The 576,716-nt window shown below is 40.1% G+C and overlaps 1 long non-coding RNA gene and 2 pseudogenes across 2 annotated transcripts; all 3 read right to left on the bottom strand.

Annotated features, from left to right (window-relative positions):
- Nucleotides 164,569-496,091, bottom strand: LOC110257461. 2 transcript variants are annotated; one of them, XR_002340074.1, is made up of 5 exons: nt 496,040-496,091; nt 478,135-478,416; nt 381,811-381,901; nt 314,361-314,477; nt 164,569-167,841 (listed from the first exon to the last, which is right to left on the bottom strand). It is a non-coding gene; the product is annotated as an uncharacterized LOC110257461 (long non-coding RNA). The 2 variants fall into 2 exon arrangements; XR_002340075.1 differs by lacking the exons at nt 381,811-381,901; nt 478,135-478,416; nt 496,040-496,091 and adding an exon at nt 314,648-314,756.
- Nucleotides 383,588-386,437, bottom strand: LOC100156992 (annotated as a pseudogene).
- On the bottom strand, nt 502,638-549,958 carry LOC110257460 (annotated as a pseudogene).

Raw genomic sequence — 576,716 nt, 5'->3', positions numbered from 1 at the left:
GAAAGCACCTGGCACTCCTGCAGAGAGGATTGGGAAATGGAGAAGGAATCTCAGCAGTAAGGTTCCAGGCTTTCTCTTCCCAGTTTAACCAGACCATTCTGCTTTTTATCTGCTTTGCCTATCAGGGCTCCAGGTAAATTTCATTTCATTAAAACGTGCTTTAAATCAAAGCCAGAACACTAAAAGTTAGTAGTACATTGAGCATGGATTTTAGAACCAATAAGACTTGGTTTCATATATAGACGCCAGTATTTATCAGCTATGAGATGTGGAGCCTGTAACCTCTTGGAACTTTGATTTCTCTCTAAGACAAAGTGATAATAATACCCACTTGATTGGTTGCCATAAGGATAAGAGATAGTGAATTCAAATGCCTTGCATTTACTTGATTTTTACAAAAGATTGTGATGATTATAACAGATTCTAGCTGGTAACTAAGTGGTTTGTTTTATTCCTCTGACAATTGCGAAACACGAAGCCTCCTTTCGCCCAAATGCTCAAATGTCAAGGCTAACAAGATAATTTCCCCTTGAGTCGGAGACTATTTAGCTAATCACAATCTCAAAAGTCAGATAGATTTTTATAAAAGAGAACAAAACTGGTTCAAAAGTATTGCTCATCTGTCATAAGTGATCAATTTGAATTTAGAACAATTGTGGGAAGTAATTTGCTAAGGCTTGAAGCGGTCATATTACAGTTCTTTGACCACCTCATTTTCAGTTACATAGTCTTAGAATTCTCTTTAGTTGCTTCTTAATATAAGCTTGACTTTTCACCTAAACACCATGCCAAAGAGAAAGTACAATGACTAAATCAGGATTAGGTGTCAAGCCAACTTTTCAGAAAATTTGGTTTAGTCCTTTTTGTCTCTAACTTCAGAAGTGGGGATTTTTAGTAGGAACCAGGTTAGTGCCATCTTCCTTTTTCTTTCCTCTTCTTTTTCTTTTTTTTTCTTTTTTTGCTTTTTAGGGCCACACCCGTGGCATATGGAGATTCCCAGGGCTAGGGGTCCAATCAGAGTTGTAGCTGTCAGCCTAGGCCATAGACGTGGCAATTCCACATCTGAGCCACATCTGCAATCTACACCACAGCTCACAGCAACGCTGGATCCTTAACCCACTGAGTGAGGCCAGGGATCAAACCCACAACCTCATTGTTCCTAGTCAGATTAGTTTCCACTGTGCATGAAGCGAACTTCAGTGCCTTCTTCCTTTGTCTGCATCCTTCCAGCCTTATTACAGATTTGGCAATTTATCTTTTTTTTTTTTTTTTCTGCTTTTTTAGAGCCACACCCACAGCATAGGGAAGTACCCAGGCTGGGGTCATCGGAGCTATGACTTCCAGCCACAGCCACAGCCACAGCCACTTGGGATCTGAGCCACATCTGCAACCTACACCACAGCTCATGGCAACCCTTAACCACTGAGTGAGGAAAGGGATAAAATCAGCATCCTCAAGGATCTTTTGGGTTCCTTAAATGCTGAGCTCTGATGTGAACTCCCAGGTTTGGCATGTCTTATCACTTGTTTTACTCTATTCTTTATCAACAGAGTGACTTCTTATTGATAGGGAAATTTTTCATTTGAATGGAGATTCAGGTCAGTAGTTAAGTCCATTAGTGGCCAAAAAGTGGTAAAAAAAATGACAAGACAGGCATTTGTTTTGAATGAGATGTTATGTATTGGAAATTATAGGAGAAAATCCAAACTGAATGATAACTGGTCAAGAGAAAAGGGAAGATTTGCTCTTTCCGCCAACACTTTAGGGATTCTCTTACTCTTATTGAACAATCTCACTCTTAGTTTATCTAGTTCAAAACCAAAGAAGATGAGGTATTATATGACCTTTTCCAACTTAGCAACCCCAGGTGAAATTTGGATGGATGGATCCCATTTCACATAGACAAAATGTACCATTCACAACACAACAGTGAATTTCAACAGGCGTATCACAATTTATGTTCTTACATAACCAAGTATTTCCAGAGATGGGAAACCCATTGAGCTCATTTAGAGCAGAAAAATCAGTGTTTTAGACCAAAATGACTTCTATCTATCATGAAAATTCATCCTTGAAGGAAAATGAATCAAGGCTTATGTAAGGTCTTTTATGAATCACTCTGGACAAAAATATTAGAAAAGTTTTAAGGACACATTCATATTCATAGCCACCAGACTTTCTGAAGTGCTTATAGACTATATGGGACCATCTTAACACAGCTGGAGCATTTTACATCCGCCAACATATGGTCTAAACTCAATATTCACAAACTGGTTCTTTATGTAATGCCTAAAATGAAATAACAATAAGAGGCAAGGGTAAGTTACTCAGCAAAGAGCAGTGATTTGTAGGTAGCTGCCAAAAGACCAGGTTGGGTCCCAGCCTGCTCTGTAGATTTCTGTTCAGCTTCCCTAGGAAGGCTGTTTCTTTTTCTTTCTTTCTTTTCTTTTTTTTTTTTTTTTTTGTTACAGAGTTGTTTTAGTATGGCACTCGTTTCCTCCAGATGTGATTTTAGCAATGACCAAAATCACTCTGAAATAAATTAAGATAGTCTTTTAAGTTTGGCTTCCTCCAGAAGCACATTCTGAGATAAGGATTCAAGAGCAAGAGGTTTTATTGGGAAAGTAATTCCAGGAAAAACTGAAGCATGGGGGTAGGGAAACTGCTAAAACATGGATTGTAAAATAAATTACCCCTGAAGGCACGCACTCACTGGAAAGCTTGTGAAAATGGCATGGACTATGCCTCATTGATACCCCACATGAGGGGCAAGGAGGGTCAGAGAAGAAGGCCAATAGGAGGCAGGGACAGGGTCCATGACAGATGATGACATTGGGATGAATGCACTGATTTTAGGAAAATACTCCTGAGATTAGAATTTGGGAAGGGCAAGAGGAAATCCTATGTATAGGAAGATAAAGCAGAGGGAGCCAAAAAGATATCCCAGGGATGGGAAAACTTTTGATACATTAATTCTCAAGTGAAGCAGGGTACTTGGGTTAATAATGACCTTCCATCATTATTAATTGTTACGTATCCTCAGAATGATCACTCTCCATGTGGGTTTTCCAGGCATTGGTCTTTGTTTCTTCCTGTTGGCTGGCTTCTATTTGACTATGTCCCTGATGACTCTCAGGGGTAGAAAAGCACAGAAGGGGGGGGGGGGGAGAAAGAAGAGGAAGAAAATTGGAGTTCCTATTGTGGCGCAGTGGAAACGAATCTGACTAGCTAGTATCCGTGAGGATTTGTGTTCAATCCCTGGCCTCTCTCAGTGGGTTAAGGAGCCAGCATTTCCATGAACTGTGGTGTAGGTCACAGATGTGGCTTGAATCCCATGTTGCTGTGGCTGTGGTGTAGGCCAGCAGCCAAGCTCAGATTCTACCATCCCTAGCCTGGGAACTTCTATATGCCATGGGTGCGGCCCCTTAAAAAAAAAAAAAAAAAAAAAAAAAAAAAAAAAAAAAAAAAGAATATTAAAAGGGAAGAGGGGAGCAAAACACAATGTAAATTATGTAACCTAGATCAGAAGTTTTGGAAAGTGAATCTATGGATCACTGCTAAACTGTGATAACTTTTTCTCCTCCTAGTCCACAAAGGAAAGAGAAATTAAATAGCAGTGATGTCAAGTGTTGATAAAGCTTAATCTATGACTTAATCTACTTAAAGAGTACATCTTTCAAAAATTTTGATCTTAAAATTTTCTTTTATGCAACAATAGTGGTAATAGATGAATATTTAAAAAAATACTCTTTCAAAGCAAAATGAAGAATTAGAACCCTCATGCTCTCAACTTTAAAAAGGTGAACATATTTTGCCAGCATGAGAAACCCAGGGTCCTGGAACCATTAGCCTCACCCACTGAGGTATTCCTTACACCATTCAAGGTGCAGCAAACCAATGATAATGACTAGAGGTCACTCCTTAGCAAGGTTGCATTTGAAAGATGGATGGGATATTCACGTGGATTAGAACACAGGCTGGGACTAGAGATTGGGTCTATCAGCATGGTCACTTGCTGAGCATTAGAAATTTTATGGGTTACTCAAACCTATGGGTCTCAATATACTCATCTATAGAATGGGCAATGTAGTGTTAGCACCTACCTCAACAGGTTGATGCAAAAAGACACATAGTAATAGGACAAGGTCTGCCATTACTAAGGAAACAATAAATGCTACTAGTTACGGTGAAATATAGGTTCTATCGTGAATTAGATGAAACACACTTTAATATAGCTGGAAATTTCCCAAATTGAGTTTCTAAAACAATGCTTTCTAATTAAATTACTTGGTCTGTATGTATTACAACAGGTGAAGAAGTATTTTCTAAATAAATAAAGTAGTCAGGAGTTCCCGTCATGGCTCAGTGGTTAACAAACCCGCCTAGGAACCATGAGGTTTCGGGTTCAATCCCTGGCCTTGCTCAGTGGGTTAAGGATCCGGCGTTGCCGTGACCTGTGGTATGGGTCACAGAGGCAGCTCAGGTTCCGATCCCTCGTTGCCGTGTCTGTGGCATAGGCCATTAGCTATAGCTCAGATTAGACCCCTAGCCTGGGAACCGCCATATGCCTCGGGAGCGGCCCTAGAAAAGGCAAAAAGACAAATAAACAAATAAATAAAGTAGTCAAAGAACTTAACATAATTTTAGGCACAAATGACAGATATACTACTCACGGTAGGTAATAACTTTTCACATTCTCACATTATTTTAATGAATATTCAGATGGACTCTACCACAAAGAATTTATATTTGTATGAAAGCGTTTGTAAAGTTTTTAAGCTTTAGCACTAGTTCTTGACAACTTTTTGTTCACATTCTTATCAAACATTTCTTATTATAATTGTATAATTGGTATGGAAAACAACGACATTTTCTTTTTAATTAAGACACCCTTTGGAACTGTGTAATTGGCTACAGGAGTAACTATATCATAAATATTCTAATATATCACAGCAACTGCATTATAAAATAATAAAGCAAAGGAACTCATTTTCTGCTTTTTAAGTTTTTTCCTAAAGTTTTAATATCATTTTAAGAGACAAAGAAGTGCATGAGGAAAGACTTAGGAGATGACATGGGTTCTATTATGCCATGGGCATAAATGTGGATGAGTGTCTATAAGAGACATAGAGTAAGAAGACAGCATCTTCATGGAGAGAAAAATGAGAGTTGGACAGATGGGCAAACTGCCTTTTGGGGGCAGAGTTCTTTCCAAATATGAAAGCAGCCTGGTGAACAAAGGAAAAGAACTTTTGTCTGAACTCAGCACCTGATATAATAAATGCTGACTCTTGCCCTGTTACCATAGAGGAATCTTGGCTAAGACAGCAGTGAGAGTGATGGGAGGAGGAAGGCAAGCCGGATTTAAGATACATGAGCTTCTTATCTCCTAATGGACAGACTAAAATTTGATTTTAAATCCAAGCAAAATCTCATTAGCTGAGCTCAGCAGAACTACTGAGAGACAGTTATCATCCATCCCTAATCGCTTCTCAAGTGGTCACTTGGCTGGACTTTTACAAGTCAGCTGCTTTCCAGACTCCTTGGAGGAGGTGGCTGGAATAACTGGAGACAGCTTTGCTGCAGTTAGCTTCTCTTTCTCCTGCGAGAAAACAAAGCCACCCACAGATGCTTGTAATGTCTGCATAATATATTGGGAAATGCAGCTCATAAGTATAGTTTTCAAAGTTTCATCCACTCACTGCATATGGAAGTTCCCAGTCTGACAAAACACACTTCCGTCTTTATGTCACCAGATTGGTCAACCAGACCTACACCGGTGTTCTAGCCAAGGCCAAGACCCCCTGTATCAGCCAGGGAGGTTATTTTTCCAAAAGGATTTGAGAGCCAGTAACAAATTGGATGCTGAGACACACAAGGTTTATTTGATGGTCAAAGAATGGAGAAGCAAAGAATGGAGAAGCAGGAACCTAGTTAGCAAACAAACTGCTAAACCCAATTTGGGCAGAGACAGCAAATACATAGAAGGTTCGAGGTAAAAAGGAGGGAATTGGAAAGAAGGGGGGAGTATTCTTAAATTATCTAAGAACAGATGTGTGATTAGAGCCCAGAACTGATGCAACTCTCTTTTTAAGTCCTTGTATGGGCTTTTCTGGTTGTTGTCGTGGCAACTACCTACTGTCCTGTTGCCCAAGGGCATGTCATTTAGATGCTAATGTATTACTATGAGCATATAATGAGGCTCAAGGTCTAATGGAAGTCAAATTCTCTGTCTTCTTGGGCCTATTTAGTTCTAACTGGTTCTTATTTTTTTCTCTTTGCAGTTTCTTCCTGAAACAGATAAGAGTAATTCATTTGTTTGAGAAAGGGGCAGGGGTAGGATTCTGGGGCAACAGCTTTGGTAACATTTATTCCTGTTAAGGAATTTAGAAACTGATTTGACAAGTCCCCAAATGAGCCCTCTCCTCATTACAGGAGTTATCTATCTATCTATCTATCTATCTATCTATCTATCTATCTATCTATCTATCTATTTAGGGCCACACTCACTGCATATGGAAGTTCCCAGTCTAGGGTTTGAATGGGAGCTGAGCTGCAGATGTCGGCCTACCCCACAGCCACAGCAACACCAGATCTAAGCTGGATCCTTAACCCACCCAGCAGGGCCAGGGATTGAATCCACATCCTCATGGATACTAGTCGGTTTTGTTACCAGTGAACCACAACAGGAACTCCTACAGGGGTTAAACTGATAGCTTCTAAGTGTCTACACTGGATGGTTAATTCTGGATCCAGATGGTTTTATATATTTAACTCAACATGACTAACTTATTTCACTAGGAACACCATTTGCATCATTTTTTCCAACTTGCTAAATCCCTGCTATGTGCAAAAGATCTCTTTTATGGGCTCTGAGAAGAATGCCAATGAAGTACAATGCACAGTCCACACACATATGAAAATATGCTGATGGAACAGGGATATTTGATTTGGTAAATCCACCCTGAGAGGTACATTTACAGATCTCGAAAAATGGTGATTAAAATTGGGGCTTGCAAAAACAACTGAACTTAATATTGGGTGGATCCTAAGATGAAAGCACTGAATGTGCATTCTAAAAAGATGATCTGCAAAAATATAATTTGCAGAACTCAGCAGTTTCAACCAAAGAGTGAATATTACGATATGGACTGAAAATTAGAAAATTGGAGGTAAATAAAATTTTCTTTTACATGTTTTTCAGTCATTGCTTTATGGCCACCAAATATGTGTGAAGCTGAGTCACAAAGCTGAGTGCAAGACTGGGTCTGCAGGCAGTGTTTCTAGGTCTGCAGATTCCATCAAATAAATCAAATCTAAAATTCCCAGGTTGGTATTGCCATGATGATTAATAAAGGTCATATAAGATAACATCTCACTTTCTCGATCTCTCTCGCTCTCTTTTCTATATCATGCTGATACTAGTTCCAGAATTTAAAACGTTAGGCTCTTGGGTATACACATGCCAGAGAGTTTCAGAAGTGCAATAACACCTGAGCATAGGCTAATTGGGGAAGTGAAAACCCCTACCATTTTTTCTCACTGCCTTGTAGTAAGAGAGGAACTAAAGCAGATCCTACAACTTCCCTGTTATAGGTGGTGTAGACCTGACCAGATTTCAGTCTGGCCCTGCCCTCCCTCTGACCTCACTTCCTCCTGCTTCTGTGCAAACTCCCTATGCCTCTGCCCAAATAAAAAATCAAAAAGTTCTCTCTGAGGTCATTTAGTGGTGGCCCTAGATACTTCTCTATATCATATGTCTACTCTTCTAAGTCCAGCTTATCTATTTTACCTTTTGGCAAGATTTCCCTCTCTGTTCCCAGGCAGTAGACTCCCAGATACTCCCCTTTGTGCCGTCACCATACTCAGGTAGACTCTAGTAGGTACAATTCCACATGGTCCGTGGGTGCTCAAAGGATGTTTATTGTTGGAATAAGTGGGATAAAAGAAGACAGTTATTTGAAACCAAGGATCTTCAAGTCCATCCCAGATTTCTCACTCCACTGGTCTTTTGGATTTCTGTTTTTTCAGTGGAGAGTGTAGCCACTTCTGGCATGCTTTCCATCCACAGTGCATAAGTTATGAACACTGGAACTAATAGCAGCATAGAATGGAAAGAAGAGATGCCACATCTGCCTGTTTGTTGGTCCTCACCTGCAACACCAAACCTGAAGCAATTAGCATGTCATGAGGAATCAAAGGAGCTGTATATGCAAACCCCATTTTGCTCTCGGCTTCCTTGGTCGACTCCAGACTTCATGCCTGTTGGAGGATTTTAGGGAGTAGCAAGTGGAAAACCTTTTAATTCAGAGTGAATTTTGTCCCCTCTAATTTTCTGATTGGCAATTGACATCATAATATTTACTCTTTGGTTGAAACTGCTGAGTTCTACAAATTTTCACATTGACTTAAGAAGTCTGCTTGGCGTGTTTCCCCAGAACATAGCGATCCATAAAATGCTGGCTGTCTTGTATAACTATAAAGTAAATGTATAATTATTTGCTGAGGCAACTAAGCCAAATACCAAGAAAAGTACAGAGCCAGAAAACTGCGATTTACGGCTATATTGGATATCTCTGTGAACCATGGATTTTCTTCCAAAATTTAGGTGCTATGAAAGCAATTTACCAATTTTACCACCAGGTATTCAAGGAAGCCTCAGTAGTAAATGAAATGAAAGCAAGCAGAATAAAGTTTCAAAAGTAATAGCAAAACTGGAGTTGCATTTCCCATCAAAGGCTCAGCATTGAGTAACTCTAAAGACCATCAAAATTAGTGGTAACAGAAAACACATAACAACAAATAATTTAAAATAGTGAAATTATATTTTAGGCTCAGTTGCCGTAAATGTCAGATAACCAGTTATCTACAAGTGCCTCCATGGGGCTAGTAACTGCAGGGAAAATATTTCAATGGGTCTTCAACAGTGTGAAGCAGCAGAAGTTATGCTTATTGAAATCTTCCCCTCAGAACACCCATAGGCAAACCTGAACAAAACACTCTTATTTAACTGAAAATATGAATGGATTTAAAGACCATCTCCTCTTTCCTCTTCTCTGTCTTACATGGTGGGTACCATTTAAGGACTTTGCTAGAACATAATTGTGACCAAGCTTAGGCAGGCTCATTAACCTAAATTAAACATGTGACTTTTGCTAATTTTGGTTTTGTTAAAATTTTTTTTGGCTAAGTTTTTCATAGGTGATGTTAGATGCATATGGTTACAAATTCAAAAGGCACAAAAGGGAATAGAAATTTCTGGCTTGAAGATGATAGAATAAAGGTACCATGTACCCTCCCCTCCTTTTGTAAATCACCCCCAAATAAGAAGAAAAAACAAGAGGGAAGAACAGAAAAACAAAGTCCACATTAAACACACTTTGGGGTAATTAAGGTGTTGAATCAGGGAGTTCCCATTTTGGTGCAGCAGAAACAAATCCAACTGGTATCCATGCGGATGAGGGTTTGACCCCTGACCTCGCTCAGTGGGTTGGGGATCCGGCATTGCAGTGGCTGTGGCGTCGGCCAGCAGCTGTAGTTCCGATTCAACCCCTAGCCTGGGAAATTCCATTTGCCTTGGATGTGGCCTTAAAAAGCACACACACAAAAAAGATGTTGAATTAGAGTGGATGGAGAGGGCATCAAAAGCAGTGGAGAGAACCTGATGTAAGTCACCTTCCTTCTTTTTCTGAAGCTGCAGCTCACCCTCCCTGGAGGCAATAACAAATACCAGTCAATTGCATATCCTTCTGGAGATCATCTCTATTATTTTTCTGTAATCACACAAACAGTACATATTTTACATGCAGTTCTGCACTTTGATTCTTTTAAAGGTTATCTTTTCAAATCAGTTCAAATAGATCTGCTATTTTTTAATGACCAGGTTGCATTTTATTTTAATGAATTTCTTGAAATTTTAATTTGTCCTTGCTAAGAGACAAGTAGGTTTTTATAATATTTTGCAGCTATAAACAATGTTCCAAGGAATGAAGCTGCATATCTGTCATTTGACAACTGCATATCTATAGAATAAATGCCTAGAAGGTGAATTGTTATTTCAAAGGGCATATGCATTTTTGATTTTGATACATCTTTTTAAGTAGCTCTGCATAGATGTTGTTGCAATTTACACTTTCACTGGTAATGAAAAATATTGACTTTCTTCACAATGATCCTAATAAAATGTTTTCAAACTTTACGATTTTTCCTAATCTGCTAATGTTAATGTCAAAGTTTAATATGCAAAGTTAAATGTCAAAGTTTAACGACATTCTACTGTTAATGAAGCTAAAATTTTTACTATATTTGACACTTTTTAATGAACCCTATGTTTACTTTTTCTGTTATATTTGTTTATTTATTTATTTATGACATATGGAAGTTCCCAGGCCAGGGGTGAAATCTGAGCTGCAGCTGCCAGCCTATACCACAGTCACTGCCACTGCAGATCCAAACTACATCTGCGAACTACACTGCAGCTTATGATCTACACCTGATCCTTAAGCCACTGAGCTATGCCGTGGATCAAACCCACATCCTCATGGATCCTAGTCATGTTCTTAACCCGCTGAGCCACAATAAGAACTCCTCTATTGGAGTTTTTAAAAGTTGATTTGTAGTAACTCTTTGCATGTAAGGGAATTCTTTTCTGTGATATGAGTCACAGATTTTTTTTTTTTTAATTTATTGTTCGACTTTAGACTTTGTATATAGTGCTTTGGAACACAATTTTTTTTTGGGGGGGGTGCTGCACCTGTGGCATATGGAGGTTCCCAGGTTAGGGGTTGAATTGGAGCCACTGGCCTACACCACAGCCATAGCAATGCCATATCTGAGCCACATCTGTGACCTACACCAGAGCTCACGCCAATGCTGGATCCTTAACCCACTGAGTGAGGCCAGGGATAGAACTACATCGAATGGATAATAGTCAGATTCGTTTCTGCTGAGCCACTATGGGAACTCATTGAAAGGAAAAATATAATATAGTTATATTAAATATAATTATTTTAATAAATAATAATTTTAATAATATAGTTATTTTTCATTTAAAGGAAAAATATAATATAGTTTAACTTACCAATCTTTCTTTGTATGCTCTCTCTCTATTTTCTCACACTGAAAGAGTCTTGTCTACCTCAAAATTATATGAATTTTTTCATGCACTTTCTTTTGGCAGTTTTCTGTTTTATTTGCTATAAAATTTTAAAAAAAACAATCTGAAATGTGTTTCATTTTAAAGTTAAATTATGGAGTTTAGGGTATATATGTGTATATATATATTTTTTTTTTTTCCAGAAGGCTATTAAGCTATTCCAAGGTGTTTGTTGAATAAGCCTTCTTTTCTCCACTCCTGGAATTGAAATGTTATCTTATTTTGCCATGTGTATATAGATATTTCTGGACTTCTGCTATTCATCTCTTATTCATGTGTCAGTACCACACTATTTAAATTACTGGCCATAAAATATGCTTCAGTATTTATAGCTCTAGTCCTCTCTACTTATTGCTCCCCAGGATAGCCAGTTATTTTTGCCTGCTTATTTTTCATATGAAATTTAGAGTGACTTTATCTAGTTTCAAATAAATACTATTCAGTTTTTTATATGGATCACCAACTTCAATTTAGAGCCAACCCAAGAGAGCTTAATAGTATAAAAATGCTAAGAACACAGGATTTATTTTTCATTTTTCTCCTTTCTTTGTATCTCACTAGTGTTGCATTTTTTTTTTTTATGGTTGTGCATATTTTTGTTAAACTCATGTATGTATCTTTTTTTTTTCTTTTTGGTTGATAACCTACCCTTTTTGGTTGTTGTCTCTAATTCCATTATATCTTATGATTATTTGAAAGCATGAAAACTACTGATTTCTGTGTATTACTTTTGTGCCCAGATACTTTGTGAATTCTTGTATTGTTTCTGGTAGCTTTTAATTAGATTCTCTCTCTCTTTTTTTTTTTTTTTTTTTTTTTTTTTTTTTTTGCCCCCTCCAAGTTATGCAGAAGTTTTCGGGCCAGGGACTGAACCCACACCACAGCAATGATAACACTGGATCCTTTACTGCTAGGCCATCAGGGAGCTCCTCAATCAGATTCTTTATAATTTTCCATAGTAATATCTGCAGGTGATCATTTCATTTCTTGGTTTCTCACTATAAACTTTTTCTTTATTTTGTTTAGTTGTATTTTTGGTAGTTCTAGAGCACCATTAAGTGATAATGGTGATAATGGCACCTTTCTAACATTAATGAAAATGCTTGTTAGTGTTTCCCTAATAGACCTGGTGCTGACTTTGGGTTGTGATCATTTATATTTCAGAACATTATTTTATTCCTACTTTGCAATTTTTTATTTTGAGACCATGACTGGATTTTGATTTTTATTAAAGAAATTTATAGCACATATGATGATGACTGTTCATTTCTGGTCTGTTTATATGGTGAGTTATATTAATATTATATTAGTAAAATTCCTATGTCAATACTTTCTTTCATTTTTGTATTAAATCTCTTCTTCTTCTTCTTCTTCTTCGTCTTCTTCCTTTTCTTCTTCTTCCTCTCCTTCTTCTCCTTCCCCTCCTCCTCCTTCTTTTTTTACCATAGTGCTCTATTAACCCTTATACTATTTTTGTGGGCTTTTTGTATTATAACAGAGCTAATGCCCTGTGTGGCTCCTAGGCACACAAGCCTTTCTGTGTCCTCCATTTCTTGTTTTTAGGGAATAAGTCTGAACCTCCATGACTTTCCCTGAGTTCCAAAGGGCAATTGCTAATCAGTAAAGGGAGAGGATGCAGAGACCAGGGAGGAGTAGTCAAGAGACAATAATGCAGTCTTGGGACAGGGTCTTGGTTCCTCCTTAAGGAATATACATTAACAATATCTTTGAGCCTTTCTGCAAAACTAAAACCCCCAACAAATGATAGAATTACTTGATGAAGCATTCTTCACCCCAGGAAGAAGGAGGACCACTAGAACCAGTCCTGGGGGCCACTAAACACCAGTTTTAAAAAGACAATAAAAGCTTGCCTCTACCCTGATCCTTATCTTTGGCCCTATTTTTCCACTCCCCAAACTATAAAACCACCTCCTAATCCCTTTCAAAGTGGGATACATCATTATGGCATTAGCCTACTGTGGCCCCCTTTGCCTTGCAAAGCAATAAAGCTATCTTTTTCTCCTTCACCCAAAACTCTCTCTCCTCATTTCTATTTGGCAATGGTGGACAGAGGCTGAGTTTCAGCAACAGTATCATTTCTCGTTATGCAATTAATTTGGAAGATCATTTTTTTTTTTCTCAAGGCCACACCCATAGCATATAGAAGTTCCCAGACTACGGGTCTAATCATAGCTACAGCTGCCAGCCTACTCCACAGCCACAACAATGCCATATCTGAGCTGCATCTTTGACATACACCACAGCTCATGGCAATGCCAGATTCTTAACCCACTGAGCAAGGCCAGGAATTGAACCTGTATCCTCATGGTCACTGTGTCGGGTTCTTAACCTGCTGAGCCACAATGGGGACTCCCTTGTTTTGTTTTTTAATTGTACTAACTTTGTCAGATTTTGATAGCAATGTTATTGTATTTTCCAAGAAAAAGTAGTCTGAAGTTTTTTGTTTCTTTCTGTACTTTAGACAAACCCAAAACAATGAACATTAGAATGATCTGATCTTTAAAGATTTAGCTTAAATTCCCTGGGAAACCAATTCTGTGCTTGATGCTTTTGCAGGGAGGTGGTTTTTTTGAAGTGTTTCCCCCCACAGCAGCTGGATTTCTTGGATTCTCTATCTCTTCTAGAATTGATTCTGGTCAAATTTTGCTCATCAATGGGCCCTGAGAATATGCTAACTATAGAGAAATCCTATTTATAGCATGTGGGGAACTATTTAGGCACTTTCCTTTTTTTGGGGGGTGAGATTTTATAGCAGTAGTGATATAAAAATTTAAATTCGAAACATGCACAATGTTTTCACACACGCACACAAACGGTTAAAACAAGTAGAGGAGAGTGTCTTGACTATGTATGTTCTACAGACTTCCAGTCGCCGAAACTGGCAGGAATACTCGAGTGACCAGAAAAGGCAGGGAAGGTTTTCAGGGGTTGTTGGAAGATTTTCAGATGCTTCAGAGCTCACAAAAATAAGAGTCTCAGCTCTGAGAAAGTTGTTTGGAGAAAACCAATCTCCCCACTACTTATGGTTCTGCAACACAGCTTCTCACCCTTGGGGATCACTAGGTTCTGAATCTCCTTCACAAGCTTTGGTATATCCTTGATAATGTAGAAAAATGACCCTCCCCAGCCACAGCTTCCTCTGCTTATTATCGCAGATCTTGGGCTTACTCCCGTGTGTGTGTGTCTGTGTGTGTTATTCAAAGTGCATCCTGGTAGTTCCTGTGGTGGCTGAGTGATTAACAAACCTGACTAGTATCCATGAGGATACGGGTTCAATCCCTGCCCTTGCTTGGTGGGTTAAGGATCTGGCATTGCCATGAGCTGTGGTGTAGGTTGCAGATGCAGCTCAGATCCTGAGTTGCTGTGATGTAGGCTGGCAGCTATAACTATGATTCAACCCCTAGCATGGGAACCTCCATATGCCTCAAGTGCAGCCCTAAAAAAAAGACAACGTGCATTCTGCTGCACAGTCTTAGAATTGAGAGTTAATTAGGCAATGGGGAAGGAAAGGAAAAAAGTTAAAAACAATAATTTTTAATCACCTGCTATGACATGGCCTAATAGCAACTCTACCTATGCTGTGTTATTTAATTTTTGTGTGTCATTTTAATTTTTTTTTCTTTTTTAGGTTCGCTGACAAACTAACAGATTCAGGGAAGTTAAGTAACTTTCCTAAAGTCATATAATGAATGCATAACTGAGTTGCAATATGAACCAATGTTCTTTCCATTATACTATCCTGAAACTCAAATGACAAAATGAAAAGCTGGAAAGAAATAGAAGCATTTGTTGGTAGAGTGAAATAGGAGTGATCCCAACAAGTTAAGGGGTTAAGAAACTCCATGGGCAACAAAAGCTGAGGTCACCAAAATTTCACATCTTTGTTAATCATTTTAATTCCTCTTTTAGCAAGACTTTTATCACATCAGGGGGGAAATAACATTCTTAGTAGTTTCTATTTTGAAGCTGTCAAACACATTTAACAAAAAGGAAGGAAGGAAAATTATGACTTTGTTCTTAGCAACTTCCTGGTCAGAGAGGTAATTTTCTTAGTAGGCAGTTATGTGCCTGAGTGTGGATGCTGCTATTTCGGTCTGACCTAAATATCCACACACCATCCATAAGAAATTGGCAGGCACCTTTCAGAAGACTTTCCTGTAAAAAAGTGGGCTTTACTGTGATGCCCAACAGGCACTTAATCCAGGATGGTGTCAGGAACTATATTTCAACATGGAAACAACTCCCCCTTGAACCACATTAACCAGAACCTACTGCTTGCTAGACTAAAAGAAAGTTGGTGTTTCAGCTCATTAGTTCACGTACACCTCTCAGAAATTTTCTCAGAATTCAGATTTTATTCCATAACCTAAATGTGTGTTTCCAAGAGAGGTGTATGGAAAACATTAGTTGCTTAAGATAAACTTTGCAAATGCTATTTCCAGGTTAAGAATGTGCTGGAAATGTAGGACAGTACATCTAGCCTTTGTTGACGTTCAATACACATTCACATAGTAAAGGATCTGAGAAGTTCTGCAACAAAAAAACTTGCTTAACTTTGTTTAATCCAGCATTTAAAAAATATTTTTTATATATTAGATATATATTTTTTAAATTCATGTCGCATTCTGCATATAAACTTTTTTCTAAATCAGTGGTTGGCAAACTGGAGCACAAGAACCAAGTACATCCACAAGCCTCTTTTTTACACCCCAGAGCTAAGTTTGTTTAAAAGAAAAAAAAAGTTGTATAACAAGAGCCTTACATGACCCTCAAACTCTAAAAATATTTATTCCCTTGCCCTTTCCAGATAAAGTTTTTCTACCCCTGTCATTCTAAACCAAAAATATTAAGACACTGCAAGTAAATAAAGATATACCACTTATTACAAATTACATAAAGAAATGAGGTAATAAGTTTTCATTTTAAACACTCCTCTAAATAATTCAAAGTTGAATTATTCAAATGAAAAGCATGGCAATGAAAAGATTAGAAGGTTCAGACAGCTCCTACAGATTTAAACCCTCAAATTTAGAGTCCACATCAAGAAGCAACATTTTATGGGATAAAATAAAGATGAGTTTTAATTAAGTGAAATAACTCAAAAATAACTTTGATGCTACACTGAATGAATATTTCTATCCTCATAGAATCACTTACCAGCACTTATAGTCATATATATATACACACAGATTGAGATTGCTCTTTCTTTGCTAAAGGAGAGAGTTTCAGAATTATTTGGTAATTTAAATACTTGAGGTTTGCAAGCTACAACACTGCCCCGTATTAACTGGGTCATGTCAAAACTCACTGAATCTGAGAAAGTTTTTCAAAACACACACTCCTCCATTAGAGCCTTCCTCTTGAGATGCAAATTTTGTAGGTGTGGCTTAGGCCCTCTTTATGTAATCTGATAGATCTTCTAGAAATTTCTTTTTTGATTTCTTCCCTCCTCTTCCCCTCTAACTTGTGTGTAACAAACTGCCCTGAAAGTTAATGGCCTGAAACAACAATGTAAGATGACCCCACATTAGTATGTCATGTGGTTATACCGATGGACTGGGCTCAGTTGTGCGGTTCTCACTCCAACTCTTTCATCCAGCCGTGGTCAGATGGCTCATTAGGATATGACCACCTAAAGACTTGGTTGGGCTGGACATCCAAGATACTTGCTCACATGGCTGGTCACCAGGAGCTCACCTGAGACCATCAGCTAAAACACCTATAGATGGTCTCTCCGTGAAGTTTGGGTTTCTCACAGCATGAAGGTTGGGTTCAGAGAGTGAGCATCCAAGAGATCCGGGGGAAATCTTTGAGAGACCTATCCTTGGAAGCTTGGAGCCTCACTTCTAAAGCATTCTGTTTATTGGTCAAGCACGTCACTAGGGCCAACTCACTTTCAAGGGGAGGGTGATTAGGTCTTCTTATTTATTTTTTCCTTTTTTGTCTTTTCTAGGGCTGCACTCATGTCATATGGAGGTTCCCAGGCTAGGGGTCTAATTGGAGCTGTTGCCACTGACCTATGCCAGAGCCACAGCAATGCAGGATCCAAGCCACATCTTCCACCTACACCACAGCTCATGGCAATGCCAGATCCTCAACCCACTGAGTGAGGCCAGGGATTGAACTTGCAATCTCATGGCTCCTAACTGGATTCATTAATCACTGAGCCAGGACAAGAACTCCAGGTCTTATTTCTTTTTTTTTTTTTTTTGTCTTTTGCCATTTGTTGGGCCGCTCCTGCGGCATATGGAGGTTCCCAGGCTAGGGGTCTAATCGGAGCTGTGACACCAGCCTATGCCAGAGCCACAGCAACGCGGGATCCGAGCCGCATCTGCGACCTACACCACAGCTCACGGCAACGCCAGATCGTTAACCCACTGAGCAAGGGCAGGGATCGAACCCGCAACCTCATGGTTCCTAGTCGGATTCGTTAACCACTGCACCACGACGGGAACTCCCCAGGTCTTATTTCTTGATGTGAGGTGCAGCATGAGCAAGAAGGAATTGATTCCCATTGTTTTTGGAGTCTACCTGCCATACTTTGTGGCTATAAATACCTAGTCATCTAAGAAGCTCTTTTTTTCCAAACCTATGATTAATAAAAGGATGGTACTTTCTCTTTTAATATCTCATCAACAAAGCATTGATGCTCCTCAGTTTCTAGAGGAAAAGTGAAAACTGCCAACTTGGACATACTCTGATAGCCTTTTAAGAGGAGCTACATTTAGGGTGGCTTGAGGTTGTAATTGTTTTATTTTTCTGTGGCACTTTCTTGTCAAGTAATTCAATGTCTTATATAACCCACCAACTGTGAGATATTATACAGTCTAGACGATATGGTTTAGAGTGTTTCCTTAATTCGAAATTTATGTGATTCTGCAAATGCATGCATGCAGTACACACAGCAAGACAGTGTACTTACTGGGGGAGGTTATTCAGGGGTTATTTGTTTACACAATTGAATAAAAGTAATAATTGGAGGAGTTCCCGTCGTGGTGCAGTGGTTAATGAATCCAACTAGGAACCATGAGGTTGCAGGTCTGATCCCTGGCCTTGCTTAGTGGGTTAAGGATCTGGTGTTGCTGTGAGCTGTGGTGTAGGTTGCCAGCGCGGCTCGGATCCCGCGTTGCTGTGGCTCTGGCATAGGCCAGTGGCTACAGCTCTGATTCTACCCCTAGCCTGGGAACCTCCATATGCCGTAGGAGTGGCCCAAGAAATGGCAAAAAGACAAAAAAAAAAAAAAAAAGTAATAATTGGATAAAGAGATTCATTGCTTAGGGGCAGTTCTGAAAGCAATTGATCTATTTAATCTGCCTTTCCATCTATTTAGCCAGGTTGTATATTTTCACCTTAATGCTCTGCATTTTATGCATGTCTTCTCATATACTAATTGATATATATGTGCGAGAGATGTTTTACTCAAATAGGGGTTTTGCTGTGTTGACTTAAAAAACTATGCACAGCCTGGAATTTAAGAGTTATGTTTTATTTGGTGGACAAAACTAGGGACTTAAATCCGGGAGGCAGCCTTTCAAGTAACCCCCAGAGACTTGTTCCAAGGAGGTAAAGGGATAGCTAGGATATAATAGGAATTTTGCAACAAAGGGCAGGTAATATGGATAAAAAATTACCATTAATAAAAGAAAACCAGATATCTCAAGGAAATTAACACTTTTCTATCTATGGGAAGAGACAAGGGTCTTGGCTCACTGAAATCATTCCTTTGATATGCATCTCAGCTCTCTGGGGCCAGTATCCTCTGTTTTCACATCCCGAGTTCACAGGATGCACAGTCTGATGGCCACAGTCAGATGGCTGCTCGATGGCAGGTATTCTTTGTTTCCTTCCTGAGTTCCCTTAGGGAATATCTCACCCTCAGAGGTAGCCTCAATCATTGATGACTGGACATCATTTTCTTTTTAATTTTTATGGCCAAATCTGTAGTGTATGGAAGTTCTCAGGCCAGGGGTTGAATGCAGCTGCCCACCTACACCACCGCCGTGACAACATAGGGTCTGAGCCAAATCTGTGACCTATGCCGCAGCTTGAGGCAGTGTCAGATCCTCAACCCACTGATCAAGAATCTGTATCATCACAGAGAAAACACTGGATCCTTAACCTGCTAAGCTACAACAGACACTCTTCATTTGTTTACTGCTATGGAAGGTGATATTTTATTTCACACCTGCTTGGGCTGGTACTTACCCAAGACATATTATAGTGAGTTAGGTAGTGGGATGAGGGGGGTGGGGCAGAGGAAGGTTCACTGAGCACTTCACATTCATGGAAAGTCTTAAATTTAGAGCTGATATCTTCCCAAATGAGGTCATACTTATACTCAGAAAGATGCTCTAGCACCAATGAAAAAAATAATCATCATACATCTTTAAACCTGCATTCACAATCTGACCACTACACAAATTTGTAGTATGTGACAATTTTTTTTTTTTAACTAAAACTAAATTGTGTGACTGTGATTATATTGTGATGCATTTGTGTGCATATGTGTGTATATTTAAAGCTGGGAGTTTTTTCTTTTTTTCTTTTTTAGGGTCACTCCCTCAGCATATGGAAGTTCCCTGGCTAGGGGTCAAATAGGAGGTATAGCTGCCAGCCTACACAGCCTCAGCAATTCAGGATTTGAGCCACATCTGCGACCTACACCACAGCTCACAGCAATGCCAGATACCTGACCCACTGGGCAAGGCCAGGGTTCGAATCCGCACATTCATGGACACCAGTCAGATTAGTTTCTGCTGTGCCACAATGGGAACTCCTTGGGTGTTTTTTTCAATACAATAATATCCTACTTGTGGTAAGGGCCCTCCCAGAACAAAGGGAAATCAATGTGGCATAACCAGCATCTGTATGCGCATGCATAACTCTGCTGCAGCAAGACAAAACCAGTATCCATGTGCAATGCTGTAACATAGGCCATCCAACCAGTATTTACAGAATGTATGTTATCTTATAAGGGGTACAAAAAGGGACCAAAATGTAAAAGGGAAAATAATGGAGAATATATAAGGCAGCATGTCCCTACATTCGGGGCTCAGCCTTTGGATGTGAATCTGCTGAGCCAGTGCTGGCGTGAATAAATGCTGCTTCCTGGCAAAAAGCCTTGGTGTCCCGTCTCTCTGTACAAGAATCCTGCAACATACTGACCACTATTTTTGAACCCTAAGTTGATCTTTATTTTGTTTCATATGTAGGGCATCTCAAGAGGTAGCAGGGTCTTCTGTTGGCTTCAAGCAGCCATGCATCTCCCTCATCTGCATTTTCTGGGGGTCAGAAATCAATGGAGCTCTGTTTACCCAATAAAGATATCCCTCCTTAACTTCACATGAGTAACAGGAAAAAATATTTATCTTCTTAGCAACAGATGCAAGAAATTCCTTTGTGGCAAAGGGCTAGCTCTTCTGGAAAAAGCCTTTGATGTGTGGCTATAGTATGGAAATCAGGCTCAGACCAGCCTCCGCATTTACATAACAGAGGAGGTCTTGAATAATTTTGTGGGAAGAGGAGGGAACAGCCAGTTGAGCAGTGAGTGTGGGGGAGGTCAAGGACAAAGAAGACCCCCACATCTATTACATTATTTCCTATATAGTTGCTGTTAAGACACTTGCTTCAGTAAATTCTATTGCCCAGAAATGTTTTTACTCAAGTGTTCTTTTTGAGAATCTCAGAAAAAAAGAATAACAAAATGGTTGGCTGTTTGGAGTACATGCAAGAATAATGTTATTGGGTGAAAGTGGGTTACTGGCAGGGTCCTGACAGGACATAAAATGGACAGCCTGAGTTCCAAGATGTTCCAGTGAGGTCAGGGAGCTTGATAACAGGAGGCAAGAGGCAGTACTCAATTGAGTCTCAGGGGCTTTCAACTAATTGGGAAAGATACCTGGGCCTTATTTTTGTCCCATTGAGGCAGGAGACAGATGGGCTCCAGGTTAGATATTTACAGCTAGCCTCTTGTTTACACCTTCTGAAGCAAGAGATAGGTGGGATTCAGAATAAATATTTATAACCAGCCACCTATCTATACTTCAAGATAGAAATAACAACAGGCACAAGGGTTATCTAATAAGTCTAGATAACCTTACCACAATGCTTTGCTTTGACAGTCATCTTGGCCAAAGATGCACACGCAGATTGGCAAGGGCCCTGGGTCTGGTCAGGCGTGAAAGATAAAAAAAGATAACTGGCTAAAGGGAAACAAAGACCTGGAAGAACTGTCATATATAAGTGATCTAAATCACATCTCTGATGTTCTCCTCATTCAGGGGGTTGCCCAACACCCTCGTTACTTTGGGTGTGGGTTACGGATTTGCTTCTGGCAAGTGGGTTCACTTCTCTTCTAAACCCAGGATTTTATCGGGAAACTCTGGAGAAGTAGTGTACGAATCATTCATTATAAAGTCACACACCCTGACAAAGGAAAGATAGTGTGTCACTATTTAGTACAAGGTTTGTTGCTACATAAGTAACATACTCCTGTGAGTTCCACTGAGGCTCCTATAATGACAGTTTTGACAAGCTAAATCTGTCTTCCACACAAGTTAGTAAATAGAGCTGTTTCATGGTACCTACGGAAGAGGATAAACCTGTAAGGGATGACAGAATTACCAAAGATGTAATTTTGGATCGGCTTAACTCACAGGAGACATTTGTTTCCCAGTCAAATTCCAGTGGAACTTGACTCAAGAGAGGGTCCTATTCAGTCGTGTTCAGGAATAGATGAGACATTTATTCCCCTGTTGCCTTCTGGATTACATCTAACTGATGTACTCAATAACATACCTTCAGGTCCCAGGTGTGGGTTTGTTACCAAAAGTGGTGTCCGGCTGTTTGCGGCTAGAAAGCCAGTACTGGAGAGGCAAAGCTGGTGGAAAGAAAAGTTGGCTTTGTTTCTGAGGCCAGCAACTTGGGGAGAGGGTGGACTCATGTCAAAAGGCCAATTCCCTTGCTGACATTCAGGGGACAAGAGCTTTTAAAGGGAGTTTAGGGGTATATAAGTGGAAAGCGGGGGCCACATGTAAAAGCAACACAGCTCTGACATTTTGAAATTGGTTGTGTAATGGTCTGACCAGCATTATTTTGATTTTTTTTAAGTATGGTTAATCTTCAGTTCCAGAGTCAGTTTGTTCCCATTTCTTTGAGGTCAGTTCTTAGAATTGTGACAACTGATGTCATGGCTATAGTCATGCAACTTCTTCCACATGGTGGGGGTTTCAGTGTCCACAAGACAGCTCAAAGGATGTGACTCAAAATATAATCTATAGCCCTAGAGGGGGAACTAAATGTCCTTGATTTTGCTTAATGACTAAACTATTATTTTGTCCTGTTTGACTCATTTTCCTTTGTCTCTGCACTTTCTCATTTCTCTGATTAAATTTGTTCCTTGTATATAAGTTTTTCTGCAGACCAAAGGCAGGTAGAGGACATGGGGGAAGAACCATAGGGTCCTACTTTGTTTCATTTTTAGGTGTGTGTGTATTATGGGGTTGTCATAGATTTGGTTTCCCCAGAAGCAGACCCAAAAACAAAGTCATGTGTGCCATCAGCTTATTTGGGATGTGATCCCAGGAAGTCTTGAAGGGAAGTAAGGAAGTGAGTAAGGGAAGGAAAAGGGTTCATTGAGCAGATTATCACTGTGGACCACTGGAGCTCAATGCTGCTGGGAAAGTTAGGTAGTGTAGAGCCAGTGTAGAGCATGTGGCTCAGGGTAATCCTCACCAAAGCACCTTAACATCACTCTATATCCAGGCCATTTCATGCCTGCATTGACCTGTCTTCTCAGGGGACATGAGAGTTTGAAAACCTGTGGTTAGTGGATGAGTCAGAACTAAATGGAGGGTGAGTGTAATGACTGGGTTATTCCTTGACTTTCTTGACACTGGGTGTTAAGAGGGATATCTCTATAACTCAAACCATAGAAACATGAGCAGTTTTAACTAACTCCCATCTCCATCTTTACAAAGGCTTCAATGTTATCTTTTTGTTAAACTCAAGGCATTTTGACTTTTCTGGGTTGATACACTTACTAATGACTCTTGAAGAGAGAGAGAGGACTCAACTTTGAAAAGCTTTAGACCTCTTCACAGCTGTATCCAAAGCAAAGGAGAGATATGGGGAAACAAAACCTTTTTGTGATCCCTCCAAATTCCTTTTACTTAACTTTGACCATCAAAGAATGAATCTAGGAAGGCAATCTAAGGAACACCAGCCAGTGGGAGTAAGGAAATTGAATCAACTGCTATACTATTACTTTAAGGCAATCTTGGGGATTTAGAGTGATAAAATGAGCCTTAGATTGGGGCTTAGAAAACATTTTTAAGCCCGTGACTGGCTTTTCATCAAGAGAAATAACCGTGGTTTACTCCTCACCTAGTCAGTCTGGCCTCAGATTTACCACATAAATGAGTAGATGTCTGAATTATATGATCTCTTCTTTGGCCAAATTTAGCAAATTTATTCATTTCTCTTTATTTTATTTATTTTTTATTTTTTACTTTTTAGGTCCAAACCCATGGCATATGGAAGTTCCCAGGCTAGGGGTCGAATCAGAGCTGTAGCTGCCAGCCTACACCACAGCCACGGCAATGCAGGATCTGAGCTGCCTCTGCAACCTACACCACAGCTCATGACAGCTCATGGAAATGCCAGATCACTGACCCACTGAGCAAGGCCAGGGATCAATCCCACATCATCATGGATAGTAATCGGATTTGTTTCTTCTGAACCACAATGGGAACTCCTTATTTCTCTTTCTGCTGACATTTTTTTTTTTCCCCAGGAGGAAAGATCATAATTTCTTTTTCATTTTTATACTTTTTTTCCCCTCTATTACCTAAACAATTTCACACACTTAGAAAACGATTGGAAAATATAGAAGAGGAAAAAGATCATCTTTATCTTCTCCATTATATTTTAGTGTCTCTTTTATTCTTATGAAAATTATGTTATGTAGTTGAAATTATAACATTTATACCTTTTTGTTTTTTCATATAGCTGTGAGGAAATTAAAACATCAGAAAGGAAGGTGACAGCTCTTCTCAAATACTTAAAACATTACCATGCAGAGGAGATGGTAGACTTACTCTGTGCACAAATTCAAAGCGTCAGTGAGAGGAAGGAACGACATCCATTTTGGCCCATTTGGGGAAAAACTTCCTTTTCTCTATCTCTGGAGGAGTAGTGGTACTACTGAATGGGCATTCAGCAGCGAAGAACCAGAAAGGAACTAGCACAAGGTGACGTCACTCCATTTTGGGGAACATCCAGTTCTTGGGTTTTACTCAGTAAGGTCGTTTTCTGATAGTCTACTTGGCACCGTCCATCTTTGTAAAGTCTTCATCGTAATCATTCCATTAGCAAATGCACAGCAGCATTTACCATTTTCACATTTCTGGGTTGATGCTTTTACTCAGGACTCTTCCAAAGAGAATAAAGACTGTATAAAACCTTTAGACATCTCTACATCTTTGCCCAAGGCAAAGGAGAGGTGCAGGAAAATAGAACTTTTTGATTATCTCTCCAAACTCTGTTTCTTTCATTTCTATCCCCAGCAACCTTGAAATGCACTAACTTTGCCTTCTGTATTTTTCCTAATTGGTTTATTCCACCCCCTTTTCGTAGTCTGTGTTTGGAGAATTATATTTCAGACTCCTAGGGTTCTATTGAATTAAGCATTGATGATTTGGCTCATTTTAGCTCTGAGTAACATGGGTGGCAAAACTAGCAAGGCATACAATGTCACTTCCATTAAACACTGCTCATGAAAACAAATTTGGATTCTTGAGAAATGAGTGAAAACAAGAACTCTAATTCTTACAAGGTTTCCTCTATCTATCCTTTTTTCTTCTACCTTTTTTTTTTTTTTTCACTTTAGTGCAGTTCTTAAAAATACATTTTAGTGTGCATGGGAGTTAAATTGATCATCAACTGGAAGTTAACACTGTTCTGCTTGAGGAACCATCCAGAAGGGGACATTTGGGTATTCAACATTCTTGTAAGATGAGAGAAGTATAAGCAGGAGGAATTAAATCCTCTAGACATATCATTACAGAAAGCATTTAGCTAAAACATTTTTCTACCAAATTGCCTTCTGAAGGTTTTATTGAGATTTACAACTGAGAGATTTTAGAAGGCAGGTAGAGAAAGAGGGAAATTCAGGCATGATCTGGAATTGGTGTGTTTAGGCAGGAGACCCATTTTTTATTGATGTCTGGTGTGTTAAGTTCCCTCTATTGCAATGACTATTACTTAAGATAGATGTATCTCACTTCTGGTGCTTTTAACTCTTCAAATTGCATCTCTATTTTGTTTCATATGATAAAATAAGAACTCTTAACAATAGGAAATGAAAACAAGAATCCCACTCAAAGAGTCAAGGTTTCTGAATGATAGTGGACTTTAAAGTAGTCATACAAATATTACTAATATTAATGAAACTTCATTCCAGATCTCCTGTTACTCATTTCTTTTGTTTGTTTCCTGTATGTCAGGGTATGGGATACATATCTTTCATCTGTTTATTTTTAAATAAATTATTCTCAAATATGAGGCAGTATAAACTGAAATAAGGTTAACACAGCCATGGTATATGACCTTCTATTGGCTCTGGAAAGAAAGTGTGTGGTACTGTGAAAAGAGCATGGGACTAAAAAAAGAAACTGGACTCAGATCTTAGCTCTCTGCCACACTGATTGAGGTAGGTAAGCTGACTATTTCCACATTTCTTCTGAAACATGTTACCTTAAATCCTATTTTGAAATATACATGCTTAATAAAAACCATTCTCTTTTAAGTCTTCCCTTCGATGTCAAAAACTGAGTCACGTTGTCCATCTGAGTCTCAATCTCAACATATTTCTAAATTCTTTTCAAGGTGATCCTTAGATGGTACCAGCTAGCAGGTCCCAATAGCCTGGAGTGACTAATAGTTGTCCTGTAGCCGCCAAGCATAGTGGTTACTTCTCTGTAAACTGGGGTTTGCTGATGTCCCATAAAAGAAGGGAACATGGAAGATAGCAATAATGCGTAGTTACTGAATCTCTGTAAGTACCGAATTTTAGTTACAATCCCTGTTAAGGTATCTCTAGGTTGGCAATTATATCGACATTATCATTTTGTGAGGTTCTAGTTTCAGTGATGTCTAAATTCCTCAAGTTCATTACTTCTAAAGAGAAGGTGTGTTGTTTAGTCCAAGTTTGGGAGATTTTCCTGTTATCCTGTTATCTGTCATCTTTCCTGTTATTGATTTCTAGTGTGATTCCATTTGGGTCACCGCATCTTTTGAATTATTTTAAACTCGTTGATGTTTATTTATATGGAACAAGATATGGTCTGTATTAGTATACATTCTGTAAATGTCTGAGAAGAATGTGTATTCTGCTGTTGTTGGGTGGTGTGTTCTATAAATGTCAATTAGGTCCTGTTATTTGATGGAGAAGGAAAGTCAACGATACTTGCCCACATTTATGCTTACTGTGTTGCTTCTTCCTTCCTGATTTCCCAAGATTTCTTTTTTATTATTTCCCTTCTGTCTATAGAATTTTATTTACTGTTATTTTAGGGTGTGTTTCGGCAACAAATCTCTTACTTTTCCTTCATCTGAGACAGTCCTTAAGTTCCCTTCATTCCTGAAGGATATTTTCTTTTCTTTCTTTCTTGCTTTTTTTTTTTTTTTTTTTTGTCTTTCTAGGGCTGCACCTGGAGCTTATGGAGGTTCCCAGGTTAAGGATTGAATCAGAGCTACAGCTGCTGACCTATGCCACAGCCACAGCAACTTGGGATCTGAGCCCACATCTGCAACCTCCCACAGCTCACAGCAGTGCTAGATCCTTAAACCCCTGAGCAAGGCCAGGGATCAAAACTGCATCCTCATGGATGCTAGCCAGATTCGTTTCTGCTGAGCCATGATGGGAACTCCCTGAAGGATATTTGATATGGAATTCCTTGACATGGAATTGTGACTTATCAATTCTTTACTTTCAACATTTGAAAATTGTAATTCTTCCATATGGCCTCCATGGTTTCTGAAGAGAAGTCCACTGTCATTCAAGTTTTTTTTCCCCCCATAGGTAAGGTATGCCACTTCTTTTGCTTTTTTTGATTTTTTTTTTTTCTTTTTGTCTTCAGTTTCAGACATTTAATTGTGATGTACCTTGGTGTGGATTTACTTGAATTTATCCTGTTTAAAATTCACTCTGCTTCTTGAGTCTGCAGGCTCATGTCCTTGTCAAATTTGGGAAGTTTTAGCCATTATTTCTTTGAATATTTTTTGAATTTTGCTCTTTCTTTTATCTTTCCAGGATTCTAATGACATAAATATTAGATTTTTTTTTTTCGTTTAGTGTCACAGGTCCCAGAGGGTTTGTTCATTTTTATTTTTATTCTATCTTATCTCTGTTGTTTACATGGGTGGTTTCTATTGTTTTATAGTCTGGTTCACTAATTCTTTCCTCTCTGACCTCTATTCTGCTGTTCACTGGACCATATTTTGTTTATTTTTCAGTTCTGAAATTTCTACTTGATCCTTCATTATATTTCTCTTCTAAAATTTCCTGTTTAGTGAGTGTTTCTATGTATTTGTTTGTTTCAGTCATATTTATCATTGCTTGTTAAATGATTTTGATATAGAACTTTCAAATTTTTAAATATTTAAAAATTTTAAAAATATCTTAAAAATTTTTAAATATTTTAAAATATCTTTTAAAAGATAATTCTGACATCTCTGCATTCTTGGTGGTAGCATTTATTCATTGTCTTTCTTAGTTCAGCTTTAGATTTTCCTGGTTGTAGGTATGACAAATGATTTTTTGATTGAATGCTGCATACCTTTGCATTATGTCATGAGACTCTGGATCTCATTTGAACCTCCTGTTTCAGCTGGCTTTCTCTTACACAGCTCCAGCAGTGCAAGGTGTTAGGAGGACCACCTCATTACTGTCAGATGGAGATAGAATTCCCAGTTCTCCATTTGACCTCTGTACTAGTGAGGTGGGAGGTATTCTTTGTTATTACTGGATCGGCTCCCCTCAAGGACTCCACTGATACTGCAGTGGGGGTGACACTCTCATTTGAATGTACTAAAGACAGAAAAGCCAGTGGCTTCCATCTTGCCTGCCTTCTCTTGCCCTCTCATAGGCTTGTTCAGAGGGAGGCCAGCTGCTGTATGGTAAACTACTCTATGGAGATGTCCATGGGGAAAGCTGCTGCCCAAAATCTAATCTGAAGACAAATCACCTGTGAGAAACTGAATTCCACCAACAGCCACGTGGGTGAGCTTGGAAGTAGCTTTTCCTGCAGTTAAGTCTTGAGATGACTGTGACCTAGCCAACGTCTTGACTGAAACTTTTGAGAGACCCAAAGCCTGAAGACCCACTAAGCCACGCTCACATTTCTGACTCACAAAATAACTGTTTCTGTTTGAAAACACTACATTTGGGGGTAGTCTGTTACATGGTAATAGGTAACTAATACAGTATTGGAAAAAGGACTAAGATTATAAGACCTATTGGTGATGGCTCATTAGAATCTTTATATTCAGAGAGCTGTACATTTAGCTGTGAGAGAAATATGGGTGGTAAACACATGTGCCTCCCATGCTGTGCCCTTTACCTGGTACCCTACCTGGTGTTTTCCTGGTTGAACACAATTTATAATAAGCACAATATCTGAGGCTGCAGAGTAAAGTGATAGTGATGCGGGGCAGAGAAAAGGAGGGGAAAGAATTTGGACTGACATTTTGTGTCTCTTAAAAAAAATCTGACCTTTTGGAAATATCACTGTGTACATTTAAAATATTAATAAAGGCTCTCGCTGTTAGTAGGCAAAGGGGGTTGTTGTCATGTGTGACCTTTTATTGAAGTAAAAGAAAATTGACAGTTTTATTAGCAGTAGAATATCACAGAAGAAAATGCAAAGGAGGAAGAAAAGCTGCCATGGAAGTAATTAGTTACACAAGCTGAATATCATTAGGCAGCTGTGATTTTATACAAGGGAAGACGACATGTGACTTTTGAGCCCCCTCCATTGGAGCCAGTGTAAATTACGGCTAGACTGGAAAGGGACTGTTCCCATTCTATCTAAGGATAGATAAGGGTTTTTATATTTACTTTAAAAGTAATGCAGCCAAGTCATTCTCCTCAAGGAAAAAAAAAAAAATCATGTAGAAATGTTTCCAATCCTTTATGCATGGTTACCCACTTATGCCCTCACTCAGTAAATATTTATTAAGTCTTCACAACATGCTTGGCATTTTTCTAGGTTCAGCAGAATCAATGACAAATAAGAGAGATAAAGTCCTTGCCCTTGGGGAGCTTATGTTCCAATGGAGAAGACAGAAAATAAACAAGCACATAAATGTACATAACTGGTGTGGTGAAAGAGAAAGATCTAGAAGGAACAATCATAAAAGAACACTTTTTTTTTTTTCTCTCCTCAACTTTTATCAACTCTTGGTGAAATTGGTTATTACTTTCACTTGGATGAAATGTTGGCCCTTCTTTAGCTCATGTCATGATTCCAACAATAAAAAAATTGCCCTAATCACTTTTAGGCACAAAATAGTTTCATTCAAGTAATAAAAGCTTCCAGTCCTAGGGACTCTCAAAACTCTTATTTTCATTTAGAGCCAAAGCTTCTCCCTTTAGCAGCTAATGGAGCGGCCACAATCAATTTCTCACCATGAGACTTTCCCACTAAGTGTTTTGCACCACATATGGTTCAGTCTCCGAAAGATTCCCTGAAGTCTCCATCAGATTGGAAACAAAAACTGGTGATGGAGGGAAAATTCACAGCAAACCAACAACTCTCCCCACATTCTCGTTCTCTGAGTTGTCCTAACATTTTCACATACTTGAGGTGAGTACTGGGCTCAAGCCACAAAACTTCTTATTTTCGATGTCTTCTGCATGTTGTAATCTAACATCTCACTTTGGAAAGTGCAAATACTGGCTACTTATTATTTTCTTCCCAGCTTTTTTGGGTCCTGGCCAAATTAAAGACAGAAAGTGCCCTAGCTAAATCTCTTTCTCTATATATAATTTAATTTTTTTAGGTCATAACATAGTAATACAATAATTAAACATAATAAAACAAAGTATCACATAGTATACTATTGGTGTGATAGGAAAGTCTTATAAGGAGGCAATCCCACTCCACTGAAGGGATTTTTACTAAAAGGAAATGAGAAATAGTGGCTCAAGGTGACCTTGGGCTTATTTAGCAGATAAAATTTAAGCATTGTGTTGGAAGAAATCATGACTTCTTTTCCTACAGCACTACTGCCCCTCACCTAGCTCTGCTCAGTAGTAAATGTTCAATAGTTTTTGGTTTATTGACTAAATGGGGACACAAAAAGCTGAAGTGTCTCTTGGTGATAGTCTCAGTTCATGTGGATTCATGCCCATTAAATATAACATTAGCGTTGATCAGGTTAGTGGGTCCAGTTTTAGAGCCTACCAGCCACAGAGAATTCTTTCTTTGGCTCACACTTCCTCTCCTTTCAGACCCCATCTCCCCTTACCTAGGAAAAAGAAAAATCTTTTTAAAAAACCCCCTGCAACTCATACTGTAGAGATTGTTAACTTCAGAGAGAACCTCAGACTAAAGTTTGAACCTGTCTCGGCTTGATTTGTGATTCTTCTTTTACTGATGTATTTATGGATGCAGAAAAGAAACTTGGACATTTACAGAAAACTTTATGAATATTTGAAGAAATGCCCATCAAACGGAGTTCAGAGACTAAGAGCTTTGATAGCAGGGAAAAAAAAAAAAAAAAAAAAAAGGCTGTCATAGAACTGAGTCAAATGGGAGTTATAAGTATAAACTACATGAAATTCATTTGCTGGAAAATACATATCTGTCCTTATGAAGGCCCCTGAAGCAGCCAAGGACTGTTCTGACGATGCTCTCTAGGTTGTCTCTCCAACACTAGTCTAAACATGGAAATTATTCTGCGTCTAAGGAATTTCTGGCCTCAAATAAGCTGCCTAGTGATATTTAGAGGTGATGTAAGCTGTTTATATAATTGAAGGATTAAGAGGATATGATTAAACTACTTGGGATAGAAGTTCCCATTGTGGCTCAGTGGGTTAAGAGCGCAATGTAGTTTCTGTGAGGATGTGGGTTCGATCCTCGGCACAGTGGGTTGAGGATCCCTTGTTGCCACAAGCTGTGGCATAGGTTGCAGATGTGGCTCAGATCCAGTGTTGCTGTGCCCTTGGCATAGGCCCCAGCTACAGCTTTGATTTGACCCCTGGCCCAGGAACTTCCATGTGCTGCAGGTGTGGCTGTAAAAAATAATAAACAAACAAACAAACAAAGAAACAAACTAGTTGGATGTCCTTTACTTTCAAGAATTTCAGACCCAAACTTCATGGAATCACCTCATACCATACAACAGTTACTCAATGATTATTGTTGGTTTGTGCTGTGAACTGAAGTTTGGCACTTGCCATCAGCCTCTACATGGAGTAAAACATGAGCAACTGCAGCTCCCAACCCACAGCACCAGGAGACCAGGAGTGAGGCACTCTGTGCTCTGGGAAAACTGGAAGAGCAGGTCTTCAGAGAGTTAAATATTTTTAGGCGGTCTTTATGAGCCCAATTCTTGCATCTCCTCATATCTAGAAAAACACTAAAATCCTTCAGTGATGACTGATGTCTATGACTAGTAGCACCCTTCACAAGACCAGCAGCAAAGTTCTGGAAAAATGGTGCATGGCTGCATGCACCTCCCCCTTCACTTTTATGCCTTGTATCTTGACATTTCCCCTTTCCTCTTTGGAGCTATCTGAAATACTGAACTGCACTTAGTGGACAAAACAAAAGATGTCATCCAAGAGAATGGCCACTTCCAAGGGTGGCCAGTGAGCCCTGAGGGAACTCAGGAAAGAAACAAAGACTGGCTCCCTGCTGAGGTGAATATCAAAGGAGTGATTCCAGTAAGCCCAGACCCTTACATCTTCCCATAGAATCCTTCTCTGGGAGTTCCCATCCTGGCTCAGTGGTTAATGAATCCGACTAGAACCATGAGGTTGCGGGTTCGATCCCTGGCTTTGCTCAGTAGGTTAAGGATCTGGCGTTCCAGAGACCTGTGGTATAGGTTGCAGACACAGCTTGGATCATGTTGCTGCAGCTCTGGTGTAGGCCGGCAGCTACAGCTCCGATTTGACCCCTAGCCTGGGAACCTCCATATGCAATGGGAGCAGCCCAAGAAATGGCAAAAAAACAAAAGGGAAAGAAAAAAAAAAAAAGAAAGAAACTTTTTCTGTAAATCTGCTTATCTGTAAAACTTTTGTCCCTACTACCTTCCCTTTGTTGCAAAAACTCCTAGCTTCCCCGCTCCCCTCCTCTGAGCAGTTTCTCTGGGCTACCTGAGATGCTATCTCCTGGGCTTAAGCCAAAAGCCTCAAAATAAAACTTAACCCTCAACTTGCAGGTTGTATTTTTTTTAGTTGACAGTGCATTACTTTTTCACGCAGCCTACAGATAATTGTGCCAAGCATGTGCTAGACACAGACCACAGAGATGACCCTGGCATGCTTTTTGCCTTCAAAGGCCAAATGAGTGTCACACTTTATTGGTGAGCTACATAGATACATAGCACTAAAGTATATTCTTAAAGTTAAGCCCATCGATTTCTTTTCACTTTTAAACTATAACTAACTACAGGCAGATCTTGACAATATTGCAAGTTCAGTTTCAAGCCACCTCAATGAAGCTAATATCAGAATAAAGGGAGTCATATGAATTTTTTTGTTTCTCAGTCCATATAAAATTTACATTCACACTGTTCTGTAGTCTATTAAGTGCACAAAAGCATTATGCCTAAAAATCAATGTGTATATCTTAATAAAAAAAATACTTTATTGCTGAAAAATGCTAACCATCATCTAAGCCTTCAGTGAGTTGTGGTAGTAACATCAAAGATTGGGAGTTTCCATCATGGCTCAGTGGTAACAAACCCGACTAGTAACCATGAGGATTGAGGTGGCATTGCTGTGAACTGTAGTATAGGTCGCAGACATAGTTTGGATCCTGTGTTGTTTTGGCTGTGGTGTAGGCTGGCAGCTATAGCTCTGATTCGACCCCTACCCTGGGAATTTCCATATGCCTCAGGTATGGCACTAAAAAAAGACTCCTCCCTCCCCAAAAAACCAAAGATCACCAATCACAGCTCTCCACAACAAAAAGATTTAAAATATTGCAAGAACTATTAAACTGTGACACAGACTGGGAGTGAGCAAATGCTGCTGGAAAAGAAATGGCACCAATAGACTATTGCTGAGACTCTGTCCACTGATGCTGAATAGAATCCTGGTGATAAAGTTTTGGGAGAAGAAGTGAGTAGCTTTTATTGCTTTACTGGGCAAAGAAGGCCACAGCAGGCTAATTTATACCCTAAAGACTGTGCCCTCCTTTGGGAGAGAATAGGAGGTGGACTTATTTGGGGCATGGAAAAGAGGGCCACAGATAGGGATCAGGGTAGATGCAAGCTTTCATTCTTCTTCAAAGCTGGCATCAGGTGGTCCTGGGACAGTACTGGTGGTCCTTGAGGTTATCCCATCTCAACCTTCTTCCTGGAATGAAGAAGGCCTCATCAAGCAGTTACCATCTTTCATTCGTTGGGGCTTTCAGTTCTGCCGGAGAGCTCAAAGATATTGTTATGCGCATCCTTTGAGGGGGAACCAGGATCCTGCCCCAAGGCTGCCCAATTGTTTCTCTACTGCTCCTCCCCATCTCTGCATCCCCTCCCTTCCCTGATTAGCAAATGATTGAACCTTCCCTTTGGAACTCAGGGAAGGTTAAGGAGGCTGAATGAAGTCTCTTACAGACAAGAAATGGGGGACAGAGAAAAGCGTTTGTGCACAGGAGCCCCACAGGGCCCTGCTCAGTTTCCAGACTTACTTGACCTAGGGTTGCCACAACCTTTCTTTTTTCTTTTTTTGCTTTTTTTAGGGCCACACTGGTGGCATATAGAGGTTCCAAGGCTAGGGGTGGAATCAGAGCTGTAGCCACCAGCCTACGCTACAGCCACAGCAATACCAGATCCAAGCCACGTTTGCAACCTACACCATAGCTCACCACAACACCGGATCCTTAACCCACTGAATGAGGCCAGGGATCAAACCTACAACCTCATAGTTACTTGTCGGTTTCGTTTCCCCTGAGCCACAATGGGAACTCCCACCACACACTTTTGATTTGTAAAAAATGTATTATCTGTGAAATGCAACAAAGCAAACACAAAATGAGTTTTGCACATATAAGAAAACTAAAAGTTATGCAGGAGGCTGGCATTATACTGCTACTGGGCAACAATGGTCTAGTAGGATTTCCCCACCTATGCCCACAGGCCTTCATTTTAGTCCCACACTTATAAAGTCCTGAAGGGGGTTTCACTACCCATGCTATTTACTGGCAGCCCAAGTTCATTTACAGGGTCTCTGATGAGTAGCATTTATTCTTCCTGTCTAAACATCTAAGACTCTCAAGTCCTTATTGAAGCTTGCATCACAAGGGCAGTACTGTTTATAAAAACATTTTGTAAGTTTTCTTTTCTTTCTTAAACAAGTGGGTGCCAAATCTTAGGGATGGCATCCCGCAGGGGAGAATTTAGGTCTTTTACTAAAACCCTTAGGGCTGTAAAACTTCCCCATCCAGGTCAAACATTACAAACATTTGCCACATACACCAACACTCAACTCTCAAAGTAACAGTGATTACTAGCAATTGACCATTAACCATTTTTGGTTTTGTTTTTTAGAAAACTGAGGAAAACTAAGGTGATAGGGATGGAGTAGGATAGTTACGCAGATAGTTGTAGAAGTCCCAGTAGGGGACCGTAGATGGAGAGGGAAACCTAGGGAACTTTGGGAGACCACTGGAAGTTAATGATTGCTCAAGAGGGAGTTCCTATCATGGCTCTGCAGTAATGAAACTGACTAGTATCCATGAGGATGTGGGTTTGATCCCTAGCCTTGCTCAGTGTGTTAAGGATCCAGCATTGCCATGAGCTGTGGTGTAGGGTGCAGACATGGCTCAGACCTGGTATTGCTGTGGCTGTGGCGTAGGCCAGCAGCTATAGCTCTGATTCAACCCCTAGCCTTGGAATGTCCATATGCCTTGGGTAAGGCCCTAAAAAGACCAAAAAAAACAAAACAAAACAAAAAAAATTGCTCAAGAGGGCCATCAGAATGAAGCAGACTTGCTTGACTAGTGGAAGCACAGGATCTGCCTCAGGTTATTGGGTGGGGGATGGGGTGAGTTCTGCATTCAGGTTCAGGTCTGGGTCTTCAGGACAGGAGCTTAAGGACCACCCTTCTGCTGATTTCAATAAGCACCGTTACAGTTCTAGTTTGGCCTTAAAGGGTCAAATACTCTTCACTGGATACCAAGAAGGAAGCACTACTCAAAGAAAGAGGAGGAGGCAGTCTTTTCCCACCCCCACTCCCATTGGATTATTAAACTGTAGCCCACCTGATCCTCAGGGCAGAGACTCCTTGCCTGCCCGCTTACATCTCCCACAAGCATCCTATCTTAAATCTATTTCTTGCCTATCACTTTGCTTCTCGCTGAATCCCTTCTGTGCTAAGGCACAAAGAACCTGAACCTCAGTAAGTCCAGACACTGGGTGAGTGATCTTAATTTAAAAACCTTGAGTTCCAGTCCCAATCTGGGTTTAGGCTGGGTTCAAGTCATAAATGCTGTCAGGTGTGATTGGAGTAGAAATGGGACTGAGTAAGTGGAAAATCTCTTCAAAGAGAAACAAGGACAAGTAACTTGTTATTAATCAATAGCAATTATGGACAATGATCCTGTTGTTTTTCTACAGGAATTTCCTAGGTGACTTTTTTTTTTTAACTCACTCTTTTAAATAATTTGAAACTGGTGAATGTCTTTGAGATGGATTGCTTGCAAAAATGGCCACAATTGTTCCCATCCCTGGGTCCTTCCCCTTTACCATGTGGCTTTGAAGTTTTTCCCAGGGGAGGTGATGTCCTATTTCTCCATCCTTTGAATTTGGGCTGAAGACCCTGTGACTTTCTTGGGCAAAGGCAAAAATTACTAACTTACAGAATCATGGGATAAATTTTTAAAAAATTATTTATTATATTTGATTTAAAATGTTTTGTCCGCTTTTTTTTTTTTTTTTTTTTTTGTCTTTTCAGGGTTGCCTGTGTGGCATGTAGAAATTCCCAGGCTAGGGGTCTAATTAGAGTTGTAGCTGTCAGCCTGCACCACAGCCAGAGCAAGTTGGGATCCAAGCCATGTCTGTGACCTACGCCACAGCTCATGGCAACTTCAGATCCTTAACCCTCATGGATACTAGTCAGGTTTATTACTGCAGAGTCACAGTGGGAACTCCAATGTTTTGTCAATTTCTGCTGTATGGCAAAGTGATCTTTTTCTCATATTAAGTCAGTAAGGTTTTTTGTTGTTGTTTTTGGCCACAGCCATGACATAGGAACTTGCTGGGGCCAGGGTTAGAACCCGCACCACAGCAGTAACCAGAGCCACACCAATGACAACACGGGATCCTTAGCCTGCTGAGCCACCAGGGAACTCCTTAAGCCAGTAAGTTTCACAATGGTTTGTTATACAGTAAAAGCTAACTAATGAGTCTCCTTTTTTTTTTGCTTTTTAGGGCTGTACCCACAACATGCGGAAGTTCCCAGGCTAGGGGTCCAATCGGAGCTACAGCTGCCAGCCTACACCACAGCCACAGCAAAATCAGATCCGAGCCTCATCTGTGACCTACACCACAGCATGGCAACGTCAGATTCTCAATCCACCAAGAGAGGCCAGGGATCTTACCCACAACCTCATGGTTCCTAGTTGGATTGTTTCTGCTGCACTGTGACAGGAACTCCATAACCGATGTGACTCCTAATTCTTTTATTTCCTTCCCACATAATGGAACATGAGTTTCTAAGGTTGGGTGGCTACTGATTAGCTCCTCTGTAACACTTAAGTGACAAGCCTATTGAAATCATACCTCTTATTCAGAAAATGTCTTAATTTTAGATGATACTGCACATTTAGAAGACAGGTAAGGTGGGACGCTGTACGTACTCTGGCTCTACATGTTTTCAATAATGTCAGGTGATTTTCAAGGTTTTTAAAAGAATTGTGATCACCAGACACGTTCTCACTGAAAAGGCCTGTTATATTTTTAAAAATCACATCTTCAGTAATTCTGATCATTTCAGAATGTTTTCCACTGTTCTATTATGCCCTTCAAAGATTGAAGTTCAGTCATTAAACTTCATCCCCTAGCAAACAAATTGCCGATATTATTTCCGTTTGACTGGGATAATACCATAATCAGGGTGTTCTCTGGAGTCATATTTCTCTGCCAGCTTTAATGTAGCTAGGCTTACATGTGAAGGTGACATGCCATGTGACACTTGCCTATGCCAGCGACTGGAAGAAATAAGCATCTTACTTCAAATTTGCACAGACGAAACGAAGTTCTTACAGAAACATTTCCTTTTAAAAACAATCTGATTCAATGAATGGAGCTACTCGTCATGTAAACTGGCTCTTGGCTGGACTATTTTTTTTCTCCTAAAACAAAAACAACTGTGGAGTAGGAGTTTGGGACAAGGGTCTCCATGGGGGAGTTCCTGCTGTGGCACAGTGGGTTAAGAATCTGACTAGCATCCATGAGGATGCAGGTTCAATCCCTGGCCCTGCTCAATGGGTTAAGTATCTTGCATGGCCATGAGCTATGGTGCAGGTTGAAGACGTGGCTCAGATCCCAAGTTGCTGTGGCTGTGGTGTAGGCTGGCAGTTGCAGCTCCAATTTGACTCCTAGCCTGGAAACTTCCATATACTGCACATGTGCCCCCCCCCCCCAAAAAAAAAAAGCAAAAGAAGAATATCTGAATTTCAGATAAGCAGGAGGGCATCAAGTTATTTACAAGGCATCACATTACGTTGTAAAGGGTTTCCCAGCATATGAGTGATAAGGAGCAATGTACAACCACATTGCTAAATCACTCTTCTGATACTGAATAATATGCACCCGATCTTAACCACAAAAGTTCAGCTCATTTTGCAGGGAGTGAACAGTGAACACTGATCACCAAGGTCAGGGAGGTCCGTTAGGGGAGAGATGTGGAAATGACTCTGAGATTGACACCAGAAATTCTGGGGAAGCCCTTTCCAAACTGAATGTTTCAGAGAGATCCAGGCTCATAAGATAGCCAAGAGAATGATATGGAATGACCAAAGTGACTTTCTTGTGAAATTTCACACTGCATGTTGCTGACAATGATGGTTAAGGTTTTTTTGTTTGTTTGTTTTTTAAAGAAAGTCCCTGCAGACCATTCCAGAAGGGAAAGAGCTCCAGCTCCACAGTGGACTCTAATTTGTTGAGAGAACATTCCATACACTGGACACTAGACCGTGCTGACCCCAAGGCTGGCTGTCAGCACTGTTGGAACGCTGGTCAGGGTGACTCATTTTCTGAAATTAGAGACTTGTGTCAGATGTGTAATGCCAGGAAGTGGAACAGTTGAAATGTGATATTAGAACAGTATCTATCAAACTGGGGTTTATGAATTCTTTAGGGGAGATTTTGGTATTAGGATTTTCACTGGACAAATGAATAAAAGAGTAATATATTAAGGCTTATTTCGGGTCCTCCAGATGATCCCTTATTAGCCCTGTCCTGCAACTTCAAGACCTGAGTTTTTGTTCAGGGAGCCACGCGAAGGCTCCACAATGTCATTACCTGAGACGAATAAGGCTTTATGGCTGCTTAATAATGGAAAAGTGGTGGGAAAATTGAGCCATCGTGGATCATATAATCCCAAAGGCATATCAAATTCAGAGGCAACACTAGGGTCCAGGAATTTTAATTTTCTTTTAAAAGATATCTATGCATTACTCCTATGTGAAAAGACTGAGTTGGAATATGCCACTGAGGAGTTCCCTTTGGTGCATTGGGTTAAGGATCTGGCATTGTTACTGCAGCAGCTTGGGTCACTGCTGTGGCAAGGGTCCAATCCCTGGTCTGGGAATTCCCACATGCCGTGGCCACAGACATGGCAGGAAAAAAAAAAAAAAAGAACATGCCACTGAAATGCTGCAAGCATGGCCAGTTTCTGGGGAGAAGGGGCCAGGAAAGCCATGTGGGCTCATTTGTAAATGCTTTGTGCTGGCTGCACTATCCAGCACAGCAGCCCCTAGCCATGTGGGCTATTTAAATACACATGTATATGGATTAAACTTTTTTAAGATAAAAATTCAGCTTCTCAGTCCCACATTTCAATTGCCACATTTCACTAGCTATGTTTCCAGGGTTCAGTGTCTACAATGGTTAGAGATTACAGTCCCCGACAGTACAAAACACAGAAAGTGCCCACCATCAGAAAATCTATTGAACACCTCTGCTCTGCATCTGCTAACTTTTTTTTTTTTTTTTTTTGCCATTTCTTGGGCCACTCCCGCGGCATATGGAGGTTTCCGGGCTGGGGGTCCAATCGGAGCTGTAGCCAACAGACTACGCCAGAGCCACAGCAACGCGGGATCCGAGCGCATCTGCAACCTACACCACAACTCAGGGCAACGCTGGATCCTTAACCCACTGAGCAAGGCCAGGGATTGAACCCATAACCTCATGGTTCCTAGTCAGACTCGTTCATCACTGAGCCAGGACGGGAACTCCCGCATCTGCTAACTTTTAAGCGCATCTGTTTCCTTGCAGAAGTGCCTAACAACACTTGCCCAAGTTGGCTGGATCCATTATCTATTTGGATATGTGTTGAGATGCAAAACTTATGTACCAAGCATGACACCTGCTACAGTGTCTACTTTGGAACATTAGGCTTGACTGGTGTTCCTCACAGAGGAATGCGGGATAATTTTGGATATCATCTGACAGGGTCCTGGAGTGCTCATTCATCATGAAGCAAGTTTGAGAGAAATAATAATAATAGTAACAACAATAATAATAATAAAAACACTGCGGCACTGGCTGCAAGATTTCAACAGGCATCCCTGGTCTGAGTGTGGATGACTAGCACAGTGCTGATGTGATTCAGTCTTCTCTGGTTATCTACCCAGTGTGAAGGGCATCCAGGATTTGAATTTGGGCCCTATGTCCTGGGAAACTCTAAAACCATGACTGGCATTCCTGAGGAGACTCCAGTACTTTGGGTTTCTACCAGTATTCTCAGGCCTGAGCCTGGCATCAAAGTAGAAATAATATTAGATTTTGAGGTCATAAAGCATGGTGCAGACACCATTAGAGGGTTGGGTCCTGTGTCAAAAACCATGTGTGTACCAGTTTGCGTGTGTATGTATGCCTGTGTGTGTGCCCAGTAATGACTGTGAGTTTTAGCGAGACTTCCAGGTGATTCTAGTGTGCACTAAAATTTGAAAGTCACTGTGTGTGTGTGTGTGTGTGTGTGTGTGTGTGTGTGCACATGAGTGAGAGAAAGAGAGAGACTGAGCAAGAGAGAGAGGAGAAAAGAGAGACAGAAGAGAGATTCAGGTGAGATGTGAAAAGAAAAGGGCAAACCCAAGCATTACATATTAATTCATTCAATTCATGTTTATCGAATGCTTATTTTGCAAGTTACTCCCTGACAATTATGTTAAGAATCAGCAAAGACAGAAAGAGAACACAGACCCAAAAAGAAACATTCCTGAGTCTCTAATTTTTGTCAGTAACTTAAAATCTATTCCTATCTAGCCTTATAACTAGATGTATCCAAAAGTGACCAAACTGGTGACTCTGAATTTTATTTTCTCTTTGTATCTCTCTTTTGACATGATAAAAAATGAAATGTTCAAACTGTGGATAAGTGAAATGCTGGTTAGTTAATTGATACTTGAAAAAATGTGAGCTGAAGATATGCCGCTTATCCTGCTGTCTGCCTCACACTCTGGTGGTCACTAAAAAAGTAGAAAATTATCAGTGCTTCAAGTTGGGGATGGATACCTTTAGAATGTCTGCTGACACCAAGCAGTTATGGACAAACATAATGCAAACCCTCCATGGCTATTTTTCTAAGAAAAAAATAAGCATGAGAAAGTTTCTATTCATTGTGATGACAAAAGAGAAAATGTTTCTTTACTGATAGCATGTAATTTAGGTTTAGGAAGTGGAATACTTATCTGAAAACCATGCCCATCTTCTTTTGCAGGAAGTATTTCCTTGTGCTGTAAAGCTTGACTTTAGGGAGAACATGGATTTCTATAGTATTTAATTATCATGGAAAAGAATCACTCTGATTTTCTGTCCAATTCTGCTTAAGACTGAATATGTTGACTCTATTGAATCTTACATAGAGCATTTCACCCAGAATGACATTGGAATTGGGAGTGTTATCCTGGTCGAGGGACAGAACTACTGACTATTGTTCTTTCCTTCAAGAAGCACAGAATACCCCTTCTTTCTTGGATGTAATTGCCTAATGGGGCAAAATTCTTGAGTTTCTTGCCTGGATGGATTATATCATCAGACTGTGTTGCTTTGAGGAGGGGCCACCTTAGCTAGAGGCATAATTCACGTGTACATATTTCACCATCCAGCTATTCCTTTTGTGTGAGTTTTGATGGGGAGGGATTTGATTGAAAAAGCCAATATAAGACCAGCGCTGCAGACAGCCAGCAGTGTATGCTCAAGAGACAGAGAAAATGAAAGAGACGAGTCCTTCAATATGTAGTATGGATTATATTTGGATTACTAGCAAATAAAAATGTGTACAGCAGGGACCACACTCTATCAGAGATTAAATTTCTCTTTTTATTGGCCATGTTCTAGACAGAGATGATGGCTCACTTTGGGACACGAAATCTATTTATTTTTTTTTTTTATAAAACACGTGGCAGGAGGGGAAAATGTGTGTGTGTGTGTGTGTGTGTGTGTGTGTGTGTGTGTGTGTGTGTGTGTGCGTGTGTAATGTTGGTGGGTCAAAGGAGGAATGTTTTCAGGGATGTAACTTTAAGATCTAAAAGGAGGAGTTGCCATCATGGCTCGGCGGAAACAAATCTGACTAGTATCCTTGAGGTTGCAGGTTTGAGCCCTGCCCTCACTCAGTGGGTTAAGGATCCAGCGTTGCTGTGAGCTGTGGTGTAAATCAAAGACGTGACTTGGAACTGGTGTTGCTGTGGCTGTGGTGTAGGCCAGCGGCTGCAGCTCTGATTCGACCCCTAGCCTGGGAACCTCCATATGCTGTGGATGCAGCCCTGAAAAAGACAGGAAAAAAAAAAAAAGACCTAAAAGGAGGATGGTGGCATCCTAAGACGGGAAGAAATGAAGTTAAGTACTGAGGAGGCTGGGGTCACTGAGTATAGTGAAGGAACTTGGATGATGGGTAACCAGTTAAAGCCTGAGGGCAGCCCCTAGCTGAGAGGTCCCACCCCAGAACTCAGCACTGAACATGGCTCAAGAGTCAGTAAGACAGGTTGTCATCCTGTTACCTCCTCCAATCTACCTCTACTCTGGCCATGTCATTCCAGTGTCTGCCGGGTACCACACTCTAGGCCTTAGAAGATGTCTTAAGGCTGTGGAAAATACTATAGGATTTGTTCACATTTCGTTAGGTGAAAATGCTTGGTCCACTGATGTTGATGTCAACAGCTAGCTTGTGGTTGGAGATCCCAAGTCCCTACACTCTGGTGATAGACTGAGGTTTATGGACAGACAGGGGGAGAGGTAATCTCAGTTTCCTACGTAGACACTGAAAGCAATAATGTGCATTTGTAACGATTCAGAGACGTATGTTTTTGAAAATGCAAAATTTAGAGTTTACAAAATAAATAGATGACTGATATTCTTCCACTTTAAGACTTACTATAAAGTTATAATAAAGAAACAGGTGGGCTATTGGTGAAAAATAGACAAAGATATCAATGAGACAGAATAGCAAGCCTATAAATAGACAGACCCATGTAAATATGGGGAACTGATCTTTGAAAAAGAAGCAAGGGCAATTCAAAGGAGCAAGGCTTTTCAACAAATGGTGCTGGAAAAACTGAACATTCACGAACCAAAAAAAAAAAAAAAAAAAAAAAAAAAGAAAGAAAGAAAAGAATAAGAATCTGGACGCAGACCTTGCACTTTACACAAAATTTAACTCCAAATGTATCACAGGCCTAAATATAAAATAAAAAACTATAAAAGTTTTAGAAACTCTCCTAGGAGAAAATCTAGGTGACCTTAGGTGTGGTTGTGCCTTTTTAGACACAATAACAAAAGCACAATCTATTAAGGAAAAAAATGATAATTTGGACTTCATTAAAATTAAAGGCTTTTGCTCTATGAAAGACACTATTCAGAGAATGAAATGGCAAGTCATGGACTGAGAGAAAATATTTTCATAATATATAACTGATAATGGACTTCTATCTAAAATAAAAAAGGAACTCTTAAAAATCAACAATAAGAAAGCAAGCAAAGAGCTTCATTCAAAAGCAGCAAAAGATCCGAATAGACACCTCATCAAAGATACGCTGATGGAAAATAAATATATAAAGAGATGTTCAATAGCATAAGTCATTTAAAAATTGTAAATTATCACTTATAACTGGAATCTAATATCCAGCACAAATGAATATCTCCTCAGAAAAGAAAATCATGGACTTGGAGAAAAGACTTGTGGCTGCCTGATGGGAGGGGGAGGGAGTGGGAGGGATCGGGAGCTTGGGCTTATCAGACACAACTTAGAATAGATTTACAAGGAGATCCTGCTGAGTAGCATTGAGAACTTTGTCTAGATACTCATGTTGCAACAGAACAAAGGGTGGGGAAAAAATGTAATTGTAATGTATACATGTAAGGATAACTTGATCCCCTTGCTGTACAGTGGGAAAATTAAAAAAAAAATTAAATTAAAAAAAAATTATAAATTATGGAGTTCTCCTTGTGGCTCAGTGGTAACAAAACTGATACTAATTCACGAGGATGCAGGTTCAATCCCTGGCCTCACTCAGTGGGTTAAGGATCCAGCGTTGCCACAAGCTAAGACATGGGTCACAGATGTGGCTTGGATCTGGTGTTGCTGTGGCTGTGGCTCCAACTAGACCTCTAGCCTGAGAACTTCCATATGTTACAGGCGAAGCCAGAAAAAGAGGGGGAAAAAAAAGAATGCACAACACAAAAAATGAAGCCTAATGTAAACAAGCTTGGTGGAATCTAGTTAATAATATATTAACGATGGCTGATCAATTGTGACAAATATACCACAATAATGCATGATTTTTATTAACAGGTGAAATTAGGTGGGGGGAGGTGAGATTATGTGGGAATTCACTGTACTTTCCATTCATGCTTATTTTTTCTGGAAAGTTTTAACTTTTCTTAAAAAAAAAAAAAAACAACAAAGTTTATTTACCACAACAGCAACAAAACAAATCTGATTTTTTTTTAAAGGCAAGGTACTTGAATAGACATTTCTCCAAAGAAGATACACAACTAGCTAATAATAACATGAAAAAATGTTTGATATCACTAGTCTTCTGGGAAATACAAATCAGAACCAACTCACATCCATTAGGATGGCTATTATTAATAAAATAAAATAAAATAACAAGTGTTGGTAAGGATATGGACACATTTGAGTCCCTGATGGTGAAAGTATAAAATTGTGTAGCTGCTATGCACAACAGTATGACAGTTCTTCAAAAAAAAAATTAGGAGAATTACCAGCAATCACACATGTCTGGCTCCCATCACCTGCTACTACAATTCACAATGAGAAATCTAGAAAACATTGTTTGTCTACAGACTACCAGACTTCCAAGTGGTTACAGAGACCTCCAACTTCAGCCCCTAGTCTTTTGTTTAACAGATCAGGAAGATAACACCGGTGATTTCAGAGCAATGGTCCTTGGTTCATGTTCAGGAGCCTTTGCTTAATCTTAGGGTAGCCATGGACCGCAGTGGTTTCCAGTTCAGACTTCAAGTACAGATCACTGCAGTCCAAATCTAGCCCTATTAGAGCAGTGAATGATGTAGAACAGATGCCTTATTTTCTCAGCCTTTGTTTTCTCATGTATAAAACAGAGCCAGTAATTGTAACTAACTCATGGGATTGTTTTAGAGCCCAGTGGATTAATCCACATAAATAACTTGGAGTGACTTTTATCATCATCTTGCCTTACTTCTCTAAGATGAAGTCACCATGGCAGGTGAGCAGTTTTCTGAATCCCAGACCTCTGGGCATATCTTCCTGCCTCCATATATTTGTTAATGCTGTACCCTCCATGAAGAACATCTTTTCTTAAGTAAAACAGAGGTAATGTTTAGCAAAACTTTGCTTGAGCACTCTTTCTGAATTGCCCTATGTACTGATGAGAGGATTATATGCTGCCTTGCATTTTTTTTTCTTTTTTTCTTTTTTTTTTTTTTTTTGCTTTTTAGGGCTGAATTTGTAGCATATGGAAGTTCCCAGGCTAGGGGTTGAATTGGAACTGTAGCCACTGGCCTGCACCACAGCTAGAGCAACACAAGATCCACGCTGTATCTGTGACCTACACAACAGCTCATGGCAAACCAGATGCTTAACACGCTGAGTGAGGCCAGGGATTGAACCTGCATCCTCATGGATCTTAGTGGGGTTCGTTACCACTGAGCCATGACAAGGACTCCTGCCTTGCATTTTTAATGCATTCTCATTCCATTATTAGACATCAATGTCTACCATGTGTCAGGCACTGTTACAGTTACTGAGCATCCAAACAACACTTTATGCTTTTCTTAGAATCTTCTGGTCTTGTGAGTTACAGTCAGATGAGGAGATGATTTCCATGCATGGGAGCCTCTGGATGGAGGACATTTAATTTTAGCTGGGCTGAGGCTGGAAGCTTTGTGAAGATGATTTCCTCTGTATGTCTTTTCATCCCAGTCATCCTCCCACAAGTTCCTTAAGTCAGGGTTATCGCAGGTCATTCGTTATCATGTGTAAGGTATATTACAAACATATAGGGATCTAGTATATGTATAAGGCCAGATGACTAAAATAAATACTACTGGCCAAAAAAACCACACTCTTAATAATTAAAAAAAATAAAAATTTTAATAATCAAATTCAACTAAAAATGTTGCTGACACAACAGAAGATTCTAAGATGAATAGGTCAAGGCTATATCAGATGCAAACAGGCTGATGGCCTGTGGGTATGCAGCTGTTGCCCAGGGATCCCCACAGAGAGAGCTGGGGCTCCTGACAGCCTTCAGGCAGGAAAGGCAACAGGTGAAAGACTTGCTCCTTCAGGTTTCTTTATGCCCACAGGTTCCCATCACCATCCCATCTCCTCCTAGCCTCCAATAGTGGGCACTGACTCCTGTTCACTTTTCTTAGACAGATGGTCCAGTCAATTGATTAGTCAGAAGCCCAGATGTGGATGTTATGGTGTTTGCTAAAGAGTATTGGTTTTTCTTGACTAATTATCCAGTTTGGAGATTTCCTAATCTGTGCTGTCTGGTCTAGTGTTTACAAAAGCTCTTGTCCATAACTGATGACTTTTTTGGCCTTTGCAAACTCTGCTTAAGCCATGGGACGTCACAAAGGCAATGGGACAATTTTATTTATTTTATTTTATTTTTTTGCTTTTTACATCCCCATTTGCAGCATATGAAAGTTCCCAGGCTAGAGGTTGAATCAGAGCTGCAGTTGCTGGCCTATATCACAGCCACAGCAATGTGGGATATGAGCTGCATCTGTGACCTACACCATAGCCCCCAGCAATGCCAGATCCTTAATCCACTGATCGAGGCCAGGGATCAAACCCATGTCCTCAAAAATACTGGTTGGGTTCATTACCACTGAGCCATGATGGGAACTTTTTTTTTTTTTCTTTTTTTTGCAAGGATGACTTTAAATCATAGGTATATGCTACTTAGGGGAATTTGACCCAGCTAGGAAGGAAAGCTGCTCCATTCAGGATACCTAAATGCATCTTTGTACACCAAAAAGGGAAAATAATCAAATCAGATCAAATCAGCACATCTGGGGAAATGGATTTTACCTTCTTAGCAGTGAATTCTACTGGTGAATCTTGTCAAATAAAAACCTTTCTCCATCAGTGTTAGTTGTCCACCTCACATTGTCACTTGTGCCATGAATGGTATTGTTGACAGCAGTGGTTCTCAAATTGCGGTCCCTAAGCAGAGTCAGCATCTCCTGAAACTTGTTAGTATGCAAATTCTTAGACTCCACTTCAGCGCTAGGGAATCAGTCTCTGTGTTTTAATACACCCTCCAGGTTATTCAGAGGCAGAGTAAAATTTGAGAACTAATGGAATAGATTAATGCCTTATAAGGGATCAGACTTCTGCTTTTTTATTTACCTGTAGAGGCACAAAAAGATTCCTGTGATCTAAAAAAGTGACTTCTATTATAGGCTCCAAGAAGATGTATAAAGCCTGGGGGTTCAGGATAATGCTAATTTTATTTATTTATTTATTTATTTATTTGTTTGTTTTTATTTTGTCTTTATTTTGGGCCGAACCTGCGGCATATGAAGGTTCCCAGGCTAGGAGTCCAATTGGAGCTGTGGCTGCCGGCCTATGCCACAGCCACAGCAACTCCAGATCTGAGTCTCATCTGCAACCTACAACACAGCTCATGGCAACACCAGATCCTTAACCCACCGAGCAAGGCCAGGGATCGCACCCACAACCTCGTGGCTCCTACTTGGATTCGTTTCCACTGTGCCACGATGGGAATGCCCTGTTTTTTTATTTTTAAAATTTTTTCGGCCACAGCCATGGCATGCATATGTTCCCGGGGTCAGGGATCAAACCCAAGCCACAGCTGAATCCTTAACCACTAAGCCACCAGGGAACTCCATGATAATGCTGCTTTAGGACCATATCCTCCATCTGCACAGTAGGGGCCTTTATTCTATTGTCGAGTACACATTCAGGGACAAATCAAGACCACTGGATCCGGTATCTGGCCGATAACCTCAAATGTCCTTTTGCTCTTCCTCTTTATGAATAATGTATATTCCTGTGGTAGTGAGACTGAGGGTAAGCATAAATTAGATCCACTGCACCTGTCACCTGACTTCACTGATCCAGCTCACTTCAATCATTGCTGCAAAAACTTGCATGTCCTCCAAGCAGCATGAAGCTGAACAATATATGTTAGCTTGAGCTGTTTTTCAGGATTCAGTGCACAGCCTGCTGGGGGCCTGAAGGCGGAAGAAGAGCATCTGACTGCCTTTCCTTGTCAGTGCTAATATCCTGGCTCCGCCCACCACCCACTCCAATGGAAAGGTCTCTGTGGGTAAATGTGAACACTGTCACCCCCACCCCAATCTCAAAGCTATTGCAGAGGATGAGGCTTATGTCAAGAGGGAGGGAGGAAAATCAGATCTGAAGTGGCTGCTCTAAGGTGTAGGGTGGTTCTCAGCTCAGGCTCTGGACATGGAGAGACTCTGGAGCTCAGCTCTACTATGGCTGTCTTTTAAATCATTCATTCATTCATTTTGTCTTTTTAGGGCCATACCTGTGGCATATGGAAGTTTCCAGACTAGGGGTTGAATCCGAGCTATAGCTGCCTGCCTACACCACAGCCACAGCAAAGTGGGATCTGAGCCAGGTCCTTGACCTGCACCACAGCTCACCGTAAGGCCAGATCCTTAACCCACTGAGCGTTCTCATGGATACTAGTTGGGTTCGTTACCACTTCGCCACCACAGGAACTCTCTCGTTTAATTTATTTTTTATTTTATTTTTTTAATCTTTTTGGCCACCCCAAGCATATGGCATATGGAGTTCCCAGCCCAGAGGTCAGATCCAAGCTGCAGTTGCAACCCACACCACAGCCGTGGCAATACCGGATCCTTTAGCCCACTGTGCCAGGCAGGGGATCAAACCTGCATTCTGGCGTTGCAGAGATGCCACACATTCCATTGAACCACATTGTTAACTCCTATAGTTGTCTTTTTAAAGCTAACGTATTATTCATCTCGGGTTCTTGGGAAAGTTAAAAACAAACAAACAAACAAAAAAATGCATCTCATCTTCTCAATGAAAGCTTGGATATGGTCATAAGGTTAAGAAAGACATGACATGTCAAGTGTGTATTTGGTGAGCACTCAGTTGATGTTAGTTATTGTGAGTGCTATAATTTGAAATAAAGTAAAAAAAAAAAAAGTAACGCTAAGTAAATTCACTGGAACAATCCCATCGCTTTTTCGCTAGTTCTTGAACTTTGCCATAAGTAATATCAGAGATCTATACAAGCTTTAAAAATATGTACCCTAAGTTATTTCTTAGGAATTCATTGAAAATTCAGATTGCTTTATTTTCAGTGGGTATTTTATCGTTATTTCCCAACACAATTTTTTTTCTACTGTACAGCATGGTGACCCAGTTACACATACATGTATACATTCTTTTTTCTCCCATTTTCAGTGGGTTTTTTTCCCTAAGGTATTTATGATTGCTTCATGTTTTTTGACTCTGGCAATAAATTGTCTCGTTGTTATGCTGTCTTAAAATACTTACTAAACTGCTTTGTTCAGTAGTTGTCTTTTTAAAGTTAATGTATTTTCAGTTTGTGAGAATACTTCTATCAATATTTGAAAATAGAGCTTGAGAAAGGTTACAAGTAAAAATATTTTCTGTTAAATCTTTTAATTTGCAGAGTCAAGAAATAAAGTGAGACATTTTTCTCAAGATTCTATTAAGAAATAAAGCCTTTCCCTAAATATGTATTAGCTTTCACCTTATTTTAATCTATTATAAAGTTTGTGGGTTCAAAAAGAGCACACAATTTTGAATTAACTGGTAAGAAACTTTCTTAACTCAGTTTTAGGAATGATCTGAACATAGAACATAATTACAACAAAAAAAAATTTAGTGTTTCTGCAGTGGTTATAAATAAAAGTGAAAGGTTTGTAAGGAAAAGAAAGAGAACTGGAAAATTTATCTTGTTAAGACTACGAGAAATATTAAAAGCAAGAGAAATTGAATTCATATCTAAATCCTAAAATAATTTTAACTGCAATAGATAGAAAACTGGCTTAAGCAAAAAAAAAAAAAAATATATATATATATATATATATATAAATTTATTAGCTCATATATCCAGAGAATTCTCAGCAGTGAGTCAGGCTTCATGCTTCATTTAATTAAATCTCATTTTCTCTCTTTCAGTCTTGCTATCTTCTTGGTTGACTTTTTCTTGGGCTCTACAGCCCAGAAGAAAGAGAACTCTCCCTTCCTACCAGCTGGATATTGGGCCTCTCATATGTGTGATTTTGGCCAAGTCCACTGCTGGAATCAGTCCCTGTGGCCAGGAGGCTTTGGGTAGCCATAAGTCTTATGGCCACTTCTGAAGTCCACGGTATAGTCATCATAAATCATGCATGGTGATGAAGGAGAAGGTGAGAGCGCCTCAGGGAACATAAATGCAGGGGGATTTTTTTTTTTTTTTTTTTTTTTGGCTGCACCTAGGGCATGTGGAAGTTCCCAGCAAGGGATGGAACCTGCACCACAGCAGCCACTCAAGCCCCTGCAGTAACAAGCCAGGCACCCAAAGCACCGTGTCACAGGAGAACTAAACACCAAATGCAGGTATTGGAAAGAAAAGGATAACTAGGTTCTCCAATATTAAGTTAATATTACTTTTTCTGTGGTATCTTTCTAGATCACTGATTACACACTGGCTATTTCTTCCTCTCGATACATAAAAGATACTGGAAGTGATATACTTTGCCAAGGCACCATTCCTTGTATTGTTTCTGTTTGTCTGGTTTCTGCTTCTTTGTTTTTAACAGCCATACAGGTGGCATGTGGAAGTTCCTGGACCAGAGACTGAATCCGAGCTACAGCTGCAATCCAACCTACACTGCCGCTGTGGCAATGCTGGATTCTTTGACCCAATGCTCCAGGCAGAGGATCAAATCCATGCCTCCTCTGCAGAGACCCAAGCTGCTGCAGTCATATTCTTAGCCCACTGCACCACAGCAGGAACTCCTGAAGTATTTAAAAAACTCCTTTTTTTTTTTTTTAATCTTATATTCCAGTGGATACCCTTGGTGCCCTGTCCAGAATCCCATTAATGGCCAGTGCATCTGTTGCCCCAGATGCTGTGTGTCTCGGCTGCTAACATCTCACAGTTACTGTCCTTCCTCAGAGAGTTGCTCTCATTTAATACAAGCTACTTTGGCCAAGAGTTTATGTCCTCCACTCCCAACTGAGGGTCAGCCCGCAGCCAGATGTTCTCTTCACGGAGACTCTAGCTGGGACCTCATCCTTACTTAGCCCCTTCCCCAGCCCATCCTGCTTCTCTCACTCTCCTTCTCCGGAGAACCCTCTCACAATAAGTCATGTATCCCACTTTCTTTCTTGAACTCTACTTTTATGGAACTTGGCCTGAGATAATTATTCAACTTATCACATTAATTTATCTCTAAGCTTTAAGATCCTTAAGGGCAGGGACCATATTTTGGTCCATTCCTAATCTTTCATATGCTTTTAACTTTTCATCTACATGTGTAGTGCTTTTCCTTGAGAAGGTAGGATGGCATCTTCTAGTTGCAGTGTTTCTCAAACATCAATTTTTTTTTTTTTTGTCTTTTTGCTATTTCTTGGGCTGCTCCCGCGGCATATGGAGGTTCCCAGGCTAGGGGTCTAATCGGAGCTGTAGCCACCAGCCTATGCCAGAGCCACAGCAATGCAGGATCCGAGCCAAGTCTGCAACCTACACCAGAGCTCACGGCAACACCGGATCATTAACCCACTGAGCAAGGGCAGGGATCGAACCCGCAACCTCATGGTTCCTAGTCGGATTCGTTAACCACTGTGCCACGACGGGAACTCCCTCAAACATCAATCTTAATACAGGTTCCTTGGAGATCTTATCAAGAGGACTCAGTAGGCCTGGGTTGGGATCTAAGATTTGCATTTCTTCTCTTCTTTTTTGTCTTTTGTCTTTTTAGGGCTGCACTCGAGGCAGCATATGGAGGTTCCCAGGCTAGGGGTTGAATCAGAGCTGTAGCTGCTGCCACAGCCACAGCCACAGCAACACCAGATTCTTAACCCACTGAGCAAGGCCAGGGATCGAACCTGCAACCTCATGGTTCCTAGTCAGATTCGTTAACCACTGTGCCATGACAGGAACTCCGAGATCTGCATTTCTAATAAGTTCCCAGAAGATGCTGATATTGCTGGTCTGGAATCATGCTTTGAGTAGCAAGCTCAACTGTGTTCAAGTTATTTTAAATCACTGATAGTATGCAGTATATTTTCTGGCCAGTAAGCCCTCAGTAAATGTTTATTATTGCACTATAAGCCAATCAAAGACCATAAGAACTGAAGACATTTTAACTGAACAGAAAGCTTATTTAAAAAGTATGATTGCGGAGTTCCCGCTGTGGTGCAGTGGAAACGAATCTGACTAGGAACCGTGAGGCGTAGGTTCGATCCCTGGCCTTGCTCAGTGGGTTAAGGATCCTGCATTGCTGTGAGCTATGGGGTAGGTCGAAGATGCAGCTTGGATCCTACATTGCTGTGGCCGTGGCGCAGGCTGGTAGCTGTAGCTCTGATTCTACCCTAGCCTGGGAATCTCTATGTGCTGCAGGTGCAGCCCTAAAAAGACAAAAAAATAAAATAAAATAAAAAGTATGATCAGGAGTTCCCATCATAGCACAGGGGAAACGAAGTATGGACTTTCTTCAGAAAACTAAAAATAGAATTACCATTCCAGCAATCTCACTCCTGGGCATCTATCCAGAGAAAACCATGACTCGAAAAGATACATGTACTCCAACGTTCATTACAGCCCTATATACAATAGCCAAGGCATGGAAACAACCTAAATGTCCATCAACAGAGGAGTGAATAAAGAAGATGTGGTACATATACACCCTGGAATATTACTCAGCCATAACAAGGAAAGAAATAATGGCATTGGAGTTCCCGTCATGGCACAGTGGTTAACAAATCTGACTAGGAACCATGAGATGCGGGTTTGATCCCTGGTCTTGCTCAGTGGGTTAAGGATCAAGCGTTGCCATGAGCTGTTAGTATAGGCTGCAGATGCAGCTCGGATCGTGCATTGCTATGGCTGTGGTGTAGGCTGGCAGCTACAGCTCTGATTAGACCCTTAGCCTGGGAACCTCCATATGCCATGGGAGCGGCCCTAGAAAAAGGCAGAAAGACAAAAAAAATAAAGAAAGAAATAATGGCATTTGCAGCAACATGGATGGACCTAGAAATAATCATGCTAAGTGTGGTGAGTCAGACAGTGAGACACCAACATCACATGCTTCATTCGCATGTGGAATCTAAGAAAAGGACACAATGAACTTCTTTGCAGAACAAATACTGACTCACAGACTTTGAAAAACTTATGGTGTTTCCAAGGGAGACAGGTTGGGGAGTGAGGGGATGGGATGGGGGTTTGGGATGGAAATGCTATAAAATTGGGTTGTGATGATTGTTGTACAACTATAAATGTAATAAAATTCATCGAGTAATTTAAAAAAATAAAAAGCGGAGTTCCCGTCGTGGTGCAGTGGTTAACGAATCCGACTAGGAACCATGAGGTTGCGGGTTCGGTCCCTGCCCTTGCTCAGTGGGTTAACGATCCGGCGTTGCCGTGAGCTGTGGTGTAGGTTGCAGACGCGGCTCGGATCCTGCGTTGCTGAGGCTCTGGCGTGGGCCGGAGGCTACAGCTCCGATTCGACCCCTAGCCTGGGAACCTCCATATGCCGCAGGAGCGGCCCAAGAAATAGCAAAAAAGACCAAAAAAAAAAAAAAAAAAAAAAAAAAAAAAAAAAAAAAAAAATAAAAAGCATGATCTCTAAAATTATACAGATTCTCTTAGTTGGAAGACTCTCAGTAAAAGTTACTAAAGGAGGCATTTTTAAAGTTTCCAGATAAGCAGTAATAGAAGTATTTCCTGAATCTAACTTCTGTTGGAAGACACAGAGCTAAGGGGCCAATTAGTAATGGGCCAGTATTTCTCAGATATGCCAACGGAGGACAAAAATGGCAATTTGGGGAAGAAGTAGAATGTGATTTCTTATTTGCCGTGGGAAATCCAAAGTCTATGCAGGGCATCAGCTTCTGAGTTTAATCTTGAATTCAGTTACGCTTGGACATTTGATTTATTTCTAGAAAGGATAATGGCTGCAGTCAGGCTTCTTCTGGGATGCACATTATGGGTCCTGGGGCCTTGGGTGGCTTCATAGCAGCTCTCATAGCTCAACCGTCCCTCTGACATTATATCCTACTAATTATAGCTGAGATACCAATCAATCTGTCATTTCTAGAATTCTTGCCATATCAAGCTGTGCTCTTATTAGTGAAGGCAGTTTTTTAGTTTTAGCACCAGACTTTTCTTTTATAACAAAGATTTGTGTTCATTATGTTTATGTCTCTCATGAGAGGGAGAAAACTCTCCAAGTTTAATAGATCCTGATGTTCATACACTGGAAATACATAAAGTAGGACAGTCTATATAGAATAAAGTTACAGTTTTCAATCCTGGGTACATTAGAACTGCCTGGAGACATCTGTGAAAGTACAGTTTCATTAGTTCTGGGGCAAGATCCAGACATCTCCTGGTTCAAGCTCTCCAGGAGATTCTGATGCCCAAAGTTGAATCACGGTTGTAAAATAGTACTTAACACACATTCACATGCATCAGAATCACCTGGAGGATTTTCCAAACAAGATGCCTAAGCCTCACCCCAGATATCCTGAATCAGCAGATCTGGGGAGAGGCTGAGAATGTGCATTCTAATAAGCTCAGGTGATGCTGAAACTGCTGGTCCGTGGACCACATTTAGCACTGGTATAGATGCATATTAGAATCACCTGGGGAAGATTTTAAGATCCTCGTGTTTAGCACAATTACCAGCATTCCTGGACGTAGGACCAAATTGTCAGTATTTTTAAAAGCCAGGTGATTTCAGTTTGTGACTAAGGTTGGGGACCACTGGTGGAGGATAATGGTGCATCAATCTTACCCTTAATTTGTAGAGAAGGCCATATGTGGGTGCATGCAATGGTGAAGAGCATCCACTTTGTGATAGGCAAGTGCAGGTGCAAATCCCAGCACAGCCATCAAATAACTGGGGTACACAATTCACCTTACTTAAATCCATCTAAGCCTCAATATCCTCACCTATGAAATGGATATAATACCAGTAGTAATTTCCTCAAAGCAATGAGATCAGGAGTTAAAGCTTTTGGCTCAAAGCCTGACACATAGGAAGTGCTCAGTAAATGCACAAGGATATTATTATTGTATAATTTGTTATTAGTACTATGATATAAATAATTTTTTAAAAAATTTTTACAGCTGTACTCATGGCATATGGAAATTTCTGGGCTAGGGGTCGAATCAGAGCTGCAGCTGCAGGCCTATACCACAGCCACAGCAACAACAATTCTGAGCTGCTGCATCTGTGACCCACACCACAGCTTGCAGCAATGCCAATTCTCAACCCACTGAGTAAGGCCAGGGATTGAACCCACATCCTCAGTGAGACAGTGTGGGGTCTTTAACTGACTGAACTTATATGGGAACTTCTCATATAAAGAATTTTACTGAGAATTTCCACTTGCCACATAGAATGCTTCTTGGAATTACTTGTTTGCATATGGTTCTCTTTAATTTAGAGAGTCTATGTTGTATGTGTGTGTTGGGGCTGAGGTAGTTCTTAGCATTATTTCCATAAGGACAGAGAGCTCATTTAGCTTCAAGAGACCTTCATATCTCTGTGAATATGTTTCTCACATGATTTTCCAAGCACATGTTTTGTTATGTTTTGGTTTTTTGTCTTTTATTCTTTTTTTTAGGGCCACACCAGCAGCATATGTAGGTTCCCAGGCTAGGGGTCGAATCGGAGCTGTAGCCACCGGCCTACGCCAGAGCCACAGCAACGAGGGATCCGAACCACGTCTGCAACCTACACCACAGCTCACGGCAACACCGGATCGTTAACCCACTGAGCAAGGCCAGGGATTGAACCCGCAACCTCATGGTTCCTAGCTGGATTTGTTAACCACTGAGCCACTACGGGAGCTCTTCCAAGCACAAGTTTTAAGGACGAGAAGGTATGTTGGAGAGGGTGGAGAATGAAAACCTTGAAGTTATAGCACACCCAAAATGCTAAAAGAGAGAGAATGCCTTTAAAAATGGCTCCAACCCTGTGTCTTTTCCTAGGTCCACACTTTTTGCAATGTGACTTCACAGTTCTTTTCATTAGGAGAAGGAGTCTCTTGAGTATCTCTGGACTCCGGCTGCCTTGTGGCTTACTTTAGCCAATAGAATGGAGTGGAAATGATTAGGAAAAAGTTCTGAGCCTGGACCTCAAAAATTTTTGCACACTTCTTTTCTCTTTGTCACCCTTCTCTCTTCATCATGAAAACATGCCAGGCTGGCCTGAAAGAATATGAATCAGAGAGAGCAAGGTCACGTCTGCCCAAATGCCTCAACTGAGGCTACAGACACATAAAAGAAGCCAGCCAAGATCAACAAAATCTCCTTGACAACCCACACCACACAACAGACACATGACAAGTCAGTTTGGGTCAGCAGAACTATCCAATTCAATTCCTAGAATTATGAGAAATAATCCTTTATGCCACTAAATGTTGGGGCAGTTTGTTTCATCGTTAAGAAGATTGAATAAAAAGAAGAAAGAGAAAACAGTGACATGATGTTCCCTTCATGGCTCAGTGGTAATGAACCTGACCAGTGTCTATGAGGACACGGGTTCAAATCCTGACCTTGTTCAGTGGGTTAAGGATCTGGCATTGCTGAGAGCTGTGGTATAGGTTGCAGACCCAGCTCAGATCCCACATGGCTGTGGCTGTGGCATAGGCCAGCAGCTGTAGCTTGGATTCAACCCTCACCTGGGAACTTCTATATGCTGTGGGTGGGGCCCTAAAAAGAAAAAAAAAAGAAAGAGTGATGATAAGGGGGATGGAAAGTAATGAAAGTCACATTTCACTACTTCCAAAAAAAGCATTCAGTGTTGGTCTTTTGGACACATGACATATAACATAAATGAACATTTACTTACTTCCCCCCAAATAAATTATATCTTATGGAAGTGTTGGAATTAGAACATCCTAGTCATTTATCTGAAGCACGGTGCTTATTTCATTTGTTTGTGATCAGCAGTCTGTGGACAGACTCAGGAAGCCTCCAGGAAGGGAGACCTTTTGACAGATTCTGTTCCCAACAAAAGGCAGATGCCATCTAGTGTTTAGGTCATAGACAAGGCTAAAGCAATAATAGATGGTGCCAGTTTCCTCTCTGAGCCTAAGAAGACTTAGCAGATGGTACAAGTTACATATCTATCTACAAAGTCAACCCAAGTACTGGAATTGAGAACAGAGGGTCCATGGGGAAACTATGAATTTTGCTTTTTAAGGAAACAGCCACCAAAAACACAGACACAATGTTTATCTTCCTAGAGCCCCTGACAAGCCCACAAAGACAGGTACTTGGAGATCATAGGTGGGCATCCTATGCTGAAATCCTGGACCCACTCCTCCATCAGGAAAAGAAGAACCGCCAACATCCTCCTGAAACACAGCTGTTCTTTGGTAAATACGCTTGAACAGTAAAGACTTCAGTGTGCAAGAATGCAGACTCTAATTATTTCACACAGAATTAAGTTATGTTTAATTTCCATAAAGTGCCCAAATAAATTTGGTGAGCAAGCTTCTGGATGGCAATTTGAGACATCGAGCGTTCCATTTCGGAAAGTTGTCTCTGTGTATGATTTGACTTAGGTAATTCGTGTACAGCAAAATGGAAGGCAGGGACCACTAAGAACTCACATTTCTCTCTTAGATGAGTTAGGTCACAAGGGCTATGACAAAGACACCTCAGTCTGAGGAGTCACTGATTCCTGGAAAGGTGATTTCCACGTGGTAGTGGATATTTACAAGCATCTGCTATACGTAACGGGATTCTCTGGTGGTCAAAGCAACCAAGAAACATTCCTTCAGAATAATTGACCTTCAGGAAGGTCAACATTAGAAAGGAAGCCAGACAACACTGAAACAGTTCAACTATAATATATAAACATGATAGAGGTGAAGGGCGGAGGGCTTGACTAAAAAAGGACAGTGTTAAGAAAATTGTCACTGGGAAGCTGGAAATACTTTTGAAGGAAGAGCAAGAGTTTGCTGACTAGAAAAGTTGGGAAAGGGAGTTCCCATCGTGGCTCAGTGGTTAATGAACTTGACTAGTATCCATGAGAACTCGGGTTCGACCCTGGCCTTACTCAGTGGGTTAAGGATCTGGCGTGGCCGTGAGCCGTGGTGTAGGTCACAGACGCAGCTCGGATCCCCATGTTGCTGTGGCTATGGTGTAAGCCGGCAGCTCCAACTCTGATTTGACCCATAGCCTGGGAAACTCCATATGCTGCCTCGGGTGCAGCCCTAAAAAGACAAAAGACAAAAAAAAAAAAAAAAAAAAAAAAAAAAAAAAAAAAAAAAGGAAAAAAAAAGTTAGGAAGGGCCACTTGTGACAAGAGATATAGCTTGTGCAATGTGATAATGCCACAACGGACCCTTGTATGTTTGGGAAACAGCAGTTGCTTGGTGCAGTGAGAGTTAGGCTTGTTGGAGAGGGTAGGAGGAGCTGAAGATGGAATATCAGGTCTGGGTCAGGTGGCAGAGGCCCTAGGTGCCAGGATAAGGATTTCATCCTGGAGGAAATGGAGAGGGTAAGGCTGAACGCAGAGATGCGTGGATCATAGAAGGGGAGAGCCTGCAGTAAGCTGGTGGCTCCTGGTCAGAAGGAAACAGATCGGGATTTGTATGCAAGTGATTTACACAGACATTGCTTACAAAAGAATGCAGGAGGGAATATGAGAAGCAGAAATGGAGAAGGTACAAAAGCCAAACAGGGGTGTGTATTCAGGAAGGGGCTTCATCTCAGCTTAATCCTCAAATGAGGTCTGCAGCATCAATTCTACCTCCCTCTGTATCACATACTCGTTTGCCATTGGCTAGAAGCTTTAACGAAGGAGATGTGGACTCTGACACACCTCTGGCTCTCACTACAGGGGAAGCACCCAACCCCTTGCTTAGGGTCTGCTTAACCAGGAGCATAATAATGGTCCACGCCCAAGGACAATCCTTGGAAGGTCAAAGTGTGAGCTTTTAGTGGCAAAAGCACAAAAGCTAGGCAATGGTGGCACAGTGTTGGCACAAAGATGGTAGGAGATCTGGGCAGAGTACCAGCATTATCTATTACACAGTGACAGTGGAGAAAGGCAGACAAAGAACAATCCTCCTCAAATTGTGCTTCCAGGAGCATTTAATTCTGTCAAATTTCTACAGTGTTAGCAATGGGAGTGGTGATTGTCAATTTGAAAGTGCTGTATTAAACAAAATTAAAGAACTCGTTGGCGTTCCCATTGTGGCTCAGGGGGTTAAGAACCTGATATAGTGTCTATGAGGATGCAGGTTGGATCCCTGGCCTCGATAAGCAGGTTAAGGATCCAGCGTTGCTGCAAGCTGCGGTATAGGTGACAGATGAGAGTAGGATCCAGTGTTGCTGTGGCTGTGGTATAAGCCAGCAGGGGCAGCTCCAGTTCAACCCCTAGCCTAGGAACTTCCATGTGCTACAGGTGCAGCTGTTAAAAGAAAAAAAAAAAAGCCTTCTTTGCTGCAGGAATTCCCAGATTCTTTGATGTCCCAAAAGAAAAATGAAATATGAGGCATTTTTGAGCTTATTTATGCAGAGCACCCTTTGGGAAAGGCTTGATTGAGAAGGCATTAGGAGTTTGCACTGATGGAATTAAGGGGATGGTTACAAGTGTAAGGGTGGAGAAAGTGTTTAGGGTGATTGGGCAGTGGTATGATAGGTCAGGTTGGGGTATAGGGGATAATTTGATGGGTTCTTTTTTTTTGTCTTTTTGCCTTTTCTTGAGACACTCCCACGGCATATGGAGGTTCTCAGGCTAGGGGTCTAATCAGAGCTGTAGCCACCGGCCTACGCCAGAGCCACAGCAACGTGGGATCTGAGCCATGTCTGTGACCCACATCACAGCTCACGGCAACGCCAGATCCTTAACCCACTGAGCAAGGCCAGGGATTGAACCCGAAACCTCATGGTTCCTAGTCGGATTCGTTAACCACAGGGCCACAACGGGAACTCTGATGGGTTCAATTTCTGATTTTTTTTGAGCTTTACATCTTTATAGCAAGAATAGAAATCTGTGTGGAGACTTAGCTTTAGGGGCTATAAATTCAGTCAAATTTGGAGAGGGGATATCCAGGATGAGGGTGTAGAATCTAGGAGGAGAAAAGAGCTGAGAATAGACATATGGAAAACACTAGCATTTCATTCGAGGACATAAAAGCAATCCACACAGTAAATGGATAATGAAGAATTAGAAATAGTAGAGATCCAAGGAAGAAGAGTACAACTTGTGAGGTAATCAATGTCTTTGTGGTTTGGAAACTAGGAAACTGGTCTCTTAGTGAGAGCATAATTGGGATATTGAGTATGTTTGGCACATCACAGAGGTAGAAAATCTAAGTGGAGGTGAGAAAAGGAAGCACCTGCTCTGCAAAGAAACGACTGAATGAAAAAGCAGAATAAAGGAATAAATGAGGGTTTCTTTAACATGGAGAAAGCTGAGTGTGTGCATATATACTGAGAGGAAGGAGATTTTGTGGAATAAATATTTGAAAATTTAAAGAGAAAATGAGTAATTAATAAGAGTGATTAAGGCCTTCGAAATGGGCAAATTAAAGAATTGACTTTGGAGTTCTTTGGTGGCCTAGCAGGATAAGTATCCGGCATTGTCACTGCTGTTCAGGTTGCTATTGTAGCGTGGGTGCGATCCCTGGCCTGGGAACTTCCACCTACTGTAGATGCAGCCAAGAAAAATCATTAACTTTGGGAAGGGGGATAGACATATGCTAATGATGGATCATGGGATGGGAGCAGCTGAGACAGTTGTAATGAACCTCTTGGTTTTATTTTATAACAGGGAATTATCCTCTGAGAGGTTTAGAAGTATAGGTGGGTCTTTATTCATTCATCAAATGTTAATTGATTTTTGAAAATGTGCCAAGGCCTGTGGTAGGGGCTGGGGCTGGGAGCATGGCACATTATCTTGTACAGATAATATATTTCTTGCTCTGGAGGAGCAGTTCTTTTAGAAGGAGAGGGAGACTTTACTGAAGAACTTGTGTGAGTTCGGAGTAGATGAAGGTCGTGTAGTAGGATCATTGACTATCAAGGAGCTGAGTGGCATGAAGGAGAACTAGGAGACTTTCTCCAGTGGTGTGTGTTCTGTAGCAAGTTGCCAGAAGGAAGAGGAGGTTGGAGGGATATAGCTTTGTAATTTTATAAGGCAGGATGGGATGATGGAATTAAAGTTAAGATGAAGGGGAGTTCCCATTGTGACTCAGCAGTAACGAAACAGACTAGTATCCATGAGGATGTGGGTTCAATCCCTGGCCTTGATTAGTGGGTTAAGGACCCTGCTTTGCAGTGAGCTGTGGTATAGTTCTCAGATATGGCTTGGATCCGGCCTTGCTGTGACTATGGCTTAGACTGGCAGCTGCAACTCCAATTTAACTTCTACCCTGGGAACTTCCATACACCAAGGGTGTGGCCCTAAAAAGATAAGGAAAAAAAAGATAAGATAAGGAACAAGAAAGGTAGCTGAAGTAATAGATCATGGAGTCATAGGAGGACAGGCAGAAATCAGGGAAGTGCATAGGACTAGCAGAATAATGAGGTCAAAAGACTGATAAAAAGAAGTTCAGGGATATTAAGCTTTAATACAGTGGTTAAGGAATAGGGTTTTAGAGGTGGCTTAGCTTCAGGTTTTCACGGGGGTGTGATGATCACTGGAGTTAAGGAGGCAACAGAAATGAAAAGTTCCTTCATCAGTGTCACCTGTGATGCTAAGAAGAAATGGAGCAGAGGAAAAAGTCACTGATCAGGTGACAAGGTCTTTAAGAATGAATGAATGGTTCAGTTAATAAACCGGTCAAATCTGTCCCATTGGGCTCAAAGAATACTAATTTTAAAGCTATACCAGACAGATATATACAGGACCCAATAGTCAGTATGAATTTATTTATTTATTTATTTATTTTTGTCTTTTTAGGGCCACACCTGCACCATATGGAAGTTCCTGGGCTAGGAATTGAATTGGAGCCACAACTGCCGACCTATACCACAGTCACAGCAACATGGGATCTGAGTCACATCTGCGACCTACACCTGAGCTCATGGCAACGCCAGATCCTTAACCCAGTCAGTGAGGCCAGGGATTGAAGCCTCATCCTCACAAACACTTAACCCACTGAGCCACAATGGGAATGCCCGAAATGCTTTTCTGATTTACCAAACATTAGGCAAGAAATAAGCAGAGATTTTCCACAAAGCAAAACCAGTTTATGGGTATTCAAAGACATACTTTCTTTCTTCCTTATTGTCTGAGTTTATGAACAATGTCAAAAGGTTTGAATTCCTTCCTCTATTGCCCAAAAGTGATGGACCTGGGTTTGCTGAGAGGCAGGAGAAAATCACCTCAGGCCCTAGGGATTGGATAGCATCCATGTTCCATTGGAGTCACTGATAGATGACCAGTACTTTTCCATGCAAAAGGGAGGCTCACCAAATGCTTGCTGAAAAATAAATGACTCGAGCCATGTGCTCAAATAAGACAAGAATATATCTCCCAAGTGAGAATGATGTCTGATTTACTCACCACTGTAATCCTAGGGAAGTCATTGGACTACAGCTGACCCTTGAACAACACAGGTTTTAATTGCATAGGTCCATTTCCACATAGATATTTTTCAATAGTAAATACTGTGGTACTGCAACAGCCCATGGTTGGCTGAATCGGGAGTTGAAGAGAAACAGTGGAGACCAATGGCCAATTATAAAGTATACGTGGATTAACCTCCATAATTGTTCAAGGGTCAACAGTATTTGACTATTTCCAACAGCTGAGAGAGGCAGATGAACATGATGAGGGGCAGGAAACACCAAATACACACTCTACGAAACGAGATGAATACTGATGGATCTACTGTCATTTCATGGCATTGATTCTTGCTTATGATTCTCAGAAATTTCTTCCAGGTTCTCCTTCTCATCCTTTCCCATTCAGTCTCAAGGGCCTTCACCACATGACAACCACAGCAAACAAATTTTTTGATAAGTTCACCCAAATTCGACAACCCAACCTAGGAGGTGTGGACCTTAAGCCAGATGACTCTGTCACCATGATTCTGATCATTCCAACAGCCCTAAACATGGTTATTACTATCTCAGTTTTATAAATTAATAAATTCAGGCAAAACCAATGTGCAAATTAGCAAAAAACAAACAACAGACCACAATTCCATCCACTGTTTCATCTCATATAAAAGTTGTCTCCAAAAGACAAATTTAAGGGAGGTATGATGGACCATGTCATTCCAACCATGACATGGGCTGGAAACAGCTAATGCTTGTCAAAATGATAAGAGGAAAAAGACAGCTTGGAATCTGTGGGCATTAACGACTATAAGAATTTAACATGTGCAGGGAGTTCTCATTGTGGCTCAGTGGGTTAAGAACCTGACTACTATCCATGAGGATGCGGGTTGGATCCCTGGCTCAGTGGGTTAAGGATCCAGTGTTGCCACAAGCTTCAGGGTAGGTCACAGATGCAGCTCGGATCTGGCATTGCTGTGTCTGTGGCTGGCAGTTACAGCTCCAATTCAACCCCTAGCCCAGAACTTCCATATACCACAGGTGTGATCCTAGAAAGAAAAAAGAAAAAAAAGAATTTGACACATGTAAGGAGAGTCCAGCAAGAGGCTGCCATGCATGCCTCCGTAGCCACCAGTCATGGAATGTGAAGAGGGCAAGGAAAATTTGCCTTTTCACGACTGTCTTCAATGTTACAGAAAATTGTAATAGATTTGGAAAGCTAGTGGGCATATTATTTTTGTTTCTGCAATAGTCTTTCATGAGGGGAGAAACAGAGAATCCCCCCCTCAACAAACACCAGCTTAGCAAAAACTTCCCTGCTTCTCTCAGAAGCTGAGATTGAGTTCTCTCCTCAGGGTGCAGGGCAGAAATAATATTTCTAAACTGAACAGTTCTTTCAATTCAAAAGCCAAGGCCTGGATAAATAAATGTATAGATGGGACCTCTCTAATATGCAGTTTGATATGAGAAGGAATAAGACAGAGTTTGGGAAGATATCTCTCTGAGTTTCCTCAGGGAGAATAAAAAAATTCCAGTGAAAAAGAGTTCCATCTCTTGAGGATCAAATCTAAAGAGAATCACCAAAATTTAGTAAACTTCTTGGTTTACCTAGAACTTTTGTTGTTTTTGTTCTTGCCACATATGGATTAAAAAAAAAATGGGATATTTTGAAAGGCCGGCCTATGATCTGAAGGCTTCGAGCCCTCCACATTTGGCCCAATTCCCAAACTCTACATTCTCTTTTCTTCACCCAGAAAGAGCATATTTTTCTTGAAACCTGACATGTTTTCTATTCTATGAAAAAGAATACTTAAAACCCACTGTATCCATTGGGGTTTAATCAGGGAAGCAGAGCCACTAGGATTATATGTATCCATATATATATATATGTGGATTTGTGACAGGGATGTGACCTGGAACAACTCATGTGGAAGCTCATTAAACAGTCTCTGTAAAGACCTGTTTTTACATCTGATTTTAAACAAGTTTGAAGTTCATAGGGAGGCAGTTGGGAAAGGAAGAGGAAGGCAAAGTGGGGAAGATCAAGGTCAAGCAGAGCCCACAAGGAAGGGCTGGGACCATGGCCGTCTTACTGCCTCTCATCTTGGTGGTGCGGGTGTCCTGCAGAAGCTGGAGCTTTGTCATGAGCTGAACACACATTTGGCCAGAGAGTTGGAGAAGTTGAAGGAATATATTCAGAGGAGGGTGGAGAAGTTGTAAGCCTAGCCACTGCCCCCCAGAAACAAGGTGAACCAGTAGATTAATGGCAGGTGTGAGCAACAAAAGCATCTTCTCTTATCTTCCAAATATAGAAGCCTATTGCTGGTGAATCATCTCCAACCTCCAAATCGTTCATGAAATTATCTCTGATGGCCAATTCTAACCAGGACAATCGAGGAAGAGCATTCTAGGTGGTGTAGTTCAGCCTAGCCAAGTTGTTACATGACAAAGCCATCACACCCACCTTCATGAAAGCACACTGTCTCTTACTACAATGTATACTCTAAAGCCAGGGGCTGAGCTGCAGAATGATGAAAGGGAGTGATTCTAGCAACCTAAGGCAAGTGGCATGGCCAAATCCAAGAAGATACCCATGGTTGGTTCATCTGGGTATCTATACAACAGTTCTCAAGATGCATCATGCACTTGGAGTGGATAAGCAATGAGATCATGCTGTATAGCACCGGGAACCATATCTAATCACTTGTGAAGGAACATGGTGGAGGATAATGTGAAGGAAAGAATATATATATATTTCTTCTGTATAGCTGAAATTGACAGAACATTATAAATTAACTATAATCAAAAATTAAAAAGAAAAATCCATCATGCCTCCTCTTCCCAAAAATGCTTCCTTGATTTTCTCTCTAAAACCAGGGCATAAAATACACATCTTAAGCCATTGTCAGACACTCATAGAATAGGCCGATATTAAGAATGGGAAGGGAGATAAAACATATCCAAGTTCTCTGAGACATGTCGGCAGTTCACTTTTTTTTAGTGACATTTGCAGACATTATGCATTTTTCTTCTAGAGGTTTATAATTAGGCCAAGTTCTGGTCTCAACTTCTGGCAAAATATTTATATCAGCTGATTTGGAGGCTTTTATAACACTGGCCATTTATAACCCAAACTGTCCAGCAGTGTAATCCCTTGGGCAGTAAATACACATTTGATAGTGTACAATATATGAACCAATCTGAGGTGTTTGCGTCATGAAAAATACCAAAGACACATTGGAAAGCAATAATCCTATGGTCAGGTTGACCAGGATGAGTGTATGCAGGCAGAAGAACTCCAGTTTTGTTGCAGCATTTTAGGCATTTAAAAATATCTCCTGGAGTTCTCATCGTGGCTCAGTGGTTAACAAACCCGACTAGTGTCCATGAGGATGTGGGTTCGGTCCCTGGCCTTGCTCAGTAGATTAAGGATCTGGCGTTGCTCTGAGCTGTGGTGTAGGTCACAGACATGGCTGGGATCCCACATTGCTATGGTTGCAGTATAGGCCAGCAGCTGCAGCTCCTATTTGACCCCTATCCTGGGAACCTCTGTATGCTGCAGATGTGGCTCTGAAAAAAAAAAAAAGACAAAATAATTATATATATCTTCTGGATTTCCTTGGTGGCCTAGCTAGTTAAGGATCCAGCATTGTCCTTGCTGGTTTGCTGCTACAGTGAGGGTTTGATTCCTAACCTGGGAACTATTGCATGCCATGGTTGCAGCCCCCCCAGAATAAAAATAAAACAATAAAAATATCTCCTAAAATGACTCTGTAAGTAGCGTGTGTGTGTGTGTGTGTGTGTGTGTGTGTGTGTGTGTGTGTGTTAGTGCCAATGAGTGCGCCAATTGAATGATAGGATTTCCTTGGGCAGAGGCGGGTAATAGTCTTGAACCTGGTTTGAAAGTGACAAAGAACTAGAAGTTGTAAAAAGGAGGAAACAGGGGGGTCATTGCAGTGGAAGTAAAGGCTGGAGAAGTGATTCTGGAGAATCTTATTGGGGAAGGAACAAGACTCTAGACCAAAGAGAAAGACTAAAAAAGGAGTAAGTGGCTCTTCTTACAAGGAGGCTAAGACATCTGGATTATATACACTAGATAATAAGGAGACATTTGTGGGGTTAGGGCTGATTTGATTAAAAATGTCAGATGAACACAGCAGCCAATGATAGAAAGGAAGTTCCAGAAGACTAGAAGCCTAGGAACTAGTGCTATAAAATCCAGTTAATGAGGAAAATAAGGACTCTATTCACGGATATGACTGTGAAACAGAAAAGTAAGCATCCTAGTCATTAAGCAGGAAAAACAAAAACCTGCCTTCAAATAATCAGCAAGAAACACTGATCTCCTCCAGGACTCTCACCTCTGCGCCAGGCCTTGGGGGATCCACTCTAGAAAACATAGCCCGTCCTCCCTTTGAAGGACACCTGGACTAAGAGGCCACTGATTAAGGGAAAAACCCTCCTTTCCCTAAGGTAATGGACTAGGTGAGAGAAACAAGGAGATTTTCCAAGGAAAAGAACAGTTGTTCGCCATATTAAAGACTGAATTTGATTGGGGCACAACAGATTTTTAGTTCCCAAGGATGCCCACACCTATGACTCCCATGTCACAAGCTCTCCCATGTCTATTACAATGAGACAACTGACGCTCTTCCATGGCGAGATGGGACCCGTGCTTCCTCTCCTAAAAATATGTGGGCCTGCAGTTCCTGTTGTTGCGGTAATGAACCCAACTAATATCCAAGAGGATGTGGGTTCAATCTCTGGCCTCGCTCAGTGGGTTAAGGATCTGGCATTGCTGTGAGCTGTGGTGTAGGCCACAGATGTGGCTCGGATCCCACATTGCTGTGGCTGTGGTGAAGGTCAGCAGCTGCGGCTCTGATTCAACCTCTAGCCTATGAATCTCCATATGCTGCTGGGGTGGCCCTAAAAAACAAACAAAACAAAATAAAACAAAAACTGGCAGCCTGAATTGCTGCTGTATGACTTCAGAAGCAAGATCACAAAGAGCAATTGAGTTTCCCCCTTCTTCTTTATCTCTGGACACACGCCTTGGAAATCTCCAAGCTGTTATATATAATATCCACCTGCCTGAAGCTACCACACAGCAGGGACCATATGAGGAGATCACACATTTGCCAAGAGATGCCCAAAGAGTTCCAGCTGTTCCAGCCAATCGTTTGAGTCCTTGCAGTCCAAGTGCCAGGTGTGTAAGTGAATGAGCCTGGGTGAGTCCATCCCCAGCCTTGGGCTGCTCTAGCTAATGTCCCATGGAGACAGCCTTCAAGTCTTCCAGCTCAGGACCTACGCTTTATTGAGCAGAGGTGAGCTGTCCTCACAGTGCTCTCTGCCCAAATTCCCGACCCAGAGAATCTAAGAAAATGTTAAAACCAAGAGTTCCTATTGTGGCTCAGTGGGTTAAGATCTGACATAGTGTCCGTGAGGATGCAGGTTCTATCCCTGGCTTCACTCAGTGGGTTAGGCATCCGGCATTGCCACAAGCTGTGGTATAGGTCACAGATGCAGTTTGGATCTGTTGCTGCTGCAGGTGTGGTGTAGGCATGCAGCTGCAGCTCTGATTCAACCCTGTGCCTGGGAACTTCCATATGCTACAGATGTGACCATAAAAAGAAAAAAAAAAAAAAAAAAAAGGAAAAGAAAATGGTAAAACCTTGTTTAACACCCCTAAGGGTTTGGGATAATTTGTTACACAACCTTTAAGGACTTTGGGACTATAGGAAGAATATAGGTTGATAGGATGAAATAAATGTCCAACAAAAATTGTAGTAACTGGAATTCCTATAGTGGCTCAGTGGTAACAAACCCTACTAGTATCCATGAGGATGCAGGTTCAATCCCCGGCCCCGCCCAGTGGGTTAAGGATCTGGAGTTGCCATGAGCTGTGGTGTAAGTCATAGATGTGGCTTGGATCTAGCACTGCTGTAGCTGTGGCATAGGCTGGCGGCCGTAGCTCCAATTCGACCCCTAGCCTAGGAACTTCCATATGCCACAGGTGCAGCCCTAAAAAGACCAAAAAAAAAGGAGTACTACAGAATAGTTTTAGTACAAGTGGTAGTAGCTTTTGTAGTAGCAGCAGCATTCATAGTGATGGTAGAAAGTCATAGAATTAGTAAGTAGCTAACACAGCTAATCTAAGAGTCACAGAATGTTCTCTCTCTTAACCCTTAAAAAATGAAACTGAGGATAGTACTTTTGTTATCTTCATTTTACAGGGGGAAAAACTAAAGTGCAAAGAGATGAAAGAACTTGTCCAAAGTACCTGTAAGTGGTAGATACCTGGTCCAGGTAATCTAGCTTCAGAGTGTGCACACTTACCACTTGAGTACCTGGGTAAAGCTTTGGAGGTAATAGGAATCTTAACCTAAAATAAAGTTATTATTTTATTATAAATATAAATAAAATAATAACTTTAAAACTAATAATAACCAGCATTTATTTAGCACTTCTTCAGGCTCTCTGCCAGGTGTCCTACTAAGACATCTAAATAAATTGTCTGGACAGGTGATGCAGGTTGGGCAGCTGCCTAGGAGCAGAAATGAGCCTGATGGCCTGAAATGGACTCTTTACTGGGGACAAAAGAGACAGGTTAGAAAAATGACTTTTCCTTAGTCATGAACTTGGGTATTTACTTAAAATGATACAGAAAAGAAGTGCCTGAGCGAAAGTCATCAAAAGTCCCATAATCAGAGATGCAGTTGGGAATATAACAGGATTAGCAGCATAAACTATGGATTAAATCCAAGTACTCAAAAACACAGAGAATCCGTGTTGTGGCCCATGACTCTTCCCCACTCATGAACATTCTTTTAAGCCAGCATTCTCAATAACTTTGAATCACCCTGGAAGAGAATCCAATAAAGATCCAGCCTTCAGGCTTACTTTAAAAAAGTATTCTTAATATTTAGTGATGCAACATTCATTGTGAGCCATACATAATAATTTTCAGGGCTAGAATGAAATTAAATTCTTTCTATCGTTTAGTAGAACAACTCTCAAAAATGAAAACAAATGCAAATGTATAGTTTGCCTATATTCTGATTCTGCAATCAGATATTCATTGGACAAATCAAAGCCTTCTCACGAATACGCACTTCACACAAGATGAAATCTGGGAAGATGGAATAAGGGATGTTCTCTTTCCCATATATGTAGTTTTTCATAAAACTTTGCCATTAACTGTGATTTCTGGTCATCTTCATCATCATCATCTATTTCATCTATGTAGTACCATTTAAATTTGGATTAAATTGTGATCTTCTAGAAGGCAAGTGCTATCCCACTGAATATATTCTCTTTAGCCCTCAACCGAGGACTTTATATGGGAAAAGGCTTGATATTGGGAGGAAATAGCCATGGTGGTGGACACAGTGGCATTTTTATCCACAGCCATGCCCTCCTTCAACCCTGTAACATAATTCAGATTCTTTCCAAATTAACTATGTGCCCAGCATAGTTGGGTCCTGATTACCTTCTACCTCTTTGCTCTTTTCCACTCTAACTACCAATATAAAAGAGCATCCTGGAAAGATTCTACTCCCAGAAAAAAAGACAACCCATTTTTCCCAACATAGCTCTTCCTTTCTTTCCTTTTTGGCATGCCGAAGCAGAGTTGCTTTGCAGCCTTTGAGGCCACCTCACAACCATCTGAAAAGAGGATAAGAAGTGATGGCGATGGGCTGGAGGATCATTGTAAGTTAGAAAGAACCTGGGTCCTGGATGGCATCACTGAGCCATTAACTCTGTCCTGGACCACACCTCTGGACATCGTGTTTTCCACTTGCTAATTTTTTTTTTTTTTTCTTTTTAGGGCCGCACCTGTGGAATATGGAGGTTCTCAGGCTAGGGGTCCAATTGGAGCTACAGCTGTGGGCCTACACCACAGCCACAGCTACAACAACATCAGATCCAAGCCATGTCTGCGACCTACACCACAGCCCACAGCAAAGCCAGATCCTTAACCCACTGAGCGAGGCCAGGAATCGAACCTGCAACTTCATGGTTCCTAGTTGGATTTATTTCCACTGCACCACAGTGGGAACTCTGCTAACTTTTTATTTTAAGACACTCTTGGCCAAGTTTAACATTACTTGTGATTGACCACATCCTAAAGGACACAATGCTACCCTAAGTATACAAATAAAGATGTTCAGTGAAACTAATATTCATGAGACATGAATAAGAATTGCGTCTCAAAGCTGTACAGTCCCTATAAGTTTTCCTGAATTATCAGGAACTCAAAAACAGACACTAGATTTTTTTATAGCTTCATCTTCACTCCTGGGGCAATTTCCTCATAGTGGGAAACTTTAGCTAGAGTGTAGATTTCCCCCAGGATACAGTTAATAGAGTGCATCCCTCCTAGCCTGTTTTGTGGGGGGCAGTTATGTTGCTTGAAGATAGAAAATGAATCAGGAGGAAGAGATGCTAGCAATGAATCTCAAAATTGTCATGAACACATGAGGGGAGGGAGGATATACCACAGGAGTTAAATCATTGAGATGGTAGGAAAGAGGACGAGATTTTTTTTTTTTTCTTTTTAGGGCTGCACCCATGGCATATGGAAGTTCCCAGGCTAGGGATAGTATCGGAACAGTAGCTGCCAGTCTACACCACAGCCACAGCAACACCGGATCTGAGCCATATCTTCAAACTCATGACAATGCCAGATGTTTAAGCTACTGAGCGGGGCAAGGGATTGAACAGGTGTCCTCGTGGATACTAGTCAGGTTCATTACCACTGAGTCACACAGGAACTCCCAAGAGAACAAGATTTTAATTCCACATACTGTCCTTTTATATGCAAATTTCATTACCTCCTTAAGCCTTAATTTTCTACTCTGTAGAGTGAAATAATAGTTATGCTTACATTATTTGGTTATTATTAGGATTAAATAAAGTGATGTTCTTAATACAATATCTGGTCTATAACACACATTCATTATGGCAACACTGACTTTACAAAATCAAAATGTGTTCCCTCAATAAAAAACGGAAATAGTGTCATTTGCAGCTACATGGATGGTCCTATAGATTATCATACTCAGTGAAGTAAGTCAGGCAGAGAAAGATAATTATCATATATACTAATAAAAATGATACAAAATAACTTATTTATAAAACAAAAACAAACGCACAGATTTCAAAACCAGTCTTACGGTTACCACAGGTGAGAAACTGTTGATGGGAGAGAAGAATTAGGAGGGTGGGAATAACATATACACACCACTGTATAAAATAGATGATTAATGAGAACCTAGAGTATAACACAATAAAATTGACTCAATAGTTTGTAATAACCTATATGGGAAAAAAAGAATGGAGATATTTATACGTATGACTGATTCACTGTGCTGTACACTTGAAACTAATACAACATTGTAAGTCAATAAAATTAAACTAATACAACATTGTAAGTCAATAAAATTAAACTAATACAACATTGTAAGTCAATAAAATTAAATAAAAAATAGATAAATTTTAAAAATGGGAGTTCCCATTGTGGCTCAGTGGTTTAAGAATCCCACATAGTGTCCATGAGGAAATGGGCTTGATCCCCGGCCTTGCTCAGTGGGTTAAGGATCCTGTGTTGCAGCAAACTGTGGCATATGCTGCATATGTGGCTCAGATCCAGCATTGCTATGGCTGTGGTGTAGGTCTGCAGCTGCAGCTCCGATTTGACCCCTAGCCCAGGAACTTTCATATGCTACAGGTGCAGCCGTAAAAAAACAAACAAAAAAATATGTTTCCCAACAAAGAAGGCCCTCTGCTAGATTTAGTCTTTTATCTTCTCATTTTCAGGCAAAGATGGACTCTGCATATTCTCTTTTTTTAAACCCCTGAGATTTGGCTTTGGCAACTTCTCACCGTGCCCTTGCTGTTTATGATGAATAGTTGATCTGACTCGATGTCACCTTTGAAAAAATAGGGGGTGTAGAGAGTTTCATAATATTTTCTTACTGTAGTCCTTGCCTCCTTTGTGATACAGACATGATATCCAGCACCGATTCTTAAATCTCTCCTTGGGGCTTCCCTGGGGACAAGGAAATGATAAAAGAAGGCAGTTCCAGAATAACAAAATTTGTTTTAGGCTTGCTGCCTGGTTGTTCATAACTCCCCTGCCTAATTTTGTTTACATCAGTATTCATAAACAGGAAGCGGATGAATCTAATCTTCCCCTGCACATCTTGTGTGTGTGTTACAGAACTGTGTTTTGGTTAAAACTTTTGACTTGTATACACTAAACGCTTTTGTGAAGCATGGGCTCTCTAATTTTTTTCTACTCAAAGGGTGGTCTAAGGACCAGTAGCATCGGAATCTCCTGAAACCAGTATGAAGGCAAGTTCCTGGCCTGCCCCTGACCTACTGAAGCAGAGTCTCTAAGGGCCCAGTACCTGGGCTTTATTGGGGAGCCAGGTGATTCTGATTCAGACTTAAATCTGAAACCCCCTGCACTCTTTCACTCCATTATTTCATTTTCTGCTCTTCTTACTGCATTTATTTCTCTCCTTCACATCACCTAAAGGCTGTTGACGGGGCAGATCCCTGGTTTATTATTCTTATTAATGATGTCTATTCCCACCTTTTTCTGTACCATTCACAAACCTGCCATGTACCTACAGTATATGAATAATTCCTGAGCACAAAATGAGGCACAAAAATAGACCCCGATCCAGCTAGGAGTCATAGCCAAGTAATAATTCCAGGCAAGAGAAAAAAGCTTTTTAATTCTCTTGGGAAGAGAAAGGGCCAGAAAGTTAGAAGAGAAAACCTATTGTGTTAAATTCATCAGAAAGACAAATATGGAAAGAAGAGAGGTGTATGGGATTTGAGGGTGGATAGAATTTTCTGTAACTTGACTAGGCAGATAATTTTTATCACAAAGTGGGTAAATTGTAGGGTACATTATGGTCCAAACCTTTAACACATATTTATTTCAAGAATTTGAGTCTTGCCTCTCCTACCCCCTCACACAGATGGAGGACACACTATTCTCCCCTCTGTCACACTGTGAAAACACTGTGTCACTGTTAGAAGCTCCCAATTTTCAAAATAATCTTTCATAGGCCATAAGGAGTTACCATTGTGCTTTAAAGACACCTCTAATTAATAAATGGCTGGGTTTTTTTGTTTTTTGTTTTTTTTTTTAAGTCTCAAATAGCTAAACACATACAGGGAAGATTCAGTGTTTGCCACACAAGCAATCAAACAAATTGATGAACAGGAAGAAAATGACTATGAAATGAAAAATGTTCTATTATTAACCAGCAATCTGCATATTTCCCCCCAATTAATGTTTAGAAAGGGATGTGAGTCAGTTGAAACCTAATTACTGGCATATCACTTTGTTGATTAGCCCTGCAACAGTCCCTCTTTCTGCATTTGCATGAACGCCCCCTGCAAAAAACCACTCAGTAGGATGTCAGTCACTGTGCCGTAGCTGGAACTTTCTGGGGATATTATATTCACCACTTCCCTGTCATTCTGCCAAGTAAATATTCTGTCACTTGGACACTTGGAGCCCTTCCTCACTCAAGAGGAAGATGTGCGTCTCTCTCTCTGTCTTTTTTTTTTTTTTTTTTTGCTTTTTAGGGACCCACTCCCAGCATATGTAGGTTCCCAGGCTAGGGGTCAAATCGGAGCTACCACTACTGGCCTATGCCACAACCACAGCAACACAGGATCTAAGCCACATCTGCAACCTATACTACAGTTCACGGCAATGCTGGATCCTTAATCCACTGAGTAAGGCCGGGGATAGAACCTGAAACCTCATGGTTGCTATACTAGTTGGATTCCTTTCTGCTGTGCCTCAATGGGAACACCAAAGACATGTCTCTTGTAAAGATTTTTCCAGGAATTATTCTTAAGCCTGGTGCCTTGGGGGAATTTATAGAATGTAATTAAGAGTAAGTGTGGGGGACCTGACTCCTGTAGCTGGTGACTATCATCTTATTGAACAAATGAATATATAAATAAGCGAACAAAAACATGTCCTACTGAGCAATAGCTCTCCTCATGTCTTACCACCTTGGAAGTAGCTAGTAGACCTTCATGGTCTAGGATGAGTTTGGCCAGTCCATGGTGCAGGGGCGGGAAACTGGCCTTCCCTGCTTTGTTTTCCATTGCACTTAACGTGAATATATCCCAGTGGCTTCCCATGAAATACTGCTCCAGGAATTACTTTCCTAGTTCCCATATTGATCAAGCTGTTCAATGTTTTTATTTCTTTTCTTTTCTTTTTTTTTTTTTTTTTTTTTTTGCTTTTTAGGGCCACACCCACAGCATATGGAGGTTCCCAGGCTAAGGGTCGAATCAGAACTGTAGTTGCCAGCCTACGCCACAGCCATAGCAATGCCAGATCAGAGTCATGTCTGCAACCTACACCTCAGCTCATGGCAACACCGGATCCTTAATCCACTGAGCAAGGCCAGGGATCAAACCTGCGTCCTCATGGATGCTATTCAGATTCATTTTCTGCTGAGCCACAACGGGAACTCCCTGTTTTTGTTTCTCCACTCAGCTCGCTCTAGCCATGCCCAAATTAGCTCCTTTAGGCTCTGCATTCCCCTTCCCACCCAAGCTAACCCACAGGGAAGTTCATTACTCACTTCAGTGAAAAAATGAAAATTGGTAGGGACAGCAAAGACATTTTACCTTCCTGTACCTACTCTGAGGATTTCCTCAATTACACTCTTCTGTTCCCCATTTCTTCCATGTAATTGTTCACCTACACCTGGAAAATCTGTCCTTAGCATCTTTGGAATTTACCCACTGCTGCCAACCCCCTGGGTGGAGCCATAAATATAAACAGCGAGGTAGCAGATATGATCGCTGTGGGCAGAGTTGGGTTGTCCAGGGGATGAGAAGCTTTTCAGTGCAGCTGATAAGCAAGGATGCCCACAGTCTACACTGCCCGGTCTATCTCCAGGGCTATGTGGCACTTGCCGGCCCCCTCATCCTGTGCACAGGGTGGCCCCCTTATGGCCACTGGCTGGCATTGCTTTTTTTGATTAAATTAATACTTCACTGCTAAAAATGTTGAATCATAGTATTAACACCAAAGATCACTGAACACAGATCACCATAACACATATAGCAATAGTGAAAAAGTTTGAAATGTTGGAAGAATTACCAAAATGTGACAGACACACAAAGTGAGTAAATGCTGTTGGAAAAATGGCAGTGGCAGACTTGCTCGACTCAGGGTTGCCACAAATCTTTGATTGGTAAAAAGTACAATACCCAAGAAGTGCAATAATAATGCAAAGCAAATAAAAGATCTGCCTGTATGTCACTTTTTCCAGTGGTTGTCCTAAGCATATATGTTATGTTACTATTTCTACATTAAAGTCTAAAATTTCTTTCTTTCTTTTTCTTTTTCTTTCTTTTTTTTTTCTTATCTTTTTGCCATTTCTTGGGCCACTCCAACGGCATATGGAGGTGTCCAGGCTAGGGGTCGTATCGGAGCTGTAGCCTTCGGCCTACGCCAGAGCCACAGCAAAGAAGGATCCAAGCGGAGTCTGCAACCCACACCACAGCTCACAGCAACGCCGGATCGTTAACCCACTGAGAAAGGGCAGGGATCGAACCCGCAACCTCATGGTTCCTAGTCGGATTCGTTAACCACTGAGCCACGATGGGAACTCCAAAGTCTAAAATTTCTTAATATGCTTACCCTCCTCCTGAATTACAGAGACCTCAAGATACTTAACTCCAATCATCTCTCCCAACAGTTATTCCTAGTACTGGCATTGCTTTTCTCTGTTGGGCTTGTGGCTTCTCTACCATGGTGCCCTTGTCTTCTGCTGCTTCAATCCTGTTCTTCCTTCAGGACTCACTCAGATGTGACCCTTCAGAGAGGTCTTCCTTGACCCTATAGGCCATCTTTGGTGCCCCACTGATAGGCAATTTTGAACCCTGGGCTCACCTTATTAAGACACTTACGCTCCAATGACAACTGCCCATCATTTTGTTGTTGTGAAGTCTCTTCTCCTAAACCCTGATTCAGAGCAAGATCTTTTCTTCTAAATCCCTAGGATTCCTATCAGTAGGCACAGCACCTAGTGCAAAACAGGGATTCACTAGATAATTCATTAGGAGGCGAGTAGGTGTAGGGTCACAAGTCCCAAATCTGCTGTCCCCTCACTGTGTGAACTTGAGAAATGCACTCTCTGTTTCTGAATTCTACTGTTTCCATTTCCAGGAGAAATTTCTAAACTGTGTCTGTCATTGGTTTTCTTTCTCCCTCTTGAGTGACCTAACAAAAAGACTTTAGCCTGAAACTATGCATAAACTTCAGTTCAAAACTAGGACAGTCTCTTTGACAAGAGAATTGGTGAGATCTTCTCATTTAGCCTTTTTTTTTTTTTTTTGCTTTTTAGGGCTGCACCTGCAGCATATGGATGTATAGAAGTTCCCAGGGTAAGGGTTGAATAGGAGCTGCAGCAGCTGGTCTACACCACAGCCACAGCAACTACCAGAGGATCCAGGTGCATCTGTCACCTACACCACAGCTTGTGGCAATGCCGGATCCTTAGCCCACTGAGTAAGGCTGGGGATTGAACCCCCATCCTCATGGATACAAGTTGGGTTCTTAAACTGCTGAGCAACAGAGGGAACTCTGAAAAAGCTCTGAAGTTGTCTCATCAAGGTCATGGAATCAAATTTTTTTGAAGAATTCTTTATCCATCTTGGGTTCATTTCATGAGAAAATGCATATTGATGTGAGGACAGAACACCTTTTTTTTTTTTTAAATGAGAGTTGCAACGTTTATTTCAGTTTCTTCTTCTACTTTTTTTTTTTTTTTTTTTTTTTTTTTGTATTTTTCCTTTTTTGCCACATAGTCAGTATGCGGAAGAACCTATGCCACACAGCAGCAACCAGAGCTAGAGTGGTGAGAACGCAGGAGCCTCAACCCGCTAGGCCATCAGAAAACTCAGAATAACTTCGTATCTTCCCAAAGACCATTTTTTTTTAACTCCAAGATTTGAAAAGGATCTCTAAGTATATTCTAAGTTAGCCCATTTCATTTTACAGGTGGAGAAATAAAAGTCTCAGGATCTGGAATTTCTGTGAATGTTTTGCAGAATCTTATATAAAATGTAGCATGGCCAGCTTCAGAGGAAAAAGTCATATTCCTTGGTGTAGAAGAAAATATTGCCTCTGGGGTTTGCAACTTTTGACATTTGCTTTGAAGGGATGACTAGAATAAAAGAATAGGACCACAAGAAAGCTTGTAGAATGTTTACTCAGTTAAAAAAATTACAGTGTCTATCTGGAAGAGAACATATGTGTGTTCTCAAAGAAAGTCTATTCATTTAGTAAAATGTGAGCGTCTGTAAATAAGTATAGATTTTCTTACCAACAGACCTTGAAAAAGAAGCAGAGCTGGATGCAGAAGGTAATCATGTCAAGTTGTGGGGGGCATGGGGTCCTGTCATTTTCTGACAAGGGATTTTTGAATATAATCATCGTGATGCTTGCAATCCTGCCCAGGCAAACAAAGCAATAACCCCAGCTCAGCTCGGGCCCCTTCAGACCCGTGTGTGTGGTGAGGCTGGTTGTTCTGCACGGCTCTTAGTATTTACATTCCATATAACTTCAAATATTGCTTCTTTGCTTCGGGACGGATTGATAGTAGACCTTATACACTGGAGGAAATGTTTAATGAACTTGATTCTTATTTTCTATAACTCTAATCCTGAAACGCTGGGGCATCTCACCCTGAGATGTTTGCAGGTAATTTTTTTTTTTTTTTCCTGTTGAGACAGAAAAGAGTGGGGAGTGGGACTCATCTTAAATGGCTGATAAGGAAGGGAGGCGATGGCCCACTTTGGGAAATTTTATACTTGTCAATCCAGGAATATTCTGGATAGGGTGCTAGGAGGTAACCTTCCTAAAATAGCTCGTGCCCCTCTGAGCTGTTAAGTCCTTACAATAAAATCCTGTTACACTGTGACAGGGTAACATCTGACTTATGGACAAGTTGCTCTAGAAAGACAGTTTAATGTCGTTTCAAGTACATAAGATAAACTTAGGGCACTGAAGTATTGATTTAGAGGTAACTCTCTGTGAAAAATATACAAGGATAAATAAAAATTAACATGTCACAATACTTGAACATAATTTATTCCTTTAACTTAGATGAATGTCAGCTCTCTGCTTTTCATTAATTTATTTGGCAAAGAGAAAGAATGATCTACGGAAGGAAGAGCTTTAGTTCTTTTCTTCCCCCCCCCGAACTATTCCTAAACCCCAATAAGGAGCTGTCACTGAGATGAAGATCTGGGGTACTGTCGTGAGACATGTTTCTACAATATTTTCTTGGCCTCTTTGCTGAAAACTCCATCTTGTCCTGCTTTACTTTATCCCATTTTCCTCCTTTACTTTATCCCACCTTCCAGCTTGAAAAACAGTCTCAGTGCTGGTAAATGACTTAAGCTTAAGAACAAAGACCTAAAGGCATAAGTTATTCATAGGGTCAGCTGAATGAGGACATAATGCATTGGTCTAGGCATGCCAGACCTGTGCAGACTGGCATGTCGTTTACACAAGCATGATATGTCCTCTAAGGAATAAGAGAAAGAGGAACCTCATGGCCAAGTGGTTTCTGAGCGGTTATTAGCAGAATATGCATTAGCAAAGAGAACCAAGGTGCAAACCTAGGCACCAGGTTGCCACAAATAGGCTTACCATTTTGCGGAAGTACAGTGAGGATTCTCTGGAATGCTATGCATAGATAGCTAACTCAAATGCTAATTATTATGTGCCTAAAGGTCAGAGTAAAAGCTTAACCTTCTACCAGCTAAGTGACTTTTAAAATAATAAAAGAACTTATAAAATAATAAACAAACCCTATATCCTCCACCCATAGCCCCCTCCTAAAGAGCGTAATAAAAGCAGTGTGGTTTCTTGAGGCGGTGCTCTTGGTCCCTGAGACCTTGAGTCCCCCGGTTCCCACCTTTACTTAAGATAAATGTTTCTGTGTCTTGTTTTATGTTAACTTTTTTCCGTGAGTTTCCAGCACCCGTTCTTTAGCCCCATCCTGCTGAGCTGGTCGCAGCAGGGTACCTGTGAGCATTGTCCTCTAATCCAATCTTTTAGCCAAAGGCACTTTCAGTGAGTTTCCCCTGTGGCTCCTTCTCACTGGAAGAACCAGTTTACAGAGGAGTTTAGGCAGGTCGTTTGCACCCTGATCTGTTTTGGAATTTCCAACTGCCATGGGTTACCATCTGGACAGACAGCATTCCTTGTTTTTTGTTTGTTTGTTTGTTTTGCCCTCCACATATGGAGGTTCCCAGGCTAGGGGTCCAATTGGAGCTACAACTGCTGGCCTACACCACAGCCACAGCAATGCCAGATCCAAGCCACCTTTGCCACCTACACCAGCGCTCATGGCAATGCCGGATCCTTAACCCACTGTGTGAGGCCAGAGATTGAACCTGCAACCTCATGGTTCCTAATCAGATTTGTTTCTGCTGCACCACTATGGGAACTCCAGCATTACTTCTTTGACCAAGCAGACAGAGGTAACTGGTATACCACTCAGGGCAATGTTCACTCAAATGCTGACGTGCTGGCCTACCAGCTGCCTTCTCTGTTGGGTGTCAACAGAGAAGGACCAACTCTGTTGGGTCCTTTCCCTGGGCCTTTTGGCTCTTTTCACTCTCTTGATGGATCTTGCATTGCTCTCTACTCAGCTCTATTTTTTTCTTTGAGATCTGAGGTTATTTACCTTATGCGACACATCCTTGGTAATTAGCCCACTATTGCTCCTAAACAGCCCTACTGGGGTGTGGGTATCCTCTGTTTCTCTCTGCAAAAGCACTTTCAGAGCGACTGCCAGTTCCCAAGGGCCTCCCCTTGCCTTTAGGTGTCTTAGTTCTGTCTCTAGGTGGCTGCCTCCAAGCTGAGAGTGCTACCATTCATGGTTCCAGGTGGGGCATCCAGGCACAAGCCAAAGCAACCCAGTGCTTGCCAAAACTCACAGGAAGGATTCCTCTGTAATTGCTACATTGTATAATTGTATCTTTCCCCATGCATTTTAAACCTAGTTCACGTAAAATAGAAATACTTTACACTCAAAAAAAAAAAGAAAAAAATCATGTCCTGTTTGATATGCTCCTAAATGGGTTAATTTCAGGTTGGGCTGCTCAGAATAGGGAAAGATATTTTCCCCTGGGGGAAGAGCAATATCAAATTTAGAAAAAAAATAACAGTGTTCCACTTCCACATCCTGGTATTTCCAGTCTGATGCCACTTCTGGGTTCGAGGATTCTGTTGCCTTCGTTGTGTCTTAAGAACGACACAGCTGGGGTGGCAACATCAGCAATAGGGCTTTGCCGCTTGTTTTCTGGACCTTATTCTTTCCTTCTTTGGTTGTTGCTGCCAGGACGAAACAGGTGTTGTTGACTGAGAACGGGAATACTGGGCTTTGGTGTTGATAGATTTGATGCTACATGAACGATGTGAAGTTCTGTACAAAACCTCTAGTACCTCTTATCCTTCAATCCGGAACCTGAATACTTTGGTAGTAGGGTCAGGGCACTGACACCCAAAACAGAGGAAACTGTAATCCTGGAAGGTGTCATCTGGGGAGACCTTGAATGAGGGACTTAAGTTCAGTGTCACAAGTTGGCTGTAGGTTGTAGGTCACAGCCATCAGGAGAATTTTCATATCGGGGCCTCAGGAAGAAGGATTGAGAAAGGGAACAAAAATTCCCTTTCTTTTGCTTCCTCCGTAAATAGGTTTCCATGGGATTGAGAACCAAGTCTGGTGTTTCAGGTGACTATTTACTTCCTCATCAAAAGCTTCAAGCTTCACTAGTTCTGGAATCTGTACTTGTGAAACCCTTGGGGTAGAAGATCTACAAGATAGTTTTGTTTATTTAAAAAAAAATTTTTTTAAGGCCCACCTATGGCATATGGAAGTTCCTAGGCTAGGGGTCTAATCAGAGCTGCAGCTATTGGCCTATGCCACTGCCAAAGAAATGTAGGATCTGAGCTGTGTCTGAGACCTCCACTACAGCTTACAGCAATGCTGGATCCTTAACCCACTGAGTGGGGCCAGGGATGGAACCCACGTCCTTATGGATACTAATTGGGTTCATTACCACTAAGCCACGATGAGAACTTCTACAAGATATTTTGCTACGACTTCAGACTTTGAGGACAGGTGAGATATTTTGATCTCAGCTTGCCTCTACCTGGGTCATAAGAAATAAACTGCTCAAAAACCAGAGCAGGAGTTCCCATCGTGGCTCAGTGGTTAACAAATCTGACTAGGAATCATGAGGTTGCAGGTTCAATCCCTGGCCTTGCTCAGTGGGTTAAGGATCCGGCGTTGCCGTAAGCTGTGGAGTAGGTTGCAGACAAGGCTTGGATCTCGAGTTGCTGTGGCTGTGATGTAGGCCGATGGCTACAGCTCTGATTAGACCCCTAGCCTGAGAATCTCCATATACTGCAGGAGCAGCCCCAGAAAAGGCAAAAAGACAATAAATAAATAAATACATAAATAAATATTAAAAAAATAAAATAAAAACCAAAGCATGTTATCCGCTTGAAACAGTTGCCCTCACCTCTAATTTTTCCATTTCCTTGGCAGTGCTGGGGCCAAAGGGAGGTTGCCCCAAATGTGCCTTGATGGCATATTGATTATTTTGAACTAAAGTTACTTAAGAAATGGCCAACATGATAGGGACACTCTGGCCCTCCTCTCTGTCTCCCAGAAAGCAGGAAATAAATCTCCCTTTTGAAAAGTACACTCCCTGCATCTGAAGATAGAAGGACACCCTTATCCCCAAAGATATAGAATATAGGACGAAGAAGCCTGTATAAACTTTGTTATTTCTTTCTTTTTCCTTTCTTTTTAATTGTTTTTTTTTTTTTTTTTTTTTTGTCTTTTTAGGGCCACACCTGTGGCATATCCCAGGCTAGGGGTTGAATCAGAGCTGTAGCCGCCAGCCTATGCCACAGCAATATGGAATCTGAGCTATGTCTGTAACCTACACCATAGCTCATAGCAATGCGGGATCTTTAACCCACTGAGTGGGTCCCAGGGTGGATCCCATGTCCTCACGGATGCCAGTCAGGTTTGCTACCACTGAGCCACAATAGGAACTGCTTATTACTTCTTTAATTTGCTACCTCAAGCCCAAACTTCGTTCAAGTTCTTCACTAATTAAGCACCCAAAACCTAAGCTTTTTGTCCAATCAATTCCTCACAAATTCGTTGTTCTTTGTCTAAAAAACATCAAACCTGCCTGCTTTGGCCACTTCTTAGGTCCCATTTCTATAAGACCTCCATTTGTTTCTTTTTCTCTGTTAATCCATCTTGTGTCAGTTTTGTTACAAGCTCAGCCACAAGAAGTCGAGGGGGGCAATTCCCTCCTCCCCCAACAGTGGAATCATGGTTGCTGGGTTGTTTTGGTTAACTATAGTCTTAAATGAAAGTCATTTGCTATGAAACAGATCAATATTGGAAATTTCCATTAGAAAAAGTATTAAATATGAAATCACGTCAGTACACAGTGGGAAGACTGTGGGCTTTGATTCTAAAAATAAGGAAGGACGTTTGACTCACGGAGCACTACTCAAATGCTCCACATTGTTCCGGGGCAGATGAGATGCTTGTGGATAATTCCCAGTGTCTGCAAGATGGGCTGTAAAAATCATCATGAATATGAACAGCTTTGAGAGTCAAAAACTCTGATCATGTGCCAAGGCTCTCGATGGGCAGGAAAAAGTAATCACTTTGTGAGAATGAAGCTGAAGATGCAGAATAAAGCAAGAATGCTTGATCTTGGGATGAACAGCTGCCCTTCATCCTGGGGCTTTTCCAATTAAATCAAGAGTGTTTTTGGCTTTGTCTTCTTAGGTAAAGGCAAAATTGGCACTAATACCCTTCTGAATTTCCTTTCAAGGTTGAGAATACATGCAGCATAGCCCAGTCATTGTGATTGGTGTCCTGATAGGCCAAAAGGATGCTGCAAAATAAGGATTTTAGGGTATGTCTTTTTGCTTACTGTTATAAGTCCTTAAAAATTTATAATTCTTGTCATATCTCACACTGATACAGTATGAAGTCATTGAATCAGACTGTGTACTAAAGGAAAATCAAGGCACAGAAACCATTTGCCTAGTCATTCCTAACATCAGAAATATTACAAAGACTATCTGTCCACTGATCCATAGGGCTGGTTTTGCTAAGTCACTAAAGCTGGAGGGAAGACCTCTACCTCTCTTCCTTCCTCCAATTCTTCATCTCATTGAATCTTGGAGGAATGTTACAGCAAAGGGATACTTTAATTTTCTGCCCCTTGTGATGCTAGTTCCAGAGCTTTCATTGAGTTGAATAAACTGTTGGAAGACGCATGGAACATGACAAAGTCCAAAGGCCCTATTACAGATGAGGACAATACGATGCAAACACAAAACAAAAACAAACAAATAAACTACTGGAAAATATGTGTAAGGGAGTTCCTGCTATGGCTCAATGGTAATGAGTAATGATCAAATCCACGAGGACGTGGGTTTGATCCCCTGTTCCACTCAGCTTGTTAAGGATCTGGCATTGCCGTGGCCTGTAGCGTAGGTCGCAGATGTGGCTCAGATCTGGTGTTGCTGTGGCTGTAGTGTAGGCCAGCAGCTGTAGCTCCAATTCTACCCCTAGCCTAGGAACCTCCATATGCTACAGGTGCGGCCCTAAAAAAAAAAAAAAAAAAAAAAAAAGTCAGAAAAAGAAAAAAGAAAATATTTGTGAAGCCCTGAGATTGAAGTGCTACATGATATTTTATTTTGGTCCACATGTCCAGATATATGAGACATATTTATGTATCTACATGAGTAGAGAAATACAAATGCAACTGTGAACATAAATAAATATATTAATATTGAGGGGAACTTTTCCTGATGAGCCAAAATTATAAATCATTCCCAAAGTTGAGAAGGACAAATAAAATACTATACTCCCAGCTTTAGATAAGTTATGCATTGAAGTATTATATAGGATTGTAGTAAGTTCTAATAATTGAAACTTGATAGAAAAGTTATAAAATTGAGTCAAAATTTCACTGGTATAGTAAAAGATGATTTTAAAAATCATGGTTAATAGTAGTCATTTAAAAGAAAAGAAAAGAAAGGTTTCCATGGTTCCCCGCCCCCCCCAGAAAATCTGGTCCATAAGAACAATGATTCTAGTTTTCTTAGTTCCATATCCTATACTTCTAACACAGAAGTTATGCCTGCTAAACGTTGAGTAAACATTTGTTGAATGAATACATATTTCCCAGTGAGTTAATATTGTACTTGTTGTACATAGAAACATACAAGTCAACCAAAATATAAATATATAATATTAAAAAGTTTTGCCATGTTATCTTTGCTTCTAGTGTTTCTGTCTTTAAGGTCATAGAGTTTTCTTGTTTTCTACTATCATGTCAAACTGATTTTCCTTCTGTTTCATGGATTGCCTTGCCTCCTCGCTGCCTCAGGACTATTCTCTTTCTAGATTTTCTGCCTGGTCTGCTTTCCCAAAGATATTGGCAAACCCCACCCTTTCTCTATTTTCTAGTTCTGCTCAATTATGCCTTTCTTTTTTTTTTTAATTAATTAATTTATTAAAAAAATTTTTTTAATTGTTAGTTCCCCAATACAAATTTTTTTCTACTGTACAGCATGGTGACCCAGTTACATATACATGTACACATTCTATTTTCACACATTATCATGCTCCATCATAAGTGACTAGACACAGTTCCCAGTGCTGCACAGCAGGATCTCATTGCTAATCCATTCCAAAGGCAACAGTTCGCATCTATTAACTCCAAGCTCCCCAACCACCCCACTCCCTCCCCCTCCCCCTTGGCAACCACAAGTATATTCTCCAAGTCCATGATTTTCTTTTCTGTGGAAAAGTTCATCAAATATTCCTTTCAAGTAGACTCTCCATACCCATGTTCTATTCCACTATCCTATTTTACGTATTTACTCTACAGTCCCCCTGATGTAGCCCATGTCTGAATTTTACTTGCTTCATCTCTTCTGCTTCCACAAGAAGGTAAGTTCCATGAGAGAATGAGCTTTTTCTGCCTTGTTACACTATCTCCCCCCTTGTCTAGACCAGTCTCTCAGGCAAAGAAGTTATCTTGATGTGAACACACAGAGACAAAAACTTCAGCTCCAGTAATTTCTTTGGCTGTATCATAGGAAATACAGGGGAGAGTTAGGGAAATATGGAAAGCAAAGTGGAATTCTGGTTGCGGCTCGGTGGTAATGAACCCAACTATTATCCATGAGGATGTGGGTTAAATTCCTGGCCCCAATCACTGGTGTTGCCGTGAGCTGTAGTGTAGGTCACAGACACAACAAGGATCCCACATTACTATGACTGTGGCGTAGGCCTGCAGCTGCTCCAATTCAACCTCTAGCCTGGGAACTTCCATATGCCACATGTGCAGCCCTAAAAAAAAAAAAAAAATTCAGAAAGCAAAGAGAAAGTGGCCAATAAAGGTTGTCATTGAGGAGGTTATTGCAGGGTACAACTGGGACTTAAAACCACTGGGAATCTTTTGAGAGACTGTGTAGCTCTCACCTCAGAATTATTCTACCGAGGGCGTAGAGAAGCTGGGCTATTTATCTGCAAGTTCTCACTTCTCATTGGTTGATACTCTTATTGGGAACATTAACTCCTCAGCACTTCTGGTCTGTCCCTCACTCTGTGCCAGCTGCAGGAAAAAGCCTTTAGGCAGAGGGTCCCAGATGTTCAAGTGGGAAATGTTTAATGAATCTACAGATATCCTCCTGGAAGGCTAAAGGGATATGGCACTAATATATCTGCTAGAGTAGGTTTTGAATAAATAAATCATCCCATCTGAAAGAAAAGTAAAACGGATGCTCTATAAGGACAATGTAGAACTTTTTATGTTAATACATAATGCATCCTGAAAATTGCAGGCCAAGTACTACAAAAGAAAAATGTTTATTTGCAGAAAAGCCCTAGAGAAAGTAAACAGTTAAGGTTGAGAGCTAAATAATTTTTCAGATCCGTTTCACAAAAAAGTAAATTACTCATGAACAGATTTGCACGTAGCTTTTAGAGTCCTCTTTGGCAGGGATATTTGCATATATAAAAAATGAGAGCTAAGCTTATTTGATATTTTATTGCTCATTTTGGAGGAATGTTTTGTTCTGTGGTTTTGTTTTATGAAATTACTTCTGAGGGAACTCTATGTCAGACAGTCTCAGCTTGTTTCTTACTCCGAACACCATGTAGCACTTGCTCTTTGTTCTGGACCTTGCAGTAATATCTGAGCAAAGGAAATGACATCCAATCTGACGTATGAAGTGGCAGCACTAAGTGGTCTGCGAGGACTTTCTCCTCTTTATTATTTACTATTATTCATTATTTACTATTACTTCCAAATGTATATCCAAAGAACTGCCCACTATAAATAAAAATAACACATGTGTCTACAGTTTAACACTAGCCCACTGCTGTCTCCCCAGGCAGAAAGTGGTTCCCGAACTTTCATCAGACAGAAACTCTAGAACCACTGTTTTCTGGATCTATTCTCTGTTGTCCCAAGATAAACTCCGGATTATAGCAACCGTCCTGCAATGCCCCCTCTAGGTGAAAATAACCGAACTATCCCAGTAATAGAGGACAGGAAATTATTGAAATTGTCCACGAAAGATCTCCATATGGGTGTCCCAAATTTTGGAGTTGCGTTTGAACATAGGTTTTAGTGCCTGCTTGTGTTCCCAAGATTTCTAAATGCTGAAAGCCCATCAGAATGGGTAGGACCTGGTAATAAATCCTACCATTTGATTTTTTAAATTGTTAAAATTTGTGTAATTTTTTTCTTTCTTTTTATGACCATACCTATGGCATATAAAAGTTCCCAGGTTAGGGGTCTAATTGGAGCTGCAGCTGCTGGCCTACACCACAGCCACAGCAACATGGGATTCAAGCTGCATCTACGACCTATGCTGCAGCTTACAACAATACGAGATCTCTAACCCCTGAGCAAGGCCAGGGATCAAAACTGCATCCTTGTGGAGACTGCACTGGGTTCTTAACTCACTGAGCCACAATGAAAACTCATAAAATTTTTGTGATGATTTTAAGTTTAAAGACAATTTACAAGAATAGTACAAAGATATGTCATGCACTCTTCACCTAAATTTATCAATGTTTGATGTTTTGCTACATTTATTTTATCATCCTCTCTTTTTCTCTGAACTATTACACAGTATGTTGGATATAACATGCTCCTTTATTCCCTAACACTTGATCCTAAAATCAAGGATAGCTTCTAATATAGCTATGGAACAGTTATCAAAATCAGGATGTTTAACATTATAGATATAATATCTCCATATGATCTACAGTCCACATGCAATTTCAATAATTCTCCTACTAATATCATTTGTGAAACATTTAACTCTTGTATAGGATCTAGTTATACATCATGTACAGTTTTCAGTTTTATTTCTCTTTAGATCTTAATCTGGAACAGCTGCACAGTCTTTCTTGTAACATTTCCTTTTTTTTTCTTTTAACTGGCAACTTGGAGTTCCCTGGTGGCCTAGTAGTTAAGGACTTGGCATTGTCATTGCTGTGGCTCAGTTTCAATCCCTGGCCTGGGAACGTCCACACCAAAAAATAAATAAATAAATAAATAAATAAATAAATATTTTAATAAATAAATAGAAAACTTATGGTTTTTGTGGTTATTATTGGTTATACAGCATGTTTCATGGGTATAATAACAGCTCCAAAGGGACTTAAAGAGATAGAAATTCAATACAAAGAGCAGGACTAAAAATTAGAACGGAGAAAATGTCCAAGATACTTGACATATCACGTAATCACATAACAATGAAAATTCCTGTAAAAAGTTAATATCCAGCTAAAGGGAAGATTCTCTCAACCAAATGTGGGATGTTTCAGTCCATTGCTGTCTCCTCCAAAGGTGTCACCATCTCTTTTTCTAGACGTGCTTACATTCTCATCTTACCATCTTTTGACAGAAATTAAATTAACTCTTGTCTCCATGAACCTCATTGCTCAAAATGTCCCTTTCAGCCATCATGAAATACAAGCATCTCCGGGGCATCAAGCATATTTTTTCAAAAAAATCAATGCTGATAGTTCTCCTCCTTCCCAGCTTATATGAAAGTATAAAGCACACAGTATAGAATTATTCAAATCCATTACTTATTTTTTGTTGTTTTTCTTGTGTGTGTGTTGGAGCTCAAACAACTCTGCTCTCTATGAGCAGTTATTAACCTGGCCTTAATCTCAGGTAAGAGCAAAACATCATGGAACACAAAAAGCTCACATAATGAAATGTTGATACCCTAAACTGAGTTGTTTCAACATCATTTCTATTTTTTTCTTTTTACGGCTGCATCTGTGGCATACGGAAGTTACAGGACTATGGGTTGAATTGGAGTTGCAGCAGCAGGCCAACACCACGGCCACAGCAACACTAGATCTGAGCTGCATCTGTGACCTATGTTGTAGCTTGCAGGAACACCAGATCCCCAACCTACTGAGTGAGGCCAGGGATCGAACCCGCATCCTCATGGACACTATGTCTGGTTCTTAACCAGCTGAGCCGCAACGGCAACTCCTTAACAAAATTTCATCGAGGGTTCTAAAATGTTCCCGCACAGTGCTAGGTACTGGGGTTTCAAAATTAACAAGTAGATATTCTTCCTGAATTCTGATAGTTTAAAATTAAGTGGAAAAGAAAGATAAAGGGAGTTCCTGTCGAGGCGCAATGGTTAACGAATCCGACTAGGAACCATGAGGTTGCGGGTTCGATCCCTGGCCTTGCTCAGTGGGTTAAGGATCCGGCATTGCCATGAGCTGTGGTGTAGGTCACAGACGCGGCTCGGATCCCGCATTGCTGTGGCTATGGCGTAGGCTGGCAGCTACAGCTCCGATTAGACCCCTAGCCTGGGAACCTCCATATACCACAGGAGCGGCCCAAGAAATGGCAAAAAGACAAAAAAAAAAAAAAAAAAAAAAAAAAAAAGAAAGATAAATACTTATGCAGTTATAGATGCTAAGAAATATTATTTTATTTATTTATTTATGTACTTATGTATTTATTTATTTATTTATTTTTCGTCTTTTTGTCTTTTTAGGGCTACACCCTCAGCATATGGAAGTTCCCAGGCTAGAGGTCTAATCGCAGTTGTTGCTACCGACCTAAGCCAAAGCCCCCGCAACGCCAGATCTGAGCCTCACCTGCTATCTACGCCACAGCTCATGGCAACGCTGGATCCCCAACCCACTGAGCAAGGCCAGGGATCGAATCCATGGCCTCATGGGTCCTAGTTGGATTCGCCTCCACTGAACCACGACAGGAACGCCTTATTATTTATTTATCTATTTGGTCTAGGAACTATTATTAGGCAAATGAACCATGATGCTGAAGAACATAGGGGGGTATGCTAGCCAAATCTGGGAGCAAGGAAGTCTTTTCATGGAAGGAAGTTTCTTCTGCACTGAGACCATGAAAACATGTAGTGGACAGCCAAACCAGGAGTGATGAGAAAGAGAGTGAATCACACCAAAGGTACATTTTGGAAGTCCTGAGGAAAAAAGAAGATTGGAAAACCAGAGGAACTTAAAGATTTGTGATCCATCAGCCAGCTATTTCTATAAAAAAGTGCTGTGTCACAGAGAAAAGCCAGATCATTAACCCACCACACCACAGCAGGAACTCTTACACAGCGCAAGGAACTCTACCCAACATTCTGTGATCAGCTATGAGGGAAAAGAATCTGAAAGAGAATGGATATGTGTATACGTACAACTGAGTAGAAATTATCACCATATTATAAATCAACTATACTTTAAATACAACTTTAAAAAATGAAAAAAAAAAAAAAAAAAGCTGTGCAACAAGCCACCTCAGAATTTTATGACTTTCTACTGTAAGTTTGATTCTCATACTTAAGAATCTAGAGACTGACTATAGTTTGGCTGATTTACAGTGAGCTCAGAAGAATAGTTCAGGTTCAAGTCGTGGCGAAACTGGGCATAGATACAAAATGTGGATTAGTTTCATGTATTCTTTTATGTGTTTATTCTGAGGACCTTGTGGATGGGGAAGCAGCTACCCAGGCTTGTTCTTCTCAGGGCAGGCCACCTGAGTCAAAAATCGAGTCAAACTACCCAAGCATATTTAAAGTCCCTGCTCATGTTATGAGTACTAACACCCCATTGGCCAAAGCAAATTACATGGAAAAGCCCAAAGAATGGATTGGAGAATATACCCTGTCCTCACTGGATGGATATTTATTGAATACAAATCTAAATGATCATATATGGTATAACAGGATTCTATAGACTATAAAGCCCTGGAGAGGTAGGCAGGAGCCATAGGAACCATTTACAAAGTTCAGATGTTACTCATGTATGAGGTTCAACTGAAAGAGCCAATCACATTTGTATTTTAATGTGATCCATTGGTTGCAGTCAGGATAAGAGACAAGAACAGAACCAAGACTGATGTTGAGGTGAATGTAACGAAGATATTGGAGGAACAGAATCATCTCTGAAGTCTTCTTCGATAAATTAAGAGGATATTTAAGCTGCAGAGACACTCCAACTTATATGATTAATTTGTACTTCTTCGGTTTAACATATTAAAACAGAAACCAGGATTGGTGGAGGGTTCCATGGCCAAATACATAGATTTGAAATTGGTGATAGGAAATGCATCAGGATACTCTGACTTTAATTGTTTTGCTGTTGTTTTATAAGTATTTGTTTGCTTAACAAAACCCTTGCGATTATTTTATTTTGTATTATTTTTTCTTTTTATGGCTGCGCCTGCAGCACATGGAAGTTCCCAGGCTAGGGGTTGAATCAGAGCTGCAGCTGAGGCCTGTACCATAACCATAGCAACATTGGAGCTGAGCCACATCTGCCACCGATGCCACAAACTGCAGCAACACCAGATGATTAACCCATTGAGCAAGGCCAGGGAATGAATCCACATCCTCATGGACACTATGTCAGATTAATTCACTGAGCCACAACAGGAACTCCTGCTCTGTTACTTTAAATGTGGCACCCTCAGAATTGTGTTTATAGGATATTACTACTCAATGTAAATTCCCCAGAGGAAACGCATCAGTATCACGTGGAATCTTTTCAAATGTGCCGAATCTCAGACCCAAAGGTAGATCTAAGGAATTAGAAACTACAGGCATTTGAATGAGATCCCTGGGTGATTCCTATGCTCACTGAAGTCTGAGAAGCACTAGTATAAGATATTTAAAGGCTTTGAAAGACTTATGGTTACCAAAGGAGACGTATTATGGGGGGACGGATGGGTTGGGGGTTGGGATGGAAATGCTGCAAAATTGGGTTGTGATGATGGTTGCACAACTATAAATAAAATAAAATTGAGTTTTTTAAAAAAGACATTTAAAGAAGAAATACTAATGAGAAGAAAACGAAGCTTTACTATTCAATAATGCCTCACACATGCTATGGTCTACTGAGTGGTGCCTACAGAGCTATTATTCAAGCCTCCTACTCTCAGGCCACTGCAAACTTACAGTCTGAAAGTCACATAGAAACTGCATACCTAAATACTGCGGTGTGTGCTAAAGGAGTTAAGATAAAGTGTGAAGTCATTAGCAACAACCAGTTTTACTTCAGGTGCTTGAGGAAAGCTGAGTTTAAGGTGTGATATGCCGCCTAGACTTTGAAGTATTTCTGGGACTCCGAGAGGCAGTGACAAAGTGAGAAGACAATCTGGGAAGCAGTTCAAGGGAGAGAAATGGGGAAAGGCAGGGGTTCTCCAAAAAAGGCTCTGCCAAAAGATTAACTGGACCAACGGAGTGGGAGAGCAAGCAGAAATCTGGGCATGCCTGAAAGCTAGTTAGTTTAAAATGGTACCTAAGGAAAACTGAAGTTAAAATTAAAGAGACAAAGAGAATGTGGAAAATGGCTTGGAGAGGAGTTCCTGTTGTGGCTCAGTGGGTTGAGAATCTGAATAGTATTCATGAGGATGTGGGTTCGATACCTGGCCTCACTCAGTGGGTTAAGGATCCAACAATGCTGCAAGCTGCTGCATGGGTTGCAGATAAGGCTCAGATCTGGCGTTGCTATGGCAGTGGCGTAGACCCCAGCTGCAGTTCTGATTAAACTCCCAGCCTGGAAATCCCATAGGCCATAGGTGTGGCCCTAAAAAGGAAAAAGAAAATAAAGAAAATTGCTTGGAGTAGGGAAAACAATGGTATTCTACATAAAGTGGCGATCAGAACACAGGCTGTAGAGTCAAGGGAACAGGAGAGAACTTTTTCCTCTGCTCCACTAGCCATGTGACCTTTGGTAAGTCATTTGCTTCTAACGCTCAGTTTCTTCTTTGGTGAAATGATTATGCACAATGTATATACAATAGTTTCTACAGTCATGGCTCCCATCAGATGCCCCCTCCTGCCCTCCCTGGCTTTATATGGACCCACATTGATGTTGCTACTTAGTCATGTGACTTGGGAATAGGATATAGGCAGAATCCAGCAAAGTTCTTGAACCCTGGGGCTTGCCCCTTGCAAAGCTGGCCTGAGACTGCCATGACATGGTGAGGCACAGCAGGCCATGTGGAGGGAGAATCTCGGCCAATGTGCAGCTGAGGGCAGCCTTGTGAATGAGCCCCAGTGAGCATAGTAGAAAAACCACCCAGTCAACCTGCAGAATTAGGGGAATAAATAAATCCCTACAACTTTTGTGTTGTTTTATATGCCTCCAGCAACAAGCAGATCCAGGAATATTTTCTGTTGCCCACCTCTCATTCACAAGATTCCATTTACAGAACTATCAGGTTCCAGACCTGATAGTTGATGCCAGGAAGAGCTGAATCAAATAAAAACATAAGAGGATATGAACATAAGAAAAGAATCAGACTCACAGACTTTGAAAGGTTTAAGGTTACCAAAGGGACAGGTGTGTGGGTGGGAGGGATGGACTAGGGGTTTGGGACTGGCATATACACACTAAGGTGTATGGAATGATTAGCCAATAAGGACCTGCTGTATAGCACAGAGAACTCTACCCAGTATTCTGTGAAAATCTATATGGTAAAAGAATCTGAAAGAGAGTGGATGTGTATATATGTGTGACTGAATCCTTTTGTTGTACAGCAGAAATTATCACAACTTTATAAATCAATAATGCTTCCATAAAACTTAAAAAAAAGAAAGATAAAATGAGCATTAAAAAACAGTATCTCCAAACTCGAGTTGCTTACGTCTACACTATAGAAAAAGGAACATTGCAATAACTCAGAAATCAAAATTCAGTTTGAATAAATCCTTAGGAGTGGGATAGCTGAATTATATGGTAGAGATATGTTTAACTTTTTTTTTCATTTTTTAAAGTTCTACTGAAGTATAGATAATTTACAACATTGTGATAATTTCTATTGTACAACAAAGTGATTCAGTTATACGTGTATACACATCCATTCTGTTTAACTTAAGAAACTTCCAAACTGTTTTAAAATGGGCATGTTGTTATAGCTCATCTTGATTCAAATTTTTCCAAATGACCAATGAGCATCTTTTGATCTGTTTATTTGCTGTCTTCTTTTGTGAAGTGTGCATTCAAATCTTTTCCCCATTTTTTATTAGGTTGTTTATTTTTGTATTACTGAGCTTTGAGGGTCCCTTATACATTCTGGATACAAGTTCTTTTTCAGATGCTCTGCAATTATTTTCTCTTCATCTGTGGCTTGTTATTTCATGCTCCTAACCTGTACATGAATGTCTACAGCAGCTTCATTTGTAATAGACAAAAACTAGAAACAATATAAATGTCCATAAAGAGGTACATAGGCAAAGACATTGCAGCATATCCATATAATGGAATACTACCCAGATACAAAGAAGAATGAACTTTTTATTTTTGTGGCAGGAAAACTCTTACTAAACTGTTTTAAACTGCTAAGGGCTAGGGTGCCGTCTTATGGGGCAATGGATAACTGGAATGTACCCCATAGGTTGTTGTGTACATTATCTCATTTCATCTTTAGAATATCCTAATGAGTTATGTACTTAGTCCTGGGGACAACTTAATATTAGATACTATTTTTTGTCATTTTCTTCCATTTTTATTGAGAAGTAATAGACATATAGAACTGTATAAGTTTAAAGTGTTCAGCATAATGATTTGACTTACATACATCATGAAGTGATGACCACAATAAGTTTCATGGACATCCATCATATTAGGTACTATTTTTAAACTTTTAGCATTAAGTTTTTTAAAAAGACAGAGGCATACTACATGTATTCTATATGCTATTCTATAATTTGCCTTTCTTCTTCTTTTTTAACTTGACAATATCTCTCTCAAGGATTTTTCCTGACAAAGCACACAGTGGTCTGCCTTATTCTTTGCAATTCTCTAGTGTTCTATTGCAAGGATGTTTCATAATTTATGTAGCCATTCTCCCACCTATGGGCTTAAGGCTGCTTCTCATCTCTTAAACGACAGCAGATCATTATATAATGAATATACTGATATGTATATATATAATCATCGCACATTTGTGAGTGTACTTGTGGGTTACATTCCTAGAAGTAACAACCCTGGCTTAAGGTGTATGTACATTTTATTTTGTGATCGATTTTTTACCTATCACATTGAAATTCAATTGAAGTCATAGCAATTTATACTCTCATCAAGAGTATATGAGACCATCTGGATTTTTAACCACTGTTAATAATATTATGAATTATTAAATCTTTTGGTAGCCCCCCAATTAGAGAAGCAAAAAATAGCTCAATTTTGTTTCAATGTACCTTTTCTTTTTTTTTTTTTTTTTTTTATTTTGGCTGTGCCCATAGCATGAGGAAGTTCCTGGGCCAGGGATCAAACCTGTGCCATAGCAGTGACATTGCTGAATCCTTAACCTGCTAGGCTATGAGGGAACTCTTCAATGTACCTTTTCTTAATAGGAATGATGTTGCATAACTTTTTACATGTCTATCAATTACTTAAAGTTCTGTTTTCTGGTTAGATGTATTGTGCATTTTTCCACTATAAATCTGGTCTTTTATTATTGATTTGAAAGAGTACTTTACAAATTTAGGAAACTATGCCTTTTTTTTTCTTATGCACTAAAAATATTTTTTCCAGGTTGATCATTTCTCTTTTAGCCTTTTTTTATAATATAGAATTTCTGCATTTTCAATTCAAATTAATCAGTCTTCTGTATTTTCTTTGAGTGCTTTTGTAGGTTAGCTTTATTTAAATACTTAAATCTTTCCTCCTTCTGGATCTTTTTGATGCAACAATTTAGATACAGATCCATTAAATTATGGTTTTCGAATATCTAACTAATTGATCTCAGTTCCATGAGTTGAAAAATCCATTAGTTCGCATCGATTTAAAATTTTGGTCTTTTGAAATCCTGTATTTAAACCCATTTTGGGATTCTTTTCTCTTCAGTTATTACTTCTTCTATTCATACTCCTATACCAAATTGGTTTAATTGTTATACCATCATAAAATCTGGTGGACTTAGACCCCTTAATTACCCATTTTTCCTCAGAATTATATTTATTATCTTACATATTTATATTCCCATAAGAAGTTAAGACTAGTCTACTGGAAAAGAAAAAGTGTGTTTTTACAGGAATTATAGGTCATTTCAGCAGGAATTGAATGACAGCACAAAACAGCCAGCCTCCATCACCAAGCCCTGTCCATCTCCTTCATGCCCCTCAGCGGGGACTGGTATTAATCCTTTAAAAACCTATTTGCTTTTTTTAGAAACAGATAAAGTCTTATAGAGACAACTAAGGTTAACAGTGAGGGATGATGCTGGGTAACCAGATTGAGGCTGAATAAACCTTCTCTTAAATCTCTTTAAATCTAGTTTGGAGACGGTTTCCAAAAGAGTCATCCCAAGTATATTTGAGCCACTCCCTTGCAATGGAGTAGACTTAGATAGAGCCTCTCTTAGGGACTACTCAGTAGAACATGTCCGTTTTAGTATATTCACTTAACCATCATTAAAATAATAAAAATAGAATTTTATTTAAAATGCTCAATATGTTAAATAAAAACTGAACACAAATTTTCCATCCATCATGATCACAGCTATTTAAAAATTAACACACTCATGATAAAACTGCAAAAGGAAACCTCTGATAAAATGAAGGCATTAGAGGAGAATTTCCTTCCTGAAAAATGTGATTAATGCTAGTAGAACAGTATTTCCATACTAAAACAAATTAAGAACTTAATTACTTTGGAGTCATATCTCCTGAAAAAGAATCCAATGAGGAATATAAAGGGGAGATGTGATAAGGATGTTATTCTGGCCCATGTGTGGAGCAGCATCCTAACATAATAGTACAAAAACAGAACCCACAGTCTAAACTTCAGGATTCTAGCTCTGTTGAGCCGGGGCTAATCTGACTCTCAGGATTCTTTATATGGAAAATGAGATCATTAGAATCACTTCATAGGGTTTTTGGAATCTTGCTCCTCAGAGTGTGGTCTACGGACAAGCCGTGTCAGCATCATCTAGAGTAGAAATGCAGGATTTCAGCTCCCAAAGCCAGTCCTCCAGAATTATCTGAGGATGGAGCCTAGCAATCTGAGTTTTCACAAACATTGCAAGTGACCCCCACGTGGCCTAAAGTTGGAGTAGCATTGCTTTACAGAACTAAATGAATCAAATATAATCACAAACAGTGCTTTCCACAAATCCATTAAGTCAATGAAATATATGATGAAAGGTTGGTCACGAAGACTGGAGGCCTGGAAGCAATCAGTATTCTCCTCATTTTGGAAAAATTGTTCTCCATTTTTTTTTAACTTAGCATTATTAAGACTTGGACAAGAACATTAAACATTCAGTAGATGAGAATTCTGCTTTTTAACTTCATAAATATTTATTGAGTTCTACCTGTGTCCCAGGCTTTGCTTTATATGTTGGGGGTTTAGCAATGAAGATCTACATGGCTCCTGACATGACAGAGGTTCTAGACACCAAGAAAGGCAGGAAACAAACATAATCCAATCATAGCAGGTGTAGAGAGGGTAACAAAAAAACTCATTTGTTACTATGAAAGCATCTAAATTGGTGGCTCTTCCCTATGAATCCGAGGATGGCCATTAGAGGGTACATGAACCTCCTGGATTTTGTTTACACCTGGGGGACACACATGTTCATATGTTCATTGCTAAGGAAAGTTTTCAAAAAATTCCCTGAAATGCAAATATTTAAGGATCTCTGCTGAGATCAACATAGCAGACGTGTTTATCATCCCAGTGTTTGAATCCACCATTTTCATTTATTAAGATCCCTTTCCCTTCCTCCCATAAGAATGCTTACTTTGGCCTCAATTACCCAAGTATAGATTCAAAACTCTGTTTACCCTGCAGCATAGCACTCTCCCTTTATCCTTCTTCTATGAAAAATTGAAGGCAAATTCTCTCCAGACATGGGCTCAGTCAGGTGAGCAGCTTCACTGCTTTATTACCAGATATGGATGTAGATGAAATGTCCTAAGATGAGCTCATAAAAGGACCTTCCCTGACATTTGTTCAACATTTAATTCACAGCTCAGAGATGAATGAGCAGTTCTGGGGCGGGGCGGGGGGTGTAAGCTTTCAAACTCCACCAGTTGATTAAAAGCTGTGCTCACATGCAGACCAATTAATAACAGAGTCCCCACGGGGTTAATATTAAGGGTGGCTGTTACTGTGTTTTTTATCTTCATTTCAGGGTTTCTGCAAGTGGATTAATCAGCCCTTGTGTATTCATTCTACCACCAGAGCGACAATTCATTTTGATTATTACGTTACAGATACCAGCGACATTCAATAGACCTTGCAGAGACATTTTTTATGAGTTTGGGCAACTATCCACTGAAGTCCATGAGGCAGATCAGATAATAACAGCAGCTGCAGGTTCGGGAACACACAGCGTCCCTCAGCAACAGGCACTGAATTGGAATGTCAATCTGGTGATTTAGTTCACCCTCATTACCTAAATCATTCCAGAATAAAGGCAAATAGAGCACATGTGTTTAAAATATCGGAACTCGTATCATTTTTATGCAGTCCAGGTTGCTTAAATAGTGGATCCTAAAGAGTCTTTAACTCCTAAATGCCAACAGTAAAACTGTAAATGGAATTTAACCCTAACTCTCCTCAAATGCCAGAGACTTTTATTGGCATATAGATGATTTACAATATTGTCTTAAGATCAGGTGTACAGCACAATCAGTCATACATGTATATACACACACATGCATATGTACATATATATGTATATATTCTTTTCCAGATTCTTTTCTCTTATAGATTATTATAAGATATTGAGTATAGTTTCCCATGCTATGCCCTTTGGTAACCATGAGTTTGTTTTCTATGTCTATGAGTGTGCTTCTGTTTTGTAAATAAGTTAATTTGTACCCTTTTTTTTTGAGACTCCACAAATAAGTGATATCATATGATATTTGCCTTTCTCTGTCTGATTTACTTCATTCAGTATGACAGTATTTAACAACCCCAAAGAGGGAATACATCTTTATTTTTCATTTTCTCACAATCTCAGTGGGCCACAATCAGTGTAGCACAACTGCTGGAGGGTCAGGAAAGTTTTAAGTGGCATCTCAGTTGTCGGCTTGGTCAATGTCTTAGTCGACACAAGGATCATTTCAAATTTTATCACTTCCCCTCTGCATTGCAAAGGGTAAAAACAAGTGTGGTGGCCTTTGCAGGTGGTATGGGCTGGACACCCCTGGTTTCCCCACAACGAGCCCAGAACAATCACAGCCCATGTTCCTCCCCTGCCTCCACTTCCCTTCTCACTACTTCAGGTTCTGGTGCTTTAATCAGGGAGAGGAGAAAGAAGAGGTACTATTCTTTCTGAATAGCCCATGTTGATTTACTTAGCTGACTTCATTCTTCCCCTTCCCCTCGGTACCCTATCTTGTCCTCCTACTCATCAATGTGCCTGGGATTATACAAAAATGGAAACAAAGCCAGGCCCACTGCCTGTCTGCTGTGGACACTGCAGCTCCTCTTCCACTGGTGCCCAGAGCTACATGGGAAGATTTTGTTGCTGGTGGTATTTCTTCTTTTCCTCTTCCACCTGCTTCTGAAAGGAATGTGAATGTCCTCAGCTCTCCAGTGAGAGGAAAAGGAATGAGGCAGAGAAGGATGGCTGTCTTCACACCTGGCTTCAGCATCTGTCCCAAGGCAAATGATCTCTAGAGTCAGCCTGCACGCTGGTAAAGAAACCCCAAAGTTGTGCTATCAGAAGAGCAAAGGGAAGACTTACAGCATATGTGTCTGTAGTTGGCTGAGAACCATTATAGGCAACTCTGACCATTATCAGGATTCTCCCAGTAACAATGATTGTCAAGCAGAATGTAACTGGAAAGTACATTTCTTGAAACAGCTTTTTTTCAAGCATGCTATTACTCTGAGCTTCACATGACTGTATTCTTTCTCCACCAGTCCCCTCCCATGAAGAAGAGAGGGTGTGGCTAGAAGAAAACAATCACAGAGTCAAGGTCTCAAGGTGACAGAGTAAAACTAGACATCAGAAGCCAAGCTCATCCCCAGGTGGGATACTCTTGGTTCACCTGTTCCATGACTCAGCCAGAGACCCTTGGCAAGCTGTCACATTGCAGACATCCTGTTCTCCTCAAGGCAAATCTCTTGAAAGAAAACATCAAGGAAGATTTTAAAAATGAGGCCTGAGAAGATAATTGAGGCAAATCCTGTTTTAAGAATTGGTGTTTGAGAACTGCCATGGAGATAATACTTTCTCCTTCTTTTCCTTCTCCTTCTTCTCCTTCTTCCTCTTCTTCCTCTTCTCCTCCTCCTCCTCTTTCTTCTTCTTCTCCTCCTCCTTCTTCCTCCATCCTTCTTCTTCCTCCAACTCCTCCCCCCTCTCTTCTCCTTATTCCTCTTCCTCTTCTTCTTCTTCTCCCCCCTCCCCTGCCTTCCTTACTTGTAGCACTGGGGAAACATGGCTCACACACCTGTCCTCCTCTTAGCAGTTAGAAATTGCTGAGTATACAGAAGGGACACTGTGTTTTGCTAGTCCAGTCTCTACAAGCTGAGAGGCTAGCCTCTGGCAGTCCATGCCCCGGTGAACAACAGAAGGGGCTGCTTTCCATCATGCCAGACTTTCATGGTTTCTGTAACTCATGAGCTGAGGGAAAGCTGAGTCATGCAATTAAATCTGAAAGATGAGGAAAGGGCAATGTCCTCGTGTGTTGACCTATGTATCCAAAATTATTTTCTACACATCTATAAATCAAGATGTGTCCTGCTTAAAGAATCTTTGCTAATATGTTTTTTTTCTTTTTTCATCAAAAGACTTACAGAAGTATGAAGATCAATCCATCACATTATACATGGAACAAATCACCTTTATTGAAACAGCACAATTACTCAAGATTTAGAATGTGTGGGAATTTGGAAACAAGAGATTACCTTGAGATATGCAATGAGTTCCTACAGTCTAGGAAGTGATTTGGTTGCAAAGATGCTGAAGGTCACCTATCCTCCAGAGAGAAGCTCTCTCCCTGCGCCTAAAGTCTTGATCGGCTCCTTATTTGGTGTGGAGTCATTGCACCTCTAGAAGGTGTCAGGAAAGACTTTGTCTATCTAGGAAGGGAAACCCAGCAGTGGGTGATGCACATGGGCTGGCAGTCCATTTATAAAGCAGAGAGCAAGGTCTCTGAAGGGAATGGATGGGTGCGTTGGGAGGAGGGTTTGGAAGGAGACTGGGAGTGGGACGGGCCTAAACGGACTGTCTGGGAGATCACCCCAGTGGTCAAGAGAGAGTGGGGCTACTAGTAGCTCCTCTCTTTGGCTTCAAGTCCATGACCCCAGGCCTTCTCTCCCCACATCACTTATTATCTGTTAGCAGCTCTGCTCAATGTCCTCTAGAAATAACATTGATAAATCACCACAGATGTAATGTGGCTCATGTCTCAATTTCACAGCCTTTTTACTTTCCTTTCTATCTAAAATGTAAACTGAAATGAAATCTTTCCCCCAAACTGCTCAGAGCTGTAAGAGTATGTTCTACTAAGAGGTGGGAAATCAATCACCGCTGAGATGGAACAATCCAGAGCCTCACTACCTACCAGACGCCCTGTGCATCTGGAACCATCACAGCAAGTACGTGGACTTAACTCTCTCTCTGTCTTTTTCCATATTTAGATTTTAGGGAGGGAGGGAAAGCTCTGGTCCGTGTTGCATTTAACTCTGACAGGGAGACATTACAACGTAATATAAAAGAGTCCTGGAGGCAAAGGCAGAAGCTATAAGCCACCGTTTTGACCCTGCCTTCTTTGCAGTTATGAGATCTGGGGTGAGACAACTAATTCTTCCAAGACACAGTCTCCACACATTTAAAGTGGATTTAATCATCTAGGGTTCATACTGCTGTGCTAACACTTACTGAGATTAACTGGTTAAAGACACTAAGGAAATACAGGTATGATGATTCCCCTTCTTGGTTTAGTCTTGAATGGAGCTGGGCAAGCCCTGTCTGCACCCATCAGTCTTGCTTATCATTTCAGGGCACATAGTCCCATCCACCTCCAGCCCCTGCAGTCTTTGCTGCAGGCCTTTCTCTGATGGCTGGCACTACCTTGGCATCTGTGTAGCACACAGCAGGTGCCGGAAGCAATGCACCTGCTCCCACCAGAGCAGCCTTCAAGCAATGACTAACAGCATTTGGTGTATAAATACATCAGCTCCCTCGCCCCTCAGGTGGGATAGTCCATGTGTGTTTTCAGAGTTCCCTAGAGGGGTTCACCTCCAGTTGCTCACAGTGTAAGCTGACTGATAACTGACCCTTTGCCAGCTTCCTCATCTCTGTCTAGCTCCATCTATCCTCCAGCAGTGTTTCCCAGGGCAATCTCCTAAATCTTCTCTTGGTACTTGCATTCTTGTCTCAGGGTCTGATCCCCAGAGAACACAACTTAAAACAATGCCCATACTAGGATTCCACAAAGAGCCAAAGTGAGGAAGATAAGTGGTTCTGCTTTACCAGGCACGGTTTATCTTCCAACCCCTGGAGGTCCATTTGGTTACTAAATTTGTCAAGACACACCTCTGCCCTTCAATACCCAACTTAACCAGCCTAAGCAGCTTTACATGGTCAACAACATACTCTCTGTTCCTTTTTTCCCTGCAAATCTCTGAGCCCTTATGCATGATGTCCACACCATATCATTTGTAAAAATAGGTATATTGGGTATCTGGCATGAGGAAAGGGAGAGAGGACTGAACAGGGACTCAAAGGCTCTGGGTGCCAAATGAAGAATGCAGTCTCACAACAAAAACTCAATAGCAGCATCCAGGTCCAGAGGGGTGTACAATCTCACTCGGAAACAACCCCAACTGATGCTTTTTGTGCAACCTTGGGGAGCACAAGGAAGATAGGACCCTGACATCTCCAAATGCCTTTAATGGAGGTAATATTCAGGAAAACAAAAATCCAGGGTAGGCCAAAAGGAAGAAATCCTGGGCTAGGAGAGAGCACAGGGGAAGCACATTCCTTCAGCGTGCGTGAGAAGGAAAAGGTTGAGAAAAGTTGATATCGAAACCACTTTACTCTCAGGAAAGCTCAGATCACCTTTGCCATGAATCTTTATTTCAGGAACTTTCTCAACAGCAACATTGGAAGCTCTGTTAAGAGGAAAAGAAGACTTCTATTTTTATGTCTATCCATCCAGTTAAATTGCTTTTCTTTCTATCCATCCATCCATCCATCCATCCATCTATCCATAATGCCTTCTCTTTCCTCTTCCACTCTTTCTTCTTTCCATCTGCTTCATCCTTCTCTTAAGTTTTCCCTCCACACCTCTTTCCATTCACACTTTCATGCCTTCTTCCAGTATCACTTCATCCTTGCCTTCTCCCTTCCATCCTTCTTCTATCACTTTTTTTTCATGTCTTTTCCCTTCCAGGCTCCCTTCTTTCTTTCCTTCTACCATTCACGAATACTCTTAAAAGTGACACTGGGACAGGATGATTAAATGTCACACTCTGTTCAGGTTACCTGATTCAGACCCAGATTCAGTATTTCCTAAACACATGCCTTTGGGCACTTTGCTTAAATCTCCTGTACTTGAGGTTTCTAGCTTTTTGTTGTTGTTTTTTTGTTTTGTTTGTTTGTTTTACCTATAAACTAGGGCTAATAATAATCTCTACTCCACTGGTTTATTCTGAGGATTAAGTAAGTTAACATGCATATGATGCACACAATAAAACTGCCTTGTGTTGAGTGTTATAAATACTAGTTTCTATTATCAGTATAGTTCTGGTATTGGGTTAAAGTCAGCAAAGATAAATGTTTAAGACACAGCCTTTGTTTATAAGGGGATTCTCATGTCTGGAGAGAGTTAATACAGCATCCAAAAAAGAGCAAGTAATTCACTACTCAATAGGAGGCTTAGCTCACTGTGTTCATTTTCTAAAGTGTGTAATTCAGCATTATCACCTCTGACAAATGATGAAATATTGGAGGGTCTTGGGTTTCCAAAGCACTGTAGCACTTTTAAAGCTCCTGACCTTTGCCCCATTTCAGTTCCATTCTATCAAGTGTGTTCATCTGAACCTTGATTTGTACACTGAGTTTCTTGCCAGCCTCCTGCAATACAATTTAACATGAAAGGCAATATAATATTCTTGTTGGGGATAGCAGCAGTTCAATAGAATGAATTGGAACACTCACTAGTGAGAGCATGATTTAGAGTCCCTTGTTATGGGGAAGGTCTGCTTGCCTTTTCAGCTCTTTTGAGATGAGGACTTTCGGTGACTGTAGTCCTGGCACAGTTTGCTCCTTTTGGTACCTCATTACTTGTTTTATTTTGTTTCTCAAATCTCCAGGACTCTAATACTCATGGAATTTCAACTAACATTTAAGAGTTGTCAGGCTTATTCACAGCAACATGAATGGACCTGGAGATTATCACACTAAGTGAAGTAAGTCAGAAAGAGAAAGACAAATGTCATATGTTCTCACTATATGTGGAATCTAAACTACAGCACAAATGAACTTATCTACAAAACAGAAACAGACTCACAAACATAGAGAACAGACTTGTGGTTGCCACAGGGTGGGGGAGGGAAGGATTGGGAATTTGGGATTAACAGATACAAACCACTATATATAGAATGGATAAACAACAAGATCCTACTGTATAGTACAGGGGACTATATTCAATATCTTGTGATAAACCATAATGGAAAATAATATGAAAAAGTACATACATATGTATAACTGAATCACTTTGCTGTATAGCAAAAATTAATATAACATTGTAATCAACTATATTTCAACAAAATTTTAAAAAGAGAATTGTCAGGCTTAGTTTGAGAAGCTAAACAAGGAATAGCTTAAGTTTAATTTTAGGATCTCCTGAAATTCCTGCCAGAACATCTGAGCAAACCTGACCAGTCTCTTGTGTCCTCAGCCAGAGCCTTGTGGATTTGAATACACAGACAAGGTAACATCCAACGTCTTTGTGTTCAGTCAGAAACAGATATTTACCACTCTCAGCTGGAATCCCTACTCTGAAATGACTGTGAGTGGGGCATTAGGTAAGGATGTCATAGCCCATGCCATAGTAACAAACAATCCTGACATCCCAGTGGTTTAGCACAATAAAAATTTCTTTTGTCTCATGCAAAATCAGATGCTGGATGATGGAGGCTTGCCTCCATCTTGTAACCCAGGGATCCAGGTTCCCTCATGTAGGATTTCCAACATCTCAACACACGGTCCAAGGTTTACTGAGAAGAGGAGAAGGAGAAGAAGGAGACACATCAGCACTTAACTGGCTTAGCTGGAGGCAACATCCATCTCTTCTACTTAGGATCCATTGACCAAAACTTACACTATAGCCCCAACCTAATGGCAAAGCCTGGGAAATTCATGGAATATTTGTTGAACCTAAACATCTCATTCAAAATTGGTATAGATGGGAATTCCTGTTGTGGCTCAGAGGTAACAAACCCAACTAGTATCCATTAAGATTCGGGTTTAATCCCTGGCCTCGTTCAGTGGGTTAAGTATCCAGCAATGCTGTGAGCTGCAGTGTAGGTTGCAGATGTGGCTCAGATCCGGTGTTGATGTGGCTGTGGCATAGGCCAGTAGCTACAGCTCTGATTCAACTCCTAGCCCAGGAATTTCCATACGCCATGGGTGCAACCCTAAAAAGGTAAGAGACAAAAAAAAAAAAAGATGTTATACATGTAGACTCTCTAAATGCATCAGAGAAAAGAGGTACCAAATGGATAAAGATAACGGATGATGTGAATTGCTTCTAAATGGCAATGGAAGTACTGTGGCAAGAGTTAACAGAGCCCAGAGACTTATTCCCAAACAGCCCAGTCCCTAGTACCACATTTCTTGAAAGTCTCATGGTTTATCTCTAAAATTAAAAATATAAAACTTCAGCTCCATTCCACAAACACTGAGTCAGTGACTCACACCTATTCTTTGGGAGAGATCTGAGCACACCATGTGCCTTTCCAAGGAGTTACCTTCCTTGGTTTAAGAAGCATACTTCTAAATGTTCAATAAACAGTTATCAAATGGTGGTGATGATGATTAATTTAAGATGCAAGGAAATGTTCTTAATTTGAAGGTCCTGTATCATTGCTGATCATTTGCCTGAATGCCTTATTCTAAGGCGCAAATTCATTGCAATCAACATGCTTTATACTCTTTTATTAATTAATTAATTCTTTTTATGGTCACCCCTGTGGCATATGGATTGAATAGGAATTGCAGCCACAGCCTATGCTACAGCCACAGTAACACTGGATCCAGGCTGCACCTGCAGCCTACACTGCAGCCTGCAGCAACACCAGATCCTTAACCCACTGAGCAAGGCCAGGGATTGAACCCACAACCTCATAGAGACTACATCAGGTCCTTAACCTCTGAGCCACAATGGGAACTCCATACATCCTTTAAATTACCTTTTATTTGAATCCTCCTCAGTGTCTATTCACAAAAGTCTGTGAACCCAGGGCCTGTGAGGCTGTTCAAAGCCTATTCAATGCCCTAAGACTAGCAAGGGCATTTTTATCAGAATTTCCTCTCCCTTCTCTATCTCCCTTCCCTTCCTAGCCAAAATTTTCCTTCAAAGACAAAGACAAACTTCAAAACTAATGAATTCTAGAGATACACTTTCTTTTCCTCCTTTTAATTTTATTGGAGTAGAGTTGACTTACAATGTTGTATTAGTTTGAAGTGTACAGCAAAGTGAATCAGTTGTGCACGTACAGATATCCATACTTTTTTCCCATATAGATTATTACAAACTATTGAATAGAATTTTCTGTGCTACACAGTAGGTTTTTGTTAATCATTAATTGTATACAGTAGTGTATGTATGTTATTCCCATCCTCCTGATTCCTCTATCCTCTCCCATGGCTTCCCTATGGTAACCATAACATTAGTTTTAAAATTTGTGAGTTTGTTTCTGTTTTATATGTAAGTTCTTTGGTATTGTTTTTTATTGGATTCCACATATAAGTGATATAAGATGTTTGTCTTTCTCTGTCTGACTTACCTCACTCAGTATGATAATCTCTAAGTCTACCTATGCTGCTACAAATGCGTCATTTCGTTATTTTTTATGGCTGAGTACTAATTCATTGTATATGCGTACCACATAGAGATACATTCTTGTTTTCAAAGGACAGATAAAAAGAGAAACCTTCTAGGAAGATGAAGGAGTTTGCCTACTTTCTGGATTTTTCTTGTCCCAGTTGCTACAGAACTACCCATACTCCTCTCAGGAAACCCTGACCACTCTGTACTCTGATGTCTGAATCCACGTGGTTCTCCTGTATTTGGGATCTCTTGTTACCTGAACTCTGAGGTCTCTCTGGTTCTGCAAATCTCCTCCCGTTGCTTCCACAGCTAAATCTGATTATACCTGTTTAAAAAGATTTGAGCTACTGCATGTGAAAAATTACTTGACTAACCAAATATTCATTGCGACCCTATTGCCCTCTAGGTACCAGGATGGGTGGGAAGGATATTGCGAGCAAGCTTGGGTTTTTGTTCACCCAAGCAGTTGAATTTCTAGAAGCAGATACAGGTAAATCAATGAACAAAGAGATGATGATTCTGGATGACCATCAACAGTATAAAGCAAAGGAAAGAGGGCGATGTGATAAGGAATGGCTGTGGCCAATGTAACACACACATAGTGTTCAGAGAAGGACTCTGCCCAGGAGGAGGAGGCAGCTCTGGGGAAAGGTGTGGAGTTGCATGCCAGGCAAAAATGCCAGAATGAGCTAGAAATGCCTGGTGGAAAGGACAAAGATTCCCTTCTTCCTCCTCCCACATCCAATTAAGGAACACACTGTCTCTTTTTCTGATCTCCACTCTAATGCCACAGATCCTCTGTGGAGGCACAGATAAAAACTTCATATTAAATGTAATAACAGACCATCTTGAACAAAGCCTTCATTTCTCTCTTTCCCAAATCAGCATCTCTCCATGGGGCTAAACAAAACACCTGCCTTGATCTTTAGTCAGGCTGCTGCAACCCAATGTTTCCCTGTTTAGACCAATGGCTGATGACAAGTTATAATAGAAACAAATAGAAACACTTTCTGGCTGCCCTTAATCAGCTAGACAACATCCCTTTGACTCATTAAGTCCGATGGGAGAATATTTGCTCTGTTTCCAGTGACTGATGGGACCGAAGGGGCATTGCGGCTGGCTTCACCCCTTATTCAAGGGAGGCTGTCAATTTCTGCAGATCCCCTGGTCAGTCTACCCCGTCAATTACAGTAGCTGGAGGAACGGCCTCAGAGGTATATGTGGCTGTGTACCCAGGAGGAGCTGGAGGAGAATGATGAGGATGGGGTGAGAGGAGGTGGAAATGGCACGGATTCACCAATTAGGTCAGCACTGAGCTCACTTAGAAGTGCTCCAGCCTCAGGAGTTCTCATTACGGCTCAGTGGTTAAAGAACCTGACTAGGATCCATGAGGATGCAGGTTTTATCCCTGGTCTTGCTCAGCGGGTTAAGGATCTGGCATGTGTGGTGAGCTGTGGTGTAGGTCATAGACTTCAGTTTGGATCTTGTGTTGTTGTAGCTGTGGTGCAGCCCAGCAGCTGCAGCTCCTATTTTGCTCCTAGCCTTGGAATGGTGCGGCCCTAAAAAAAAAGAGAGACGTGTTCCAGCCTCATTCCTCCTTTTTTCCCCCCTCAGTACCCTTCTCTCCCCATCCATCCCCTGGACCACATTCTGGAGGCAGATGTAATAATGAGGAAGAAAAGGAAGGAAAAGATGGATGCCCCAGAGGCTGGGGCTGGATGGAAACAATGCAGGTGTTTTAAAATCAGGGAAGGTGGAGTTCCTATTGTGGCTTAGCAGGTTAAGAGCCCAACATAGTGTCCGTGAGGATGTGGGTTTGATCCGTGGCCTCACTCAGTGGGTTAAGAATCTGGCGTAGCTGCAAACTTCAGCAATGCTTGCAGATGCAGCTTGGATCCTGTGTTGCTGTGGCTGTGATGCAGGCCTCAGGTGCAGCTCTGATTTGACCCCTAGCCCGGGAACTTCCATATGCTGCAGCTATGGCCCTAAAAAGAAAAAAGAAAAAGAAAAAAATTAGAGACGTTCTTAAAGATGATTATCTGGGAGAGGATGATTCAGTAACCTGGCATCATAAATGAAATCATTCCCTGCTTCCACTCCCACCCCAGGATTTTTTAAGACAAAAGACTTGAAAATAACTGCCCATATGTGTCTTTGAAGTGGGTAAGGCAGGGTTTCAAGAAGGCTTGAATAAGCACCCTAATCTCTTAGGAGATTGCTGGACAACTCTGGGCAAGTTTCTCAGCATCTCTGATTTTTAACCTGCTCATCTACGAAGTGGGTGAATTGGATTGATAAAACTTCCAAGGTCCATTTGTGTTCTAAAATGCCATGATTCTTATGCGGTAGTACACATCCACTTTAGCTGAAATAAAGAATCTTTTGACAGATACTAATAAAAAAATGCTTTTTAATGCCTCTTTCTAAAGAACAATTATCCAATATATTCATATGTTAAGTTCTAACGTCTTAGTATAGGGACATTCTGCCAAAGGCTGGATGGGACAAATTATAGAGTCCTGCAAACATTAGAAGAAGGAATACTTTTTAAGTGATTCCTTTAACCATGTTATATACAAAAAAGTGATCTCAGTGTTATTAATTTACTCATCTCTCTCTTTAGCTGCCAACTTAAATTATTTATTTCATAACTTGTTCTAGAAAAGATTTAAGGTGACAGAAGAATTCATGATAAAATGATCTATCCAATAACTTTCCCACCATTTAGTTTACTAAGACCTATGAATTTATTTATGTATATTATAGAAGTTGAATTATATATTATTATAAATACATATTTTATTGAATTATAGCTAATTTACAATATTGTGTTAGTTTCAGGTTATAGCAAAGTGACTCAGTTGTATATGTGTGTGTGTATATGTTGTATGTATATATGTGTATATCTGCATGTATACATATGTGTGTGTATATATGTGTATATATATGTATATGTGTATATATATGTATATATGCATGTGCATGTATACATGTGTGTGTATATACACACACATATATGCACACACATATAATATACATGTGTGTGTATATATACACACGCATATATGCACACACATATAATATATACATAAACATATATACATATACAAAAATACAAATTATATGTATATATGCATATACATTTGTTTGTATTTTTAAGGCAAAAGATCCTCATTGCCCTATGGAAATTGGTGATATGTCTCAAAATTCTTCTTCCTGTGCCTATTTAAATTTTTTTTTTTTTTTTTTTTTGTCTTTTCCAGGTCCACACAAGTGGAATATGGAAGTTCCCAGGCTAGGGGTCTAATTGGAGCTGTAGTTGCTGGCCTGCACCTCAGCCACAGCAACGCGGGATCCGAACCGTATCTGCAACCTACACCATAGCTTATGGCAACGCCGGATCCTTAACCCACTGAGGAAGGCCAGGGATTGAACTCACAACCTGATGGTTCCTAGTCGGATTCGTTAACCACTGAGCCACGATGGGAACTCCATTTAAAGTTTTAAAGTTCACAGGACTCTGTCCTACCCTCAACGAGACTCTATCCTACCCTCAATGAGACTCTATAGGTGTTTAGAATCAAACACTTCCAAATTAAATTTCGATGGAATTTTCCAAGTCCATTTCTTGAAGTTTAACTGGGTATTTGAGAAAAGTTAAATACATTTCTGGCCCTCAGGAAGCTCAGAGTGTAGCTGGGGAGACAGGCACAGGGAAAGTAAGTTACAACCCAGAACCGCAGGTGAGCCCTCCTGGAGCCAACCCATTCATTCCCCCCAGGGTCACCACGACAAGTGCAAGCTGGGGCCAGGGTTCACACAGAGTAGGCACAGCCACAGAGTACTCCAGAATTCCTACCCTGCAGGGTCTGTTCCCTTCCTAGGAGATCACATGCGGTTCTCATGGAGCTCCCTCTCCGCGTTCCTAAAAAGGCAGCTGCTCCTCAAGTAGGCAATACTCTTTCCTGGTTTCTGCTATGTGAAGAGCCCTTCATTAAATTCCCGAACATTGACCAAAGTCCTCCTTTCCACAGTTGGGAATGGCTTGGTACCATGGCTCCCCATCTTGGCTGCACAGTGGAATCACTGGGACCTTTTAAATACTCTTGTGCCCAAGTGGCTTCCAGACTAATTGTAATCTGCCAGGGTCCCCATAGAGGTGAGACCCAGCCATAAAGTATTCTCTATAATTCCTATGTGAAATCAATACTGAGAGCCTCCAGCTTAAGGTATGTTAACATCTGAGAGGAGTCACATTTAGGGTGAAATTCATATTACAGGAAAGTTACTTTCACAAGAAGCTATTTTTGATAAAGGGATGGCTAAGGACAGAACTGTCCCTCCATTGGCTCATCATCGGATCCCTTTGACATTCTATCATCTGTACTTGGATTAATGGTGGTAATAACAACAAAAATAAGTAAATCTAGCAGACTTTCAATGCAAGTTACATTATTTTTAACCTTCAGATAGTCTCGAGGTTAAAAATAATGAGTCCCACTTTAGAGATGTTGAGAGGTTAAATAATTGGCCAATAGCTTCTAATGAGTTTCTTTATTTCTGTTTTATCCACCCTGACCCCGCCCCAACCAAAGACCTAATTCAAAGCATAATAATCAAGGGCATATATTGTGTCTGCTTCATAGTAGAGACAGGCTGAGTAAATAGGTATTCTTCAACACTCCAGTGGGAAAGACTTCTACACACTTGCCTTCTTGGAAGACAATTTCTTTCTTTCTTTCTTTCTTTCTTTCTTTCTTTCTTTCTTTCTTTCTTTCTTTCTTTCTTTCTTTCTTTCGGGGGTGTCTTTTTAAGGCTACACCCACAGCATATGGAAATTCTCAGGCTAGGGATTGAATCAGAGCTGCAGTTGCTAGCCTGTGCCACAGCCACAGCAATACCGGATCTGAACCTTGTCTGTGACCTATACCACAGCTCATGGCAATGTCAGATCTTTAACGCACTGAGCAAGGCCAGGGATCAAACCTGCATCCTCATGGATACTAGCCAGATTCATTCCCCCTGAGCCATAATAGGAACTCAAGAAGGCAGTTCCTAAAGTGGGTCAGAGTGGGAGAGGTCTGGAGAGAGGAAAAGATCAGGCACCTAAGGTTTCCTGAGTACAAGAGCAACTGTAGGCTAACCGCAACAGGGGACTAGTTAACTGAGTTAACTGAGCAGGAGGCTAGTTAACTAGGAAAAAGGAAGGTACCAGGCTCAAATTACCTGTGAAAGTGAATGCAGATTTTGTTGACTGCTTACTAAAGGCTTCTAAACACAAGACAGAGGCAGCTTGTGACCAGCATGGAGGCTTTTTGCTTCCCAAAATGACATGCTGTCTAGTTGAGCCAATCTAGCCTTGATCACATTAGACCCAGGCCTCAAGCTCCAGGCTGTCAAAGAGTATTGGATTTGCTGCCTTTTCTGAGCAATAAAAGCAGACTTTTAATTTAATTACTCTCATCCTTGATTGCATTAACCACCCATGTGGCCAGAAAGTACAGCCTGGACCTCAGGGCAACCAGACACTGTCTGCATTAACCTCTCAGGCATTGAGGACTCAGGGTTTCCATGAAAGGAACGATTCATTTTGCTGTTGATCAGACACCTGATCAAAAATAAGCTAGCCAAAATAACAAAAGCAAAAGACTTTAGGTATTGGATTCTGGCTTTCAGTTCTGGCTTTAAGTCCTGGATGTCCCTTAATAAAATTCTAAATAAGGGTGGGGAGGACAACACAAACATTTCTTTAACAACCTTTGATTGAGGAATTCAGAAGCATTTTCTTTGAACCAATGAAACCTTTTATCCTCAAAGGTATAACATTTGTGAGACAGCAAAACATTGATTTCAAAGTGATAGACATTAGCTAGGTTTGATCTTGACATTCTGGATATTAGGGCGTTGGTAGATGGGACTGAACACTCAAACACCATATGTTGCTGACAGAATCATTCTATTTTTAACCAGAATGCAAACATGCATTCCCATGAAATCAGGTGGTTTAGGAGTATTGGATGGTAGCATCTGAAATGAAATAGACAGGCTGGTTAGAAGGGGAAAATGTAATGAGATGGCACATCCTAGTGGGGAATGTAATTTTTCCAATGAGGTTGGAAAACTAATCTGTACATAGCAGAAAGGGGTATATAGCTTTGAGCAGCAGCAGGTATGGACAAATACTTATTGATTTTAGTAGATGGGAAAGCCAATATAAATAAAAAATGTGATACAACTGACAGAAAATAATGTTCTGTTAGGCTCTATAGAGATGCTGTTGGTTCCCTGCCCAGATCTGCTTTATTGGGCTGGCGTTTCAATCCCCTGGCCTCTGAGATTATTGGCTGCAAGTAGCTCGGAGCTGACCACGTGGGCCAAGAATTGCCTTTGGTATATAGGAGCTATGTTGCCTGGGGGGTAGCATTTCCTCTAGGGTAGCCTGTAGCCAATGACAGATGGAATTGCAGATACAAGAGACTGATGAGATTCCTTGTCTTTGGGAGTGGAATCAACTCTGTTGCAATTTACCTTCTAGAGCTCTTTGTGTGATCAGGATGGACTCCAGCTGAGCCCACGTGGTTGATATTGTGATTTATAAAAAAAAATGAATTTATTCTTCAGTATTTAAGGGGCATTGGTTCCAGGAGCCCCCACTTATACCCAAATCTGGGAAATGTGCAAGTCCCTCATGTAAAATTGTGTAGGACAGTCAGGCATACTGGTTTTGCATCCTGGGATTCAATCAGCCTTAGATGGAAATTTTGATCCATGTTTGGTTGAACCCATGCATGGGAAACTGAATCGACTGTATGTTTAAACATTAGCATATGAAGTAACCCAAGCATTTCAATACTTAGTTGTTTAAGGGTCAAATGTTCATATTTGGTCTTTGTCCCAGTTTCCACCTCAAAGTTCCTAAAACCTTTCGAATTTTGTAAGTGATGAGAGTGATAATAGTATATTTTGTTATATTAATGGAGTGAATTTGGAAAGTTCCTAAGGATGGAAAATCTTTTCCAGGACTGCAAATCAGGTGATTAGAGGGTTGAAAGTTTTGAGGAGGTAGAGGGCTGGAGACTGAGTTAATTATCAATGGCCAACAATTTACTCAATCATGTCTATGTAATGAAGCCTCCATAAAAATCCAGAAAAGGGTTCAGAGAGCTTCAAGGTTGGTGAACAGGAGGAGATGCTGAGAGAATGATGTCCTGGAGAGGCGACAGAAGCTCTAGCTCTTTCCCCATCCCTTGTCCTGTGCACTTCTTTCATCTGGCTGATCCTGAGTTATAGGCCTTAATAATAAACTGATAATCTAGTAAATATGTTATTTCTCTGAGTTCTATGCTCTGAGTTCTATACTCCAGCAACTTAATAGAACCCAAGGAGGGGCTCATGAGAACCTCTTGTTTGACAGAAGTACAGGTCACAACCTGTGCTTGGAATTGGCATCCTGAGTTGGAGGAGGTCATTGGAATATCCAATTTGTTGTAGCTGGTGGGTCAAAAGCACAGGCAATAATAACCTGGGCTTGCGACTGGAATGGAGGTAGGGTGGGGAGGAGGGGACAATCTTGTAGGGCTGAGCCCTTAACTTAGGAATCCAATGCTATCTCCAGGTGGATAATGTCTACACTGAGCACCCCCACCCCACCACTACACACATATATGGGAATGGATCATCAGTATACCCCAATAATATGTTTGCTTAGCTCCTCCTCCTACCTACACTGTTTCCCTTTGTCCCATTCTTCTGAAAGAAACATCTTAAATAATCACTTTCCTATTCCACCATCTCGAGCTCTGCTTACCAAGAACCTGGCCTAAAACATTCTGCATTAATGAACTGCTTTATCCTGGGGGAGGAGGGATATAGTATCAATCTATCATGTAGCACCTGGAAAACTATGCTAGATTTTGATCATCTCACCTAAATTTGACCTCTGCCATCCAGGATCCTGGCTTCAGCAGCACCTTCCACCAGCTGCCCATAGGCCAAGATCATCCCCTATACTTGACTATCTCACAAGTGAATGTTTCAACCCGTCAGCAAATGAAGACCCTTCTGGGATCTTTTGAGGGCCATCATTTGGAAGGGTCCAAGAGGTCTTATACGATAAATTTTATTTGACATTCAAGTTCAGATTTCTTTCAACTAAACCATCAGCACCCTGGCAGCTACATGAGTGCAGTGAGTCAGCAACTCTGGCACATTCATCGATGTTGATAAAGTCAGGGAGACCAAAAATTGTTTTTGTTTCTCTGATCGCATATCATTGAAATAAATTCTTAGACTTATTTGCCATTTTTATTGATAAAAATTAGCATCTCTCACCCCTCATATGTTAAGCAGCCATCTCTTCCTATATATGTTTCAGAAGTGGTCCCCAAGATATGCAAGAATCTGACTCTCCTTGAAATCTAGAGACCATGAGAGATGTTGGGTGAAATGAGAGAATTTACATCTCCTTTCAAGGGAACTTTCTTGGTGGAAGATCTTTAATGTGTCTAACTAGCCTTATCAGACAGAGGTGAAAGGTTCTATCTGCCAGCCAGGGAGGCATAGCAGGGAGTGAGGATTTGAAATCTTGCAAACTATCTGAAGTCTCCCATGTTTCTCTGTTCCAGTTCTCATCTTCAATAGCCCAGCTCTAAAAGACCCCATAAGACTACAAATTCAGCAGGCATATAATATAATTATATTGTCCTGTATCAACTGCCAGTGTCAAAATTTTGTTTTATTTCTAGACCTGGAGTTGCAAGAGAAAGGAGATTAAGAGAAATCATAGAAAATGGTAGTGACTCTTTTAGTGAAATAAAGTCTCTTTGGTTTTCAGCCTATAGCGAAAATGAAGAAATATGACTTTGTTGATCTCTTCTCTCAAGTCCAATACCATTAAACAGTACTTTATGCCTCAGTCCTTGAATATTTTTATACTGTTTTATTGAAGTAGCCAACTGATCTACCAAAGCTGTGACATCATTCCTATTAACCACAGATAAGCCTTAAATTAAATTTTCTCCAAGCTCTGCCAGAGCCTAGCCTTGAATACTAACTGAATCCTTGCTGCCAATAGGCCCAGCCAATCTCTTCTTTCCCAAATGTCTTGGAGAGTGTCTTGATTATCTCCTTCTGCTATCTGCCCACTTTTGTTACCAATTTTCATATCAATGTATTCTTTATTGCAGGCTATGATACCAACTGGATGAATTAGGTAGAAAATATCTAATTTAGGTAGAAAATAAAATAGAATGTTGGAGAGCACATGAAATACTGCAGAATCATACTTCAAGCTTTGCAGCTGGGGGCGGTCCTCAAACCACACAGCAATAGCTATCACAATGCCCTTGACCTGGAAGTTCCTTCTGCTGCTGTTAGTGTTACTGCTGCTATTGCAAGAAAACTTGACTTTCTTGTATCCACCTCCATGGCTCATAAGACTGTCAGTGCTGCTTCAGAAATGCTACAGCTGCTCCCACTGTCTGATAGTGTGCTCTTCGTGAGATTTATTTTTAGCTTTAGAGTCAAAGACCTACAAGAGGGGTGAGATTGGCAGAGGCTCACAATACATTCAAGTCCCAGCTTTGGGGGGGGGCAGGTAAAATAAGCATACAGCATGTTTTGACTTTTAGGGGAGGAGGGAGCTCAAAATCCATATGGAAATAATCATATCATCATGGATGTGGCAGAGGCCAGGGTTTCCTCCTGTACTGCCCAGTCTCCAGTGTGATATTTCTAGTTCCTCTTTCACACTTTGTGAAGCTGTCTATTTTTTGGATGCAGAGCTCTCAGTGTTAGGAAGTTTAATATAGTGCTAGTAAGGTAATTTACATACTGGGTGCTACTGAAAGGAAGAGCCAGGCCTAATGCTATGTCTTTTATTTCATTATCCTATGTGATGAAACATGACTAAGAAGTTCCCATGTGGCTCAGCAGGTTAAGAACCCTCCCATTATCCAAGAGGATGTGGGTTCAATCCCTGGCCTTGCTCAGTGGGTTAAGGATCCAGCATTGCCATGACCTGAGGCACATAGTAGATGCAAACTCTCCAGTGTTGCTTTTGCTATGGTGTAGGCCAGTGGCTACAGCTCCAATTCGACCCCTAGCCTGGGAACTTCCATATGCCACAGGTATAGCCCTAAAAAGAAAAAAGAAAAAAAAAAAAAACCTTATGACTAAGAAGGAGATATTGTCCACTTTACTTTATGGATGAGTAATTTGAAATGTGGCGAGTTTAAATAACTTGCCTGAGATTATATAGAGAGAAGGTAGCTTGACTGAAAAGGTTCGGAATTACTCCTTCCTGTCCTCACCTTCTTTCCCATGTGACTTTTTAGCTCCCTGCTCCAGAGGCCGACTTGATTTTCCCCACCCTTGACTTGGAGCTTGGCCATGTGATTTAGTTTGGCCAATGGAATGTTGGCCCACGCAATACAAGCAAAGGTCTGACTGACTCCATAATGAGTCATGTGGTCCACGTTGCATAATAATAGAAAAAAAAAAAGGTTAAAATATTTAAAAAAGGAGAACAACAGAATTTGACCTATGATTAGGTGCTGAAATGAGTGGCACAGTTTGTTGCTGTTTTTGTTGCTGCCATTGATGAGGGAATTTAAAACCCAGTGACAAAGAGAAGTTGCAGCTGGCAATGTAGGAGACACTCCCTTATCCTTCTCCTCACCCTCAGTGACAGGGAAAAAAATACCATCTTTCTTCTTCTTTACTCTATAACTCTTATTTTCAATGCATTTTTTCCCCATCCTGTCATTGTAAAGAATGAAATAAAGAGTTGAGTGCTGTGATAAGAAGCCTTCCAGCCCAGTTGTGTGTGTGTGTTGATCTAAATATTTAGATAGAGTGTTTGTCAAAGCACTTAGGTAGAGAGAGATAAATTCCATTATAACTTGAGAGCAAAACAAAGTATGTGTAAGAACATGAGGTAAAAATCACTTGTTTAGCTTCATTGAATTTTTATTTGGCTGTTCTCCCCTAAGCCACTCAGGGAGAACTGAAGCCATTTACCATGTGTCTAGCACTACCAAAGTATGAAGAAATATAGAAAATGGTGTGTTGTAGAGTTATTTGGAAACTGATGTTCTTACTTCCTGAGGCACAACTGTCTCAACTGTTTTTACCACAGTTTAGAAGTACTATCTCATTCATACAAAGCAGGAAACCATTCAAGCCTATCAAGAATCAGACATTAATTATACTACACTGTAAGGTTTGGGAGGGCTCTATTTGTTCAAATATATAATTCCCATATGCTCAATACATATCTTTTTGGTTACACTGAAGGTAGAACTTAATTCAGAACTGGGATGAGCATTTAGTGTAAATCATTCCTATGACTGCCCTTCCTTCTGGCCTTTCTCCAGGAAATCTATCATTTGGAGTCTTGTCTGTGTCTCAGAACTAAGTCTTGTCTTTAAAACTAACTGTCATACATTGAGAACAGACTTGTGGTTGTCAAGGGAGAGGGAGGGAGTGGGATGGACTGGGAGTTTGGGGTTAGTAGATGCAAACTATCGCTTTTGGAGTGGATAAGCAATGAGATCCTTCTGTATAGCACAGGGAACTATATCTAGTCACTTGTGATGCAACATGGTAGATAATGTGAGAAAAATAATGCATATATATATATACATATATATATATGACTGGGTCACTTTACAGATAAAGTTGACAGAATATGGTGAATTAACTATAATAAAAAATTAAATTAAAAAATAAAAATATATAAGTAAAGCTGGAATAATATTTCATTATTTCACACCCAACTTTAGCTGCCACAAAATTATCTTCCTTCCCAAAAGCACATTTCATTGTACCAGATTGAACTCATTAAAGAAAACAAACTCATGATTTCTTGATTATTCGCCATGAGGCATAGAAGAAACTGGGCCAAGCAGGCACTGTAACCTGGTTGTCTTAGCCTCTGGCACAAGGATTCAGGATGACCATTCTTCAAAGTGCCTCGGCACACAAGGGGAAACTGGACAAAACTCTTAACATCTATGAGTTTCCACTTCCCCTTCTGAAAATGGATGTTAAATCATAACAATCAGAGATGTTAAGATACATCACAAATATGGTGATAATGTGGGTTAAACCCTATCCTCCATATATATGGTAGCTGTCTCATGATAATATAGATTTTTGCCCTTCTCCCCAACTCAAGGTGCCTAAAAAATTCTTGTCTAGCTTGATCTTTCTTACAGACAGTGTTTTTGGTTTTTGTTTAAATCAGAACATTTTCCTGTAGACAAGTAAAAGCTTAAACTTTTATTTTGCCTAGAATCTGTTTTTATCCAACCTAGCTTTGAATAAAATTTCTTTTCTTATTTCCTCTGCATCTCGATAATTTAGAGAATGCAGCATTTTATGATTCACATTACCCTCTGGGATGAGGAGAGTGTTGGATCCTTCAGCAGAGCTTTGGAAGAAATCTGTACTAGATAGCAACTCTCACAGTTATTATTCATTTGTCTGCAATAAAAAAGTTATGTAATATACTCCAATTGTTCTACATTCAATTAAGCTCAGCTATTTTGGGAAAGCTAGAGCTGTTTGCCAATTGATATGCCCTAGATCCATAGAACTCAGAACACTCATGTGCCCAATAATTTCAGCCAGGGTTAATATCCCATAAGGTGGGCAATCCAGTTGCATTGGATTGGGAGGGAATAAGATGTCTGAAGGTGGTCTCTCTCATGCTCTGGCTTGATGTATGGGGCGGGACTTGGAACCAAAGTCAATATCTCAAAATTTTTGGACAAAGCCAGAACATTTCCTGTCAACCCCAACAATTGACAAGATTTAAATTTTAGGCCAAGAAAGAAACATACTAAAAGCCTGGTATCAGCTCTCAGTTGGCTCCAGTAACTGATAGGCAAAGGCTCCTGACTGCATGTCTAGTCAGGCTAATCATCACTGATGGCTCTTCTCCAGAATTATTTTTAAAACCTCTTTAAAGTAGTCCACTCCCGACACAGAAATACCATTCCTGGGTATATATTCAGACAAAACTTTCATTGAAAAAGATACATGCACCCGTATGTTCATGTCTCGGCTAGCTGAGACATGGAAACAACCTAAATGTCCATCAACAGATGAATGGATTACGAAGATATGGTATATATACACAATGGAATACTACTCAGCCATAAAAAAGAACAAAACAATGCCATTTGCAGCAACATGGATGGGACTAGAGAAGGAAGTAAGTCATAAAGAGAAAGAAAAAGACCATATGATATCATTTATATTTGGAATCTAATATATGACACAAATGAGCCTGTGTACAGAAAAGAAACAGACTCATGGACATGGAAAACAGACTTGTGGTTGCCAAGGGGGAGGGGGAGGGAGTGGGATGGACTGGGAGTTTGGGGTTAGTAGATGCAAACCATTGCATTTGGAGTAGATAAGCAATGAGATCCAGCTGTATAGCACAAGGGACTATATCTAGTTACTTGTGATGGAACATGATGGAGGATAATGTGAGAAAAAGAATGTACAGAAATTGACAGAACATTGTAAATCAACTATAATAAAAAAATAGAAATCTTAAAAAATAAAATGAGGAGTTCCCGTCGTGTCTCAGTGGTTAGCGAATCTAACTAGGAACCATGTGGTTGCGAGTTCGATCCCTGGCCTTGCTCAGTGGGTTGAGGATCCGGCGTTGCCATGAGCTGTTGTGTAGGTTGCAGACGTGGCTCAGATCCCGCGTTGCTGTGGCTCTGGCGTAGGCCGGCGGCTACAGCTCCGATTTGACCCCTAGCCTGGGAACCTCCATATGCCGTGGGAGCGGCCCAAGAAATGGCAAGAAGACAAAAAAAAAAAAAAAAAAAAGAGAGAGATAATATTAAAAATAAAATAGTCCCCTCCCAAAGAAAAGAAGGGAATGACTTTACAGTAGTTTTAGAAGTACAAGACTATGATATGTTTCCAGTATTGGGGGATTCTGCTAACTGAGGAAAGAGGAGGAAAGGATTTAATTGGGAAATGATCAGCAGTTGACTTAGACAAGAAGAAGCTCAGTCTGTACCACTTCCCATCTTTAGTTTAGAGATGAGATACATGATGTCCCCTCTCTTACAGGGAATTGCTCCTGAGGTGGCCAGAGAACATAATGCAGCCATGCCAAGCCGGATGAATGCCTACTAGACTGTGGAATTTGGCTAGGGATTAAGCACATGGAAATGTAGGGACCATTCATGGAATTCTATCCATGTCCCTTGTACACATATCAATAGAACACAATCATGATGGATCCCTTTTCAAGGAGGAGACAATTTTCCCTTCCCAGCAATATGATAACCTAAACACCCTAATATAATGAACATCCTCTCATGTAAAGCCAGTTTGAAAAACTCCCCTGAGTTTTATTTTAATGTCAGCATGGGAAGGAAGATAAACCTACAGACCACTCAAGCCAGAATAAGGCCAGAATGCCAAAGGCCTACACCGTCCTTTGAAAAGTTAGATTTATGAAAAGCAAAACTCTCGCCTATAAAGTAGTGGCTAGGAGATTTGCTTGTCTTAAGGGTGCTGCTAAGTAGGAGAAAAATGCCTTGAGAAATAGTAACCATTTATCATTCCTCACAAGGAATTCATAGTTCCCATGTTGCCTGAAAAAAAAAAAAATCAAGCTAAGAATTTATTTTAAAGGCATCCAGGGGTGGTAGAACTCCTTTGAACCAGGAATAACACCAATACCTTGTAAATGAAGGTATTCATGCTAGATGTCAAAAACTGTCACAAATAAAACACCAAAGACTCTAATTTGTAGTGAAGCAATGTCAACCATACTCAATGAAATGGGACACTATGCTTGAGAATCAGTTCAAAAATAATAAAATCTTCATCATCATTACCAAATATATACATATGCAATTAGATATCTAAAAAGTAAATATTAGAAGTACCAAAATAATACAGGATTGCTTAGAAGCATATACATATGAGTATGCAAAATGTTTTATTTATTAAAAATAGAAGAGTGGGGAAATATGAGCAAGAAACAAGAGACTATGAAAAATGGTCAAGTGGTTTTGAAAAGAGAACTAAATTACATTTATAGAGATGAAAAGAAAGCATCATGATCAAAAGATAAAGGTTAAAAATAGATTAAACAAAGGGTTTTCAAACTTTCATGTTTCATGGTGCCCTTGGTAATTTTCCTAAGATGTTCTCAGGTTCAAAGAAATAGCGTACTGTTCCATCTACAAGTAGTTAGGTGGAAGCAACAAATACATATCCTTGGAAGTTAGGATTCATTTGAAAATTAATAATAAATTGAATAAAACATAACAGTTTTATTTCATTCCTAAATAACCATTTTTAACTAACAAAATACCTGCATGTGGTGGGCACTGCACAACTTTTTAAAGCATAGATTCATGCTGGACTTGACCAGCCTCGTTTCCCATTTCCCACTGTTTTGTGTACTATGTGTTTGGATCACAACCCCTGCAAAAGTCACAACCTCATCAAGAGGAAGGCTGAAACTGAACTACTTCGAGGGAGTAGCACAATGTCTTAGCACCATGCAGGGTTGAGTCTTGCTGGGCTCCCCTCAGACATTTAAAGTATTCAGTGACCCTGAGAGTTTAACGTGTCACTTTAAGGCAAGTCAGGGTCAGGGGGCACCTCAGTTTGGGAAACAGAGGCTTAGCCACTGCTTCATAGGGAAATAGTGCTTGAGAATATAGGTCTGAAGAAATGATCCAGAATGCAGTACAGGGTATCAGAGAAGTTACACAACAAGCCAACATGGTGGATGTGGTGAGATGTTTTTAAAAATGGGGGAAAGTAGAGAGTATAATAGAAAGGTGATACTTAGGACATAAAATCTGATAATTTTCAAGAATTAATGAAAGCCCAATAGTCATATGAGATTCATGAAGCACAGTGAATCCACACTAGAATGAAGGATTAAAAAGAAAATAAAACATGTTATCACCTGAACCCCTTAACACTAAAACTGCAGGGAAAAAAAATTAAAAAGAAAGAAAACAACTTTCGAGAAAAGGGAAATTATAGAAATTGGGATGGGCACCTGCCTGTTCAACATTACCAGTAGAAGTCAGATATAGGGAATAATGATATTTTCAAGATACCATTGAGAGAGAAAAATAACTCAATTAGAACTTTCTATACAGTGAAATTACCTTTTGAGAATGATGGCAAAATAAAGGTATTTTAAAAGCTTATGAAAACTTAACCTATTACTAAAAGACTCTTACTAAGGAATCTTGGCCTTTGGAAAGAAGGAAAATACAAGTAGGAATAAAGGATAAATAAATTGTTCAAGATGTGGGTAAATATTACCAAAAATTGTTTCCAAACACTAATGACAATACCTTAATCTATGAGAATACAATAAATTAAGTCATTCTGTGTCTTAGTTCTAATAACAGAGAATAGATGGGAATGAGGATTGATTCAGGTTAAAATACTCTGAGGTCTTTACATTTCTGAGAAAGTGGATAAGAATATTGACTAATTTTAGACATTCTTAAGCTAGTCATTGGGCTAAGGTGCCTGGAGGACCTATTAAAAGAATGTAATAAACACAATACCTACCAAGCAAAGAGAGAAAAATATGAAATAAAATACACACACACACACATATAAATACACAGACACACACTTGAAATTCTATTCACTGACAAATTAAAATATTAAAAAGACCAAAACAATAACAACAAAATGCTGATGAGCATTTCAAAAGACACAGGCAATATTTTTAGTAGATTTCCATACCCATTTATGATAAAATTCATTGCAAATGAGCACTGCAAGAGAAATCCTTAATCTGAGATGTTTATCTACTAAAAACCTATCACACACATTAGTTAAAATTAAAGTATTTTCTTTTTTTTCTTTTTAGGGCCACACCAGAATCAGATGGATGTTCCCAGGCTGGGGGTGGAATAGGAGCTGCAATTGCCAGTCCACATCACAGCCACAGCAATGCCAGATCTGAGCTGCATCATGGCAACTCCGGATCCTTAATCCACTGAGCAAGGCTAGGGATAGAACCTGCATCCTCATGGATACTAGGCAAATTCGTTTCCACTGAGCCATGACAGGAACTGCCACTAGTCAGTTTCTCACCCTACTGAGCCATGACAGGAATTCCTAAAGCATTTTCTTTTAAAGCAGAAGGAAGATAACTTGCCCAGTATCACTACTTATTTTTATACTGCGTTGAAAATCTTGGCTTGTTTCTTAAAACAAGTAAAATTACTACAGTTGTATATAGATTTATAAGAAGAAATAGAGCATTCATTATTCACAGTTCATATGTGAAGTTAGAAAATACAAATAGTATAGATAACATTAAAATTAAAGTCATTTTGGCAAATTATCTGGCTATGAAATCATTATGCATTGTTATACAAAAGATAATTGCATTTCTATTCACAAGTGACAAAGTATTAGAGATTATAATTTTTAAAAGATACAATTCATAATTGCTAGAATAAAATACAAAGTAGTAATAAATCTAACAAAATATGTAGAAGCTCCTTGTGAGGAAAACTATAGATCTTTATTAAGAAATATTTAAGTAGAATTAGCAAGCCAGATTTAGATCACATTCCTGGATATAAAACTTCAAAATCATAAAAATAGAATTATTCACCCAAATGATCTATATTAGAGGTCAGCAAACCTTATAAAGACTCAGACAGGAAGTATTTTAGACTTTGCAGATTACAGAATTGCCATCACCTACACCACTCTGCCTTTGTATCTTGAAAGCAGTGGTTGGCAATAGCTAAAGGAACTGACAGGGCTTGTTCTAATAAAATATTATTTACAAACAGAGGCCAAGAGAAGACAGCAGACTAGGTTTGGCCTATGGTTTGTTGTTTGTCAGCTCCTGATCTATATAATCTCTCTTTAGTGCAATTTGAATATCAAAATTCAGAGTAGTGTGTGTGTGTGTGTGTGTGTGTGTGTGTGTGTGTGTCATTTAACAAGCAAATTTTAAAGTGTCTGTGACCAAGAATAATCAAAATATTCCCAGGAGGAGTTCCCGTCGTGGCGCAGTGGTTAACGAATCCGACTAGGAACCATGAGGTCGCGGGTTCGATCCCTGGCCTTGCTCAGTGGGTTAACGATCCGGCGTTGCCGTGAGCTGTGGTGTAGGTTGCAGACACGGCTCGGATCCTGCGTTGCTGTGGCTCTGGCGTAGGCCAGTGGCTACAGCTCCGATTCAACCCCTAGCGTGGGAACCTCCATATGCTGCGGGAGCGGCCCAAGAAATAGCAACAACAACAACAACAACAACAACAACAACAACAACAACAACAACAAAAATATTCCCAGGAAAAAACAAAGAAATTTATCCTACCAGAAATGAAGACATTATAAACCTAGAGTATTAAGACAGTGGGCCATTGAGAAAAAGAGTCAAACAGAGGAACTGGACATAAAGCACAGACCTTGCTCTATGACAGTGGTGTCATTGCAGATTTCAGGAATGGATGGGGCTTTCAATCTATGGCACTCACACAACAATTTCTCGATATGGAAACTGAGTGCAATTGGATTTTTACCTCAATTCGGAGGCAACTTTGATTCTGACCTTAAAATTAAAGGTGCATTTAAAACCTTTTAGAATAAATAACAATACCTTTCTTATTCTGGAGTAAGGGGAAATTTCTTAAAACAACAACAAAAAAATAAACCTGCAAACCTTAAAAAAAAATTTCTATGCTGTGCTGAAGTTAGACCATCTGCTTATCAAAAACATCTTGATAAGAGTACAAAGAAAAATGAAAAATTGGTATGAAAAATTTTATACATACCCCCCCAAATCCTCCATGGATTAATATCTAGAAGTTATTAGTTATTATTAACTCCTAGTACTAAAAATAGAAAACTAGCATAATTAAAAGATGCTCAAGAGTCATGGACATTTCACAAAATAAGAATCATAAATTAGGGGCAAGCATTAGGAAAGATGATCATTTTCAATAATTATCTAGGAAATGTAAAATAAATACACAGTAAAATATTGTACAACCCACAATTTGGCAAAAAGTAGAAAGACATAGTGCAGCAAGATTTGGCTGGAAGATGACAGTGTAGAGAGAATATAAACTATTCAATTCAATCTAGAAACATTTCTTAGAATTATCCACTGAGGTTGAAGATATTAATACCTCCTTATCCAGAAATCCCATTAGTAGGCAAACAGAGACACTATTACTTGAATACACCAGGCAAACATTAAAAAAAAAGTACTTATTGAAATATTGTTTACAAAAGCAAAACACTTCTAACTACTCTGTTTTAGCATCCATTCCACAGAATGAACAAATACATTGAGGTATATTCATATGGAATTCTATACAGCAGTGTGAATGAAATAATTACCTACAGACACACTGACATGGATGGACAGTAAAAGCATAATACTGAATAAAAGAAGCTGGTCCCAAAGGGAATGGTGAGAAGTTTAAAAGCCTTTGAGAATTTTCTGTTTCTTAACATGGATGATAGACACACAAACGTTCATTTTATTATTTGTAGACATTATAAACTGTTACTGTATGTATTCATAATATGAGTGGTGCTGTGCTATGCATCCCAAATATATAAAACCTTGAAAAACGAAGGTAGCAACAGATCAGGAAGCATTACTTGCAGGTGGCTAGGGCCAGCATCCTTCTAAAAATGTTCTGGCCATTTCCAATTTAAGAGGGCACGAGGCTCTCTGAGGGTGACTCCAAACTTTTTTTAAGTTTCCCAGGTGATTCCAAAATGCATACAAGGTTAATAATTACTAGCCTAAGAGTTCCAGTTTTTGTCTCTTTAAACTGGAACAAGAAGCTAGAGTTCCCTTGTGGATCAGTGCATTAAGGATCAAGCATTGTAACTGCTGTGGCTCAGGTCACTGCTGTGACACAAGTTTGATCCCTGGCTTAGAAACTTCCACAGGCTGTGGGTGTGCACCCCCCTACCACACACACACACAAAAAGGTGGAACAAGAAATTCTTTTCTGCAACACAAATGACAGGAAGTAATGCAATCACATCTATCTAGTTTTGTGGGAAATTGTTTTTTATCTAATTTGTATTTGACTGCTACTATTTATTGAATGTATATATGCTACAAAAAGATGTTCATTATTATTGAAGGTTCAATACCATATGGGATACTATAATGCCAAAGTGGCCTTCTTGAAAAAAATAACTTGACCCTGGGCTCCAGATGGCTAGGAGAGAAGTAAGTATCAAAAATTCAAGAATGAAGTCATTACATTCAAATATGGGTGATGATCACAGGCAATTTTAAATGAAATTGCTTATAAAGTTGTGATAAATTTGGACATACAATTGGATGACAATTTCAAATGTGTCTTCTCGAAGATAATCCTTTAATATTCAAATATATTTTAGTTATAATTACCTGGCTCTGAAAATAAATATCATAAAAATAAATAAAAAATAAAAATAATCAATAAACAAAAATAAATATATGAATATTGGGGGATAGCAAGCAGAATAATGTAAAAGTATTTTTTATACAAGAAAATTGCTTTTCTTGTATAAAAAGGAAACCAGAGTTTATTATTTTGTTTTTAACTTTGATGCATAAAGGATTTCAAGTTGAAGAATATTTTTGAAAACCTTAAATGTAACCATGAGGATTATCACATAGGAGATGTATATTTTAAAAAAGAGGAAAAGATAAAATCAAAGGAAACTAAGGCATATAGCAAGGAAGAGAAAGCAAATGAAACCACAATGAAACATAAAAATAAATAAGCAGAAAGAAAGCATCCAAGCATAAGAAGTATATCAATTCTGCCAATAAACACAATGGAGTCTGGCTTTTATAGTAAAATGTAGCCATTCACAGATAGGTCATAAAGCAAAAACCCAACTAGTTGTAGCCTACAACCTATACATAAAAGAAAATGATTCAAAAAGGTTAGAAAAGGGCGATGTGTTAAGTTAATCAGGGAAATACAATCTAAGGTAAGAACGGCAATGTTAATGGTAGACAAAGGCAAATTGAAGGCAGAAGGCATAAAAACAGTACACGGATAGTTTTTGATAAAAGTTATAATTCTCATGAGGTTAAGTACGCTGGAAAACAGAAGAACAAAACAGATACAGCCCCAACTGAGGAAACAAGAGATATATCTAGACATGCAATAGATTTAGGAGGATTTATTATACTTCTGTAATTTTGGACAGATTTAGGAGACACTAAAATAAATAAGAAAATAGACGTTTTAAGTAAAAAAACTAATGAGGTTACATTTTCCCTAAGTATCCATGGATTATTTATGAGAAAGTGTTTATGTACTTTATCAAAAAGACAAGAAATAACAAGTGTTGGTGAAGATGTGGAGAAAAGGGAACTCTTTTGCACTATTGGTGGGAATGGAAAATGAGGCAGCCACTATAGAAAACAATATAGCATTTCTTCAAAAAAATTAAAAACAGAACTATCATATGATCCAGCCATTCCACTTCTTGGTATTTATCCAAAGAGAACAAAAACACTAATTCAGAAAGATACATGCACCTCCATGGTTATCACAGAATTATTTATAACAGCCAAGGCATGGTAACAATCTATGTGTCTATTAACAGAAGAATGAATAAAGAAAACATGATATATATAATGGACTATTGTACATATTAGAATGTTTCTGGAAGATTATATAAAAACATAAAAAAAATTACTATTAGCAGTGATTGCCTCTAAGAATGAAACTAAGTTCTAAGGATGAAGTCTTACTTTTCAATATATACATTTTTAATGCTCTTTGAAAATTTGACCAAGTGCCTGTATTACTTTTCAATAAATAAAACTACCTAAAAGTATGTAATTAAAAATAGAAGTAGATCCAGGCAAATAAATCACATCCCTTAACATTAATCCCATCCTCATAAACAGTACAAGTAGGTCCTGGAAAAAACTCAAATGTTCTTCCTGGTAGAAAAAGTTTTTAATGGCTTGTTTTCATTTTGTTCTGTCTTATAAGCAGAGTCAGTTTTTGAAAGAGCTTCTTCCAGGCAGCTAAATGCACATACCCTTTACATAATAGAGCTTTTCAAGCCTTATGTGCGTATGAATCACCTGAGGTTCTTGTTTAAAATGCCTATTCTGGTTCAGAATGCTTGGTTTTGGCCAGAGAATCTGCTTTTCTAACTGGCACCCAGGTAACTTTTCCAGGCAACACACTATGAAGAGCAAAATGTCATCTTCAGGAAAGCATAAATGAATCCCCCTTTGTTGCAGAATGCACTTAATCTATTTTGTTCTTTCTTACCAGACTTGGTCATAATCTTAGATGGGAAAACTCTTTCCAAAAAGCAATCACTGGATTAGAAGTTTTCTACCTTGACTTTGGCCTATGCTCTGTCATCTGGCAAAATGGTGTCCGGATAAATTCTTTACCTTATTGTCTCGATCAGAGGGGTTGTGCGGTTACCATTCTCTTCAAGCTCTGATACTGACATGCAAAAAAGCCATTGGTCATTTAGATTGCCAAAGACATGATTGAAGAATGGATGTCCTCTAAGGAGGAGGGGAGCCAGAAAGAATAAAAAAGTTTGATTGGAACACAGCCAGGATAGATTTGTGTAAGGAGAAGCCCACCTCCTGCTTCTTGATTGAGTCTGAAAGATGGGAGTTTTGGGGAGGAGATAAAACAGCATGACCTCTAATTGCCCTGATTGATCAAGGCACAGTGATTGAGAGGAGCATCACCTATACACCACACACTGTCTGGTCTACCACAGACCGGGTTGCTGGCTGATTATAGTAAATCAATGTGGGCTGAAGTCCAAGATTTTCCTAAGGGCTCTTTCCAAGACCTCTGAGAATAAGAGATGAGGAAATTACCTCCAATCCTCTCAGAAGCCAGAAAACAGCCCCAGAAAGACTCTCTCATCCGTGCTTGTAGGAAGATGAGTGAACATTAGTCTAAGAATACAGAAGCAAAAAGTGCCTGTTTCTCTCTCCCTTATCAGTGACCCCATGCATGGACCATCATAAAAGAACAGGTCAAAGCCACTGGCACCTGAGTGGCTGCAGGTGTGTTTAGTTCCCTCTTCTAGGTGTCAACCAAAATTTGAGAAATGGAGACCTGATTGAAATTAAAAAGGTGCTTATTTGGAGTTTATTAGGACTGTAGTCAGGGAAACACAGATTTCAGAAACACTAAAAGTGTATCCTGCTACGTTACAAAATGGGGAAGGCTTATAATAGCAAAAGCTGCAAGGTTACAGTTGGTTACATGAATTGTTTGTTAAGACTTATAATTGGAGCTGGCAAGAAGTAAGGTTGTTTATTAAGCAAAGATTGGTTGGTCTGAAATGGTTGCACAGTTGTAAGGGGAAGAAGACCTTGAGACCATAAGGTTGCACCTGGCAGGTATTGTCCGAATATGGCTGGTGGTGTCATTAGATCTAGAATAGTTCAAAGAAGGTTCAAAGTCTCAGTGGTGCAAAGATGTAATTGAGACTACGTTCTCAATGGCTGCCCAATTCTCCTTTTGTCTGCTTGAACTGCGATTATCCCATTATAATTTCATCATAAAAGATTAGCACAGCTCCATGTCAAAAAAAAAAAAAATGGATTTTTGGCTTTCGGGCTCTATAAATTTTGGAACTAAAGATACAGAATTTAAAATAATGCTACAATGCACATAACAATTTGGGTACAAAGATGGTCATGATGGCAATTTTTGTAAGAATACAAGATGTCATCAACATAAATTGTCAATAACAGGGTATTGACTAAAATAATTATGGTAATTGGACAATGGAGTACTAGGAAGTCATTAAAAATCATGGTTTCTAAAGATAGGTAATAGATTTTTTAAAAGCAATGAGTGAGTAGGGTATTTTAATTAATGTATTTATTTTCTATGTATAAAATGGCAATGTATTCTTTCTCTAATAAGAAAAGATAAAGATGTTGGGAGCAGGTAAATGACTTTGTTTTAGGTACGGGTCAGGTTAGATCAGCCTCAAAAGGCCTATTGAGGGGGGTGGGGGGATGTGCTTGGGCTGTGGGATGGAAATCCTGTGAAATCAGATTGTTATGATCATTATACAACTACAGATGTGATAAATTCATTTGAGTAAAAAAAAAAATGGAAAAAAAAAGGGCCTATTGAGGCTTCGAATGTACATGTTTGTATCTGAGTGGAAACAGAGAATAATGCAACATTGAGGGTCAACTCCTGCCATAAACTGTACAAAAATACTGTATTCCACAAAGACAATAGCCATTCCAGACCAATGTGTGCTAAACGCTAGTTTTGGAAGGGAAGATAATTTTGTCCTGGGTGTCAAGCCAGTGAACCCAATGCAACTTTATTTATGTTTCACTGTGTTTAGGATTGCTCCTTCTGCCCCCAATATTCCAGAGGCTGTTTGATATTTATGAGCTTTAAATCTCTTTCCCCAAGCTGTTTGCCTTTTAGGACCTGGCAGTGTCAGGCTCCCTTGTTCTTTCTGAAAGCTTTAGCAAGTTGCTGTTCTTGCAGTTTTCTCTGAATTGGAGAAAACTTTCCTTGCTGAGAATGCAATGCAGTGGCAACAAGTTGCTGAGTTGAAAAGGATTAGAGCAGAAGTACAAAGACAGGCAGTGGGCTAGGAGGAGAATCCATTCATCTAAATTTGTTATGGGATGAATTGTGTTGCCCCAAAGGATATGTTGTATCTTCACCCTGGTCCCTGTGAATGTGGCTTTATTTGAAAATAGGGTCTTTGTGGATGTAATCAAGGGAAGATGAGGTCATTAGGATGGACCCTTAATCCAAAAAGACTGGTGTCCTTAGAAGACGTCATATGAAGTCATTTCCAGGGAAAATACAATGAGAAGACAGAGCAGAATTTACAATGATAATAGCTGCAAAACAAGGAACACTGAGTATTAACATCCAGCACCAGAGTCAGGAAGCAGCAAGGAAGAACTCTCCTCTACGTTTGTCTGAAGGAACATGGCCCTGCTGACACCTTGATTTTGGACGTTTAGCCAGCAGAATTGTGAGATAATAAATTTCTGCTGTTTTAAGCCATCTCATTGTGGTATTTTGTTACTGCAGCCCTAGGAACTGAAAACAGAATTCATGAAATAAGCTGATTCAATGATAAAAATAATGACAATTTATTGTCTGCTGAATTTAGTTTCTTGCATATCTTCTTTCTAATCTTTACCACAATCCCAAGTAGTGGATACTGTCACCTTTACTCATGAATGAAGAAGCAGCAATGCAAGCCAAGATAATTTTCCAAGGGGCCCATTTAATGTGCTTAGAAATTTGAGCCTGGTCTTGACAATACCAAAGACTGGAGAATAAGCAAAACTATACAAATGGAAACATATCTATAGTTATACCAATGAATTCTCTGTATAACTTCAAATTTTCTCTATAATAATAAAAAGTATAATCCTATAGAATATTTGCTTGGGGGGGGTGACAGCCAATCACAATTTCTGCTGCCATTAAATTGCACTTACCCAGTAAAACTTTCCTCATCCTTTGGACCTCAAACTTGCCAGGTACACTGACAGGATGATGCACTGAAATTTCAAATCCTCTTCAAAAAAAAAACCCACCACTTTATAAAAGCTTTAAAACCTTAGAGGAGAAAAGGGGTGGAGTTCCTGTTGTGGCTCAGCAGGTTAAGAACCCAACACAGTGTCTGTGAGGATATGGGTTCAATCCCTGGCCTCACTCAGTGGGTTAAGGATCTGGCATTGCTGTAAGCTGCAGCATAGGTAGCAGATGTGACTCAGATCTGGCATAACTGTGGCTGTGGTGTAGGCCTCAGCTGCAGCTCCCATTCAGCCACCTAGCCGGGGAATTTCCATATGCCACAGGTGCGGCTTTAGAAAGAAAAATAAAATAAAGGAGAAAGGGGGAAATAAAATCAGGGGTCTAAGAAGTCTCACCCTGGCTCAGTGGGTTAAGAATCTGACTGTAGCAGCTTGGGTCCCTGCAGAGGCATGGGTTCAGTCCCAGTGCAGTGGGTTAAAAGATCTGGCATTGCAACAGCTGTGACTTGGATTCAGTCCCTTGCTGAGGAACTTTCATATGCTGTGGCCATATCAATGCGGCCATAACAATTAAAAAAAAAAATCATGAGTATAACCTCAATTTCTTTGCCAAATGCATTCACTTATCTACTTATCTGAGAAAGACAAATTAGGTGTATGAGTTCTTAAAATAAAACTAGTAGGATAATCAGCTAATACTTGTGCTCATATATTCAAGAATTATTTATATCAGGCCTACTATGGGTCATGAACACACCAAGCCTGGGGCATATTTTGTGCTATTGTATCAAAGGGAGGATGGACAGACAAATATATGTATGATTGGACAACTGTGATGATGTGATGAAGAAAAGCAAAGCAGAAAAGGGGGAATTAGATTTAACAAGAGAAGATGCTACCATTTGAGATGGGTAATAAGAGAAAATTTATGTGGTTCAGAGATCTTGGATTTTCTTTCTTTTTTGGCCGCCCTGAAGCTATGAAGTTCCTGGGCCAGGAATCAGATCTGAGCCACAGTTGTGACGTGAGCCACAGCTGCAGCAATACCGGATCCATAACCCACTGTGCTGGGCTGGTGATGAAATCTGCATGCCAGCGCTCCCAAGATGCCACCGATCCCATTGCGACACAGTGGGAACTCCAGATTTTGGATTTTTAATGTATGTTACATTATAATACTGTATTAGAAAAAAATACTACAACACATTAAAAAAAAAAAAAAGCACCCTTGGAGTTACTGCTGAACTTTCTAGTTTTATTCACATGCAAATCTTTTCCTTGATGAACTTAATACTCCTTCTCCACCATTACAAATATAACATGTAGTTTTCAGGTTTAGTAGATGGTGATTCCTATGTTTAAAGTAAGTACTATAACTCAAAGTCTATGTATTTCAATCATCTACAGCTAGAAGGGTATGCATACTTCATCAGCACTCGGTCTAGTCCAAATGCAGGGGCTCTGCTCAATAACCCGAGTTGCCCAGGTAACGTGTGACAAAAAATAATACATCTGCACATTTGATGCTAAAACAGTGTCAGACATGATGGCTCAAATTCTGATTCCATTGAATACTAGAAAAGGATCATAAAAGAAATGATCCTTTTAGTCAGCCATAAAAAAGGATGAAAAAATGCCATTTGCAGCAACATGAATGGACCTAGAGATCATCACACTAAGTAAGTCAGAAAGAGAAAGACAAATACCATAAGCTATCATTTATAGTGGGATCTAAAATTCAACACAAATGAATATATCTATCTACAAAATAGAAACAAAGTTATAGACATAAGAGAACATTGTGGTTGCCAAGGGGGAAAGGGGGTGGGTTGGTAAGGAGTGAGAGGTTGATATTAACAGACACACAAAAAATGTATAGGATGGATAAACAATAAGGTCTTATTTTATAGCACTGGAACTATATTTAATATCCTGTGATAAACCACAATAGAAAAGAATTTGAAAAAGAATGTATATATGTATAACTGAATCACTGTACTTTATAGCAGAAATTAACACAACATTGTAAATCAACTCTATTTCAATAAAATTATTTTAAAAAAGAAATGACTCTTGTTGTCAATACCCCTCTTGCCTTTAGGGAAGTGATGACAGTGGCCACACCCAGGGGGAGGCGTGGGAGTATTGGACAATCCTGGAAGCCAGTATAGACCCAGACCCACATGAGGGTAGCCAAGTAGATTTGGGTCTCAGCTTCTGCCAGGATGAATTTCCAAACTGTATCCTCCTTCTGTCTACAAGAGTAACAGAACTTCCCATTTCTAGTGTCACTTTTAGATGAGGGAAGAATTTCCAGAGGTGCTGGAGAGTCTTGAGATGTTGATAGTTCCACATTCAAACAGATATAGAAACAGCAACAACAAAATCCCAAACACAGCTGGAATCAACTAAGTTGGGAAAAATCTGGATTAAATAAAGATAATACTGTTTGCAGCCCAATGATCTCAGAGCTCCTACTAAGCTAATGCTTACTGTGATGCTCGGAAAGGAAAGGCAATGCATAGCATTTTCAAAGATTGGGTGAAAGCACCTCTCATGAGTGAAAAGGTCCCTGGAATACATTTTTGTAAAATCTTTGGCTAATGTTTTCCAGAAGGGTGTGATGATGAAGTTATTTCCTGGCTGAAGAAAGACAGAACGCATGGTATATTCTCACTTTTTTTTTTTTTTTTTTGTCTTTTTAGGGCTGTACCTGCTGTATAGGGAGGCTTCCAGGCTGGGGGTCTAGTCAGAGCTGTAGCTGCTGGCCTACACCATAGCCACAGAAAAAGCAAAGCAGGATCCAAGCCGCATAAGCAAACGACTCCACAGCTTGCAGCAATGCCAGATCCTTAAACCACTGGAGCAAGGCCAGGATCGAAATTACGTTCTCTTGGATGTTAGTCAGATTCATTTTCTCTGAGCCACGATGGGAATTCCTCACTTGTTAATAACTATAGGGTGGTCACTCCAACAGCCAGTGTTAGTGGAGATTTGCCCTTAGCAGATGGGACACATGACAGGAAAGCTTTGAGACTTGGAGTTTAGTTAAGAACTAGAAAGTTGAGATACATCATATGGTAGAAAGCCTTGAACATACAGTTCTAGGCAAGTTAGGGTGGTGGCATCATTAGGAATTTGAAAGAGGTATTTTAGGATTACTTGAGATTGAGGGTAGCCAAGCAGATCTGGTGTCTTAAACTTAATATTAGCCAAAACCACATCTCAAATTAACATGGGATACATGCTGCCATCCTTCTCTCTCCATCTACCTATCTGCTGGATGGGTGGTGTCTACAGCTGGTGTGCCATGGCCATCCAACCACTGTATGCAGTACTTCAACCCCAATTCATATTCTGACTGAGTTGAAATTCAGTATTTACCCAGGCCCAGAAATTAACTGGTTTTTAGAGGAAATATACTGTTTTTCCTTCTCAGCATCCATCCATCCTTCTTTTTGTTTCTAGCTATTGTTTATTTTTTTATCAAAGTATAGTTGATTTACAATGTTGTGCCAATATCTGCTATTGAGCAAGGTGACTCAGTCATACATGTACATATATTCTTTTTTTTTAAATATTATTTTCCATCATGGTCTATCCCAGGAGTTTGTATTTAGTACCCTTACTATCTGTCCATTCTAAATGTAATCCCCAAACTCCCAGTCCATCCCTCTCCCTTCCCCTCCCCCTGGCAACCACAGTCTCTTCTCCATGTCTGCTTTCACCTACTTCTCTTTTGATAAAACAAAACTCCAGAGTTATTCTTAAGAACCACCTCTCCCCCACTGTCAACCCACATGATCTAGGCAGGGTTATAATTTGGATTTTCCCCAAAGCAGTGGAACTGGCAGAATGTGACTTGGGAGTTAGGAAAGTGTAAGTTCTTGTGTCTCAGCACAGAAGGAATTCAGCAGGATGCTGAGTGACACGTAAGGGAAGAGGTTATTAGTACAGGACACTTGTGAGAAACACAAGCAGGTGGGCAAGGGAGGGCTTCACCCTGAGAACTTCGTAGCTACAGTTTTACAATTGAAGGAAGAATAGGGAGGCAGAGAAAACCACCTTCTTTCTTATTCTTGAGTACACTTCAAGCTTCCATTATTAGCTCCTCCTCCATGTTGGGCAGTGGACTTTTTTGGTCCCTACATGGTCTAACTGGGACTGTCATAGCACAATGGAAATGAGCAAAAGAGGTGAGGTATATTAAATATGGTAAATTATCTTAGGTCTCAGCACATCAGCTTTTCCTATATTTTTGTTTTTAGTGTGTGCAAAGAAGCAAGCCCTAGGAATCATTAACTTACTAACTTCACTGGGCAGGATGTGGGTCTCATTTCACCATTGTTTTATTGTTTGGAGGCATGTCTCATGCCTCTGTTGCATGGGTTCTGTTGCTAAGCAAGCCTGCTTTCTTGAGTGATCATTAATTTAGAGGAGTGTCCCATACTTTTTTTCCTGCTTACAATCCCCTACTGGGTTTAATAATTTAGTCACCCACTTTGTCCCTTTACTCTGTCCTTATCAGTAGCACATGAGGCAGAGACTTGGGTGCAGGTGGTTTATTTGGGAGGTGATTCCTGGAGTGGGGTGAGGAGTAGGGAGACAGAGACAGAAAAAGAGGAAACATCTAAAAAGAGTCTACAGTACACAGCTGATTTCCAGAGTGTGCAGATGGGACAAAGTTCTACAGGGAGCCTCTAAATGTTACAGAGTACATGTAATTATTGTCTGAAAGCTGGGAGGTGGGGCTGCCATTCATGAACTCCATGCCCTGTTAGTTGGGAGGTGTAAGGACATCAATGCCTATGCAGGTCTAAGCTGCAATTACGCTCAAGCTGAGAGAGCCCCCATGGCTTCCACTTCAGAGGAACCCCATGCAAAAAAACAGATATGGCAGCCCCCTGAGACCCTTAAATTCAGGAGTGGGTCTGAGTTAACCTAAACTTATATCTCACATCCATAGACAAGATGACTGTGTGATTCAATGAAAGCCAATACTGGCGAGAAAAAAAGAGTTAAAGTTGGAGAAAGGAAAAACAAAAACAAAGACAAAAACAAACAAACAAACAAATGAACAAACAAAAAAACAAACCAATCCCCCACCACAATTCTCTGTTCTCCATGGGGCTTGGAAAAGAAGAAAATGTAACATCTAACCATTTGCAATCATGAGGAAATGTCAGCACAGGGAAAATGGATTCTGGAGAGGAACAGATGAAAACTGAGTCCTCAGGTTATCTATTGAGATAAAAATGGAATCTGTAGTGTCCAAAGTCAGGCTGACAGCCTGGATTTTTTTTTTTTTTTTTTTTTTTTTTTTTTTTTAGGGCCATATTTGCAGCATATGGAAGTTCCCAGGTCAGGGGTCCAGTTGGAGCTGCAGCTGCTGGCCTACACATATAGCACAGCCACAGCAATGCCAGATCCAAACCACCACGACCTACACCACAGCTCATGGCAATGCTGGATCCTTAACCCGCTGAGAAGGCCAGGGATGGAAACTGCATCCTCATGGATACTAGTAGGATTCATTACCACTGAGCCAAGACAGAACTCCCTGGATTTTTTATTTCTGTAAGTCAATGCATTTTCTGTTTGCTATGCCAGTTTGAGTCTGATTTCCAATAGAAAGACTTTTGACTTGATTTTCTTCAGAGGGTGGTACCAGATCAGCAGCATCAATCAGCTGGAGCTTGTCAGAAATGCAGACTCTGACGCTCTGCCTCAGCGTTTGTTGATTCAAAATCTCTGAGAGTGAGGCTCAGAAAAGCACCAGCCTTCCAGCTGGTTCTTTTGCATGTTGAAGTTCAAGATTAACTGCCCCAATAGATACATTGTTAACCTGCCAGGGGCCAACATCATCAGTAAAATAAATTTTTAAAAAATCAGCATCTAAAAAAACAAAGCAAAATAACAAAGGCAATTTTAAATGTGATTTGATATTTGGAACAAGTTTCTTTCAAAGTATACGAAATATACCCAGAATCAGGAGCAATAACTTTAAGAACTCCAGGGTGACCTAGAAGGGCACTGGAGAAGTAACTGCCATATATTTTTCATTTTTTCTTATTAAAATTTTAGATTTATCTGCACAGCTCTGCCTCATTAGAAGGGCTTGAAGGCTGAAAAGTGAAGACAAGAGCTTTAGATTTATTTCTTTCGTTTTTACTTCTTCTGACCCAGTACAGACACCAGAACAATTACGGTGGATTTCTTTTTCTTTTCCTCATGGCAAGAGTGTCTGATGAAATTTCATTTATATCCTTTCAGCCCCTTGGGTTTGCTAATGCTACTAAACATGGTCACCTTTCAGACCTTGAGGGCTAAAAAGTAACTATTTTCTGTTATCGGATCCCAGGAAAATAACCAATCTGAGGAATTACTGCAGAGAAGTAAACCCTTAATTTTAGAATATTGTCCTCTCATGCTACATAAGAAAACAAAACTTATTAGCCAAGCTTATGACTGCAGTCAAATCTCTTTAATTTCACAGGATTTGGGGGAAGACCAATATCCATTAAAGGAAATAAAAATTATTAAATTTAAAAAGACATAGAGATTTATTACTCCTATTAACCAAATGTTTACAAGCAGAAGTCCAGCAGGATCCCTTTTAATATGTAATTAAGACTTGCAAAATTCACCCACATGGAAACACTGAGTATTCTTTTCTCTTTCTTGGCTGTGCTCATGGCATATGGAAGTTCCCTGGCCCAGGATCAAACCCTTTGCATAGCAGCAACCCGAGCTACTGTTAGTGACAATGCTGGATCCTTAACTTGCTGTGCCATAAAGGAACTCCAACACTGAGCTTTTTTCTTTGACGGCTGCGCCTGCAGCATATGGAAGTTCTCAGGCTGGGGGTTGAACTGGAGCTGCAGCTGCAAATCTACACCATAGCTACAGCAACGTGGGATCCAAGACATGTCTGCAATTTACACCACAGCTCATAGCAATGCCAGATCCTTAATCCACTGAGTGAGGCCAGGGACCGAAACCACATCCTCATGGATACTAGTTGGATTCATTACCACTGAACCACAACGGGAACTCTCAACACTGAGTATTCTTAATGTACAAAAGAATAGTTGTTCTGACATTGCTTAAACAATGAACCTTTCAAACATAGCATAATTTGCATGCAAAATTCTTTCATAGTAGATTTAGGAAGTTTTCAATTCCCTTAGGAATTGTGTTTCCAGGACACTTAAAACCATTTACAATCTCAGAATATCCTTTCCAGAGACACTGTATTATACAAAGTGATTAATTCTCGCTTGCATAGAATGCTGTCAGCTCACAAAACCCTGTTTCCTCTCAGCCAGGCACACAGTAAACTACATTTCCCAGACATCCTTGTAGTTGATGAGGTCATGTGATCTGACCAAGGAACAAGGATTACAGTGATAAGAGCCTATCCTCTAAAGATACTAACCACATGATCCAGATCCTCCACTGTCTCTTTTTCCCTTGTCTGCTGATGAGAACCAGTGGAGGACTCCAAGGGCATTGGGTAGGAATCTGCATTCTACATCCTGTTTTTGTAAATAAAGTTTAATTACAGCACAGCTAGTCCATTTGTTTATGCATTGTTTATGGAAATTTTGCACCAAAATGACAGTAGTTAACACAGAGATTGGATCTCTCAGGAAACTGAAAATAATTACTAGGTGGCCTTTTAAAAACAAAATTTGCCAACTTCCAGAAATGTGGAGGCAAGAAAAACACTCTTAAGGAGATGGTTCATTCGGACAATGGCGCATGATACACTGCTAAAGAGAAATGAAATATCAAGCCATGAAAAGACACGAGAAACTGCCAATGCAGGTTATTAAGTCAAAGAAGTCAATCTTGAAAAGGCTACTACTGTACGAGTGCATCTGTGTGACCTTCTGGAAATGACACAACTACGGAGACAGTAAAAAGATTAGTGGTTGCCAGGGGTTAGAGAGAAGGGAAGGATGAATAGATGGAGCCCAGAGGGTTTTTAGGACAGTGAAAACTGATATTATGAAGGTGGACTATAACATGCCATTATATATTTGTCCAAACCCATAGAAAGTACGACATCAAGAGTGAGCGCTAATGTAAACAAGGGACTCTAAGAGATTGTGATTTGTCCACATAGGTTCATAGAGTATAACAATGTACCACTCTGGTGGAGGATATTGATAGTGGGGGACACAGTGCCTGGGTAGGGACAGGGAGGACATGAAAAATCTCTTTACCTTATGCTCGATTTTTCTGCAAACCGAAAACTGCTCTATAAAGTAAAGCCAATCAACCAAGCAATCAGTCCTGTCTAAGGGATTGTGGAGTTAATAAATGGAAGGAGCATGGGTCTCTGAATGACCTTGTGAACTAATCCCCTTGGACCCTCCACTGACGTGCATTGGATTGCAGTCTATATAAGAAATATATTTTCATTTTGTTAAATATCTAAGATATGGGGGGGAGAAGAGAAGTTGCAGATGCTGGCCTTTGTTACTGACTGAGGTTGGGCTCTCTGCACTAACACATTAAGCACACCACAAAAATTATTTAAGCTCCGGTACTGATAATACAGTAAAGCTGACCCCTGAATCATTCAAAGCTCTCCACACCATGTGAGGGATGCAGAGCCCAGTTGGTTGAGCTGCATTGGAGTGGAGGATGTGGAGTGAGGGGTGACACTGTACCCTGGCTGGCCCCACAGAGGCTGGCTGGCTGTAAAAGAGGTGACATCAACGCTGAAGGAAAAAATGGGAGAAGGGAGAAAGTACAGAGGAATGTTGGGTATATTTTTTACATCAGGATTGTTCATAGTTACTTCCTGTGTTGGCATGTGTCTACACTGAAGAGGACATCTTTAGACAAAGGCCCGATTTATAAATACTAAAACTGTAGATGCTCATTAAGTTTTGTTTTTGTTTTTGTTTTTTGTTTTTTGTTTTTGGTATGTTTTGGAATGGTTTCAGCAGTAACTTTGGGGTCCAGACAAACTTTCCCTTCATAAGATGGAGAAAGACATGATTTTCCAGTCCACTTTAAAAAGAGTCTATTTTTCAGACTTTCTCTCATGGTTCAGAGGTTAACAAACTAGGCTAGAGTCCAAGAGGATGCAGGCTTGATCCCTGGCCTCACTCAGTGGGTTTAGGATCCAGCATTGTCATCAGCTGTGGTGTAGGTTGCAGACGTGGCTTGGCTCCCAAGTTGCTGTGGTTGTGGTGGAGGCCAGCAGCTACACCTCTCATTTGACCCTTAGCATGGGAAACTCCATATGCCACAGGTGAAGCCCTAAAAAGACCAAAAAAAAAGTCTATTTTTCTTACCAAGCCTTTATTTTTCAATTCCCAGGGATTCGATTTGCCCCAAGAGTTCTGAAATGCTTAGGTTTTATTATCTTCCCTGCAACACACACTTGCTACTCTTTCTCGGTATAATACCCGTCTTCTTTGGAATGAATCCTAGCATCTCCAGTGTTACACTGAGACTGGGAAGTAGGCTAGCCATTTTCTCCACATTAATAGGCAGAAAAATTCTGTCCTCCGGGTAGCTTTCTGACTGCTGACTATAACAACCAGTGTCACTTACACAATAAAAAGTTTTATGAGAATTTTTTTATTGTCTCCCTCCTGCAAAATTATAGCCGTTGCTCATCCAGCCAATGCGTGAGGCAGCAGGCCGAGTGCATCTGCTTCTCCTTTACATGGTCACTTTGGTTGGAACCCCAGCAGAGAGGCAAATTTCCCAAATTGTCCTTATAAATCAAATCTAGATAACAGGACAGTTTTACAGACATTTTGGTGATTCAGATCACTTTTGCGTAAACTGCCCTCTGTCCATCTTTTGTCATTTACAGTTGCAGGGGACTTGCTGGTGTGTCTTAGGTCAAGTTCCCCCAGAGGCTGATCCTGAATAGAAATTTCAGTGTAAATAGTTTATCTCAGGGTTGAGCCTGGTAACCTTGGTAGGATTGTGGGAAAGGAGGTAGGAAAAAAAGCAGCCAAAAGAGGGTGCATTATCAAGCCAGGTAGGCTCAATCCCAATGGAGAATTGTAGAAGCCCAGAGCAGAGCATGCATCAGAATGAACCCACTCAAAGAACAGGGAGCCAGTTCCCACCACTCATAGATGGAGAGTTCCTTTTTGTGGCATCAGGTCCTTAGAACTTCCAGTTTGCTGCAGGAGTGGCAAAGTGGGCTTCTTTTTTCTTTTTTTGGTGGGGGGGCTGCACCCTGGGCATGCAGAAGATCAAACCTCTGCCATAGCAGGTAACCAGAGCCACAACAGTGACAACACCGGATCTTAACCCATTGAGCCAGTAGGGAACTCCGAAGAGGGCTTCTTAGTCCAGAGAAAACCCTTTGGCAAAGCAGTGCAGACAGTGGATTTTGACATTTGAGCGGCAGTGCACCAGCGAGATCATGGCAAAAATGTAGGCAAGTACTGACTGCATCTGCTACACTTTCGAAGAGGAATTGGTGCTACCCCCAGGGCTTCCCACAGCTCTGAGTTAAGAAGCAGAGCTTTAGATAAAGCCATCCACTGGCCAAGGGGTTTGGAGAGCCGTCTTCATCCTCATTTTCTGCCTCTCTCAGGAGTGGCTTTGTAACTGAATGGGGTATACTGATGCCCTATCTGCTTCCAGGGAACCAGGAAGGACATTTGTTTTACAGGTTCTCCCTTCTGTGGTCATGAGGCCTGAAATCCCAAAGTTCACTGGTTAACTCATGAATTATCTGGAGCAGAGAAAGTCAATAAAAAACCCTAACTTTCTTTCATCTGCAGTGTGAGTAAGCACACTGAAACTCTCTCCTGAGAGGTTTGCTTTAAGAGGGTTTGTAAATGAGGAGTATTGGCATGTGATGGGAGCACGTGTGCATTTGCTCTATCTGTAAGTGAGCAGCCTGGGTGTTGGATGTGTGTGTCGTGTGTGTGAAGGTGTTTATATAGACTCTAGCCACTAAAGTGGTACCCGTATGCGTGGGTTTCACTAATGGAGGCAAATATTCAGGTTCCAAGAATATCTCTACCTTCTCCTCTAAGGACCTGGTAACTGTAACCAGAAGGCCTTTAAACTGTCCTTCTCTGTAGCTCTCTCACCCCCACCCCCTCCAGTGCTGTTGAATTCCTGCTGTTTTCAGACTGGCTTCCACTGTAAGTGCTGCTGGCTGGGCTGTGAGGGAGGCTCTGAAGCACTATTATGTTCTCAGATAACTTAGTAATGGGCCTCCAGAGGCCAGGAGAAAAGGCTCAGGCTCTGGGCCAGAAAACTCCAGGCACCATAAAGGCTGCCTAATTTAAGTGAAGAATGTGTGAAACGAGGTGCCTCAGCAAGAAGTCCAGACATTTCTTGAAACTTGGAGAAAGTAAAAGGAGAGAGCTTGATGAGTCAGCGAGAACGTGGGAGCAATAGCGCCCACCTTGTTTCCTGTTTCCTGATGTGCAGAGAGCACAGTCATCCTGCCCCTACATCTAATAGAGTTGTCCCATGACCATTCCAAACCCAGAAGCCACGGGCACCACTGAACCTGTGGTTCTCAACCCTTCCCATGCATTGGGATCACCTGGAGAGTGTTGAGGGTATTGATGCCTTGGTCCACATCAAAGATTCTTAAGTAATTGGTTTGGGAGCATCTTCGACCAGGGAATCTTTAAATCTCCCAAGGCAGTCTAATGAACAGCCAAAGTTGAGAAGCACAGCACTGAACCAAGTCAAGTTCAAAAAGAAGATTCCAGAGAATGTCTTGGCTATTGCCGAACATCTGATTGTCATCTTAAAATTAACATCTCCAGGACTACACTCATGATTTACCCCCCAAATGCCCAAATCTGCTCCTCCTACAGTCTTCTACCTGCTCAAGCAGAAACTTTGAATCATCCTCGACTTTTCTCTCTTCTCCTGTACATCCATCTATCAGCAAATACGGAAAACTGTCTTTCAAATTCACCTGGAAATTGATGCCCTCTCATCATCTACATCTTCATCATTTGGTTCAAATTAGTGTTGTTTGCTCACCTGTATTATTGCAACAGTCTCCCATCTCCTCTTCCTACATTGGACTCCCCATGACTTTAGTCACATCTCACATAGCACGCAGGGAAGCCTAATAAATCATATCAAATCATGTTCTTCCTCTGTTCAAAGCCCTCCAACAGTTTCTCATCCTGCTATAAAAGCCTGAATTTTACCCATCCCTATATGGCCCTCCCCCAGCAACCAAGCATAAAGGAAATTCCTCTATGGAAGGAGGAAGGAATTCTTTGGTCAACGAAGTGTGAGAACCTCAAGATTAAACAAATTAAAATAGGCACTGTAGGACTTTTCAAAAATTGTAATATGCTGTGTATCACTATGACGTTTCCAAGGAGATATGGTATGCAGCCTATTGCAAACTCAGTCAAGAAACCTTTGGGGGGGTGGTTCCTGGTGGCTTAGTGGATCAAGGATCTGGTGTACTAACTACTATGACTCAGGTCACTGTTGTGATGTGGGTTTGATCCCTGGCTCCAAGAAATTCTGCATACTGTGAGTGCAGTCAAAAAATAAAGAAAAGAATAACCCCATCCCCATTTTCCACTGACAACCAGTTTTGCCTGCTTGTGGGAACTGGCCAGACCTGACCAACCCCATCACCTTGGCAAAAGTGAAAAGAGCTTTGGGGAAAGTAGCCAAATTCCTCACCTTCATAGCCAGGTCAGGGATATGGGCCAAAGATTTGGGTTTCCTTTTGTGTTCTTTATAGTTTCTGAATTTGGTAATAAAAAGGCACAGCCAATCGGTTAATTGATGTTTATGGATTTAAAAAAAAAAAGAGAGATTCATCATGTTTTTAAGAGCAGGGTTAATATGGAGAGGAGGGTTGAGTAGTCAAGAGGAAACAATGCCACTCTGCATGTTTAAATTAGTAGACACTTTTTTTTTTTTAATTTGAAAAGATGTATCCCTTTAAGCAGTTAATAAACATCCTGTGCTTTTTAGCTGGACTCAAGGAACTGTATTTGAATACAGTAAAAGCTCTTAAAGAAAGGAGCACTTAAGTAAATTGATATCAATCCAAAGTGTCAATCAGGCTGACTCAAGTGATATCTTTTTCAGGGGACAGAAATGAGATGGTTAAAGAACTTCATGGCTATTGTGCATGCTTGTAACTGGTGCAAGGCAAGGATTCAGTGTTTTCTGGGCTAAGTGTAGAGAGAATATTTTTCATTCCTATATGGCTTGAAGCCTCTAACAGTGGTAGTGTATTGAAACCCAGAAATAGCTGTAAAAAACCTTCAATCTAATACTGTGGAAAGCAAGAGATTTCAGTACAGCATGGACACAACCAACACAACACAACCAACACGATCTCACGGGCCCTGCTTTTTTATGTCTAGGCCTCTATTTGAGGCCAAAGAATCTGAGAATCGCAGGCATAACCTAGCCCAGGTGTCCTCTTCAGGGATTCATGCCTGCAGCTGTCCAAATGGTGCTGTGTTCTTTCTTCAAAACCTGGTTTCCCTTCCTATTCCCCAGCTGAGCTCAAACAAGAGCAACAGATGACATAGTTCTAAAAACATAGCATGTTTGTGTTGTTGTAAATATATACAGAGATCAAGAGAGTTAAGCCAAACTTTGCAAAGTCACAAGTGCTACCAAGAGAATGCCACTGCATCCCTTGACAGAAAAAGGAAATGATGCTTGCCAATGATCATAAAGCAAGAGCTCATATTTCTCCCCTTGATGTTTTATAGCCAAAGAGGAAAATGCAATTGGAGGAGGAAAACACCTTTTCTAAGAGTCTTAGAAACTGGTGGATTCCAGTCAGGTGCCTATTAAGACAATTAGAGTTGCTTTACATTTAATTATAAATCAGTTGTTGTATTTACTATTGACTGGGGTTATGTCACCATTTTGAAATCATCCTCAAATACCATTTTGTTTGTATTTTCTAATGTCTTTGGAGATTGTCACAAAGTTTCACTTTCAGAAACAGATGCATGTACTGGGTTTAAAAAGCGGATTGTTACTGATGTAATATTTATATTGTAGAAGTTTCCCCCCAATTAATCATGCTACATAACTATTTGATCTAGGGATCCCCTTTAGGAAATAGAGGAGAACTATACGAGTGAGACCAATGGGTGTAGGTGGCAGATAGGAAAAATGCATTTAACAAAGCACAAGAGAATATATTCAGGCACAACTGGAATACTAGGGAAGAGAAAGAACTTTTGCTTAGTGGAGAAGAATGGGTTAGAGAGAATGAGATCACATAGAAAGTTAAGTGTAGATGGATAGAGAAGAGGTTCAGAGCCTTGGGATTCTCTGGATTAAGAGATTGGAAAGATATGAGAAAACAAGTATAAGAGGCTGAGAAGGGGCTGCCAATAAGGTAGGAAGAAAACCCTAAATATGTGAAATCCTGGAAGACAAATAAAGAAAGAGTTTCAGGGAGGGGTGGGTGATCAAATGTGCCAAGTATCTGCCATGGATCCACCATCGGTTTGGGAATACAGAGGTCACTGGTGACATGGACCTTAATTTTACCTTGGTGGAGCAGTAGAGGAAAAGTCTCCCAGGAATGGGTTGAGGAGAGAATAAGAAGCAAGCAATTGGGGAAATAGAGTATTAGACACTTTTGAAAGGACTTTGGCTATTAAGGGAAGGGAAAAAATGGGGCAGGAGCTGAAGGTAGAAGTGACTCAAGAGAGTTTTGTTGCTCAGTTGGAGGAAATAACATCTTGGTTAACAAATAACATTGATGATGAAGATCCAGTAGAAAAGAAAAAGTTTATGAATCAGGAGGGGAGAAAATAAGCCCCCCATACTTTTAGTTCATTTTATTAAAAAAATTTTTTGGCCATGCCCACAGCATGCAGAAGTTCCCAAGCCAGGCATTGAACCCATAAGTACCATGGCAACAACCCAAGCCACAGTGGTGACAACCCTGGATCCTTAATATGCTACACCACCAGGGAACTCCCTCATACTTTTAAAGAAAAGATATGGTACCTAAGGATATAGTTTAGCCTTAGTTGACAATTTGATTGATTATTCTATTATAACAGAGGAGAAAATAGGATTAATGGGCACAGATGCAGTGAGATGGTAAATGTGATGATGGAAGCTTGTGCAAGTTCCCTTTTGAATGCTTCTGCTTTCTCAGTGAAACAAGGAGATCGAACATCAGCTGCAAGTGAGGATGAGGAAAGCTCTGTTGGAGGCTTGAGAAGAGAGGGGAAAGCATAAAACAGTTGTCTAAGAGAGTAGGAGAGTACACTGAGCAGGCAAGCAAGGCACCCTTGCCAGGTGACATTACAGCCAGCTGTGCTTGGCTAAATGGGTACCTAAGATGAATTGACGGAGAATCTAATTAAGTTATGGCGGGAGTTTCACCAAGAGAATAGGTCAAAGCAAGAGAAAACAAAAGCATTGAGAGTATACCCCGGGAGCAATTCTCATGATTGATTCTAGAATTTAAGCCAGGTAAAGAGGGATATGAGGTCATGAGGAGGGTTGGGGACAGTGCCAAGGTGGAAGGAACAAAGGTCATGACCTAGTGGTTGAAGAGTTGTTGGAGCAGGGGTGCTAGAGAGAAATACTGGAGAAAGGGGAGAGATGCTTGGGACTGTGGTCATGAAGTCTTTTCATTAAGAGTGATGAAAATGTCTGAGGTGTGACAGGCAGTGTGGCTGGCTGAGATGGGCATGGGGTAGAGGACAGGATCATTGGAGAAAAAGAAGTCAAGGAACTGACAAGCATTGGAAGGATATCGATGTCAGTAATTTTCTTCTTCTTTTTTTTTAATTTATTTTTTTCCCACTGTACAGCAAGGGGATCAAGTTATCCTTACATGTATACATTTTTCCCCCACCCTTTGTTCTGTTGCAATATGAGTATCTAGACAAAGTTCTCAATGATACTCAGCAGGATCTCCTTGTAAATCTATTCTAAGTTGTGTCTGATAAGCCCAAGCTCCCAATCCCTCCTACTCCCTCCCTTCCCCATCAGGCAGCCACAAGTCTTTTCTCCAAGTCCATGATTTTCTTTTCTGAGGAGATGTTCATTTGTGCTGGATATTAGATTCCAATTATAAGTGATATCATATGGTATTTGTCTTTGTCTTTCTGACTCATTTCACTCAGGATGAGATTCTCTAGTTCCATCCATGTTGCTGCAAATGGCATGATGTCATTCCTTTTTATGGCTGAGTAGTATTCCATTGTGTATATATACCACCTCTTCCGAATCCAATCATTTGTCGATGGACATTTGGGTTGTTTCCATGTCCTGGCTATTGTGAATAGTGCTGCAATGAACATGCAGGTGCATGTGTCTCTTTTAAGTAGAGTTTTGTCTGGATAGATGCCCAAGAGTGGGATTGTGGGGTCATATGGAAGTTCTATGTTTAGATGTCTAAGGTTTCTCCAAACTGTTCTCCACAGTGGCTGTACCAGTTTACATTCCCACCAACAGTGCAGGAGGGTTCCCTTTTCTCCACAGCCCCTCCAGCACTTGTTAGTATTTTTCAAATAGAGAGTGCAGTCACTCATCTGGGGGAGGGTATCTTGAAAATGTCCTAGGACCTTTTTAAAATAAACTTCAAAAATTTTTTGAGTAGTTTTAGATTTATATAAACATCGTGAAACTAGTACAGTTTCTATCTACCCCACACCCTGTTCCCCCTATTATCAGCATTACTATGGTATCTTTGTCACAATTAGGGAACCAGTGTTGATAACTGAAGTGTTATTAACTGAAGTTCACACTGTACTGATATTGCCTAGTTTTGACCCAAGGTTCCTTTTCTATGTCAGGATCCCATCACCGTAAGTCATCATGTCACCTTAGGTTCCCCTTTGCTGTGACAGTTTCTCATTTTCCTGGTTTTTGCTGAACTTGACAACCTTGAGGAATACTCAACAGACATTTTAGAACCTCCCTCAAGAGGGATTTGTCTGATGTCTTCCTCATGATTAGAATGGGATTGTTATGGGTTTTATGGGGAAGACCCAATTGGCAGCAATAAAACTCCCTTCTCTGCACACCCCATCCTGGGTGCAAATTGTCAAAAGGCTGATCACTGCTGATGTAGACCGGATAAACTGACAGAGGATGTGTTTCTTATATTCCTCCATTGCAGATTGATTCTTTTCTCTCCCTTAACATTCTCTGCTCTTGGGAAGGAAGTCATTATTTGCAGCCCACACTTAAGGAAGAAGGAGTTACAACTGGAGCACAGAATAGTGACATAAATTATTTGGAATTTTGCATGGGAGGTTTGTTCATTTGTTTATTTATATGATTATTATCATTGTTTATTTATATCAGTATGAGCTGGCAGATACTTATATTTTGAGTTAAACTCCAATACTACTATGCTTATTTCGTTATTCAGACTGTTCTGGCCTTGGGAGCTCTTTTGTTTCGCTCCTGTGTTCCTTTGACAATCCCCCATCATCAGGGAGGTTTTGTGTTTGTTTTTAGCGTGTACTTTCTAGGACTCAAATATGCTCCAGGTTCATCTTGTATATTTCCTGTTTCAGGTCTAAAATCAGCCATTTTTCAAAGGAGCTCTGGTTCCTTTCATTGCACAATGGCTTTAGAAATCAAGATATGAGGGAAAAAATAAGATTAAATTAGAAGTTCCTTGCTGGCCTAGAGTTAATGGTTTGGTATGGTCACTGCCATTGCATAGGTTGGATCCTTGGCCTGGGGAATTTCTGCATGCTGCAGATGTGGAAAAAAAAAATCTGAGTACTAGGTTTGCTCATTGCTACTAGACTTTGTTGCTTTTAGGACAACTCAGCTGACAAAGCAAAAAAATATGTGTGGCAGTTCCTATCATGGCTCAGTGGAAACGAACCTGACTAGCATCCATGAGGACACAGGTCCAAACCTTGGCATCACTCAGTGGGTTAAAGATCCGGTGTTGCCATGAGCTGTGGTATAGGTCACAGATGTGGGTAGGATCTGGCATTGCTGTGGCTGTGGCATAGGCCAGCAGCTGTAGCTCTGATTAGACCCTAGCCTGGGAATCTCCATATGCCTCAGGTGTGGCTCTAAAAAGACAATATATATATGTATGTGTGCATGTGTATACACATGTATACAGACATACACATATGCATGTACATCACACATACAGGTATGTACCAATACACACATTTACATACATATACACCAATATATATACAACCGTATCTATAAGCATTGCTATATGCAGCCATCTGTATCTACACTAAGTACACATGAATTCATACTGACATCACTGACTCTAATTCAGTAGCATATGGCTCATTCTAGCCTCCTCCACTTGCTTAACTGTGACATTTCTCTCTGTGGGGCCATTTTCACACCTGGAAGCATTATTGGCATTTAGAGGACAGGATTCAGGGAAGTCAAATGCCCTTCAATCCAGGGGATAGTTTCACATAAGAGAAGAATGTGCTCCCCCAAATGACACTGGTGTCCCCATTGGGAAACACTAATTATGTGGACATCAACATCCCCAGGAATTTCAACAGGAATGTCATTGCATAGAGTGACAATGAATGACAAAACTTCAAGGCATAAGGGGAGTGCCCTTTAGGTGGATGAATGATGGCTTCCAGAATAAGAGGAGGAGTTCCTGCTGTGGCTTAGCAGTAATGAACCTGACTAGTATCTGTGGGGATGTGGGTTCAGTCCCTGGCCTCACTCAGTAGGTTAAGGATCTGGCGTTGCCGTGAGCTGTGGTGTAGGTCACTGACAAGACTCAGATCTTGCGTTGCTGTGGCTGTGGTGTAGGCCAGCAGCAATAGCTCCGATTCAGCCCCTAGCCTGGTAACCTTCATGTGCCATGGGTGCAGCCCTAAAAATCAAAAGACAATAAAAAGAATAGGAGGAGACTCTGCTGACATGTACCAGTTGGATGGCCTTAGTGGCCCCAGGTTTCTAGCTCTCCCTGTATTCAAGTCCTTTTGAATGTGACCCTGTAGCTTCCTTGTCAAGAATGGATCCTCTCCCCACTCACTGAATCGGGGCTGGGTCTCATGAACTGTTTTTCCCACAGGATGAAGTGAAAGAAATGGTATAGCAGCTCTGAGGCTGAATCTCAAGAGTTTGGGGGCATTTCTGCCTGTTCTCCTAATGCCTCTGCCAACACCCAGAGAATACGTCCAGCTCATTTTCTGGAGAATGAAAGACATGGGCTCAAAATAAAGTCACCACAGCCAAACCCATCTTGATCAGCCAGTAGCAGCTGAGCCCCAGATATACGATGAGTCCAATCAAGCCCAGAGGGAAACAAACAGAACTGAGCACGGCTGTGATTCGGCCGTACCTTGAATTGCCTCCCATGATTCTGGAATTCCTGCCCTTGTGCAGCTCTCTTCCCTTGAGTGTGGGCTGGACCTAGTGTCTTGGTTCTAATGAGGGGAATACAGCACTGTGATGAAATGTCACTTGCATGATCAGGTTACAGAAGACTGACTTCCATCACGCTCATTCTTTTGCTTTCTCTCCTGTGGCCCTTGCTCCTGGCAGAAGCAAAGCCACTCTGTTGTGAGGAACCCTATGGAGAAGTCCACCTGGTAAGGAAGTGAAGTTTCCAGCAAGAACCTGAAGCATGCCAACAGTGGCTTAATGCTGCTGGGATGTGGATCAACCCATGGAGGAGCCTTGAAATGACAGCAGCCCCAGCCAACATGGTGACTGCATCCTGTGAGAGATCCAGGGCCAGAGGACCCAGCGAAACTGCACCAGACTCTTGACACAGAGAAATGTGAGGTGGTAAACGAGTAATGCTTTAAGCTGCTAAGTGTGAGGGTAACTTGTTATGCAGAAGTAAATAACGAATACACCAGCCTAAACTAGAAAACTGAAGACCTGATAACTAAAAAAATGCTCATTACTTTAAGTCTCTGGTGTTTGAGATGGCTTGTCATGCAGCACAGTTATGGCAACAGACTTCACTCCTCGAGTTCTCAGGAGTGGGGAGAGAGGACAGGCTGGAAAGAGCAGTGAGGAGAAGGGCAGACCACTTCCTTACTCCCAGGCCAGGACCATGGAGAGAGTATTACATTTTTAAGGCTAATTTCTTTCTTTTTAAAATTTTTTTTATTTTTTGGCTTTATAGGGCCACACCTGCAGCATATGGAGGTTCCCAGGCTAGGGGTCAAATCAGAGCTGGAGCTGCCAGCCTACACCACAGTCATAGTAACACGGGATCCAAGATATCTGTGCCCTACACTGCAGCTCAAGGCAATGCCAGATCCCCAAGTCACTGAGCGAGGACAGGGATCAAACACAAGTCTTAATGGATACTAGTCAGATTCGTTTCTGCTGTGCCACAACAGGAACTCCTTAAGACTGATTTCTGCATACAGCTTTTGAAATTCAATTTCATTGTTTAATAGCTTCACCTTGCTCATAGAAATAGTCCTTTTTAGGCTATAACATCTTCCAGATCAAATGCGCAAGCTAATTTTGACAATCCAGAAAAGGGTAAATTTTCTCCTCAGAGCAATTCTGACCTATTAGCTGATGTGCAACATTCAAGTCTTCCTTTGCGGGGCGGGGGGAGACCTTGAGCATAACAGAGGACTAAAAGCCTACTGTACAACTGTGTAATTTAACTGTGCTACACTTTAATTTGCTTTAAATAATGTCATTTAGAGAGGCAGTTATAGAGGTACAAATATCAAAATATCCACAAATATCAAAAGGGTAAAGCTATTCCAAGTACAGTGGATGCCACCCAGATTCCCTTTACCCAGACAGAGTACCCATCCCCTGGCTGAAGTGTTCTCTGTTAAAAAACTGCAAGCTGTGCACTTCTTTGGAGTCTGGTCTGTGCCATAAGCGAGCAGTTTCACTGGAGAGGTTCTCTATCACCACCCTTGGGGTGACCTGCAAAGATACAAGATGCCCAGCCCCTTGCCTCCAGGTGGGACCAACACAGGTTTAATTCAAAATCCGGAGCTACCTGCATGATCAGGCTGAGGTTCTTCTCCAAAGAAGACCCCAATCTTGCTCAGCTCTTCCACATGCTTCACCCACTCCCCTGACTCCTCTTCTCCTGGTATCCCTTCCTCAACCAACCACATGCATCAGAATGTCCATCTCAGGCACTGCTTCCAGGGAAACTGACCAAAAACCTCATACATACTTTCACATCTTTTCACAAACTTAACTTGGAATTCAACTTCCTGAATATTGGAATCTGCAGACAGGTGTGTGTATATGTGAGTGTGCTTTGCCCAGGACAAAAGTACTGATGCCCTGTTCCTGAGTCACATTGGCTGGTTATACTGTCATTATGCACCAACCTTCAGTCCCAAAGATATCTTCCACTTGAGTTTGTGGAAAGAGTTCAGTCCGTGGGAAAAGAAAGATTCCCTAATTCATCTTTCAATATGGCTCTGCTAGACCTGGAAGTTCCTCTAGAGCATCATAAGAGAGAAATGCCTGGGGTCTCAGCCTGGTGCTCAGGGTATCAAGAGGCAATCCGCATATTACTCACTGTGACATTTGCCTCTGCATATTGCATCCTTTTGAGGAAATGTAGTCTTAAGATCAAAATTGACATCCTGAGAGGCACCGGCAGGGAGATTTTTCTTAAAGGTGCAATGTTCCCTTTATGTGCAATTCTTCCCTTTATTGGCCTTTTGATTATTAATTGGGTGAAAGGAGGAGGTAAGGGTGACTCAGAGCTGACTGGTGCCACTGGAAGAGTTGCACTTACTTGCTGTGTAAAGGAACAGAAATTCTAAATGTCAGCATGGAGCTACTTTCTGGAAGATGTAAATCTTTTGATTATTTCTACCATAAGGGTCTTGGGAGAGCAAAGGAATTTATTTCTTTTCAGAAAGTGAGGGAGAAGGAAATCTTTTTTTTTTTTTTTCAGTCTTTTGTCCTTTTAGGGCCGCACCCATGGCATATGGCAGCTCCCAGGCTAGGGGTCTAATTGAAGCTGCAGCTGCTGGCCTATGCCAGAGCCACAGCAATGCCAGATCTGAGCTGCATTTACGACCTACAACACAGCTCATAGCAGCGCCGGATCCTTAACCCACTGAGCGAGGGCAGGGATTGAACCCACAACCTCATGGTTCCTAGTCAGATTCATTTCTGCTGTGCCACGACGGGAACTCTGGGAGAAGGAAATCCTGAATACGTTTTTAATGTCACATGATGATGGTGTACAGTCAAATGCATAAGATAGACACGCCCATATGGATAACGAGTTGGCATTTTGTTAATTTAAGAATCCATGGCTATCTCAAATGATAAACTCTGTGGATGTGACCATGAAGGTAAAGGTCCTAAATACTTTGTGTTTGAAAAAGTTTAGAACACGGTTGAGGTTGAGAAAGCCCACGAAAGGAATTTAAAATGCAGTGCTGTCTGGCTGGATGCCAAGCACTAAGCTTACTCTTCTAAGTAAGGTCATGGAATTCTAATTACCACCCATGAAATAGGTACCCATCCAATCCCTATGTAACAGATGAGGGACAGAGTCCTTGGGAGATTAAAGTTAATATTTCCAAGGGCACAGATTTTGTGAGTGGCAAAGCCTTCCTAACCCTCTAAGATCCTTGCTCGTACTAAGTGATGCTAGAAGCTATTGAACAAGTAAAGTAGCAAGGCACACGGGCTGGAGGAGTGTGAGGAAGAGCAACTATGTGGGGTGTGGGGAAGAAAGATTAATATTTGTACTGAACTTCATGGCAAAACTGAGACCTCGAGTGTTTACAGAAGTTAAAAGCACCCTAGTATAGTGAAAACCAGTGTGGCTTCTGTCTCCACTTTGATGTGGAATCTTGTGCAAATTAATGGACTCTGAGCATTGATTTATTCATTCCTTAAGTATGAATGAATAAAACCGTATGTTTAGGGTTATTGTAAGGATTGAAGATGAAATATGTGCTGGGCCAGGCACATAGTAGATATAAAAAGTGACAATTAGTTAGTTTGATTATTTACTGAGCCTACTCCCTGGACACTATAGAGCCCTGGGATCTATAACTAAAAACTTAAGCAAAGTGGAAGTTAAATTACAGTCTCATTGAGGAGATGCATTTTACACCGGTGAAAGGAGAACTTGTTAAAGGAAACCTCAGGTTACATGCTGGATTTAATCAGAAAGTTATCTATAGAAAATGCCACTCCCAAGGTGCTATTTCCCTTTGTTCCCACATATACTCTGCTCCAGCCATGATGAAGAATGATCAGTTCTTGGCAATCCTGTGCTCTGCTAACTCCACTGCTGATCCCCTACCATGTCTGTGTTTGTCTGGATATCTAATGCTTCAGATCTCAGCTTAGATATTATTCTTCTGAGAATCCTTCTTTGAGCTATCAGATGCCTTCCTATCTTTTGCTATAACACCTTATGTTTCCCTGATCAGAGTACTGATAATTCTGGATTGTAATTGCTCATTTATCTATGTAACTAGAATATAACTGGGGCTCCATATGGTCCAGTCTCTGAACAGCATTACTTTTTCAAAGATAACTGCTGAGAGCAATTCAAAATGTTCCTCACTTGCAAAAATACCAAGGGTACCAGGGGGTGGGGGAAGAAAAAAAAAAACTTCAAACATTTTCTTTAGCTGTATCTTTTGTTTTCAACATCTTTCTCATGCCTGAGAGATGCTTAAAACAACAGGAACAACAAAAGCAAAACTGGGTTAATCTCCTTTGCTGTGTCTTTCTTGTCCCTGGAACTCTCCCAAACCTAGCCCATGTGGTTTGTCCTTATTCTTCTCTCTCATATAATGCAGAATTTTATTGTGATAATCCACTTGACATCCCCACATTATTTGCATTTCCTTTGCTTTTTGCTTTACTGAGAAATGTGGAGATGCCTGTCAAGCAAGAATCTTCAGTTGGGAAGATGGAGCCAAGGGAAGGGGAAGACAGGCTGTGAATATGTACACATTTATCCTTTCAGTTTCATCTTCTCTATGTCCTTAAATACGCTCAAAGCACACTGAAGACTAGGATTAAGTCATGTTAAACACTATATTCTGAACATAGCAGGGTGCCTAGCAAAGAATGGACATCTGAATATGTGAATAAGGAAATAAATACAAATGAAGGGAAATAGATTCCTATAAATACTACCAAGTTTAGGCAAATTAGTCTGATTTTAAAACCTGTGAATAGTAGCATCTGCTTCCCTCTGAGCTGAGAGGACTCTGGAGGTGAGCCCCTTTTCACATTTTAACAGAGTTAAACATATGGTGTGGTTAGGATGGACATAGCTTTTTCTAAGAGATGTATCAGGTTTCAGGCAAATCACCCTGAACTGCCCTCAGCTTCATTTTACTTGGTAAAGAGATAGAGCCATCCCTCTGTATTCACTGGGGATTGGTTTTAGGACTCCCAAGGATTCCAAAACCCACATATTCTTAAGTCCCTTGTATAAAATGGCATAATACAGTCCACCATCCCTATTTTTGAATTCCACAGTTGGCTGAATCAAAGAGGCAAAACCCATTGATATGGAGGGCCAGATTGTACTTAAAGGGAAAAAAAAATGACTCCAGGGCTAAGATTTTAAGGTTTTCTGTTAAAAAGTTTATTTGTAATCATAATATTTCCATCTGTTGTAAGTGCTTTGGGCCTCCCTTACATTTTACTGCAATACAGAGGCCAATCCATATATGAATGCTCACCTATTGCTAAGCAATCATATTTACTTGGTCTAGATTGATGGGGAAATAGATATTTGCAAGGCTAGGCAAACCCCAGCAAAACATAAATAAAACATGGCTAACAAATAAACATAAAGTAAGCCCAGTGTAAGCCTTTAAAAATAATTTTTGGAGTTCTCGTCCTGGCACAGCAGAAACAAATCTGATTAGGAACCATGAGGTTGCGGGTTTAATCCCCGGCCTCACTCAGTGGGTTAAGGATCTGGCATTGCCGTGAGCTGTGGTGTAGGTCACAGACATGGCTCAGATCCAGTGTTGCTGCGGCTGCGGCATAGGCTCCAATTAGACCCCTAGCCTGGGAACCTCCATATGCTGTGGGTGTGGCCTTAAAAAGCCAAAAATAATAATAATAATTTTTGACTGCTTTAATTCTTTTATACATGCATTTTTATCTTTTCTTTTCTTTCTTTCCTTTTTTTTTTCTTTTTGCTTTTTAGGGCCACACCCACAACATATGGAAGTTCCCAGGGTCGAATCAGAGCTGCAGATGTTGGCATGCACCACAGCCACAGCAACATGGGATCCAAGCAGAGTCTGCAACCTACCCTGCAGCTCATTGCAATACCAGACCCTTAGCCCACTGAGCGAGGCCAGGGATGGAACCTACATCCTCATGGATACAAGTTGGGTTTGTAACCCGTTGAGCCACACATGCAATTTTTGATCATGATGGTAACACTAAGAGTAACTACTGTATGACCAGACAATGGACACAATGCTCCCTGAGTGCACACCAGTTGGACAAGGGAACAATGTGAAAGGGAAACTGATACTCCTCTCATTCCCAGAAGCCACCAACTGCAGCAGCCACACAGTAGATATTGGGGGTCCAAATCTGGAGAGGAGTGGTGGAAACCACCCCTTCGGGCAGCTGATAGACATTCGAGTCAATGAAAAGCCTGGGGCAGCCTGTGTGTAGAGAGTAGGAGTAGCTGGTCTTTCATTATTCTCCTCATTGAGAAGAGACAATAACTGTTTCCCATCAGGAGTTGGAAACCCACAGATTTGATAATCAGCAGCGAGTGGGAAAGGTGGAAATAAAAGATCAACCCAAAGAGAATGGAACAAAGCCTGTTTAGTTAGAGCTTCCTGTAGCAGCAGGGTCAGCCCTCAGTCCTTGTGTTGGCAGAGACTCAAAGGCAGGCAGGAGACTGGGAGACAAAGGGAAGGCTTCATGTGTGCCCTCATTGGAGGTTGCTGGCATGGAGGAAGGGAGTCAGACTAACTAGACAAGGACACATTTTGTGGTTGGTTTGGGAAGCATAATTATGGCTTGTTCTACTTGGTCCTGAGTTGAAAGCAGGGGAGAAAAAACCCAGAAAGCTGGCAGCCACTGACCAAGACAGTTCTGGGCTGACTGCTGCAGAACTTGTGGTTTGGCTTCCTTGACTGGCTGCTGCAGAGGTTGCTAATCAAAGTTCTACTGTCATAAATTGTCTGGCTATTGTCCATTCATATACGCATTCTCTCTGGGGCTTCAAGCCAATGGCAGAATCAGAACAGAACCTGCCTCTCAGATTCCTGGTGGGGTTTCATGAAGACTGTTATGTCTGTGTCATCACTGACCTGAAATACACACAGTGGTCTTGACTTTTTCCAACCATTGATCTGCTGATGCATCAGTCATGATCTTTGGAAAGGCACCAAGCTGGGAACTGTGAGTCCTAGAAATGCCTGAATTCTTGCATTAGTTTAAGCTGATTCTTCTTGCAAGTCCTATTTCCAGAGATTTCTCATGTGTAAATTGAGGACTCTCTAAGTTGCAGTTTCAAAGATGTAATCCTCTGATTCTGAGCCTGGAAAGCGTGCTCATCACTTTGTCAGGCCCTTTACATAGAAATGGGGGGAAAAGTAGAAGACACAGTGCCTGTCCTCAAGGGGTTATTCTCATGCCTCTAGATGAAGGTGAAAACAGTACTTTCCTCAACCACATGGCTGAGAAATATAGTAATCAATAAATAACTATTGTCCTGGGGCCTGATTAGGAATGTCTTCCTATGTCATAAGGATGTTCTGTGTTATAAAGAACTTCCCCATCTCATACACTTACATAAAGTTTTGGGTATTCAATAAAATTCAACAAACATTTATCAAGCAGTGTGCTAGGAGTTCCATGGAACCACAGGATTTCACTGGCAGTTTTATTTTTTTCTAATGATTTTTATTTTTTCCATTATAGTTAGTTTATAGTGTTCTATCAATTTTCTACTGTACAGCAAAGTGACCCAGTCACACATACATATGTACGTTCTTTTTTGCATTGGTACTTTTTTTAACCTGAGAGCTATCTTATCTGGATCTAGGGTCAGGGAGAGAGTAGAACAGTTAAGTATTAGTAGAATCTGGAGGTGAGTGGTAGCACTGTTTTCCTTGAATGAATAACATATCTCTGGAGCTCCCATTGTGGCTCAGCAGTAATAAACCCAACTAGTATCAAAGAGGATGTGGGTTCCATCCTTGGCCTCAATCAGTGGGTTAAGGATTCAGCATTGCTGTGAGCTGTGGCGTAGGTCACAGAGATGGCTTGGATCCAGCGTGGCTGTAGGTGTGGCTGTGGCTGTCAGCTATAGCTCTGATTTGACCTCTAGTCTGGTAATTTCCATATGCTGCAGGTGCAACCCTAAAAAAACAAACAAACAACACCCCCTCAAAAAAAGCCAAAAAAAAAAAACACCTAAAAAAAACCCAAACAAACCTCTGACTACCCTAATATGTCCCAGTTATGAGCTTTGGATAGTGAGTAGTGAGAGTTGTAGCTGTTCACACAGTGAAGGGAAATTGAATCTGAAATACCATGGTTGCTAAGCAAGTAGCACATGGAGGTAGAGACCAGACCTCATTCAAGCTGGCATATCAACAGTCATTTTAAGCCCTGTCAATTTTAGGTGCTCTTTATTCTTTATTTCTTTTTATTTTTTTCTTTTTGGCCATGATTGAGGCATGTAGAAATTCCCCAGACCAGGGATCAAACCTGAACCACAGCAGCAACCTGTCCCAGCAGTGACAATGCCCAATCCTTAGTTCACTGAGCCACAGGGGAATGCCTTTTTAAAAGTTTAATAAATTGAGCTCTACTTCCTCAATTAAAAAGATGAAGATTTCTCTAAACGAACTCTTAGACCAACTGCAAAGATGCCCAAACCAACTGCCATTTTGAATTTCTTTCTGGTGGCAGCTATCTTCTTTTCTCAATGATTTTTTTTTTTGACATTTATTTATTTATTTATTTATTTATTTATTTATTTATTGTCTTTTTGCTATTTCTTTGGACTGCTTCCGCGGCATATGGAGGTTCCCAGGCTAGGGGTCCAATTGGAGCTGTAGCCGCTGGCCTATGCCAGAGCCACAGCAACACGGGATCCGAGCCGCGTCTGCAACCTGCACCACAGCTCACGGCAACACCAGATCCTTAACCCACTGAGCAAGGGCAGGGACCGAACCTGCAACCTCATGGTTCCTAGTCGGATTCGTTAACCACTGCACCACGATGGGAACTCCCCTTTTCTCAATGATTTTTTTTCTCATAAAGTAAAATAAATAGCCATGGTTTTGGAGCAAAAAAGCAATTTCTCTCTCCTCTCCAGAATCTTGTAGTAAATAAGACCATTGCCTCTTGCACAATTTGTCCTTACATCTACTTTTCAGAATGGCATGACTAAAAAAACTAAAACCAGAATCTATACTGGGTTTTTTTTTTTTTATAACTCAGAAAGGACATGAGTGGTTAGATATTTACTGGGAAATTTTAATGTGTCTAAATTTTTAGCAATTGATTTCTAGACAAGATGGCATTTTAAAAATTCACATAGAAAATGAGTATGTGGCGCTAACATTTGTGGAACACTTTAAAATATATAAAGCACTTACATATACAGTCCTCAAAGCTCATTTCCCCTTTAGAGCAATCCAGTGATGAGTATGGTTTTGTATTCCCTATTTCATAGATGAGGAAAAGAAAACTCAGAAAGATTTAGAAACCCAAGGTCAAAGGCATCTAGAAGGGAGTAACTTCAGATTCCAAATGCCATGTTCTTTTCTGATGCACCTTATTTGTATCCTGGGCCATGGTTTGGTCTCCTGAGCTGTAAAAGAAGCCTGTTTAAACGTGGCCAAATAAAAAAAGGATCAAAATTGCCTGAGTGATGCGGTCTGAGGCGTTGGAAGACGCTGTGCTCCAATCACTCTCTCTCATGTTTTACCTGAACCGTGCCTGCCACCTGAATAAAAAATGATAAGAGCAGATTGCCACTAAAGAGAATGCTGCTTTCCACCCAGGCAGTGGGGCATGATAAAAGAGATCTTAAGGATTCTGCCAAATTAGAGCTGCAAGTCTGCATTTTTTTAATTTTGTGAGCTGATACAAATCACAGGGACCTGTCAGGGAGCATTCTGAGGGACCTGGCCATCCAGCTTTAGAGATAAGTGAAGAGTAAAGGCAGCTGGCTGCACATCATCATTAAAGAGCTAGTTGTCTTCAGCAATTTCAGCTCCTGTGGGATTTTCACCAGATTTTTTCTTTCTTTCTTTCTTTTTTTTTTAATCTCAGAATAAAAAAGAGAGAGAGAATCCCAATCATCCATGAAGCTTTGCTATGGAAAAATTTTTTACAGTTGTGTAAAGTGCACTCAGCTCCTAATTAAATCATTTGGGTCCTGGACTTTGTCTTTCCACTATAGATGTTTGGCAGGACACCTAATCACTCAGGGGGAGGGGTGTGTGTGTGTGTGTGTGTGTGTGTGTGTGTGTGTGTGTGTGTGTGTGTGTGTGTGTGTCTCAGTTTCCTCACCTAAAAGAAGGAGTGGCTCTACAGCAGCTAGGGATGGTGCAGTGGGATGAGTTCAATCCCAGGCTCAGGAACTTCCACCGTGGGTATGGCCCAAAGAAGAAGAAGAAGAAGCAGAATTGGAAGAAGAAGGAAGGAATGACTTAATTGAACTCTGAATCCTAACATTCTAGGGGTTCATGAAATTTCTCACTCCTGAATGTCCATCCATGTACAGACAGATTTCAAGTTTATTTTTAATGTTTTTCCTTTCCCATATTCTTTTCCCATATAGATTATCACAGAATATTGGGTAGAGTTCCCTGTGCTATACAGTAGGTTCCCATTGACCAATCATTCCATATATCTTAGTGTGCATATGCCAACACCCACCCCCCAGTCTATCTCTCCTCCACACCTGTTCCCTTTGGTAACTGTAAGTTTGTTTTCAAAGACTGTGAGTCTCTTTCAAGTTTAAATGGTGATTTTTATTCTCTGTTGCTGAGACAAGCAGTGCCTGGAGATGCCTGGGTTCCAGATCAAACTGGTTCAGTGAAGCTAGTCCCCATCAAGAAAGGAAATGAGTGTGGCTGTTAGCAGAGCAATTGCGTCTTCTCTTGCTTCTGCCACCTTCCCTGTGATGGCTCAAGATTGACATCCACCTTAGGTGGCTCCTTTTGGCATCCCTGCTTTTGTGTGTGACAAAAGCAAGACATGGCACTTGAACATGGGCACTATAATCATTTATGAGTGGAGTGAGGCCAGAGTGACAGCCGCTGAATTTCACAGGGGACACTCTGGGTCCAGTGACTAGATGCAGAGATCATGGAATATGAGGCCCTCCCTGGCTTGCTTGGAGTATGACTGTCCCTTTAAGGGCCTTCACACATATCACTGTCATCGCTCAGGAAAAAACCATTCACGCCTATAAAACCTCCTACCCTTGTCACAGCAGGCTATAAGAGTTGAGGGCCAGAGATAGGATTTCCCCCCAAATATTATATTTCAAACATACTGTGAAAGCCTCTATTCTGATCTAAAATAGTTCATTGCAAGTCTTTACTTTTGGAAAGAAATAAAGTGTTACTACAATATTGAAGCCCTCTCTTCCCTTCCTATTGCTTCCATCCCTCTTCAGAGGCTGCCATAAAAAAAGCAGTTGGTATATCTTTGTCATCCATGTTTTCATATTTTGCTACATATATATGACTATCCATAAACAACATTGCACTGTGTTTTAAAAATTTACATACCTGCCATCACACTGCAATTTTAGTCCTATGTTTGCGATTTGGCTACATAAAGTCATATGTTTGAAATTTAGCTACAGTGTTATTTCTAGATCTAACATATTCATTTCAGCTGCTATACAGTATCATTATGGAAATATAATTTACTTGGTTTTTTTTTTTTTTTTTTTGCTTTTAAGGGCCGCACCCATGGCATATGGAAGTTCCCATGCTAGGGGTTGAATTGGAGCCACAGTTGCTGGCCTACACCACAGCCATAGCAAAGCCAGATCTGAGCTACATCTGTGACCTATGCCACAGCTCATGGCAAGGCCAGATCCCTGATCCCCTGAGCAAGGCTAGAGATCAAACCCTCATCCTCAAGGATACTAGTCGGATTCATTTCCACTGTGCCACAATGGGAATTCCTAGAATTTCTTTATTTATTCTCAATACTAATTCTTTTCTCCATTGTATGTATCATTAGTATATCTTCCTATTATGTATATAGATTTTCTTTTTACCTATTTATCGTGCTTTTTCTCTTATGTAAATTTCAATGTTATCTAAATTTAACATAATCTAATTTTGAACTTTAATGTAGTAAATTAATAAATCTTTTTTCCATAACTTTGAAATCCTTATTTTAGCAGATTTTTGTTTCAAGATGTTTTAATTACTCCCTTTTTTTAAAAAATGGCTATACTGGTGGCATTTGGAAGTTCCTGGGCTGGGGTTAAATCAGAGCTACAGCTTAGGCCTATACCACAGCCACGGCAACACTGGATCTGAGCCTCATCTGTGATGTACCCTGCAGCTTAAGCAGTGCCAGATCCTTAACCCACTGAGTGAGGCCAGGGATTGAACCCAGATTCTCAGAGAGACAGCATTGGGTTCTTAACCCACAGAACCACAATGGGAATTCCTAATTACTCTTATTTTATATCAAGTAAAGTTCCAATAACTTGCTTCTCTTGAAAATTATCTTGGCTATTCTTTACATTTTTCCATATTAATACTAGAATTGCTTCTAAAGTTCCATAAATTTTATAATTTTGATTAATGGGCATAAGATAAACATTTTTATTATATTGCATTTTTAATTGATAACTGAAACATCTGTTAATTTATTTAAATTCTTTGTTTTTCTCATAAAAGTCTTATATCCTTTCTGTTATATCTGTTTTAGGCTTCTTATAACTATTTCTATAATGAATGGGTGTTACCTTATTACATAGCTTTTCTAATGTTATACAATTATTGCATTCCTGGGGTAAACTCAATTTATTTATAATGATTTTTAAATATTTATTGTTAGATTCATTTTGTTAGTATTCGATTTAGCATTTTTGTGTTCTTTTTCATAAATAAGACTGGACTATAATTTGTATTCCTATTATTATTTGCTATTTTTTGTCATTAAATAATGGGAAATATTTCTGCATTTGAAATTTTCTAGAAATTTTACATGCTATTGATTACTTCCTGAAGGTTCAATAAAGTTCAAATATAATAAAATCTGGCCCTGAATAAAGAGTTTAGGTCTACCTAGATTTTCTATTTACTAATGAGGTAATTGTATTAATATATCTTTCTAGGATGCTTTTAAATGTTTTTGCATGAAATGTCTTATAATAATATCTTCATTTGAAATATTTTTGAAGCTTATTTATTCTGAATATTATTTATTTGTATCTTTTGCATCTTTTTTTATTCCTAGATCTTGCCAGAGCTTTTCATAGTATTTTTAAATAATCAGCTTTTGGTTTTGTAGATTTGTTTTTTATTTATCAGTTTCTAAACTTTTTCATTATTTACTTCCAAACGTTTGTTTTGTTGCTGGAGGTGATGATCAATTTTGGTAATCTTTGACTAATTTACTGAAAATAATGTCCAGCTCATTCATTGTTAATCTTTAAAAAAAAAATATATATATATATATATATGCATTTTCCTCTAAGTGGTCTTTCTATGTCTGTTAAGTGTTGGAGAATATCTTAATTGCTATCAATTTTTCATAAGTATTTGTATTACAATTAGGTTTCTTAACTAACTAGTTGTTTTGTACATTATTGAAAGGCTCTTTAAAAGTTTTTTATTACAGACTATATTTATGATGAAAATATTTTATAATGAAAATTTATTATGGAAAATGTAGAGAAGATGACCAACACTCAGTGTCAAAAATTATGAAGTCATGGCTATTCTTGTTTCAACTGTGTCTTTACTTCCTTTCCACTCTTACCCACTGAATTATTTTGTAATATATGTGACCCACTAAAATATTGCATTTGCAACTCTTTAAGCATATCTCCCTAAAAAGTTTTGTAAGATGCCATGGGGAAAAGATAATGTAATTTATATTAACATTGTATTGATTTTATGGATTAAACTATCTGTAATTAAAATCTTAATTATAGTAATTCTTCCAATTTATAACAAGGTGCATCTTTCAATCTTTAAAGTAATTTAATGTTAGCATTATCACTTAAAGAATTTAAAAATATTTCCTTAATATTGCAAAATATCTAGTCATTTTCAAAGGTTCTGACTATCTCATAAATCTTTACTTTTTTCGCAGTGTGTTTATTTAAATCTGAAATGAAATATTGTTCATATATTATTTATTTCGAGATTTTTCTTTTTTTTTAATCAGTAGGTTTCTTTTCCCTTTTCATTTTTCTCTTTGTATTTTTTTAAATTAAAGAAACCAGGAATTTGTATCTTAGGATTTCCTTATATCCAAATCTTTCTGAATACCTCACTGTTGTGTCTATTAATATATTCATATGTTTCCTGAATTTCCTCTAAAATAAAAGAGCTATAGGCCTGATCAACTTAAATTTTTTACACTAAAACCTTAAAGGTTGTAAAAGGTAGGAATATGAAAAACATCTTTGCACACATAAATTAAGCAACTTAGATAAAATTGACAAGTTCCTCAAAAACAATCCAACAATATTCACTCATGATGAAACAGATCACTGGAATAGTCCTGTAATTAAAACCATCTGAAGAAAGAACTCCTCAGATTTTATAAGTACATTCTAATATTTAAAAAAGAAATGAACACAAATCACATAATATCTTTTGTAAAGAGAAGAAGAGGGAACAATTTCCAACTAAATTTATGAGGCCAGCATTACCTTAATTCCAAAATGATGAAAATAGTACAAGAAAACAAATACAGATGAATATCCCTCAAAGATATAAACACAAAATTCCTCAAGTCATTATCAAATCAATTCTAATAATGTATAAAAGAATAACACATATGACCAATTAGGGTTTATGGGAAACCCAATCGAAAAAAGCAAGTCTGGTTCAATATGTTTCCAAACAATTAAACAATATAATCCATAATATTAATAAAGAATAAAAACCACATGACCATGTTAATCAAAATATAAAATGTGTTTGACAAATTTCAGCACCTATTCATAATAAAAATATTTGGCATACTAGGAATAGAAGGCAATTTCCTCAAAATGATGGAGTCTTAAGAAAAAACTCACAGAAAACATTATATTCAGTGGTAAAAGATGACATCTTTCTACCTTAAGATCAGGAAAAAAACAAGGATATCCATTCTCACCACTTCTATTCTATGTTATACTGAAAGTTCTAGCCAGTGCAATAAAGTGAGAAAAAGACATAAAAGACATACAGACTGGATGAAAGAAATAAAATTGTCGTTATTTACAGAAGACACAACTGTCTATGTAAAAAGCCCCAAGATCATAGAAAACAACAAAAACAACACACAGAACTAACATGAGTTTCGAAAGGTCAAAAGATACAAAACCAATACCCACAAATCAATATTATTTCACATAATATCATGAACATTTGCCAAACAAAATTTTTAAAAGCAATACCATTTACACAGTTATAAAAATTGAAATGCTTAGGTAGAAATTGAAAAAAAAAACCATATAAAGGATGTGCACATTGGAAACTGCAAAATACTGGCAAAAGAAATCAAATATGATTGAAATAGATGGAGAGACTTACCATGTTCATGAATCGGAAAACTCAATATGGTGCAGTTATATTCAAGGGCAAAGGAGCTGGAATACCTGAAAAAATGAAAAGAAAAAAAAAAAGAACAAAGGTGAGTTAGTCAACATAAGGTCATTGTAAAGCTACAGTAATTAAGACTGTATAATACTGTTAGAAAAGGTATAAAAAATAAAATATCTTTTAAAGTTGCACCAAAAAAAAATCAAATACCTGGGAATAAACCTAACCAAGGAGGTGAAAGATTTATATGCTGAGAACTATGGACATTAATCAAGGAAATTAAAGAGGATTCAAAGAAACGGAAAGATATTCCATGCTCCTGGGTTGGAAAAATTAATATTGTAAAAATGGCCAAACTACTCAAAGCAATCTACAGATTCAATGCAATCCCTATCAAATTACCCATGACATTTTTCACAGAACTAGAATAGTCCAAAAATTTATATGGAACTACAAAAGACCCAGAATTGCCAAAGCAATTCTGAAGAACAAAAACCAAGCAGGAGTCATAACTCTCCCAAAGTTCATGCAACATTACAAAGCCACAGTAATCAAGACAGTGTGGTACTGGTACTAAAACAGAATACAGACCAATGGAACAGAATAGAGAAGCCAGAAATAAACACATACACCTATAGTCCATTAATCCTCGACAAAGGAGGCAAGAATATAAAATGGGAAAAAGGCAGTCTTTTCAGCAAGTGGTGCTGGGAAACCTGGACAGCCACATGTAAATCAATGAAACTGGAACACTCCCTCACGCCATGCACGAAAATAAACACAAAATGGCTTAAAGACTTAAATATAAGACAAGACACCATCACACTCCTAGAAGAGAACATTGGCAAAACATTCTCTGATACTAACCTTCAAATGTTTTCTCAGGTCAGTCTCCCAAAGAAACAGAAATAAAAGCAAAAATAAACCAATGGGACCTAATCAAACTGACAAGCTTTTGCTCAGCAAAGGAAACCATAAAAAAATCCCAAAAAGACAACCTACAAAATGGAAGAAAATAGTTTCAAATGATGCAACTGGCAAGCAACTTATACAAATCAACAGCAAAATACAAGCAACTTATACAAATCAACAGCAAAAAAGCCAACAACCCAATGGAAAAGTGGGCAAATGGACATTTCTCCAAAGAAGATATACAGATGGCCAACAAGCACATGGAAAAATGCTCAACATCCATGATTATTAGAGAAATGCAAATAAAAACTACCACGAGATGCCACCTCACACCAGTCAGAATGACCATCATTAATAAGTCTACAAATAACCAGTGCTGGAGAGGATGTGGAGAAAAGGGAACCCTCCTGCACTGTTGGTGGGAATGTAAGCTGGTACAACCACTATGGAAAACAGTGTGGAGGTACCTTAGAAAACTATACATAGAACTACCATATGACACAGAAATCCCACTCTTGGGCACATATCTGACAAAACTTTCCTTAAGAAAGACATGCACCCGCATGTTCATTGCAGCACTATTCACAATAGCTAAGACATGGAAACAACCTAAATGTCCATCTACAGATGATTGGATTTGGAAGATGTGGTATATATATACAATGGCATGCTACTCAGCCATACTAAAGAACAAAATAATGCCATTTGCAGCAACATGGCTGGAACTAGAGACTCTCATACTGAGTGAAGTATGTCAGAAAGAGAAAGACAAATACCATATTCTATCACTTATATCTGGAATCTAATACATAGCACAAGTGAACATTTCCACAGAAAAGAAAATCATAGACATAGAGAATAGACTTATGGTTGCCAAGCGGGAGGGAGAGGGAGTGGGATGGACTGGGAATTTGGGGTTAATAGATGCAAACTATTGCCCTTGGAATGGATAAGCAATGAGATCCTGCTGTATAGCACTGGGAACTCTATCTAGTCACTTATGATGGAGCATGGCAATATGAGAAAAAAGAATGTATACGTGTATTTGTAATTGGGTTACCTTGCTGTGCAGTAGAAAATTGACAGAACACTATAAACCAGCTATAATGGAAAAAATAAAAATCATTATAAAATAAAATTAAATTTAAAAAGACTGTGTAATATTGGAAATTGATCCATGTAACAGCATAGAATCCAGAAATAGATGTACATAAATATAGTCAATTGACATTTGACAAAGATGCAAAAGAAATTCAATGGGGAAACAAATCTCTTCAATAAATGTTTTTGAAAAAAATCTAATACTAAAAACATAAACAAACCATAAACTTTGACCTAAATTTAATACAAAATTTTACCTTAAAATAGATTTAAATCTGAAATAAAAGGCTATAAAATTTTAGAAGAAAACAACAAAAAGTATTTGTGACCCGGCATTAGGCATTAGATATGGTGGTGCCTAAAGCACAATTTATGAGAGAAAAGATGATAAATTGAATGTTTTCAAAAGTTGCTCTGAAAAAGTTGCTATTAAATAGACTGAAAAGACAAACCAGAGAACTGGGAGAGAATATTTTCAAAGTACAAAAAACAAGGGTTTTTTTCCCAAAATATGCAAAAAAACTAAAAAAACTCTTAAAACTCAACATACAGAAAAAATTTTTTTAAAGAGTAAAGTAACTGGGATACCTCCTGAGAAAGGATATACAAAAGGCAACATGTACATGAAAAGATGTTTCTCAATATTTGCCTTCAGGAAAATGCAAAGTAAAGTCTTTATGAGATACACATCTATTAGAGAAGCTAAAATAATTAAAAATACTGAAAAGACCAAGACTTGGTGCCAACACAGAGCAATTAAAATCCTCATAGGTTCCTGGTGCAAATGCAAAATGATATTGTTACCTTGTAAAGGGCTGGGAAGTTACTTATAAAGTTAAACCTATACTTATCATATAACAAAACAACCCCACTTACAGAGATATACTCTAGAGAAATGTATATCGATGTTTATAGAGCTGTATTCATTGTCAACCCCAAATTGGAAAAACCCAAAGTCCTTCAACGACTCAATGGATAAATAAGTTGTGTTACATCCATACAATGGAAAGTTACTCAACATTGTTAAGAAAGGAATTATATTTACGTAGGATTAATCTCAAAGACATTATGGTCAGAGAAAGAAGCCAATATAAGATTATGCATTTTATTATTTCATCTGTATGACATTCTGGAGGATGAACAGATCACCAGTGGTTAAAGATGAAGGAGAGGAGTGTAGCTACAAATAGATAGCACAAGAGATTTTTTGCGGGGTGGGACATAATGAGATATCTATATCCTGATTGTTAACATGAGTTAAAATTGTCACCCAGATTATCAAACCAGAGATAAGCTTTCTTCCCATTTTCCCATACCGGTGGGCTAAGTAGAAAGCTTTCCAGGGCCTGGCCTTATGCAGAAGTGTATGCTTGAGCCTCTATCTGGCAGGGTTGTGGTCCCTATGTCATGTCCCAGATGGGGATTAAAGCTCTAGACTCCAGCTGGAGGGCACCCAACCTGGCCAACAGCTATAGCATCAACTGGTATATTTACTTACATGCTTATGTTGTCCTGTTCATTACTGGAAATTATGGTTTCCCTTTCTTTTTTTAAAGGCTTTTTATATTCTGAGCCAAATTATGGACTTGAACATTTTCGTTCTTATAATTTCACAGCATTAATTTGCATTTATGGTCATTTAGAGATGCACTTTACTCATTTCACTATGTAGCTAGAACAGCAACTCTTAAGGCAATGTTTATACATAGTAGCTGCTCAATACTGTTGATTCATTTTTCTGATTTTACCGATTTTTAGTGGCATATTGGAGAATCAACCCTTTCTTGGAATACGATCAGACGAGAGAGTCTTTGAATGTATAGACTGAATGTGAGCTGAGATGCCCAAGAGAGCCTGGGTGACCAGTAGAGAGATCACTGCTGTTACGAACAACATAGACAAAGCGCCAACATGCAGTCGTAGTATTGCACATTGGGTCACATTCAGATCACTTGCTATTATTCATCCACAAGTCCACTCAATCAATCCACAAATGTATATTAAGGCCCTAATATATAGGAGGCATTGTGCTATTCTCAAGGAATTTTTCCAATAGCAATATTCCACTTAATCTAGAATTCATATTATCTGGATAATTTACTGAGGAAAGGAACTCTTCAAAGTGTATGTAATTAGACACCAGGTAAGAGATGTTCTTGAACAGCCCTAAAGAGCCATGAGATAGAGAGGACAGGATTACAAGTCTGTTATATCTGTCTGATTTGTAAGTTCCCAGAACCCTAAAAATGTGTTGGTAAGAACTGCTGTGTTGAGAAGTAGAACCAAAAGAAAGCAAAGATGATGGATACTATTTTACTTTGGTATGAGGGGGCATTTTATAAAGTGCAATTGCACCCATAATTATGTTTCATGCTCACAACCACTCAAGAAGAGGCAAGAAGCTAATATTTTCACCATGTTAAAAAAATGAGGAGTTCCTGTCACGGCTCAGTGGTCAGCGAACCAGACTAGCATCCATGGGTGGGTTCAATCCCTACCCTCGCTCAGTTGCCATGAGCTGTGGTATAGGTCACAGACACAGCTCAGGAGTTGCTGTGGCTGTGGTGTAGGCAGCGATTACAGCTCCGATTGGACCCCCAGCCTGGGAACATTCATGTGCCTTGGGTGTGGCCCTAAAAAGACAAAAAGACAAAAAAAAAAAATGAGAATACCGATGATAAAGGTTAAATAAGAAATAAGTTAAATAGAATGGGTTAAATTAAAAAAAATAGGTTAATAAATTTAAAAAGGTTAAATTAAAAATGAAGGTTAAATAATTTACCTCCATGTCACCCTAGACCTAGCAAATGGTCTAGGGAACAAAAACAAGACATAGATTATATAAAAGTTGATCTGGGGTACTTTACTGTATTGCATTGTACTTTTCCATTTGAATTTGAACCATTTTCAGGCACACCTGTCTTTTGTGACCCTTAACTTTTTACTGAGTATGATAAAAGGAGACACCTCAAAGATCTGAGATTATTTATGTAATTATAATATTCAGTTTCCTAAATACATCGCTTCATCCTTATTGTTAATAATCTGTCTTTCCATCAAGTATGTAAAGATTTGAGCCATGCAAGCCATGCTAATTGAATAATTTCCATCCTGTAAATGTGAATTAAATCCACTTACTACCTTCCCATGGCTATTTTCAAACTATTAGAGTTTCACTTAAGTATTGAAGAGAAGATGCACTCCTGTTTTTAAATGCATTTAAAAAATGCATTTTTTAAAATGCACAATTTAAGGAAAATGATGATGTGAAAAAGCACAAAAAATAAAAAGAAGATGGGATCTACCTCACTCACCTTTATTCAACATTTCTTATCCTGAAGGCACACAGAAATATCTCACTATTAAGATTTTTCGATTTAACATGTCAAAAGTCCAAAGACTTTACCTCTCAACATACTCTGCATTCACACAGTTTCCTTTAAGGCTGTTTGGAATCTAATTCATTTCTTTTTATTTCCTATTTCTACTTTTATCAAATACAGATTTTATGATTAATGCCCTGGAAAATGCCAGAAGATACATTTAAGAGATAGAGAAAAGTGTGATTATTTCTTCACTGAAATAACATTACAGGGTTACAACCCTGAAAGTGCCAGGATTTCAGCACCCAGGGCAAAATTACTGTAACCTGGCATTAAAACTCTGGCTGGGGATGATTTATCTGTTCATTGCCACGTATTACACTCATTGTGAATGGGACCTGCACAAAGGAATATCTCAATAAAAATAAAGCATTTTTAAATGTAAAGTCTAACATCCCAAATCAAGATGAGCAATCCTAAAAGAGAGTCACTCAATACACACTCAAAAGAGTAATGAATCTACCCTCCCCATGGACACCATAAATCAGGTGACCATCACTGCATTCCTCTTAAGGCAGCTTTGATATAAACCAAGAGAAATGATGGTGGTTGTCCCCTCTGGGAATTCCTCAGTAGCCCTATGTGTTCTTCCTATCCAGCTTTCCTGCATATTCCTAATTACAAATAAGCATCATTTACCTCAAAGAGAATAATTCTATATGAGAGTGGAAGGGGAGAAACGGTGTAATTTTTTCTCCAACATCCAAACTATTATGCCAAAGCTGTAGGTTGTATAGTCACAATCAACTGGCACTTCCATTTGTGGTTAACTTAAATTCACTGTATCATGTTGGCTTTTCACCCCCAGAGTCCATGTTATCCTTTGCTTTTTAAATTTCCCACATTCTACCCAATGCAATACAAATTTAATTGATTTAACTCAATCTCTGAGAAATTAGGGAGGACCAAAGCAAGGTAGAGAGCACAGGGGGTGAAGACGTGAAGGAATACAGTTGCTGAGGCATTTCCACACGCATTACCTAAGTTGATCTGCCTGGTTACCCGCTGGGCTACAAAGAACCTGAGGCTCACCTACATTAAGTGACCTGCCTTAGGTCACTTTTTCACCTATCACAAGACAAAGACTTACAACCTGAACCTTAAATTGCAAATGATCTATCTATTGTACTCATCTCAACTTTATAAATTGATCAATCAATAAGTATTAGCCCATACTAGAACCAACTATAGGAAGGCATAGTGTTAAGTATTCAGGGAAGTACAAACATATACTAGAGTATTTCTCTATTATTAGTATCTTCAAAATGGTAGGAAAGGGAAAGGAAACAAACACACATCTGTGAGAATGATATGAGAAAAAAATAGTAACTGAATAAGAAGCTCTGTGGGGCTAAATAGTACTTATTGTCAAGGAAATAATATAAACAATGCTAGATGATATTCCTTTAAAACTGTATAAAAGGACAAAAGAAAAAGTGTCATTTCAATAATTATGTTTTGAGGAAAGAACATTGGAGGTATTTACCATCCCATCTCTTTTAACTTACAGCCCTTCACTTCATATCTAATAAGAGGGGGGATTTCATATAAAGCCCATAATTTCTGTGGATCCCAGTCACTTCACGAAGGAAATCTGGATGGTCATGCTTTGCCTTCCTGAAACAAATAGTTCCTTGAAACCCTTAATGATGAATTTGATCAATATAGACATCATTTACCTCAAAGAGAATAATTCTATACGAGAGAATTCTGTTGGAGACATTCTCTGATTTGGGCTGGTCTATACTAAACTCTTTTCAATGAGAGGATGTGATCGCAAATTTCCAGGAAATCTGTGGACATGACATTCAATTTTAGATCATAAATATCATTTCCAAAGGTGCAGGAGTAATGTGACCCAGGATTTTGCTTTGCTTTGATTGAACAATGCAAGGATGATAACCAGACAATTTGAGATGCAGTAGACCATGATCAAGTTATCATTGGCCTGGATACTAGACCATTTGGGAAGAAGTTAAGAACTCCACACTTCAGAAGAGTAGACAATATGACACTATTTTAACATTTTAAAATGGAAACCTCTCATTGACCACTCACCTTCTATCCTTTTTATAGGAAAAAAAAGAGCATTTCTTTTGTATCTTTGACTCTTTTTCCCCCCCCCCAAACTCCTCCCACCCATAAATTCATATCTATCCCTTTTCTAAAGTACTGTTTGGAACCATCTTGAATGTCTCAAGAAGGAAGATGGTATTGAAATAAAGAATATATCCTCCAAATAAATGAGAAGACTGTCAAATATATGAACTAAAACATCTTTCACTCCAAAAACAAAGAAAAAGAAATTAGCCTTCTCAAACTCTCCCTCAAGATAAATCTTTATGGGGAAAAAAAATGCTTTTCAACTAGCTTTATTAAATTATAAGTTACATATAATAATAAGAGAAAATTAAAAGAACAAAGGCTGTAAAAGGGATACAAATTTCCTTTTGTGTCTTAAAAAAACTGAAGCAAATTGGAAAGAGGTCCCTCATTTTTTGCTTTCTGAAGTATCATCATACAGGCTAGTCAGTGGATTGGAATATTACTTCTGTTACATTGTGTTACTTCTCCAGATTCAAAGAACATAATCTTGGCAAATCATAAATGTTTTGGATTCATTACCAAAAAGAACAAAAAAATGGAAAGGAAAAGAAAATCCACACCCAAAACCCACCAAGGAAGGAAACCCATTGTTTTGCTTCTGCTTTCAGTTTTCCCCCAAGGTCTGAAAACTGCCTTCCAATCTAAATAAAAGCTGCTAAAAATCTCAGATGGACATTAAAGAAGCCACAATGTACTAAGTATCTTAACTCAAGATAAGGTCACTCAAGTCCCATTTATTGATTATGTAAAATACAGCCAGCTGGGCTATACTGCTTGCTTGTTTGTTGAATTGCCTGACAGTGGTGCCGTTTCAAAGGGCCTCCAGACAGGATAATTTGGAGCAAGTATAAAGGGTATATTCCATTCAAGCATCCTTTATTCACAAGAGCCTAGGAAATAGGCCAAGCAAATTAATATATCTTAGATAAAAATGTCTAGGACTTAATTTAAATAAAGCCCAAATGATTAATTAATTAAATCATTAAACAGAGCTCATTTGATCTATTTTGCATGATAACATGCTTTGGAAATAGTCATTAGAAAATCATGTAAATGATGTTCAACCCAAGGGTGAAATGGAATGGGGTTAATTAATGGGGAGAGATAATAAACTAGCATTTACTACGTGCTTATTATAAGCCAAGTACTCTTCCATGTCTTTTACATGTATTCTCACGTTTATTCCAAATAACAACACTATGGTGTAGGTATTATTATTATTATCAGCGCTTTGCATAAGGAAAACAAAGGCAAAGAGAAATGATAAAAGTTGCTCGAGCTCTCGTATTTGGTAATTAGTGTAGTCTGCATTCACAGCCAGGCAATCTGTTCCAGAGCCCATGCTTTTAATCACCACATGAATGAAGGAAGGAGGCAATATTGAGTCAATGCATAATAGCACGTTAGTACTTAAATATTTAATATTTAATGTTACCTATTCAAGAACTTCCCTGAAAGGTCTCTCCCAAGTAGTAATTTGTATTTTTGCTGGAATGAAAATATGAATAAAGTTTACTATCAGGCTGGCAGGTAGGATCTTTTGCTTAACAAGTGAGTGACACACCCTCCATGGCACTGAAGGGGTGTCCCATTGTCACTCATGCTATAGGTGATTAAGTACTGAAGAAATGATAAAAAATGGATGACTTCTTTTTGAAAAAAAAAAGACTATACATCCAGGTCCAAGCCAGATCTATGCTTAAAATATTTGCTTGGCGTTTGTTAAGTTATCAAAGCCAAAGTTGAGATGAAAATTTCAGTTTAACTTGAGATGCCATTGAATACTTTTGATCCCATTATGAAAGCAGAATCTTCAACAATTAGAGACTGAATATATAGTGCACATCTTTGTAAAATGATGACAGAGTCAGGTGTACCTGCCCTTGACTGAAATATAAAATCTTTGCTCAAGAACGATTCTTAAAAAACAACAGTTATAAAAGCTGAGAAGATGAACAGAAAGTATTAAGAAGGCTCATTCCAAGGTTCAATTGGACTTTGATTTTAATAAAGTTTGGGGACAGCTCTATTATATTAAAATATATCTCTTCCTTCTCTTTTGGGGGGGATAATTATTATTAAAAAGGTAACTTTTCTTTCTGGCCAAGGAATTATATCTAGTTGTGCTGGTACTTTGATCATCAATTTCCCTGCTGTTCCCAGATGGAGGAGGTAAAAACCTGATTCTGCCCCAATTTAGTGGCCACATTTGGGCAAATCATGGAATTGTGAGTTCTGTAAGTAGGTATTTGCAAGAAAGCTGAGGATAAAACTTTGAAGATTTCAGAAATAAGCAATAAGAATAATCTGTCCTTCAAATGGATGGTCTGGAGTTCATGAAACTTCACTGGCTAGTGAAGCTTGGGTGAAAAGTGTTCCCTGGCTTGTTAATAGAAATAAAAACAAGCTAGAGGACAGGTGGCCAACAGGAGCATCAGGAAAGAAGGGTCCTAAGACTGCTGTCCGCCTTCCCTGCCCTCATCTCTTCTTTCCATTTTCTGTGGCTCTGCTCATCCAGCTGTGCTCTGCCACGCTCTCCCTCAGTCTTCACCTTAGCCCCAGTTCTCCAAACTTCGAGGTTCAGTTCCCATCCCAGAGTGTGTGTGAAATCTGATTGCTCCTACCTGAACAGCCTCCTTCCTCTTTCCCCTTAGTTATACTGGTTGCATAATTATCATCTTATCATATGTTCTATTGCTCTCTAACAATTTAACTTGTCTCTAACTAGATTATAAATTCATAATCTCAAATATTTCATGGAAATTTGGAAAGTATTAAAGAGGAAACAAAGAGAAAGAAAAAGAAAATAGAAAAAGAGAGAGAGAAAAAAAGAAGAAAAAAAAACCCAAAAAAACCCCAGCAGAGTTCCCATGATGGCTCAGCGGAAAGGAATCTGACTAGTATCCATGAGGATGACAGTTCAATCCCTGGCCTCACTCAGTGGGTTAAGGATCCGGAGTTGCCATGAGCTGCGGTATAGGTCGCAGACGTGGCTTGGATCTGGTGTTGCTGTGGCTGTGGTGTAGACTGGCAGCTACAACTCCGATTGGACCCCTAGCCTGGGAACCTCCACATGCCTTGGGTGCAGCTCTAAAAAGACAAAAAAAAAGAAAAAAAAAAAAGAGAGAGAGAGAGAAAGAAAGGGAGGGAGGGAAGGAGGGAGGAAGGAAGAGAATGAGAAAGGGAGGGAGAAAGAGGAAGATGGGGTGGACAAATTAAGGAAGGGAAATGAAGGAGGAAAAGAAGGAGAGAGGGAGGAAGCAATGAGATTTAAACAACTTTGATTGTCATAAAATCTCTTAGAGCCCACAAAAGCACAAAGCTAGTACTGGTCATATAAAGGGACCCAGAAATTGCTTGCAACTGATTTTCTGCTCCTGGATCTCCTTTAAACAACCATTTATCTTGAACATCCCTGCTTCCCCTACCCCACCTTCTTGCATTTCTACTGTAGGTTAAAAAAACACAATTATTTCCATGTGCCCAGGGGAACTGGAGGAGGCATCTCCTGCCTAGGCCTGACAAGTAATTAACTCAAGGAAAGAAAGAAGCAGGAGAGAAGTGATTGCCTTGGGAACAAGGCAGAATCCAGGAAGGCTAACACAACTTCTACTCAAAATAAAAAGTGGATCAAAACACCAATACATAAAGATATGAACGTGCTTACATTTATTATAAAAATTTTATTTGAGAAAGATTAAGTATCATTTGCTCCAGCCACAGTACGAATTTCAGGTAATAGTTATTTCTTAACTTCTGATGACAGATGTTATAATGCCAGGATTTCAGGCTACACACCCATATAAAAAATAAAATATATAAATATACATTAAATATACACATATATATGTGTACTCCTGTCGAGGCTCAGTGGGTTAAGAACCTGACATAGTGTCTTTGAGGATGTGGGTTCGATCCCTGGCCTTGTCCTGTGTGTTAAAGATCCAGCGTTGCTGCAAGCTATGGCATAGGTCACAGATGCGGCTCAGATTTGGCATTGCTGTGGCTGTGCTGTAGGCCTGTAGCTGCAGCTCTGATTCAACTCCTAGCCCAGGAACTTCCATATGCTGCAGGTGCAGCCATAAAAAGGAAAATATATATGTTATATATACATATGTGTGTGTATATGTATGTATATATGTATATATCTCATATATAGATAAAACATATATATCATATATGATATGTATACCATATATCTGTAATAGATAAATATCATATGACATATAGGTATACATTATATATATCATGCATATAAATATATATTGTATATATCATACATATGATATTTATATTATATATCATAAATATAGATATATCTCAGGGAAAATGTGGCATTATTTTCTATTAGCAGAGAAAACCTCGATGTGAAATTTAGTCCCCATGCCAGTCCTGGGCTGCAATTTCCTCTTGTCCCTTTCTCGTCTGTGCCCCGGCTCAGCTCCCAGGGCAGTGGGGCTGTTTTCAGGCTCCTGTAGTCTGAGTTTCTCACTGGTTCAGCCAAAGAGAGATTGGAGGATGGGAGGGAGGACAAGATGGGTACCTCTTACCTACTGCTGGCAGGTGCCTCAAGGCCAGCCTCCCCAGGACTCTGTCACCTGGGAGAGCTGCAGGCCTCCTGCTGTCAGTGGAGACACTATTTTCCTCTTTGACCCCTCTGTTCTTCAGCACCTGTGTAACCAGGTCTCTGACTGGGAATAAAATATCCCCAATTCTGTTTCTCCTGGCTAAATTTTGCCTGAACCAGATTTCACAAAGTTGGGTCTAATGCCAGACCATTTCTCAAAAAGAGTCTTTTGGAGTTCCCACTGTGATGCACCAGGTTAAGAATCCAAGGGCAGCAGCTCAGGTTGCTGTGGTAGTACAGGTTTGGTCTCCAGCTAGTGCAGTGGATCAAAGGTGCAGCTGCAGCTGGGACTCAATCCCTGGCCCAGGAACTTCCATATGCCGTGAATCTGGCCATAAAAAAATACAATACAATACAATACAATACAATATAATACAATACAATACATAAAATGAAATAAAATAGTCTTTTGCTGACAAAAAAGGAATTAATATTAAACTCCACATTTATTTTAAACTATATTTTTTCTTTTCAGCAGTGGCTTTTCTGTCTTTTGAAAAGTCCACTCCAATGTATATTTGATTGTTCATGTGAGATTATCTTGTTAATGCTCATTTTAGAACGAGGTCAGGTGCAGGCAGGGAGCAGTTTGCTTATTCCTTAACTATGGCGTTTGCCATAGTTTATAATACAGCTTAATTTTCATGATCTTCTTCCATGCTTGACTCTTAACTGGGCTATAAACACTTAGAGGGCAGGTGGAACCAGGCCTGAATCAAATATCAAATCTCAAAAAAGGAGAATCATATCATTCACACAATAAATTTTTACTAAATGTTTGTAGAATTAATAGTGATAGGGAAGAAATGGTCAGATCCTACAAGAGGCATGGTTCTAATTTTATCAGGATCTCATGAATAATGAGCTGTTTACATAAGAATTTATCCTCGATCTCTTCAGCTGGATGTGTATAACCTTCCTTGGATGATGCAAATTGAACCTGAAGTTCATTGCTTGATAAGGCAGATGATGTGTTCTACAGAGATGGGAACTTCTGCTTTTTATACGGAAAATAAGCACAGATAAAAACCTTGAAGCCGGATACTGATTCAAACATTGGTTGCCTCAAGGCTTTTTGATTTTGTTTTGATGTTTCTGCCTCAAATATATTCCAACACCATCATTTTGAGTTATTTCAGTGGATTTAATGATCTTGGTTTGGAATACCCAGAAGCAGACCCCAAAACAAGGATCCAAGTGACAAGTAGCGATTAATTTATTTGAAAGGCAGTCTTGTAAAGCACACTGGTAAGGACTGGGAAATGAGACAGGGAAGAGAAAGCAGCCAACAGAGAATATGTTAATAAATGAGGTTCCATTGTGAGTAGCTGTGGCTTCATCCTGCTGGAGATATCTTAGTAAGCCAGGAGAGCAAGGAGTTGAAGTATTTTTCCATCAACTCTGGTCCATCACTGGCTGAGAAAAGTTTCCAGGGTTTTAAAACCCGGGCCCACCTGGCCAATTCCATGTCTAGGCTGTATGTGTACCTAGGAGCAGACAAAGCCTTTAGACTGAGGGCTGCAGTTTCTTGCAATGTGAATCCATTGGTAATTACAGGAAGGTGAGTGTCAGACAAGGGAAAGTTGATGGGGTACTGACAGCATCTTCTATAAACACAGAAGATTATAATATATACTCAACATCCAATGAAATATATTAAATGTGCATGAGTTTGTGTATGTATATTTATGTATAGAAATGATAGTGAATATGTGTATTTTTTTTTCAGCTTAAGATCTTCTATAATGAAAAGACAATGTAAGATGAGAATTGTCTGTAATTTTGTCCTTCTCTGAATGTTCAAAACCTTTTACCTGATTCTTTGAAAATATACTTCTCACTGGCTACCTTAAGTTTTTGACTCAAATAAGCATACCAAAATGAGTCTCTTTGCATGTAGAATGCGTTTTATTTTTTATATTTGTTTCTACAATATACTTAAAAGTTTTTAATTGGACTAGATTTGACTTACAATGTTATGTTAATTTCAGGTCTAAAGCAAAGTGAAACAGTTATATATATATATATATATACATATGTCCATTCCTTTTCAGATTCTTTTGCCATATAAGTTATTATAGAATACTGAGTAGATGTCCCTGTGCTGTACATTAGATCTTTGTTGGCTATCTATCTTATATACTGTAGTGTGTCTATTTTAATTTAAAACTCCTAATTTATCCTTCCCTCCTATGTTTCCCCTTTTGTAACCATAAGTTTGATTATGAAAGCTGTGAGTTTGTTTCTGTTTTATAAATAAGTTCTTTAGTATCATTTTATTAGATTCCACCTACAAGTGATATCAGATAATATTTGTCTCTGACATTTCATTTAGTATGATAATCTCTAGGTTTATCCTTGCTACTACAAATGGCATTATTTTGCTCTTTTTTATGGCTGAGTTTTATATATATCACATCTTCTTTATCCATTCCTCTGTTGGTGGACGTTTAGGTTGCTTCCATGTTTTTGCTAATGTAAATAGTGCTGCCATGAACATATAACACAATATTTTAAATGTACTAAATGCCTGATATTTGGTCGGTGAATGAAAGATGCAGTAGACTAGGCTGTTTTATGGCAAATTCTCCCTTTAACTTCAAGGGAGGGGTTACTTGTGCCCCACTGATGTTGGGCTTGGAAATAAGACTTCCTCAGTCCATATCATGGGCAGGATGTAGCCCCCATCACTTGACTTAAGGCACAGCCAAGGGACTTGCTTTCTTCAAAGGGATCTTAGTACATGTGACACAGCAGATGCTTGAAATGTGTTTCACATTTAGACCTGGTCTCTTGTGATTGTGCATTTCTGCCTGAAGTGTACCTCCTGGTTTAAGGAGAATGAAAAATATAAGGGGCAGATCTGTATGCACTATGCAGCTTTGAGCCAAACCTATTTAAGTCTATCCATTTTTTTTTTTTTTGTCTTATTCAGGGCCACACCTGTGGCATATGGCAACTCCCAGGCTAGGGGTCAAATCAGAGCTGTAGCTTCTTGCTTATGCCACAGCCACAGCAAGGCAGGATCTGAGCTGTGTCTGCAACCAACACCATAGTTTGCAGCAACACTGGATTCTTAACCCACTGAGTGAGGCCAGGGATTGAACCTGCATCCTCATGGATACCAGTTGGGTTCATTACCACTGAGCCTTGGCAGGATCTCCCTAAGTCAATCCTTGATCAGTCTACCAATAGATAACATTAATTGTAATAAATGATTATTTTAAGCACTGAGTTTGGGGGTGATTTGCCACACGGCACTATAACATAGCTAACTGATCCAGAAAACAAGCAAACAAATCCTTTAAGTATCGGAACAGGAAAATATTGGCTATGATAGAGTTAGATTCAGCAAAGTATTAGATATGCCAATATTTTCTCAGCAATAGAAATTCATTTGAGCCTTTTTAAATAATGCACAATACTAAAAGTAGGGTTAGAAACATAGTGAAAAACAACATAAACTAAAATTCATTCTTAGTTATCATTAAAAAATACACAAATAACAAATGCTGGGGAGGGTATGGAGAAAAAAGGAACACTCCTACATTGCTGGTGAGAATGAAAATTGGTGCACCCACTATGGGAAGCAGTATGGAAGTTTCTCAAAATACTGAAAATAGAGTTGTGATTATGATCCATCAATCCCAATCCTGGGCATATATCCAGAGAAAACTATAATTCACAAAGATATAAGCATCCCGGTGTTCATAGCAGCAGTTTACAATAGCCAACATATGGAAACAACCTAAATGTCTATCAACAGAGGACTGAATAAAGAAGATATGGTGTATACAATGGACTACTACTCAGCCATAAAAATTATAAAATAATGGCATTTATGGCAACATGGATGGACTAGAGATTACCATACTAAGAAGTAAGTCAGAAAGAGAAAAACACATACCATATAATATCACTTATATGTGTAATCTAAAATATGACACAAATGAACGTATCTATGAAACAAACTCACAGACATATAGAACAGACTTGTGGTTGCCAAGGGGGAGAGAGGTAAGGGAGGTATGGCTTGGGAGTTTGGGATTACCAGAGACAAACTATTATGTATAGAATGAATAAACAACAAGGTCCTACTGTAAAACTCAGGGAACCATACTCAATATCCTGTGATAATCCATAATGGAAAAAAATATGAAAAGAATGAGTCACTTTACTGTCAGCAGAAATTAACACAACATTGTAAGTCAACTATACTTCAACGAAATAAATTAAAAAAAAAAACCCAGAAATTAAAAATTCTTTTTTTTTTTTTTTTTTTTTTTGTCTTTTTGCAATTTCTTGGGCCACTCCCACGACATATGGAGGTTCCCAGGCTAGGGGTCGAATTGGAGCTGTAGCCACTGGCCTACACCAGAGCAACAGCAACGCGGGATCTGAGCCGCGTCTGCGACTGACACCACAGCTCAGGGCAACACTGGATCCTTAACCCACTGAGCAAGGCCAGGAATTGAACCCACAACCTCATGGTTCCTAGTCAGATTCGTTAACCACTGAGCCATGACGGGAACTCCTAAAAATTCATTCTTTAATTGTTGCAAAGAAGGTTAAACAATACACAAATATGACTTACAAAAATATATGAAACATTTATTCAAGCTTAGTCTTTCAAGTCTCAGATCAGATATTATAATCGTATAGAAATCTTTACTAATCATCCTATTTAATGTTGCCCTATTCAACTCCTCCTGCCAGTGTCTATAACCTTATTATTTATTTTGTAGCATTTACTACATTCCAAAGTTCTCTTATTTATGTGTTTATTATCTGTGTCCTTCACTAGAATGCAAATATTATTAAGAACAAGGTTTTGTCTCTTTTTCTCATCTTTGTGCCCAGCACCAACAAATGGTTATCTGGTACATGGTAGGTATCCAATAAATAGCCCTTTTTATAGTGGATGTTTGAAAGTTCCCATTGTGGCTCAGTGGCAATGAACCCGTCTTGTATCCGTGAGGATGCGGGTTCTATCCCTGGCCTCGCTCAGTGGGTTAAGGACCAGTGTTGCCATGAGCTGCAGTGTAGGTAACAAAGGTGGTATGGATCTGGCATTTCTGTGGCTGTGGCGTAGGCCAGCAGCTGCAGCTCCAATTTCACCCCTCACCTGGGAACTTCCATATGCCATGGGTGCAGCCCTAAAAAGACAAAAAATAAAATAAAAATAAAAGTGGATGTTTAATGGCCACCAATAATAGATACTACTTTTCATATTTTAGTTATTCCTGAGGCATTTTTATTAACTTTTAGTTTGAATTGATTTCCTTAATCAATTTAGCAAAAGCATCTGCCTTCATAATAAGGGATTGCTAGATGTTTGGTGGAATAATTCCAGTTGCATTAGATTGCATTTTTGAACAGAGCCTTTTTTTCTTAGATTACACTGAAATGTGTGCAGTGGTTTCAGGTATCTGCCCTTCATCTAAGTGGAACTACACCCAAATGATGGGGAAATTACCCACAAGCGCACTTAGCCTTTATTGGATTTTTCTGATCTTGTTATTCATTTCCTCTGGCAGCTGGCTTCAAAACAAGCAAGGGAGCACTACATCCCATATTGCATTTTTAAAATGTGAATATTGTGCCTGTTACTTTATGTTTTATGCATTGTTTGCAAATAGGAAACACGGTCACCTCATATTTTATGGATTTGCTTTGGAAAATGATTTCAAAGAAAGTTCAATATCAGGAGCATGGAACTCAGCTCTAACATTGCTGAATGTCTGATTTTTTCCCATGCCATCTATTTTCTTAATAAGAAGATAGTTTAACATTACACCTTGCCCTTTGGCCTCCTTACTGTAAAGTAGTGGGAACTAGTCCTGAACTGTACATACTTAATAAATTCGTACTTACCCAATGAACTGTAAAAAGCATTGAATGGGTCCTGAATTCAAGAGATACATTATTTTAAAATATATCAAGGCAATACTTACCTACCTGATAACAAGTGAGAAGATTTCTGAGCATAATTTATGTATTGTCATATAACTTCAGATTTAGGGCCAAGTTGACCAAAAATTCTACTGGCAATGTATCTAAGCTAACGGGGAGACTCTTTTAGCTATGGGTTACACTTTATTTCTGAATATGGTTTTCTTTTTGGCCTGCGCTACTGAAATCTTAGTACATTTTTTCAATAGAAGCCCATCTTCTTATGATAGGTTCTTTCCATTGCTATAGTTCCCAACTCAAAGTATATTCCCTGTCCATCATCTCTTACATTGTCCTACTGTACCTATCATTACTATACCTCCCATTTTCTTTCCTTTATAACATTTATTGTTCTCAGGCATTTTTATTCTTCATTTACTTGTTTACTTTTTTGTTAACTATATGCCCTATAGAATGGAAGTTCACAGAAGCAGGGATTTATCTATATTTTCATCTTTGTATTTGCAACTTCTGGAATGTCACGTGGTCCATAAAAAATAACCAACAAAAGTGTGTGGAATTTTTACAACCGAATAATAAAAAGACAAACAAACTCAATTAATGGCAGGGAATTAAAGAGACAATTCTCCAAAGAGTGTCCAAATAGTCAAGAAGAACACAAAAAGATGCTCAACAGCATTAATCATTAAAGAAAGGCAAGCCAAAACCATAATGTGACACCACTCCACATACACTAAAATGGCCATAATCAAAAGGCTGGATAAAAACAAGTGTTGAAGAGGATGAGAATATAAATGGGAACCTTTTACATTGCTGGCAAAAACGGAAAGTGGTGCAATCATTTTGAAAAATAGTTTGTCAGTTGCTCAAAACTTTAAACATAGAATTAGCGTATGATCCAGTATTTCTACTCCTTAGCATAAACCCAAGGAAACTGAAAATACATATTCACACAAAGACTCATTCATGAATGTTCATAGCAGCATTATTCATAATAGCTGAAAAGGGAAACAACTTAAATGCCCATCAATTGAAGAATGGATAAACAAAATGTGACAGACGCATTGGAATGTTATTTGGCTTCAGCAAAGAAATAAAGTGCACAGAATTCCTGTTGTGGCTCAGTAGTAACGAACCCAACTAGTATCCATGAGGATGAAGGTTCTATTTCTGGCCCCCTTCAGGGGGTTAAGGATCTGGTGTTGCCACGAGCTGCAGTGCAGTTCACAGATGCGGCTTGGATCTGGTGTTGCTGTTGCTGTGGTATAGACCAACTCCAATTTGCCCCTTAGTCTGGGAACGTTCATATATCAAGTTTGCAGCCTTAAAAAGACAAAAAAAGAAAAAAAAAAGAAAAGAAAAGAAAAGGATATGGGGATTGTTTTATGGATGATGAGAATATTCTGGAATTAGAGAATGATGATGATTGCAAAACCTTGTGAATCTACTAAAGATACTGAATTGTACATTTTTAAATGATGTGTTTTAAATGATATGTTTTATATCTCAATAGTGGAATAAAGTCAAAGATAATAACTGCCTCGTTATTAATAACAATCCTCCTGGATACTAGTTGGGTTCGTAACTACTGAGCCACAGCAGGAACTCCAGGCACTTTATTTCTTTGCTGAAAGTAGGATGTTCATACACCAGGTATTTTGCTAAGGATTTTATATGCAGCACAAATCTTCTATAAGGGGAAGATGCTATTATTAAGTCCATTTTACAGATGAGAAACTGGAAGTTAGAAAGATTAAATGACTTCTACAGGGTCACAGAGCTAAGTAGGGTAGAACTGGGACTACCAGGAATAGGACCTTGGAAGTACATCTGGTTCCTGGGTTGGGGTGGTTGAATGCACTGGAATAATACAGTCAGAAAGATGCAATTTTGTTGTTGTTGTTGTTTATGGGTGCATATGCTTGAATTTTGCCTCAACTTTCCTTGAAAGAGTAATTCTTTGAACTCTTTTGAGCTCATGAGAATAGTAAATATTTATAAACCACTTGCCAACTAATGACAAACAGCAAAGAGAGACTCAATATATTTGGACAATAGTGTTTGAAACCAACTGAAATCAACTAAAAGAAGGTTCAAAGGTTTTCATGGGAAATAGGAAGATTGGAAGTAAAAAGCCAGTGGAATAAAATGATAAATTGGGGGCAGTAAAGTCTAGAGAGTTTTAATAGCCATTTTCATCTTCATATTCAGGAATATATTTACCTTGATAGAAATCATAGGACCTTGATTCTAGCTTTGGCCTTGCAACCAATTAACAGGATGATTCAGGACATGTCGTCTAGCTTTTCTGAGCTTGCAACATGAAGGAGATAACCAGATGATCTCATAGTTCTGACTTAGCTCCATTACTCTATGACTGCAGGCAATGTGCATCTTGGGACAACAAATATACCTGAATTCTCTTTATGTCCTTAGTGTCAGGAAAGGATCTAGGTTGAAGGTCCTTTTTCAAGTTTACCCACAGCTTTCTCATGCTCTTCAGGAAGCCCATATCTCCCAACCAGTCAATTTATTGGCCTGTATTTATGTATTTATGTATTTATGTATTTATTTTGCTTTTTAGGGCCACAGCATATGGAGGTTCCCAGGCTAGGGGTCTACTCAGAGCCACAGCTGCCAGCCTACGCCACAGCTACAGCAATGTGGGATCCAAGCCATGTCTGTGACCTGCACCACAGCTAACCGCAACACCGGATCCTTAACCACAGAGAAAGGCCAGGGATTGAACCCACAACCTCATGGTTCCTAGTGGGATTCATTTCCACTATGCCATGACAGGAACTCTGTCCTTGCCCTTTAAATTGCATGAACCAGAGAAATTGCCTACAAGGAGCTCAGACTCCCAAGGCTGCTTGTTGGTTGCTGGCATGCCCAGAGAAGCCAGTGCTCTGGGGCCCAGTGAACAGAGTAAAAACTTTGGATACCATTCTAGCCTCAAGTTTAATGGTAACAGAGTTTCTGATGAGCTGGAAACTTCAATGTTGGGCTACGTGGTACATAAGAGAGACAATACTGAAATGTAGAAATTGCTAGTTGTAGGGAAATCTGTATAAAGCATTCAGGGTGTTGGGGGAAGGGAGAATCAACAGTCCCTTATATCCTCCCTTCAAGTTCAAAACCTTTATAATGTGAGTGGATGGGAAAATATTTGGACACAACCAAAACCTTGGAGCCAATGAATTCAATGAAACACCTATGAAAAAAGCATCAGGAAATTACAAAAATATGAGTGAACCACTTTCTGCATCACAAAACCAAGTATAGTTTGAGCATTGTGGGTATTCTTCTAAGGTCCCCTCAGATCTCTCCTACCCTCTCTCTATTCTCATCCCTCAGCCTTAAAGCTCACACCTGCAAACATCAATTGCATGACTGTCCTTGTACTACTGAGGCTTCTCTGCCCATCACTAGCAGAGATCAGTAAGTGCCTGGTCATTTACAGCTCTCTGAATGGAACTTGGCAATGAGTCGAAAAGCCCAGCTCCCTTGCCTTGAGTCAAGGAAAACTCTGAGATGGGACTAACAGCTTCCTGTAGGATCAGGCTGAGACCAGGTCTGAAACCACATTCTTGCTCTGTTTCTTCCCTCTTCCCTGCTCTACTCTCTTACAGGTTTTCTCTAGAAGCACTTTCTTAATAAAACACTTGCTGGTGAATCATTACCTCAGGGTCAGCTTCTGGGAATCTGACCCAAGACATGTGTGTTGTACAGAAACAGTGGCTCTAGCTTCCTGAGATGGTGGAGGGTAGAACCTCTTCTACTTTGTGGGACATTTCTATACTCTGCAGAAGAACCACTGTGATTGGATCTGAATAAATGTAACATTAGGGGCCCATGACAATTCCATCTGGTGCATCCTCCACTGAGCAAATTACCACTGAGGTTGGTGAAAGACTAGGAAAAATCACTGTACCCTCAGGGGAGTTTGCACCAGTGGTTATGGTAGACAGAGTAAATGCTCACATTTGCTTTGGACAAAACAGGGGATGACATAAAGATGACATGAGCTGCAGCCATGGAGGCAGGACAATCTTTCTTGACTAGGTTTCTTGACTAGGTTTCATCTGCAATCTCTAAGCCTCTAGCCTTAGAGCTTAGTGGTATAATTTATTCTCCTAGACTAGATGACCCAACTTCTCATAAGGGTACCATATAGTCTATCAAATTCAACCATAGATGCATGACAAGGCTCCCTAAAGACTGTTGGACATATCAGTGAATGGACAACTTATAAAGAAGCATTGGACTTCCTGTAAGTGAGCCAATGTGAGGCTGAGATATTGCACTGTGAAACTCCAAATAGCAAAGCAAGGAAACACTGTAATCAGTCAACTAATCACACCTTCATGCCAATATTGCCTCCTGGAATCCATTTACTTCTTTCCTCCATTTTTCCACCTCTGTCCAGTAAATCAATTTGTCATCATTGCTTATTTGGGCCAGGGTAGTCATCGTCACTAAATCCCTGCCTTTTGTTTTGCTCCCTTCCAATCCATTCTTCATACTCTTAGTACAATCATCTCCATAACACTCTTAAGATCTTCCACCATCTTGAGACATCCCCATATCTCCCCCTTATCTTCGACATAAAGTTGAAACTCCTTAGCATGGATGTGAAGCCCTTTCATGAACTGACTTCTTCCCACCTCTCCAGGATCACTTCACATCTTCTCCTCCTGGCATCCTATGTGCCATCTGTTCCTCACACATATCTCTCTCTACTCTGACTCATCCTCCCTATAGACTTGGTTTGGACAGTTCCCTGTATTCAGCTTTGTTCCAGACCCTGTGACACCATATCATTTTTGCCTATTTATATCTGCCTTCCCTTCTGCTTCACAGACCAGAACCTGGCTTTCATCCACACTCTCCAGCAGGCACTCTGAAACTGTGCCGCTACTTTTTTGACATCCACATCACAAGACCAATCAGAGAGGATGCATTTGAGAAGAGGGTTTCTCCTAATTCTGAATGCTCAGAAGACCATTCAGGATGAGATCAACTGCCTGGTGTATATATATATATATATATATATATATATATATATATATATATATAAAGTATTTAGTTTTCGTAATAGGTACTTACACATTTGACTGCCAGACAACTCCAAATGATTACAAGGAAAGGACCATACCTCTAATACCTTACTGCTTCTTTCCACAGACGACAGACATATACTCATCAACGAGGAGGGTGGTCATGATGCTAAAACGCAACATTAATTCTTTTACTTCCTGCTCCAGCCCCCTTGCAAACCTACCCTACCCTGCTCTACCACAATTCTTGGACTCTTACACAGTTTCCATCATTTTAGTGGTGGTTGATGATGATTATGGAGGTAATGAGAGTGATTTGCCTGCAGCTACCGAAGCTCATATAGAAATAGAAAAATCTGTGCAAATTGATCTCCTTTCCTAGCTCTTTTGTACGGTATTGATCCTACCTTTATCCTTTTCACAAAGCCCTGCAATAACCTGGTCCCCTTCACTTTTGGCTCTGGCTTTGCAGGGGGATTTATTATGAACTCTGGTTTGGAGACTTTAAACAGTCAATAGTGAGTTCAGCCAGTCCTAAAAGCCCCCTAAATGAAGTGCGACAAATGCAGGCTCATTTAGTGGTGACCAGTGACAGCTGGGACGATGATGTATGTATCCTAGCAGCAGACTCAGGACATTAATTTAGCAAGAGCCTTCATCCTCTCTCCTCTCAACCTCACAATCCAACATCGAAAAATCCCACTTCTCTGAGATACTTATTTGAGCAGTGGAACTTAAATCCCCACATTTCCACTATCACCTACATAAAAGCATCTTCAGGCATGGATATGATACAGTCACGTATGCAAGTTGGTGTCATTTGTTTTCATGCCTGAAAGTGAGGCAGCGTCACCAGGACAGGACCCAGGGGGGCCCATTACCCCAGCTTGAAATGACACACAAAACTGAGTTTCCTATGCCTCCCAAGGTCATTATGAAAAAGATGAAAAAATAGCATTTTGGAATTATCATTTTTCAAATTGGTCTAATGAAATCATGTAGCCCACATCTCCCTGGGGTTGACTTTTTAATGATTCCTGCTTACATTTGCCCTTGAAATTGAAAGGACCTGCTATTAAAATACAGAAAGAAACCCTCCAAAAGTTAAATCAGGACACTCTGGTTCCCCTTTGCCCAGGAGTCTGTATTGGAATCTCTTTGTGGTTTTAGTTTGCATTTCCCTGATGACTAATGATATTGAACATCTTTTCATGTGCTTATTGGCCATTTGCATATCATCTTTAGTGAAGTCTCTGTTCAAATTTTTGCCCATATTTTATTAGCTTGTTTGTCTTCTTATTGAATTGTTGTTTTTTTTTTTTTTTTAACATTCTGGATACAGATTCTTTGTCTGATATATAAATGTATACATATATATATGTGTGTGTGTGTGTTGCAAGTATTTTTCTCACTCTCACTTTTTCTTTCTTAATAATGCCTTTTAAAGAGCTTTAAAAAAAAAAAAAAAACAGATGCATTCCATCTTACCCTGTTTTTCTCTATGGTTGATGCTTTTGCGTTGTAAGCAATCTTTGCTTAGCCAAAAATCACAAAGATAATTTTCCTGTTTTATTCTCGAATGTTTATAGTTTTAAGTTTACTTTTATGGCAATAATCTACATGGAGTTAATTTTTATGTATAGAGTCAATAATGGCCGAGGTTCTTTGTGGGGGGGCCTATGAATATCAGTTGATTTAGGATCATTTATTGAAAGGATTTTCTTTTACCCATTCAATTATGCTGGTAATTTTATAAAAAGCCAGTTGATTATGTAGGTGTGATTTATGTCCTGTTCCATTGATCTACATGCCCCTGTTTTCACTAATAATGATGTGTCTTAATCTCTGATCTTTGGAATGTAGTCAGGCTGAATTTTGATACTTTCCTTGACATCCTGATCACTTTTCTTCAAACTCCCTGTTATATATGTATATATATATAATCTTCTCCTCTAACTCTCCTAGATAGGATCTATGGCCTCCCCATGTCAAATATCAAAATTTACTTCTATAATTAGAGTTTTCTCTGGATATATGTCTAGGAATGGGATTGCAGAATCATATGGAAACAGAAAACTCTAATTCAAAAAGATACATGCACCCCAGTGTTCACTGCAGCACAACAGCCACATTTATAACAGCCAAGACATGGAAGGAACCTAACTGTCCACAGATAGACAAATGGATAAAGAAGATGTAGTATATATGCACAATGGACTATTACTCAGCCATAAAAAGGAATGAAGAAATGCCATTTACAGCAACATGAATGGACTTAGCTTTTTCATATATATTCATATATATATGAATATATTGCAGGATCACATGGTAACTGAAATCTCTAATTCAAAAAGAATTAGAGTATATATACTCTAATTATATATGCCCTATATATAGAGTATATATAATTAGATATATATATGAATCATTTGTTGTACATTTGAAACTAACACAACATTTTAATTAACTATATCTCACTAAAAGTTAAAAAAAATTTACCTCTTTAGTACTCCATTTCTTGGGAGCCCTGCTGTATACAAGGAGTATGATTAACTGTGAAGATATCTGGTAATGATTTTTCACTCTCAACTGGCATATTTATATTTTTCAATCTTTTTTTTTCTTTTTAGGGCCATACCTGTAGCACATGGAAGTTCCTAGGCTAGGGGTTGAATCAAAGCTGCAGCTACTAGCCAAAAGCCACAGCAATGCAGGATCCAAAATCTGCAACCTACACTATGGCTCATGGCAACACCAGATCCTCATTAACCCACTGAGCAAGGCCAAAGATTGAACGCACATCCTCACGGATCCTAGTCGGGTTTGTTACCACTGAGCCACAAGGGGAACACACTACATTTTTCAATCTTAATGCAAAAATTTAGCTTCCTTGATGGTAACTTCAGACACCACAACAAGTTTCCTATAATAAAAACCATGTTTTAAGATCAAGTGTGCCTTTGGGTACCCCTTAAACCAATGCTATTCAAGGACGGTACTTGGACACTGGTGTCCTGAGAGAGGCTTTTAGATCATACCTATATACTGTGCTGAAATATTAAGAGTTTTAGGTATTTGGGGCTATGTATTAAGAATGTAGTAACTCAAACATAAAATGGTTTCACAGACCTTACTACTGAGCAAAAGGATAACTTATTTGAAAAAAAAATGGTGAGTCAAATTAAAGAAAAGTATTGATTAGGTAATTTGATAGTAATTGTATATTATTTTTGCAAATTGCTTAAGGTTGAGTAAGGCCAACCTAAATGTGAAGCCAGGAAGATTCTTGCTCAATTGCCACAAGTAAACAAGAGAATGAGGCTAAGACCCCTACTCCCACCCTCCTGGAAAATATATAGGTGAGGCTGACATCCCTCACACTTTCCCTTTATCTGGCCTGTGTCCCCCTTCCTCAGCTGCTGCCAATAGCCCACTGCTGCCCCTTCTCCTGAAAATCAGCATCCTTGTCCCTTCTCCCATGCCAGACCCCAGGATGGATTGATATCAGAGTTCAAAATGCACCCCCTTGCTTCTAGTAAGGGCAACTGTGGGGCAGATTCCCACTCCAGTGCTCCTTATGGGAGCAGGCTGAGGCTAGTCCTAATTCTGCTGGACCCAAAACTCTGCCTGCCTTCTTACTCTGCTTCCCACAGTCCCTTACAAATGCCACTGGATAGTACTCCCTCCAGAAGTACAGGGTACTATATTCAATATTTTGTAATAACCTATAAAGGAAACACATCTGCAAAAGAATAGATATATATGTAGATGCATAACTGAATCACTGTGCTGTACACATGAAACTAACATGACATGGTAAATCGACTATACTCTTCAAAAAAAGAAACATCACATTATAGACCAAAAATAATAACGATGATGATGATGATTCTAGCAACAACAACAGAAATCATGAGCAAAGGAATTCCTGTTCAAGTTCTGCTTGTAGGGAATCTGATCTAAGACATGAGGCTTAAATAATTACCTTAGGGAATACAGAAAAGTGGCCCTATACTTTCCTGGGTCTTTGTAAACAATATGACCTACTTCAATTTTGTCCTTCCTGTCAGGTCATATGTAAGAGTCAGTGGATTCTTTAGAGAGTTACTGTCCACAATGAAGTACTAATTGCATTCTTAGTGTCATTCCTAATGTGTATTCCTTTGCCTGCCTTTTTTTTTTTCCCCCAGCCCATTTCTGATGGGATAAATATTACTGGGTCTTTCATGGCGTAAGAAACCCTGCTTACTCTTTCTGCTTCCTTCCTACCCTATAGACAGCACTCTAGTTTGCTATTCATGAATACTCTTCCTGGATCATTAAATTATATGGAAAGAGGGTTCCCCCATGCAGGGTGCTTTTAAAGTTAAACGAAAAGCTCCATTAAATGCCCTCTTATCTTTGTAAGCTCGAGGCAGAAAGAGTTCTTTTTCACTCATTACAGCAATTATTTTCTTCTTGCCCTTAAATATATCTGGAGATTTCAAATCATGGAAGCAATTTAGCTATCAAAACTGCCATAATATAAAAATTCAAACCAAATCGACTTAAAAATGATAGATAAAACAGCTTAGAAAAGTCTGTATCATGCTCTAGACCAAGCAATCTTTATTTCCTTGAAAAGACTTATCTTCTACATCATTAAATTTTTATTCCTATCACCCCTGGGTTGTTTGACCTACGGGAATCTTTCACTGACTCATATTATACTTTTTAAATTGTTAAAAATTGTACTGAGGTGTAATGTGCATGCAGTAAAATACGCAAATCTTAGGTGCACCCCCGATGAAATTTTGCATATGCCTACTCTTGTGAAATCTTCACACACTTCAGGATACAGACTATTTCCAGCAGTGTAAAAGGTTCTCCCTCGCCCTCTCTTGCTCCAAACCCTCCACAAAATACTCATCATTCTGGCAGCTACTATCCCAGAATGTTTGCTTCTGCTTCTAATTCATATAAATGTGTTGATACAATAGATACATGGGTATACCTGGCTTGTTTTCCTGAATGCTGTATCTGTATGTGCTATTCATACTTCTATCTATACACACTATCTTCCTTTTCATTGCTGTTTAATACTCCTTTTGTGACTATATCATTGTCCATGGTATTGTTGAGTGTTGGGAACTTTGTAATTTGGGTCAGCTATTAATTGTTTGGAAATGAGCATTTTTTACAGCTATTTTGCTGGATATATACTCTTTTCTTTGGTATATACTTAGGAGTGGTAGAGAGAAAACAAACCCTTAGTGTTAATAGACACTGCCAAACAATTTTTCCAAAACGGTTGTACAAATCTACGCTTCCTACAAGTAATGTATGAATCCCAGTTGTTTTACACTTAGTATTGCCATTTTTTTTTCCATTTGGGAGGGGTATTAGATAGTGGTGCCTTCTTGTGTTTTAATGATCATTTCCATGATAATGACATGATATTAAGAAAAGCTTCATACACTTTTGTGAAATCCTCAGTCAAGACTTACTCTTTAAAAAACATGTAAACGATTGCATTTGGGGTGGATAAGCAATGATATCTTTCTGTATAGCACAGGGAATTATATCTGGTTACTTGTGAGGGAACATGATGGAGGATAATGTGAGAAAAACAATGTATAGATATGTGTATGACTGGGTCACTTCGCTGTACAGCAGAAATTGACAGAACGTTGTACATCTTCTACAAGAGAAACAATAAAAATCTTATAAAAAACAATAGAGCTATCTGTTTAAATATTTTGGATATGAGTCCTTGGTTGAGTTTATGTAGTGAAATTATTCTCCCAGTCTACGATGTGTTTTAATAATCACTCACCTAAGAATATATTTGATGAATAGAAATACTTTATTTTATTAGTCAAATTTAAAATTATTTCACTAATGATTAGTGCTTCATTTTATACTGCTTAAAAAAGAGCATTGCCTACTGCAAGGTTAAGGAAATATCCTCCTATTTTTTCTTCTAAAGGGCTGTCCAATATGGTAGCCACTAGCCAACTAGCTCTTCAGAACAGGAAATTTGAAAGTCTGAACTATGTTATAGATGGTAGGTAGATAGATTGATAGGTAGATAGATAGAACATCGGATTTAAAAATTAATTAAAAACCAGTATAAAATATCTCATTAAGAATTTACATTGGCTACATGATTCAATTAAAAAAAAAAAAAAAAAACTAGCTTAGTTGAAAAATGGGCCAAGGATCTGAAGAGACATTTCTCCTAGGAGATATACAAATGGTCTACTGGTCTAGTGACACATGAAAAGCTACTCAATAGCACTCACCATCAGGGAAATGCAAAGCAAAACCACAACAAGATACAACTTCACACCCACTAGGATGGCTAAAACCAAAGATAACAACAAATGCTGACAAGGATGTAGAGTAATTAACACCTTTATACACTGGTGGGAGTATAAAATGGTACAGCCACTTCAGAAAACAGTCTGGCAGTTCCTCAAAAGCTTAAACGTAGAGTTACTATATGACCCAGAAGTTCCACTCCTAGGTATATACCCAAGAGAAATGAAAACTTATATCCACACAGAAACTAGAACACACCCTCACACCATGCACAAAAATAAACTCAAAATGGCTGAAAGACTTCAATATAAGACAGGACGCCATCAAACTCCTAGAAGAAAACATAGGCAAAACACTCTCTGACATCAACATCATGAATATTTTCTCAGGTCCATCTCCCAAAGCAATGGAAATTAGAGCAAAAATAAACCAATGGGACCTAATAAAACTGAAAAGCTTTTGCACAGCAAAGGAAACCAAAAGAAAACAAAAAGACAACTTTCAGAATGGGAAAAAATAGTTTCAAATGATGCAACCAACAAGGGCTTAATCTCTAGAATATATAAACAACTTATACAACCCAACAGTAAAAAAGCCAATCAATCAATGGAAAAATGGGCAAAAGACCTGAATAGACATTTCTCCAAAGAAGATATTCAGATGGCCAGCAAACACATGAAAAAATGCTCAACATCGTTGATTATAAGAGAAATGCAAATCAAAACTACCACGAGATACCACCTCACACCAGTCAGAATGGCCATCATTAATAAGTCCACAAATAACAAGTGCTGGAGGGGTTGTGGAGAAAAGGGAACCCTCCTGCACTGTTGGTGGGAATGGAAACTGGTACAGCCACTATGGAGAACAGTTTGGAGATACCTTAGAAATCTATACATAGAACTTCCATATGACCCCACAATCCCACTCTTGGGCATCTATCCGGACAAAACTCTACTTAAAAGAGACACATGCACCCGCATGTTCATTGCAGCACTATTCACAATAGCCAGGACATGGAAACAACCCAAATGTCCATCGACAAATGATTGGATTCGGAAGACGTGGTACATATACACAATGGAATACTACTCAGCCATAAAAAAGGATGACATCATGCCATTTGCAGCAACATGGATGGAACTAGAGACTCTCATCCTGAGTGAAATGAGCCAGAAAGACAAAGACAAATACCATATGATATCACTTATAACTGGAATCTAATATCCAGCACAAATGAATATCTCCTCAGAAAAGAAAATCATGGACTTGGAGAAAAGACTTGTGACTGCCTGATGGGAGGGGGAGGGAGTGGGAGGGATCGGGAGCTTGGGCTTATCGGACACAACTTAGAATAGATTTACAAGGTGATCCTGCTGAGTAGCATTGAGAACTTTGTCTAGATACTCATGTTGCAACAGAACAAAGGGTGGGGGGAAAAATGTAATTGTAATGTATACATGTAAGGATAACTTGAGCCCCTTGCTGTACAGTGGGGAAAAAACAAACAAACAAACAAACAAAAAACCCCAAAACTGAACTGTAAAAAAAATAAATAAATAAAAAGATATATAACCTCACTTTATTTTTTATTATTTATTCATTTATTTTTGACCTGCCCACAGCAAGTGGAAGTTCCCCAGGCCAGGGTTCAAACTCATGCCACAGCAGAAGCAGAAACAACACCAGATCCTTAACTTACTGATCCAACCTTATTTACTAGTTGGGTTTTTTTTAGCTGCCCCCAGGGCACATGGAAGGTCCCGGGTCAGGGATCAAATCCAAGTTGCAGCTGTGATCTACACCACAGTTGCAGCAACACCAGATCCTTAACCCACTGTGCCACAGTGGAAACTCCCAACCTCATTTACTTTTAAAGGACACAAATTAGGCAACCTTGTTTTAAAATTGGCAATAGTTGAGCAGTGACAAAAATTTAAATATTTGCTAACATATACTGTCCATGAGCATGTGGAAAAACCCTACATTCATGTGCTGTTTCCAGGAGTCTAAAATTGGTAAACTTGGCATACCCTTGTAATTAATCCTAGCAATTTTTTCAAATTTTAGAAGGCTATGTTTAACCAATAAATTCCACTTCTTGAATTTTTTCTAGATATTCTCTCATAAATGAAACCAAAGAAATACACAAAAGAATTTACTCCCCAGCATTGTTAAGTAAGAGCAGAAAATCTGGAAGCGATAAAAATAACCATCTACAAGGGAAAAAAATTATCTATGACCTATCTGTGACTTCAGAGGAACTACTGGACTTTTAATAAGTTAAAATGATTTATGCTAATAGAGAAATATCTTCAAGACATGGTGCTCAATAAAAAAGCAAAGTGGGAGTTCCCATTGTGGCACAGTGGAAACGAATGTGACTAGTAACCACGAGGTTGCGGGTTTGATCCCTGGCCTCGCTCAGTGGGTTAAGCATCTGGTGTTGCCACGAGCTGTGGTGTAGGTCTTAGATTCGGATCCTGCATGCTGTAGCTTGGATAAGCTGGCAGCTGTAGCTCTGATTCAATCCCTAGCCTGCAAACCTCCATATGCCTCAGGTGTGGCCCAAAAAAGCAGAGTGGAAGACCTTATGTATAGTACACTTGCATTCAGAGACGTAATGTCTGGTAATGCATACAGATGTCTTTTGACATTGGTTCCTCTGGAAGTAAGAGAAGGTCTTAGGATGGTTGGATGGGAGACTCAAATTTCACTGCATAACATTTTAATCTACTTTAACCTTGCTCAAAAAAGAGATTTATTATAGGACTATAGAGCTGCTGATGAAATTTTTTTAAATATATTTTCAGAGGAATAAAAAGGAAAAAAAAAATAGAATCGAGAGGTAGGCTTTTTCAGCACTATTTACAATAACCAAGACATGGAAGCAGCTTAAATGTCCATAGACAGATGAATGAATAAAGAAAATGTGGTGTATATATACAATATACAGCCATGAAAATGAATGAGATAATTTGCAGCAACATGGATGGACCTAGAGATTATCACACTAAGTGAAATAAATCAGAAAGAGAAAGACAAATGCCATATGATATCACTCAGATGTGGAATCAAAAAAAATGATACAAATGAACTCATTTACAAAACAGAAATAGATACACAATTAAAGAAAACAACATGTTTATCAAAGGGGAAAGGCAAGGAGGGATAAACCAGGAGTTTAGGATTAACAGATACACACTACTATATAGAAAACAAACAAGAAACTACTGGATAGTATAGAAAATGTATTCAATATCTTACAGTAAGGTACAATGAGAAAAAATATGAAAAAGCACATATATATATTTTTTTTTTTATTTTTATTTTATTTTTTTGTCTTTTTGCCTTTTCTTGTGCTGCTCCTGCGGCATATGGAGGTTCCCAGGCTGGGGGTCGAATCGGAGCTGTAGCTGCCAGCCTATGCGAGAGCCACAGCAACGCAGGATCCGAGCCACGTCTGCGACCTACACCACAGCTCACGGCAATGCCGGATCATTAACCCACTGAGGAAGGGCAGGGATTGAACCCGCAACCTCATGGTTCCTAGTCGAATTCGTTAACCACTGCACCACGACGGGAACTCCACATATATATTTTATATATGTAACTGAATCACATTGCTATACACCAGAAATTTACACAACATTGTAGATCAACTATAATTCATTTACATTTTTTTTCTTTTTAGGGCCACATCTGTGGCATATTGGAAGTTCCCTGGCTAGGCATCAAATCGGAGATGCAGCTGCTGACCTTCACCACAGCCACACCACAGCTCATGGCAACACCGGATCCTTAACCCACTGAGCAAGGCCAGGGATCAAACCCGCATCCTCACGGATACCAGTCGGGTTCATAACCTGCTAAGCCGCAACAGGAACTCCTAAAAATTTTTTAAAAAGAGGCAGGCTTCTTGTTTCAGATGTGTACATCAATTTTTTAAATCAGTTAACAGCAGTGATTTGGTTTCTAAGTTATCTAATATTGTTTCTTTTGGTTCATTATGATTCATTTAGCCAACATAATATGGGCACTGACAATGTGTCAACCAAGGAGTGAGGTTTTATGGTGCCATGCCTGCCCTCAAAGCGGTAGTCATTCAGTAGGTATCTCATAGCCTAGTGGCTACAAATAAGGAATCTGGAGTCAGACTATCTAGATTCAAGTAGGCCTCTGCTGTGGATTTGGGCAAATTTCCTAACCTATGAGTGCATCATTTTTTTCACCAATTAAAAGAAAACAGAACAATAGCACTTACATTGCTGGGTTGTTATTAGGGCTAAATACCTAGTAATTACACTGCCTCTGAAACAGCAAATGATGATTAAAGAGGTTAATATCTAAAACTGGAAAAATGTCTGTCTTTGCTTGGAATACCAGGCAGATTTCCAATCTAGATAAAGGAAATATTCCCAAGAAAGTGTCTGTGAATGGATAATCAATAAGAACTCTAAGGTCCCCTTTCCCCACGGTACTCTCTGTACTATTTCCCAGCTGCTGTAAGTGTTGACTTCTCACAGCTCACTAATGCCTTCCTTATCCTGAGAATTGCTCATGGGCTACAAGAGTCGCCTCCCTGGGAAATATCTGGGAGTTTACACACAATTTCTGGGGACAGTTGGAGCTGACTGCTAGGAAGGTAATTGTGATGATCCTTTTGGCCTCCAGGTGAAATCTAGTTTCTGGTGCCTGTACCCTCCACTGCTTTGTGTGGGGTCAGGCTGAGTCTAAGCTTCAGCTGAACCTCCTACCAACCAGGGTTCTTGGCCTTCCTTAATCAATAGAAATTGATAAAAGGCCGGACAAGAAAGTCACTTTTCTTGTGATGCAAGGCACTTTTTTCATTTATCAACCATTTGTAAGTCATAGGTCTGGATAGAAACAAGTAGGTGTCTCTTGCTCCCTCCCCAAAGGGAGGCAAGCTGGTTCCTTATATGGAATGAGGGTAGGTGTTGATCCAGGACTCAGGCTGGAGAGGGGCTTAGGTGATTTGCCCACCCCTTTGGTGGTATTACCTGCAGTGGCTATGCTTAGTACCCTGCTTTTGCTCCCTGTACCCCATTTTTGCTCCCAGCTCTTCAGAAGTGGAAATTTAGGGTTTTGGTCTTTCTGTGCTTGGCCATAACTTGCCCCAGTGTGCACACATACAGTTATTTTCAGTCCCAAATAGTTTATTTGTCTTTTGTTGCTCGAGGAGACATTTGTGCAGGTGCAAAAAGCACTGCAACGAAGGGTGCTAGGTGCCAGGTCCCAGCCAGTCTCAAATCCACAATATTTGCATGTTTTTTTCTTCTGTACCCATCCTGCACTCCTCCCTTCCTTTCTCCTAAGAGCATTCCCCAATTAATTAGTGCATTCAAATCCCTGTTTCAGGCTTTGCTTCTAGAAAACTGGCCTAAGATAAGCCTGGAACATTATTTTCTGACCTTGCATCACCACCCTGGTGGGAAAGTTCAGAATGATTTGGCAAACCAAGTTTGAACAATGACAAGATAAAAGTATATTAATTACAGCAGCTACCAGAAGAGGAGATGCTTCTTTGCAAGACAACTTGAAGGAGGACCAAGGAAAATGTAAAAGCTATGAAGCCATCTCCCTTTTGCAGATCTGAACATCCAGCTCTGTGGCATGAGCTACCTGTCTTCCGAGATCATTCCAGTGGGAAAGATGTGCCTGTGGCAGTTCTCAGTGGACACTTGTTTTGTCTTAAATTGTCTACCAGCTTCTTGACAGGGGACCGTGATCTTGCGAGTGATAATTCTGCCCTTGCAGACTCTCCCGGGCAGGATCTTTCCCATGTCAAAATGGAATGACAGCAGGGTACCTTGTCTTATTAGATTCTGTGATGCAAGTCACTTTTCTCATTTATCAACCATTTAAAAGTCACAGGTCTGCAAGGTGGACAATACTGAAGATGCTTAATGTCAGATACTAGGCAAGCTGCAATCTTCCTCAAACGGGATGGTGGGAATATCATTAAGAGAAGAGAGGTGTACCAGGGTCTCTGAGCAGTGCTTTTCACACCATTGTGCATACACTATTCCAGAATCTTGTTATAATCCAGATTTCTGGGCTTTACCCACTTCAACCCTGCATGCGACCCCTGGTCCAGGGTACATGGGAGGTCTACACAGACATCCAGAGGCCCACAAAAAATGGATCGAATAACACCACTGAGGCCTGGAAAAATTAAAATGATCTCTTGCTTTGAATTAACTAATTTAACCTATGAGTCTGAACTATTAGGTTTGAGATGAGGCCCCAAATTCTGCCTAACAAGCTAAGTTCCTAGGTGATACACAAATTGAGGAACAAGGCTTAAAAAAGACAAAAAACAAACAAACAAAAACCTCCTTTTCCAATTTCCCCATGATTCCCTTTCCCATGGATTTTTCTCTTTCTTTCTTTCTTTCTTTTTTTTTTTTTTTTTTTTTTTTTTGGCTTTTCTAAGGTCACACCTCTGGCATATTGAGCTTCCCAGGCTAGGGGTCAAATCAGAGCTGTAGCCACTGGCCTATGCCACAGCCACATCAAAGCCAGTTTTGAGCCACGTCTGCAGTCTACACTATAGCTCACAGCCATGCTGGATCCTTACTCCACTGAGTGAGGCCAGGGATCAAACCTGCATCTCCGTGGATACTAGTCAGATTCATTTCTGCTGAGCCACAATGGGAACTCATGGATTTTTCTTTATTGACAGTTAGAATACTGTGGCTGACAGTTTACTGATTAACTACTATGAACTAGGCACTCCTGTAGGCATTGGAGATTTATCAATGAATTAGCACTCAAAGTGCCTGTTCTCAGGGATCTGACACCCAAATGGGCGATGCAGACAGTAAACAAGTAAATAAAAAGTGTACATCAGGTGGAAATAACGTAAAATAAGACAGGGAAGGAATGGAGAGGGTGGGGCAGGGATTTTACTTTAGATAGGTTGATAAGAAGTATTTCTGATAAGAAGACCTTTGAGCAGTCACTTACGTGACCTGAAAGAACAAAGCATGATCCTGGAGAAGAAATTGCAGAGAGTATACATATTTGCAAAGGCCCTGAGGCAGGGCTATGTTAAAGGAACAACTGGGAGATCACCCAGGCTGCACTAGAGGAAGTGATGAGGAAGGTGGTAGGAGCTGAACTCAGGAAGGGAACAAGCAACCAGAGTTGTAGGACCCTAGGATTTTATTTCAAGTAAATTGAGACATCAGTGGAGGGTCTGAGAAATGATATGACTTATATTTTAAAAGAATCACTCTGGCTTTTGTGTACAGGCAATAAGGGGCTAGGGTTAGAGAAGGAGAGGGAGTTATGGATCTGTTGTTGATGGTGCAGACTCAGCTCATAACAGTGAAGGGCAGAAGGTTAAGAGTCTAGATAAACACTGCAGATAAGGTTACAGTGTTTTTCTGATGAATTCCCTGTGAGGAGTCAGAGAAAGCCAAGGATAAGCCTGAGAGTTTGATATAAGCAAATGGAAGCATGGACTTGCTATTTACTGATATGGATGAGATGACATGAGAAACAGATGCAGAAGGTGTTGGGCTACAAATCCCCTTCAAGGAGATTGAACTCAATATTTCTGTCCAAGAGAAGAATTACCAGACCCTTATCATCGCCCCACCCATCTCATAGTAATGCCCCTTCCCCTAGCTTGAGCAATCTGGCCTACTCCTTCCTGCCCCCTACTGGGAAAGGTAAGTGGCCCACTCCTCACCCCACCTCCCTAGGTGCCTTACATGCCCCCAGCCAACCAGCAAGTGTATCAGAAGACCCCTCTTCCCCAACCAATTAGCAGGTCAGCATATGTATTATAAGACCCCTCCTTTCTCCCTGGATTATAAAAACAGACATGACCATGTGTTCAGCTTATGCTCTCCCTGAGTATCAGGAAGTCAGCCCATTGTGTTAACAATGTCTCTCACCTCAATAAACTTGTCTTTTCTTTACCTTGCTTTGAATCTGGAAAATTCTTCTTTCAGACCCACATGCACAGACCACCACAGGAGGGAACTTGATCATTTAATTGTGACTAGTTTTAGCTCTCAAAGTGGATACACCAAACAAGCAGTTGGAAAAATGAGGCAATCAGGGGTTCCTACTGTGGCAGAGCAGGTTAAGGACCTGGTGTTGCCTCAGAAGTGGCACAGTTTGCAGCTGTGGTTCAAATTTGATCACTTGCCAAGGAACTGCCATATGCCACAGGTGCAGCCAAAGAAAAAAAGAAAAATGAGCCTAAGATGGGGGTAGGAGAAATTGGGACTGGGAATATAATTGCAGGAACAATCAAAAAGCAAAGGGACTGAATGAGATCAAACAAATAGTATTAATATCAAATCTGTCATGGGAGTGACCCCTGGGAGACTCCTGTATTTGCAATTCAGGGAGACAAGGCAATAGAGCAAAGGAGATTAACAAGGAGCATCCAGAGGGGTAGAAGGAGATCTGACCAAGAATCAGGTCCTTAAGTAAAGTCATGATGAGGAGTTGGTGGAAAAAGTGTACAAATGTAACACAACAGAATCAAAACTTCCTTAGCTAAAAATCCAGAGCTCTCCACCAAAATGTGTTGTTCTCTATTTTAGAAAAATCAGTCCTAAATGAGTCAGTAGAATAAACCCATCTAAAGGATTTTAGACATAAGAAACAGGAAACTCTATGCTCAACTAGGCATGGACTTGCAGCTTAAACACTGCATTTATTTTATTTATGGTCACAGTACTATGCAAGAAAGGTATTCTGAAGGATTGATTCTGGGCCTCCATGTGTACATAAATGATCAAAGATTTCATTATTTGCCCAAAATGGAGTCATGCATTTTAGAAAGGATGTTAAATAATAAATGCTGCCATCTTAAGAGGATTCCAAAGCATCCTGATCACAGCAATGAGGTAGCATTGCGACAAGAACACAAGAGTGAAGTTAAACTAGACTTTTCTTGAATTCTTGTCTCACAATTCTTTCCATACATTTGCTAAAGTCAACATTTTTTCTTTATCACTCCAAGGTTAAGTGAAGAAAGGAGGATTTTGAGGTCCATAATCCTTATCACCAGAGAGAGAGAAGTTTTTCTCTTTCCTCTCTTTTTTTAGTGGTAGTGAGAGCTAGAAACCAGAGAGCCACACATCAGAGACTGTGTGCATCCTCAAGGGTAGGATTTGGACTTGGGCTGGTACAAGGTCGTAGTAGCAGCCGACATCTACACTTATTTGTGGGGACCTTGCTGCCCTTGACAGGGCTCCTGGCTGCCCTTAGAACAACAAGCCCTTCTTCTCTCCTCAAGAGAAAATGCTTTTGCTCATGGGCTTCTCCATCGTTTCCCTGAAAGAGTCTTGTTGTCCAATCAAATGAATGACTTCCAGACCACAGCCTATGATGAAGCCTCCTCACACCCTCACACACCCCCAGAGCCACCCACCACCTTCCATCCTCTTACTCCCCATCGTGTCTGGATCCATTTTCCACCAAGTACTGTGGACACCCAGTGGTCCCATCTTGCCTTAATCTCTCTCCCTCTCTTTTAATGAATAAGTGAAAAAATAAATACCCAAGCCCTCAGAACTCAGAGAACTTCATAGCTCCTGTGTCTTCTCCTCTGGTGACCTAATGGTCCTCACTTCCCTCCAGGAGCACTTCTTAGGTTGGCCCATGGGAACAACCACCTCTGGGCTATTTCAGACTTAAAAGGTGTGGTAGATACTGTGGAAGATGAAATGGACCTCAGTGGAAAACTGAGGTGGAAAGGGAAGGGTGGAAGGAAGGGGGAAAGGGACACATGTGGGCATTCTCTGAGATGGAATACTCAGGAAGGGTCATCTGTGGGTCACGTTTTTGTTCTCAGATGTCCTAATGGACTGAACAATTGTGCCCCCCCCCAATTCATGTGTGGAAGACGTAATGCCCCCATGTGATTATAGGTGAAGATAGGGCCTTTAAGAGGGCAACTAAGGTGATATGAGGTCATAAGAGGGGGATCTTAATCCTATAGATCTGTTCTTATAAGATGAGGAAAAGACACCAGAAATCTTGCACTTTTCACAGAGGAAAGGCCATGGGAGGGAATGGCAGGGAGAAATGGAGGCTCTCTGCAAGCCAGAAAGAGAGGTCTGGCCAAAAACTGCTCCTAGCACTTGGATCTTGGACTTCAAGCCTCCAAAACTGTGAGAACATAAATATTCTTGTTTAAGCTAAAGCCACTATGCTTCTAGTATTTTATGAAGGCAGCTTAAGGGACGAAGACATATCTGAATACATAAACCGATTCTGCCATAAAGATTGGCAGGATGGTCCCCCATCTTCCCAAGTTTATATTATAACCAGAGAACAGAAGAGGACAGAGGTGAGGTAAGGATTCCAGGGGACAAGGGTCTTCCTTAAACTTTCTGAGTGAGAAGCATGAGCTCAAAGAAAAATCTACGCCTTGAAGACTAATGCAAAGACAATGAGAGATTAGGAGATCATGATTTCCCTGCTTTAGATCATGCTCAGTGAGTATTTTCCCCCGGACACAGCAGCCCTTGGTGTTTACAGAAGGATAATTCATTTCTTAAACCTTTTGAAGCTATCAGAAGAATTCAAGAAACAAGCCACAAGGATGGATGTAGCATTGTTAGGTGTGAGAATGCCCATGGCAACACATTTGTAGATGGGCATTTGAGCAGCAATAGATTATCATTCTACCCATTCCTTTATTTGTTTTTTTTTTTTTTTCTTGCTCCTATCACCACTCCTTGCCCTTGTTATTCTTTTTCTACAATCAAAATTTTCTCAAAATTCTCACTCTGGCTCATAGGTAATGAACCCATCTAGTATCCATGAGGATGTGGTTTGATTCCTGGCCTTACTCAGTGGGTTAAGGATCTGGCATTGCCCCAAGCTGCAGTGTAGCTTACAGAGGCAGCTCTGATCCAGTGTTGCTGTGGCTGTGGTGTAGGCCAGCAGCTGCAGCTCCAATTCGATCCCTAGCCTGGGAACTTCCATATGTTGCAGGTGCGGCCATAGAAAAAAAAAATCTCTGATGTATTTCCATATCCCTTTGCCCCTCTTATACCCAAGGGTGAGATGTGATGAAGATGGATCTAGCTGAGATAAGAGGGGGAAGTTCCCAGGGATGGTGAGACAGAGAGATGGTGTGATGTAGGACCCCAGACTCAGTCATTTTCTAGGCAACTTAACATCGCATGAAGTTTTGAGCCTTTGGGGTTGTCAAGAAAGAAGGAACAAAGCCCATGCTTAGGATCTACCACACAATTCATGGTCATGGATACACAGCTCCCCCACCCCCCAGTTGAACTGTCTGACTTTTCATGGTCTCCTTCACTTAAAAGAGCCTGCCCTCACGGGGACTTGCTATACAGCACAGAGAACCCTACCCAGTATTCTGTGATCATCTAGGCGGGAAAAGAATCTGAAAAAGAATGGATGTGTGTACATGTGTGGCTGAATCAGTATGTGGTACAGCAGAAAGTATCACAACACTGTAAATCAGCCATGTTTCAATACAATTTTAAAAAATGAAAAAAAAAAAACTTAAAAAAAAAGAGCCTGCCCTCCTCTATCCACCCTTGATTTACATTCTTCCCCTTCCCTATTTCCCCCAAGCCTACTAAACCTCTTTTTCATCTGTAAAGTGAAAACAACAATGCCCTTCTTCCTTGGTCTCTTAGGGGACGCAGATGAATAATTAAGTAAAAATTTGTACGCTGTAAAATAAAATGCCTTGGTTGGTAGATATTGTTATCATTGTTATTAGATGGTGAAGAAAAGTATGAGCCAGGTTCAGAAGTCATGGAGAAGGCAGGAGTGGAACTGCATCCCAGGAGCTTGCAAATAATAACATCATGACTTTAGCAGGAAACGAAGACCAATGTATACCTTTTTCCAATTTCACACAGTGGAAATTCTCCAAAATTAGGACAACCCAGGGGACCTCTACTTCTCCTAGAAAATTTCCCATCACTTAGCAATATGTCCCCTCCCCAATGCACCCTTATTCACAGCTAGGATCTGTGCATATCTTTCCACCACACTAAGTGGAAATTTGGCAGTTGTTTGCTTACTTTTCTCAATAGCTCCAGCCAAAATGAATCAGTCCAAAAATAAAAATAAAAAAGGCTGGATTATCTGATGCAGTTCTCCACAATGAGCAGGTTAACTATTCAAATGGAAGGTAAACACCTTATGTTGAAACAGAGCAGGAATGGAAGTGAGGATTATTTGGCTTCTTGATGATCTGTCCTATACAATTTTGAGAGACAGGTAACGTCATTGACTCAATATTGTCCAAAATGATTCAACTGAACACCTCAGCCAAACCTGTCGCCTTCTCACTCTGCCTTCATTTTTCATGCCAGATGTAAGCTCCATTCATATGCTCCAGCATGCTAGGATTTGCTTTCTACCCTGTGTGCTGGGAGAAAAGCACTTCTTGCTTCATATATTACTACATTGGTTCCTCTGAAGAGCCCTCTGAGATTGATACCTGTATGCCCATTCTGTAGACTGGAAAACAAAGGCTCACAGATTAGGCTCTGGTAAGTGGCAAAGCTGGAGTTCCAATATATATCTTTTCTTATTTTTCCTTTGATGGCCTCACCTGTGGCAGATGGAAGTTCCCAGACTAGGGGTCCAATTGGAGCTGAAGCTGCTGGCCTATACCACAGCCACAGCAACACTGGATCAGAGCTGCATCTATGACCTATACCTCAGCTGGCATCAATTCTGGGATCTTTAACCCGTTGAGCAAGGCCAGGAATTGAACCCACTGCATCCTCATGGAGACTGTGTCAGGTTCTTAGCCCACTGAGCCACAATGGAAAGTCTCCAGTGTACATCTCTGAACCCCAAAACTAGTGTTCCCTTTCCTGTACCTAAAAGCTACCATTATTGTTAGTTACTATAAATGCCGCATCTCCAGATGATCCATGATCCTCTCCATGTTATGATTCTTGGACTAAATTGATCCCACAATATCCATATTTGTTCTACTTCAACATAATGATTTTCTTCATTATGATGTACTTTTTCACCTCCCCAGTCTTCCTTAACTCACCATTCTAGCAGTTTACTCTTAAATTGCACATTTCAGAAAGCTTTGTTATTAGGCTTCTCTCTACTTAGTCTGGGCACCATCAGACTTGCCATGAGTAGATCTGCATGCATTCTCTACTTCTCAACTGACTGTGCAGTTCTTATAAGCAGAAAATACAGGAGTTTCTGTCGTGGCTCAGCAGAAACGAATCTGACTAGCATCCATGAGGATGTGGATTCAATCCCTGGCCTCACTCGGTGGGTTAAGGATCCAGTGCTGCCATGAGCTGTGGTGTAGATCGCAGGCACGACTTGGATCCTGCATTGCTGTGGCTGTAGCATAGGCCAGCAGCTATAGCTCTGATTCAACCCCTAGCATGGGAACCTCCATACGCTGTGAGTGTGGTCCTAAAAAGACAAAAAGAGAAAAAGCCAAAAAAAAAGAAACAGAAAAAGAAAGAAAGAAAACGCCTTATACATTATCTATCACCATACTATTTATCATAATATCATGCATACAATTTGCACTCAAAGTATGTTTTTAAAGGCCAAAAAATTGAATTAAGAAATGGAGTTCCTGTAGTGGCTTAGCAGGTTAAGAACCTGACTAGCATACGTGAAGATGGTAGTTTGATCCTTGGCCTCACCCAGTGAGTTAAGGATCCGGGGTTGCCGCAAGCTGCAGGGTAGGTCTCAGATAGATGAAGTTTGGATTCAGTGTTGCTGTGGCTGCAGCTTAGGCCAGCGGCTGCAGCTCCAATTCAACCCCTAGCCCGGGAACTTCCATGGGCTGCAAGTGTGAAAAAAAAAAAAAAAAGGAAAAAAAGAAATAAACAAAGAAGATTATTTTGAATAAACTGTGGTGATTTGATGCTCCTTGACGTGGAGTGTGGTTCCACACATGGCCTTCTATGGTATACCTTTAATTGATCATGTTGGAGTAAATGTCTCCTGTTCCATGGCTTCATATGCTTTGCCTTTTTTCTCCTTATCTTTGTGGTGGAGCTGCTAATTTTCCATATCAATCTTTCCCAAATGAAGTAAGTGTGATAATGCATCTTGGGAAAGTATGAATGTTCTACCTTATTTCCACAAGGAGACAAGAATGATTATTGTAATTATCTTTCAGGCACTGGCAGAAATTGGGGCTGTGTCTACCTAGGATGAGGGAAGATGGAAATTGTCACAATTTGATTTGTGCAGGCTCCCTGGGACAGCCTTCTTGAGGCTGGATCACCTCAATTGTTTGCCTAACCCATCCCTTTTCTCACTCAGGCTGCAAATATATATTACAAATATATATATAAAATCTTTTTTTAGGGCCGCACCTTGCGGCATATGAAAGTTCCCAAGCAAGGGGTCAAATCAGAGCTATGGCTGCTGGCCTACACCACAGCCACAGCAATGCAAGATCCAAGCAGCATCTTTGACCTACACCATAGCTCATGGCAATGCTGGATGCACTGAGCAAGGCCATGGATTGAACCCACATCCTTATGGATACTAGTCAGGCTCATTACCGCTGAGCCACGATGGGAACTCCCTCAGGCTACAAATATTGATCGAGTTCTTATGACATGGCAAGGTGGGAGTGGGGTCAGCAGTGACTTTCATGGCACTAGTATAGTGGGGCTGGGCCTTCCAGGGAGAATCTGCTGACCGCCTCTCTTCCAACGTCCTGCTGTGACCAGAGGAGCCTAGGAACCAAGTCATTTGTAGAGTTTCAGAAAAATTCTGTCTTCAGAGTTGTTGCCCACAGTCATAAAGATAAGCACCCCAGTAGCAAAGCTTTATTTCCCCCAGATTTTACCTTTGAAATGCTTATCTATATGGGGACATTTAGCATCTAAAAATATAGCCTTGATGAGAATGGGGTGTGTGTGTGTGTGTGTGTGTGTGTGTGTTAAGAAGAGCTTAAGTGGCTTTCCCAAAGTCACAAGGCTGGTTAGGGACAGAGCCGAAATTAAAAATGAGCCCCCAGTTCCATTCCCTTTCCATACTCTGCATTATGTCAGACTGGTAATCACTCAATTATGTATAATTTGCAACTTAATAGGGATTTTTAGGTGCTGCTATAGTCCACTGTCAATCACTAAAGTCTTTATATGAATATTTACCATTCACATTCCACCTGTTTTCTTTAAAACGCAAGGCATGTCTTCTACTTTGAGAACATGATGCCATTTTATAGATTTTCTGTCACCAAGAGTTGTTAGATTTCTAGGCCAGTCCTTGGAGTTCCCCTAACCTTTACAAACGTAGAATAAGTCTAATTCAGCTCTGTGCCAAGAGACCAACCATTCTGCTATTTCTAAGAACCTAATATTTATTCTCTTCCCCCAGTCCCTATCCTCTCCTAACTTTACAGGCAGGACACACTAAGAAAAATAGAAGAAAACTAATGTTAATTGAGCATCACTATGTTCTAGATGTCATGTGGCTGCTTTTAGACATGCTCACCTTCAATCCTTAGAAGTACTCTGTGAGGTAAATACCATCGACATTACTATTATTTATTTATTTATTCATTTATTTTACTTTTCTTGCCTGCGCCTGAGGCATGTGGAAGTTCCTGGGCCAGGAATCAAACCTAAGCCATGGCAGTGACCCAAGATGCAGCAGTGAAAACCCTGGATCCTTAACCTGCTGAGCCATAAGGGAACTTCCAACATTGCTATTTTTTAGATAAGAGAACAGAGGACCTAAAGTATTTACTTAAAAGCATATTTGACATCCATAGCCATCCCTCCCCCAACTTCACCCTACACCTGTTCCATCAAAGTTTCAGTGTTCAGCAGCTTGCCAGAGCCAGGCCTGGAATGGAGCTGTGAATGGATTAGACTATGATTGCATATCTAGCCAGATCAGAAAGGTGTCTGTACCTTACGCAGCTTGAATTTAGCCGCGTCTCATTCTGTGGGCATGGCTAACCTTGAAAACGAAAATGAAATTGTATTGGTGAGGCCAAGGAGGCCTGTAATTTGATACCTTGTGTCCCTTGCCAAACACTTCTAACCACATTTGGGATTTGGTTATCCAGGCACACCTTTCTCTCTTATTCCCAGGAATGTTGAGCAAGCCTATGCCTGTCTCTCAGGTCACACTGGCTTTGGACTCTAAGAATAGCAGACATCTAAGAAATGCTAGCGGGTCTTTGTGGGGCCTGGGGGCTCGTGTGCTGCAATCTGCTGTCTTTCTCTGCCCAAACAATACAGTGTAACTGAGACTGGAATCTTCTTGAAGAAAGTAAAGATGAAAATTGCAGACTGCAGCAGCACTCTATGACAGTGTTACTCAAGGTAGCGTCCAAAGACCAGCAACCTCAGTGTTACTGGTGAACTCATTAAAGATGCAGGATCCTAGGCATCATCCACACTTTCTCCAGGAGGGGGACCCAGGTCAGATATGACAGGCTTCTGGGGAGATTCTGATGCACACTAATGTCTACAAATCCTGCTCTAAAGTATAAACAACCCATTAAACATAACACTAGCCTCTGTGGTTGGTATTCAAAGGCATGATCCCCGCTACCATATGGCCAGATTGGCAGAAGAATTAGTGTCCACTCCTACTTTTACTATACCAAATTATACAAGAGAAAATAAAAATAAATTTTATGTACCAAAAAAAAAGAAAGAAAGGATACAAGCAGTTCTCAAATATCATGTATCAAAATTCTGCCTGTAAGTTTGCTTTTTTAAAATCTGCACTTTTTTTTTTTTTAGGTACTTATTTGTTTTTTTTTTTAATTTTTTGTTTTTCCCAAATACATTTTTTTTCCTACTATACAGCATGGTGACCCAGTTACACATACATGTATACATTCTTTTTTCTCATATTATCATGCTCTGTCATAAGTGACTAGACATAGTTCTCAGTGCTACCCAGCAGGATCTCATTGCTTATCCATTCTGAATGCATTAGTTTGCACCCATTAACCCCAAGCTCCCAATCCATCCCACTCTTTCCCACTCCCCAAGGCAACCACAAGTCTATTCCTCAAGTCCATGATTTTCTGTGGAAAGATTAATTTGTGCTGTATATTAGATTCCAGATATAAGTGATTTCATATGGTATTTGTCTTTCTCTTTATGACTTACTTCACTCAGTATGAGAGTCTCTAGTTCCATCCATGTTGCTGCAAATGGCATTATTTTGTTCTTTTTAATGGCTGAGTAGTATTCCATTGTGTATATATACCACATCTTCCTAATCCAGTCATCTGTCAATGGACATTTGGGTTGTTTCCATGTCTTGAAGACAACATTCACTAGACCCTAGATTTCTAGAAAACCCATTATATCCCTAGTACTAATCACATCAGTGAACTGAACTATTTATGCCCCTTCCCCAATATTTGTGATTGAATCATTTAGGGTTCTAGCTTCAAGTTTCCCACTGCCACATGTCAGACCAGACCGGGATGCAAGTTCAATGCATGGGCTCCTAGGCACAAAAGCTCTTCTGTGTCCTTCATTTCTTGTTTGTAGGAAATAGGACTCATTCAGCCTCCATGACCTTCCCTGAGTTCCAAAGTGCAGGTTCAAACAATTGCTAATCAGGGAAGGGAGGGGATGCAGAGACAAGGGAGGAGCAGTCAAGAAAGAATGCTGCAGCCTTGGAGCAGAGTCCTGATTCACCTCCAAGGGGTGCATGTAATATCTTTGAGTTCTTCTGCAGAACTAAAACCCCTGGCAATTGGAAGATGTTAACTTCTTGATGAAGTCTTCTTCATTCCAGAAAGAAGGTCTAGATGGGATAACCTCAAGGACCACCAGAACCAGTCCTGGAACCTTGACACCAGCTTTGAAAAAGAATGAAAACTTTCATCTACTTTATCCTTATCTGTGGTCCTATTTCCCACTCTCAAAGTATAAAACCCCTTCCTATTCTCTCCCAAAGAAGGGCACGGTCTTTAGGGCATTAGGCTGCTGTGCCCTCCTTTATGTGGCAAAGCAATAAAGCTTTTCGTTTTTCCTTCACCCAAAACTCTTGTCTTCAAGTTTCTGTTTGGCATCAGTGGACAGAGGCCAAGTTTTAGAAGCATGTCTATGATGATCTGATGACTTGGCACCACGTGGAAGGAACAGCTGAAAGCAAGAGAAGTCTTGGGCTGGGAGCAATGTCGGGGCTCTGTGCAGGCTGGTAGGGGTCTCGCTGCCGATTCTTTTCTTCTGAAGGTCATAGCCCCCTACCTCTCCATTCATAATCACTACCTATGCCGTGATCCATAGTCTCCTTATGGATAAATCAAAATGTTACAGACTTTCCTCTATAGGCCTGTCCTCCTAAGTTCAATTTCAGTTTTCTTATGTCAACAAGGGAGGTGATGATGGTGAAGGAAAAATGAGAGCCAATAGAGAAGAAGGTTTTCAGTACAATGCCATCTCAAGGGAGTTGGGCCCACCATTCAGCTTTGCTTCTGTATGAAGCACTGGGTATAGTGTCTGGCACAAAGTAATTGCTCACAAAATTTTAAACACTAGTAGCAGTGATATAAACAATTGCAATTAATGGTATTTGTTATTGTCTGTGTAGTGATTTAAAACCAATGATAATTTCTTTTCTTTTCTTTTTTTTTCTTTTTCAGCCACACCCACAGCATAGGGAAGTTCCTGGGCTGGGGACTGAATCCAAGCTGCAGCTGTGACCTATACCGCAGCTATGGCAACACCAGATCCTTAAACCACTGTGCCGAGCCAGGGATAGAACACACACTGCCACACAGACAATGCTAGATCACTAAGCCACTGCACCACAGCGGGAACTCCACCAATGATAATTTCTAATGTGAAACCATTAACTTTCCACATTGGAAAAATAAACAAGGAATGATGAATCCTCCTATTTCCCCACTCCTTTTCTTTAATTTTTTTCCCTAAGGGCCACTGAGAAAACAAATTATCAGAAGGGCATCAAGGATAAAACCATATGTAATCAAAGGATGACACACTTTTTTGAGCAGAGGCAGGAAATCTGGTGTTGTTTCTTAAGTCCAATCCTGGCACTAAAGGCAAAAGTGATGTGGCAGGAGAAAGAAGAAAGGAAAAAAGTGGAGATGAATTAAGTTGCTTTGAGTTCTCATAGTCCTCACCTCCTTTGGAATTAACATTGAGGGAGGCATTTCATCCTCAGATTCCTATGGCAGGCCATGGAGATGCCTGTTGATCAAGCCAGTAACTCCAGGTGGCTCTGGGAGTAAGCCCTAAGGCTACAATTTGAGCCATATCTGTGCCCCTTGTCTATGTGCTTTCCACCACCACCACCTCTCCTCCTCTTCTTCCTTGCTGCCTTCATCAGGACTTCCATCCTAGATTCTCAGTGGGGCCCCTTGAGAAACAAGAACCTAAATCGAGTTAAAGGGGTATCATAGATAGAAACTGGATCCTTTGTAGCCAAAAGGAGGAGTACGAGACTAAAGGAAGAGAAAGAATATGGTAGACAGATATTAGACTATGGATGGGAAATGTTTCCTTTGAACATTCACCTCAGCAACTCTGTATACCTGGTCCTTCTCAGAAAACAGGAAAATGTAATTACAACACTGCCCAAATAGCAAGAGCATAAACTCTTTGCTACAGGAAGTGGCATAAAGAACCATCATGCTATGTCCTACTGCAAGATCACATGCAAAGCTGTGGCTGTTCATTCTTCCAAGGGTTCAAAGACTCATGGTCATGTGAGTGCTGTCTGATGCAGAACAGCCACCTGCACCTATTTTTGTGAATCCATCTTTGTAGAAAGTTTGCATCACGAATGTGATGAATGTCTCACAGAAGGAGAACTTGTCCCTGACAACATCTATTGGGCAAAGCCAACTTAATAGCCTGTCTCCAAAAGGGGCTGATACTTTCTGATTACCCACAGCCCTGATGACCTTGCAAGAAATTGAAGCAATGAACTTTCCCAATCCTGCTTGATTTGACTTAGAAATGAAAGAGAGACATTAACCCAGAGGGGCTGAGGTCACTTTACCCACTCGTTTTGCACCAAGGACTCACATATTCAAGGACTCACATATTCATCTTTCTCCTTCAGTGGAGATGAGAGTGGGTGTACATGTCACGGTTCTTTTGTAACACTCAAAACCAATATATTTCCAGCTACCTTCAATTTGCAGAGTTGCAATAGATATAGAGGATTACTTTGCCCTTTATGTTGACCTTGACCTCTACAAGACGATGTCAAAACAGGAGAAAATTGAGAAGGAAAAAAAATGGGTCGGATTCTTGCAACCAGAATAAATGAACAAACAGCTTTCCCAACCCTACCAAAAAAATGTTATCATACTTTCTCAAAGCATTTGAACTTTCACTTTGAATAGAAGTTGTAAGAGGCATCTAAATCCAAACTATTTTCTTTCTTCCAGGCAAAGGAGAACTGCAGACACTTAGGGTGCAATAAATGTACAGTAGTCATCTGTTTCCAAAAATGTTCTTGATCCAAGATCCAATATATATGGTTTGCAGTCACCAGAGAACCACTTTCCAATTTAGGGTCTAATTGCAATGTACATATAAAGTAGAAGGTATTTCACCCCTAAGGCATAAATGTCCTAATATGTTGTCATTCCTCCTGGGCTAATTTTCCAGATAATTGGTACTGGAGCTCAGTGTTTCTAAACAATATTCCAGTGGATTCCTATTTATGTAAAATATCTATACCATAATGCGTTCTACTGAACCAGTTGAAATTCAGTTTTCAAAGCATGATGATTTTCTCTTATGTGTTGTTAAATGCTCACTTCCCTTTTCTTGTATTAAGTCATTACTATTTCATGTGTTTTCAGAGCAGCATAAAATCTGAAACTATGGTACTTATCAAGACTGACTTTTTGGGTTGTCAAGAGTCACATCCTCTAGGGCTCAATTATTTTTCCACGAGAAATTATGACTTAAATCATCAGTTTTTCTGTGGACAATACTACCACTTCCCATTCTCAAGCTTTCTTCTCCTGTTCTTATAGCCACAGCTCATTGCAAGCTACTCTGAGATAGGAAAGTATTCTTCCAGTGGAGGAGAGATGCATGGCATGGTTGCTTTTGCAAATTGTAAATGGTGACACTTATGATAACTTGATAGCCTCAAACACTGGGCATTTACCATAGGAGACTACAGATTGTCGTACTCTAGGTTTTGACCCATAGATAGAAAAGTTGACTGATGCCATTTTGTCCACACTGGCCTCCATGCAGCTTTCTGGGTAGGAAGGAGTGGCAGAGAGATTCTATAATCAGGTAACAACATGTTCCAGCCGGTGCCATCCTTATCACACAAAGCATCTTTTTTATTAGCTCTCCCCCTCCCCCAATCAAACATTGCAATAGGACTGGGTAGATAAATGGCTCTGTCTTGTCACGGACCACAGATATGACTCCAAAAATCCAGAGATTCATGTCACTGAGAGTTGAAGGTGTCCTACAAAACCCTGGCTCTGTAGGAATAGTTAGGAAGGGATACAAAGTGGCGAAGTACTCTTTTTACTTTGAGAAGAAAATTAACACAAATAGTAACAATTCTCACCCCTTCATCTGTCTTGACAAGCCTTCATAATAGATCACAAATATACATCATTCCCCCTACCCCAAAATTAGAGAATGCAGGGTTGGAATTTGTAAGCAAATATGTTACTTCATTTTTAAGGTGGTTGCTGCATTCAAATGGCATGTGCCACTTGAAAGGAAATCTGAGAAACAAGTCAGCTCAAGTCAAATAAGAGATCCTCTTAGAAAGAAGTGGTGACAGATCCTCTCTCCTTAATCTGTAAAATATTTATTTATTTATTTATTTATTTATTTATTTATTTATTTATTTATTTTTAAGGACTGCACCTGCAGCATATGAAAGTTGCCCGGTCAGGGGTCAAATCTGAGCTGCAGCTGAGGCCAATGCCACAGCCACAGCCACAGCAACACGGGATCTGAGCTGCATTTGTGACCTATGCCACAGCTTACAGCAATACTGGATCCTTAACCCACTGATCAAGGCCAGGGATCAAACCCACATTCTCATGGATACTAATCAGGTTCTTAACCCATGGCACAATAAGAACTCCTAGAATAATGATCTTAATGATCCATGTTCATTTTCACTTCTGTGTCCATGATTTAATTCTAAAATGAAATGACATATGAAGTGACATTCATTTCAATTGAATTTACTTCTACTTGAATTAGGAGTGGCTTTGAGGAAAGCAAGTATGAGTAAGAGTATTACTAACATTGATCATAATAAAAGCAGCATAATAAAAGCTACCATTCTTCTTTGAGTGTCTCGTGTTATATACCAGACGTCACAATAAGCACCCTGTGATATTCTCCAAAGTAACTCATACATCAACCTTGAGAAAAAAGTGTTTCTTATTGGCTACTCCTATTTTAGAGAAAAGGAAACTGAGGTTTGGTCACACAGCTCTTAGAGCCAACGAAGAATCTCGGCTTATGGCTTTTAAACCACAGACTCTCAGGAGACCATGTGCTCTCCAACTTCATTTCACAAAGAAAATTCAGGAACTCCTCCAGCAGGTATTTGCTATTCGTTTTTATGCATAATTAAGAAATTATATGCTGCTGATAACTCTGGTAATGTAATGCCTAACCTCTCACATTCTTCCTTGATTGCCATGCAAAGGATTTGAAAAGAGATATTTTAGAATAATTACCCATCAGTAATCATCTCCACACAACACAAATCACATTTGATTCCCCATTAAGACAGACCAAGAGAATGAGAGGTTTTCACTCCAGAATGCTTTCTGCTGCAATCAGGTTAATTCTATGTTTCCATTTCATTGGCCTTCTGAATTTAAACATGGGAACACGGAACAAATTCTATGTAGGGGATAATCATATCCCCAATCATGGGTCTTGATCTACTAGTGAAAAAGTGCTTAACTATTAAGTTTCCAAGAGGAATATCATCCCCTTCAGAAATGTCCCTTCCCAGGAAGGATTCATTCAGTAAATAGGGGTGAACACGTTATTACTGAAGGACAGCTGTTTGCCTTACTTCACGCCAAAGCTCTGACCTTTACGATCACAGCCTGTATGAAAGAATTCATACAGAAGAACAAAAAGCCAAATGCCAAGCCATCAGAGTTAATCAATGCCATTATTAAATGCCAGTTGGCATTTTTGCTCCATGGTGACATATCATGTTTGATTTATAAAAGGAGTAACCTTTTAAGATGATCAATACATCAATAATTCTTGTGTGACTCATGCCAAGATTTAGCTTCCTATCATTTCTTTTATTTAAGTAATACTATAGTCTTATTCAGGTAGAAAGAGTATTAATTTGGCAGATCTACGGTTTTGCATCATAATCAATAGGTTTACTACCAACATCCTCATCCAACATGGTACCTCCCCCTCCCCCAAATTTGACTTCCATTCTTTTTTTCCACTACGAGTAGAGAGAATTATCCTGCCGAGTGGGAAATATATCCTCCATGTCTCACAGGAACAGAGTATCTGCTCTTCAAACCCGTGTACCAAGAATTTCTGTGTCTTATCCTTCAATTTCACTACTGATGCTCTTTCTCCTTCTCCACAGGGCCTCTCCTTTCCTTGGGCTCATGAGAAACTATCATGTGCATTGACACAGGAATTTAAGAGGCATTATTACTTCATCAAGCTGTATTGTAAGTCATTATTATTTTTTTTTTCTTTTTAGCTTGGTGGTAACACAAATGGTTTAGTGGTTACACAAGTGTTTGGTTTGTAATTTTCCTTACAATGTGTAAGCACTTCTCTGCTTGCTGTATCACTTTTTCTACATGCATGTTATATTTCATAAGATGCATAAAGCATATAGAAAAGTGCCTGAAAAAAATCTAAGGAATAATTAGCAATTAAAAATTTGTGTATCTACTATACAAATCAAGAAATAAAATGTTACCAGCACCTCCAAAGCCTCCTGGATCCCCTTGCCAGTGGGAGTTTTATCCCCTTAAAGGTAACAAATACCCTGACTTCTATGATAATTAATCATTCTAAGCCTTATCTTTTACTATAAAATGAAGGTCCTTGCTCAGTATTAATTTTAAGCACTCAAATCAAGTAGGAGTTTTGTAGAATTAAGCTCATTTCACCAGACATTTATGGTATAGAGAGTATGTGCCAGACACTCAACTAGGAGCTAGGGGAATGCAATTCAGTAAGATATTATTTCCACCTGCAAGAAACTCATGCAGGCTTGGGAGACTTTACTGGTGTTCATGAAAGCATAGGAGGAATAAGTTTGGTCAACCATAACTACAATAACCCAAGGCAGATTGGAACTGGAGAGAAACAAAATATGGCAAGATTTCCATTGCTTTGGCCTCTAAGCTAACACATGGGCTGGCCATGATTTAACTGGGGAAAGGATATGACCAAGTCATTCCCAAAGTGAAGTGTGTGAGGCAGAATGGGAACGGTCTCATACACGAATCTGAAAGGGAGAGAGTTCTTCTCTCTGGCACCTTGAAAGAGGTGTTTCTAGACCATTTCTAAGACAAGGTTCACAATGTGTCAGGGAAGGAAATTTTGGAAGCAAACTTCTTTCTTAATCTTCTAAGTGATTAGCAGGTGTTCCATTTTTAGTTTTCTCACTTGGAAAATAAAGATAATGGACTACTGAGAAAATTCACTGAGATGATGTTTGGTGGGGGGTGGACTGGCACAATGCTTGGCACCCACGAGAGCTTAACAAAGGCTAGCTCAGCCTTTGAGTGTTGTGAGTTCCATTGTCTAGATGACTCCTTTCTTGAATAAAGAAAAAGAAGAATTAAGTGGGACGAAAGAGGTCAATTGCTCACAGGCCATGGCACGAAAACAGGTTAGCACTCCTGCTTCTTTGCTATTTGTTGAAAGAAAGAACAATTATAATGTCATTTAATTCATGACAAAAAAATTGTCTTAAATTAAAGTGTGAAATGTGATGAATGTTATTATTTTAGTTAAGCACAGGAACTCTTCTCAATACCCTGCTCTCCTTGCTCCAGAGTCTGGCTGTTGGTTTGCAAACTGGCCTCAATACATAGAAGGTAAGGAGAGAAGGAAAAAAAGAGTCAGGGTGCTCCAGATTGGTATGTGGTAGAGTGAATATACAAAGGATAATAAATACGAGGCCTAAGCTGGGTGGCCAAAGACAAGTATATCTCTGTACTAGCCTACCAGAATCTTAAAAGTTCATGTAGAGGCCTTAACTGGGTTTAGTCACTGGGTTCAGACACATACAGATGTCTAATAGGCACATGAAAATATGCTCATCATCACTAAGGATTAGAGAAATGCAAATCAAAGCTATAAGGAGGTACCACCTCACACCAGTCAGAATGGCCACCATTAAAAATCAACAACCAAAAAAACTAAACAACCCAACAGAAAAATGGGCAGAAGACCTCAATAGACATACACTTATATCACTTGTATGTGGAATCTAGAATATGGCACAGATGACCTATCTATAAAACAAAAACAGATCATGGACATGGAGATCAGACTTGTGTTTTCCAGGGGAGAGGGGGGAGAGAAGGGGATGGATGGAGAGTTTGGGGTTGGTAGATGCGAACTATTACATTTAGAATGGATAAGTAATGGGGTCCTACTATACAGCAAAAGGAACTGTGCCCTGTCTCTTGGGTTAGAACACGATGGGAGATAGTATGAAAAAAAAAAAAAAAAAAAGAATGTATGTGTATGTGTGGCTGGGTCACTTTGCTCTACAGCAGAAAGTGAGGAAACATTGTAAATCAACTACTTTTTATTACACTTTAATAAAAGTTTAAAATGGTAGAAAGAAAAATAAATAAATAAAAAGCCTACAAATAACAAATGCAGGAGAGGGCAATTGCCCAGGACCAGCTCACAGGACAACCAGACATCCCTTCTTGATGGTACCCTATCTAGATGGTCTTCAGAACACCTTACTCTACCATGGCATGTCTACCAGGCCCTACTGTGGAAACAATGTGTAGAGCATACATTCCAAGGACAGGTGAGAAGGTGGGGAGCCTCTGTAAAGACATATATATAAGATACAATATTATAAAACTCCTAGAAGAGAATATGGACAAAACATTCTCTGACATAAATCATAACAATGTTTTCTTAGGTCAGTCTCCCAAGGCAATGGAAATAAAAGCAAAAATAAACAAATGGGACCTAATCAAACTTATAAGCTTTTGCACAGCAAAGGAAACCATAAACAAAAGGTAAAGACAACCTATGGACTGGGATAAAATACGTGCAAATGGTGCGAACCGACCCACAAAGGCTCTATCTCCAAAATGTAAAAACAGCTCATACAACTCAATAACAACAACAACAACAACAAAAACCCAGTCCAGACATGGCTAGAAGATCTACATAGACATTTCTCCCAAAAAGGCATACAGATGGCCAATAAGCACATGAAAAGATATTCATCATTGCATTATTAGAGAAATGCAAATCAAAATTACAATGAAGTGCCACCTCACACTGGTCAGATGGCCATGATTAAAAAGTCTACAAATCACAAATGCTGGGGAAGGGAACTGCCCTGGGCCAGTTCCTGGGTCCACCAACCTCCTGTCTTCTTGAGGACCTCCTTAAACACTGGCCTAGACATTTCTCCAAACCCCAGCAGCCCTCATTACTTCCCCACATATCTGGTATTGATAAGTCCATTTTTTGAGTTAGTAGTACTACATTGATAATTATCTCCTTTACTGATCTTATTTCTTATTTATATTGTTAATTTCTTTAAAAAATTCTTGTATTGATACTGACATTATAGTATAATAGATAAAAATTAAGATTTGTGGTAGGTAAAGCTGAGTTCAAATCCTGCATTCATTACTTACTAACTGGGTGATGTTGCAAATCTCCCCTACCTTTAAGATAAACCTCATCTTAAGAAAGGGTGTAATAACATAGTTTCAGAGTTATATTGGGAGGACTAAATATAATAATTTCAGTAGTGAATTTATAATAAATGGTGGCTATTGTAATTTTTCCCCCAATTTTATTCTAAGAAAGTTGCCTGTGTAGATGGGTGACATTCTTTCTCCTATTGCTCAGAGCAGAGGGAAGGGTTTGCCTATAGAATCTATTCAGTATATGTTTGCTGATTGGTTGCTTAGGGACCCAGTGCCAAGAGGTGCACCAATCCTGTCCTCAGCCCTGGGGGCTGCTCCTTTCTATTCCTAAACTCCCTAATTGAAAGGGTTGGCTATAAGTATGATGGAACAACACGCAAATGAGGGAAGTGGGCAAGGGGGTTTAGAGATAGTGCTTGTATTTTCCAATGATTATGAGGCAACATCATACTGCTTATTAAATAAACATGTCTGGTTGACAAAATGGCTGTCCCTGACTTTGACAAAAATGATCGATGAAACTTGTTTCCTACAGGGAAATGCTCCAAAGAAAGGCAAAGCCTAATCCTAATATTGTTTAGCTGACTGAGTTCTTTGTGTTGGCAATGGTTCTGTCAATTAAAGATATTTCACCCAAACCATCTGCATACTTCTCGAGCAGTGTGAACTGTCAACCCACACAGCATAATTCTTTAACCTAAACATTTTTGCAAGAGAGGCCATGTACAGGGACTGGCTGAGTGGGTTTTAGTGTTGACAATGCTATGAAGGCTCAAATAAACACATCACCCTTTTGGGAGATTTTGTGCTCTGGCCATGTAACCTGGAATTATAACAAAGAGGATTTAGAGGAGAGTCTTACTTGGGGGCAAGATTTTGGCAGTGAGACAAGACAAATGGTTAAAGTAACAAACAATTATGGGTTTGAGGTGCTTAAGCATTTGTGCTTATATCATATTGGAGCCACTGGTTGGCGATTCTCATGGAGTAATCCACTGTAAATCTCATCTCATCATCCTTAAGTTAAAATGTGCTGCCTTTGTCCAAATAGGAATTTATCTCCTTACTGCATGGACATATAAGGTGTGCTAACCAAGAAGACTGATGTTCTTTGGTAAATGATTCTAAAATTACTGGTACCATGCACTTTCTAAGTGATTCCCTTGGGATGTTATATACATAGGCAACTTTATGACCATTGTCTACAAAACATTTGAAATCCCCAGGGCTATGCAACTGCTTTAACTGAGACAAGATGGTCTCTGAATTTGACATTGAAGGGACTTGAGATTGAATCTGCTTCTACTACATCTTATAATGTGGTCTTCTGAAAATTAGTCTCCCTGACAAGCAGAGACGACGAATTTTGAAAGAACTTACCGGAATCATGCCTGGAAAATACAATGACTGGAACATACCAGGTATTCAATAAATGTTAGTTTTTCCTTAGTCTGGAACTGACTTTGAATTAAATGTACCGTCCCAGTTAGAAAAATCAGTTTCATTGTATTCCAATCACAAGCTTCTTTTGATATAGCTCTGGGCACAAGGAAGGCTCTCAATAAGTGTTTATTGAAAGACTGGCCATAGCTGAGAATTCTACTCTCAAAAGTTGAAATTCTGAAGTTGTTAAAAGCTCACAGCTCACTGAAATGTGTGCCTAGTTCTCCAAGAAAGGAATATATTTTGGATAGTCACGTCTTGCTGTAAGTATTTTTTTAAGTCGCTTTAGCTTTTAATCATGCTTTGTCTATAAAACCTTTCCTGTAATTCATGACAGTCTTAATTCTTCATACTGAAAGAAGCCTCCACAACAGAATGAAGATAAAATGTGAGACTCTAGAAATGCTTAAAGGCAAACTGGGGAGCCTTAATGGCAAAAGGCAGAGACTTCTAGCATTATTCAACTTTTCCATGTAAAAACAGTAATAGTCACACCTGCAACAAATATATATTATTTATCTCAGCCTTTCTAATAAAATATAGGTAAAAACCTTTTTATGCTCATTTTTACAGAAATGAAAACAAGGCTCAATGAGGTCCAAATGCCCAAATTATAAAAAGAGTGTGGAGGACCCAGATCTTCCTACTCTAAAATTTCCTGTTGTTTCCACTTGGCAATCCTCTTATTTCTGTTTGGTCAAAAACTAGTCCTGGCTTCTCCCCACTGTTTGTTGGAAACACTTTTTCATTGTGTTTCCTTAATGAATAGCACACACTTATGTAATATTCAAAACAATGTTCAAGTCTATGTACCCAGGCACCAAGAGCTTTATTTCATCAAAATCATTTACATCTTCACCCTGTCACTTTTCACTGCACTAGCAGTTAGTAGAAATGACACTACTCCCATCCCCCCCAACTCTGAGAATGAAAGCAGAGGGCTTTTTTCATTTCCTATATCAAAGGGTTTCAGTTTTTCAGGCGAGGATGTAAATGAAGTGTGGTATCATGGAAAAATATTAACATAATTTAAAATGAAGGATGCTTCTCCTTGGAAAGGTTATCCTGATTTCAAAGTTTCAAAAGTAATTAAGAGCACAGACCTGCTTGGGGCTCCACTGGTTGTCTGTGATTCCACTTTTTTGTCATGCTGTGTCTGGAAGACAAATGAGGCAGGCCATGCAAAATCCCTGCTAGATTAGCTCTTGGGGAGACTTAGACCCAAGTAGAAACCGCTGTTCCATTTGCATGGAAGTAAGGACAAATAGAGAACATTAAAACATAGGGTAACAAGGGAGCATGCATTAGCCTTGTTATTGGACTCAGACCAACAATTCAGGTCTTTTGATAGTATTCACTTTTATTCTCTATTTGAACATGAAATTCAATTAAAATAAAATGTGTGTTGATGCCACTTTCTATTGGGCCTTATAACTGGATGCTCTGAATCTAATACCCCTTGATGTTTCACATCATAAATAATGGTTCTATCCGTGAGACAAATCATTTGCCCTTGTCAATTAACTAATGGTGGATTTCCTTCTCAACTCTGATTACTCTGAACATAGATAATGAGTTTTCTTTCCGATTTTTATTGATTTCCTCCTTGTTCTATAGGAAACTATTGATTTCCATTTTCTTGTTCAGTTCTGGGTTGACTGTATCCTTCATTTGATTTTACTTAAAGCAGTACTGTTTCTAACTGTAACACAACAAAATCCTAGGGATTCGGGGCCACTTAAGTGCATAAATGTTTTGGTGAAAACTCAGTGATTCTCTCTCTTGAGTTATCTATAGTGAAATGTATAGTGAAATAGAGAATTTCACTCTCCCAGACCCTTTACACTCATGCAAGGACCATCTGTGTTATGATCAACACAGAACTTAGGTTTGGGATATAGAATTTAATTAATCATGAGAAAATCAAGTTACTTCCACAGAATCAATCAAACCTAAAAACACAAAGCACACCACCACATACTTTCATACAGGTGTAGACCTCTAGTGAGATGCATGATAAGTGGGATTCTTTTTTATTCCATGAGAATTTTTGTATGAGGAAAGGTGATTCAGGATGAGGGAAGGGCTACACTCCCCAAGGATTAAGCAAGAGAAGTGTGACAGCAGTGGGGATGGAAGGGCCCAACAGTGGTCATCAGGCCCTGGGGGTTATCCTAGAACTGCCCAACAGGATTCATTGCAAATTTTTGCAACAAGGTCACCAATGAATCACACCTTCCTGTGTCCACAATCCTTTGTAATGGGACTGAGCCACTGAAGGGGTCTCTTCTCAACAAATGCAGACTATTTTCCTATCCTTTGAACCCGGTCTGGCCTCAGGACTTGTTCTGACCAACAGAATAAGATAGAAGTGATGTACAACTGGCAAAGGTAGGCGTTTGGAGGCATACGGCTTAAGAGTTTGCCTTTTGAAACTGTTTCCTATGACCACCATATTGAGAAGAAGCCCAGGATAAAAGATTGCATCATGAGAGACCTCATGTCTTCTGTCCCTGCTGAGCCAATACCCAGCCAAGCCACCAGGTAAATGCCATTGCTTGTCTGAGCCCAGGTGAGACCCAGAGAAACTGCCCAGGAAACTCACAATGTGTGTACCACCTGGGTCTCCAAATAGACTTGAGGACAACCATGAGTATGGATAGGAAAAGGCTTAAATGGAATTTGATGTTAATATACTAGAGTATGGAAATAGAGAAGTAGTTTCTAAACATTTCCTCAGGAACACTTTTCCTTTTTTTTTTATTTAAAGTAACTCTATGTTATTATTACTATGCTAAAATGAATATACAACACTTCTTTGGTTGAAGTAGAGTCAAGGTCTCAGAGGTGCTCACTCATGGTCTCTCCCTGAATGCCCAGTTCTTCATGGAACATAGTTTGAAATCCTCTGTATTAGTCCTTGTTCCATTCCCCAGGAGGATACTGCCCTGTCCACAAGTCTGTACGTGGAAACACCAAGAGGTTTGGTGATAGCAGACTGAGTGATGCTCTTTAAAGAGGTAGGCAGGTCATACAAACTGCTGTCCTTCCTAGTTTATGTTAAATGGCAATTCTGCATGTCCCTCCCCAGCTGTCCTTCTAATCAGCCTCACTGTGAGTAGATGCCTTATGGTCACCCACAGCAGCCAAATATTAGCCAAGTTCAGATTGCCCCAAATGATCTTGAGCTAAGCCTTTTTTTTGAGATCTGAGGCATATGGAAGTTCTCATGCTGGAGATCCAGCCCAAGCCATAACAGTAACTAGAGCCACAGTAGTAACCAGAGCCACAGCAGTGACAAAGCTGAGTCCTTAACTGCTTGGCCACCAGGGAATTCCCAGCACTTTTCAAAAAGTGTGTTTTGGCTTAAAAATGCAGCCACCAAATTTTATGTTATATATATATTTATATGTTACCACAATAAAAGAAAGAAATGCAGATTATATTTATCAATGGCATAACACAAATTCCCTAGCTTGAGAAAATTATTTACTACTATCTCATAAGACTATACCATTATCCATGGACAGAAAAATCATTTCCCAAGCCCTCTGTGCTGTGTGTCTTTGGGAAGAGATGACAAGGAAAAAAGTGACAAGGAAAAAAGTAAGTGGAGATATGGGACAGCTTTTCCCAGTCCCTGACTGTAGATTACTTACTTAATTTATAATGATCTCAATTTTTTTAATGGTTGTCACTAGAATTTAGATCTTTGGTAATAAATATCTTCTTAGATTGTGTTAAAAGAGTTTGTCAATTTGAGGCCTTTAAGGAGTCATCCATACTTTAAAGAAATATTAGAATGAATAGCTGTAAGTTCTCTTTTTCTTTAAGTTTCTCAAGTGAAGAATTATTGCAATTGTGTTTCTGGAAAGTGCACACAAAAAAGCACAAATCACAGATCCTTCCTGAGCCTGTCAAGAGCTTTTCAGTGGTAAATGTGAAAAGGAGATGGAATTTGACCAAAATAAGAGAGAACCTTCTGACAGATTTGTCTAAGGAGAAAATAACAAAAAATAATCTTAGTTTTCTGTTACTAGAGAAGGTTTTAAATGCAAGATCTATGTTAGCGTTCACAATGTAAACTACATCAAAGGCTTCCCAAAGTCGTGCATTCAATTTCCTTTTCAGGCCCATTGTCAACCAGCAGTTCCCCAAAGGATGATCAGAAGAACTTATTGATCAGGTATTGATCAGGCAAAGCTAGGATTATTAGACATTGCATGAAAGTAGAATACCACCATTACAGGACTTCATAGTGTCTCAGTAGAGGAAAATAAAAGGAAGGTATGAATAGGGTTTTAGAATTTGGAGGGTCAGTTTGGGGTGAGTTTTGGGAGGTGCAGAACTGACTGGGCCTGGACAGAGGTTATGACATAACAGCTGGATGGCTGAGCAAAGCTGGTGTGGGTCTTAGTCATGACATTTAAGTAACTTCTGTTGTTTACAATCTTATCTTCCTCAAAGAAGTATATCTGGAGCAAGGAACTAAGTTATTCTGGTTGTGTTCAGTACTGTTTAGCACAGAGAAGAATATCCCGTCTCAGTACTATTTAAAATAGAGACAAGAAATTATGGTGATTTCAGTTCTCATTTCCAACCCTACAATTCTGTATTTCTTTTCTTCACTTAGGCAACATTTTTAGAAAAGTGGTAATAATGATCAGTCTCATTTTTGACTTTCAAAACCGTCTGTCAGTTACCGTTCAACAATTAACGTAGAGAACCCAAAGTTTTCACCCTCACCTTGTATTTGATTTAGTGCATTGTGTAGCCACTAAATACATATCTCCACTTAATAAATGAGAGCACATTATTTGTCAGTTTGACAGTTAAAACAAAACAACCAAAAGAAATTTTGTGTCCAAGATACATAAAAGGAAATCCATTTACTATAAGATCTATAACTTCTCTAAAATATGCTTATTTTATTTTTTACTTTTTGGCTGTGCCCTTGACATGTAGAAGTTCCAGGGGCCAGGGATTGAACCCACACCACAGGAGTGATCTGAGCCACAACAATGACAGTGCTGGATTTTTACCTCACTGAGCTACCAGGGAACTCCAAAATATGTTTTTCTTTTTTTAAATCCCAATATCTGGGAATAATTTTGGGGCAAGCATACACTGAGTCATTGTAACAGACTTACGTGGTAGTAACATAACGATGGCCACTATATCTAGGAAGGCTGAGCAAATTTCCATGATGTCAAACTACTTGTGTGGTTCTTCTAGAGACTAGTGACCATCTGGGTGAGGCATAAGGATGGTACCAACATCTGTATATCTGCACACCTGTCCTATAGCTGTGCAAAGATATGGTCACTTGGTCACAGAGAAAATCCTCACCGTTTTTCAATCCTGAGCCTTCAGTCAAAAGATGGGGATAAACATCACATAGCTTTGACATTACACTGCTTGGCTCATTTAGAGTGGCTGTCTATTAATGCTGACATTTTCCTCTGAAAGTCCACTGTCTTGCTTTAGGCAATAGGCTACTGGAAAAAAAAAAAAAAAAAGCAGCTTGAGATTTGTGACCCTACTGTGATTATGAAATTACAAAAAGGAGCCAGCCTTGTCCACATTGGCCACAGACAAGTGTAGGTATAACTAAAATTTACAGGATGCATTAAAAAAAAAAATCACATCAGCAGAGTGCTATAAATCCCAGTTGCCCAGTCACCCCAGCAAATTCCTCCTGGATCATCATGTCCTCGAGTTTAAATGGTTTTTCTTAAGAAGTAAAGGTAAGAGACGGGTTAGATATATAAGCAAACAGTGAAATCATTTCATTTCATGAATGTAGAATGTGTGAGATTGGAGAAATAACTCACACAGGGGAACTGAATAGACGTCTGCAGGAAACTTTCATTCAAGGTCCTACAAGTTGTCTGTAGGGATACTGGGATAGAAAAACACATCCTTGGCACCAAAGAGGGAACTTCTAATAATGGAGAGAATCTGATAGCTGGTGGTCACACAAGTGAAAGGAGCCCTCTGAGAGAGGCCAGCCTGGTTGCAGACTGAGCCAAAGAGGTGTTGTATGGTGTCTTGAGGTGTTTGAATTTTATGCCGAAGGAAGAGAAGGTTATTGGAGAATTGTAAATGAAATCATCATTTTTTAAAAATCCTATAAGTATTATTAAGGTTGCAGTGAGGAAATGAGCTATGAGGCTGTTTGCTATGATCCGGGTAAGAGATGGATGGAAGCTTCTCCTAGGGCAATAGTTATAAGGATGCAAAGGAGGGATCCATGCAATTTTGACATCCTAGTTTGTGACCTGAAATAGGGAGAGAAGAGTCAAAACTCATTCCCAGTTGCCAGGTTTGGGCAGCAGGATGAACACTAGTGCACTCAATAACCCAGGGAGTAAGGAGGAGCAGCAGCGTCATAGGTTGGGCTCCCTGACCATGGGCTCTGGGGTGGAGTTCTCTGTGCAAAATAGTGCCATTTGAAGCAACATGGATGCAACTAGAGATTTTCATACTAAAAGTGAAGTACATCAGAAAGAGATATACAAATATCACTTATTTGTGGAATCTAAAATATGGTACAAATGAACCTATCTGCAGAATGGAAACAGACTCATGGACCTAGAGAACAGACTTGTGGTTGCCAGTGGGGAGGAAGGAGGAAGCAGGATGGCCAAGGAGTTTGGGGTTGGTAGAAGCACACTGTTACATTTAAAATGGATAAACAGGAGTTCCTGTCGTGGCACAGTGGAAACAAATCTGACTAGGAACCATGAAGTTGCGGGTTCGATCCCTGGCTTCACTCAGTGGGTTAAGGATCCATCGTTGCCATGAGCTGTGGTGTAGGTCACAGATGCGGCTCGGATCTAGTGTTACTGTGGCTCTGGTACAGTAGGCTAGGAGCAACAGCCCTGAGTAGACCCCTAGCCTGGAAACCTCCATGTGCTGCGGGTGCAGCCCTAAAAAAGACAAAAAGACAGTAAAATAAAATAAAATAAAATAAAATAAAATAAAATAAAATAAAATAAAATAAAATAAAATAAAATAAAATAAATAAAATAAAATAAAATAAAATAAAATAAATAAAATAAAATAAAATAAAATAAAATAAAATGTGTAAGCAATGAGGCCCTACTGTATAGCACAGAGAACTGTACACAATCTCTCGGGCTAGAACATGATGGAAGGTAGTATGAGAAAAAGAATGTATACATATGTGTGTATGACTGGGTCGCTACGCTGTATAGCAGAAATTGACAAAAAACTGCAAATCAACTCACTCAAATAAAAATTAAAATAAAAATTTTAAAAAACCCATCTGTACTGGGAAGTTCTCTCAGGAGATACACCTGAGAGGAGAGACAGTGGTGGTACTAGGAAGAGGGGGGTGGTAGTCTGATATACAACATGGTTGCAATTGAGTCCTCAGTTGATCCCAGGAGAGTGAGAGCAAGCCCTTCAGAATTGTTCTAGATCTCCGTATCTCCATATAAGCCCATCACTGGTCACGCCACCCCCTGGGATGGGGCATACTTTTGAGAAAAATCAGTTTCCTACTACAGCCTAGGATAAGCTCCAGCAAGGGAGGCAGCTATGGATATCCTCAGCATCAGAGGGAGAGCTGCATTGACTCTGGAGAGGGGGTCTAGAGGGGGGTACCACTCCCCCAAGCAAAAGGTTGCTGTTGTTGTTTTGATGGGATTAGGATTAAGGAAAGCATTCATTTTTGAAATTAAAAATGTTCCCATTACAATTAGAATGGATAAGCATTGAGGTCCTGCTCTACAGCACATGGAACTATATCCAATCACTTGTGATAGAATATAATGGAAGATAATACGAGAAAGAGAATTTGTATGTGTACATATATACACATATGACTGGGTCACTTTGCTGTATAGCAGAAATGAACAGCACATTGTAAATCAACTACAATAAAAATGTTTAAAAATAAATTTAAAAGAAATATTCCTAGTCTCCAAATACAAGGAAAGACAAAACCAATTTTTTTTTTTAACCACAGCAACAAGCAACCATCTGAACTAGTTTACTAGTTTTAAATTGGTCCCAATTGACATCAAAATCTAGGCTAGACCATCTGCAACAGCCACACTGGAGTGTTCATACTTTCAGATCTTGAACTGGGCTCAACTGTGAGATACCCAGATGTAGATGCTGGGGGCGGGGGTGCCGTGGGGCATGGGGGAGGCAACCCAACACTGCATGAATGAGAATGAGCTGGGAAGAGAGCTGGAAAGAGGTTTTCATAGTCATCAATTCATGGCCAGTAGCCGGCGCTGTGAGAGTGTGGAAAGTGAGGAAGAGAAACAGGTCTGGAAACCTAGGGAACCACCATCACTTTCAAATAACTTTCAATATTTATCCAATCCTAACGTGCATATGAATCACTCGAGGGTCTTTTAAAGCTGCAGATTCTGGGATCCAATAACTGTACTATAGGGACTTGCGATTCAACATTTCTAGAAGACTTCCAGGTGGCATGTGTTACTGGTCACTGGATCACACTAAGAGTGACAATGAGCTGAAGAATGGGAAGACGAGACAACTAAAAAAATGAAGGAGGAAAACCCAAGAAGCTCAAAGGAGAACCAGATGATAGTGATGTGCCAAAATCTGAGACAATCAAGATTAAGAAGGCAGGAATATTTGTTGTGTCTAAATCTGCTCAAATCTAGATGTGGTTTGAGCGATAATAGACTCTAATTGCCTTGGAAAGTCCTGGTTAAACCATACACCTCTCAGCCTCAGAATAATATAAAAACACGTGAGCCCTTTTGACATGGACCCTTCTACCATATTAGTTCGTGAAGGCTACAGTGCTAAGAAACAGAACACTGGGGAGAAGAGAGTGGGAGGGGGATAATTTATGCTGATATTGGGGGAAGGAAGGAGGCAGAGGAATAGATCAGAAGTGGGTAGAGGGTTATGGAGGGGACAGTGAGAACTCAAGAAAAGAACATTGGGGAGAAGGGAAGGAGTTCTGGAAGTGCAGAAAAGGAAAAAGAAGATAGACATCACTCATCCGACATTACTGCCAAGGAACTGTCCAAACCCCATGAAGCCCAGGAGAGGAATTTAGCAAGGTAAGAGCAGATTAAGGAATGAGCAAGCATCTCAAACACACATATACTGTCATACATAATTTTAAAGGTGTGGGTACCTTAGTTTAGGTTTCCCCCCAGAGCAGAGTGGGGGCAGGTAGTTTATTTGAAGAGTGATGCTACGAAGCAGGGAGAGTGAAACAGGCAAGCAGTAAGAGGCAATTCAAGCACATGCATGATCAAGGTCACAGCTGTCAGCCATAGGGGCTCTCCCCTGCCAAAACCTCTGAGAAGTTTCCAGAAGGCCTCCCAAAGCATCCCATCAAGAGACCCAGCACGTCCCATTAGTGAAGTGTTATCCTCTAGAGGTACTGACATCCTAAACTTCTGGCCACCCTGCCTGTGGGTTCAGAGGAGGTCCTGAGCAAAGGTCATGGAAACACGCACATCTCGTACTGGAGAGTGGACTCTGCCTGCAGAGGTGAGGTTTACTGCCCATGGAAACGTCCACTGCAGCTGCAGCGGAAGTCAGAGGTGGGAAGAGGGATGTGATACAATATACCAAAAGCATCGACCACAAGGCAATAAAATTAGTAGGTCTGTAGACATTTCGTGAGGCACTTTGCAGCTTCCAAGGCCAGGAGGCTACTACAAAATAGTGGTTAACTGGGGTTGCCTGGTAGGAAATGAGTAGCTAGAAGCTACAATCAGCCTCTTAGCGCCATGCAAATACATGCTCTTCAATCCTTCCCTGGCAATTCTGTTCTTCCCAATTAATCAGCCAAACTAAACCTTTATAAGGGGCAAGACAAGAGGTAAACTTCAGCTTGGTCCCTGCCAAAATAATCACAAATCCCGAATTAGTCAGATGTGAATTAATGAGCTTTTAGCCGAGCTCAGGTTTTGTCAGACATATTGATCCTGGAGTGAAACAGCCCATTAAAGGCTATAATTAAGATGCAGTTTCTGTTTAAAGATGAAGTGCCTGGGCAGGGACAAATTGCAAGATGCTTGTTCCTGGGAGGCTGACAGGTGATCAGGGGATGAACATTCAGTGGGAGTTTCTCTTGTTTTCCTCCTGACAGGAAACGACAGCCAAGTTCCAAATGAAAGAAATGATGTTTACACAATGATTTAGACCCTGAAAGCAAGAAGACCTCCAGATCACAAATTACCGATAGAGTTTTGCTACCAAGCAAAAGGAAGCTGTTTTGTATTAAGAACACCCTCCCTGCCGCTTGCCTGCTTTCCAATAATAAGGGTCTCTCCCTCTCCCTCTCTCTTGCACGCGCCTGTATGTGTTTTTTTTTTGTTTTTTTTTTTGTTTTTTTTAATTAGAGGTCCTCTCACTAGAGAACTGCATTTGTTGCAAAGAAACACTTTAATAAGTATTTGGAGTGTTAGCAAAAATCCCCCAAGGAGGAGCATGATAGAAGCCAGATGGAGACCCTGCGGAGGCGTATCCAGGGCACCCCCCTCCCTGCCCCAGGGAGCGGCCAGGGCTTTGAAGAACAGTCCTACAGGGAGAGATCTGGAGCAAATTGCTGGGGGTGGGGTGGGGGGTGTAGAAAGCAAATGTGCTGCTGCTACGTTGTCTTTTTGGAAGGTACAAGGAATGTCCTATTTCTCTCTAATGTATTTGGCGAGGGTGTAATTTTTTTTTTCTTCATCTTTGAGGACGGTAAGGATGTACAGAAGATTGGGAACAGGGGAAGACAGGCTGCAAACAGATATCACAGGACGACAGCCAGGCACCAGAACTTAGCACAGATGTGATCCTCTAAAGGAAGGGGGGTGGGGAGGAAGAAAACACACCAACCCACCTTCTGTACAAGAGAGAAAGGAGGAAGGGACAGAAAAGGGGGGGAATTCAAGGAGCCAGATGTTGCCCAAGGCATCTTGTCTGTCTTATCAGGTGAGGCATCATTTAAACCCTTGAAAGGTGAGGGTTGGGATTGGTTTTATTCCTATTTTATTTTATTTTTAAATTGTTTTGATGGGGGTTGTGCCTATGGCATGTGGTTCTCAGGCCAGCAATTGAATTCTCACCAGAGCAGTGACCTGATCCACAGCAGTGACAACACTGGATCTTTAACCATGAGGCTGCCAGGGAACTCCTTATTCCCATTTTAGAGATAAGAAAACTGAATCTCAATGAAGTTAAATGACTTGGCCACATTTAGCTATAAAAGCAGCAAGACCAAAATCTGAACAGGAGTTGTCCCTAACTCCTAAAACTGCCCTGTGAAAATGTTTAATTGCATTTTTAAAAAGTCTATGATTCTGTACCTATGACAGATTTTGTAAGCATGTTTAAAGGCACAAATTCAAAGCCTCAGGTTGGCTTGTATGAATACCTCAAGGATGCAATGACAGTGATTATTGTGAGCCACCAGCAAAATGAGAGCATTTTCTCTGACAGGAAAAGAAAAACCACATGGAATTTAGATGTCAAGTGCAGAGTCATTCACAGTCATTTACTGTGAATATCGCCTAAGGGCCATGATCCATGATGCTCAATAGACTGGAATGCTCCTTACAGCAGGTAGCAGAGAAGGTGTCTCTGAACCTCAGCTCCCAGGAATTTCCAGGAGGCAGGCCCAGTCAGCACAGGCAGAGGGAACATTGATCCTGATCAGCTTGCCTGGATAGTAATGATAAGGTGGTCATAGGAAAACTGGCAAGGAGCCAGTATACCAACATGTTTGAAGAAAATCAAGGTTTTTGTTTGTTTTTTTTTTTAGGGCCATAGGTGTGGCATATTGCCAAGACCAGTTCAGCAGGATGGGGCTGAAGAACGGGTGCTGAGGAACTTAAGGAAAAAAGTTAACATAAAACAAGACACAGAGACATTTATCTTAAGTAAAGGTGGGAACCGGGGGACTCAAGGTCTCAGGGACCAAGAGCCCTGGCTTAAGAAACCACACTGCTTTCACTGTGCTCTTTAGAATGAGATCAAGTGAGGAGGGGCTATGGGTGGAGGATATAGGGTTTGTTTACTATAAGTTCTTTTACTATTTTAAAAGCCACTTAGCTGGTAAAAGGTTACGCTTTTACTCTGACCTTTAGGCACATAACAGTCTTTGTTCTTAAGCTTAAGTCATTTACCAGCACTGTGACTGTTTTTCAAGCAGAAAGATTGGATAAAGTAAAGAATTAAGATGGGATAAAGTAAAGAAGGACAAGATGGAGTTTTCAGAGAAACATGTCTTGGGACAGCATATGGAATTCCCAGGCTGGGGGTTCAGTCGGAGCTATAGCTGCTGGCCTACAACATAGACACAGCAATGCCAGATCCAAGCCATGCCTGTGACCTACACCATACCTCACAGGAACTCCAGATCCTTAACCCGCTGAGTGAGGCCAGGGATCGGACCTGTATCCTCACGAATACTAATTCGGTTTGTTTCCACTGTGCCACAATGGGAACTCCTAAATTAAGTTTTTAGAAAGTTTCACTTCCTTTTGTTGTTGCTCTAGTAGATACCAATAACATCCATGCAGCCTTTGCACCTGTACCATCCTTCCTAGGAGGAACTGGAGGTATCTGGATGCCAAGTACTGAGGCCACTGCAGGAGTCACTGCTGCTGACCCATCCTGATCTCCTGTCCTGGGGTGACACATCCATCTCTAGCTGCTGCTAAGGGATCCCAGATGCCTCCTTCTCCTGAGACATGGCCCAGGCAGAGCAAGAGCTGCCTTGGCTGGAAAGTGACTGCTCTTTGGCAAACCTCCTCCTTGCTGCACTGAGGGAAGAATGCAGACAATGTCTGGCTGGCAAGTGGTACAAAAGCCCACCCCCTTCATCTCAGGGAGCAACAACGCTAGCAAAATCCATGTGGCTGAGCTGCCTATGGGTTCCGACTGAAATTGGTCATTAGCTAAGCACACTCTTTGCTAGCTTATTCCTCTGCTCTATCCTGTTCCCTCACTTCTTTACAGGTTTTTCCTGAGATTTCATCTTCCATAAATAACATCCACAAGAATCTGTCTCAGCTTCTTCCTCTTGGGAACGTTGATGAAGATGGCTATCCTTCTTGGCCCAGTCTTATGTGATGACCCAGTAGAACTATCACTGTTGGGAGCAGCTTAGTTAAACTAAGCTGAAAATATGGTCTGATTTGGAATCAAGGCAATAAGAATCCCCTGAACTTCCACACTATTTCTACACTGCAGCTCAAAAGTTAGTTGTTAAAACTACTTAAAGAGAAACAAACTTGTCATACTAAACTTAGATTTAAGAGTTAAAATAAAGGAGTTCCCCCTGTGGCTCAGTGGGTTAGGAACTTGGCACAGTGTCCACGAGGATGTGGGTTTGATCCCTGGGCTCACTCAGTGGCTTAAGGATCTGGTGTTGCTGCAAGTTGTGGTGTGGGTTGCAGATGTGGCTTGGATCCCACATTGTTGTGGCTGTGGTGTAGGCCGGCTGCTGCAGCTCTGATTGACCCCTAGCACAGGAACTTCCATGTGCTGTGGGTGTGGCCTTAAAAAAAAAAGAAAGAAAGAAGGAAAGAAGGAAGGAAGGAAGGAAGGAAGGAAGGAAGGAAGGAAGGAAGGAAGGAAGGAAGGAAAGAAAGAAAGAAAGAAAGAAAGAAAGAAAGAAAGAAAGAAAGAAAGAAAGAAAGAAAGAAAGAGATTTAAAATACAAAAATTTCCAGGAAAGAAAGCATTTTGAAAGGAATGCTTTTCCATGACATTCTAAGTGTTTGAAAAGGAGAAAAGGAAAAAGATATGAAAGCGTTGGATTTACAGGACCTTTGATTTGGCAGTTTTGATGGAGCCAAATTGAAATGGTGGGAAATGGTGGCTTTTGTGCAGTTGTTTTGTAATACAAATTATTCAGAGTTTGGTCTAAAGAAAACCCTTACCTTATCACTGGCTATCACTTTATTGTTAATATCTGTGCCTGGAGTGGGGAATATGGACTAAGATAGGTGTTCAATATATTCCTCTTGCTAGATCATTCCCATCACATAAAAATATCCTGTTATTTCTCCAATTATAAAAAAAAAAAAAAAACCTAGATCTTAGAAGTTCTAATCACCAGGAAAAAAATTTTTTTAAATGTGTATGGTGAGAGATGTCAGCTACACTTATTGTGTTAATCTTTTTGCGGTATATACATATATCAAATCATTACAGAATACACCCAAAACTAATACAACATTACATGTCAATTACTTCTCAACAAAAAAGTATTTGCCCAGGGTCCTCACAAACGCATTGTACCTTTCAGTTCACTAGGTATAGGACAGCTGTCGACTGAAAAGGAATGCTCACATCGGACAGTTATGTAAGTAAGAAATAAACCATTATTGGTTTCAGTTGATGATATTTTAGAGTTTATTAAACAACTAGCATTTATCCATTACTCCATTTTTTTGTGTGTCACTGCTATTCATCCTTAAATACTTGACCCCATACATCTCCAGAAAGCAATAATAGTAATAAAAATAATAATCCATTTTTGCTCTCCATACAGCAAAACCCTTGTGTTGTTGTTCATTCATCCTTACTAATCCAAAGTATGTCCTTCCAAACTCTCTGTGAATACATTCCAATCTGGTTTTTCCCTCACCCTTTTCTGAAAAATGTGCTTTTTGAGATCACTGGTGGCCTCTGAGTCGCTAAAGCTAAACACAGAGGTCCACACTCACTTGGATTTCAACTGATCACTCTATTTCTTAACACATTTGCTTCATTTAGATTCCAGGCCACCACTCTTGACTGGATTTCTTCCTACCTTTTTGGATTCCTTTGTCAATATCCTTTCCTAGTTTCCCTTTTCCTCCCCTACCCCTAAATGTGATAATGCCTCAAAAGTCAGCCCTTGGACTGTTCCCTTTTTTTTTTTTTTTTCCTAGTTCTCCTTTCTAGGATATAAGTTCCATGAGAGTAGAAACATTGGCCTATTGTGTTCAATGTCTATACCAGTACCTAAAACAATGTCTGGCACATAGTAGGTGCTCAACTAATGTTTTGTGTATAAGCAAGTGAATGAATGTGTTTGGGCTGAGTAGATGTCAAGGCAGGGTAAAAAATGGGGTGGTAAGAACAGCATCTGGGTACAAATGGCAGTCATGTGTCCATCACACTAACTTATCTAAGTAAGGGTGACCACTGATTTTAAACATAGCATCTTCTCTTTCTTAAAAAATTTCCTATGTCTTAGAGTCTGCAATTCAAATTCCCTGATTTTTTTTAATCCAGAATTGTTTGCAAACTTTTATCCGTGTTTTTATATTTAGCTTAACAATGGATAACCTGAGAAGTAGGCTGTTATTCATTCGTTTCTTTTATTATTATTATTATTATTATATTTACTTTAAATGAAATTAGGAAACTTTAAGCCATGATTAGCTGTCAAGAGAGAAGGTGGCCCATGTTTGGCCTGACAGATAACTCTGTCAATTTACTTCTAACAAAGCATATGATGAACATATAATTGTGGATCTCACTTAAGATTAATTTCAATGCTTTTGGTGCTAAATCAATAGTCATATCAACCTTCAAATTCTGAAAGGTTACATAGTTCATCTTGCAAATGGATTCCTCATTATGATGCTGGATGAATTCAGATCTGAAAAGTATTACTTATTGCTCATTTGTTTTCATCTTCTCTTGCACCATTTGGGTCATCAAATTCTTTCACAAAAAGTAAATACAGTTATAAAATTGAGGGAGAGAGAAATTTTGAACGATCAAATTGTTATACAAAATTGGAACATCAGTTTCCTTCTTAGGAATGCAGTGAAGAAAAGTATTAATTGTTGGAGAAAAAGTTAAATTTTTAGTAACAGAACCCTAGTATCAAAATTTGGGTTTCCATTAAAAAAAAAAAAAAAACCTGATGTATTCTAATTTTTAATTTGTAAACTGTGGGCTGTTGGCCCTGGGGTAATATTTTAATGCTCCTAAAGACCTTAACACTATGAGGGAGTGTATTGTGAGGAAGCAGTGTTTTGGTCTAGGGTACAAGGAAATGCTTTTATCTCAACCTTCATTTCAAAGATTCACGTGCTCACCATTTCTCTTGAAAGCCAATGGACTTCAGTGTGGAAAAGTAAATCTTGTTTTATCTGTGTTTACATGTTTACTGATTACCATTAATTATATTGACAATTTTTACTATGTTCTTCCAATCTTAATTTTGACTGGGGGGAAATTGTTGGCTGCTAACTGTTCCCTGTGATACATCACCTAGTGGCTGGGAATCCAGGCACAGCAACACTAGCAGGTTCTTTGTTGAACATCTGGTGGATCCTGCATTAACATTTATGTCAACGCCTGCTTCCTAGTCTACATCACTGCCAGCAAAGCAATCAGTGAAACAGAAATTATCTTCTCTAGCTTGAATGTTTAGCATAATACAAAACAAAAAATTTTCATTTACTTCTCTCCCTGTTGAGAATGTCTCCTCTGTGAAGAACTGATTCACACGCTCTACATTTCTGGATTCATCCAACTGTAAATTGGTCTTGTTAGCACACTCACAATAATTAGAGAGTAACTATAATGGTGCAGAACACAGGAACAATAAAATGCACCAGGATGTTCAAGTCCAAATAATATTCTAAAATAAATAGACATAACTAAATGAAGACAAATGGCTTTCACCTTAAATCAAATAAACAAGGTCTGGGGAACAGAGAGAGCAGTTTAATCCCAATTGGTGTCTACAAAATTCACTTAAAAAAAAAAGCAGGTGATTTTTGCATCATTTTGGTCACAAAGGTATAATGTGATTTGTACTCATTTGGAAGAAACCCAACTAGCATGGTGGTTACCTATTAGAAAGGACTGAACAGATTCAAACAAATTTACTGAGGATACCAAAACTTGGTCCTTGCAATATGATGACTTTGTGACACTAGGAGATAGAAGATCAGGCAAAATATGCACAGGGAAATATGCTAAACATGTGAAACTATTTGGGATATGGAACACATCATCCTGAGAGTGGGGCTATAGGAACTCTTTTGAAGATGCTTTTGAGGGAAATTGGGGTTACCGTAATCACAATGGCCCACGCTGTAAAGGATTATCCAACAACATCAGTGTATAAAGGAATTGGGTAATGGCCTGTTTTAGTAATAGCTTGTTCAGCTTCCTTTCTGTGCATTAAACTTGTCATTAATTTTATGGTTGGTTTTACAGCATTTCTGTCAATAATAAGATTTATATTAGTTTTTGCTATGAAAACTGAATCTATGCATCTCTCATTCTTTTCTCTTCTTTGACTTTAAGAGATAACATTTTCCATTTTGCCCTGGTCCATTTGTTTGCATTTGTTTTGAAAAATAAGTACAAGTTTCTTTCATTTATTTTTAAATGATAGGAAGACAGACAGCTTCATAATATAACTTTCAAAAGTTTCAGGGGAGGCATATTTGGAGATGGAAGTTTTACCAGTCCAATAAAATTTTAATATTTGACATTAACAATTATATTTCCCATCTGCACTTTTAATTTGTAGCTACATGTGGGAAATTGTCAGTACATATAGATTCACATCCTGTATTCAGACAGAAGACCTACTATTTACCTAATAATTTTATCTGAGTATAATCTTTTTTGTTGCTGCTAATAGCACTTTATCTTCAATGAAGTATTTCTGAGTCATCCGTCACTGTCATCCATTGAGGATACAACAGTACACACTAATAAGGGTAAGAGACAATTTCACAAACGAAAACAATACACAAGCAACTGATTTCATTATTTGAATTTTTAAAAAAATTTTGGCCACACTCACAGTATGCCAAAGTTCCCAGGCCAGGGATCAAACCTGTGCATGGCAGTAACCAGAGCCAAAGCAGGGACAACGCTGGATCCTTAACCCACTCAGCCATCAGGGAACCCCTATTATTTGAATATTGGAAATATCACTGCAGAGAAAAATCTGTTCTATGCATATAGTGTTAGTCAAGATGAACTGACCAATCTGTTCTTCAAGCCCATGCAATACCTTTGAGGAAAATACTAAGTACATAAAGGATTTCAGTGAAAAATTAAAAATAACCTAAGGTTTCAAACTTGTAAACTGTGCATGAACAAAATAATCATATTGCTTTTTCTTGTGAAATTGAAAATTTTCTGTGGATAATTTGCTACACCCCTGAGGCTCACCTGGCATTCTGTGACCACACCCCTGAGACACACAATACTAAACAAACTTCAGCTTGCATATCCCAACCTCTCACAGGTGCTGACTGGACAAAAACTTATCCATTCTGGACACTCATTCTCTAGCAGCTGAGAAGTCTTTACGCACTGGAAGGTTAAAGGTGCCATTTCTCTCTCCCATAAACCCCAATAAGTGGAAGAAAATAGAAGAGTAATCAAACTTCTCACCAGTAGGAATCATGCAACAACCCTAGACCCTCACACCTCAGGGCAGAAGCAAGCAACCAAGTATTAACATATACATATGCACATATGCACATATATGCATAAATATCATACTTAGGTCTTAATTTTCCATTGCACCCACCACTTTAATAAATTACAGACAAGCAATGACTACAAATTTTTTTATAACTAGTCAAATCATTTAAAAACATATTTGTATTATGTATAGCAAGGAGATGTTTACTTCTTTGCTTTTACTCTAAATTCTAATAGTTTGATCTAAAATCTTTCCCCAAATGAAGACGGCTAACTGGTGAACTCTGCTATCAGGAAATTCCACTGAATTCCATTTCTGAGGCTGCCTTCCAAGTAAGTTCAGTAGTTCAGACTGAAACCTTCAGAAGCCAATCAATAAAACTCAGTAATTATATTTGCCTAATTTACTCTGGTTTCTTAATCTTATATGAAAGATTGCTTTCAAGGAATATATTTTTCCCTCTTAAGGATATTAGCTCCCATTATGATAACGTACAGAAAAATAATTTCTAGTGCTTTAGGATGTGCCTCCGTATATCAGATGACCAAAATACATTTTTTATATATATTTGGTCTTCATCTGCAGTTCCTAGCTCACTGTTCTTAAAACCCTTGGAATTTCCTGAGCAATGGGAATGTCTTTTGTTATACTGTTTGGACTCTTGTTCTCTGGTCCAGAAAACACTTCCCATAACATAAAGCTAAAATGAGTATTCTATTATTCATAACAAAACCTTCCCATCACAGCTGGGCTTATATTAATGAAGGTAACTTTTGCACAGCACCTACAAATTGGGGCTGGTTGCCAGGGGAAGCAACCATGAACAAAGGGTTGGAATTTTCAGTCTAATCTCTTAATTTCTGTGTGAATCAGCTACCAATCACCAATGAGCTAATCAATTGTACCCATATAATAAAGCCTCCATTAAAACCCAAAAGGAGAGGGTTCAGAGAGCTTCCAAATTGGGGAACCAGAATGCTTCCCAGTGCCACTCTGGTGGGCCCCAAGCTCCACAAGGAGAGAAGTCCCTTTGTTTGGGACAATGCCCTATGTATCCCTTCATCTGATTTGTATCATTTAATATCCTTTGTAACAAATCTGTAGTCTAATGAGTAAATAGGTTTTCTGAGTTCCTGTTGTGGCTAGGCAGGTTAAGAGCCCAATTAGCATCTGTGAGGATGCGAGTTCCATCCCTGGCCTCACTCAGTGGACTAAGGATCTGGTGTTGCTGTGAGCTGCAGCATAGGTCGCAGATGTGACTTGGATCCTGCATTGCTGTGGTTGTGTTGTAGGCTGGCAGCTGCAGCTCCGATTAGACCCCTAGCCTGGGAACTTCCATATGCCACAGGTACAGTCACAAAAAATATTTTAAAACAATAGGTTTTCCTGAATCATGGGAACCTCTGATTTATAACCAGTCTGTCAGAAGTACAGGTAACAAGCAGGGCCTCTGAAGTGGGGGGCAGTCTTATGGAACTGAGCCCTTTACCTGTGGAATCTGATTCTATTTTGGGGCAAATAATGTCAGAATTGAGCTGAATTCTTAGATGCCCTGCTGGTGTCCGAGAATTGCTTGCTGTGGGAAAACCTCCACACACATTGGAGTTAGGTCCTGGAGCCCCATTTATATCCATCAACACAAAGCTTAAATTTCCAACAAACACATATTGTTGCTATCAACATGCCTCAATAATTCTATCGATCCTTGGGATGAACAGATATCTTTAATGATTTTCCCTCATTTTTTTGTTCACATATTTTATTAAAAATTCTACTTATATGTTTTATTGTATGTATTATGTATTAGTATAATTATGTACATATACAATTCATAAATAAATACGTCTACCTGTGTTGGGGGCAATACGCTCAATTATTTTTTCTTTTATGGCCGCACCCATGGCATATGGAAGTTCCTAGGCCAGAGATTGAATTCGAGCCACAGCTGTGGCCTATGCAGTGGGGATTGAACCCATGCTTAAGCAGCAACCCGAGCCTCTGCAGTGGGATTTTTTTTGTTTGTTTTGTTTTGTTTTGCTTTTTAGGGCCACACATGTGGCATATGAAAGTTCCTGGGCTAGGATCGAATTGAAGCTGCAGCTGCCAGCCCACACCACAGCCACAGCAACTCACAGCAACACCAGATCTTTAACCCACTGAGCAAGGCCAGGGATTGAACTCGAATCCTCATGGACACTCGTCAGATTTGTAACCCACTGAGCCACAATGGGAACTCTGTGCAGTGCCTGCACCACAGGGTTTTTCCCCCAAAGTTTAGCACAAAATAAATCTCATGTGAAGAATTTTGCTTTCCCAGATCTTGCTTTTCTCCCTTTCCCCTTTCTTTCTCTCCTTTTCCGATAGGGTAGAAAGGACCACTTCAATCATTATCCCTGCCTTGAGATACTTCATCTACGTATCATTCATCTCTTTTCAATGAAAGCTACTTTCCACTATCTATCTGCATTTTCTTTTTTTGATCAGCACAAACTTTCCATGGAAGGCTACGGGAATCACATCTCCTCCTGGCCTTCTGTGAACCCAGCTACAAGTACATTTCAGGAGGCTCCAAATTTATGTCTCTGGTCCTCCCCCTTCTTACATCATCCTAAATAAACCTCTCTAAGGGTTGCTGGAGGGAGTCGCCCACAGCACCATTATTGTGATGGACCTTTGGCTTTGTGTCTAACAATTCTTCTCCCTCTGAATTAGGGAAACCAAGGGGATGTAATTCACTTTTTAAAAGCGAAAAATAAATTAAGCTGCTCTACAATGCATGTGTGCATCCTCAGACACCCCCGCCATAATTCAGCATGGGGCCTTTCCTTTTTTTTTCCTCTGTCTTTTTCATGAGGATGTTGGGCTTCGTCATTCAAAGGATCTGAAGAAAGTTAGCACAGGTTTTCATTCCAAACACACTGCAGTGGTCAAATAAAGGTGATTTCATAAGAAAATGGCTCACATGTAGGGCTTCCTGCCTCAGGAGAGTCAGCAGTGAAGTGGCCAGCCCCCAGACCTCCTGCCCCTACATCCTGCTGGCCATGGAGCTGAGTGGGTAGCACTGTCTGCTCCAAACCAAGGGTATATGCACCGTCCCCCTGGAGTTGCAGGATCTGGCAATGGGACACTCCCCTGTGAGGATCAAGGGCTCTGACAAGGGCACCCAACCCTTGCTCTTTCCACAGAGAAGTCACCCCTATAATGAGCCCTTATTTTACACCAAGCCAGCCTAGGCTGCTGACATATCTTAATATTATCCCAGTGGATATTAGAATCTCCTTTTATGGAGGGGGTTGGGGGGGGAGTAAGGGAAAGAACCAATGCTCAGAGTGGTAAAATAACTCGCCAAAAGACACACCAAGAGCAGAGATAATTTGAATCTTATAGTGCCCAATCTGGGACTTCTCCCCTTATAACAGGTTGCTTTAGGACAACAGCAATAATTTAACATGAAACATTTCTTATTTTTAAAGTTATGTTCCACCACCACATTTCCTAAAAGAGATTATAATTAAATTGCCCACATTTTTTATCCTTTTATTTACTTCCTTAATATCTTGAAGACTCTCTGAGCATTCAAGTCATCCAGGTAAAGATACTTTGAGGTCAATACTGTATGCTACTAAAAGCTTTTCAATCAGAGGGAACACTTAGTGAAATATACGCTTCATGATAGCAGAATGTTATTTTGTTCACCAAAATATCCCCAATGCTTAGAAGGGTACCTGGCTTGTTGAATGAATGAACAGTTGACAGAGATCAAGATTTCAAAAGACAGCAGCAATTTTGGTTGAGTTTGCTAATGGGAAGGTACCATAAACAAATTGTTTCAACTTCTCGCTGTTGCCAGTGATAGATGTAAGTAAGCCCCTCAGGGATGAGATGGAGAAACTTTCTGACAATTCTACTAAAGAAAGCAGAGCAGAACAGAAAGGAGTGGGATGGGAGGGTACTTTAGAATTAGTGTCAGACCTCTTAAAGTCTTGGGCTATGGTTACAGGCAGGGCAAGTGAAAGCTAAGGATGTGGGGATAGGAAAGGATCTGAGATTCTTGGCAGAATCTTAGTGAAAAGTCACCTATTGGCAGCACTCATAACCTGTCCTCTTTGGGCGTCCCTCAAATAGGTGCAGAATTTCAGGAGCCATCTCCCTGGTATCCTCTGCCCATGGTCTGTGCTCTTGGTAGTTATCTAAGGAAAATGGTATGTCGAAGACTGGCCTAAGCCAGGAAGGGTCTGCCCCAAACTGTGTCAAACATGGTACACACAAGTTTGGCCCAAACGGTCCAACCTGGATACATAAGCTCAAGTCACTTTCCTTTGCTTCATTCTCATTTAGAAAGGACAGCACAGCCTCCCAGTTCATGTTTGCCAAGAAAACACCTCAGGTTTATGCAAGGAAACAGGTCATTTGCAGAGGCCCAATAGTCAAAGGAGAAACTACTGAATATGGAAAACTGAAATATTTACCCTTTGACTGCTGTGAGGTAGGTTAAAGAGACCCAGGATTAAAGGGACCCATGCAAGATGCAAGGAGCATAACTAAGATGAATAACAGTGCAGATCACATTAAGGCCCTTCATCAAAGTCCTTCTTTGCAATAGATGATATAAGGATGAGTAGGCACACTGGTTAGTGGAACTCATTACAGGGACTCTAAATTATGCATCAAAGAGCTACTATAGAATGCAGAAGGGCATTAAGTTGCCTGATGAAACTGAGTTTTTGTCTGGGTCTATGGTGATTTTAAGGACAGTCCTTTTCTTGAGCTGCATGCCTGCAATAAGTATTGGTCAAAGGTCAAGGTGCTTATCTAATGACTGTTCTCCTTTCTTCTCCTATTCCTCCTCCTCATTTTATTAATATAATCATAAAAAATAACATGTGCCAATTGTGAGAGAGCCAAATAATACCAAAGGATATAAAATAAAAAATTAAGGAATTTTCCCCTCCCCTAGTTTCTACTTCCAATAGGATTTTACCATTATCAGTTTGTTATCTGTTTCTAAAATTATCAGATGGAGTATAAAAAGCTTAAAAAAAACCCTACATTTAATATATTCAGATAGATAAGGGAAAATAGGAATAGAATGCTCAATAAGAAAAATCAGAAAGCAATATAAAGTCAATGAAAATTTAAAAATAAATATCAGAAATTTTGAAACTCATTCAAAGGCTAGAGGAGAGAGCCTTCAAAAATACTTCCAGAAAGTAGAATAAGAAGAGATGGTAAATGTGTTTTTTAAAGATAAGAAACTTAGGAGATCAATCCAGGAGATGCAATTTAAGTATAGTAGTTCCCACAGACTCACAGATACAAGGAACAGGGTGGGGGTGGGGGGAATAGGGAGTGGGATGAAAGGGAAGTTTGGGGTTAGTAGATTCAAAATATTACATTTCAAATGTATAGACAGTGATGTCCTTCTATAGCTCAGGGAACTATATCCAATCTCCTAGGACAGACCAAAATGGAAAGGAATATTAAAAAGAATGCATATATGTGTGTAACCAAGTCACTTTGCTGTAGCAGAAATTAGCACAACATTGTAAGTCAACTATAACTTAACAAAGATAAACAAGTAAATCTAGTAGTTCCAAAAGAAAAAAGAAATAAAAATTCTAAAAGAAAAATAATTAGTTCAGTAAATAACTACTGAGAGTTCATCATATTCCAGACACTATTTCTAGGTGCTTGGAACACACTAGCAAACAAAACTCATAAAATGACTGCTCTTTCTAGAATTACACTCTGGTAGTGGGAGACAATAACAGATCATGCCAGTTAGTTACCTAACATGGTACCAGCTGGTAAGTGCTATGAGAAACAAGCAAAAAAAGCAAACAAAAGAGAAGAGAAATTCCAGAGTAGATGTGGGAAGTGGTTAATCTTCCAACAAAGGAAGCAAGAATATAAAATGGGAAAAAGACAGTCTTTTCAAGTGGTGCTTTGAAAACTGGAGAGCTGCATGTAAATCAATGAAATCAGAACACACCCTCACATCATGCACAAAAATAAACTCGAATGGCTTAAAGACTTAAACATAAGATGAGACACCATCAAACTCCTAGAAGAGAACATCGGCAAAACATTCTCTGACATCAACCTTACAAACATTTTATTAGGTCAGTCTCCCAAGGTTGCAGAAATAAAAGCAAAAATAAACCAATGGGACCTAATCAAACTGACAAGCTTTTGTACAGCAAAGAAAACCATAAAAAAAAAAACCCAAAAAGACAACTTATAGAATGGGAGAAAATAGTTTCAAATGATGCAACTGATAAGGGCTTAATCTCTAAAACATACAAACAACTTATACAAGTCAACAGCAAAAAAACCAACAACCCAATCGAAAAATGGGCAAAAGACCTGAATAGACATTCTTCCATGGAAGAGGTACAGATGGCCAACAAGCACATGAAAAAATGCTCAACATCCCTGGTTAGTAGAGAAATGCACATCAAAACTACCATGAGATACCACCTCGCACCACTCAGAATGGCCATCATTAACAGGTCAACAAATAACAAATGCTGAAAAAGGGTGTGGAGGAAAGGGAACCCTCCTGCACTGTTGATGGGAATGTAAACTGGTACAACCTCTATGGAAATCAGTATGGAGGTACCTTAGAAAACTAAATATAGAACTACCATATGACCCAGAAACCCCACTCTAGGGCATATATCCAGACAAAACTTTCCTTGAAAAAGATACATGCATCCCCATGTTCAATGCAGCACTATTCACAACAGTCATGTTCCCAAGACATGTAAACAACCTAAGTGTCCATTGACAAATAAATGGATTAAGAAGACGTGGTATATATACACAATGGAATACTACTCAGCCATAAAAAAGAACAAAATAATGCCATTTGCAGCAACATGGATGGGATTAGAAATTCTCATCCTGAGTGAAGTCAGAAAGAGAAAGACAAATATCATATGATATCACATATCTGGAATCTAATATATGGCACAAATGAACCTATCTATAGAAAAGAAACCAACTCATGGACTTGAAGAACAGACTTGTGGTTGCCATGGGGGAGGGAGTAGGATAGACTGGGAGTTTGGAGTTGGTTGATGCAAACTATTGCATTTGGAGTGGATAAGCAATGAGATCCTGCTGTATAGCACAGGGAACCCATATAAGACTGGGTCACTTTGCTGTATAGCAGAAATTGACAGAACATTGTAAATCAACTATAATAGAAAAAATAAAAATCTTAAAAAATAAAAAGATAAATAGAATTCCTACTGGTCACTGAGGCAGGCCACATTTACAAAAGGTAAAATTTGACAAAGACTTGAAGGAAGGCTAACTAAGATGACCTAGGGGAAAATGTTCTTCTAGAGGAGGTAGAAGAAGGAGAAAGGCTTATGAATGAGGTAGCTGATGGAGCTAGAAATGGAGTGAGGTAAGCAGATTCCTTGGGCCATCATAAGGACCCTGGATTTTACAGGGATCTATTGGAGAAATCTGGACTTGGGTATGCCATTGCATGATTCTACATGTTATTCTTACCTTTTGGGGGAGGATAGCATCAAAGTTATCCTGACTAAAGGAAAAAAAACTGGAAGGCTTTCTTCTTTTGTATTCCCTGAAACAGTTTAAATAAGATTCCATTTATATGTTACTTGAACTATTCTTAGAACTGAAGCTGTGAAAGTATCTGGGCCAGGTGTTTTTTCCCGGAGGTATATATATTATAGAATACTTTCACTTTAGCCTATGGCCACCAGTCTACTTAAGGTTTTCTCTCTATCTTAAATCAGTTTGTAATAATTCATATTTTCAAGTTCAATCATCCTTTCAAATTTATTTGTGTATTTGAGCAAGTTTTTCCTTTTTGATTTTCTTAATATCTTCTAAATGTTGACCTGTTCTTTGTTCTTCTTATTTGGAGTACATTTACTTTCCTTGCTTTCTTTCCAGTTTGTATGAATTAGTGTTTTTATATATGTAATTGAATTATTCAAAGAAATAATTTTGAATATATGTGTACACACACACACAGCACATTTTCTATTTCTTAATGCATTAGCTTTTTAGTTTGTCTTTGTTTTGACCTTTTTTTCTGTTTTTATTTGGTAGCATTGCATGATGGTTAAAAGCACTGACTTTGAACTCAGACATACTGGAGTCTAATATTGATTTTTCCACCAGTAATCACGTTGCTTCTTCAAAAGAATACATATAAACAAATGTTCTTCTGCTTAACCAGATTAATTCCTCCTTTGATGCATATTCCTGTAACAGCTTCTTGTTTTTATCTTTCTGCCCTTCACTTCCAATTTATTTTTTCATTTATTTTTTATGGTGGTTTCATTTATTCATAGATACCCTCTTGGAATGTTTCTTTTCTTCTTCTTCTTTTTTTTTTTTTTTTTTTTTTGGTCTTTTTAGAGCCATACCTGCAGCATATGGAGGTTCCCAGGCTAGGTGTGGAATTGGAGCTACAGCTGCTGGCCTGCTCCACAGCTATAGCAACGTGGGATCTGAGCCCATTTGCAACCTACACCACTTCTGCAACTTACACCACAGCTCACAGCAATGCTGGATCCTTAACCCACTGAGCAGGGCCAGGGATTGAACCTGTGTCCTCATGGATACTAGTCAGATTCATTTCTACTGAACCACGATGGGAACTCCTCTTGGAATATTTCTATTTGGCCTCTACCTCATGAGAATGCGCTTTGTTGCAACACAATGTTTTTTCAGCTTTAATGAGGTATAATTGACAAATAAAAACTGTATATAGGTAAAGGTGTACAACTTGATGTTTTGATAGACCTGTACATTGTGAACTAATCACCATAACCACACAAATTAACATAACGCCACTTCACATAGTTACCATCTTCTTTTAATTTCTTTGTATGGGTGTGTGTGGGGGAGGGGGGAACACAAGTTCTACCTTCTCAGCAAATTTCAAGTACATGGTACTGTGTTTCTAACTATCACAATGCTGCACATTGTATCTTATGAACTTACTCATCTTGTGTAACTGAAAACTTGTTCCCCTGATTGACATGATCTTGGGAAGTGAGGTGGAAAATCCAGCAATCTCACCTTGTTGTGTTTTCCCTCAGTATTCAGTAATTAACTATTCCTTCTGGGTAAGAAAAGCACCAACACTGATGTGTCTCACTATAACATTCCGTAGCTCATAGACCTTTTATTTTGGTGAATTAATGTTTATTTATTTTAGCTCATTTGCCTCTACTTAGTGGCTATTCTTTGCACTTTTCCTGTCTTCTCCACTCTCCTTGTACGCAGGCTGTTCTTTTAAGACATTTTAGAAAAACTTGAAATTTACACATAAGCATCCGTCATTGAAGCTATTCGATTTTATTGTACATGCATATTTTCCCCTGTTTTTCCTGGTGTATTATAGATTGTGACATGCTTGGTTATAGTTAAAGCAGTCAGAGAAGGACAAAACTCTTTTAAATGATTTACTTAAAAAAAAAAAAGCATAGTTATTTTCTAACTTTATTCCCTCAATTATGACTTTTTTTTCCTCTTTTTCTCCGTTCTGCTTCTGTGGCATAATCCTTCTCTTCATTCTCCCTACTCCCTTCCCTTTCATAGCTTGAGCCTTAGTTGGTATTTGGTCCCCAAATGATATATTTCTCTTCATCACCTCTTAAGATGAATTTCTATGCTATTTTTTTCCTTCATTCTAAAGTGGTCTCTGTAGTTCCCAGGAGGAGTATGTAATGGTCAGCCAATTAACTTGCAGTTTTCCCGTCTTTAAAGCTGAAGCCTTATAATCGTCATCTAGTGGCCAATTTCACCAGCAACAGGACAGAATTCTGTTCCTAGATAGAAATATGATTTGTTGGATGACCACCTGGCACTTCTAATAGACATACAATTTTCCACTTCCCTAGGCTATAAAGCACTATTTATCTAGTTCACCATCATGCCATTGACTCCTTTCCTTTATTTTTAATTCTAGATGCTGAATTACCCTCCTATTTTATCAGGGGCAATTCACCTAAAATTAAAGACACCTGTAGTGGTTGCTTATTGGTGCATAACAAAGGACCCCAAGATTAAGTGACTTTTTTTTTTTTTGTCTTTTGAGGGCTGCACTCCCAGCATATGGAAGTTCCCAGGCTAGGGGTCAAGTCAGAGCTGCAGCTCCCAGCCTATACCATAGCCATGGCAACACCAGATCCAAGCTGCATCTGTGTCCTACACAGTAACGCCGGATCCTTAGCTCACTGAGTGAGGCCAGGGATCAAACCTGCATCCTCATGGATCCTAGTTGGGTTCATTATCACTGAGCCACGGTGGGAACTCCACCAAGACTTCGTGACTTAAAATAAGAACCATTTATTTTCCTTATAGTTTCTATGGCTCAGGAATTTGGAAGCAGCTTAGCTGGATGACTCTTGCTTGAGTGTCTCATGAAGTTGCAGTCAGCATTTTAGTAGGAACTGGTGAGGATGTGAAGAAAAGGGAACCCCTATACACTGTTGATGGGAATGTAAACTGGTGCAGCTACTGAGCAAAAGAGTATAGAAGTTTCTCAAAAAACTAAAAAAAAAAAAAAAAAAAAAAAAATTGAACTACCATATAACCCAGCAAGTGTTCTCATGGATATTAACATTCCTTATGGTTGAATTCAGATGTAATATTGGCTGGATGTAACAGGGGGTCAAAATTTTCTAATATTCACCCAGAATTCAACCAGTTGCCTATCTCAATTCATTCTATCCCCAAATCTAGGCATACCATCCAGGCAATGTCCTTGGCCTTATCCCAACCTCTGGACTTCCATTGCTGCTTATATCTGGTCCTTTTATGAAGACTATCTTAAGAGGAGCCATTCTAGATGGATTCTCTTACCCAGTTGTCTCTGCATTCTCCATTTCTCTCACATATGCCAAAGTTGTTCACTGACATTTTCATTCTTGGGTACACACATCCCTGTTTTCCCAGGTTTCCTCCTGAGTCAAAATGTCCTAAAGTCTGTATAGACCAAGTGAGTATTTTTCTACTTCAGTCCCAACCTTTGGAAGCCACACTTGTGAAGCAAAGAGATAGTGCACATTTTTTAAATGCAGCTTATAAACGTGTTCTCATTCCTTTATGGCCACACCTTTTAAATCTTAGAATTTAATCTCCAGAAAGATTCCAAGTGTCTTTATCATTCAAAATGATATGATTTATGTTTCCATTTTCACCTGGATACCAGGAAGTTTAGAGCTAATTTAATGCTCAAACATAGTTAACCTAGCCAAGGAGGCAGGTTCTGGATTTGGGGAAGGGAATTTTCCATATAAACCCTTTCTGAAGCCGCTATCTGGGGTCCAGTTATGAATTCCATGAGCTCTATAGTAAGCCAGAAACTCAGCCATATTTTTGGAGCAACCAAGTGATAAGAACACTCTTTTTAGCACATCTTACTTCTTTAATTAACAGTTCTCCAATCACCACATCCAGTAGTGTCACAAATGTTGTTATCCCAGGGACTTTGAACCAACTCATGAGAATCTGATCAAGCATTTGAGACTTCCTTCTTGGGAAAGTTGGGCCTCAAGAGTGAAGAAACATTGATAAGGAAGCAACAACACATTCAAATGCCTTTTAGTTATGAGGTGTTTCATACACACTGTTATCTTATTTTCCAAACACCTTAAGAATATAGCACAGACTTTCTGACCAAGTTGAGACTCACAGAGATTGTTTACTTGCCCCAATCCTTTATCTAGGAAGAGACAAAAAAAGGGGGGAGGTTGTACTCAGGTTGCCTGAAACAAGGTCCCCGTTCTTTCCACTCTACAGAGACACTTCTTTCTCACCTATAAAGACATAACTTATATGTTATATTCATTAGACAATTAGCCAGTTTCTGCTTTGTGATTGCTCTTGTATTTTTTTTAACTTTTCAAGGAACTCTGTTTGTTAGTCTTTAGTAGATTGTCTCGTGTAGAAGATGGAAATGTATATTACATTTTATCTTCCAAAGCACGTGTGTACTTCTGGGTAAAGGGTGGATGATTCATAGAGAATAAATGAATTTTGTAAAATATTATTGACTGTGAGACTTCCTCTCCAAAACTGCTATACTTCCTAGGATGGTTCTGCTCAGGGAGTATAAAATTTGCATTCGATCCTGAAATATCTCTGAGTCATTCTTCTGTTACAATGCAGTTCCACTAGCTTTTGGGAGGATTTCTTTCCAATAAGACTCAAACATCAGGATGTGTAAGATTATTCATCTGGGCTATCATCCTCATCGATGCATTTTAAGGGTATGGATAACCATTTGCAATGAATCATATTCACGGAGGATTTCTTGGAGCTTATTTGGCAATATCCTGCTTTACTGCCGCCCTCCACCAGAGCCTGACCCAGGGGCAAGAGGACTGGATTCTGTGTCTCTCTTGAGCTGTGTCAGTATGTCTCATTTCACAGTCTGTTGCCTTTCTAAATCCCAGAGAAGACTTGAGGTCCTGCAAGAGCCTGAAACAGGGTAGAATCCTGGTCCAAAAAGAATGACAGAGGAAAGAGAAACTCTCATGCAATTGTTCATGTCTGTTTATAGCAGTTGGGGGATACAGCCTGAGAACATTGCCTATGCTGGCAGCGGCACTCAGTGACAAAAGCAAAATCAAAGAGCTCCTTGTGATTCAGGGTCGCTGGTTTGGCATATTTTGTTTTCAGGAAATAGCATCTATACCTTGATGAATGTTTCTTTCAGTGTCTTTGCATTTTCCAGCCGCCTTGTTTTATTACTGAGGAGTGAGAGGAAATCTTTTTTTTTTTTTTTTTCCTGGCAAATCTGAAGCTGAATTACCACAAGACAACAGCTTTTCATCAGTATTTGGAGAAATAAACAGCCGCTCCCCACAGTTGGCCTGTGCTGTTCTCTGGCTCCGTGGAAAATTTATGGTGGCTCCAGTGCCAGAGTCCCAAGGTCGCTTTCTTTTCAGCGTGAAGGGAACAGTGTATCCACATAGCATCCTTGGGCTGATTAAACCGTCTGAGAGGCACTAAGTACAGGGGTGAGAAATTGCATTTTGTATGTAAGGACATCTCTATGCAGGAAGGAACAGCTGCAGGAAAAATGTGGGTGTACATTGGCCTTATTTATTTATTTTTTCAGTTTTTAGATCATTTTTCTTTTTTTCCCCTGAACTTTGTTTTTCCTTCCAGTTTTATTGAGATAGAATTGACATGCCACACTCTATAAGTCTAAGGTATACAGCCTAATGATTTGACTTACCTGTAGCATGAAATGACATCATCTCATACAGATAAAAAATTAAAGAAATAGAAAATTTTTTCCCTTGGAGTTCCCTTTGTGGCTCAGAGGTTAAAGAACCCGACTAGGATCCATGATGTTGCAGGTTAAATCCCTGGACTCGCTCAGTGGGTTAAGGATCTGGTTTTGCTGTGAGCTGTGGTGTAGGCCACAGATTCAGCTCAGATCCTACATTGCTGTGGCTGTGGTGTAGGCCAGCAGCTGTAGCTCCAGTTCAACCCCTAGCCTGGGAAACTCCATATGCTGCAGCTGTGGCCCTAAAAAGAAAAGAAAAAAACAAAAAAGAACATTTTTTTCCTTATGATGAGAACTTCTAGGATTACTCTCAACTTTCATAGATAACACGCAGACAGTAACTATGCTATATGAAAGTTGCATAGCATAACAGTGCTATATGTTATCTATGAAAGCTGAGAGTGGTGTACACTTCATTTTTAGTATGTACATTATTTTGTGCATTACATTCCTAGTATAAACTGGCCTTATTTAATATCTTGGTTTTGCTATCAAACCATCATGACTATGATTATTGTCACTCAACTGAACAACTCTTAGTAAACATTGGTTTCTTTTTTCTTCTAACAGAGGAAGATGGCTGTCCCTGTTTGCCTAAGATGCAAAATGAGTGTGAGAAATCAGGATATGTCTATTTTTTTTTTTTGTCACACCTGTGGCATATGGAAGTTCTGGAGCTAGGGATCAAACCCATACCACAGCAGTGCCCTGAGCCACGGTGGTGACAACACCAGATCCTTAACCTGCTGCACCACCAGGGAACTCTGGGATATTTCTATCAGAATCACTTTTATAACAGAGTTCCATCCTCAAGCTGACTTGATCAAATCACATCAGTGTGGCCCTTTCTGTGTACAAGACAAGTGTTCCAGGGCATTGCATAAGTACTGTTCTTATGGAATTCACAATCTATAATGACCATATCAGTTTCCTAGGGGTGCTGTAAAAGATGACCACAAAGTTGGTGACTTAAAATAATACCAGAGGCCAGACTTTCAAATTCAAGGTGTCAGCAGAGGCTCTAGGGGAGATGCTATTCTTTGCATTTCCCAGCTCCTGATGGCTCTTAGCATTCTAGGGTTTGTGGCCATAGGATTCCATAGTCACATGGCCTCTTCTTCTCTATATGTCTCATTTTTTTAATGTTTTATTTTTCTTTGTAGGGCCGCACCTGCAGTATATGGAAGTTCCCAGGCTAGGGGTTGAATCAGAGCTGCAGCTGCAGGCCTATGCCTGATCCAAGCCACATCTGTAACCTATGCCATAGCCTGCTGCAATGCCAGATCCTTAACCCACTGAGCAAGGCCAAAGGATCGAACCCACATCCTTAAGGATACTAGTCAGGTTTCTTATCCTGCTGGGACACAACAGGAACTCCTATTCTGTTTTATTTTCATCTTTTTAAATATTTTAAATTGAACTATCAGTTGATTGACAATGTATTAGCTTTAGGTGCATATCAAAGGAAGTCAGTGATACTTACATATATATTAATTTTTATTCAGATTCTGGTATCTTTTATAAGGATATCTTTCCTTGGACTTAGGGTCCAGGATTATTTCATTGTGAAACACTGAGCTCACTTACATCTGCAAAGACTTTTTTTTTTTCCCAAATAAGGTCACAGCAGATATTCTGTGGATTAGGACCTGGATCTGTCTTTTGGTGTCACCATTCAGTCCACTCTAATGACTAACATGCCAATAAGATTTAGTGAAATGTGACCACAATTGTTCCCCTAATTAACAGCTTTTCTGATTGTTTTGGGTGAGAAAGAGTAGATCAAAGATTTCCATAACACAGGTCACTTTAAGGCACAGAGTACAGGGAATGAACTGGCTTAAGGACATGCCCAAGGAGTATTTTATAGGCAAGAAAAAAATAGGAAGAGAAGAGTAAGGACAGTTTTAGGTAGGTGCTTCCCCCAATGGTCTGTGGGTGGGAAAGGTCTATTATAGCAGGGAGATGTTAGCAAGACATAGATAAAAGAGTTGCTCTTTGGGATTAGATCATTCCATTTATAAACGCATCAAAAATGACTTTCCAAGCTCTCAAGTAGAAAGCCTCTGATGATTAGAAACAGGCAACTCTCTTCCACTTTTCACATTTTCTGAAGAAAACTCTTTTCAGATCATTTTTCACCTAGTTGAAACAGAGTTGTAAAATATGGTGAGCTTTTATGCATTTGGTCACCAAAGGTTCAACAGCGTCCCAGTACCATGCACTCAGCATCCTTATGGGATCTGCCCAGCTGCCAGCAAAGATATGGAAAGACAGGGTGAGATGGCAAGAAAATGGTGGAAAATCTTTTCAAAGGGCATTTTATCAGGCCTTGTGTTATTCCTCTTTGATGCTTCTGCCAGACTTTTGCCAACAGGACATAAAGTTTTCTTCTGTTTTGCATACACTTTCCACAGAAGGCTTGATTCAACTTAGGACATTCTCTGAGGAGTTGCTTTTAAAGTCTGGAATCTTCATGGAACTCACACCCATCTGATAGTCTCTTATTGGATCTAGTGGATTATGTGTTTGTCATTTGTATGACCTCACAAGGAGGGAACCTCATCTCTATTGCTCACTTCTGAATTTCCCAGCACCCAGGACAGAGTGAAACCCTCAAATAAGCATTGGCTGAGTGAATGAGGGCCCCAGAGGTCTTGGGCAGCAACATATGAGGCTGGATACTGATGCTCAGATGTCACAACTTCAAATTAAAAACTAAAGTCAGAGGAATCAGTTGAATTGAAATGAATTTATAAATGCTACATTAAAAATAGCTTGCATTAAAAATAGATATCCTCTTTGGAATTCTCTTAGCCTATAAATATCCTTCACCTAAAAAAGAGGAAAGATGTGGAAAGATGTCTTCCTTTCACTACATTTTTTCCCCTTTCTTGTAGTGCTGCACCTGCAGCACATGGAGGTTCCCAGGCTAGGGGTCAAATCAGAGTTGCAGCAGGCAGCCTATGCCACAGCCACAGCAATGTGGGATCTGAGCCACATCTGCAACCTCCACCGTAGCTCACAGCACTGTTGGATCCTTAACCCATTGAGCAAGGCCAGGGAGCAAACCCACATCCTCATAGATACAAGTCAGATTTGTTTCTGCTCAGCCATGACAGGAACTTTCTTAATAGATATTTTGAAATAATTCCTCAACTTTGAACAGATAAATCTATATCAACATCCTCAATAGCAATTGGCCTGGATGTACCTGTACCAACAAAATAAATGAAAATTTGACTTAAAGCATTTAAAGCAATGATGTTATTGGAAAAACTATGACTTACAAGATGAAAACTAGTGAGGAGAAAAATAAATTAAGCTTTTCTTAGACCTAATAAAGTTTTGCTCCTACATTCATTGTTTTTAAATTTGCTTGCTTCAAAGGAGTTTTTAATGAACTTAATTTCAACTCAATTACTGTGTTATTAAAAATAAGCTTCAGAGTTTTTAAGTGCCAAATAAAATTTTATCAGTATATTTAGCATGATATCATTCATCTATTTAGCTGCAAAAAACCTTAACATTAATCATTGAAAGGTGTATGCCTGGAAAAAAATTACACCCTTGCTGTTCTGAATGTCTCACCACTGGACAGTCTTACAGTGTGTGTGAAGTCTTACAATGTGTGTAAAGTCATACATATTCCAAAATAAAGACCAGGAATCACATACCTCAATATAAAAAGTCCTTGCCATTTGAGAAGCAAATAGAAAAATTAGAATGTGTTATATTTACAGTTCTGCAACTACACTAAAACTAATGACTTGTATACTTTAAATAGGTGAATTTTACGATATGTGAATTATATTTCAATAAAACTGTGTTTTAAAAAGGAGATAGAAATTCAGTTTAAAACTTGGCAATGTTATTCAACAACCATACAGCATAAAGTCATTACAAAAATACAATTATTTTGAATTACCACTAGCCATTCCAAATTTTTAAAAATAATATTAACTTAGGGGAAGTTTATGTAGCATTAGAAAGATATTCAGAGAAAGAATCAACTTTACACTTGCTTGTTAATTTTAACATGATCTCTAGTTATTTGAGTTACTAGCCCTACAATGTTGAATTATTTTTAAAGTTTTTGTGAGGATTAGAGGAATTCAAAAATAATATTTGGCTGAATAGTATCCCTAGAATCAAAGTACTTTATACACTGACAATATCTTGTGCTTATGAGTTGAGAATTTTAGGTCTTTGATATTTTTTTCAGTAGTTTAGTCACTCTAGCAATTGATTTTACAGGGAGTGTGTCTAGCTAAGCTATTTTAATATTTCTTATTTCATGACTTTTTAAATAATGTATAAAATGGATACCTCAAAAACATGAATGTATGAGTATAAATGTACTTACGAGGATGGGGTGGGAGGGAGTGACACCATCAAAGTGCTAGCGAGGAACTAATGCAACTGAAATTCCCATTTATCAATAGTGAGAACACAAAATAGTAGAGCCCTTTGGATAACAGCTTGGCAATTTCTTATAGAGGAAAAGACACATTTGCCGTATGACCCAGCAACCCAATTTAAATGAAAACCAAAGTTTACACACACACACACACACACACACACACAGTGCACACAAATGTTCATATTAGCTTTATCTGTAATTGCCCCAAACTTGAAACACCTCAAGAGTCCCTCCACTGGAAATGATTAAACAATATGGAATACCCATTCAATGGAATACTGCTGAGCAAGAAAAATGAACCAACTACTGATATATTGCCTAACAAGGATGACCCTAAAATCCATTATGATGAATGAAAGAAACCAATCTCAAAAGGCTATAACTCCACTAGTAGTACATTATATAAAAGAAAATAGAAAAAAAAAAAAAAAAACAGTGGTTTTTAGGGCTGTGGGTAGGGGCATGAGTTAACAACAAGAGCATGAGGGTACTGGGGGAATGTTGGGGCTGTTCTGTGTCTTTTTTTTTTTTTTTTTTTTGTTGTTGTTGTTGTTGTTGCTATTTCTTGGGCCGCTCCCGCGGCATATGGAGGTTCCCAGGCTAGGGGTTGATTGGAGCTGTAGCCACCGGCCTACGCCAGAGCCACAGCAACGCGGGATCCGAGCCGCGTCTGCAACCTACACCACAGCTCATGGCAACGCCGGATCGTTAACCCACTGAGCAAGGGCAGGGACCGAACCCGCAACCTCATGGTTCCTAGTCGGATTCGTTAACCACTGCGCCACGACGGGAACTCCTGTTCTGTGTCTTGATTGTGGCAGTGGTTACACAACTTTACATTTGTCAGAACTCACAGAATTATATACCTAAAATAGTGACTTTTACTATATGTAAATTATACCTAGATTTCTTTTTAAATGGAAAAAAGGAGTGTGCAGTGGGTATTTCTCTGGGTTTTTTTGTTTGTTTGTTTTGGTTTGGTTTGGGGTTTTTTGTTGTTGTTGTTGTTTTTAATTTTTATGGCCACAACTGTGGCACATGGAAAATCCTGGGGCCAGGGATGGAATCCAAGCTGCAGCTGTAACCTGTGACCTAACCACAGCTGCCACAACACCAGATCCTTTTTCCCACTCCTCTGGGCCAGGGATTGAACCTGAGTCTCTGCAGCACCAAAGCTGCTGCAGTTGCATTCTTAAACCACAATGCCATAGCTGGAACTCTGACTTTTTGGTTATTTCTTACAAACAATGCCCAAGTCAAGGAAGAATGCAAAACAAACAAAAATGAATAACAATAAATAAAGAATCACAACTTCCATTTTTTTTTTTTTTTTTTTTTGTCTTTTTGCTATTTCTTTGGGCCGCTCCTGTGGCATATGGAGGTTCCCAGGCTAGGGGTCGAATCAGAGTGGTAGCCACTGGCCTACACCAGAGCCACAGCAACTCGGGATCCGAGCCGCGTCTGCAACCTACACCACAGCTCATGGCAACGCTGGATCCTTAACCCACTGAGCAAGGGCAGGGACCGACCCCGCAACCTCATGGTTCCTAGTCGGATTCGTTAACCACTGCGCCACGACGGGAACTCCACAACTTCCATTTTTTTAAAAAAATCCTATAGGACACGTTCACACTCCAAACTCTGAGAACCCCAAGCAGAATGCCAAAGACATGCTGATGACAGTGGGGCCAGTGACAGTCCTTCAGCCTTTGTCCATGTGGTCCTAAGAGAGAGTTAAGCTTCAGTGCTCAGGGCTGGGAGGGTTTCATCCACTAACACAAGTAAAGTGCTTGCTGCAGTCGAGGGGGCAAGGAAGAAAAGCAGGCATCCTCCTTCCTCCTACCTTTCTCCTAAAGGCTCCCTCTTCTCCGAGATTATGGTCCAAGGAAATGTACAGACCCTTAAGGTTTTGTAATCATGGTTTTTGTATTTTCTATCTGTTTTTGTCTGGGGGAGGGTGATTTAGACCCCTGAGATTTTGTGATCATTGTTTTTGTATTTTCTATCTGCTTTTGTCTGGGAGGGGATGGTTTAGAGTGACTTCACAAATATCCTTACAGATGTCTAAGATGTGCCCTGCTCCTTTGATGTGCCAAGTATAAAAGACTTCCATGCTATCCTGTTTTCTACCAAGAGACCTCTTTAATGTAGAGAGAACTTATCCTCATTTCATTATTGGGAGGCAGCAGAATAAAGCTATTGCCCAAGGCCACCTGGATCTCTAGTGCAAACCATCATCTCTTCCCTTCCTTTGCGCTTCTTTCTCACCTCCTCGGCCAGGAGCAAGGCCAGGGTGGGGTAAGCGTGCTCCACACATACAGGAACCTCATGTCACATTTCATAGATGCTACTAATGTTGTTCTTTCGATCCCTTGTCTGCTCCCTTTGTAGGTGAACAGAAAATAAAATGACAAAGAGAAAGTTGTTTACACACTCACCAGTTCTCCATGACTCTCAGCAATTAAAGCCGGAACGATATGCAATTTCTGAGAGTCAACCATTTTTGACCTACACAAATGGCAATTTCAACTTCAGAATCAGCTACAGGAATCTTTAATAGGAGAAAGAGAGAGAGACCACCTTAAAGACAGCTCCCCTTGCTAGCGAGGAAAATGCATATCAAATGATCTCCAAAAGAATCACTTAGCAGAATCCGAGGAGCAAAAGAAATTTTGAAAAGAACTACACTCATCATTCAGAGGTATAATCTACAAACTAGCACCAGTAAAGGAGATGGAATCATTTCAGCGGTTGTTTTAAACAAGGCACACAGTAAAAGGACTGCACCTTCCTGGGGTCTGTAAAAGAGGACAGAAATGAAGAAAGAGGAGAGAGTGAGCTTGCCTACCCTTCTGTAAGGACTTCACAAACATCAGTGACACTAGAGCCCCTCCAGTGTAGACACATTCCTATGTCTCAGCAATAAAGATGCAGATGGAAGCTTCATTATTACTCCTTGAGCCTCCATGAGGCATTAGCAAAATATGCCTCCTTCCTCTTCACAATTCAATAGCTACTTAATTCAAAAGCAGCATGCTTTAGGGGGCCGAATCCACTTCAAAGGAAAGTAAAGGGTTCTTTGCTATAGGAGAAAAATATAAAATCAGCATTATGTTTATTATTAATGGAATTTCCGAGGTGGAGGATGGAATGAAATACTGAAACTACATTTTAAAGGTTCTTTATTCTACCAAGTAATTTATGAAGCACCATGCAAAGCACTTCCTCTTCCTCAACACTTTGGTTTCTGGAAATACAGCTGTTTAAACATTAAGTGCTCATGCCTATTACAATAGGGCTGTTTTAATCAATGTAGTCCCATGTTTCAAGAAATTAAAAGTGTAGGTATTATTAAAGTAATACTTCTCTGGTGTTCCCATAGTGACTCAGCGGAAATGAATACGACTAGGAACCATGAGGTTGTAGGTCAGATCCCTGGACCTGCTGAGTGCGTTACGGATCTGGCATTGCCATGAGCTGTGGTGTAGGTCACGGACATGGCTCAGACCTGGAGTTGCTGTGGCTGTGGTGTAGGCTGGAAGCTACAGCTCTGATTTGACCTCTAGCCTGGGAACTTCCATATGTCGCAGGTATGGCCCTTAAAGAAAAAAAGGCAAAAAAAAAAAAAAAAAAAAAAAATTCTCCGCTTTTGTTGAATTTAAAAACTAGGGAAGGAATTGCTATTGTGGCACAGCAGAAACGAATCCAACTAGTATTCAAGAGAATGCCGGTTCAATTCCTGGTCCTTGCTCAGTGGATTAAGGATCCAGTGTTCCTGTGAGCTATGGTGTAGGCTGGCGGCTGCAGCTCCAATTTGACTCCTAGCCTGGGAACCAATATACGCTGCAGATGCAGCCCTAAAAAGCAAAAAAAAAAAAGAAAAAAAACTTTGAAATTTGCAGCAACATGGATGGACCTAGAGATTATCATACTAACTGAAGTGAGCCAGAGAAGGACAGATTCATATGATATCACTTATGTATGGAATCTAAAAAAAAATGATACAAATGAACTAATTTACAAAACAGAAATGGAGTCAAATATAGAGAACAAACATGATTGCCAAAGGGAGATGGGGGAGGGGAGGGGTAAATTAGGAGCTTGAGGTTAACAGACACACACTACTATAAAGAAAATAGAAAACCAACAGGACCTACAGTATAGCCTAGGGAGCTATACTCAATATTTTGAAATAACCTATAAGGGAAAAGTATCTGAAAAAGAATCTCAAAATTATATATGAATAATTTTGTTGTACACCTGAAACTATCACAACATTGTAAACCAAATATACTTCAATTAAAAAAAGAAGAAAAAAATAGGCAAGCATCATGCCTGAGCCTTGGAGGAGTAGTGGTCATTTTACCCAGTTCCAATAGATGGTGCTCATTTGGATTTACAACACAGGGGCTTGGAAACCATCTTTTAGAACCTCAGCATTTCTAAAGTATCTGTATTCCAGAAACTGAAACCATACCGAGGCCTTTCTTCATTAACTACTCATGTCAAGACTATCCCTCTAAGCCATTATCAGCACAGAGGTGAGTTAATGTAAGTAGCCAGGAGCAATTAATAAATGCCAATTAAACAAGGTATCCTTTTCTTTTGACAGTCACAAGCAGAGCTCCCAGTAGAGCCCTGGGCTAAGCCTGGCTTTGATTGTATCATATGGCTCCTCTCCGTTAATGAAAGGAGCTTGTGAAGCATGCACTTGTCAGCTGGCATGTCAATATATGGACCCTCTGGCTCACAACTTTCCCAGCAGCAGTGCATTTCACAACATATCTTAGAGCATCCATGAAGAACCACCCAGGCAAATGCCTTGGAAATAAAGAAACAGTGGCTGAAAGGAGCCTCTTTCAGTAAGTTTAAACATGAAGCCTATTTCAATAAGGATGGGCTAGGGTGTGCCACAGGAAAAGTAACCTCAAGTTTTCAGCGGCTCAGCATACTGTGAAGTTATTTCTCTCTCATCATAAATCAGCCACCAGTCATGACCACTGTCCTCTCAGCTGCATCAACCCTCTGGCCCCTCCATGCCAGCTTCTGCTTCCATGTCATAGGCATAAAGGAAGACAGAGCTCAAAAGTCAAGTGTCAATGATTAAGTGCCATATCTTGGTAAATTGGTGCAACCACTGTGGAAAACAATATGGAGATTCCTCAGAAAAGTAAAAATAGAATTACCATTTGATCCAGCAATCCCACTCCTGGGCATTTATCCAGAAAAAACAAACATGTATTTCGAAAAGATACATGTACTCCAGTGTTCAATGCAGCACTATATGCAATAGCCAAGACATGGAAAAAACCTAAATGTCCATCGACAGAGGAGTGGATAAAGAAAATGTGGTACATATACACAATGGAATATCACTTGGCCATTAAAAGAAAAGAAATAATGGCATTTGCAGCAACATGGATGTACCTAGAAATTATCATGCTAAGTGAAGTTAGTCAGACAGTGAGATACCAATGTCATATGCTATCATGTGGAATCTAAAAAAAGGACAGTGAACTTCTTTGCAGAACAGATGCTGACTCACAGACTTTGAAAAACCTCAAAGGAGACAGGTTGGGGGGGTGGGAAGATAGGTTGGGGGTTTGTGATGGAAATGCTATAAAATTGGATTGTGATGATCACTGTATGACTATAAATGTAATAAAATTTATTGAGTTTAAAAAAATGTGCTACATCTTAGATGCCACGCACATCATTTCTACTCACATTTCATTGGCCAAACAAGTTGCCTGGTCCTGCCTAACTTGAAGGGAGCAGAAGAACAAGGTCCAGTGACGGGACTGGAAGAGGAACTTAAAATATGGGTGAGTCACAGTAATAACCACAGCAAAGTTGACTTAAATAAACAAAGACTCCACCTGCATTTAAAAAGCCAAAGACGAATGCAATATTGTAAGGCAACTACACTTCAATAAAATAAAAATTTTTAAAAAGCCATAGGGTGTAAAATTACTACAACAGATCCATCATCAAAGAAGGGAAGCTCAGAGATGATTTACTTCAATTGAATTGAATCCTTTCTTTAATAAAACAACCTATTACTCTTCACATAACTTCTAAATATAAATATGAGTTGCTGATTCACTTGATTTGCTGATTCTGTTGAGGGCAAGTCCTCTGACAAGAGGTCCTCTGGGAAGGGCCTGGCCATTGCCAGTCTCCTGGGATAAACACCATCTCTTAACTTAATTCATTTCACAAGAATAAAACTTGAGTGAAAATATGTATGACTATGGGTCACTATGCTGTACATCAAAAATTGGCACAACACTGAAAATCAACTATACTTTCAAAAAACTAATAAATAATAAATTTTTTAAAAAGAAAAATTCCCTCAAATTTCTGAGACTTTTCTCCCAGGGCATAGCACACTGTTAACAGTCAACATGCCACTTGATTAGGAGCCAGAGCAGGTCTCTTCCCCAGTCCCACCCAAGTAAAGTTCTGTAAAAACTGGCCTTGGAGCACTCAGCAAATTTTGTCACCCTCATAATTCTTCCTTTGAGCGATCCCTGAACAACCCACGTTATCTTAGTTCAAGGACAAGCAGATAATAGGCATAAGTTGATTCAATTTGTTTTAAATAAGCTGCATGAATGACCTGAATGGGATGTCCTATATATAATGAAGGAGAAATTAGCTGCGTTTTCCTGCCCACAGCCCTGGACAGAGAGCTGTCGTCAGCAGGTGGCGGACAGAAGAGGGAAAGGTGGGGAGAGAATGAGTGAAGACCATGGCCAATCATTTTGAAAAAGCCTTCTGGTCTGAAACTGATAACATGGAGTGAGATCAGCTGAAGGATTTCAGTACAATGTGGAAGGGGCAGTTTAAAAAAAAAAAAAAAAAGTCAGGTCAAAGCAATCAGTAGAATTTACTCAAACATCTGTAGCTTCTTAGGGCTTTTAATGAGAATTTCCATATTAACATTTGGTTTTACCAGGGTACTGCATAATTTTCTACTCAATTTACCCCTGACAGGTTACAGCCACAACAGCATTCTTATCAAATTGACTTTCCATGATGTAGAAAGACGTGGAAGTTTCATGACATTCTTTGTAGAGTAAGAGAGAGAGGATGAGAGAATGACTTTAAGGCAAGTAAACCTAAACCAGACGCCTTTGAATATTTATCACACTTTTTATTTTTTTTCATGAATTTTTAATATTCATCAAAAATACATTAACAGTTCTGTTTCACTTCAGCCCAGGGATCATTTAGAAACTAGACAGCAGTGTTCAGATCCAAAGAGTAAGCCTCTACCTCAGCAACAGAAATTAATTGGGTTGAAGAAAGAAACCCATTAGCTCACTTAGGAACAGAGAGTGAAGACTCAATTTCTAGAAGTTTTCTTACCAAAAGGAATTCAGAAGAAATTCAGGAATTACCTGAAGAATGGAGCATTGTAGTATTGTCTTGAAATGGAGGATCCAGAGTTTTTAGATTCTATGGAGTACACACTACTGATTTTTGGTTACCACATAATTTCTTTGTAATTATGATAATGCTTTTGAGTGGAATCAGGAATCGGCCTCTATACCTGCTTCCTAAAAGGAAGATGGAACTGTGTGGAGAGGTGAGGACTGAGTCGCATGCTCTAACACTCTTATTGGAGATAGAGCTCCACTTGTTATCTGGATGGATAATGTTTTTTATTTTATTTTATTTTATTTTATTTTATTTTATTGTCTTTCTTGTCTTTATAGGGCTGCACCCGAGGCATATGGAAGTTACCAGGCTAGGGGGTCGAATTGGAGCTGTTGCTGCTGGCCTGCACCACAGCCACAGCAATGCCAGAATGGAGCCGCGTCTGTGACCTACACCACCGCTCATGGCAACGCCAGATCCTTAACCCACTGAACAAGGCCAGGGATCGAACCCAAAACCTCATGGTTCCTAGTCGGATTTGTTTCTGATACGCCATGACAGGAACCCCTCGATGGATAATGTTTTGATGTTTCTTCCCAAGGGAAAAATCCACTGAACTCCCTCTTCCTGGAGTTGGGAAATAATATGGTGTGAGTAGGATCTATAACTGCAATGATTATCCTTCTTCTCCTAAGTCAATCAGGTTTAATTTTGTCTTTGTTTAGGAAAACTTTGATTTGAAATCAGCTTATGCTAGAGTTCCAGAAGCAAAAACTCTGATTTAACTGGTATAAGGAGGGTTTGCAAAACTGGGGGCTGAAATCATGGTATTCTTTTGCCAAGAAGACCCAACAAAATAAAAGTAACTCACAACTCAGAGTTCTCTTTGTGGCTTAGTGGTTAATGAACTCAACTAGGATCCATGAGGATGCGGGTGCTATCCCTGGCCTTGCTCACTGGGTTAAGGATCTGGCGGCATTGCTGTGAGCTGTGGTGTAGGTTGCAGACATAGCTCTGATCCTGTATTGCTGTGGCTGTGATATAGGCCAGTGTCTGTAGCTCTGATTTGACCCCTAGCTTGGGAACCTCCATATGCTGTGAGTGTGGCCTGAAAAGACAAAAAAAAAAAAAAAAAAAAAGTAACTGACAACTCAAAGACACAGGAAGCAAAGAAAAAAGTCCTCCACATAAAATGTTCATCAAAATGTTAAACAAGGAGTTCTCTGGCGGTTCAGTAGGTGAAGGATCCAATGTTACTGCTGGGGTTCTGGTTACTGCTGTAGCACAGGTTCAACTGCAGACCCTTCTTGAAATTCTGCATGCCATGGGCATGGCCGAAAAAAAGCTAAACAAAAATTAGACATGAGTTTAATCACTTGATGGTATAAACAACATGAGTATTGTTTGACCTTGATGATTGGCATCTTCTTTCCCAAGTGGTCCAGGAAATCAAAACTTTATACCTGTGTTCCTGGTACCACTTGGTCCTACAAAGAATGATATTTTGATAGTCAAAGTTAGAGAAAAGCAGTTTGTGAATTTCCTACTCTTAAAATTAATCTGTAGAGAAACTACGGAAGACCGAATTTTGATTTAAGAAGAAAAGGTAAATAATGCTAAACTTGCCAACATGAGAGCAAATATATATCTGAAAGAAAATTAAATAGAGAAAGAAGAGTAGGTGCATATGCTGAAGTTGATATAAATAGAATTATGATAAAAGCAAGTTCATATTGCATAGACAAAAAAATCACCATCCATAGGAAATGGGGTGCAAAGTGAATGAAACCCTCATTTTGCCTAAAAGAGAATCAATGGTCTTCGTGTCTTAGTGAATACATCAAGAAATAATATGTATGTTATGTAAAGTTAGGGAAGTAACCGACAGAGGAAAAGAACATAGAAACATAAGTTGGGGCAAGGAAAGAATCATCACTCTTAAGGACTTTTTGCATTTTAAGACCACATGTTTGTAATTTTTTTCTTCTATCGAAGAGTAAATAATGTAAAGGAATAACTGGGAAACACGCATCACATTGATTTACAGCTCAGCCAAGAACAGAGCGAATCCATTTATAACTCTGACAGTGCAGGGAGCAGTGGGTGGAAAGCAGGTTTCACAAGCCCATACTGGGACTGCAGAAAAGAGAGAGGAGCAGGGATGGGCAGGTCTAGACTAAAGGAGGGTCACAGTCGGGAACCCTGGCTCTGCCACTTGCGTTATGAGCCTTGGCCTCCCCGCAGGAGGGCGTCTGCAACACACGGACATTTGTAAATCCAGACAGATACACCCACAGTTTATCTTGGGGCAGCTGTGTTCTGTTAAAGTTAATTCTGCATAATCAAAAAGACATGAATCACACATGCAAATCGAGTAATCCATGTAATTAAAGAAAAATGAGCTGGCGATAAACAGAGGGCAGCCCTTCTGAGAATGTGAACAAGGAGCCAACGCCAGTGGCTCTACTGGATGGAACCTGCCGGCTTGGAAAGTACGGAGGTTGGAAGAAGCCCAAGAACTTTCTCATCTGGGATTTTAACCTAGACAGAACGCAGGGGTCCATATGCCGGGATTGGAAAAAAAAAAAAAAATCTTTTATATTCACGCAGTTCCTTCAACTGTGAATGAAAACAACCAACTGCAAGAACACGAAGCCGTCTTGGGTCCTTGACACCCATAGAGATGATAGGTAACTTCCTATTGCATTACTGGTGCGGGAGGTATTGAAAAAGATGGCTTGTATTCATTATTTCCTCAATATTAGGGAAGTTATCATATCCACCACAAGACCTTACTATTGAATGAGTTAAGAAGTAAGTATATGCTGACCCAGATACATTTTTAACATTTTTATTACTCTATTTCAATAAAAGCCTTTTTTCCTTTGTAACCTTATGTCTTTACTGTAAGCATTTAAAAATTAATTCTGAGCAGAAGTGGGCAGGCTCCTCCTTGGGGTCCATGACACAGGAAAGTTAAGACTCTCTGGAGTCCTGCTGGTTTTCTATTTCTGTGGGAAAAAAACTGCACAAACTTAGAGCCTCAAAGACTACAAACTATCTCCCAGTTTCTGTGGGTCAGGACTCAGGGCCCAGTGTAGCCAGTTCCTCTGCTTAAGGTATCAGAAGCCTGAAATTAAGCTGGTGGCCAGGATGGGTTCTTATCTGGAGCAGAGCTGCTGTTCCAAGCTTCTTCAGGTCATTGGCAGAATTCAGTTCCTTGCCACTGTTGTGGGTCTGAGGCTCTCAGCATCTCAAGGCAGCATGCTGTTCCCCACGAGGTGTGGTTCTCGCCACAACATGCAAGTTTGCCTCCTTCTAGGACAGAGGGAGCTGACTTTGTTCTAACAGCTCCCATGTCTGACCTATAAACCCTCTTTGAAGACCTCAACTGATTAGGCCAGTCCCATCCAACATAATCTCCCTCTTGATTCACTCAAAATCAGTGAAGGGGAAGAGCCTGGAGGGGAGAGCTTGCAGATTTCAGCACCTGCCACTGACGACGTTCAGATTTCCATCCCTTTAAGATGCTTCTTCCAGCTGACAGCTACCTCCGCCTCCCACCAACATGGGTCTGCTATTACTATGCAGTGAACAAGTACACCAGCCACTGGGGAGGGTGACAGCAGCATGCAGGCCCAGGATGCTTGAGGACAACGGATGCTAGAGGGTTAGAAAAACCTTGAGAAACAGAAGTGGGGTTGGTAGTCCCAGAAGGTGCCTACTGAACGGAGGTGCCTGAGGCCCATACTTGGCTCTGGTATACCTCCCAAAAAGTGCTGGGTAAATATGGATGAAGGCCCTGAGGCTGATTTGCATTGGATGTGGCAATGCTCCTTTGTGACAACACAGCAACTGAGGGTGGTTTCAGATGACACAGGCAGAGCTGCAGGGGATGGAAACCTATCTGATGGCCACCAGGCCTGAGTGGGGTGACAGCACCCATGTTCTCAAAGCCAGGGAAACACACCACTCCACATTATTTGGACATCCGAGAGAAGCATTTCAGTTTGCCCCCTTGACAAATCTTACTGAGACTACAATCTGATTTGTCATTACTGCAGTTGGAAAAACTGACTTTAGGCTGGAAAAATAAAGAGTACAGTCACACTCAGCCTCCACAAAGGAATTAAGCCAGTGTCTCGAATCGTCCTATTTGTTAGATACCTACTCCAAGCCGGATGAAGCTTCCTCCAAATGCTACAGTGTCCTGGATTCCCTCCCACCCCTGCCCACCCCCAGCCTCAGCTTTGCCTCTGCAGGGACCAAACACACTACATTCAGAATGATTCTCTTTTACGTTTTATCAGTAGAAGACATATCATTTAAACGGGCTTTTGTCCTTCTAATGGAAGTGAAAAGGTGATTCTATACTTAGAATCTGTCCTAAAGATGTGGGATTGGTAGGGGCCCAATGAGACGGCTGCTATTTTTAGATCCCAACAGATTGATCAGACTTGAGGTTATAGATATTTTTAAAATATCACCTTTGTTCTAAAATACAAGGACTCTTTTTAGGGCATCAAGGCATGCCTGAGTGAGCTCTCTGTTCTTCAGAAATAGTTCACTGAGCTTCAAGTAGCAGTGGGGAAAAGGTCTGTTAGCAAATAACTGAAGGCCCCAGGAGGGCCCTGGTGAGGAGAGTCAGATGCCTTAGACTATGGTTGAGCCAGAGATGCATGAACACAATAAGAAGTGGAGGGGTACGAAGAAAAAATGGTGGATCCCATGTTCTTAACCTCTTAGATCCTGATGAGCTGACAGACCCTACCCCAGGCTAACATTTGTTTTCGTTTTGTTTTCTTTTTAGGGCCTCGCGTTCAGCATATGGAAGTTCCCAGGTTAGAGGGGTCAAATCGGAGCTGGAGTGACAGCTGCCAGCCTACACCACAGCCATAGCAATGCCAGATCCAAGTCACAACTTCAGTCTACATGGCAGCTTGTGGCAATGCCAGATCCTTGACCCACTGAGTGAGGCCAGGGATTTAAACCACATCCTCACAGAGACAACATCAGGTCCTTAACCTGCTGAACCATAATGGAACTCCTCAGGCTAATGCTTTTAAAGGCACAAAGTGAGATGCACAGGAAGACAAAGTCATAAATGAATTATACTGAAATTTAGGAACCTAAATATTAAAAAAAATAAATTTATGATATAGTAATATTTATGCTTCTGTATTAGCATATTAAAAAGCAAGAACTAGTGGAAAATCTAATATGATTTACAAGTAGTGATTACAGCAAATGGCATTTTAAGATATGAAACAATTGCATTGTGATATTAAAACAGCAATTTCTATTGAAGCCAAAGAGTCAGCTCCTGTTATACTGTTGCAATTGGTTGCCTAAATACATAATTGAAGAGAATACAAAATTTCAGTGAAAGAAGGGTGTTAAATTTTTTCCCTAAAAAATTCATGGACCCTCCTCCTAAATCACCCAATCTTGGTATGTGGACTCCAGATCAAGCAGCACTGAAAGTGACCTGGTCACTAGATTAAATAATTTATGCCAAGAAAGTCCAATCTTCTTTTATGCTGACTAGATTAAGATAATAACTATTAAATCCTATTATCATTTCTGCAATTTCAAGGACTTTGAGAACAATGCAGCAGAGTGGAATTTTTCTGCAGAATTTTAAAACCATACTAGATGAGTGAAAAGACAGAGAACTCTATTTAATTTTAATTCTGCTCTATGGAGTCAAGAATATGCACAGTATGCAAATGTATGCAATAGGTTTTCCAATTAGCATGTTGACCCAGGAGCACTGGCACTGGAAGCAAAACAAAAATAAAAATCAGAGCATGGTTTTTAAGCTTCAGGAGGCAGAAGGTGTTGGCTGGCTGCCCAGAGCTCAGATCTCACCTTTTACAATTTTGTCTGTGACACAAGAGCAGATTTTTTTGCCCCTGACCCCTTGTTGCTTCCCAAGCAAAGCCTCTCTCCAGAGAGAAATTCACAGCCAACCTCCAGGTGGAAAAGATCCAGGTTATTAAGTCCATTTCATCTGACCATACTTCAGAAAATCCCCAAATATAAAAACACACATGTATCATCACATTTGAAACCGAGCTTATCATTCTCATTAAAGAAGGTACTTTGCCTTATAAAGATAATTCTCTATATGGTTATTAATTCAATAAACCCAATGAATGGCCACCTTGTCCCAGGAAATCTACTAGGTAGTGAAGCCCTAAGTATGAATAAGAGATAACTTGTCCTAGAAGGGGCCTCCGTATATGTTGGAAATTCCTTGAAATCTGAGTTCACTTGTGTTCATGAATGTTTTAAAATTAAAAATTTTTTTTTCTTTTTAGAGCCACGCCTGCTGCATATGGAAGGTCCTAGGCTAGTGGTCAAATCAGAGATGCAGCTACAGGCCTACACCACAGCCAGAGTAACATGGGATCTGAGCTGTGTCTGAGACCTACACCACAACTCACAGCAACACCAGATTCTTAACCCACTGTGCAAGGCCAGGGATCAAACCTGCATCCTCATGGAGAGCAGTTGGGTTCCTAACCTGCCGAGCCACAATGGGAACTCCTGTTTTAAAACTCTTAAACTTGGGAGTTCCCTTGTGGTGCAGCAGGTTAAGGATTCAGTGATGTCTGGTTTGATCCCTGGCCAGGAAACTTCCGTGTGCCATGGGAGTGGTAAAAAACAAAATTAAGCAAAACAAAACAAAAAACCTCTTAAACCTGAGAGAGACATAGTTAATGCGGCAAATCATGAAGGCTAAATTTCACTGAAGGCAATGACCAGACATAAAGAAGAAGCTTCCTAAAACTCCAAAGCAGGTAGGGAAGAAAGTCAGGGTATGTCTTCCCAAGGCAGCAAAGATAATAGGCAACTAGGACGATTCCCCTGTGGTCCCCTTTGGGGGACAGGGTTTTTGGAAGGGATACAAAGCCAAAAGGAAACTCTAAGAGAAAAACAGCAACAAGAATAAAGTCAGGGAAGGAGTTCCTGTTGTGGCTCAGTGGGTTAAGACTCCAACTAATACCCAAAAGATGTAGGTTTGACCCCAGGCCTCACTCAGTGGGTTAAGGATCTGGCGTTGCCATGAGCTGTGGTGTAGGTTGTAGATGCGGCTGGGTTCCTGCATTGTGTGGCTGTGGTGTAGGCCAGCAGCTGTAGCTTCCATTCACCCCCAGGCCTGGGAACTTCCATATGCCACATGTATGTCCATTAAAAAAGAAAGCAAAGAATAAATAAATAAAATAAAGCCAGGGAGATAGTGGGCCTGCTATCCCATCCCAGGGGTCAGTGGATCCACACTTTCAATGCATTTGGTGTAACTGCATTTCTCCTAGAAGCTGGAGAAGGAACAGCACCCAGACAAGGAAAGAACAAACTGACCTTCTTAAACAGCCACAGCATGAGGGATATAGGGGCCATGTCAATGTGAGAAATGCACAGAAACCATGCGCCCAGGGGTCCAGAATCTCATTTTCCAAATTCTCTGGAGGGCAGGGAAGTTTCAGGGGATGGCAGGGTCACAGGAAAAGTCGATGTGTGTGCCCTTGTTCAGGAACACCTCTCCTATGTAACGCAAAGCACACTTTGAATGGAGATGTTAAATATATGATTCCAGAAATAGACTCTTAACAAAAGGATGGAAACCATAGAATTGACAGTTGTGCAGCAGACTGTGAAAGACCAAAAATGGTGTATGAATATATGTCTTATATCCTCTGTGAGGGTGTCGGGCTTCTCGTGAGCTGGGAGTCAGCAACTTTCTTTTCCAATAACCTGAATCACTCTTCCTCATTCTTTCCCCTGTAAAATGGCTTAGTTGGGAGAACTCCTCCAAGGAAAGGCTGTCTGTGGGTTGTGTGCCCATGGTGACCTGCCACAGAAGATGGGCCCTCTGCCTGTGGGCAGGGTCCCTGGTCCCTAGAGCCGTAAAGAAACATGGAGGAGTTCCTGTTGTGGCTCAGCAGGTTAAGAACCTGACATAGTGTCTATGAGATTCGATTGGATCCCCGCCCTCGATCAGTGGGTTAGGGTCCTGGTGTTGCCACAAGCTGTGGAGTAGGTCATAGGTGCAGTTTGGATCCAGTATTGCCATGGCTGTGGCATAGGCTGGCAGCTACAGCTCAGATTCAACCCCTGGCCTAGGAACTCCCATATGCTGCAGGTGCAGTCATGCAAAAGGAAAAGGAAAAAGAATCTTGGAGAATTTGAGAAAGATGCTCATGGATTCAGAGAGTGTCAAGGTCATAGCCAGGGGACACCTGGGTCACAGAAGTCCCTGGATAATTTATAATATGGAGAGAGACTGGAAGTCCCACCATACCACACACTTGTCTGCCTGATGCTCTGAGTTCCAAATGCCTAGAAGATAAGAGATAGGCTATATAATATCAATACACACACACACACACACACACACACATGCTTTTTTCTTTCAACATAAGGAAACCCCAGTTAGGCAGGAGAAATTAAAAAAAAAAAATGTGTGAGCAAAGAAAATGATGAAGTGTGTTACAGGCCTTAGCAAAGATGAAAAAATATCTATTTTCAGACTTCAAATTAGCATTAACAGAAGGCAGAGGGGGAGGAAATGTGAGAGCAGCAGCAGCCGCAGATAAGAAAGTGGGGGGGGGACTGCTTCAGAGCCCCCGGTGGTCCCCCTTCCAGACCTCTCCCAATCCTCACATTGGGAGGTGTGTGGATAGAAGAAACTAGGCAACGGTGGTTGGGGCTAGGAATGGGGTTTTAGAGTTTGCCTTGAACTTGCATGTTCCCAGCACAAATGTTTTGTTCACTTGCATCCCCTGGAAACAGATTCTGAGTCAGGGAGTAGGACATTCCAGAGATACCAATAAGGAAGTGAAAAAGGTGGGAATAGACAGAAAATATGACCCCCACGCAGTTACAGGGGAGGCTTTGTCGACCATGCAGGGAGTTCTGGGGCTGGGGTGGACTTCTTGGTTGTCCCAACTGAGCCCAAGGGGTCAGGCCCTTGGGCCCCTAATAGGCATTGATGGTGGCGGCTGCCTAACCTTGAGCAAGGTGGTCCCCAGAGCCTGAATTTCGGGAGGAGGGCATTATGAGCACTCAACAGCTGAATTTCCTGATAGCTGAGAGTGGGAGGATGGCCCTGAAGAGGGGATCTAAGTGGTGGTACCCCCATGACATTGACCACACAATCACTAAAATAAGAACTCATTGATGGAGAGTCTGGAGGCCAACAGACCCTTCTCACCAGTTTCCTCCTCCTCCTGTTCTTGGGCCTGGTCCTCATGTGAGCCAGGCAGGAAGCAGTCTGTGCATGATTTATCTGAGCACATCTCAGGATTGTGAACCACTATCAGGACTCTGTTGGGCCATCAGCCGGCTCTCAACTCAGGCTGGATCTCCCACTGCTCCTTCCCACTCCTGTATCCCCAGCCCTTAACAGTGTGGCTAGATCCTCTCTTGTTCCGAGAGCCTCTCAGCCCTTAGAATCAGAGAATGTTTATAGTAGAAGAGCCCCAGAGTTTTGCTACACACATTCCTAGTTCAAATCACAGAGCTAAAGGGGAATGAAAAAAAAAAAAAAAAGAATGTGTGTGTATATGTGTATGTGTTATGTGTGTGTTTGGCTATGTCACTTTGCTGTACAGCAGAAATTAAAGGAACATTGTAAATCAACTATACTTTAATAAAAGATTTTTTTAAAAGGAGCTCAAAGGGAACTAATAAGGGCCACAGAGCAGGTATTAATTTCACCCCATCACTGAAGGAAATGAACAGAGAAATCAGGAAAGGGCCTTGGGTGGGACGAGAAATTGTACCCTTTAGACAATGAATATTCCAAGGGGCTTGGATGGATACACCTCAGTCACTACCTGTGAAGGTTACAAACTCTGCTTTCTAATTCTCTTTCCCTGTAACCCAGGTTTTTGTCTTGTTTTCCAGTAGGAAGAAATGTAAACCATTCTTCATCCCCCATGGGGGGTGTGAATCAGCCATTTCTTGATTGCTTGTGAGTCAGCTACAGATCAGATGGCCCTATGTTCCTGAAACAGTCCCATTTTACCCCTGGGATCTTGGCTTCATTATTAAAACTACATCCTTTTATTCCTCAAAAAGGCTTTGGTTAATATGGTTACCTGAGCTATAGCCAAGGGGTGTTTTCAAGCACAAAAGCTTCCCAGCTCTGCCTCCCCATAGATCTCTCATGTTTTTAAGTCCCAAAGACCTCCCTCATGTTCTCCTCCCTTGCCTGGGCACACAGTCTCACCACGTTGGCACATGTGTCTGAATTCTGCTTAGTGAAATGCTGGTGGAGATAAGATCAGAATTCCCAGAACAGGCCCATAAAACGGCCTTAGTCCAAGCCTCTCTGGCTTCCCCCAAGAAGAGAGGATGCTTGGGGGAAGGAGGAGCCATAAGAGAGAAAGAGGCTGGGGAAGGAAGAGCCATAAGAGAGAAAGAGGCTGGGTCTTTGAATGACTGCCTGGTGCCTATAAAACTACACCGAGCAGAAGTGAGCATGAAATCACCCTGTATTATTTTAAGACACTGATATCTGAGGCTAATGGCTATACCAATTAGGCTCTATAACTAATATACTTCTCCCCTGGATCCCAGTCGGCAGCCTCAGCCTGGTTTTCCTGGAAGCAGAGCCCAAACCAGGGATTCAGGTACATGTGGTCCACTGAGGAAAGGGTCTAAGAAGAGAGCAGGGAAGGAGCTGAGCAAAGGCATGGTCTCAACTGGATTTCGGCCTTGCCCTGATGCCTGAGGGCTTCTGAAGCTCTATTGAGTTGTGCCCCCTTGAGGCATGAGCATTGGCCATTCTATCCTCGTATCAGTTCATCATTGGCCATGAGGTGCCTTGGCGTGGGGGTGGGAGGAGGGAGGGCATACATGGCTCTGAATACTGAGGGTAATTCTCCCACCAGGGGATAAGGAGTGGGGAGACCTTAGCAGTCAATACACATAGCAACAGGGGATGGGGAGATCTGCCTGAGAATGGGGAATCTGGGTAGGACCCCACTGCTTTTCATTTACCTGTGTTAGAAATTATCGTGGGAGTTCCCACTGCGGCTCAGGAGGTTTAGAACCTGACTAGCATCCATGAGGATGCAAGTTTGACTTCTGGCCTTGCTCAGTAGGTTAAGGATCTAGCGTTGCCACAAGCTGTGGTATAGGTCGCAAATGCGGCTTGGATCCGATGTTGCTGTGGCTGTGGTGTAGGCCAGCAGCTGCGGCTCTAATTCTCCCCCAGCCCAGGAACTTCCATATGCCACACGTATGGTCCTAAAAAGAAAAAAAAATTGTGAACCTATTTTTATTGCAACTTCAATCCCCAGCTTGCCACCCCCACCGAAAATAAATATTTTTGACTACTAATTAAGAGAGCCTGAGGAGAATTAAAGGGAAAACATTTAAAAATCAATCATGTTCTTAGCTGTAAGCAACTAAGTGGGATTCTGGTTACCTTAGCAGAAGAGGGATTTATTAGCAGAGGGGATGAGTAGCAAGAAGAATTTTTATTATTAAGTAGTTCCAGGAATGGCTGGGAAGTATGGAAAAGAGAGCTTGCAAAAATGGCAGGAATCATGGAAAGTAGGATAGAAAGAAACATAGCCTAAGGTCACATCATCTAAACAAGATGCTACTGGGGCAACATCAGCACCGTTGGCACTGGACACCATACTGCCATTGTCTCCACCATCCCCTTCTATTTAATGTCTGTGGGAAATATCTTATACAATGTGGCTCAGGAGGTTTGGAACCTAACTAGTATCCATGAGGATGCAGGTTTGATCTCTGGCCTTGCTTAGCGGGTTAAGGATCTAGTGTTGCCACAAGCTAGAGCCACAACCCATCTTCATTTAGAATTGACAATAAGAAGACATTTATCTTCAATGCTTAGGAGAAAAGGAGCAGAAGTATTTTTCCACAAGCTGGGTGGAGTATTCTGTTCAAAACATTGAGCACTTTTTCCTGTCCATCCACCATCATAGCTTTATGACTTTGACTTCTTAAGTCTTGGGAATGTCAATAGACTTCTCTAAAAATGGGAAAACACTTAACATTTTTTTTCTTAGTACTTCAGCTATCAGCTGGCACCACAGTAATGACTATGTTCAAGTCGTCTGGAGACAGAGATGTGATGATGTGGAGCATCACATGTCCAGAGGGAAAAAGAAATGACGGAGGAAGACAATGCTTGACTGCACTCAGAACTGTGGGAGCCGTTCTCTAATCATGTTGGTTGGTTTTCCTTGCTAGAGTCTCACCATTACCTCCAAACTGGTATAAACATCAACACAAAGAGCTCTCACTTCAGAAGTCACAGCCTAGCATTCATCTCAAAAAGCAGTACATGCTGCTTAGCAAATCTGGGCCCTACTTCTGACTCCGGTACAAAATCTACAGCAGTTTAGGGTTCTCGACAGCAGGAGACTCAACTAATAGGCTTATCTTGCTCATGTAGATTTTTAAATAAATTATATTTTAGCTGCTATAGTACACTACAAAAGTGATCCTCCTGTATCTAGGCCCTTTCCATGGATATAATTTTCTGGCTCCTCCTATCAAAATGTGGGAACTATCTCCCCTCCCTCTAAGTCTTACTGGCTTTCAGCTGTTTTGATCAATAGTAAGAGCATGTCCCGTCTGAGTCTTGGCCTTAAAAGGCAGTTATATTCATCAATGGTCATCCCTAGCCAATTTGGCTACTGATCACAAAGAGGCGAACCTAGCCAAGACCAGAAGAACCTCCCAGCTAAGCCCAGCCCAAATCACAAGCGAATCACAAGCCAACAAAATGTCTGTTAAGACACTAAGCAAAATGATGCTTTGTTGAGCCACCAGAATGAACTACTGCAAGAGAGTGGATTAACTCTTGCCACATGGGGCTGGGTCAGATAATAAAGATATGCAAAGCCTGGGCAATCCCCTCATGTGTTTCTGCCCAGAGACTTTATCCCTGTTTAATATTCCTCATATGCCAAGGCTGCAGAGAGACACGTGAATCTGTTGCTTAGCAGGCACTAATTATTTGACCATGTATCACTGCCATTTCCAGGAGAACTTGATAATATCCAACGACTGCTCACTTCCAATTCCCAGAGAGCAAGGGGAAAGCAAATAAATAAATAATGGGCCTCAATACATTTGGAGTAATCACGGGATGCATAATTAAAATAGAAATCTGTTATTGCCAGCCAGGGGTGAAGCAGGTAAAATTAAACATAAACTGTCATAAAAATAATTAAAAACCAGACTTTTAAATTAAAAGATGTCTTTTCATAATTAGTTAACATTTGCCATTGTTCTAAACAGACTTGCTGTTAACCTTTAACACTTTGCTAACACAGTCTTTTCTTAGCCAGATTTTAATGATGCCAGAGGGGAAGGGAAAAAGTTATCCATTCATTCATTTATTAAGTTCTTTGTCTGTATGAGATGGGCCTTTATAGGATGCCTCAAAGAATAGGACAGTCTACTCTCAACTACCTGATCATTTAGAAAGAGAGATGAGTGCTCTAAAATATTACTAATTGTTCATTTTTAATTAATTGGCATACGGAAAAGGGGGCATTCTCAAAGAGGTGGTATCTGAATTACTGAAAGATGTGGGGAAAGAGGTTGGGGCATGAAAGCCATACAAAGCTACAAGCAAAGCAACCAATGGGGGAAATCTTCAGAACTATACATACATATTTTGCTTTTTAGGGCCACACCCATGGCATATGGAAGTTTCCAGGCTAGGGGTTAAACAGGACATGCAGCTGCCACAGCCACAGCAATGCAGAATTCAAGCCGCATCTGTGACCTACATCACAGCTCATAGCAACACCGGATCCTTAATCCACTGAGCAAGGTCAGGGATTGAACCTGTGTCCTCATGAATACTAATCAGGCTTCTTACCCCTGAGCCACAACAGGAACTCTCTTCATAACTATATTTTCAACAGTGGATTGAGTTCTAGCAACTCTTGGGAAGGGGACTGTTGACAATTTTAGATTGGAGAGCAACTCATATTTACCTTTAGAGGTCCAACAGAATTTCCTTAAACAAGCAAGCAAACTTTCTTATTAGAGCCACCAACAGCAAAGAAATGAGAATCTAAGCACCAGGCAACTTAGGTATGAAAGAATTTTTCCTGAAGGAAGACTAAGAACCTGGTCCCAAGTCACAAAATTGTCTGCAGGTCACCTTTGCTATGGGTGCCCTTGGATACCTCTGCAGGGCCCATTGTTCCTCCCTGCGTTGAGGATTTCCCAGCATTGTTTGGAACTACAGTAGCAGTACGGCCTTAAGAAGCTGCTTGATTGGGGCTATCTTAGTTGGAGGTAAGAGGACTGACCATAGACATGGGCAGATATTTCCCTCCTCACTGATGGTCTAGAAACCCCCAGCTCCCATCTGCCTGCATCTCTCACCCACCTGCTTTTGTCCCTAGTTACTCTGCCCTCCCTCCAGACCATGTGGGTGAAGGATCCGTGCTTCTAAATATAGCACAAACCTTCCATTCTGCACAGAATATATCCTTCTCAACACTCAAGGCCTTCGATTCAGCAATTTTCCCTCTCTTCTGCATTACTATTTTTTTTTATTGCTTGAATAGGTCTCATGATTATGTTCCTCCCATTTATGAAGAAAATGATTCCCCCTTAACCTTCCATCAGCCTCCAGCAAACAGCAAACAAGCTTTTTTTTTTTTTTTTTTCCTGTCTCTTTAGGGCCATACCTGTGGCATATGGAGGTTCCCAGGCTAGGGGTTGAATCAGAGCTGTAGCTGCTGGCCTACACAATAATCAGAGCAACGCAGGATCTGAGCTGTATCTGTGACCTACACCACAGCTCATGGCATCACCAGATCCTTAACCCACTGAGTGAGGCTAGGGATAGAACCTGCATCCTCGTGGATGTTAGTCAGATTCCTTTCTGCTGAGCACAACGGGAACTCCCACACAAACTTCTAATTTCTCCTTTTATAAAACTCTTTGGAAGGGTGTGATTTCTACTCACTGCCACCAATGTCTCCTGTCCCTTTCTCTATTAAACACATTTTGATCAAGTTTTTACTCCACTATTCCAGTCTTTTCCCCATAAGATCATTAATGGGCTGCATGTCACTCAATCTAACATGATTTGTCCTTATCCTATTTGACATTTCAGCCACATTGGATAAAGTTGAAAATCCCCTCCTCCTTGAAAACGTTTCTTCATTTCATTCCCATTACATCCCACTCTCCATCTTCCCTTTTATATTTTAGCCATTTATTCTAAGTTTCTGTTGCTGGTTCCTCGTCATCTTCTTGACATTGGAAATTAGAAGGTTCAAGTGGTGGTGTTTTGTCACTATTTTATCTAAACTCTCTCATTTGGTGATCTCATTCTATCTCATGATTTGATTAGCTTCACTCATATACAGGAGCATATAAAAAAAGGCTCTGAAATTCATTTCTCCAGCCTGGACCCCTCTTCCACTCATCTCACTAGCTGAGGGCCCACTTGACCTTCATCGCATGACTAAGAGGCATCTTAAACATAAAGGGCCCCAAATTGAACCCCCATCTTCCTTATCACATGATCCTCACAGAGCCTTTTCCATTTCAGGAAAATGAAACCCCCTTTTTTTCCCAATTGATTTGGCCAAAATCTGCCATCATCCCAAACACCCTCTCTTCTATGCTGCAAATCTGAGCTGTCAACCAACTTGATGGACTCAACTTCTAAATATTTCCAGAATCAAACACATTTGATGACTTACCATTATCAGAATGAAACACAGTGACTTATTCAGTGACTGCTACAACCTTTATCTAAACCACCACTGTCCAGCCCCTGTAATAACACAATGGGTTCTTAGCTTGTCTCTGCACTGCTAACCATTCCATTCCAGTAGGTTAGCCAGTGTTATCCAGTAAAAAGTATAAACATACTATTTTTTTTCTCAAAATCCTCCAGTGAACATCCACCTCATTCAGACTTAAAAGATAAAATGTTTCACTAGCTCCAAACAACCTGCTTTCACCTCTTTGGTCTTTTTCTCCCTTGTTTGGCTCATTCACAGGACCCTCTTACTGCTCTTCACACATGCCAGGTAGACTTCAACATCAGCCTTTAAATTTCTTCTCTTCCTCTGCTTTTCTTTGGCTATCTTCACAGGAATCTCTCTCACTTACTTTACAAAATTTACTCCATTATCATATTATTTTGTCATTTTCTTTTCCTGGCCATTCTTCTAAAATTTCAGCCACCATAACTACCTTTCTTCTTTCTAACCCCCTTCATTGCCTTATTTTCTTCTCCTGAGCAATTATATCTATCTTGTTTTACATATTTTATTTATCAATCCTTTTTCTATAAAAAATAAACTACACAGGAGTTCCTGTTGTATCTCAGCAGGTTAAGAACATGACTAGAATCCATGAGGATGTGGATTTGATTCCTGGCCTCATTCAGTGGTTCAAGGATCTGGCATTGCTGCAAGCTGTGATGTAGGTCACAGCTGCAGCTCTGATTCAGCCCCTAGCCTGGGAACTTCCAAGCACTGTGGGTGTGGCCCTAAAAAAATTTAAAAAAAGAAAGAAAGAGAGAAAGAAAGAAAGAAAACTACACAAAGTTAAGATTTCAGTTTGATCACTGATTGCATTGATGGCACTACTGTTGCAGTTCATTGCCTTTTTCTGAATCCATGTCCTTTGTCATGTGCTTTGCAGTTTAATCCCAATAGAGGCTGATTATTCCTCTCTGCCCATGGCTGTTCAGCACCACCATGAGACTGTCTTTGATCAATGGGATGTGGCATAAGTGAGTGAGTGGCAGTTCCAAGCCTAGACTTTAAATAAGAGGCATTGTATATTTCCACTTGCTCCCCTTATACTTCTGCCATTGCTATGAGAAGCACTTGCCTCAAGTAGATGGTCTCAGGAGGAGAGAGGCTGTCTAGAGTAGACTCATACAACCAGCACAAACTATAGGTTTATATATTGCTCACTTGAGCCCAAGCTAACTCAGATAGACTCTACCCACCTGACATGCACAAAAGAGAAATAAATGCTTATATCTACATCACTGAGATGCTGTGATTTTTATGCACTAATAACTGAATAATATACTATTATATCCACTGGTCCTGGCATATAACAAGTACCTGATAAATAATTGATGAGTAAATGACCACATAAAAGAAATACGAATCATTTTATCTGTGGGAGCCATTAGCTTGTCAAATGTCCTGCCTCTGCATCTTCTAACAGAGAGTATAAAGATATAACCAGTTCTGATCAATGAATTATGAACTGCAGTGACAGTGTGTCACTTTCAGGCTGGAGCATTTAACTGCCAGACATTCTAGAGCTCTGTTTTTCTCTTTGGCACAGTGACAGGCAGTATTGGCAATGAAGACTGCTCCAGGGGTAACAGCAATGAGCAAATCCTCCTGCTGACCTGCAATCAACATATAACATGCATGAGACACCAATTGTTGGTGCTTTAAACCACTGAGATTTAGGGGCTGTTTGTTACTGAAGCCTAACCCAACCTATACCTTATCTCAGCTTTGCATATATGCAAATAAGACATACATTTAGACTGAACAGAAATGATTTCAAGTGCTATTGGGGTGTTGTACTATGCCTTTGTTTTGTGAGTTACCGAGTTTCTTGTTTCTTTCTCTTCTCTTTTTTTAGGGCTGTGCCTGCTGCATATGGAAGTTCCCAGGCTAGGGGTCAAATTGGAGCTACAGCTTCCAGCCTACACCATAGCCACAGTAACTCAGGATCTGACCCACATCTGTGACCTATATCACAGCTCATGACAACCCTGGATCCCTAACCCACTGAGCAAGGCTAGAGATCGAACCCGCATCCTCATGGATATGAGTCAGATTCATTTCTGCTGAGCCACAAAGGGAACTCCATTAATCGAGTTTCTAACATGAGTTTTTACTCTAAAGGAATTTGACTTGAGATTTGGAAACAACCACATATTTTAAGGGTGACATTAGAGAAATTATTCAACCACTCTGATCTTGGTTCCTTATTTGACAAATGGGTTTAATACTATCACTCTAAGAGGTTGTTGCGGTCATTCATTTTGTTTGCAAGAGCTTTCCTAAGGATGTATTGTTGAGTTCAAGGAGCTTAATGTCCAGTAAGGGATAAGGCATACACACGTACTATCACTCAACACTAAATTTATTTATGTGATTAATACCAGGAGAACTTCAGAACAAGAGCATGAAAGGGCTGAAGAGGAGAGATAGCATCTTATAGGGGAGCAGGAAGACAGCTTGCAAGATTCCAGAGCCATGACCTAGGCCAGAGAAAAGCAAAACTTAGAGCCTACTTTCCAAGTAAACTTCCTTCTCAGTACTTAGCTTTCTGGCCCATTAAATTGCTGCTCTAGGCTACTTGTTTACAAGAGCTTCTGCTTCTTGTTCAAGAATAACCCCCTGTTTAAACATGAGTCAGCTGTCCTGGATAGCACCATAGCCCTATAAAAGTTGATTTTTATGGCCTTCCCATTCCTGCAGAATCTGCTCAGGCCATCACAGCTTCTTGAAATTCTCCTTCATTGAAGTTATTGCCATCTACAGTCATTAATTCTGTGATTATGCAAACACCAATCACCTCAATCAATGCACTTTTTCCATGAAGAAAAACCTTATACTACATACCTAGAGCATAGAATGGTGTCTGACACATAGTAAGAGCTCAATAAAAAAACTGATGAGTGAATTGGTGAGTGCCGGGTCTCCCATCTCTGCAGTCACTCCACCCAACTCACCACTAAAGTCAGGGTCAGTAATGCTCACTGCATCTGAAAGCTTAGAAATAAATTGATCTAAAGACAATAAATTTATTTAAAATGTAACCCAAACTGTTCCAAAGCTTTCTTTCACCTTTTAGTAGAGGACCTGTAAAAGAAGGCTGCTTAATTCAAACAAAGGACTACCTAATGGTGGAATTTCTGACTAGAGGAAACAAGAGAAAAGAGACAAGTTATTTTGAAGTATTTGCACACGCATTATCATACTGCTTTGTAAATTACACCGTCTGTGAACAGGAGTAAGAGAAGAGGGAGGTAGAGAATCATCTGAGGAAAAATACATAATTTTTCCTAAATTGGGATAATTTTTATTTATCCTACTCTTATTAAAGGTGAGGAATTAGTTGAATTAAGTGTGTGTTAGAAATTATAGTGACTGTCCTTTGAAATGTAAATGCCTGGGTGCATGAAGACAATTTAAAAAGCAGGCCAGAAAGAGTCCTTAATGCATTCTGATGTAGCCAAACATTTTAGGCTGTGCTTTTCATGTCACTTCATTTGGAAATACTTTGCCATAATGTGCTATACCAAAATAACTTAGGCATGAAAATCTCTCTTTTTTTTTTTCTTTAGCAAGAATGAACTGTGAAACATTATATGCTTGGAAATAAACTGAAATCATAGAGCTCAAGAAGTAATTCCCCATCATAAATGCAAACTCTGTAAAGAGTAAAAGAGTAACAAGTCTGCAAAGAGTGTGGGTTTCCATGTGAATGTTGGGAGGCCGAACCAAATTATACAAATACTTGGTTTGGATTGAAAATCAACTCATTTAGCGCAGTGTCAATGGCTCTAAAAACTGCATGTTTCTTATTTTATACATATCATCTGCTCAATTTGCCTTTAATTTACTGTATAAGTAGTGTGACCTCCTTTCACGGAGATGAAGACAACCTCCGATTCATTCAGAAGCCATAATTATGGATTGCAGAAGGAGAACATAATGAGAAGATCCCGTTTGCATAAAATTGCTACTTGAATGTTGGATGCCAGTGTTTGTTTTATCAGGGTTTGACACATCTGCCAGATCCAGCGATAGCTCCAATGGGAAACAACCGTGTAGTGTGAGTGCTGAAAATGTTCCAGCCGATAAGGTTGGTGGGATGGACATCTCGGCTGATGGAATAAGCTCTCTTTCTGGAAAGGGCCTTATCACAGGTCTGCTGACTTGCATTTCTGAAGATTATTTTGATTTGGGTTTTAAAATGATCCTAGGAGGTCAGTAGTATTAGTAATATCCCCATTTGACAGATAAATGAAGTAAGTTACCCTAAATCATGCAGTTAGGCCATGGTGGAACCAAACATTAGATCTGAATACAGAACACAAACTCATATTACATTACCTCTTCTCTCTCTTTAATTATCTGTCTTTCATGCATGTGTTGATCCATCCATCTATCCATCTCTCCCACTCTTCATCCCTCTGTTCATCTGTCCATCTAGCCATGCTCTTTCTCTCTTTCTTTGCATCTTCATGTAGCTGTCTCTGTTTTTTCTGTGTACTTTCTAACTCTCTGACTCAGTCTCAGCCCTGTTCTTGTCTTTTTCATATTCCCTCTCTTTCTTTCCATCACTCTTTCAATCTATATAATTATATATCAAGTATCCATTTATATATCCACACATGTATGTACTTGTCTTTATTTCTTCATTCATTCCTCCATCCACCCATTTATGATGTCTATAGTCCCATATACTTTTATGAATCTGTCATACACTTTCTATTTTTCTCACTGAATCTTTCTCCCTTCCTCTCTCCTGCTGTCACTTTTTTTCCATTCCCCCAGCCCATCTCTCCCTCTATCTCCTCTCCTTCTTTCTCTTCATTCAATATGCTGCTCATCCAGGTATTTTAAGCATATCCTTACCTCTTGCCCAAGGTCAAGAAATGTGTCCCATGTGTTGAAGGTATATGACTTCCTAAACCAGTAAAAGATCTGCATATGGCTCAAGTAAAAGTCAACCTTGCTGCTACTTGATGAACGACAAGGTATTAAAGAAAATTATCCATGGACCTCTCACATTTCTACACATTTTATGAGTAAGGCACTAAGTGCCCTTTGTTCCTGAGTATCTTTTCAAGGACATTTGCATGCTGAACAGCCTTGGAAGACATAGTACCTTGGAAGATATAGTACCTCCTTCCAGAGGAAAGGGTAGGCATCCTGACTGTCCAGAATAAATAAGACATGTATTTCTTGAGCAAATGGAGGGTGTATCTTCCCTACAGGCAACTTAGGATCCTTAAGCCCAAGGTTCCTGTTTTGTAATCCAATCTGCTACATGAACAGGCATCTATAGGAGCCCATCCTGTAAACTCTGCAAGAATGGAGGGTAAGGAGAATGGACAAATAGGCTGATGCTCATGCTGCCTGAGGTCCTTAGGGGTATAAAGTCTTCTGTGCCTGGCATAGGCACCTCCTACACTCTGCAGGCTTCCACAAGAGTGTGTCAGGCTAATGCATCAGCTTGCAAGTGGCCACAATCTCAGCTCCTTCATACTCTTTGCTTCAAACCTGTACATTTGTTCACCTTGTCTCATGGCAACACCATACTGGTTGCCAAAAGGTTTTTTAAAAAATATCTTGAAAAGGAGATTGTTTTAACCAAATTTGTCCAGCTTCCAATTTTCCATTAGAAAATGGCACCTCTTTCAACAGCAAAGTATCCCTTGTTCTAGCTGCTATTTTTAAAGAGGAAGAAAATAATTTCCATCCATACCTTCCTTTTTACATTTACTTTGGGTGGAGCTGGGGGGACTGGGCATATTCAGGCTTTACTGTCTTTGCTAAACCAATGCAACTGAAGGATCCTGTGTAACTGTGACCCAGAGGGCTGAATCTTGGGAAGCACGACTGTATCAGATGCTCCTTGTGCCCTAGCTCATGTTTTCCCAGCCTCATCTCTGATCCAGCTCAGGCTGCTGTAGGCAGGTCCTTACAGGGTGTGACCTACTTCACACCCACCCAGTCTGATCTCAGTGATGCCCTGTGAGTGTCCGCCCTTTTTTATTTTTTTTGTCTTTTGCCTTTTTAGGGCCACACCCTCAGCACATGGAGCTTCCCAGGCTAGGGATCAAATCAGAGCTGTAACTGCTGGCCTACACTACAGCCACAGCAACTCAGGATCTAAGCCATGTCTGTGACCTACACCACAGCTCACGGTAATGCCAGATACTTAACACACTGAGAGCCAGGGATGGAACCCAGAACTCATGGTTCCTAGTCAGATTCATTTCTGCTGCGCCACGATGGGAACTCCCATGCTTGCCTTTCTATTCTGGGGATTCTCTGATGCTCCCAAAGCAGGCAACAGTCCATTCCTCAGGCATAAATTCACTTCCCAACAGTGCAGAGCTAGCAGTGCCCCAGGGACCATCCTTAAAACATGTGCAGGTGATGGATAAACATTTTTCCCCATTGATTCTCAGGTGAAAAATTCTGAGCACCATCTAGAAGCCCTCAAAAACATGGAATCTGGAGTTCCTGTCATGGCTCAGTGGTAATGAATCCAACTGTTAGCCATGAAGATAAGGGTTTGATCCCTGGCCTTGCTCAGTGGGTGGGGGATCTGGTATTGCCATGAGCTGCATTTATAGGTCGCAGATGCAGCTCAGATCCTGCATTTCTGTGACTGTGGCATAGACCAGCAGCTACAGCTCCGATTTAAGCACTAGCCTGGGAACTTCCATATGCTATGGCGAGGCCCTAAAAAAGACAAAACAAAACAAAAACAACAACAACAAGAAAAAAACCACATTGAATCCAAGTGGCCCACAGCAGTGACCTCAATGAAATGCACTCTCACGTGGCCTCCCTTCACTCTCCCTTGTTTCTCTCTCCTCATCTTTGGGGTCACCTTATAAATAAATTACCTGCACCCAAGTTCTGGCCTCAGGCCCCACTTCAGGGGGAAGTTTACGCTACTCTAATGGCGGACTAGAACGACCATGCTCTGCCACTTCCTGGGAGATCTCAAACTAGTTATTTAACCCCTCTGAACTACAGCTTCTTCATTTATAAGATGGGAAAATAATATTTGCTTTGCACGTGTGGGGGATATTTATAGTGGAAAAAAAACAAAAAACAAACATGCAGTCCTTGGCACAGGGTCTTGCAGGGCATCAGTGTTCAACAAATAGCAGCAATTATTGTTATTATCCCTGGGTAAGTCCCAGGGGCCCCTGGAAACTCGAGGTACAGAAATCGGGATGTTCTGACTTCAGTGACTATCTGGGGACAGCTAAGCTGCAGGATTTCATCACTTTAAGGGCCCCAAACTGCATGAATTATTTATCAGTGACCATTTATAGAAATGACTGCATCATAAATAGTTTCTGGATTCCATAAACTTTTTAATGCGTATGTGGAGAAAGAACATATTTAAAGAATTAAGCCGTGTTTTTGTGTTTTGTTTTGTTTTTTTCTTCTTCTTGTTGATTCTTTCTACCCCTCGGTCCAGTCAGCTAATCAGTGTGCCCTTGTGGCCTCAGGAAAAGCATGAGACAGCAGAAAATGTAGAAGTTAAAAAAAAAGAAGATTCAGTTCTGGATTATTTATTTAATTTAATAAACTTAAACCAGAGGCCATAGCTTTGGAAGAAAGGCTTCCCTCCTTAAATGGTAAGTCACTCCCAGAGCACAAGGAAAGTTAGAGAGAGTGGAAGTTCAGATGGGGAGCATGGTGAACTCCCACAGGCAAGGGCGGGGGCTGGGTCAGGAATGCACCCCCACCCAGTATCAGGGGGAAGCCCCATCTCTCTCCTCCTGAGTCACTGTATGAATAGGAGTGAAATTCCAGAGAGCAGCCCCCACCCCGGGGACTGCAGTGAGCCCTGAGCGTTTCCTCTGATGGACAAATTGGATAGTTGTTCCTCCTGCTGTCACCCATGGAAGACCCCCCTTCAAGAGCAGGTGGATTTCCAAAGGGGCCCCTGAAATTTTGCTGAGTCAACAATCAACTTACTCCATGTGGAAAATTCTCTTTTCAGAATTCTAAGAAGGAAGGAAGGGACAGAGGGAGGAAGGAAACAAGGAAGGGAGGGAGGGAGGGAGGAAGGAAGGAAAGGAGGAAAAAGGAAGGAAAGAAGGAAGGAAGGAAGGAAAGAAGAGAGAAAGGAGGGAAGAAGGAAGAGGGAGGGAGGAAGGGAGAGAGAAGAGAAAGAAAAACAAAGAAAAAAAAAATCTTCCACTTTCAACTGTTATCATATTTTCATCCCATCTCATCTTGTTCCTGTCCCCAAATGTTCCAATAAAGAGCCTTTCCTCATTGGCTCCAGGTGCTTGCCTGTCCTTCTCCACCCACCTTGGGGCTCCTCTCCCCTCTCTCGCCCTCTGTATGTTAGACAAATGCAGAGAGCCTTGGCTCAATCCTTTTCCTTTACTGCTCACCCACGTGTTCCCTCCTCCACTTAATCCTGGTCTCTCAAAATGCTCCATTTTTGTGGGGTGCCCTACTAACCTTTCTAGTTTCTACTTCCAGATTTTTTGCCCATCCTTGATCCTATTCATTCTCTTTCCCCTCACCTCTAAAGCAAGTCTTGGTATTCATTTCCTTGGGCTGCTAATGTCTACTAACTGAAAAGAGCAGGCATTTAGTTCTCTCACATTTTTGGAGATTAGACATCTGGAATCAAGGTGTCAGCGGGGCCCTGCTCCCTCTGAGACTCTGAGTAAAATCCTTGCTGCTTTTCTTAGATTTTGGTGCATCCTTGAAGTTCTTGGCTCTAGCCTCTACCTCTGTAAATACATGGTATTCCCCCTTTTAGGTCTATGTCCAAAATCTACTTTTTTTTTTTTTTTTTTTTTTTTTTTTTTTTTTTTTTTTTTTTTTTTTTTTAGGGCTGCACCCTCAGCATACGGAGGTTCCCAGACTAGGGGTTGAATAGGAGCTGTAGCTGCCGGCCTTCACCACAGCCACAGCAATGCAGGATCTGAGCCGTGTCTGCAACCTACACCACAGCTCACGGCAACGCCGGATCCTTAACCCACTGAGTGAGGCCAGGGATCAAACCCTTGTCCTCATGGATACTAGTCAGGTTTGGTAACCATTGAGCCACAGTGGGAACACCTTCTTCTTCTAAAGACACCAGTCATATGGGAACAAGTGCCCACCTCACTCCAGGATGACCTCATGTTAACTGCCCATACCTGCAACAAACTCACTTCCAAATAAGGTCACATCCTGGGGTCTTGGGGATCAGGACTTCATCCTGAGGGGGACACAGTTCAACCCATAACAGTGTTGAAATCCTACTCTCTACTCTCATCCCTGATTCACAGCTATAAACAGCACCACCACGTGGGTAGTCCCCAAACAATGCAATTTTTCTCAAATTTTGCTGTTTTGCACTAATGTTCTCTGGGACTAAAATTAGCAGCTCCCAATGCCTGAACAATATCCCACTTGACTGTCCAATGAGCACAATAACCCAATATTTCTAAAGACCAACAGCCAAGGTGAGGCATCTTACACTCAGAAACTGTAGCCACCAACCACCCTCCTTACTCACCTCAAGCCCTGCAGCAACCTCCCACCTAACACCCCTGCTTCCACTATGCCTCCATTTCTCCTGATAGCAACAGGAAACTCTTTTTCCTTTTTTCTTTTTGGCTGCTCCAAGGCATATGGAGTTCTCCAGCCAGGGTCCAGCCACAGTTGCGACACAGGATCCCTAACCCACTGTGCTGGTCCAGGGATTGAACTTGTGTCCCAGTGCTCCAGAGACACCGACGATCCCATTGCGCCACATCGGGAACTCCAGAAATGCAGAAACCAGAGCACTATTCACTCTACAATATCCCGTGGCTTTCAACTGCACTTGGAGGAAGAAATCAAGCTCCTTCAAGATTGTGCATGTTTAGGGCATTCCCATTGTGATTCTTCCATGAACTTCAACACAGGAACAAGAATCCTGCAGTTTCCTGGCCCCCAAGTCACTATTCACACTCATAGATGTGTGGGTCCACCTTGGATCTCTGCCCCCAACCCATGTTCAAATTAAAATCTCTCCCCTCATCAAGTTTGTTCTTTTTCTCAAGCTATGGATTCTGTAAAGAGATTGTGATTACCCCAGACATTGATGGGAAACCCTGGCCTCTACTCAGCTCAACACATCCATTTGGTGGTCAGGACCCAGGAATTCCAGTCCAGCCATGGATTCTAACTCTTCCCCTTTTTTTCCTTGCCCCATAGACACACTCCTGATTCAGGCCCACATGATCTCCCAACCGAATTATGGCAGTTACAGCCAAATTGGATGTCCTGCTCCCTTTTCCCTTCATTCTCCAACCTGCTACATACACAGTATAGGTTCAGGAAATGATTTCTTTTTTTTTTTTTAATCTTCTTTTTTGGTCTTTCTAGGGCTGTACACTTGGCATATGGAGGTTCCCAGGTTAGGGGTCCAATCAGAGTTACAGTTGCCAGCCTATGCCACAGCCACAACAACAGCAATGCCAGATCCATGCAACATGTGTGACCTACACCAAGCTCCTCAGCTCACAGCAAAGCCGAATCCTTAACCCACTGAGTGAGGCCAGGGTTCGAACCCACAACCTCATGGTTCCTAGTCGGATTTATTTCCACTGCGCCATGACAGGAACTCCAGAAAACGATTTCTAAACCAGATCCTAATGATGATTATCCTGCACCTTCTCTAAAGCCTTTAGCACATTCCCAGACTCTACAATTAAGCCTATGGTCCTCAGATGCACATCCAACCCCTCCATAGCAGATGATGCTGGTACCCATCCTATAGGGCTTAGCCGACTCCAGGAGCATGCTGCGATCACCACAGGAAGAGCCCAGGACTAATGAGGGACAGGAGTTAATGGATATATATCTCAGAGAACCTCCAATGATGGGACTAAGCCCATCATGGTAACATGTGCCATGCCAAGCCATACTGGAATCTGAGGTTAAAGAAACAGATACACTCCTATTTACAATTATAAGATATTTTAAAATGGTGAATGGTTTTAAGAAAAATATTGATGACTTTGTTACCATTGAAACCAGTAAAGTGAAATTAAAATGAAATTTGTGTTTGAGGTAAACAAAATATTTAAATTTAAAATAATGATGTTTTTAATCACAAAAGACCCAGAATTGCCAAAGCAATTCTGAGAAACAAAAACTGAGCAGGAGGCATAACTCTCCCAGAGTTCAGGCAACTTTCAAAACTACAGTAATCAAGACAGTGTGGAGCTGGTACCAAAACATACATACAGACGAATGGAACAGAATAGAGAAGCCAGAAATAAACACAGACACCTATGGTCAATTAATCTTTGACAAAGGAGGCAAGAATATAAAATGGGAAAAAGTCTTTTCAGCAAGTATTTGTATGGACAGTTGCATACAAATCAAGGAAACTGGAACACACCCTCACACCATGTATAAAAATAAACTCAAAATGGCTGAAAGACCTAAATATAAGACAAGACACCATCAAACTCCTAGAAGAGAACATAGGCAAAACATTCTCTGACATCAACCTTACAAATGTTTTGTCAGGTCATTCTCCCAAAGAAACAAATAAAAGCAAAAATAAATTGGTGGAACCTAATCAAACTGACAAGCTTTTGCACAGCAAAGGAAACCAAAAAGAAAACAGAAAGACAACTTACAGAATGGGAGAAAATAGTTTTAAATGATGCAACTGATACGGGCTTGATCTCTGGAATATACAAGCAACTTATACAACTCAACAGCAAAAAAAACCAACAACCCAATTGAAAAATGGGCAAAAGACCTGAATAGACATTCTCCCATGGAAGAGGTACAGATGTCCAACAAGCACATGAAAAAATGCTCAACATCCCTGATTACTAGAGAAATGCATATCAAAACTACCATGAGATACCACCTCACACCCGTCAGAATGGCCGTCATTAATAAGTCCACAAATAACAAATGCTGAAAAGGGTGTGGAGAAAAGGGAACCCTCCTGCACTGTTGGTGGGAACGTAAGCTGGTACAACCACTATGGAGAACAGTATGGAGGTACTTTAGAAAACTATACACAGAACGACCATATGACCCAGCAATCCCACTCTTGTGCATGTATCTGGACAAAACTTTCCTTGAAAAAGACACATGCACCCACATGTTCATCAAAGCACTATTCACAATAGCCAAGACATGGAAACAAACCAAGTGTCCATCAACAGATGATTGGATTGAGAAGATGTGAGATACACACACACACACACACACACACACACACACACACACACACACCCAGTGGAATACTACTAAGCTATTAAAAAGAACAAAATAATGCCATTTGCAGCAACACGGATGGAACTAGAGACTCTCATATTAAGTGAAGTAAGTCAGAAAGAGAAAGACAAATGCCATATGATATCACTTATATCTGGAATCTAATGTATGGCACAAATGAATCTTTCCACAGAAAAGAAAATCATGGACTTGGAGAATAGACTTGTGGTTGCCAAGGGGGAGGGGGGAGGGAATGGGATGGCCTGGGGTTCTTGGGGTTAATAGATGCAGACTATTGCCTTTGGAATGGATTAGCAATGAGATCCTGCTGTGTGGTACTGGGAAATATGTCTGGTCACTTATGATGGAGCCTGAAAATGTGAGAAAAAAGAATGTATACATGTATGTGTATCTGGGTCACCATGCTGTACAGTAGAAAACTGACAGAATACTATAAACCAGCTATAGTGGAAAAAAATTAAAATCGTTATATAAAATAATGATTTTTTAAACATCATACCAACTTTTTGACTTTTCAACATTTTTTTCCAGTTATTTTTACATTCTGAAGCAAATTCTCCATTTAAAAAAATACATTTATGATGTATTTTTAACATATTTTTGTTCCTTTTCCCTCAGGCTCCAATATGGCTCAACACAGTGCTGTCAGATTCTATTTTCAAGTAAAAAAATTTTGATTTTTTTTATTTAAAAATTTTTGATACTTTTACCACTTTTTTGTGTTAATTTTAATGTTTTAAATATCAAAGCATCTCATTAAAATATTGTTCATTTTGGAGTTCTCTTGTGGCCCAGTGGATTAGGGATCAGGCATTGTCACTGAAGCGGCTCAGGTGGCTGCTGTATTTCAGGTTCAGTCCCTGGCCTGGGAATTTCTACATGATGCAGGCATAGATAGATAGATAGATAGATAGATAGATAGATAGATAGATAGATAGGTAGATTTCATCTTGATTGCTGAGTGTTTGGCACCCCTTACTTTCTGTATCAAGGTCAGCGCTTCCCTCACTTCGCCCTGTCCTGACCCTGGTACCATCTGCTCACTCTTTCACTCATCACTCCCTTGCTTGACTTTTCTTCCTTTCCTGCCTCATTCTCCATTTCTCTCCCCCTCCATGCTGGGATTCCTTCCCGAATAGACTGCCTAAAGTCTTTTAGGATCTGCTGTTGGAGGAGCCCAAATTAAGATGTCCTTTGTGATTTCAGCAGCAATTGACTGTTGGAGAAATACTCTCACCATTGCCCTTCAAACCTATGCTGGGTCAATTCCAGGTGTTTTCTGCTCCAGGTGTTTTCTGCTCCTACTTTGAGTAACCATAATAAAATATATGGAAGCCCTTGATCCAAAAGCACTAAATAATCACAATTGTTTTTAGCCTCTTGGTCATCTATGAAATTCCCTCTCCCTAAAACCACATTAGTCTATGTTCACTCATTGAAAAATTAATCATGCCACCCTCCCCACAAAGTCATTTTCCCATTTCCTCACCCAAATTTATCCCTTTTCTCTCTGTCCCTGTAGCTTAGGGTCCATCTGTATGAGAGCCCCTATCTCATGCAACTTACTTCCTGGGTATTTGAACTCCTCTGATCTCTTCTACTAGGACATCAGTCTGAAAAACTGGGGACCCCCACTGTATCCTGTATTGCAGTGGCCTCTTATATACTAAATGTCTGATGAATTAAGGGAAGAATTCAAAAAATTCAGAACCGAAGGCATTCAACAACAGAAACTTATGTTGGGTAAAGAGAGCAGGTGAAGACACAGACAAATATATTCAAAGAACTATCAGGGAACATGAGGTACCAGCTAAGTTGACTTGATTTGTGCCTGGGTGTGGTCAGTTCAGAAAGATACTCACCCAGTAAGCTGGAGGTAGACTTGGCAAATGAGGGTACACAGAAACCCGTGACCTCATCCAAAAACCAAAGGTTCTAGCTTTGCTGATACCAAACTCTCCCTGATGGTGTTGCTTGCCTCCACATGCATCAGGTGCCAGATATTTCTAACAGGTGTCCTCAGTCAGGTCCAGATTTAGGGTATGAGAAAAAATAGCTGGCATCTGCTCTGATCCTGATGATAGGGTTGATTTAAGCCCTGTCAAGATCTTTTCAAACCCTGCTGGCAGCAAATCTCAACACGCCCACATATGCCAGTTGGTTGGCATTTTATAGAACTTCATAAACCTCCAGGTTCTCCAAGTTGCTCTATGGACAGCTGAATTTTCCTTGGCTGGGATTACATTGTTCATGTTAACTTCTCCCCCACCATGCCAACAATTCAGGGGGTTCAGGGCCAAACAAAATAACACCCTATATTTCTACCCCACAGCATTTCTCCACCTTTTAAGTCATATCAAACTGTTTACTGTAGTATTATTTATCACAAGGGAGAATTGAGAAGAAACCTAAATCAGACTAATGATTAAGCAATTTATTCTCTTTTCATAGGGCTGTATATAGAAAAACATACACTAATAGTAATACGCTAATATTACTAATTATAATCATTTAGATTATGCAATATGGATTATTGTTATCTCCCTTCCATTCATAATCCATTTTAATATATATTCCTTTAATAAATATATAAAATAATGATGCATTGGACCCATTTTAGAAAATCACCAGCAAGGAATCCTAACTTGGAGTAAATGATAAGAGAAGGGCACCTGAAAGAGAAGTTCTAGTCCGATTCTTTGCCTTGGCAAAGACATTGACAAATTTATCAATGGTGTTGGTATGTATTTTTGAGTGTTTATGTGTATGTGTCACATCCAGTTGAATGCTCATACATGTTTAACAAGTAGCTCTAATAAACACCCCAATGTGTAGCATTTGCTGATTTCCATGGTGTAAAAATATCCTCATTGTAGCCAAGGGTTGGGCACAGATACACACAATTGATCTCAAGTCTATAAGAACCTAGCCAGCCCCAATACGTCTCTAGATTTATTGTCCCATTGAGAGTGGCCCTGAGCCAATGGCCCACCTTCTAAAAGTGGCTACAGGAAAACAATTCCTGTGGTCAGTTCAAAGCTCCTTTCCAAGTTCACAGCTCCCTGACAAGAGAAACTCATTGAGATAGAAGACAGAAGGAGACTACCCACATTGCCTCAGTCTGCCTGTCCACTCCTTGGAGAACCTCTTCCTCTCCTGGACCATCAGGGCCTCACTAGGCTCTAAAGCCCAAAGTCAAAGAGGAAACTCAGTGCATGATTTTTTTTTTTAAGGAAAGTGGCAACATTTTGAAATATGTTAAATGGGAAAAACACGTGAAGAAAGGCAATAAACATATTTTGGGGTGAAACAGGAAAAACCAAATATCAATTGAGAAATTGATCAAGGAATTGCAGGGCTCTTAGGGGCCATGGGAAATACCTAATAGTTCATTTCATACAAAAGAAATGTGAGACCCAGAGAGTCTGAGTGATTCAAAGTCAGGTTTAAAATCTGTACTTTCTGATTTCAAGTAAATTGCTTTTGCCATTAACTTGGCACCATATAAAGATTTATGTGAGCTCAAATTTTAGAGGATTCTGATGTGTTTCAAGACAACAAAGAAATTTTTATATCTTGCCCAGGGAGTTTAGGTAAGAAATAAAGTTTTTTTCTATTTTAATATCTTCAATAAGTTTATATTCTAAGCAAAAAAAACTTTTCTGGCACCTAACAGGAAGGTATTAATGTTCATTGCAAATGAAGCTCTCTTTGGTACTTTCCTATTCCCTGTTCTGACAGAAGCTGGGCTGCCTCTGTTCACCTCTTCCCATCTCATCAAAGTGAGTGTGTCCCATGCACACACTGCAAGGAAGCTGTATCATTGACTTCTCTGCAGATGTTAGTCTTCAGGGAATGAAATCTGGAAATGACTTCCTCAGGAGAGCTGGCAGCTTGCTTTTGCTGTTTCTGCCAGCAGGCTCCCTCTTGTCACAAGGGCCCACATTTCTGAGTGAAAACCGGAACGCTTGGAAACCTTGTAAAACTATCCAGTTAAAAATAAAACAGTGGAAAGCCAAATTCATATCCGTGCTTTTCTTCCACCATCATATTTGCTAATTTTATGAGCATGTGAAAATCAACTCACACATGTCAGGCACACTATGGAGGTTTCTTGATTTGTCCACGTAGCTCGGGTTAGAATTTCATATGAGCATTTCTTATTAGCAGCATGCCAGTAAACTTTAATATTCTGCGCCACTGCCTGGAATACAGATTCAGTTGGTCTCAAGATGAAAATTAGAAACCCATATTCCAATACAAGCAGTTTAAAAGAAAATAACTGGTTTGGCAATTAAGACATTAATGAAATCCACTGTTTATGTACCATAAATTTAGCAAAAAACCTAAAAGCATAATTCCCTGGCTGATATACCGTATCAGTAAGCTTGCAATACTAAGTTTCTTCTGGGTTGTTTTGTAGGAGGATTCCAAGATGTCTTATAGGCAGAATATACTATTTGGGGGAATATAGGAAGAGCATTACTCCAAAGCTCTTACTTCTGGGATTGACGTTTTTCTTGCAATAAGGGTATGAAATTACAGAGAATCCATCAGGTGCCAAACCACACTGATATGGTGATATTATGGAATTTGAACTTCAGCATTACACTTCATAGAGTCCTTTTAAATGGCTTAAAAGTTTCTTTCTTTCTTTCCTCTCTCCCTTCTTTCCTTCCTTCTTTCTTTCTTTCCTTCTTCTTTCTTCCTTTCATTTTCTTTTCTTTCTTTCTTTCTTTCTTTCTTTCTTTCTTTCTTTCTTTCTTTCTTTCTTTCTTTCTTTCTTTTCTTCTTTCTATCATCATTTATTTACTTACTTTCAGACCTGGAAGGTAACTTGGGGAGAATCACCTGTGTCCTTGCTACTCATAGTGTGACCTCAGATTTCACAGTATCAGCATCACACTAGAAGTGCAGGATCTCAGACCCCAACCCAGACTAACTGAATCCAAGTCTGCATCTTACCAATATCTCAGGGGCTTTAAATACACATGAAAGTTCAAGAAGCACTCGTCTCGGCCCATTTCACACCTGGAGCAACTGAGGAATAGGAATTGTTCCAAGTTTTCATAGTTACTTAATTGATGACCAAAACTCAAGCCCAAAGTTCTGAAATTCCAGAACTATATCTTTCTCCCACTTTCTATTCTTCCCTTGGTGCATTTTTAGGCAAAACAGACAACTTTATCTCCATAACCACTTATTACTAATCTTGTTGCTATCAATGTCCATTATTAATGCCAGGTATGGCTGGAACTCTTGTCTGCAATGATTTCAGTTTTGGCATCCTTTCATATTAATTTATTCTCAACTTTGACATGGGTACAATGGTTGGCAAAGCACGAGGAAGGTATTTGTAACTGTTGACAGAGAAGAATCTACTCAAGAGACACAAACAAGGGTCTTTGGAATATTTATCCATTTACCAGCAAATTTGAGAAGCTTAATTCCGCCCCCCTCACCTCATTCCAGTCAGGATGAAACAGAAATAGGCATTGAAATAGCTTATGTTTTCCTGGACCCAAAAAAGTGAATGGAACTTTCTTTCCAAAAGATGGCTAAGTACAAATCAACAGAGGAAAGAAGTTTCAACTGATAACTCTCTATGAACCGGAGATTCACAGCTGGTGAGAGTAATTTGGAAGCAGATTATAGGGAAAACAGTTTATTTTCTATCACCATAAGAGGAATGAATTGGAGGCTATGACTTGCTTTTTCCAGTCTCTTAATTTATATCAATGAAAAACAACAGCCATTACACAGCAGGAAAGGAAAGGCAGGAGGGAGGAGCCAGCACTGAAGCTGTGTCATTGCAAAGAGGCAAAGATCTACTCAGTGATTTAAAGTTTGAAAATTAACACCATAGATTTTCAGTTGACTGTGATCACAAAGAACTCTCCAGATTCCCATCTTTTACTAAGATGTGTTTCCATTATTAAAATCAAAAGGGAACAGAAGTTATTGCCATATGACAGTTCAGAATAGTCTTAAGGTCACATGATAAGGTCCAAAGGAGGAAACTGTGTTTCTTTTTTATTTTTAAGTTTTATTGTAGTTTATTTACAATGTTGTGGTAATTTCTACTGTACAACAAAGTGACTCAGCTATACATATATACATATCCATTCTTTTTCAGATTGTTTTTCCATATAGATTATCACAGAATATTGGGTAGAATCCCTGTGCTACACAGCAGGTTCCCACTGGCCAATTATTCCATATACCACAGTGTGCATATGCTAACCCCAAACCCCCAGTCCATCCCTCCCCCCAACCACTATCCCCTTTGGTAACCATAAGTTTGTTTTCAAAGTCTGTGAGTCTGTTTCTGCTCTAAAAATAAGTTCACTTGTCTATTTTTTTTTTTACATTCCATATGTACGTGATATCATATGTTTGTCTTTATCTGATTTGATTCACTTAGTATGATCATCTCTGGGTCCATCCATCTTGCTGCAAATGGCATTATTTCATTCATATTTATGGCTAAGTAACATTATATTATGTATATATATATATATATATATACACACCACATTTTCTTTTTTTGTCTTTTTTTTTTTTTTTAAAGGGCTGCACCCACAGCATATGGAGGTTCCCAGGCTAGGGGTCGGATCGGAGCTACAGCTGCCGGCCTACACCACAGCCACGGCCACGCCAGATCCAAGCAGTGTCTGTGACCTACACCACAGCTCACAGCACCGCCAAATCCTTAACCCACTGAGCAAGACCAGGGACCAAACCTGCATCCTCATGGATACTAGTCAGATTTATTTCCACTGAGCCACGATGGAAACTCCTATACCACATTTTCTTTATCCATTTCTCTGTCAACAGACATTTAGGTTGCTTCCACATCTTGGTTATATGTAAGTTGGTGTAAGCACTATAGAAAACAGTATAAGCATTCTTCAAAAAGCTAAAATTGATCTACCATATGATCCAGCAATCCCACTCCTGGGCATCTATCTGTAGAAAACTATAATTAAAAAAGATACGTGCACCCCAATGTTCACTGGAGCCTGTGTTTCTGATTCTCCGCCTAGTGATCTGACTTGGCACAATACATTGCCTAAACCTCAAGCTGGATTTCTCAAATGGAAAGAATCTTATTCTTTTGTTTAACAAATTCAAATTCAATAAGAGACCATTTAATAAAAACAAACAAAAAATGTTTAAGATCTTGCAGAAATAATAAAAGGTTGTGGGTTCCCTTTGGAAGAATCTATTCTCCGGAATTGAAAATTTTAACAACCTTTTATATTGATGATATCCAAACTTAGAGATCTGCTTCAAATGTGATGAAGGTCAAGAGAAGTCTGCCTGCATCTGCTGGCAAGGAATAATGCATTTAGGAGGACTGGACAGGAGTCCTTGAAGTCTTTGGGTTTAATTATAATCTCAGTAGTACATGTGGCTTTTGCTAGCACTCCTACTTCTGTTTCCTAACTTTAGGGAATGAGAATTTGGCCTCAAAGCTACAGACAGCTGTGAAATTGAATGCTCTATTGGAGCATTTTAAATAGCACATTTGGTCCTTTGGAGGTAACTAAATGGGTTTCACTTCTCCAGATTTATAGAACTTGCTCTTTTGCCCAAATTTCTACCTCTTCCAGTTGACTCATTCCCAGAACTTTTGAATCAAGCCCTTCATTACTCACATTCTCTACAGTATGTAAGGTAAGCTGGGATTGACTTCGCACAAGACTAGAAAAGCTTATTTCCTTTCAGATGCTAGACTTTTTATCCGTCTCTTTTCCTGCCCTATCAACACACTGAAAAGTACAAATTGCACATACTCTAGTTTTGTGCAACACAGAAATGAAAGTACGGGTAAGGAATAGTTTTCAACCTTGGATGCACATTTCAAAATCTGGGCAGTTTAGACTAATCCCCATGTCAGACTGTTTTCTAGTCCAATTTCAATAGAATCAGCTGGGTAAGAGGTATTGATATTATTTAAGCAATTCATCTGGTGGGTCCAGTGTCTAGCTAAGGTTGAAAACAAGTAGTTTAAAACAGTTCTTTTCTGACCTAAGGGAGCATCAGTATCACTTGGAGTCTTCTTACAACAGACTCCTGGGCTCAACTACCCAACCACTGCTTCGCATATGACTGCCTCAGTGTTATTCAAGCTGTGGCCCTCAGTCAGCATCAGCACGATGGCATCATCACCCAAGACCTTATTAGAATGCACATTCTCAGGTCCCACCCTGGACCCAGTCACCAGGGATGGAGCTCCTGAATCTTCAGGATTACTAGCTCTCCAAGTGCTACTAATGGTCACAAGAGTTTGAGAACCACTGGTCTAAATAAGCTGGTAAGTAATAATTCTCTAACAATGAAGACAGCTGAAAACATTCAACAATAGTATTTCAAGCAATTCTAATATTCAAATCACCCATTAACTGCCTGATTTATCATTGGATTCCACAACACTCTGACAACTGTAGAAGGGCTGATTAAGTCCATTTGTTTGTTTTTGTTAAAGGATAGTTGATTTACAATGTTATGTTAGTTTCAGAGTATACATATAATGTTATACATGTATAAAAGAATATATGTATATTATATATTACAGAATATATATATTCTTTTTCAAACTCTTTTCCCTTATAGGTTATTACAAAATATTGAGTATAGTTTCCCGTGCTATACAGTAGGTTATCTATTTTATATATAGTAGTGTGTATAGGTTAATCCTAAACTCCTAATTTATCCATTGTGATAACTCATCTCACCTTATCCCCCCAGATGAACCTTTCTGATTTTCAAAGACAGTGCAACAGATGCTGAGGTCACCTGGGAAGGTGAAAATCCCTATGGTTAAGCCAAGTCTCGGAAAAGTAACACCATGGTGTATCTGTCAAGGATCCAGATTCTCATTTTTCACCAAGGCTGGAGGAGGGGAGTATAATTTGAAAGCAAAGCCCATAGCAGTTCAGAGGGAAGATCCCAGGATAAAAATGTATGTGGGAGCCCAGCACATCTGCCCCAGCTTTAATCAGGCACCATTCTATCTCAAGCTTCTAGGGGCTTCATGGGGCCCACACAGGGCTCCAGACACAGAGCAGACAAAAGAGCTTCTACCTGGACCCAAAATTCAATCCCATTCTCCAGTCCCTCTTCCTCCAACATGCTTCCCTGGATTTTAACTAGGGCTCCCCTGCTCCCTCTCTCCTGACCCCTCCCCTATAATCTGCCAGGTCCTCTGAACCCCCACATTTCATTTTCTATTCAACCATTGTCTCCCTTGGGTAAAAATTGTCCTAGAGCTGGAACCCAACATCCAAGTCACTAACAATTCCAGGGTTGTTAATAATTTCAGGTATTGTCTTTGGCCTTAACTAGTGTTGTAACAATTCTGTGAAATAGCCCTTCTAACTAGAGAAACTCAGAAAAGAAAACAAGAAAAAGAAAAAAAAAGATCTTGGATGCCCTGATACTTGCTACACAAATCACGACTTCCCAGGCTCTATTCATTTTGAGCTCAGTGTCAAAAACTGTGACTATCACTTATGAGCACAAGTCATTTTTTTTTTCTTTCCTAATTAAAATGCCACCTCCCTTCACAATACGAGGTAAAAACAATCACTAGTGTTTCAGACAATTGATTGACATCAGGGAAACTCACTTGAAAATTTGCCTAAATATTTTCACTTTGAGATTTTGAGTGGCAGGACCAGAAATTTGCCTTACTCTCACAAAAGAAAGATAATTCTAAGAACAGTCGGGTGAAGCTGACCGAAGTTGAAATTCCCCACAGAGAGCAGCAAATTTGTATGCTGGTGGTGGGCTATGCATAATATTTTATTATTTCTCACCCATTTTGGCTTATCAAAGGGCAAGTAGAACAGAATGCCTGGGATCAGGAAAAAGATGCAGACTTCAGTAATTGCATAAAAGCCTTAAACAATTGCTGGTCTCCAACTTGGGTTGTCCTCTTTGTTAGGCATTTTAATATAAAAGCCTCCCCTCCTTAAAATTACATTTTAAAAATTGGGCTCACTTTGGACATTGATGTACATCCTCCTTAGGAAGGTGCTTTGTAACCAGGAACCTGAATGCTAATGCAGGGGTTGCTATGGTAAGCGATCTTTTCTATTGAGCAGGAGAATAAATAGTTCTATGAATTTCTAAATCAATAGCTGGTACTGAACAAGATACAACCAGGTATTTTAGCTCCTAAATACAGGTGTGGAGCTAACTGAGAGCATCTTCTCTGTAAATTCCTAATATAATTATAGATGCTTCAGGAAATTTTGTGTTCTCTTCTTGCAGCTGATTGTTGATATTTTTTTTCAGAGTTTTACCTAACCCTCTAGGGTTAAACATTGGTTTAAACATCTTCAAAAGCAGCTAAGAAAAAAACTGCTGATTTTCATAGCTAGAAAAAGGAGCTTGCAGAATGAGGCCCTAATTAATGAATGCTTAATGAGCTAGAAGTGTTTAATGAACATTAAACAATAACAGCACAATAGGTATGTATTTTTTGTGGCTGCACTCAAGGCATGTGGGAGATCCCCAGGTCAGGGATTGAACCCATGCCATAGCAGCAACCCAAGCTGCTGCAGTGACAACACTGGACCCTTAGCCCCGTGTGCAACAAGGGAACTCCTAGGTTTGCACTGCATTTTTTTAAAAAAAGGACATGATCTAAATAAATGAGTTTTTCTTTTTTTTCTTTCTTTCTTTTTTTTTTTTTTTTTTTTGAGAAACTCTACTATCCATATGCTGGTTGTTCTCTGGCCATTTTCTGCTTGGGGCAAAGGAAACTTAACTCTATGGACCAATCACCAAGCTCCTTGCCCCCTCCCCCAACTTCCTGTTGGATTCATCTGGGCAACACCAACAGGACTTGGGAAAGTGGGGTTCGGCTCCCTCTTGCCAGGTTTTTGCAGGTGAGTTAAGATTCTCCACTGACAGCTACAGTACCCGGGTGCTAGCTGCTGTTTTCTCAGTCAGTCCATTCCCCCCAGAAGTGATAAAGAACCCTCACTACTGCCAGCTTCATAGGGGGGCTTCCTTGTTGGTTTCCCTTCATTCTGTACACAATTTTGTAAACACATATATATTCTTTGTTTGTTTGTTTGTTGGCCCCTGCAGCATACAGAAGTTCCTGGGCCAGAGATCCAATCTGCGCCACAATGGCAACCTGCGCCACAGCAGTGACAACTCCAGATCCCTAACCTGCTGTGCCACCAACTCTCCTCCAATTCCCCATCTAAATGTGCATGTGTCTGTGTGGACACTCAAATATTTGTTCAGTTATCTCATGCTGAACCAGTAACCTTAAAGAATTTCCTTGAGTGCCTAAATACAATAAGAGAAACCAAGAGAGAGACAGAGGGAAGAGTAGGTGTTCTGTCTGTCTTAGTACCTTCGACAGATGCTGCCTGGGAGCCACTTTAGCCTCGTGAGTTTTAAACAACAGATAGGTTTTAGCTGGCCCCAGTGATCCACAAGGCAGATAAACACACACTTTCAACTTTTAGCGAACAAGGTCTTTATTCCTCATTCTGGCACCAGCAAGCTACACCAGGATCCCAGATGGAGACCCCACGGCTGTTTCCACAGGGCTAGGAGATGGAGGTTGTAGTTGCTGTGCAAAACCCTAAAATCTATTGAAATTTATCATTCTCTCTCTTCAAGGACTCTCTCAGGCACTATGCCTATATGACTAGAGGCCAGAGTTCCCAAATGCTTGATTCTAATAGTTCTTGCCAGCTCAATGGTTATTTTGATGAAGGGACCAATTCCTGAAGCTTTCTACTCTGTCATCTTTTGCGATGTCATGCAACATATTTTAGCATTTGGTAAACCAAATTCTTTACACTTTTTCTACTGTCAGGGTTTTTTCTAACCACTTTTGCATACTTATTTTTTCTAAATAAATATTAGAAAAATTTTGTTACCCTAAAAAAGAAAAAAATTATACTTGTTTTTCTTTGTAAATTGAATTGAATGTATTGGTTTACTTTAGGAAAATTGACTTATTTCCAGAATTATATCTATATCCACATATGATATAGTTCTCAATTTACTCAAGTCTTTTTCTGGGTCCTTGTATAGATTTTAATATTCTCATATAATGCCTGTACATTTATTATGATACTTTTATTATTTTATATTTGTGAAATACCATTGGTTCTTAAAATATTATTATTTTAAATGTAATAATTTTTCTATTACAATTTTTAAAGGATTATTATTATTACACAAGAAAACTATCTTTGATTATTTATTTTGTGATTGGCCACAGTACTGAATTCTTCCCCTAATTCTAATTGTCATTATTTTTCTTAAGATTTTTTGAATGATAATCATATAATGTGCAAATGATAATAATTATTTTCATCCTGCCTCCAGTATTTCTATTGCTTATATTTTCAGAACAATTATAAAGAATAGTGGTGATTGCAATTGTCCTCCTTTTGTTCCTAGTTTAAATGGGAAAGGCCCTAGTGTTTCAGTATTAATCATAATAGTGGCTATTATTATGTGTTATAAATATATATATATATATATATATATATATATATGAACCTATCTATATATAGACATAAGTGTATGAAAATTATACATTAATGCAATTTTTCCTAAACATTAATCTGATTTCATGGAACTACAAGCACATGAATTCATGTAAAACAGGTGAAACCTGATTAAGCAATGCCAGCTTTCTGGCTTTCTTATTGTACTATAGTTAAACAGAGCTTACCATGAGGGGAAACTGGTTGAAAGGCACTTATTCAAACTCTCATTAACCTATGATGATTTCAAATAAAAGGTGAAAAATACTGACTTCACTATCACTTCACTGTAAGTAAAACTGCTTTAAGAACACACTGGTTTTCACTCCTCTATGTAAAGAGCTTGGAAAGTATCATTTCCATTCTGAGAAGACAAAGCTACACAAACTGAAAAGTAATGACTTTTCCTGGACCCATTAGAGAACAGAGGTTTCAGGATAAACCTCCATCCAAAAATCTGAAGAGATGGTCAAACCCAGCGTTACAGCCAAGATCTGCTACCTGCAGTGAAGCCACTGGAGCTGTATGATGGTAGGACATGTTCGAGGTTCATTTTCATGAATTCCAGGAGGCTGAGTGTGGACTAGTTTAAGAGTCAGAGACTATGGAGCCTCCAATGTTAGGGGCCCTGAATTTTTGTAGGATTTACCTCTAGGAGCTCCACTAGGCTGTCACAGGGAGGATCTAAGACAGGTCCCCTCATGGGTCTGGCTGGAAGAAGAATAATCATTTTGAAATATGCCCAGAACCCTCTCTATTGGAAGTATTAGCCAAAGTATTTTCCCACCTGGGAGATGGGGGGTTCACCCACCCCAGTCCCTTCTACCTTCCTCACCTAAAAGGGAGAAACCTAGTCAACAGGAGACCAAGCTTCAAAGAAATCAACTGGGAATGCTGTAGCCAATTAAGGGACTAGGTGGCAGGAAGAGAGAGGGAGGGAGGGAAGGAGAGAGAGAGAGAGGAAGCTATTCCACTGGAGAAACACTTGTGAAGGTCACAGCCCAGAGATATAAGCCTGCTAAAAGACTGAGATTTAATTATAATATTATGGAATACTTCCCCTCTGTTACCCTTCACAATCACATCAACATGGCTCCAGAACAACAGTCAACCACAGCTGAAAGAGCTGGCACAACCTCTCTCTGAAGAGGAATACTTGGGGAATCCCAAAGTCAACAAGGGAGAAAAAAACAAGGCCATGGGTGTGACAAACTTAAAATCTTTAATACTTATAGCTAGGGCAAACATTAAGCATAGCCCAATTCTTAGCCAGGCTGACCTAAAACCTCACCCTAAATGCCTACTTACTTCAGTTCTCATTATCTAAGTTACTTTCATAGGTGCATCCTTCAACAAAAAGTTACAAGGCATGCCAATAGGCAATACACAGACATTGGGGTTGTTTGTTACACAGCATTTTGTAGTAGCAAGCTAAAAAAGAAATTATCTTCTATAAATGTCATCTATATTATTCTGCTTCTTGTTTTTGACAAGTGAAGATATTTGTGGCATAAGGTTGAAATCCCAGGATCCCAGACAATTAGTTCTATATTCCATCACTGAGTCAGAAATAAGGCCACTCCTCTCAGGGCTGCTCCCAGCCAATCACAGCTCATACTAAGGCAGGGTCTTCCTGGGAGACACAAGACTCCTCCTCCAGTGATGACTTGCTTTGGCTCAGAAATACCCAGATGGCCTTGCTGAAACTTAGGCAGAAAAGTAGTCTCAGAAGTTTTCATCCCACTTTTTATTCACTCTTTCTCTCCAGGTCAGATGTGCATCATTGTCTGACAGCTCTCTGAGCTCTTCTCAGCTCCCTCCTCATTTTTTCTCACAGCTGTTTCCCTCCTTTAAAAAAGCCTTTGTGTTTAATCCTTTCTTGGTAAGTTTCTCAGAGGACCTGGGCTGGTGTTCTCCTACCAGACTCAGGAACAGAGTTCCCTGGTGGGCATCTTTAAATCACAGATATTCATAGATAGAAATTTTCTGTATTTTTGAGATTTATTTTTTCCAGGAACACAGAGAAATTCATAGAACTTCCTCAAGCGTATGCTCAGAATTTGTTTTTGAATCTCTTGAGTTTCAAGCTGGGATTTTTTTCTAGAAAGTAGTGCCACATCCAGTAAACTGGCATCATAACGGAAAGAAAAGGCTAGATTTAAGAAAGATAGATCCTATCCATAAGATTCTGTGTGATAGCCACACGCTTCATGGATACTTAAACAAAGCAGGCAAGATGAGCTTTCATTTTTCAAATTTAATTATGAATCTTAAACACACTGAGGTTGTGAAGCCACATGGCCCCTGAATTAGCTCATGAAGTGATTGGGTTAATAGGACACAGTTGGATCGCTGCAATTATATAGCTCTGACCTTGGATTTATTTCCCTAAGGTCTGAAGAATTTAGAGGCTAGGAACATATTTTTAAATAGATTAAGTAGTGTGTGTGTGTGTGTGTGTGTGTGTGTGTGTAAAGTAGGTCAGTTATGTTTTTCTAACTGACACAACAGAATGTACGTGTGGCTCAATAATTCTCTCTTTTGTGTATTGAATTGTGCACACTGCACCCCAGCTAAAATCCACAAAGGAGATAGAATTGTAATTTCTTTGAAGCTATTACAATTTCATGGAAAATGATGCATTGAATCCAGTTTTAAATTTGAGACCCACTAGGAGTTTGGCATTCTTGGGGAAAGTTAAGATCCTTTTTAGTGTCCAAAATGTCCAAAAATACCCTTGAGGAGATTGCTCTTTGACATTGGTCTTAGCAACAAATTTTCAGATATGACACCAAAAGCACATGAAACAAAAGCAAAAGTAAACAAGTGGGACACCATTAAACTAAAACAAAAAATCTTCTGCACAGTAAAGGAAACAATCAATGAAATGAAAAGGCAACCTACAGAATAGGAGAAAATACTGGCCAACCATATATCTGATAAGGGGTTCATTCCCAATATATATAAGGAACTCATTCAAACCAACAGCAAAAAAAACCAAATAACCTGACTTAAAAATGGACAAAGGACATGAATAGACACTTTCCAAAGAAAACATGCAAATGGTCGACAGGTATATGAAAAGGTGCTCAACATCACTCATCATCAATGAAATGCATATCAAAGCACAGTGGGATATCACCTGTTAGGATGGCTATTATTAAAAAAAAAAAAAAAGATGACAAATGTTGACCAGGATGTGAAGAAAGGGAACTATAGTACTCTGTTAGTGGAAATGTAAATTGCTATAGCCATTATGGAAAATAGTACAGAAATTCCTCAAAAAAACTAAAAATAGAGCTATCATAAGACCCTGCAAAGTATATATACTTCTAGGTATATATCCGAAGAAACTGAAATCAGAATCTGGCAGAAATACCCACACTCCTATGTTGACTGCAGCATTATTCACAAAACCCAAGATATGGAAAAAACCTAATGTCTATTGAGGGAGAAATGGATAAAGAAAATGTGATATATATGAACAATGAAATATTATTTAGCCTTAAAAAAAAAAAGGGCATTTTGCCATTTGCAAAAACATGGATGGATCTGGAGGACACTGTGCTAACTGAAACAAGCTGGATACAGAAGGACAAATACTGTACAATCTCACTTACATGTGAAATCTAATACAAAATCAACTATACTTCAATAAATTTTTAAAAAATAAAATAAAATAAATGATTACTGAGAACCTACTGGATAGCACAGGAAAATCTACTCTATTTTGTAATAACTGTATGGGGCAAATGGATATATTTATGTTTATAATTGATTCACTTTGCTGTAAACCTGAAACTAATATACCACTGTAAGTCAACTATACTCCAATAATTTTTTTAAAAGAAAAAAAAAAGAAATCTAATATAGTCAAATTCCTAAAAACAGAAACTAGAACACTGGTTACTAAGGGGTAGAGGAATTGGGAAATGCACAGGGGTTGGTTAAGTTTCAGTTCTGCAAGTTCAAGAACTCAAATGTACAGTGTGGTGACTCTAGGTAACGATACTGTACTGTATACTTGAAATTTGCAAGGAGGGTTATTCCTAAGTGTTCTCACCACAACACATACAAAAAAAAAAAAAGGTAACTATGAACTATGTGAAGTGATAGTATATTAATTAGCTTGATTGTGGTGATTATTTCACAATGTGTATATGTACATCAAATCAAGTTGTACTTTTTTTCATTTTTTAAAGTTTTATTGAAATATAGTTGATTTACAGTGTTGTGATAATTTCTACTGTATAACAAAGTGATTCAGATATACATATGCATACAACCATTTCTTTTTATCAGATTCTCCTCCTATATAGATTATCACAGAATCCTGGGTAGAGTTCCCTGTGCTATACAGCAGGTCCCCATTGACCAATCATTCCGTATACCACAGTGTGCATATGCCAGTCCAAAACCCCCAGTCCATTCTCCCCCATACCTGCCCCCTTTGGTAATCATAAGTTTGTTTTCAAAGTGTGTGAGTCTGTTTCTGTTCTTCAAATAAGTTCATTTGCATCCTTTTTTTAGATTCCACATATGTGATATCATTGTACACTTTAAATACATATTAAAAGAAAAAAAAAACCTTGAAGCCACACTTGCTTGGGTCAAGATGGAGGTGAGTTAAAAAACACATAGCATTTCTAGACAAGTAAATTACTGAAGAGTCATTTGAATTTTCTGTGGGCAAAATGAATGCAAGCAGTTCTGTATATAAACACTTAGGTAACCACATACCTGAAAAACACCTGGCTGAGAAACCATCGGTCCATACAGATTGTTCACAGGGGCACAGTTGATCTTCTGTAGACCTAGTACATCAAGCTTTGGACAACTGACTGCTCATCATGATTTCTGGCAAGAAAAAGAAGTCCATTGGAAAATGGTTAATCCATTGTTTCTGAATAGAAAGAACCTTAGTTAAAAAGATGGAAAACATTTTTGCGAAGCAGATATTTGAACTGCCAACATTTTATAAGAATCATAAAAAGAAAAGACAATCATTAAAATGAGGCTTTACACACAAGGAAACTGGGAATCCATGCTTTTCTCAGAAGGAGGGGGAGTGCCTCTTTAGTCAGAGCTAAGTTTTGCAATTTCCTTGATTCACAGATGGAAAGAATTCCAATTCTCTATTTATTTGGTAATGTTTGGTATGTGAACCTCTAGCTGGCTCAAGTAGCTCTGATGAAATACAGGACAATGACACATTGAAAGGTGGTGACAGTGTCTCCACTTGAAAAGTAATTGCTCCTGGCTTAGGGCACAGTAACTTCAGGGTGGAAAATACATTCGGAACAGCAAGTGCCAAGAATGCTTCTAATCCAACTTGAGTCCCTCCTATATCATTTTAGGGAGGCAGGTAGGATAAAAATAATTCTAAAGAGCATTATTTATTACACCACAGTGTAGTGTTTGTTAAGTGTATTCTCTTCTCTGTTTCTTTTGCCTCTTTCTCACTTTCAAACTCTCTCTCTTCCTGTCCCTCCTTCTCTGTCTCTTGTTTCTCTTTTTTTTTAAATGGCTACACCCACAGAGAAACGAAAATGGCCCTATCAAATCTCATTTAGTAATTGGCCCTAATGCAGACTGATATAAGCAGAGCGAATACTTAATTACTTAATCACATTTATTCTTTATTGCATTTAGCAATTTAACCAGGAAAAGGCCCAGGGGTAACTAGAGCAGCCTTTGAAAGATGTCCCCTCCTCCTCCCTCTCACCAGGAAGGTATTTCCTCCTATTGGAAAGATCATTCGAGGATAATTCTGAAGGTCTAGGCTCATGAGATTATCCATAGGGAAACAAAGGCTTCATGCTTGTGGGTTGCAAAAGATGTCTTCTGGTCTTGGGTGGGCTCATCACGCAGGTGGGTGTCACTGACTACTGGGTGACTGAGGATGGGCTTGGATGGGTTGCTTTAGCTCTACTCTACACATCTCTCATCTTTCATCCTCCAGTAGGCTTGCCTGGACCTGTTCACATCCACCAGCATTTTTGGAACCTCTTCTTGCATGAAGTTTGCTAACATCCCCTTGGCCAAAATAAGTCATATAATATAATAAGAGTCAGACAGGAGGAATTAGTGGGGCCAATAATGCAATTAACCTGCCACAAAGGTCAATTTTCTTCCTGGACCCTGAAAAATAGAGGATATGAGCAAAACTTGCCTCCAGAGAAACTGACAGGGAATCATCATCCTCAGAAAGTTTCACCCGAGCCATGAACTTTTTGAAGGACAGCTTGTCCTCAACCTGAGTCTTCACCAACCTCAGCTTGCTTTTCGATAGTTGTTTTGCAGGAAGGGGGGACCCCTTCCAAGGCTCGAGAATGGGCTCTTGTCTAACACTCAGAAATGAATTATCCAAGGAGACACACCTGCTGACAAAGCAAAAGACTTTATTGGGAAGGGGTGTCTGGATGGAGAGCAGCAGGGTAAGAGAACCCAGGAGAACTGCTCTGCCACATGGCTTGCAATCATAGGAAATGGGTTAGTTTATGGGTGGTCTCTGGCCAATCATCTTGTTCAGTCCATACTTGGTCTGACTCAAGATACTTTTCAGTGGTACATGTGGCTCTCAGCCAAGATGGATTCCAGTGCCAAGGATCCTGGGAGGTTGGTCATTTCCCTCCTACTGGTCCCTCCCAAATCCTCCTGGTTATTCTTCAGGGTAGCGCCATGTTCTTTAGCAGGGCCTCCTGTTGTGACACAACACATTCAAGGGGCTATTATCATATCTAGCCAAGGTGGGCAGTTTTAGTCAATGGTCCCCTGACAGCTGGAGCATCTAATTGCCTTGCATCAATTTTTACAAGGAGAAAGAAGCAACCACAAAGAAGCAAGGTCCTTTGTCTAACATTGCATTTATGACATAAAGGAAGACAATCAAGTGGCAATGCCTATAAAGATATATTTCTTCTCAGGGATAGAGAGAGCTTTGGGGAAAAAGGCAAGTCTCTGATAACCGCTGGTTGGGAAGTGTTGATCCTTGATTTGCATAAGCTGTGGACATCTCCTTTGAATTTTAGAAAAATTGGAAATTGAGAAGGACAGATACACTGCAAGGGAGCAGCTAGATTTCTGAGGCACAACAATAAATACTAAAAAGCCTTGATGTGGGGTAATAAAATGTCCTCATGATTTTCATATTTTATATTTTGGTACATCCCTTTTATTGTTTTAGTGTGTGTATGTCCATGTGTGATAGTCACACAACAAACTTGATATATAATTTTATTTGGGTTGGTTCCACAGTGTTACATTAATGCATGTTTTTGCATTCCCTGCTAGAAAACAGGGCAATAAATCTTAGGAGATTCATACCTAATCTGTGTTGCCATATGAGAATGAAATGCTGGAAGTTCTGCCCATATTTTAAGCTGCCTACTTCCTTAATGCATTGTGTCATGTTCTTAGCAGTCTCTCCCATATAAGATAGGCTTTCAATGTGCATGTCGGCTTGGGGAAAATCTTGCTCCTATGTATTAACTGCTGACTCCTTTAATCCTGTTAGGATTTAATTTCCCTTGATTGAATGCAGTGTTATCACCAGGTGCTGAGTGGCCCTTTCCTATCAGAACATATAAATCCTGTTAGTCTTTCCCAGAATCCACATGTTCCAGAGTCTTCTGAGGTCAGCCTCTTCTGAAGGAGGATTTACTCTCAGCTTCATCCAATACAGAGAGTGAAAGTCAAACTTTTGGACACAGATGTCTTGTTTATTTGTGTCTGGCTGAGATGTGGAAATGAGGCCTCTCTGTCGACAGCCTGTGAGAGTCCCAGAGATTTTTAATCACCTCTGCATTAAATAACAAGTTCAAGGAGTTGGAAAAGCTTTAAATTCAATTCAAAGGTGTTCATTGATTAGCAAGAGACTGACTCATAAAACTCTGTATGGTTTTCAGTTCTTCCAATTGTATCAAACAAGGCATTTTCATTTTATATGTGTGACCTACTTTAACTACCTGTCCCAGGAAGCTCTTAATGGCAATTGCTGGGATTTGTAATGAAATCAATTTGCAATGTTCCCAGTGTCTTTCGTCCTCAGTGAGAGTGTCTTCCTGTTCCCAGCTTTGTCTTTCTGCATCTCATCTGTTGGCCATTTCCTGCTAATTACTTTCCTTCACTGGACCAAAAAAAAAAGCCAATTCTGTTCACAGTCGGTTTTGCTACTCGTTAGCACCTCTAATTATTTTTTTCAAAAGTTTGATTTAAGAAGAAATTATTGGATAAATTGAGGTGTTTGGGCATCTGTGGAGTTCAGGCATTAATTAAAATAAATCCAGTTTACCAGCAATCAAGTTTGGTATATATACTGATAATTTTTAAAGCTCTAATATAACTGTTTCGCTGACACTGAATTGTTCACCGTATGTGGACTAAATATTCTGCAAAATGCTGTAACTTAAAGATAATTCATAAAAAATATTTTCCAAAAGCAATAAGCATTTATGGTCAGATGTTTTATCAAATATCTCAAACTCATGAGTTCCTATTGTGGCTTAGCAGGTTAAGGATTCTATTAGTATCCATGAGGACACAGGTTTGATTGATCTTTAGCCTTGCTCAGTGGGTTAAGGATCCAGTGTTGCCACAAGCTGTGGTGTAGATCACAAATGTGGCATAGGTTGTAGCTACATTTGCAGCTGCAGCTCTGATTTCACCCCTAGCCTAGGAATTTCCATATGCTGCAGGTCCAGCCCTAAAAAAAAATGAAAAAAGGAAAAAAAATCTCAAACTCAAAAGCACCTTTACAAAAGAATTGGCCAAGTGGTGTGTGCAGATCCCAGGACCCATCTGAGTGGGGAAATCCAGCTTTATTAAGCACAGACATTATTTCTATGTAGGAATGTTTATCTACTGATGTCAAGAATTCTGATTAAGAGGACCTAGAATTTTGGATGTTTATGGTCTATCTCAGTATTTATAAATGTTAACCTTCAGACTAGATTTAAAAGTGATTAACCCACTATCTTTTCTATGTATTTACCTTTCCAGGGAGATTTATTCTTTCTTATGTGTTCTTGTTACTAATTAGCACCCTTTCCGGCTTAAAGAACTTCCTTTCACATTTCTTGTAAGGCCAGTTTAGTAATCTCCTTTTGTTTTTGTCTAGAGAACACTTTCTCTCGTTCTTGTTTCTGAATGATACTTGGTTGGAAGTTTTTTCTTTCAGAACTTTAAATATATCATGTCACTCCCTTTTGGCCTGCAAAGTTTCTCTTGAAAAATCTTTGTCTTCTTATTCCTTTTTTTTGGTCATGCCTGTGGCATGCATAAGTTCCTAGGCCAGAAATAGAACCTGCACAACAGCAATGACCACAGCTGCTGCAGTGACAACACTGGAGCTTTAACCTGCTGCAGCACCACAAGAGAACACCTTCTGCTAGTCTTATGGGGATTCCCTTGTATGTAACAAATTGTTTTCTTCTTGTGCTTTTAGCAATCTCTTTGTGTTTAATTTTTGACATTTTAACTATAATATGTCTTAGTATAGGTTTCCTTGGGCTCTCTTTATTTGAAATTTTCTGAGCTTCCTGAATCTGGATGTCTAGTTCCTTCCTAAGGTTAGAAAAGTTTTCAGCCCATTATTTCTTCAAGTATGTTTTCTTCCCCTTCCTTTCTTCTCCTTCTAGTACACTATGACATGAAAGTCCATATTATGCTGTGCCGTACATCTTTTAAGCTGTCTTCACCTTTAATCAGTTTTTTTTAAATTATTGCTGATTTGATGGGCTAACTTCAAAAGTCTTCTAGTTGACTGATTCTTTCTTCTGTTTCATCTAGTGTGCTGTTGAGCCCTTCTAGTGTCGAGCCCTCCTAGTGTATTTTCCGTTATTGAATTCTTCACCTCCATGACTTCTATATGGTACTTCCTTATATTTTCCATCTCTTTGTTGAAATTCCCATTATGTTCATCCATTCTTCTCCCTAATTCAGTGAGCATCTTTATCACCATGAATTTGAGCTCCTTATTAGGTACATTACTCATCTCCATTGCATTACAATTTTTTTTCTGAGGTTTTATCTTGTTCTTTCCTCTGAGACATATTTCTCTTCCTTCATCTTGCTCAACTTTCTATATGGGTTTTCATACACTAGATAAAAGAGTCACCTCTCCTGGTCTTGAAGGAGTGGTCACATGTAGGAAATGAACCTTTTCACTCAACCTTGCTTCAGTTCCTGGTTGTCTTTCAAACCTCTGTGCTTGTCCAAGCAGCCTATTATATTTTTAATAGCTCCTAGTAGTTGAGTATGTGAGAAGACCTATCAGTGTTTCAAGAGCATGATCTGAGAACCTAGAGGTAGGCTGACTGGAACCAGACCCTCAGGCATCAGCTTCTAAAAGGATGAAGTATATAATAAATACAATAATAAAAGTATGAAAAACTTTCCAACAAACAAAAGTCCAGAATGAAACCACTTCACTGGTGAATTTTATCAAACTTTCAAAAAAGAGTTAATACCAATTCTCAAACTCTTCTTCTTTTCACAAGAAAAGAAAATCACAGGCCAATATCTCTAAGAAACATAAATGAACAACAAAATTTAACAAGATTTAGCAAAACAAACTTAATGATATGTCAAAAATATTATGCACTATGATCAAGTAGATTTTATTCCAGGGATGCAAGCCTATTACAACATCTGCAAATCAGTCAATGTGATACACCATATTAACAAAATGGAGGATAAAAATCATCTTATCATTTCAACAGATGCAGAGAAGCATTTGACAAAATTCAACATCCATTTATATTTACTCTTAACAAAGCAGGTGTAGACAGAATGCATCTCAACATAATAAAGACCATACATAACCTATCCCACAGCTAACATCAAACTCAAAAATGAAGAGGTGAATGAAAGCTTTTCCTCTGAGATCATGAACAAGACAAAGATGCCTGTTCTCACCACTTTTATTCAATATATCACTGGAAATTCTAGCCAGAGCAAATAGGAAAGAAAAAGTAATAAAAGGCATCTGAATTAGAAAGGAAAAAGTAAAATTGTCATGATTTACAGATTACATAATATTATACACAGAGAATCCTAAATACTCCATCAAAAAACTATTAGAATAATAAACTAATTTTGTAAAGTTTCAGGATACAAAATAAATATGCACAAATCTGTTGTGCTTATACACACTGATAATGAATTATAAAAAAGAGAAATTAAGAAGACAATCCCATTTATAATTGCATCAAAAACAATAAAATACCTGGGAGAAAATTTAACCAAGGAGATAAAACCACTGTATACTGAAAACTATAAGATATTCATTCAAAAATTGATGAAGACACAAATAATGGAAAGATAGACCACTATCTTACACCAAACAAAAATTAATTCAAATGATTTAAACATGAGAATGTAAGACTGGAAACCATAACATTTCTAGAAGAAAACACAGGCAGTGGGGCCCTTGACATAGGACTTGGCAAAGATTTTTATTTTGATTCTGATACTAAAAGTAAAAGCAACAAAAGCAAAAATATGAACAAGTGAAGCTACCTTAAAATAAAAAGCTTCCACAAACTAAAGGAAACTATCAACAAAATGAAAAAATCAACTTAGCGAATGGGATAAAATATTTGTAAATAATACATCTGATAAGGAGCTAATATCCAAAATATATAAAGGACCCATATAACTCAATAGCAAAAAAAAAAAAAAAAAACTGATTTCTAAAATGGGCAGAAATTCTAAATAGACATTTTTCTGAAGAAGACACATAGATGGCCAACAAGCACATGAAATGATGCCCTACATTATTAATTATTAAGGACATGAAAATCAAAACCCCAATGAAATATCACCTCACTCCTACTAGAATGGCTATTATAAAAAACAAACAAACAAACAAGAAATAACAAATGTGTTGCTGAGATTGTGGAGAAAATAGAATCCTTGTGCACTGTTGGTAAGAATGTAAATGGGTGCAGCCACTATAAAAACCAGTATGGAAGTGCCTCATAAAATTAAAAATAGAACTACAAGGTGACCCAGCAATTCCACTTCTGCATATTTAACCAAAGAAAATAAAACACTAATTTAAAAAGATAGATATACTCCCATTTTAGCTGCAGCATTATTTACACTAGCCAAGATATGGAAATAACCTAATTTTTCAGAGACAGATGAATGGATAAAGAAATTGTGATTGATATATATATATATATATATATATACACACACACACATACACACACATATTTCACAATTATATATATAATTATATATATTTGTCACAATTATATATATATAATGTGTATAAGATATTATCAGCCATAAATAAAGAAAAAAATCTTCTCATTGATGACAACATGGATAGACCTCATTGATGATAACATGGATAGACCTCAAGGGTGTTAAGTGAAATAAATCAGACAGAAAGTAACAAATACCACATGATCTCTCTTAAATTGTAGACTCATATATGTATGATTTTATATATATATATAATATTAAGTTCATAGATGCAGAAAACAGATTGGTGGGGATGGATGGAGAAATAGGTGAACTCTTATTTTTTTTAAGTTTAAATAAATTGAATATAAAATAAAAATAAAAGTAGATTTTGAAATTATGGACTATGTTTAGTCTTTGCAAAGAATAGTTGTAGATCCAATGATCATTGACAGTTGGCAAGGTGTTTCTTATTGCCTCCTGCAAGACTGACTGTTGAGTTCTCATTGGGCTACAGCCTATACACCATAGTCCATGTATTGTACTAGAGATGGTTCTCATTGCTTGACTAGAAATCTAATACTAAATATCGGGCTTAAATAAGGTACACTAGACCAACTCAGAAGTTGAAAGCCCATGCCAGCTGATGAAAGAGATGGGCCTGGAAGCCATGCAGAACTCTAAACAGAATAAAAAAGTTGGAAGAGAGAATTGCAGAGATAGTAGGCAAAGCAAAGCAGAGGTGAGGAAATATAAACCCCAGAAAATGGAGACACGTGGTTCCCGGTAGTTTTCTAGTTCTTTGATTATTTTCCACTCACTAGGGTGTATTTCCTGCACTGAGATTTATTATCTTTCCATGTCCTTTAATATTGCCCCCTACACAATAAATACATCAGGAAAAAACATATAAGAAAAAGGTTAACAGAAATAAGTCTGGTATAATGATATTAAAATGAGTCCACAAAAATCTTTAAGATCAAAACAAAAGTGAAAATTAGAAAAGATCTTTGAATAATGATTTAAAAATATAAAACAGAAAAATACAAAATGCTAAATACTAAAATTAAATATAAAAATATACATGCTAAATACTATAAAGCTCTAAGTTAAAATGGAGATTGAAGCTGGAGTCTTTTCCTGGCCCAGATGACAATGGATCACATATTTGTTGGCTCATGAGGGAAAAGAGGGAGATTCAAGATTCAGAGAGGCTAACTTTGGTCCCCATTTAGTTGTAAACATTTTTTATGATGTATTGTAGTTTTATGTATTTCTGGCCACAGTGATTTATGGATTATATTCTCTGAAAGAGTCAAAACCATATAATACTTATAAAGTTTTGTAATGAGTGAGTTGGTACCAGGTACCTAATAATATGGCTTCAAATTATATAAGGAAATTTGACAGATGTAAAATATAGTACAGACTAACACATACCCATAATAAGATTTTGATATAGCTCTCAGTATATGATAGAACAATTGGGCAAAAAATTAGTAAGAATATAGAAAATGTAAACAATTTGATGAATATATCTGACCTGATTTTCATGTTTAGAATACTATACCCAACATCTAAATTAATATTATTTCAAGTGTACACAAAACACATAACAAAATGGATCATATGATTAGCTATAAAACAAATTTAAACAAAGTTCATGGACTAAAATCACACTTAGTTTGTTCTCTGGTCAGACTAAAATTCAGGTGAAACTCAATAACCAAATCCAACAAATAAATAAACAAAACTAGGAGATTCTTTTATCAGCGGAGATTAAAAATTGACTCCTAAGTTATAAATGGGTAAATGAAAATCAAAACATTTTAAAATAAATGATAATAAAGATAAGACAAGGAGTTCCTTGGATCCAGCGATATCTCTGCTATGGTGTAGGTTTGATCCTTGGCCCAGCACAGTGGGTTAAGGATTTGACAATGTGGTAGCTGTGGCAGATTCAACGCCTGGCCCAGGACCTTCCATATGCCCTGGGTGCAGCAAAAAAAAGAAAAAAAAAAAAAAGGCAAATTAAAATTTGTAGGACATATCTCAAACTATGATTAGAGGGAACTTTGCAGCCACAGATTGACAGAAAAGAAGAAATACTGAAAATCCATTATCTAATAAACATTTATGTCAAGAAGTTCAAAAAGAAGAGCAAACTAAACTTGAAAAAATAGAGAAAGGAGTAAAGATTAAGGAAGAAATTAAAGAAGAAAAAGTAAATATAAAATAGAACCAACCAAGCCAAAAGTTGCTTTTTCGAAAAGAACACAAAATTGATGAACCCCTGTCAAAACAGATCAAGAAACTAAGAAAAGGGTGCAAAGCACCGATACACAGAATGAAAGCTAGGGCACCACTGCAGAAAGTAAAAGATAATATACGAATGTTATGAAGAACTTGGGGGCAAAGTTTTGCTTTGCTTTTCTCTTTTCTGATTTTTTTCTTCTTTATTGAGATGACATTGCTTTATAACATTATGTAAGTCTGATGTGTGCAACGTGATATTTGATTTCTATACAGCTCATAGTGGTCTCACTACCCACAATTTAGTTTTCCATCCCTCATCATTAAGTGGATTTCCTTTGCCCATTTCACTGTTCTCCACCTCTTCCAGGCTGGTAACCACCACTCTGTTCTCTGTATCCAAGTGGGTTTTATTATTATTACTATTTTTAAAGTGTTTATTTTTATAAAGTTTTTAAAGGTTACTTTCTATTTACAGTTATTACATGGCTATGTTCCCTGTGTTGTACAGTATATCCTTGAGCCTATCTTACACCCAACAGTTTGTACCTCCCACTCCCCCACCCCATCTTCTCCCTGCTGATAATCACTAGTTTGTCCTCTATATCTATGAGTCTCTTTCTTTTTTGTTCATATCCACTAGTTTTTCTATTTTTTATATTCTACACATAAGTGATATCATATAGTATCTGTCTTTCTCTGTCTGACTTTGTTTTTGTTTTTGGTCTTTTTAGGGCCACACTTGCAGCATATGGAGGTTCCCAGGCTAGGGGTCAAATCGGAGCTGTAGTGGCCAGCCTACACCACAGCCACAGGAACTTGGGATCCAAGCCACATCTGTGACCTACACCACAGTTCATGGCAATAATGGATCCTTAACCCACTGAGCAAGGCCAGGGATCAAAGCCGTATCCTCATGGATACTAGTTGGGTTTATTAACCACTGAGCCATGATGGGAATTCCAGTCTGACTTATTTCACTTAGCATAATGCCCCCAAGTCCATCCATGTTGCTGCAAATGTATGGCAAAATGGGTAAATTCCTGGAAATATAAATCTTACCAATTCTGATGTTTTTAAATTTTTGATATGTAATTGAAAACTTTTCCACCCAAACACACAACTCTGGACTACAAATTGCTTTACCTGTGATTTCTACCAAATGTTTAAGGAAAAAATAAGATCCTTACTACACAAATTATTCCAGATAATAGAAAGAGAAGGAAGTCACCTTGTTTCTTTTCATGCAGCCAGAATAACCTTAATATCAAAACCTAAAGACATTATAAGAAAGGAAAAATTATGGGACAATTACTCTCATAAACATTGATGCACACCTAAATTAACAACCAAAACCTAGCAAAATACAACTAGAGTAATAATATGTCATGGCAAGTTGGAGATTATTCCAAGAATGTACGAATGGTACACATTCAAAGTTCAATCAATAACATTTACCACATGGAGAGAATAAAGGATTAAGCATTTGGTGAAACTCAATATTCACATCAAAAAAAATCATTGGCAACTAGGGATCGAAGTGAACTCTCTTAATCTGATAAAGAAGGTGTAAACAAGCTGCTTTCCTATGATATTGGGAAGGAGATAAAAATATCTGCCTGGGGGAGCAGGATCTGCCACCCTAAAGTAGGTCTCTTTGGCATATTCATTATCTCAAGCTTTTTTTTTTTTTTTCCCCCTAAGAAACAGCAGACATGGGAAAAACTCTGGAAACTGAGTCTGGGTTATCCTTTTGTAAGAAACATGTCCATTTATAAGGGGAAATTTCCATTTGTAAGGGTGTCTCCCTGGATGTACTAAGGAGAGGAAGATCACCAGAATCTCTAGGTGGAGAAGGGAGGACTTAAATCTGCATGACAACCTATGCCCTGTTTACAGCGCAGTGCTTTCCCTGGTCCCAATTCAGGACTGACTCTCCCCACCCTCAACATTTTTTAGTCTTTTTTTCCTCTTTAGTTTCAAAGTGAGGGCTTCAGCCATTATGGTGAATTATTCAGTTCTCCTGGGTCTCTCCCCATATACACGTTATTAAAATTTTGTTTGAATTTTTTTCCTGTTGATCTGTCTCATGTCAATTTTATTCTTAGATCAGCCACAAGAACCTAGATGGTAGAGGAAAACGTCTTCCCAACACTGCCATAACTCTCAACCATTGCTCTACTGGAAGCCTTGCTACTGAACTAAGAAAGAATAAGTTCTCCTGTGGCACACTGGGTTATGGATTCAAGGGTTGTCAGTGTAGCAGCTTGGGTTGCTGCTGTGGCACGGGTTCAGTCTCTGGCCTGGAAGCCTCCATAAGCCATAGGCACAGCCAAAACAAAAAAAGAATAAGAAAAAAAAAAAGAAAGAAAGAAAGAAAGAAAGAATAAAACATAAAATGTGAAATAAAATAGCATAAAAGAATAAAGTTGATGAAGTTGTCATTATTTGTAGATGAAGTGATTACATATGTAGAAAATCCAAAGTAAAAATTAAAAATTAAAAATAAGGCATCCCCATTGTGGTGCAGTGGAAATGAATCCAAAGTGTCCAATGAGGATGTGGGTTGGATCCCTGGCCTTGCTCAGTGGATGGAGTATCTGGCATTGCCGTGAACTTCTGTGTAGGTCGCAGATGGCTCAGATCCCTTGTTGCTGTGGCTGTGGTGTAGGCTGGCAGCTGCATCTCTGATTTGACCCCTACTCTGGGAGCTTCCATGTGCCTTGGGTGCGACCCTAAAAAAAGGAAAAGAAAAAGAACCTAAAAATCACAAGGTCACTCTATGCAAGATCAAATAGGAGACTCATTTAATCCTATATTGCATCAAGAAAGAATTAGAAAATAATTTTAATGAATATCTTTCACTTAGACATTGAAGATTCTATACAATTCCTACTAGATTAGTTTTCTCTCTGTGATGGAGGAGATCATGGGATTGATGTGAACACAGTTCACTCTCCTGGGTTTATTTAAGGTTTTACTTACATAGCACATACTTATTCGTTATTCGTCAAAAGCACACGTATTTTTATCAAAGTGCTAATAAATGCTGAAATTTAATCAATCAAAAAAGGGATGCCACTTTGTAATAGCATTAAAAAAACAAACACCTATTAAAAATGTAATGAAGGATTTTTAAAACCTCTACAGAAAAGCCATCAATCCTTTATCATTTTTGAAGAAATCCTTCAAAAATGGAAAGACTGATTACTTCTTATATTGAAAGGCTCAACATATTTAAGATGCTAATAGTCTCCACATTAATTGATGGGTCCAATGAAATTAAAGATCCCTTTAAAAGCTGCCACATTTTTAGAGGATATTAACAAGCTGGTACTGAAATTTACATATGAGTAGGAGCAAGATCAACAATCTGTAAGACCAAACAGTCAGGTATAAGACTTATCCTCCCTGTTATCAAGCTAAAACCCCAGCAAATTAATCAAAGTGGGATCATCTGACAGACGGACAAACAGATCAATGGAACAGAATTTAGAGTCTAAAAACAGACCCATGCACACAGTTGATTTATGGCTAAAGTAACACAGTCGAGTCACAGATAAAGGATAGTTTTTCAATTAGGGGTTCTGGGTCAGTTGACTATCTAGATAGAAAAATCCTAAACTTTCCCCTATTACCAGCTACAGAAAATCAAGTCCAGGCTGATCATGACAGTAGAACAAAATATAACTGGTAACCAAAAAAACTTCTGAGATGTAATATAAGAAAATGCCTTCACATGACCAGGAGAGGGAAAGATTTGTTAAGCTAAAAGCACTAACTGTGAAAAAAAAAGGATAATTCAAAATTAATTATCATTAATCATAAAGAAGTAGATGCATAAAATGGAAATTGATTAAAATTGGAAACTTGTGTTCATCAAAATACACAAGTAGTTCCCGTTGTGGCGCAGCAGAAACAAATCTGACTAGGAACCATGAGGTTTTGGGTTCAATCTCTGGCCTCGTTCAGTGGGTTAAGGATCCAGCATTGCCGTGAGCTGTGGTGTAGGTCACAGACGTGGCTCGCATCTGGTGTTGCTGTGGCTCTGATGCAGGCTGGCAGCTACAGCTCTGATTAGACCCCTAGCCTGGGAACTTCCATATGCCACGGGTGCGGCCGTAAAAAGACAAAAGACAGGGGAAAAAAAAAAAAAAAAAGAGAGAGAGAGAATAAAAAAGCAAGTCAGAGGATGGGGAAAGATTTTTGAAAAATAAACAACTTGTATATGTTGCTAAAACTTGGTCTCTGTCCACCATTGCTGAATAGAAACATGGAGACAGAGTTTTGGGTGAAGGAGGAAAAGATAGCTTTATTGCTTTGTCAGGCAAAGGGGGTCACAGCAGGCTAATGCCTTAAAGACTATGCCCCCTTTGGAACAGATTAGGAGGTGGTTTTATTGTTTGGGGAATGGAACATAGGGCCAAAGATGAGGATCAGGGGAGAGGCAAGCTTGTATTTTCTTTCAAAGCTGGTGTTTAGTGGCCTCATGGATGCTGAGGCTTATTCCCTAAAAATAAGAAATAGAGGACACAGAAAGGCTTGTATGCCTAGAAGCCCCACAGGGCACTAGTTCAGTTATATATACATAAAGGACTTATATTTTGAAAATACACAAACATTCTTACAAATCAATTAAACAAATAATCCAATGAAGAAATGGAAAAGAACTTCTGATGGATACTTCACAAAAAAGAGGCTATCCAAAAAGTATGTGACTTCATTAGTCATTGTAGAAATATGAATTAAAATTATATAAAAATACTTATTACTACATACACATCAGATAGCCTAAAATTATCCAGAAAATCAGTATCAAATGTTGATACACATATGGAGTAACTGGATCTTTCACACATTGCTGATGGAAATGCAAAATGATACAATCAATTTGGAAATCTGTTTGGTATTTTCTTATAAAATTCAACATATATTTACCTTATGACTCAGCAATCATACTCCTAAAACTCAATAGAAATGTAGATGCAGGAAAAGATTTGTTGAGGTTTCGGCTGTGGCTCAGCAGCAACAAACCCGACTAGTATCCATGAGGAAGTGGGTTCAATTCTTGGCCTCACTCAGTGGGTTAAGAAGCTGTGGGGTAGGCTGCAGACATGGCTCAGATCTGGCGTTGCTGTGGCTGTGGTGTAGGCTGGCAACTGCAGCTCCAATTTGACCCCTAGCCTGGGAACTTCCATAAGCTGTGGGTGTAGCCCTTAAAAAAAAAAAAAGAAAAAAAGGATTTGTTAAAAATGTTTATTGTAGCATTCTTTGTAATATCCCCAAATCTGAAGTGAATCAAGTGCCTATTGATATTACAATGAATACATAATTTGATTTATATCCATATCAGTAAGCACTGCTTATCAATGAAAACAAACTATCATTTCTTGTGACAAATGGGATGAATCAGATACACAAAGATGAACAAAAGAAACTATTCATGAATGAGAACGTGCTATGTTATCTCTTTATGGAAAGTTAAAAACATTATTTTAAGATAGGAGAGACTGAAGACATGGTTATTCTAACAGTCAAAAAAAGTGGTTTGTAGGATGTGGTCCTATTCTATTTGAGGGCCTGAGTATGTTCACTTTGTGATAATACATCAAACCATACATGTATGACTTGTTCACTCTCCCTTATGGATGGCATACTTTAAAGAGAATGTAAAAATGCATTTGTATAAATAAAATGATACATTGAATTGAAGGTAAAGTCTTCTTATTTTTTAATTTTTTTTGCTTTTTAGGGCCACATCTGTGGCATATGGAAGTTCCCAGGCTAGGGGTCAAATCAGAGCTGCAACTGCTGGCCTATGCCATGCTTATGGCAACCCCTGATCCTTGACCCACGGAGTGAAGTCAGGAATCAAACATGCATCCTCACGGTTATTAGTTGGGTTTGTTTCCACTGAGAAACAATTAGAACTCCAAGGGTAAAACTTAAATTGTGTTATTACTAGTTTTAGGCTGATATTTAAGAAAATTATGAGGAATATTTAGTCTCATTGTTACTAGAAATACTTTTATGTGTGCCCTATTCATAAATAAAACAAATAATATATAATGATAATGGCAGCAGTACATAATAAAAATAAAACAGCATATAAAACATGAAATAATGGCTTAAAATATTTATGTCCTCTTTTTTCAGTTTTCGTATTTCTATTTTGTTTTAGCTTTGTAATGTACAATTTACTTTATTGTATAGGGACAGTCATAATATTTGATTTATAAATAAGCAAGTATAATTATAGTATATACATATGTACTAATTTTTACTAATAGGTTGCATAGTTAATAATACAAGTACACCAGTGATTTAAATGATTAACGATATCATCTAGAATGATAAGCTAACAACCACCTGAGAATAAGGAAGTCCTTGCATGTTTATCACCTTGAAGAGTTTGCAGGAGAGGAGTTTGTGAATATTTGTAAGGAACTAATCATCTTAAAATATTAATCTCTTACTCAACTACTAAGTGTTCTACTAATTTCAGAAGAAATACGTTATTGAAAGGATCCTTAAGTCAGAAAGACTCAAATTTATTTATTATCTGACCTTATTCAAGTTTTTCTTCTTCTGAATATCTTCCTCCATTAAGATATTCAGTAATTATCCCTAACTATTAATACTGAGAGAAGTACACTAAATATTATACATGGCAGATCTTAGCACATGTCTCATAAATAATAGTTGATCAATAAATGTTAAAACTTTTGTCATAATAATCAATGGAGAAAAGCTGAAAGCCTTCCCACTAAAATCTGGAAAAAGACAAGGATACCCACTCTCACCAATCTTATTCAACATAGTATTGGAATCCCAGCCACAGTGATCAGACAAGCAAAAGAAATAAAAGGTGTCCATATTGGAAGAGAAGAGGTAAAAGTGCTCTGTATGCAGATGACATGATACTATATATAGAAAACCCTAAGGACTCAACCCAAAAACTACTCAAACTGATCAACAAATTCTGCAAAGTAGCAGGATACAAGATTAACATTCAGAAATCAGTTGCATTTCTGTATACTAACAGTGAAATATTAGAAAAGGAATACAAAAATACAATACCTTTTAAAACTGCACCCAAAAAATCAAATACCTGGGAATATGCCTGACCAAGGAGGTGAAAGACTTATATGCTGAGAACTGTAAAACATTAACCAAGGAAATTAAAGAGGATTCAAAGAAATGGAAAGATGTTCCAAGCTTCTGGGTGGGAAAAATTAATATTGTAAAAATGGCCATACTACCTGAAGCAATCTACAGATTCAATGCAATCCCTATCAAATTATCCATGGCATTTTTCACAGAATCAGAACAAACCATCCAAAAATTTATATGGAACCACAAAAGACCCAGAATTGCCAAAGCAATCCTGAGGAACAAAAACCAAGCAGGAGGCATAATTCTCCCAGAGTTCAGGCAACATTACAAAACTACAGTAATCAAGACAGTGTGGTGCTGGTACCAAAACAGACATACAGACCAATGGAACAGAACAGAGAACCCAGAAATAAACCCTGACACCTATGGTCAATTAATCTTCGACAAAGGAGGCAAGAATATAAAATGGGAAAAAGATAGTCTCTTTAGTAAGTGGTGCTGGGAAAACTGGACAGCTGCATGTAAATCAATGAAACTAGAACACACCCACATACCATGTGCAAAAATAAACTCAAAATGGCTTAAAGGCTTAAATGTAGGACAAGACACCATCAAACTCCTTGAAGAGAAGACAGGCAAAACATTCTCTGACATCAATCTTATAGATGTTTTCTCAGGTCAGTCTCCCAAAGTACCAAAGCAAAAATAAACCAATGGAACCTAATCAAACTGACAAGCTTTTGCACAGCAAAGGAAACTATAAACCCAAAAAGACAATTTACAGAATGGGAGAAAATAGTTTCAAATGATGCAACTGACAAGGGCTTAATCTCTAAAATATACGAACAACTTATACAACTCAGCAGCAAAAAGCCAGGAACCCAATGGAAAAATGGGCAAAAGACTTGAAGAGACATTTCTCCAAGGAAAATATACAGAGGTCCAACAAGCACATGAAAAAATGCTCAACATCCCTGATTATTAGAGAAATGCAAATCAAAACTACCATGAGATACCACCTCACACCCGTCAGAATGGCCATCATTAATAAGTCCACAAATAACAAATGCTGAAAAGGGTGTGGAGAAAAGGGAACCCTCCTGCACTGTTGATGGGAATGTAAACTGGTACAACTACTATGGAGAACGGTATGGATGTACTTTAGAAAACTATACGTAGAACTACCATATGACTCAGCAATCCCACTCTTGGGCATATATCTGGACAAAACTTTCCCTGAAAAGGACACATGCACCCACATGTTCATCGAAGCACTATTCACAATAGCCACAACATGGAAACAACACAAATGTCCATCAACAGATGATTGGATTGAGAAGATGTGAGATACACACACACACACACACACACACACACACACACACACACACACACAGTGGAATACTACTCAGCTATTAAAAAGAACAAAATAATGCCATTTGCAGCAACATGGATGGAACTAGAGACTCTCATATTAAGTGAAGTAAGTCAGAAAGAGAAAGACAAATACCACATGATATCACATATCTGGAATCTAATAAATGGCACAAATGAATCTTTCCACAGAAAAGAAAATCATGAACACAGAGAACAGACTTGTGGTTGCCAAGGGGGAGGGGGAGGGAATGGGATGGCCTGGGAATTTGGGGGTAATAGATGCAAACTATTGCCTTTGGAATGGATAAGCAAGGAGATCCTTCTGTATAGCACTGGAAACTCTGTCTAGTCACTTGTGATGGAGCATGATGGAAGATAATGTGAGAAAAAAGAATGTATACATGTATGTGTGACTGGGTCACCCTGCTGTATAGTACAAAATTGACAGAACACTGTAAACCAGCTATAATGGAAAAAATAAAAATCATTATAAAAAAATCTTTTGTCAACTTTTCCCTTGTTGTTCTGAATTACTGTTTCCCAGGTTGATAAGGGATGTTTCCATGAACTCTGCCAGAGGTGGGTATGGAAGCATAGTTCTCAATATCCAGAACAGGCAATGAACTTCCCCATCACTACCCCTCCCAAATATAAGTGAAATTCCCTGGCTATTTACATGCTATGGCACACATTGACTTGGACACCTTTTAATATAAATACCAATTTTAAGATACACTCGGGTTAATTCGGCAACATAAATTTAAAATATGCAATGTATTTTTAAATTTCCTCCTATTTACAATACAAATAGTGTACATGAGATCTGTGACTGAAATTGCTGTTTCCTAACTGCTGTTGACATTTTGGAGATGGAAAATATTGGCATATTCTATTGCCAACTTGCTTCACTTTTCCTTCCATTATGACATATAAAATCTAAAAAATAACATCACGGTGATGTGTGAATAAAGGGCCCCGGTGTCTTGAGCTTTACATCCACTTCCTGCCCATTTCCTGTCTGTTGCATTTAATCTGCCTGCAAACTCTGCGCCTAAAAGAAGCCGATACAGCTTGCCAAATTATTCGCCCGGGTCAATTCTGTATTTAAATTGCCTTTTCATCCTACTTTAATTTTACAAAAGGAGGTTGGCTTCTTTTCTGTTTCAATTTCCCTGTCGCTTTACCATTCAGTTTTTGCATTTGACGGCCCTGTAGTAGGTCTGGATTAATACCAGCACAATGTGCTTGTGTTCTCTGAGCCTACTGTTCTCAATTGTGAAATTACGTATTTTTTTTTTCCACTAAGGAAATAGAATGTGTGTAGCTGATCCAATGACACATAACGAATTGCATAGATAAACAAAAAATTTAAGCTCTATTATTTCAAATAATAAGCCTCCTTTCTCTGGTAATAGTACTACTTTAATGGATTCAATGTATTTTAGTTAAAGTGAACCAAAAGTGAAGTTTGCCTTGGAATTCCCCACTCCATCCTCAAATAGCAACATTTCTTATGCCTCCTTTATGAATTGTAACTCAATGGCTTACGAGTAAGAGCATGAGGATTATCATGGCTTGAGCCCACCCACTGGCTAGGATGTTTATGGGAAGTGAGCAGACTCGCCTTTCACCCCAAAATGCCCCCTCCCTACTTTCTGGATATTCCCATGGCACTGCCTCATGGGTGCCCAGAGCCTTTAAGTTCCTGCTCCCTGCCTTCCCCATGGAGCCATCTAGCAGTTTCTCTTTTCCCAGAACTCCTCATAGAATAACCCCATACTCTAATATGGGCTGGGTGAGGCTATCCCTCCGATGTCTGAGACACAGCCATCTCCATATCTTTTTGATCCAAGGGGGGAACAGGCCTTATCTTTTTTTTTTTTTTTTTTTTTTTTGGTCTTTTTAGGGCCACACTCATGGCATATGCAAGTTCCCAGGCTAGGGGTTGTATTGGAGCTGCAGCTGCCAGCCTAAACCGCAGCCACAGCAATGTGGGATCCAAGCCACATCTATAACCTACACCACAGCTCATGGCAATGATGCATCCTTAACCCACTGAGTGAGGCCAGGGATCGAACCCTCACCCTCATGGATATTACTCAGGTTCATTACTGCTGAGACACAACAGGAATTCTAGAGGCCCTATCCTGATTCCTTGAAGCACACCAGAGGCCAGGCTTAATGTTTAACAAAGAGACCCTAAAGTTTGAAAATAATGGAAGAGGAAGGAGCAGGACCACAGACAAATTGATGACAACAACTCTATCAACAGAAACAACTCCATCAACAGAAACAACTCCTTCTAAACCATCTAAAAATGGCAACAATTCCAGGCAGCTATAACCCTAACCCTAATAGAATGATGGATAGTTCCTTCTAAACCATCTAAAATCTCAACGTGGCTGGGCATAGGTTTCTTGTTAGGCTTCACAGCCAAACAAACAAAATTTGAATTTTAGGGACAGGAAGATTCTCTCATACCCTTTTTAAAAATCTGTATAATGGGTGTTCCCATTGCGGCTTTGGTAACAAACCTGACTAATTAGTATCCATGAGGATGCAGGTTTGATCCCTGGCCTCACTCAATGGGTTAAGGATCCCACTTTGCTGTGGATGTGGTTGTGGCTGGCAGCTGCAGCTCCAATTCAACCCCCAGCCTGGGAACTTCCATATGCTATGGGTGTGGCCTTTAAAAGAAAAAAGAAAAAAAAAATCTATGTAATGGGCTGAAGAGTGTTCCCCAAAGAGAGATCTACGACCTAATTCCCTGGAATCTGACTCTATGGCAAAGGATGAGATTAAAATAAGGCTCCTGAGAAGAGGAGCTTAGCCTTCATGATCCAGGTGGGCCCTAAATATCATAATATGTATCCCTATAAGGGAGAGAAAGAGGGAGTTTTGAGACAGACCCATGAAGGAGAAGACACAAAAAAAGGAGACAATATGACCACAGAGGCAGAGATGAGTGGTGCAGCCACAAACTAAGGGAAGCCAATGACATTAGAAACTGGAAGAGGCAAGGAAAGGAATCTCCCCTCACACCTCTGCAGGGAGAGAGCCCAGCCAACACCTTGACCTCATACTTCCGGCCTCCATAATTGTGGGAGAAAACATTTCTGCAATTTTAAGCCACCAAGGTGTTGGTAATTTGTGATAGCAGTCCTAGGAAATACATACAATCTGCCTCCCTAAATTTCCATTCTTTCCCTGAGATTAACTCTTCTGGAACAGAGGCAGGGTTCAACACTCTCTGGATAAGGGGCTGGGCAATTTCTTATGAACTGAAATTTCATTGGACCCTGAACTGGTATGGGCAGGGCTTGAGAGGGGCTGGGACAAGGACTCTTTGCTGCAATGGCTGCAGTGCTTGCACTTGGAGGAACATCTCCTTAAGCAACTTGATGCAAAGAAGCCATGAGGGATTAAAAATAAATGTGTGCATGCACAGCTGAGGCAAATTATGGGCAATAAGATACAAAAAAACTAAAAATACCAACTGAAACTTCTGAAGAGTAGAGAGCAAAAGCAGGGTAATATGCATGCCCCCTGCACAAAACACAACCAAAGGGGTGTGCAAACCACCTAAGCCACCCCTCTGGCCTGATCCCTGGGCCTACCCTCACCACATATAAGGAACCAGCTCACCTGCCCTGGGGCAGAGAGTGAGCAAGGGAATTTGTTACTTGATTTTGCCCCCTCCTGCTGCAGCAGGGACCTTAATAAAACCTTGCCTGAATTTCTTGCCTGGATTCTTATCAATTTCTATTGGTTAAGAAAGGCCAAGAACCCAAGTCAGTAACAGGCCCAGGTTGTCTGAGTGTTTCAAAATAGCAAAAACTTAGGTGTTGTTTCTTTTATTTAGAAAAGAATAAAATAAGGTTCTGTGTAGGCAGATATTGGAGTTCCTCTGCCTCAACTGTGTGCAAAAACCATGTGCTAGACCATCCTATATGTCTGGCATCTGCAGAGGGAGCAAAGGGCCCTGGGGAAGTTTTCAAAGCTCTGTCTGCCCCTCCATCACTCAAAAAGCCAGGGGTTGGTACTGTTTTTGTTTGTTTGTTTTTCTCATTTTAAGGCCATACCTTCGACATATGGAAGTTCCCAGGCTTGGGGTTTAATTGGAGCTGCAGCTGCTGGCTGCACCACAGCCATAGTAACAATGGATCTGAGCCACATCTGTGAACTACACTGCAGCTTGTGGCAATGCCAGATCCTTAACCCACTGAGCGAGGCTGGGAATTGAACCTGCATCCTCATGGATACTAGTCAGGTTCTTATCCTGCTGAGCCACAGCAGGAACTCTGGGTTGGTACTGTTTTAAATTAATCTCAGCTCTTGTCCCATTTTTGGTATGATTCCATGCTCTCTAATGTAGCACAAATGGTCCCAACTTTTATGTCCAAGGAAGGAAAGATCAGAGATATAAATGTTACTCAAAACAAAATGATGCACTTGCATGTAGAAAAGAAAAAAAAATTATGCAAAGTAAAAACAAAAGGCCCAGGTGTGCATTAATCCTTTCATGAACTTACGATTAAAAGAGATTGTAATGTTATTTCTTACAGATTTCCTACATAGTGGAAAGGGAAAGTAAAAGGCTTTACCTGGGTGACTGATTACCAGGATAACTGATTAAGGAAATGTCAGTGCCTTTCTGGAGAAACCCAACCCCAATGGCTCTGACAAGAGACTCAGAAAATACCTCAACTTTGGTAAATTTTCTTAAGTCTTGGTTTCACAATCCTGTTTATTGCCTTTTATTGACTATCACTGGTGTTACCACCTAAACAAAATTTCCAAACTTACCCCCTCTAGCCTAAGGTTTCATACCATGCAAATATGAACTAGAAGCTCCACGAAGTACTAGAAAGAGGTTGGGGTGAAACAGGAGTTCAAGTTGAGATTTAGCCACTTAAACAGGAGATTTTAGGAAAGTTATTGGTTATTTACTTTTTCTGCTATACTTTTGCTTAATCTGCTAAGACAGGAAAGTAGCAAACTGGCATTTATATCACAAAGTGCTTTGAGAAATAAATACAAAAATATTTGCAGGCCCCTTTTCCTTCCACATAGGTGCCTACACCACGGTGTGAATATAATATATTGCATTTCCCATTCTATGAACAATGAGAACAATAGAAGATGGTAATTATGGGTAACACTTCTTGGAGACCAGAGGTCAGCAAATTTTTTAAATATAGGACAAGAGAATAAATAAATTTTAACCTTTGTTGGCCATGTGGTCTCTGTCACACCACTCACCATGGCTCAATGTGAAAGCAGCCCAAAACAAGACTAAATGAATGTGGTGTAGCTGTGTTACAATAAAACTTTATTAAAAAAATAAATAAGTGGTGGGAGTTCCCATCGTGGCACAGTGGAAATGAATCTGACTAGGATCCATGAGGATGCATGTTTGATCCCTGGCCTTGCTCAGTAGGTTGGGGATCTGGCATTGCTAGGAGCTGTGGTATAGGTTGCAGATATGGCTTGGATCCTGCATTGCTGTTTTTTCAGTGTAGGCCAGCAGCTGTAGCTCTGATTTGACCCCTAGCCTGGGAACTCCCATATGCCACAGGTTCTAAAAAGCAAAAAAAAAAAAAAAGGGGGGGGTTGTCTCAGCCCCTTTTGGCCATTATAATAAAAAAAAAAAACAGAGACTGGCTACCTTATAAATAACAGACACTGCTTTTCCCAGTCTGAGATCAAGTTGCCAGCATGGTTGCATTCTGCTGAGAGCCCCCTTCCTGGTTCCCAGCTGGTACCTTTTCACTGAGTCTCCACGTGGTGGAAGGGACAAAGGACCTCTCTGGGGCTTTGTTCATAAAAGCCCTAATCTCAGTCATGACAGCTCTGCCCTAATGACCTCATGGTCTCCCAAAGATCCCATCTCTTCATACCATTACCTTTGAGGGTTAGTATTCAATATACAAATTTGGGACACAGGCAAGGGACATTCTTTTTTTTTTTTTTTTTTTTTTTTGCCATTTCTTGGGCCGATCCCACGGCATATGGAGGTTCCCAGGCTAGGTGTCGAATAGGAGCTGTAGCCGCCGGCCTACACCAGAGCCACAGCAACACGGGATCCAAGCCATGTCTGCGACCTACACCACAGCTCACAGCAACACTGGGTCCCCAACCCACTGAGCAAGGGCAGGGACCTAACCCGCAACCTCCTGGTTCCTAGTTGGATTCGTTAACCACTGAGCCACGACAGGAACTCCTGGGACATTCTATATTTGGTTTGGGGGCATAGTTTGTTGGCCTTTAGTATAGAGTTTCTCTGACCATGGCAATAGAGAATATTTAGTTAGGAAACCTAATGGTCCCATATGATGCCAACCTCAAACATTAAGCAATAATTCCTAAGTCCCAAGTTCTCCTTAATGATTCCCTATGAGGATGAATTTATTCATAATTTTAGCTGTTGTTTTATTACTGGTATTATCTAATAATAAGTTAGAATTTCACCATTTAATACATACATTGTTACTTCTTCCATTTGTTACTAAAACTGTATTGTTCAACTTTAAAAGAATTTTGTTTGACTTTAGTATCCTTACTAATTGTGAACATAATATGTTTGATATTATCTTTCTAAATGACTGCCTGTTATTTTATGATGTTTTGTTTTCTCTCTTTTCATAGCCACACCTATAGCACATGGGGTCAAATTGGAGCTGCAGCTGAGGCCTACACTACAGCTATAGCAACACCAGATTCAAGACACATCAATGACCTATGCTGCAGCTTGCAGCAAACTCTGGGTCCTTAACCCACTGATTAAGGCCAGCGATGGAACCCACATCCTCATGGACACTATGTTGAGTTCTTAACCCACTGAGCCACAAAGAGAACTCCATGACAGCCTTTAAAAAATACAAAATGTGCTATCTACCTTGTGAACATTCAAATGCCTTTTCAGGACCAACATACCTTATTTTCTTGAATTCACCCCCTTTTAAAAAAATTTGTTTTGATAATAACAGGTATATAGAAAAGTCTGCGGATCTTAAGTTTCAATTGATTTATACATATGCCTATACCTTGGTAACCACCACCCCTGGAATAAGATCTGCAATGTTTCCAGTCCTCCAGATGCCTCCATTGTGTATTCCAAGTCAGAGTCTCCTGAAGGGTAACCATTACTGTTTTACAGGTTTTTAAAACTCCAAGTAAATTCTATTAGCAAATTCTTTCTTGCCTTTTTATTTTCTAAAGGGAGCAGATAAATTGATCAGGCATAATTTCCTCTAATAAAAAAAAAAATACTGGGGAGCTTCCTGCTATGGAACAATAGGGATAGTTGGCATCTTTGTAGCATCAGGAAGCAGGTTCAATTCCAGCCTGGCGTAGTGGGTTAAAGGATCTGGTATTGTCACAGCTGCAGTGTAGGTCACAACTGCAGCTCAGATCTGATCCCTGGCCCAGGAACTCCATATGCCGATGGGTGGCAAAAAAAAAAAAAAATTATTGGTCTCACTTCAAATATTTTGTTCAACTAAACACTTGATGGACCAACCTTTTTGCAGAAAATCCACCAGCTTACCAGGTGTGCAAACAAGGCTTATTCTCTGTGGCTACCAGGGTCATTCACCTTGAAAAGGGTTCTCATGATTGGAAAACATGTTGGCAGGACTCCAGCTCACAATCCAGCACATACCATCGCCCAGTCATTTCACAGTTTGTCAAGAGTTTTTCCAATTTTCCCCTTGGACTACTGAAGCTTCTTAACAGATGTGCTTCAGAGCAATCTGTGCATAGCAAGTTTTATATCTTCTTAAAATGAAGTATTTATAACAAAACCTAGATATAAAAATGTTTAAAGCAGAGAAACTGCAGCTGTAAGGCAGGAATTTAATAGCAAATTTTTATGAAAAATGAGAAAAATTTAAAGGAACTCATTAACTATCAGTATCCTAATATATCCAATTTATTTTTAAGCAAACTGCACCTAGTGTGAATGGTAAAAAAAAAAAAAAAATGTTCAGAATCCCTACACATCACTTTAAAAAGGCATTAGTTCGTGTTTGGAGAATCACTTAAAATTTTATTCAAAGTGGTAAAGCTTAACCACTATCTTAAAAGATTTAGAATTTAACCAAAACAGTGTGGATATACTATACTAATAGCCCTGGTGGCTATTAGTATAGTATTTAATGGTGGCTAAAGTTGATTGGACTCTAGAAATGTATATATCTATTTCTACATATACTGTATCACTTAGCTATTGATGCTTAATTAGCCACCCGAAAATATAGTGGCTTAAAGAGATGGCATCCATTAGGTCACAATTCTGTGGATCAACTGTGTGTTTCTACTGATTTGGCAGGGATTGGGTGATTTTGATTGGGCTTACCCATGTGCCTACAGTCAGTTGAACTCCATGAGAACACCCTGGTCTAGGAAACCTCAATCTGATGGCTGATTTCAGCTTCATAAGATCTATGACCTTCCAGCAAGCCAATCTAGACTTCTCTCTCACACAGACCGCCTAGAAGGAGCAGAATTATGCCAGGCCTCTGGAGGCCTAGGTGCAGAACTCACTTCACTGTCACTGTTGCCACATTCTAGTGTCCAAAGCAAATAAGAAATCTGACTCTGCTTTGAAAAGTGGGGAAATAGACTCCTCTTGATGAAAGAAACTCTAAAGTCACATTGCAAAGGAGAAGGAGAAAGATTTGTGGCTGTATTTTTCAATTATTCTCTCAAACATGCATATGTGAGTGCTTAAGTATTTATATAAATATTTTAAATAATAAAAAATTTTCCATAAATGGTGGCACTGCATATTGACCATGCATAATCATTTTCTCCAATTAAAAGTTTTCAAACACAAGATTAAGTTTCATAATCTCACATGTTGGGGCCACATATCCAAAAATGTCCTGCCTGAAAAGAAATTAAAACTAAATGATATGGAACGCTACTCAGTAATATGTAATAAACTATACAGGAAAAGAATTTGAAAAAGAATGAATATATATATTACTTTGCTATAGACCTGAAATTAACACAACATTGTAAAGCACTATACTCCAAGAAAAACAAACAAACAAAACCTAAATATTATGGACTTCTAGTCCTGGCAAGATGGAATAATCCGGACCAGACTTATGCTACCACCTGAAATAACCAGAAAACAGACAAAATATCTGCAACATATGTCAAGAAATTGAGTATCAGGTAATAAAGGACAGTGATTCCCCAAATGACAAGAAAAAAAACATGGCTAACCCTATGACCTTCCCAGCTAACTACCTGGAGAATTCCGAATCCATGGTACATGGAGGGGGTACACAAGATGACAACAGTAGACTCTGAGTTGTGAAAACAGAGATCAGAGTCTTGGGAGACCAGTGCAGTCAAAATATAATATGCTATCACTTATATCTGGAATCTAATATATGGCACAAATGAGCCTTTCCATAGAAAAGAAACTCACAGACTTGAAAGACAGGCATGTGGTTGCCAAGGGGTTGGGGAGGGAGTGGGACTGACTGAGAATCTGTGGTTAATAGATGCAAACTATTACATTTGGAATGGATAAGCAATGAGATCCTAACTATATCTAGTCACTTGCGATGGAGCATGATGGAGGATAATGTGAGAAAAAGAATGTGTGTGTGTGTGTGTGTGTGTGTGTGTGTGACTGGATCACACTGCTGTACAGTAGAAAACTGACAGAACACTGTAAACCAACTATAATTTAAAAAATCATTTAAAAAATTCATTGGTTGGAGTTCCCATCGTGGCGCAGTGGTTAACGAATCCGACTAGGAACCATGAGGTTGCGGGTTCGGTCCCTGCCCTTGCTCAGTGGGTTAACGATCCGGCGTTGCCGTGAGCTGTGGTGTAGGTTGCAGACGCGGCTCGGATCCCACGTTGCTGCGGCTCTGGTGTAGGCTGGCAGCTACAGCTCCGATTCGACACCTAGCCTGGGAACCTCCATATGCCGCAGGAGCGGCCAAAGAAATAGCAAAAAGACAAAAAAATAAAATAAAATAAAATTAAATTAAAATAAAATAAAATAAAATAAAATAAAATAAAATAAAATAAAATAAAATAAAATAAAATAAAATAAAAAATTCATTGGGAGTTCCTGTCATGGAGCAGCAGAAATGAATCTGACTAGTATCCATGAGATTGTGGGTTTGATCCCTGGCCTCGCTCAGTGAGTTAAGGATCCAGCGTTGCTGTGAGCTGTGGTATAGGTTGCAGACTTAGCTCGGATCCTGTGTTGCTATGGCTGTGGTGTAGGCCGGAGGCTACAGCTCTGATTAGACCCCTAGCCTGGGAACCTCCATATGCCGTGGGTGCAGCCCTAAAAAGGAGAGAACTAGAGAAATAAGTTCCACTTGTTTTTAGCTGAGTCTTGATCAATGCACAGATAGGAAAAAAGATCTAGAAATGGAAGCTAGAAAGTCTTAGGAGAAAATTACATGGGATGGAATGAATGGCAGATTAGATATGCAGAAATACATTAGTAAACTTGGACTCATAGCCATAGAAGTGATGCAAAATGAAACAGAATAAAAAGAGAACACTAACAAAGCAGACCATCGGTAAGCAGTGGAATATCTTCCCAATACATGTGTGAGGTAAGTGGCCAGAGAGAGCAGAAAGAGGGAGACAGAAAATAATAGTCAGGTAGTAATGGCTGAGAATTTTCCAGACTTGATGAAAACCTGCAAATATGAGTAGCTCAAAGACCCCAAGCTCAATAAACCAGAGTAAATGACATCAAGGTATTTTATCATCAAAGTACTCAAAATCAGTGAAAAAGAGAATATGTTAAAAGCATCCAGGTAAAAAAGATACATTACATATAGAGTAAAAAAGGCGGACATGAATACTCAAAAAGGATAACACATTATAACATGTCAAAACTTATCAAATTCCAATATGTGCAGTCTATTGTATGTCAATCATACCTCAATAAAGCCATTTTCAAAAAGGAAATGCTGTTCCCCTGACATAATTTTCATCTTCTCTTTGGGAATGTTGAGTTCAGACACACTGCCAAACAATGTCTATATGAAATGAATGATAATGCTCAGAACTGCAAAATATTGACTTAACTATTCAATATTTTTATAATTCAGAGAAACACAGAGGGTAATTTTCTATGGGGAAAATAATCGCTTGAGGATACTGAATGAAGAAGTCCTGTTCTCTCATTGTGATTTCTAAGATGCCTTTACCTGAGAGACAGCATGTGGATTCAACCAGTTCCACTGGCGTGATATGTTCTCTGAAATGTCCTTGTCACTACATTCAGCTGCAGAAGATAAGAGCAGATTCTACGTGGACTTCTACTCTATATGTTGCTTGAGTTTGGAGTAGCTCAACCTTAGACCTACTATTTGATGAGACCTTTAATAATAATACGAACTCAATTAAAATACAGATTCAAAGGACCAAAGAATTTGAAGTGTCCCCTAGATCAATAGTTTTCAACTTACTTCTCTAAGCATTTTAGCATTCTGGAGAGATTTTTCTAGGCTCCCCAAGTTTCTGTTTCAAATTTTCCTTTAAAAATTTTTTTTTCTCTTTATGGCTGCACCTGTGGCATATGGAAGTTCTCACGCTACAAGTTGAATCAGAGCTTCAGCTGAGACCTGCACCACAGGCACAACAACACCAGATCCAAGCCACATCTGTAACCTACACCACCAGGAGCTTGTGGCAATTCCAGATCCTTAACCCACTGAGTGAAGCCACGGATCAAACCCGAATTCTCACAGACACGATGTCGAGTTCTTAACCCGCTGAACCACAATGGGAACATCCCTTTTAAAATATTTTGAACTCATGTTAAAATGGTTAAAGAAAACCATATACATTGAAATACACTAAATAGCCAGAGGATTATCAAGGTTTTAATTTATGCTTGTGGCAACCCATTTGCAACTCTCCAGATAAAGGCCCTCCTGCTCTCTCAGTTTCATTAAAGTGTAGCCTGAGTTTGCAAAGATTCCCCATGTATTTGGACTTGGTGAAAATGTGTTGTGGATCTGAAAGGTTGCTGTTCTGTACTGACCTTTTGTGACTTCAGACCTGTGCATGCCTATCTACTGAAAACTGCACAGTTCAAAGCTAGAGAATAAGGATACCACACTCTATTAAATACAGTGAGACATATGGGTTTAGCATAATGTGATCTGTGAGGGTGGAAATAAATTATGCAAAATTTTGTATTCATTATGCATTTAATATGATTCTTACCTATTTCATTTTTAATACACTCCTTTCTTCAGTTGGGGTAAAGCAATCATTATTTAAGCCAGAATTGGATCACTGATTAAAAGCAATATCTGAAATGAAAGCTTGATGATGCAAGGGACAAGATCAAAAATGCTCAAGAAGAAGCTAGAAATCTATTAGCACCAGGTGGATTCTTGGGCTGGTGGTACCCACACTGAAAACAATGTATGAAAGCAAATGTGCAAAAACAAAAAACAAAACCCTCATGCAGTGACTTTTAACTAAAAAATAATGTCAGTACTCTGTAGTGACCTATATGAGAAAAGAATCCAAATCAGGTTTAAGAATCAAGTGTACTTTGTTGTACACCTGAAACTAACACAACATGGTAAGTCAACCATACTCTGATAAACTTTTTGAAAAGACTATAAGGAGTTCCCATTGTGGCTCAGTGGAAACACATCATACTAGCATCCATGAGGACACAGGTTCGATCCCTGGCTTTGTTCAGTGGGTTAAGGATCTGGTTTTGCCGTGAGCTGTGGTATAGGCTGGCGGCTACAGCTCAGATTCAACCCCTAGCCTGGGAGCCTCCATACGCTGCAAGTGCAGCCCTAAAAAGACAAAAAAAAAAAATAAAAATAAAAAACAACAACAAAAAATTAAAAGAGTATGAACTTTAAATGATTTTCTAAATTAAATTTAATCTGACTCCAAGTTGTGGTAGTGAGATTCACGGTATTTCCTATTGTTTCCTTGGCTACATACACTCTATCGTCCTCAGTGCTGGTCTCCCATCCAGGAGAATGGCTGAGTCCCAGCTTATCTGCACACAACCCTGACCAAAGGGGTCCTGGATTCTGCTCCCCTGCCCCCCATAACTGGAGGCTCCATGACAATGGCCCAGGTACTGTCTCAGTTGTCCAAGAAGGTCCAGCCTCACCCCCCTTTGCCCTGGAGTCTCTTATCCTCTAAGACAGTATAGCTCTAGGACCCATGAGAGCCAAACTTTCCAACACAGAAACTGTCATTTCTCCCCTGAAGCCAGAGAAACGCAAACAACAGGAAGCAAAGCCTTTCACTACTTCCAGGGTCCAAGCCTCGCAAGCTCTCTGAGTGAACTGTAGATGGAGGGGCTTCTGTGACCCAGATGGAGGGAGGGACTATCTCATTCCTTTGCAGATGCTAGAAGCCAGGTAACTTTCCCTGCCGGTTATTCTGTGAGAAAGGTTATTTGCTCTCGTGGCTCACCTTTAGAATTTCTGCAAAACTGCCTTACAGTCATTTTTGCCAAACAATGCTATAGCTAGTCCTATGAGGTAATGGTATAATTTTTAATCAAAATAAGTTCTGCCTAAAAATTAGTACTTCACCCTCACTTATCATAAATCAAACAATTAAATGTTGTCAGAAATTTTATGAACAATAAAATAAGCTAACAGCTTCCTTCAGTGTAAGTTAATGCCTTCAATTTTCACATTTCGGGAGAATTCCAGTTGTAGCTCAGCAGGTTAAGGACCCTACATTATCTCTGTGAGGATCTGGGTTCAATCCCTGGTCTCCCAGATGGGATTAAGGATCCTGCATTACCTGCAACCTCTGGCGTAGGTGGCAGATGAGACTCAGATCTGGTGTTGTGGCTGTCGCTGTAGGCCTCAGCTGCAGCTCCAATTCAACCCCTAGCCCAGGAATTTCCATGTGCTGCAGGTATTGCTATAAAAATTTTCAAAATTAAAAATTTTTTCTCATTTCATGTATTTTAAAATGTAATATATGAAAATTAAAAGGCAGTAACTTACATAAAATGTATAAATCATATGTGTATATAATTTGTGTTGTTTAATAAGTCTAAGTGCAGGACTGGTGTTTTCTTCACACATCACACCTTTTGCTGGTTGCACACTGTCTTTTTTTGTCCTCTTCCCCCCTTTATCTTTTTTTATTTGCTAGTAGTTTTTCTGTCTCCATTTTTTATATCCTGTATATAAGATAGGACTATATTTTGTAAAACAAATTTCATCATCTATTTTCACAGGAGAATTCAGCATATTTTCACCTAACGTAACAACTGAAGTATTGGTTCTATTTTTGCCACTTTTCTTTATACAAAAATATTTGCCACGTTTTCTACTTTTTTTTTTTTTTGCTTTCTCAATTTTTTTGTCCTTCTTTCTTTGTAAAATAAACAAACAAACAAACAAACAAAACACGCATTAAAGTATAGTTTCTATTCCTGTGGTGATTATCTTCAACATGCCAGCACTCATTATCCAACAAAATTTCTCCATTATGTGAAAGCAAGGTATAACTTATTTCCCCTCACAAAGCAATTCTTTTCCTCCATAATTCACATTTCAATACAATGAGACCCTTAGACAGTTTAAATCACTTTTTACAATTTATTTAATTAAGAAAAAATTTATATATGGCAAAATACACAACTCCTAAGCATACAGTTATAGGAATTTTACCTATGTAAGCAATCCAGTAACCACTGCTCAGGTGGAGACACTGAATATTTCCAACAGTGCTAAAAGTTCCCTCAGGCCTTTGCTGAGTCAATATCCCACATGCCCCAATGTAATCACTATCCTGACAATTTCTGAACTTTTTAAATCAAAGGAAGCATAAAATATGTGTTTCTCTGTGCCTGGCTTCTTTTATTCAGCATTATGTTTCTGAGATTTAATTTAAATCATGTCAGTAAATTATTCTTTTATATTATTGATTGTATTTTATTTTATGAATAAACCCCCAATTTATTAATCCATCTCTCACCCATGGACATTTGGTTTGTTCCAGTTTGGAGCTTTTATTAATTACCCCATCATGAACATTTTATGTGTAGCTTAGGTAGACATATGCCCTCATTTTGGGTGGGGCATAAACCTAGGAGCGGAATTGCTGGGACAGACAGTAGGTGCATGTTTAACTTTAATTAAAATCATCAAATGATTTTTCAAAGTAGTTTTACCACTTTGTATTCTCTTAGCAATATACAAGAATTTCCATGGCTCTTAACCTGTTCCAAAACTTGATATTGATGGTCTTTTTAATTTTAAGCACCCCCGTAAGTTTATTATATCTCAATGTGTTTTAATTTGAATTTCTCTGATAAGTAATGATGATGAGTAGATTTTCATGCCCTCAAGAGCTACTCATACTTATTCTTTTGTAATATAGATATAAGTCTTTTGCTATTTTTAAAAATTAGTGTGTTTTATCCTCATTTGGGTTTTAGAAAAATAAAAATATTCATAGCATGTACATCTCTAAGAATTAATAAAGAGGATATAAATATAACCATTTAAAATAAATAATAAAAAAGATTACATGCAAAATAAAAAGAGAAAATTTTCAACATGTAATTTATAGACGTAGAAACTTGAATAACCACAGAACATGAAAAGATGTCCCATCTTCTTGAAAATTGAGGAACTGAAAATTACAACATTAAGCAGTCACCAATAAATTTAATCCATTACACAAAAAGCCCCACAAAAATGTGACAAAACTGAGGGTTGGTGAAGATGAGGGTAACTCAGAGCTTTTATAAGCTACTCGTGGGCAAGCAAACTGGAACCACTAGCTCGAAGACCCATCCCACAAAATCTAGAAAATCTGAAAGTATCTATCACTAATATTTAATCATTTTGCTTCCTGGTATATATGCACTAGGAGACATGTAGAAAAGAGTTCACTGCAGTCTAGTTTGAAATAGCAAAAAATTGGGGAAATTGTAATAACCAACAATAGAGAAATGGATACATAATTGCTCCAGAGCAGTTAATATCAATAAGGTGTATATAGATATAGATATGCTTCACATGGCTAGACCATGGGAAAACAATTTTAAAATAAACAGGTGACAAAATTATATAAAGAATATTTTTTAAAGTAAGAATTAACATACATAAGTGGTTCTTAACATTTGGCTCCTGGACCAGCAGCATCAGCATTTCCTGGGAACTTATTAGAAATGCAATTTCCTGGGCTCAATCTCAGACCTAATGAATCAGAATCTCTCGAGGGTAGTATCTAGCAACCTGTATTAACAAGTTCTCAAGTGGATTCTGATGCTTGCAAGAGCTTGATAACTATGTGTTGTAGTTATGCAGATTACATAGATATGCATTTACTAAAAATATAGTATAGATAGCTGGAGGACTATAAAGAGGTTGCCTGACAGTGGTTGGTTTTGGAGTTGGAACTGAACAAAAGACCTCAAGTGTCTATCATGCCATGTGTATAAATACAAAAATAGTTCTTAAGGAAGAAAGATAAAATACTGATATGTTTTAATTCTCAGTGGTAGGCATAAGAGTCTTTTATATTTTTCTCTGCATCCTTCTAAATATCTTAAACTTTCAAAATTTAAAAAAAAAAAGAGAAGTTCCCATCATGGTGCAGCCAAAATGAATCCGACAAGGAAACATGAGGTTGCAGGTTTGATCCCTGGCCCTGTTCATTGGGTCAAGGATCCAGTGTTGCCATGAGTTGTGGTATAGGTCACAGACATGGCTCAGATCCTGTGTTGTTGTGGCTGTGGCATAGGCTGGCAGCTGTAGCTCTAATTCAACCCCTAGCCTGGGAACCTCCATATGCTGCACATGTAGCATGTGTGACCCTTAAAAAAGAAAAAAAAAAAAAAAGAAAGAAAGAAAGGGAGAAAAAAGAATGTCTACATGTATGTGTAACTGGGGCATCATGCTGTACAGTAGAAAAAAAATCATATTGGAGAAATAACAATTTAAAAGGTTTTAAAAAAATAAAGGATTAAAAAGAAAAAAAAAAGAGCTACAGAGACTATGATGTAAGTGGTTATTGAATAGTGTAGGGATTTAATTTAAGATGTTAACAAAACATCTTAGTACTTTCTCAAGTTTACAAGTTTAATTAAGACTATCTCAACAAGCTCTTAAAAAACAAAACAACAAAACCCGTGGTTTTGTAATCATTTATAATTATTAAATTTACTGAATCAAACTTTTTGTGATGTTCCAGCTAAAAAATAAATTAGAGCACAGAGGGCATATTTAACTATAACTGACATCCATAATTTCAATTTTAGGTTTAATTTGATCAGAATATTGATATCCCTGAAGGCATAGTAAGAGAAATTAAGACTAGAAAATACACTTAATTGATCAAAATATTACCTGTATTTGTTTATATATTGGGATTGTGCAATTAAACAAGATATCTCATTGCTTTACAAATGGTTTGCTTTGTACCCAGATACCTATGGTCAATTAATCTTTGACAAAGGAGGCAAGAATATAAAATGGGGAAAAGACAGTCTTTTCAGCAAGTATTATTGGGAAACCTGAACAGCTGGATGCAAATCAATGAAACTAGAATACAGCCTCACACCATGCACAAAAATAAACTCAAAATGGCTGAAAGACTTAAATATAAGACAAGACACCATCAAACTCCTTGAAGAGAACATAGGCAAAACATTCTCTGACATCAGTCTTAGAAATGTTTTCTCAGGTCTGTCTCCCAAACACCAAAGCAACAGAAATAAAAGCAAAAATAAACCAACTGAACCTGATCAAACTGACAAGCTTTTGCACAGCAAAGGAAACCAAAAAGAAAACAAAAAGACAACTTACAGAATGGGAGAAAATAGTTTTAAACGATGCAGCTGACAAGGGCTTAATCTCTAAAATATACAAACAACTTATATAACTCAACAGCAAAAAAGCCAACAACCCAATGGAAAAATGGGCAAAAGACTTGAAGAGACATTTCTCCAAGGAAAATATACAGAGGTCCAACAAGCACATGAAAAAATGCTCAACATCCCTGATTATTAGGGAAATGCAAATCAAAACTACCATGAGATACCACCTCACACCTGTCAGAATGGCCATCATTAATAAGTCCACAAATAACAAATGCTGAAAAGGGTGTGGAGAAAAGGGAACCCTCCTGTACTGTTGATGGGAATGTAAACTGGTACAACTACTATGGAGAACGGTATGGATGTACTTTAGAAAACTATACGTAGAACTACCATATGACTCAGCAATCCCACTCTTGGGCATTTATCTGAACAAAACTTTGCCTAAAAAAGACTCATCCACCCACATGTTTATTGCAGCACTATTCACAATAGCCACAACATGGAAACAACACAAATGTCCATTGACAGATGATTGGATTAGGAAGATGTGGTGTATATACACAATGGAATACTCGGCCATTAAAGAGAACAAAATAATGCCATTTGCAGCAACATGGATGGAACTAGAGACTCTCATACTGAGTGAAGTAAGTCAGAAAGAGAAAGATAAATGCCATATGATATCACTTATATCTGGAATCTAATGTATGGCACAAATGAATTTTTCCACAGAAAAGAAAATCATGGACTTGGAGAATAGACTTGTGGTTGCCAAGGGGGAGGGGGGAGGGAATGGGATGGCCTGGGGTTCTTGGGGTTAATAGATGCAGACTATTGCCTTTGGAATGGATTAGCAATGACATCCTGCTGTGTAGCACTGGGAACTGTCCAGCCACTTGTGATGGAGCATGATAATGTGAGAAAAAAAGAATGTATACATGTATGTGTAACTGGGTCACCATGCTGTATGGTAAAAAGAAAAATAATGTATTGGGGAAATAGAAAAAAAATGGTTTGCTTTGTAAGAGAATGTTTTACTTATTCCTAGCTGGACGTTCCTTCACCCTCCAGATACAGCTATTGTTTTATTGAGTAAATTCAGGTTCTCTAGCTATTCTTATTAAGGATTTTTAAAGTCTTGCAATTTAGATCTTAGGATATCTCTCCTGATACTACCTTCAGCCACATGACACTTTTGAAAAGACAATACCCAATTCCTGTCATTTAGAAGATACAACCCCCCTCCCCAAAAATAACTAAGCTCATGATTAAGCCAAGGTCACTGGTCAGTGCTGGAGGCTAAGCATATCCTTGTCTTCTTTCATTCAACAGTGACCCTCTCTGTGTAGCACACGCAAAAAAAGGGATTGAACCCACGTCCTAACGGATACTCGTCAGGTATGTTACCTATTTGTGTTTCTTCTATAAATTACAGATCATGTGCTTTTTCTGATGTCTTATTTTGTAGTGCTTTTAAATATATGTCATGTTTTCATATATTAATGATATTAATCCTAAGCTTTTTAATTCTTTTCTTGATTTCACTGGAATGACTTGAGCAAGTTAATGTTTTAACTTTCTTATAAAGCTTTATTCCAAAGCCTTGAATGGCCATTATACCCTAAGAGATGAATTCTAAGTCTATTTCAACTCTTTGTCAGGTCATTTGGTTTAACTGAGCCAACACTGAGTTTTAAAAATTCTGAATAGAATCTTCAGAATTTTAAAATGCATAAACATATATGCATATAATACATAAACTACTGTTTTTCTATTGAGATGATGTGTGGTTCATTATTCACCTATGGAAGAACCACACTATTTGCTCTTATGGATTATCAGTTCCTCTGAAACTAGGTATATTTTTTCCTGGTTTGTATTTTATAGTCTTCAGTCCATTTCACTGCCTGGGAATGCAAGTACTATACCTGGAAATACAGGCATTTAAGTCCACAGCATGTATACAGATTTCTGAAAAAAAAAATAATAGGGATAAAAATATGTGGTCAAAAGACTGATAGAAATGGAGAATTTTGCACCTGTGGATGTTCATTCCAGCTCAGCCATGAACTTGCTCAGGGACCTCAGAAAATTACTCAACCCCTTGCCTTTTCCATTTCTTCTTCTTTAATTAGGGATCAAACCATTTTATATCTCCTTGGTCTATCCATGAAACTTCACTGATGAGATAAAAGCAGCTGAAAGGTTATGACAAAAGACAGCTTTAGTTGGGAACAGATCTATTTTAATTATCTACCCAGGGAATATTTGTGCTTGCAATAACCCTAATATTGACTATCAGGTAGGGGGGCGTATTGATGTCTGCAGCACAAAGCATAAGCATGGCAGGCAGCGGGGGCGGGGTTCAAGATGCTTGCCCAGTAACTGAGGACCACACTGACAGACAGTTACAATAACTGAAAGCCTCGGAGTGCAGCCTCAGAAAGTCTTAACTAAGCCAAGGATTATTCCTAAGGGCTGCTGTCCGCAGGCACAATCAGCCTGCTCTCTAGATGAAACCAGATAAAAGAACTCACAGCAACACACAAAGGTGAATCCATCTGAGACAGGATGAGAGCTGTGGGCTGAAACTACTGCTTAGAGCCTGAGAAATGCCACCCTTTTCAGAACAGGTCCTAAATTCTGCAGGGAGGAGCAAAAACTCTTACAGCAGAGTGCGATTCAGTGAAACATCCATCTCTTTCTGAAACACAATTGCCTCTGGAAGACAAAGATTTACCTACAGAAGGCAACCCCTTTCCTCTTGGCTGGAGGAAGCCACCTGCAGAGGGTTCCAAGCAAGGCCAGAATCTTTGCACCTCCAGACTCGTGACATTTGGATATTCATCTAGGCCAGAGGTTGTCCAACAAGGGCCACAAAAGAGCCTGCCACATGTTCTTATACAGTCTGTGAACCAAGAATGATTTTCATATTTTTATTACTTACTTATTTATTTTTATTACAGTATAGTTGATTTACAGTGTGGTATTACATTCTGCTGTATAGCATAGTGACCCAGTCATGCATATATAAATTCTTTTTCTCATACTAACTTCCATCGTGTTCTACCCCAAGAAATTGGATATAATTCCCTATGCTTTACAGTAGGACCTCATTGCTCATGCATTCTAACTGTAAGAGTTTGCAACTACCAAGCCCAAACTTCCAGTCCATCCCACTTCCTTCCCCCTCCCCTCTGACAACTACAGGTCTGCTTTCCATGTCCGTGAGCTGTTTCTGTTTTTTAGATATGTTCATTTGTGCCATATTTTAGATTCCATAAGTGATATCATACATATAAGTGATATCATACATTTCTCCAAAGACATACAAATGGCCAATAGGCACATGAAAAAAATGCTCAGCATCACTATTAGAGAAATTCAAATCAAAACTACATTAGAGGTACAACCTCTAATGATCAGAATGGCCAGCATTTAACAATCAACAAATAACAAATGCTGGAGAGGGGTGGAGAAAAGGGAACTCTCCACTGTTGGTGGGAATGTAAATTGGTATAACCACTATGGAAAACAGTAGGGAGGTTCCCTAGAAAACTCAATGTAGAATGGCCATATGATCCAGCAATCCCACTCTTGGGCATATATCCAGACAAAACTACAATTCAAAAATATTTTCACAGTTTTAAATGGTAGGGGGGGAAAGTCAAAAGATGGACAATATTCCATGAGATGTAAAAATTGTATGAGATGCAAATTTCAGGGCCCATAGACAATGTTTTATTATAACACATGAATGCTTATGCATTTATGTACAGTCTGTGGCTGCTTTGGGATTACAACAGCAGGGTTGGGTAGTTGTGGTAAGAAGTGTATGGCCCCAAAGCCTAAAATATTTATCATCTCATATTATACAGAAAAAAACTTGGCTGACCCTTGACCTGGGCCACCCTTTCAGTCAATCCTTGTAGAAGCCCAGGAAACCATCATCTGTCTTTGTGCTTCATGCCTGTTGCATCAGGAAGTTCATCAGCTCCACAAGTCAATCAGTAACTCTGACAGTAACACTCTTCAAGATTATTATTAGTTGAACTCAAACCTCCAGCCCACCTGGCCTAATGAGGTGGTATTAGAATAACCTAGAATAAGTCTACCCCCTTCCATGCAGGAAGGCAAAAGGACATGAGAAGAAAATTCTTCATTTATACTGCATGCGAGATATTATCAGCTGCTCAACACTACTGAGCCTCCAGGGCATTCTAGTACTTTCCTCACTGCTAACTCTCAGTGACAGTCAGGAGAGTTACGGTGTGCAAGAGTTGGGGACCACAAAGACTCATTACATCGCACCAAGTGTGCTCTGGCTGCAGCCAGTCACAGGGGCCAAAGCTGTGGCCGAGAGGAGATAAATGCGGCCCCCCTTTGGCAATCCCAGGTGAGCCCATGTGGATCAGAGACTGGCTGGCACTCTGGTCCCTCATCCTCTCAATGGCATGTTTTAAGTCACTGAATTCCTGCCATTTAACCTTCCATCCCCAGCTCTTCACTCCTCAGGCTATAACCCCGTCTAAAAGAAGGAAGGAAAGGTACTATAAATTATAAGGGAGTTGCAGGGATCACCCAGTCCACCATTGCTCCAGGAAAGGTCTGTGGACCAGCAGCATCAGCACCTGGGAGCTTGTTTGAATTGCAGAATCTCCCAAGCCTTCTGAATTAGAACCTGCATTTTCACAGGATCTCTAGGTGACTCATATGGACCTTAAATTTGGAAAAGTACACAGCTAATCTATCACTGTTCTATAAATTGCAGACCCGAGGTTTCAATGTAGTAACTCAGTCGAGGACCTGATTCTGATTTCACTCTTCCAAGCAGCATCCACCAGGTCCCAGGAGGAGTCATGATCAGGTCTTTTAGCATGAAGTAACCCCGAGCACTGCCTCATCCCAATTCTCTTAATTCGTAATCAGTGCCCCTGGAGACCGAATCCTGTTCCATAATCAATCAGCTCAGTGCTTCATCTCTTCATGTCCAAGGCGAGTGAAGCACTCAATTAAAATATATACACAGAAATCCCTAAATTTTTGTCTTTCAATGTCCTTCAGTGCATGGATAGTTTAAAACAGTGTGGTACATCCATCCCATTCTTACCATGTAGTAACAAAAAACAACGAAGTATTATTATATGCAACTTGGGTAAACCTCATGGAAATTAGGCTGAATGAAAATAGTCGATCTCAAAGGGATATATGTTGTGTGATTCCATTTCTATTACATTCCTGAAATAACATAATTAGAACAGAGAACAGGCTGGTGATTGAAGAGATTAGATATGGGGAGAGAGGGTAGGCATGGCTATGAAAGGATAACATGAAGATTGGGGTGAAGAGGAGTTCTGTGTTTTGGTTGTGAGGGTGCTTACACAAAGCTACAGTAGTAAGAAAATCACATAGGGCTACACACACACACACACACACACACACACACACACACACACACACAAGTGGTTGTGTAACTGGTGAAATCTGAATAAGCTTTGTGAATTGCGCCAATAATGATTCCCTGAATTTGACAGAGTTCAAAAGTTATGCGAGATGCAAACACTGGGGGTGGCTGGGTGAAGAGAACAGAGAACTTCCTTGCACATTTCTTTGCAACGTCTTGTGAAGCAGTAATTACTTCACAATAAAAGGTTAAAAAAAGAATTGAAAAGATGCAGGAACAGATGGATGAATAAATGAGCAAATCAACAAACAGAACATTACCCACAATAGGAGTGGGAGAGGTAGGTCCCTTTCAATTGAGAATATGTTTTCTCTACTTTATATTGCCAAATGCTACTAAGATTTCATCAGTTATAAACCTATCCTCTATTTTGGCTAGTTCTAACTAAACATAGTTTTGTGGGTGTGTGGGGAATGATGGGACATTTTTAGGGTTCTGATAAGTGTACTTAGGTATATGTACAATTTTTAGGCTTCTGATAACTGTACTTAGGTATATAATACTTAGGTATACAAGGATATAATAAGTAAACACGGCACAAATCTAGAAACCTTTACTAAAGAAAATTCTTTGTCTTTCTGTTAAGCCACAAAACTACACTGTATCTCATGCATAATAGTTTTTAACCTAAGATATCTATTTGGGGCTGAAGGAATTAAAAATGCAATTATGGGGCTGACATCAAGATCTCAGTATATAGGCTCTACCACTGCCCCCCACTTCCTTCATCTCAGATCCTTTTTTTTAACAGTCATCTTAAGTAAAATGAAAATGGATTATGCATTTTAACATAATAGCTGCTTGTGCCCTTGCATATGTAATTGCTTGAATTTTAGTTTTAATTCTCCCTCTTCCTTGCTGTAATCATGAGGACAATTAAGTGTCAGAGTTCAGAGTTTCTCAATTTTAAGAAAAGGACAGTCAAATGAACTCCTTTTTCCTGCCTTGAAATTCTAGTTGCTAAAACTAACATCGTCTTAGTGCTTTGCAACTGCTAACACACTTTTACTTGGAAAGCTTCATTTAGTGGTCACTCAGACAGTATGGAAAATGGTACTAAAAGCTATTAGACTAGGAACAGAGAATTGCATGGACATTTTCCCACCAATCAGCAAAAGCCTGTCTAGGTCCAGTTGAGTCCACTGACTCCAAAGAAAATTGGACTCCCTCTGCCAAATCCCATCACTCTCTAAGATAACTTGTATGTGAGCTTTAGAAAAGGGAACAAAGTTAAAGGTATGAACAAGACTTGCATCTACCAAACATTGGTAAAAGGTAATGGCTCAAATTTGCGTGAGCTAGAGTCCATCCATTGGGTGACGGCCTCCCAGTAATTGGTTGTAAAACTTACCTTGACCCAGCTTCTCAATTCTCTGTGACTCCCTGTAGATAAACTGAGTGCATCTGGAAAGCAAATAGCGCAGTTATGCCCAGAGGCTCCAACACACACATATTTACTGAAGCCTCGGATAGGTACATGCCTTGGGAAAGCAACTGTCACCCAAAACTGCAGGGGTTATAGAAAGAGTTGAGCCCACATTAGAAACCAAATATGAAAGTTCAAAGGGACAAGTGGCAATGGTACATTAGAAAGGGGAAGAAGTGGAGGAAAAAGTGAGTAGGTACAAAGCCTGGAATTTAAGAAGCAGGGTGCAGTGTGCCTATGGGAGTGGTGGGGAATTACCTAGGGCAGACATTGTTTTCATCTGCTGTCTAGTACAGACTGTGAAGAATGTAGGCAAGCTGGCTAAGGTGAAAAGATCAGAAAGGAGATGGGCTAAAGAGCAATGGAGAAGAGAGATGTATTCACTGGTAATAAAATAAGCAGAATATGGAAGATGCCTTGCTAGAGAAACCAATAAAGACCTGAAGGAATAAGGGGGGGAGGGGAGACATCGGTTTTGATTCAGAGAATCTTGGACGGCTTCATGGTGGAAGAAGCATTTGAACTGGATGTGCACAGACAGACAGCATTTCAAGAAGAAGAGATGGTGAGGAGAAAACATTCTGAGTGGAGGAAAAGCAAGTTCAAAAGCAAGAAAGATGGAACTATACATAACACCTTTGGAATGCATCACTAGAATGTAGAGAGAATTACTGGTGCCTGGCAGACCAGTGAGCCTGCGAAGAAGACGGAAAGATCAGCTTAGACCAATGTGGGCCTAGACTGGGTGGAGGAGATGGGAGGGAAGTGACCAGAGCGGTGCATGTCCGAAGAGCAGAGGGAAAAATGTCCAAGAGAAAAGGTCAGAGAGAAGTTATGAGGTCCTTGCCTGCTAGTGTTGATGGAGATACAGAAGCCAGGGATTCTGCAAGCAGAGAGTGGCATCTGCCTGGAGGCTGGTCAGAGGGAAAAGGGTCAAAGATGGTATAAACATTTCCAACCAATATTTCTGGGACATAGTAATGCTTATTAAAATGGTATTAGTATTAGGATATTGTGAGACAGGTTTCAATATCTTTTCCACTTTTTTCAAAGGATTTATGTCAAAGACAGACATTTCTGCCTACTTTGAAACTCACATATGAGATTCTTTATAACTTCAAAATATTGCCCTATTAATTTGGTTGGGTTATTTAGGCCAAGTTACCCAAATGCAGAGCCTGAGAAAAGAATCTTCCTCCCAAGATGCATGATTTATAAAGCATGCTCTTGGGAAAGAAGGAAGATGTGGCAAGAGAACAAGTTAATGGAATTCCCACTGGGACTCAGTGGGTTAAGAATCTGACTAGTATCCATGAGGATGTGTGTTTGATCCCTGGCCTCATTCATTCACAAGCTGTGGTGTAGGTCACAGATGGTGGCTGTGGTGTAGGCCAGCAGCTGCAGCTCCTAGGAATTTCCATATGACACAGGTGCCCCCCACCCCCCGACAAAAAAAGAAAGGAAAAACAATTTAAAAAGAAAAAGCATGCGCATGAGAGAGAACTAGTTAAGCAAGACCCTGGGATCCTCTGGAGTCCAGCCCCCACTTGATCCATGGGCGTCTTTGGAATAGGAATAGTACCACAGAGTTGGTCCCAATTTAAGGCAAAAGGATCAGCTGAATCCATCAGTCATTGGTGTCAGAATGTCCTGAGTCCAAGGAGATGAGCCTCCCTTCCTGGACACAGAAACTCCCATTGGCTTAGGGTAATTTTCTAGAGAAGGCAGCAGCTATGAGCCTTAGGTTGCCAGCATTCACAGCAGCTGGGCATGGAGGTACTGTCCTCATATAGGGGATCAAGGTAAGACAGGAATTGTGCCCACTACCTATGGGTTTGGATGTTTACCTCAGATAACCATATCCTAGTGTACTGCAAATAAAGGATATTTTTAACTCATAATTTCTGCAATTGTCCCTTATGCCTTCCACAGAGGATGAGCTAGAAAAGAATATGTTCCAACCATATCTCTAATGAGGATACCTTGAACCAAGGTCCTAGAGACTGCAAGAAATCAGACAAAAGAGTGCCATGCTCTCTGAAACTTCTTCCATGTCTAACCCCAGCTTCTCTTTTTTTTCCCACAGAGTGTCATGGTCAGGATATATTCTTGTCTGAATTTGTGAGTCATGCTCTTTGTTGCCTGGGAACATTTTACCTGAACCATCCAATGATCTCAAATTCCAGGAAACACCTGATCCCAGAAATAGAGCGAGCACTACATAAGAATACAAACAAGTGGCCAGGCTTTGGTGCTAAAATTACGAATCAACCAAGGCCATTACTAAGGAGAAGGACTTTTAGATGAGTTCTGTGTGGTTGAAAAGTAATGACTTTCAGGATAAGGCAGGATTAATAGCTTTGTTGCTTAAAACAAAGAATTAATACAGGCAGTAGTTGTAGATTTGATCACTTAGTGAGCTTGTGAGCTTCTGGAACATGAGCACAGAAAATAGTTTGTCCAAGGGTTGTTTGTTAAACCAGGAAAAAAAATTTCAGTATTCAAAAGAATAGACCTTGGGGTTATATCATAATGACAGGAGTAGTTTGAAAGAGCTATGGCTGGCCAAATCTAGGACAATGCGAGCATTATAACACTTAAGGAAAGCAATCCGTTAAGTCCATACCAAAAATAGCTACTCAGATCAATAAATAAACAGGGGAGAAGGAAGGCTCCTGCTAAAACAGAATGCTGATTACTGGCTGGTAGATGCAGCAGAAGAACTAGAATCAGAATGTCATTATTTTGCAGCCACAGAAAAGATAGGATTAGGCAAGATTAGATGCTTAATTCATGGAGAAATTCTGGTGAGGAGCAAGACAGTTGCATGGTCTTGGGTGTCTTTAACAGACTGTTTCATGAGTTGCAAATGGAGCATATTAACTACGCCATGAGGCAGCTGGACAACCCCTTGAAGGGAGTCCTTGGATAATACTTTGGGTGATCAAAATTGACATGGCCAATGAGGGGGCCAGTGGACATCCTATGCCTCCAAATGTGGTATCTTGATGAGGGCACACTGTGTAATATTCCAGCTGAGACTACAGAACTCAATCTATGCATGAGGGATTCTCAGAAAGTCCCAAATGAGGAATGTTCAACTAAAAGAAGGCAGTGGTACTATTCAAAAATGTCAGTGTCATAATTGAAATTGTAGGCTGAGGAATAGTTCCAGATTAAAGCAAAGCAAAGAGACATGAAAGTTAAACAATGTGTGATCCAAGACTGGATCTTGTAACAGAAGGAAAACAATGCCACAAATGTCCTGACATTCACAAGTGATCGCAGTTGGTTGAAGAACCTTCTCCTTAGGAAATACATACTTAAGAAATCTTGGGGTAAAGACTCATAGTGTATGCTACCTACTCCTTAGTGGTTTACCAAAAAATATACTTATGTACATGTGTATGTTTAGAGGAGAAAAGGCAAATAAACAAGAAGTCAAAATCTTAAGAATAGATAAATCTAGATGTTGGTTGTCTTACTGCTGCAGCTTTTTTTAAGTTTCTAACTACAAAGTGATTTATAACTATAACGTTGGAAAAAGGTAGCGGCATCTCAATACAAATATATCAACATCTGCATCTGTATCATTATGCCAAAAGTATTCCCTGTGAGCTGAATAAAATGGAATCCATTCTATCTATCTGACTTCAACACGCAACTTGTGACCTGGCATGTGGACCAATACTGATGCTTCCAAAGTGGTTTCTCAGCTCTCAAACTCTTTCTCTCCAATTCCTTGGCCATCACACATAAAATGAGTTACCCTATGGAGGCAGAGTTAAGGGGGTGTCTCTCTTCTACAAAAAAGCTTTTGGGGCCCCAAGTTAAAAAATGAACACTGATCAAACTCGGTTTATTTGACTTTCAAGACCCTCCAAATACGACCCCAAATTGGTACTTCTTCTTCACCTTCTACTGAAATTCACAGCAAAAGGTGATATAACAGAACATAAGCTTTGGGGTCATAAAGAACCTGAGTTCCCACCTAGCTCTGAGTTGTGTGAGATAGGTAAGTTCCTCCCCCCTTTCTTTCATTTGTTTAAAAAAAAGGGGGGGGGGAGTTCCCATTGTGGCTCAGCGGTAACAAACCCAACAAGTATCCATGAGGATGCGGGTTTGATCCCTGGCCTTGCTCAGTGGGTTAAGGATCCGGCATTTCTGTGAGCTAAGGTGTAGGTCAAAGACGCAGCTCAGATCCCACATGGCTGTGGCTGTGGCACAGCCTGAAAGCTACAGTTCCAGTTCAACCACTAGCCTGAGAACTTCCATATGCCATGGATGTGGCCCTAAAAAAGAAGAAAGAAAGAAAGAAAGAAAGAAAGAAAGGAAGGAAGGAAGGAAGGAAGGAAATAATAATATAAAATAAAATAAGATGATAAAAAGGATGGTTATATTATTATACCTCATTAGCTCCCCTCAGTGTGGTCTGTAATAACTGCCATTGCCCAATTTTTTACAAAAGTTTTTTCTGATTGGAATTCCCTTGTTCTTGCCTTTTTTTCTCTGTGAGTGCATTCCTTGACATGTGTAATCGCTCTTCATTCTACATTCTCATAACCATGTTTATACCTCAATTCTAAACTCATAGTTTATCTCTCTGACTTGTCTCAGTATCAGACCAAATGAGCCTTCAGTAAGGTTGGGCTCAGTGCATGTGAGTCCTTCCCCACCACTGAGCGCTGGGTGTGAGCACTGGGTATCCGAGGTAGTACTTGTACAATATCACTTCCCATTTCAGATTACACATTTCCTTTTTTTTTTTTTTTTGTCTTTTTGTCTTTTTGATTTTTTTGGCACACCCACGGTATATGGAGGTTCCCAGGCCAGGGGTGGAATCAGAGCTGTAGCTGCCAGCCTACACCACAGCCATAGCAACGCAGGATCTGAGCCACGTCTGCAACCTACACCACAGCTCAGGGCAATGCCGGATCCCTAACCCACTGAGTGAGGCCAGGGATCAAACCTGCATCCTCATGTATGTCAGTCGGGTTTGTTAACCACTGAGCCATGACAGGAACTCCTGGAGTACACATTTCTTTAGGGCACTGGCCATGTCTTGTATGCAGCTGAATTCCCACTGGATACTCAGCATGATGCAGTCAGCTTCTGTGCCTTCCATTTTGGTGTAATAATAATAATGATAATGATAGCTAAATACTCCACTGAGGATGTAACTAATTTCCTGGTCCTATTCTAGGCACTTGATACAAATGAAAACATTCAATCTTCACACTGATTTTATGAGGTAGATGCTATTCCTAGTCATTTCCCAGATAAAACTGAGACAAAAAGAGGCCAAAGAACATTCCAGTGCCAGCTAAGTGGAAGAGCCAAGGAGAGAACCCAGAGAGTTGGACTCTAAAACACATTCTATGAACAATTACACTGTATTCTTAGGTCATGTGCAAACAGGGAAGATGTATCACTTGAAGAGTCAATGTCAAAGGGCAGCCATCCCACCTGGTCATTCTCAGGAGACCATGTTCTCTTACTGTCTGGGGTCTTTGTAGCGAGGACACGGCCTTCTTCCAGCGTCTTCTCTATGCCTTCCCCCATCCAGCAACCAGTTCTCTGCGAGGACCTCAGAACTCAGATGTGTCACCACCCAGCTTCTCCCTCTCTTAGATTTTTACTGTGGTCAAGCTTTATAACAACCGCCCCCAAATCTCAGAGGCTTAAAAGAAGGTGCTCTCTTATGCTTCTCTAAGCTCAGCTGTGTTCTGGTAAATCCAGATTGGGATCAGCTGCTTCAAGTGGGTTAGGTTGGACAATTAGCTTCAGAACACATTCATGTCTGTTCCACCTGTTTTCCTAATGTTGAGACCAGATAAACACCACAGACAAGTTCTTCACAAGAGGCTAAACTAACTATAAAAGATATTGAAGCCTTCTGCCCCATGGTGTTTCTGCTGATGCTTTACTGGCCAAAACAAGTCATATGAACCTAAAATGAACAGGACAGGGATGGGTATTCTGCCTATTCTTATGGGAGGAAAGATCATGTGGCAAAGGAACATGGAAGTATAACTATATTTTAAGACGGACTGAAAAAATGGGAATGGTGATCCATTCTCCAGACCTCTTCAATGCCCCAGAGATAGATATGCAGTGAGGTCCCCACACAACGAGGGAAAAGAACAGCACAATGCATGCTTTGCCCCTGGCCTCCCATGTGGACTCAGCCTCAGCAGCCATTTGGAAGGGAATAGATGGGACCACACCATCACTGATTACCAGAAAGCACCCTCATGTATAACACACATGCCTCAGAAACGCCATGTTACCCCCAGTTGGAATGGGTGGGGTACCATTATGCAACCAACCAACAAACAGCTATTGAGCACAGAAACTGCAACGTCAACTTGGGATTCTTGAGTCTGAAAGAGAAACGGTGTGTCAAGGACCAATTGACCTCTCCAGGAAGACATGACTTAACAGACTTGGCAACACTTATTGAACGAGCCCCATGTGTGATTAAGTTCTCAGCCACATAGAGGAGCTACTAGAGAAAAGGATGGTATTTTACAAAGTGATAATTGCACAGCACAGAGCACATGCAGAGAAAGCCTTGGGGAGCTAAGAGCTTTGAAAAAGGACCTTGAATGTCCTATAGATAGAAAAAGCAAATAGCAAACACTAGATCCGCATTTCCAGAGAGGATACTCAGATGAAGCAGGAGGGATGGGGGACAATAATAGCGTTGGATATTATAGGATTGTCATTTAATAGAGTTTTAGAAAATGATATTCCGGGACCAAGACAGGGAGAGAGGAAAGTAGCCTGGGCTGACAAATACCATAGCTGCCCTGGTTTGGGAGAAATTCCTGAGCTGTCTTTTTGAGTTAAAGTTCCATTTTCTCTGTTATTTTTTTTACTGCTCCAAACCCCTTTACTTTCTGACTAAGCTGTGCAGAGAGGAAGAAAATTCAAATGATTCAACATATGTCACCCAGAGCTACCGGGCCCTGCCGTTCTTTTTAAAAGACAACCCCCAGGAGAGTTCTATTTTCAGTTTGAGCAGATTTCCATTTCAACCAGAGCTAGCTGGGATGTTACTTTTCCCTTTTCTTCCTTTCAGCGTGGGAGCCAGTTGGGATTCTTCAGAAGGCCTGCTGAGATGCTGAGTGTTCTGGAAGGATGCAGCATTGCAGTAGCTCTGGCTGAACCAATAAATCCGGACCTGGAAGCACCTGCCACTGTCCTGTTTATCACAAACAAAAGGAAATGTAGTGCTGTTTCTTGCTTCCTTTGTGGCAATGTAGGAATTACAAGATGAAAGCTAAACTGTTTTCCAGAGTGAATTAAAAATCTTACTTTGGGGTTATGATTATAGTGATTTCTAGCCCTCACCCTCCTGGTTCCAGAAGCACAGGAAGGGTAAAACATCCCTGCCCCTTTGCTGTGGGTGGAAGTGTTTGAATGGTTCTGGACAAGGGACAGAGATGTGTGTGAAGAAGTGAAAAGTCTGTGTGTGTTTTTCTTCCTCTGCCTCTTGAACCAGGAGGCTGCTGGTTCCTGATGCTGCAGCTAAAAGTGGTGCCCTCCACCTCACGCCTCTCAGAAGAGCCATCATTAATAACTCTACAAATAATAAATGCTGCAGAAGGTATGGAGAGAAGGGAACCCACCTACACTGTTGTCGGAAATGTAAATTGGTACAAGCACTATGGAAGACAGTGTGGAGGTTCCTCAGGAAACTAAATGTAGAATTACCATATGATCCAGAAATCATACTCCTGGGCATATATCCAGACAAAGTATTCATTGAAAAAAAAAATACATGCACCCCTATGTTCACTGCAGTACTCTCCACAATAGCCAAGACATGGAAACAGCCTAAATGTCCAATGACAGATGAATGGATTAAGAAGGTGTGATACATATATACAATAAAATACTATTCAGCCATAAAAAAGAACAAAATAATGCCATTTGCAGCAACATGGATACAACTAGAGATTCTCATACTAAGTGAAGTAAAGAAAGAGAAAGAGCATATGATATCACTTATATCCAGAATCTAAAATATGACACAGATGAACCTATCTATAGAATAGAAACAGACTCACAGACCTGGAGAACAGACTTGTGGTTGCCAAGGGGGAGGGAGTGGGATGAACTGGGAGTTTGAGGTTGGTAGATGCAAACTATTACATTTAGAATGGATAAACAATGAGGTTCCACTGCATAGCACAGGGAATTATATCCAATCACTTGTGACAGAACATGATGAAAGATAATACGAGAAAAATAATGTCTATATATGTATGCCTGGGTCACTATGCTATCCAGCAGAAACAGAAGGAACATTGTAAATAAACTATATTTTAATAAAAACAATTTTAAAAATAAAAAAATAAAAATGGTGCCCCCATCTGCCTGCACCACCAAATTACTATCTGGAGGACCACTGTCCTGGGGGATTTTGTGGACACTCAGTGGACCCTGCCCAAACAAGAGATACACCTTCCTTGGGCTCAAACACTGAGATTCCAGGACTAACTGTTAATGACAGTTTCAGCTGAGTAATAAATGTTAACCTATATCTACAAGGGCTCCAAATACAGTAACTTTAACTTAGCTAGAATAATTACGACTAAACAAGTCCAAAGGGCAGAAGGTATGAGCATGTCAAATGATCCTCCAAGCTCCTCCATGGGTTTTTCTCTTAGATGAATCCCTCAGAATATCATTTACAAGCTCACAGTTCTTATTTTAAATACAATTCAAGCAGGGTTTCTTCTTTCTAGAATAAAGCTGAAAATTGTAAGGGAGGGTGTTCAGAGGCACACATGTAGTGACAGAGACAGTCAACAACAACTTATCAGCTTGGGTGTTTTTGCTGCAGTCTTGGTCGTGAATTAGATGATTTATCAAGTTCTCCTTTTTAATGTCTGATTTTCTAAAATGTCATTTCATGTGTATCTTGACTAGGATGGTTCAATGTCTTCTCAGTGATCCAGATCACTCTGGAACACCCAACATTTCCTAGAAAGGATATGGCATAAAAAAATATCAAGAGCATGGCGGTGTTGGCTGGAAGCCAGTGCAAGCACGTTAGCTTGAATACAGGCCGTGGCTTCTACCACTGGCTCACAGCCTCAGATCTGACCTTAGAAACAAACCATCTACAGGATGTAAGGCATCGGCTTCTTCTTATCAAAAATGGTATGATCTACAATAGAAACTTCACTATCCACATGCAGACATACAGCAGCCCTGTCTAGAACTGCAAGCTTCACCTGTACTGGTCATAGTCTCTTGGGGACTCTTTTCCAAAGCCAAGTCTACCTGCAAATTAGGAACCCCAGGTAAACAGAACTATAGATCTTTGCTTGGCATTTTCCCCTACAAAACTGACCACAAAAAGCAAAGTTGATGAGTGGTGCTGGAGAGAAATTCAATGGACATTAACAGATCACAGTGTACTAGAATCATTAGATATTTGTAGCTACCTTGGATGTTCATCATCCACCTTTACCAGCTAATCAAATCTTATGGTTTCCTATGCATCAGCTGTCACTTCGCCACATCAGAAGCCAAGCAAGGAGGGAGTACTTAAGAGAAAAACTCTGGTTAACTTAAATTTCTAACCAGTTACCTCCTGGAATGGGTGTCTTGTCTTTCTTATGAAAAGTGCCTTGAAATGCATACCCTGTTTTCTGGGCCAGGAAATCTTCCAGAATTGCATCAGAAAACTCCTTGCCTGGAGTTCCTGTTGTGGCGCAGCAGGTTAAGAATCTGACACTGTCTCTGTGAGGATGCAAGTTCAATTCCTGGCCTCACCCATTGGGTTAAGGATCCAGGTTGCTGTAAGCTGCAGAGTAGTTTGCAGATGTGGCTTGGATCCAGTGTTGCTGTGGTTGTGGCATAGGCCTCAGCTGCAGCTCCAATTCAACCCCTATGACCCCTAGCCTGGAAATTTCCATATGCCACAGGTGCAGCTATTCAAAAAAAAAAAAAAAAAAAAAAAAAGGAGTTCATGTCGTAGCCCAACTGGTTAAGAATCTCACTAGTATCCATGAGGATGTAGGTTTGATCCCTGGCCCCCATGCAGTGGGTTAAGGATCTGGCATTGCCATGAGCTGTGTGTAGGCTGCAGATGTGGCTCAAATCTGGCATTGTTGTGGTTGTGGTGTAGGCCAGCAGCTGTAACTCCACTTCCACCCCTAGCCTGGGAACTTCCATATGCTGAGTATGCAGCCCTAAATGTTAAAAAAAAAAAAAAAAAAAGAAGAAGAAGAAATAAAAATAAGAGCTCCTTGCCTGTGAGCACTGACTAATGTTTATATTTCACAACAAAGAGTTTGAAGTAATGCCGAAAAAAGAATAAATGAGGTTAAGCCATGCCAGGTAACTAAGTATAACCTACAGAGGTCCGGTATCTGCAAGGCACATGGTTAAGTATCTTTGGTAAAGAGTCCATATTGAATTGGGAAATGTTTACAGAGGAAGAATTTAATAGTGACTAATTTTCACAAATTGGGTGCATTCAAGGGCCCACATGCTACCACTCAAGGCCACAGGAATAATCAGACCTCTGCGACTGTCACAAAGTGGGTCCTCGGGTACAATCATTTGTAAGCACAGTTAAGAACAATGGATTTGTGGGCAAGGCCCTTATCTCAGTTGTATCCTGCTCCATCATTTAGAGCAAATGGACAGGCTGAAATGATGGGATTAAATTGTTAGGGGACTTTAAAGTGGGCCTATGGGTGCTACTACTAACGGTGCTCTGACTTTCAAGAGTGAAATTCATCTGGTTTAAGAACAAATATACTGTAATTCAAGGCTGGTCTTGATCTAGACTCAAATGGTGACGTGCAAAATTTTTAAAAAATTAAATAAAAAGCACTTAGGAAGTTATTCCATCTGATCTACCCACTTTTACCAAGAAATTACTCTTTATTTTAGGAAACATGGCACTAACACAAGTAATAACTGATATGACAGTTGTTTGCATCTTTCAGACTAAAGAATGCATCTATTTGATTGAGGAATCAGAATATGTCCCCTTTTGAAGAACTTCTCCCTAACATCTGACAGGTAACAACCTACTAAAAATAGCCACTCTATTGTCACGTGGCAGAGATTTTGCTTATTTCTGGGGGGGGGGGTGTCATGAAATAAAGGACTGAATTGTTGTATTTTTGTTTTCTCAAAGCTGTAAAAGTAATCTTCTCTTTCTGTCCCTATAGGTCTAACATTCAGGCCTGCCATTTGCCGATGGAAAGATTGGGAAGAAGAATCCTTGTTGGTGTGAGAGCAGAGGGTACTATTTCAAGGTGGTGCTTTTCTGTGAAGAAACCAGACCAATTGAGAGGCTGCTAAGCATGGAGAAGCAGTTGATGTTTCAATAATGGAATGTGGTTAAAGACCTATTGATTCTATCCTGCTTAAGTGATTCTGAAGTAACAGGCATGGAAGAAGGTTGATTTTGTGTGTGTGTGTGTGTGTGTGTGTGTGTGTGTGTGTGTGTAAGACAGGGATGGAAAGGAAAGGTTGGGATACCTCCAAAATCATTCTGTGTGATACTACACAGGCCTGTCAACGTAAAATATCCTTACCCACACCCAGAGATATAACCTTTTCAACAAGAACCATTGCAACTTGTATTGGTGTATTTTACTATTTCCACCAGTCTCAATATGTCCTTGCTACCAAAAAACTCACATTCTATATGAGATTGTTAGTAATGAGAGGCCCAGACCATTGTTCTCCATGATCCAACATCCCCAGTCAGACTGAAGTTCAGACCTTGAACTCTTCTGTTTGGCTGTTTCTCTGAACTTGGGGCTCATGGATGGACATCAGGGGACCCATGAACATCTAACATAATGAAACTGTGTGGGAGCTTGGCTATGTATGTGAGTGTGTGTTCCCAAGAAGAGGGTCCATTGCTTTTATGAGGGTCTCAGAGTAGGTTCCTAAGCTTCAAAAGGGCAAAAACCACTGTCCAGAAGAAATCATGCGGTGGTGCATACTCAACTGAACGATACATGTACCTCATTCTGTCCTCTCAACATCGCTAAGGACAATGTCGGGCAAAGCTCATCTTGGTCTGTCTCTACATGCCCCTTCTGCTTCTTCTTTTCCCTTCACTGTCTTGTCCCCTTGAAGCATCCTTGGCCCACTCTGAATCATGTCCTGGTGCTCTCTGCTGAATGTATCCCCTCGTGGGTGTTAACGACAGAATCGATTAGCTCTCCCAGCACTCATTTGCTCCACATTTAAAAAGAAACAAACAAGTCAGAGATTTCCCACCAAAGAAATAAATCTGAGAGAATTTCAGATGCTGTTGTCTCTGGATTGAAATTACTTAAGGGCCCCAACAGCACATTTCCAATCTCATTCAAAAGGGATAATATTATGTGCTTACAGATATATGGCTGGTTCCAGACAAACCATATTCTTAAACTATAGGAAGGTGCCAAAAGAACACAATTCTGGTTCACTGGTAGAAAAATCACACGAACTTGTTGAGAGACTACATTGGGGTTGGCTGATTTTCACATTACTTTGTATTCTGATCACACAGCCTTATCTCAAAATTGTTAATTATGTCTCATTAATAACCTCAGAACATCCAGGAATCTATATCAGTGGTCTCTCTGCAGAGAGGAAAAAAAAGGACCAGAGTTGGTTATCTTGCTTTTCCTAAAAGACAGAAAAGCATGTTCCAGAAGGAAGGGCAGGCGGAGGCGTAGTGGGCACTTTCTTGTCTGGCACTGAAATTCTCCTGCCCAGAGCAGCCTTGAGAGTGTGTCACCTCTTCCATAGCTGGGGACAGAGGGAAGGAAGCCCCATGTTGGCCTTTCTCATCTTACCCTCCCACCCCCCCGCCCCCCACCGCCAACCTCAGTGTCTCTTGAGAACACCTGCAACTCCCAGCTCCCTCTCCATTCCCTCCCTTCCCTCCTTCTTTCCCTCCTTCCTTCCCTCCTCCTTCTTTCTCTTCCTTTCTTCCCACCTTCCCTCCCTCCCTCTTTCCTTCTTTTCTTTCTTTTGTTTTGAAAATTGTTTCATTTGGGAAAAAAGCGTCTTACAAAAGGGCACCTGCAAAATATAGAGAGTCCTGCAACAATCACTTGTTTTTTCTTAAAGTGAAAGAATGGGTGGGATCAAAGGACTCCGAGCAGCAGAGGGGCAAAACAGGAGCATCTCCAAGTTGTTGTCAGGAAACAGAGCGATACAACGCAAAGCTAAAACTAGATCCAATCTAGGATCCATTCCCTTTTTTCATAAATACACCCCAGGTCCCAAAGGGTATTTTCAAACATGTATAAATATCGCCTTCTCCTGGAGAGGACAGCATAGCCAGTTATCTGTTGAAGGTTCTGAGAAAGATGTCTGTGTCCAATGAAACTGCTTAACCAAACCCAGAAAGAGGGAATGTTTTAGACCCTTCCTGCAGTTTCTATGAGTTTCCTGTGACACTCCCCCATCTGAATCACTTTCTGTATTTTGCCTACTTTTCTGGGCAAAGTGGGTATGTGTGTGTGTCTCTGTTCCATTATCATTGATGGGAATTGCGAGCACTTAAGAGGAGGCAAGCCTTTCCCTAGAGATGTCATTTCATGCATTAAGATATCAAAACACAAGAGGCTCCACATTACTGTGTGGTGGATTCATACGATTGGCTCCATTAACACTAATGGGAATGAGGCCCCGTCTCCCCGCTGCACTGATGGGGCAGATACACAAACCCTGGTGCCTCAGGAGTCCAGGCTTGCTGCCTGACCTCACACTCAAATGCAGTTTCCTTTGTTTTCAAATCCAGCTGGGTAAGCATGGCAGAGGCCCCTGACTGAATAGAATACTGGGTCTTCACCCCGCCAGTTGGTAGTCCATGGGGTAAGGCTTTAAATGAATGCATGAGACCGACCCCCTAAGCCACATATAAACATCAGACCAATCAATGTATGGTCACATATTTCAAAGAGCAGATACAGCAAATGAGGGATATCAGTTTTCCCAGAAAGGAGATGCAAAATCCTCAGCCTCAAAGACCTCCACACACCCCTTGCAGACTAGCATGGCATGTGCTACCCAGGGGAGCAGCTGTTGCCTGATGGTGTCATTGTCCACATCATTCCACTACAAGCCTCACCCATCTTTCTTTTTTGGGGTAAAATGTGTACTTAATTGCTTTTTTTTTCTTTTTTTCTTCTTCTTCTTTTTTTTTTTTTTTTTTTTTTTTTTTTTTTTGCTTTTTAGGGCCACACCCATGGCATATGGAAGTTCCCAGGCTAGGGGTCAAATCAGAGCTACACCTGTCAGCCTACACCATAGCCACAGCAATGCTAGATTTGAGCCATGTCTGCAACCTTTACCACAGCTCATGGCAACACCAGATCCTTAACCCACTGAGGGAGGCCAAGGATCAAACCCACATCTTCACAGATACTAGTTGGATTTGTTTTTGCTGTACCACAATGGGAACAACCCCCCCCCCTTTTTTTGTCTTTTTAGGGCCACACCTGTAGCATATGGAGGTTCTCAGGCTAGGGGTCAAATCAAAGGTGTTGCCGCTGGCCTACACCATAGCCACAGAAACACCAGATCCAAGATGTATCTATGACCTACACCACAGCTCATGGCAAAGCCAGATCCTTCACCCACTGAGCAAGGCCAGGGATTGAACCTGCATCTTCATGGATACTAGTTAGATTCATTTCTGCTGAGCTATGACTGGAACTCTGGGAACTCCGCTTAACTGCCTTTCCTTTGATGTCTTTGCTGTGCCATATATTCTGATACTATCTCCATTCTGAATGTCTCGTCTATTTAATACATACTTAATTACAAAATCCCAGCCCCTCCAAGCATTGAATTAAGAGGAATTATAGCATTATAAGGAATAAGACAACATGGTCAAATTGTTTACCAAGCCATTAGTTAGCAAAGAGTACAGATAAAGGGTCCAGAGAAACATAAGAGTTATGTGTAGCAATTAAAGCCATGGAATCAGATATACCTGGGTTCTAATCAAATGTTAATGTGTGTGGAGTTCCCCTTGTGGCTCAGCAGGGTAAGAACCCAATATAGTGTCCGTGAGGATGTGGATTTTTATCCCTGGCCTCACTCATTGGGTTAAGGATCCAGCATTGCCTAAAGCTTCAGTGTAGGTCACAAGTACAGCTCAGATCTAGTGTTGCTATGGCTATGGTGTGGGCTGACAGCTGCAGCTCTGAATTGATCCCCAGCCTGGAAACTTCCATATGCCACAGGCGTGGCCATAAAAAGAAAAAAAAAAGTGCTTAATGTGTGATCTTGGTCAAGTCATTTAGCCTCTCCTGTTTCTCCCATTTGTTAAAATTTTTAAATGCATGCCTACCTCACAGGATTGCTGTTAAGCTTTGGACTGACTGGTCTTCTGTGGCCAGAATAATACAGCACAAAAAGCATGCCCCAAACCACAGTGATTTATAACAATCAAAATGTATTTTTGCTGATGAATGTGTGGGCTGGCTGGAAGGTTGCGAAGATCTGGTGTGGAAATATTGGCCAGTGCTTATTCATCTTTGATGAGCTGGTTGGCCAATCAGGTCTGGCTGGTCTAGGATGGCATCAACTAGTATGGCTCATCTGTGCTCTGGAGCGGTCTCTCATTGTCCAGTTGTGCCTCATACTTGTTCTCCTGGGGGCAAGGGTCTGAGAGAGAGCTGAGGTGCAGCATACAGGGCCCCCTAAGGGTTGGAGTGGTTACACAGTCACTCACATTGCATTGTATTGGTTTTGGCAAGCCACATGGCCAAATTCAAAGTCAAGTGCTCAGGATAAACTCTGTCTCTTGCTGGAAGGCTTTGCTCTAGAACCACAGGAGCAAGGAGTATGGCCCATCTTTCACAAAGTCAATACATCACTCTTTAAAGGGCTAAAAAGTGCCCAGCACACAGCAAATGGCTCAAGAGAATATACCTATTGCTAAAACTATAACAAGCATAACATAAATCCTACTTATTCCTTATTAATTATTAACTCTATACTATTGTATCTGACACGTTATGTGTATCTTCATATTCTTTTGGTGCCAGCCTTTCCCAGATCCTTAGGCACTTGCTCTGTCTTAGTTATGGTACAAATGGTTGACTTTGCTTGGACCTTGATGGCCTGACCACAAGTTGCAAGAGGGATGTCAGGTATTCTACAGAGCTGAGCTTTGGGTTTATCTCATGACATCTGGCTGAATGAGAAAAGTCACATTGCGGGGTATGAGGTCTGTCATCCTGAGGGGCTGAAAAGCCATTGGAGGAGTTCCCATTGTGACTCAGTGGCAACAAACCAGACTAGCATCTATGAGGATGCGGGTTTGATCCTTGGGCCCTGCTCAGTGGGTTAAGGATCTGGTGTTGCTGTGAGCTGTGGTGTAGGTTGCAAACACGGTTCAGATCCCATGTTGCTGTGGCTGTGGTGTAGGCAGGCAGCTGCAACTCCAATTTGACCCCTAGCTTGGGAACTTCCATATGCTGTGGGTGCGGCCCTTAAAAAAAAAAAAAAAAAAGCCATTGGGTAAGTAAACCTGGATGTGTGGGTGAGCCGATCCCCTCTGGGGTCATCTATGGGGAAAATAAAACACAAGAAGAAGCAGACAAGTAAGTGTCCTCTCCTTATTCCTTCCCATGGACTGTTCCATAGGAAGAGTCTATAAATCCTATCCAGAGACACCGCATGGGGCTGAACAGGCATGTCTGCCAGGCAATGTGCTGCCTCTGTTCACAGGTCATTAGGAAGCAATGACTAGTACAGTACCTAGTCATTTTGTTTTCCATCCTTCTCTGCTTCACTTTCTTTTGTTTTCATCCTTACCGCCCTGAGGTTGCATCATCCAAATAAAGCTTTAGTACTTAATCCTTGACTCAGGCTCTGTTTCCAGGTGAGTCTGGCTAAGATAAGTACATTTTTTATATGTCTTGTGCATATGTGATATCTCTAAGTCACCCAGGAATCCATTCAAGATGTATAATGATTCGCTAAATGACTGGAGTATGTAGGTGTAACTTCCATACAAGTAATGTGTGTGTCAATGCCAATGATCAGAATTCATATCCTTTTTGTGATTAAGAGATGAAGCTGCTTCTGGAACAGATTGGAAAGCAGGCACAGAAGCAGGCACTAGAAGGAAAAACAAATCTCTCTCCTACTGTCCAGCACAGGGAACTATGTCCTGTCTCTAGGGGTAGAGCATGATGGAAGATGGTATGAGAAAAGGAATATATGTGTGTGTAGCTGGGTCACTATGCTATACAGCAGAAATTGACATAACACTGTAAATCAACTGTACTCTAAAAAAAACCTCTCTAGCACCACAGTTGGTACTGATTTCTTTTTTTTCTCTTTCCTTTTTTTTTTTTTTTTTTTTTTTTTTTTTTTTTTTTTTCCATGCCCACAGCATGTGGAAGTTCCTGGGCCAGGGATGGAAACTGCACCACAGGACTGCCCTGAGCTGCCGTAGTGACAACACTGGATCCTTAATCTGCTATGCCACCAGGGAACTCCACTGCTGGTTTCAACTTGGATCTGAGTCTCACGCAGCTGGAGATGTTTTGCAGAGCACATTAAATGGGTGTGGTGGCTTCCTTGTTCTTGGGTGTAGATGCGCTGATAGACTTTCTGAAGGCTGCTCTGGGCTGGAGAAGAGTGATGCGAGGCAAGAAAATGCCAACCACCCCTCTGCCTGCATTTTCTCACAGAAGATACTCTTCTAATTTTTTGGAAAAGCAAGATAAGCAATTCTGGCTGCAACCTACCCTTTTCTCTTTGCAGAGAGGGCACTGAGATAGCTTCCTGGATGGTCTGAATTTAGAGACCTAATTATACAATTTAGAGATAAGGCTATGTGATCAGAATACAAATTAATGTGGAAATTAGCTAACCCTTATTTTCTCTCTCAACAAGTTTAGTTAATTTTTCTCCTGGTGGACTAGAATTATATCCTTTTGGTGACTTCCTGTAGTTCAAGAAAATGGTTTGTCTTGAATCAGCCACATCCATAAGCAGTTTAATATCATCTCTTACAGGTAAAAGTGCTGGGGTTGGGGGTGCTTAAGTAATTTCAATCTAGAGACCACAGAGTCTGAAATTCCCTCAGATTTATTCCTTTGGTGTAAACCCTCACTCTTCCTTTTTGGGTATAAGGAAAGGAAGGCCAAGCTGTGCACATCCTGCAGACAAAGCCAGAGCACAGAGAACGCAGTTTTATCTCAGAAGAGTCTGTATTTTCCACGTAGGACCTAACTGTTCACCTTCCATACCTGCCTTAGTCTCCCTCCTCCCATAGCCATCTCTTCTCTACATTATGAGGCCATGTCTAAACTCTTTCCCCAAATGGAGAAATAAAAAATAATAACAATAAAACCCTGAGATGCCAGAAACGGACTAACAGGGGAGGGCGGTTTGCTTCCACTCTTTCCAGATCCTGCTGACTCTGATAAGAGATGCTCAGAAAGCCTCAGTCTCTTGAGTAACTGATCAGAGAGCTGTTGTGGAGTTGAAGGGGGTGGATGGGGCAGACCTGATCAGAGTCATGATACTGGAACATTATCTGTTACGTTACACCTCAGTTGGTGTAACCTCAGATTGCTGGGAGACACTCTGTGGTGGCATTCAAAACAGGACTTTGAGAAGGAGCCAAACCTAAGTTGATATGTGAGTTGTCACCCTAACTAAACTTGTGACCTTGAATAAGTTGCATCACCCACTTTCCCTGGGTCTTACAACCGGTAACAATATCCTCCTGAGCTAATGGCTTAGGTCGGCTACCCTAAGATGAGAATTCATGTGCAAATCTTTTTTGTTAATTTTGTTGTTGTTAATTTTGTCTTTTTAGGTCCACACCTAAAGCATGTGGAAGTTTCCAGGCTAGGGGTTGAGTTGGAGCTACAGCTGCTGGCCTACACCACAGCCACAGCAATGCCAAAACTGAGCCACCTCTGGGACCTACACCACAGGTCTCAGCAATGCTGGATCCTTAACCCACTGAGCAGGGACAGGGAACGAACCCTCGTCCTCATAGACACTAGTTGGGTTTGTTACTGCTGAGCCACAATGGGAACCCTGCAAATCATTTACCAAGGAGTCATGCTCTAGAAAGGCTGGTGAGTGAGGAAAGCTGGTGGAAGGAAAGAAGCCAAGCAAGGAGAGAGAATATTCCAGTAAATTCCCAATGTCAGCCTGATCCCAAAGGGAGCTGTGGAGCATAACTTACATTCCACAGAATTTGTGCTCCCTCAGAGTTAATGAACTGATTGTTCATATTTCATGACCAATCAGTAAGGATGGCTTCTTCAACTGTAAAATGAGAATCATATCTATATTATTGGGCTATTTGATTTATAAACTCTTTTTCTTTTTCTTTTTTTAAAGGGCTGCACCTATAGCATATAGAAATTCCCAGGCTAGGGGTCGAATCAGAGCTGAGCTGCCGGCCTATGCCACAGCTATGGCCACAGTAACACTAGATCCAAGCTACATCTGTGACTTACACCACAGCTTGCTGAAATGCCAGATCCTTAACCCAATGAGTGAGGCCAGAGTTAGAACCTGCATCCTCATGGACACTATGTTGGGTTCTTAACTCACTGAACCAAAATGGGAACTCATGAATTCTAAATGAAATACTTGGCAAACATGCCTAGTAGGAACATAACTTGTAGTGGTGAGACCTTTACAATAATTATTATTGCAGAAAGTGAGCAAGCAGCTTAAGAGTCACACATCCACCAGAGCAGAGCCGTGAAAGAGGACATGTGCTTGATTCTTTCCCTTCAGGCTGCCTGAGGAATCACATAAACTCTAGGCTGTGTGTTTACACGCTGTGTCATTTGGTACCTAAGGATCTATTTCTGGGCAGTCTGAATTCTAAAATCAATTAGAATTAAAGAGTAGAAATGAAAATGATCCTGTCATGTATTTGTCAGCGTTGTTTTGAAAATGTGAATATAAAAGATCAGACAATTCAAAAGGTCTTCATCCCTGATGCTGCATTCACATGGAAGCAAAGCTGAATCAGAAACATCTCACCTTGGAGTTCCCATCATGGTGCAGTGGAAACAAATCTGACTAGGAACCATGAGGTTGTGGGTTCCAACTCTGACCTCGCTCGCTCAGTGGGCTAAGGTCCAGCATTGCCATGAGCTGTGATGTAGATCACAGATGTGGCTCGAATCCTGCATTGCTGTGGCCAGCATCTGTAGCTCCAACTGGATACCTAGCCTGAGAACCTCCATATGCCAAGGGTACAGCCCTAAAAAGAAAAAAAAAAAAAAAAAGAAAAAAAAAAGCATTCTCACCTTGACTAGTCTCATATTTCTGTCTGAAAACAGAGTCTTATCATCTCTCACTAAGTCCCTAAACATCCTAAACATACCAAGTACATGGTAGAATGGAAATCTATCATATGAACAAACCTTATTCTTTTTCAAAAATATTTGGCAGTTGTCCATCTTTCTTCTTCCTCATTCTGGGCCCTTTGCTTCTAATAAAGAAGCACTCTGTGCCTCATTTTGGAAGAACATCTCAAGCCACTAAAGCCATTATGCCAGCACACCCAGGGTATGCCTTCACAATGACGTTTTGCACTGAACCATAAAACCCCAGTTCCCTTGTCCTAAGGTGGGATGAACTGTGGAGGTCCCCTTGGGTTCAAGCTGAGCTGGGAATTTGCCTGAAATTTCCCCATCCTCATCAGCTTCTTCCTGATCCCTGTCTACCTTCCTTTATTCCTTCATCAGCTTTTCTGGGAGTAATTCCATAATAAATCACTTCTAAGTGAATCTCTATATAAGGATTGGCTTCTGGAGGCCTGAGCCAAGAAGACATTAGTAAAAAAAGGAGTTTCTTAACAACTTGAAGGACTGAGGCAAGCTAGTAACACTGCAGAATAAAAAATAACATTTTCTGCATCATTGTTATTTATTAGGAAATGTGTAAAGCAATCTACAAGCTATAGTATCTATGGACTAAATTTATAGATAAGGTACCCATACTAATAAAGGTTAAGTAACCTACTCACAGCCATGCAGCTAATTAGTTAATCAAGAATATTTTGATTCAAACTGTTGGGTAAGAAAGCCCAGATTCTCAACCAGCCACCACCTTTGAACCTTTGAATCTTTGAACCTTTGAATCTTTGAAACTTTGAACTTGAAATCAAGAAAGTGTGAAAGAAGATCATTTAGTTCTTATTCCAAGAGGCATCCATCTCAGCCTCTGGATTTAATCGTCTAAAGAAATTCTGTCTTTGTTTTCAGATTCTCTTCCAGGTCAGCTTTGGAAATTTTCTGGATTTTGCATCTTATTCCATGGAGAAAAGTGGGGACTGACATTCCTCTTGCACTTTCATACTTTGTTGTTTACATCTTCCTAGAGACCCCGTTGAGTCCCAATGGGAGGTGCCTGAGATTCTCCACCAAGGAGAGGGGTTTAAAATGATCAACGACAATAAAGCCTCAGCCTCCAGAAATGTAATATCCCTGAAACCCAATTGTCTTGAAGTTCAAGATTGTGTCTCTACATTGAAAGGAAATCCTTCTGTGTAGGGTTGATATTATTGGCCATGAGGAGGACTAAAGTTTCCATCTGCCTCCCAAGTGTGGTGTAACGAGGAAGGAAACCAAGAAAAACAAGAAAGTGCAGATGAGGTTAACTCATTGGAACTCAGTCCCAAAAATGCATTGAAGGTCTTCTGCATTTATTCACTTAGCTGTACCAGGGCATCAACCCCACTGTCTTCTTTTTGAACTTCACTGTAACTTCTACAACCATTTTCAGCATTGCAATGACACTTCGTAATGATTGTAAGGATAATACTCATTGAGTATTTCTCCACCATTCCTAAAATCTGTGTGGAAACTACAAAACTAAAGGGCACAAAAAAAAGGAGTGAACACAGATGCATAGTCAAAAGGAAAAGACCCATGGACTTAGAACTTTTCATTGTTTCCTTATTCTTTCCTTCCTGCCATGTGTTAACTTAAAGAACAATAAATAGTAGATCATTGAAATGCCTACATTTTTGAGTGGATCCTCCCACCTACTGAACCACATAAAAGATACCATACTAGGTGTAGGCATCTTCTTTCCTACAAGAAGCCTATTATCTAGATGGGTGGTAAGACATTAAATTGACTGAGAGGCTGTGAATTTAACATCTAAGTAGATGCTATTCATGGTTGTATGAGTTTAGTGCATGAAGAAATAATTAGAGCCAGGATGGCCAAGGCAAGCCTTGTGAAGAAGGTTGATTTTGAACACTTGGCTGTTGTGGGAAAGCTGAGAAGATCAGAAAAGGCACCTCACTCTCAGGGTCTCCATAAGCAAAGGTGTCACTATTCCCTGACTATTTGATACACAATGGGCCTAACATGTGACAAAGAATTTATAACAAACCTTCAAGACATTTTAACTAAGGCTACATAACCTTTGAAATCTATTTGAAATGTCAAAGTCTTCCCCTATTTTTTGACTAAAAAAGCATATTACGAGTTCTATCTCTGTGTAAGAAACCACCATAAACTTCACCATTTTATTTACTCATAATCATCAATTTATTTACTCATAATAAGCAATTATGGACAAGCGATGTGGGTTGAGCTCAACTGAGTGATTGTTCTGTTGGTCTAGATGGGGCTCATTCATGCAACTCAAATGAGGATGAGTGGTTTTGATGGCCCTGAATATATGCTCATATTTGCAGACAGTCTAAAGACACAAATTCATTCATATTGGGGGTATATGCTCCACCCACTGTACCCTCTCCACCCCTTCTAGTCTCTTCCACCCCTTCTATTCTGCATTAAGTGGGATCCGGCTCATGGACTCTGCCCTTCCAGCAGTGTCTTGGTGAAAACTGATAAATGATACCAAGAGATAAGAATAATAGATCTGAAGCCAAAACATTGATCATTCTTTAACTATAGAGTAGGAATTCTGAGTGAGATTTCCAATGTGGAGATAAATCTATGCTAGTTATCCTACTGAAAAAAAAAAAAAATCACCTGATGTTCATGTCGTGGCTCAGCGGAAATGAATCTGACCAGCATCCATGAGGACAAAGGTTTAATCTCTGGCCTCTCTTAGTGACTTAAGGATCCAGCGTTGCTGTGAGCTGTGGTGTAGGTTGCAGACATGGCTTGGATCTGGTGTTGTGACTGCTGTGGCATAGGCCAGCAGCTATAGCTCCAATTCAACCCCTAGCCTGGGAGCCTCCCTATGCTGCAGGTGTGGTCCTAAAATAAAACAAAACAAAACAACGTCCTGATACCATGTACGTTCTAGAACAGTTAGATGGAGAGATGGTGAGCCCTTCTTGCTAAGGGTTCTACAGTAAGGTATGGAAGGGAGTCCATGGTGTCAGGAGAACATAACTATGGTGAGCCTGAGCATAGCTGTGACATTCTGTACTCAGGGGGGAGAAAGTAAATCTGTGTGCTCCTGGAAGGTGTCTATAGGTTCTGTCTGGCATAGATATGAAAAGCATACTTTTCTCCCTTTGGTTTTGGACACAAGACCCACAGCATGCCAGCAATATCTTTTTTCCTTAATACCTACATAGGGATTTGTCAATACCTGAAGTATATCTATCTTCATTTACTTTCAGTATTGAAAAATCTAGCTTCTTAATCTCCTGATATTTGAGGAAAAAAAAATATCAGTGCCTGAAACAGAATGTAACTAAATGTCGCCCAAATAGGTTTACATTTTTCATGTTTCCTAAAAGAATCCAAGAGAGTCTTTTTTACAAGGAGAATATCTTTGTTGCAATACTTTGCCTGCCTACAGTAGCTTTCCCAAAGGGTGAGGAGGGTTCCCAAAGTACTTCAGAAATGTTAATACATTTGTTCCTCAAATGCCCTTAATTAATGCATAAAGAGGAAGAATTTATTTCCATTAAAAAAAAGAGCCACATTAGCATCTGTCCATAACCCCTTGGCCCTAACCCTGTGGTACACACTGACCCAGCATCTAAATGTCTCCATTTGCACCTCTTTGCCTGAGGGCTTCTCCTGCCCCCACACATCTCTGCCCTTATGCATAGCAAGCTGAAAGGACTGGAGAATTAGCAGTTCTCAGGAGCAGATATCAAGCAATGACTGACCACAACCGAAAATGCATATACAGCGCCCTCTCCCTGCAGCACATTCTCCCCTCTGGTGGGGTAACTCTGAGGCTCATGTTCGACATGGACTCCAGGGTTCCCAGCAGAATTAAGCCCCAGTTACCACAGTGACACTGACTTGAGAATCTACCTCGGAGTTCCCATCGTGGTTCAGTGGTTAACAAATCTGACTAGGAACCATGAGGTTGCAGGTTCAGTCCCTGGCCTTGCTCAGAGGGTTAAGGATCTGGCATTGCCGTGAGCTATGGCGTAGGTTGCAAACTCGGCTCAGATCCTGTGTTGCTGTGGCTCTGGCATAGGCTGGCAGCTACAGCTCTGATTAGACCCCTTGTCTGGGAACCTCCATATGCCGCAGGTGCAGCCCTAAAAAAGACAAAAGAAAAAAAAAGAATGTACCTTGAATCACCTTCCTTGCTGCCCTGGTGCTTCCTGAGGTTCCCTCCTAAATACATCACTTGTTCTTGAATCTGTGTCTCATATTCTGCCTCTAGGGAAAACAAAACAAATGCAAAGAGTGATGCATAGAAGCTGCTTTCAATTAAATCAGATGTAGCCTTTAGGTTTGAGATCCAGAGCTCCTTCCATGAGACCATAGTCTTCTTTCTATATTTAGAATTGTGGGGTTCAAATTAGAAAAGATCATAGAGAGTATTATTCCAAATCCCTCATTCTACCAATGAGGAAACTGAGGGCCAGAGAAGAGAATTTGATTCCTGGGAGTAAGGCAAAGCATCTTTTTGTTCCCAGAACAGCACTGTCCACACTAAGCAGCACCATATCAGTTGGAATGAGAGCATCTTTATGTCTTTCCTTGTTGAATATGATGTAACCAAAATAACACACTACAATAAAGGAGACAGACAAAATTGCAGATAACAAGAAAAATAGGCTAGAAGAAGAGATGGGGAAGGAGGAGAGGAAGAAACAGGTTAGCCTAGCAGTGAAAGGTGAACATAGCACACAATGCTTCTCAGTTTGGGACACACTGGAATCACAAGGGAGCTTTTAAAACTACTAAAGCCTGGCTCCATTCCCCAGGGATCCTGACCTAACTGATTTGCTACACAGCCTTGGCATTGGGACTTAAAAAAAAAAAAAAAAACCCTTCAGTTGACTCAAATGTGTAGCCAAGATTGAGAACCACCGGTTTGCTCTACCCAACTGTGCAATTCTCCCATTATTGAGATAAGAAATCACATTGCTCCAAGTGGGACCTTTCAAAAGTCAAAAGAGACACCAAGGATATTTAAAAATGAAGAAATACCACAAATTCTTGTTTAAAAATTGGTATATTTTAAAGGTTTACTTCTAGATCATTTATCATTTATAAAGGGCCTCATGCAATGAAATTACACCTTCAATCATGGTACTTGTAGGTCAAATAACAGCTCCCAAGGAGTTTCCTAGTGGTGCAGTGGCTTAGGTTGCTGCTGTGGCAGGGGTTCTATCCCTGTCCTGGGAACTTCTACTTGTCAATGATGAGCAAAAAAAAAAAAAAGAAGAAAAAGAAAGAAAGCAAAGTAGAAATACTGGCCCCTAAAATGGCTTAATTTCTGGAAGTGGTAAATATAATGTCTTACTGGTAAGAGGGACTTTGCAGATGTGATTAAGGACCCAGAAATGGGGAGAGTGTCCTGGGTCGTCCCAGTGTAATCAGAAGAGAGGCAAGAGGGTCAGGTCAGAGTCAGAGAAGAAGGGGGGTGAGCAGAGGTTTCAGTGATGACCTTGCTGGAAAGAACCACACATCAATGCAGGTAGCCTCTAGAAGGTGGAAAAGGCAAGCCATGGCTCTCCATTAGAGTTCCTAGAAGAGATGCAGCCCTGCCGACAACTTGATTTTAGCCCATAAAACCCATTCTCAGACTTCTGACCTCCAGAACTGTAAACTAATAAATTTGTGTTTTCTGAAACCACTAAGTCTGCAGTAAATTGTTACAGTGGCGGCTGGAAACTAATACAGAACTAGGGATGTGGTCTCTTCATGAGATACAATTTTAAAGTTGTTGATAGATATTTGCTTGCACTCCTGCACCCCACTCCTAATCTTATGGATAATGTAACTTGGAGATAATACTGAAAGCCCCATACTAGACTGATTTGTGATTGTGCAGCCCAGGCCAAATGAACCCCCCACTCCCACCCCAGGCTCCCAATGATAAGCTCTGACTCCAAGGACTCATTATGATGTTGCAGGAGATATGAAATAGGATAATGCTAACATCTGCCTAAGTGCAATGCCCCAAACAGAGAATCAGAGATTCTCAACAATCATTTATTCATTTGTTTATCTAATCTACATCTTAACAAGGTCCCCAGGTTGATGGTTTGAGAAGCCCTGATATATGATACAGCCATGATTATCTGGATCAACCTAAGGAAGTAGAACTTGTATACAAGTTATTAAGTAACAATGAGAATTTTCTCAAAGTAAAATCTAAACTTGTACATTGTTGTTCTTCTCTTTCATTTTACTCACTGTGATTTCAAACTTTTTTGACCACAAGCAGGAGTGCTGAACTAATTTAAAACCATAATATTGATGTTCATATCATTTATTTCTTGGGTTTCATTTCTTCCTCATAAATTCTTAGCTCTGGGCACACAAATTCTGTTTGCCCTCTTTTTGAATAATGCAGCTTCACTAATATGGGGATGATTTTTGCCCTCAGGTTCAAATATTTGTGCCCATGGTTGGCATCAGATTAACACAACAGTAGGTTAAAAAATGCCCCCCAACGTTAGTTATAACAGGCTTTGTAATATTCTTTATATTTGTGGAAAGCTTGGTATGTTTGCTTTTCTATGAACTCACATTGATTCTTTAATTGAAATGATTCATGTACAAAAAATATAACCCTGTTAAAGTGTACAATTCAATGCAAGACTGTGCCCTCATCATCTCATTTCCAGGATATTTTCATTTCCCTGCCAAAGAACAATCACCCTCCATTCTTCCTTCCTGAAGCTCCTGATCAACATTTATTTCTGTCTCAACAGATTTCCCTATTCTGGGCATTCATATAAATGGACTCATTCAACATGTGGCCTTTTATGTCTAGTTTCTTTCATGTATCATGTTTTCAAGGTGCATCCATTACTCAGATCATGGCTGAATAATACTTCATTGTATAGATATACCACATTTGTTTATCCATATAATTAGTTGAGGGACATTTAGGTTGCCTCTTTTTTTTTGACTACTATGAGTAAAGCTTTGTGAATGTTGTTTTTTCTTTTTTCAATTGTAGAAATTGTTGATTTTTCCATCAACCTATTTGCATTTTAAAAGTTTGTGAAAGAACAGCTTAAGACCACTCAGTGATTGCTCCTCTCCAGCAGTGGGAGCAGCAGACCAGTCTTCGGTGGCAGGCTGAGGGCTCCAATTGTCAGTGGGGAAATGCTGGATGGGCACAGGGGGCACCTGCACACCTGCAGGCCAGTCTGCAACCTCAGGCTGGGCAGCAGTGAACTCAGGAGTGGAGTGGTCCATTCACCCTGAAATTCCTCCTTAGTCATCACTTTCTCAGCAGCCTCCTGCTCTTCCTTTCCAATCTTTTTAGGATCTCTGTAGAAGTAGAGATCAGGCATGACCTTCCATGAGTGTTCATGGGAGATGGTGCCACACATGCTCAGAACTTCCTGGGTGAGCATCCACCATACCAGACCCACTGAGTGAGCCCTCTTGTTGTTGCACAGGATGACAACATCCACATAATGTGGAGGAGGGTCTGAGTTACACAGAGCAACATCGGTCAGGTGAACATAAGAGAACTCTGAGAGAGGTTGGTGGGCAGCCCTGGGATCAGTAACCACTGGGAGTCTGGGCTCCCAGGAGGCTGCCTGGATCTGGTTAGTGGATAGTCCAGGAGTGATGCACCCAGCAGTAGGAGTGGCTCCAGAGGCAGCAGCAAATGCAGCCCAGTTAGCGGGTCACGATTCCTAGACGATAGGTCACTGACATTACCTAGGTTTTCAATGGCCACAAGGGCACAAGCTGCCATCAAAAGCTCCTCCCACATTCCCGCCAGATTTAAGATGCAGATGCCATCACTTCTCCTTTGGTAGATAAACTGTTCCATTTGGAAATCAAAGCTGGTGCCACCTAAGTGGGTTCCTGCTGTAAGGAATTTGAGGACATCTTCCTCCTTTGCAGGACATTTGGGGCCCCCAACATTGTGAAAGTTTCCCTTAAAGTTATGATGGGAACCCATAACAATGCTGTATGAACACCTGCTTGGGCAGCATGGAAAGGATGACTATTCTTTTACAAGTATTTGTGTGAACAGACATCATCAATGCTCTTCTGCATATACCTCAAAATGCAATTGTTGGGTCCTATGGTAACCCCACATTTAGCATTTAGAGGAATTGCCGCACTATTTTGCACAGTAGTTACACCATTTTCGATTCCAAGCAGCAATGTATGATGGTTTGAAATTCTCCACATCCTCACCAACACTTGTTTTTGTTTGCTTTTTATTATACACAAGCTACTTGGTGTGCAATGGTATTTCCCTGTGATTTTTTTTTATATTTCCCTAATAACTAGAGATGTTGAAAATCATTTCATAAATTTATTGTCCACTAGCATATTTTCTTAGGAGAAGCATCTCTTCACATCTTTTCCCCATAATGGTCTTTGTGTTGCTGCATTGCAAGAGTTCTTTATATATTCTGAATACTAGGTCATTAACAGGTAAATTGCATGTATTTCCTCCCATTCTGTAGGATATCTCTTCACTTTAATGATGATGTCCCCTGTGCAGCACAGTTTTTTGTTGGTTTGTTTTTTGTTTCTTTGCTTGTTTGTTTGTTTTAATGAAGTCTAATTCACCTATCTTTTTCTTTGGTTGCTTGTGCCTTAAGTATCATATCTAAGAAACTACTGGCTAATTCAAGATATGAAGATTTATACTACTGATTCTATGAAAGTTTTGAAATTTTAGTTTTAACATTAAGATCTTTGATCTACTTTGAGTTAAATTTTGTATATGGGGTGTGGGAGGGGTCCAAATTTTTTTTTTTTTTTTTTGTCTTTTTAGGGCCCCACCCACAGCATATGGAAGTTCCCAGGCTAGGGGTAGAATCGGAGCTGTAGTTCCAGCCTACACCACAGCCACAGCAAAACAGAATCTGAGCCACATCTGCAACCTACAGCACAGCTCATGGCAATGCCAGATTCTTAATACAATGAGTGAGGCCAGGGATCGAGCCTGCATCTTCATGGATTCTAGTTGGGGTCCTTACTGCTGAGCCACAATGGGAACTCCTCAACTTTTTTTTTTTCAGTGCTGATATACAGTTGTGTCAGCACCGCCTGTGGAAAACCCAATTTTTGAAATGTTCTGTCACCTTTAACAAAAATAAATTGACCTTAAATATGCATGTTTGTTTCTGGACCCTTACTTCTATACCACTTAGCTATTTATCTATTTTTTATTTGTTATTGTTTTTTTTTTTTTTCCACCATAGCATGTGGAATTTTCCAGGCCAGGGATCAAACTCTTGCTACAGCAATGACAACACCAGATCCTTAACCTACTGAGCCAACAGGGAACTCCTACTTGTCTATGTTTATGCCACTACCACACAGTATCGATTACTGTAGCTTTGGATTAAGTTTTGAAATTGGAAAATGTGAACCTTCCAACTTTGTCCTTATTCAGGATAGATTTACGTATTCTGAGTCCCTTAAATTTCCATGATTTTTAGGATCAGCTTGGGAAATATTGCCATATTAACAAATAAAGTCTTCCTATCCATGACCATAAGTTATCTTTACATTTACATATGCCTTCTTTCATTTCTTTCAATTATGTTTTGAAGTTTTCAGCGTATGAGTTTCACATGTCTTTGGTGAAATTCATTCCTAGGTATTTCTTATTGGTATTATTATAAATGGAATTGTTTTCACAATTTGATTTTCAGATCACTCATGGCTACTGTATAGAGATAAGATTATTTTTGTATGTTCATTTCGTATCCTGGAAACTTGCTGACCTTGCTTATTAACACTAGTGGATGTTTGTCTCTATCTTAGTGTTTTCTCTAGAAAAGATCATGTCTTCTACAAATACAGAAGTGACCACCTTCTGTATTCTGTATGCCTTTTATTCCTTTTTCTTGCCTAATTGGACAGACTAGAATCCCCAGTATTGTGTTCAGTAGGAGCACAAGAACACTTGTCATCGTCCTGATCTCAGGGGGAAACGTTTCAGACTTTCAGTATTAAGTATAATGCTATGTGGTGATTTTATAGATTTCCTTTACCAGTGTGTCTTACATTCCTTGTAAGCTGAATATTTTTATCATGAAATTCTTCTGGATTGTGTCAAGTGCTTTTCCTGTGTCTATTAATAGGTGGTTCATGTTTTTTATTCTCTTAATGTGGTATATTGCTTCGATTGATTTTCATGTGTTGAATCAACCTTACATTTCTGGGGTAAATCTCATTTAATTATGGTATATAATCCTCTATGTATCTATATTTCTGTATTCAGTTTGGTATTATATTTTGAGAATTTTTGAACCTATGTTCCTAATAGATATGCATATCTAGTTTTTTTTTTCTTGTAATATCTTTTCCAATGTTGGGAAGTGTTTCTTCCTCTTCTATATTTTGTAAGAGTTTGTAAAGTTTCCTTTCCTAAATTTTTCTTTAAACATTTGGTAGATTCACCAGTGAAGCCATCTGATCCTGTACTTTTCTTTGTGAGATGTTTGTTGATTACTAACTAAATCTCTCCTTGTCATAAATCTATTCAGATTTTGGTATTGAATCAGATTCTGATATTTTTATTTTCTTTCTGTTACCATTTAAGGTGATGTGCTTTTCTGTAAGCTAGATAAGGACATTATTCAGGAGAAATCTATCCTTAGCCTGCTCTCATCTGGAAAATTAAATGATTAAAAGTCCACATTTTTCCTATTTTAGATCTTGTACAACATTACTGTAGGTCCTTGGACTCTGAGCTTATCATCAGAGGTCAGGAAGACAACTTGGCTTATGCTGCATAGTCATGAAGGATCTCAGTGTTAGACTTTCAGTCTTACATTTAGATTATAGTATCTATATGGTTATGGGGGCATGGGGGAGAGTACCATAGCAGTGAAAGAAAATTTAAGATCTTGCTCCTCGCTATTTAAAGTTCAGTCCATGGACAATGGCATCACTATTTTATGAGAGATGTTCCTATATATAAAATGTAAGGCACTCCCCTCAAACTACTGAACCTGAATATACATTTAAACAAGAGCCCCTGGTGATTCATGTGTACATTAAAGTTTGAGAAGCACTGCCATAGATAATCTAGCCATGGATTGTTGAAATTTGATTGTATACACTCCATTAAACAAGGCCTTGGGGAATTTAAAAGGGTGTTTTTGGTTTTTCTAGATATTCTGCTGCCTTCAATTGCAAAAGCAACAAGGCAGCTAAAATATTCTAACCTCAAAATGGCCTCTTATAAATTATTAGCTGAGCTATGTTAACTATCACTCTGTACAATGTTGCAGTAAAATTTGTACGGTGAGAAACAGAAAAGTCAGACTATTTTCCCCAAGAATGTTTAAATATGCCTCCTAGAGAAATTCCATATAATGAACATAGTCCACATCTTCTTTGGCTACTTCTTGAAAGAGATGCCAAATGTCATTCTTAGACTTTGAAGAGGGAGAGGGAAAAATGATAAGCATGGCTGCAGGTGCAGGCGTTACCTTGTTTCATAAATAAAATTTCCTTCTTTTTTTTTTTTTTTTTTTTTTGGTCTTTTTCTCCTTTTAGGCCCGCATCTGCGGCATATGGAGGTTCCCAGGCTAGGGGTCTAATCAGAGCTATAGCCGCCAGCCACAGCCACAGCCACAGCCACAGCAATGCCAGATCTGAGCCACGTCTGCAAACTACACCACAGCTCACGGCAACGCCGGATCCTCAACCCACTGAGCGAGGTCAGGGATCGAAGCCGCAACCTCATCGTTCTTAGTCGGATTCGGTTCGCTGCACCACTATGGGAACTCCCCCCCCTTTTTTTTTTTGGTCTTTTAGGGCCACACCTGTGGCATATAGAAGTTCCCAGGCTAGAGGCTGAATTGGAGCTGCAGCTGCAGGCCAAACGACAGTCACAGCAACACCAGATTCAAGCCACATCTATGACCTACACTGCAGCTTGCGGCAATGCTGGATCATTTAACCCACTGAGCAAGGGCAGGGATTGAATATCCTCATGGATACTGCTCGGGTTCTTAACCCACCGAGCCAACAATGGGAACTCAATTTTTTTTTTAATTTCTAAAACTTATTGTATATATGAGTTATCACATTATATGAGAAATGTATTAGTAAGTTGTCCAGGGGTCTTGGGAGAAAAGGTGCTGTAAGAAAAAAAGGATGAATGGATATCAAGAATGGCCTTAAATTCAGTGCTTTAAAAGCAGAGCCTGAAATAGGGATTTGGATTCAGGTGATATATGGAGGGAGGGTGCCAGGGCAGAGAGCTGTAAGGGGAGAAGGGTGGGGGAGGAATGAGTTTGTGTCATATCAACCTTCAACATGACCCCCCAAGGAGCTCTGGTGTGTGGATTTCACCATGGAGCCCCCTTTGAGGCAAAAGGACTAGCCTGTAGTGGCTCCATGTCAATCAATTATTGACCACCTCTGGAGGGTAAATGTGACCTCGTGGGTGAGGCTGTTGCCTCTTGGCTGAGGGAGACTCTCCAGGAAGGGTCCCTGTGACAGCCAGCAGAACAGGTGTGAGAGGTAAGCATCAGCTGGGAAAGGAGATCTGGGCGGGGCACTAACAGGGCTACAAGAGAATCACATTGGGAGTGGACAGTGACTCTAACACATTCTTATTATTAATTAAATACAAAGCTCAATAAAATCTGAGTGCCTCATAGGAGACAAAAGCAGATATTGATATGGGGTATATTTTCCATTTATGTATCTATATATTTTTTGGACATGCCCACAGCATGCAGAAGTTCCCAGGCCAGGGATCAAACCCATACCACAGTAGTGACCCAATCCACAGCAGTGGCAATGCTGGATCCTTAACTATTAGGCCACCAGGAAACTCCTATCCATATTGACTGAATACATATAATTTTAGCCCCTGTCATGGGTACAACTCTAAGCTGGGCAATCTATGGGGTTTTTTTAAGTATTTCAGTATATGCATCTTATTTAGGGTTCCCTTAAATACAAATCCTGAGAGAAGGACTTGTACACAGGTAATATATCTGGGAAGTAACTCCAGGAAGCACAAGGTATGGGGGGGGGGATAGAGAGGGTGAGATAGGGAAGGGAGAAAAGGCTTATTCCAAAACAGACTGTGAGCTGTTTGCAGTAACAGCCTTTGGATCTTAGGTCACCACTTTGAGCAAACAAGACTAATTCCATTGGCAAATTTTTGAGAAATGCTCCCAGAATTGGGCCACAGACTCCCAAACTTTGTATGAGGATTCGTCGGGAGGTGTTAACTCTGCAGCCCAGCCTGGCTGCCCTGGTTGTGACTTTTTCAGAGAGAGAGATAAGAAATTATCTTAGAGAAAATTTCATATAAAAAGCCAGGTTTGAATACAGGGCTTGAAAGATTGCTCCATCTTTGATAAATGATGGACTAAGGGATGTGACGCTATACCAAAGGTGAAGGAAGGGAGTTTGAACTTGACCTTGCATAAAATGAGATGTTATAGAGATTAATATGGGGATATTATATAATAAAAGCACTGATTTGTTGAGATCAACATAACAGAAGAGAGGGGCAAGATGGACAGGGACACAACCATTCAACAAATATTCACTCAATACCAGCTGCATACCCAGCACTAATGGTATCAGAACCAGGGAGAGAGCTTTCCAAAATTCATTGATCTCTTGGTGCTCCAGCCTGATTTAGGTCAGAACTGAGTGATATTCCCCCAAAGGCGAATATTAGCCCTTACTCTGCTTCACACGCGGTCCACTCTAAGGAGTCAGGGAGTCCACCCCAGCTGAGTCAGGTGACCTGGTGGGGTCCTGGAAACATCTGAGGGAATTCTGCATCAGGTGGGCTGGGAAGCAACTGAGCTAAAGTTCAGGAGGGCAGGACTCCCATCCTCTCCCAATACCACTCCGTTCCTTTTTATCTAAATGGAAGGAGACCAAACTTGAGATTGTCCACAGCCTTACCCTACAAACTCTCCTTTGACAAAACCCCAACACTCACCCTTTCTTTTCTTTTCTCTTTTCTTTTCTTTTGCTTGTTTGCTTGCTTGCTTGCTTGCTTTCCTCTCTGTCTTTCTTTCTTTGCTTTTCTTCTTTCTTTTTTGCTTTTTAGGGCCATACCTGCAGCATATGGAAGTTCCCAGGGGTCCAATTGGATCTGCAGCTGCCGGCCTATGCCACAGCAGCACAGGACCCAAGCAGCATCTGCAATCTACACCATAGCTCATGGCAATGCTGCTTCCTTAACCCACTAAGCGAGGCCAGGAATGGAATCCACATCATTGTGGATACTAGTCAGGCTCATCACCACTGAGCCACCATGGAAACTCCCCAACCCTCATTTGATGGAACTAGTCCTTGGGGAATTTTCTACCTCCTCAAAAACGTCACTCATCCAACATGTTCCCTCAAAAAGGTCCAAAAATGCTTTGGTCCTGCCTTTAACCAGCGTGGCAAAGTCATTCCTCATTTTAAAGGTCATTTGCCCATTTGCAAGGCCCATAAAGCAACCTTCCTATTTTTTATTTGTTTCAAATTAGCCACCTTGTATTTCTGTTAAATAAAAATCCAGCAGAAATTCTCCACCTCATCAATTTTCATGACTCACAGCAAATTCAGACCCACGTTCCTTTGGTGCCGAAAGCTCTTCTGTGGTGGGTCTCAGCTTTCGATCTACGTGAACGAATATCTTTAAATGAAGTTATGCAAAATGTATTGTTTATCATTGTAAATTTTTAAAGAAAAAAATCATACTTGTGAGAAAAACAACAGAATAGACCACACCTATGGAAAGTCTTTCTATTCAGAATATAGAACCACCACAAAGCCAGGGAGATGGGGCTTCGAGAAACCTTAGCCATAGAATCCCAGAATAAACAAAATACCAACCCAAATTGATAAAACAACAATAAACAGCAGTGCTTATAAGCATTCCCAGAGCTTCATGGTCAATAGCAGAATCTAAACATGCCAGATGGTAAACTTTCCAGTCTACACAGAGATCTGAGCTGTGCTTCTCTGGATAAAGCCATCTGAGTGAATCAATAGCACACATTATCCTTGAGTTGTGGGGTAAAGTTGGCAAATGCAAGTTCAATCAAAGCAATACTGTAACAAGTGTTCTAAGTGTAATAATAATAAATTTCAACAGCCACATTAACAGGACCCGCAAGACCCCAAACCTAGGTGGCAATTAAAGCTGCTCTTTTAAACAGAGAAAAATCAAACTGTGTAGAAAAGAGGCATGTAATTGGTCACATATGTTGGAAAGGTCTAGATTCCCCAAACAAGCGGTATTTTTAAATTCCATGGGAAAAAAAAAAAAAAAGCACTTATGGCTAATGTTGCAGCACTAAATTGCACTAAGTGAACATTTTCATTTGGTTGCTATTTTTGATAAAGAAACTATCACTCAATGTTCCGTGAGGGCTGGATTCCAGAGGGATCAGATCGTAAATGTCATGTGTTAATAAGAATTTGGTGGAAAGAAACAGTCTGTCAGCCTTGGACATGCAGTAATGATCCCTTAATTTTTGTGCATATAACAACTTTGGAAAATACTTTTGTTTCCTTTTTGGGATTTGAAAGTATAGCTAAAAAAAAATAAAAAAAAATAAACAGTAAGTGTTCGCTTTACATATTTGCATTCTCTAGCCAGAAACATCATTCAAAATCTGAAGTTTCATTAAAAAGATGAACTTAGAAAAGACTTTAAATGCCATTCAGTCCAAGTTTCCTGTCTATATAAGAATTCCAGACAGGTATTTATTCTTGGCTTAGATATTTGTGGGAGAAGGGTAATTGGGTCATTTGTTGAAATCTCACTCTATTACAGGCCAGGACTGTTCTTCCTCCTCCATTCCTTCCTTATTTCCTTCCTTCGTTCCTTCCTTCCCTCCTTCCTTCTCTCCCTCCTTCCTTCCCTCCTTCTTTCCCTCCTTCCATCCCTCCCTACTTCCTTCCGTGCTTCCTCCTTCCTTGCTTCTTCCTTCCTTGCTTCCCTCCTTCCTCCCTCCCTCCTCCCCTCACTCCTATGCCCGCTCTTGGTCTTCCTCCTCCTTTGTCTCCTTTTCACCTTCCCTTACCATCTCCCTCCCTTCATTTCCTTCCTTCTTTCCATCGTTACTCTTTATACTTTCTTCCCTCTTTCTATCCCTTCCTTTCCTAAAAAATAAATAAATAAAAAATAAAAACAACTTAATTTGTTTGAACGACTATTGTGGCTAAAGCTCCATTCCCTCCAATTCTCCAATCTCCCTGTGTGTGCCTGTGTGCGTGTGCATGCAGTTCTCAGACTCAGAGCCCTTCAGAGTCTATTTGGTTTGTGGGACACTCTTCTCCCAGATTCCACCAAATTTCCACACCTCTCCTTTCCCAACTTCCAAATATCTCCCCAAACTCACACACATGGTTTACAAACTGGAAATCAGGAACACATATTAGAGACGGAGGATTATTTTGAATGCTTATACATGAACTAGATTTTTATGACTCTGTTACTTTATCTTAGGGATGGGAGAGGAGTTTGACAGTGATGATACTAGCGAACAATCTACTGCATATTTATCATGTGTAGATAATGTGCAAGTACTTATAAGGGACTATCTCCCTGAATTCTCAGCATCTGCAAGAAAGCTACTTTGGCCCGTGTGTGTGCGTGCACACACATGCTGAGACTTTAGGAAATATGCCCAGGGTTAGCCTGCTCAGAAAGGACACTGTCAGGGGTGGAATCTTTATTAATCTTCCTTCCTAGTACTCTCAACCATTACTCAGCCCTGCCTTTACAGGTGTGCAGCATTTAATTTCCAAAAGAACACTGTACCTAACTTTCCATTCCAGCCAGTATGGGGGTTTATTTTTGTTTTTGTTTAATAGCTGCACTCATGGCATATGGAGTTCCTGGGCCAGGGATTGAATCTAAGCTGCAGCAGTGACCTACGCCAGCTATAGCAATGCAAGATCCTTTAACCCACCACACCAGGCCAGGGATCCAACCTGTGCCTCCACAGCAACCCAACCTGCTGCAGCTGGATTCTAAATCCACTGCACCACAGTGGAAGTGGAAAACCGCCAGCTTTATATTTTGAATTCCCAGGAGTGCCAAAGCTTTATTCCTGTTTTCAAGAGCTCTCCACCCCTGCAGGGAAGGTGTCCAGCAGCCACAAAATATGCTGGATGATCTTGTGCCCATTATCCTGTGATGTCTGCACCTGTTCTTTCAGGCCTGCAAGGGCCAGCCGGCCCTATCACGGTACTGCAGAGATCACTTCCTGTGCCCAGCCTCACCTCTAACTCAATACCTTCTCTCAGCCCAAGAAACACGCTTGGCCTCTGAACTTCTGACTTCGGAGCGCTTTCACCTTCCTCTGACTATGAGAGCTTCAAGGTCAGAGTCCAGACTCTGCGTAGAGCTTTGCAAACAACAGGCCCTCGACACGTGTATTTTGGAAACATTGAGCAGCATACCTTTCCCAGCCTCCCTGCTCAAGATACCTTCCCTCCCCTGATCTTCATTCACTGCTCTGATTTCTTGAAAGAGCACAAGCTTATCTCAAACTTCTAAATTCCTGGCAGAAGCCTGCCCTCTCTGCTTCACCCAAACTTTGAGTTTCTTCCAGCAGCCTGCACAAAAAGAGGGGATTTAGTAAGCAGCCAACATTATAGTTTGTGCTGAACGTCTCATCACATACAACCAAGAAGAAAAATAATACTATAGCCTCCTGAGAGTCCCAGCTTCCAAAGGAGATGTTCGACAATTGCTTTTGACGGGGGCCCACAAGAAGGGCTTGGGCTTCCTATGGCTCATGTAACCGCGAGCTGAAAGACCCTCGAGCATTAGTAGTCTCTTAATAAAAGATTAACTCCAATGTAAAAGGCTATGTGGGGAATCATCATTACAATTGGTGGAGCCATTTCATCTCTCCATGCCATCCTGATCTGCTTTGGGAGATTTTATAACGTGCAATCAGGCGGTCTTGGAGGGAGGCGCATGAAACCAAAGAGGAGGCTGCGCAGACTCAGATGAAGATGCGGAAGATCGGCACTCAGGTCGGGCGCCACCACATCCATTAGCCGGCTTTCCATCCCATCGATTGGAGCATCCCGCAGGGGGCTTTCTCCTCTTGGGTTCTGCATGGCATCATCTGCCCGTTATAAACACACATCCTTGTGCTCTTTCTTCTGCTTAGAAGCTCGCTCCCCTACTTTATGGTCTGTCCAGTTTGGGATGGTAGAAGCTGCTTTCCACTTTTGACCCCACTGCCTCGTAAACAGGCCCCTATGCTGGCACATTCTTACTCTGATAGACCACCTGTATGGTCATCCTTCAAGGCCAAGCTCAAATGTTATAAGGAGACTTCCTTGGTGATAAGCTAACTTGGTGATTTTTTTCCATCTCCTATAAGAACTGGAGATACATAACCGAGTCAATCATAGTCTCTGCAAGGCTGATCTCAACATACTGCCAAAATCAGAAGAAATACTGATCTCATATCCAGAAAGTGTATAAAAGTAGCCAAGACCTTTTGTAGGCTCTTAAAAGATACCAAAGGCAAATTGTATTCATTAAACCTAATGTGAAATATTTTAACACATCAAGTAGTTTTTTTATATTTATATATATATATATGAAGAGAGTGACCTACATAGATATAGATACACATATATATTATTTCAAACAAATAATAAATATTATATAAAAAGTGTAACTCGTGGCAGGAGTAGGTTAATCTTGAAAGTTACTATTTTTTTCTCTCTCTTATTTTCTTTTAAAATCTATTCTGTAATGGTTCTTCCCTTGCCCCTGGATGAAAAACCTTAGCCAGCCCCATGACATATCTGGTCAAAGCCAGGTCATAACATGTCCCATGACTTTAAATTAGAACAGTAATGAAAATGTCCAGTCCTTGTAACTGTTAGAGGCCTTTGCCAGGGCTTGCTGCCCCTGTAGAAGCCTGCCTTAAGGAAGGGGGGAGCAGTTGGGAAGTTTATTTCCTTTCCATAGCCTCCTTCCACAGCTCTCTCTGTTTGCTTTCTGACCTATCTAGGATTAGAGCCTGAGAAGAGGTTACAGAAAAGTTTATATTTGACTGAAATTCTTATAAGCTGCCTTTGTACCTTCTGATAATAAAGCAGCACATAGTGTATGGCGATACAGCATATTAAGTGTAGCAAATATCTTTTAAAATTCAAATCAGAACAAAGAAGGAAATGGAAGCCATCCATAACCCCATCCCCCCCCAAATGACCTCTGTCAACATTTAGGTGAACCATACTGACATTCAATTTTTATTTTTAGATATACATATTACATATACATGTTTATGGAAGGTTTCTTTTTCCTACATTTGCTTTTTGAAATCCTAGCAAAGAAGCTTAACTGTCTATAATTCTTGAGGGTAATGAATGAAAAGAAATCATACATCATCTGTTGATAACTATAGCTCCTTTGCCCCTTACAAATATGCCAGAAAATGCCATAGTGCTCAGGTTAATACCCTAGACCTCAGAGTTAGACTCCTGGGACCCGATGACAATATCCTCTCACTTATTAACTTATTTACAAAGGGCTCTTTGGTAAATAAAATCAATCAATGCTCTATGTCTCAGTTTTCTAATCTGCAAAATGGGGATAATCATAGTAACTTTCCTCTTAGGGTTGTTATGAAATATAAAACATAAGTGAAAAATGTACGTTTAACATTCTTAGAAGGGTGTCCAGCAGATGGTAAGTTCTTCATGACAAGATGATGATGATGAAAATGATGTTGACAGAATCACAAAGAAGGGAATACATTTCTCCAGAAGCTTGTAATTTATTTATGAGATGAAATGATGGTAAGCCAAACAGAGAAGCTTCCAATGCTAACCTGATGGTTTTGATTTCTTAAAAATAAGTCCCAACAGGTTTTAATAAAAAAGGTAGAAGTTGGGAGAACTTAACATTCATTTAAGTATATTTGGTAAAAAAATACACACACACACACACACACACACACACACACACACATACATACATACATACATTTTTTGAACATTTGTCTGGGTCTTTCTCATGGCTACTAAATTTCAGCCACTTTTCTGGGATATAGTGATGAGGGTAAGCTGTTCTCATCCTAAGAAACAGAGGGCAACCTCCTCTTATGAGGAAAGGCATGCATGAAGCTCACTGGTCTATCAGCTGTTGGCTCTGCAGCCCCCTGCATCTTCACTACATTTGTCTGATGGGAGCAGATCAGAAAAAATGATGAAGCTGATGGAGCGGCATTATTCCCACCTCCCCAGTCACCTGCCAGTGGCTCCCCAGAAACTGGTGTGACTGGAGCACCTCTTCTGCAAGTGGGAGGCCCACCAAGGCCTGGTGAAGACAGCACAGACTAAGAATTCAGAAGCTGGGAGTTCCTGCTGCAGCATAATGGGATCAGCAATGTCTCTGCAGCACCAGGGCACAGGTTCGATCCCCAGCCTGGCACCGTGGGTTAAAGGATCCGGCAGAGCCGAACTGGGAACTCCATTTGCCATGGAACAGGCAAAAAAGAAAAAAGAATCCAGCAGCTGGTATCCTTCAGGTATAAGCTGTCAGCATGGGGAAGGGCAGTTAATGATCCTAAGTCCAGATTCTTCAATAATGTCAGTCTGAATGTTTGCAGGCTTTTCTTTTCCTCTCGTTCACTGGGCCAGGGTTTTGAGCCATGACTAGGAGTTTTTCAAGGAGTAAAGTGGGAACATTCCATACAAAAGAATTTATCTTTAATGAAATGAAACAGGCTGGGTCTCAGAAGTGGCTCCTGAAAGCCCCATGTGATCATTCTAAGTCAGTGGTTCTCAGTCCTGGTTGCTTAGTTAGAACTATTTGGGGAGATTTTAAGAATCCCAGTGCCCAGGCTGTACCAAGACCAATTCAATCAGGCATGCAGAGAATGGGACAAAGCATCAGCATTTGTTAAAAGTCCCCTGGGTTATTTCAGTGGGCAGCCAAGCTTGAGAACCCCTGCTGTAGACAGTAGCTGCAGAGTCCAGCTTTGTTCAGACAGGTGCATCCCTTCTCTGTGTACTGAGACCCCACATCTCAGCTTAGTTCCTTGATCGCAAGGGGAATGGGATGAAGCTTAGAGGACCACAGCCAGGCAGAGGAAAAGCAGCTTGGTTTTATAGCCTGAAAGCTCTGGCTTCATATCCCAGCTCTGTCACTAACTTTTTAATGCATGGACATGGATCAATTTCCAAGCCTCATTTTCCTTCCTGTTCACTCAGTGGGAATAATAATAATATCAACTTTGCAAGGGTTGTCTGAAATTAGAGGAGATGGAAAGTGCTTTGCACAGCACCTGAAACGTGATAAGGGTTTGATAACTGAGAGTTGTTATAGTTATCCGTAAAAACCTACAATTTTAGAAATAAAACAGAGTGCATGCTATTGACAGAGGAACAATGACACCACAGTCATATACATAGGAGAGCATGTATCAAATGAATGTATGTTCACAGTACTGATTTCTTTAATGTTAACACCTGGCTCTAAATTCATAAGTGTTCATAATTATGGATATTAACTTTCTAAATGCAGGAGGTATTTCCTACGCAGGCTGTGATGCAGAAAGCAAACTGAAATTCAATGGATGCTCTCAGTGTCTCTATTGAAGACCTCTAAAGGATGTGAGACATTATTGCATCCATCTTGGCAGGTATCCAGTGGAGTAGATAAGAATGTCTGCTGTCATCCAAGGACAGATCAACTAAGTGGCCTGAGAACTCCTGGAGTCATAAAATAATAAAATGTTTTACTTGCAAGAGATCATCTAGTTCAATGATTTTAAAATATATATATTCTCCTGGCAGTGAAACACTTTCCTCAATAGAAATCTTAACTGTTAGTGCCCAGTACTTGTAAGTGAAATTCTTGTTGTTGAAGCAAGACTTCTGCACTTTGCCCTGAAGGGTTGTTTGGAGTTCTAGAGGTTCCAAAGAACCATTTGTGGTAGTTTGTTCCTTTGGTAGCAGCCAATGAAACTCCCACTGTTGTATTTTCTCCTCCGGCACTGAGTATGGCCTTGGCCATGTGGCTAGCCATCACCAATGGGACATTAACAGGCATGATGCAAGTAGATACAGTCTTGCTTTTTGGTATTCCCACTCTTTGAAATGGTTGCCATGCTGTAATAAAGCTTGGGCTGGGCTTTACGATGAGATCATGAGAAAAAAAGAGACCATGAAGAGGAGCGTGGAGGTATCAGATTCCTAAGTGGAGCCCTCCTGGATCCTCCAGCCCCAGTTTAGTCTTCAACAATCGCACCCTTATGAAATATTTCAAGTGAGACCAGGAGAAGAAATGCCCAGCCATGCCCAGCCCAGATTACACATTAATGAGGAAATAAAATGATCACTACTTTAAGCCACCAAGTTTGGAGATGAGTGGTGGTTTTATAGCAGCAGATAGCTGAAAAGTTATTTTACTACAGCCTCTCTAGTATCACTAGCATCTACCACTGTAGCTTGGATTAAGAAACTTCTTTAACTGAGTTAAGTGGGGCACAGCAGAAACAAATCCAACTAGTATCCATGAGGATGAGGGCTTTACCCCTGGCCTCGCTCAGTGGGTCAGGGATCTGGCATTGCCATGAGCTATGATGTAGGTCACAGACATGGCTCAGATCCCACATTGCTGTGGCTGTGGTGTAGGCCAGCAACTGTAGCTCCAGTTCAACCCCTAGCCTGGGAACTTCTATGTGCCACAAGTGTGGCCCTAAAAAGGGGTGTGAGGGGGAGAAACTTCTTTAATAATAAGCATTGAACTAACATGATTAACCAAAATGTAGAACTAAAAATACAATCAAAATCTTCTTGTTCTGAATTCAGCCTCTGTGCTACAATTCACCTGATCCTGTATTAGCTGAATAAAACATTTTAACTCTAGATATTCATTCTAGATTCCTTAACATTAGTTATACTTTGAGATAGAAAGGACTATTTTGGTCCTTAACTCCCTAAGTCTCAACTAAGAAAAGAGCTAAGAATAAGAGGCTTTTAAGCAATGAAATAAGATGTTACAACATCCATGGACTTTTCTTAGAAGAGACAGTCTCTCTCAAAACTTGCATGCCCTTATTTTAAACAAAATTCTATTTTAACATGGTTTCCTGGACTCCTGACTCATAGGAATCATGTGTGTGTGTGTCTATACATTTTTTATATATAATGTATAAACTATAAAAAATAAAGGGCATATACATTCATACATAAATTTACTAGATGAAATTTGTATTTAATTGGATTATACTGTATATGTCAAAAACCAGGTCAGATCATACTTGAACACCACTCAAGAATTCTGTTGGAATTTCACCATATCAGTGAGCATTCAATCTGAGATATTTCTCAGCAGAGCTTCTGTGACAGGGGCTCTGACCTGTATGCTTTGCCCTCACAATGAATCTTTGACTCCAGTCTGTTTTTCACCACTGCTACCATCACTGCCACACCTGGTAGTTAAGTACTATTCTTTCAATCCTCCAGGCCATAGATCAGGCTTTTATAAGTGTACAGAAAGAAGTTTGGTGGCTACTAGTGGATTTATTTCCTTCCTTTCCCCAAAAGAACATGGCATGGCATGGAAATTTATTTCCTCTTAGAATTTGAGAGGATTTTGGAGGCTGTGAACTACACCCCACAATATTGGATTTAAAAATTCACTTCTCTTGATTTCTCAGAATCAAATACTAAACTCTATTTTCCTGCTTGGTGGATGAAGCATTCCATCTCATTGTTAAAGCATAATCTTCCCAAGATAACATAATAACGCTCAGGCAAATATAAAATGAACACATGTCAGGAAATTTCTGTTGTGGTGCAGTGGAAATGAATCCACCTAGTGTCCATGAGGATGCAGGTGAGCTGTGGTGTCGGTTGCAGACATGGCTGGGATCCTGTGTTGCTGTGGCTGTGGCATAGGCTGGCAGCTGCAATTCTGATTCAGCCCCTGGTCTGGGGACTTCCATATTCTGTGGGTGCAGCCCATAAATAAATAAGTAAATAAATAAATAAAAGCAAAAAATAAATAAATAAAATGAACACATCTCAAAGATTTTTTTCAACTCATTAATTACTGAGAGAGTGTTGAAAAGAACCCAAAGAACATTTGAGAAGATAGGTATGTATAGGTAAGTTAATAAAGGCAAGGTTAAGATAGGATTTCAGGGATAGATATAAAACTGGTTATAAACCATAGCCTTTGAGGTGACCTATTCAAGTGATCAGAAATCATTTTCATCTCCACTGAACATAATTCTGCTCCATGACAGTATGTACCTTGAATAAGTCTGAGACTGCTAACCAATAGCAAACCATGAGTTAAAGGACAAGCATTCGCCTAATCCCTGGATGAGTCTGCACCTCCATAGGGCACTGAAGAAACAAGGCCCCCACTACTGTCCGCTTTTGTCTAAATTTTGAGTAATTTTTTATTACAACTCATCATTACTGCATCTGTCTCTGCTTGTCTGTGGGTTCATGTAAGAAGCATGGCCTTTTAGAAGCCAGGAAATTGAAAAAACAGCCAGGCCTTAGGCCCAGTAGTACGCCATTGTCTTTACCAGTGCTCCTCCTGTGACCAAATCTTGATGTCATGTTCAACCCTCGACCATGTCCCCCTCCCATCAGTATAGGGGACAGACCCCAGGATAACCCCCAATGACCATACCTTCTGATATCTCTGTCTTTGTATAATTCCTCCCTCTTGTGTGAGAGTGGGATCTGTCCCCTGCCTCTAGCTCATACAGTATTGAAAAGGTGAAGTGATCTTACAGATGGAATTTAAACCCCAAATCAGTTGATTCTTTGGAAAAGGAGATTCTCCAGGGTGGGCCTAAATTAATCAGGTAGGTTTGGTTTAATCAAAGCCCTTAAAAGGAAGACTGAGCCACCCCTGAACCCAGAGATTATCCCCCTGGCCTTCAAGAAGTAAGCAGCTATCAATCCCTCCCTCAGTGGGTTAAGGATCTGGCACTGCTGCAAGCTTGCAGATGTGGCTCAGATCTGGCATTGCCTCGGCTGTGGCATAGGCTGGCAGCTGCAGCTCTGATTTGACACCTAGCCTGGGAACTTCCATATTCCATGGGTGTGGCTGTAAAAAGGGGGGAAAAAAAAAAGAAGTAAGCTGTCATATGAGAGCTATACAGCAAAGAGCTGCAGGTATCACCTAGCATGAGCGTGGACCCAAGTGAGCCAGCAAGAAAACCTAAGTCCTACAACCACAAGAAATGGAATTCTGCCAACAACTATGTGTTCTTGAAAGAAGATCCCTAAGCTCCAAAAAGGAACAAGCCCAGACAACACCTTGATTACGGCCTTGTGGGGCCCTGAGCAAAAGCTCCACCTAAGTTTTAAGCAGACTCCTAATCCAGAGGAACCATGAAATTGTGAGTGTGTGTTACTTTAAGCCACTAAGCCCCTGATCAGACTCAGTAAATTAGAATTTCCCAGGGTGAGGATCAAGCCCTGGTATCTTTTACTTGAGCCCCAGGGACTCCAACATGCGGGGGGCATGAGGTAAATGTCCAGAAGACTTGGAGGGAGCACCAATAGGAGGCTGTGTTATGGAGGGAGGCTAGTTACTCAGTCATGAACCACTGAACCTCTGGGGACCCATATAAGCTCTGTCCTCAGACTAATGGAAACTGGGTGTAGTGAGAGAGGAGAAATTATGTCACCACCGGCTCCTGTCACCAATGGTCCAAAGACCAGTTTCCAGGGGATGGTTGGTAGGAAAAGAGGGCAGAATCAATCCTCCCATAGATCATCTGCCTCTAACCCCAAACTCTGGAGACCTAGAAGAGGAACATGTGACCCTCATATTCTCTCCTTTCACTTTTTCCAAGAGGTTGAGTGTTCCAACTTCCTAGAGATGGACGGTGAGATATTTCACATGGATACAAATTCTCTGTCAAAATTTAGTAGCTCTCTTATCTTAAGAAAGGAAGAAAAGAAATAGGAAAGTCAGCACCTTCTCAGCCTTTCTGAAATGACAGAGCTGAGATGAGTGAGCTTCTGTGCCCTGATCGTCCAAGAAGCTGGAGCCTCCTTCACACTCTACCCCCAAGATCTAGCATCAGGGTCTCTCCTGTGAGTCCTTGTGGCTGGGACCTCCCCCAGTCATGGTTGAAGAGAAGCACAGTCTCCTTTCCAGAAAGAAGTTCTATGCAGACAAGAAATACAAGGCAATTCAATTACATTCTAACTGACTCTAATTGGCCCTCCCATGGTCTGTTAAATTCTTTATCTGCAGCCTCGTAGGTAGTGCATTAGAAACGCTGTAACACCTCTAGCGTGCCCTGCAGAACACACAGAAAATTAAAAAAAAAAAAAAAATCAACCAAGCAGCTGAGCTTGGAAAAAGAGAGCTCTACTAGGGGTCAATAAAATGGAGGGGTTTTTAGGAACTGGATGAGGCAATCTTAGGGGGGGATGTGAAACATCTGACTGCCTTCTCAATGCAGACAGAGAAGACAAACGTTCTTGAGGGGCACTAAGAGAAGTTTCTTAAACTGACATATCTTCCAAGAAGCATTTCTACTTTCCTTCGTTTGTTGAGTATGTATAGATGTGCTGGGCACCACGTCAGGGCTGGAGATGTAGAGCAGAGAAGACATCTGTAGCCTGGGAAAGAAGACTCAGCAAGATGATATCTGGCCCAGATGAAGTTGCATGGCGGGGTGAAGAGAACCAGCCATGAATGCTCCAAACAGCAGAAAGAGCCAGGGTGAAGGGTCAGATTTCAGAGTGGACCCCGTAGAACTGACCTGAGCCTCAAGCTCCTGGAAAACAAGGAAATGGCCCCCCCTCCCATTCTCTTTTCCTCCAGAATGGCCTCCTGCAGTGAACACCCCTTTCAGTGCACATGAAAAAAATGCTCAACATAACTAATTATTAGAGAAATGCAAATCAAAACTACAATGAGGTACCACTTCACACCTGTCAGAATGGCCATCATTAATAAGTCCACAAATAACAAAAGCTGAAAGAGGTGTGGAGAAAACGGAACCCTCCTACAGTGTTGGTGAGAATGTAAATTGGTACAACCACTATGGAAAACAGTACAGAGGTACCTCAGAAAACTTCATATAGAACTACCATATGATCCAGCAATCCCACTCCTGGGCATATATCTGGACAAAACTTTCCTTCAAAAAAATACATACACCTCTATGTTCACTGCAGCACTATTCACAATAGCCAAGACAGGGAAACAACCTAAATGTCCATTGACTGATAAATGGATTAAGATGTGGTATATATACACATTGAAATGTTACTCAGCCATAAAAATAAACAAAATAATGCCATTTGCAGCAACGGGGGTGGAGCTAGAGATTCTCATACTTAGGTAAATCAGAAAGAGAGAAAGACAAATACTATATATCACTTATGTGAAGACTCTAAAATATGGCACAGATGAACCTATCTACAGAACAGAAACAGACTCACAGACATAGAGAAGAGACTGTGGTTGCCAAGAGGGAGGGGGGAGGGAGTGGGATGGACTGGGGGTTTGGCGTTAGTAGATGCAAATATTACCTTTAGAATGGGTAAGCAATGAGGTCCTTCTGTATAGCAGAGGGAACTATATCCAATCACATATTATAGAACATGATGAAAGATAATATGAGAAAAAGAATGTATATAAATGTATGACTGGGTCACTTTGCTGTACAGCAGAAATTGACAGAATATTGTAAATAACTATAATTTTAAAAAAATTTTAAAAAAAGATTCTCACCTTCCCCTGGGGCCCTGAACTTTGATCCCCCTTCAACATGAATCAGCAGATACCCCCCCCCTTACAGCCCCTTCTGAGAATAGAACATGCTCTGATATACTATCTTGTCATGCCTCCCGCTTCAGCCCATGCCCCCCTGCCCACTCCAGGTTCTGTCCAGCTTTGTCTGTTCTTCTCTAAGCAGGCAGACCTCAGAGATTTACAGATTCAGTTCTAGACCACTGCCATATAGCACATATTGTAATAAATAAGCCACATGCTTTATATGCATTGGTGTCCCAGTGCATATAAAAGTCACATTAAAAAAAAAAAGGAGTTCCCTTGTAGTGCAGTAGCTTAAAGATCCATCATTGTCACTGCAGTGACTCAGCTCACCATTGTAGTGTGGATTCAATCCCTGGCCCAAGAACTTGCACATGCCAGGGCTTGGCAAAAAAACAAAAAACAAACAAAAAAAACAATTTTGTTTACACTACACTACTTATTTATTTCTTTATTTCCTTTTAAGGGCCTCACCTTGGCACATGGAGGTTCGTTCCCAGGCTAGGGGTCAAATCGGAGCTACATCTGCTGGCCTATGCCACAGCCACAGCAACGCAGGATTCCAGCTGCACTTTCGACCTACACCACAGCTCACAGCAACACCAGATCCTTAACCCACTGAGTAAGAACAGGGATTGAACCTGCATCCTCATGGATGCTAGTCAGATTCATTAACCGCTGAGCCACGACCAGAAATCCTACACTATAGTCTATTAAGTGTGCAATAGAATTATGACTCAAAAAACAAACCTTAATTAAAAAATAATTCTGTTGGAAAAATGGTGACAGTAAACTTTCTCAACACAGAGTCGGCACAAACTTTCAATTTGTAAAAAAAATGCATTTATCTATGAAGCCCAATAAAACTAAGTATGCCTGTAAAAAAAAAAACGTCCTTTTTGCTTAACCCTTGAGCTGTTTGCAGTTCTATGGACAGAGTGTTTTCCCTATTACACTGGTCCCTCTCCCCTTCGAAACAATCCTTTAGAAGAAAGTCTCTGCTTACAAAGTCCTGATTTATTTTTTTAGTTGACATGACCAAGCATGTGTACTAGCCCTTCATACAACTGAGGGTAGTTCTTTTTCTTTTTCTTTTCTTTTTTGTCTTTTTAGGGCCACACCAAGTCATATGGAGGTTCCCAGGTTAGGGGGTCTAATCGGAGCTGTAGCCGCCAGCCTACACCACAGCCACAGCAACACAGGATCCGAGCTAAGTCTGCAACCTACACCATAGCTCACAGCAACACCAGATCCTTAACTCACTGAGCGAGGCCAGTGGATCAAACCCACAACCTCATGGTTCCTAGTTGGATTCACTTCTACTGCGCCATGACGGGAACTCCTTTTTTTCCTTTAATTGAAGCACAGTTGACTTACAATGTTGTGTTAGTTTTAGGTATACAGTACAGTGATTCAGTTACATGTACATATATTTTTTTTTTGTCTATATTCTTCTTCATTATGGATTATTACAAGATATAGAATAGAGTTCTCTGAGAGTAGTTCTTAAACTTGAGCTGCATCAGAACCCCTGGAAGCCTGGTTTAAAACACAGGATTCTGGGTCAGTATCTGATTCAGGTTTGGGGTAGGCCCTGGAACTCAAATCTCTCACAAGTTTCTAGGTGATGCTGAATCCTGCTCATCCAGTACCTCACTTAAGAGCCACTCACACAGAATCAGACAGGTCCACCAGACAATGAAGGCAGAGGCCAGAATGTGAAGGCCCATGGAGTTCACACTTTTATCTCAGGTACTATCGAAGAAGGAGGGACATAGGAACTAAATCCCATCCACCTCATTTGGAAATCCCTCTGTTGGAAGTGTGGAGAACAAACTGGAAGGGATGAGAACCAAGGGCAGAAGTTCTGTGTGATCCACGTGAGAATGATGAGGGGCCAGGGTCAAGGTGGGTGTGGGGTGATCTAGGTGAGAATGATGGGGGCCGAGGTGAGGGTGGGGAGATCCAGGTGAGAATGTTGGGGTCGAGGTGGAAGTGGGGTTCCAGTGACTGAGAAGAAGTAGATATTCAGGTGCTATTTCAGCAATAGCGTGTATAAAACTCAGCAGCTGGCTGAAGGTGGTACTTGAGGAAGAGGATGGGGTTATTTGTGATGCTGGGTTTCCAGCCATAAATGGAACCACATTACCAAGGGAGGAAAAAAGCCAGAAGGAGGATAAGCTCAAGAGAAAACCCTGAGGCTCTTGGCACCAGGATTTTGCTCTGCTGGAGGGACCTGGGGTGAGAATGTCCAGTTTGAAGCTGGTGGAGGGCTCTGGAGTTCAGTCCAGGCCAGAGAAAAGTTAAAGAATTTTCAGCTGAAATACACATGGCAAGTGAAGTCTATGCCAAGATTTCACAGAGTAAGAAGAAAAGAGGAGCAGGGATAGAGGCCTGAGGGAAGGCAGGCAGAGGGCTAATGCCCAGGGCCCTCCAGCCACAAGGCCTGTGCTGGTCTCAGCTCGCTTCTCAACAGCCTTAGAATTCTCCTGTTTCTGGAGTTCCCATTGTGGTGCAGTGGAAACAAATCCAACTAGGATCCATGAGGATGTGGGTTCGATCCCTGGCCTCACTCAATGGGTCAGGGATCTGGCGTTGCCGCGAGCTGTGGTGTAGGTCACAGATGCGGCTTGGATCCTGTGTTGCTGTGGCTGTGGTGTAGGCCAGCAGCTGTAGCTCCAATTCGCCCCCTAGCCTGGGAAATTCCATATGCCACAGGTGTGGTCCTTAAAAAAAAAAAAAAAAAAAAAAAAAAGAATTCTATTTCTCTCACAATTCCCTCCCCTGCTAGACTACAACCCGGAGAGCATGGGTATTTACTGGAGGGGGGGGGTCTATTTTTTATTTTTTATTGAAGTATTGTTTGTTTTTGTTTTTGTCTTTTGTCTTTTTTAGGGCTGCGCTCACAACATGTGAGGTTCCCAGGTTAGGGGTCTAATTGGATCCTCAACCCACTCAGTGAGGCCAGGAATCAAACCCGCAACCTCATGGTTCCTAGTTGGATTCATTTCCGTTGTGCCACTATGGAAACTCCAGAAATACTGTTGATTTACAATATTATGCCAATTTCTGCTGTACGGAAAGGTAACCCATTCATACATGTATATATACTCCTTTCTTTCTTTCTTTCTTTCTTTTTTTTGCTTTTTTTGTTTTTTTGTTTTTTGTCTTTTTAGGGCCGCCCCTGTGGATATATGGAAATTCCTAGGCTAGGGGGTCAAATCGGAGCTGCAGCTGCCAGCCTAGGCCACAACCACAGCAATGCCCAATCCAAGCTGTCTCTGTGGCTACACCGCAGCTCATGGCAACACAGGATCCTTAACCCACTGAGTGGGGCCAGGGATCAAACCTGCATCTTCATGGATACTAGTCAGGTTCCTAACCCACTGAGCCATAGGGGGAACCCTTATACCCCCTATATTATCTTCCATCATGGTCTATCCTAAAAGACTGGATAGAGTTCCCTGTCCTATACAGTAGGACCTCATTGCTTATACATTCTAAATGTAATATTTTGCATCTAGTAACCCCAAATTCCCCATCATCCCACTCCCCCCTCCCCTTGCCAGTTGTTCCATAAGGGATCTGATACCAATTCCCATGTGGGGAAGGGTGGGTGGGGTTCCTACAACACCAAGAAATTCTCGGACACCAGCTGGTATTCTACAATCGCCTCAATTCTGACACTACCCACCTGGAGATGGCATCAGATCCCACAGGCGAAGGGCTCAGTCCAAGATGGCCCCCCACTTCAAATGCCAATCCCAGGTTGTTACCTGTGATTTCAAGCAACCGGCTGTCAATCAGAGGGTGCCAAGACCCCCCTTCTTAAATTCAATTAATTTGCCAGAATGGCTCACAGAATTCAGGAAATCTATTTGCTTACTAGATCACAGATTTATAACCAAGAACTTTAAAGGATGCAGTTAACAACTGGATGAAGAGATACACAATCCTGGAGAAAAGGACCTTCTGATCTCCTGGAGTTTGGGACCCATTACAGTGACACTTAGAGGTGTTCTGGTTTCCAACCTGAAAGCTCCTCCCAACTGCCCCCCCTTTGGGGGTTTTTAATGGAGGCTTCATCACACAGCCATAACTGATTAATCAACTCAATGGCCATCAGTGACTGATTGAACCTCCAGTCCCTCTGCCTTCTCTGGAGGTCTAGGGATCAAACTGAAAGTTCCAGCCCCCTAATCACATGGTTGGCCCACTGGCAACCAGTCCCCATTCTTAAACTTGGTCCAAAAGTCACCCCATTCACATAATAAAAGACACCTTATCTCTTTCCACACTTAGGAGGTTACAAGGGTGGAATTTCTGCAACAGAAATAAGATGAAAACCAAATATATATTTCTTATTATGAAGCACAAGATCACACTCCATTGTGAACTGAAGTTTGGCACTTGCCATCAGCCTCTACATGGAGTAAAATATAAGCCACTGCAGCTGCCAATCTGCAGCACCCTCTGAGCAGATCTCAGGGTGGAGACCCGGAGGGAGGCACTCTGTGCTCTAGGAAAACTGGAAGAACAGGTCTTCAGATAGTTAGATATTTTTAGGAGAAGATTTTTTGAGCCTACTTCTTGCATCTCCTCATATCTAGAAAAACACTAAAACCCTTCATGGTGATGTCTGCTCCTCATTGACTAGTAGTAACCTTCACGAGACCAGCAGCCAACTCTGTAAAATGCTTGCATGGCTGCAGGCACCGCCCCCTTCACCTTCATCACTTATTTATATCTTATTATTTCCCCTTTGGGGTGATATTTCAGAACTGTCTGAAATACTGCCTCCTGGGCTGTAAATGAGTGGACAAAACCAAAGATGTCACAGTCAGCTGCTCCCAAGGGTGGGCCAGTGAGCCCTGAGGGAACTCGGGAATGAAACAAAAGATACTAGCCCACAGCTGAGGTGCATATCAAAGGAGTGATTCCTGTAAGCCCATAAAAACCAGTTTTCCATAAATCTTTCTCTATATATCTGGTTATCTGTAAATCTTTCCTTCTTAGTACTTCCCTTTGTTGCAAAAACCCTGTATACCCCAGCTTCCCCCCTCACTTCTTTGGAGCAGTTTCTCAGGGCTACCTGAGATGCTGTCTCCCAGGCTTAAGTCCTAATTTTGCCCCAAATAAAACTTAACTCTAAACTTTCAAGTTGTGTAATTTTTTAAAGTCAACACCATCTAGTGCTTATTTTCTTGGAGAAAGAATTTGACAAAATCAACCCTATTAATTTGTCAGTGTTTGTTTTTAAGATACAGAAAAGAAGCATTAGAAATGTCTTATTCCTTGCTCCTTTATGCCAGCATCATTCAACAAATAAAAATCTGAGATGATGGATTAACCCAAGCATAAAGATGCTGGCCAGTTGGCCTGAGTTGGGTACACAAATGAGGAAGACATACTATATAATAGTGATCTAGACCCACCCTACTGACTTAACTAGAGAAAATAAAATGTAGCACTGTGCCATAGAAAACATTTGTCAAATGGTTGTACATATTCATATAGAGACTATTATAATTTTTAGTTGAAAGGAGGCAGGCTTTTTCTCAGTTTCTGTGGTAAATGGCTAGTACAAAGTCTGCATTTGTATGATTAAAGTATTAACATTGAATTGGCCAATTTGTCCAAGTAGGAAATGCGCTCGCTGCTGGGTTTTACAATACAGGCACCCTTTGTAAGTAGAATATATATATATATATATATATTCATTCCAGTTTTTTGTTTAAATTTACCATCCTTGAAACAGAGTACGACCCTGTGGAACCCTCCCAGGAAAGAATGCTTTCTCACCACCCCTTCTCTGGCCCCATTTCTTATTTGTAGGAAAAAGACTTCATCAGGCCTCCTTGACCTTCCCTGAGCTCCAAAGGGCAGATTCAAAGAGTTTCTTATCAGGGAAGGCAGAAAGAAAGGAGGAGTAATCAAAAAGAAAAAAAAAAATAGTGCAGCCTTGGGCAAGGTTCGGGTTCCTCCTCAAGAAATATACTCAAGGATATCTTTGAGTTCTTCTGCAGGAGCTAAGGCTCCCACCAGGTGGAGGACGGTACTTCAGGCTGAGCACAAGATTCCTGGAGCCCCTCCCTATTACCCCATCACCAGCCAATGCGAAGAAAATCTGCACACAGTGAAAGACAACGAAGAGCCTGACCCCCTCCCCAATTGATTCTCCCTTGAAAAACTTTCAAGATCAAGCAGCATCTTCAGAGTTGGGTTCTGGACATGAGTCTGCCATCTCCCTAGGTTGTTGGCCTCCTGAAATCTCTTGAATACTGGCTTTCAAGAGCAAGCAGCCAAACCTAAGTTTGGTAGCATCCTCAGACATGAAGTTGAAGTCCCCCAATCCTACTGTCTCCCAGTGTCAGCACCCTGGCATGGGGAGTCTGCTCCCAGCTCCTACTCCGCTTCGTAAGAGGGGGCACAGGACCCTTCCTCAGGGCTTAGCTCAGTTCTGTCCACTGTGGGACCCCCAGGCTACACGTTACCTGGGTATTTGAAATGTGGTGAATTCAAATTGAGATGTGCTGTGTCTGACACACAGTGTGGATTTGGAAAGAATGTAAAATGTTTTTATGTTGAATACCTGTGGAATGATAATATTTTTGATACATGGGTAATGTAAAATAAGTTATAAAGAAAATCTTGAAGTTCCTGCAGTGACTCAGCTGGTTAAGAACCCAACTTGACATAGTGTCTATGAGAATGTGGGTTCAATCCCTGGCCTTGCTCAGTGGGTTAAGGATGCAGCATTGTCACAGGCATAGTTAGCAGATGTGGCCTGGAGCCTGCATTGCCGTGGCTGTGGTGTATGCCGGCATCTGAAGTTCCAATTCAACCCTTAGCCTGGAACTTCATATGCCACAGGTATGGCCATAAAAAGAAAAAAAAAAAAAATGAAGGAAGGAAAGAAAGAAGGAAGAGAGAAAGGAAGAAAGAGGAAAAAAAGAAAATCTTTTCACTGCACACGTTAGTTTGCTAGGGCTGCCCTTCACAGAGGACCACAAACTGAGCAGCTTCAACAACAGAGATGGATTGCCTCACAGTTTAAGAGGCTAGAAGTCCAAGATTAAAGTGTCAGTGGGACTGTTCCTTCAGAGGCTATGAAGAAAGGTCTATGCAGGCCTCTCTCCTGGGCCTCTTTACACCATCTTCCGTCTATGCATATGTGCCTGCATAGTACTGGATTAGGCCCCCTAATAACCTTATTTTAATCAGATAACCTCTGTAAATGCCCTATCTCCAAATAAGGTCACATTCTGAGGCACTGGGGGTTAGATTCCAACATACCATGGAGTGGACACAATTCAATCTATAACACACTGCTAATCTTTCTTTTGTTTAAAAGTGGCAGCAACATGGATGGAACTAGATGGACAGAATGCATGGATGGATTCTCACACTAAGTGAAGTAAGTAAGAAAGACAAATATTGTATGAGGTTACTTATATGTGGAATCTAAAATATAGCACAAATGAACCTATCTACAGAATAGGAAAAAACCCACTGGCATGGAGAACAGACTTGGGGTTGCTGAGGGGGAGGGAGTGGGATGGACTGGGAGTTTGGGGATAGTAGATGCAAACTATTACATTTAGAATGGATAGACAATGAGATCCTACTGCACAGCACAGGGAAATATATCCAATCGGTTGGAACAGAACATGATAGAAGATAATATAAAGAATGTGTATACATGTGTATAACTGGGTCATTTTGCTGTACAGCAGAAATTAACAGAATATTGTAAATCAACTATAATAAGAAACTTAGGAGTTCTCATCGTGGCTCAGCAGTTGACAAACCAGACTAATATCCATGAGGATGCGGGTTCGGTCCCTGGCCTTGCTCAGTGGGTTAAGGATCAGCTGTGCCGTGAGCTGTGGTGTAGGTCGCAGACACGGCTCAGATCTGGTGTTGCTGTGGTTGTGGTGTAGGCTGGCAACTGTAGCTCCAATTGGACTCCTACACTGGGAACTTCCACATGCTGAGGGTGAGGCCCTAAAAAAACAAAAGACAAAGAAAAATGTTTAACTAAATTAAATTAAAAAAATAGAGTAAAAGTGTACTAGAAAATGTAAAACCACATATGTAGCTCACAGTATTTGGCTACTGAATCATGCTGCTCTAGAATTGCTTCTCTCCAACAGTCTAGTGGGGGCCAAGGATGCACACGGAGACTGTGGAGGGAATGCAGTTATGAGCTTTCCTGAAACTCCAGTAATGGGAAAATTCACTATCCTATTGAATAGCATGATCCTGGTTCCAATCATCCCTTGTTTATTTGTTTGCTTTCTTTTTAGGGCCGTACCCACAGCATATGGAAGTTCCCAGGCTAGGGGTCTAATCTGAGCTGTAGCTGCAGGCCTACACCACAGCCACAGCAATGCAGGATCGGAGCCCAGTCTGCAGCCTACAACAAAGCTCATGGCAACACCGGATCCCTAACCCACTGAGTGAAGCCAGGGATCAAACCAGTGTCATCATGGATACTAGTTAGGACTCAGTGGGAACTCCTCTCATCATCCTTTGAGAAACCTGGACCTAAGCTGAGATTAGAGGACCACCGTACTAAAGGTAATAGAAATTCCTTTTTTATTTTTTTATTTGGTGGGAGTTGGCTGTAGAAAGGGTAGAGTACGTTTTATTCCTTCGCTTCTTCATCCATTCATTCAGTCATTCACTTTTCACATTCCATCTCATTCTTTTGGAAGCCCTCTAAAGCAGAGAGCTTGACGGTGCTACCTGAGAAAATGGGTATTGAGCCAATAGACACAACCAAGCCAAAGATCAAGAGAAGGAAGGATTTAGTACCTGTAGCAAGTAAGGAGAACACTGGGGATCTTTCCCAAAGAAATATCTCCACAAACAGCAAAATTGGGCCAATTTTATGACAAGGGTACATGCATGCTCATGAAGGGTCTTGGGTGGTCCAAGCTTTGGCTGATTGAGGTCATAAGGGTCAGAAAAGGCCAACATCATCATCCCTTAGTTTCCAGTTGATCTGGTTGTTGAGGGCTCTAGACTAATCTTTACCATTGAAGGGGGGGGGGGCAAGGGGTTGCCTTCAGCAAATGGAAAGCTAGGGGTTGCATTGGAGCTGCAGCTAAGGCCTATGCCACAGCAACACTGGATCCAAGCTGCATCTGTACCTACACCACGGCTTGCAGCAATGCTGGATCCTTAACCCACTGAGCAAGGCCAGGGATGGAACCTGCATCCTCATGGATACTAGTCAAGTTCTGACCCTGCTGAGCCACAATTAAAATTCTGAAGATAGGATTTAATAGGAGGGTGGATGACATCCTAAGCTATGAAGAAACATCTGGAAAAGAGGTCATAGAAGGTAGAGAAGGGACATCGAGTCAGGGGCCAACATTCAACTTCTAGCCAAGAGTTTCCTCCTCCTTATTTTTTATGCACATGGAACAGGAAGGCTTTTTGTTGTTGTTTGTTTTGGATTTTTTTTTTGATCTTTTTGTTTTTTTAGGACCACACCCACAGCATATGGAGGTTCCCAGGCTAGGGGTCTAATTGGAGCTGTTGCCACAGCCATAGCAACACGAGATCCAGCCATGTCTGCAACCTACACCACAGCTCACGGCAACGCTGGATCCTTGACCCGCTGAGCAAGGCCAGGGATTGAACCCACAACCTCATGGTTCCTAGTCGGATTCGTTTCCACTGCACCAGGATGGGAACTCCTTTTTTGTTTTTTTTAGGGCTGCACCTACAACATATGGAAGTTCCCAGGCTAGGGGTCAAATCAGAGCTGCAGCTGCTGGCCTACACCACAGCCATAGCAACTCGGGATCTGAGCTGCATCTGTGACCTATACCACAGCTCACGGCAACGTCAGATCCTTAAACCACTGAGCAAGACCAGGGATTGAACCCTAGTCCTCATGGATACTAATATAGGTTCATTACTGCTGAGCCACGATGGGAACTCCCATGAAGGCTTTTGTAGAGAAAAGTTTGCCCAGAAGTTAGATGTGAACTACACACTGCTCCTGTCAGCACTTTCTGGCACCTCATTAGCATTCAAACCCTGTGGGAATTTCTGTTTGTCACAAAAAAAAATAAAAAAAATTTAAAGGTTAGGAGGGAGTTGTTATAAATTCCTACCCCCCCCTTTTTTTAACCAAGTCATGGATAAAAGTCATTCTAATTTAGCAAACACATGGAAGATGAGCTCACAAGTAATAGGGTCCAGGACGTGGTACCCCAAACTGTGGCACCTCACCTCAGCCTATGGAATATAAGCTTAAGGAGTTTGAGAAAACAGCAGAGGCAGGAAGGATATTCTGACCTTCCTTCTTCCCTTCTCTCCTGAAATAGGACATAAAACCCCTACCCCTAGAGGCCAGGGGCACCTTTATCTCTGATGACAAAGGAGAAAACTCTGAATGCACTGGCCTTGTTAGGTCTCCCTCACTTCAGTCTGCTCACCTCACACTCCTTGAGCCATCATATTTCTCCTCAGCTGTCCACTCTTCACTAAATGTAGCATAGAAACATGCAGGTTTGAAGTTCCCTGGTGGCTCAGTGGGTTAAGGATCTGAAGTTGTCACTGCTGTGGTGCGGGTCTGATCCCTGACCCTAAAACTTCCACATGCTGCAGGCATGGCCAAAAAAAAAAAAAAAAAAACCCCAAAAAAACCAAAAACCAAAAAAATGCATCACAGGTTCAACTGTTTCTCTGGGTCTTCCTCTCCTTCAGAGGCCTCCCAGGGCACAGAAAATGTGTACTAAATGAGCTTATATGCTTTTCTCCTGCTAATCTGTTCTTGTCAGTTTAATTTTCAGACCCAGCCAGAGACCTTAAGGGAGTCAAAGAAAATGTTTCCTTTCCCTACAATAGATTCTTGAAAAGTACAGAAATCTGATTTTCCTTTTGACTGAATTGGGACTGAGCTGTCTCCTGGGTGAAAACCAAGCGCAGGCCCTCTCCCCGGATGCACAGAATGAAGTCTTTTTAACAAGGTTGTTTAGAGTTGTTTGCATCGCTCACAAGAACCCCTCCAAGACTGAGTTACTCTGAATGAAAATTAACTGCAGCCTCTCTCTTCCCAGATTCTTAATAACCCTGCAAGGCACAGGCAGACATTGGTAGGCATCCTAATCTCCCTGGATTGACCTCTTTCCCATCCTCCTTATCACTGTGGCGAAGCACATTGCCTTCCCAGAGAGGAGACGCAAAACTCTTCCAGGTCGGCAGAATTGCCCAGAAGAGATAAGACTGCACTGCATTAACCTTCCTGCCCAACAGGCTCCAGGCTCCGAGAGGAGGGAAAACAAGACTCAAATTAATTTGGGTTATTTGTGACACACTTAGGGCAGGTCACAGATCTCAGTCTGATTCTCCCTCCCAGGTCTGGACCACTCCAGCAAAGCCTTCTCTGGAATAAAGGGGCAGGTGGGTCAGGCTGCTTATTTCTGACTATCAGAGATTCAAAAGACAAAGGTGCCTTGCAGAGCACCCACCAGCCACACAGCTTTCTCAAATGCTTATAAAAAGCACTCTAAAGGCAGAACACGACAGGAGGTCTGGGCAATGGACTTGACAGAGAGATAAGAGGTCACTGGTAAATGCCGCACTGGTACCCAGTAAAGTGGAATTGGTCATCAATCAGCTGAGCAACCATAAACTTAGCTTTTGTTTATTGGCTAATAGGAGACAAAGGTCATGGTGTCTCCCAAACCAGAAATGGGAAGAGATAGAACTTGTGCCATATGCTTTTCCCCCTTTTATCCTAATCTAACCAGCATACGAAGAAGCCATCCATTTATCCACTTTGAACTCATCATTTCTTGCTTCAGTTCATTGAGATTCATCTCTCTGAGGTGTGCCAGGACTCCATTTTGCAGTGAGAGCTGTATTTCTTTGGCTGAATTCCTGCCAATTCCTGTTTAAGGCTGGGTGTGGTAGCTTGATACTTAACTGAATCATTTAAATGCAATTTAATGAATCAAGGCCCTCCTTACACTGTCCTGTAACTTTCCAGCCCCTCCCACTGTAGCTCTGGACTGGGCCATGTGACTTGTTTAGGTCAATAGGAAGTAACCAAAGTGAGGGAAGCCCAGGCCTGGAAAAGCCTGGGACATTTCTGCTCCCTCTATTGCTTCTCTGGAGCTCTCTGGGGCCACAGGTACACACAAGCTAGCTTAGTGGAGAAATGTGAGAGACACCTCAGCAGAAGCCACCTCAGACCAGCCAGTCCCCATCTACCTACCAGCACGTCTCAGAAAAGGAGCTGGCCCAGCCCAGACCAGCAAGTCTCCCAGGAAACCCACAGACTTGTGAGAAATTTTTAAAAAGAATAATAATGCTTTAAGACACTGAGTTTTGGAGTGATGGTTTTGCAATGTTATTCTGGCCATAGCTGAGAAGAAGGAAAGGTGATAAGTGAATATATGAATTTATTGTTGTTGTTACTGAATAAGAACTAATAATACATCTTGCCAAATGAGTGTAAATACATCTTACCATTGATGAAATAATTTGCCATTTGACAATCCTACACCTTATGCCAAAATCTGACATTCCCTAAAATTTGGCCTGGAGCGCAGGAATGTTGGAGCTGCCCTACCCCTCCCTTGAGTTCTGGGGGCATCCAGGTATGAACCTGTGTCCTAGGTCTTGGGCTAGACAGCATCAATTTCTTCCCCTCCATAGAAAGCCATGGGCACTCTCCTGGCTTTTTGGCAGCCCTAGCTCAAGCTAATCTCACACTGCCAGGCTCCAGGAAATCAAATTTGCATGCTTGATATTATATTAATTGTTTTCCTCTATTGCTATAATAAATATGCCTTTCTCTTGTCTTGGAGAGAAAATGTATTTGTGAATTTTCCTTTATTTTATTTTATTTTATTTTTTTGGCTGCACCTGCGGCACGTGGAAGTTTCCAGGCCAGGGACTGAAATTAACGCAGGATTGACAACACAGGATCCTAATTCATTGCACCACCAGGGAACTCCTGTGAAAGTTTTAAGCTGAAAGAAATGTTGCTGATCATCTAGTCAAACAATTTCCTTATCTGTATAAGGACCTATCTTTCCCCAAAGGAAATATCTGGACACAGGTCATTAATTTTTTTTTTCTTTTTTTGCTTTTTAGGGCTGCATCCATGGTGTAGGGGCTAGGGGTTGAATTGAGCTACAGCTGCCAGCCTATGCTACAGCCACAGCAATAAGGGATCCGAGTCTTTTCTAAGACCTACACCACAGTTCACTGCACTGCTGGATCCTTAACCCACCTGCCTCCTCATGGATTCTAGTCAGATTTGCTTCTGCTGTGCCACAACAGGAACTCCTCATTGTTTTTTGTTTTTTTTAAGGCAAAAACCAAGACTTCTTGTTTGGTACAGGTCAAGGGGATCACAGTGAAGAAAACCCCTCTTCTCTGGAGCTTCTCTTTCCCTCTCCCACAGCCCTCAGAGGAACCTAGAGCACCACAGACCGCCTACATCAATGCTTCTCAAACTTGACCAAATGTATCACCCAGAATCTTGTTAATTTCAGATTCAATATCTCTGGATGGGACCTGAGATTCTGCATTTCTCACAGGCTCTCAGGTGCTATAACGTGGCTGATGCAAGCGCACACTTCAATTGGGAAAGCCCCAGAACATTTCAGAATTCAAAAATCACTGACTTTTCCCAGTACCTCCTTTTGCAAAGAAGAGCTGTGACTCCAGGAAGGTGAGACCCTTAAGGTCAGGCTGGGACCACTCGCATACCCATCAATGTCCTCTCTTCCCCATCTCTCACTCTGACTCAACTCCTCACACATTCATATCTGACAATTAAAGTGGTAGTTAATAAAAATGCTGACCTAGCCTACATGCGTGCTTTTTTGTTTCTGCTAAGATGTTATCCAAAAGAATCTCTGGTTTTAAAACCAACTAGTTCTAAGAAGTTTTGCAGAATAAAAAATACATGCAAAGGCTTCCATTTTAAAATAGCATTTGTTATGACATTTTCCATGCCACTAAAGCATATAGAAATACACAGAAGATAAAGCAGCCAAAACAAAACAAAATGATCACGTGTCACCAAAATAAATGGTGCCTAGTGATCTAGAATTCCTTCCAGAATTTGGGAGGAATGTCCTCTCTCTATAAAGACACTGAGAGTGGGTTGTTCATGCGTTGCTTCCTGAGACAGAGAAGCTCTACTTGATGGGAAAGAAGAAGAGAAAAATGCTTCTCATCAGTCTCACTCTGCTTCCTGGAGCCTTGGTATCTAGCCCTCCAGCAAAGCTGCAGCCCATTTTAGTGAGAAGGCCACATGGGGAAGAGATACCAGCCAGTCCAGAAATGTCACATGGGATGAAATCCATACATCAGGACCGGGAGCTTCACACATAGTGTTAGCTCAGGGGTCACCCTTGACCTGAGAAAGAGCTTCCCCACCGCCAACATGGACAGAAAGCTGAGCTTAGGCTAATCTGCAGGCTTTGTGCCCAGATGCAAAGAAGAACACTCCTCAAGAGTAAACACAAAATGCCAACACATGATCCCTTTATAAGTTCTGCAGAAGTTTCCTGGTGGCCTAGTGGTTAGGATTTGGCACCTTCACTACTGTGGCCTGAGTTTAGTTCCTGGCCTGCGGACTTCTGCAAGCCATGGACTTAGCAAAAAAAAAAAAAAAAAAAAAAAAAAAAAGTGTTGTTAAGGATACAGCATTATCACTGCTGTCGCACAAGTTCAGTCCCTGGCAGGGGAACTTCTGCATACCAAAGGTGCAGGTCAAAAAAAAGAGGATGAGCATAGTGGAAGGAGCAAATTTTTTCCCTCTTGTGCCCACTTTGCCTACAAGGCTCTCAGCCAAATTCTCTATCACCAGCTCACTCCTGCACTTCACTCAGGTTTTAGTTTAAATGTTACTTTCTCAAGAAGTCCATTCCCTACCCCCAGATTATAAACTCTCAGGGTACCCTATGATTTTTGTCATATATAATTATTTGTATCATTATTCTAATGCCTGTAACTGATAAAGATGCTACTGAGCATGAAATAGGTATCCAGCAGATAACAGTTGAGTGAATGACTGAATCCCTGTTGACACAATAGTCATGTCTTCATCTATAAAAAACAGTAACAGACAGTCATAATAAAAAAGACAAAGGAAAAACTTCAGAATAGGGTACAAAAGGTGAGTGAGGAAATAGGGAAGGCTTTTAAGGACACTCATGATAGAAAAATCCAATAAAAATCCTCACTCCAGAGAAAGGAGCAGATCCAGCACCACTGAGAATTTAATCCATGATGAGGCAGAGACTGCAAAGGACAGAATTGAGAGGGGTTTTTTTTTTTCCTCAGAATTTAAAGTAAAAAGACAAAGAGATGAAAACAATGTGGTAGAAAATCACATACAAGGAGCTAAAGAATAAAAATCCAGCTTCAGAGTTATAAAAATATCTGCTGAGAGGAAACAAAGGAAAATCGAAATAAATACAATAAAGACTAAGTTTAAAAGAAATGAGGTCAAGAAATTACCCAAATATGAAGGTTTAAAAAGCTCACATATTCCAACAAAAACAGTAAAAAAAAAACCCAAAAAACCAAAAAACCACAACTGGACACCTGTTAGATGCATTTTTGAATGAGTAGAATATAAAAAATATATAAACAAAAAATTCACATAATAAGATTAGAAACACAAATTACATCAAAAGAAAGGAAACTAAGTGCCAGTAAGATAATGGTGGAGAGTCTAGAAAAGGCAAGGACAGTAAACCAGTCATTTTATATACAGGCAAGTCACTATTTGTTGGAAGGAAGAAAAAATAAGATCTTAAGCAGCAAGACTTCCAAAATTATATCAATCCTGTACCCTGTCTGAATAATATTAATAATAAATTACCAAAAGTTTACATTCCTGCTGAAAGAAAGATGACTCAAATTAAAGTGTCATGTTTTATTGTTTAAATATATACTTGCTATGTAAATTTAGCAGTCATAAAATGGTATGCATAAAATAACAGTTCACCCAATGTATAAATTAAAAACTTTAAGATGAAACGGACAGAATTACAACTAATGGAGAAGACTTTAAACGAGGTGTTCAAGGTTTTGATAGATGAAGAACACAAAGTGTAAAGAGGTAAATAAATTCATAAAGAAATAAATAAAATCTAAAATGTAAATAATCTAAAATAAATTGTGTAGAGAAGGACTGAAAGATTATCTGTAAACAAAAACAAATGCACCTCTTTTCCACCTTTCCTTGGAACCTTTACAAAAATTGATTATGTATTAAACAACGCCAACCACACTTTGAAACTTGTAACTAACAAAATTGACATTTGTCACATTTCTAGCATAGATGTTTTAAAACTGCAAATTGCCCGTAAAAATTTTAAACAGGATAAAAATAAACCAGCCTTTTGGAAAAGATGGATTTTTGACATAATTTTAGTTGAGCCCTAGGTAGGACTGTGAGTTTTCACCTTAAATTTTGTAGCCTGAAGTTTGCTTTTAAGATACTGCAGTACAAAGAGAGAATATATGCACATATGTTCATTTTAATCTTGACCATCAGACATTGGTACCTCTAGAAATGATCCACCCTCTAGGGTGTTTTGTGATTACCACTGGTTCTGCAGCAATGCAGATAGACCAGAACAACACCTAAAGTTTTGTTAATTAGGTTAGAAATGAATTGATGTTAGAAATGAATTTTCTTTAGTAAGTCTAGTAATTTCCTTAATGATCACAGTGGATTTTATTTTTATTTTTTTCCTCTTTTTAAGGCTGCACCCATGGCATATGGAAGTTCCCAGGCTAGGGGTTGAATCGGAGCTGCAGCTGCCAGCCTACACCACAGCCACTGCGACACGGGATCCGAGCCATGTCTGCAACCCACACCACAGCTCATGGTAATACCAGCTCCTTAACCCACTGAGCAAGGCTAGGAACGGAACCTGCATCCTCATGGATACTGGTTGGGTTCATTACTACTGAGCCACGATGGAAACTCCCACAATGGATTTTAGAAATGTGTATGCTGGTGATATGAACTGTGCACAGGATATTTGGGTTGGTTAGAAATAAATGAGAGCCATTCAGACCCTTACATACAGAGGGCATAGAAGTCAGGGTCTCTGGAGTCCTCTCAACTAGGAATGGCAGCCTAAGCTCGATCTGTAAAATGATTCTGCATTCAGCAGATAATAAAGAGGACCCTTGGTTGCATGAGCCTATTGTAGGCCTAGCTGTAATTGCTGCCTTCGTTGTGGTGAATATTTTATGGAAGCTACTATTAAATAACCAGAAAGTAGAGATGAGCTTTTATTGAGACTGCAGAGCAGAGTGTATAGACTCTTAAGTCAGCTTGCTAATGTCTGTAGGTGAGGCAGAGCTAACCAGATCTGAGACTTGGCTTTTCTGCAACTTTTTAGCAGGTCTATGGAGAGAAAACCTATCACCTTCTCCACGGTGGTAGCTGCTGAAAGTCCCTCCAAAGAATAAACTGGCTGAGCTTGACCTCATCAATTTAAAGCAGTTCCTAATAGGGCACAGTGGTGCTTCAAATACACTAAATTAATGGCCCATTTTGACCCATGATAGGAACTTCTAAGTAGAGCAGTACAATTTTTCACCTCACTGATTTAGGGTGAAGTATTGGAAACAGTAATTAGAACACCATTAGCTATTAAGACACAAAATGTGGCTATTATAACTAAACTCATTTTCTAGTTTTATTTCATTTAAATTAGATGTAAACTAAATAGACAGATAAGGCTCCAGGCTAACATATTGGACATCAGAGATACAGAACATTTCTATTATCTCATAAAATTCTATGGGGATGACACTAAAGTCAAGGAGCTGAGAGCATGACTGTCCTGATACATTGCTTCTCTTGACTGTATACACAGCCCCAATTAATAGGATCCCTGAATTTTCCATGTACTGGAATTGTGTATTTCCTCCCCATTCTGAATTTGAACTTGATTATATGACTTGTTTTGGCCAATGAAACAAGAGAAAATGTGACACAAGCAGAGATTTTCTTGTGCTTGCTTCTCTGAAACTTCCCCACGTTGTCCCATAAGAAGCCATCCTAGACCAGCTGGCCTCTAGCTGAGCCACTAACTGACTACAGGGGAATGAGTGGGCAGGCCCAATCCAGATCAGCAGAACCACCCAGTTGAGCTACTGACTCACAAGAGATAGTGAAGAGTTATGATTTTAAACCACTAAGTCTGGGATGGCTTGTTATAACTGTCCTAAAGAATCAGTCAAAATCAAGCTCAACTGTTGACCCAGTTGTTCAACTCATTTAGATAAGAGGAAATAAAAATCTGGGGAAGTCTGGGAAAAAGAAGGATGGTGTTATGGACTGCATGTGTTTCCTCCCAAATTTATAGGCTGAAGCCCAGATACTCAACTGGATGCTATTTGGAACTGGGGCCTTTAGAAGATAATTGGGTTATGAGGGTGGATCCCTCATGATGGGATTAGTGCCCTTATATTAAGATATTAAGACACATGAGATATCTCTATCTATCTATCCCTCTCTTTCTCTCTCTCTCCCCCTCTCTCCCTCTCTTTCTCCCTTTCTCCCTTTCTCCATCAATCTCTCCCACCTCCTGCCATGTGAAGACACCAAGAAGAGGAGCCTCTCCAAGAAGCCAACAATGGTGGCACTTTGATCTCTGAGTTTCTACCTCCAGAACAATAAGAAATGAATGTTTGTTGTTCAAGCCACTCAGTCTACAGCATTCTGTTATGGCAGCCCAAACTGACTGGCCAATGGCATGCCCCATTTCTCAAGGAGTTATCTTGGCCCACCCAAGGTAATTTCACCCCCCCCTCCCCATTCAGGAGAATGCCTACAAAGGAGTTTCTGGTCCTCTCTACTCAATAACTTCCTCCTCCCACAGAAATAGGAGAAGTTGATATTGAGATGGATCAAAGTATGACATTGGGTCAGGCATTGTTGGCACAGGGAATCTAGCTACAAAAGGCAGTGTATAAGGTTCCACCCCCTCTCTTCAATTAATGCTCTACATGAATAAGCTGATTCTGCTTACTGTTACCATGTTTTAAGCACACAAGGAAAGGCTACTACTGGCTTGCTTTCCAGAGGTGAGCACCATTCTCAGACATCTGGCCAACAGGAAGAGTTATCAGAGTCACTTCATTGCATCAACATTTAGATTCTGAATAGGACCTGGGTGACAACACATTGTGGCTCTAGAACTAAGAGCAGCTCAGCTTTCATTTGAATATGGGATTAAGCTGTCTGACACTTGAGTGCCATAAATCAACAGTATTGTTCTTTGCTTCTCTTTTGCCTACTGATCGTTGTGTACATTTTTTGCACAGTCAAGACCTACCAGGAAAGAAAGAATAAGAGCGCACCAACCCGTCACAGCTTGTTAAACATAATATAAATGGATTTAAACTCAATTGTGACTACTTTCCTTTATTCTGTGGGTCCCACCCCTTAAATAAATGTCCAACAGGCACATTTTCAGACAGTGAGATTAAATCGGGTTAGAAAACTGTCATACAGATGTGGGAGTAAAAAGACATTAACAAATTGTCTATCCTTGGAGAGTACACATTTAGAAGATTTGTAGTTTGGGTTGAGAAAGTGATTAATATGAATAAAATGACTTTAAAATATTGGTGTTATGTCAGCAAGATGAGCAAAGACACACAGGTGGAGAAAAATATCACTTTAAATGAAAAGCTTGAGATAGACTTTGTATCTTTGAATACACCTGGGCTGCCTACAATCAAAATGCAAGAAGAAATCAATTGAAATCCCATATAAAATGTCAGGGATCCAAAGGATGCGCTATATCAGACATTAGCAGAGTAAATGATAGACGTGGGTTTTTTCCCCTCATTCAAATGTGAGGATGTAAATTTGGAGCAAAGACATTGAAAGGTAACATTCTGCTGTATAGCTCATAAGTTACCACACTATGATCTTCCTATTGACAATCAGAGGTAAGTGGGCAGGAGGCACTGGGTCATGGAGAGACTCAAATAATATAGAAATTGAGCTGGTGTCAGCAGAGTTTTTTCAACACTGTGCAAAAGCAGTTGTTTCTTACAATTTCCCTCAAATTGGAAGTAGGGAAATTTCAGTTTCTCCCTAATCGGCAAGTAGGAGCATATGAAGCAAAATCATGAACCAGAGCCCATTTCTTTTTTTTTTTTTTTTTTTTTGGCCACACCTATGGCATGCAGAAGTTCCTGGGCCAGGAATTTGAACCCTTGCCACAGCAGCAACCTGAGCCATAGCAGTGACAGTCCCAGATCCATAACCTGCTGAGCCATCAGGAAACTCACCCATCTCTATTCTTACCCCAACCTCCTAAAGCTTGCTTTCCCATCATCTTCACTCAATCTCAATTCATTTATATCATTCTAGCTTATCTCAGACAATCCTATGTTTTGATGATTTACTACTCAGCACAAATTTAAAGTCAACTCATTAAGTTTTTCCAGAGGATGCTAACTTCTCTCCCTACCTTGAGGGCTCCTCAAACCTAATACCCAACACCTGAGTCTAAAGAACAGACTGCCACACAACTGGATTTCATCCAGGTACCCTGCATAACACAGAAGGCTTAAGTCACTTATTGCTATGTTCCAAAGTTAGTGGCTTAAAGCTATAATCATCATTTATTTTCTGTTATGGATCCTGTAGTTCAGGAATTTGGGATTGACTTGGCTGGATGGTTCCAGCTTAAGGTTGTCATGAAGTTGCAGTCAGGTGGTAGTGGGGACTAGCATCACCTTTAAGCCTTCTTCCCTCACATGTCTGGTGACAGGGCTGCAGAGACTTAAACAACTGGAGATTTGAATATCCGGGGCTCCTTCTCTATCTCCCTCTGGTCTTTCCATGTGGTTTCTTTAGAATGGGGGCTTTGGTGTAGAACTTTTTACAGGTCAACTCATGGTTCCAAGGTGCACATCTCAAGAAAGAACAAGGCAGTAGCAATGTAATCATTTCTAATTTAAATTTAGAAGTCACATAGCATTATTTCCCCCTTATTTTTTTGATTGAGGCAGTTGAAGATCTGTCCAGGTTAAAGGGAGGAGTGTCAGCATCACGGTACAAGAGCATGTCTGTGTCTTGGTGCAGCTGTTTCTGGAAAATGCAATCTGTCACAACTTCTCTTTTGGTAACCCACAGAGCTCTGCAATTTGCCCTGTCTGATTAAACATTATAATGAACACAAATGAAGTCACATAAAAGAGTTTAGCAAAGCTAGTAGGGAATGTTAATGTAAGATATATCAAAATCAATATCCAGAATCATCTCTTGGCAGACTTGGACTGCTGAGTCAAAAATAACAAGATGAAGTTTATAAAGGGCCATGTGTGGGAGTTTAAAAATAATTCTATGAATAAACAATAGGGAACTCCTGGGTTGGCAGAAGTTCCTATGAAAAAGAGCTGGGAATTTCAGTGGATCATAAGTATGATATGCATGAGAGTGAGATATGATTGCTTTAAAAAAAACAAGAAGCTGGTCTACATTTAAGGTGTATTTATGGTATACAGTGTTCATATTATGCAAAGTAAAAGCCCAACATCTCTTCAATTCAATTATCATTCATTTGCTCAATCATCACTGTTTACTGAGCTCCTATTATAGGTGAGGCACTGTCACAGGCGCTGACAATATAGCAATGAGCAAACATCATATCCGTATAAAACCTGAATTCAAATGCAAAGTACAAATAATGAGACAGACCAAAGTGCTAGAGAGAAAAAAGAGGGAGGGAAGAGGAAGGAAGCAAGGAAGGAAGGAAAGAAAAGGAAAGAAAGAGAAGGATGGAAAGAAAGAGGGGTGGGAGGAAGGAAGAGAAATAAATTATGGGAATGAGAGGTGGTGGGAGGGAAGTCTTCATTGAGAGGGCTCTTTGAGAAAATATATGATGGACAAAACTGAGTGGTCCATGCATATCACAGGAAGGAAAATTCCAGAGAGAAGAAATATCTTGGGTAAAGGCCCTGAGGCAGAGATGCCTGACAGTGCGAATCCCGGTGTAGCTGGAACAAAGCAAGTGTGTTTGAGGATAATGAGAGATGCAATCAGGAAAGTGGTGCAATCAGGAAAGTGATGAAGAGCTATTTTCTAGGAGTCAGGTGAGAAGTAGGAAATTACCTGCGAGACCTGAGCTTCTTAAGGTGACTGACATTGACAGCGGGTATAGGGTATGGTGAGGAGAGTCCTCATAAATCCAAGACATGGAATGGCCTCCAAACTGTGAAAGCTGGAAGGAGGAAAAAGCCAAAGTTCTCACAAGCAGTGCACAGACTCCCACATCTGAAGTTCTCCATTCAACTCCTGATGCTTTTTTTAGAGAATACAGATGAAATAGAAGTGGGTAGACCATGGAAGTGAATGGAATATGAGGGAATTCCATTTTAGAAAAATCAATAACTGGAGTTCACTTTGTGGCTCAGTGGTTAAAGAATCCAACTAGGAACCACCAGGTTGAGGGTTCCATCCCTGGTCTTGCTCAGTGGGTTAAGGATCCGTCGTTGCCGTGAGCTGTGGTGTAGGTTGCAGACACGGCTCAGATCCTGTGTTGCTGTGGCTCTGGCATAGGCCGGAGGCTACAGCTCCGATTAGACTCCTAGCCTGGGAACCTCCATAATGCTGTGGGAGCAGCCATAGAAAAGGCAAAAGACCAAAAAATAAAATAAAAAAAAAAGAAAAGAAAAATCAATAACTAGAAACTGGGAAAATTTCATAGGCTCTTTAGGAGACACAGCCACTGTCTTCATGTATCAGGAATGCTGTGATGTAAGAGGGCCTGACTTGTGCCTCATGGTTCCATAAAACAGAACTTGAACCTGTTGGTGAGAAGTTATAGGGAAAGATGTTCAAGCTGCAAAGACTGTTGGTGAAACAAACGACAGCTACAGAAAGTGTGGTCCAAAGACCAGTGCTGCTCAACAAATGTGGTTACCAGTCTGTATAAATCTTGAGAGTGAGCACTTAGAAATTTTATAAGAGATTTTTCTGTTATGTTTACCCATTTCTTTGAAATGCAATTATAACTGTTTACTCAAATGCGCACTTGTGTTTTACATGCCTTTTCATTTTGTTTTTCTAGCCTTTTATTTTTATTGTATTTTGAAAAAGCATTGGTTCCCAACAGAAAGGATTTTTTTTTCATTTATAGTGATTTTTATTTTTTCCATTATAGCTGGTTTACAGTGTTTTGTCAATTTTCTACTGTACAGCAAGGTGACCCAGTTACACATACATGCATACATTCTTTTTTCTCACATTATCATGCTCCATAAGTGACTAGACATAGTTCCCAGTGCTATAGTGGTGCAATCGGTTAGCGCACAGTACTTACACAGAAAGGATTTTTTTAAAAAAGCTGATTTGTCACCAAAAATAGCTAGAAAGATTGAGCTAAGCTAGAGTATCACAGGAGGCATTAAACTGTCTATTCAAGAAAGTCTTTGGCATTCCTGTTGTGGCTCAGCAGGTTAAGAACCTGACATAGTGTTCATGAGGATATGGGTTTGATTCCTGGCCTGGCTCAGTGGGTTAAGGATCTGGTACTGCTGTGGCTGTGGCATAGGCCTGCAGCTGCAGCTCCAATTTGCCCCTATCCCAGGGAACTTCCATATGATGCAAGTGCGGCCATAAAAAGAAAAAAGAAGGAGAGTCTTCAAGGGGCGGCCAGACAGAGCCTGCCCTTCAGAATGGAGAGTAGGTGGAGATCTGGAAGAGGGACCTGGCTCTTCCTTCACTGAGATAAGGGCAGGTCTGTTGCTTTCACTGAACTTTGATCTCCTCAACCAAAAAAGAGGAGCGATGCCACTTTTTCCTACCCCATGGAATTAAGACTCAAATGACACAATCCATGGAGGGAATTCTGGAAAAATAATCTCTATACAAGGAAGTTGGGAGCTGCTGTCATCATTGTTACACACCAGAGATCATTTGGACAAATTCCAACTACAAATGCCTCAAGTAGGTAGGGGCCAGCGTGGTCATGTCATAATCACTTTTTTTTTTTTTTTTGTCTTTTTAGGGCCGCATTCGCAGCATATGGAGGTCCCAAGGCTAGAAGTCAAATCAGAGCTACAGCTTCCGGCCTATGCCACAGCCATAGCAACACAGGATCCACGCCGTGTCTGCAACCTATACCACAGCTCACGGCAATGCCAGATCCTTAACCCACTGAGTGAGGCCAGGGATCGAACCTGCAATCTTGTGGTTCCTAGACTGATTCGTTTCTGCTGCACCACAGCAGGAACTCCATACTTTAGAAAGCACTTTAAAAAAAAAAAAAACGTAGTAGATTTACAAAGCTGTGTAAATTTCTGCTGTACAGCAAAATGATTAAGATGCATATATATAAAACATATGTGTGTATATCTATATAATGTATATAGATATATATTTATATATTTCTTTTTAAAATTCTTTTCCATTGTGTTTTATCACAAGATATTGAATATATTTCCCTGTGCTATACAGTAGGACTTTGTGGTTTATTCATTCTAATATATAAGTTTGCATCTACTAATCCCAAACTCCCACTGTATCCATCCACCACCCCCCTCTCCCTTGGCAACCGCAAGTCTGTTCTCTATGTCTGTGAGTCTGTTAGAAAGCACATTTTTTAAAATTAAATTTAAGATATATAAAAATACATAAAGACATATAAATACTGATCCCTGAGCTCCACTCCCAGAGGTGCTGACTCAGGATGCTAAGATACAGCCTACATATCTGTATTTTTAACATAATCCCCTGGTAATTCTGACACACAGCCAGATTTGAGAAACTGTAGGCTACTTCTAACATTTTGCGATCAAATGCTAATGCCAAAGATTACTTTTTCCAGCTCTGTGGCAGCCTTTAAGAAAGAGTTAAATTTTTTAAATGAGAGTATAATTTCAGGGATCAGCCAGTGGGTAAACTAAAGTTATCAGTTATAATCTGCTCTCCTTTTTCAAAAAAAAAATATTTTATTCAAGTAGAGTTGACTTACAATGTTGTGTTGATTTCTACTACACAGAGAAATGGTTCAGTTATACATATATACATTCTTTTTCACATTCTTTTTCATTAGGGTTTATCACAGGATATTGACTACTGCTCTATTTATATATTTAATTCAGCAGGGAAGCCCTTCAAAGTAGTATGAAAAGGTCATGGCTATTTGCTCCACCTGGGGTCACTCAGAGGGTGTTATGTGTAAATCAATTAGAATATGGCATATATACAATAACATGTGCACGACTGAAGTCTTACATGTACAGTTTCATGATTTTTCATATATATATACACATCCTATATCATAATCCAGATCAAGATATAATCTCCAACATCCCATGAGGCTCCCTGTGCCGCTTCCCAGTGTATAGTCACCCAGCCAGAGGTAACCACTCTTCTGCTTTCTGTTACCATCTATTCATTTTACTGCTCTTGAACTGCATATAAATGGAATCATGGACCCTGAGGTCTTTTGGGTCTGACTTCTTTCCAAAAAATACTCCACAAAATATCTATGAGAGGCATCCACATTGGTGCATGTTTCCCTTTCACAGTCTTTTTTATTGCTGGTCTTTCACTCTTAGCAAGGGCTCTAGATGGTCAAGTTCAGATTGTCAATGTGTCAGTTAAGCAAATGTACAAATACAAGGACAGAATGACAAGTCAAGGATGGGAAATTCCAAAGATGTTGAGGCTCAACTAGGGTAAATCTGGCTATGAGAAAAGAAGGAATCCTTCAAGCTCATCCTCAGCAGAATCTCCAGGAGTTAATCAGAGTGCGAGTGTGTGCTCCACACCACCACCACCACCACCAGAAAATAAATCTACGTTTTTTTCAAAACAATCTTCATGAACTGTGCATATGCTAATGTTTGAGAACCATCCCTGTGAACTTTTACAGAGAATGTAGATAAGAGGCTTTTATCAGTGGAGTTGCCCACAGGCTGCTTAACAAAAGCTAAGGTTTTGAACTTTGACTATAGAGATCATCACCTAGAAAGTCTGAGTCCACTATAACAGTGAGTTTCACTCAGCAATTGTTTTCCCCTCTTCATTGAAAACTGTCTGCCCCGGGGTAAAAAAATTTTTTGCATATGACTTAATAGAGCATTTTTAACTGGAAGGAAAAAGAAAAAAGATGGGCCAAACAAGAACAGTACTGATCTCTTTTCAAGCATGAAGTCAAAGCTGATTATTAAAGCTATTCTTGAGGGCTCCAGGGAAGACAGCCTTCAATAAAGCCACAGGAGGTCTCCCTCAGTCTCCGTGGTCTGCTGTGCAGTCAACCACAAAGGCACACAGATACACCCACAGCAAAACCTCTGGGCCCTACAGAGCACTCTGAACAACAGAAGAACAGAAGATTCAAGTCCTGTTTCAAAACTCTTTGTGAAACACCATGGATGCCCTTCTCTTGGTTGGTCGGTATGTATTAGCTAACGCATTGTTCATGTGCTAAGCTCTAGTCAAATAGTCAACATCATGTTATACTAACCATCATTTTGTGTGGGTTTCCAATTGCTGCCCCTTAGCCTTTTTTGCACATCCCACCATACCATGCTCTTCTTTTGAGCTAGGGATGTAGAACTCACAGGTTCACAGACCCTCAAAAAAGTCCCACTTGGGGAATATTTTATTAGAATCCTTTTTTTTTTCTTTTAACAGCTGCACCCATGGCACATGAAAGTTCCAAAGCCAGGAGTCAAATCAGAGCTGCAGCTGCAACCTATGCCGCAGCCGACAGTAATGCCAGATTCTTAACCCACTGAATGAGGCCAGGGAATAAACCTGCACCCTCATGGATGCTATGTCTGGTTCTTAATCCGCTGAGCCACAATGGGAACTCCTTATCTCAGGCTCTGCTTTTTAAAGAACCCAAAGCAAGATTCAGGCTTTAGAGAAGTGCTACCATCTGAATACAGAACTAGGTGGACACACAACATATTAGCAATTCACTTATACGCCATTTACTCCTTAAAGCAGTTTTTTTGCAATTTACTGTGGTGCTTTTTTTTTTTTTTTTTTTTTTTAATGGCCACACCTGCAGTATATGGAAGTTGAAAGAAATAAATCCAGGGTTGAATCCAAGCCACAGCTGCAACATATGCTACAGTTGTGGCAATGCCAGATCCTTGAACCCGCTGTGCCAGGCCAGGGATTGAACCCGCCCCTCTGCAGTGACTGGAGCTGCTGCAGTCAGTTTCTTAACCCACTGCACCATGGTGGGAACTCCTTCCTGTGATACTTTCTAAACAGCTGTTTATGTATACCTGCAAAGTTTAGATCAAGAGATGAGGATATGAGAAAATCAGTGTGTGATGTGGTCTTTTCTAGGGGAATCCCCATGAAGATTTTTAAAATAATTTAATTAATTAATTAATTAATTAGTTTGCATATGGAATTTCCCAGGCTAGGGGTTGAATAAGAGCTGCAGCTGCCAGCCTACATCACAGCCACAGCAATGCAGGATCCAAGCAGAGACTGCAACCTACACCAGAGCTCATGGCAATGCCGGATCCTTAACCCACTGAGCGAGGCCAGGGATTAAACCTGCAACCTCATGGTTACAAGTAGGATTTGTTTCTACTGCGCCAAAACAGGAACTCTGTTTTTTTTTGTTTTTTTTTTTTTTAAATAGAGATTATTGGACACATCCCCTTTGCATTTTGTACAATTATAATTCTTCATTTGGCATCCAAAAATCATATGCTTTTCTTAACTAATTGGTTTGAGGGTGAGGTGTCAAAGCAAAAATCTCCAAATTTCTCCTTAGGTGATTTTTATTTGCAAGGTGATCACCATAATTTCCTACCTTACTAGTCAGAATAATTTTGGTTGTGAATCACTCATCTGGAATTCAAAGGTGATCAACTGTCCCGATTTTATGTTTCTGGGACTATCCTGGTTTTAGCACTGAAAATCCCACTTCCTGGGAAACCCCTGCATCACAGGACAGTTAGTTACCCTACCAAGCCCCATTCATCTTTCTCCGTATCATTTAACCACCACTCTGTTTGCATTATGTTAGGTGGTAAAAACAACCCTCTCAGGAGATTCAGGTCTTAGAGTTGCCCACATCCATGGGAACCACTTGATGGGAATCCAGGGGAAGAATTATTCAAATGAATGAGGGGGATGGTACTGGGTTTTCCAAAAGAAGTGGTACAGGTTGGGGGGTGGAAGACTTGAATGGAGACAAATATGTATATAAAATTTGATGTACATTCTACTCTTTAAGGAACCTTTTTCACTCCTTAGGTCTCACCATCAATACAGGTAAGACCTCAGAGATATTGTGGGCTGGTTCCAGAAAACTGCAATAAAGCAAATATCACAATAGAACAAGTCACACACATTTTTGGTTTTCTGGTGTTTGTAAAAGTTATGCTTACACTATATTATGTGTTCCATAGCATTATTCTTAAAAAAAAATGTACATACCTTAATTTTAAAAAATTACTACTAGGAGTGCCTGTTGTGGCTCAGTGGGTTACAACCTGACTAGTATGCATGAGGATGTAGGTTCCATTCCTGGCCACGTTCAGTGGATTAAGGATCTGGCATTGCTGTGAGCTATGGTGTAGGTGGTAGCCGCAGCTTGGATTCCATGATGCTGTGGCTGTGGCGTAGGCTGGCAGCTGCAGCTCCAATTCAGCCCCTAGCCTGGGAACTTCCATATGCCCCAGGTGCAGCCCTAAAAATAAATAAATAAATAAAATACTGCTAAAAATGCTAACCATCAGCTGAGCCTTCAGTGAGTCATAGCAGTAACATGGAAGATCACTGATCAGAGATCATCATAGCAAATATAATAATAGTGAAAAAGGTTGAAACAATGTAAGAATTTTAAATGTGATACAGAGACAAAAAGTGAGTAAACACTGAAAAATGGCACCAAATTTCCACAAAACTTCAATTTGTAAAAAACATAGTATCTGTGAAACTTAAAACAAAGTACAGTAAAGCGGGGCATGCCTATATTATTTTTGCTTCTCTTTTTTCCATTACCATCCACATGAGCTTTTCTCTCTCTCTTTTTGAAATGGCTGAACCCAAAGCATACCAAAGTTCCTGGGCCAAGGACTGAATCCAAGCCACAGCTGCAGCTGCAGCTGTGGCAATGCTGGATCCTTTAACCTACTTGCACTGGGTTGGGGGCCGAATCCTCGCCTTCACCACAACCTGAGCTGCTGCTGTCGGGTTCTTAACCCACTGTGCCACAGAGGGAACCCTCTTCCTCGTTTTATATTCCGATCCCAACCCCCTTATTTTCTCAGCACCCCCAGAGGAATCGCACTTCCCTACACCATCTGCACCACCAGATCCAAATCCAAATATGCTCTAAGAAACATGTTATGCTGAGAAAGGAATGTACAGATGCATTACAACTAAATGCAAAAAAAAAAAAAAAAGTTATACCTTCTTCCCTTTGGCTCATTGTTCTGATTTATGCTATTTGGTCTAAAAATTTTCAATGCCCTTGTCTTGATTCACATAAAACTTTTGCTTACAAAACTTGTGGCCAGAAAGTAGGCATTTTCAATAGACACCAGGGCCCTGTTTAGGGTCTAAAGTAGTAACTCATCACAGGCTTAAAATCCCACCAGAAATACTGTTAAATAAATTTGCTGACTAGCCAGCTACTGAACTTGAGTTTAAATTGCTGTGTTTAAGGTGGAAGCGGCAGAGCACATAGCAATTCTAAAGGACTGTCTTGACCAAGAAGGTCATAACATTCTCTTCAGCTTGACTAAACTACAGACAGGCTTCTTCCAGACTTGAGTCCACTGACCTCCCTTTACTTAAAGCATGGACTTCTGAAACTTGTAATTATCAATCCTTTCTCTCCCCTTTGGTATATAAATCTTTTCTTAAATAGCCTTGTGCCAGTTTTCCAACCCAGAAATGTCTTTCTCAAGGATCTGGGAACCATCTCTTTTTTTTTTTTTAATTTTTTTTCATTGAAGTATAGTTGATTTATAATGTTAGTTTCTCGTGTACAGCAAAGTGATTCACATCTTACGTATAAATAAACTTTCAAGAGTTCCTGCTGTTGTGTAATGGGATTGGCAATGTCTTGGGACCACAGGGACGTAGGTTCAATCCCTGGCCCAGCACAGTGGGTTAAGGATCTGGCATTGCTGCAACTGCAGCTTAGGTCACAACTGTGGGTCAGAGCTGATCCCTAGTCTGAGAACTCCATATGCTGTGGGGCAGCCAAAAAAAAAAAAAAAAAAGAAAAAAATTTTTTTTTCAGATTTTTTTTCCATTATAGTTTATTACAAGATATCAAGATATTGAATATAGTTCCCTGTGCTATACCTTAGGACTTTATTGCTTCTCTATTTTATATACAGTAGTGTGTATCTGCTAATCTCAAACTCTTAATTTAACCATTAATTTATTTTCTGTGTGTGTGAATCTATTTATGCTTTGTAAATAAATAAATTTGTATCTTTCTTTTTTTTTAGATTCCACATATAAGTGAAAACATTTGTCTTTGTCTGACTTACTTCACTTAGTATGGCAATCTCTAGGTCTATCCATGTTGCTGCAAGTGGCATTATTTCATTCTTTTTTGTGGCTAATATTCCACTGCATGTATGTACCATATCTTCTTTATCTATTCATCTGTCATTGGACATTTAGATTGACTTCCATGTCTTGGCTATTGTAAATAGGGCTGCAAATGAACATTGGGGTGCATGTATATTTTTGAACTATGGTTTTCTCTGGATATATGCCCAGGAGTGGGATTGTAGGATCATATGGTAATTCTATTTTTAGTTTTTTAAAGAACCTCCATACTGTTTTCCATAGTGGCTGTAACAATTTACATTCCCACCCACTGAGTGGGAGGGGGAACCTCTCTTTTAAATGTAATCCACCAGGAAGAGAGCTCCCCTATGCCCTAGTCCCTGTGGGAAGAGTAGAAGCCTGAGTTCCAATTTGTTTTTTGCGGTTTTTTTTTTTGCTTGCAGATCATGTTTTATATATATATTAGTATATATCATTCATTATATGTCATACAACAATCTATATATTTATTATCAAAGTATACACAACCACACATAAACAGACTCATATATATCTTATACATCCTATAGCAGGAGATATACTTTTCTCTTTGCAGCAAATTTTTATTTATTTATTTATTTATTTTTGTCTTTTTGCCATTTCTTGGGCCGCTCCCGCGGCATATGGGAGGTTCCCAGGCTAGGGGTCTAATCGGAGCTGTAGCCACCGGCCTACGCCAGAGCCACAGCAACGCGGGATCCGAGCAGAGTCTGCGACCTATACCACACCTCACAGCAACGCTGGATCGTTAACCCACTGAGCAAGGGCCGGGACCGAACCCGCAACCTCATGGTTCCTAGTCGGATTCGTTAACCACTGCACCACAACGGGAATTCCCGCAGCAAATTCTTAAAGAACACCATACCATCTCCCTGTTTGCCATTTTTATATACGCAAAAATTATAAAAATGGCAAACTGAGTTCCAATTTGTAAAATTACCTCCTGTCATGAAGACATGAGAAAGTTTATTTTCCTTCATATAAAGCCCAATTAGTAACCATGATCTTCCCCTCACTCCAGCTCCCCAAAATCCTACTGTCTTTTGTTTCATCAGAGCTGGGTTCAGACTCAGCTCTGGGCTCCTTGCTATTGCAGTTGCCTTAAATAAAGTCTTTCTTGCCTATTTCACTTTCTCCAGGGCCATCTTTGCTCTGACAGTCTACAGAGATGTCACCAGTTAATAAAGAAATTGTAACTGTTATCGAGAATAATATAAAGCAAAATGGTATATTCAGGGAAATCTTTTTCTAGGACACCTCATGACCCATACCTCCTTATCTCCTTAGGTTCACATTTAGAAATATATTCATTGCACCACGTTTCTCAAATTGACCTGACAACAGCAACTGACATTTAAAAGGAGGAAGCTTAACATATAACAAGCACTGCTCTAAACACTTTACAGACATTAGCTTACTGAAGCCTCAAACAAGCCAAATATTGCCCTCCCCAAAGGCCATATTTTTATCTCAATATTTTGTAGGAGACAGCTGGGGAACAGAAAGGTCAAACGGCATTTAACCAAGACCACAAAGCCCGGACATTTTCAGAGATGGGATTTGAATCTGGGGCAGTTTCAGATTCGGAGTCCTTTAGTCACATCCTTGAGTGGATATACCAATTATGGCTGGCGCTGGCATTAACAGTCCCGGTTTCTCACTCTTCCTCCTTTCCATACCCTTTGGTAGTGCCCTCCAGTGCAGATTCTGGGTTTGACCCTGTGACCTACATGATTCCATGCTAAAAGCAAATGTGATGAAAGCAGCATGTTTATAAAGTAAATGCACATTTGAGCATTCTCTCTTGTGTCTTTTGCTACCTGTAAGAATAATCCCAGCTACTCTACCAGGAAATTTTAGGAAGAGAGATTGGAGACAACTGCCCCAGCAGACGGAGGCAGATGCCTAAGACAACAAACAACCAAGATCAGCCAAGCCTGAACCATTGCAAAAAAATTTTCCTGGCCTATAAAAAATCATTCATGTTGTTTGAAGCCTCTACATTTCAGGTTTGCTTGTTGTGCTGCAACAGCTAATTAATTCAACTACTTCGCTTAAAATACAAAATCTTCAAAGCTTTGGTGCCAATGTCTTGCCACCCTCCTAGGTTTTATCCCAAGAGGACTCTGTCTTATCTCAGGCCATCCCTCATTCAGTAGAGGACCCTCATTCCACCACCTTATCAAAGTCTTGATTAACCCTTTAAAGTGTAGGAACACTGCCATCTCTTCCATGAAGCGTTCCATGACATACGTAACCAGAAGTGCTCTATTACTGCTCCCAATTGCTACAGCCCTGGTGGCCTTGACCTGTCCTCATTTGTTCAAGTCCCCTCTCTCCTGCTATGATGCAAAAGAATACCCTACAGCAGGGCCGTGTTTTATCTATCTTTGGATTGCTTACTCTCTGCCTGGTGCCTTACAGTGTCTCAAAACCACTTGATAAAGCTTGATCAATGATTTGATATATTAGTCAGGATTGGCTCACTGCTATCGCAAATAATTCCCAAATTTCAGTCAGTGACTAAAGTAAATGTTTATTTCTTACTCATGATATTGTCCGATGGGGATAACTGGTGGCTGAGCTGGGAAGGAGGAACTGTTCCATGCAGTCATCTAGTGACTCAAGCTGAACACCTTTCCATTGCGTTCAGCTACCTTTCTCTATGTCCTTTGACTCCTCCCTATACGGCCAGCAGATACAAAAAAATAACATAGATGGCCACGCAGGAGGTAGGGGTGTGTGTGTGTGTGTGTGTGTGTGTTTATGTCCTGGAAGTCATGCTTCTAGGCACATCACCTCTACTCACATCCCAGGAATCAGTCACATGCCACATCCAACTGCAAGGGAGGTTAGAAAATTTTAAATCTCAGTGATCAAGAAATCTTTTGTCAGAATTTCCATTGTGCCTCAGCAGGTTAAGAACCTGACTAATACCCATGAGGCCATGGATTTGATCCCTGGCCTCCCTGAGTGAGTTAAGGATCTAGTGTTGCCGCCAGCTACATCATTGGTTACAGATGTGGCTCGGATCCAGCGTTGCTGTGACTGCAGTGTAGGCTGGCAGCTGTCAGCTCTGATTCAATCCCAGCCTAGGAATTTCTATATCCTGCAGGTGTGGCCCTAAAAAGAAAAAAGAAAAGAAAGAAATCCTTTGCCTTATTGTCCCAAATTAAGGTTTGAATAGAATGCCTCTCCAAAGCTATAGACGTGGGCTGAAAAGTAGGCTCTATTTGAAGTTAGGAGAAAAGGACTCTCACTTGGTTCTGATAATGATGTGGGCAGCAGGGTTTCTTCATCTTCATATCATCATCAGGTTAGGTAATGTTGAACCTTCTGGTTGATTTCTGTTCTGATCTCCTATAATTCTATGGGCCTTTCATCTCTGCCTGTGTTGCTACCACTGCTTAATAGACTACTTTTGTCTGGAGATTTTAGTGTTTTTCAATTCAAGAGTTTCAGTGTCTTTGAGTCAGTGTCATTTTAATGTCATTTGAATGACATTTTTAATTCTAATGTCATTCTGATGACAACTGCTTTGCTCTGCCCATGTTCTGTACCCCAGAGGCCCACATTTGGGCTATAGGAACTGCTTCACCCATATTCCCAGAGAACTAGAAGTTCATGTCCCCAGGGCAGCTTGTAGCCCAAGACTTACAGGGAGACGTAGAAATCCTAGATTATATGGCTTTATGCATAATTTACTTTGAGATATGCTCCATGGGATTAAGCTGAGATTGGGGTTTTATCTGAAAGTGGGTTTTTTCGTTTGTTTGTTTTGTTTTGTTTTTGCTTTTTAGGGCTGCATCTGGGGCACATGGAAGTTGTCAGGCTCTGGGCCTAATCAGAACTACAGCTGCCAGCCTATGCCACAGCCATAGCAATGTGGGATATGAGCCGCATCTGCAACCTGCATCGTGCTCATGGCAATGCAGGATCCTTAACTCACAGAGTGAGGCCAGAGATCGAACATAAATCCTTATGGTTACTAGTCAGATTCGTTTACACTGAGCCACAAAGGGAATTCCCTGAAAATGAGCTCTTGATGGGCCTCTTTCCCTTCTCTGTCCTTCTTCATCCACCTTGCATCTGTTAGGTTTGCCAAAGAAGGAATACCCAAGGCCAAGATGGTCAAGCAAGAGAGATTTATTAAAGCATCTAAAATAGATGGGCTGAGCTCAAGATGCCGCCAGTGCTGACTGCAAGGAGATGCTAGCTTATAAAGGATCCATGGTGGGAATCTGTGATGGGAGTTTGTGGAGGGTATTTGTGGCAGGAACAATAAAAAGAAAGGGAAGGTTATACAGTTCAGGGGAGGGGAGGGGTTAAGTCCCATGACCCAGCAATTGTTGCACCAGGAATTGACATACAGAGGGCAGGTAATCTTTGTAGGTGGTGAATCTATTCAGGCAGTTGTTTTCCACAATCTGTTCAGGCCGTTGTTTATTGCTGTCCCATTCAAACAGCCACATTCTGAGGTGGAGGAAGGTGGGGCGGGGGGGTGGGGGAGGGGTTCTGTCACCATCCTCCTGGGAATCTATTAGTTTCTTCTAGGGGTGCTTCCTTAATAAGTCATTTACACCTGAATCCTTGTCTCAGCATCTGCTTCAGTGAAACACTTTGCCTAAGAATTCCAAAGCCTTGGCTCAATGCATGGCTCATCAAGACATGTCAGATCACTGGGATCCTGCTGACTTTCCCAGCCTATCTCTGGCCTCCTTTGCCAGCTTCCTCAGTGATCCATCCCAAGCTCCCTGCTCCTTGCTCCTGTTCCTGAATTTCTACCTCAGTTCTCTCTGCCTGTATCCACCCCTCTTTTCAGGCTCACCTAAAACACTAGCAATGCTGGAGAACTTCAACCAATTCTCTTTCCTCCCTCCAGCTCTAGGCAGAATTTCTCACTTGCTCTGCAAAAATAATCACAGCCAGACATAAATCTTTAAAAATGTACAAATAGAAGTTTCTATTGTGGCTCAGCGGTTAACAAACCCAACTAGGATCCATGAGGACGAGGGTTTGATCCCTGGCCTTGCTCAGTGGGTTAAGGATCCGGCTTTACCATGAACTGTGGTGTAGGTCGCAGACGTAGGCTGTGATGTAGGCCAACAGCTACAGCTCTGATTGGACCCCTGACCTGGGAATCTCCCTGTGCCGTGGGTGCAGACCTAAAGGCAAAAAGACAAAAACAAATAAATAAATAAATTTTTTTAAATGTACAAATAGTGTGATGCTTAAGAGCCCAGTCTCTGCAATCGGAATGATGGACAAGTTTAAGTAACTTCCCAAGGTGCCTGTTCATTTACCTATGAGAAAGCTAAGATCCCATCTTCTTCATAAATGAAAGGAAGGTCCTTGGTAGAGTATTTGGAACATATTATGTGCTAGTTTTATTAATATTGATGAATGAATTATATTTATTTCTCTAAAAACTAACCAGATTGTAAAGTTATAAATACTGAATCCTGTTTATCTCTGTATTCCTGAAGCTTAGCACAGTGTTTGGCATGGTAGGTGTCCAATAAATAGTTGATGAATAAATAAATGATATGGGGACATTGAGTGCAAAGACCAGTTCCTCTTAGTTTTCTGTTTTGTAATATAGCTCTGCTATACTCACAGCTGAGAAACGAACTCTGGAAATCTACTTCAGAACTCAAACAGGAGAATGTGCAAGTCAACCTTCTGGTATTGGTGATATTTTATATCCGCTGTAAAACCTACCTCACTGTCACTCTCTATTATTTATTTATTTATTGTCTTTTTAGGGCCACACTCATGGCATATGGAAGTTCCCAGGCTAGGGGTGGAATTGGAGCTACAGCTGGCGGCCTACGCCACAGCCACAGCAACATGGGATTGTGACCGCATCTATGACCTACTGCAGCTCATGGCAACATAGCAATGTGGGATCCAAGCCACATCTGTAACCTACACACAGCTCACAGCAATGCCAGATCCTTAATCCACTGAACGAGGCCAGGGATCAAACCTGCATCCTCACGGATAATAGTGGGTCTGTTACCACTGAGCCACAATGGGAACTCCTTTATTTTTTTATGACTTTCGAAAACCTGTAACCCTGAAAACCTAAAATCCTCAAGATAAGATTCTTCATTTTTAAAGATGATGGAAAAAGCATTATTTTAATACCTGGATATCATTAAAATTACTCTTCCCTGGGAATCTGTCTCCAGAAATTTTAGAAGAGCACTTTACATTTAGTGAGTCATTTTCTAAAATTCTTGGAAGTTTTCTAGGAAAAAAGAAAAAGTTTCTGGATTCTCAAAGTCTTTGTGAAAGGTTTCTAGTACTTAAAAAGATTAGAAAAGTGATTTTAGTATATAAAGACTAAAATTAACTCATGAAATAAGAGCCCTCTTTGTCCCGATTTAACAGGTAGAATTATTTAATTATTTCTAATTAAATTATTTCTAATTATCTAATTACTTCTACAATGGGAGTTCCCATTATGGCTCAGCAGGTTAAGAACCCGACATAGTTTGTACGAGGATGTGGGTTCAATCCCTAGCCTCACTCAATGGGTTAAGGATCCAGAACTGATGTAAGCTGCAGTGTAGATCACAGATGTGGCTCTGCATGTGGCCATTCATTGCTGTGGCTGTGTGGCACAGGCCTGCAAGCTACAGTTCTGATTCGACCCCTAGCCCAGGAACTTCCATATGCCATGGGTGTGGGCCTAAAAAGAAAAAATACAATAATATCTACAATGATGTGGGTAATGATTTTAGGTACAGTGCCATATTTTTCTCCAGGAGTCACTATAGCTGAAGATTTTTTTTTTTCCCCTCTTCTTAATCCCCAGGGCATTTCATGTTTGCCTTTTAATACACAACCCTTTGCATCTGATTTGGAGCCTACTTGTACCTTTGTTTCCTTATCAGATGGTAAGGTCTCCCTGAATTCTAACACTGAATTCTACAATAAGAGCTTTAAAATATTTGCTGGATGAATTAAAGTGGCCAGGAAGTGCCTGTATGAACGTAAATCAGTGATATATTCTGGACAACACATCCTCAAGAGTTATAGCATATATTTTCATTTGACTCACACAAACTTGCTGATAATATTAATAACCAAAAGCATCGAGCTGCCTTTCTCCAAATATACGCAATTTATTCTTCCAAAGAATTTAAAACCTGTAACCAATTTTCTTCACATATTTCACATATCGGTGAAATCAGACAATGTAGAGAGAGTACAGGAAATGCCACCCCAAACACATTTCAACCCCACTCACATCCCTAGTTCTCCCCTGACTGGTGGCACAAAACCAGCTTTGACTACAATACCCAAAGCAATGAATGGAAACTTCACCCTTCAGTCAAGTCCTCAGGGGAACATATTCATTTCCTTTCTTCTCATTTCCTAATTAGAATCTCTTGTCCAGTCACTCTGCCACCAGAATTCTGTGTCTGACTCAGTATTAGGCGTCTAGCTGTGCTTTCGGCATCTACATATTAATTTCCTCTGGGCATCTGGCTGATATTACAGAGAACATTCCTTGCTAGTTCATGCCCCTGTCGAGCCTGAAATCAATTTTATGACAATCCCAAACCACTTTTCCATCTCTGGCGCCTCGATTCTATTCATGGGGGTAGCTGAAAATTTAGTCTTAAGGCAAAGATACTTTACTTTCATTTGAGTATCCTACCCCTAGGTGGTTTGTATGTTGAAGTGAAAGAGATTCAGAGTAATTTAAGATTATGTAGGGTTTGGTAAACATCTTACTTTCACATGGTGAATAGCCTCCTCCTTGTATAAAGACCACTTTTATGAATTTTCCAGTAGAAAATACCTAAGTTTTATCAATTCATTTAAAGAACTGGCAATCAGAATGGCTGAGATGGAGGGGGAGGAAGACCCTGAGCTCAGTTACCTGTGCAGGCACATCAAAGTTACAACTACAGAGAAACTACTGAGAAAGATTGGAAGACTAGCAAAAAAGGTCTTTGGCAACTAAATACAGAAAGAAGGAACCACACTGACACAGGTAGGAGGGAGAGAGATGCAGAATAATCAAGACCCCTCACATGGGTGGACCACCCCCAAACAGGAGGATGATTACAACTGCAGAGGTTTTCCCCAAGGACCAATGAGTTTGAGCTCCATATTGCGTCCTGCACTGGAAGATGAGCCCCCAGAATGTTTGGCTCTGAAGGCCGGTGGGACCTACTTTTGGGAGACTCAGAGAACCATGGGAGGTAGAAACTCTACTTTTTTTTTTTTTTTGTCTTTTCAGGGCTGCACCCATGGTATATGGAAGTTCCCAGGCTAGGGGTCAAATAGGAGCTGCAGCTGCCAGCCTATGCCACAGCCACAGCCATGCCAGATCTGAGCTGAGTCTATGACCTATACCACAGCTCAGGGCAACACCAGATCCTTAACCTACTGAGCAAGGCCAGGGATTGAAGCTGAAACCTCACGGTTCCTAGTTGAATTTGTTTCCACTGTGCCACGACAGGAACTCCCAATTTCTACAGTTTTTTTTGTTTGTTTGTTTTGTTTTGTTTTTACTAAATTCTATTTTGAAGCAAAAAATTATCAACCAACTTTCCTTACCTCACAGTCTCAAAAATTTCAAGAAATAGGCCCTGCCACCCAAAGAATGTTATAAATACTCAATTCAAAATAATCTTTTTTTTTTTCTTTTTTCTGCATGCTGCACTCAGAACTTGCGGAAGTTCCCTGGGTCAGAGATCGAACCTGAGCCATAGCTGTATCCAAAGCCACAGCAGTAACAATGTTGGATCTTTAACCCACTGAGCCATGAGGGAACTCCTCAAAATAATCATTTTTAAAAGATGGGAACACTAGTTAAACATCCTCTTTGGGATCTGGGCATTCTTTGTTTCTTCACTCTAAGTCTAGAATATGTATGAAATTAGACTATGGACTATGTGTTTTCCAATATGGTAGCCACTACCCTCCTATGGTTAAATTAAAATTACATAAAATTAAAAATTCAGTTTCTTGGAAGTTCCCTCATGGGGCAGCAGGTTAAGGATCTAGCATTGTCACTGCAGTGGCTTGGGTTGCTGCTATCATGTGTTTGATCCCTGGCCTTGGAACTTCCACATGTGTGGGCATGGACAAAAACAAAATAATAAAATAGTTTTTTAAAAATTCAGTTTCTTGGAGTTCCCATTGTGGCTCAGCAGAAACAAATCTGACTAGCAACCATGAGTGAATCCCTGGCCTCGCTCAGTGGGTAAGGATCTGGCGTTGCAGTGAGTAGTGGTGTAGGTCACAGACGAAGCTCAGATCCCAAGTTGCTGTGGCTGTGGCGTAGTCCAGTGGCTTACAGCTCCATTTCGACCCCTAGTCTGGGAATCTCCATATGCCACAGGTGCAGCCCTAAAAAGCCAAAAAAAAAAAAAAAAAAAAAAAAAAAAAAAAAAATTCAGTTTCTTAACTGCACTAGCCATATTTTAAATACCCAATAGCACATATGGCTAGTAGCTACCATATTGGACAGTGCAGATATAGAATATTTCCATTACTGCAAAAAAGCTCTATAGGATAGCACTAAGCTAGGATCTCATGGTTGGCAAATACCACGTGGAAGACACTCCTCCATTTATTCTTGGTGAACAGGCATACTAATCATGCCATGCAATCCTTGGAGCTCGTCTTTATTTTCACAGTTTTTCCAAAAGCAAAAAAATCCAGATTCTCATTTCCAAACAATTGGAACTGGCACATGTGTTAGCTTGTCTACACTGAAGCTAAGTTGTGCCACTGCAAAAATATATGTGTGTGTGTGTGTGTGTGTGTGTGTGTGTGTGTGTGTGTTGCAGTGGTTTCAGTTAACTCTTCAAAGTTAAGTTCAGGGTATCTATATATATCTCCCTGAAAATCATTGGCTTTCTCCAACAAATGTTAATGTGAGTTAGGTAACCCTCCAGGGCAACCGTTCTTTAAGCTCTTTGCAATCCAGGTTACTTTCATCAAATGGGGACCCTGGTAAAAAATAGTTTGCCCTAAAAGCAGACCTTGTTAAGAAGAACAGAATGTTTTGGCTATTTCCTCCTGTACAAGGGGATTTTTTTTCCCCCATTTTCACTATGGGGATCTGGTAGGGCTCCTGGAGATAAAACTCACAAATGTACACCACCCTCATCCCCATGACTGTCCCCCTGGGATTTTTAGCTCTCAGGCTTGTCCACCCTGAACCTCCAGCAATTCATAAATTGCAGTTCAGGTTTTTCTGCCCCAGTACTGGTTCCTGCAGAGGTTTTTTGGTTTTTCTTTTGTTTTGTTTCTTTTTTGGCCACCCCATGGCATGGCATCTGGAGTTCCCAGATCAGGGATCAGATCCAAGCTGCAGTTGCAACCTAAGCTACAGCTGCTGCAACGCCAGATCCTTTAACCTGCTGCACCTGCTGTGCATCAAATCTTCATCCTGGCACTGCAGAGATGTCACCAATTCCATTGCACCACAGTGGGAACTCCTATTCCCGCAGAAGTTTTTTGCTCATAGCTTAATGATCTGCTAAGCGGTGATTCTCTGTTATCTGCCGGTCCATCTCTCAAATGTCAGGGGCAGTGGTTTGCCCTACAACCTCAATTTTCTAATAAAGCTAAGAAGAGTTGTTGATTTTCAGTTTGTTCAGCTTTTTACTTATTGATGGGATGGAGTGATCACTTCCAAGCTCCCTACGTTCTGGGACAGAAACCAAGAACACTTTTTTTTTTTTGTCTTTTGTCTTTTTAGGGCTGCACCTGCAGCATATGGAGGTTCCCAGAATAGGGATCCACTTGGAGCTGTAGCCACCGGGTTATGCCACAGCCACAACAACAAGGGATCTGAGCAAATCATACCACAGCTCACGGCAACGCCAGATCCTTAACCCGCTGAGCAAGGCCAGGGATTGAACACGTGTCCTCATGGATACTAGTCAGGTTCATTAACTGAGCCAAGATGGGAATTCACACCTTTTTTTAAATGAGTTATATGTTTCTATTGTGAGTTCTACAGGCTGCTCCTTTCTCTCCCCTGCCCTTTTATTCTTCTTTTTCCATTCTAAACTTTTCTAAGCCAAAGCCATGTTTGTTGTTCTGACTACAAGTGGCTTCTTTCACTAATGTTTTCTTCCCTGTGGTTATTGTTATTAACCTTCTCTACCCCAAGTACCCTGGGCCTAAAACTCATGATAACATCTCAAGTGTTCGCTTCACCCTGCTTATAAAGAAACCTGTCACAGTGACTCGGTCATCAGGAATTCTGTGTCTATACGGTGACACACCACATAATAATTTCAAAGATTTATGAGGCATATGCTGCACTTACAGGACACAAAAGAAATGAGCAAATTGCTATGGCCATTTGAACCCAAGTCCTGCTGTTTTTATGTCCCCAGTGGGCCCATTGCTCATAGCACAGCTTCTGTTTCCTAACTTTTAGGACTTTGAACTAAAAAAGATATTGATTGGCTTGCTACCCAATGAACTAGATGTTCCGTTTGGTTATTTCCAGACAGCCTGGAGCAATAGCAACCTGCTTATACTCTTCTTCTAAACCTTATTTTTCCAAGGTAAGGCTTTTTGGGGGAAGAATTTTCTGCTGGTTCATCAAAAAAAGAAATAACACCCAGGTAGCTTTCTGTAATTTGTAGCTTTGCACATTTTAGCATAAGTGCTCTGAACATTAAGGACCAGTCTGGCTAGTTTTTGAAGGTCTTAATTTCTCCTACAATTGGTTTTTATATCAACCTACAAAGAGTTAAAATATATTTGCCTCTTGCACCCTCCTAGACATTTTTACAGACTTGCTGGCTTTGAGCAATCACCTTACAATAAACTCAGGGTTATCCCATTAGGCCAGGGAACAAGCTTCTCTAGTTAATCACATTGCCTTATTAATTGAGACACACAGATTTTTGAATAATTAAGAAATATATCCCACACAGGTTCTGTGTTAAACAATCTAATTTTCTTTGATGATTCAGAGGGAAATTTTTACTCTTATGTTAATCATCATTATTAGGAAAATCAATTGCCAGTTAAGCAAGATCTCCAGTTGATACTGCAAATAAAACAGTTTTTAGAATCTAATATACCCAGCTCCATTCTTTCCAGAATTTTTTCATATTCTCTACTATTTAGATCAAAGATCATATTTCTAAAGATATATATATCTTTCATGATACTCATGTAACATAGATTTCCACAAATTTTTGTTTTCTTCTGTAAACCAAGAGCCAGGAACAGTGCCTGGCACATATTAAAAGCTCATTAAGTATGTTCTGAATGGAAGAATGAATGGTTATGTTCAAAAAATATGTTTTGGAGTTTCTGTTGTGGCACAGCAGAGACGAATCTGAAGAGGAACTGTGAGGTTGAGGGTTCAATCCCTGGACTCGCTCAGTGGGTTAAGGAAGGATCTGGCGTTGCCATGAGCTGTGGCTTTGGTCGCAGATGAGGCTCAGATCTGGCATTGTTGTGGCTGTGGTATAGGCTGGCGGCAATAGCTCCAATTAGACCCCTAGCCTGAGAACCTCCATATGCCGTGGGTGTGGCCCTAAAAAGACAAAAGACAAAAAAAAAAAAAATATATATATATATATAGATAGATAGATAGATAGATGTTTTGAGCAATGGTTCTTATGCCAGGGAGAACCATTAACAACACCTAAAAAGCTGTCAGTTTTAAATACCTCCATTGCTACTGAACTATCCATGGAGTTATTAGAAAACACCCATTGCTCATTTTCTTCAGATCATTTAGAAAACAAGCCTCAGAAATGGTACAGAATTACCACATTTTCTCCCTCTACAGTCTCCTCAAGTCAACTTATGAATATCATCTCAATATCCAATATTATCTCATGTAAGTCGTTCTTGCGATATCACCAATGCCCCAAGGTCAGCCTTTGCAAAGTTGGTCTTTGTTGCCATCTCCCACCTGCCCTCATGCAAGCCCCTCCCTCAGTAATCGCCTCCTCAGAGAGGCCTGAAATCTATTTAAGAGGGAAAAAATCCATTCTTTCACTCAAAGCAAAATAAGATTAACAAGCCAGGCCCCAGACAGCAAAGAGCAATGGCTTATATTCTAACTAAGGTGGAGTCTTCCTGAGAGTAGATTTGAGAAAGATGAAGGTGAACAGATTCAGGAGATCTGAAACCAGAGAAAGGAAGCCCGGAGGCCTAAGGGCCTGGGGAGGATGAGACAAAACTGCAGCCTTATCTACCATTTAGGGGCAATTTAAACACACAATAGCTTTTACACAGTTGCAGTTTGCTCTTTAAATCTTCAGTTACCACCTGTCTCCAAACCGTCTTACAAAATGGAAGATGCCTTTTCCAAAGGAAAAGTTGCCTTTTGGTTTCAAAATTTACATTCTCATTTTTGAGTGAAAAAGTACAAAGACTAAGAAAAATCTCTATTAAATTCATGAATGCACAGTGTAACCTACACTTTGGATCTGTAATGTTTTTTCTTTGAGATTTCTCTTCATTCTTCCTTATCTATTGACCATAGGCCGTCTGTACATATTAAGTAAGAAAAAGGGTACCTCTGGTATTTTAGTAAATGCATCTATTTTCTCTACTTTCTCGACCTTTGCATGGCAACCTCTATCACACTTGTTTTAAACATGATGATTACATCCATTCCAGGTTCAAGCAGTTGTGACCATTTTAGCTTGTGAGTCTCAAATAGTGACCACTCACTAAGTCACACAAATTGTTTACCCCTTGCACTGAACATTCGTTCCCCATAAGAGGTCAGTGGTCTCAGAATTTTGTCTTAAAAATATAACAAACACTCTGATATTGTATTTGAATTTTTGAAGATTTTCTGCAAGAATTTTGATTTTTTAAAATATTGTTCATTCTTCTCACTCTCACAGCAAAATAAAGTTTAAATGCAAGACCCAGGTAAGGGAGAGCTATGCCTGATATTCTTACTAAGCTGAAGCCTTTCTGAAAGGAGATTTGAAAAAGATGCTGATTCAGACACTGGTGGAATGGTGGACTAGGAGGTTATAGACTCTCCTCCCACAGAGACACCAAGTTACCAGCAGCACATGAATACCTCTGTGAGTGTTCCAGAGACCAAGTGAGAAGCTATAACATCCAGGGTAGTATAAGAACACATGAAGACCAAAAGAGAAAAGATGAAAAAAGTATTCCATGAAAATAGTTATCAAAAACAGAGCAGGAGTAGCTATACTAAAAAATCGACTTTATATCAAAAACTATTATAAGAGACAGAGAATATTTAATGATAAATTGTCAATCCCCTAAGAAGATGAACAATTATAGGCGTTTCAACTGTGGCACAGTGGGTTAAGGATCTGGTATTGCTGCAGCTGTGACATAAGTTGCAGCTGGGGCTCAGATTTGATCTCTGGCCCAAGAACTTCCATATGCCATGGGTGTGGAAAAAACAATTATAAATATTTATTTATGCATAAAACCTTGGAGCTTCCACATATATGAAGCAACTTCAGCCATACTGAAGGGAGAGATAGATAATAACATGGTAATAGTATAAAATTTCAATATCTCACTTTCAGTAATGAACTTGGAAATGGAGGACTTGAACAACATGACAGACAAATAATACCCAACAAATATACACAGAACACTCCACCCAACAACAGAATGTATATTCTCTTCAAGTGCACATGGAACATTTTACAGGATAGATCATATATTAGGATAAAAAGCAAATCTAAATAAATTCAAGATCGAAATCATATACTGTCTTTTTTCTAATTGCAATGAAATGAAACTAGAAATCAATTATATAAGAAAAACTGGCAAGTTCATAAATATGTTGAAATTAAACAACATTTTTTAAAGAACCAATGGGTCAAAAAAGTCACAAGAGAAATGGAAATGAAAACACAACACAGCAAAACTTAGGCAATTAAAACAGTGCTAAGACGGAAGTTTACTGCACCAACTGTCTATATTAAAAAAAGAAAAAAGATCTCAAACCAGCAATGTAAACTTACACTTCATGAAACTAGAAAAAGAAAAAAACTAACTAGAATGAGGGAGGAAATAATAAAGATTAGACTAGATATAAATGAAATAGTGACTATAAAAACAAAAAAAATCAGTAAAATTAAACATGATGATTACATCCATTAAAAGTTTTTTTTTAAATATCAACAAAGCTGACAAACCTTATTTAGATTAAGAAAAAAGGAGAAAATTTTCAAATAAGTAAAATCAGAAGTGAAAGGAGGACATTACAACCAATACTACAGAAATAAAAAGGAAAATAATATGAAAAAACTCAACACATAAGCGGGTTCAAGGGGTTGGGGCAGGGTGGCAATGGGGAAGGACAATTAGGTGGAACACATAGGAGTTTTAGGAAAGTGGAACTACTCTGAATTATATCGGAATGATGGGTACATGTCATTGTACATTTGTTTAAACCCATAGAACATACAGTACCAAGAGTGAGCCACAAATGAAACAACTGACTTTGAGTTATTATGATGAGTCAATGTAGGTTCATCCTTGGTAACAGATGTACCACTCTGGTAGGAGATATTGATAATGGAGTATGTTATGCATGTGTGGGACAGGAAGTATATGGGAAATCTCTATGCCTTCCTCTCAATTTTGCTGTGAAACTTAAGCTGCTCTAAAAAGTAAAATAAGAATTAAGCCAATCCTCCAAAAACTCTTCAAAAAAAATGAAGATGATAGAATACTTCTTAGCTAATTCCATGAGGGCAGTATTACTCTAATATCAAAGCCAGACAAAGGAGTTCTCGTTGTGGCTCAGTAGAAATGAATCTTACCAGTATCCATGAGAACATAGGTTCAATTCCTGGCCTTGCTCATCTTTACAAGGGAAAATAGGATGTCCACATGCAAAAAACTTAAGATGGACCTTTATCTTTCAAAAGGTACATACATTACTCAAATGGATTAAAGACTTGTATGTTAGACCTAAAACTATTAAACTCTTAGAAGAAAACATATAGGATTTGGCAATGATTTCTTGCATACGACAGCACCAAAATAATAGGTTACAAAGGCAAAAATAGACAAATGAGAATATGTAAAACTTAAAAATGATAATACATCAAAATTTACAATAAACAGAGTAAAAACACAGTTTATGGAATGGGAGAAATATCTGCAAATTATAGATCTGATAAGTGGTTAACATACAGAATACATTTTAAAAAAAACCTCTTACAACTCAATCAAGAAGAAAAAAACCAAATAATGTGATTACAAAATAGGCAAATAACTTAAAAAGACATTTCTCTAAAGATGATACATAAATGGTCATGGTCAACAAGCATATAAAAAGACACTCAAAATCAGTCATCATCAGGGAAATGTAAGTCAAACCATAATGTGATATCACCTCACACCCATTAGGGTTGCTACTATCAAAACCCAAAGCAAAAGCAGATAATAACAAGCGTTGCCAAAGATAAGGAGAAAACAGACCTCTTGGGCACTGTTGGTAGGGTTGTAATATGGTGTAACCTCTATGGAAAACAGTTTGGAGGTTCCTCAAAAAATTCAAAATAGAATTACCATGTGATCCAGCAACCCCATTTTTGGCTACACATCAAAATATTTGAAAACAGGGTCTCAGAGAGATATCTTCCCACCCATGTTCAAAGCAGCACTATTTACAAGCAAGAGGTGGAAGCAACACAAATGTCCATCCATGGATGAATGAAAAAAATACATCTGGTATATACATACAAGGGATCATGATTAAGTCTTTTAAAAAGGAGAAAATTTTGTCACATGTTCCAACACGAATGTACCGTGAGAACATGAAATGAAGTGAAATTAACTAGTTGCAAAGGTGCCACTACTGCATGATTCCACTTACATGAGGTATCTCAAGCAGTCAAATTCACAGAAACAAAGCAGCAACGGTAACCAAAGGGTTTGTGTGTGGCGGGGGGTTGTTCACTGGGTAGAGAGTTTGTTTGCAAGATAGAAAATTTCTGGAGAGCTGTTTCTTCATGCTGTGAATAAGCTTAACACCAATGAACTGTACACTTCATAACGCCTAAGATGGTAAATTTCACATTATCTGTTTTTTACTACAATAAAAATACGGCATTAAAATATTATTTATCTTTATCACTGAGTTTTTGTGGCACTCACTTACATTTTGCATTTGAGGCCTCATCCTAGACCCAGCTCTGTCCCTCCCCTACCAACCAAGGGTTATAAGTGAAGTGGTGGGAAGAGAATTAAAATAAAAATATTCTGGGTGTTAAAAGGGGTCAAATTTCTCTAATGAAATTTTCACTTCTCTCTTGTTCCACCAAGAAATACAAATACTTAGCCCTTGATGGGAAAGATGCCAGCAAAGACACTGTCAGCCACATTGAACATCTCAAAGATCCTGATATCACATCTCACTCCGAAAACCATGCAAAGGGTAGAGGAATTCACATTAGTCATTCAGCAGCACACATGGTCTTCCCAGAGGATGGGAGACGGCAGATGGTCTAAATAAACGTCAAAGCTAGGTTTTAAAAGGGCATTTAGAATTCAGTAATAATGCAGTTCCTAGAAATTGTAGCTTAGATATGATAGATATTTGAATACACAATTCTGAAAACAGCTAATTTCTCTATAGGAATCCTACTCTATAAAAGAAAAAAAATAACCATAATGTGAAAGAATGGGGAAGATAATTAGTATTTAACAAGACTTGTTCCACTTCAGTGAAAAGAAGTTAATAAACCTAAAAGTAGGTTAATCTTCTATCTTATCCCTTAAACCAGCCATTTTTTATGTCTTTATTGTATTCCAAATACACTCAGAAAAGTCCATGAATGAGATGTTTTGGAATATTTATTCAAATACATTAAATAAGTATTTGAGCACCTTTTGCTACAAACACCAAGGACAAGGCTGCAGGAAAAAAAAAAAAAAAAAAAAAAAAACCTCCAATTTCTTAAATAAGAAAACACACTTGAAATCTTACTTACTTGCCCTCTTTATTTTCCCTCTTTGAAAAGAGATTTGGGAAACTTGAAAAGGGAATGAAATCCAAGCATTTCTAAATCAAAGGCCCCCAACTTGTTAACTGTGGACTTCAGTGTTATCCAGTAGTGTTCAATCCCCAGTCAAATCTCACCTTCTGTGGCCTTCAGCCAGCTGAATTATTAGCATGCCACGTTTTCTAGCAGCAAAGACTTACCCAGGAGCAGTTTTGCAAATCATTTGTTGGCGAAGTGCTACCAAACGAAACCAGCAAGGGAGAGAGAGAAGCAGGAGTGAAGAGGGAAAGGAGCTCATAGCAAAGTGGCTGCAACTGAAGTCTAGCCTCAGCTTAAGCCTATGAGGAGCCCCAGAGTGTGAATTCCACCATGGAAAAATGGTCTCACCTGGAGCAAAGGAGTAGGCTTGAGAATTTCAACATTATTCATCCATTGGCCATGGCTACTTCTGACCTCTGGTGGATGGGTTATGGAGGCTAAGGGATAAGTACCCAAGCATTGTCACAGGTGAGGCTCTCATCAGCTAAGGACCACTGGAGGATGGATGCCTAAGTCCAGTAAAGGAGATCTAGGCAGGGCAACGAGAGCATCTACTCTGGCATTTAAAAAAATCCCTGTATTTTTTGTTTGTTTGTTTGTTGTTTTTTTCAGGGAAACAGCCTCAAAGTGGCAGACTTTGAAAAGCTCAAGGATGAAAATATCCCTTCTAGAGAAATGGTTTGAAGAATTTCTTAGTGGGGCTCAAGGCCTCCGTCAACCAACCATATGTTCTTTAATATGTGGCCTGACCCCATTCCTTCTCCAATCCCAAGACCATCTGGAGAACAATTATTCAGTGAGTAGTAAAGAAAGTTCTCTCAGAACTGTTGAACTAGACCCAACTTTAGAGACCTGGTCCAACGGCTTTCAGACATTGGTATCAAAGAACTTTCTAGAAATTCTATGGACATCCAATGTGTAGCTCTCCTGAAAGGGACTAGAGGGTGGAGTGGATTTGAATACCTCCCATTGGTGGCTTCCACTGGGCTACAAGAATTCCTTTTCTCCTCCAACTTTAGCCTGTGTCTTAAGTCAGAGTTCTGAGAAGCAAAGGCTCGGTCTGGGACTCTTGCAAGTGATATAATGATGGAGTGGTCTCAGAGGAATCCTGGAAGTGGGTGGCAGGGAAGCAGAATGGGGAAGGGAAGGAGCTAGATGGGATGTGGGTTCAGATCAAACAAACAAGAACAATGATCTAGTTGAACTTGACTCTTGTATACTGTGTCTCTGAGAGATCCAGACACTCACCCACAGCCCCATAGCACCCTGGTCGTAGACCAGAGCTTGATGGAGGGTGAACTCATGCCTATTCCAGAGCTATTCTCATGATGTCTGTTGTAGGAGAGGTTCCCTCGACACTGATCCTGAAAAGATTATTTTGCAAGTGTTTTATTGAGAGGGTGGTCTTGGAAGAAACCTCTAAGAAAGTGAGGCAAACAAGTAGAGCAGAAAAGAAGCTGAGCAAGGAAATGGTCTCCTTTGGTATCTGGTTTAAGGCTGTGCCCATGGGGAAGTTTGAAAGGAACCCAGTTATATCCTAAATTGAGGTAAGGGGCCAAGATCCAGTATCAACCAGTCCTTGGTTTGGGGCTGTAGGGAAGGCAGAGCTTCCCAGGCAGTTCCTGCAGAGACACTACCTGTGGGTCAAGGGCAGGTCTCTGAAGAGGAAGCATCTACAAGTCCTTATCTTCCAACACGCACAGCAGTTGGTAGAGGGGACAACCACAGGGGCCCCGGGTGGGCCCCCATACCTTCTACAGATTTTCATGGGCTCCCTGGCAGTTTCGGTGACTTCATGCAACTATCAATCTGATAAGAGCCCAGACCCACAGCAGTATCTAAGGAACTGCTTGAAAAGGCACAATCGCAGCTCCCGCCCACAGTTTCCATGTGGTCTTCTGCTTTTTCCCCCCTGGTGTGAGTTTTATCAAAGCTTTTTTTTTTTTTTTTTATGCTTCCATTTAAAGTCATCCGTAAAGAATCCAACTTCAGAATCCAAAAGGAAGTTGCCAAAAATATAGCTCAGCCTCTATGTTCACCAAGGAGATTCGCAGCTTCTGTTAGGCTGCTCCTTCCCAGTCTCAGCGGGGGGCGGGGGGGGGGGGGGGTGTGTGCCGGGAGAGCCCCCTGGCCCACAGAACCCTGCCCCCCACACCCCGCCATCCTCCTCCAGCTGGAGTCACACCCAGGGAATGGTACTCCTGGGTATGTTACTATGGCTACCCTTTTCTGAATAGTTGATGTGGGTTTTAAATAGCCTTCCAATCAGCTGTGGCTTTTTTCATTTTGTTGTGTTTTTCAGCCCCCACTCGGTCTTTTTTTTGTTGTTGTTCTTATCACTATGAAATCCAATTTCTAATTGCTTTTTTTTTCCCCTATGAGGTTTTGAAGGATCTTGTCTTGGTTTTCTTTTTAGGGGGAAAGGAAGCAGAGAAGGTATCAGCAGAAGGCAGCTCAATACAAAAATGTCAACCAGAGGCTACAACTAGAAGCAGCCTTTAACAATCTAAAGTGGGTGTTTTCAAGCTATTTTCTGGGGAGCCCTCTGCATTCCTCAGCGGTGGCTCTGGGGTGGTTCTCAGGGCCACAGGGAGCAGACTAGGCTTACACACACATGTAGCATCCCAGGAATCACAGTAGCTCCATTTTTGACCAGTTTTATCTGCCATTTCATATTCCATAAAAGGATTTGAGCAGCTAGTTAAAAAACAGAGGTTTGGAAATCAGGATTGAGTCTGGAACACATGTTGCAAGTCAAAATCCATATTCTCTGAGTTGTCATGTTCCTATGCCATGTCATGTTCCAAATCACATATGCCTACCCGAAATCTCTCTCTGGTTGCAGGAACCTGCTTTGACACACAGGCTAGAAGCAGTGCTCAGCCACAGACGATGGCAGTGGGAGTATAAATGCAGCAGCTCCCTCACCTCACAGGTGCGATGTTTCAGTCGTAGGATCTCTCCGGCCTCCCAGGCTTCCAGGGCAATTAAGCTCTAGGTAACCTCAGATGATAACCAGCCCGATGATGCACCTGTTATTAGCTGCTTTCCCTTCCCTGCCTCACAGCCCTCCAATGTTTCCTGGGCTCTCTTCCTAGATAAATACCTTTCACTCAAATCCTTCTCTCCAGGTCAGCTTCTGGGCCAACCCAAACCAAGACATAGCCCGATGACACTGAATGCACTGACCAAAACTGGGCATTCAAAGGAAAAAATGCTATACTTTCTTTCCCAAAAAAATTTTACAGTTTTTTCTTCTCTTTAAAGATTAAACTGAATTATTTTTCATGATTAAAGGTTGAAAGAATGACTTCTTACTGAGGGGACAAGAAATTCTAAGAATATTGTAAAAGCAACAATCCAGTGATAGAAACCCCTCCGTGTAACAAATGAGTAAATTGTTGTTTAAAGAGTTCAAGTGAGGAACTCATGGGACACAGGCGAGACTTGGATTTAAAACCTAATTTTGGTTCCTCAATTAAGTATCAGTATAACAAAGCCATTGATCTTTTTTTTTTTAAATCTTCAATTGATTCTTACAGAGTTGTGGTCCCCAATAAAATACACAATCCTGATATATCTTCAAACAGTTACATGAAAATTAACAATGTTGGAGTTCCCATTATGGCTCAGTGGTAACGAACCCAACCAGTATCCATTCACATTCAATCCCTGGCCTCACTCAGTGGGTTAAGGATCTGGCATTGCCATGAGCTGCAGTGTAGGTCACAGACACGGCTCAGATCTGGAGTTGCTGTGGCTGTGGCAGATACATCTCCGATTTGACCCTAGCCTGGGAACTTCTATATTGCCATGGGAGAGGCCCAAAAAGACAAAAAAGAAAAAAAATTAACAACATGTATAAATTACATCAAGCACGTATGGCTTAATACAGAGTTCAAATATTATGACTTTGAATTTTATTAAGTATTTGGCATTTAGTCAACATTATCTAGCTTACCTCTTTGGTTCTGTAAATTGAGAAGTCATATTAATTCTCTAACTTGCCAAATAAAGAGATAAAGGTGGAATAGAGAGGACTAAATATTTTTTTCAAAAAGACTTGCTTTTGGAGTTCCTGCCACGGCACAGTGGGTTAAGAATCTGTAACAGCTCGGGTCGCTTTGGAGGTATAGGTTCAATCCCCAGCCCAGCTCCGTGGGTTAAAGGATCCCGTGTTGCCACAGCTGTGGCTCAGATTCAACCCCCGGCTCAGGAACTTCTATATGCTACGGGTGTGACCATAAAAAGAAAAAGTTTTGCTCTTAGATGTGAAAGTTTCCCCTTCCTTTTAACAATGGATTCTCCTGGCCTCAGTATCACAGCCTCTTTTTCAATCCTTTGTGGAAGTGTGAGCCTCTCTGCCCTCTGTGATGTAGGCATTTCCCCAACTAGAGCTCCTCCTGGCACCAACTACCAATCTTTGAAACATATAGAAAAGACAGGCTGGGGCACAAGAGGGCAAGTTGCAAGATCAAAGTGACTCACTTCTTTGGAGTGTTTAAAAGCCATCCCTTTCCAGGACCTTACAAACGTAGATCACTCAAAAGGGAATAGCAAGGCTCTGCCTCTGCCCATTTTCTTGAATTAAAGAGGTGACCCTTGGAGAATTTGCTAGACTCTTTTCACTGAGAGTCCCAAGTAATGGCTTTCCTGTATCCATACACATTCCTCTGTAACTCTAAAAGCCCCACCTACCCTGACTCCAGGCTCCACCCTGGGATTCAGCTTGGCCAATCAAAATCATCAGAAGTGAATTCAGAAGCTTCTGTGCATTCTCAGGGGGAACCCTAGCTCTGCTATGAGAACAAGCTCTTTCCATAAGAGACCACATGGAGGGGAACCAAGGTGCCCAAACCAACACCCCTCCAGCCCTGGAACCAGAGCTGACAAGCTGAGCTGAAAACAAGCACTGAATCATGAAGGAGCTTGCCTGAGACTCAGACAATCTCTTAGCAGACCCCAGTCTGGGGTCTAAATGAATACTTGTCTTAGGGCACTAAATTATGGGATCATTTGTTATACAGCAATAGCTGGCTGGTTCCACTTCCTTACTCTGAAAAAAACTTGGGAAAACATGTTTAATGTCCAATGGGTTTATGATGCATACGGGACCAAGTTATAGCACCTTAGTTTCACAGGGTAGGAATTTCTACCTCATCTTCTATTTATCTTTAGAACCTCAAACTCACCTCAGAAACCCCTGAATATAAGCAGTGAATCTGTCCCCATGGACATTTCTCCATCCTCTGAAAAGATTCTCTTACCTTCCCCTATGTAATGATAATAACAACATAACAACATTTAAAGTATGTTATATAGTAGGTATTGTTTACAGAATTCTAAAATGTTTACTTATTTAGTTTTCACCATACCTCTAAGAGTTCTTTCATTATTCCAAGTTTAAAGATGAGGAGACTCAGGTGTAAAGAATTTGAGTAATTTTCCCAAGGTTATGCAGTGGTGGAATAGGGGTTCAATCCTAGAATATCTGCCTCCAGAGGCCCAGAGCTTGTTTAACCTTTGCCCTCTCCTATTCTGCACCTGGGACACGTATGCTTGCATCTCAAGACCCAGCTTCCCAATCAGAGCCTCCCTTACATGGCACTGACTATGTTCCAAGAAGCATTCAAAGACCTTTGCATACTTGAGTACTCACCCTCTCAACAGCCTATATCTTAATGTCCATCGTTATCTCTATTTTTTTTATTTATTTATTTCTTAGGGCTGCACCCTCAGCATATGGAGGTTCCCAGGCTAGGGGTTGAATTGGAGCTGTAGCTGCTGGCATACAGCACAGCCACAGCAATCCCAGATCCGAGCCACATCTGTAACCTACACTACAGCTCACAGCAATACCGGATCCTTTACCCACTGAGCAAGGCCAGGGATCAAACCTGCATCCTCATGGATACTAGTCAGATTTGTTTCTGCTGAGCCACGACGAGAACTCCATTATCTCTATTTTATAGAAGAAGAAACTGAGGCACACACAGGGTCAAGTTCCAGTGTTACCCAGCACATTAGAGACCAAACCTTGATTGCCACAGAGGCCTTCTGGCTCTAGAATTCAGGCTTTGCAGCATCACACACCATCACTCTCGTGTCACCTGCTCACATCAGGGACAGGCTTTTGTGGCATCCCCAGGGAAAGCTCTTCTGTCCTTCCCTTGTTACCCTCCACCTCGTTATGCAGACCATAGTCCAAGCTTTTAGGTTTATGCCAAAAGTTAACTTTCTGACTGTCCATCTTCCTATGAAAGAATTTGCTCTATAAAACTCGGGGCTATCTTTGGAGTCATAAAAATTATAGTTTCCCTTTGCAAAGAGAATCTTTCCATCAGCCTTGTCTGAGAGGGAACCACAGGTCACATATTCACAGATTTATTTATTTATTTATTTACTTTTGTCATTTTAGGGCTGCACCCACGGTCTATGGGAGTTCCCAGGCTAGGGTTCAAATTGGAGCTGCAGCTGCCGGTCTATGCCAAGGCCATAGCCATGCCAGATCTGAGCCTCATCTGTGACCTACACCAAAGTTTACAGCAATTCAGGATCCCTTAAGCCACTGAGAAAGGCCAGGGATCAAACCCACATCCTCATGGATACTAGTTGGGTTCATTACCACTGAGCCACGATGGGAACATCTATATTCACATATTTAAAGATAAGGAGCTGTAGTGGACAGTGATGGAGGCTGTACAGGTGCCCATCCTGGCTGGTGCAGCCTCACCCCAGCTTTGGGAGTTTTGGCTGGAATCAGTTCACAACTGACCTTCTCATGACAGGTTTTCCTTCACTGAAGAGTCTGCCCTCCTAGAAACACATGGGGGGTTCCACCAACCAATGACTAATACAGAGGCTCAAAAAACTGACACTGCCTCAAGCAGTGAGATTTACCCTGTAGAGCTCTCTGTGGAATTGAGCTGAAGCTAGTATCCAGTTGAATCCTTATCTTTCCTGGGCTGTTTCCCTTTCCCCATTTCACTCCCCTCACTGCTTTCTTTACATTTTTTTCTCTTGAGAATCCTCATTCAGTAAAATGCAAGAGAATACCAACTCAGACTTCACTTCTAGAAAATCCAATCTAAGACAATATCCTTATAATGATAGGAAACAATTTCTTTTCTCTCTCTCTCTCTTTTTTTTTTTTTTTTTTTTTTTTTTTTTTTTTTTTTTTTTTTTAGGGCCACAGCTAAATAAATCATATGGAAGCTCCCAGGCTAGGGGTCAAATTGGAGGTACAGCTGCCAGCCTATGCCATAGCCACAGCAATGTGGGATCCAAGCCTCGTCTGTGACCTACACACAGCTCATGGCAACGCCGGATCCTTAACCCACTGAGCAAGGCCAGGGATCAAACCTGCATCCTCACGGATACTAGTCAGGTTCTTAACCTGCTGAGCCATGACAGGAACTCCAGGAAACAATTTCATTGTGGATAAAAGTGACATTTATTCAGGGAGAGTGCTATAGTTTGTTCTCTCTCTCTCTCTCTCTCTCTCTTTTTTTTTTTTTTTTTTAATGACAATGTGGTTGTTGCCGACATGTGCAGCTGAAAGGATATTTCCAAGCAAAATTAAGTCTGCATCTGCTCTAATGTATGTCAGGGTAGTATTAGCTGCTGTAACAAACAAGTCCCAAAATGCACTGGGCCAAATAAAGTGGAAATTTATTGATCTTTTATGTACCAGTTGGACTTCTCGGTTATTGGACCACTCGACTCCACACAATCTTAAAGACATGGATTCTTCTCAGCCTTTTTCTCCATGCCCTACTTAGGTTGGCGTTCTTTTCTACACATTAGAAGCCATGCTACTGAAGGTGGCTTGTAGCCAAGTAAAAACAAATATGAAGGAAGCACATCAGCCCGTTGAAAGGCTCTGTTCAGAAATGATGTCACTTGTGCCCAATTCCATCGATGAGAATCAAATCACCACACCCAGCTGTAAGGGAGGATGGGCACTGCATTGGAGATGGTTAGCCAAGAAGTATTATATTATTATATTATTGTATATATATAAAAAAAAAGACAATGGGAGTTCCCGTTGTGGCTCAGCAGAAACGAATCTGACTGGCATCCATGAGGATGAAGATTTGATCTCTGGCCTTTCTCAGTGGGTTAAGGATCTGGTGTTGCCATGAGCTGTGGTGTAGGTCACAGACTTAGCTCTGATCTGGTGTTGCTGTGGCTGTGGCACAGGCTGGTGGCTTCAGCTCCGATTTGACCCCTAGCCTGTGAACCTCCATATGCCATGGGTGCAGCCCTGGGGGGAAAAAAAAACGATGAGAATGGATTTTGGCAAGGAGTCAGCAATCCCCACCATAATGTGTACTATTAGTTTTGCATTGGCACACTATCCTTTCTACCACTCAAAAGAAAAAAAAAAATGAGGACATGCCAGGTAACAACTTTTCCAATTAAATGCAAAGTCTGTCTTTTTGTAACTTAAAAGCTTGTAAAACCTGTTTTAGAAAATTTCTTGCCCTCATAAATGTGTCTCTTGTAGGACATAGTGTCAAGATGTTAAGCTGTAAATGAAGTCATTAGTTTGATTTTTTTTCTTCATTCCATCTTCTCTTTCAGGGCTGCTCAATAGAAAACGTCCTGTGATAATAGCAATGTTCCACATTTGTGTTATCCAATACAGTAGCCGCCAGACATATGTGACTATTGAATATTTACAATAAGGCTAGGATGACTGACAAACTGAATTTTAAAGTTATTTAATTTTAACTTATTTCAATTTTAAGCACTACATGTGGCTAGTGGCTACCATATTGGGCAAAGAATCTCTATATAATATATTAAAATTCTGGTGAGAGAGAAAGCATTTTAGTTTGCATTGCAGAAACTGCTTTTTACCAAATTTGTACTGATGGTTCCTCTAACAGCTTCTGATCCAAACACAAGGCAAAGCTTTGTTTTTGCAGAGTCCATTATCCTTGCTACTATCTTGCAGCACCAATCAGAGCTATTGGCACAGTGTTGGCATTTAATAAATATTCACTAAGTAAATAAATAAATTAATGGTATGTGCTCTGCCCACCTGAGCTAGGTCTGCCATATATAGTATGATTTGACCTCACTCCTAGTTCAGAACATGGTGCAATACAAGTAACCAAGAGTGAAACAGAAACAGTAATTCATAGAAATTATGCATCAATAAGATTTAGTTTTTGAGAAGGGCACACTTATTGAACTAAATATATCATGGCTAGAATATCCTCTGGCTAGACATTAGCAATGGCACACAAAGAACTTACACTCCAAATAAATTCTTCACATCCCAGATATTTCGCATCTCTCCCATATATGAAACACAACATTATTCAGTGAACAGCTGTATGCAACTTTATTAGAATGGCAATGCAGTCAAGTACCAGAAGTCATAAGCACATTTGCCATCTGGATTCAAGATGAATGTAATTTATCCATGTCTGGATTAATCAGAGTTTAAATTCAGTCAATTGATAGACCAGATATGAAGAGCCATCATTTCATAAATGTGGGCCAAGACAGCCCAGAGCTATTAGCACATGTATTTTATGCGTAGTTCCACTACTTTCTAGAGTAGAGCCTCCCACTCTGCACGATTTTTACATGTTTTCTGAACTTCATGAAATAAGTCACCCTTGCAAAGACAATCTGATTTAGGAATAAATTCCTAGTTATGTAAGTGAGGCAAGGAGAAGGTTTTTTCCCTTCCCCCAAGTGATAGGGCTTTACACAAAAATATGCACTCATAGGTATGATTAAAAATAAGCTTCCTAGCTACATCCCATTTCCCCTAGACCCAGCAGGGAAGGAAAAGGGCCATTAACCAAAGAGTTAAATGAAGGGCCACAGTTTCCCACCATAATGGACAGAGCATGGAATGGAAAGAGATGATAAGGATCAGAAAAAGAGGTGAGAAGATGCAGAGAACAAGACCCAAATGAAATTCAATTCCTGTGCCACATCTATAGCAATGCTGGATCCTTTAATCCACAAGCTAGGCTGGGGATCGAACACACACTTCCATAGCAACCCGAGTTGCTGCAGTCAGATTTTTAACCCACTGTACCATAGTAGGCACTCCAGGAATGTCTTTCTTTAAGGAGCCAATGGAGTGCAATTCTAAGTCTTCTGGAGAGTGGTCAGGCATTCAGACAGTACCCTGCCTAGGTTAGAGTAATCCATCCACCCATCTTCTAAAATTAATTGACGAAATCCAATCACACTGTTAGGTTTCAATTTTGCATTTATATCTAAATTCAAATTCTTGCATTATATAATCAAGTTGAATTAGCCAGCTTTATTTATTTTTTGGCCATACCTGTGGCATGTGGAATTCCCAGGCCAGGGATTGAACACATGCCACAACAGCAACCCAAGCCATTGCAGTTACAAAGTCAGATCCTTAAGCCACTGCACCACAAGGAAACTCTAGCCAGCTTTATTTTTAAGGCCTATAGACCTCAAATAATTTAAGGGAGAATCTAGTGGTCAAAGAAATAAGTACTTAATGTGGAGCATTAATTACTTGGGGTAGCTCATATCCTACAGAGGGTGTGGCCTGGGGATCTACAAAATAACATGGAATTATTGGCCTTGTGGCTTTTCCAGTTCTATACCTGGTAGTGGGTTGAAAACCCCAAGTCAGTCACAAACACATAATTAGAGCTAATAAATAAATTCAGCACATTTCAGGATATAAGATCTATATACATAATCATATTTACATAATTAGTATACATAATCATATCAACATATATTATTTTATACACTAGCAATGAACCCTCCAAGAAATAAAATTTATGAAACAATTCCATTTAAGGTAGCATCAAAAGAATAAAAAACTTAGGAATAAAGTCTATCAACAAAGTGCAAAATTTATACACCAAAACTATAAAACATTACTGCAAGAAATCAAAGAGGTCCTAAATAAATAGAATAAAACCCATGTTCACAAATTAGAAGATCCAATACTGTTATGATCACAATACTACCTATATTGATCTATAGAGTCAACTAATTTGATTCTAAATTCCAACTGCCATATTTATAGAAATTGGCAAGCTAATACTTACAATTATATGGAAGTGCAAAAGATCCAGAATAGCCAAAACAATACAGAAAAAAGAACAATGTTGGAGGATTCACTCTTTCCATTAAAATTTACTACAAAGCTACAGTACTGAAGACTATGTGATACTGGCATAGAGCAAACATGTAAATTAACAGAATAGACTTGAGAGTCCAAAAATATTTTCACACACTTCGGTCAATTGAACTCAAACAAGGGCACTGAGACAATTTAATATAAAAAGAATGGCCTTTCCAAACAAATGGTGCAGGGACAACTGGATAGCCATATGCGAACCATGAATCTTGACCCCTACCTCACACCATATACAAGAAGCAGCTCAAAATGGATCAAAAGCCTAAATGTAAGAACTAAAACTCCTTAGAGGAAACATAAGTGTGAATATTCATCACCTTGGATGAGGCAATGGTTTTTAGATATGAAACCCATAGCACAACCAACCAAAGAAAAAAATAGATTAACCAGGCTTCGTCAAAATTTTGAAAAATTGCACATCAAAGGATGCTGTCACAAAATGACAACAACTACTTTCAGATGGATAGGGATCTAGGAACTAGAATATATAAAGAATTTCTGCAGCTGAAAAATAGAAAGACAACATATTTAAAAATGGGCAAAGAATTTATGGTGGTGAAATACACATAACATGAAATGTATCATTTTAGTCCTAAGTGCACAGTTCAGGAGCAATAAGTACATTGATAATGTCATATAACCCTCACCAGTATTTCCGGAATATTTTCATCATCCCTAACAGAAACTCTGTACCCATTAAACAATAACTTCTCATTCGCTCTTCTCCCTAGCCTCTGGTAACTTCTATTATACTTTCTGTCTCTATGAATTTGCCTCTTCTAGGTACTTCATATAAGTGGAATCATGCAATATTCATTTTTATATGTCTGGCTTATTTTACTTAGCATAATGTTTTCAAGATTCATGTATGTTGTACAATTGCAGTTTTTATTTTATTTTATTTTTTTTTTTTTAGGGCCGCACATGAGGCATATGGAAGTTCCTAGGCTAGGGGTTAAATCAGAGGTGCAGCTGCTGGCCTACACCACGGCCACAGAAACATGGGATCCAAGCTCTATTGTGGCAATGCAGAATCCTTAGACCACTCAGTGAGGCCAGGGATCAAACCTGTATCCTCACGGATACTAGTCAGTTTCTTAACCCACTGAGCCATAACAGGAATTTCTGCATTCCTTTTTAAGGTCAAATAATATTCTATTGTCCTTATATACCACATTTTATTTATCCACTCACCTGTTCATCAATATTTGGTTGGTTTTTACATTTTGGCTATTGTCTGTAATATGTTACTATGAACCCTGATGTACAAGTGAATGTTTGAGTCCTTGCTTTCATTTTTTTGAATATATACATACAAAAGGAATTGCCAGATATTATGGTAATTCCTTGCTAAACTTTTAAAGGAACCTGGGCCAAGGATTTGAATTTATATTTCTGCAAAGAAGATATACAAATGGCCAATGAGCACATTTTTTAAAATGTTCAGGGGTTCCCATAGTGGCTCAGTGATCAACAAAACTGACTAGTATCCATGAAGACACGGGTTCAATCCCTGGCCTTGCTCAGTGGGTTAAGGTTCTGGTGTTGCCATGGGCTATGGTGTAGGTGGTAGACATGGCTTGGATCTGGCATTGCTGTAGCTGTGGCGGAGGCCAGCAGCTACAGCTCTGATTCGACTCCTAGCCTGAGAAACTCCATATGCTGTAGGTACAGCTCTAAAAAGACAAAAGACAAATAAAAATAAAAATAAAAATCTTCAGCATCACTAGTCATTAAGAAAACGCAAATTAAAATGCCAGTAAGGGGAGTTCCTGTCGTGGCTCAGTGGTTAATGAATCCAACTAGGAACCATGAGGTTGTGGGTTCGATCTCTGGCCTTGCTCAGTGGGTTAAGGGTCCGGCATTGCTGTGAGCTGGCTCTGGCATAGGCCAGCGGCTATAGCTCCTATTAGACCACCTAGCCTGGGAACCTCCATATGCCATAGGAGCGGCCCTAGAAAAGGAAAAAAGACAAAAAAAAAAAAAAAAAAAAATGCCAGTGAAATACCACTTCACACCAATTAGAATGGCTTTAAGAAAAGAAACCTGACAACATCAGGAGCTGGGAAGAAGGCACAGGTTACTAGACCTCTTAACCATTTGCTAGTGGGGACAGACACTTTGGAAAATGTTTGGTGCTCCTTATAAAGCTAAACAGAGTTCCCATTTAAGCCAGCAATCCCACTCTTAGGTATTTACCCAAGAGTAGCTTTATTCATAATACAAAACTGAAGTTAACTCAGTCCCTCAGTTGGGAATGGATACAAAACTGTGACAGTATTCAGCAGTTAGAAAAAATGAAATACTGATACATGTACTAGATGGGTGAATCTCAGAAACATCCAGCTAAGTAAAGAAAGCCAGATTCAAAAGCCTATATACTGAAAACAAACAAACAAAAAGAAACAGACTCACAGATACAGAGAACAAACTAGTGGTTACTAGTCAGGAGAGGGACAGGGGTACACAGGTGTAGGGGATGAAGAGGTAAAAACTATCAGGTATAAAATAAGCTACAAGGACATAGTGTACAGCACAGGGAATATAGCCAATATTTTATAATAACTATAAATAGAGTATAATCCTTAAAATTTGTATAACTATAATGTACACCTGTAACTTATACAATACCATACAGCAACTATATTTCGATTTCAGAAAAGGCTACAGACAGTTTGATTCCATTTGTATGACATTCTGGAAAAGATAAAATTATAGGGACAGAAAATACAGCAATAATAGGGATTGGCATCAACTGCAAAGATGTATAGGACTTTTAAGGGAGACGGTGAAGGACATATTCGCATGACTACCTACTTGTCAAAACTCCAAGAACTGTATTCCTATAAAATGTGAATTTTATCCCATGTAAATTATGCCTCAATATTCCTGACAAAAGAAAAGAAATGTGCTCCAGGAACTTAATACAGACTTGCTCTTATTTCAGGTCATTAACTATTCATATTTTCAGCTTCTTTTCTTTTGACAGGAAAAAAAAAAAAAAAAGCAGGTTTGGGGTAGGAGAGAGCAGTGCTCTCAGATGCTGTAATTGGGCTCATCTTTAAATCTCCTTTCAACAAAAATAAGCCAAAATAAATGACACGCCGGCAACTTGGCGGCACAAGGAAAAGACAGGGCTGACAAAATAAAATAACATGATTTCATTTGTTGAAATTTATGAAGTCATTTATTTGTAATGATTACAGCTGTGCAAACAGCCATCATGGGGCTTCAGAGGCCTTACGCAATCTCTATTCCACATGCATCCAGCTCCCTCTCTCAGAACGTGGACCTGGTGCAACTGGGGGCCCCCAAGAAGCCTGAAAGAACACAGGCCTTCAGGACAAGACTTAGCCAGCTCCAAAACACATTGCTTGGTAGATTATCCAAGTCAAGCCTGATTTCCACTTGGAACTATAACTCCAGACACAGATAATGGCTAACAAAACTTGCATTGTTCATTGCTCAGAAACCTCTCTGAAAAGGTCACCATTTCTTATCAGAATTTCAGATTATGGGGAAGAAGAAAACTCAGATCCTTGGTGTTTCCAACATATGCTATTGTCCTCAAATCTCATCAGCCTCTGATAGAGATTTATGGGCTTTGTTTAGTGTAATAATAAACACATTATCTTTAAATCAAGGATCAGCTGTCTGAGTTTAACAGATAACATCTGGTGAGTATCACATAGAGGGAGCATCCTTATCTGAGAGCTGTACACACCCTCCCTTCTCTTCCTTACCCTGCTGGTGGCTGCGCTGCTGCTCCTCCAATGTGGATGCTGATCAACATCTTATAGTGGGACTGGGATGAAGGTGGGCAGGAATGAGAGAGGAGGGTCAGGGCAGGCAACTCCCTGGCACTGAAGAAGGAGAATTCACCACACTCATACTCTAGATAAACTACCATCTTTTACTTTAGAATATACTAACAACCTGTGATAGGACAAGAAAAAAAGAGTGTGCGGTATATCTGGGGGGTTGTTCCCGTTGTGGCTCAATGGTAATGAACCCAACTAGTATCCATGAGGATGCGGATTCGATCCCTGGCCTCTCTCAGCAGGTTAAGAATCTGATGTTGCTGTGAGCTGTGGTGTAGGTCACAGATGTGGCTCAGATCCTGCGTTGCTGTGGCTGTGGTATAGGCTAGCGGCTGTAGCTCCGATTTGATCCCTAGCCTGGGAATTTCCATATGCCACAGGTGCGGCGGTAAAAAGCCAAAAAATAAATAAATACCATTGATTCTACATACAATGGTCCTTCCTTTTACATGTGAAAGGTTCTGACAGAAAAGCCAAATTAGGCCCCAGGAAAAGGTTTGGGTGGACACCTCTGCCTACAGCCCCCTGCAAATACTGCTGTGGAGAACAGTATGGAGGTACCTCAGAAATCTATACATAGAACTACCATATGACCCAGCAATCCTACTCCTGGGCATGTATCCAGACAAAACTTTCCTTAAAAAAGACACATGCACTGCATGTTCATTGCAGCACTATTCACTATAGCCAAGACGTGGAATTAACCCAAATGTCCATCAACAGATGATTAGATTAGGAAGATGTGGTATATAAACACAATGGAATACTACTCGGCCATAAAAAAGAATGATAAATGCCATTTGCAGCAATATGGATGGAAGTAGAGACTCCTATACTGAGTGAAATAAGACAGAAAGAGAAAGACAAATACCATATGATATCACTTATAACTGGAATCTAATATACAGCACAAATGAATGTTTCCACAGAAAAGAAAATCATAGACTTGGAGAAGGGACTTGTGGCTGACTGGGGGGAGGGGGAGGGAGTGGGAGGGATCAGGAGCTTGGGGTTAATGGATACAAACTATTGCTCTTGGAATGGATTTACAATGAGATCCTTCTGTGTAGCATTGCGAACTATGTCTAGATACTTACATCACAACACAACAATGGGAGCAAAAAGTATGTATACATGTATGTGTAACTTGGTCCCCATGCTGTACAGCAGAAAATAAATAAATAAATAAATAAATAAATAAATAAAATTCACTGTAAAATAAAACTAAAAAAAAAGAAAAGGAGTCATGAGGATCCCAAGCTATGGATTTTTGTGACCCCTCACTTTCATCCCCTCACACTCAAACCTCTTTCAAATCTCTCTGCCAACTCAGCTGGTTCTGGAGCCATGCTCACTATGTCTCGAGGACACAGGCTCTCAGCCTTGTATGACCACCTCCATTCTGGAATTCTCCAGGTAATTCCTTGTGGTCCAAAGAAATGACATCTTCAATGATGGCACTTTGATATTAGCACAGTACCACACAAGACACAGGGCCATACTGATTCTTGCAATACCACGAGACAGATATTGTTATTTCCATTGTATAAAAGAAGCATCAGGCTTTAGGAGGCCATGGGATGTGTCCAAGTTGATGTAGCTTGTTCTAAATGACAAAGCTGTAGCTTAGTTCCACACAGAGGAACCGACACTACTGGTTTGCTCAGGATGGAGGGGGTTCCCAAGAAATGGGACTTTCAATGCTCAAAGCAGGTCAGTCTCAGTCAAACCATGGTATGTGGTTAAATCTAATCCCATGTTCACTTACTGTCATGGCAGGTATGCTTACCACCAAGTGAAAGCCAGAGCAGGACTCTGGGGTTTGCCCTTTCTCAGAGCCCTAAGGTAAGTCATTCTTACTAACCTGTGTCCTACAGATGTAGCGAATCACCCTTATCACTCCACTTGCCTCCAGCAGCTCTCTATATATGACATTAAGTGCCAGATGGTTTGATGGACTTCCTTTGAAATACAAATATATACAATGGAATACTACTCAGTCATAAAAAAGAACAAAATACAAGTGCCATATGATATGAAGTCAGAAGGAGAAATACAAGTGCCATATGATATCACTTATATGTGGAATCTGAAACATGGCACAAATTAACCTATCTACAGAACGGACATAGACTCAGAGAACAGACTTTGGTTGCTGGTGGGGGGAGAAAGAGGGATGGACTGGGAGTTTGGGTTGGTAATGGAAACTATTAAAGTTAGAATGAATAAGCAATGAGGCCCTACTGTACAGCACAGGGAACTATATCCAGTCTCTTGGGATAGAACATGATGGAAGATAGTATAAGAAAAAGAATGCATATATGCGTATGACCAGGTCACTATGCTGTACAGCAGAAATTGACATGGCACTGTAAATCAACTATATGCCAATAAAAACAAAATTAAAAAAAAGAAATACAAACCTAAAAGAGGACAATAAACTCCTTTAAAATATCAGAGCAGTTCTAAATACTCCCCAACCATCCACTCCTCAGCACCATCTAGCCTCTTCTTGTCTAATGGGGGCATTGGTTGGAGAAGAGGAAAGGAGTTATTGTAAGTTTTGCATACGTCTCATCAGGGTATCTGGCAATGAGACACTCACGCTGGGTTAATCACTGCTGTGGGTGTCCTAGGAATGACAATGAGCCATTTTATGAAAACTTGATAGTCATCACACCCACGGCATGGCAGGAAGGAAGGAAGGGAAAGAGGAACCACTCCTTGCTGCCACTTGAGCTTGAGAGAAATATAACCCCAAGAAATAGCAAATCATGAGAAAAATTGGGAAGTGCCTTTGGCAACAGCTTTACTGGAAATAAGCAAAGAAGGTAGAATAAAAACTAGAGCAGGTATTCCAGACAAAAGTCATTTAATTGGGTTTTTAAGTTTTCAGTTGTATATAACTTCTAAAATATTCAAGAAAAAAAGTCTGTTCTCTTAATAAGATCAAGGAACATATGTTGAGTGTTTACAACATGCCAGATACTCCTCTCAGCATTTTACTCTGTTGAATTACTTACAATAATGGTAGTAAATCATCACAATATCCACATGTTGTAGGTACTTTATTGCCTCTATTTTACAGCTGAGGAAACACTACAGAGAATGATTAGAAAACCAGAGCTTCAGTATGTGTAGAGACCAAGATTTGAACCCTAAGCGTTGCACTACACTGCTTTTCCTTGGGGCCAAGGAAAGAATTTCTGTCTACCAAAATAGGTACCCAAAACTCGAGGTGTTCAGAAGTATAAATAAACTGTGAGCAGAAAGAATCAGCCCATCAGAGAAGACTGACGAACAGCTCTTTGACAGGAGGGTGAATGGCTGGTTTGGCCTCCCCAGTGTTTAGTGACAGTGACATTCAGTAAAGGAGGGGACCATCCAAATGCTACTGCTTGCATGTAATTAACATTTTTCTCTCTATGGAGTGTTTCCTTAGAAGATACATATGTGATTTCCAAGATATTTGGATCATGCTTTCCAAGCTAAGTAAAGTAGTCAGCCACACGTCGTCTACATTTATAAGCGCATCCAAAGGTAGGAACAAGTTAAAGGAAAAGATGGAAAATGACAGTAGCAATACAAAGAAAAGTTAAGAGAAGGTGACACCAAGTGGGAGAGAAATTTCTACCGACTACAGTGACAGGGGGCTGGTGTGTGGTGGGGGGGGGGGCTTTATTCTTAGACTACACCACACTAACTCTGCACTCAGAACAAATTCAAAATGATCTCAGTAAGACCGCAGTGAGTGATGGCTTGAAGCTAGATGTTAAGTCTCTGCTCACGAACTGAACCTGGGCAGCATGGTTGAATTCTAGGTATCCTAGCCAGGAATCCTAGGCACTAGACCAGCTAGAGGCTGGAAGTGGAATTGCCCTGATTCTTGCCCTGTTGAAAGCAAGAATGTTTTAAAGAGGCAAAGACTGTAAAAGCAGGTACGACATTTATTATTAGAGACATAGTACAATATGACACAGTACAGCACGTGGGAGAGCACTCCCAGAGTTAGTCTATTTATCTAAGGCAGAAGCAAAGCAGTAACACACACCCAAAGGAGCGTAGGTGTGGGCATCCTTCTAAATGAGGAGTGTGCCAGAGAGGTGATTTAAATCACTTATACAGGACAGTTCTTCTGGGTCTTTGTTTCCTTTGGCCAATTATCTTGTTTTATTTTTTCATACCTAACAGGACCCAGGGCTCTCCCTGATATGTGTGCATATCTTTTGGCCAAGATGGATTCTAGATTAAACGGTTCTGGGATGGTTATCAGGACTTATTATGGCCTGGTGCCCCCTCCCTTTTTGACCCCCAGGAGTGTTTCTGCACATGTATAGTCAGGGAAGCCTCCTTGACCCCAGGAGGAACTGATGTGTTCATCTTATCTTTTTATTCCAGCAGAGCTCAGCTCCTGCCATTAACTTTCCCCCCGGATGTGTAAAAGAGAAACCAGGCCCAATGTATTCAGCCTAATAAGTCCTAGCTGTTCTCAGCTCAGAAGCCCATCTACCTCCTACCTCAAAAACAGACTTTGAGAAGGCACAAAAAACACAGATTCATCCTCACCCTTTACAGACATCCTAGATGGAGGCACTACACTCTCAGAAAGATGGGAGGCCATATCTCTAATGCTAAGAAATCATTTCCCGAGCCATCCTGAGGGTCCTCCTTCCATCTCTGGCCCCTTCAGCTTCCTCTTTTTTGCATGCTTAGGATACTACAGCTCCCAGCATGCACTGTGCAGAAGGCCAAGTGGAAGGTTTAGAGACGGGTGTGTCCTCAAGTGTTTAGTTGCAGAAGGATAGGCTTTGTGAGACTGGTGGAAATAGGAGTCCCTTTAAGATAAGCCAGGTGGGGCATGGGGGTAGTAAAAAATAATTTGGGACAGGGAGAAGTGTCTGAATCAATCTCTGGCTGTGCTTTATGGAAGGACAGTGTAGGCCATAAAGATAGTCAATCACTTTTTCAGTTAGTAAACACTTAAACACTTCATTCAAGGACAATTAATCTGAAAACACTAATGTAAGTGTTTTTTTTTACTCATATATATATATATATATATATATATATATATAATTTCTATAATCCATACTAAAATTTAAAATTTAGTATATAATATATATATCTTCATTTCTTTTCAAGAAGAAGGCAAGTATCGATAGGTCAGAACTAGGAAAATAAGTACAAAAAGGGGGATCAAAAGAAATCCATCAAAACAGTATGATGCTGGCACAAAAACAGAAATATCAATCAATGGAAGAGGATAGAAAGCTCAGAAATAAACTCAAACACCTACAGTCAACTAATCTATGACAAAGTAGGCAAGAACATACAGTGGAGGAAAGATAGTCTCTTCAATAAGTGATACTGGGAAAACTGGACAGCTACATGTAAAAGAATGAAATTAGAACACTAATGCCATACATAAAAATAAACTCAAAATGGATTAAAGACCTAAATGTAAGGCCATATACTATAAAACTGCTAGAGGAAAGTATAAGCAGAATCCTCTTTGACATAAATCTCAGCAACATCTTGTTTGATCTACCTCCTAGAATAATGACAATAAAAATAAAAATAAACCAATGGAACCCAATTAAACTCAAAAGCATTTGCACAGCAAAGGAAACCATTTTTTTAAAAAATGAAAAGACAATCCACAGAATGGGAGAAAATCTTTGCAGATGATTCAACTGACAAGGGCCTAATCTCCAAAATAAACAAACAAATCATACAACTCAACAATAAAAAAAACAAAACAACCTAATTGAAAAATGAGCAGAAGCCATAAATTGACATTTCTCCAAAGAAAACATAAGAATGGCCAGTAGGCACATGAAAAAATGCTCAACATCCCTAATTGTTAGAAAAATGTAAATCAAAACTACAATGAGGTACTGCCTCACATGGATCAGAATGGCCATCGTTAATAAGTCTACAAGTAACAAATGCAGAGATGGTGTGGAGAAAAGGGAAACCTCCTATGCTGTTGGTGGGGATGTAAATTGGTACAACCGCTATGGAAAACTAGATATAGTATGGAGGTTCCTCAGTAAATTAAATATAGAACCACCATATGATCCAGCAGTCCCACTCCTGGGCATATATCCGGATAAAACTTTCATTCAAAAAGATACATGAACCCCTATGTTCATTGCGGGACTATTCATAGTAGCAAAAACATGGAAACAACCTAAACATCCATCAATAGATGAATGGAATAAGAAGAAGTGGTACATATATACAATAGAATACTACTCAGCCATAAAAATAACACTATTTGCAGCAACATGGGTGTAACTAGAGATTCTCATACTAAGTAAAAGTCAGAAAGAGAAAAGACAAATACCATATGATATCACTTATATGTGGAATCTAAAATACGGCACAGGAATTCCCATTGTGGTGCAGCAGAAACGAATCTGACTAGGAACCATCAGGTTGCGGGTTCGATCCCTGGCATTGCTCAGCAGGTTAAGGTTCCAGCGTTGCCTTGAGCAGACACGGCTCAGATCTGGCGTTGCTGTGGCTGTGGTGAAGGTCAGTGGCTACAGCTCCGATTCGACCCCTGGCCTGAGAACATCCATATGCTGCAGGTGCAACCCTAAAAAATAAAGAAATAAATAAAATATGGCACAAATGAACCTACAAAACAAAAAGAGACCCATAGACATAGATAATAGACTTGTGGTTTACAAGGTTGGGGCAGGGGAGTGGGATGGACTGGCAGCTTGGGGTTGGTAGATGCAAACTATTACATTTAGAATGGATAAGCAATGAGGTCCTACTGTACAGCACAGGGAACTATATCCAATCTCTTGGGACAGAACATGATGGAAAATAGTATGAGAAAAAGAATGTACTATGTATGACTGGGTCACTATTCCATATAGCAGAAATTGACACAATGCTATAAATCGACTGGACACTAATAAAAATTAAAATAAAAAAAATCCAAGAAAGGCTGACCAAAATAAAATTTAAAAGTAAGTGGAAATGGAAAATTCAATTCATGCAATTAAAATGCAAAGCAGTAAAGAATGTTATGGTCACTGCAAAAAGTCAAAGCACTGTTTAATGGATTGAGTTAAAAAGCTTGTTTCAGAATAAAGACGAAAAGCAAATAAAAATAAAAATATGAACGGAAAAAAATGAGTACACGTAGAGGAAATAAATTCAAGCCAAGAATGTTCCTAGGACAGAAAACAGAGCATCAGAACAAATGAAATAATCTCAATTAAAAAAGAAGAAACATTTTTCTGAAATAAAGCTTACCTCACAACTTTAAATATCTAGAAAGCCCTCTTTGAACTCTAGGGGAATTTAAAAGAAACTACATCTAGACCAACACCAGATGTTTATTTTCTAGAATAAAGAGGGGGGAACAAAACACCGTGGAGCATTCAGGCAAGGCAAAATCAACAAATAAAATCAGGCAGACTGGTGTTAAACATCTCTACAATATTGCATGTATCAGATTAGTAAATCAGATTAGATATGTGTCCGCAAACACTGCATTTTCTGTATTCCATACTCAGCAGAGTTCTATCTCTAAAGCATATGATATTTTCCGGGAGACCCTCTCAGCTCTGTATGACTCAGAAAATATAACAGGTATGAACCCTGCTTCAAAATATTACTAAGAAGATGCATGAATCAAACTCTGGGATATAAGTTGTGATAAATGTTAAAACAATTTAATCATATCGATTAAATAACAACTGTTAAATAACAATTCACAATTGAATATTGGAACTAAACAATTTCTGAAGAGGAAGCCTTTCTGGTCAAACTAGGTAATCATTGAATAATGACCTTAGTCTTTAACAATTTTAAAAGGTTATATGGGAGTTCCCGTCATGGCGCAGTAGAAACAAATCCGACTAGGAACCATGAGGTTGCAGGTTCAATCCCTGGCCTCGCTCAGTGGGTTAAGGATCTGGTGTTGCCCGTGAACTGTGGTGTAGGGTCGCAGATGAGACTCAGATCTGGCATTGTTGTGGCTGTGGTGTAGGCCGGCAGCTGTAGCTCTGATTAGATCCTTGGCCTGGGAATCTCCATATGCTGTGGGTGCGGCCATAAAAAGACAAAAGACAAAAAAAAAAAAGAAAGGTTCCGTGCAGGATGTAGGGGAGAAAACAAATATTTGCCATATTCCTTTTCCATATACGTATAAAAGAGAGCCAATCTATCTGATAAGAAGAGATTTTATAAGGTTAAAGTTATCCACATGTATAATTTAAAACAATATGACTATTTTTAAAACAACCACTAAATTCGAGATAAATAAAAAACAGCCAAACGTCATCATAGGGCAAGTTCAACAACAACAAAAATTGAGCCAAGTACTAGTTTTTCTTAGCAATATAAAGAGGTTAATTTTTCCTTTTGAAAAGTAAATAGTTTTAGATTTAATAAAAAAATTGACCATAGCCAATAGCATATTCAAGACCACAGAAACTATTTAAGAAAACGACCGAAAACAATAGAAAATAAAACTCAACAGATTCAACAGAACAGAAAAGTACAAACCACATTCTTTCACCACTATAAAAAGTTGTATACTACAATAAAACTAGAAATTGTTAAAGAAGCAAAAAAGATTTTCAATTCTTTGAAATCTAATAATGCTCTGCATGCTTCTCAGAGAAAATAAACATTTCACATGGACATTTAGATCATAGAACAACACATGAGAATATTTCAGATGCAAATATATGAAATACTGCAATTTGCACTCAGTTATATAGTCAATCCTTTACTGGTATTGACATTAAAAGAGAAAGAGTGAAAAAATTAATAAAAATAAAAATATGATGAAAAGCAGAAGGAACAAATAACAGAACTAGAGAGAGCAATTAATGTATGAGAAAAAAGTACAATTAATAAATACAGTCAAGAGATATATTGTGTGTGTGTGTGCGCGCGCGCGCGTGCGTGCGTGTGCATGTGCCTGTGCCCGTGTGTGTGTGTGTGTGTGTGTGCGTGCGTGTGTGTTGGCTCAAAAACTAGTCCCTGGACACAGAGGTCAAGGAGAGACCTAAGCATGAGGCAGACACTTCAGATTGGTGGTGGACAGGGTAAATAAGCAGGGGAACTTACATACCTGGCGTGGCTTGTCTTGAGCGTCAGTCACAAAATGAGTTGCTCTCAGCACCTGCTGCCAGCATCTTAAGGTTTGTATAGAGGCCTTAATAGAGTTCATCCCGTTTTCCATCCAGACGGTCTCAACAATACATGCTCTCTCCAGGCTGCATCCTCAAAAATGGCTCCCACAGCGGGAACAGTGGGCGAGAATGTACATTTCAAAAACAACGGAGTGGGTGAGGAGCCTCTGATTAATTGCCTGGGTAGCAGGAGGTCATGTCTTCTTGATGACCTCCTCCAACTGGGGAAAACATAGGGAAAACTTATAAATTTGAGATACATCAGAACTATATCTAAGTCCACACGTTTCTAGCTGTGAATCCCTGCTCCATCCCTTACAAAACTGTGTGACCTGAGGCAGGTTGCTTAACCTCCCTGATCCTCAGATTCTTTATCTCAAAAATGGCAATAAAGAGAGTACCTTTTTTCACAGGAAGATAAACTGTGTGACAGCCAATTAATCCCCCCTGCCTGATATATTGTAAGTACTCAATATATAGTATTTATTCTATCTGCTTAAGAAATACAAGAGAAAAACACAAGCAAACACAATTTGACATAAGAGCACTGTGCAGTTCCCATCATGGCTCACCGGGAACAAATCTGACTAGCATCCGTGGGGACGCAGGTTTGATCCCTGGCCTCACACAGTGGGTTGAGGATCCGCTGCTGCCATGGGCTGTGGTGTAGATCACAGACAAGGCTCAGATCCTGAGTTGCTGTGGCTGTGGCATAGACCAGTGGCTACAGCTCCGATTTCACCACTAGCCGGGGACCCTCCATATGCCGCAAGTGTGGCCCTAAAAAGACAAAAACAAACAAAAAGCACCGTAACAATAGATAGAGTGATATTTAAACCTATGAGATAACATTATGTCAGATGTACATGACAATAAAAAGAAACTTCAAAAAATTTAAAATTTTCTGGAAAAAATATAAATTGCTAGGATTTGACAAGAAAACTGCTCAAACATCCTTTAAGGAAACATAATTTTTCATGTAATCTGTACTGGGGAAAAAAAACCACTTAGCTCTTCCTCTTCAATGACCAAGCATAATTAACCCATATAGCAAAACCTTACATGGACAACACTTTGAGCCAACCTATTTCAAAAGATGTTTCCTAGTTGCACTAGAACTATGGAATATTAAAAAATTTAAGCTTTAATATTTTTGAGAATACTACATTAATTCCCCCAAATATTCCTACACACATACATAAACACACACACACACCAAATTTGAATAGGAAATTCTGTGTTCTCACAGCATCCTGGCCTCCCTTATTGTAACATTTATCAAAATGTATCACAATTGCCTATTTCCTGGTCTATATACCTACCTAATTGTTTCCACATTACCTGGGGCAAGGATCATGTCTATTTCTTTTGTCATTATTGCCACAGTTCTGTTAACACGTTGTTTGAACAAAACTTTTATAGGGGAAAAAAGAAAAAAAAAAAAGATCTTCCAACAATTTAAAAAAAACTCCAAGTTGGAGTTCCCACTGTGGCTCAGCTGTAGTGAACCCGACAATCATCCATGAGGATTAGGTTCGATCCCTGGCCTTGCTCAGTGGCTCAGTGGATTAAGGACCTGGCATTGCTGTGAGCTGTAGTGTAGGTCATAGATGAAGTTTGGATCTGGCGTTGCTGTGGCTGTGGCATAGGTCGGTGGCTACAGCTCCAATTTGACCCCTAGCCTGGGCACTTTCATATGCTGAGGGTACACCCTAAAAAGACAAAACAAAAAACAAAAAACCCTCCAAATTATAAAAATATTAATCAGAATTCTTGCCTACAGAATTGATCATTTCAGATCACTGACAGCATATATTTCTTTTCTTTTTATTTCTTTCTTTCTTTTTTTTTTTTTTTTTTTTTTTGTCTTTTCTAGGGCAGCACCTGCAGCATATAGAGGTTCCCAGGCTAGGGGTCTAACTAGAGCTATAGCTGCTGGCCTATGCCACAGCCACAGAAACTCGGGATCCAAGCCATGTCTTCAACCTACACCACAGCTCATGGCAACGCCAGATCCTTAACCCACTGAACAAGGCCAGGGATCCAACCCGCAACCTCATGGTTCCTAGTTGGATTCGCTAACCACTGAGCCATGCTGGGAACTCCAGCATATATTTCTTATACTTACCTGACCATAGAAACAATGTTTGCAAAAAAGACCCCCTTATTAATACTTGTTGCCATATAATGCCAATTTAGGAAACACTTACTAATTTTGCTCATAAATATTTGATGCTAAAAATCCAAATAAAATATCAGCCAATATTTATATTTTAAAAATACTTTTCCTTGATAGAGTTAATCCCAAGAATACAAGGATGACTTGTTATTAGGAAATCTACTGATAAAATACAGCAATAGGTCAGAGAAGTAAAAGATATATATATATATCATCAGCTTAACATATAATGGGTAAAACAATAAAATTTAGCCTTCCTTTAGGAATAGAAACTTCTGTGAATTGTTGGTAAAAAAATATATATATATTCTCCTAGAATGGGAAAATACCCATGTTCTAGCCAACAATCACAGGCACTTCACAACACTCTTCTTCTTGCCTATCCTGACTTCCTAAGTTTCCTCTTTCTCAAATCAAAGCAAATACCTTAAGACTCAGACCAGTTGAAAATGAGGAATTCATCCTAAAGTTTCATGCAAGGTGGGTCTTAAATGCAAAGGCCTTTACATTATAGAATATACTTTAAAATCATAAAGAATGTAAAAAAAATTATATAACACCATGTTGTCAATCAATTACATTTAAATATTTTTAATTTAAAAATTATAAACAAGATTAGGAGTTACCGTCACAGCACAGCAGAAATGAATCCCACTAGGAAACATGAGGTTTCGGGTTCGATCCTTGGCCTCACCCAGTGGGTTAAAGATCTGGTGTTGCCGTGAGCTGTGGTGTAGGTCACAGACGTGGCTCGGATCTGGTGTTGCAGTGGCTCTGGCATAGGCTGGCAGCTGTAGCTCCAATTAGACCCCTAGCCTGGGAGCCTCCATATGCCACAGGTGAGGCCCTAGAAAGACAAAAAAAAAAAAAAAAAAAAAAAAAAAGACAAAAAAAATTATAAATAAGATTAAAAGACAAATAATTTAGCAAATGTTCACAAACATAACAGAGTATCCTTAATATTCTCAAAGTATTTATAAGAACAATAAATTATAGGAAAGTGAGAAAAAATACAAAAAAGAAGCCAAACATATTATCTTTCTATATTCTATTTATGTTTATTTATTATAGATATAATGTGTTATATGTATTTTATGTATCTGCTTATTTTTGATCCTATGCTTACTTATTTTTCTAAATCTATGGTCACAATGATACTTAAGAACCCTACCCTCTCTTATTTTTTTTTTTAGGGCGGCACCCACGGCATATGGAGTTTCCCAGGCCAGGGGTCTCTTCCCAGAGGCCAGCTCCGGCAGCCAGGGAGTGTACACTTTTTCCCCATAGGAGAGGGACACAGCGTTGGCGAATGTACAAATACGGAGACAGCCTCTTTGTCCCTTCTTTCAGGGCGCTGGACTGCTCAAACTTTATTGGCAACAGTGGTTGATTATACAAACAGTTTTTCACTACAGATTACATCCCAGTGTTAAAAGTACATTGGTTAACTATTACATGGTATAGCAGCTATGCATCCTGTTTTAAGAGCTCTATCTTAACTAAACTTAGTGAGTACTTTGAAGAGGCCATAGACACAAGAATTTGGCATTCACAAACCTTGTCTGTAGACTGGTGCTTATCTTCAAAGCATTATGGCAGGGAGATAGTGTGAGTAAATATAAACCAACTTAACTAAACTAGCTATCACTTAAAAGCTTTTAAAATCAGGGACAAAACTCACAGTTAGGTTTTTTGGATGATATATGTCTAACTTTTATGAAGCTCATTAAAATCCTAACTCTAAAGTTTACTATATAACTATTTATTAGATAAACACTATGTTTTAACTAAGTTGGATTTAAATAGGGGAAAGTCCTTCAGGATGAAATTCTTATTATATTATCGTTGTAATTTTGTTAAATCACAAGTCACCACAGGAAAATAAGAATGGGAAATAAGAATAATAAGTAAATAATCAGGAAAGACTGAGGAAAACTGAATAACAAATAAAACAACAGGAAAGACTAGGTCACCCAAGAAACAATCCATGCTCTCCAGCGCAAACATGGAAATTGTTTTCCCAGGAAAGCCCCAATTTTTCCCCATCAATATCAAAATGAGAGCTGTGTAACCTGAGGCCTGCCCTCAGCTTGTACCTTGCAGGCAGGCTTTCATCCTGACCAGAGGCCCACCTTCGGCTTGTACCATTCAGGTGAGCTCCCTTCCTTGGTTAGGAACCTGCCTTCAGGTTTTTTTTTGCCATCAGGCAAGGTCCTTGTTTTGAGTCCCTGCCTTTTCTCAGCTCCCCGCAGGGGTCAAATTGGAGCTGTAGCCACTGGCCCACGCCACAGCCACAGCAACGCCAGATCCAAGCCACATCTGCGGCCTACACCACAGCTCATGGCAACCCCAGATCCTTAACGCACTGAGCAAGGCCAGGGATCGGACCTGCTTTCTGATGGATGCTAGTCAGATTCGTTTTCCACAGAGCCATGGTGGGAACACCTACCCTCTCTTATTGATCATCCTAATTCCAATCTTTCCTCATCTGAGTTATTGTCATATTCCGCAAGATTAAATGTCTAAAAGCAAAACTTGGATTGTCTTCTCAAATAGCACAAGTGACTCAGGACTCCAAATATTAGCCACAATGGCAATGAATATAGTTTTATCCGAGGCAATTCTGCCAGTAAAGTAAAACCTCTGGAAGTTACGTGGACCTATGAGAGCATGTGGATCCCTACAGGAGCAACCACCAGAACCAGCAGTTCATCCACTCATCACAGTGTGTGAAGCCTCCAATCACTAAAGCTCTGTACCAGGTCCTGAATGCCCAAAGATGAGTAAGATCAAGTTCTCACCCCTGAGAATCTCACAGTCCAGAGAAGAAAAGCAAGAAGATAACGTTAGTGGTACACTGAGCTGAGGATCACATTGGCACCATTCTCAGAATGATCTGGAAAGAAAAAAAAAAATGCACTTGACTCAGTCTAAGTCTTCCTAGAGGATGGTACACCCAAGCTGCAGCTTATAGACTAAGTAAGAGTCACTTAGAGAAAGAGGGAAAACAGAGCACGCCTGGTAGAACTGACAATATAAATAAAAGCAAGTAGGATTTTGATGAATGTCACTCAATCCTAAATGGTAAGCTCAGCAACAGGGAGAGATAAGACAATAAAAGGTAAGTAAAAACAAGCCATGGGAGTTTTTTGGGTTTTTTTTTTTTTTTTTTTTTTTTTTTGGGCTGCCCTGCCATTCCCCAGCAAGGGATCATATCCAAGCCCTAGTTACACCAGAGGCAACAACAGATCCTTAACCCACTGTGTGAGGCCAGGGATCAAACCTGCATTCCAGCTCTACCAAGATGCCACTGATCCCACTGCACCACAGCAGGAACTCTGGGAGTTTTTTAAGGTTTCTGGAACTTGACAGTAGTTTCATTGGACCTTAAACTCTAAGCTCATTAAGGATAAGAACTACTGCATCTTCCTCATAGTCGACCTAATACATCACTCCTTCTGAATTGCCAGCTATAAATTGCACACTTGGTGCTCACAATGCCATGATCAGCCTCTTTATGAAGCCGTCTTTGTATTTCCAAATCAGCTGAAAGAAGGCACAGGCTGTGCCTTCCACAGAAGCCTCATCTTAAGCTGAAAATTGATGTTGCTAGGACAGAGATTCTCAACAGCTCAGAAAGCACAAACTTTATTTCTCTGGGGCTGTTTCTCACTCTCTAGTCACTCCTGGAGAACTTCACGGATGCGTTTTGCTAGCATATGAGGAGGTTATAACCAGAGGGAGAATGTGTTTGAACTCCAGGTTGAATCCAGTTCCAAACCAGAGCTCCATCGGTGCATTATTTATCAATAGCATTTAAGAGCTCCTGGTGAGCCAGCACTGACTTAGCTCTATAAATAAACTATATCAGACTACATTGCTGTCCTCACATCCTAAAGAGAACAAGGAACAGCATATATACAGTTTACATCAGAATAATTATGACTAAGCCATGCTCAGTTAATTGGCCAACCATGGCAATAAGCCATTTAAGCCTGGGGGGTGAGGAAGGCTGTGAGGAAACTTAAGCCTTTCTGGCATGTTTTTGTATTGTTTTCTTTTCTTTTTTAAAGCTTTTGCTTTCTAACAGCATAGAGATTCTTTTACTGTGAGAAAGAGGGTCTCTTCCAAGGAAGTCATGGAAGAGTGAGTAAAAGGCTGCTCGCTATGCTAATATCTCACGGAGGACCATCAAGTCTCAAGAATTCAAAGGAACTTAGTTTCTTTTATGAGAAACTTTTATTTTTGCTGGTAAGAGAGGATCAGGGAAGCAAATTGTTAGAACTTGGAATTACTTGTAATTTGGAGATCCTCAGTGATGTTTGCTGAGATGGCAGCAAGAGATGGAGTGGGGGATTGCATGAGAAGAGGCCAAGCATGGTGGGGTGGTCAGAATGATAGGGATGGAGTAGGATAGTTGCTTGGGTGGTTGTGGTGATTGTGGTTGTAGGGATGGAGGGGGGGAGCCTGGGGAGCTTTGGGAGATCACTGTAGGTTGGTGATCACTTGGGAGGGCCATCAGAATGAGGCAGGCTTGCTTGATTAATGGAGGCATGAGATAGGCCTCAGGTCATTGGGTGGGGGACGGGGTGAAGCCTACATTCAGGGTCAGACCAAGGGCAGGAGTTTAAGGACCAACCGCCTGCTGATTTGGATAAGCACCTTGACAGTCCTAATTTGACCTTATAAGATACCAGTGAGGAGCTACTACTGGTAAAAGAGGAAGAGGCGGTCTTTTCCCACCCCCGTTTCCTTTGGATTATAAAAAATGTTGCCTATCTAATCTTGGGGGCAGAGCCTCCTTGCCTACCCGCTTGCATCTCTCACAAGCATCTTTTCTTAATAAATCTATTTCTTGCCTATCACTTTCTCTTTCTCTGAATTCCTTCTGTGCTGAGACACAAGGCACCCAAACCTCAGTAAGTCCAGACAGAAGGTAAGTGATTCTAATTTAAAAACCATGGGTTCAAGTCCCAATCTGGGTTCTAGCTAGGTTCAAGTCATAAATGCTATTAGTTTCAGGAACATTATGAAGAGACCCAAAGCTGCTGTAGTCCCAGCAAAGAAACAATGAAGGGAGTTCCCCTGTGGCTCAGTGCGTTAAGAACCTGACATAATATCCATGAGGATGCAGGTTCGATCCCTGGCCTCACTCAGTGGGTTAAAGATCTGGCATTGCTGCAAGCTGTGATGTAGGTCCCAGATGCAGCTCAGATCAGGTGTTGCTGTAGCTGTGGTGCAGGCCCAGCAGCTGCAGCTCCAATACAACCCATAGCCTAGGAACTTCCATATGCCACATCTCTCAGCCATAAAAACAAAAACAAAAATGCAATGGAAATTCCATGCATAGCAGGGATGTAAGAATTTGGCAGAGGGGATACCAGTGGAGAAGGTATGAAGGAAGATAGATGTTGAGAGGGAAATCTTGGGTGTTAAATGAGGAGGAAGGCTAGGACTAGAGATTGGAGACTGACTAGTGCCTGGGTACCCTCCCCATTTGGGGAACAGTGAGATAGTATTGGCTGTTGTGGGAGCCCCCAGACATTTGAGATAAACAGCAGCCTAATGCGGAGATGAGGCCAGAGAGAAAGCAGCGACATTACTGGACAAAGAGGAGGGTATGCAAATGAAAGGTGTGAGCTGTAAGAAAACTGCAGAAGATGCAGGGAGAGACCTTAAGGTAGCAAATTTGCATTGAGCTGAAGCTGAGAGACTGAAAATTCTAATGGATAATGACCAGACCATGTAGAAAGATAGAACTCTAACCCACAACTTACAGTAACCAGCCCAGGACGCCAAACCACAACCTCTGCAGCCACTGACCACAAACATCCAGGACTTGATCAATAATCGACAGCTTTCCTAATTTTTGCCTCTTCTTCCAACTTGAGAATAAGTGGAGAAAGCCAAAGAGGCCAGCATAGCCTATCACATAAGCTGCCCCATTGCTCATTAGCTCACCTCTGGCTTCCCCATGTTGACACCCTTGATCAGGGCACAGCTGATGCCTTCCTGGGGTTCTTTTGTTTGTTGTTGTTTTCCCACTATCAAGTATTCCCGCTCATCTGCCTGCCTTTGAGTCTTGGCCAATTCAAGTGATGGAGTCTGACTGTCTTACAATAACAAGCTCTGAATAAATAGGCTTCGCTTATTCTCACTGGGATGGTCTTGGTCTATTTCCATATTTCTATGTACCCAGCACTGTTCTGGGTTCAAGGAATAATGGTGACCATGGCAGGAAAAGATCTTCTGCCCTTACGAGATTAACATTCTTTGGGGAGAGACTGACAAGAAGCAAGGTAGACTGTTTATGAAGGAAATAAGTCAGGATGATGTAATGGGGGGGGTGGATAATGTTATACTGAGTAGTAAAGAAAGGTCACCTCAAGGAAGTGACATTGCAACTGAAAACTAAGAGGTAAGGAAGAGCCAGTCTTGTCAATTTCCGGGGAGGTGACTCCAGATGGCGAGAAAGGCAAGTTCAAAATACACCGGGATGGACCACCCTGGGTTGTGCTTCAGAAACAGAAAAGGCCTAGGTGGCCGGGATGTGATAACTGAGGGGAAGCTGGGGTCAGGATGGGGAGGAAGGCGGGGCCTGATCACACAGGACTGAAGCTGGAGAGACAACCCTGGAAGGTTTTAGTCAGGGATTTTTGAGGTCCTAAGACAATTGCAAATATACAAGCAGAGCCAGATTTCAATGTTCCTTTCCAGTCAATTACCACTATCAAGTCAGGGCAGTTCATCCTAAAGATTTCAAGTGTTTATAGTGATAACAGAATTGCTGCTGGGATAATAGCGCTTCAGTGTAATTAAGTACCTCTGCTCTTCCATCATGAAGATGCAACAAGCATCTAGCTTTTTTTTTTTTTTTTGCTATCCCACGCACAGCTGATAATGGACCATCCATCAATATCCTCTTCACGCCACACTAAGACTGTTTTATGAGGATGCTGAAAACTTTAATAAACCTTCTTAGATAATTTCTTTATGAGGCAGGGAATTAGTAGAGCCAAGCATGAAATAGGTTAGGGTCTGTCAACAAAGGGGGCACCATTGTTTTTACGACTTTTCCCAGTGGTCCCTGGGTGGAAAACTCTAATTAGCTGGAATATTGATAACATATGCGCTTAGCATCGATCTGCTCTGTAAATAGCAGTCATCCCTTTGCTCAGACAGGGACTTTGCTCGGTTCTGTCATCATCACGCCTGCTCTATAACTGCTAAGCTCACTCATTTCTTTCAATTGTTAGAGTAGCAAGCCTAACACCCTAACCCCCAAGTCCCCAAAGAAAAAGAAAGTGTCAGAGAGGTCAGATGCTTGTAGTTTTCTGCTGCTGTCTAATTTATAATACAGAGCAGTTTAGGTATCAGGGCAAGCTTGCTCCTGGGCTTCTGCTGCCCACTCCAGATAAAGGTAAGAGTTGTGCGTAATGATGTGGCAAAAGAAAATGTATTATCTGATCAGCCTGGCCATGCTCGTGGCTATCTGTCAGTCACTGGAGAGGGCATCGGAGAGTCTGCCCAGTGTGTCTCTGTGCAACAAATGTAAACCTCCAAAAAGCAAAGTAAAAAGAGCTAAGAAGGGGAATGCAGCTGGCTGATGAGGTTGAACACAGCCAGCATTTCATCAAATGTTTCTTCTTTGTCCTGGGCACACTGTTAGATGACTTCCCCAGACTTTCTTGCTCTTAAGAGTGGCCAGATGATGGAGTCTCAGCCAACTGAATGTGAATGGAAGTGAAGCCTGTCACTTCCACGTGCTCTTGATTTTCCCTCGGCTGGAGGCCAATGAACAGCAGACTTAGAACCTATGTCCTAGAAGAATTGCAAGATGGGAAGTGTCTAGGTCCCTGCAAAGCATTTGAAGGAGAGGTGACTTCCAATGGGCAGCATCTATTTCAGACTTAGAGCAATAAAGAAATACCCTTTTATTGTATTACATCGCTGAGATATTGGAACTTATCTGTAACAGCCACTAGCATTAGCATAACTAACAGAGTGGGTCTCCAAATACTAGAGCCAGGTTTTCAAAGAATTCACACAACAGCATGTTTGGGATGTATTTATCATCTCAGGGTTTCTGCCATGGTCTAGCAAGTGAGAGTAACATTTTTCACAGCTTTATTGAAGTTAAACTTACATATTATACAAATCCCTTATTGTAAGTGTGTAACTCAGTGTTTTTTTTTTTTTTTCTTTTAATGACTGCACCTGTGGCATATGGAAGTTCCTGAGTGAGGGGTTGAATTGGGGCTGCAGCACCAGGCCTATACTGCTGCAATAGTAACACCAGATCCAGGCCACATCTGCAACCTACACCATAGCTTGCAGCAACACAGGATCCTTTTAACCCACTGAGCGAGGCCAGGGGTCCTCACAAAGTCAGGTCCTTAATCCGCTGAGCCACAATGGGAACTCCTAGTTTGATGGCTTTTAATACATTTACACAATTGTGTAAGAATATTTCTCTCAACCTCCAAATTCCCAGCCCCAGGCAAGGACCAATTTGTGTGTGGTATTTTTGCCATTTATCACTCAGCGTAATGCTTGCGCAGTTCACCCCTGTTGTTACGTTCCTCAGTACCTTGTTATTTTTGATGGCTGCATCGTATTTGATTGTGTGCATATACTAAAAGGTGTTTTTTCCATTCACCACGTTAAGTACATTTATACTTTTTTTGACTTGGTATTATTTCTGATGCCGTTACATACAAGTCTTTGCACATGTTTTAATTTCTCTAAGGGCTGAATTGCTGAGTTGTATTAACTACCACTGTATACCTCAAGAAAGCCCTCTCTGACTCCCTTAGAGTCTGCCTCTTGGCAGTGCTTCCTTGATAATTTTGTTCATAAGTGAAATACTATATCTATACATTGAATTAATTTTTTTGTTTTTATTCACAAATCGCTCTAGACTAGGAGCTATTTATTTTTTATTTTTTATTTATTTTTTTGTCTTTTGTCCTTTTAGGGCCACACCCGAGGCATATGGATGTTCCCAGGCTAGGGGTCTAATCGGAGCTACAGCTGCTGCCCTATACCACAGCCATAGCAACTCGAGATCCAAGCTGCATCTGCGACCTATACCACAGCTCACAGCAACGCCAGATCCTTAACCCACTGAGAAAGGCCAGGGATCGAACCTGAAACCTCATGGTTCCTAGTCAGATTTGTTTCTGCTGTACCACAATGGGAATTCCTCTAAACTAGGAGCTATTTAAAGTTCAAACCATGCCTTTTTGTGATGAGAACTCATGGCATGTTTATTAAAATACTAAAGAGCCAGATAGCTTGAGGTCAATGAGCTACCGTATGGTCAGAGGGCTGGTGCATGCTGGGTCAGTCTGTCTAACACCAGGAACTGTGTTTCCAAGACTCCTCCCTCTGTTTGATTCCACCTAGAGTTGGCCAAAGAGAACTTGTGTGAGATTTGGAAGCAGGAAATGAAACGGAAGCCCTTACCCATCAAAGGTCAGGATGGTGAGATGAGGCAGCTGTCAGAGCAGACAGTCTGGCCGGCCCAGCTTTGTCACCACCTCCCCAGCCCCTGGCCCTGCTCCTCTGCCCCGCTCCCAGCATCAGCTGTAGAGGTGAGGTCTACGAGGGAGCACATCTTCCCATGGACCCCTCCATGGGCTCTTTTTAGGATCCTAGCCTGTGACCTGAACATGGCTACAGAACTTTCCTTCAAATTCTGCCGTCATCCACACCAGCACTGCACAGATAGTTAGCAGCTGATTCTCCGGTTCCTCCTCCAGATCTGTATTTCCCCAGCCTTGCCACATTTTTTTTTTTTTTTCTGCATCAGGTCTGATGTGCACAATAAAGTCTTCATTTCATGTAACTCACAGTAGCTCTGTTTTTCTGGCTGAATCCTAACTGCTACAACTGTCCAGGCAGGCACCATATATAAATCCTTGTTCTTCTGAGAATCCGGTGCTGCGGCCTGGAGTTTCTGAAAAACTGTCTGGTCTGCTCTACTACACAGGTGGGCCCTCCCTGCCCTATGTGACATTTATTTAAAAAGGTCTCTTTATGCACAGAGCATCACCCGTGAGATCTGGGAAGGGGTTTTTTTTGGTTTCCAGCATGAAAATGTCACTGAAGATTTTTAAGGGATATTGTTTTTCTTTTTCTTCAGTTGGAGTTTAAATTTATCCTGATAACATTTTAATTGCTGTTAGAATTCCTGGGTAACTGACATCCCTTAAATTTCTGTTATAGGTGTTAATTGCTATCTTGAATCCTGGGAAAGATAAAGACAATTTAAAGTTAACACAGGGGGCTCACAAGAAAATGATGAAATGATGTGTATGATGCTGAATATATCCCATCTACCTGGGATGGGGGAAAGGGGGGAAAAAAGAAAATAAATAAACATAGGGGAAGAGAGATATAGAGTAATTTAGGGGGAGAAAGAGAGAAAGAGAGAGACAGAGAGAGAAGGAGAGGGGAAGGAGAGAGAGGTAGGTGGAGAGAGAGAGAAGGAGAGTGGGAAAGAGAGGGGAGGCAGAGAGAGAGAGAAGTGGGGGAGAGAGAAACGGGGGGAGACAGAGGGAGGAGAGAGAAAGGGAAGAGGGAAAGAGAGAGGAGGGAGGGAGAGAGAGAGGAAGATAAACAGAGAGAAAGAATATCATTTGGGGCACTGTCACCTTATTCTCTTCTTTTCCACTCTCTTGACACATTTACACCTCCGTTGTTTTTACCTTACCGTTCAGTTGTCTCATTGGGTAAAATCAACATTTTCTAAACTTTACCTTTTCAAACAGCACAGCTGAAGCTTCAATACCCCTGACTGATAGTAGATCCTCTTCTGATATCTTGTCAATGGTAATTGGAGTACATTGCAGATCAGAGACTAGTGGTCTTTACAGCCAGTTATTACAGAGGGAGGTTCCCCTGCCGAGGAGGTGGTTGTCTGGCCGTGGTCAGTGACAAAAGCAAGGCTCTGAGAGTCATGAGATAATTGGTGATGCTCTCAGCACTTAGGGGCTCTAATGAGTCCAGTTTCTGCCAGCTTAACTACGAACTGGGTACAGATTTTTGTTGACTTTTGTTTTAAGTGAGAGACAGACTTGTCCTGCAGAAGATCTGTTGAGCTCTTCCCTGCCTTATACATGTATAAGGTCAGTAGGGGACCCATTTCCCTGGAAATGGGATGAAAGGGAATCTACTATTCTTTAGAAGCTTGACCAGAGATGCCGTACTCGTGGCCATGAAGGTTACAGCAGAAGAAAGGAGTCAACCTAAATAAAAGACCAAGACCCCATCTCTGATCATGAGATATATAAGTGAAGGAACCCATTCCTCATGGACCAGTTAGATGGAAGATGAAGGTAGTCAGTCTCCACCAATGAAATTGGTTTTGTTTTTCAGAAAAGGGAATTCACTCTGTGTTTGAGAGCCAAGCTTAAGAACAGGGCCTAGGTGTTAGGTGATAGTGGAGAGCGGAAGGGCTGCTCTGAGATCGGCCTGTATCTGCTGCTGGTGGATCTTCTGAACTCTGTCCCTCCTTGGTACATCCTGAGAGCAGCACATGGGCACTGATGCCATTCTGAGCAGGGACTCAGGAGAGCAAGGCTGATGTGGTATGGCAGCGATGTTGACAGTCCCACAGCCAGATTCCTGGGCTTAGAAGCAGAGTGACTGTGAGAAAGTTTGTAAGTTTCTAATGTCTCAATTCCCTCTTCAGCAAACTGGTGACAGTAGCATCTACATCACAGAATCAAAAATATTAAATGAGTTAATATATGTAAAGTACTCTAATAAGTGGTTGGACCAAGAGTTGCTATGCCATCTCCTGACCAAATACAGAGATTGGGTTCCATCTCTGCCTACCTTCCAAAATCACAATTCCACCTTGGTTTGAGGCTCGACCAACACACACACACACACACACACACACACACACACACACACACACACACACACACTTGTTCCTTGTCCAAGCCATGGCCACTTAGTCTATTAAAAACAGACTCTTAAAAATATTTGCCTTGTCTACAAACCTCCCAACCACTGGTCCCTAATCAGATCCTCCAGCCAGCTTCCCATCTCTGAGAAGCATGGTCCAAAAGACCTCTGAGAATTCTCTATCACCAATGGACTAATAGGTAGGTGGAACACCAGCCTCAGGAGCTTAACTCTATTGCCATAGTGGCTGCAGATAACGATGTGTTCTTCCCACCTCAGTACAATGTATTTACTCAGAATGAGTCATAGACCCCACCACCCAAAATCCACCTCTGTCCCCCACCCTAACCAATTCACTAGGCAAGTTAGTTAGGCTGCATCAGGACTCCAGCAGTTGTGGGCTACCCAAAGTAGCTCATTGATATTGATAACATCTCCCAATTTCTCTTCACCATGAAACACTGGTTTCCACTTTCAAAGCTAATGCTCAAGATATTTTCCCACTCATATTCCAACATATTTTCCCCCTAAATCAAATGGCCTTTTCTCTTCTCTCTTAAAAAAAAATTTAGACCATACTTCTTACTCTCTCCTTGAAAATCTGATATATTTCTGGCTCAAAACTTCACTGAGATTTTCAATCAGTCAATCCAACTAGATTCCACTTCAACAACTTCCTCAATAGCTATCGCTTTGTGTATCCTCCAGGCTATGAAATATTTTGGCCCCTGGTAAGTCTTTGTCTCATCACTGGAACCCTAAAGATTGGTATTTCACTTAAGAATGTCAATGAATTAATCCATGCATTCTTTTATTCCCTGCACGGTTCCATAAAACATCTTGAAAGGATTAACAAAGGTGGTATATGAGGTTAGATAAAGCAAAGCAAAGGTTGAACCATACCCCAGAATGTTTTCAGTTGGGCAAAAATGTTTAAACTGTGTTACAGTTTCAATTTTGAGCTTCCAAGCAGCAAAGGCAAGAAGGAAACAATTCACTGACAAGATGCATGAGACCATGTGTGAACTCTGGCCACAAGATTTTTGGGAGACATGCACAGGTTTTCCTGTCACTAATATGTGAAAAATATTACAAGACCTTGGTGACCACTGGCAAAGTATCTTTTGTTTCCCTTCATTAACTCCATAAAACTCTACCACACCTGCACCTCTGTCACTTTCAACCAGCCAAGGCTGTGTAAGCAACATCTGCACCTCAGAGCAGAAGTACCAGAGCTGGATTTCAGAGCAAAAGTCTGGACCTTGATAAGCCCCTTAGGAACCCCAAAAGACTACATTTCCCCTGTCTGTTTTCATTTGTATCAAGCAATACTCCATTAATCTTTGATCCTCACATTCTGCTTGTCCCTGCTATTTTCTAAGAAGCAGAATTCAATTTTCTACAGGCAACTTGGCCTTCAGCTAGTTTAGGGTTCTGTGTGTAGGCATCACAGTCATATTACCGAAAGTTCTAGATGAATGGTTATATACAGGAACACATTCAATCACTGGATGGATTCATCATCAGAATAGAAAAAATTATGGCAATGGTATCAGGAACAGTATTCCTTTAACTTTTCTTCTGTTTTTTTTTTTAAATCAAATTAGTAGCCAATGTGACATGTATAACCGGCTAATAAGTTTGAGCATATATTAATAACGTTTATATTTGAAATCAGGCCAAACTTCAATTAAGTCAATCTTACAAATTTAATAATGTGTACAGTCATTTCTCTGCAGAGTGGTAATGAGGTATACATGGCAGGCAATACACAAATGATTATAGCTTCCATTACAACATAATCACAATGAGCTTTTCTTTTTTGGATAAACTACAATAAAGGAAGTTGGAAACTAGAGAAGTTGTACTGCTTTTCCTTTAAATGCCCTTGATCTTAAAGTAAAGGAATCCTAAGCCTTAATGTTTTCCAAAAGGGTCTTGATAATTAAATATTCTAGAAAATAAAGTTCACAATTTTTTCTTCTTTCTAATGAATACTTTCTATATAAGTTGATAAAAGTTGTCCAAATCACAAAAATTTCCACCTGGAGATATATATGATCAAATATTTTTAACTGTGGAACTAAGATATAAGTTGCTTACAAATCACATTCTGTACCCAGGCTATTTACCATGAACATACAAAATTTTGAATTAGTAATAGAAAAGGTAATATGCATGTTAGGTGACATAGATAATGGACAAAAGATGTAAGATTTGTAAGTAACAGATTACTGCTTTTTGAAAAAAAATTTATTATAATTGATTTACAATGTTTGGTCAACTTCTGCTATAAAGTGACCCAGTTATACATGTATATATTATTTTTCTCACATTATCCTCCATCATGTTACATCACAAGTGATTGGATATAGTTCCCTGTGCTATACAGCAGGCTCTCATTGCTTATCCACTCCAAATAATATATTACTTCTAGTACTTAACAGTTCTCCAAGTATAAATAGTATCACCCTTCCCTGCACTCTCTTAGTTGAGGCCCTCAAGTGGGAGCGAAAGTACTGTGCATTATTTGCCCAAAGAAATTATATCTTGTAATAACCTGCATTGGAAGAGAATGTCAAAAAGAAGACATATATATATATATATATATGTATATATATAACTGAATCACTTTAATGTATACCTGAAATTAACACAACAATGTAAATCAACTATTATTTCAATAAATTTTTAAAAAGATAACCATATTCATAAATGCTACTGGGCAAAAAAAAAAAAAAAAAAGGAAGTTTCATGAGCTAATGAGTGGTTTTGCCATGCTCTTTCCTCTTTACCATGACCACCAGGACATTTCAAGATGCCAGCTCTTCTGTGCCTAGGTCCCTGAGTGAGGATGCCCGGAAGAAGAGTTCCCAGTCAACCCATGATGTACGTACAGAAGAAACTACACAATGTCATTACGGGTATATGTGTTACAGCAACATAATTAAACCAACCCTGACTGGTTGGGTTATTCCACAGCTAGATAAGGATAGGCTAGATTATGCTATAATAACACATAACTCAAAATCTCAAGGGCTTGGGAGTTCCCACTGTGGCTCAGTGGAAACGAATCTAACTAGTATCCATGAGGATGAGGGTTTGATCCCTGGCCTTGCTCAGTGGGTTGAGGATCTGGCATTGGCATGAGCTGTGGATCACAGACACGCCTTGGATCCCTCATTACTATGGCCGTGGTATAGGCCAGCAGCTGTAGCTCTAACCCCTAGCCTGGGAACTTCCATATGCTGTGGGTGCAGCCCTAAAAAGCAAAACAAACAAACAAACAAACAAAACCTCAAAGGCTTGAATCAACTAAGTTACTTGTCACTCAAGCTACATGCCCATCATGGGTGGTCTGAGGAGTCTGTTCAACACAATCATTCAGGGACTCAGGTTATGACCCTACACTGGGTGGAGAATGGACATGGGACAGGAGACACAGTAATCTGTTCAATGGCTTCTAAAACATCTGCATGGAAGGTACACTAATCACTTCCACTCACAAGTTCAAGCCATATGACCACACCTGACTTCAGATAAGATGGGGAAGTGGAATCCTATCATATACCCAAAAGGAAATAATTATTTTTATTACTCAATGAATTTATTACATTTATAGTTATACAGTGATCAAAACAACCCAATTTTATAGCATTTCCATCCCAAACCCCCAACACATCCCCCCACCACCCAACCTGTTTCCTTTGGAAACCGTAAGTTTTTCAAAGTCTATGAGTCATTACCTGTTCTGCAAAGAAGTTCAGTCTGTCCTTTGTTCAGATTCCACATGTAAGGGATAGCATTTGATTTTGGTGTCTCATTGTCTGACTGACTTCACTTAGCATGATAATTTCTAGGTCCATCCATGTTGCTAAAGATGCTGGTATTTCATTCCTTTTAATGGCAGAGTAATATTCCATTGTGTATATATACCACATCTTCTTTATTCACTCCTCTGTTGATGGACATTTAGGTAGTTTCCATGTCTTGGCTATTGCAAATAGTGCTGCAATCAACACTGAAGTACATGTGTCTTTTTGAGTCACAGTTGTCTCTGGATAGATGCCCAGGAGTGGAACTGCTGAATCAAATGGTAGTTCTATATTTAGTTTTCTGAGGAATCTCTGCACTGTTTTCCACAATGGGTGCATCAATTTAAAATCCCACCAACAGTGTAATGGGGTTCCTTTTTCTCCACACCACCTCCAGCACTTATTGTTTTTAGACTTTCTGATGATGGCCATTCTGGCGGGTATGAGGTGGTACTTCATAGTGGTTTTGATTTGCATTTCTCTAATAATGAGTGATGGTGAACCCCTTTTCTTGAGTTTTTTGGCCATCCATATCTCTTCTTTGGAGAATTGTCTGTTTAGATCTTCTACCCAGTTTTTGATGAGATTGCTTGTTTTTTTGGTATTGAGTGGTAGGAAGTGTTTATAAATTTTGGAGAATTAATCCCTTGTCACTCGATTCATTTGCAAATATTTTATCCCATTCTGTGGGTTGTCCTTTCGTTTTGTTTAGGGTTTCCTTTGCTGTGCAGAAACTTTAAGTTTAATTAAGTCCCATTTGTTTATTTTTGTTTTTACTGTCATTACTCTAAGAGGTGGATCTGAGAAGATGTTGCTGTCATTTATGTCGGACAGTGTTTGGCCTATGTTTTCCTCTAAGAGTTTTATAGTATCTGGTCTTATATCTAGGTCTTTAATCCATTTTGAGTTTATTTTTGTATATGGTGTTAGGAAGTGATCTAATTTCATTCTTTTACATGCGGCTGTCCAGTTTTCCCAGCATCACTTATTAAGGGGACTCCATTGTATATTCTTGCCTCCCTTATCATAGATTAGTTGACTGTAGGTGCATGGGTTTAATTCTGGGCTTTCTATCCTGTTCCACTGATCTACATTTATGTCACAGAACATTCTCTAAGATTGATCACATCCTGGGCTACAAATCAAGCCTTGGCAACTTTAAGAAAATTGAAATCATATCAAGCATCTCTTCTGACCAAAACACTATATGACTGGACATCAACAACAAGAAAAGAACTGCAAAAAACACAAACACATGGAGATTAAGTAATATTCTATTAAACAACCAATGTATCACTGAAGAAATCAAAGAGGAAATTAAAAAATACCTAGAAGCAAAATGACAACAAAGATACCACACTCCAAAACCTATGGGATGCAGCAAAGGCTTTTCTAAGAGGTATGTTTATAGCAATACAAGCCCACCTCAGGAAACAAGAAAAAGCTCAAATAAACAAGCTAACTTTATATCTAAAGCAGCTCGAGAGAGAAGAACAGACAAGACCTAAAGTTAGTAGAAGGAAAGAAATAAAGATCAGAGCAGAAATCAATGAAATAGGAATGAAGAAAACCATAGAAAAAAGCAATGAAATGAAAAGGTGTTTCTTTGAAAAGATCAACAAAATTGATAAACCCTTAGCCAGACTTATCAAGAAAAAAAAGAGAGAAGACTCAAATCAATAAAATTAGAAATGAAAAAGGAGAAGTAACAACGGACATCACAGAAATACAAAGGATCATAAGAGACTGCTACATGCAACTGTATGCCAATAAAACAGAAAACCTAGACGAAATGGACAAATTCTTAGAAAAGTACAATCTTCCAAGACTAAACCAAGATGAAATAGAAGAGATCAGTGGACCAATCACAAGTACTGAAATTGAAACTGTGATTAAAAAACTTCCAACAAAAAAAAGTCCAGGACCAGAGGGCTTCACAGAAGAATTCTATCAAACACTTAGAGAAGAGCCAACACCTGTCATTCTGAAACTATTCCAAAAAATTGCAGAGGAAGGGACACTCCCAAACTCATTCTATGAGGCCACCATCACCCTGATACCAAAACCAGACAAAGATACCACAACAAAACAAAATTACAGGTCAATTTCACTGATGAACATAGATGCAATATCCTCAACAAAATACTAGCAAACCGCATCCAACAATACATTAAAAGGATTGTACATCATGATCAAGTGGGATTTATCCCAGGGATGCAGGGATTCTTCAATATCCACAAATGTATCAATGTGATATACCACATTAACAAACTGAAGAATAAAAACTATATGATCCTCTCAAGAGATGCAGAAAAAGCCTTTGACAAAATCCAACACCCATTTCTGATAAAGACCCTTCAGAAAGTGGGCATAGAGGGAACTTACCTCAACATAATAAAAGCCATATATGACAAACCCACAGCCAACATCATTCTTAATGGTAAAAAGCTGAAAGAGTTCCCACTGAGATCAGGAGCAGAAAAGGATTTCCACTCTTGCCACTACTATTCAACATAGTTTTGGAAGTCCTAGCCATGGCAATCAGAGAAGAAAAAGAAATAAAAGGAATCCAAATTGGAAAGGAAGAAGTAAAACTATCACTATTTGCAGGTGACATGATACTATACCTAGAGAATCCTAAAGACTCAACCAGAAAACTGTTAGAGCTCATCAATGAATTTGTCAAAGTCGCAGGATACAAAATTAATACACAGAAATCGATGGCATTTCTATATCCTAACAATGAAAGATAGGAAAGAGAATTTAGGGAAACAACCCTGTTTACCATTGCATCCAAAGGAATAAAACACCTAGGAGTAAACCTAAAGAGACAAAAGACCTGTACTCTGAAAACTATAAGACACTGATGAAAGAAATCAAAGATGACACAAAAAGATGGAAAGACATACCATGCTCTTGGATTGGAAGAGTCAATATTATCAAAATGACCATACTACCCAAGGCAATCTACAGATTCAATGCAATCCCTATCAAATTACCAAGGACATTTTTCATAGAACTTGAATAAAATATTTTAAAGTTTGTTTGGAAGCACAAAAGACCCAGACTAGCCAAAGACATCTTGTAAAAGAAAAGTGGAGCAGGAGGAATCAGGCTCCCTGACTTCAGACTATACTACAAAGCCACAGTCATCAAAACCATATGGTACTGGCACAAAGACAGAAATATAGATCAGTGGAACAGGAAATCATTATTGTATTGTATTTTATTGTATTTTTTAGGGCCTCATCCACAGCATATGGAAGATCCTGAGCTAGGGGTTGAACTGGAGCTGCAGCTGCAGTCCTACACCACAGCCACAACAACACTTGATCTGGACCTCATCTACAACCATGCCACAACTTGTAGCAATGCAAGATCTGTAACTAACTGAGTGAGGCCAGGATATGGACCTGCATCCTCACAGACACTAGGTTGGGTTCTTGATGCACTGAGCCATAACAGGAACTCCAGAAATAATTTTTCAAATTGTCCATATCATTCCTTAATGATTGCAAAACAAGTATGATGCTTATTTTCCAGATGACATTTCCAGTTGAGAAAGGCTTGGTAACCGGCTTAAACTCAGTTAGAAAATGAAAGAAAAAGGCATCTGAACACCAGCAGCCTGAATTCCAGGTCCTGGACCCTTAAAAAGCTGTGAAATCACAGTCATACTCTGTTATTAACAACACAAGTGTGCATTTGGAGATGGCACATTGTAATAATGAAGAGTACTGGTAGTACGGGGCATTATTACTAACCAGCAATAATCTTAGTTAAAGCAACAGCCAATTAGCTGAAGAAAGTAAATTTACTGTTATTTGGAAAATCTCAGCTGTGCATCTATATATTAAGTAAGCTGAAAATAGGTTCCAGGGCTGGCCCTTCATTAATTATTCTTTACAGCTTGGTGGGAAGCTGAAGAAACCACGTGACTCCTCTCTGCTCTAGAGCCTGGTACTAAAAAAGGAAATCAGGCCTGCTACAGATGGGATATTCCCAGAGCAGAGCCATCGTGAATCAGGTCAGCACTTAGATGTGAAGCTTGTGGAATTCCTTATTTGAAGGCCCTTCTGCATCTGGACAGAGCATCATTGTTTTATACTAATTAATTTTAAATGGGCCTTTGGCTAAGAACATCGAAGTCTGGAACTGCAGATGTCCATCACCCATCTGGTCGAGACCGAGAAGATGGCCATCTTAGTTTTTTGTCCTGTTTAACCCTCTGAAAATGTCAGCACTTCTCCACTGGATTAATCCCTTTTTATCAGATGCCAGCTTATTGGAAATAAATTCTCCTAAGAATCATGCCTGCCAAATTAATTTTACCCTCAACTCCCGAAGAGTCTACAATACAAAAAGGATTTGCTAAGGAAGGGCATTTTGGAAATGAAGGAGAAACACATTGCTGCAAGACTCGGCCGGGGGGTGGGGGAAGTGAGGTTCCAAGACTGAGGAAACTGAGCCCTGAGTGGTGGGTGGGGAAGGGGGTAGGCAGCCAGTGGACTTACTGCTGCCTAGGGGGTTAATTAACACAGCAAATGCCTCATCCTGGGTCAAGGGCAAGAAACCGAAGCAGAACCCAGCTTATGAATGAGATAAACAGGGCAGAGTCTGAGAAGACACCAGCACCCTTTAAGCCACACATCTCCACACAGAATTCCTTTCATGAGTTACATTTTTGCTGTCCTATTGGCAATACCCCCTGTCACCCAGGGAGCCATCTCTTACCCTCATGCATTTGTGTTAAAGAAGCAACACTAAGCAAATGACAAGTTAAGTAACTATGAGATATAGATAGATCTCATAGTTAGATATATGTATAGATACATGTACACATATGCATATATATTGCATTTGAAATATTAATCGATTATATATAAAGTACTTTTAAATTTCCTCATTTACTAAAAGACACACTGACATATTTTAATCTAAAAGATATAGCATAATTAGTTTTGGTAATAACTATATATAAAACTATAGCTTAAAATATAATTTCATATCAGAGAATTCAATATAGACACCACAAAACACTAATTTTTGGACCTGATATTTGGGATTCTTGCATTTTGCATAAAAAAATCTAATGGTTTATGTTTACAATTTTCATGTTGTTTCAAAATGAACAAATATGAGAGGTTTCTGACTCATCTTTAGACATATTTCTTTCTAAAACACTGCAGAAATATGCTGTCTTTATTTCAATAAATAATATGCCAACATGGATATAATAATCATTGCTCTATTTTTCCTTTTTAGCATTGGCTCCTACAAGGCCATGGAAAGTTCCCAGGCTATATGAGAAAAAGACATGTTATTGTAGCCCACAGATCTGTCAAAGACAATCTTAATGGGATTTTTACGTACCTCTTGACGCTTTTCCAATCAGCATTTCTTTATCCTCCCAGCTAAATACCAGTCTTACCCAGGCATGATTTGAGCAATATATGACTAAAAATGAAAACACCTAAACTGGATGATAGCCCAAACCACCATGATGGTTGGTGGGGTTCCTCTGAGTAAGAACCTGTGGTGGCACAAGGCTGGTACATTCCTCTCCTGCCCACTAACGGTAGAACGTGCCCACTCAATATGCATCCCGAATCTCTCAGTTTAATATAAAATAATAGTTAAATAATTATCATCATATTCATTTCTTTTTTGTTGTTGTCTTTTTGCCTTTTCTAGGATTGCTACCCGAGGCATATGGAGGTTCCCAGGCTAGGGGTCGAATTGGAGCTGTAGCCACTGGCCTACACCACAGCCACAGCAACACAGGATTTGAGCTGAATCTGCAACCTACACCACAGCTCACAGCAATGGAGGATCCTTAACCCACTGAGCAAGGCCAGGGATCGAACCCACAACCTCATGGTTCCTAGGCAGATTCGTTAACCACTGCGCCATGACGGGAACTCATTATATTGAATTTTTGAAAAAAAAATCAATTAAGAAAGACATCAGTTCATCTGAGCTCCCAGAATACCATAGAGTTGGAAAATAATGGCCTACTCTATGACGAAGACTAGCTGCCTAATTAAGAGCCTTTTTTATGCTCTCCATTACTAAACACATAGCCTTGATTTTATTTAAGGCAGCTACTACACCAGTTAACCTTTGATGCATTATAATCCATCCTAACACTCAGTGGCTTTAAACAGGAGTTCTGTTGTGGCTCAGTGGTAATGAACCCAACTAGTATCCATGAGGATGAGGGTTCAATCCCTGGCCCTGATCAGTGGGTTAAGGATCTGCGTTGCCCTGAGCCATGGTATAAGTCGCAGAGAGGGCTCAGATCTGGCGTAGCTGTGGCTGTGGCATAGGCCAGAAGCTGCAGCTTCAATTTGATTTCAAGCCTGGGAACTTCCATGTGCTGAGGGTGCGGCCCTAAAAAACAATCAATCATCATTCCTGATTTGAGTCAGCATCATGGGTTTGGTTCAGTGAGTGGTTCTTGAGGTCTTGGCATATTGTTGCCATAGCAGCAATTAATCCAGGTTAAAAATGAACAAACAAACAGCAATACCTGCATAAACAATTACTTTATATCTCCCAGTCTTTCTTACATTGAGTGGGGTGGTCAGATAACACAGTTCTGGTCAAGAGAAAGAAATGAAAGTCACAAGTTGGGGCTTCTCAGAAAGGCACTCAATGGAGGAGAGACTTGACTGGCTTCCACCTTTTTATAGAATGTGGAGGCAATGCAGGGGTGCAGCAGCCATTCTGAAACCCTGAGGCAACAGTGATGAGTTTGGAAGACTACATCCTAAGATGGCTTCATGGAAAGGAAAAAGCAGACAGAGACAGCCTATTTCCTGATCAATTCTTTTTTCTTCTTCTTTTTTTTTTTTTAAATGGTGGCAGATGGTTTATTGACCTGATCCTCAGTACAGGTGCAGGGGCTTGTTCATGGTGTCCTTAATGTACAAAGTCCAGATGTTCTGCCAATTTTTCTTGAGCAATGACACCAGGAAGTTGAGAGCTAAGTGGGTGCTGTACACCAGCTCATCATTTGTCATCTTCATGTGGCCAACAGCCACTGCCAGACACCACACTTCTTCATCTGGAACTTGATCGTGGACTTCACTTCATCAACTTTGGCCACCATATCCTCATTGTGGGTCAAGGAAGGGAACTTGCCAGCCTTATTCAGGCCAGGGCCCAGGATCCCTGGAATCTGCTTGAATAGAGCCTCTGAAGCCAAAAAGGCATCGTACTTCTTGGCCAGCTTCTTGACCAGTTTCTTATTCTTGCTGAGTTTCTTCAGTGCCTCAGTGTCCATGTGCAGGACATCCACAGCCTTGGCCTCATCACAATGCTGCTTATCTCCCAGAACACACATGGAGAACTTGGGGCGGAGAGTAGACTTAATCCTGACGGTGCCTAAGAAGCATTTGTCCTTCTGAGGGTCATAGTTCTTCAGGCTGATCTGAAGCTCCACAATCTCCAGAAACTTTCAGCACTTGCAGTAGTTCCCATGCAGGACCTCCCGAACTGCCTCGTACAGGGTGTTGTGATGCTCATCCATGCTGCTCATGATGCCTGGAGCAGTGATAACCAGAAAAGAGCCTGATCAATTCTTATATGAGAAAAATATAACCCCCAATTTGTTTAACCCACTCTAGTTCATTTTTGTCACTCAGTGCTGAATATACATTCTCACTTAAAAAAAAATGTAAATATATACATGGCATGCCTTGGTGCGTGAAACTTTGTAAAATTAACATATTTACAAAGGTGTGTGGCCATATAGGAGAGAGATACAAACAAAAAAACCCACATCTTTCCAAGAGGCTTCCCTGGTCACCACAGGTGCCTGAAGGAAGAAAGAGCACTGAATAGAATAAGGATGAGAGGCTGGGAAAGAGAAAAGCCTACATGGATCTACTTAGGGTAAGCAGGACAGTTGCCTGCTCTAGAGCCTAGCCAAGGGACAGATGCCTTTTCAAGTTATATACCCTAAGGAGTATTTGGTGCCATGGAAACAAAGATAAAAATGTGCACAAGGGAGTTCCCGTCGTGGCTCAGTGGTTAACGCATCTGACTAGGAACCATGGGGTTGCGGGTTCAATCCCTGGTCTTGCTCAGTGGGTTGAGAATCCGGCGTTGCTGGGAGCTGTGGTGTAGGTTGCAGATACGGCTTGGATCCCGCTTAGCTGTGGGTCTGGTGTAGGCTGGCAGCTACAGTTCTAATTCGACCCCTAGCCTGGGGACCTCCATATGCCGCGGGAGCGGCCCAAGAAATGGTAAAAAAAAAAAAAAAAAAAAAAAAAAATTCACAAAACAGGAGTTCCCTAGTGGCTCAGTGGGTTAAGGATCTGGCCCTGTCAATACAGTGGTCTGGGTTGCTGCTGTGGCTCAGGTTCCATCCCTGGCCTGGGAACTTTCACATACCACAGGCATAACCAAAAAAATGTGCATAAAATAGATATAGAAACAAGAAAGACTGCAGATAAAATTTTCCCTAGGAATATAGCAATTGCTTTCCCATATCCTTGTGGGAAAATCCATAATATTGGCGAACTGAAAGCATTTGAGCTTTAGGTCTTTGGGAATTCATTAATTCATTCAACAAAGATTAATCAAGTTCCTTGATAACTGATTTATCATGATTCCTTTTATTTTTAAATTTTTAAATTATTTTTTATTTTGTTTTGTTTTGTTTTAGGGATGCACCTGTGCATATGGAATTTCCCAGGCTAGGAGTTGAATTGGAGTTGTAGCTGCTGGCCTACACCACAGCCACAACAATGCCAGATCCAAGCCATGTCTGCAACCTACACCACAGCTCAAAGCAATACCAGATTCTTAATCCACTGAGCAAGGCCAGGGATCAAACCCACATCCCCACGGATACTAGCTGGGTTAGTTACCTATGATCCATGATGGAAACGCCCTCGAGATTCATTTTAAATTTTTTGTTTTTTTAAATTTCTTTATATATTTTTTCTACTGCACAGCATGGTTACCCAGTTACACATACATGTATACATTCTCTTTTCTCACATTATGTGTTCCATGATAATTGACAGAGTTCCCAGTGCTACAAAGCAGGATCCCACTGCTAATCCATCCTGAAGGCAACATTCTGCATATATTACCCCAAGCTCCCAGTCCCTCCCACTCCCTCCCCTTCCCCACTGGCAACTTCAAGTCTCTTCTCCAAATCCATGATTTTCTTTTCTGTGGAAAGGTTCATTTGTGCCATATATTAGATTCAAGATATAAGTGATATCATATGGTATTTGTCTTTCTCTTTCTGACTTACTTCACTCAGGATGAGAGTCTCTAGTACCATCCATGTTGCTGCAAATGGCATTATTTTGTTCTTTTTTATGGCCGAGTAGTATTTATTGTGTATATATACCACATCTTCCTAATCCAATCATCTGTCAATGGACATTTGGGTTGATTCCATGTCTTGGCTATTGTGAATAGTGCTGCAATGAACATGTGGGTGCATGTGTCTTTTTTAAGTAGAGTTTTGTCTGGACATATGCCCAAGAGTGGGATTGCTGGGTCATATGGTAGTTCTACGTATAATTTTCTAAGGTACCTCCACACTGTTCTCCATAGTGGTTGTACCAGCTTACATTCCCACCAACAGTGCAGGAGGGTTCCCTTTTCTCCACACCCTCTCCAGCATTTGCTATTTGTGGACGTGTTAATGATGGGCATTCTGACTGGTATGAGGTGGTATCTCATGGTAGCTCTGATTCACATTTCTCTGATAATCAGTGATGTTGAGCATTGTTTCAAGTGCTTGTTGGCCATCTGTATATCTTCTTTGGAGAAATGTTTACCTTATTTCACAGTATACTGAAGGGCTGCAATATATGGTGGCTTTGAAGGAGAACACAAGTACCAGTACAGTATCTATTTTCCCTTCCCTCTCGCCTCCTCCTCCCCCTCCCTATCCTATCTGCCCCTCTCTTTTCCTTATTCTTTCCTTCCTGCCCCTTCCCTTCCTTTCAGAAAAATCAGTTGGGGAGAAGAATCTCTCTAACATTCCTTTTCTTTTCTTTTCTTTTTGTCTTTCAGGGCTGCACCTGCAGCATATGGAGGTTCCCAGGCTAGGGGTCCAATCAGAGCTGTAGCTGCTGGCCTTCATCACAGCCACAGCAACACCAGATCTGAGTTGTGTCTGCGACCTACACCACAGCTCATGGTAATGCCGGATCCTTAACCCACTGATTGAGACCAGAGATCGAACCCGCAACCTCATGGTTCCTAGTTGGATTTGTTTCTGCTGCACCACAATGGGAACTCCCCCTTTTCTTTCTTTAGACCTCTCATTCTCAAACAATGGAACAGTTGAAGCTAATGTTATACAAGGAAGCTTTGGATGGTATAAGACATGGCATTACATGATGCTGGATACACGGTGAGAAGGTTTATCTATTTTCCATTTTATTTCTTTGCCTTCAATTTTACAAAGCTTTTAATAAAACAGTGATGAAGTGAGCTGTGAAAATAATAATACAAAAATAGGGAGTTCCCATCATGGCTCAGTGGTTAACGAATCCAACTAGGAACCACGAGATTGCGGGTTTGATCCCTTGCCTTGCTCAGTGGGTTAAAGATCTGGTGTTGCTTTGAGCTGCAGTGTAGGTTGCAGATGTGGTTTGGATCTTGAGTTGCTATGGCTCTGGCATAGGCCAGTGGCTACAGCTCTGATTCAACCCCTAGCCTGGGAACCTCCATATGCCGTGGGAGCGGCCCTAGAAAAGACAAAAAGACAAAAAAAAAAAAAAATTCACTATCTCTGCCCCCTCCTTACCTCCCCAATTCTCCTCAGAGACAACCACTATCTCTTTTAACTATTTTTAATAGTACTTACATGTTAAAAGGCTTATACTACTTTGATTAATCAAATTTAGAGTTTATCTCGACACTTTATAATTGATCAAAAGTTTACATGGATTTAAAAAATATGTTCACAGGAGTTCCTCATTTATACTAGTCATAACAAATCTGACTAATATGCATGAGGACGCAGGTTCAATCTTTGGCCTTGCTCAGTGGATTAAGAATCCGGCATTGCCGTGAGATGTGGTATAGGTAGCAGACGCAGCTTGGATCTGGCGTTGCTGTGGCTGTATCATTCGCCTGCAGCTCTGATTCTCCCCTAGCCTGAGAATTTCCATATGCTGCAGGTGCGGCCCTAAAAAGAGAAAGCAAGGAAGGAAGGCAGGGAGTTGGTTAAAGACTATGTCCACAGATTCTATGGTGTTCTTCACTTGGCTTAATCCACCTTCCCTTGAGTGTGGGCCGGAATCTGTAACTCACCTCTGACAAATGAAATAAAACAGGTGATAGTGTCCAGCTTTGGAGACTGTATCATGAAGGCACTGTTGCGTCCATCAGGGTCTCTCTCTCTCTCTCTCTCTCTCTCTCTCTCTCTCTCTCTCTCTCTCTCTCGGATAACTGGCACTAGGAGAAGCTGGCTGCTATGCTGTGAGAAGAGGCCCACATGGTAAGGAACGGTGCACCCTTCAGCATCCACTGAGGAACAGAAGATTTCTGACACTGTGATTGAGCTTGAGGTGATCCCTCCAGCCCAGCCAAGTCTTCAGATGATGCAGACCCTGCCAACACGTAGACTCTAACTTCATGAGAAACCCAGAGCCAGAGCCATCCTGCTAAACTGCTCCCTAATTCTTGATCTACAGGAAGTGTGAAGAGAATAAATATTTGTGTTAGGATACAAAGTTTGAGGGTAATTGGGTTTTTTATTACTCAATGAATTTATTACATTTGTAGTTGTGCAATTTGTTAGGCAACAATAGATAACTCATAAAGTCCTTTAAAACCACTTTCTCCGTATGCTTAATATAGTTATCTGACGTTTAATCAATGACATCTGTTTATTTCATTATTCCTAAGTAGATGTTATTCACTAAGCCAATTATTGTATCATAATTTCATGTCCTTCCTTATACAACTTTGGTTTTTTCCGGGAATTAATAATTGCCATTATTCTACTAGACATAGTTATCTCTGTATTTATCCTCATTACCTTTCCAAATATTCCATCAGATCTACTATATACCTTTCAGAAATTTTCTTTACGCCACGTGGCATATCATAACAGATAATCTAGCAATCACTTATTTTTCCTTCCTGGAGACCTTTCCCCAGAGCTATTGTCTTGTTGCTCCAACCTGGTTTCCTTTCTCTAGGTCTGTCATCCTGGGACAGACTTTACTTCTGGCTCTTTTGTCCACAGCTCGTGTCTGTCATGACCCCTTCTTCTTGGATCTTAATGTCTCCTGTCAGTGCGTCATTTCTTTTTCTTTTAACTCAATGAATTTTATTATATTTATACTTGTCAACCACACTGTCATTTCTTCTTATACAGGTGAACATTCTATAGTAACTTCCAAAGTATGGTTGCATGGGTCAAAATTATATGGATATAGATATCTAAAAATAGTTAACTTCAGAGTTCCTGTCATCGCTCCGCAGTAATGACTCTGACTAGTATTCAGGAGGATGAAGGTTCTATCCCTGGACATACTCACTGGGTTAAGGATGTGGCGTTGCCGTGAGCTATGGTGTAGGTCACAGACACGGCTCAGATCCTGAGTTGCTATGTGGTATAGGCTGGCAGCTGTAGCTTTGATTCAACCCTTAGCCTACGAATTTCCATCTTCTGCAGGTATGGCTCTAAAAAGCAAAAATAAATAAATACAAGAATACATAAATAAATAAAATATTTAATTTCTATAAGATTATAAATTAGGATAGTATATTCCATGCGAAGATTTTTCAATTCTTGAAACTTGTTTCTTCCAGATTTTTTTTCCTATTTTTTTACATATTAGTTTTTCTCAGAAGTCATTTCCAACGTTCAGAGAAATGAATGGACAATGTCCATTGAATGCAGTATAAAGTTTTTCAAAAGTTTTTAATTTCAGAAGGAATGAGCCTATTTTAGTCTTACAACTCCTGTTATTCTCACTTCTAAATGCCCACAGTATTTCTTTATGCCTTTCTTTCAGCTTTCGTTCACCTCCCAGTCTCCATTAAAATATGAACTCATTACCAGTCTTTAGTTGATGCTATTTCTAATTTTCACTAATTTTCTAGTGAAAATTGATAGTTTTAACAGCTGTTATTACTACCTTAATGTCTGCTCAAGGCGTCAGAGCTGGAGGTTCTTTGCAAGATGGAGCAGGTTTCCATTTACGTGTGACTTAGAACAAGCCAACCCAAATTTGCACCTCAGTATCTTTATCTCTAGAATGACCAGTTTCATAGATCATCTGGAACATGAAGGACTTCTCAAATCTAATGTCCAAATGGGAGTGGCTTACATAAGTTAAGTCCCAACTTCCCCTTCTCTGATCCTAAAGATTATCATCATAAAAAAAATATAGGGATGAATTCTCAGGCTTTCTCAGCTTCTCCTTGGGTCATCATAATTATTTCCTGTCAAATCATTTATTCTCCTCATTTATACAATATTTTAATTTCCTCATTTAAACATTAAAGGCAGGAACTATTGCCACCTTAGTATAAAACATTAATTATTATGGAAATAAAGTAGTGAAAAATATACAATATCATGTCACTATTTTATCATTATTGCTATTAGTTATTTCTCTTCTATATGCTACTACTTGAGAAGAATTCAGAACCACTGAGCCCAGATTAAAGTCTTGCTATGAACTGAACTGTGTCCCCCCAGATTCATATACTGAAGTTCTAACCTTCTTTTTTGTTGTTGCTATATCCACAGCATATGGAAGTTCCTGGGCCAGGGGTTGAATGCAAGCCACAGCTGTGACGTGTGCCACAGCTGCAGCAATGCTGGATCCTTAACCCACTACACCAGGCTGGATCAAACTGCCACCTCTGCAGTGACCCAAGCCATTGCAGTTAGATCCTTAACCCACCGTGCCACAGCAGGACCTCCTTTTTTTTTTTTTTTCCTAACTTCCTTGAGACTACATTGGAGATAGAACATTTATGGAGGTCATTAATGCTAAAAGGAGTCCTAAGGTTGGAGTCCTGATCCAGCAAAACTTGTCTCCTTACAATAGAGGAAGAGATACCAGAAATGTATCTTTCTCCACCTGTGAGAACACGGCATGAAGGTAGCCATCTGCCAGCCAGGAAAATAATCCCCACCAGAAATTAAACCCTGCCTAAACCTTGCTCTTGGATTTTCCTGCCTCCAGAAATGTAAGGAATAAATTTTCATTGTTTAAACCACTTAGTCTATGGTATTTTGTTAGAGCAGCTCAAAATGACTAAAATGGGTATCTTTAAAAAACAGAGGATTCCTTCATGTTTCAGCTGAAACAGATGCTATTATCCATGAAGATGCGGGTTAAATCCCTGGCCTCACTCACTGGGTTAAGGATCCAGTGTTGCTGTGAGCTGTTGTGTAGGTCACAGGTGCAGCTTGGATCCCCCATTGGGATGGCTATGGTGTAGACTGGCAGCTACAGCTCCCATTTGACCCCAAGCCTGCAGGTGCAGCCCTACAAAGACAAAAAATTAAAAATTAGCAAAAACTTCAGCATCTTTTCTTAGTTTTAATTTGCAGCATTTTTTCCAAATGGACATGCCATATGAATTTTCCTTTTTTTTTTTTTTTTTTTTTTTTTTTTTTTGGCTGCACCCCTGGTGTAAACTTCCTGGGCCAGAGATTGAATGGGAGCCACAGCAGTGACAATACCAAATCCTTAACCTCTAGGCCACAAGGGAACTCCTAATTTTTCTTTTTTTCCCCAGAATTTTATACCTTAATATTGACATTCCACTGAAACTGTGCGAAGTATTAACCCTTGAGTCACCACATAAGTACATTCTTGTATAAGTAGTAGATTGTCATATTTGTATTAGAAAGCTTTCCTGAAACTGAAAAAAATACTTCTGAGGTTTCATGTCATGGCTGTTGTATCAGTTAGTTGGTGCCAGAATAGTGATACATTAACAAACCATCCCCAAACTCAGTATCTTAAGACAATTGTTTTTTTATGCCACCGATGTTCAGGTGATGATAGACCAGCTTCAGCTGGTGGGCAACTCTGCCTCAGACCATGGATCAAGGTGCCTCTGCCCTTCAACTGTAAATCTATGAGGAAGCTGATGCAGCTTTGCTTGTTGTGCTTTTCATTCTTATATCAACAAATGACTTCTTTCCAAGGCTCAAGAGGGAATTGGATACTTAGGCTTTACAGTCACGATGGATAAGCAATGAGGTCCAACTGTACAGCACAGGAGCTATATCCAGTCTCTTGGGATAGACCATGATGGAAAATAATATGAGAAAGGGAACGGATAGATAGATAGATAGATAGATAGATAGATAGATGAATGACTGGGTCACTTTGCTGTACAGCAGAAATTTGCAGAGCATTATAAATCAACTAATAATTAATAAATAAATAAGAAATACGTAAGGCCTCTCATGACTTAGAATTTTCATGAGGTCACTTTATCCCCACCCCACTGGCTGAAGCAAGACATGTGGGACAGCCCCAAGTCAAGGGGTGGGAAATATCTTCTGCTATGAAGCCATATCAAGGTGTGCATGTGGGGGAGGGTGCAGAATGGAGGACAACCATGCAGTCAGCCACTGAAACACAAGAAGTTACCCCATATTTGTGTTTTGTTTTCATTTTTCCATTCTTCACTTTACCCTCTGTTCCTTCTAAGAGTTTGTTACTTTCTGTGGGCTTTCTCACCATTGGCTGGACTTCCTCTCCCCTCCCCCACCTGACTGGTAGAGCTGGACCCCATACATGCGTTCCTTTCGGCCCCACATATTGGGGTCAATCAAGATTCTACATGAGAGATTTGGGATAGACTGCACAACACGGGGAATAGAGCCAACATTTTATAATAACTATAAATGGGATATAACTTTTAAAAATTATGAATCGCTATACTGTGCATCTGTAACTTACATATTGTACATCAACTGTACCAGGGTCTATAGTTCTCTTAAAACAAATACATTGAAATTTTAGAGAGTACCAGTGAGTTTCCAGAGAAGAAAAGGAAATTATGAAAAATCCTCTGACTCAGAACCACACATTTTATTTGATTATTTCCATGACCAACCATTGTGAAATTCTGTGACTTTTACCAGTAGTTCCATTCTTTCTTCTTTTAAAGTGCAACAGACAACCCAGATCCATCTTTTCTCAGCTACTCTGCTTCACTAACTGAATAACTTCTCTCTGACCTCAAGCCTCTTATTTTTTTTTTTTTTTTTCTTTTTAGGGCTGCATTTGCGGCATGTGGAGATTCCCAGGCTAGGGGTCACATGGGAGTTGTAGCTGCTGGCCACAGCCATAGCAATGCCAGATCCAAGTGGCGTCTGTGGCCTACACCACAGCTCACGGCAACACGGGATCCTTTAACAGAGTGAGGCCAGGGATCGAACCTGCATCCTCATGGTTGCTAGTCAGATTCATTTCTGCTGAGCCACAATGAGAACTCCCAAGCCTCTTATTCTTCAAAACAGTTCTCTCTGCCTCCAGAGGTTTTTATTTTAAGCATAAAAACTCAAGCTGCATCATGTCACACTCCTCTTGAAAAAACTTCAAATGGGATCCTTTGCGTATACAATAAAATCTAAAATATCTTCTTTTGTTTTGGCTACAACATGCAGCAGCTTGATGTGGGAATCTCAGTTCCCAGACTAGAGATTGAACCTGGGCCAAGGTGGTGAAAGCACTGAATTCTAACCACCAGACCACCAGGGAACTCCCCAGTCTAAAATCTTCAGCATGGCAATCAAGGTCTTCAAAGGCTATCTCCAAAACCCTTATCATTCTCATCCCCTAAAAACCCCACCTTCTATTCACATATTATTTGCTATGCTAATAATGTGGGTTTTAGCTGGATTCATTGTTCATTCACATTACCTTAGCCAACGGGTGTCCATAAAAAAGAGGAAGATGGTGAAGAATCTAGAAATTTGGGTTTTAGAAAGGATTATTTTGGAAGAAATTCACAGAATGCAAATCAAATGACCTTGTTCTCTAAAAAAGGACTTTATTGGCCCTTTGTATGAAAAGTTGAGACCTATCTGTCTTTTAAGTAGGGTGTGGTCTAGGGATCCATGCCCTATCCTCTTCCCATCTTTCCAACCCCTTGGTACAGCCATCCTCTGTGTGGGCTTCACACTCAGGTAATCTCTTGGCAGGTACTGACTTCTAGCAGCTCTGGAATCACATCTCACCATCTTTGCCTAGCAACACCAGGGGTAAGGTTCTTTTTTCCCAATAGTTGCAACAGAAGTCCTGGAGTTGACTTCTGTTAGCCTGGCTTGGGTTGCAATTCCATCCCTACAACTAGGGGGAAGGAATTCACTGCTTAACTGGGCTGCGGAAAATGGATCTGATGGAGGAGTCAATACAATGGGGACAGTTACAATGAGATAGGGACAAGGCTGGTTACTCCAATGTGGTGTAACATAAGGAAGAGAAATGAATGCAAGACATACATGGCCGACATTCATCTACTGTATAATTTATCAGAACTTGTTGCAAGAACATTCTTTTGAGTGTAGGAAAGAAGGTATTTAAGAGCACTCATAAAAGCTATCTTTGAATGCTTACTCATGAAAAGAGAGAACAGACTTGGTCTTTGAAGCTCTGAAGGTTGCATGCAGGCCAAACAAGTATAGAGAGAGATTTGTGTTTTCTTCAAAAAATGGGACAGACTGGTCATTTGTAGAGATGGTAGATGGTGCAGAATCCAGGAGAATGAAAGTTAGGAGAAATGTTCAGCTCTGTCGAAGGCTCTGACAGGGTTTCAGTGGGCACTTGTATATCTGACTGGATGTATGGAGAATGCACTGGATACATTACCTATTCCAGGTACATTTACCTACTCATACCTATTCATACCTATTACCTTTACCTATTCATACTCCAGTTTCCAGGGTTTTGAGTTAGCTGGAAAGCACATCCATGTCAATCCTTATATAGGCTAGTCACTAGCAAAGGCCAATAAATAGCATAGCCTGCTATGTAATTGCTAAATAAGGGACTCAGCAAATGACATGGATTTCAGTCCTCACTCTACATTTAACTTTACATAAATAATCTATTGAATAGTTTGATCTGTAAGAGGTTCCATTTCTTTTCCTATAATGAGAATAATAATACACCCCTACCCCTGACAATGCTTAAAGGACAAAATAAAGGCAAATAAAGGCACTTTATCTAATGCAGGATTAAAGGAGCCGTTATTACTATTATTAAGCACTCATTTTTCTGATAACTGTGAGTGATAAACTGGTTATTTCTCCCTTGGCTTTGAAAACTTTACAAGGTAGGAGGGGAAAAGAACACAGCAAACATAAATTAGGAGTTAACTGAAATACATAGTAATTTAAAACCAATCTGTTAATGGATTATATTTTTAAATCAATCTTATTTTACTCTTAAAAATGAGTAATTTTATTTCAATTTTCTCTTACCACCTACTTCTTACCCCCCTCCCATAAACTATTTTTATTAAGTATTTATCAATTTGTCTGATGAGTTTCTCATGCAAAATAAGATAGAAATTTCTCTCATTTCTTCTCATAGCGTCTGCTTGTGAAATGACTCTGTGCAGAACGTGGAGCAAAAAAAAATATGTCACTAGAATATTAAAGCTACACAGATGATTAAAATATCACACCTTGTCTGTTTCTTTGGCAAACTGAATGAAGAAACAAAGAAAAAATATTAGCATGTGTTTTTCAAATGAATATGTTAGAGAAAAAAGAATTTAAAAAACATTTTAAATTTTGTTTTCACTTACATCTGATATATTTTAAACCCTCAAAACTTACCTTAATGCTTCTCTTAAATAATGGCTTGGACAACCCAGTATAGGATATTTCATAAAATTTGTCATAGCACAATGAGGTGTTGACCAAGGAAAGAATACCAAATACTTTCTTCTCCTAGTGTTCAGGAAGTTTGTCCTGAATTAACAGATCTGAGTTTTATATATTCAGCTTTCTAAAAAACATAGACTCACATTTAAAGATTCCCTTAATTCCTCCTAAATATTTAAATCTCTCGAATTAATTTTTATCTGGTGAAGGACTTTAAAGTTTAGGTAATTTATCCACATGAGGTCGTCAGTCATCTGATATAATTTTAAAAACGTAGTAGGTTCACTGAAATATAATTCACATACAATTCACAAAACAGTTCAGTGGATTTAAATATACTCACAGAGTTGGGCAACCATCACCAAAATGTAATGTTAGAATATTTTATTCACCCCAAAATAAACCTCATCCCCATTATTTACAATTCTGTCCTCCTACCAGCCCCTGGAAAACCACTAATCTCTTTTCTGTCTCAATTGATTTGCTTCTTTTGGACATTGCATATAAATGAAATCATGTAAGACACGACTTTCTGTGACTGGTTTCTTTTATTTACTATGTCTTCAAGATTCATTATGTTATATAATCAGTACTTCATTCATTTTATGGCCAAATAATGTTACATCAAATAGATGTACCACATTTTATTTATTCATTCATTGGCTGATGGAAATTTGGGTCATTTCTAATTTTGGGCTATTATGAATAATGCTATTATATATTTGTATACAAGTGTTTGTGTGAACACATATTTTTATCTCTTTGCGTGCATACCTAGGAGTGGAACTCTTGGGTCTTTTAGTACCAGAAAACTGCCAGATCATTCCCCAAAGCATCTGTGCCATTTTATATCCCTAGGAGCAATACATGAGGCTTCCAGTTTTTCCACATTCCTCAACAACACTTGTCATATCTGTCTGATTGATTATAGCCATCTTTGTGGATGCGAAGTATCATTTCATTGTGGTATGATTTGTATTTCCCTAATGGCAAATGTTGTTCAGCATCTTTTCATGTGCTCATTGACCATTTATATCTTAACTGCAGAAACTTCTACTGAGATTTTTTTGCCCATTTAAAAAATTAGGTTATTTTCCTTTGGTTGTTGAATTGTAATACTTATTTGTATATTCCAGACACTAGAACATTATCCAGTATATGATCTGCAAATATTTCATCCCATTCTGTAGGTTGTCTTTTCACTTTTTTGATGATACCCTCTGAAGTTCAAAACGTTTTTGAATTTTTCCAATCCATGAATACAGGATATCTTCCCATTTCTTTGTATCATCTTCAATTTCCTTCATCAGTGTTTTATAGTTTTCCGAGTATACCTTCACCTCCTTGGTTAACTTTATTCCTAGGTATTTTATTCTTTTTTGATGTGATTTTAAATGGAATTGTTTTCCTGTCTTCTTATTCTGATAGTTCATTATTAGTGTATAGGAAAGTAATAGAGTTCTATATATTTAATCTTGTGCCCTGTAATTTCAATGAATTCATTTATTAATATTTTTTGAGGGTAGGCTTTATGGTTTTCTTTGTATAGTATCACGTCATCTGCAGAGAGTAGTAGTTTTATTTCTTCCCTTCCAATTTGAATGCTCTTATTTCTTTTTCTTGTCTGATTCCTGCGGCAAGAACTTCTAATACTATGTTAAAATAGAAGTCATGAGAGTAGGCATCCTTGTCTTGTTTCTGATTTTAGAGGAAAAGCTTTCATCTTTTCACCATTGAGTATGATATTAGAATGCCCACACTACCGAAAGCAATCTACAGATTCAATGCCATCTATTTCAAAACACCAATGGTATTTTTCACAGGACTAGAACAAATAATTTTAAAATTTGTGTAGAAACACAAAAGACCCTGAATAGCCAAAACAATCTTGAGAAAGAAGAATAGAGCTGGAGGAATCATGCTCCCTGACTTCAGACTATACTACAAATCTACAGTAATAAAACCATAAGGTACTGGCACAAAAACTGACACATCTATCAGTGAAACAGAACTGAAAGCCCAGAAATAAACTTACACACCTATGATCAACTAATCTATGACAAAGGAGGCAAGAATATACAATGGAGAAAAGACTGTGCCTTTAATAAGTGGTGCTGGGAAAGCCAGACACGTAAAATAATGAGATTAGAACATTTTCTCACATCATATACAAAAATAAACTCAAAAGGGATTAAAGGCTGAATGTAAGACCGGAAACCATAAAATTCCTAGAAGAAAATACAGGCGGGACAGTTTTGACATAAGTCAAAGCAATATTTTGGGGGATCTGTCTCCTAAGGCATAGGAAACAAAAGCAAAAATAAACAAATGGGACCTAAGTAAACTTGAGTTCTTTTCATAGTAAAGGAAATTATCCACAAAAAGACACCTATTGAATATGAGAAAATATGTGCAAATGATATGGTGATAAAGGATTAATATCCAAAATACATAAACAGCTCATACTACTCAAAAAAAAAATTAAAAATGGGTAGAAGACCGGCATAGAGTTTTATCCTAAGACATAAAGATGACCAACAAACACATGAAAAAAAAAAGCTCAACATCACTGATCATCAGAGAAATGAAAATAAAAACCACAGTGAGATATCACCTCACACCTGTCAAAATTTGTCATTGTCAAGAAATCTATAAATAGCAAATGTTGGCAAGAACGTGGAAGAAAAGGAGCTCTATTACACCGTTAGTGGGATTGTAACCTGGTATAGCAACTATTGAAAATAGTATGGGGTTTTCCAGAAAAACTAAAAACCAAGATACCATGGGATCCAGCAATTCCGATGATGAGTATATATTCAAAGAAAACAAAAACAGTAATTTGAAAAGATACATGCACCACAACGTTCCTAACAGCCATATTTACAATAGCCAAGATATGGAAGTAATCTAAGTGCCTAGCAAGAGATAAATTGATAAAGAGATGTCTCTCACACATACACACACACCAGAATATTCAGCCATAAAAAAATGAAATTGTGCCATTTGCAACAATATGGATGGAACTGAAGTGTATTTTGCTTAGTGAATTAAGTCAGGCAGAAAAAGACAAATATTGTATGATATCACTTATATATGGAATTTTAAAAATGAAACAAATAAATGAATGTAGCAAAACAGAAACAGATCCATAGATACAGAGAACAAACTCGTGGTAACCAGTGGGGAGAGGGAAGGGGGGGAGAGCAAGATAGGAGTAGGGGAGTAAGAGGGACAAACTACTAAATGTAAAATAAATAAACAAGGATATATTGTACAACACAGGAAATATAGTCAATGTTTTATAATAACTTTAAATGGAGTATAGTCTCTAAAATATTGATTCACTATGTATTATACTGAAACTAATGTAAATCAACTACACTTGAGTTTAAAAAAAGAAAACATAAAAACATAAAAAAAATGTTTTTAATTTGTATGAGGTCTAATTTACCTTTCTTTTCTTTTGGCACTTGTGCTGTTGGCATCATATCTGAGAAGACTTTACAAAACCAAGATCTCAAAGATTTTACATGTATATTTTCTTCCAAGAGTTCAACAGTTTTAGCTGTTACATTTAGGTCTATCATCCATTTTTCATTAAATGCTCATGTATGACGTAAACAAGGAATCCAAACTCATTGTACTGCATGTGACTACCTAGTTGTCTAAGGCTCCATTTATCTGAAAAGACAATTATTTCCCCATTGAATGATCTTGGCACTTTGACTCTTGAACTAGTTGTGAAAAATCTAAAAATCTAATCTAGATGTTTTGAACTGTGGTGTATCTAGATTGCTATACTTTTCCTTTAGAGTTTTCTTTAATTTGATAGTCCTTTAAGAAACAAAAATAATTCTTCAACACTAAACTTTAACTGGGCTTTTGAATTATTTCCTAAAGAAATCTTTCACTACCTTTGAAAATGTGAAAGTTCTTGGAAATATCCACTGACTTTCTTGACTAGTGCTGAGCAAATTCTTATCTCTGTTAGTTGGAAAGCTGAAAATCCTAACTAATGCTCCCCTGTGAATTTTACAGTTGACAAAACCTAATATTTAATCTCATTTCGACTACCCAGTCCTTTCTTGTCTGCTGGTATCTCAAGGCTGGTTTGATGTACAAAGCATTGAAATGCATTGTCTGGGCAGATGTATGTTAATGCAAATCGGTGCAAGTATTTTTAGCAAGACTGTTTTTACCACAAGAGACAGAACAATGAAGAAAGAATCACATAAAACTGTGTACTGAAAAACTCATCATGCATGTAAAGATATACTTACTAAAAACTGGGAGTTTCCATCATGGCTCAGTCGTTAACGAACCTGACTACTATCCATGAGGACATGTGTTCAATCCCTGGCCTTGCTCAGTGGGCTGGGGATCCGGCATTACTGTAAGCTGTGGCATAGGTCGCAGATGTAGCTCGGATCTCTACTTGCGGTGGCTATGGTATAGGTTGGCAGCTGCAGCTCCAATTGGACCCCTAGCCTGGGAACCTCCATATTCCATGGGTGTGGCCCTAAAAAGACACACACGCAAAGATATATTTATTAAAAATATACTATCGAAAGATAAACTAAATTTGCTTCCTCTGGTCATGTCTCAAGGATCTTATTCCCTCTGATCTTGTTAATATTCACAAACTTCCTATGAGATGGTAGTAGGCAAAATGCCCCTATGTACAGGAAGTTCTATCGGTTAGCTTTTACTACATAACACACAATCCAAACTATAAAACAATGATCACATATTCAGCTCACAATTTTATGATTTGGCTGGACAGTTCATCTGATCTTGGATTGCTCAACTGGTCTTGGCCATGCTCACTCAGGTGTCTATGGTCAGCAAACAGGTCAGCTGGTAGATGGTTGATCTTGCATAGCCTCACCTATATCCTAGATGTTGATTATCTCTTGGGGACCACATGCATCTCATCGCTCAGCATCCCACTCAGATTTCTTCACATAGAGGTCTCAGGTTCCAAGAGGAGCAAGTATAAGTCCCTACTTATAAGTACTTTTCCAAGTTCTTGTGTCACATTTACTACTATTCCACTAGCCAAAGCAACTCACAGGGCCAGTCTTATTCCAGGGGATGGAAAAAAATCTACCTCTAGGAAGAAAGTGCCACAAAGTATGAGGCTAACTTTGCAATGGACCTCAGAAAGAAAAACAAGACCATTTCACAGGGGTACCAAAGTAAGGTCTTTAGCACAGCACTTCTAACTAGGAGTTTTATATATGGACTACTTCTTAAACGTTTCTGTTTCTATTAATTTCTTTAATAGTTATTTTTGTCTTAATTGAGAATTTGTATCAGTTACTATTTTAACAGATGTAACGCAAACATAGAGAAAGAAAACATCAAGAAAAAAAGAAAGAGACACAAAATGAAAAGACTCTCTCTTATGTTTTTCTTATCCCCTCACCCTCCACACCCTTTTTTCTGATCTACTTTTAGGCCCTTGTAGATAATATGAAGTGACTGTGCTTTTGTGTCTAGATTTATCAATACCAGGTGGTGTCTGTTCATTGGCACAAGAAATATTAGTTTCTTTCTCCTCCATCTACTTTTTCTTCCTCTATGTTTATTGATTATATCTTAAAAAATTTAAATTGGACACTAAGACTTCTATTTTACATGTATCAGCTTTAAGCTGTAGCTCTCTATTTCTTCCCATATAAGATGAGGTACTAATGTTCTGATATCTTTTTCCTTGGCTTTCACAGTACCCCACCGCCCTGCCATCACTTGTCAGAATCTGCCAAGCACTGCATTGCTTTGAAGTACTGTGTAGCATTTACATTCTGACCTCTATTTATAATTGATTCTGAAAATAACAAACTAATAAACAACATTAAAAATAGGATGATTATGCAGAAATCAGTGGTGTGATTGAATTAACAAATTACTAATCCTCTGTCCCTTAATGTGAGTCACTTGAGGGGGAATATTTCAATCCAGATCAAATGTATTCTATTACATTCCTTCATTTGTCCAATAGAATGACACATTTCACTTTGTTTCAAAATTGTAACATAATTTTCTTATACAACTTTATAAATTTCTTGGAGAATTTTGTTGCATTCTTTTTCTTGTCAGAATTTGTATTCTATCACCTTCCTTAACGTATCTACTTTGCTTATTGTGCCACTTGTTGGATGATATAAAATGCTTCTAGGCCATAAGCACAGCTGTCTTATTATTTCTTTTTATTGTTCTCCTGGGTTAGCTCTGTTGTTTCCGAAGGTCTTTGAATTTCCCCAGGATTCATTTAGAAACGGTGTATAAGAGGTGAATTTAATGAACCCTCACATGAATGAATTTTTCTTTTATTTCTTATAATCCTGAGCCCCCATATTTTCCTCAAAATTTCAAAGGCATAATTACACCATCTTTTAAGATACAAAGTTGCTGATGTGAGAATTTTAATGCCAATCCAGTTCTTAATCTTCAGTATGTAATTCAGTTGTTTATTTAAAATTTTTTAATTGGGTATAATACACATATAGAAAAGTAGACAAATTATAGCTTAATGAATTATCTCAAAGTGATCACATCATAAGTATAATCACAATGCTAGTCACAAAATAAAACACTGTCTCTGACTCAAAAGACCCCTTTGAGCCTCATTCTCAATTACTGGCCCCTCCTTCTCATAAAGTTTCATTATCCTGACTTCTAACACCTTAATAGTTCTGTCAGTTTTAGAAACGTATATAATAAAAACAAAGTGCTATATATTCTTTCATGACTGGCTCCTGTCACTCAAAATTAGGTTTGTGAGATGTATCCACATTGTTGCTTAGAGAAGTGAGCTATTTACTGAACAGTATTCTATTTTACGTATATATAACAACTTGCCCTTTCTAATATTTATACATATTAGGGTGTTTCCCCAGTCTTTGGCTATTATAAGTTGTTTAAAAAATGTTGTTTGGTGCACATATATTCACATTTCTCATGTGTTCTATTTTACTGCATCTAGGGTCACAGAGGATGGTTACAGTGTCTTAGAAGTTATTGCCAAAGGATTTCCAAAGTGGTTGCAACAATATCATTCTGACCAGCAACATATGAAAATTCTAGTTCTAAACCTTCAACACTTGGTCTTGGCAGTCTACTTAATCATAGCTGTTCTGACTATTGTGTATTCATATGGTTTTTCACTCTTTGAGTATCTTTTTAATATCTGTGTTGGCCAGTTATTATATGGCTGGTCAAGTCTTTTGCCAATTTTCCCACTGGTTGATGCATTTTAATTGATTTGTAGGCACTTTTAGCATATCTGGATAGGACCTCTCACTGGGTCAAAAGTGTAGCAATTATCTTCTACCATTCTTTGGCTTGCCTTTTACATTCTTTTAATGATATATTTTAATGAACAGAAATAATTTTTCATCATATCTTTTCTTTGATCATTAGGGCTTTTCGTGTAAGTTTCTTACACTTAGGTCATGAAGATATTTTGTTGCCTTCTAGAAGTTTTGCTCTTTAACCATTCCCATTCTGATCTACAGTCATCTTGAATTGATTTTTATAAAAAAGTGTACTATTTATCCAAAGGAAAAATGTCTTTTGTTTATGTGTTCAATGTCTCTTATCATTATTCAAGAGATCATTAATACATGAGCCTGTTTCTAGACTCTATTCTATTCCATTGTTCCGTCTGTAAACCCTGGCACCATACCACCTGTCCTTAATCTATGGTAGCTTTAAATTGATGGTACAAGGCAGTTGGGTAGTATAAGTTTCTCAACAAAATATTCTTAAAGATTGTTTTCATTATTCTTGCCGCTTTACATTTCCATATAAATTTTAAATTTGTAAATTTTTATAAAATAACCTGCTATAATTTTGATTGAAATATTATTGCATTGAATAAGAATTGATGCCTTAACAATATTAATTATTCCTGTTCATGAAAACATGTATACAGTTTGATTCTTATTTTCTAGGAATAATTTTATATGTAGATGTCCTATACATTTTAAGTTAGACTTATTCTATGCATTTGATATCGTTGATGCTATTGAAAATAGTATCATGTATTTTGTTTGCTAAATATTTGCTGCTTTTGTACATGACATAATGACTTTAATGGTCATCTTATACCCATTGACCAAGTTAAATTTCTGAAGATTCTTTTAGATTTTCTATGTAAAAAAATCAAGTCATATTATCTCCAAATAACAATTTCTTCCTTTCCCAATTTTAATATTTTTATGTTTTTGCCTATTTTTTATTGCCAAAAGTATGTACGGAGTACTAGTCTATAAAGCACTGAGGAAGTGGTTGCTATGATTTTTTCAATTGAACTATATTTGATTTACAATATTGTATTAGTTTCAAGTATACAACAAAGTGATTCAGATATATATATATATATACATATATATATATATATATATATATATATATATATATATATTCCTTTTTAAGGTTCAGATTCTTTTCCCTTATAGGATATTCCAAAATAATAAGTATGGTTCCCTGTGATACACAGTAGGTCCTTATTGGTTATCTATGTTTCTGTCTTATTGCAGATAGGACTTCTTATAAAAAACATGAAACATATGCAATGATATAAGACATTCTTGTCTCAATTATGACAAGAATGTTTTTGTACCTAGACATCCAGATTTCGATGAAGAGAGCTTCCTCTTGTTACAAATTTACTAAGGATTTTTTATCATAAATGAAAAAAATGAATGAATTTCATAAAATGCTTGTTCTGAATCTATTGAAATGATTAATTGTTCTCCTATATCCTGTTAATGAGATAAAATACTTTGGGTTTTGTTTTTGTTTTTGTTTTTTTTTAGCATTTAACCATCCTTGCATTCCCAGAGTAAGGTTAACTTGTTCATATTCCTTTCTATATATTGATAGATATTGTTTGACAAGTTTTAAGGGATTTTTTTCATCTGTTTCCTTGTAAGATATTGACTTGTTATTTTTATGTTTTTGGAATATAACTGTCAGGTTTTGTGATTAAAGTTATGCTAGTCTAATAAGATGCAAAATGTCTTTTATTACTTTTGGAAGAGTCTATAAATATGTATTATTTCTCTTTTATATATTGGGAGGAGTTTTCTGGAGAAAATATTTTTGCCTGATGAATATTTTTCCTTCTTATTTTACTAGCAGATTTACACCATTCCATTTTGAATTCAATTTATGATGTTACTCTCTATGGGTCCAAAGCACCTCAAATACATCTGAGGATCTTAAGTTTGCATCTCTTTCCCTAATTTTTTTTTTTAATGTATTCCCTTGAGCTATTGGTCTTTCTCCTTTGCATTGCTAGTTTTCTTCAAATATCTGTAAATGCTCAGTTATCTGGTGATTTGCTGTTGAGGAACTAGGTTAATAACATCAGCAGCTAGCTTGAGCGTGGTCAGCCCTTACCAACTTCTACAGTAAAGGAGAGAGGACTCACTATGAATCTGTGTATGTCAACTGGCCAGCTTCTCTTCTACTCCCTGATCAGAGAGCACTTGAGAGGTTGGGCCCCTCCTCCAAATGGCATAATTAAATGGGTCCTAATCTACAGAGCTAACCCCTGTTATGGATGTCCAAGCTCTGCCCAGAACTTTTGTTGCCTTAGAGTATCTCTCTTGTTTTATCCTGGGAATGTGTTCTGCCACTGCACTCAGGATGCTGAAGGAAGGCTGGAGGCTATTCTATAAGCACTTAGCAAAGAAATTAGCTGCTCCTTTCTCTCAGTTCTGCTCTTCATATCAGATTTCACCCACCACCAAGTAAAAAACTCCACTCTCAACTACCAACTTGTGGGCTCATTCAAATCACCTGTTGGCATGACTATCAACCACCTTCTGCCTTCAGAAATTTGGCAACACTTTAGTTCTGTTGCTGCTGCCTTCTGTTAAAATTCTTTCCTGTCATTTCAGTGAGTTACTCTTTGTTTTGCTTTGTTTTTAATTTCTATTTTATGATTTTTTTAGGAAGAGATAAGACTAAAAGTTTTAGTGAGGCAGCATTCTTGCATTTAAATACTAATACTTTAAAATTTCAATACTGTTTTTTATTTATTAATGTTCTATCAGCATGCAACTAGGGGATTTGAGATAATAGTGGAGTATGTTCAAGATTATTATTATTATTTTTTTGTCTTTGCCTTTTCTTGGGCCGCTCCCACGGCATATGGAGGCTCCCAGGCTAGGGGTCAAACCGCTGGCCTACGCCAGAGCCACAACAACTCGGGATCCAAGCCGCATCTACAATCTACACCACAGCTCATGGCAACGCCGGATCCTTAACCCACTGAGCAAGGCCAGGGATTGAACCCGCAACCTCATGGCTCCTAGTGGGATTCGTTAACCACTGCGCCACGACAGGAACTCCCAAAATTATTCTTAAAACACTTGCACAGACATAGTTATGGAGAAGGGAAAGTGAAAAACAAGAAAGATAGAGAAGATATAAAATTTAAGACACTATCCAGGCAGTTGCTTAGGTAGTTTTCTTATTTTAATGAAAAAGAATCAGAAATACACTGGAAGAAGATCTAAAATTTGCATATGCTATAAATATTTGAATAAATTAGAAATTAACAAATTCTTTAAAGCCCTTGTGTGCTAAAAATACTATTTTATCTTCATTTTACTTATACATTTCAAACAGATTATGCAGATTTTGTGTGAGATATATGACCTAGAAATGTCCTAATTTATCAAAAGAATTACTCATTCTATTAACATGATAACTTTGGGCTTATACTATTTTAAAGGCATGAATATTTTTGGTCTTAAAAATAAAAACATACATCTTCAACTTCCATTTCCCTGCCTCTTTCCCCAGGGCCAACCTTATTTCCCTATAGCTAGCTAATCACAGAATTGGAAAAGTTAAAAATAAAATAAGGAGGCAACCATGGGCCCAGGACTGATGAGCAATTGATTAAGCTGTCAGTCCCCACCTATAAAGGAAACCACTCTGGTAAATTATATTACAGGGCATAAAGTATTCTCATGTTACAGCTCTTTTTAAACTTTAAAATACATTTCATCAGTCTGAAAAAATACATCTATTTCAAAGTGTGATTGTTATTCTCCATTTGTCTATGCCAATTCTCTTCTCCCATTCTCACCCCTGCTTTGGCCCCCAGGAGCTCTCTTCCCTTTGGACAGGGTCTCCCAGAACCACCTGGCAGCTTGCTTCCCCTTGGGGTGGGCTACGTGGAAGCACTGGCAGGAGAGCAGAGGATGGGAGGTGAGAAAAGGCAGAAGATTTCTTGCTTCCAGCTTCTATGCTTGGTCCCATCTACAGCTCCTTCCATACTTCCAGCTCTCTGTGGACTCCACAAATCAATCCCTCCCACAGATGGTAATGACCTCCCACAGCTGCACCTTCATCCCTCTATAATTCCCTGAGCTCCACCCACATCTCTGTAATTAATCTTTCCACCAATGTCCCTTCAGTTCAACTATCTGGGTGAGCCATTACTGGGTAGAACCCTAACAGAGTCACTAGATTTCAGAAATGGTGGAGTTTGAGTTTAAATTTCACTGGCAGTACTTCTCTCAGATGGCATTTCTCCTGTAAGTCATACCGGACCTTAGGTAAATCTGTACCACCCTAATAGTTAGATAGTCTATTGATGTCCCCTAATGGGTGAGATTTTTGTATGAGTTGATGATTTATTTCTTTTTAAAATTACTGTGTTTAAAGGTCACTTTTAGTCTACAAATAAGAAATGTTGGAGAGGGCATGGAGAAAAGGGAACCCTCCCTCCTACACTGTTGGTAGTGGGGATGTAAATTGGTGAAACCACTATGGAGAACAGTATGGAGTTCCTCAAAAAAACTAAAAATAAAGTTGCCATATGATCCAGCAATCCCACTCCTGGGCGCATATCTGGGGAAAACTCTTATTTAAAAAGATACACACACCCCAATATTTACAGCAGTATTATATACAATAGCCAAATATGGAAGCCACCTAAATGTCCATCAACAGATGAATGGATAAAGACGTCGTACATACATACAATGGAATACTACTCAGCCATAAAAAAGAATGAAATAATTCCATTTGCATCAATATGGATGGACCTAGAGATTATCATACTAAGTGAAGTAAGGCAGAAAGACAGAAATGGTATCACTTACATGTGGAATCTAAAATAGGATACATATGATCTTATTTACACAATAAAAACAGACTCAGATATAGAAAACAAACTTACAGTTACTAAAAGGGAAAGGACATGGGGGAGGGATAAATTAAAAGTTTGAGCTTAGCTGATAAAAACCACTATGTATAAAATAAATAATAATGTTCTAATGTATAGCAAAGGGAACTATATTTAGTATTCTGTAATAAACCATAATGGAAAAGACTATGAAAAAGAATACATATATTCACTTTGCTGTACACCAGAAACAAACACATCATAAACCAACTATACTTCAATAAAAAATAAATAAATAAAGGTCACTGTATATTGCCCTTTGAAACATACAATGGTCAGTCTAGTGGTTCTTATGTTCAGCTGAGGAGTTGCTTTAATACCAAGTATGGAAGGCAAAATTTTAAGATGGCCTCAGGATTTCCTCATCCCTAGTTTACATACTCTGCATAATCCCTAGGACTGTGAGTTTGATGGCATTTCCTTTTTATGATTAGGTCATACATTATACTCTACAGTTGGCTTTGAGAAAGGAAGGAGATCTGTTAGGCTACAATGCCAATCATGTTGCAATATATCAATATGTTGTACACACCGTCAGCTTACATGATGTTATATGTCAACTATATTTAAATTTTAAAAATGCAATGCAAACAAACAAACAAAAACAAAAGAAAGGCAGAAAGCAAGATTATCTGGGGAAACCTAAGCCAATCACTCGAGCCCTTCGAAAGCAAAGAGTTTTGTCCAGCTGGTCACAGAAGAGAAGTCAGAGAGGTATGAAGCTTGAAAGGGGTTGACACAAAGGTGGGGTTGCTGAGATGGAGGAGAGCAGGTAACAAAGATCTCAGGGTGGTCCTGAAGCTGAGATCCCCATCCAAAAGCCAGAAAGACAATAGGGACCCCAGTCCCATCACCAATAGGAAATGAATCCTGCCAACAACCAGTGAGCTTGGAAGTGAATTGCGAGCCACAGAGACAAGTCCAGCCTTGGCCAACAAATTGGCTTCAGCTTGATGAGAACCTGAGCCGGGAATCCAGGCACTATGCCTCTGAAATTCTGGCCCATGGAAATTCTGAGAAATATAAATTCGCTATTTTAAGCTGTTAAATTAACCTGGTAATTAAGCATATGATATTCTAGGTGTAATAGAAAACTAGGCCAACAAGCACATGAAGAAATGCTCAACATCACTGATTATTAGAGAAATGCAAATCAAAACTACCATGAGATACCACCTCACACCAGTCAGAATGGCCATCATTACTAAGTCCACAAATAACAAATGCTGGAGGGGGTGTGGAGAAAAGGGAACCCTCCTGCACTGTTGGTGGGAATGTAAGCTGGTACAACCACTATGGAAAACAGTGTGGAGGTACCTTAGAAAACCATACATAGAACTGCCATATGACCCAGCAATCACACTCTTGGGCATATATCCAGACAAAACTCTACTTAAAAAAGACACATGCACCTGCACTATTCACAAAAGCCAAGACAAGGAAACAACCCAAATGTCCATCAACAGATGATTGAATTAGGAAGATGTGGTATATAAACACAATGGAATACTACTCAGCCATTAAAAAGAACAAAATAATGCCATTTGCAGCAACATGGATGGAACTGGAGACTCATACTGAGTAAAGTAAGTTAGAAAGAGGAATACAAACATCATATGATATCACTTATATCTTGAATCTAATATAAGGCACAAAGGAACCTTTCCACAGAAAAGAAAATCATGGACTTAGAGAATAGACTTGTGGCTGCCAAGGGGGAGGGAATGGGATGCATTGGGAGCATGGGGTTAAAAGATGCAGACTATTGCCTTTAGAATGTATTAGCAATGAGATCCTGCTGTGTAGCACTGGGAACTATGTCTAGTCACTTATGATGGAGCATGATAATGTGAGAAAAAAGAATGTATGTGTAACTGGGTCACCATGCTGTACAGTAGAAAATTGACAGAACACTGTAAACCAGATACAATGGAAAAAAATAAAAATCATTATTAAAAAAAATATATACCAATGCCTCAACCTCTAAGAGCATGGGTTTATTGGTGGTATTTTTCAACACCTCCCATCCCAGGTGATGCTAATATTCACTCAGGAATGAGAATCATTGCTTTTTTTCCCTGACTGAACTGGAATCTGGTGAAAAATAAACTGCTGGAATAGTTTTAATCTTTCCTGTTCACCCATTCAACAAAGTTATTGAATGTTTCCTGGGTGCCAGGTGCTGGGCCCTAAGGACTTATTTAATGGTAAACAAAGTCAGATATAGTCACTTCCCTCATGGAGCTCACAGTCAAGAGTCAGAGATATCACATTTTTTACACACCATATGTTTTCCTACACATAAGGCAAGGTTCATTTTCACAAAAATTTTCTGGCAGGAAATAAGCGCTTAACTCTCAGATCTTTATGCTGCGTCTCATATTTCAGGGTGCCCTCTCAATGACTTTAGTTGGAATCTGTTGGGGGAAGATAAATTTGCTGGGAATGATCTTGATCAACATCGGTTTGGTGCTTACAGAAGTCATTTGGTTAACCTGGGGCGAGGGGGGAAGTAGGGTAAGGATTTAACTCAGACCCAGTCATCAGTCTTGTTCATCACAAAGATATCAGGACTGCAAGTATTGGATTTCTTAATAAATTAATCTCTTTTTTTTTTTTTTTACTTTGTGGCCACGCCTGTGGCATACAAACGTCCCCGTACCAAGGATCGAAGCTGTATGACAGCAGTGACCCTAACCATAGCAGTGACAATGCCAGATCCCTAACCTGCTGAGCCCACCAGGGAACTCCATAAATGAGTCTTTAAAAGAGCACTCTAAGGAGCTCCCATTGTGGCTCAGGGGTTAAGAACCCAACATAGTGCCCATAAGGATGCAGATTCAATCCTTGCCCTCACTCAGTGGGTTAAGGATCCAGCGTTGCTAGTGTAGGTCACAGATGTGCTCAGACCTGGCGTGGCTGTGGTGTAGGCTGGCAGCTGTAGTCCCAATCTGACACCTAGCCTGGGAACTTCCATATGCTGCAGGTGTGGCTGGAAAAAGAAAAAAAGAGCATTTTAAGAAGAGTATGGAGAAGAAAAATATTAAAGAAGTAATTTCACAAAGAAAAATACTCTGATAAGTTTCCAGAGGAGAGGGAGATGTGACTTAGCATCAATCTAATGTCAGAATGTCAGGAATTGTGTCTCTGAGGAAGGGTTATAAAGCGAGGAAGCCAAAGAGGAGTAGCTGTGACATGGGATTGGGAGGTGGGCTGAGAAACAGAATGCTGGAAGAGGAGTTCTCAGGCTGGGGTGCACACTGGAACCCCTGGGAAGTATTAGATGGTCCTGCTGCCTGGATCCCACCCAGAGATTTTGATTTAACGTTTCTGGAGTGTGGTCCTGGGCATCTCCAGGTCATTCCAATATATAGCCAAGCATGAAAAACAGCACATGCCAAAAAAAAAAAAAAAAAAAAAAGGAGTTCCAGTCGTGGCACGTGACACAGAGGAAACAAATCCAACCAGGAACCATGAGGTTGTGTGTTAGATCCCTGGCCTCGCTCATTGGGTTAAGGATCTGGCGTTGCCATGAGCTGTGGTGTAGGACGGCAGCTATAGCTCTGAATCGACCCCTAGCCTGGGAACCTCCATATGCTACAGGTTCGGCCCTAAAAAGAAAACAAAACAAAAAACAAACAAGGAAAAAAAAAAAAAACAGCATGTGCAAAGGCCTTGTGGCGGCAAGGGACTTGACGGATTCTAGAAGCTGAAAGAAGCTGGGCTGAAGGAAATCACAGCCCTCCAGAAATTCTCAACAGCTACAGACACACTGTGATACAAACTTGCCCTCCACCCGATTACTTCTGTCCAAAGCATTTCTAAATGTTTCATCTTGTGTTGAATAGTACTCCAGGAATTCAACATAAGGAATAAGAGAGATAATTCAAAGGATCATCCCAGGTTAAAGAATAAAGAACTCATTTTTACAAGCCCACTTTCCCTGAGCTTTGTCCCAGAAAGAAACATGTTTTCTACAAAGCAAAATGATGGGACAGGAGCAAGAGAGCTTGCCTAACAGAGAAGAGGGTACCATTGAACAGCTTAGGCATTTTCTTTCTGACTTGCCCAACTGTGCAGGCAATGGAACATTCCAGACATTGTCTAAAGAGTTTACCGTTACTAACTGTCCTCTTAATGGCATTTAGGTATCACCTACATAATTTGCATAGAGCATAGAAAATGAAATTGATTGATTTTGGATAATGCTCCAAAGGGCTCTTTTGGTATGAAAGGAGCTGCTTGCTCTCAAATTGCCAAATCAAATGGGTGTGTGTAACTTACCTCAACTACTCTCCCTCCTCTTTAGCTTTAGCCAGGTTGGCCTAAAAGTCATTTCCTGCCTCGGGGCCTTTGCACTCTCTCTTCCCTCTGTGTCATACAATAAAACTGTTTAGTTTTTTTTTCCTCTCTCCCCAGCCCAGCTCCATGAGATCACCAGCTATATTGCTTTTGTCACTAGTTTATCCTCATGACCTGGAATGGTGCTGGGACATACTTATGGCTCAATATATATGTGTTAAACAGTATATGAATAGCAATAGTAACATAAGACAACAAAAAGTGTTTTAACAATTCCTTCTTCTGAAAAATGTTAAGACTCTAAGAAACAAATGGATTCAGGAATGAAACTATAACATATTTCATAGCTATTTTCTGGATTTGCTGATTAAATTTTACAGAATTTCAAAGTTCATTGAAAATGGCCCTTTTATAGATATGACCACTAGAATAAAAGTTAAATTAGCTCTCTATAGCATTCCATTAAATTCCACAGGCATTTTATTTCATCAAGGCAAATAAAAATATGATTTGAAGCTGAACAGTTCATCCTGCTGTTAACAATCTCCATGGAATAGGCAGTGGTGTGTATGTTATATATCAAAAGAGACCAATATAATTTAAATCAAAAAGCAATATACAAGGTATAAAGATGTTCAAAGTGCAGAAAATAAAAAGTGTGAATAAATGCTCCTCTGTTCTTCTTAGTTCTTTAGTTTCTGACTTTGTTTGGTATTGTACTAAGATGACCGGTGTAATAATATATATTATTATTTATTATTCAGTGCAATAAGAACTGAAATTCATATATATATATGTTCATGATATATATGCATATATAGACAATAAGAACTGAAATTCCTGCTTTAGCTGCCCCATTTCTCATCATAGTCTCAAGGAAACTTCCTATAAACATTTCTTAGTGAGACTGGAGTTATTACATGTCATTGATTAGCTGCAATTACCTGTTAATCCTTTGAAGAGAGGTTTTGCCCATGTTTTTTGAAGTTGAGCATGCCCTAGAATGAACTCATTAAAAGAGATCACAGGGCTCCACCCCCCAATATCCTGATTCAGAAGGTCCATGGCAGGACCCAGGAATCTATATGTCTCTCAAACTTCCAGATGGTGACCCTGTTTCTGGTCATGAACCATCCCTGGAGTAACACTGGTCAGTTGGTTCTGAGGCTTTCACTTTCTCCTATCCCTAGTCTATATCAGAACCACTCCAAGATGTGGGACCACCAAAAAAGACTGAGTTAAGGATATGCACATAATTGCACAGGAGAAGTTTTTATTGTTATTGCTGTGTGGTTGACAATAGCTCTACACATATATTTTCTTATACTCAATCTGTAAGTGGACCCTCTCTTGGTTTTGACTAACAGAGGCTGGCCTGTTTTAAAAATTTGCTTGAATACTGTACAGAAACCTCCTTGGTCCAACTCATTGGGATAATTGCTTACATCACTAATCCTGCTCTCATGTCATTGCAAGAAAAATGTCAGTTTATTTGCACTGGTCAATTTAGTAACTTACACATAGATTTCTTTCTTAGATGGTAAAAAGAGTTCTTCCTTCATGCTTTCCTAGATGGAACTCTCTAGGTGTGTATCATGTATATAGAATATGTCTCCAAAAATTTTTATTATAAATTATTTCAAAATTAAGAAGAGCATACCATACCTATATTTCTACTACCAATTCCTTAAAGACATAATCCAGGCACAATGAAATCCAGCCCTTTTCCTTTCCCCTTTCTTGCTGCTTCTCTTCCTTTCCATCTGCCCAGAGGGCACCACATAAGTTGGTATTTTACTGCATGCATTTCCATAAATAAAGAATCATTTTCGTGCCATATTTCCATTATTGTAATTTACATAAATAATAATATTCTCTACCTATCATTCCTCAATTTACTTTTCCCTAAGTTTTAGTTTTTAAGATTCACATCTTGTACTAGCTATTGACCAAGTTTATTCATTTCCACTCCATCACGGTATCTGTTGTATGATTCTATCAGTTTTTTAACTCTACTCCTGGTGGACATGTAAGACATTTCCAGTTTCTTTTCATATTTACAAACAATATCACAGTCACTACATCTACACATGTCTCCTTGAACATATACGTCAAAGATTTTACAAATAGAATTGCTGGGTCATAGGAATGTGATTTTCCCAATGCAACGTGATGAGTCAAATAGATTGGATGAACAGCCCCATTTAATGTCCGTTTATCCACACTCTTTTTTCCTGTAACAGCATAACACTGAGCTTGGTATGTGATGTGCTTTAGCCAAAATGGATGGTATTGAGTGTGCTGTAAGCATAGGTTTGAAAAGTGTGCATTTCTGCTTGCATCCTTGCATAATTAAACTTGCTCACTCTTGTTTATCTAAGATGTCTAGGGGAATATGTCTAGCCCGCTAGAAGGGAGGAACAGACACACTCTCTCTCCTGGAGGAAAGCCCAGGCATCTCATCAGCCATCCTAGATCAGCCTTCACCCAGCCCCAAAGCAACCACGTGGCTTGCTAGACTTTTCAAGCTAACCTACAACTGACCACAGATGCTTGAGTAAGCCCATCAGAAGCAATAAATGGTTCTTATTTAAAACACATTGGAGGTGGTTTGTTACACAGTATTATTATATTAAGAGATAATAGATACACTTGCTATTACTAAATTGCTAAATATTTTGCCAGAGTAGTTGAATCAGTTTACACTCCCACCAACAATGGTTTCCCACATCCCCCTAACACTTGATTTTATCAGACTTAATACTTTCCCAATACGATGGTTTTGAAACTATACTTTATGATACAGGATCACATGATATACTAAATTATACCACAGTTTTAACTTTATCCCCATAATTACTAGTGAGTATATTTTCACGATTTTTGGTCTTCCATTTCTTTGCATTTTGTACTTTTCCTTGCTACAACATGAATGAACAAGAGGGGAAACTGTTCTAAGATCTTTTTTTTTTATCTTTTTCTCTTTTTAGGGCTGCACCCATGGCATATGGAGGTTCCCAGGCTAGGGGTCGAGTTGGAGTTACACCACAGCCACAGCGATGTGGGATCCGAGCCTTGTCTGTGACCTACACCACAGCTCATGGCAACACCAGATCCTTAACCTACTGAGAGAGGCCAGGGATCGAACCCAGGTCTTCATGGATACTAGTTGGGCTCATTAACCCCTGAACCACGATGGAAACTCCTGCCCTAAGATTTTTAAAAATTAGATAAAATTTATCTAGTTTGTACCCATTCCGATAAAAGAATGGGAATATAAGCAAGGGAATTAGTCTCCCAAAGACCTGCTGGGTCATAATCCTCTTCTGACTAGTAGTAATAGAAGGGTGTGTGTGTGTGTGTGTGTGTGTGTAAGGTAGATTCCAATATGACATCTGAGAATGGGGTAACGCTGTTGGATTTGCCATAAATATGCCAACAAAAATATTTGCCTTGTGCTTAGTGAACACAGGCAGTTGCAGGCTGATTCCACTTATTCGACATCCCTATTTTGCAAGAATTGAGGTAATATGCCCAGTTAGTGTACAAAAGAGCTAAATCTTCTGACTTGACCAGAGGTCTTTTCATTGTGAAAAGTTACTTTCATCTGCTCCTTAACTGTAACTGTCATTATTCCTTACAAAAGAGTTGTTCAGATATACATCACTCACCCAGTTAAACATCAACCGTTTCTATTTTGTATTCAATATATTAGAGCATATATTTTTAATTTACATATCTATCATTGCTTTGTGGGATACATAATAATTCTAAAACAATATTTTCCATATAACCCAGGGACCCTTTTCTCAGTGAAAATTACACTGAGATTTCTTCAGAGACTGAAAGTATTTAGACATTCTGTTCCCTCACTGGAGCCATAAAGCATTGTTCCTTCATTTTCTTTCTATGACACACATCTTGTACAGTCCCTGACATTTATTGGACAGTAAAAAAATGGCAATAAAAGTCCTAATAGCATTAGAAGTAGTAGTACCAGAAGAGGGATATAGGGAAACATAATATCACTTGTAATCTCACTTTACAACCTTTTTTTCCCCAGCACAATAGCTGTCACTTCTGTTTTCTATCACCTATACCTTCTGAGGAAAGGCCTTGCTGTGTCTCCATCTTCCTGGCGGAATAACATGTGTGTGTTTTATGAAATCTATTTGTTCTGAAGTCTTCACATTTCCTACTCTACTGCTGACTAAGAACTCAGGAAGTTTGTTGTGCAGTGAAATGGAGAGATTGCGCATTTCAGTGAGGTAAACATTGTTCAGTAGGAGCTGAAAAATAACAGGGAAATGCCAGGAGGTATAGCATGACATGGGTCCTTGTAAGAAATTCAAGACAAATAGCAAACTCTTTTTAAATTTTGTGGTAGGTAATTTTTTCTAAGAGCCTTGAATGAAATATCTCATTTAATATTTGACAAAATAAATCATCAAAATAGGAACTGCTATCCTTTTATATATGCTTGTTCCCTTCAACTGTTGTCTTGTAGTTACTCTACATCAAAGCATTAGAAATTCTTTACACAGTTGGAAAGTAATAAAGGTATTATTATAAGCAATGAATAAACTTTATAGAAAAAATAGGAACTACTTACTCTATTTCCAGACAAGGAAATAGAGACACCAAAGTATTAAGAAACGTGCCAAGGAGTTCCCATTGTGGTGCAGTAGTTGATAACCCAACTAGGAACAATGAGGTTTTGGGTTCGATTCCTGGCCTCGCTCAGCAGGTTAAGGATCCGGTGTTGCCGTGAGCTGTGGTGTAGGTCACAGACGTGGCTCAGATGCCACGTTGCTGTGGCTCTGGTGTAGGCCGGCGGCTACAGCTCCAATTAGACCCCCAGTCTGAGAACCTCCATATGCTGTGGATGTGGCCCTAGAAAAGACAAAAGACAAAAAACAAAACAAAACAAAAACAAAAACAAAGAGAGAGAGAGAAACTTGCCAAGTTCACAAAAGGCAGGACCTGTGTGGACTCTAGTTACTGTTACTCCCTTCAGAGCACTTTCTTATCCCTTAGTCCATGGGTGAAGTTGACTGGATGTTCCTAAAATCTCTAGCACTCCTGCCCACAGGGTTGTCCTGGGGGTTCCAAGAGGGCGGTGTGATGAACAGATTGATTTGACTGGCCATCAGAACATTTCTTTTGTGGAATTGCATGAATTTGGGCCACTATGGCAGTGCCGAATTTCTCAGTTTGGGTGACTCTGACTCACGTCAGACATTGGACAAGATCAGGGCTCCTGAATGTCAACAATCAGCAGCTACCCTTTGGCTTGTTCATTGTTCCTCCATGTTAGAGCTCATCAATGAATCTGGTAAAGTTGCAGGATATGAAATTAACACGCAGAAACCAATTGCCTTTCTATACACTAACATTGAAAGATCAGAGAGATTTGAGAAACCATCCTATTTGCATTCTGGTCATAGGGACTCTAGCCACTGATGCACCTGAAAGCCATGGCTGTGGCAGAGCCATCCTCTACCCAGTAAGCTTTCTTTTTTTGTGTCTTTTTTTTTTTTTGCCATTTCTTGGGCTGCTCCCACGTCATATGGAAGTTCCCAGGCTAGGCGTCGAATCAGAGGGCAGCCGCCAGTCTACACCAGAGCCACAGCAACACAGGATCCGAGCTACATCAGTGACCTACACCACAGCTCACAGCAACGCCGGATCCTTAATCCACTGAGCAAGGCCAGGGATCGAGGCCGCAACCTCATGGTTCCTAGTCAGATGCATTAACCACTGAGCCATGACAGGAACTCCTGCCCAGTGAGCTTTCCATAGCTGGCTCCCCATGTGGTCTCAATGCCTCCCTCCTTGGTCTCAGCACCATGTGTGAGGAAGGTCTCTGGAGCTGGCCACGCCTATCTTCTCCAAAGGGTTTGGTGACCATTGGTCTCCAACGCCTCTGGACCCTTCAATCCATGTGGTGGAGTGATGCTCCTGAATAGGCATTAAGCCATGCCTCAGAAGGGATGAACATTTATTTGCTCTTAGAGGACCACTCTATGTGCTCCACCTATAAGCTCCTCACCTAGTCTTCCTGCTGACATTCATGAGTGGAAGATAGGAGGTCACATTCTAGAAATACAGTGATTATGGCCTAAAGAGCTTAAGAGAAGAAATAGTTGGAAGACGTGTTGTTCTATTTTTAGTCTATAGAATTTCAAGTCATAAATTTAACATGATCAGAAAACAATTATCATGCATTCATCCTTCCATACTCTGGGTAGGACTTACAATTGTGGTGTCTTCAACGAAGCACAGCAATGACCTTTAGAAGTCTTATTGGAACACAGTACCTATGGTGTCACAATGGATGATGCACCGTCACAAGTAATGAAGTGACCATCAGGGAATACATGGTATTAGGAATCTGCAGAGTCAGAAAGGGTCTATATTATTTTGAAATGTCATTATACAACACAACACCGTAAATCAATTATATGCTAATAAAAATAAAATTTTAAAAATGTTAATATACAAACAGATTCTAAAGAACCATAGTTCTCTGAGTAATAACAGAGTTTCTACCCCCTTTTTTTGCAGTGAGAAATATAAAATTAGCTCAGAATGGTGCATCTAACAACAAAGAACATGAAGAGATGATTCTTGGCAAATACTCAATATTGCTAATTATTAAAAATGCCAATCAAAAATACATTGATGTACCACCTCACACCTATCAGAATGGTCATCATCAAAAGGTCTACAAGTCACAAGCGCTGGATAGAGTGTAGAGAAAAAGAAACCCTCCTACATTGCTGGTGGGAATGTAAACTGATGCACCCACTATGGAGAACAGTATGGAGATTCCTTAAAAAATTAAAAATAGGAAATTTCCTTGTGGTGTAGTGGATTAAGGATTGGGCACTGCCACAAATGTGGCACAAGGTTCAACTACAGCAAGGGTTCAATCCCTGGCCCAGACACTTCCACATGCTGTGGATACAGAAAGAAAAAAAAAAATCCTAAAAATAGTGTTACCTTAGGTCCTATGATTCCATTCCTAGGCATATATTTGGAGAAAACGCTAATATGAAAAGATACATGCAGCTCAGTGTTCATAGCTGCGCTACTTAACAACAGCCAAGACATGGAAGCAACCTAAGTGTCCCTTGACGGATAAATGGATAAATGAGATGTAGTACATATACACAAACAATGGAATACATACACTACTCAGCCATAAAAAGAACAAAATAATGCCATTTGCAGCAATATGGATGGACCTAGAGATCATCAAAGTGAAGTAAGACAGAAAGGCAAAAACCACATGGTATCACTTATAAGTGGAGCCCAAAATATGATACAAATGAACTCATTTACAAAACATAAACAGACTCATATACATAGAAAGCAAACTCATGGTTACCAAAGGGGAAAGGGGGATGTGAGGAATCAATTAGGATTTGGGATTAACATATACATACCACTATACATAAAATAGATAAACAAGGACCTATTGTATAGCACAGGGAACTACACTCAATATCTTGTAATAACTTACAATGGAATAGAATCTAAAAAGGAATTTTAAAAAAGGAATGTGTGTGTGTGTAACTATCACTTCTCTGTACACTTAAAATAAACACAACATTGTAAATTAATTATGTATCAATAAGAAATAAAAGATAAAAAAATTAAAGAAAAAGATGATACCTGGACTATGCAGAATCTTCCCAAACACTGATTAGACAGCAAATACACAGTACCTCTTCTCCATTTATTTTTAACAATCTTTATCAGGAGTTCTTGCCATGGCTCAGAAGTTAATGAATCCGGCCAGCATCCATGAGGATGTGGGTTCAATCCCTGGCCTCACTCAGTGGGTTAAGGATCTGGCGTTGTTGTGGCTGGGGTGTAGGCCAGCGACTACAGCTCCAATTGGGCCCCTAGCCTGGGAACCTCCATGTGCTGCAGGTACAGCCATAAAAAAATAAAAATAATAATAATCTTCATCAATATATCACTATACATGTCAGATGGGCCCATTAATTTTATAACACATTTTAAAATTAAACTGTCTACATAGATAGGAATCCCATAAAAATTACCATGCGTCCCACATGCCCTCAGCTCTGAACCATCATTGTACTGACCAAAAGAAAAGCTCATGGTTTGTCCCCTGGGAATCCCACAATGGAGAGTCATGTGACAGAAGGAATGGACACAGGGAGGGATGAGGAATGGGGATGATTGTCACAGTCTTCTACATCTTCACACCCCCAGGTTATTTGCTTCCTTCCTTCCCAGTTAGCCAGCATCTTGGGACTTTTGCTTCTCTAAACTGCTTCCCTTGTTTTTGCTCGTCTTCACTACGTACTGGGTGTCAGGTTGTTCTCATGGTACCAAGCCTCTGGTGTACCTATTTGAGAAGTCTCTCCCCTCTTGCCTCAACCCCCACCCCACTTTCCTCTCATATCTATTTCTTTCACTTTTTTTTTTTTTTTTTTTGCTTTTTAGGGCCACACCTGTGGCACATGGAGGTTTCCAGGCTAGGGGTCAAATTGGAGCTGCAGCTGCCAGCCTATCCTACAGCCACAGAAATGCCAGATCCAAGCCATGTCTGTGACCTACACCACAGCTCATGGCAATGCTGGATCCTTAACCCACTGAGGGAAGACAGGGATAGAACCTGCATCCTTGTGGATCCTAGTCCAGTTCGTTAACCACTGAGTCATGAAGGGAACTCCTCTTATCTCTATTTCTAATGTCAACAAATAATTATTAAGTGCCTATATGTGCTAACAGCGAAGGGACAAGATATAGCTCTTGCCTAGCACAGAAGAAGGACATTTAAAAGGTAATCACAGTTCTCCTAGGGATCACATTAGCTCTCTATTATTAGCCCAAACCTGAGGTCACTGCTCTAGTTTGATGATTTACATTGAGTGCCTTGAAATGTGAAGCACAACCCATTATGTTTCAGCTGCTATTTTTAAGGTGAGGATTGATTCCTGCCCTGAGTCTGTAGCCAGAGCCACATTTTCTCATTCTCTCCATAGTAAAGAACACACACACATAAAAAAAGAATAAATTTAATTATGAATCTGAACATAGTGTCACATTCATTTCAATCTTGTGGAAAAGCCGGTTAAACCTCCCAGAGGATGCCTGTCTGTGTCACAACATCATCTTCCTTGTGACAGATTTCACATTTCTTTTACATCATGGGGTAATGACTAAATTGCTGCTCAGGGAAATGATATTTGGCTAAAGGGAAAAAAATATTGGTGCAGGGGGAGAGATTTGTGCTGTCTGAATGCCTAGGCCAATTTCTAATCTGAAGAAAAGCATACAAATGATGGACTGAATCAACATATTCCCCACACCACAGCAGAAGAAAAAGGGGGTAGGCCATTCCCAAATGAGATATACCATACTGCAGAATAGACCACCCCATGGAAATTTTCTAGGATATGCATCCCATGCAAAAATCTTAAAAAAGGGGGGGGGGAGGGGAGTGCCTTTTATGCCAAACATATACCAGATAATGACATATAATGAAATGCACACATCTTCTAGGGGAAAAAGAGAAGCTATCAGATTGCATTGAGTGGCACAATGTATCAAAGAATTAAAAGGCTCTCTTCAATGCCATCATTTTCTTGAAAAATTTTCTGGAAGCATTTCACCACTGTGAAATACACCCATTAGACTAATATTATCTACAATCATTTGGAAGACTACAGATTGAACTTTAATACAATCCTTCATACATATTCCCTTGCATACTGATAAGGAGACAATAACCACAAATTCTGTGAGCCAGAATATCTATTGCCAGAACCTCATAATAGCTCCCCATTTCTCTATGGACACTTCATAATTGGTGAGTTTCTTTTTTTAATCCATCTATCCATTACTATTCAACAAATATACATGAAGTACCTACTCTGTGCCAAGCATTCTTCTAGGACTGAAGATAAAAATGGTAAAAAGGGTGAAGGGAGTTCCCTGGTGGCCTAGCAGATTAAGGACCTGGCACTGTCACTGCTATGGCTTGGGTCATTGCTGTGGTGTGGGTTTGACCCCTGGCCCAGGAAAATTTTTGCATGCCACAGGCACAGCTAAAAACAAAACAAAACAAAAAACAGACAAACAACAAAACGATGAAATCTCAGGACTTGTGGGGTTTATATTGGGAAGAGAGATATTAAGATACTAAATTTGGAAACAAGTTTTGAGAGTAATAAGTGCACCAAAGAAAATAAAGTAAGGCTCTGGGACAGAGAGCGATGGGTGGAGGTGGAACCTACATTACAAAGGGTGTTCATGGAAGGCCTCCTTGAAGGGAAACTAAGAAGTGGAGGATGCAGGAGGCGGCTAAGTGGAGATGCAAGGAAGGGATGTCTGATACAAAGACACCAAAGACCCAAGTGTCTGGGAAAGTTGGAGAACATGTTCTGCTTCTTGACCTTATCTCCTTTGCAGCAGGCACTGTTGGTGGTCTGCCCAGATGCCCAACGCCAGCTTCCTGCATCCTTTGCTTCTAACACCTTATACCTGCACTTCTTTCAGAGGCCTTCTCTTGAACTCCCAGAGCCAGTTTAGGTACAACAACAACAACAACAACAAAAAAATCACAAGTTTACGTCTCCTGAGAGGAGTTGAAGACCGTGACTATAAAGAGGCATGAAACTTACTTATAAAACAGAAACAAACCCACATATTTCAAAAGCAATCTTATGTTACCATAGGGGAAGCCATAGGGGGAGGGAGAAATTGGGAGAATGGGAATAACATATACACACTACTGTATAAAATAGGTGATTAACAAGGACCTACTGTATAGGCTCAGGGAAATCTACTCAACAGGTTTTAATAATATATATGTGGAAAAATGGATAACACACACGTTTGTGTATGTATGCTGTGCACCTGAAACTAATACAACATGGTAAGTCAACTATACTCCAATAAAATGAAAAAATACAATAAATAAAATAAAATAAAGAGGCATGAAAGCCCAGTTCCATGGTCCTGAGTAGGGAGGTCTCTGCAGTGAGACCCCTACAGGACCAGGCAGAGACACAACTTTGCCTCGAATCACATCCTTGCTTGGCTCCCTCCTCTTCTTTGACCTATTTCTTCTCTACCCTGTTTTTTTGTTTGTTTGTTTGTTTTTCCTAGCAGCACATTTTCAATGAATCACCTTCACTCAAATCCTTACTGCAGGGTTGGCTTCTGGGGAAGCAGCCTTAACATATCCTCTACGGCACAGTGAAGAACTAGAAGATATGTCATGACACATATTTTGAGTGGCAGTGGGGTTATGCGAAGCAACACTGATGGTGATGAAGGTTATGATGATGGTTATGATGAGACGGTGATGGTGATGATGGGTTCTGGTCCCAGCTTTCCTACCACATATTTGTCAAATTAGAAGAAATCACAGCTCTAGGCTTCAGTTCTTCATCTATAAAATAGGAAGAGTGAGGCCGTGGTGACCTCCAGGGAACTTTTTCTAGTATAAAAATAATATGCTACATGTATGCATGGGTAGGAATGATGTAGTGATACACAGTCACATATGTTGCATGCATCTGGAGCGATAATGGCATTATACCAAATGGGACATGGAGGGATTAGTGAGTGATTGTCCCAGGAAGTTATCTACTGCTGTGAGTAATGATGAAGAGCAGCTGGTTAGGCCCAATGATCAAGGGAGGTTTGTTGGGAGTCTGGAGGGTTGTGGTACAATTGCGGTGGTTTAACCCTAGACCTGAGTAAGATTGGAAGACAGGTAGGCAACTTGATCAATGAAGGCAAAGAGGGAGGAGCCAAACGGGAAGACACTTAACAAATGGCTGTTCTCTGGATGGTAAAGTGAAAGCTGAGAGAAAGCACAACAAAAACAGCCAAATCATGATCACTGAGTCATGGACCAGGGCATGTCCATTAACTCCTGCCATACCCTAACTAGAAAGTATCCTTCATAGCTTAAAAAAGGGGAAAGACTGAGAACAAGCAAAAAGAAGCTCAACTTGTCACTATGCAAAGGAAATAACTCTTTATAGAACAGGTGTTCAGAACTTCTTCTTGAACATACCTTAACAACCATTATGGTTAAAAAAAAAAAGAGAGATTTAAAATTAGCTGTGTGATATCAATGACATTACTGAGTTTTAGATTTCCAGCTCTGGAAAATGCAGAAATTCCCTGCATTTCAAAGAGATATAGTAAGGTTATACAGAGCAGAAAAACAGTTGGCATGGGTGTGGCAGAGGCTGTTCAGAATCAGCCCTGTTTGAGCCCTAGCTCTCCACCCTCTGCTGGCTGGCTAGTTTTCTAACTTCTACTCTGGTTTCCTCAGTTGGAATTTGAGACAATAATTGTGCTAATTTCCCAGAATTGCTGCATGTCAGGCATTTCTTCCCATCTCATAATACATGTGCTCAGTAAAGATCAGTTCCCTTGGACCACATTTGCCCACAAAATTTCTTCTGGAATAAATAATAGATGTCAACAAGCACATCATGTGGCATGGACTGAGCTTTTTCCACATTGCAATGCCTTATCCCTTCTTCTCTCATGGCTGGGTCTGTCCTCACTACTCACCTGGCGACTGCTGCCTCCTTGATCAACTTTGTTTTGTTTTGTTTCTTTCTCATCAGTCTAGGTCTCCTTTATCACTTTACATTATCAGAACTCTGTTTATTCTTGCATATTTATATTTTACATATATTTTTTATTACTCAATGAATTTATTACATTTATAGTTGTACAATCAACTTTGAACTTGGTTTTCCAGTTTACTCTCTACCTTCCCTAAGAGCACAGCCTCAGGCATCTACTCCCCACCCAACTCGTGGTGGCCATGGATAGGAGAGACCTCACACTGGACCACTGTGTAGCCTCAGATGCTACCAGGCACACCAGCATTGAGGAGGGTTGTCTGATTATCAGTTCCCTAGCCCCAAACTTGACTTCCCTTCAAGTGAAACTCATGACATTCTTAATTTCTCCTGTGCTTCCTACAAGATTTTTCATATAATTTGCTCTTATAAGGGGAAAAAAAATCACATCTTTCCATCCCGGGGCATTTTGTGTCCTTATCTAAAATTAGTACAGTGACTGCTTTGCTATTTTTGGAAATTCAGGACAACCATCACACTTCAGATCCACCAGCTTAACAAGCTGAGGCGTATACGGAGTATGGAGCTTTGCCCCCAAACCCTAAAGCCACCAGGCTGCTCTTTCTCCTCCAGTTGACCAACAGGGTTAGCAAGTATGTAAGTACGTGCAGGAGCCAGGAGGAAGGACAAACATTATATGAATGTGAAGCTATGAACAAGACAATAAAAACCCCAGAAAGATGATGCCTTAGGTCGGGGTCCCTAGAAGCATAGCATGAGATGGGGATGCTTGGCAAGTGAGAGACTGTTCTCCGGAAGACACAATCAGGGAGGGAGGGAGGAATGCAGGATAGAACTGGGAAAAGAAAAGCAGAGGTCTTTTCTAGTGAAATCTAGTCTCAGCTTGATCCCCAGGGGGAGCTCTAACAAGTGCATGGCACCGGCTCCATCTGGCACTGGCTGAAAGCAGCCTGAAGAGAAGGGACAATTGGAGTTCCCAAAATGGCGAAATGGGACTGGAGGTGTCTTGGGAGCACTGGGACACAGGTTTGATCCTGGCAGGCACAGTGGGTTACGGATCTGGTGTTGCTGAAGCTGTGGCTTAGGTCACAACTGCAGTTTGGATCTCATCCCTAGCCGGGAAACTCCATATGTTGCAAGAGCAGCCAAAAAAAAAAAAAAAAAAAACAAAAAGGAAGAGAAAGAGCAAGGAGAGAGAGAGAGAAGGTGGCAGGAAGGCAGGAAGAAAAAGCCCAACCTACAGACATTCTAGATGGTGCAGCTCTTGGATACTGAAGGCAATTCTCTCAGGCCAATAGGGCAGCTGTGAGCCAACACCCACAGGGGCTGGGAAAAGAGGCCCCTACAGGTAAAGTTTGGGCACCAACATGGCAGCAAAAATAACCAAAACATCAGAGCAATTTTTTTTTTTTTTTGTCTTTTTGCCATTTCTTGGGCTGCTCTTGCAGCGTATGGAGGTTCCCAGGCTAGGGGCCGAATTGGAGCTGCAGCCGCCGGCCTACGTAAGAGCCACTGCAACAGCGGGATCCGAGCTGCGTCTGCGACCTACACCACAGTTCACGGCAATGCCAGATCCTCAACCCACTGAGCAAGGCCAGGGATCAAACCTGCAACCCCAAGGGTTCTAGTCAGATTCGTTAACCACTGAGCCACGACGGGAACTCCCAGAGCAATTTTTAAAAGCCATAGAACTCAAGTTCAAGAATTAGACATTATTAAAATCTCAAGCACTAACATCAGTGATGAAGCTAGACAGAAATGTATTGGGATGGAGAGAACTGGAAGAGGATCAAGTTATTAATCTTAAAGTGGGGACCTCAGTTAACAGAATATAGACTTTAATTTTAATAAAAATGGAAAATCACACTTTCATATATAATCCTAATCCAAAAATATCAGGATTTTTTCTTTTTTTTTTTCTTTTTAGGGCTGCACCTGCAGCCATGTGGAAGGTCCCAGGCTAGGGGTTGAATTGGAGCCGCAGCTGCCAGCCTACTGCCACAGCAAGCTGGGATCTGAACCACATCTGAGACCTTTACCACAGCTCATGGCAGCGCTAGATCCTTAACCCACCGAGCAAGGCCAGGGATTGCACCGGCATCCTCATGGATACTAATCAGGTTCGTGACCCACTGAGCCACAACAAGAACTCCTTAGGATTTTGTCTTGTTTTACCTTCTCTGGTCTCTGGCAGGGGAAAAACTGTGTGGCAAGGAAGAAAATACTAGACTTGGTATTAAAAAGAGGGGAGTTCTCAACTTGGTCACCTACTAATTTGTGTCTCTGTAGATTCATCTCAAATGAACAGAATCTCAGTTAATTCAACCCCAGAACAGAAATTGTAATAACTGATGCTGAACCCCTGGTATACTTGTGAGGCTCAAGGGAGCTAATAATGCACAAAAAATGAAACCTGTTTCTTTCAAATGCAATCGATGGATCCCACATCCATGGGCGAAGTGGGAAGAGCTGACTGTATTGAAGCCACCAGTAAGTTGTGTAGGGCCTGGGATTGTCTGGCCATGTGGGCTGGTACAAGCCACTTCAGACCACAAGGATTCTCTCTCCCCATCTGTCATCCTCCCTTCCTCCTTCCAGTGTCAACTCCATCCTCATGGACTGGACACATGACAGTGAAAAGCCTTGGACTGTGTCCGCTGAGAAAGAGGAATCTGCTTCCCTTGGTTCATACTAGGAAAACAACAAATTGCTGACTAGGACTCTGTTTTTATTGCACATCCTCTAAACCCTGTGAAAGAGACTGAATGGGGCACAGTCTTTGGCAGCCACTCTGTGATGTTCGCTTGAAATTGAGAAAGAAATAAGTTTCTCAAAGGGAGGGCTGGTCCCAGAAAAAGAGGATTTGGGGGAAAACCAAAGATGGATATCCACTGAGATGCCAGCCAGATGTGGTGTCAGAAGATATGAGCTCAAGTGTCTTTTTTTTTTTTTTTAAGGGCCGTACCTGCAGCATATAGAAATTGCTAGGGGAATCGGAGCTGCAGCTGCCAGCCTACACCACAGCCACAGCCGAACTGCATCTGCAACCTACATCACAGCTCACAGTAACACCAGGCCTACACCACAGTTCACATTAATGCCAGGTCCTTAAACCACTGAGCAGGGCAGAGATGGAACCCGCATCTTCGTGGATACTAGTCGCGTTTGTCACTGTTGAGCCACAATGAGAACTCAAGTGTCTTTTTTAATGTGTCCTTGAGCACACTGATAACTATCGGAACGTCTTCTTCTTCAAGGTCCAAATGGCAACACCGAGATAAGGTTCACCAGGGTGGTTCAGAATTAAAACAGATAAGTTATGGGTGAAGACGCTTCATAAAATGTTAACGTGTTTTCAAAAATTATAAGTACTATTATGCATGATTGTGCATTAAATTCAGAGCACTTTTAAGGCATGTTTGCTTTTTTGATCAATTTTTAGAATTTTTTTTTCAAAGAAAATGTTTAATGCCTGCCTTCTCAAAGTTTGCAGCTGAACCAACCACCCCATTAGGAATAAAGACACGCGTTCCAAGGAGACAGCCTTACCCAAAGGTGGTGCTACCTCCAATCAGTTTCTCTGCAGAACAGTAGTCTCTGTTAGGACTGACACTGTTTAGAGGTGTCAGTTCTATGGTTTTTCTCGTTTCACTCTGAGAAATCGAAAGTGAGCCCAGCATAAAGCATTTGCAGCTGTGTTGGGAAATGAGCTAGTCACGCCTCGGCAATTTATGGCCAATTTTCCATTAATAAGAGAGAATGGAGTGTGGTTCAATCACTTTACAATCCAAACACTTGTTCTTAAGAATGGGGGAGAGTGAGTACAATAGTTTTGTTCTGTTTCTGAAAAAGCATTAATTCAATATTGTGTATCTTTGAAGAAAAACATTTAAATGGCTTTAAGTGGTAGGAAGGTAAATTTTACAGGAAAATACTCAAAGACATGCATTAGAAATACTGCCTAGATCCCACAGGTGAGAGAGGGGCTTGAAGCCGGGACCATAGTAGAGGTAGGAAGAAGGCGGGGGAGGGAACAAGAGTTGAAAGGGAGGCTAGAAGTTTCAGGGCAGACGTCCAAGACAGGGGCTCAGCTAAGTGGTAAATTCCTATCATCAGAAGCCCAGTAACACAGGTCAATTGAGGTCTAGGTGAAATGGACCTAAGAATCAGGATGAAAAAAAGAAACTGGGACACAGAGGATGTCACAGAACCAGGATGGCCAGTGTGTAACACTTGAAGGCAAATGAAATGTTAAAGAGACAGACTCGGAGTCAAAGGACTTAAATAAATTCCATCAAACTCCTGTCCCAGTCTGAGGTTTGTAACATATTCCCTAAGAAGTGTCTTCCTCAGGCTTATAACAAGAAGGGCAAAATCTGGTCACAAGGAAGACTCATGTGTGGAGAAAATAAGGGCAGAAATTGCTTCACAGTCTGATGAGGGAGAGACTAAATTAGATTTCCCAGAATTATGGATGTTTCTTGTGTGGCTTCCATTGAATCCACTCACCTGCTTGCATCTTTCTCTTCTCTCTGCGGCACTCTGACTGGTGTTTGTCCTAGTTTAGGGTTCCTGGAAAGAAGAAGACCCAGAGTCAAGAATCTGGGTGCAAGCTGTTAATTTGGGAGGCGGCCGTAGGAAGACCTTGGAGAGAGTGAGAAAGGGAGACTGGAAGGAGGTGGAGCTAATAAAGAGGCTATTCGTGAACACGTGATCTCTGTGGGCACCCAGGAACTGAGAAAAGTCTTACTGAACCACAAAAAGCTGGAGTGTTTCTCCATCAACTCCCAGCCTAATGAATCTCTTTCATTATGAGCAGCTCCTGGGGTTGGGGGTGGGGAATGCTAACCCCTTCGAGCTTCAGGACTCTCTGTAGGTAAAGATACCAAAGTGCAGGTGACATAAGTGGACCACAGAGCCAAGGGTAGGGTACAGCCACCATCTGCCACAAAGTCCCAAACACCTGCCATCCCTCATTCAAAGGCTTCTCCCTAGTAAAACAGGGCACTTTTCCTCTGACTTGATAACGCAACACTGCTTACCCAGAATCAGCTGGGCTTATTACCAAACGCGTCAGTTTTAATTGTATGGTTGTCATGTAAGCAAATACATAGTATGTAAATTAAAGGTATGCAATCAATGAAATATGAGTGCACAAGGAGAGATGTATCCTTGAAAAATAAGTCAAATTCTTCTAGATGGCTTGATAAAAATGAGCCATTAAAAAGTGCATAAAAACCACTGAATTAGTGTGGCTGAGAAATATGTGAAGGGCTTGGGGGAAAACTCTAACAATCGAGGAGGATTTTTCAATCAGACTGCTTTGCAAGTCACTTTAATTCTTGCTCCAATGTAAGGAAACTGAAGTTGAAAATCTTAGGGGAAGTATTAAGGGTGTGATTTATTAAGAGAGACCACATATAATGCCAATTAAAAGAACAGACCTGAGCTTTACATCAAAGACGGGCAAATGAATGTCAATTTATATGTTTTAAGTTAAAATAAAAATGTTGACGGTGTGTAGGAATCATTTTTTATGACCTCCTGCTTTTGAGGATTTTTCTTCAGTGACTCAAGCACTGCTAGCCTAGCGTGTGTGGCCCGAGACATGCCTCTCAACTCCAATCCCAGGAAAATACTCGGAGGCTAAGGCTCCATTGCTCACACAAAGGCAGCTACCGGGAGTGTAGAGTGTCCCAGGAATGCTGGAGTGTACTCAGAACAAGCACTTCCTCGGCAGCTCAGAAATTGGGATTAAGGGTCGAAAAGGTTAAGATTTCACTCTTGGGGGAGTTCCCACCATGGCTCAGCAGTTAATGAATCCGACTAGAATCTGTGAGGATGCGGGTTCAATCCCTAACCTCGCTCAATGGGTTCAGCTCACGGCGTTGCCATGAGCTGTGGTGTAGGTCACAGACGTGGCTCAGAGCTGGTGTTGCTGTGGCTGTGGTGTAGGTCGGCAGTTATAGCTCCAATTCAACCTCTAGCCTGGGAAGCTCCATGTGCCACAGTGCAGCCCTAAAAAGACCAAAACAAACAAACAAACAAACAAAAAAAAAAAACAAAAAAAAGAGAGAGAGAAAGATTTCACTCTCAGACCTGTTTAATCCAATCACAAAGAGTATAACAGGAGAGGAACACCAAGCAAGTGAAGGCTGAGAAAGATGAATATTTGAGCTTAGCTGCTGCACTTCCATCAGCCTTGCAGTTACAAAGGACACAGCAGCATCAATTCAAGGAGAAAAAAAGGGAAGATCCAACAAACAAACTTTTAACTAATTTTCAGAATGAGAAAGGGATCACATTTTTATTTTATTTTTTATTTTTTTGCTTTTTAGGGCCACACACACTGCATATGGAGGTTCCATGTGCAGCCTACACCACAGCTCACGGCAACGCCGGATCCTTAAACCACTGAGCGAGGCCAAGGATCAAACCTGAAACTGTATGGTTCCTAGTCGGGTTTGTTGACTGCTGAGCCATGACGGGAACTCCAGGGCATCATATTTTTAAAGATATGAGATACAGATGTGTAAACTCCAGAGCCCGCCTAGAATTCTGTCTCTTTTTTCTGATACTTCCACACTAAAATCAGCTTGGTTTCTATCAGTTCCAGCCAAGAAAGTCTTGACTAATGCTGACCTGAAACAAACTGACAGATATTTCTCTGGCAAAGATGGGTCTGTTTGGGTTCAGCAGAGAATTGCAGTTCAAGGTCTGCAACTGTGGCGAGCCATGTCCAAATCTCCCCATGGCAAATGTCAAGACAGGGAGCACTTTTATAGAGGGGACAAAGAAGTAGACTGTAGTTAACAAAGAGTCCATGGCTTTTCAAGGGCTGAGTCCCTGCCAGGAAAGAAAAGGACTTTTTCTTCTTCCCTTGGGCTGTGCTATGGTCACAGGGCATGAGAGCTCCCTCTTCTGGTTTCCTGACTCTATTTTTTTTTTTCTTTCTTTCTTTTTTTTTTTCTTTTTTTTTTTCCCAGGGTTGCACCTGAGTCATATAGAGGTTCCCAGTCTAGGGGTCAAATCCGAATTGCAGTTTCGGGCCTACACCACAGCCACAGCAATGCCAGATCTGAGCCTCATCTGTGACCTACACCACAGCTCATAGCAACACCAGATCCTCAACCCACTGCGTGAGTCCAGGGATCAAACCCAAATCCTCATGGATACTATGTCGGATTCTTAACCCACTGAGCGACAATGGGAACTCTATTTAATTGAGGTTTCTGTTTACTAATTTTTTACACTAAGGAGTTTTTAACAACAATATCCCATATGCAAATAAATGTGTAATGTTTTCCTTTTCTGCACTCATGCCGTCACTCCCAGGGATACTGGTGGGTACTTTCATGGAAAATACCATTCTAGGAACTATAAAGTAATACATTTTTTAAAGGTTTTTATTTTTCTCCAGTTCTAGAATCTCTTGATCATATTATACAGAAGAAAGTCTCTCTCAAAGGCCAAGGTGGAGAATCCAGCAATTGCTTTTCTCTCCTTTCACCTAATGTTCACCTATGATCTAGCCTATTCTTGGGAGTCTGAGAAGGAAATACACAACCATCTTCCAAAGATGTATTATGTTTGCTCATGGTGATAGGAAGGCTATGTCCATGCTTATATTAGAAGATATTATGTCTCATATATATTAGGTGAGAATATTCTTTTGCAACATTAGAGATTTTCAGGAGAAAGATATTACTGCTCAAACTATCCCTATCACCTAAGTGAGGTTGAGTATCATCTCACTAGAAACCATTGTACCCAGAAGTCTTGCTGGAAAGAAGATCCCCTTTTCCTAGGAGAAAACTGGGGAAAAAGAAGGTCTGCCCAGTACCTTAAGCCAGGGAATTTGTTAGTTGCAGATCCAGGAGACCAGGAGTTAAACGACCTTTTGTTAATTTCACGACCTGGTACTAGTGCCTAGATAACCACTGGGAAGAACCAGTACACTTTCTTAGGAAGTAAAATGTCCAGCTGCTCCTAATTCTCTCCTGCATCTTCAACAAACACAGAGGAAAATGGGCTACCTTCTCTTCCTCCCCATCCTGCTCCCGAGAACATCCTGCAGAACCTTTACCTGGGGCTGTTCATTTGGTTCTGTAAAAAATGTGGTAGGGAAGATCCCCTTCATATAGAACTTCCTTTTAGGGTCTATTCAGATTCTAGGTTAGTTGAGAACACCTTATTATTATTTTTTTAATTTCTTTTTATTTTATTTTATTTTTATTTTTATTTTTTTTGCTTTTTAGGGCTGCACCCATGGCATATGGAGGTTCCCAGACTTGGAGTTGAATAGGAGCTACAGCTGCCAGCCTATGCCTCAGTCACAGCAATGCAGGATCCAAGCCACATCTGTGACCTACACCATAGCTCACGGCAACGCCAGATCCTTAACCCACTGAGCGAGGCCAGGGATCAAACCCGCAACCTCATAGTTACTCGTCGGATTCGTTTCTGTTGCGCCACAACAGGAACTCCGAGAACATCTTTTAAAAATGTGTTACACAGTAACAAAGTCACAGGAATGTTTCCAGGAATACTGTCTAAGCAAGTGTTCCTTGCTATCTAAATGGAAAAAGAGGGTTGTTTTAAATCATTGCTCAATGTCTACCCCCAGGGGCATTACTCTCTGGAAATAAAGACAAGGTGGAAATAACCAAGGGTTTTTCAGTCTGGTCCAGTTATAATGTAACAGAGAGTTGTTCACACAATCTATGACATGGTGGGCAATGGCGCAGTTTAAATTAGGTGAAGTCCAGGGTAGCCTTTAGAGCCGTTAAACCATAACCTGCTTGTCCAGTACATAGTAAATTGTAACCTGTTTTGGTTCTTGCAAAACTGCATGCCCTTCTGGCATCACGTAGCCTAGATAATAAGTCATAAGGCCCCTTCACTGCCCCTACAGATAGCATCTCTGACGTAGGAATCTGAATATGTTTGCCCAAGCTTAGAGTCAGTCCTCCGTCTAGTTCAAAATGATCAGGACCACCAACCCTTTAGCTGAGGAGGCCTGAGTGTCTGGTGGGTGATCTTTTGACATGAGCAAGCTGAATAAGCCACCCTTGGATCACACTAGTGCCTCCGGGTTTTGAACAGACATCCTATGAAGCAGCAGGGAGCCCAGCTGCCCTGTGCAGAGCTGTTATCGCCTGTCTTTCCCTGCCTCCAATCACCCTCTCTGCATCTCTGACCATCCTGGGCTCTTTACTTACAAACACCCCAAGCCCCTCCCCTTGGGGCAGGTGGATTTGAGACCAGTTCTCCCAGCTCCTTGATTGGCTGCTCTGAATAAACCTTTTCCTTGCTTCAAAATTCAGCTTCTCAGCATTTGGCTTGCTGCATGTTGCTCAAATAAACCTGGTTGTGTCAAAGCAGTTTTTCTGTGAATATCAACAAGTGATATTATTTTAGGGAAAACAGTGCAGAGTGCGTGTATGTGTATGTTGTGTGTGTGTATGTCCTGACATTTCTTATACATTTCTTATTAAATGAACAAGGAGCTTTTTTTTTTTTTTTTTTTTTTTTTGGAAGTTCCCCTGCCAGAGGTCTAATCGGAGCTGTAGCCACCGGCCTACACCAGAACCACAGCAACTCGGGATCCGAGCTGCATCTGCCACCTACACCACAGCTCACGGCAACGCCGGATCCTTAACCCACTGAGCAAGGCCAGGGATCAAACCCACAACCTCATGGTTTCTAATCGAATTCATTAACCACTGCCCCACGACGGGAACTCCGACCAGGAGCTTTCTGATGAGGACAGTAGGAAAGAATTGATTTTCAGCATAAACATCTATAGCTGATCATACTAGGAGAATTTACCAAGCAAAGGCTGTGGAGGAAGGTGAGGTCAGGGGTTTTACTCTAGGAAAGAAGGAGGGAGATTAGGCTGAGAAGAGAACAGAGGGCCATTAAAGGTGGCAGAACCCTTCAGGGAGCTGGAAAAGAAAAGCCAGCCACAGCACAGACACTGATGTATGACTCCTATTTCCTCCTCCAAGGGCCTAAAGAGAACCCTGCTTAACCCCAGAGGCAGGCAAAGCAGGCAAGCTCCCATACACAGGCAATTGGTTGTTCCTTTTTCCTTCTTGAGGCTTTCGATTACCTAATGACCCCTTCCAGAAGCAGCATCACTTTCCAACGAGGAGAGAGGTACTCTGCTTGTTTTAGCAGCTATTTTAAAATGAGAAGTCCTCCCATGTCCCTCAGATTTTAAAATGTTTCAGGGGTTCCCGTTTTGGCTCAGTAGGCTAAGAATCTGACATAGTGTCTATGAGGATGTCGGTTCAATCCCTGGCCTCACTCAGTGGGTTAAGGATCCAGTGTTGCCATGAGCTGTGATGTAGGTCACAGACGTGGCTCAGAACTGGTGTTGCTGTGGCTATGGCACAGTCCAGCAGCTGCAGCTCTGATACAACCCAGGAACTTCCATATGTCACAGAAAAAAATAAAACAAAAATGTTTCAGAGTCAAAGACAGAGTCAAAGACTGCAGTGCTGATCACATGTGCAGCATCCTCTTAGGCAGCAGAAGGGGATAAAATATAGGTAGTATATGCCTCTTCTCAATGAATTTAGAGCCTATTATGGTCAAACTAAGGAGAAAAAAAAACTTTCCTCAGATAACATTTGAAACTATTAACTTATAGCTTTCTCTCAGTTTATTGCCCTTATTTCCTCTCATTCAAGTATTCATTTGAAGATATTATGAGTTAAATATAATAGGTGGAGATATTTATGGTTTTCTCCACTTTATTTTCCCCCTTCCCCTCCTTCCTTCAGGTTCTCCCAGAGTGAGATGGAGAAGGAAAGGTCAGTCCAAGGACACATTATCAAGTTGACGGGCTTCATCCTCCATCCTACCAGGGACCTGTTCCCAAAGGGCAGGAAGAGGGAAGCATTTTTATCCACCAGCTTCACTGGCTCATGTGTGTTTGTGTGTGTGTGTTGGTGGGGGCTGTCTTAGATGCAAAATCTGCACTGGTCTGAACAGCCTCCGGATTTTGTTCTCCAAAGACCTAAACCCAATGACTGGAAAGAGATTAAAAGAAATCTGTAGAGTCATCTGAAGAAGCAGAGAAGCTTCCTTTCCAGATGAGGAAACAGAAGAGGCTCCCTGTGCTCTGGAGGGGGGCAGAGAGAGGTGAGCTGGGATAGGAGTTTGGGGAGCAGAAACCATCATTAGATTTGGGGAGGTGCCTGTGAGGTTATCGGACTGAGTAGAAGATATTCCAGCCAGTTGTTTCTCTAATAGCATTGAAGCAAGAGCTTCAAAAAAAAAAAAAAAAAAAAAAAAGTCGGGTTTTGGAAGAAGCTGGGAGACTGACCTAAAATTTACTCCACGTTCTGGCCCTGAGGTGCAAACACCTTCATCTGGATGAGCTCCATAACTCATCGTCATGCGGCCTTTCATCTTCCCCATCTCACCACTCCCCAGACCCCACTTCTGGCTGGGCATCACTTTCCATGGTCACCCACCTGCCACCCAAGCCCTTTCTTCTAGCTCTGCTTAGGAAGGGAAATGGAAAAACCCTGACCAGAAGAAGAGTAGAGGTGAGTAGGACTTGGGAAGCTTTTGAGCCCGTTTTGAAGTTTTGTTGGTTTTTTGTTTTGTTTTTTGTCTTTTTTTTTTTTTTTTTTTTTGTCTTTTAGGGCTGCGCTGGCAGCATATGGAGGTTCCCAGGCTAAGAGATCGAATTAGAGCTGTAGCCACCGGCCTACACCACAGCTCACAGAAACGCCAGATCCTTAACCCACTGAGTGAGGTCAGGGATCAAACCTGCATCCTCATGATGCTAGTCAGGTTTGTTAACCACTGAGCCACAACAGGAACTCCCTGTTTTGAAGATATTCACTCCCATTTAGACGCTTTCAACAGCAAGTCATTCTCTCCTTCTATTCTAGTCAGTGTTCTAAGACCCAACTAACTCTGGAAAGTCCCCTGCTGGATGTCAGACCCAACAACCTGCTCTTATTTTCCATCCCTGTTGAAGCTCTTTACAATATTTGACAGCAATGGCTTAACTCCTTGAAGCTCGGATCTCCTTTGCTCCTCAGCAAATGCACTGCATGTACTTTCCTTCCTTTTCTAAACATGGCTCTTCTGACTTTTCCTGCTCCTATTTAGCCTCAAGAATAGGCTTGAACCTAACCTCTCCCTGACTATCTCCAACCAATTCAGTGTCTTGAAAATGAGCACTGCACCTTTTTCTGAGTAGGTTTCAAATTTGGATTTCCCTGGAAACCTTGAGTTTTCCCCCAAATGTCAACCCTGTATTTATACCAGTCTGATGAAAATTCCATCCTGAATGTTACATACAGGCTCAGTATATCCATAACTAAACCAACAATTCACTGCAAATTGGAAATGCAACAATTAAAAACAACAACAACAAAAAAGAATGGCTAAAAGAGAAGAAAAAAAGAAAGAAATGGCACAGCTAAAGGTCTAATTTTAGAAAAAAAAGAAGATAAGGGACAAGGAAATAGAAACAATCGTAAGTATAATATTCCAGTGTGGTAAACTGGAAAACTGGTGGCATTTTTTTGGAGAAGGTTGGGGAAGTTTTGAGAAAAAAGCAATTTTAGGATGAAAGGAAAGATGAAGAGTTCTGTTCTGATCATATTAGGTTTCTGCACTGTCTTCTCTGCTCAGTTTTAAATGTATCCATAGACCTGAGGTCCTTTCCTATTTTTCTCACTGATTATAGTCACAAGTTACCTCTTTGATTTCTCCTTTCTTCCGCCTCACGGGGACGCCCTGGGGAAAATGTCAACAAGTTCCAACAAAGCATTTCTTTCAATTCTCTCTCTTCTTATTTTTGAAACAAAATAGAAAAAATATAATAATTTAAATAATACATATTAAAATATATAACATGTCAAAATAACCACTGAAACTTCTATCTGGAACTTTACAGCAATCAATCTGATAAAACACTCTTCACTTTCCAAAAAATGACTTAAAAGTTTGCTTTATATTATTTTAATACTTGAGATGCACCAGGAAAATACCATTCTTTAGACACTTCAACCAGACAATGGAAGGCCTATGACTAGGAGCAGGTACACAAATTCATGGGAAGACATGAAGGGCATAGGGCATGGATTTTATTTTTATTTTTAAATCCTTCAAGCTCCCTATTATGTTTAGAGGCCTGACAGCAGCCACCATCCTAATAGCCTGCTTTACTTGTCACCCGCGTTTGTACCATTAGAAACCTGTTAACTGCTGTCCTGATAACAAAGGGAAAAAACACCACTGCGCTACCAATTAAAAAAAAATGACCTGTGTGAATCACTTCCCCTCCAAAATGCAATGATTTTAATTGACTCTATTTTCTTCTAAACGGAAACAGAGATGCACCATCATGGTGAGACCTGCCCTCACTAAATTTAAGATGCAGGTTGAAGTCTGATATATCCATCTTGCAGCTTGCCAGCCTGCAATGTACACAGAATCTGGTGTGCAGGCTTCTCTGATCCCTGTTCCCTTTCAGCCGTCCCCTCCTGGGACCCAATAAAGGATGTGGGAGCAGATAAAAAATGCCCATTATTCTGTAGCTTTATCCCAGCTACACTTCAGAAAACAGATTTGCAGGCTCTGAACCAACAGGCAATAAGTCACTCCACCCATTTTTTTAGGATTACGCTGCACTGTTACCATTTCCTTCCAAGTAACTCCATAGCCACGGACAGTAACAAATACCCAGAGACATTTCCTTTGCTGCACCTCAGAAAGTTGCATCTTCATGAATATGTCTTCCTTAGCTAGCTCCTAATCCATTCATGTCAAAGTTAGGAATTTGTGTGACGGGGTATTTGGTACATTCCCCAGAGGCAAAGATCCACCACATCCACAGTGATACTAGGCAGCTTTGACTAAGAGCTTCATAGGCTTAGTCTGTAATAATTAGCTGGATTCTCAGGTCCAAAAGTGGTCCTATTAATGAGAATCCCAGATTTTAAAAGAAACATGGGAGACAAGTATTGTTGTTGAGTATTCAGTATCTCTCTGTTTTGAGCTGCTGGAAGAGGTAGGTGATGAAAATTTCATCCACTCAACCAATGTTTATTGGCACCAACTCTGTATGGAGTACCTATGATGCTATGTGGGGATATAGTTGTGGACACGACCCCTAAGACTTCTACTCTCCTGGAAACCACATACTGGGCATGGAGTGAGATTCAAATTATGCAATTCATTGAATGCATTCACAGAGAAAGTCCAGGTAATGGTGCTATGAAGAAAATCAAAGAGAATGTATTGTTTTAGACAGTGATTTGGGGAGTGGAGAGGGCTGCTGAAGAAGAAGTGGGCAGGAAAGACCTCTTGGAGGAGATGACATTCAAGATGACATAGTGGTTTTAAAATGGTGCCCCCACTCACTCCTGGATATCTATCCAGAGAAAACCATAATTCGAAATGATACATGCACCCCAATATTCATTGCAGCACTATTTAAAATATCCAAGATGTGGAAGCAACCTAAACATCCATGAACAGAGGAATGGATAAAGATGTGGTGTGTGTAAATATATATGTAGTGGAATACTACTCAGCCATAAAAAGAAGGAAATAATGCCATTCACACCAACATGGATGGACCCAGATATTATCATACTCAGTGAAGTAAGTCGGACAAGGACAAACATTATATGATATCACTTATATGTGGAATCTTTTTAAAAAAAGGATACAAATGAACTTACGTGCAAAACAGGAACAGAATAACAGATTTTGAAAACAAATTTATGGTTACCAAAGGTGGAGAGGGGGGCAATGGCTTGGGGTTTGGGATTGGCATATTCACACTAAGGTACATAGAATCATTGGCTAGCGGGGACATGCTGTATAGCACAGGGAACTTTATCCAATATTCTGTGATAATATATATTGGAAAAGAATCTGAAAAAGAGTGGATGTATGTATATGTTTGGCTGAATTACCTTGTTATACAACAGAAATTATCGCAGCATTGTAAATCAACCGTACTTCAATAAAACTTTAAAAAATGGGAAAAAAAGGGGGTCTCCAAATTCTTAGATACTCTTCCCATCAAGAGGTGGAACCTATGTCCCTGTCTCTTGTCCCTTGAAGCCAGGCTCTCTGACTGCTTGACAAACAAATTAAAGAAGTGATGCCATGACAATTCTGGGGCCCAGGTCTTAAGGAATGAACTGATGGATTCCACTTTCTGTCTCTGGGAGACATGTTTGTTCTTGGAACTTGGCCACCAGGCTGTGAGAAAGCCACACAGCACCCCATGAATTTCTTACCTTAAAGAGGCCAGCTCTACATTGTGACCTATCATTGATCTATAACCCCTTCCTAACCCAAAGTGCCACTTAGCAGGACGGGGTAGAAATGTGGCTACTGAAATGTCATTCTGACCTCCAGGCCACTTGTTATATCTATAAATTTGTGGTATCTATAGGTCAAAATACTTATGGTCCATATAAACACATTATTCTTTGCATAGAAAAGGGTGCCATAACCCCACCATCCACTGGGGTGTAAAAGCTGAGTGGCAGGCAAGTGACAGGTCAGCATAAGAAATACCTTGGGGTCAGACAAGCATCTGAGCAACCTTCAGATGGATGGCACCTTGTTGGCATCTGTGCCTTTTCCTCCAATAAATCTATGCTTGTCCCCAGGATTAGACAAGAAGTCAAAACCAGCTGCCTCTCCACTCCTCCTTGGAATGTCAGAAGTTGAATGCTTCATCAGGATTTTCAATGGTGACTCCAGACTCCTTTTAATCTATTCTAAGATGAGCTAATTAAGTCATTTTACTTCATGAGCAATGAAAGGTTTAGGGTTGATTTTTCTCCCAGCAACAGTTAATTCTGGTGAAACCACATCATGAAAATATTGATGGAGAATAGCAATATTAATTCATCAGACATTATTTATTAGTGATGTGTTATGTAACAAATGCAAGTCATAAATCTGAGGAAATGCAATGCCATTAATCATTCACTGTTTATAATGAAGGGCCCATAGAACTTCATTTGAACAATCTCCTCTTACAAGCTGCTTATTACAAGCTCAGCTGTGGCTGCTTTTTCTATCCTGTGACAAATCCTCTTTCCTTCTTTCCTTACTAATTACTAATCCTCCCTTACAATTCTAAGGAAAGAAACTGTTCTCTCTATCTGTTGCTATGGCTTCCCAGCCTAAAGCAAGTTCTCTCTTCCTTTTTGCTGCGAGTAACCTTTTTTTTTTTTTTTTTTTTTTTTTTTTTTTTAAGGCAGCAGTGTGCCCAACCCCCAGAGGACAAATCCTAATTGGTCTAAGCCAATCAAAGAAACCATTCTGATTCGTCTGTCATGTGTCTAGAAGCAGATATAGTCAGCCCTCCTTATCCATGGGTTCCACATCCCTGGCTTCAACCAATCTCAAGGAAGAAAAAAAAAAATTCCAGGAAGTTCCAAAAAGCAAGCCTTACATTTGCCACATGCCAGCAACTATTTACATTGTATTAGGTATTATAAGTAATCTAGAAATGATTAAAAGTATACAGAAGGGGAGTTCCCGTCGTGGCACAGTGGTTAACGAATCCGACTAGGAACCATGAGGTTGCGGGTTCGGTCCCTGCCCTTGCTCAGTGGGTTAACGATCCGGCGTTGCCGTGAGCTGTGGTGTAGGTTGCAGACGCGGCTTGGATCCCGCGTTGCTGTGGCTCTGGCGTAGGCCGGTGGCTACAGCTCTGATTCAACCCCTAGCCTGGGAACCTCCATATGCTGCGGGAGCGGCCCAAGAAATAGCAACAATAACAACAACAACAACAAAAAGACAAAAGACAAAAAAAAAAAAAAAAAAAAGTATACAGAAGGGCATGCCTAGATAATATGCAAATATTACCCCATTTTATGTAAGGGACTTTAACATCCTCAGGGTTGGTATCTGAGGGGGTTCCTGAAACCAATCCCCCGTATATACTGAGGGACAACTTACAAGTTTTCCCTCGCTCCTATGAAACCTTTCGTGAGCCAAAATGGCATAAAGTGAAGAAGCAATTACCTTAGGACACGTCTTGCTAAGGGATGCACAAAATAAATCTAGACAAAGCACAAACGCTCACAGACACAGTTCAAAGCCTGGCAGCCTGATGCTGCGGTGCTGATTGTAGTTCCCTGGAAGGGAGCTTGGCGGCAGTGCCCCTCTCGCCGCTCAGGGTGCCTCTATCCCTGCTCACTGCAAAACAACTGCTCTGAAAGCAAATACTGGTCCTTTGGAAATAAATTTTAGGGCCCTGGGGACTTGAAGAAGAGTCTAGACAAAAAAGGCTTTTGGTCTTTGGAACACAGCAGGCATGGGGCCCTCCAAGGCACAGGGCTTAAAGCAGGGAGGGACCTCCTGCCTCCATCTAAGCTGGGACTGAGGGGCAGTCTGTTAGGGATGAGTTTAACCCAAATATGACAGAGGACACAGACATCAGTCTGAGATGAAGAAGGGGACTCATGATCAATCAGAGATCCAGGAACCCTCACTCATCACAGCAGGAAAAGAACTGTCCTGGGGACATGCAGGACACACAGGAAGCCTCCTCTAGTTTCTCTTTGAATGACTTTTCCATAATTGCAAAAGCAATACTTCATAGTCATAAAATATTTAGAAAATATAAAGACACGGAGAAAATAAAAATTATCCACAATCCCACTCTCCAGATAGAGCAACTTTATCCATTTGATATTTTAGTGTATATCCCACATCCTATCTAGACACATACACATGGCTACATATGTAAGAAACATTTTTGTAAATATAAATACACATATACATATTTATACATATGATATATATGTTATATGTTATATATACATTTAAAGAATAATTATATGTGCATATGTATAGATACTACATGTGACATTGATCTATGTAATATATACTTAGACAAAAAACTTTTTGAAATATGAATATATAGTTATATATGTATAATATATGTATATATATTATATGTATATATTATATGTATATAATATATGTATATATATACATATATATTATATGTATATATATTATATATATAATATATGTATAATATATGTACATATATTATATTATTTATATAAATATGTATATAATATAATGTATTTTACAGGAAAATATGCATATGGATAAATATATACTCTAAATATATGACTATAGAGAACCTGTTAATACATAATATGAATGTATAATACAAACATTCCATAAATATAAATATATATACACAATTTTGTAACCTACTTTTTTGCAGTTAGCACTATATTGTACTTCATGCATCTAAACAGGACAGTAACAAAGTGCAAAATGTAAATTCCCCAGGTGTCCAGCACTGACCCCTCCCCCTTCCCCCACCCTCTACCCCTACCCTCCAATTAGAGGCTATAAACTTTGCGGATTACACGAAGACTCAGCAGAAAGTGAAAAGGGAAAAATCTCTTCCTTCCCATGAGAACCAGTGGACCAGGTAATTACTGGGAGAGCCAGCCCCCATCCCAAGGTGCCCAGTCACCACCTCTCACAAGGACGCCCTTCAGGCCCCAGCTCACATGCTCAGCACTGTATCAGGGGACAGAGCCAACCAGCCTCTCTCATGCTTCCCTGAATTTCAGTTTCAGCCGCCCCCAACTCTCCAGTATCACAGAGTCTAAAAATTCAAAGTGAATTGAAATTAACTGTGTTGTGCAATTTGTGTGTTGAGGGTAGGATTCCAGATCACCTCTTGTGCTAACAGGGGATGGATCCCCTGTGGGATCCTAGACTGGGTTAGAAACCACAGTCATAAAGCTACACCCAGACAGACCCAGAGTATTGCCCCAGATCTACTTCCAAACCCTGAAGCCCGCTTTCTCCCTTTGTTGTTATCAAGAAGTCTATCCAGGCGGAGTCTAAAAAAAACTGATGCAGGCTCTCATTTCAATCCTTGAAAAAGAAATGATTTTGCAGAGCTCATTTCCATGTTTATTCTATTGATTCAATTGAAAACAAATTGTAACATGGTGCTCATAATAAGCCCAAACAGTCTAGGGATCATTTTCGGTTTTGGAATAATACATCTTCCCTTTTTTCCCCTCTACCGCTGCAATTATGATAGAAGAGAAAATTGGATTTTAATTAATCATCAAGTGCTCCTTTCTTCCAATCACTGGGAATTTTGAGGCAGTAAAACTACAGTGTAGGGAGGTCACATGGCTCTAAAAATAGCTGGGAAAAAAAAAAATGATTCCTTGGCTTGGTACTTTTTTTCGGAATTCAAAGGCAGTCCAATGGAAAGTTGGAAAATTCATGAATCAGGCCAAGCAGGGTCCCTATGAGCAGGAATGTTTTGCTAAGGATGGAAACTAGATGAAGCACCCATATCATACCCTCTTGAGACCTCAGAGAGGCAGACTGGAGCCAGCAGACTTAGGACCCAGAGCCACCCTCTTCTGTCACCAGTAGCCAGCTTGGTGTCCCCACACCTCTCTGTGCTCTCTTCCCAGCTGCCCAATGATCTTTTTTGTCTCAGGTATTGGCATTTATTAAGCCTTATTAATTATAGATCAATCTCTAATTTGAAGGTAGGAGCCAAGACGGTAGGGGGTCTCATTAACATAAGATTCAAAGCTGATGCAGAACCTAATTATACTGTAACCAAAAAAAAAAATCAGGCCAGACTGAGGTTTGAGAGTAGCAGTTTCTCAGTCATGAGCACAGCTGTAAAGATATTGTAAGATACACATGAAACTTTTAGAGTCTTTCTGTGATTCTACCTTTGTTTAATTTTTTTTTCCTTGCGGAAGGTTACATGTGCACCTGAGAGCTTATATGTACATGTTTGTCAACATCTAGCAATTTATGAACTGATCAAAAGAACTTCTCCAGGAATGTATGAACTTGGAGGCCTGTTGTGAGGCAGAAAGACAGTCAAGTTCAAACATGCTTCTGAAATGTTAAATGAGCTTCATTTATTAATGATTATTGATATAAGCCAAATAGAGACTTAAATAAATAAATAAATACCATTTTCCCCCTAAACTGTAACTCATTAAGGGGATAATATAAGATGTCTGCAGATCTCTGATAAGTTTTTACTCATCTTCATCAAAGTGAAGAATAAAGATGTTTTCAAGAGCTAGGTTCAGTCAATTAAATTTCCCTACCTTCTTTGTGTAGGTTTTAATACCCTTTTATGATGATGATGAAAGAAGGCAGTCTTACAGGATTTCTCATGTTGTTGAGCTTTTTGTTTTGTTGAATTTTTATGTTCTAACTTAAGAGAATGAAGTTTGGTAACTTTAGATCGGTTGCTACTTTTTAACGAATCTGACTAGGAACCATGAGGTTGTGGGTTTGATCCCTGGCCTTGCTCAGTGGATTAAGGATCCTGCATTGCCGTGAGCTGTGGTGTAGGTTGCAGAGTCGGCTAGGATCCCAAGTTGCTGTGGCTCTGGCATAGGCCAGTGGATACAGCTCCGATTAGACACCTAGCCTGGGAACCTCCACATGCCACAGGAGCAGCTCTAGAAAAGGCAAAAAGACAGGAAAAAAAAAAAAAATTATACAGACAGTTTTGAGGAGTCATTTTGGCTATAAGTAATAAAACATTGAGTTCACTGTGGATTAAACAGTAAAATTACTGTCCCATATATGCAGCCTCTGAGGGAAGAGGCTTATTGGCATGGGTTCTATTGTTCTAACTGGCCATTCTGCCATCTTTATTTTGATGGCCCATTGTCCTTATGGATGCATGCTTGTGGTGTCAAGAAGGCTGCTTCAGTTCCAGGCATCTCATTTATGCTCTAAGACAGAGAAAGGGAAAATACAGTGCTCCACGGGCTGTTAGGTATAACCTTCCTAGAACTGCCACTCATCCCTTGTAGACTTCTGCTTGGGTCTCCTGGGCTAGAGTTGTATCATAGTGTCACACGCTCACTCCTAGCTGCGGAGTGATCTAAAAAAATCAGCATTAACCATTTTAAAGGTTCTTTTGAAGAAAGACATGGGGGAAATGGGCCCAGAATGAGTGTTTTGTTGGCCAACCAACAGTGCTTGCCATATCCATGAAATCCAGGTCTGACCCACATCACAATATTTTAGGAGTCTCTAGCTCAATGGCTGACAAAATAGGATCCATGAACAAGCAGCAGAAGCATCAACTGGGATTCTGTTAAGAAATGCAAGTTCTGGTGATAATTACCTTAGACCAAGTGAATAAAAAAAGGGGGGGAGTCCAATAATGAGGTGATTGTGATGGACATTCAGTTTTAAGAGCCACTGCCTTAGCTATTGCCTCAAAATCATTTCCTAGCAGTGATTCTTAACAGGAAGGGTGAGAGCATGCCTTTTCCAGAAGGGGGCAGGGGGTGTTTCAAATGATGTATTCATAGCCCCTTGGACCAGATTTAGTTGCACTCTCAACCATCAATGTTCAAACTTCAGTTTCGGAATCACCTTGCTGGGCCCAGCCCATGAGGCTCTAATTCATTAAGTCTGTGGTGGGCCCTCTAAATAATTATCGGAGGCAGCTGATCTTGCTGGTCCCAACCATAACACAGCACTAGTACCACCTGAGAGCTTGTTAGAAACTCATATTTTACTGGCCCCTACTAAATCAGAATTTCCAGGATAATGGCATAGCAATTTGTATTTTAACAAGCTTTCAAAGTAACTCTGAAGCATCCTCAAGTTTGAGAACCACTGTCCTAGACTAGGGTTTGTCAAACTTTGTCATACAGATGAATGACCTATGGTTCCCATTAAAAATGAAATTTAGTATGTGAGTCTGCTAGGGCTTCCATAATCAAGTACCACACACAACAGAAATTTATTCTGTCTCAATTCTAGAGGGTAAAAGTCCAAGTTCAAGGTGTCGACGTGGTTGATTTCATCTGAGGCCTCTCTCTTTGGCTTGTAGATGGCTGTTTTCTCCCTCTGTCTTTAAATGGTCTTTCCTCTGTGCACACACATATCTGTGTCCAAACTCCCCCCTTCTGTAAGGATGCCTGCTATACTGGAGTAAGGCCCACCGTAAAGATCTTGTTTTAACTTGGTTACCACTTCAGGAGTTCCCAGTGTGGCTCAGTGGGTTAAGAACATGACATAGTGTCCATAAAGATGTAGGTTTGGTCCCTGGCCACACTCAATGGGTGAAGGACCTGGCCAGCATTGCCACAAGCTATGGTGCAGGTCACACAGATGGGGCTTGAATCTGGAGTTGTTGTGGTTGAGGTGTAGACCACCAGCTGTAGCTCTGATTCAACCCCCAGCCTGGGAACTTCCATATGTGGCAGGTGTGCCCCTAAAAAGGAAAAAAAAAATTATCTCTTTAAACCCCTTATTTTCTAATATGGTTATATTCTGAAGTGCTGTAGATTTAAACTTCAACATGTGAATTGCAGGGGAACACAGTTCATCCCATAACAGTAGACACACGGTGAAGTTTGAAATTCTATATTTCTAACAAGCTCCCAGGAGATATTCGTGCTATCGATCCATGGACCATCCTCTGAATGATGCTGATCTAAGGGATTGTGGCTGGCATTCCCTAACTAAACACTTAGGAACCACTGTTCCTACAGGAAGGGGGTCAGGTGCGTTGAAGCAAAATAATTCCTGTTGTTCAAAGGAAGATATTCTCTGACTTTCATGTGCAACACAGTCACCTTAGGGACTAAATCAAAAATGTAAATTCCTGACTCCCACCCTGAAATATTCCCATTAAGTAGATGGGTGAAGGGGACAAATGTAGCTGGTATTTGCTTTTTTTTTTTTTTTTTTTTTTTAATGGTCACATCTGAAGCAAATGGAAGTACCCAGGCTAGGGGCTGAATCAGAGCTACAGGCCTAGGCCACAGCCACAGCAACACCAGATCCCAGCCGCACATGCAACCTACAATGAGCCTTGTGGCAATGCTAGATTCTTAACCCACTGCGCAAGACCAGGAATCAAACACGCATCCTCATGGATACTAGTCAGGTTTTTAACCCACTGAGCCACGATGCGAACTCCAAATGTATCTTGTCTTTTACTAAGCATCAAAGGTCTCTCTAATATAGCTGGTCCTCCAGACTATACTTTAGGAAGCACGGATCTCACAAGTTCCTATCTCGCCTCCTCCACCAGCAAACTTGGGGGTCTCTTCAAGGCAGAAACTACGTCTACCTCCATGTGTCTCAAAATTGAATACACTTGTGCTTCGCCTGGAGATGCTGCCAAAAAATCCAGGTTGAGATTCAGTAGGTCTGGGACAGAATCTGAAAAGCCGCATTTCTAACTAGCTCCTGGGTGATGTCGATGCTTCTGGCCTGTGGAGCACACACTGAGTGACAGTGACAAGATTCAACTTCTCACACTACGCCTGGACAAGGACCGATCCCACCATCTCACTTAAGGAACTCTTTGTATAATTCATGCACTGGCCATTTATCTTTCATACATCTTTGCACTTTAATGCAGCACATAATATAATAAACCTTCCATTATCTGATCTTCTCCAAATTGATTCCTCCTGGAGTTCATATAATTCTTAATTCAATTGTCCTGGGGACTCTCTTTGAGTAATAGGAATTAGAATGTTGGACTGCAGGATCAGAATTCTAAATAACTTTGACAAATTGGAGAAACGTTACATTATAAATGAACAGGATAAAGTCCAACAGGGAGAGGTGCTAGACAGTGCCCTTAGGCATGAAAAATAAAGGCTATGCCATGAGGAGCCCTGTACAGCACATGTGAAGTGGAAATCCGGAATCATCACTCAAGGTGAAAAACTGCGCTAAAAATAAGCATCCAGGCAAGAAATTGCAGAGAAGCAAGACAGTAAATGCCTCTCTTACAAGGCAAAGCCCTGAGTTAAGAAGAAATATATTACTAGGTATTAAAATTACTCAGCATGTGACTAAATTTCAAATATTATACTCGTGATAATTATGTTTGCATGACTCCCAAACTGATTTTGACATTGTTTTCTACCCAGGTTATACCTGCTATACCTTCCATTCCCTTAATAGTTATGACAATCAATAAATCAATCCTGGCAAATTAGAACTACCTGTGCCACTTTAAAAACTATCAATACCCAAGCCCATTTGTATTAATTTCCTAGGGCTGCTGTAACAAAGCACCACAAACTGGTTGGCTGAGAATAACAGAAATTTATTGTCTCACAGTTCCAGAGACTAGAAGTCCAAAATCTAGGTGCTCCCTCTGCAACCCGTAGGGGAAGGATCATTCCTGTTCTCTCCCAGCTTCTGGTAGCCCCAGATGTTCCCAGTGGCCCCATTAACTCCAATCTGATTTACCATGGCAATCTCTTTTTCTCAAAATCTTACCTCCTGCATATCTTCTCTGTATTCAAATTTCCCCTTTTTATAAAGACACTAGTCAGATTAGGGTCCACCCGATAGACTTTATTTTAACTTGATTGTCTCTTTAAAGATGCCATTTCCAAATAGGTCACATCCTGAGATGCAGAAGGTTAAAACTCCAACATATCATTGTGGGGAGATGAAACTCAACCCAGAAACCATTCCAGATCAATTGCATCCAAGTCTCTAGAGTGAGGCCTCAGGATCAGCATGTTGTACCTGCTCTAGGACATTCTGACACACAGCTGGGGTTGAGAATCACTGCTCTGAGGGTTGGTCGGCCACAGAGTTGTTGTCATGGGAGCTCCTACTACTAATGGTGTTCTGAACGCAAAGTGGGACTTTCTCTGTTGGCTAAAGCACCAACGCTGAGGGGATAGGAGATAAATAACTTCCAAAGCAGTGGTGGTTCTCAATCTTGAACACACATAGGATAACCCAGGAGCTTTAAAAAATACCCAAGCCTGGGGCACCCCAGAGATTCTGATGTAATCTGCTTGTATGAGACTGGGGGGTGGAGGATTTTCAAAGCTCGCTAAGGACATCCTACTGTACCAGCAAGATGAGAAAACACTGTTTACCTAGGAAGATTTTTTACAAAGTGGCCAAACTGGCCCTCAAGACTGGAAGCAATGGAACAAAGTCTCCAAGCTCCTTATCCCAGGACTTTTCTCTGTCCACTCACCATCACCATCTGGGTGTGTGTGTGTGTGTGTGTGTGTGTGTGTGTGTGTGTGTGTCTTTTTAGGGCTGCACCCTTGGCATATGGAAGTTCCCAGGCTAGGGGTCAAATTGGAGCTGCAGCTGCCAGCCTACACCACAGCCACAGCAAAGTTGGATGGGAGACACATCTGCAACCTATACCACAGCTCACGGCAATGCCAGATCCTTAACCCACTGAGCGAGGCCAGGGATAGAATCCCAGTCCTCTTGGATGGTAGTCAGGTTTGTTCCACTGAGCCACAACAGGAACTCCCCTCGTCTGACCTTTTTAACACACTCTCTTGCAGCATCAAGCCAGGGATCTTTAAATGTTATCTTTCCCACATGTAAATCAAAGAAACTGGAACACACCCTCATACCATGCACAAAAATAAACTCAAAATGACTGAAAGACTTAAGTGTAAGATAAGACACCATCAAAATCCTAGAAGAGAACATAGGCAAAACATTCTCTGACATCAACCTTTCAAATGTTTTCTCAGGTTAGTCTCCCAAAGCATCAGAAATAAAAGCAAAAATAAACCAATGGGACCTAATCAAACTGACGAGCTTTTGCACAGCAAAGGAAAACAAACAAACAAAAAAACCAAAAAGACAACTTACAGAATGGGAGAAAATAGTTTCAAATGATGCAACTGACAAGGGTTTAATCTCTAAAATATACAAACAACTTATACAAGTCAACAACAAAAAAGCCAACAACCCAATTGTATACATAGAGCTACCATATGACCCAGTAATTCCCACTCTTGGGTATATATCCAAAAAAAAAAAAAGCAAAAACAAAACAAAAAACCTTTATTCAAAAACATACATGTACCTCAATGTTCATAGCAGCATTATTTACAATTGCCAAGGTAGGGAAACAACCTAAGTGCCCATCAACAGATGAATGGATAAAGAAGATATAGTGTGTGTCTGTAAATATATATATAAAATGAAATTTTGCCATTTGCAACCACATGGATGGACTTGGACGGCATTATGCTAAGTGAACTATATCAGACAGAGAACGACAAATACTGTATGATATCACATACATAGAATCTAAAAAATACAACCAACCAGTGAACAAAACAAAAAAGAAGCAGACTCATAGAATTCAAAGAATCTATCATTCAATAAAAATTACAAATTTTTAAAAATAAAAAATGTTGGAGGGTAGTTCCCATTGTGGCTCAGGATCCGACGTTGTCTCTGTGAGGATGTGGGTTGGATCTCTGGCTTCGCTCAGTGGGTTAAGGATCAGGCGTTGCCACAAGCTGTGGTGTAGGCTGCAGATGTGGCTCAGATCTGGTGTTGCTATGATTGTGGCGTAGGCTGGCAGCTGCAGCTCAGATTTGCCCCTAGCCTGGGAACCTCCATATGCCACAGGTGTGCCCTTAAAAAGAAAATAAATAAATAATAAATTTTGAATTAAAAAAAGACATGCCAGTGCTTGTCTCACCTGAACTTTTCAACAAAATCTCCAAGACCTTTATCCCTTTCCTCGCTCTCCTGGGTTCCTCCTTTGCCTTCCCCAGAGTCACTCTTTTCAATTCCTTTTGGGGGCTCCTCTTATTCACCTGCCCGTTAATTAAACTTTTGTGTCCATTTTAGACCTAGTTTTGTCTCATTATGGATTAGGCTGAACTATATGAAAGGATGCTTTCTGTAGCCATAGTGGTTAAATATTGGTCATATCATAAAGTTTTACCTCCTGCCCTAAAGTGCCATGCTAACCGTCCTACATTAGGCTTCAGCTACCACCTGTATACAGGGTTGATATCAGAGCAGCTGCCAAAGCAATGTAATATTTCCTGCCAATTGGTAAATGGTCAATGCCCACAGCCCTCCCCTCCCCAGTGCCCTCCCACCATCTGGCCTGCCCTGCTTCCTTTCCTGGGACTCCAGGCAGCTCCCAATGATCCAATAACCAAAGGGAAACACCTGGTTAATAGGGGACCCGAGACCCTGTTTCAACGCTGCAGCCTTATATGTCTGTTCTGACTGGTTAGTGTCCAGGTTGTATTGATTGCGAAATATTTTCATATGCCCCTATGTGTTCATGATTTCCCAGCCTCACACTCATATTGTCACCTTACTCATCTACTTTGACATGACACAGACATAGCAGAATCCATATGCCCAAGATGGAACACAAAATCTCCCCATAGTGACAGACTTCAACTTTGGTGGCCCCAGTAAACTACATCTCCAGACATCCATGCCCAAGTATAGACCCCGCTCCCACTGACACTGGGCTTGGCTACGGGACTCGCTTTGGCCAATACGACTTTATCAAACGTGATGGAAACAGAGACGTAAGAAGGGTTGGTCCTCTTAGAACGTCCAATTCTGAGGGCATCTGCCAAACTCTAAAAAAGCTCAGACTAACTTCTGTTGTGATAAGTTCATGTGGGGAGATCGAGGCCACAGGGGGAGGAGCATAGAGGCCCCAGATGTCACACAGCATCCCCATTCCATCTGGTCCAAATGTCTCACATACAGAATTCTAACAAGTAAAATGAGTGCTGTTTTAAAATTCTTCTTCTTTTTTTTTTTTTCTGTTGTTGTTGCTGTTTTGCTTTTTGGCCACACCCACAGCATAAGGAAATTCCTGGGCCAGAGATGGAAACCACACCACAGTTGCAGCCTGTGCCACAGCTGGGGCAATGCTGATCCTTAACCCACTGCACCACAAGGGAACTTCTAAAAATGGGTTCTGATTTTTGTTGTTGTTGTTGTTTTGCTTTGTTTTTTGTTTTTTTTTTTGTTTTTTTTGTTTTTTTGTTTTTTGTTTTTCAGGTGGATGCAGCATATGGAAGTTCCCAGGGGTCGAATTGGAGCTACAGCTGCCAGCCTACACTAGAGCCACAGCAATGCCAGATCTGAGCCGCATCTGTGACTTACACCGCAGCTCACGACAATGCTGTATGCTTAACCCACCGAGCAAGGCCAGGAATCAAACACACATCCTCATGGATACAGGTCGGGTTTGTTACTGCTAAGACACAACGGGAACTCCATGGGTGCTGTTTTAAGCTCCTGCATTATTAACCAGGGTTCTCCAGAGACCAGAACTACCAACAGGCTGAGGTGGTAGTCTGTGAGTGGGTAAAATATTTAGTTATTTGCTTGTTTATTTATTTCCTGATTCCAAGAAATTGGCTTATGCAGCACTGGAGACTTACAAGCCCCAAGATCTACAAGATGAGTTGCAAGCTGGAAACCCAGGAGAGTTGGTGCTGTCGTTCCCGTTCAAGTCCAGTGGGCTGAAAACCAGAGGTACTGACCGTGTAGTTCCAGTCCAAAGGCTGAGAAACTCAAGACCCAGAAAGATCAATGTTTCAGTTTGAGTCTAAAGGCAAGAAAAAGCTGGAGTCTCAGTTCCAAGATGGTTAAGTAGAAGGACTTAACCAGATCCAAACCGAATCTGTGACTTGCACCAAAGCTCACAGCATTGCCAGATCCTCAACCCACTGAGCAGGGCCGGGGATCATACCTGCATTCTCGTGGATACCAGTCAGATTCGTTACTGCTGAGCCACAAAGGGAACTCCAAAATCATGTTAGTTTTATCCAAAAACATCCTCACCCAGAATAACATTTGACCTAGGCACCCCATGACCCAGTCAGGATGGGACATAAAACTAACCATCACAGCTTCTAAGCTTTGGGGTGGTTGGTTATACATCAATAGATTAGAGAAAAAAAAATGTACTCCTTACACAGTATGATAGAGGACTGACCTAAATGATAGAAACTCAAATCTATTCTTATGTAACATGACCCACTTCAAGAATGACATTCTCTTTCAATAGGACCCAAATCCAAAATCTAGGAACATCCTAGAATGTGGTTTTCCTCATTTATGTTTGATCACTAACACTTTAATTTCTACCTCCTAATTAATTCTAAGACTCTTTAACTTCACTGCCACTGCCCTTGACACAACAAAAATAGCAAATACCTGGAACTGTGCTGACTCCTCCCTTGAGTGACCTAGGCCCGCATGGCCAATCCATCAGACCGCGGTGTTCAGCTCACCCAGGAATGTGGCCACATAATTCTCAACAACCTCCCTCAGGCGTTTATTACAAATCCGTCACACAGGGAGCAGCCTGTTTGTGATCTCCATTCTAAACTCTCCTGATTTATCCCTTGCATTAAGGCAGAAGCCATACCAACCTCTCCTCCCTTTACCCAAATCAATGTGTCTTCCACCTTTTAAAAGGATTACCAAATCTTTCTTTTACTTTTTTTTTTTTTTTTTTTTTTTTTTTTTTGCTTTTTTAAGGGTCACAGGTGTTCATATGGAAGTTCCCAGGCTGGGGGTCAAACTGGAGCTGCAGCCACCAGCCTGCACCACAGCCACAGCAATGCTGGATCCTTAACCCACTGGGCAAAGTCAGGGATCAAACCTATATCCTCATGGATACTAGTTGGGTGAGTTTCCACCGAGCCACAATAAGAACTCCCACTAAATCTTTCTAATGTGCATTTGAAGTTGTCTGGATTGCCAACCTGTGCTCACCCAGGATTCGAAGGGGCTTGGCTTTGTTAGATTGTTTTCAAAGATGACTCCAAATCTCTGTCCTCCCTGTATCCATGTCCCTTGTGATGTGATTTTTCAGCTCCTCCCATCAAGAGGTAAAGTCTGTTTCTCTATTCTTGATTCCTAGGGCCCTGTGACTCACTTTAAACACGAGAGGTGACATCTTGGAGATTCTGAGCCTCAGCTTCAAGAGGCTTTGAGGTGTTCCCTGGCGGCTCAGTCGATTAAGGACCCAGCATTGTCACTACTGTGGTTCGGGTCGCTGCTATGGCATGAGTTTGATTGCTGGCCTGGAAACTTCCACACTGTCAAAGGTGTGGCCAAAAAGAAAGAAAGAAAGAACAAGAAGCTTTTAGCATGTGCCCTCTCTTGGAACCCTTCCACTGCCATGAGACCAAACCTGGGCTAGCCTACTGTGGAGGAAATGACATGTAATGGAGCCACATCTCTCAAGCTAAGTCCTCCCAGACATGTCAAAGAGCACAGCAAAGCTCAACAAAGCCACCTGAATACTTACAACTGGTCACAGGTAGGTTATTATCATACACCAAGCCATAGCCACTCAGGTGACCCACAGACTTGTGAGATGTTTGTTACACAGCATCTCATAGCCACAGGCAATTGATACAAGGTTTATAGGAAGGACCTATGGCAGGCCTATTTGCAGGACAAACTAAAAAATCTGCTGCAAGAGAATTCATCCAGTTGAGTCAAGGAACCACATATACGAGCCAGCATATCTACAGGTGGCTATGGTAGGAAATGCTTTGCAAGGCTCTAAGAACACAAGGGGGCACCTGCCAACCCCAACACGCTGGTGCTGGCACTTCCATCACTGGTGGGAGACAAAGCCTGCATCAGCACCTGAGTATCCTCAGAATCTTCAAAGGGCATTTGGCAGCATCAGAGGCCTTGGCATCTGACATCCCAGCAGGGAAGTGAAGCAGGGAAAATAGAAGGCACCACATGGTGGCTGAGAAAATTGTGATTATGAGAATGTTCAAGAGCCTCTGGGAGACTGTTAGAAATAAAAGAGGCACCTTGAAAGGTCCTGCCAAAGAAAGAATGCTTTGTGATCACGTTTTTGACTCCAGCTTAGCCCACCACCTGGTGTGGACTTGGGAAAAATGATTTCTAAATGTCTCAAATTGTTCAATAATTCTTCGCTCTCAGAAAAAAAAAAAAAAAAGCTGGTTAACAATGAAAGACAAGTTCATTCATCTCACACCCCACGTGGAGGCAAGACAAGGCGCTCACACACACCATGTCCAGCTGCGTCATTTCTATCTCCCCTTACCCTCCCACTCCTCCTAGATCACATGGTTTCTCATTCCCTGCCATGGCAACTAGAGAGGTGAATTCCCCTCTTTCTGAAAGAGCATCTCACGGGCCTGCCACTGATCTCCCCATAGGACACAGGATTTTATGCAAGGAGTAAAAGCTACAGTTCTTTTCTTCAAGGGACAGTGTAAACAAGAGTAGGGTGGTCCCTTCCCTCCAGTGTCAGCAGTAAGAGTTGAACTTGCAGTAGAATGCAAAAAAAAAAGAAAAAAAGAAAAAGAAAAAGAAAAAAAAAAAAGGCTACACATTCATTAGAGTTTCAAAAGAGAAGTCTGTTCCTCCACTCCTTGAATCTGGGCATGGCCAATGTGACTTGCTTTGGCCAATGGGACACAAGCAAATGCAATGCAAAGAAGGCTTCAAAGGTGCTGTGCCTTGAGGCTTGCTCTTTTTCTGCTGTTCTTGGAACTCAGAGATAGTTTTTTTTTAATTTTTCTTTTTTTCCCAAAGAATTACGCCAAGAGATTTATTATGACACAATCTAAACCAGCATAAAATTCAGGAGAGTTCATCACTGAAAGTACTATATAAAGTCAGTAAAAACCTATTTTCTTGACATTACAGCCCTGTGATCTGGACCCGGGAGTTCAGAGTCCTAGAAACACACACACACACACACACACACACACACACACACACACACAATAATAGCAGAAACTAAAATAATGGTAGAGTAATGATGTCATTCATAATCAGAAGCCCTCTGGCCTTCCAAACACACTAAAATCTAGTTTTAGAAATTTTAAAAAGAATGCTATGAAACTTCATTACCTCATAACACCTTCTCGAATAAGACCAGCTTTCTAAACCATAGCAAATTGCAAAGGGGATAGGATGGGAGAATATATCTCTTCCTGTCATCAAAATCCTATTTTGAAAACCCACGGGTAAAGGAAAACAAAACAAATACCAAAAACACAAAGTAAAATCAAAACAATAGCTTCTCTCAAATCTTAGAAAATGAAACAGGTGTATTTTTCTGAAAAGAGAGTTCCGCTTCTGTAAACTATGTAGCTATTCATGTTTTTACTTTTTTTTTTTTTAAAATTCAGATCCAAGTTTAAGTCCTACCGCTAACAAATGGCTAGGACTTCCCAGAATTCAATCCACTGGTCATTTATTTATGGGGGCGTGGGAGATTTGCTACATATTATACAAACTTTTCCTTCTACTCTACATCTTTTTCATCTTTTTTTTTCCCCTAATATTTGTCCTTAAAGCATTTCAAATGCCTTTTGAATGAAGTGACATTTACTTATTAATTTGTTCTATTTTGACTCAAAGGCACACCTTAAATTAAGGGGACCAGAATGTCCATTCTTTTTTGTTTTCTTCTTTTGCCTTTTCCCACGTGGCCATAGATGGAGTCATGTGAAGGGAGGAGGAAGTAGGAAATTGAAGTGGTAAAACATTTTGCAATTTTCCAATCGCTAGATATAATCTAAGAGATGTGCATTTTCCATCACAATGGTTTTCTCCATAACAATACACACTCTTATTAGAATTGTATTTTTGCTGACAGAGCACAGGGTTGCTTCGCTCAGCATCCTGCCCATAGAAGAAGGAAAAAAAAAAACACAAAACATGCTCATCACTGTGATATAAATATGCTTTGATTAACCCAGTCTCTTATTTTTTTCAGAGATCTACAACCTT

Source organism: Sus scrofa, chromosome 17, assembly GCF_000003025.6.
Source record: "Sus scrofa isolate TJ Tabasco breed Duroc chromosome 17, Sscrofa11.1, whole genome shotgun sequence".
NCBI classification, from domain to species: domain Eukaryota; kingdom Metazoa; phylum Chordata; class Mammalia; order Artiodactyla; family Suidae; genus Sus; species Sus scrofa.
The sequence above is the reverse complement of the archived record's forward strand: the minus strand, read 5'-3'. Positions and strand labels throughout refer to the sequence as shown.